Source organism: Uranotaenia lowii, chromosome 2, assembly GCF_029784155.1.
Source record: "Uranotaenia lowii strain MFRU-FL chromosome 2, ASM2978415v1, whole genome shotgun sequence".
NCBI lineage: Eukaryota > Metazoa > Arthropoda > Insecta > Diptera > Culicidae > Uranotaenia > Uranotaenia lowii.
This window is the reverse complement of record NC_073692.1, coordinates 132,661,303-133,163,346: the sequence shown is the minus strand read 5'-3', so window position 1 is coordinate 133,163,346 and position 502,044 is coordinate 132,661,303. Positions and strand designations below refer to the sequence as shown.

Below are 502,044 nucleotides of genomic sequence, written 5' to 3'. Positions count from 1 at the left end.
TTGTTAACGCCTCACAACATTTCTTAACAGACATGCTGTTTAGTGTTTACTATATAATTGTTTTTAATTTAAAAAAATCATATATCCAAATTATCATTCGAATACTAAAGCTGCAATGCAACTGGTTCGCAGAATCCTAATAAAGTTAGACAAAACTAAACCTCACCAAAAGTGATTAACATTTTCAAGTTATTAATTAATCATTTTATGTAAATCCACTGAAGTTCATATTTTTTGTTATTTAATTATTAATTTAATCTATGACCGCAATTGATACGTTTTATTTATGATAATCCGAATAATAAAGAACAAAAGCACTAACCGCACAATGTTTTAAAAGCTCAACCATATGAAATAGTTATATTCAGAAAATAGTTTGGAATATATTTACAAACTCTCAATTTAATATTTATTCTTCTATCATATAATCACATGCCACATAATAATACCATCTTTGTTGCACGCATGCCAGCACTACCAATTCTATAATTTATAAGATAATGTTCGCTGAATGCCGTAGAATCAACGCCTCACGGTACTCTGAAAATTGAAACATAAATAAATATGTAATAATCTTTGTCATATTAAATCCCATTTTAGACTTCTCACTTTTGAAATTTCATTTCCAATTAGTGTTCAGTTATCCACCGTTTAACACCGCACCACCTGAACTTTTCCTTTCGCTTTTCATTATTCCAGAACCAACCAACGCACAGGATCAGTGCTTCATTTTTGAATGATTACTGAAAAAATAAAGATTAATTACTGTTTTTTAAATTTTAATTAAAGATTAAATATTGTTTTGTAAATTTATTTGTGTGTTGCTGATTTCCGATCAGATTGATTCTGGTTAACATTTTGGGAATTTCAAACTGTGCTTCAAATTTTAGATTTGAAAACCAAATAAGATATTTTAGTTTTAGACAAAAAATCTCTTTCCAGACGACATTTCTGTTTAAAATTTTAGATTCTCGAAATCACCAAAATCTCTATTAAAAAAATCTCTTGGTTAGAACTATTGTAGTATCAAATGAAGAGAGATAATTATTAACATGAAAATAATGGGTAGGTATTCAATTTCATTCGAAACATGTAGGCATTGGAAGTTTTCAACTTACCTTACAATCAGTCAAATAAAACTATCTGGAAACCTTTTCTATAGAAATTGAAAAATCTGAAAACATTTAAGAATATTTTCTTTCACATTCATTTTTATTTGTTGTTCTTTCAAAAGTACTTACAAGTTTCGAACGCTGTCCGATTTTCAAGCGGACTATATCTGAACGTGGCCTAATTCTACTGCTGGCTGCTGCTGAGATGGTCCTTGCAATGTGAGCCCTCGGTAGAGATACTTCCGATCTGTAGAAGCTCCTGTAAACGAGGGAAACATCAAAACAAGCAAAAAATATGGAAGACCTGAAATCTTCATTTTTGTACTTGAATTCTTTTCAACATCGAGCAATCCCGTAAAACCAACCGGGTCGAATGAATTTTTCACACGAATCAGATCCTTTCAATTTTTTATCCAAACCAAAAAAAAATGAAATAAAAAATCAGTGAAACATGATAAACTCGTCAGAGGGAAAATTCAAATAAATTTTGTTTTAGGAAATATACAGATGAAAGGGCGTTCTGCGCGTTTCAGTGGTAAGTTTTGAGTTTTTTTTTTCCAGGAATTTACCTAAGTTTTGAGCTACTCACGTCGAGATAATTTGTTTTCACTTTTCTGGATCCATCAGTGCATCGGCTGCATTCGAAATTTAATCCTTCACGCTGGCTCATCATACGGAACACTATCCTAATCCAAAAAGATGATTATCCCAGGCGAAGGAAAGGTGCTCAATTTGAACCTGAATCCATTAGCCACCGCTATTTCGGGTCCGGATTTTTCTTGCGAATAGCAACCCCAAACGACAAGACAGTCGTTTTCCGGAAACAGGCAGTCCGTTCAGAACTTTTTTTCACATCCGATGCAAATAGTAAAACCTGAAAATAAACGAATAAATTAGGTTTCCAACTCGAAAAGATAAAGCAAATATTTGGTGGAATGATTGTTATTCGATTACCATTTTTCTCACCTCCGGACACAAGTCTTTGACAGCAGGAACTCCATAACATCATCCTTCTTGATTGCTCGGGCTCCCGCCCACACACTTCTTGGCAAAAGTGGAATTGTCTGTTGTCAGCTGATTTCTGTGCGTTACCTCAGGCAGACATCACGGTTGAATTGGCCGAACACATCGGAAGATTCAAATTTGCTTTTTTTTTCTAAACAGGAAACAGAATCACCTCCACACCGGAACACAAATAGTATTACGTGTTACTGACTGACGAATCCTTGAACAATCAATGGAGTTTCAAGCGAAATACGCATCGAATAAATAAACATATTTTTTTTTCTCGCTTCAAAAACCGGCGCGCGATGACCGAAACGAATAACATATCCGAAAACAAGAAAATGTCAGGCGAAAGAATCGAGTACAGACTAAAACGGCCACGGTTGTTATTTTTAGCATCCCGCTCCAGCACACGGTAGTACATCGCGGTTATCAGAAAGAGACAGTTGCACTCAAAGCTGCCAGAAACGGACGCTCGAAATTTGACGTTTGCGATGACATCGACACTGGTTTACAGTTTTCGGTGTTTTTTTACCGAAAATTTACGGCAAAGTGATTTGTTTACATAAATATTAACGAACATCGGTAAATCAAGAACCGGTTTACCGAACTCGGTAAAAACTAGACACAGTAAACGAAAATTACCGAGTTCGGTAATTTTTTTACCGAAATCCTAACATGTGTAAATCGGTTAAACCGTTCGGTAATTTTTTCCATGGCAGAGAAGTGACAGCTGTCAAATGTTACAGACCTTTTTCGGTAAAAAATACCGAAACTCGACTGATCCTATCTAAGACCATCTGTCAAATTATTGACAGTGACAGCACTGATGAACTGATGTACAAGCTCGAACAAAAAATCTTCAAAAACTTGTGTAAAATTTCCAGTGCTCTCTTTTAAAGAAGCCGTTAAAAAGTGACGAAAAACAGTGCCATCTATTGCTTGATTTGTAACTTTTGAACGGCGCAACAGATGGCACTGTTTCTAGATAGCTCTTTTGCAAGTAAGAATTTTTCGAGAGGGCGAAATGGTGTTTGAACTCATTAATAAATAAATTTAAATACAATTAGATGAATTGCTCTATGTATATAATTAGATGAACTAAGAATAAATTTCAGCTGAGAAAAATAGCATCATTATCATATTGTCCCTAGAGAGACTGACGAAATGACACATATACAAGCTTGAATTATAAAATTCCAGAAACGTATTCATAATTTCAAATGCTATCATTTAAACAAGCCGAATCAACTTTTGAAGTACCTGATTCTTGGAAGAGCGCAATTGTATATGATCTGAAAAATTAATAAACTGGAAAAATGGACGGCTTCAATATATTCACAGCAAGGTAAATTCATCTGATGCATTTTACCTCGATTCTTTTTACTAAAGAGGCTAACTAACAACTTTGAACAAGCCAGACGAACCAGTTATTTTATCCAGTTGAGCTTAAAATTAACAAACCAACAAAGAAATACAGATTCTAGGCTTCTCTGAGCGGGCATTTTCACGCATTATATCTGTTTATATTAAGTGCTTCATGTTAGTTTGAAGCAATTCGAAAAACAGCGTTAAGCGTAAAATTTTGATAATGCAAATCAGAAATGTGTAACGAATCTTCAACATCAATTTGATCGAAACTCGTCAAATAGATACGACCTTTTCATAATTGACTAAAAGTTTGTTGTTTTGTTTTGTTTACATTTCATTTTCTTCTTGACAGTTCTCTCTGGTGTCATTGGAGACATCTGGCGGCTCAACCAAAAAACATAAAATTGATTCAAAACGGTCGTCGGGATTTTACACACTTTTCAAGGCTTAGCTTGTACATCAGTTCATCAGTGGTGACAGCTCGTTATATTACCGAACAACCGCGGTTAAGTAGAACCGAAATGCCTGTAATTATTACTGAAAGGCTGCGTAATGCTTAGCCGAAAAACTATAAAAGCTTGGTAATATATACCGAGCAACTGGTAGAGTTTACCGAAATACCTGTTATTATTGCCGAAATTCATTAAATTATTACCGAATATCTGTAATTATTTTCTAATAATTTGTAAAAATTACCGAAATACCGTAATTTTTTTACCGAAAAACTTTAAAAGTTCGGTAATATTTACCGAACAACCGGTAAATTTTACCAAACAGTCGGTAATTTTTACCGAACAATCGATAATTTTTACAAACAATCGGTGAATTTAACCGAAATATGTGTTCTGTTTTACCAAGATTTCGGTAGTTTTTACCGAAAATCTGTAGTTTCTACCAAAATGCCGGTTATGATTACCGAAAACTGTAAAATTTTCCATAATTTGTACCGAAACTCGTAAAACGTTCGGTTGTATCAGCTTATAATGAATACACAGCGTATTATAAGCTGAAATCACTGAACGTTTTACGGTTTTCGGTAAAAATTGCGGAAAATTTACCTGTTTTCGGTAAACATAACCGACATTTTCAAAAGACGCTTCAAGCGAAAAAGTTCAATTTTGATAGGCTCAGAATTCAATCGAACGCCCAATACACCTCATTTTTATTTTATTTCATCTACAAAATGTCACAAACAACACCCGGAAACGGATCCTTGAAAATCATATTTCCAAAGAACAGCAACACAAGTTCGACGGCATAACTGGACAAAAACCTTCATTACCTCGAAGTTTTTTGATGGCGCTGGGGCAGTCAGCTGCTGGACGATTGTTGTGACTGTAAATTGAACGACTGATAAAGATACCGATTTTGGTGATGGTTGACTATTTGATACGTGTTGATACTTACCAGCAATTCGAAATAAAACACAATTATTTTTCACAATAATAAAATTCACGAGCCGGCTTCCGAAAAATGGCGATCGAGGGCTCAACCATGGTCTGAGCCTGCTTTCCCACTGCAAAGGAAAAAAAATGGCGAAGATGGCCTGACAAGTTATTGGTATTCCACTCGCGTACATGAAAAAACTCGAGACGATTATTTACGATTGCAAGAGTGAGAAGGGAGACTCGGAATAAATTAACTGTCATCAAATGTCAAACAAATTTTGAAGCTTTTGTCTTGCTCAGCGATGCTGTTTTCAGTTATACTTTACAGTTTTCGGCGATTTTTTACCGAAAATGAACTGCGAAGAGATTTGTTTACAAATAAATTAACGAGCTTCGGTAAATCGAAAACAGATTAACGAGGTTCGGTGGAAACTAGACGTCAGATTGACCAATTACCGAAAATTTCCATTTACAGAACTATTTCTGTAAAATAAATTACCGAACTCGGTAATTTTCATTTACTGTGGACGTCAGATTAATCAATTACCGAAAATTTTCGAATTACAGAATACGTTCTGTAAAATAAATTACCGAACTCGGTAATTTTCATTTACTGTGTAGAGAACTTTTTGAGCTCTCTAGTTAGAGAACAAATTCTATATGATAAAATAAAGTGAAAGGTACACAGTAAACGAAAATTACCGAGTTCGGTAATTTTTTTACCGAAATCCTAACATGTGTAAATCGTTAAACTGTTCGGTAATTTTTTCGGTAAAAAATAAACGAACATCGGTAAATCAACTCTTCATTTACCGATGTTCGTTTATTTTTTACCGAAAAAATTACCGAACAGTTTAACGATTTACACATGTTAGGATTTCGGTAAAAAAATTACCGAACTCGGTAATTTTCGTTTACTGTGTACACAGTAAACGAAAATTACCGAGTTCGGTAATTTTTTTACGGAAATCCTAACATGTGTAAATCGGTAAACTGTTCGGTAATTTTTTCGGTAAAAAATAAACGAACATCGGTAAATGAAGAATCGATTTACCGATGTTCGTTTATTTTTTACCGAAAAAATTACCGAACAGTTTACCGATTTACACATGTTAGGATTTCGGTAAAAAAATTACCGAACTCGGTAATTTTCGTTTACTGTGTAGTCAAAGTTTAAAATATCTACTAAGCTACTAACATGGACTTGCATTGATTTAAAAAAGAAAAACAAAACTTTCTCATCATTTTTTTTTATTTATTCGGTTTTTTCAATCGCACATTTTTCAACACCAATACAATTTACTCACTTGAAATTTAAAAAAATGCGGCAAACCATTGTTTGTCCAGTGGCTCGGGCTTCCGGAACTATGTGGATGTGTCCAAATCGCCAGCAAAGTTAATTTACAAGACACAAACACGGAATAAAACACTTGCCGCAGGACTTTGCCCGATCAAAGTTGTTGACTTTGATTGGATCAAAGAATCTCTAGCAATTTCGGAGGGGATTCGTGGTGATGGTGATCCGCATTAGAGCTGACTGGGAGTTCTAAGAACACCGGTCTTGACCATAAGGATTTCCGATTTCGCAGACGGGAAAATGGATGATGACGGACGAGTAACAATTTAGCCTCGCCCAGGCGTAACTGTCTGGTTTTTACTATATCCATGACGATTCAAGGGTTTCCTGACTAGGTACAGCTGATCTCCAGTTGATGCTCCAGATCCAGGTTCAGTTGATGCTCGTCAAGGGCTCTAAAGTATTTTTTCCTCCTGGTGGTGAAAATAAATTTTTCCTGGCTAGCACAACTCTGAATTATCGAATTGCATTGAATGTTCTGCAGATGTAAACAATCAAAAAAAAAAATGACAGAAATGTCAGAAATATTTGACAAGTCGCTTAAAATTCTCCTAAAAATTCCTGATGTGAACTTATTGGTACGTTAGAAAGAGCATAGCAGACCCTATGATTGCCTTTAAGAAGATGTCGCATAAAAGTTCCTTTGAAGTTTTATTTTTATTCCGTTAGCCCTTTAAAAGGCGATGGAAGAATCTGAGTAACTTCCCGAATAGCAAAGACCATGGTATTACTGTAACCGAACAATGATTTCCAATGTAACTATAACAATAACTATAAAAATAACAATAAATATCCACCATGAGCAAAGATTTTATTTACAGCGGTTTAACATTTAAAATCATCGGATTAATATGGTTTTACTATGAAAAATTGGAAGCTGTTATAACCATGAACTTTATATTTTTGGGCTTCCGAATGTATGGAAAATCGCCATTTTTTTCATGGTCACGCTGCATAACAATACCCCTTTTTCATGGTTATTTTCGTCAAAACGATGAAATGTATGGTCGAAAAATATGAATTTCAATGTGCATTCACGGTATCGAGGACGATAATAATTAATGTGAAAACCGAATAATTTATGGTTCGTGAACATGGAATTCATGGTTTTTTCATCATACTTTTCTATTCGGGTTTTACGTAATATGAGTTCCTTGGAAGTCCCTTAAAACCATTCTGCAACCAAATGTGAACTTCGGAATCCCGTGTTTAAGTTAGTATGCGACTTTTGGTTGCTTGGGTGGCTTTTTAAATACAGCGTCATGATTTTACTTATACTTATATGATATACCCATAATTCAGTATTTTGAATCGTGATTTAGAACCATAGTTAAGTATTTAGTATCAAAAATCTAGGCGTTAATACCAACATAGTACTTTTACCACCATTTACTATGTGCAGTTTGTCATACCCACACGCAGCGAAAAGGTTTTTTATTTCAAAGGAAAGTACCACGAAAACAAAGGATTTTTTCCTTTGATTTTGGGATAAATAAAAAAATACTTTGATTCAAATACATTTTCCTTTGCTTCAAAGAAATGCGTTTTTTGACATGAATCATTTTCTTTGATTCAAAAGACGACATTCTTCGAAACAAAATCGTTTTTCGTTCGATTTCATGGCTTTTTCATTCACTTTAACGTCGTTTTGATTTTAATTTGAAAGGATACTATCTTTGATTCCGTGGTCCTAAAAACTCTAGTACTTCCAGATTTCTTACGTTAGAAAATTAAAACAAATTCTTGATCTTTTTCATTTTATTAAACTATGTATTTATTTATTTATTTTTTTATTAAAGACATTTTACCATTTACATGGCATTCGTGTCTGTTACTATAACAACAAAAACATCTACAGCTTATCCGTCAGATTACAGAGTTTTATGAATTTTACAACGTTGGTTTCTTTGCTTGTACAATTCGATAAAATATCATAGATTGAACCTTCCATATCACAGGCTCGTCGGGCTTGATCAAATCCTCTACAATCAACCAGAATATGTTGGACAGTTATTCTTACTCCACAAAAAGAGCATTCAGGAGGTATAGATCGTTCCAAGAGAAAGCTGTGTGTTAAACGAGTGTGTCCGATACGTAACCTAGTTAACAGACGCTGTTCAGATGCGCATTTCCTGTCGGTGTAAGCACATATAGATGGTTTAACACGTCTCAGAAGATTTTGCGACCAATTCCATTCAGATTGCCATGCCTCATTCAACCTAGTTTTGACCAATCGAATTGCGTCTGCTGCTGGAATGGGTAACTCCATCGGTGAACTCTTCCGTCCTTCGTTTGCCCAACGATCCGCTAACTCGTTACCAGGGATGTTACAGTGTCCAGGGATCCATGCAACAACAACATTGTTTTCGACTAACGCCTTTTCTGCCTCTTGGATCCATGGGTGTCTTGAGTGTCCTTTCGAAAGTGCATCAATACAGCTTGCCGAGTCAGTAAAGATGATCGAATGTTGCAGGTATTTCGCTTTTTCAGCTGCAATTTTAAGCGCATAAGCTTCAGCAGAGAAGATGCTTCCGGATTTTGGTAGCGAACAGCAAAGTTCTATCTGTCGACCAATGATGACAGCTGCACCAGTTTCCTCGCCAAGCTTCGATCCGTCGGTATAGAGATGGGAATAGTTCAAATATTTGGTTTGTATAATATCATTGAAAAAAGTAAGAACTTTGTAACTTGGATCGCCCGCTTTTACTTTTCGACGCATCCAGTTGTCTACACGAGGTGGTTTCCGGTACCATTCGCGGTCCGTTAATCTCAAAGGTGTGCATATTTTTGGAATCGATAAGTTGGTAATTGCTTTAAATAAGTCATCTGAACGTTTTGCCATAGGGCACTCTGAACTGCTCGGGTTTCTCTCCGTCATCCGTATTGCCATAACAGTCAAACGTTCAACTATCTTGTATCGAAAAGTAAACCGGCTAGATTCTACCATGATCGATTCGATAGGACTTGTGCAGAATGCACCAGAAGATAATCTGACCATTTGATTGTACACCGGGCTGAGGATTCTTTCAATATTGTCCACACGCATGCTAGTAAGACCTAATCCAAAGAGTAATTTAGAGACAATGATAGATTCTCCGACGCTGATAATTAAACTATGTATGTTTAAATGTTTCACATTTCAATTACCTTCGCTTATATCAATATTTAAATGTGAAGATTCATTGACCATTCGTTATGTCTTGAACTTGATTCCGAATTTCGTCTCACAGAACAACATTTCCAGATGTTTCAGCCTATCTGTAAATAGGAAGTAAAAGAAAATCTAATTAGAGCACAGCACTCTATTAAGGGGAAAATCACTACTTACTGGCCGTTGGCGGACAGTTCCATTCGAACAATTGATGAATGGTTTCAGAGCCAGACCTTGAGTCTCCTTCGACCTGATCGGAACCGATTGCAACCGCTTAGCCGGAGCACAGGGACTGCCAGTGCATTCACTTCATCAAATTGGTTGCCCTAAAAAAAATTGTTACGTTGACGGCTTATTTGAAATCTAATTGATATTGAAAGACCTACCTGGAGCCCACTATCATTTGTCCCCTCAAAGCTGTCGAAAGTTCCCAGCGCCGGATCGTCCCCTTTTAGCCTTCCGGTGCTGTGGGACGGTTCATAGGTGGTTTGATTCTGGCGGGTTTTTTCCTCATGTTTGGTTCGTGTTCCGCTGCCGTCGTGGATGATAGGCCACCTTTCACCAAACAAAAACCAATGCATGTGTGTTGACCGTGGCAACGGCAGCTCACCATTCACTTCAAAAGACCGATTTTAAAACACTTTGCCACAAAACATCATTTTTGTACCCAATTTAAAACGAATAAGAATAACATCTATGACTACTCGAGAACGAAAAAAATACTTTGTTTCAAAGGAAAATTAATTTATATCAAAGAATTAATCACATTGATTGTGAGTCCAAAGACAAATTCTTTGAATTCAAATTAAATATTTTGATTTAAAGATTTGGGACATTGTTTTAAATAAAAATAAATTCGGTTCAGTATATAATTTACTTGAATCAAAGTAAATTGGTTTTGTTTTAATGTTCACAAGGTTTTTGAATCAAAGATGTATTTTTTTCATCTCAATGGTGTCGTGACTGATCGCATCATTGCGCTTTTCTCTAGGCCAATCTCTAGTCTTCGCGCAATAAACTTTTCACCAAACTTTCCTCTTCAAAATTCGTCTATAAACTGGTCCGTTCAATTTCGTTCGTCTTGCTCTTTCCTTCTCCAGCTTTTTTTCATTCCGTTTATCGCCTTTAAACGGCGCTTCTGTCAATTGGAGCGTTGATATAGTATAGTGTTGCCATATGTTTACTTTGCATTCTTTCTACCTACCATTTTTATTCCGAACAGATTGAAGTACTCGCTCAGTATGATATATCGTTGCCATATATTTATTTTTTATTATCTTAATTATTCATGCTTATCTCATTCCCTACAAATGGTACTACTTTTCGCTGCGTGCAGACAACCCAATAAAATCCACAAGGTAAATAAAAAATACATCCGCTATTAACGCTTATTAACCATTTGATTTCAATGGCATTTTTGTACCAAAAAAGTGTGGTACTGAAATGTGAATTTGGATATTTTCGTTTCTTTCAGCCCCTTGGATCTAACCGGGGGACTGAGATAAAGGGAGAAGATCGAAAAGATACGTCAAAGATCACACAAGTTCTGGCTACCAATGATTGAAATTGTGATAATTTGTGGCAATTTGTGCGGGAAAATGAGAAGGTTTGAGTTAAAATGAGAGAAACCATTGCTCAACGAAAGAGAAAATGTGCGAATATTAGCAAATTTTTGCAATATTAGAAGCAGTTGTCAAATTTTTATCATAATCGTCCCAAATGCAAAGAATTCTCTCTCTATTGCAAACCCTCGGATTTAACACACCATGTCCGAGGGGCAAAGGTGAAAGGTCGTGTCGTGTTCGGCGGGATTCATCTCTTCAGCTGCTTTCATTTGTTTTAGATTGCACCGTTTCTTTTTATTCTCCACCACTTTTAAGTTCACACGTCTTTCCCAATAAACCATTAAGCCCTGTTATAAGCCGCATAATGGACAAATAACAGCACTTCAGTGCCTATTAGCCGTAAATAATTGTTACATTTAAGATTTTTTCATTATTATTCTGATACGATATTTGAGCGAACTTGCAAACATTTAAATTTAACCCATTCCCTCGTAATTATCTAGCAGTGTGTAAAATAAAATGAAAACGAATCACCCCTCGGTGAACAAAAACAAACAAATACCTGCACGAAAAGTGATTGAAATCCACAAAGTTGGCAGCAGTGGCGCTAACAAAAAGGCAGTTCCGGGAAAAAATCAGGCAAGGTGGTTGGAAAAGTGCAACCGGTGGTGAAGTCGCTGAAAAACGGCAACATATTGCCGCACCATTATCGATTTGCCGCAGGTAAGCGGATACATCATCGTCGCCATCCAGAGCGCGATTTTAAAACTCCCTCGAATAGTTTTCTCCACCACAGGACCCGAAAATATTCTGCTCCGCCAACAAGAGCCAGCAACTTTGTCGCCAGCACGCGAAGCGTGAATTTCGTCCGGTCATATCACTCTCGGAACCACAGATTTCGCTTGGCGGCAGAGGCAAAAAGAAAATCCGCCACCACCAAAAGCGGACACGAGGTGATCGCTGGGGAAAATTTAAACCAGCTAAAGAAAAAGGCCGTAAGAGTGAGTAGACCATCATTTTTTAAACTATTCCCGTTGCTGATCGGAACTCTTCATCCGACAGGGCCTTTTTTTTTATATGCGGCTTTTGCAAACCGTTGCGAACCGATCGTCAGACGACTGGCTCGTGTATCGGCACCATTGCCGTACACTTCGCTTTCCCTCTCGGGAACAGTGGTTTATAGCAGAGCGTGGAGACGAATTCCGGGAACCACTTGCCTCGGAGCTGAGTTGCCTGCTTGGCATATCCTTTGGGTTGGAAAGACCACCAATTTCTCCCCTTTTGAGCACCGAATGGCCAGATAGCAGCTGTAGAAAGAGGAGCATCGCATAGCCAATCCTTTTTTGGGATCTGAAGCAGAACATTACCGATCTTGGGACAGCTGATGACAGAGCGGTTCGACCTTTCATCGAGAAAACATTGGGTCCACGGAACCGCTGCGAACGCGTACAGCTTACATGTGCCTTCGAACACAGTCGAGGGTGAAGGAGTTTTTGCCAGGAACGGACGACATCTTCGGGCACCGGATCCCGAAACGGACTCGTGCGCTTGGAGGAAGCGTGAGTTTTCTTCAGCTTCGGATCGAAGCCAAGCATCATCATACATAAATCAAGTTCCCGCAAATCGGACTGGACAATCAGACGTGACGCGGAGGAGGGTCGCGTAAAGAAGAGGAAGTGGGGTGAGCTTACGGTGCGGTGCAGCTTTCTTCTAGTGACTTCCTGGTGAGGAGCCACAAATTAAACGGTGCGGCACGGGTGAGGCCAACCGAAGCGTGTCGCACAAGCAGCAAAGGTCGACGAATTTGTTTTGTGCAAGGAATAACGACTGGTGAATTGGATTAGCAAACACACCGAGCGCGGTGTACAGTATACGGCACGGGTGAGGTCAACCAAAGCGCGTCGTATCTCGCCGGAGCCAATGGCACTGGGACAGTGGGAAGCCCGCATTTCGTCGTGCAAAATCATCGAGCCTGAAGTAGCCCCGAAGAGGGCAGTGACGTCGTCAAAGATGGTGCAGAATAGACACACGTAAGTCACTAGATCATACAATTAGGGGGGGACAATAAAATGGGTCTGAACCAATTTGCAACAAAACTAAAAGTTGCTCCAAATATGTTTGCTATTTTTATTTTTTCGTTGGTGGCATAGACCACGGAGTAAGCATCCAGAATAATGGCGCCCAACGTGGGGCCCGATGAACCCTTTGGCAAATTCTACCGAGACATCTCAACACTATTTCGGTTTATCGAGCCGCCGCTTACCGAAGAGGAAATGATGTTCATGGTGAAGAAGAACATGAACATGGAGTACGCTACCATCGTTACAGCACGTCAACCGAGAACACTGGTGGAGTTATTGGATGTATGCAGCAACTTCGATGAAACCAGGTTATTGTTAAGCAGACAGCGCAGGATTCCAATACCCCATACAGCTCTTTTGGAACCAAACTTCGCTACACCGGCACCGGGTCGTGCACAGGCGACGCAGCATCAGCAACAGCGTTTCAACAAGGTTCATGCAGTGGAAGCCGATAATCAAGAAAGAGTTGTAACGGAGCAACCGACTACGTCTTATCAACAGGCAGAGGAGCACACGACTCCACAAGACTTCGTCGATTGGCAGGAGAAATACGAACAGTTGTACGAGCAAGTTTGTGCCATGAAGCTTCAACTGGAACGCAGACCGAATCGTTTCAATACAGGGCCACAGCAGCAAAACTCTCTACAGCGACCGGATCAGCGTCCGCAACCGTCTACAACTTCAACAGGTCAGAACAATTTTATGAATCGGCAAGGCAGTCAAGCGGAGAACTATCGAACACAACATCCGTTGCAACAGCAAGCTAAATGGGCGCCGCGGCAGCAACAGCAACAGCAGCAGCAGCCTCAACAGCCGCAGCCTCAACAGCAACAGCTTCAACGGCAATTCCAACAGCAGTATCAATCACAACTCCAGAACCAGCAGCTTCAGCAAGCAGGCAGCAACATGTACGATATAGATCCTGTTCAGCATGCAGCGTACCGTCCAGCGCTTTGCTGGAACTGCGATGAGGAGGGGCATAGGTTTCCGGACTGCACGAAGGCACAGGCAATTCTCTTTTGCTACAGATGCGGTCGAAAAGGTTACACTTTACGCAGCTGTCTTGTTTGTAACAGCGAAGCGGAAAACGCCGCAGCGAGGAAGTGGTAGATGGAGGGCCAGATTCTTCGCAACACATCGATCAACCTTCAATACCTCCCGACCTTCAAAACATCAACTCTATAATCATCAATCCCGAACATGACAATCGTCCACACGCCGTTCTGGACATCCTAGGAAAGAAAATCACAGCTTTGTTGGACAGTGGTGCGAACTGTTCTTTGCTAGGTGGCAGTAAAGCACTGATTGTAGAAGAGCTTGGACTACGAAAAGAAGCACTGAACGGTGGCATCAAGACAGCGGATGGGACGCCACATAAAATAAATCACTTTACACGTCTACCGATATCATATAACAATCGAAATGAAATATTACCAGTCCTTCTTGTGCCGAGTCTGCCAGACTGCGCCATCATGGGCATGAACTTTTGGCAAACGTTCGGAGTCAAAGCAGTATGCTGTTCAATGATAACTGATGAGCAAGAATTTGAAGCAGAGCCGATGAAGGAACTATCGGTAGAACAACGCCAGATACTGAATAACACAATCAAGCAATTCCCGAAAGCCGAGGAGGGGAAATTGGGAAGAACGGAGCTTTATGAACACCGTATAGATGTGGGCAACGCCACGCCACGGAAGCAGCGATATTACCCAATGTCTCAATATGTCCTGGAGGAGGTTAACCGCGAAGTAGACAGGATGATCTCGCTAGATGTGATCGAGGAGGCAGTTTTTTCGCCATGGAACAACCCTCTTGTGGCAGTCAAGAAGAAAAACGGGAGTTACCGCGTCTGCTTAGATGCAAGGCATCTTAATTCCATTATGGTCAACGAGGGCTACCCTATCCCACAAATTTCTTCAATCATCAACAATCTAGGAGGCTGTTCATTCATATCGTCGATAGATCTCAAAGATGCTTTTTGGCAAATGCCGCTTCACAAGGAATCAAGGCCATTGACGGCATTTACTGTACCTTCCCGAGGGCACTTTCAATTTAAGGTGGTCCCTTTTGGGCTCTGCACAGCCAGCCAAGGTCTTGCGAGGATTATGACTCACTTGTTTGCGGACATGGAACCGTACGTTTTCCATTATTTAGACGACATCATCATATGCTCCAAATCGTTTGAGGAACACATCTCAGTCCTTAAGGAAGTCGCAGCCAGACTACATCGAGCAAAGCTTACTATTTCGGCCGAGAAGTCCAAGTTTTGCCGTCAGCAGATCAAGTATCTCGGTTACATTCTCAGCGAAGGAGGCTGGAAGGTGGACGACGAGAAAGTAGAGTGTATTGTCAAATTCCCCGTACCTACAACCAGAAAGGAAGTCCAACAATTTCTGGGAATGTGTGGGTGGTACCGTCGTTTCATCTCCGATTTCTCCCGTATTGCCGCTCCCATCACCGAACTTACGAAAACCAAAACGAAGTTTCGTTGGACAGCAGCAGCCGAGGAATCCTTTCTAAAACTTAAGTCGGCCCTAGTAACAGCTCCGGTCTTAGCCATGCCGGACTACACGAAGACATTTTCTATCTCTTGCGATGCCAGCGATATGGCAATTGGAGCCGTGTTGACGCAGACAATCGACGGAGACGAACACCCAATCTGCTATTTTTCACAAAAACTCTCTTCTTCGGAAAGGAAATACACCGTAACGGAGAAGGAATGCCTGGCCGTGATACGAGCAATTGAAAAGTTCCGTGGCTACGTCGAAGGAGTACGCTTTGTGGTCTACTGTGACCATTCCGCCCTCAGTTATCTGAAGACTTTGAAGAATCCAACGGCCCTCATGAGCAGGTGGTTGTTAAGGCTCAACGCATTCGATTTTGAGATACGATACAGGAAAGGCGGCTGTAATATCGTTCCAGACGCACTGTCCAGGATAGTTTGTTCATTGGTCTTCTCAATCACGCAGGTACACGATCCGTGGTACAAAAACCTTCTAAAGCAGGTGCAGAATCAAGGTGGAAAATATCCGGACTTCCGAATAGCAAACGAAGAACTCTACAAGAATTGCCAGGTCAAAGACGAGACGGGAGTTATCAGTCATCGATGGAAGAAGATCGTTCCAGAGGAAGAGCGAGCAGAATTGATCCGTCGTTTTCACGATTCGCCTTCAGCGGCGCACTTAGGTTTCTACAAAACATGGCACAAACTTCAACAACACTATTATTGGCCGAAGATGCAGGACACGGTCGCTCGTTACGTGAAGGCTTGCGCTACGTGCAAAGCCAGTAAAGCTCCCAACAAGCAAATGATGCCGCAGATGGGGAAACTTAAGCCAGCAAAGCTGCCGTGGGAGTTGATATCCATCGACTTCGTCGGACCGCTCACAAGATCCAAGAAGGGCAACACAGTTCTTCTAGTCATCGTCGACTGGATTACCAAATACGTCATTGCCCACCCGATGCGGGCAGCCGATTCAACCAAGATGGTCGAGTTTCTTGAGGAAAAGGTATTCCTGAAATTCTCCAGGCCGAGGATAGTACTGTCGGATAACGGGAAGCAGTTCGAGTCACAAGTCTTTCGAGCGCTGCTTAGCCGTCACAACATCATCCACATGAAGACAGCATTCTACGCACCACAGGTCAACAATGCCGAGCGGGTGAACAGAGTTCTCATTACATGTATTCGTTCTTTGCTGGAAGAAGATCACCGCGAATGGGACAAGAATCTGGCAGCCATTACCGCCGCTATTAACAGTGCGAAGCACGAATCCACCGGGGTCAGTCCACACTTCGCCAACTTCGGTCGGGAACTTTTGCTGCACACGGACCTCTACACTCAGCAAGACTTAAACGTGTCAGATGATCCAAAGGTCGCGCAGGAGATGAGGTTGACCACGATCAACAGGATTCACAAGTTCATTCAGCAGCGAATCAAGAAGAACCATGAGAGAACGAAGGAACGCTACGATCTACGGAAGCGCACTGTCTCGTTCCAACCGGGCGAGCTAGTATGGCGTCGTTCGTTTGTACTATCGTCGAAGGCGGACCATATAAACAAGAAGCTGGATCCGAAGTTCATCGCTGCCATCGTGAAGGAGAAACTGGGAGCGAATTTGTATGTGTTAGAAGATGTCGTCACAGGAAAGCGTGGGCGCTACCATGCGAAGGACATCAAACCTGATTAAATATTCAAGCTATGTAAGCAACAACGCTGACCACAAGCTCACTCGGAGCACAAAATACGAAATGGAGAAGGCTGAAGGACCAACATCATCTTTGAAACCTCGCCGCCAACAACTCGGAGTAAATTATGCAGAACTCTTCCATTCGCACAACTCAATGAAGCACAGCTGATGCTAATTCGTCGCTAGGACACCGACGAACACAACGAAGTAGGCGTTCATGAAGGAGACAACGGCCTTGCGTGGGACCAGCGTCGGCTGAAAGGACTCTGAGAACTCTGCCAGGAAGTTCGTCAGAATTTGGAGAGGGCTGGCAACCTTGCGTGGGATTGCCGCCACTCATTGTCCAGAATGCAATCCTGTCATCTGAAGCAGCGTAGCAACGCTGGGGATAATAGCACTGGTGAGCCACTGGAATGTTCGGAAAGTCCAGTACAGCAGCTCCAAACACCACGTCGCTGCAATTGAAAGGATTGTCAGGACATCAAGAAGAGAATTCAGCACCATAGAATACAGTTATGCGAAGAAGTTGTGAGGAGTAGACATCATGACGGCCGCTACTACCATATCGACTTTCTCTCGCTAACTATCGAAACCCACACGCCATAATCTAGCTATGACCGCTACCCAAGGTAGTCGACAAGAGCCTCTCGAGGTCAAAACACGCCAGTCGTTACTACAACAACTAGGAGATTATCTACCAACCCTAACAATCTCCGAATCAATACAAAACCTTCAGCTATGACCACAGCCAAAGCCTGTCAACCAAGCGCAACAGCGCAGGAAATACCGTTAGGCCGATCGGGAAAAATCGTGCATCTGGAAAACGCAGTGAGCAATAGCTTTTCTCTACCTCCTCGTGAGTACATCAAAAAGTCTAGCTATGTCCACTACCCAAGGTAGTCAACAAAATCATCGTCGATGCAAAAACACGTCTATCGTCACCACCACCCCATCTGCCATGCTCAACGACTCCGGAAGAAGGCGCCGTCTGAAGGAGATCAATAGCAGCAGCATCAACATCCGATTTTGTCCCACAAACACGAACACTGCTGAACAAGCAAAGCATCAACATGACAACGCCCAGTGTTGCTTGAAAGAGGTTGCAAGTTTCCTTTTGACTTTCTCCTAGTCCGGAGGACCATAATTCGACCAAGCATCCTGGATGAAAGAGGAACCGAATAGTGACATCTATAAACAATCCCGATTACGACAATCCGATAGAGACAACCTTCAACCAATCACGAACTCCCGATTAAGACTACCCGATTAAGACCGACCACCCAATCAAGTCCACCCGATCAAGACTACCCGATCAAAACCACCCGATTAAGACGACCCGATTAAGACTTACCCGATCAAGACTATACTTCTGCCAACAAACACCCGATCAAGACTTCCCGATTAAGACTCCCGATCAAGAAATTGGTCGTTGAAACAAAAAACAATCTCCCAACATCCCCTATAAAAGCCAAAAAACCTACTACGATCAAAGCCATTAATGCACAATAGAGCATCGTTTAGAATAAGTGCCGACAGTAAAACTGTCTTCTAAAAATGCGAAATCGTATTAAAATCGTAGGTTAAGGATCATGCACAGTTGTCAAAGGGGGTTGCCAAGACAATTCAAAAGGAACGCGATCTGGAGGCGCGGTAAAACCTCTATATTGGGCTCTTTGTAACTTAGAGGACTAAATCCCTCTTCTCCCTAGACTTCTGTTGCTTCGTTGTAACCAGTAAACCAGTACCCCCTAGTTTTGTTTTGTTAAGTCCTACTCGTAAGATCTCAGTCATTCTTCATTTCAATGGCTATTAGATCTAGGATAATTGTAAGCTGCTGAAGGAGGAGTAATATTGTTGATTTTTCGCAGAATTCGATGGAAATCTTTGCCAGATCCGCTGGTGCCTACCGACACAATGGGTGGTATGAAAAAAACTTAGTAATTGCTTTTGCTAAACTGAATCGAGCAGTCGAGCAGTCGCTTAAAGCAATTGCTTCGGTTGTTATGAATAAAGTTTTTTTTGACAGCTGTTTTCTCAGTCAGGAGCTTTTACTTTTAGAACAAGCTAGTTTGGTATGAATAAAGCTCAAATCTGAAGCAATTGCTCGACAAATCTCATAGCAATAGCTTTATTTTCTAAGCATGCTCGGTAGCAGACTTTTCCAATAAAAAATTCTTTAGCAATGTCATGAATTTATTAAATTAGCAATATTACACTTCAATACAATTCAAAAAGGCATTTTCAACATGGATAAAGAAAAGTCGGAGTGATAATCCAGCTTTTTTTTTCATATTCCTGTCGTTGTATGAAATGATTCGTCTAAGATGAAACTAAACAAATCAATCAGTAAATATTCTAAATTAAAAATTCCGGCTATAGTGGAAAAAGTCCCAATCGGCTTGAAGTTGGAAGAAAATTGTAATAATTTAAAACATAATTCAGACTTCCATATCTATATGATTTTTTTTATAATTCTAAGATTTAAAAAAAAATTAAATTAAGATGCGCGCCTATTGCCTATTTTTTATACATCGGATTATCCCGATCCGAATACGTGTGGTAGAGCTATGATAAATATTAAAGTTAGGCCATTTGTTGTTTGACTATATTCGAATATGTATTCATTTTTCTTTAAACATCAACATACGAGCACGCATTAACAAAAAAATCCGGTCGTTCTTACACCCACCACCCGCTTCGTCGACTTCAAGGCTACTTTAGCCGTACTTTTCAATTTTTGATCGTCTTCTTTCATTTTACTTTAGAAAACTTCAGATTCTGCTGGTTGGATAGCTCTATTTTTCGAAGCAAAAGCTATGTTCTAAGACTTTAGTACACATCCGCTAAGCAAATGTTTATTCATACCAAACTAAGCAAATGCTTTGGACTTTTGCTTTGATTGATTTCGAGCTAAGTAAAAGCTACTGAAGCAATTGCTAAACCTTATTCATACCACTAAATCTGCCATGATTAGATGGCTTAGAGTTGTATTTGTATTTGGACATTTGCCAAAATTGTTGGTATTGAGTACCGGTTGTATGGAGTTTGTTTATTGAGCTGTAGACACCTATCTAGAAGGTGTATTGCTTCCGAGATTGAATCGGAAAGTAGTCGTTTAAATCCATCGAAGGCCTGTGGCAGGTTTTGGAAATTTTCATGGATCCTTGCCATGATCCATGAAAATTTCTACCAAAGCAGCAATGTTGTGTTACATTTAAGATTTTTTCATTATTATTCTGATACGATATTTGAGCGAACTTGCAAACATTTAAATTTAACCCATTCCCTCGTAATTATCTAGCAGTGTGTAAAATAAAATGAAAACGAATCACCCCTCGGTGAACAAAAACAAACAAATACCTGCACGAAAAGTGATTGAAATCCACAAAGTTGGCAGCAGTGGCGCTAACAAAAAGGCAGTTCCGGGAAAAAATCAGGCAAGGTGGTTGGAAAAGTGCAACCGGTGGTGAAGTCGCTGAAAAACGGCAACATATTGCCGCACCATTATCGATTTGCCGCAGGTAAGCGGATACATCATCGTCGCCATCCAGAGCGCGATTTTAAAACTCCCTCGAATAGTTTTCTCCACCACAGGACCCGAAAATATTCTGCTCCGCCAACAAGAGCCAGCAACTTTGTCGCCAGCACGCGAAGCGTGAATTTCGTCCGGTCATATCACTCTCGGAACCACAGATTTCGCTTGGCGGCAGAGGCAAAAAGAAAATCCGCCACCACCAAAAGCGGACACGAGGTGATCGCTGGGGAAAATTTAAACCAGCTAAAGAAAAAGGCCGTAAGAGTGAGTAGACCATCATTTTTTAAACTATTCCCGTTGCTGATCGGAACTCTTCATCCGACAGGGCCTTTTTTTTTATATGCGGCTTTTGCAAACCGTTGCGAACCGATCGTCAGACGACTGGCTCGTGTATCGGCACCATTGCCGTACACTTCGCTTTCCCTCTCGGGAACAGTGGTTTATAGCAGAGCGTGGAGACGAATTCCGGGAACCACTTGCCTCGGAGCTGAGTTGCCTGCTTGGCATATCCTTTGGGTTGGAAAGACCACCAATTTCTCCCCTTTTGAGCACCGAATGGCCAGATAGCAGCTGTAGAAAGAGGAGCATCGCATAGCCAATCCTTTTTTGGGATCTGAAGCAGAACATTACCGATCTTGGGACAGCTGATGACAGAGCGGTTCGACCTTTCATCGAGAAAACATTGGGTCCACGGAACCGCTGCGAACGCGTACAGCTTACATGTGCCTTCGAACACAGTCGAGGGTGAAGGAGTTTTTGCCAGGAACGGACGACATCTTCGGGCACCGGATCCCGAAACGGACTCGTGCGCTTGGAGGAAGCGTGAGTTTTCTTCAGCTTCGGATCGAAGCCAAGCATCATCATACATAAATCAAGTTCCCGCAAATCGGACTGGACAATCAGACGTGACGCGGAGGAGGGTCGCGTAAAGAAGAGGAAGTGGGGTGAGCTTACGGTGCGGTGCAGCTTTCTTCTAGTGACTTCCTGGTGAGGAGCCACAAATTAAACGGTGCGGCACGGGTGAGGCCAACCGAAGCGTGTCGCACAAGCAGCAAAGGTCGACGAATTTGTTTTGTGCAAGGAATAACGACTGGTGAATTGGATTAGCAAACACACCGAGCGCGGTGTACAGTATACGGCACGGGTGAGGTCAACCAAAGCGCGTCGTATCTCGCCGGAGCCAATGGCACTGGGACAGTGGGAAGCCCGCATTTCGTCGTGCAAAATCATCGAGCCTGAAGTAGCCCCGAAGAGGGCAGTGACGTCGTCAAAGATGGTGCAGAATAGACACACGTAAGTCACTAGATCATACAATTAGGGGGGGACAATAAAATGGGTCTGAACCAATTTGCAACAAAACTAAAAGTTGCTCCAAATATGTTTGCTATTTTTATTTTTTCGTTGGTGGCATAGACCACGGAGTAAGCATCCAGAATATAATGATTTTTAATGCCTATAGGCACTGTTCGAATGATGACGTTGAATAGGCCGTATATTGGTTTTGATACGGTGCTTCAGGGCTTCAAAGCCCTGTAGATCAAATTGACATCAGTAAATGACATCTGGGCCTTGGAGAAAAATAATAAAATTATTTAGATATGAATCGAAAAGAAGAAGTGCACAAATACTTCATAAAGTTTTCACGATCGGATTGAGAGATATTATTTCATTTTGTGTCGCTACGGTTCTAAAATCATTCGCAGAGTTCAAATTAAATCGACGGATGGAGAGTGGATGCGAGCTAGCATCTGTCCGAATGGAATTCCCGATACACCAGAACATTTTCGTTGAAAACACCGGCAACCCAAATTCGAACCCACCGAGCAATTGGAGGAACAGCGGGAGGAGCCTTCGATATTTTGACAGCTTCGCATGGGCGTGATTCAAAAGTGGGGTCAAGCCGTTAATCGGCCGAAATACACGCCAAAAGTGGCTTTAGAACAGCACTACACCGAAAAAACTTTTCACATGAACGCTACGTGAAAATGTACATGGATTTTTGCCACCATGAAAATCACGTGGAACTTACGTGAATTTCAGGTAGCAAACAGAGCTCGCGCAGCAAGCGGATTTTAAAGTGTTATGGGCAATTCGGACGACGGAGAACAAAATATAATACTCGGACACTCGCGTTAACAAAAAGAAACGTGTTTATTGTTCGAGGTCTAATTTAAGAGTGTTAACAAAAACGGAAACAGTCCATTAGCAGCATTTGACAGCTGCGATAAAAACAGGGACGCATTCAGCGTCATCGAAGGGGAGCGCAATTAGAGATGTACGCAGGGTTTGCACTCTCAACACGCCCGCTCAAACACTGCAGTCAGCCAATCCTAGACTGGCACGCAATCTCCTGAATGCCGGGGCAGGAAGACTCTTGGTTAAGATGTCCGCCTGCTGTTCTGCTGATGGAACGTAGTCGACCTTGATGCATCCGCTCTCAACCAAATCTCGTACGAAGAAATGCTTGACATCAATATGTTTCAAGCGACCTGTATCCTTTGGGTTGGAAACGATCTTTATAGTCGACTGATTGTCTTCGTGGAACGGAACTGGTTCAACGACGGATAGTCCCAAATCCTTCAAGACTCGGATCAACCACTGGCCGTGGCACGCAGCTTTGCAAAGGGCAACCAGCTCGGCTTCCGTAGAGGACAGAGATACAGTTGCCTGCTTCTTAGCGATCCAGCTCACCGTGGCACCAAATAACTTGAAAACGGCGCCAGACACCGAGCGACGATCCACAATGTCACTGGCCCAATCAGCATCCGTATAAACTTCCAGCATCGGGCCATCGATGCTTGCTTCATACACCAATCCATAATTCAGTGTACCTTTCACGTATCGGAGCACACGACGTAGCTGCACCCAGTGCTCTTCGTTAGGGCAGGCCTGGAACTGGCTGAAATAATTGGCGGTAGCAGCCAAGTCCGGCCGGGACGTAAGCGACACGTACATGACACACCCTACGAGCTCACGATACGGTTGTGTGGTCCTCTTTGAATCTTCTCCTTTCGCTAACTTGAGACGGTTCTCCATGGGCGTAGCGATTGGACGGCAGTTCTCCATCTGGAAACGAGAAAGGAGGCTTTCCAGGTAACGACGCTGGGTGATACGTAGGACTTTCTTCGACTTGTCCCTTTCTATCTTCATTCCTAGAAAATGACGGACTTCACCCACGTCAGTCATCTCAAACTCCTTCGCGAGACACACTTTTACACTCCGGACAAGTTTTTCAGACGGACTGACCACTAGCACATCATCAACGTAAATAACAATGATCACCTGATCTGGTCCGGTATCGCGTGTATACAGACAGAGGTCATTTGCACTTCGGATAAACCCAATTTTCTTCACGAATGCGTTAAAGCGTTCATTCCACTGTCGCGAAGCTTGTTTCAGTCCATAGAGCGAGCGATTCAATCGGCAGACAAGATCTTTCTTCTTCACAAAGCCTTCCGGCTGACACATGTATATTTCTTCTGACAAATCACCATTTAGGAAGGCCGTCTTTACGTCCATTTGATGGACGACCATTCCTGCACTATTTGCCAACGCTAACACTGCTCGCAACGTATCTAGCCGGGCCACTGGGGAGTACGTCTCCAAATAATCAAATCCTCGCTTCTGGCTGAACCCTCTGGCGACCAGCCTCGCCTTGTGCCGAGCTGGTTGCCCATCTTCACCTGGCTTCACTTTGAAAAGCCATTTGCACGATATGGCGCTTCTTCCTTCCGGCAGTTTCGACAAGGTCCACGTTCCGTTTCGCTCCAACGAATCCATCTCGTCTTGCATCGCCCGCTGCCACAAAGCCCAATCGCTACGCTTCCGCATCTCGCACAGTGACTCTGGGAGGTCCTCCACATACGACAGTGCATTTAAGGCAAAACTAGCATCCACTTCGTAGTCCTGATGCCACACAGGGGCTTTACGTACTCGAACCGACCTACCACCAGAGCCACTTCCGGTGATCTCCGATTCCTCTTCCGCATCTTCTTCGATTATACTAGAGAACAGTTCATCTTCTTCATATTCACTAGTACAATCTTCTTGGACACTGTTTTCTTCTTCTTTAGCACTGTTTTCTCCTTCTTTAGCTCTGTTGTCTTTTTCTTTACCACTATTTTCTTCTTCTTTATCACTGTTTTCTTCGAGGTATACTACCTCATCACTGTTCTGCTGCTTCAGCTCTCCAACCGGAACCGCCGTCTCCAGGAAATCGACGTCTCGAGCCGGAACCACTGATTTCGTTGCAGGATTCCATACTCTGTATCCAGCGGGGCAATATCCGACGAATATTCCCTTCCACGCCTTCGCATCCAATTTCTTGCGGCGTTCCTTTGGGACGTGGACGTATACGACGCACCCAAAAGCTCTCAGTTTTGACACGTCCGGCTTTCGTCCTTCCCACAGCTCAGCAGGCGTCTTGTCGCAATCGTTGGATCTCGTCGGACACCGATTCACAACGTACGCCGCGGTCTCGATCGCTTCCACCCAAAACAGCTTGTCAATTTTCGCGTCTTGCAGCATCGCCCTAGCACGCTCGACGAGGGTACGATTCATCCTCTCGCTCGTGCCGTTTTGTTCAGGGGTATAAGGCACGGTGAACACAACCTGTATCCCCTTCCGACGGCAAAACTCCATAAAAGCCTTGTTTTGGTATTCTCCTCCATTGTCGCATTTGAATCTGGAAATCTTGGCCGAAAACTTTGCCGACACCAAAGCTTCGTAGTGCTGAAAACACTCAAGCACCTCCCGCTTCTGCCGCATCGGGTACACCATGGCGAAGTGACTCCAATCGTCTGTGAACGTCACGAAAAACCGCTCACCGTTCCGACCAACCGGCTTAATTGGCCCGCACACATCTGAGTGAACGCACTCCAGAATTCGCGACGATCGTTTACCCTCAAACGACGCGAAGGGTTGACGCGTTTGTTTGCCAACGATGCATGGCTCGCACACTACGACACTTTTGTCCGAAACGTCACACTCCGCGACCGGTAAACCGTGCACCATATTCTTACGGATCAGCTGTTCGAGCTGATGGTTGTTTACATGTCCGAATCTACGATGCCACAGTTCCAAACTTTTCGCGATCCGACCGCAAGCCAACAACGATTCACTTTGGCACTCTTCTTCGGTATAAAAGTCCAGTTCGTATAACTTGCCGCGACGCGACCCGGTTGCAACGAGTTCGGAATTGTTCCAGATTTCAACTTTCCCGTCATCGAACACAACTCTCATGCCTTTCCGTTCGACGCTCAGCACGGAGAATAAATTGTACCGCAACGATGGCACGTAAAGTACATTGTTTACTTCACACGGAATACACTCGCCATTTACTACCGAAAACAAACGCACTGTCCCGATGTACCGAGCTTCAATTGACTCGCCGTTTTTGGCTACCGCGATTGCCACAGGTTTCTTCAGGGGTTTCATTTCTTGGAACAGGTACTTGTCTTTCACTAAATGATCTGAACACCCCGAGTCAATAAACCACAGCACTCGCCGGTGTCCCGAAAAATCGTTCTTGCCGGTCAAAGTGACAAACGAAACTGTTTTCGCGTTTGCCAAATTTGCCTTAGATTTCGGCTTCTCCTGCTTGGTGCCTCGGTAGGACTGCTGCTTTGGACACTCCGAAATTGTGTGTCCTTCTTCTTGACATCCGTAGCACCTTAGCGGCTTCTTCTTCTTGCGAGGCTTCTTCGATCCAACGAAAGCTGCTCCAGACGATTTTGGGGATTCCAACTCAACACCATTTCCTCTGAGTTTTATCTCCTCGTCGAGCAAGCGGCATTTGACGAATTCCAGATTCAGGTTTTCCTCGGGCATCGTCTCGAGGGCGGTAACGACTGTCGAAAATGCCGATCCAAGGGTGACCAGTAGATGGCAAATCACATCTAAATCCGCCAGCACTGCACCGGTTCCACGATATTGCCGCACCAGGCGATCGAATTTGAGGAAATGTTCCTGGAGGCTGCCCGATTCGAATCGCAGGTTCAGTATCTGCCTGTAGAGGTACATTCGGCTGGCAATGCTTTTGCGTTCGAATACACGAATCAATGCATCCCAAATAGCTTTCGGTGTTGCATGTTCCTGTATATATTCCAGCTGCGTATCGTGGATTCTGGATACCAGCAAGTTCTTGCACTTTCTATCCTGCTTCTGGCGCTTCTCGAGAGCCACCTCCTTTTGCTTTCGTTCAGCCGCCGTATCACCTTCCTGCTCCCAAAGAGCCTCAACATCAGCCGCTTCCGTGGCAATGCATGCGAGGAGATCACGTTCCTCCAGCAGCACCCACATCCGGAACTTCCACGCGCTGAAGTTCGACCCATCCATCAAGGGCAACAAGAATCGATCACTTTTCTCCTCATCCATTATTCCCGACACTTTTACGCGCAACTCGCGGTTCCTGGGCCGATAACCTAAAGTGTTATGGGCAATTCGGACGACGGAGAACAAAATATAATACTCGGACACTCGCGTTAACAAAAAGAAACGTGTTTATTGTTCGAGGTCTAATTTAAGAGTGTTAACAAAAACGGAAACAGTCCATTAGCAGCATTTGACAGCTGCGATAAAAACAGGGACGCATTCAGCGTCATCGAAGGGGAGCGCAATTAGAGATGTACGCAGGGTTTGCACTCTCAACAGATTTCACGTAATTTTCATATGAGTTGTATATGAAATCAACGTAGATCGAATGTGGTAAGGGATTTTTTCTGCTACATGTAATTCACGTAGGTTTCATTGTCTTATTAACGTAGGGAGTTTTTTCGGATATTTTAACTAATATGTTTTGATTTTGATAGTCAACTTTATTGTTCGGCAAAATTGCGCTTGTCCTTGCGTAACATATGCATTTTCCATTTTCAGTCACTTTTCACTTTTCACTTCATTCAAATTATTAAACACAAAATTTGGCATTTGTTTCGCTGCTTTGACGAGTGCTTAGCCCTGTCCGCTGTCTCAATTTTGAATCCTGTTAAAAAAATATCAAAAATGTTAATAGCTACCACACAACAAAATATTATTACTTACGAAATAAATATCAGCTTTTCCATCACTCAGATTTGTTTGTCTTCATGCACCAACTGTCGGATCCGCGCCGTATTGAGAACTGTATTCCTTCACACAGGTTTTACGTGAATGAGCCATTCAGGCTTACGTGAACATCACATAGAATGCACAAAATCCCTCTGTACTTGACGGATCACTGGATTCTCGACGTAAATCGAATGTGTCTTTATTTTGACAGCATTCAACTATATGAATTTCACGTAAGGATCAAGTGATTTTTTATTAACTCCTAAGTGCTTTTTTTTTTTTTGTAAATTATTTATTTGAAACGGCTCATACCTTTAGGCTTTAAGGAGCCAAACTCGTTTTGTTTGATTACAATTGTGTACTTAGATCTAGTTCACTTTTTTTTTTTTTTGAAGAAAAAGAAAGATAGAAAGGGAAATATGAAAATAAAGAGAATTATAGTCGAAGATCGATAGCTTTTAGGAAAAGGTATATCTCGAACATATAGTCCAAGTCCATCATACCTAATACATCCCTCACTGGAACGTCGGGTGGTTTTCCTCGGGCCCGAAGGGAATCTATAAAGTTCGCTCTGGCGAATAGGTGGTCCTCACACGACCAAACAATATGCTCGATGTCATGGTAACCTAGACCACATCCGCATAAATTGCTGCCAGCAATATTTAAACGATAGAGTACCGCATTCATGGAATAATGATTGGACATGAGACGGGAAAATATACGAATAAAATCCCGAGTCAGGTTCAATCTATTAAACCAGGGTTTAAGGCTTACCTTTGGGATAATCGAGTGGAACCACCGACCCAACTCATCCTCGTCCCATCTACGCTGCCAGTTGACAAGAGAGTTTCTTCGAGCCAAGAAGTAAAATTCGTTGAATACGATTTCACGCTGGTAAATGTTGCCTTCCATCGCACCCACTTTTGCAAGGGAATCTGCCCTCTCATTGCCTGCTATTGAGCAATGTGAGGGGACCCAGATAAAGGTGATAGAAAAGCAACGTCTTGATAAAGTGGTCAATATATCTCGTATCATTTCGAGGAAGTACGGCGTGAATTTTCCTGGTTTTATAGAGCGGATTGCTTCAACAGAGCTGAGACTATCAGTTATAATATAGTAGTGTTCAATAGGTCGTGTGGCGATACTATTCAAAGCCCAGTGAATAGCTGCTAACTCTGCAACATATACAGAGCATGGTGACTGGAGACTGTGAGATGCGCTGGATATTTCGTTGAACACTCCAAATCCTGTTGTTTCCTCTATAAGTGATCCATCGGTAAAGTACATTTTATCAGCATCGACGTGTCTATATTTAGCTTCGAAAATTCTTGGAATCAGAAGAGGACGATGCGGATCCGGGATTCCACGAATTTCCTGCTGCATAGACAAATCAAACTGGACAGAAGAATGATCGTAGTCTGGGCTACAAACACGAGTTGGAGAATACGAAGAAGGGTTTACCTGCATTGACATGAGGATATGGTATATAGACATAAATCTGGTTTGAACATTTTGCTCAAGTAACCTTTCGAAATTTACAATCACCAATGGGTTCATGACCTCACACCTGATGAGGAACCGAAGTGATAGTAAATTGAATCGATCTTTCAAAGGGAGTATTCCTGCCAAAACTTCAAGACTCATGTTGTGTGTTGAGGGCATACAGCCCAAAGCGATACGGAGACAACGGTATTGGATACGCTCTAGTTTGATGAGGTGAGTTTTGGCAGCTGACTGGAAACAGAAGCTACCATATTCCATAACGGATAGAATAGTTGTTCGATACAATTTGATAAGATCTTCTGGATGGGCTCCCCACCAGGTGCCAGTAATTGATCGGAGAAAATTGATTCTTTGTTGGCATTTTCCTTTCAGATACTCAATGTGGGCTCTCCAGGCACACTTGGAATCAAACCAAACCCCAAGATACTTGAAACTCCTCGATTGAGTGATCGTTCTGCCTAGGAGTTGAAGCTTAGGTTGAGCAGGTCTACGTTTCTTAGAGAAAACAACCATTTCCGTTTTCTGAGGGGAAAACTCAATCCCAAGCCCCAAAGCCCAGGAAGACAATCTGTCTAAAGTATCTTGTAAAGGCCTGTGCAGATGAGACTCAGTAGATCCTGTGACAGACACTACTCCGTCATCTGCAAGTTGTCTTAGAGTGCAGCCTTCAGAGAGACAGCTGTCGATGTCACTCACATAAAAGTTGTACAAAAGTGGACTCAAACATGAACCCTGTGGGAGGCCCATGTAAGATGTTCTTCTAACTGCAAAATCTCCGTGAGCAAAGTTCAAATGTTTCTCACAAAGTAAGCTGTATAAGATGTTGTTCAATAGAGGAGGCAGACCCCGGGAGTGCAACTTGTCTGACAAAACCTCTATTGAGACTGCATCAAAAGCTCCCTTTATGTCTAGAAACACTGAAGCCATTTGCTCACGTTTTGCGTACGCCATTTGTATCTCTGAAGACAGCAAAGCAAGGCAATCGTTTGTCCCTTTGCCCCTTCGAAACCCAAATTGAGTATCTGAAAGGAGACCATTTGTTTCTACCCATTTGTCCAAACGAAACAATATCATTTTCTCCATCAATTTGCGTATACAAGACAACATCGCTATTGGACGGTAAGAGTTGGGATCAGACGCTGGTTTTCCGGGCTTTTGGATAGCAATGACTCTCACTTGTCTCCAATCTTGGGGAACAATGTTATGCTCCAAGAATTGGTTAAATAAATTTAACAAGCGAAATTTTGCAGCATCCGGAAGGTTTTTCAACAAGTTAAATTTGATTTCATCAATTCCCGGAGCTGAATTGTTGCAAGAGAGGAGGGCAAGTGAGAATTCGACCATCGAAAAGCTTGAGTCTAGACCACTATCAGACCTATCAGGAGGCACGTTCCGGATTATTTTTTGCACAGGTGTAGAATCTGGACAGACTTTCCGTGCGAATTTAAATATCCACCTATGTGAATATTCCTCACTTTCATTTGTAGATGATCGATTACGCATGCTTCGTGCCACTTTCCACAAAGTACTTAAGGATGTTTCACGCGATAACCCACTGACAAAATTCCTCCAATACGCCTTTTTCTTCCCCTTGGTTAACTTTTTAAACTGATTTTCAAGGGAAACGTAAGCTTCAAAATGGACAAGAGTTCCATGTTTTCGAAATTCTTTAAATGCTGTTGATTTGTCCTTATAAAGCTTAGAACACTGAGGGTCCCACCATGGATTAGGAGGCCTTCGATGAATAGATGATTCTGGGATGGGTTTTGTTTGAGCGTCAACTGCACTATCGTGTATCAGACAAGAAAGAAAGTGGTACTCCTCCAAAGGAGGTAAAACGTGCATAGAGTCGATGGCGGTTTTAATTGTGTCCGAGTACTTTTTCCAGTCGATGTGTCTTGTAAGGTCATATGTCATATTTATTGTGTTCGAAGAGCTGACCCCATTGGTGATAGTAATTTCGATAGGTAAGTGATCACTACCATTCGGATCATGGACTACCTTCCACTGGCAATCAAATGATAGTGAATTTGAGCAGAGTGAGAGGTCAATTGCACTTTGTCTTGCAGGAGGTTTAGGTACCCGTGTTTTTTCACCCGTGTTCGATACTGTTAAATTGAAACTGTCGCAAATGTCATAGATAAGAGTAGAACGACTATCGTCAATTTGTTCTCCCCAGACAGTTCCATGTGAATTGAAGTCACCCAGGATCAACCTTGGCTCAGGGAGCACTGAGCACAGGTCCTCTAGGTGATTTCGATCCACTGCAACTCTCTGAGGCCAGTACAAACTGACAACACATAAGTCCTTACCTCTTATTGTTGTATGACATGCAACAGCTTCAATTCCGCCTGATAAAGGAAGGTGAATTCTATAAAAAGAGTGGCACTTATTGATCCCCAAAAGCACCCCTCCATAAGAATCGTCACGATCCAGACGGATAATATTAAAATTGTGGAATGAGATGTTAGATTGAGAAGATAGCCAAGTTTCGGACAATGCAAAGATATCACAGTTTGTTTTATGAAGTAAATAATTCAATGAATCCAATTTTGGAATAAGACTACGACAATTCCACTGTAGTACAGTGATATCTCCGACCTCTCGGCGTAAATTAGCCATCGAGAGATACAAACACTGAAAGGAGGGGCCAAGTTTGCATCAATTGCTTTAAAAATGTCTTTAATACAGGAAGCATTGCAAATACAATGTCTTTCACGGGTTCTGATACATTAAAACACGAAAAAAATCCGTTCAAAATGTCAGTCAACTTAAAGAGCCCAGACTGAGTCGTTGATTCTGGCATCACGTTTGGGGTTTGGGTTTGCGAAGCTCCCGCAGCTGTTGGTTTATTCTGCAGTGGTACATTTCCGCGGAAACCTGGAGGAACTTGTTTTTCCTTTTCAGCAGCAGTCGACTTTTTCTCGTTTCTATTTGAAGAGACAACCGTAGCTATTTTAGCTGGTATTTTCGGAGAAGGCGCCTTTGTTCGCTTCCGAGAGCCTCCTGCAACGAAGACTGGCTGAACTTCATCAGCCGTATCTGTGTCTTCATTGTCAACTGACTACTCCTAAGTGCTTCACGTAAACCAAGCAAAAATTCACGTAACGAGTGGCTACGTGAAAATCCAGGTAAATTTAACGTTCCTTTTTCGGCTGAGTGTATAGTCGAATATAGGGCTTTATGAGCTTTTAAAGCACCCGCTTAACAAAATAAATGCTTGGAATGCTTGAAAGAATGCTTGGATTCCAAGCATTCTCCTAGCATTCCTCCCATTGAATTCAAGCATTTAATGGCCCAACCGATTCTACTTGAAATGAATTTCCCGATACAGAATGACAGCTTACGCACACAAACGCATGTTTGGTTTGTTTACATTTTGTGTTAATGTATTAGTGCACACGAAAAATCGCTTGTATGTATGTGTGTCAGCCCATAAACGGAATTTCGGGGAGGTCTCAAACCGGAATAAAGAAAAAAAATTGTGAAAATTTATATATTTGAATTTATTTTCAATAATGAGACAAAACTCTACGTAGGTCCTAGCAAAAAACCACTCAAAAGAGACAAAAATAATAATAAAAACACTCCTCCGGAAGCTTATCATTTGACTAGGCATGTCTGGCATCATGGGACCACGAATAAACGCTGCTGTTGATTTCGCTGGCGGCGGTTCCTGGCTTCCGCGATGCTCGTTGCTGGAGTTGGAATCCGAGCTGAGGTCCCGTTCGCTACGATCCCGTTCCCTCTCCAATGCCCGCGTCAACCCGTTTGTTTTAAGCCGTATCTTCTTTTCTTTCTCGCGCTTCTTTTCTGCGGCTGCTTCCTCCCGTTTCCGTTCCTTCTCCCGGGCCAGTTCTTTTCGTTTGATTTCCTTGGGCAATTTTTCCTTCGTCGCGGTACCGCTATAGTACACTGCTTACGACGGAAGTCTCCCAAGTGGACGATTCCCAAGTCGATTTTTTTCACATCGGAGTTGGTGCTGGAACTGCTACCGCTGCTGTTGTTACTCTTCGAGGTCTGTGAATTTGAATTTCACAAACTCATAGAATGCTGGAGACGATGGCGTTTTTCTCGGCTTTAATTTCTTAACGTTCTGGAAAGAAAAATTGACTTTTAATATTTAAAAAAAGACAGCAATGTTTAGAAAATTACCTTCACCGTTTACTGCCTTCGATTCTGGTGACTCGACCTTGATCGGTTTTTCGGAAACCTGACAGAAATCTGGATGGATTCCATGGATCGACAATTATCTCGATCAAAATTACTCGAAACCGACGAAGAAGCTTGTATAGCAAAACTGAATTGTAATGCAAAGATGGCCTCAAAGCCAAAAACATCAGCAATGCGTGATTAGGTAGTTTCAGCCATTTTGTTAAGTCCATTGCTATTTGGATGACATTAAATGATCGTGTGCAAGAGTTTACTGAGAGCTATGGCAATCGGTTGATGGATCGTTCCGGCAGTTTCTTCAACAGCCTCTTCGTGAGCTTCTTCCCGTCTTTTTTACTCTTCAATGTCCTCTTTTTTGATGGAATTGTCCTCGGGGATCAGCCTTCCAGATCTCGTTGTCGAAACTCCCTCATCCTTCGGTTCCACGCCATTCGTCGTAGTCGAATCCGGCACTTCAGACGTTGACGGAACTGGTGTATTCATACTTTCATCCTTTATTAATCAGCTGATCCAACAGTTCATTCTCAAAGCGAGCATTATTGGCCTGAATCTGCCGCTTCTGTTCCTCATTTAACACAGTTCAGCAAACTCAGCACATGCTGGTAACGATCGATGCAAATCCGTTGGCTATTCCGATCCGGTACAGCAACCTGCAACAAAAAAAAAATTGAACATCCCCAATACCGAAAGCTGCCAACCAACCAAACTCACCTTCAAAACATACAACCGTACCAGTGTTTCCAGTACGGTACTCAACGGAATCGATATACAGCTGGCCCCGATCATCGTCCAGATACAAACGCATAAAAATAGCTTACGCTACGCGATTAGCTCACAAGTCTGATTTGCCAATGGAAGCAGTTGTCGAAAATATTTTATGGATGCGTTATTTCTGTCACACAACTCCATCACGTTCCAACTGACTGTCCGATACGAGCGTGGAATGAACCTGGCCGGCTACTTTAAGTTTTCTTCCTTGAACAGCACTGGATAGTTTGGACAACAGGGGTGCAACAAGCCATAAAGACCATTCTTTACGTTCTGGAAATAAAAATAGCCTTTAACAATTGAAATCTAACAGCAATGTTTAATAACTTACCATTCTTTCTATCACCGTTTACTGCCTTCGATTTTCCTGACTCGACCGTGACCGGCTTTTCGGAAACCTGATGGAAATCGCTTTCCTGCATCATCTGTTCGGAGCGAGCCTTTAGCTGCCCTATATAACTGGACGCCAGAACGAACAAATCCTGCCGCTGAATTTGGCAGCTTGGCAAGTAGCGGAAAGTTTGGCCAAATTCGCATTAGAATATTCAGCGAATTACGATTCTGCATGTAATCCTTGGAATCTAAGCAAAACATCCTCACTTTGATAATTTTAGAATACCACTTGTGGCAAATGTGGCGGTAGTTTTCGTAGTTGACATGATCGTTTGCGTCGGAGTATTAATTGCTCACGCGGAATTTTGTTACAAAGCCTTGCAGCACTTGCTATTGAATGTGCTCTTATCGACATGCCAACACAGAACCGTCTCCAGCATGGCGCACTGGAATCTCCCGTAACGTGTGGCTCCGTTTTCGGTTACTGACTTAGTGATGTCGCTGAATATTTGGTCGTAGCATAGGAAGGTAGATAAATTGGCCGTCTTCAGGCTGAGAATGGTATACATGAATTTGACCCAGTACAACGCATCTGTAAATGTGCACCACGCAAACAGACAAAGCTGTAGGAACTGTGTGATTGTCCCATTTATAGCAGATGTGGGCGATAGGGATAGGAACCAGGAATTCTTCTCGCTCGTCAGTCGATGCATGATCTTGTCCACGTGTTCCAGCTGTTTCTTTTTCTCGTCCTGTAATTTCAACTTTTTCCGCCAACGACGCCCTGCAGCAGCCCAGGTGCAATGGTGAAAATCATTTCGAGGGCATGCACCAACGACACCGCCAGCTTGAAGCACACGAAACAAATCTTAAGATGTTTCGTTTCCACCACTTTTTGGTCGCCACGCTGAGGAGCATCTGAAAAAAGTAAATCTTTTAGATAATTCTAGAAGACGGAAAAAGAAAAATATCTACATCTTGAAGAATGTGGATTAACTCCTAAAAGACCCAATTCAGCTGAGACAGCAACGAGTTCATGAACGTCGTGCAGTGAGGTTCGTCTATGCTCCGAAATTATCTGCTGAAAGTGCTTCGAAGGGCAGGCCGGTGCAATCAGATAAAGTAGTCCGGTGTGAGTTCCGTTTTCGTTACAAACCCAGTGAACGCATGGGCTGCTTGCGAGCTTGCCAAACGCAGGGTTATCTGAACTCTCTATAAGCGAAACCATCACCAAGCTGAAATCGCAACAGTAACCAGTTGCTCTGTCCTCAGGTTCGATTCTCGTAGGGCCGTAACAAGGCTCGTGTTAGTGCTGCTCCAGCGATCTTATACCAGCTTCGTTGCAAGTTAGAGACCCGAGCGCCTGAATCAAAGCAGCTCAGCAATACGCCAAAATGTCCCGTGAGTCGGCTGAACGGGAAGCAAAGAATTCCACCGCCAAATCAATTAGCTTTCGATCGGCGCTCATTTCATGCTGAATTGCAATGTCTTGGAAACTGAAATCCAAAATTGTATCCAGCAGGATGAGTAACACGTTGCTGTAGGTCTGCGGGAGAAACGAGAACAGACCATCACGGTTTCGCAGATTATTTCCGTCAAACAACAAAGCAAACTTCGGCGATGATTTCCTAGAGCCACCGATTATATTGTTTAAAAAGTACGACTCACAGCCAACATATTTTTCCTTGCCCGGATCTGGTAAAGCCAGTATTACCACCTTGATTGCTCGTTTGAATTCCTCTAAATTGTGCACCACGTCACCACGATGAACCAGGAAAATCCAAAATCCAGAAAGGTGTTGGAAGCAGCTAAAATAATTTAGAATTTTCGAAAAAAAACCTAAATTAAATTTATAATAAATATGCTTACCGATTTCATTCCTTAAATCCGATACCTATTCGACGGTGGCCGAGTTGGGATGTTTTTCACCTAGCCGGGCGACCGATAGCGTTCGGAAGTGCTTCTTCTGATAGTAAAATAAATGATAATCGATGAAAGATGCCTGCTGGAGGGGCTATTCGCTACCGGAACCATCCTGCTAATGGTCGTTATTTGCTTCCACCAGCACCTCTTCCACGTCACAAGGGTACGCGCAACGTCCAGCCGAGTGCACAGGAAGGTCAACCCAATAGCCGGTTGGGTTGAGGACACTAGCAAACCCTGAAATATAAAAACAATGAGATAAATTTAAAAATTTTCTTTTTCACCTCACACAATAGAAAATTAAAACCTTCGTTGCGTTTTCCGCAAACTTTCGGAAATTAGGTCAGAAAGTCTGATGATGACCTTATTCCACAGACTAATACTTATTCCATCACTCGCGACGCCATTTTATCTTTCACAACAAAAAAAAACTTACCCGGTCACCGCTGGACGATTCCGATGTGGTCCGAAATCGTGATCTGAAATTAAAAGAAAGATTAACGGCGTGTTCGTAAATTGATTTTTTCTATCGAAGTGATTTTTTTTATCGATGCTGGCGTTCGTAAATTCCAAACAAACGTATGCAAAAGCATATGGAAAGTGATTTGACATCTACCAAACAAATCAATCGACTGATGCATCACCCAAAAAAATCAATTTACGAACGCGCCGTAAATTAGATCTAGAAAGTCATGTTTGAATAGAATAGTAATGCATAATGTTAACTAATGCAATGTTTCTTACCTTATTCCGGGAGCTAGCATAGTCCTTCCGGCTGCTGCAATTGAACTTAAAATGGCCGATGAAGCGATCACATTCCAATCAGTGCTAAAGCTTCACTCACACTTTGAAAATAAACATGAACCAGATGAACATTTTTGTGTAAAACACGATGTTGGTTCATTTTGCGTGTATAGCATGCAAATGAACAACACTAATACTAAAACATTACTGGCTTGACAGATACACTTTGAAAATTTAAAACACAACTTTTTAGATATAACGGTACTCTACACAGCAAAAAATTTCTAAAAGTACACGGAATCTAAAAACGAGTGATCTATTTTTTCTTGAGTGTAATTGCAAAAAGATGTAATTTTAAACTCTTTTTGATGTAATATTAGACTTTTTTCAAAAATAGGATAGAAATATACTGTTTTGATGTAATTTTACATTGCGTCATGCAAAAATCAACCGATCAATGAAATTTATGTCACAAACAGTGTAAAATTAGATCTGTTTGATTTAAAATTGAATGCAAATATTTAACTTCTGCCTTTTTATATTTCGTTAGTTTGCGCACAAAGTAAACAAGTCGAAAAATTATTCGGAAACGGGTCGATCAAAGGCGTAGCTACCTACAGCAGCACTTCTAGAGTCTTTTAAAGTCGTAAGTATACGTGGAATGAAGAATGCGGTTGAAACTGACTAGTTTTTTCTCCATTACAGCAAAGTCAGATTTTTGCGCAGAGGCTGATATCCGGACAGTTATTATCCGGAGCAACTTTTGTCATTCAAGTGTCCAAGTGCTGACCGAAAGATCATGATGTTCCGGAACCATTCGAGGATACTGATGATGCTGATCTGTAAAAACATCCCCGTGCTGGGAATCATCGGAAGCAACAACAATTCCAGCTTGACGCTTTCCGTGATAGAGTTTTAATTTTCAGTTTTGTAAATACATGTGAATTAAAAATAATACATGTGGGCGTATTCATTCAAAGACAAAAGCAAAAACCTGTGTATTTAGCAAAAAAATGCAATATTTACGATAATAAATTTAAAAATTTACACTCCTGTGTATTTTTACACGACGGCTTTTGTGATCCGATCTCGTGCATTGATTTCAATCTAAATTTACACGCCTCAAAAATTACATCCTTGAAAAAAATAAACCGTGATAGAATTTTACATCAAAATCGATGTTCCGCTTTCGTGCATCGTTTTCGATCTAAATTTACACGAATTTTTCTTGCTGTGTACGCTGTGAATAATCGGTTCAAGACCTTATCACAGGAAGGGGGCAGGTTCTATATTCGAATATAAGGCTGAAATAGGGCCAATTTTAACGGCCTAATCAGGGTTGCCAACATTTATTTTCAAAAATCAGGGAACTTGCGAAATAAAAATCAGGCAAAATCAGGCTACGTAAAAGTAACGGATATTTCGCTCAAAGTGATGACCTTTTTTTTTTTGGTCATCGCTCCACATTTTTACTCCAATATGTGTGTTCTGAGCCTACTTAATTGAATAATTCTGCTGCATCAAAGCAATCCCTTCAATTCTCTTTTTCAATAAGAATTAACGGGAATCTTTCGATTGCTTTATTTCAGCCACATTTTCACTTTTTCACTTCTGCTATGGTACCTACTCCAGTTCCTTACTACCCATTTTTCATGACATTCGCAAAAATCAGGCATATTTTCAAAATTCAGGGAAAATCAATGGCTTATCAGGTTGTCAGGCAGAGCCTCGAAAAATCAGGCAACGCCTGAAAAATCAGGCACATTGGCATCTCTGGGCCTAATGGTTACTTGGGTTCACTTATAACTTCCTTCTTCAAACTGATTTTTCGCTCTCCCTTTTTTTTTTGCCGAAACGGAAATTATACCACAACTCTATTGCTCATGCATTTTCTCTCATAAACCATTTATACCACTTCTCTAATTTGCTACAAGGGCTCGGTTCAATATCTAAATCTGAGAGTACACACTCCACAAATATTAAGCACTAAATATTTTCTCTTTAGCACTATCACTTACTACAGGTCGTATTGTCAAATATCAGGACACCGCTAAGAAAAAAATCAGGATTTTTTAGGATACCACTAAATTGGTAAAAATAACATGCAGTTTTGCTTAAATTGAATAACTAAGGCGAAATATAGGTGCTAAAGATACCCCGAATTATGGAACTGAAGCGAGATTAACCTTAGTTGGCCTGCATTTAATATCGAAGAACTAAATTTGAATATAATTTGAACCGAAGATTATCATTGCTTAAACTTGTCAATCTATTTTATTAAAGATTTGTTTGATGTTCTCATCATTTAACAATAAATTTAGTTATAAATTACATATTTTTTTAAAAATCAGGACTAATCAGGACATTTAAAGGGCCATTCAAGCGTTTTTGAAAAATCAGGACGGCCTCTCGAAAATCAGGACAAATCCTGAAAAATCAGGATACCTGACACCCCTGCCGAGGGGTCCGCAGAGCAATGTGGTGGAAAGAGAGGTTTTTTTTATAATTCGTTTATTTGAAACGGCTCATACCGAAGGTTTTAAGGAGCCAAAGTCAGTTTTTTTTTGTATTTACAATTCATTGTTAAAAACTAGAATAGATATAGGGAAAATAGTAAAGGATTGGTAAGAGACGGAGGTTAATAGCTTTTAAGAAGAGGTAGATTTCGAACATGTAATCAAGGTTTATCGCGGCTAATACATCTCTTACTGGGGTGTAGGGTGGTTTCCCTCGGGCCCGAAGGGAGTCCAATAAATCCGCTCTGGCGGCTAGATGGACCTCACATGACCAAACGATATGCTCGATGTCGTGGTAACCTTGGCCACAGCCACACAAATTGCTGCCAGCAATATTTAAACGATAGAGTACCCAAGTAACCATAAGCACTAAAACATAGCCCTTAATCAACACTATATTCCCATATATAACTCTGTATTAATGCTTGTTTTGCACTATATGCGTATATAATGCAGATTTAATGCTAAAAAGGCGAAATAGCGGGCTGATTAAATGCTATCACAACATAGCCTTTAATAAGCATTACAAATGCTGAATTAGAACACCATCAAAACGTCATTTTTCGCAAGCCGTATAAAAGCATTAACAATGCATACTTAGAACACCTTTTGTTTATTTAATTATTATTTTTTGAATAATTAAAATGAACAAAAATTAAATAAATAATTAATATCTGCAACATCAATCAACCTGCTGAATGAAGGGGGATTATATATGCCTGCTTAATGAATTCTTCTGAGTCTCGAACCGAGGATCCCGCAGCAGCCTTTATCTCTCCTTGCGCCTTAACCATTTCGACCTCTCTTGATGCTGATAAGGTGGGTGATAAAACCCGTACTTCAAGTACTCTTCGGGTCACACCACTCGTAATGCTTATTAACTTTAGAGCTACTCTATATGTGCATATGGTGCTATCATTAGTGCTAATTTCTTTATTGCTTCTATGCATTAATAATGCTTATATAAAACAAAAAAGCATTATGAATGTTGATTTAATGCCAACTCGCATTAGAAATGGTGATTTCATGTTAACTTGCATTAGAAATGTTGATTTAATGCTGATTCAGGGTTTTGGCTTAATGCTTATGGTTACTTGGGTACCGCATCCATGGAATAATGATTGGACATGAGACGGGGGAATATACGAATAAAATCCCGACTCAGGTCCAACCTATTAAACCAGGGTTTGAGGCCTACCTTTGGAATAATCGAGTGGAACCAGCGGCCCTTCTCATCTTCGTCCCATTTGGTGGAAAGAGAGGTGATGCGAAAAAAACGTTGCAAAAGTAGAAGTTGTAGAGAATAGATGAAATTAGGTTAAAAAACATACTGATATAAAATTACAAATATCATACTCAACTTAGAATGGTTGGCAACCAACTTAAGATTGGGATTTGAGTATTAGCGTGTATACTCAGATTTTCCAGAGCGTGCAAAGAGGAGAGTCAGTTGTTCTTCGGCTATTGGAGAATACAGATGTGCTAGATTAAAAATGTTGTGAGCTGCTTTGAAAAGGATGAAACTGGCGGATTCGACAGAAGTAAAGTTTTTTCTTCGTAAACATAGTTACCATGACAGAAGTGACGTCACTACCGACCATTTTCGCGACGCATTTTGCCTATAGGATAAATGAAGCTCCCTGATAACGACGCGTCGCGACGCAGGGTTTGTTTATGTTTATTTTTCTTTTTTCTCTCCGACGTGCAATATTGTGCCTTCCTTTGCGCCACCTTAGTAAAAGTGTACCTCATTGTACGCAGAGGTGTCAGGTGGTGTTAGCAAAAATCAGGACACCGCGATGAAAAAAATCAGGATTTTTCAGGACACCACTAGACTAGATTGGTGGAAATAACATGCAGCTCTTCTTAAGTTGCATAGATAAAGGCGAAAAACAGGTACAGAAGACGCCTAAAACTATGCAACTGAAGCGAGCAGAACTTTAGTTGGCCTGCAGTTTACATCTAAAAACACCACTGAAATATCATGGTTCAGCTGAATCAAAGATTATCATCGGTGAAACTATTTTATGATTAATTTGTTTGATGTTCTTAGGGCATCCGCAGCAATCGCGAGTATAGTGAAAATGCTCACGCGTTTGATCACTCTCATACCGCACCGGGGGTTAGTATGAGGGTGAGCAAAATAGGGCCGTTGCCGTCGGGACCGACAAAATCATCAAATTTGCTCACTAGAAAGGGGCGAGAGCAAACATGCACTGAAAAAAATCTACCAATTAAGGCAAGTTCAACAAACGATGTTTATTAAAATTTTGTAATTTTGGTAAACAATTTGTTAATTAATTAAGCAATTGTGGCTCTTCTTTTGATTCGGTCGAATGTGCGGACGGAATTTTGTTCGCGGGGGGATCGGAAATGTGTCAAAGATTATATAGAGCCATTTTGGAAGTATTCTGTGCTGGCTCGAAAGAGGTGAAAATTTAGGCCCTCGGAATCGGTGGCCCAGAGTTTGATCTTTGCAGCCGAGTGGTCGTCGGAATTAGCATATCTTTGAACAGTGCAGAACTTGCAATTGACCAGCATCGAGTAACATCAACGTAAGCGAAAGGTTAGTGAAAAAACTGTTTATTTAGCGATTTTTTTTTTGTTTTTAATTTTTTTCTACCCTCCGTACAGCTTGGGAAAGTACGCAGCAGATAGAAGAAAAAACTTCACCGTCTGACCGGGGCCATGAGCAGTATCTTTAGCAGATAGGTTTGAACCGGGGCAATGACGCATACAATCCTCCTTCTCGCTGCGCTGCACCAGGGAAAATGGTTCCGACTCACTGAAGCCAAAGTCTTGGACCAGCGGCGAAAAACCTCCTGTTTGATAGTGGAACTCCACAGCAGCTGGCATATTTCGCACAAGTTCCGCTGAATTTCGGATGATTCCGGCTGCAACTGCACAAAAGTTCGTGCTGCATCCACAACCTGACCCGGTTGCTGGTCGCTCGAAACTGCGTGGCCCTGTTGCTGCTGTATGGTATCTTCAACCAGCATGTCGACTTTGGCGTCACATAACGGATAGTTAACAGTTAACTCGTCGAATAACCTCCAACAATCGCTATGCATAATAATAATTAATTATTAATAAAAATGATAATAACCGAAATTGAAGCGAAAAAACTATCGACTCCGAAAATTTATTCGATCAGTAAATTTAATTTAATATTTTCTGTTAAAGTTTTCTCAGTGCAATGCACAATTTAAAAATAATATGCTTCCACCCGGTGCGCGAAAGAGTGCCCGCAGGCCTTTTTAAACCCTTGAGCGAGCAATTTCGCGCGTAGGGTTGCGTTCAATGCCGTAAATTGGGGTTTTCACTTCAAACGTGCATCAGTCTAGTCAGCTGATTGCACATATCCAATTGCAAACATGTGCATATCATATGAAAAAAAATAAACAACCCATGCTTTTGTGCTCCAAGTAGGCCATGAAAAAATCCACGCCATTACGAAAAACGGCCATTACCAAGAAGGACATCGAGGAGGCGCTCCAATTGCGCAAGAGTAAGTAACGGTTTACTTTTTAGGATTTCACTTTTACATGATCGCTCTTTTTCCAGCTGGTTAAGGTCATGACAAACAACTCGCCAGCATCAATCTCAACGCCGTCCGGCTCTGCTTCCAAGTGTTTTTGGAAGGTCGACATCTACGAGAAGAAAGTCATGTCGGATTTGGTGATCTGCAAACTGAGTGTCAGTGGTGACCGGTGGCCGGTGGCAAGGGGATTATTCCGCTGTGCGAGGAGGTAGCCAAGGAGGGCATCTCCGTACGGTTTCACGAGGAGCTGCACGACCAGATCGTTTGGGAAGATGTTGACAAATTTCAGCACACCAATGTGCACAAACAGGTGACAATTTCCTTCCGAATCTCCCGGTACCGATCTATAGAGGTCGATCGCTCCGTTATGGTAAGTTACGAAGTGGAATTTGGATTTTTTTTTGAAATTTAATTTGATGTTTTCGCATTTCAGGTCAACATCCAACTAAGGACGCCATCCGATGGTGCCAAGAGTGAGCCACCTCCAACAACTCTGATACAGGTTGACTGAAACGTGAAAAATAAAGAAGATGAAAATCTAAAAATAATAAATTTTTTCCTTAAATTTCAAAACTTAATTTAAATTCGAAACACCCTGGCCATACCTATACTAGCATGCACGCACACATGTGCACTGAACTAGCCTACCAATACAATCAAACCATGACAGATGTCAATCAGGGGTGGCATTCTGAACCGGGAATACAGTTTCAAGTAGAATCGGTTGGGCCATTTAATGCTTGAATTCAATGGGAGGAATGCTTGAAGAATGCTAGGAATCCAAGCATTCTTTCAAGCATTCCAAGCATTTATTTTGTTAAGCGGGTGTGTATACCAAAATCGGTCCGCTGAAATGAGCAAAATCGGGCCGCGTATACTCCCGTATTGGTGCGCGTTTGCTCTTAGGGCATCCGCAGCAATCGCGAGTATAGTGAAAATGCTCACGCGTTTGATCACTTTCATACCGCACCGGGGGTTAGTATGAGGGTGAGAAAAATAGGGCCGTTGCCGTCGGGACCGACCAAATCACCAAATTTGCTCACTAGAAAGGGGCGAGAGCAAACATGCACTGAAAAAAATCTATACCTACCATTTAAGGCTGTAAGTTTGAAACGTGTCAATTAGTTAGGGCTGTGAAAAAGCTACTCTACGTTTTGATTGCCCGGCTGGGCGTTCACTAATGGTCTCCAGGAGTTAACGATTTTGGCGGGACTTTCTTCCCAAACTCTGCTGCACGAGTGGAACTATTGCGACTTGTAAATATACGAATAGAAAATTATGAACTTTGTGATTGTAATCTTATTATTTGAACTGAATACTGAAATTTACTTTAGGGGAACATCAATTTAGAAAATAGAACACAACAACTGGATTTTGATGGTGGACCATACATTATTAAAGTTTTATTGAAACGTTTTCCTTTTGCTTTTCAAGGGAAGCAATTATCCCATCACTTTCGGTTTTTGTTTTTAGGTTTCGAATTGGAGAACGAATTATTATAAAAAAGGTAAGTACTTGCGCATTTTGTTGATTTTATTTGCAGGTTGCTGGTACACTCGATGCGGCCGTGATGCTCGGTGGTCGACTCGTTGGGGGACTTGCAGTAGGCGGATGATGGCAGGTAAGGCTACGACGACGGTTGTTGACCAGGATGGTGTTTCTACGGTAGGTACGGTGCAATTCTTCGGGAATTGTACAGGTCTTTGTTGACGGAGACCTGGGTTGCTTTTTGTAGGCTGAACAGCACGAGGTCTACCCAAGTAACCATAAGCATTAAGCCAAAACCTTGAATCAGCATTAAACCAACATTTCTAATGCAAGTTAGCATGAAATCACCATTTCTAATGCAAGATGGCATTAAATCAACATTCATAATGCTTTTTTGTTTTATATAAGCATTATTAATGCATAGAAGCAATAAAGAAAATTAGCACTAATGATAACACTATATGCACATATAGAGTAGCTCTAAAGTTAATAAGCATTAGGAGTGGTGTGACCAGAACAGTACTTGAAGTACGGGTTTTTTCACCCATCTTATCAGCATCAAAATTGGTATAAATGGTAAAGGCGCAAGGAGAGATAAAGGCTGCTGCGGGATCCTCGGTTCGAGACTCAGAAGAATTCATTAAGCAGGCATAATCCTCCTTCATACAGCAGGTTGATTGATGTTGCAGATAATAATTATTTATTTCATTTTTGTTCATTTTAATTATTCAAAAAATAATAATTAAATAAACAAAAGGTGTTCTAAGTATGCATTGTTAATGCTTTTATACGGCTTGCGAAAAATGACGTTTTGATGGTGCTCTAATTCAGCATTTCTAATGCTTATTAAAGGCTATGTTGTGATAGCATTTAATCAGCCCGCTATTTCGCCTTTTTAGCATTAAATCTGCATTTTATACGCATATAGTGCAAAACAAGCATTAACACAGAGTTATATATGGGAATATAGTGTTGATTAAGGGCTATGTTTTAGTGCTTATGGTTACTTGGGTATGTTGACGGAGACCTCTGTTGCTCGCTAAACGGATCTATGTTGACGGAGATCCGTGAAGTTTTTCTTGGATGTTAGGCACGAGGTCTTTGTTGACGGAGACCTGTGATCGTTCTTTCCGGTGCCAAGAAACAGGCCTGTGTTGACGGAGACCAATGATCCTCGGCACTGTTCGGGAGCGATATCCCAGCGCACTTTCACCACATGTGTGTTATAACCGATTTACGGTGGTTGCTTCTTCGGTCGGAATTGCGGGTCTTTGCACCCGACACTTCGTAAAGGCCTTCCTTCACAATATTCCCGATATATTTTGCATAGGGGATATCTCGACCTATTCACACACTCGCGGGCAAACTGGGGTAAACTTTTGGCGGTTTCTTTAGTCACCGAATTGGTGTTACGGACTAAATAGGAATTTTCGACGTCGCTTAAATCGCGCACCCGAACTGAACGATCGTTTTCCAAGAAGAGCCCTCATGTACCGTCAGGGGTCCTATATATATCCTTCGACCCATCTTCCATCTCCTTCATTTCCGCCCCAAATCTTGCCCCCATCGTTGACACGCCTTCCCGGTGACAGGAGCAGTACAATTTTTGTTTTATGGTTGGTGTCAATATGATTTTCAATTCTATGTTTTTATTTTTCAATTTTTATAGCACATTCAAATTTGAAATTTTGAATGGCGATGTTCCCTTCTTGCAATAGTAATTATATTTTTTTTTTAATTTTTTATTTGACAAATAATTGAATAATTGTTTTTTTAGCCTAAGTAACTAATTTTTTTTTAAATAAATAAACATCTGAATATGAACAAAACTAACAAATATACAAATAAATAAATAAATAAATAACGGAAAACAAACTAACTAATGGTGACACCAACCCGAGGCTACTAAACGCAAAATACGACATAACTCAAACACTTAACAGTGAAGTATAATGTGGTAATCTGGGTTTAGGAATTTAAGGACAATTTACAAAAAAAAATATAACAATAGTTTTTGACATCAATCCAGTTGACCCAAGCAGCAGAGTTTTAATTGTAAACAGCAGAAGGCTGGTTACAATCTTCCCGTACTCGGGGGAGAAAAAACCCGAGAAAAATTGTGCAATGGACGGCGGTGCAATGTCCATCAACCGCGGCTCCCTTAGTTCAATAAGCGCGCTACCGAGTACTGTGATTTTTCATGCTAGGCAGAGGAGCTGCTAAAGTACTAAGTGCTCAATTTTCAAACGGGGTTACAAAGCACGGCCACAATTTTCCTGTACTCAGGACATTGTAACTTAGAAATACTTGTAAATCCATTTCCGCGGCTCCCTTGATTCGATAAGCGCATGCCGAAGCAGTGTCATTTTTTTATGAAACAGCTCCTTCGTTCATTTTTCGAATGGGGTTACAATGCACGGAACGACTTTCTCGTACTGATGAGAAAATTGCAGGATGGAAGTACAAGCACTAATCCGCGGCTCCCTTGGCTCGAAAAGTACATGAATAAGTAGTGTGATTCACTAAATCTTCGAACAACTTTTCGGGCGGGGTTACAAAGCACGGCACAATGCCCCAAAACTTAACGAGGGTTTTTTCTCTGAGGTTAAGCCTCTTGTCAAATTCTCTAGAAGTTTGCCTTTGATCAATCTCAAGATATTGTCTGGATATCTTCTGGTGTTCCAAAGCATCAGCGCAACAAATAAAATTCATTAATACCTCCTGCACGTACCAGAAACATATTTTAAGAACCATTATCCATCCAATCGGTGGGCAAACGAACAGCTTTTTTTTTTTTTTTTTTTGAAAAGGACAAAATTATTTTACACCTTTTTTAAATACCAATCAATGGCGAGTTTTATCAACAACTTTTAACTACCTTATCCTCATTCATACAACATACATACAAACATTCTTGCAGGACTCCGGAATCCTTCTTTCTCATTCATACACTTCTCATTCTTTTTACACCTTCATACAAGAACTAGGACATTTAGAATCCTTATTAAAGGATCTAATAAAATATTCAAATACCATTTCCTTTGTAGAATTGGTTAGAAAATTATTGATGAAAATGGGAATACTCTGAAAAACTTCTTTTTTAAATAACATAACTATGGTATCCCGTGGAAACTTTCAGAATTACCCAACTTCTTGAAACAGAAATATATTGAGAATTACGGTGGCTGACAGAATATGATGATGTATAAACGCCTCCGCACTCACCTCTACCTGGGTTTTAGACTTTTTGTTGTTGATATCTATTTTGATTATCTGCTTATCCCAATTTCGACGACGGACAATGGCTTTCCCTAAGTTTCTGAATGAACGTAGCTAACGGTTACTGATATTAGAATTTTTGAAAAATAATTTATTATGCCTTTCGATTAGAACTACAATATCATGAGTGAATAGCATGTCAACTTCTTCTCTAGTTAATCGGATATGGAAATTTCTTTCTGAATAAAATCGGTTATCACTGACGCAAATTAGCAGCGGCCCAAATGCCTAGGCTTTTACCGTCTAGATCTTCAATTTCGTATGAAGAGGTTCCTATTTTTGTTCGAATTCGGCAAGGAAGGAACAGTTTTCCGTATTTACTGTTATATCGCTCGGCAGCATTAGATTGCTTCATATTCTTCCGGTACACGAGTTGACCGTCCATAAAAGCTACGGCTGTTTTCCTATGTCGGAGATTGTATCTTTTTTTACTAGATTCGTAGGCCTTACGCAGATTTTGACGGACTATTTCATAAGTATTTTTAAACATATCTTCCCGTCTCGATTCTAATTCTTGAGGACTTAGCGATTCTTGATGCCGAAATAATTTGTAATCTGAACCCGTTTCTGTGAACTCTCGACCGTGAATTATAAAGTAAGGTGTGAATCCGGTTGGCAAATGCGTACTCGTATTCAGAACCATTTCGATTTCTGAGACACGAGTGTCCCAGAGTCGTTGATCGTTCTGAACATAAGTACGTATAGCCGCATTTATAATCCGGTTCACCCTTTCGACTGGATTAGCTTGTGAGTGATATTTGGAGTTCAGCCAATGTGTTATTCTAAAATGATTCAGCATACTTTTGAACTCCTTTGACAGAAAGCAACTTGCGTTGTCCGTAATGATGATTTCTGGCACTGAATTTCGCAAGAACCACTGATCTTTTAGAATAGCACAAAGCGATGAACTGCTAATATTTCTCACAGGCTGAATCATTACCCACTTTGAAATATAATCGGATACTACTAGCATATGCTGATTGCCATGCTTACTACGAGGCAACGGTCCTACATAATCTATCGATATCACTTGCCAAGGCTGATTGGCTAATTTCATTTTTCCCATTTCAGCGTTTACTGGCTGTGATGGAGCTTTTACTTCTTTGCATGTGCCACATGCTTGAACGTACCGGCGAACATCTGTGGCCATCCTGGGCCAATAATATCGCTGGCGTATTCTCGCGATCGTGCGATCATATCCTGTGTGGAATACCGAATCATGATTCGTTTTGAGAATATCAGGAATTTCATCACTTCGTGGAACGATTTTCCATTCGAAGCGTTGGTCACATGGATTGTTTCGTTGTGACACAAACTTCCACAACATATCGTCTTCTACTCTGAAGTCAACGTAATCATCGGGGTTATTTTTAACTTTACTCATCATAGAGGAATGCCAGGATGTAGTAGGAGAATCTATGATTGCAGCTATGCTACGAGATAACGCGTCGGCAACAACGTTGTCTTTGCCCTTGCGATGCGATATCTTCATATCATGTTGCTGCAAACTTAGAGACCACCTGCTACACCTGGATCCTACTTTCCATTTTGTGTTTAAAATATGCGTAAGTGCTGACGAATCAGTTATCAAACTGAAACGGTAGCCTTCCACATATCCGCGAAATGCGTCTATGGATAAGATTGCCGCCAGCGCTTCTTTTTCTGCGGCGTGATAATTTTTCTGCGGTGTTGTTAATTTGTGCGAATAATACGCGATAACTTTTTCTCCGTCTTCCTGCTGCTGTGTAAGGATACCAGCCACTGCCACGTCACTGGCATCTGTCTGGATAACAAACTCGCGATCGAAGTCTGGGCTGGCTAATATCGGCGATGTCACTAGGAGCTCTTTTATTTTAACGAATGCATCCTCTGCAGCTTCCGTCCATTTAATGGATTTGGATTTCGTTTGCAAAAGGTCGCTGAGAGGAGCCGTTACCCTACTAAAGTTAGCGATGAATCGCCGATAATAATTCGCCATGCCCAAGAATCTGCGAAGTTTAGTAATCGTGGTCGGCCTTTCATACTCGACTATCGGGCGGATCTTTTCTGGATTTGCTCTAAGACCTTCGGTGCTTAGCAGGTACCCGAGAAACGGAATTTCTGCGACACCGAACCGCGACTTCTCAACGTTTATTGACAGATTGGCCTCTCGTAAACGTCGCGCAACTTCTGTAAGGATTTGAATATGGTGCTCAAACGTTTCTGTGACCACGACGATATCGTCGAGGTACACAAAAACGAATGGCTCTAGCTCGCCATGCCCTAATACTCGGTCCATAGTTTTCGCTAGGGTAGCTGCACTATTGACAAGTCCGAAACACATTCGAGTGTATTCGAAAAGTCCCCTACCTTGAACACTGAAAGCAGTGTACTTTCTCGAGCCCGGATCTAAAGACACCTGTAGAAAGGCTTCAGTTAAATCAATTGTAGAAAGGAAGTTCGCTTTCGGAAGCTGACCTAAAATGCGTCCGGGATGAGGCATCGGATACGCGTCGCGCACCGTGCGCTCATTGATCTTACGCGCATCCAAACACAAACGAACTTTGTTTGGCTTGACGACTGGTACACAGTTTAAGGACCAATCAGAATTACTTCTTTGGATGATTCCCGCCTTTAATAATCGCTGAAGTTCGACATCCACTAATGCTTGTACCTTAGGTGACATTACGAATGGGAACTGCCGAACCGGTGGCTTATTTTTCCATTCATCGGAGATTATTATGCTGTGTTGCGCTAAAGGTGTAATCGTTAAGCTTCCCTCATTCGCGGGTAAGAACAAAGTTTTGATATTTTCGATTGCTTGATATTGCTCATCAGTGAGCCGTGGATCTGTATTGATATCTACTGAGGCTAAAATTTCACAGAGATCTCCTTCTCGATCTAATCGGGTTGGGTGGATTGAAAATTTATCCCAGAAGTTCATGCCACAAATACAGGCTAGCGCTAAATTTGCCACAACTAATGTGGGGATTATTTTGGTAACTCCTCTAAACTCAAAAGGGAGATGAACCTGTCCGAGAATCTTCAATTTGTCTCCGCTGGCTGATCTTAGTGTTAACGATTTTTCAAGAGTGTTGAGTTTTTTAGATTTTAGTTTTGAAAAGAGTTTCTCACTGATGATGGTGTAGCTACTGCCACTATCAAGCAGGGCTTGGATGGTTTGGTTGTAGATAATCATTGAAACAAATGGGCGGTTATCATTGGGTTCTGGTAATGAGATCTCACACACCTCTGGTTCATTTTCGTACTGTTGATCAGTAACGAGTTCCCAGAATAACTGTGGAGATAATGACGGTTGGTTATTTCTCACGCTTGCGTTGTTGCTCCAGCCGAACCGCGATTTTGGTTCGCTGGGCTCCCGTTTTTTAAACAATAGGGACAGCAGTTGGTTGGAAACCCTCTGAGTCCACAGTTTCCACATACGATGATTTTAGGCATTCGGCACACAGCAAAGTGATGACCATCTCTCCCGCAATTTACACATGAATTCGGCGGTGTTGGTTTGTGGGCCCGCACCACCGATTCCAGTGTCAGAGCTGGTTGAGATGGTGCACCGACCGCACTGGTACTCGGCTGGATAGCTAGATTATTGGATTGGTAAGTATTTGATCTTCCTGGCTGAGGACTTTTGTTGGCTGAGTTTTTGAAGCTGTACGGATTTTGATTATTAGTTCGATCGTTACTGAACGTCGCAGTGTTGATTGCAGCTGTCTGCCCGGATGACGATGTACCCGATAATTCATTTTTATGTTTATTCTTTTTCGCTTTTACGTTTTCTGACACCACATTAACCGATTTCTCTAAACCGAAAACTTTGTTATATGCAGAGAAGTTTAAGGCATCTAACTTCTGACCAGCAGCTACGAGAGAGGTAAGATCGTAAATTGGCAAAAATGCCATTTGTCGCTTATAATCAATTCGCATATTTTGTTGCAAAATTTGGACCTTTTCAAAATCGGGTATTTGATTGCTCATGATTCGACATTGGCCATCAATTTCGCAGAAAAACTCATAAAAGGATTCATTTTTCTGTTGCCTTCTCTGGTAAATTTTCATTTTGATTAACGCATCTAAATCTGGATGCACAAATGTTCGTTTTAACTCGAAAACCAAGTGTTGCCAGTTCATAAGTGATCCTGTTGACCTCTGGGTCATAAACCATTTGAGAGCAGAGCCTTCGAAGAGATGGACCGCAGAAGCAAATAGTTCTGGTTCCGAAATTCCTTCTGCAATAGCAAGTGCATTTACTATTTCTAAAAACTCGTTGAGTTTTAGTCCCTGATCATCACCTCGGTACTTATTTATGCTCCATTTTGATACCGGCAGAGTGTGCCGCGAATATTGTGGAATCTGATATTGCGAAAATCGAGGAGGGTTGAGTTGTGTGTTAGAAAAATTCTGTGGAACTGAGTGTCCAGTTGGATTTGGATGGTTTGTCGGTGCGAAATTTACTGGCTGATTAAATGGAACTTTATTCTGTGGTGGATTAAGACTGAAGTTATAGCTATGGTTTGAGATGGATGGAATATTTGTGACCGGTGGAAAATTAGAAATTATTGGTGGCATATTGGAATTGAAATTTGTAAAATTTGCATTTGCTGTATGAAAATTATTGTGATTTTGTAACGGAAAACTATTTGGCAATTGTTGAAAATTTTGATTAGATGAAATTGATGGAAATGGATTATTGATGTTATTATTAGCTGATTCGTTATGTGATGAATTTATCAACTCCACTTCGGCGATTCTCTCGGATTGATGATAATCATCAGTCTGAGTTTCTATATTTTTATATTCTGCTCTTTTCGCAAGTTGTGCTTCAAGATCCATGATCCTCAAATGCAGACCATGAATCCACTCCTGATCTTCCTGATTTAGAATAGGTAACTGTGGCCTGGGATCGACTACTGATGGGATAATTTGGTTAGACGGGTTCTCACTTTCAATAACCGAAATTTCGATGGGTTCTGTGTGGCAAGTACTATCGTCACAAAACGGTCTCATGATAGCAACAATATCTGCCAACATATTTTGCATAGTGCTAAGTAAATTAGGTGAGCCACGAGAAGAAGTTAACATTACTGCCACTCGCATACCAATATGGGCAAGTCGTGATAAGCATGTTCGTTTAACTGTCGCGTCGTCTCCATTAGACTCTAACTCTTTTTTAATTTCTTCGAACTTTTTCAAACAAATTTCCCTTTCGATTTCTGCTTCGCCTTTGAAAGCAATATTCGATACACCCGAACCTTCTTCTTTTTCCGCTTTTAATCGATCGCGAAGGAACTTACGTTTTCGAGACAAATCTATCGTACCCGGCATGATAAGATCGCGCGATTTGAGTTCATGATCGAGTTCGTCCTCATCAAGCAATTCCGCTCGTAATTCGTAATACCATTTGGAAAGCAATTCCAATGCTTGATTGAAATTAATTTGTGAAACTGCCATTGCGTCGAAATTTGCTGTTACTAAATGAAATAAAATATTTAACTATTGCAGATTATGAAAAGGGTAGAATGATATTTTTGTGAGGCGGTAGGTTTTTGTTTAGTTAAACTATTATGCGGTTGGGATTACAAAAAATAAACAAATTAAGGTAGATAAAAGTTGTGCTTATTGGATGTACAGGTCCTTTTGATTTTTCGTTCTGTTTGCGCTGTTGTTTGGATGGTAATGATTAGTGAAATATATCGCTGTGTTCGCGAGTTTGGCTAATGATGGCTAATATCCATTAGCAGTTCGCAATTAACATCATCATTTGCAAAGATAAACCCCTTCAAATATCCTTCGCTTCCCAAGAGAAATCTCTCCGGACAAACTTTTCGAGAAGACACGCGATTTAATATTGAAGATATTTGTTACTATAAAAATATCGAAATTCTCCGGGAGACCGATAAAAAAAATCACTTTTGGTCCTAAAAAGTGATCTTTTTTTTCTATTATTTTAACAATAAAAAAAATTTTCCGATGGGCGCCAAGTGAAACGTGTCAATTAGTTAGGGCTGTGAAAAAGCTACTCTACGTTTTGATTGCCCGGCTGGGCGTTCACTAATGGTCTCCAGGAGTTAACGATTTTGGCGGGACTTTCTTCCCAAACTCTGCTGCACGAGTGGAACTATTGCGACTTGTAAATATACGAATAGAAAATTATGAACTTTGTGATTGTAATCTTATTATTTGAACTGAATACTGAAATTTACTTTAGGGGAACATCAATTTAGAAAATAGAACACAACAACTGGATTTTGATGGTGGACCATACATTATTAAAGTTTTATTGAAACGTTTTCCTTTTGCTTTTCAAGGGAAGCAATTATCCCATCACTTTCGGTTTTTGTTTTTAGGTTTCGAATTGGAGAACGAATTATTATAAAAAAGGTAAGTACTTGCGCATTTTGTTGATTTTATTTGCAGGTTGCTGGTACACTCGATGCGGCCGTGATGCTCGGTGGTCGACTCGTTGGGGGACTTGCAGTAGGCGGATGATGGCAGGTAAGGCTACGACGACGGTTGTTGACCAGGATGGTGTTTCTACGGTAGGTACGGTGCAATTCTTCGGGAATTGTACAGGTCTTTGTTGACGGAGACCTGGGTTGCTTTTTGTAGGCTGAACAGCACGAGGTCTATGTTGACGGAGACCTCTGTTGCTCGCTAAACGGATCTATGTTGACGGAGATCCGTGAAGTTTTTCTTGGATGTTAGGCACGAGGTCTTTGTTGACGGAGACCTGTGATCGTTCTTTCCGGTGCCAAGAAACAGGCCTGTGTTGACGGAGACCAATGATCCTCGGCACTGTTCGGGAGCGATATCCCAGCGCACTTTCACCACATGTGTGTTATAACCGATTTACGGTGGTTGCTTCTTCGGTCGGAATTGCGGGTCTTTGCACCCGACACTTCGTAAAGGCCTTCCTTCACAATATTCCCGATATATTTTGCATAGGGGATATCTCGACCTATTCACACACTCGCGGGCAAACTGGGGTAAACTTTTGGCGGTTTCTTTAGTCACCGAATTGGTGTTACGGACTAAATAGGAATTTTCGACGTCGCTTAAATCGCGCACCCGAACTGAACGATCGTTTTCCAAGAAGAGCCCTCATGTACCGTCAGGGGTCCTATATATATCCTTCGACCCATCTTCCATCTCCTTCATTTCCGCCCCAAATCTTGTCCCCATCGTTGACACGCCTTCCCGGTGACAGGAGCAGTACAATTTTTGTTTTATGGTTGGTGTCAATATGATTTTCAATTCTATGTTTTTATTTTTCAATTTTTATAGCACATTCAAATTTGAAATTTTGAATGGCGATGTTCCCTTCTTGCAATAGTAATTATATTTTTTTTTTAATTTTTTATTTGACAAATAATTGAATAATTGTTTTTTTAGCCTAAGTAACTAATTTTTTTTTAAATAAATAAACATCTGAATATGAACAAAACTAACAAATATACAAATAAATAAATAAATAAATAACGGAAAACAAACTAACTAATGGTGACACCAACCCGAGGCTACTAAACGCAAAATACGACATAACTCAAACACTTAACAGTGAAGTATAATGTGGTAATCTGGGTTTAGGAATTTAAGGACAATTTACAAAAAAAAATATAACAATAGTTTTTGACATCAATCCAGTTGACCCAAGCAGCAGAGTTTTAATTGTAAACAGCAGAAGGCTGGTTACAAGTTAAACAAACGAACGTTGAGCGTGCAGAGTTTGTTGACATTTATTAAAATTTTGTAATTTTGAAAAACAATTAGCTAATTAATTGAGCAATTGGGGCTCTTCTTTTGATTCGGTCGAATGTGTGGACGGAATTTTGTTCGAGGGGGGATCGGAAATGAGTCGAAGATTATATAGAGGCATTTTTGGAAGTATTCTGTGCTGGGTTGAAAAAGGTGAAAATTTAGGCCTTCGGAATCGGTGGCCCAGGGTTTGTTCTTTGCAGCCGAGTGGGTCGTCGGAATTAGCATGATTTTGAACGGTGCAATTTTGAATTTGCAATTGACCAGCATCGAGTAACAACAACGTAAGCGATGAAGGTAAGTGAAAAAACTGTTTATTAAGCTAAAATTTAAAATTTTTCTACACTCCGTACAGCTTGAAAAAGTACGCAGCAGGTAGAAGATATTTAAAACTTCACCATCTAGCCAGGTCCATGAGCAGTATCTTTAACAGAATAGGTTTAAAACGGGGCAATGACGCATAAAATCCTCCTTGCTGCGCTACACCAGGGCAAACGAGTCCGACCCACTGAAGCCGAAGTCTTGAAACCAGTGGCGGAAAACCTCCTGCTTGATGGTGGAACTCCACAGCAGGTGGCATATTTCGCGCAAGTTCCGCTGACTTCGGATGATTCCTGCTGCTACTGCACAGAAGTTCTTGCTGCATCCACCACCGGACCGGGTTGCTGGTCGCTCGAAGCTGCTTGGCCCTGTTGCTGCTGTATGGCATGTTCAACCAGCTGTCGACTTTGACCGCCAACAATCGCCATGCATTATAATAATTATTAATAATAATGTTAATAATCGAAATTAAAGTGAATAAACTATCAACTCCGAAAATTTACTCGATCAGTTTGAATTTAATTTAAGATTTTCTGTCATAGTTTTCTCAGTGCAATGCTCAATTTAAAAATATTAATTCTTCCGCCCGGTGCGCGACAGAGTGTGTATACCAAAATCGGTCCGCTGAAATGAGTAAAATCGGGCCGCGTATACTCCCGTATTGGTGCGTTTGCTCTTATCATTTAACACTATAGTATATATATAAATTCAGATTCTAGTGTAACATTTAAAAAGGGCGAAACTAGCAGTTAGCTCGAAACGAGAAAATCGCGTTGGAAATTTCGGAACATCAAATCAAATCCTATTTGAAAAATCGACCACTTCTTGTTCAACAAAATCAAAAAAAAGTGCATTATATTCACTTATAGTTCGTTGGTTATCAAAATCTTTAACTTTTTTTACTAAATTTCCGAGATTTTCGAGTTTCGCCTTTTTATGTTTTCGATTTCAGTTACGCCTGCAAGTTTCGCCCAATTGATCGGCCGTTTTTGTTTTGGTTTTGAAGTTACGCCCATTGGTCTCACACGCAAAAACTAATTAGGCCGTTTTGTCACTCACGGTCAACTAAGTTACGCCTATTGGCCCTACACGAATAGAAAAATTAACCCCATTTTGAATAGGCGTAACTTCACGTTCCAACGAAAATGCATCAACATGAAGTTTCGCCCATTTTAATTTTATCAATTTTTTGAAAGTTTTAAGCGATTTTAAGATGAAACCGCGTTTATTAGGTAAAGTGCAACTGCGTTAATCCGGAATGACTGTTAACTCGATTTGTTTACATTTGGCAGTTTCGTCCTTTTTAAATGTTACGCTAGATATAATTTAGATATTTTTATGAAAATCAGGACAAATCAGGACGTTTTACAGACCATTTGGAAAAAATCAGGACAATTCAAGCGTTTTTGAAAAATCTGGACAGATTCTCGAAAATCAGGACACCTGGCACCTCTGGGTCCGAGCGAATTTCAAAAAGTCTCCGCAAGTCTCCACATTCCCGGTTTGATTCACAATTTGAGGAAGATTGCGACAGTTTATGAGTTTTGTGTAATAACCGTGTATGCTTTGGGCGAGCGCAATTTTTGTGTTTTTCGTTGCTTATTTGTGATCGTTCGGATCATTCAGATGCTGTTTGTTTAATTTATTTAACACTTATCTCAATTGTTAAAAAGTGCTTATAAAATGCAATTCCTATCGGATATTCCACTTCTCGAGGCTGGGACAATTAACAGTTACATCAAGAACAACGGCTACACAAACGAACTGGACAACGGAAACACCGTTCGAAAAACGCGATCGTACATGAAATCAAATCACTGGTCCTGTTTCAAAATCTAATGATTTTTTCCCTTTTCAGCTCTTTAACGAAAATAATTGACACGGTTCTGGTGGAGGATTTAAAACAGGTGAAAAGCGAAAACCCGGATCAGGTTCATTTGACCGGGATCTTGAAGGTGATCGTATTCGATGCACCACCGGTCAAACCGAATCGGAAGAAAAATGCGGATCAGAAGGAAAATAAACCCTTCGTTAAGGCCCACCACTTACAGTTGGATTTAGAAACATCAACGGGTGAGATCGTATCTGTTCGATGCCATAATTGCGAAAAGGATAAAGGTAATTTTCTTTTATTTACCAGTATGCTGGAGAAAAAACCAATAGAGATTATATAATAAGCTTAGCATATAACAGTATTCTGAGCTCTATGTTTAAGTAACCAATTTAAAAAAAAAATTGGCGTCCTCAATAATGTTTTTATGATATCTAAACTTATTTTCTATCCAAATCAAGCACTGATTAGGTACTGATTAACTAGCCAACCTACATGGAAAAATTAAAACTGATTTGCATTCTTTTCATTATTTTCTATCAAGCACTCAGACGTTGCTTGCATATTCTAGTTCCAGAGAAACAATGCATAAAAACTGAAAATTCTGATTTTATAAAAAAAATAAATGGAAAAATCTGATCTATTTCTGACATTATCAGAGAACGCTTTTGAATTTTTGATACTAAAGATTATATATTTGTTGAAGACTACAAACCGTTTTGTTTCATCCTTTAAAAATAACAAATAACTAAGGATCCTTTTGGCTTAAATTTGATTTGAAATTTCCTCAAAGTTTCCGTAATTTACGGCAAGGGGAAAAATTATCAAAATGTAAACTTATGTTGATTGTTTTGACTATCATTGTAATATTACAGGATTGTATACCGATTGGCATAAAGTCATTTGGCATAAAGCCGTTTGGCATAACGCCGTTTGGCATAACGCCGTTTGGCATAAAAGTCGTTTGGCATAAAGTCGTTTGGCATAATGGCCATTTGGCATAATGGTCGTTTGGCATAATGGTCATTTGGCATAATGGTCGTTTGGCATAATGGCCGTTTGGCATAAAATGATAAATAAAAATTTCGAGGAAGCCTACTCACGCTTCGCGTTCGAACTAAAATAAAATATGGTCCTTACGCTTCGCGTTGCGGACCGGGCTAGGGGATTGCCCTAGCTTTGGGTAAACCTAGAAACACGGGGCCTTCCTAGGGCTTTGAATAAACCTAGAAAGACGTGGCCGTCCTAAAATGATGGATCAAAATTTCGAGGAAGCCTCCTCACGCTTCGCGTTCGAACTAAAATGAAGTATGGTCCTTACGCTTCGCGTTGCGGACCGGGCTAGGGGATTGTCCCTAGCTTTGGGTAAATCTAGAAGCACGGGACCTTCCTAGGGCTTTGAATAAACCTAGAAAGACATGGCCGTTCTAAAATGATGGATCAAAATTTCTAGGAAGCCTCCTCACGCTTCGCGTTCGAACTAAAATGAAGTATGGTCCTTACGCTTCGCGTTGCGGACCGGGCTAGGGGATTGTCCCTAGCTTTGGGTAAACCTAGAAACACGGGACCTTCCTAGGGATTTGATTTAACCTAGAAAATCGGTAAATTGAAAAAAAAAACTTATGTATTTTAATGTTTAGCAACATTTTGTGTTACCTTATAAATTTTTATATTTTTATGCCAAACGGCCATTATGCCAAACGGACATTATGCCAAATGACCATTACGCCAAACGTCCATTATGCCAAACGGCCATTATGCCAAACGACTTTATGCCAAACGACTTTTATGCCAAACGACGTTATGCCAAACGGCTTTATGCCAAATGACTTTAGGCCAAACGGCGTAGGACCATATTACAGATTTACCGAAAAGGTTCTTAAATAAAATTTTACCTGATTTTAAAATTTAACCCTAGAATCTAAAAAATTAGAGCTGGCAGAAAATAAAAACTATTTGCATATTTGGATTCAATGGCACCAAAAATTATCTACAATCAGCCCTAACTTCTTGGCACTACGGAAAACGTGTGTTCTTTTGGCTAAATTGATGATCTATTTATTTTTAATACCTTGCACCAGAGCAAGTTAAGTTTTTAAATTTGAATAATTATACAAAACCAAACCTCATAAGTGTTAAAAACCAGGCATAGTTCTTTAAATTAACAACAGAATAACTTAGAGCTAATTTGAAAAAAAAAGTTCAACCGATATTAAACATCATCCGTTACAATTTTTTTTTTTAATTTATGTAAATGTACAAGTAAGACAGAAGATATACATTATTCGCATTGATCTCGCATTTGTTCTAGAAAAATGTCAAAAGGTCCACGCATTTCTGTTGTGGATCCAACAGAAGCAGAAGGAAGTTTGGAAAGACGCTTCAAATGACGAGCTTTATGATACTAAGAAAATAAAACGCGAACGTCGCCCCGATAATGTGCTAAGACCCGTAAGCTTCAATAACGAACAGGAAGAGGTAGTTCCTCTTCCCGCATTGCCAAAACTGAAAAAAGAAACCGTGGAGATTTCCCCTGTGGAATTGGAATCTGCCATGAAACTTTCAATGTTCAATCTCATAAGAGAATTCCAAGGTGATGATCCAGTTGCTTTTCTCGAGTTTTGCACCAAAAAAATGCAGCAAGAAAACTGTTCCAATGCTCAATTGCTCACTGTTGAGCAAGCCGATACTGATTTGTGGCATGAACTGAGAAAAGGTCGAATCACGGCTTCCCGAATGCACGAAGCTTCGCGCTGTACCATGCTCAATGGTTCCCTCACCAATAAGATAATGGGTATAAGTTCCGGGTTTTCGTTTGCCATGCAACGAGGAACTGACCTGGAGGGTCATGTCTTCAACGTACTCAAAAAGCAGTATCCATCGTTGCGCAACACCGGTCTGGTCCTTGATCCTCAATTCCCCTGGATGGGGGCCTCTCCGGACGGAATTGCCGATGACTTTGTGCTGGAAATCAAATGTCCCTATACTCCGAACACCTTTGCCTGTTATATCGACGTTAATAAGCTGTCGAAGAAATATTTCGCCCAGATTCAGCTACAAATGCATATGACCCACCGTACCAAGGCTCTGCTAGGGGTTGCTGCGCTAGACTTCGAGCGTTCCAGGAAAGTGACACAGGTTTGGATCGATTACGATAAGGAGTACGTAGACGGCGTCATGGAGGAAGCGTTCGAGTTTTGGAGCAAAGGTGTTTTCCCGGCGTTGAAGAGAAAACGCAAGACCAAGAAATGACTGCATTTCGAGATTTCGAAACTTTTGATCTCATTTTTTGCTATCTCATGTTTTTTTTTTCAAATTACTTACTCATAAGTGAATAACCAGTGCATTTTAACTTACTGTTTTTTTTCTACTTTTTTTTTTGTTTTGTTCTTGACGTTTTATAATAAACCATTATAAAAAAAACATATGTTTGTAGTATAATTTCTGATTTGAGAAAATGGTCGGGGTTTTGACCATACCGAACTGTCAGAATTATGCATGAGAATGCTTAATTTAACTCGATGCTTCTTATCCTCATAGATGATTATCCAATCCTAAACCAAAGTTTAACTCCAGTTCGCTCAAATTTTCTAGCGATGACACTTATGTTACCATCATGTCACCATCTACCGCCCAGTTAAGCGGTTTTTCAATTTCAAACATGTGTAATAAAAAAACGAAGGCAGTTTTTTTTCACTTTCTTTTCCAATACATCTCAAAACTGCTCTACTATCAATAAAAAATTTAGTGGAATGCGAAAAATGTACGCTTTTCAAAATAATTAACTAAATTTGGGGGAGTTTAACTGGCCCTATTACCGCCCACTCGACTTTTTCCGTTACCGATACTGTTTTCTTAAGGAAACACTATCGTAACAACACGGAAACGGTTCTTTTTAGTATTTTTCATGTAAGGAACTGTCAAAACCATATTTTGGATCTTGAGAGAATACATTTTGTGAAAATTTTTCCGTAAATTTTGTACAAATTTAACAAAGTGCGTTGACTGACAAAATGATGATTACCGGCAAACAGCCTCAACTAACGGTTTACTTTCAGCGATAAAACATCATTTTCTAACATAATCAAACTAAATGCTACTTGAAATTTACACATTTGACACAATATATGCGTTAAAAACAAAGAAATTGTGCGTGACCGGTCATTAGGAACAAACACTTTTTTTTACATACCAATTACCGCCCAACACTAAACGCTCCAAAAAACAACAACTATTGAAAAAATCGAAAACTTTCCAATGCAAATCTATTCTACGAAAATAAAACTATCGTTTCAAGTCGCTTTTAGATCAAATATGTACTTTTTAGGAAACAAAAACCTTTTTTGCATCAGGAGCACATGAATGCTCAGTTCGCTAACAGGCGTCGATTTTAATAATTTGACCGGAAACGAAAAACCAAATATTTTATTTCTGGCTAGGGTTAGCATAATTAAGTGATGTTTTTTCAGTGAAATGGTCGAAAACTGATGCCAACACAGAATAGAAGTCTTATTTTTGGGAAAACATCCCACTTTTTTCGAAATACACATAAAAGGGTGATTTTGGGCGGTATATGGTGACTGGGCGGTGAATGGCTACTTGATGGTATATAGATTAATGCAGTTATCAATTACCGAAAAATAGAAAAAAAAATCGAACTTGCAAGCACTGCTGATCTAATCCAGTGAGACTGGGTAATTTCCATAATTTTTAAATTTAAACTGTTATTTTAAATTGTCTCTGAATAATTAAAAAAAGCTAATGTTTTTTTCGTTTTATATGGTGAAGACTCTGATCTTGATCACTCTGAAAAATGGTTGATACTCAATTCAAAACTGTTTCTTTTGTATCCTGAATTATGGATCTTATGTATAAGTACAGCAAAACTTAGAGCAAAATTTTCCTACACCGATAGCTAAATAATGCCAAATTTTGCTTGTTCTGAGAATTTAACGATACCTCGTTCTCTGTATATATTTGCATAACTAGGAACCGATCAAGCAAATGGTACAAAATTTGGCGTGGGAGGGTATTTAGGAACGAGCAATATTTATATGATTATTTGAGACCCCTTCGTCTTTACAGTAGGGAGATAAGAACGAGGAGGGGGCATCCAACCAAACCAAATTGGGCATGAGATTGTATTACACTCAGAGGAAATCTTATTATAAATTTCATAAGATACATCTTATGAACCACTTTTTTACTGTTTCCATAAGAATCTCTTATGAAAAGCAACAACCTTTCATTGAAGTAGGCGTTCATCTTGAGAATTCATTCGCGTCATAAGACAATCTTATGAATTTCATTAATTTTTCTTATGGCGCCACTTCATAAGAGAATCTTATGGCATACATAATAGTATTTTTCTGAGTGTAGGGTACGAGAAATGTTTCAATGAATTTTGGGAACCCATAGATAGGAAGAGGGGAGGTGGGCTCCCTTACCATTTTTTTGCATTGCTGGAGAACTAATCGAGCAAATGGAACCAAATTTGGCATGGGAGGTATTGGGAACGGGAAATGTTTTATGACACTCATAAAAATACTATTATGTATGCCATAAGATTCTCTTATGAAGTGGCGCCATAAGAAAAATTAATGAAATTCATAAGATTGTCTTATGACGCGAATGAATTCTGAAGATGAACGCCTACTTCAATGAGAGGTTTTTGCTTTTCATAAGAGATTCTTATGGAAACAGTTAATCACTTTCTAATAAGAAAAATTCTCGATATTTCATGCTGAAAACGTTCACTTTATTGTTTGCCAAATTTGTTCAAAATTAAATCCTTCATGGTCACCATCAGCAGCGCATCAACAGACGGCTTCATCAAAGTTTTTTTTGCCGCATCTTAATCTTCGACCTTTCGTTTTTTTGCAGATCAGCTTGCTGAAAAGTAAACAAATAATGTATTTTAGTTAGCTAATATATTAAACGTCCACACCAAATCGAACTTACCATTCCGCAGATAACAATAACATTTAACATTGAAGGAAAACTATAATAACTATGAACTGGCGACTGCTCCGTATTGTTAGATGATGAAAAAAAAACTGATGCTATGAATGAATGTGTTCATCATTTTTTCACAATGCCGTTTCTTCTATTTTTCATAAGAACATCGTATGAAAAATGAAAGAATTTCATAAGACTCTTATGAAAAATTAGTTTGGACGCAAAAAAGTGGTTCATAAGATGTATCTTATGAAATTTATAATAAGATTTCCTCTGAGTGGATTATTAGAGACCCCTCTCTCCTTCCTTTGGGGAAATAATAGAGGGGGAGGGCTTCCATAAATTTTTTTTTGTATTGAAGATCTAATTGAGATATTGGAACCAAATTCGGCATGGGATGGTATCCCTCTTCCCTTCCATTGGAGAGTAGGAAGAAAAAGGGGGGTTCCCTGTTTAATTTTTTTAACATAACTCGCAAACTATTCAAATAAATGGAATACGAGCAATATTTCTATAATTATTTGAGACCCCTATCTTCTTCCATTAGGAAGATAGAAAGGAAGAAGTGATGCTTCCAAAAATTTTTTATTGCATATCCGGTTGGACGCAACCTCATATGTTCGACCCATTCGTAGCTGGTTGTGGCCCACAACTTGTGGGTAGCAATGTGGCTTCTTCGTCACTTACTACAACTACAAACCAGCTGGTGCTGAGCAAAGAGTCACACAAGTAGTTTAAAGCTGTCGATAACACAAAGCCCTTAGCTCACATATTCACCATCTATTTGTTTCTTCTACCCAAAGCGCTCTAGCTTTGACCTTTCCAACTATCAATTTTCATTTCTGTCTTAATTGCTCTCTAATTAGTATTATAATTTGCCGATATACCATAAACTTGAATAAGAAAAAGTCATATAACCATTTCTCGTACCCAAATAATGTACCATGTAATATTTGGTTCCATTTGTTAGATTAAATCTTGGTTTATGCAAAATGAAATGTATGGAAGCTTCCCTTTTCCCTAAATTTATCCCACATTGAAGGAGAGAGGAGTCTCAAATAAGCAAAAAACCATTTCTCGTACCCAAAAGTTCTCCCATGCCAAATTTGGTTCCATTTGTTGATTAGTTCTCGAGCTATGCGTTGTTGTTGTCTATTGTTTAACATCCCTCCCCTTCCCTGTCCCTCTCTCCTTACTATCACCGCACTGGAAGAAGCGGTAGTACCAGATATTCATTGAAACATCCTTCGTACTCAAATACCCTCACATTTCAAATTTGACTCCATTGGCTGGATTAGTTCCCGGGTAATGTAAAAAATTGTATGGAAGCACCCTCCTCGATTAAAGTTTTCCCACTGAAAGAACCGAGAGTTTTCAAAATATCACCGAAACGTTTCTCGTATTCCAATTTTTCTCCTCAATTGTAGGAGGGAGGGGTACCAAATGTTCATAGAAACATTCCTCGTTCCCAAATACTCTCCCATGCCAAATTTTGTTTAACCCTTTCCTTCCCATGGTAGCACAGGTGATCCACAACTTTGCAAAGCTCGCATTTCAACTGAGCGCTTTGGATCAGCACCATTTTTTCACCGAATGTGTAGATAAGAATGAAGAATCATTGCACGAAATTTGAAGAAAATCGGTTCGCTAGGTTTTGCTGGGCAGATCAAAAGCTGCAAAAAAGTCGGATTTTTTTCTAATTTAAATCAAGTTGTCATTTGTTGTACAATAACTTGCCAAGTTTTTATAATTTTTTTCAAATAAAAATACTGACGTGCTGAAGGTTGCTTATGCAAGCAGAATCAAATGATGGTTTACTTAGATTTCAACTAAAACATGTAAATTTTTGAGTAAGTAAAGTAGATCACTGGTGATACACTGGGAACAAAACGTACTTTTCTTCTAGTCAAGCTTCTATCAATACTCATGAAAATCATTTCGTCAACAAAAAAATCGCTTCAGGATAGTTATTTTATCTGCTTAAAGGACCACATGTCTCGAAATATTTGTAAAAGTGCGTGATTTTCTCGAAAAACGGCATGTTTTGTTTTCCTTGCGCAAAGTGTCATGGCGGCCATTGTTCCAAGGCAAGAATGAAAATTTCAAATATTTCAATAAATAGACTTTCGAGGGATGCGTATTAGGATATATTGACAGTTCTACACGAACACCACCTTAGCAGAAGGCCTCAGCCCTAACCTCAAACCATGGGAGAACAGAATCGGTTTTTGAGAAGGGCGCATGATAAACGCGATTTTCCGGTACTAATATTGACAAACTCGCCCTGTGGAAAGCGATGCACAGATGTTCATGTTTTGATGTTTTTGGGTGTTCAGGGATGCCATTGATATTTTGAAAATGATTAAATTGTTTTAGTTGCATTGTTTTTATTGAAAAACCTTTTCATGATTACTGAGATTTTGCAGCTTTCCCGTAGATTTCTATTCGAATGTGGAATTAAACGCATCATTTATCTAAACGAAATAATGTCTCTTTAGCACACTTATACGATGTAGCAAATTATGGTTATGTTTAAAGTAATCAGAGCATGTAGGCGATTATTTTCAAAGTCAACATCATTCACTGCTACAAAAAAGTTAATAAATGAAAGCCCCATTAATTTACATTTTTGTAACAGTGAATCATTTTACACTCGTTTAGAAGTTAGAAACAACTCTTTCTTAATCTACCAAGCAGTACATGAAAATAATGTTTTAAATTCCCCTTGAAAATTGATTAACAAAATATGGCTTATCTTCATCCCGTAATGAATTCAAACGTTTAGCTGTTGATAGTTCAAAAATTTAATCAATTCAGAAATATTATGATTGGTTTAAAACATGCAACTAATTTTAATAACGCACCTAGCATCACTGGTGAGGCCGCCAGCAAATCAAAATTTGAGGTTATGGCTGAGGCCAATTTTTCGTCAATACTCTCGTCCGTATATACCCTTATACCAAAGATTTTTTTCTATCAAATATGATCGTTTTAGTTTGTCATCAATGAAGTGATGAAATTCCATGTTTTTATGCAATTATTTCCTGTTTTTCTTTTGCACCCTATGTGTTGTTATCTTCCCAATGGAGCACATATGATCCACCTCAAAACCCAAATTTATCAAATGGATCATTAAAGTAGGCTTAAATTATGCATCTTTTGTTCTAGAACTTTCGCTGTAAATCAATATTTCTATTTTTAAAACGTGAAAAACCTCGTGGGAAGTAAAGGGTTAATGTGTTTGATCAGTTCTCGAGCTATGCAAACATTTGTCTTTTAATTTAGAGACCCTCCACCCTTCCAGTGAGAGGGAGCGTCTCAAATCATAATAGGAATCTTCCCAGGCCTCATAAGCACCCACCTGCCAAGTGTTAGTAAATAGGTTCAGTAGTTTTCGAGTTTATAGGGAACAGACAGATAGAAATCCATTTTTATGTAGGTATATAGAAGACTAGCTGACTTACACCTTCTAAAACTGAAGAAAATTTAACAAAAGATTTAATTTTTGTTTTCTAAATATTCTTTTCTGTTTTCATAACCTATCATAAAATTTATTTTCCAATCATTATTTTCTAGCTAAAATTAGAACTGTATATTTATTTATTCATAAGTTCCCAATTCTGCCACAATAAATGTTTGTTTTACTTGTATGAAACCCTCACTGTAGCCAAATTAATATCCATTTGCTCGATCACTTTCCAAGTCATTAAAAATAATATGAGAGTCCTCTCGTTCAAATAATCAAGAAAACGTTTCTCGTACCCCAATCCCTTCTACGCCAAATTTGCTCGATCATTTCTCGAGTTATTCAAAAAAAAGTATGTGTGCACCCCTCTCCCTTTTCAAGCTCCCCACTAAAAAGAAAGGAGGAGCCCTAAATTCGTGTTTCCATATACTTTGCTACAACAAATTGGACCCAATATGCTTAAAATGTTATTGATTTTTGAAAAATGACCTTTAAAATGTCCTCATTTGTCCTGATTTTTTAAAACATATCTAAACTATTATTCAATTTATTGTTAAGTGGTGAGAAAATTAAACAAATCTTTTATAAAATAGTTTAACCAGTTAACCGATGATAATCTTTGGTTCAAATGATATTTAAATAGTGTTTTTCGATATTGACGTCAGGCCATCCAAGGTTCTTCTCGCTTTAGTTGCATAATTTGAGGCGTCTTCAGCACCTGTATTTCACCTTTTGTTATGCAATCTAAGCAGAGCTGCATGTTATTTTCATCAATTTAGTGGTGTCCGGAAAAATCCTGATTTTTTTTCATCGGGGTGTCCTGATTTTTGTCAAAACCACCTGCTGGAGCGTTCCCTAATAAGCGTAGAAACATTTCTCCATACCAAAAACCCTGAAAGTTAGTTCTAATTCTATAGATATGCAAAAAAAAATGTGTAAGGGGCTGTTCAGATACCACGTGGACAGAAAAATGAGATTTTTCATCCCCCTCCGTGCACAAGCGTGGACATTTGGCAAATCCCTACCCACCTCCCCGGATGTCCACGTGGACAGATTTGTATTTTTTTTTCTAAATATAATTTGACAGTTAGAAAACACTTCTTTTTGCCTATTGAAAAAAAAATACCATTTTCTGACATAAAATAGGCATTCATGTTTCTCTAATGAAAGGTGAGAAGAGCTTCAATCCTTCTTGGAAACATTTCGTTCACCCAAATATCCTCGCATGCCAAATTTCATTCCTCTCGCTTGATCAGTTATCGAGTATTGCAAAAATTTGTCCTCTCACCTCTTTCTATCATCTCAATGCAAACCGGAAGGAGTTTCAAAATCATAGAACCTTTTCCCATATCCAAATATTCTCCCGAGCCAATCTGGTTCTATTTTCTCGAATACTTATAGAATTTAGCAATTTAAATGGTAAGAAAGCCCCCCTTCCTTTTCAATCTCTACACTGAAAGTAGGGGGGTCTCAAATAATCATTTAACTATTTCTCGCATCAAAATACCCTTCTACTAATCTGGTTCCATTTGCTTGACTAATTCTCGAGTTATGCTAGAAATTGTAAGAGAGCTCACCTCCCCCCCCCCCCTTCCTTTTTCCCCTCTGGAAAAGAGGCCTACCAAACATTCAAAGAAATATTTCTCGTAGGCAAAGCCCCTCTCATGCCGAATTTGGTACCATTTGCTTGATTGGTTCTCAAGTTATGCAAACATTTTATTTTTGCTTTGGAGACCCCCTTCCCTCTTTCAGTAAGAGGGGGGAGTCTCAAACTGTAATAGGAACCTGCCCCGGTCTCAAAAGCACCCCAGTGCCAAGTTTCAAGAAAATCAGTTTCCTAGTCTATAGGGAACAGACAGACAGAAAGACAAATTCATTTTTACATATATTAGAATTTTGTTTATCGCCGCGCTTTAATGTAATTTAAATCATCGACATTTTTCGGCGGATTTTAGAATAAAAACGTTATAACCAGTTGTCCAGACGTTTCGAGCTGCTATGGCTTTCGCTCCTCTTTGTAAGATTTCAAATATTGTAAATTTAGATGAAAATTCATTGTTTAAAATATAATTTTAGTGTCAACTGAAGAGGAGAGAAAGCCATACTAGCTCGAAACGTCTAGACAACTGGTAATATTGTTTTTTATTCTAAAATCCGCCGAAAAACGTCGATGATTTAAATCACATTTTTTCATATATAGATGACCCATTCCAAGCACCCCTCAACTGGAGAACCAATTTTAATTTTTCAAATAAATTGCACAGCATTAGAAAGAATAATTTTTGAGCTGCATTTTCCATCAAAAGATTTTCAGTTACCTTTTTTTTAGAACTGAGTATGCTATCGTGGAAATTCAGAAAACGTTGTATGAAAATATTTAAATTGATATTCACAATTATTCTTTACTTGAAACATAACTTTGTCAAAAATTTAGCTGTGTCGTGTCGAACAAAAAATTATTGCAAAATGATGGTCAAAAAGCCATCTTTTAAGCATGATAAAGGTGGATTTTTAAGCGTTGTGACGTCACGAAAATTCTACTGTTTTTCAATTCATGGTTCTCTTAATCGTCACATATTGTCGAAAATGGAGGGTCTCTTCAAACTTTTTGAGAGGAATTCAATGCAATTTTCAGAATGAAAATCGGTTCAGAAGGTCGTGAGTTGCACCCAGGTAAAGAATGCGTTGTGACGTCACGAAAAATGATTTTTTTTCGAAAACGTTCAAGATTTTTTACATTCACACTAGTATAGTATTTCTTCAAGACAAATTTAACTATAACAATGCGCTTCAATCAACGAATTCAATTATTAAATTTTTAACGAAACTAAGAACTTTTTTTCGCATAAACGCGGTAGTTTTACATATCCCATAAAAACATATAAAATCGCGCTTGTTGAACACTTGAGTCGAGAATAAACAAATTATCATAAAAATGAAATCTTAATCGAATTTTCTAAAGAATATTTGTGAATCATAAACAAGGTAGTTATTTGTGATTTGAATAAAAATCTTGCAAAAAGATCAAGTTCTTCATATATCTAAATTAGAATGAAAAACCTCGCTAGTAGTTTCTATTACTTGCTGGCATTAGCTTGAGCTTAGCTTAGCTTGATTGACTACTCACATCCACCTTGAGTCATTGAACCCGAAATGCCGGTTAAACTATTACTAAAACTGACTTGGTACTTTTGTGTTCGACAATTTATTCCATCATTATTATTACTTGAACATTTCGGATTCCAAAACCGCAGGCGTGGCTAAGTAGAACGAATTCCACATCGCCAATGGTTGCTACTCCGTGATTGACCGAGGCCAGCAATTTTGTCCAGAGGTCAAAAGAAAGGTGTCTGGGAGTGACAACATATTCTCAATGAACAAAACTGATGCTCTCCCTTTATACATCAATAACGGCGCCGGCCACGTCCTAGTAGCAGGCTTGTAAGTGGTCACCATCGTTTGAATTTTTCCGGAGACAACCACCACACATCGTTCGTGACAATCGTGGAGAGCGCAATCGTTTTATCGGAGAGCAAAAAAATGTCAAACGAAATTTTGATCTTTTTTGTGGTTAGTCGTTTGACTGTCATCCCTCTTGCGTAGATAATCGAGATAATCATTCCACATTGTTCGACCAACACATAAAAACATCACCCGGCGCTGCAGAGTGACGAATTTTTTTCAACAGGAGGGAGTGAATAGAAAAGATTGCATTTGCTTATTGAGTCTGTAAGTTCTGTTGCGTGAAAGAGATAGGCGATGTCGTAAACTGGTCGGGAATGATGGTCGTTTGACCATCAAATTATCCCTCTCGTGTACCAAGACACGAAATTTCGTTCGACAATCACACAAAGAAGAATGAATGTCGTTTCGTTTGATGGTAGTCGACTGTTCGGCAAGTCTTCGGTCGCATTCGTTTGATGGCACGAACAATGATACTGATAAAAGCAGGCTGTGCGACTGTCAGAGAAAATGTCGATGGTTTACAAGTCTGCCTAGTAGTCAATAGATAGAGGAAAATAAGAGAAAAGGATGAAAGATAATAAACTTATGCTTTAGGACCGAGGTTACCTCTGCATCCTAGCAAAACAATTTTGGTGCGGATGCGGGGAAAAGGGATATGATAAAGAGACACTTTTGACGAGTGTAAAAATCTTTTTTTTAACCTATTCTCCTATGCTATTGTTACTATAAGAATCCTATTTTAAAAAAAAAAATCTATAATGAATTTAATTGACACTGTTGTAATGCGGTGGTATTTGTTTAAAATATAAATAGGTCCTTGATTTTTTCACGCGTAACTGAACTCGCTGGTTTCCCTTATTGTAATTCCTAACTAATGAACGAACTCGCAATAATATCATGCTGTGTGGTTATAACACAACAAATCATTTATGTAAATATGCTTTGATAAACACGAGTTTGGGTAAATAAAAGAAATCAAAACATCTATTAAAAATTACATACTAAATTTTGAGTCGAAACTTGATATTGATTTGAAAATTCACACGTGTACTATTTGAAACAAAATTTATTTCGAGCTAGCGAAAGTCTACTTTGAGGTTCATCGACTATAAGCGACTTTAGGCCGAGTTTTCGGAGAAAAGCTTATTTGACTTGGAAATCACCCTGACATGTGATGAAGTCACATGAGTTCTTTGCTCTCAATCTCCTAAGTTCTATTCTGAAACTCCTGCACTTCTGAACTTCTTCGCCTCATAAAGGATAGTAAAAGATATTTAAAAGCATTTTTTCCTATGCTTAAATAATTGCTACTTTTCCATGAATTGCAACACATTAGTTAGTTGTTGTTTTTTTCATTTGGATTCACCATTTCAATCTACCAGATTATTTAATCAATTTTTATGTCTAATGTTTCAATCAACTTTTCAGTGTCCATGGATTTCTCATTAGTTTGAGCTAATTCTATTTAGTCTTTATAATACCTCAAGTACATTGATTCCTTTACTGTAAATCATTGTTCTAAGGGTTTAATTTATTTATAGTCTATTTTCAATAATGCTCACACGGAAGACTATTAAACTTATATGATTGTATACCTAAATCATTTCAGAGCTTCGATCTAGTACTTGATAATTATTGCATCTGAAAAATCAATACCTATTGAATACAAAGTTTGATCGAGATTCTGTCTCATGGGAATTTTTCTTTGCTTTCGTAACATAACAAAATCAAATACATAATAAAGAATCAAAAGAAATAAGAAACGGGAGTTTAAGTGGATATATCATTGATGAAATTAGTGTTGGTGGATAATTTAATAGTGATAGCATATAGTTATGTATATTTACTTGTGTTTTTATCATATTTATACATCAATTTTTAAAAGAATAGATTGTCGCAAGATATGTTTTTCTTTTTAATGTGTGGTGGTATAGATATTGTTTTTAGATATCAATGTTTAAATTCCAATAGTTAAAAACACAATTTTTAATGATAAGATTTGCAAAAAGATCAGGAATGTGAATTAAGGCATCTTATATTGCAAAATTTGCTTAGACTTCAAAGCATTCAAAACAAAAAGATCAACGTCATCTGATTTTAATAATATTGGTTTTTTTAATTAAAGATATTTAACCTCGGAAACTTTAAAAGATTTGTGCTTTATCAACTCATGTAATAAAAATTTCTATTTTTTTAACAAATTGTAAAAGTTTTTGGAAAATACTGAGGAAAATGATTAAATTCGATTAACCAAAAATACTTTCATGAGATACCTAATTGAGTTCTCATTGAACTATCATGTTTCCCTGATGTGGTTCCTACAACATCTAAAGATAAGGAGGATAATTTTTGAATGCTTCGTTTTCATCGCCCGGAAAAATTCTTTTAATTCGAATTACATCGTATTTAGTTCAATAAAAATTTAAATAAAAATTTTTTATACACCAAACCAATATTTTTAATAAATAGATTTTTAAGCTCCAATTTAAAATTAAACTTTGATTGATTAAATTTGATTTCCATAACATCTTTTTTGTGCACAGTTCATATTAAATTTATTCGATATCGGAGAATTAGGTGATTTCTAAAATTGTTCTAAAGGTGCTTTGAAATGCGCCTAAAGGTATACTAGAATAATACGACTTGAAGGTGTAACGCTTGCGCCTGGAATGATACTTTTTAGTACTAAGTGAGCGACATCTTATTTCATTTTTTTGCTATCTACATACGGATAAAATTACATCGAAAACTACAATAAAACTATGCACCTATGACTATGCTTCAAAACTAACATCATCAGCTATTCTTCCCAAACAAAACACAGATCTAAGTATCAGGTTGAATTTAAACGCGCATAATAGTTTCTCATAACATAGAAATGATTGAAGAAACGTAATATTGGTTCATCAATTTGAAAAAATTCTAATAAATCCCTAGGAAGATTCATATAAAAAAATGATGAAAATATTATAAAAACATTTATTTTTTAGGTAACTTCAATTACAATTCTTACTAGGACTCCGTTCACCAAGCAAAGGGATAGAACACTAGAAAAATTAGTGTTCTCAAGAGGAATCATATATTTTATATAAAAAAAAACATGAAAAAGGATATAAGAAGAAACTGCAGCAAATTGAAATCTTATAAAAATGGTTACAACGTTTGAAAAACAAAAAAAGGGGTATGGACAAATACTTAGCTTAGTTTTGCTGGTCGTGTAGAATATTGTATCTACCGCTTCCCAAGATTCGAACCATGTCTTTGTTTTCGATTAGCGCCATCTCTAACCATTTTTGTGAACGTTTTACAAACGTTTCAGGTATCAAAACAAATGACACTACCGGGTCATCAATTATGAGAAATGACTTCGCATATTTTCACTATTACTTAAAACTTTTTCACTAAAACTCCGCACTGCTTTTAACCCCGCACACTTTAACTATCGATTGCACTAAATCGTACAAAATTTACCCGACGAAAACATTCACAATTCCAAATTTATTTGTCTTAAAATAGAAAACGCGTTAATCCGAAACCAGTGCAACCAGATCTCTCTCTAGTTTCTATTACTTGCTGGCATTATGTTCAAACAAAATGAGTTCCATGAAATAAATGCTATGAAATTCAAAAAATCTTTGAACATGGTCAATTTCATAGATTAAATTTTTAATTCAAACAAATTCATAAGAATTTCATAAAAAATAAATTTCTAATAAAATTGTTTTTAAAAACTGTCCTTTGTTGATTCCACCTCAAAGAATTTTATTAGAAAAACCAAATCGAACCCCGTGTTCACATAACATCTCACAAAAGAGACTTTAAACTGAATTACAAAATTAAACAAATTTAAATATGTACTAGCACAAGGTCCCATGCAAAATTAGGGCCGGATAATACTACGAAAAGGGGTCGCGCAAAAAACCTGAAGTTTTTATGGAATTATCTGGATTTTGTTCGGCATGAAGAAAAAAAAAGAACAATTTTTCACCATTTATTTGGGTCCTTATCAACCGATTTTCCTGTTGATTTTAGTTTTTTAAACCTTTAGTTATGACAATATTTCATCTGAAGAACACATTTAGATTAGAGTTATCATAAAACAGTTCAAGCTTCAAAAATGGGTATATAAGCGTCGATTAACGATCATTCATTTATTTTTCGTAATTGACCCTTCCGAAGCTTTTTTTTGAAACTCAATATCTCTTTTTTACCATAACCCTTATCGAAATGTGACTTTGGAATGAACTTTTTGTCATAATGAAAGTTTCGTGAATAACTATAGGGGAGAGTGGGGATACTTGATCCCCTTTTCTTATTTTCATCATATCTTTCTGGGAAAATTTAGGAACTCGCTGTCTTTTGCATTTTCTAAAAGCGTGTAATTTCAAGTTTATATGCTCCAAAAGTTAGAACGATACATGAATTCTTAGATGAACTAGAAGCATTTTCGTGAAACTAAAAAAATTGTGATATTTTTTAAGTTACAGGAGACTAGATCCTTTACTAAAGCAGACTTGATCCTTAATTCAGGGCGCCCTGACCCTACGCAAAAATCTAGTAAAATCCGAAGATAAAAGGTCCTTTGACTATTTTTTGTCATATGAGTTCTCATTTCACAGTTTGTAAGTATCAGACTAAGAGAATTCTACTACCCTGACGTAATTGCATACTTTAAGGCGCATTTTTCAAGTTTTTTGATAAATACAGTATTTTTAGTCCTTTTTAACATATAATTTCTGGATAGACATTAGTTATTGAACAAATATTAGTAATTTCATGATAACCGATGATTACGATTCATTCAGGAGAAAAAAATTTCTTTTTGGACTGTAGGGATCAATTGTACCCATAACATACATTTCGAAAAGATTCTTCTTAAAAAAAAATTTACTTTATTTTTGTTTTAAAAATATGGCTTAATGAGGTTCATATTACACTCTATCGATTGACATATTGGAATAAACATTTTTTATAAAACATTTTAATGTGAAAAAACATTTTAAAGTGATAAAAAAAGATCTTCAGATCACATTTTGTTAAATTTTTCAAACAAAGTTCAAAAACTCGAAAAATATTTTTTTTAAAATTTGTTGAAATAACAGTGTAACGGATCTGAGGCCAATTCCAGTGCAAAGTAGGTTTGCAAAAGGTTATTGGCCAGGGTACCGAGAAGCAAACACTGCTACTCATCAACTTTGTTTTTCTATCAACTTTGTTTTTCTATCAACTTTGTCAGCAAGAATTCAAGTGGGTCCGGGGCCCAGAAGAGTTCTTGTTGGCAAGTAAATTGGAAAACAACAGGTGTTGACTGAGTAGCCAAAAAGAGAAATAAAGAGAGAATGAACTTAGTTCTGTTCAGAATGAACTAAGTTCATTTCTTTTAGAGTATATATAAAAAAAAATTAGGATTAATAAAGGAGTGAGTTGTAAAACAAACTCAAAGGTGGTAATATATTAAATGACCGCTCCCGCTATAAAGGCCGGGTTGTACAACATTATTGTTTTTTTTTTTTTTTTTTTTATTGAAACAAACACACAAGGCCATAACAGAGCCGGGATTCTAACTTAAATCTAAAATTAACACAAATTATTTAGGTAAAAAATTACCAAAATTTCAAAATTGAACCATTCTATTCTGCTGCCGTTTCCGAGAGGCGGCCAAATTTTGATCAGCAGAATGATGACGTTGTTTAGGATGGGCTTCAGGTTTATGAGCTTTGCCGTCCAAGCTGGGCTCAAGTCGAACAACAGGATAACAAAAGATATTAGATCGGTTGCAGTACTCCTTCCTGTGTTGGATTGCGTTGCCACATGAGTGCTAGATCGGGTGAATTCATTTCGATTTGGGCGGCTTGATGAACTATCAACGGGTGTTGATTTAGGTAATTCTGGCCAATTATTTTCTTCTCTCGTTCTCTTCATCGCACTAGTAGTCGGTTGGTGAGATATCGAAATGGATCGCTTACGAGGTTTCGGCTTCTTCTTACTCGTTGCTGCTTCACGTCGGTCATGATCGGGCATATCTTCGTCGCTGTCTACGAAATCACTCAGCGCGCCAAACGGGTTTAGGTCCTCAGCTCCAGCCAATGATTTTCGCACCATATCGGCGTAGCTGGTCCTCGATTTCTGGGCTAGCTTTCGTTTGGCTTGTTGGACACGTTTTTTGTACTCCGGACAATCGCACATTCCAGCATGAACTCCCTTGCAATAGAAACATACGTTGACAGTGCAAGTTGAAGGGTCATGTTCCTCACCACATCTGCATTTCTGTTTGTTGGCACAAAACAGTGATGTATGTCCATAGCGCTGGCATCGTTTACAGACCATTAGTTTTGGGGTGTAGAATCGAACGGGAATCAAAATTTTTTCGATTTCCACATAATCTGGTAGTATATTGCCAGAGAACGTTACGCGGATGGAATGCGATGCGATGAAGTGTCTTTTTCCTTCTTGCAACTGGGATTCTAGAAGCTGCTGGCATTCAAGAATTTGAACCAGTGATATTCGGGAATCTTTGAATACTCCCTTTCCGTTAAGTACCAGGGATTCAAAATCTAGATCGGCTTGCTTTATAACACCGTCAATTTCAACTTTACTATTGTCATTGAAGTTGAAATCCGAAGTTTTCGCGCTGGTGATCGGCAACCTTGCCAACTAGCGACGTTGTGAAATATCATTACTGGCAACGCTTTTGTAAAGTAATAACCAGCGTGCCTATACAGCTACGGGTGGTTGCATATTGAGCAACAGTAGGCAAGGAGTACCAAAAGTTTCTCATTGGTGGGGGGTGGAGACGGAGCGCTTTTTGACAGCGAATTGTTCGCCTACCATGCCTATGATTACGATTGCCTGTTACAAGATGGACGATTCCGTGTATTCACGCAGAGTAAACTTGAATTTTGGAACGAATTAAATCTGACTTTGATTCAAAACATTCATTTTTTTGAATCCAGCTCCTGTTTTCTTTGAATCAATGAATTATAGTTTTGATTGAAAAGAATAATTTTTGAAAGAAAGAATTATTTTTTTTGAATTGAATAACTTTGGACTTTGATTTCAAACAAATTCTTTGGTTCAAAAGAAATTTGTTCAATTGCATATTTCTTTAGAAACAAAGTAAATTTTCTTTCAACCGAAGAAAAATGTTTTAAACTGAAAAGAATAATTTTTTGAAACAAAAACTTCAAACTTAGAAGATATTTTACATTGACTTGCAAGAAGAACAGAAAACCGAAAAATCGAATAAAGTTCGGCCGCTCGTTTTAAAAATCAAACCAGTGAATCGGAGTAAGCTATAAATAAGGAGGATTCAGGATGCAAAATGGTAAGTGTAAGTTAAGGAATACTGAATATTTAAGTGAATTCAAGATTTTCTAAAACGCTTGTATAGTTACAGGACCACGGCCGACGGATAGATTTCTAAGTCTCTCGAACATGGAGAAAGCTGCGCAAAGTAACACCTCCCCAAATCCCGCGGTCGTATTTTTTCGGCCCAATCTTCAACGGCAATCACCAGTCGGACCAGCCAGCAGCTGGAGTGGCTTTCGGAAGTTTATTGACCGACCCACGGAGAATACGAAACTTTGTCAACGATATCAAGGACCCTACTCGGTTATAGTGAACCAGTGTTTTATGTGTTTGTGAATAAAAAAGAATTTAAGAACTAAAATTGTATCTTTTTATTATTCAAACTCCTAATAGGAACTTCGAAACAACAGGGTAAAAATCTTCCAATTGGAATAAATGGAAAATGGTTCAATGAATAAATGCTTTTAAATCTATATCTAAATTACCTTTGAGCAAAGATAATAACTTTAAATCAAATGAAACTGGTTTTTGTATCAAAGCATTAATATTTTGAATCTAAGATTTTTCAAAAGAAAAAATCTTTGAAACAGAGGAAAATGCATTTGAACCAAAGGATTTTTTATATTATACCAAAACCAAAGGAAAAAATCCTTTGTTTTTGCGGCACTTTCCTTTGAAATAAAAAATCTTTGGTATAAGAACACACCCGAAGTTGTACACGTCCTGATAATAACTTGTCGCCAGTGAGTGTCGCCAGTAAATGTCGCCAGCGCTCATTGACGATAACTCCGGTTTGGGGATTCAGCGACAATAGCAGGAATGTAGACGCGATACAAATTCGTCAGCTTTTCGTTGTGTACGACATCGTTGGCTTCTTCTCGGTTGGAAAACTGAACCCGAATTTTGCTGAAGTTCACTTTTTTCGTGTTTTCTATTGACGAGTATTTGGAATTGAGCTCCTTGGAAATCAGAAGAATGTTGATGGGTTTCTCTAATTGCCGTATGAACACTTCGAACGGGCCTTTCGCTGTAGCAGGATAAATTCTTATACGATGGTTGATCATTTCGGAATTTCGCAATTTTCATCATCCGAAATTTCATCGTTGGCTCCCGCCAACCATGGTAGAATGAAATACACCAGAACAACAAATTTCAGGCTGATTGCGCCTTCCGTAGTCCAATCTCCCAAATTTAGCATTATTGGACTTTGAACTTGGCCTAGGATCAAGTTTAGCTTGCAACTTATAAGATTTTCATAAGTCGGCTGGTTTGACACTCTAGTATCCATTAACTAACTTCTAACAGATCGAAGGCTTTTAAAATAACCATTTTTTTCCTTTCCTTTGCAATTAAATATTAAAAAGATTCAGAAACACATTCCAACGCTTTTACGAATAAGTTTTTCCTAGAATTAGTGTTTTTTAAATAATATTCACGTGATCGCACAAATAAATTTCCATTAAAATTGATGTGCGCAGTGCTGTAAATCTTATCTACTTATATGGGCCTTTCAGATTCAATCCCCTTAGTTTTTTGGGAATAAATGGAGTGATTTGATCATCAAATCACATTTTTTGTTAAGTTTCTAAGCATTTTTAGTAAATTAAGCATTAATTTTAAGATTATACTTTAATTTATTTGATGTAGCTGACCATAAAATTTTGTGACGTCACAACCAAGGTTGCCGAAAAAAAAATCTGTGTTTTTGAGAAAAAAAAATTCTGACTTTCTGTGATTTTACTAAAAAATTCATGATAAATTGGGTCTTTTTAACATTTAAGTTGTGAAAAATCAATTAACATTACCAGTCTTATATGTAACACTTTTCTTATCCAAAGTAAAAAATCTTAATTTTATATTGGCCAAAAGAATTATAGTTTTGAAAATCCATTTAAAATTCAAAAATTCTGTGAAATCTGTGAAAAATCCTAAATTCTGTGCTCTGTGACACATTTTCTGTGATGAAAATTTGCTCAAAATTCTGTGAAATTACAGATTTTTCTGTGATTTTGGCAACCTTGGTCACAACGCTTTGCAAAACCGTGTTGTAAAAAAAATGGCGTGTTGTGACGTCACAAAACTAAATCGCCCTAAAATAAATTGAAATCAAAATTTAAAAAAAATCAAAAACAACGATTTGTTGGTTGTAATGAATTGATTCTTTTCTTTTCTGTTTTTTGGCTTTCTTACAGAAAGGCATAGGGAACGGTCAGTTGGGGATATCATTAATTAAGGGTCCAAGACCCCACTTTATAGGTACCAATCGACTCAGCTCGACGAGTTACGATGATGTCCGGGAATTTGTATGTTCCATAAAAACGTTCTTAACACATTAACTCCTATTCTAGGTTTCACGATTTTGATGAATTTAGTATCAAAAAATTGGATTTTTTTTCTTGTAGGACCTATCTCAAAACCAAAAAAAAACAAAATTGTTTAAAATTTTTTTATTCCATAGAACATATCATGCTTACGTTGGCTCCAAAAAAGGTAGCCATTTGCTCAGCAGCAGTAGCCAGCAATCGCTAAATTAAGTACAAAGGCGATCAAAAATTTGACAAAAATTTCATAAAACAGCAGAGAATTGATCCCACGCCATCTAGCATGAGAGTTTAGGAGGTTAACCCCTTGACCACTAGTGAGCGTCGAGATATGTGGCTCTCAAACTTTAACAGTTTGAATTATTTGGATTATAAATGAACTCGTTGAATATAAGTTCGTTTATCCTCCAAAAAACGTACTGGGCACCTTTTTTTTATATTGAGTTTAGTAATTTTTGCTATCGATTTTCTTTAATCATAATCTTTTTTATAGATTAATAATAAATAATTCAGAAATAAGGAATCCATTATTGTGTCATTTATTTCCAAAGATAATTGACACTCTGTAAGAAAGCCTCCAATCCACTGATAAGTGTATTAAATCGGGTTTTTTAAATAAAATTTGATCGAATAGAAGAGCAGAAAAATACGGTTTTGTAAAAAAATAGAAATGTGGAAAAAGTGGCGCGTTGTGACGTCACGGTTTCTTTCCCGTATATTTTGATAACTATTCGTTCAATAGAAATACTTTTGATTCCAAATTGTAGGGAAATAAATTTTGTCCCTAGGGGTATATTTTATTCCAATATGCGCTATGAACTGTTAAATTTACATACCATATAACAGAAAATTGTTTTACAAACGTTGTGACGTCACGCTGCAATGGGTCAGATATAGATTCATGAAAAATTCCTCTTCCATGTGAAAGAGCAAGGCAAAACTGAGATAATAAGCATATGAGCTTATTTTTGTTATGAACTATAGGTTTCTAACCGATGCAATTTTCCGTTGCTTGTTTAATTATGTAAGTATGTAAATTTTTTTCTAGCTATAGTTAAATAAAGAATCATATGATGCGTACATAAGTCAACAACATATAGAAATGTATGCTTACGCAAAGCGACGACGATGACAGTTGGGTTGAGATTTTTATCTCAACACACAGCTGCACAGCACAGTATTTAGAGGGATCCACGTTTCCACATGGCCCGCGTACCCCACTCTCCCTAATCTGACATAAAATCGAAAGACTTGTTGAACTTTGGCCAAAATTAAAGGAACTGATAAAAGTCTCCGAAAAAAAATTAAAAATAATCTTGTAACTAAAAACAGATTCGAAGAAATCGAGCACAGATTATTAATCGATGACGTCTTCCTCATCCATATGTTGAATGCCTGTATATGGGACAAGCCAAAGCTCTCAAACTATTAGACATGTACGTAGCTGATATCATAACGATCCTATTCCCAGGTCATCTGTTCTCTTTCGAAATAGTTTTTCGATGAGTTGAACTGCTGGCTTTTGTTCAATTTCGCAGTTTGGTGACTTCACATGGGTTGTAGTTTTATTTTTATTCCTTTTTAGTAGCACGACGACGGATGACGTAGTATTGTGATGTGATGTAGACTTACTTTAGCAGTGATTGCTCATCATCATCTAAACGCTGCTGGACACCCACATCAGGCAGGACCCTCCTCAGGGCTCCTCATAGTGAGGGGTGAATCAGTGCTAGCTTATAACGAGTATACGAGTCGCACAGGCGAAGGGTTCAAGCCGTGTTCAAGCACTTTTCCTTTCGGTCGGCGGCAACAACCCATTTTTTTTGTTCCCATCTTCATCATCATCATCATCAAAAGCAAAAGCAATAACAAGAGCGCCAGTCCATAGTAGTTTGTTATAGTACACAATCGAGTTTGGTATACGATATGATAGGCGGTTTCTTTTAGTTCTAGCCAAGCCTTCCGATTGGCAAGTTGCGCTTTTCCGGTTATCACCTTGGGACGAAGCGGCTCATGTCACGGTTCCGGAAAAACTTTTGTTTACCTTCACCTTCGGCATCATTCGCGCGCGCTTTTATTATAGTTAGTCAGTAGTGAATAATTCAGCTTTTCCTTTAAACCACTAGAAATCGTTAGAGGGTGTTGTGCTTTGTTTGTGTTTCGGTGTTGCGCGTGGGTATCGTTCAGTTTTTCCGGTCGGCTAATCCCTTGTAAGGTTTGTGGGGCAAAAATAATTGAGCGTTAAAGGGCAGCCTAAACAGCCTACAAAATTTGACATTTGACGATGTGGATATTCTGCAGGGGATGAATTCCACCAGAGGTTAACTGTAGCTGACCAACGAAGTACCGATTTTTTTTAATCTAATCATTGAAAAGCCAAAGAGATAGAAAAAGAAAATATGATTTTTTAAATATCCAAGACCTAATACAAAAGTGATAGTAGAATACAGAAGATGTGATAGAGCTCAAGAAGGTCACCAAGGTTCAACGACTTTTCCATTCCACGAGCCTCCAGAGATATTTCTACTGAACTTTTAGTTGTGCGTATCATCATGCCTTCAATTTTACTAAAAATCTTATAAGTTACGATTTTTTAATATGATATAAAGTGTTCGTTCAATCATCCCCAAGTTAAATTGGTTCACCGAATGAAGAGTGAACACAAGTGTTAGTCATTTCAATCACAATTTGCGTTAAGTGGAAAAAAGGCAGCTCAACTTCGTTACGGCTATAAAAGTGATAAGTTTCAAGTCTATTGATAAATCTCGTGGCATCCTCAGAAAAATCATGAATCACACCTAAAGTGTTCAACTAACCGCCAATCGGTATAGTGCAGTGCGACCAACGACGTTTGATCATCATCGAAACAGCGGAAGGCAGAATTTGTGGCATTTTTCTGTCGAGCTCCGGGGGAAGTTATCGCAGTGCCGTTTGGATGCTTCACGCTGGATTAATGGTGCAAAGGCAGCACTTCAAGACGCTCATGGAAACAAACTCGGGGACCAATGTAAGTAAAATTGGAAATATTTCATGCTTTAAATCGCTGTTATTCGGTGAAAGATCCGTAGAATTGAGAGCACGTGGGCCATAGGGTTACTAGAGGTTCAGATTGGTATTTTACCTACCAAAGGGTGAGGCCTCAGTGATAGTGTGATTACCAAAATACGACTTCTTTATTTCTTCACAAGTTGATTTCTAAAAACTTGGACATACTAAACATTATTTTTTGACAAATTTCTTCATTCGAACATGTGAATGATTAAACTCTTTGAATTTCTAATCTATACTTTTCCAAATTTAAACGATTTTTAAACGATTTTAAGCAACAATGGCTTATTCATCCCGAGAATTTTTACGAAATAACTAATCAACTTATTTATAGATAGATTACGCAATTTCTTGATCAATCACTTGATTGTCTTCTTAAAAAATCGACTTTAAAAGAATGGTGCCTGGGATTGGCAGCTCATTAAAAATGTATACTTTCCTTAGGAACCTACCAATAACAGCGCTGGCAACGTCCTGCTAGTCAATAGATAGAATGGATAGAGAAACGAAGAAGGCAGCAAACCAGTTTTAGTTAAAAGTTAGGCTCAAGGATGTCATCAGAAGACACTCTTGACTAGTTTAGTTATCAAAATTGTCAAGACTTTCTCCTATTTAAGCTAGGTAATATAGTTTTTTAATGGATCATCTTTTAAAACGAACACACACATATAGGATCTCAGTGAAACTTCAAGTTTCTTTGAAGAGATCTAATTTTCTTAACTCTAAGGCGTACATCTTTCAATGATATTTTCGCTAGCATCTTACAAATGCTAATACCACCGGATCACAGAAAGAGTACTATGTGTGCCGTGATCGGGATTCGATCTCATGGACTCTGACTTAGAAGACTAGAACGCTATCCTCTAGGCCACGGCCGACGGCTTGATTCAATTCAACCACAAACTTACAAACAAGTGACATAAGAATTTTTTTAATTTATTGAAGTCACAGAGTCTCGAGAATGTAGAAAGTCTTGTTAACACGACATTTTTTTATGTAGTAAAAAAAAAGTTTTTCGAATAAACATTTGTCATGCGCTTTTGAAAATAATGATGCGCTTACTTTCAATTTTCACAGATTTTATGATAATGTTAAAATAATTTGAAAAAAAGACTGAGATTTTTGAAAACACTGCGTATTATCACATAATCTGTTAACATTTTTGAATTTTCAAAATTTTAAAATTTCTTTTTTTTTACATAAGGATTAGGATCTTTCTTACGTTGAATATTTGTTGGGTTGTCCTTTATATATCAGTCCGTTTTTAAGGTAAATTTAATCACTTAATCTTGAGGTGAGAAACATAATTCGATTCAACTAGCCCTTCACCTTTTGATGGCAACGTGAATTGGATATTTTCAGGAAAACAACATTTTCGTTTGTAGCCAGGTAAAATTGGTTCAAATCAAAGTGTCGATATTCCTCTGTATTTCGCTTGGAATCGTTAGAAAGGGATCGTATACAGATGAAAAAATCTTTAGAAGCGATATGTTTTTCACCGATTTAATCCCCATAAAAAAGATGCTTGTTTTTACATACACGCAGCAAAAAAGCTTTTTAGGACAGAATAATTTTCCTTTTCTATTGTGTCTCTCCCTAGAATGTTGATCGATTTTTACAAACTGAACTTCAAATTGAAGCTTAAGAATGAACTCAACACTGCTCGAAATTTCAGATCAATCGATCGATGTGTGCAAATAGATGACATTTTTATTTTGTTTAAAGTATTTTTTTGGAAGTAATGATTATTTTTTACTAGGTACTAAACAAACAACACTTAACTTAAATGTTTCAGTCTAATTCGAAATTATTAGTGAATAACAAGTGCAATGAATAACATTTTAATTCCTGAGAAAACCTAAAGTAAGATAAGTATCATTAAAGGTCCTTAAACTTGCTTCTTCGATTTTTTTTTAGATTTTGGCTCCCAATGTTCCACTATGCAATGTTATTGTATTGTTTTGATTAGCCTTACAATACACGGAAATTAAAAAAAAGGTAAAATTTACCTTTTTGCGAGGTGAATTTTTTCCACCCCTCTTTCGAGGTAAATTTTACCTTTTTTTCATTCACCTAGCAAAAAGGTAAATTTTACCTTTTTTCAATTTACCTAGCAAAAAGGTAAATTTTATCTTTTTCGCATTCACCTAGCAAAATAGTAAATAATACCGTTTTCTCATTTACTGATTTAGAAGGTAAATGCTGGTTGGTTTGATTGTTTTCTTCAATAAGAATTAAAAAAATACAAAATTCTTTCAAAAATGATATTTATTGGAGATAAATAGGGACTGGTAATTCGGCTTCGCGTTCTTCTGAGCCGCTATGGCCGCTGAATCCACCTGCGTTGCGTACATTCATGGCCTCCTCCGTTCGACTAATTCGGTCAGGTTCGGCTTTTCCGGCTGGAGGATGACGTAGAATACATCTCAAAGCTCTATGGGCCGATCTGAAACAAAATCAATAGTATTATGACGAGAACCAATTATATTTAAGAACACTTACCATTATATTCCGATTTTCACATATTAGGCACAAAGCAAAACTTGTTCCTAGAATGACAAAACAGCTTAACCTCAATGAACGGGTTCGGCGAAAAGTTACTTTTTTTTTAGAAGAATTGTACCGTTTTGTTTAGCTCAATCCAGGTCAATTACACCTCGCTACGAGGTAAGTTTTACCTTATTTGGATTTACCTTTTTTTCTAGGTGAATTATACTTATTTATCGAGCTCAATTCAGGTGAACTTCACCTCGCTACGAGGTAAGATTTACCTTTTTTGGATTCACCTTTTTTCTCGGTGAATTGTACCATTTTTCCAACCTCGATTCAGGTAAATTTTACCTCACTGTGAGGTGAGTTTCACCTCGAAGAGGTAGAAGTTACCTTTTTGGCTTTCACGAGCGTTCACCTTTGCTAACTCGGTAAATTTTACCTTTTTATTATTTTCCGTGATATTACTGTATCTTTTATTATATTTTTCTTTAGCCATTAGAAATGTATGTTATGAACCTCTGTTGTTGTACAATACAGATTCATAGGATGGCAGCCAAATGGGTCATGTCGAACTTCGCGAACCGACCATGTACAGAATGACCCATACAAATTGCGATATTTTTAAGAAGTCTGTTTGTGCTTTGATTATGATTTTTTAAATTACATGAAACGTTGTATACGGTCGGTAAATGGCGACTTCAACGTCGAGACGCTCATGAGCGTTCGTGCAAGGGTAGTGTTGTCCCCACCTAAATATAGTTACACCAAAAAAGGACAAGGTTACAAGGAGTATATTCGAAAAAAATGCAACACTTTGTTTTGTGAATAACTTTGGAATGCCTGAAAGGAGAAATTGATGAAATTTTCAGCGGAGATATCGTTTTTCGTTTCCTGAAGCTTGAGCTTTAAAATAACTCAATTGTTTTGATTTGATGGAAGTTGTAACGAATACAGCCCGAGCAGACTTTGATGCCCAAATCGATAGCAAACTGAAACCAGATTTAGGTGTCAACAGCAAAATGATAGCCTCATTTGCTCATGGAATTTTAGCGAAAGCAAAATTAGGCATCAATAAGGTTTCAGTAATGTTAATTTGATAGCAATTTAAGACCAAATTGAGGTACTAACAGCAAAATGAAAGCATAATTTGCTGTAAACCTCTGCGAGAGCAAAATTAAGCATCATTATGGTCTCATTAAAATTGTCGGAAAAAATTTAAAATCAGTTTGAGAGCTAAAAAACAGCACCATTAAATGTATGAATATGGTTTTTTTTCTTAACTTTTCTAAAAAAAAACAAAGTTTTACTAAAAGCATAGTAATTTTTAAACAAACCTGCTACAAATGTCAAACGTCCTTTTGTGATGGGATGGATAAAACCAAGAGGCTTGAAATCCCAAATAAAACAACAACACGTTCTTATGCAAATTGATGAGAAGTTCTTTTTTGCACACAACTAATTATGGTGTTGCCTATGCAAAAGCGCTAAATTTTCCGTCTTGTAGACAAAATTGTTGATCAAATTTGCTTTGGTTTTTTCGAAGAAGTTAAAATATCGTATTTCAAGTAATAAATTGAGTAACAAAATTCATTGGAATAAAGAAATGGTTACTCACTTGTTTTTAGAGCTCAAGGCAATGCTGTTTTAAATATTTCATTTTCGATAACCATCCAAAACAAGTATTCCAAATAACACGGTTTCTGTTGGTGATTTTATCGACGATAAATACTCACAATTGCAGTCTAGGTGCGATTTGATGAAAATCCTTCAAAGAAAGAGCACAAATCTCTGCAGTTCAACTTATTAAATTTCGATATTTTCTCTGCTTTTACTTATTTTTATTTATTTACGTTTTTCAGGATTGTTCATTCCGAATAGCTAAATTTGACACTTAAGAATTGAAGTACTGATGTTGAAAAAAATTCAGGGAGAGTAGGGAATTTCAGGCAAAGAAAGGCAATATATATGAATGCCATGTTATCAAAACTATATATATATATATATCTATATATATATATATATTTATATATATATATATATATATATATATATATATATATATATATATATATATATTTATATATATATATATATATATATATATATATATATATATATATATATATATATATATATATATATATATATATATATATATATATATATATATATATATATATATATATATATATATATATATATATATATATATGTATATATATATATATATATATATATATATATATATATATATATATATATATATATATATATATATATATATATATATATATATATATATATATATATATATATAAATATATATATATATATATAGATATATATATATATATATATATATATATATATATATATATATATATATATATATATATATATATATATATATATATATATATATATATATATATATATATATATATATATATATATATATATATAGTAAAAACATGTTATTAACCAAATCAGACGCCAGATTTAAATTCAAAATACTATTTTTTGTTAAATAAGCTTTATAAGAAAAGGCACTGCACTGGTGGTACGCCAGTAATTAATTTAATTTAATTCATATCCATTTATTTCAATAGACATTTTTGTGATCTTTTATTTTCAATCTTCAAAACATAAAAAACAATCCAGGAATTGATAATTGACTTAAATATTTAACGATTGTAAAATTTAAAGGCTTATAAAATTTTATATCACAAGTTCAATTAAAAAAAAAAAACCTTCACAATTTAGATTCCTTTGAAGTCCAATAGACATATCATGCCAGGTACTGATCCACGGAAAGAAACAGAACAAATGTAAACAAACTAATGTTTATCAGTGGCTGTTCTGTTCGTGAAATTCTCGAAGACAAAAAGTGCTGGCAAGTAGCTACCGGAAAGGATTACATTGGCAGTGGATGCGACAAATCCGACCAGCAAGAGTTGGTTCCAGAGGTAAGTACGAAATTAAATGCAATTCAAAGTTGTAAATTCATTTTATTTGTTGATTTCGTAGAAACATCACCAGAAGCAAAAAGCTTAGTGATGCATTACACTGATGTGGCTCTTTAATTCGGAGGAAGATTACTTACGACGATGCACCCACCCAAGAATCTTTCCGTTTACCAATTGAATGTGGGCCGAAGGTGAACCATACTGTCAAATGAGAAGCTGAACTTTACACATCGCCAAACAGGAGGATGCTAGCCTAAACGCCAACCAGAAGATGTATATACTCGTTTGTACAGAACCAACAAGTGCAGGGAGAACCAGTTATTTAGGAAAAGCGCAGCGGCATCGAGAATCAACATGTAAGGTGGATGCGTTACAACCTACAAAAAAAAAGAAGTTAAAAAGATACAGATGTGGATTCGCACGACCAATTGAATCTGGTAAGTATTGAAATGTTACCAGTTTTGAATTTACTAGCAAACATTGCAGTATGCACGCTTTAATTTAGAAAATCCCTGTCATTTCGAAGCATACAAGGTGAGCTAACTTACAGTTCTTTCTAGATAGATACTTTGCAGCTCTACAGAACCTAATTTTCCTTATTTTCAAACTGCTTCATTTATGCAATTTATACAGGGAATGCTAACACCTTATCAATATCGCCTTAACTTATGCAATGAATATAACAAATCAACGTACTTATAGTAGAGTGTTATATTAGTTACATAAGTTAAGGCGATTTTGATTATAGGTGGAGATTTATATCGTGGAGGGCGTCCATTTGTTACGTAAGGCTCCAAGGGGGGGAGGGGATGAACTCGAGCGTTACGTAACGTTTCCTTCAAATAAATTTGTTCCAATGAAGTTGAGCAAATTAAGGCAATTTTGACGTATCCGAAACGCTGGCCAAACCAAAGCTGGCTTAAAACCTCTAAACTTCAACATTTTTGAAGCTGGTTTGTATTCCAAAGTTTCTGGAAGGGACTCCCTTTTGATCTGAACTGCATTTCAATGGAATAATCGTTTCAAAGCCGAATATTTGGATGTATATTTTACATTCATTAAAATCTTAAAATAAACAAGCTTAACTATAAGTTAACAAACGTGGATAAATTTATAACATGGATATCAATAAGTGTGAAAATAAAGTTATGATTATATTGAGTACTAAGACGCAATCAAGACAAATGTGGACTCCGATAGTGAAGATTTGGAAAGTTTTTGATGTATAATTTTACCTTCACTTACCTGTTGAGAATGTAACATTTCTTATCATCTCAAATTGGCAAAATCCTTAAATAACTTTATATGTTTTAGAGAAAGTTTTTTTTTAATATTTCGAAGAATGTTTAAAAAATGTCATGCTAAATTTATTTCGAGCCTTTGAAAATAAAAATTATAAGAGAAGAAGGGAGGAAGTATTTAATAGCGTTACGTTTTTTTCATAGGGGAAGTTACGCCGCAGCATTACGATTTTTGACACACATGGAGGGGGCATTTTTGCATTTCGTAATTTGTGGATGCCGCCTTCATTTTATGAAAGTAGGCAATTTGAACTAAAACAATGTTTTTAAAGTTAATGGTTTTTTGTATGTTCATGCTAAGCAAGTTTATGAATTATAAATGTTGGATCAAAAAACTTAGGACAGTTTAAATTTAATAGAAAATCAAACCTTAAAATTCTTTAAAAATTGAAATTGAACACTACGATGATTTTCATAAACAGTAACAACAACTTGTCGGACGGCATTAATTTATTACGTGACGAAAAAAATGTTTTTTTTTGACCCCTCCCCCTGTTTGTCACAAATCGTAACGCTGCGACGTACCCTTCTATGGAAATAACGTTTTTCTGGAAATTCCCCCTTATTTTCTTATTTTTAAATAATGATTTCCGAAGGCTCGAAAAAAAAATTGGTTTAACAAACGTTTTTTTCTGAATATTAAATTAAATAAATTAAAATTAAAAATTAAGTAATTTTGTGCAATGAGCAATGTGCAAACAAACTAAACTGAACTGGTGGTCAAATTATGCAACTTTATGTTTCCAGATCCTAATACCGCAGTCCCCATCTGTCCTTATTGCGCTTTAGTACTGAAAGTTATTGATAGCCCTGTTAAGTATGAATTGATCTATGTTTGTTAACTGATGGTTCAGCTTGTTTGTTTTATGGATCTCATGAATGTAAAACGTACTTCGCAATGTTCGGTTTTTAAAACTTTGGTTTGTTCAACGGTTCGGATCTGTCAGAATCGGCTTAAAATGACATAAAATAGGCTTGAGAAATCATAAAGTTGAGCATACCTTTCCCCTCCTCTGTGTTACAATTCGTATTCACTCCCTCCCCCTAGGAATGTTACGTAATTAATGGACGCCCCATCGTTTCTTCCTTTTTGATTTGGAACATTCTTTGCCTACATTTAGGCGTTTCAACTCGATGAATTTCAACCGTTGCTTTTAGAACCGTTTAAAAAAAATCATTAATTTGCGATTTTTTTAAATATAGGTAAAAAATAGTTTTAGTAAGTTTTCGGGATAATAGCTTTTGATTTCCGTATAATTTTCAATCCTAGCCTACTCCTTTTCCCCCCCATTCACGCTATCCGAGCAGATTGAAAAAAAAAAATGTTGAAAACTCAATTTTAAACATTCACAGTAATTTTTTTTTATAAGATAAATTTCTTTTTAGAAGAGTATCTCGTCTCCTGAGCATTTTTTATGCAAATAAAAGCAGCATTTGCTATTACGCTTTGAGAGTGCTTGGTTAACAACGTGATGCCGAATTTGGCTAAAATTGAGAGCTTAACTACACCTCGTTTTTCAAAACATTTGAGGGCATAATGATGTCAAATTTTGCTTTTATTGAAAAATATGTGATGCTTTATATTGGCATCATTGTGCTGTCCAAGCTTTCAGAAAACGAGGTGTAGTTAAGGTCTCAGTTTTAGCATAATTTGGTATCACTTTGCTAACCAAGTATGAAAATTTGTGCTCTCATTTTTGCTGTGTACCACCTTATGTCAAGCATAATGAGAGCAAATTTAACTCTCAGGGCGTGATAGCAAAATTTGCTATAATTTTGCCATACAAGTCTGCTCGGGAGCCGATTGTCCTTCTTCGGCACAAAAGCATCATATTCGACTTTGTATTACTCGATCACAGTTTTTGCGTAATGGCACGATTCCAGATCCAACTAAATTATAGTATAATCTTTTTGGGACCTATAAAAGTCCTCTGCAGGGAAAACAGTCGCATTCGGAGGCAGTTTTCTTTGTATATTCATGCATTCATCTTATCAATCATTATGAAACACTGAGTGATTTACAGTTTCCACAGATCGTTAGCCTCCACAAGTACAAGACATCAAATTTTTCAATTTTTACTTCTTGTTTATCTCCGGAAAATACAGGCGAGACTTGTCAACGAAAAGTTTCTGGCTGGAAACTTCAGGATTCATTACGAAATTTTTAACAATATCTTTCCACTAGCAGTCTAAATATTTTGCGCTCGATTTGACCACCGTATTTTGCTTATTTTAACGGAAGCCAGCTTTTCTACTTTGTACAAATGAAGTCAAGTCTGTTGATAAGTCAACTAGACGAACCATTTATTTTCGGATTAGGCTTGAAAAAACCTCTCACATTCCTTAACTTCATTGATTCAATCATCTTCACATTTATTCAAATTTTAGTTAACTATTTGATTCTCAAGGACTTCTTGAACGATTGTCTGTGTAAACTTTGGTCGAATAGTTGATTTTCAGCTGTTTTAGGATTTCCAACTGGGACTTTCACGGATTTTCTAGATCCTGCCCAAAAAAATTTATCTATGATCTTCAGTTTTGGGCGATATCTAAAAAACCACTTGACAGGTTGTTACCAAATTTACGTACACATTACATTACTAGGTAGCTTCAATGAAAATTTTATCAATTTATTATCAAGTTATTCACAAAACAAAATGTTGCATTTTTTTCGAATACACATCTTATTACTACACCCACAAACCAGACTCTACTCCAATAATGAACTTCCTTACTATCGGTATAACATTCTATGCCGGACCGGCATTAAAAAGCTTTCTAATAACTGACATTGTCATTGAATTTGCATTAGAAATAGACTTCCAGGCATAAAGAGTTGAGTTTTAACAGTGAATTAACAAAAGGTGCTCCAACATTAGCCCAATTATCTCGTACAATTACATTTTTGTACTTCTACAGCTTTTTATAAGCTCCAAATTCGTGAAACACTCCATATAATATAATAGTGACCAAGAATCAGGAATTTGTGATCCACTCGTTGGTGGTTAAAATAGAAAAAAAAATTAACAAAATTTCGTCCACTACAATTATCACTAAATGCAATCAGATGACTCACAGTTGATGGTAAATTTTTAAACATCATCACCTGTTCAAAAGAAAAGAAAAAAAAAAACTTTTTCCGGAAATCACGTTTGGGTTGGTGGCAAAGGGGTTTAAGTACATCACTTGGAGTAACTTTGGAGGCAAAGGGGTATCAGTGCAGCACTTATACCCCTTTGTCTCCAAACAAAATATGATGTTTGGCGTTCATAGATTTTTTCTAGATGCGTATCTCAGTTTTTTTCATCTTTGCCACTTACACCTCTTTGGCTCCAAGGGCCTCAAATCTTTTTTCTTCCTATTAAACATTCGTTTTCTGTAGAAACTTGCACACAACTTTTGATTTCCATTTAATTTTGACTTTAATGTCATTTAGGTACTGCGCGGTCATTGAATATGATAAATGTTTTTGTTAATCAGCGGACCATCATTTGTCAAAAATTGTGTAAACAATTAGAAGTCAGCTGTTCGTTAGAAAAGCTAAGAAATAGCTGATAGAAAACAGTTTCTAGTTTTCCCATTCTGTTCCCTTTCCCATCAAAAACAATGAAGGATGAAAAACCACCGGCCAAACGGCAGACGACCAATGCAGTGCGTTCTTTGGTAATCGGCGGTGGCTAACCGACTCAGATGGTGCACTGGGAAGACATCGGACAGACAAGCCGATATGAGACGTTGCAGTGAGTTCAATTCGCACTATATATTTTTTTGGGATTAATAATCCAATAGGATGAAAATCCCATAAAATCTTTTCATGTTTCGCCTGAATGTAATGGTCATGCATCATTTTGCTTGGGAGCTCCAGACTTTATGCCAGTAGTGCTTTTCCAATCATATCATATTCGGTACAAAACACTTTCCAGCGCATTTTCGGCACAGCGATTTACTACAAAGGCATTGAACTTTTGCAACCTATTCTATGGGTGTAGTAGATTGTAAACTTTTTTATGAAATTGATTCTAAAAACACGATAGAACAGCAACACGCTTGAATTGTTCTATTTCCAGAAAGGTCAACTTCTCAGAATAATGGATTGAATACAAGTATATAATCACTAGGAGAATACACCTTAAAATGACATGAAACGAAACATGCACAACGCCACCGAGTACGCTGTTCCTAATTATCCTAGCCTGACAGTCTGGGTCGTTTCTATCTTTCTTTCAACAGCGGTTTGCTGGCTGATGTTTCTCGAAAATACTAGTACCGAAAATATCAAATTTTCTAAGTAACTACACATTTTGAACGCACTTTTATTTTTATAATTTAAAAATAAAAATTTCCAGTTACATCACCTTAAACCAGACAAGCGCTGGGACAACAACTAGGAAGAACACAAAATGCCTGTTCATATTCGTCACAGAATTTTATGCTCGGCTATATTTTTGTTATCCTACACAGCAAAAAATTTCTAAAAGTATACGGAATCTAAAACACGAGTAGACTAATGTTTTACAAGTGTAAATCGAAGAAGATGTAATTTTCAACTCCTTTTGATGTAATTTTAGTCTTTTTTCAAAAAGTGAATAGAAATACATTGTTTTGCTATAATTTTACATTCCGTGATGTAAAAATCAAGCGGTCGATGAATTTTATATTACAAACAGTGTAAAATTATATGTTTGATTTAAAATTAAATGGAAATGTGCAACTTGTGTGGCGCGCGTCGGATAAAAAGTAAACAAGTAAGAAAATTATTCGAAAACGAGTCGTAGGCTTAGCTCTAGCATTTCCAGAATCCTTCAAAAGCTGGTAGGTTCAAAATTATGTCATATTGAAAAAAGAATGCTGTTGCTATTAATCAGTTTTCTCTCCATTGCAGCAAGATAAGATTTTTCGCAGCGGCAGTGATTTTTCGGAGAAATTTTCATCAGGAGGAGGTGACGCTGACCGAAAAATAATGGTGTTCTGGGACGAATCAAGGATCCTGGTGACTGTCATCTGTATGACATCACCGTGCTGGGAATCATCGGATAAAAAAACCATAATTCCAGACTGACGCGGTGCGTTATGGTGTATATCTTTTTAGGTTATTTTTGAAAATATATGCGAAATTAAAATTTCAAAAGCAGCGTATTAATTCATAGACAACAGCAAAACCTGAATATTTAGCAAAGATTTCTAATATTTACGGTAATAAATTTTAAAATTTACATCCCCGTGTATTTTAACACGACGGCTTTCGTCGCCCGATTTCGTGCATTGTTTTCGATCTAAATTTACACGCCTCAAAAATTACATTCTTGAAAAAAATACATCGTGATAGAATTTTACATCAAAATCGATCTTCCGTTTTCGTGCATCGTTTTCGGTCTAAAATTACACGATTTTTTCTTGCTGTGTAGTATCCTACAAATTTCCAGTTCCTCGTTCCTCAGGGTAGGGCGGAAGTGAGCGTGCAGACAAACTACGTGTATAGACACTCCCCAGTCCTGTTCCAATTGTTGATATCTGCCCATTCCAACCACCGATGACCTACTTTCCGTACGGTAGGAAGAAGTTTGGGCTGGAATCAGTATCGGAATGACAAAAAAAAAACGGACACCGATGTATGGGAGTGTTAATCGTAGGAACTAAATTATTGGAAAATTGAAAGTTCAGCGAATTAAAATCCAATAATTCAATTTCCTTCCGAAGCATTATTTGAAGATCTCATACCAAAATAACCCACTACATGCGAGCCCATATAGCCCTGCGTACTTTAGGGTGGCAATGGATGTTTGGGAAAAAGTTCATGATCGAATTTTGAAAACCGACTATTTACATATTGTAGATTACCTTAAAAAACTGATGTGTGCAAAATCAGCTCAATCGGATTCGATTAAGGGGTGTCTCGAAGTGCTCTAAGATTCTGTTTTCACCTTAAAAATCACCTAAAGGTAGCCAATGGATATCGGAAAATTGGAAATTTCATTTTTGGTACCATAAAACGTCAAGGTCTGGTGTTATCTCGAAAAAAAATTACCTAAAAATCGACTTTCTAGGACTTAGTCGTTTTGCAAAAACATTGGGAATATTCGATTTCTGGCCAAAAATATTATAATATCTCAGAAGCAACGCAACGTCCATTATTGGAATTTTGCAGAGTGATTGTTGAAATAAAAAGCTAGCATTTCTGAGGTTTTTTAAAAATGAAAACTTCAATGAGATTTCAAGTGGTTATTTTACAAAATCGGTTGAAAAATTCAGAATTTTAGTAATTTTTGATTAATTCAACGAACCACAGTAAACAGTACAGTGCTCTTAATATAGAAAGGATAAAACATGACGAATCTGATTTTGATAAACCCGATCAGGAGAGCATATCAAAATAATAACTCAAACGTATCTCACCAAGATATTTACATCTGATTCAGTTATAACTAAGTACTCAAAATTTTTGATTTTAAGTTTCTCCAATATGAATTATATCTTATTCTGATTGACAGACTTGAATGGGGTTGAGCTCATTTTCAATGATAAAATTGTTTTGCGGATTGTCCTTAAATAAAACGATTATATCTTATTTTGATATACGAACAACTTTTTCTGAAACACGGACATCGAAGTTAACGGCCCAAACCGTACTTTAATGAAATTTGCTCAACAGATTCCTGAAATAGAATCCTAATTTTAGGAAACCATAAATGGAACATAGTTTCAGCAAATTATGTGGGTTATTCACATTCCACTAAAAAGTTTCACGAAGCATACATATCTAGATAAGTTATAATTCTGATAGGTTTTGTTCTGCCTATTATCAAACTATACTATCTGAACGAGATATAATCTTGATAGGAGCATATCAAAAACTGATATAATTTTCGTATAGATTTTCTGATATAATTTGAGATATTTTAACATCCTACGAGTACTGAATTATAACTCATTTAGATAGAAAATAAATTAGTATCAAAATAGCTCATCTCGATATAATTTTGTTTTCCCCTCCTGATCGGGAATAACTACCTGGAATTTTCGTGTCAAATTGATATTATGAGTCTACAGAAAATAAAAATTTAAAAACGTAGTCATCGAGTCTAAACCCGTTGATAGAATAAAATTTTCTCTTGAAAAATACACTTTCATCGTTTTTTTCCAACATAAATATTTTATAATAATATATGTACATACATAAAATACAATACATACAATACTTAAAATTCACAAATATCAACAATAGGGGAGAATGGGGATACTTGATCCCCTTTTCTTATATTCACCATATTGTTTTGGAAAAATTTAGCAACACGCACCCTTTTACATTTTCTGACAGCTTGTAACTTCAAGTTTCTATGCTCCAAAAATTAGAACGCTACTTGAACCTGTAGATGAACTAGAAGCATTTTCGAAGAAGTAAAAAAATTGCGATATTTTTGAAGATAAGGGAGATTTGATTCTCTATTGAAGGAGACTTGATCCTTTATTCAGGAAGCCCTAATCCTTGCAAAAAATCAAACAAAACCCTAAGATAGAATGTCAGTTGACTATTTTGGTCATGTTTGTTCTCATTTCACAATTTATAACTGACAAAAGAAGAAAATTATATAACTTTGTCTCATCGCTAATGACATTGCATACTTAAAGGCGTTATTTTCTCTATTTGAGAGAAAATTAATTATATTAGCCCTTTTCTTCAGACAATTGTTGGATAAATATTGGTTATTGGATAAATATTAGTAATCTCGTAATCAGCAAAGATCACTTTCCCTTCTCATATTATTTCTTGAAGGTGTTGAAACAAAAAAAAAAGGTTTCAAAAGGAAACTTTAAACTTTTGTTATAAAACAAATTTAGTTGTAAAACATTTTCCTTTTCAATCGCAATAAAAACAACATTCAACCGATTCAGCGAATAAACATCTTCTCCTTTACAGATAAAACAATTCTGTTATTGTTGATACACTGTCTGTTCAGTTTTGATCGATCTGTTTCGATCGCTTGATTAATTCCACTTCAACAAGGTCGTCATATTTGCTGTTGTTGTTTTGCGGCTGCATTTTCCTCCTACATTCCACCTTAGTTGAGTGATTAATCGAGCAACGCAAGCGAGCAGCTTAGATCTAGAATTTTCGGATGATTCATATCCTACCATCGAATCGACGATCATCCAATGGAAATGCCGGCCTGTGGGTCGAGCCGAGGACTGGAAACGGCACTTGTTTCCATTATGAATAGTTAACTGTTTTGCTATTCTTCGTTAAAAAAAAACACCATGAGTAAGCAATGTTTCTCTTTAACCAACTTTTACCCACTAAGGATTAAATAGTTTCTAAATAAGATGTTAAATTGACTACTCTTTTATCATTAATAGTGTTAAAAGTTATAGGAAAAATCTTATAATTGTATCCTTTCTCCTCCCAAGTGCTTCTGTAGGATCGTCAATTGAAGCCATAAAAATAATACAGGATTGTGCCATTCTTACGTTGAAATACGAGTTGTTTGTTGACACAAAAGTCGTCACCAACTGGATCGGTTACCTTCGAATTCCACATTTTTTATCGCATGATATTGCTATTCTCCAAGTTCAGTTGTACTGAAACCGCATGTACAAATTCAGCAGACAGAGCAAGAAAGGGAGAGACAGAGAAAGAGATTGATTGCGGTATAGAAGATGTAAACTCGGTAAGACTTCTTCAATGAACGACGTCAACCGTGATTATATTATCTGACGCGTCTCTGCGCCACTGCATAGTTAGTCCAACCGAACTCCTATAGGAGGAACGATTGGTATAATGTAGAAACCCTGACCTAACGAAAATTGATTTGTCCTTTACAAGGTTTGATGCTCGTATCACCCTTTGAAGGGTCCATTTGTGTATGATTCGGATTGAGATTGATTGATTGAGATTGTAAAATGTAAATTTTTAATTTTTAATCTTGAGTACAAAGTTAAAATTCAGAATGATCATGTCGAGTTAAAAAAAAACCGACCTTGTACATTCGGGTGTTCCAAAAAACGAATTTGTTTCGGACCTCAGGGGCAAAATTGTTTCATGGCCTTAAAATAGGCCCAATCCCAATTTAGAGTTAAACCGCTCACTGACGTTAAAGCACTGACTATACCAATGGTCGGCAACCTTTTGAGCCAGAACATAACCGCCAAAAATAACAATTTATCAAAATTTATTTGTTCGAAGAGCTACATTTGTTAGTTGAAATGGAATGTCTATCTAAAACTTCTATATTTTCTATTCCTAAATCCGAAATAGCGAAAGGTTTTCATACTTGGTCTCCAGCAGCTCTAGCTTTTGAAAACCAAGGGTTGATTCAAAAGAGAACTTCAAAAATTCATTTCATTTTTTTTTTTCAGCAATACTGTGAAATTTTATTCAGTTTTTTAAACTGAAGCTTAAAATCAAGAATCAGCATGCTCTAAAATCACAATTGAATTATTTTTCTGTTCTTTGCTCTCATTGAGTTGAAAATGAGAATTTCATTAAATTTATGAGCATGTAGAAACAAATTATTATTACTTTCATATTTATAAGCATAAATCATAACTTACTGTGGTCAATCACATGGTTGATAAAAAAAAAATTAGAATTTTCAATATAAGGGACTCAGAAATGTTTTGTGAAATTTGTAAGATTTTTACCCTGAAACCAAAATATTTTGAAAAGAAAAAAAATGTGAATGAATTCATCCAATAGAACACATATTACAATACGGTTATAACACAATGCCCTAGCTCACATTTTCACCATCTATCCGTTTCTTCTACCCAAAGCGCTGACCTTTCCATCTATCAATTTTTATTTCTGTCTTAATTGCTCTCTAACTAGAATTTCAATTTGCCGATATGCCATAAACTTAGATAAGAAGTGATTTGTTTAAGCAAACATATGTGAACGTAAGCTTTCCTTCGTAAAATTTGGGAAACTGATATAAAAGAAAACCAAAAAATAATTTATATAAACCTTTTTTCGAAATAGTCTTAATTTATGTCTCTAGAGAGTTTGAAGTTGTTTGAAAACAACATCAGAGGATTTAAGAGAAAGTCGAAAAAATTTCCAAAGAATGGGATCCAATGAATTTCAATCTTTTCTGCGAAAGTTCAAAAAGAGTCTCAAAAATTCCTAACAGTCGTAAAAGTGTCTCCAAAATGTCTTAAAGTGTCTCAAGAGTCCTGAAAGAACTGTTAAAGAGTCTTAGAAGAGCTTTGAAACAGCCTCAAAACAGTTAGAAAAATCCCGAAACAATCTTTAAAAAGTTTAAAAGAGTCTCTAAATTGTCCTTTAGAGTATCAAAAGAGTCAGCAAATTACTTTGTTATAAAGTGTCAAATTAAGGCAAAAGACACTCAAGAGTCTCAAAAAGGGCTCCAGAGAGCCTCGAAATTCCCTCAAAGAGTCTTTACAAGCCCTAAAAAAGTTATAGATCAATTTAAAAACAGTTTCAGGCTAGTTTCCGAGTCCTGAAAAGCCCTCAATGGGTTTGAAGAGAGGTTTAAAAGAGTCTGAAGAGTCCTGGAAAGCATCTAATGGCTTTGAAAAGAGCTTTTAAGGTTGTTTTTTCTTGTCTTAATGTTTATTTTCAAACTTAAATTTGATAGCCCTACTTGTTATTTTAATTTAATACAAAAAAATGCTTCTCGTCAAAGTTAGTGATGTTTATTTAGATTTTGTATTCATTCTTAAAAATTTTCTGAGAAAAATGGCAATTTGTAACAAGTTTTTCACATGGTCACGATTATTATTTGGCTTAAGTAGGTCTAAATTTGACTCAAAAATATAATATTTGAAATTGACGTTAAAGAGCACAACTTCTTATTCAAAAAGCCGGATTCGGATCGCGAGCCGCAGGTTGCCGACTACTGGGCTATCGAGTGTAGTCAGTGGTTTAAGTTTATGCGAAATTGGCCCTAGTTTTAGATCGATTGTTTTACATAATGAGCTCAAAGTTTTATTTTTCGACCTCTGAAATCCATGAGAATAATGGGATACCTTATCGAAAATAGTTTTTATATTGCCAAATGATTTTTCACTGTTTACAACTAGTTTTATTGCGCCTTTTACTTCAACAAGTTTGAATGTGCCGGGTATATCATTAACTTCACATTTTACTAGGTTTGTAGAAAAGGGGGCCGTAATATTATAGCGCCAGCACTAAATTTTACTTCCCGAACTTACTTCCGAACTTTTGACACTTGTGTTTAAAAAAATAACAGTGTATTATATGCAACGTTGCCACACATAAATCTATATTTATTCACCAGAGTATCTCTACATACATTAAGCGGGCCACAGACTACACAACATTTGTACAAATGCGATGAAATTCGATGAAATTTTGTCGCTGTAAACACGATTTGCATAGTGTATGGCACTGCTTGAATGAGCGCCCAAACGGTTGGAGTAAAATCGGTCATGATCGAAATATTTTGTACAAACCATCCTCCCAGCCGGGGTGGAGATGGTTTTTTTTGTTGCTGTTTTCGCCATCAATCGTTTGTGTTCGCGTCAAAAATATTTGTATAGTGTGTGGGCGAGCATAGATCATGCAAACAATCGTCGTGGAATCATCGAATTTGTACAGGCCATTTGTGTAGTCTATGGCCCGCTTTACACTCTTACGGACAAGAATGAGATACACAAAGGATTCAAATGAATTTGTGGCAACGTTGATTTCATGTGCGAATTTGAAAATAGAAAATTTCGTGGCGCACGCTTAAATAAAACGACTCAATATGTTTTGGTCGGAAGTCAGCCATGATGCCAGTTCACCAACGACGTTTATATTTTTTTTATCTAAACGCACAATAGTCCCTGCTACTCAATTGTTAGAACAATTCTGGGGGAGGAAGACTGAATAAAAAAAAACTTTCAAACGTTAAATTTCTCTGATCAATCTACCGACCAGTGCGAAGGTTCAAAATTTTATTTTCTTATTAAGTGAATTTCAATAAAAAAAAATTTTGATGCTAAAAAGCACTTGTTTTGCATAATACAATGATTTAATTAGGTTTTGTTTTGCTCAGGCAAATTTTTGCATGAACAGGCGTATTGAGTCGCTCAAATTTCGTTAAAGTTTTTGAAGCTGATAAATAAAAATTGTTTGATTAATGATTGTTCTAAAAATAGCTTAAATAACAGATTTAGATTTTGGGTAGTTCCCATGGACCGAACAACATTTTTATATAGTTCAAAGTTTATATTTACGACAGATTTTACAGACTGGTATTGAATAATCTAGCTGTTTTTTTTTTTTTTTTTTTTTAATATGTCTTTATTTGTACCAATTCATCATTACATTTATATTACATTATTACATTAAATTAGGTGTTCAGTTCAATGATGAACTGTCCAGAGCCCTATAGTTTATTAATCACTATAATTTATTTATTTGAATTAATTTTGCTGAGTGCAATCAAGTATTTTTATGAAGGAGAACATCCTGTAATGTCAAAAAATATTTTAAACTTACTACTAAAAACTAAAACTATCCTAAATTAAAACTAATTATAGAGAGAACGAATCTCTGCGATGGAAGACTGCATCGATTTGCCTCTGAAGTTGGAGATGATTTTGTTGGCCATCTCTTCGATCGATTCAATGCCCGCAATCCGATGAAGATCTTCGGTGCTGTGCCAAGGTGGAAGCCGCAAAATCATTTTCAGAACCTTGTTCTGAATCCTCTGGATGGCTTTCTTCCTCGTCGCGCAGCAGCTAGACCAAATCGGAACTGCATACATTATCGCTGGTCGAAAAACTTGCTTATAAATAAGCATCTTATTTCGCTGACACAACTTTGATTTCCTGTTGATGAGAGAATAAAGAGATTTAGTGTATTTATTACATTTAGATTGAATATCTTCAATGTGATTTTTAAAAGTAAGATTCCGATCAAGTGTAAGTCCCAAGTACTTCACGTGATCAGACCATTCTAATGAAACCCCATTAAAAGTTATGGAATGATTTTCATTAGGTTTTAAAAATTGAGCTCTTGGCTTATGGGGAAATAAAATAAGTTGAGTTTTGGAAGCGTTAGGAGAAATTTTCCACATTTTCAAGTAATTCAAAAAGGAATTTAAATTTTGTTGCAATCTACTGCGTACCACCCGTAAATTTCGACCTTTGGCTGAAAGCAAAGTATCATCAGCAAATAATCTTCTACCTTTTCCTTCTGGTACATCAGGAAGATCAGAAGTAAAAATATTGTATAAGATTGGCCCAAGTATACTGCCCTGAGGGACCCCAGCTCTAATGGGAGTCCTTTCAGAGCATGAATTTTGATAGCTTACTTGTAAGGTTCGGCTAGTCAAATAATTTTGAATAATTTTGGTGAGATATACAGGAAAATCAAATCGAGCTAATTTAGCTACTAAACCTTTGTGCCAAACACTGTCAAAAGCTTTTTCAATATCTAGAAGAGCAACACCAGTTGAATAACCTTCAGATTTGCTAGCGTTAATCATATTAGTTACACTCAAGAGTTGATGTGTATTAGAATGCCCATGACGAAAACCGAATTGTTCATCAGGGAAAATAGAATTCTGATTAATGTGAATCATCATTCTATTCAAAATAACTCTCTCAAATAGTTTACTTAAAGAAGGAAGCAAACTAATTGGTCGATAACTTGAAGGCTCTGAAGCACTTTTACCAGGTTTCAAAATTGGAGTTACTTTGGCATTTTTCCATTTATTGGGAAAATAAGCCAAGTGAAAACATTTATTGAAGATTTTAACTAAAAAATTTAAAGTGCTTTCAGGCAACTTTTTAATAAGAATATAGAAAATCCCATCTTCCCCCGGAGCTTTCATATTTTTAAATTTTTTGAAAATCAATTTTAGTTCATCAATATTTGTCTCACAGGAACTTTCAAATACATTTTGCTTAGAAAAAATATCATCAAATTCAAGGGAAATTTGAGCATCAATTGGACTAACAACGTTTAAATTAAAATCATGAGCAGACTCAAACTGTTGGGCTAATTTTTGAGCTTTTTCTGCATTAGTTAAAAGAAGTTTATCCCCATCTTTCAAAGTAGGAATTGGCTTCTGGGGCTTTTTCAGAATTTTAGTTAATTTCCAAAACGGCTTTGAGTAGGGTTTTATGTCCTCTACTGCTTTAGCAAAATTTTCATTACGGATGAAATTTAAACGACGTTTGATCTCTTTTTGAAGGTCGCAATAAATAAATTTCAAATAAGGATCCCTAGTACGTTGATATTGGCGTCGACGAATGTTTTTCAGTCGTATCAAAAACTGAAGATCATCATCGATCAAAGGTTGATTAAATTTATGTTTAACTTTAGGTATTGAAGCGGCTTTAGCATTGACTATTGAAGTTGTCAAATTTTCTACAGCCAAATCAATATCTTCTATTGAATTCAGTGGAACGTTTACATCTAAATTACGTTCAATAAAATTCCTATATCGCTCCCAGTCAGCTTTTTGAAAGTTAAAAGTTGATTTTAAAGGGTTTTCAATGGGACTTTGGGATAAAGAAAAAGTTACTGGAAGGTGGTCTGAATCAAGGTCCGCATGAGTAACTAATTGACTACAATGCTCGCCTAAATCCGTTAGAACCAAATCAATTGTGGAAGGATTTCTAATCGAAGAGAAACAAGTATGCCCATTAGGATATTCAACAGTATAATAACCTGCAGAGCAGTCATTGAATAAAATATTCCCATTAGAATTTGATGAAATATTATTCCAAGATCGGTGTTTTGCATTAAAGTCACCAATAATAAAAAATTTAGATTTATTTCTGGTGAGTTTTTGTAAATCTCCCTTCAAAAAATTTTTCTGTTCACCGCTACATTGAAAAGGCAAATATGCGGCAACAATTATAATTTTCCCCATAGAAGTTTCTAATTCAATTCCAATTGTTTCTAAGACTTTTGTATTGAAAGAAGGAAGAAGTCTAAATTTGAGACGACTATTGATGACAATAGCTACACCCCCACCTTGTCGATCAAGTCGATCATTTCGTAAAATTTTAAAGAAAGCATTGCTTTTCAAGTTATTGTCTGGCTTTAAAAAAGTTTCAGTGATGGCAGCAATATGTATGTTTTGAGTTTTCAAAAATAAAAAGAATTCATCTTGGTTAGCCAGCAAAGATCTAGCGTTCCAATTCATAATATTTAAACATCTATTTGGATCCATGAGGGAATCGTAAAGTCATAATAATTTTGTTAGCATAATTAAAAGAAGTTTGGAAAGCTTCAAACATTGAATTTGCTTTCAACATAAGTTGCATCATTTCCATTAAATTTTGATGCAAAAATTTTAATTTTTCCTCAGTAATCTCACCCAAATCAACAAAATTGTTAGGATCAGAAAATGAAGGAGAAGAACAAGTATTTGAATTTCGGGGATTTTCCCAAGCCTTCGCATGAACGTTGAGACTTGGTTTTTTCCCATTTTTATTAGTTAAACCTGAAGAGGGAAACCCATTTTCAACCACCTCTGAGAACGATAAACAACGAGTCTGTGGCACAGAATCAGCACAGGTAACATTAAAAACACTTCGGGTATTACCCAGCCGTGATTCCAATGTAGGCCGAGGCTGACCGCGAACAGGCAGGTTGTTTGCCGGCCCGACGTGTGAAAACGAAAAAGAGGAAGGAGGAGAAGAAACTTTTCTGGAAACTTTGGGATTTTTCCTAGAAGCAATAATTTTTGCCCTGATGGGACAGTCTAGCGAATTTGAGGAATGATTACCTGCGCAATTTGCACACTTGAAAAATTCTGTTTGTGGCTTATCACCACCAAAAAGGCATTTAGATTTTTCATGATCGAATGAGCCGCAAAGCATGCATCTGGCATTCATTCTACAATTTTTAGTGCCGTGACAAAAAGCTTGACAACGACGACATTGCGTAATATTTTGAAGGAAATTGGTTGAAGATTTTCGAAAAGGTTCGAATTTGACTCGACAATGAAACATAAGACGAGCCTTTTCAAGAATTTGCAAATTATTAACTTGATCCTTTTTAAAATGGATCAAATAAAGCTCAGGAGCAAAACCAACACTACTGATATTATTCGTGTTGGTTCTTTTCCTCATTTGAATTACTTGAATCGGAGAAAAACCTAACAAAGAATTTAATTCAGTTGTGATCTCATCCGGTGTCTGATCGCCGGTGAGACCACGAAGTACAACTTTAAAAGGACGATCACTTCTTGTGTCGTAAGTAAAAAATTGATGTTTTTTATTATTCAAATAATTTAAAATTTTTTGAAAATCATTAAAAGATTCCGCCAAAATACGAGCAGTTCCCCTTCGACCGATCTGAAAAGAAATCTTCACATCCTTGACGGAAGTGACGATTTCTTTTCGAAAGGCATTGAAGTCAGGAATCGTGACCGTAATTGGTGGAACCTTTTCGTTTTTAAGAGTATAAGAAGAAGAAGGTTTCTTAGTACTCTTATCAGAATTAAATATGAATATTTCCTCATCACCGATGTTATGAAGGACATCGAATGAATTGGAAATTTCAACTTTTTTGGGCGATGGACCTGAATTAGTTTCGGCAATTCGCTTTCTACCAGCTCTTGAGCCGGCCGATGACTTCCCCATGCTGGAAAGAAAAGAGAAAATATGAATAAAAGAAAATGAAAATAATTTTAGCACTGAAAAGTGCTGATGGAAAAACAGGTAAGGAAAAAATAAATAATGTAAAAATGTTCCTGCAGGTACACAGCAACGATACGATGCTCCGGCGTACGTGTTGACGGCTCAACGGTACAGATGGAAGTGAATAATTTAGCTGTTGAATTCGATTTCGATGTTTACTTTTGAATCTGCAGCAATCAACTCAGAAGACTTATATTTAGCACCCAAACAACTGAGTTACATGACTCGCTACACGAAACTAATAATCTAAAGTTTAAACTTGAACGATTACAAATCTTTTCAACAATTGCTGGCTCTTTGCCGAACAGCAAAAAAAAACGATACAGAAAACGAACAGCGAATTTCAGTCTTCTTCTCCAGGAACAATTAACTCTGGAATAGGAAGGAGATAAGAAAAGGGTCAAAGTGGCCTTTTGTTGATGTAGTTACGATGGCAACGCGGTTTGGTGTATTTCAATTAGGGGCCATTCAAATATTACGTAACGCAATTTTCGGTCAGTTCGCCTCAACATGTAGATTTTTTCATAAGAAAACACCGAACTGATCGATACTATATTTTCACGATTATACGAAAATAACAAGTCCTAGGGAAGAATGCCACGAAGTGGTAAATTCCTGGCAAAAAAAAAAAATTAATAACAAGTCCCCAATTTGACAGATCAATTGCTGATTTTCCAGCAATTCGGATCATTTGCTGGAAAACTAGCAAAATATATAATGCTAGCTGTTTTCCAGCAAAAATTTCGATTGATGAACGTTTCCAGCAAAATTGTTTACTTAAAATCGAGGCAAAAATTTACTGGGTATGTTTCAATAACTGAATCATTTGTCCGATTTTGTCTATCAGCTCTTGAACTTACATGAAGAACAAAAACTGATTTTAAATCAATTTATTATCGTTCATCCAATCAAGAATTCAGATTTTGTCTAGATATTCTAGATTCAGAAATAATCGCTTTAAAATTATTACATTTAAGTTCGAATTTTTCCATTCCATGTATTCTTTTTTTTAATGATAGAGAATCTTATGAAGATCATATTTCATCAGAATATTTCAATGCGATTCAAATCGATAACTTTCTTGTATGTATGTTGTATGTTGTTATCCACTATGGGTTCACGGATTCACCGCAGTTTGTGCCTAAGTATGTGCTTTCATGCATTCTAAGATTATTAGATTCATCAGATCTCCAATGCAATGCGTACACCATACCCGGTCCACATGGCATCGTATGAACTGTTATGGAGTGAATATATTTGTGTTTATGTAGGTTTTTATTTTGGAAGAACGAGTCAATCAGGTGGGCCAGTTTACTTACAGGTATTTCGGCATCCGTGTATATACCTGGCCAGCTGGCAACTGATTAAACATTCTTATTATGTAGTCATTTATACGAGGAAACCCATCTTACCTGTCAGACTCGCGCCAGCCTATCCGCTAGACCACATCGGCAAAATCAATAACTTTCTTGTTAAAATAATATTTTCGAAAATTGAACGGAAAATCTGGTGGTGTTGCTAGTTTTTTTTTTCATTAAAACCAAAAATTCTTTGTTTGGGACGTTATAACTATTTTCTCGCTACTCCTACCGCTTTACCGTCTTGGGCAAAATTGCAGCCAGAAAATTTTCCTGGCTCCGAAAAGCTCCGTATATTGGAATTTCATTTGCATTGCGTTAGAACGAAATATTCAAGAAAAGCTAAACAAATACAGCCTCCGAATAAAAAATTCGTGTTTTTCCATACAAAATTTCAAATCAAAACCCTGGTACATATTTTAAAAAATCTGCTTTTTGTCGTTCGTTTGGACCAAAAAAGAAACTTGTCAGGCTACAAGATTTTTGAAATACGAAAAAAGTTGCAACACGACTCTCCCTATTGCAGATGTAGGTACTTTCTGACTCTTATAGCTGTTAATTTTTTTTTTAATTTTTTATGTAAAACGACTTATTGAACGTAAATTTAAACTTAAACTAGCACTAGAGATATCCCTTGTGGATTGCCGAATCTGATATAATCTCGTATTTTACAAATTGATATATTTTTATACAAATTATTTAGAGCAGGGGTGAGCAACGGGGCAATTCGAATTAATTTAAAATCTTTTAATAGTTAACAGAGCTTAACGTTTTTTTTATAACGACCCGTTTTTGATGAAAACCTTAATGAAAAATTGAGAATAGAACGAATTTCTGAGGACAAATTAAGGGAAATTAAACACTTTTTTTTAATACAAACTCCTAATCTCATCCGAAATTTCATATGTAGGTATATCACTAAATCTTGATCATTTTGTAATAATTTAAATTTTTTAATTGAAATTTTCCTCGAATATTCATTATTTCTAACATAAACATCATTTGCTTCCCTTTTCTATTAGAAACGAAAATTTTTGAAGTTCTTTCTATGATTCGCTAAGAGGTTTAAACCATTTTCGAGAAAAAAAACCCCTTTTTTGTTTGAACTGATGGTACAATTCGTCATCACTACAATTTGAAAGTCTTATGCAGCTAAATAACAGCAAGTTATAAAATCGAAATTGACCCAAAAACTTCAGTTTTAAAAAGTTTTAAAAATCCACTAGTATGTTTTTGCAATAAACGGGCGTGAAGTTGATAAAAATTGATACTTTAAGTTACATTAAGTTATCTAGGAAACGTCGTAGAAAGTTGAAACATGTGATTTGAATGTCTCAACAAATCTTTAGAATACCTTATTCATGTAAATCCTCATCTAAAAAACTACGTTAAAGAAACTTTTAAATAACTTTAATTATAAAACCTCTATAACTCGGCTCTGACACAAACTTTGCGGGACGAATCACAGAATGACAGCCATAATTCAGAATTTTTGTTGGAGGATTTGATACTGAGTCCTGTCGATAAGAAATCCAAAAATTTTCTTTTCCTCATTTTTGTTCAGAACTAGCCTTCTTTCCGAATTCGATAAAGATCTCAATAACAGACTACAAAATGATAGATCATCTGTTAGCACTGCGTTTCAAAACTCGAATATGTATTACGTTTTGCCAATTTGAGAAAAGCTTCGCGGGTCGCACAAACTTGTCTCGAACGCCGCGTGTTGCTCATCCTTGATTTAGAGGTTTTACTTTCGAAAAATATAATCTTTAAATTAATCTTTCATGAAAAAAAATTTTGAATGGAAATCTATACCTGAATCTGAAATGTGACTCAAAGATTTGAAGTTTCAATCGTAGTTCGGAATATGAAATCTGTATTAAAATCTGAAACTGATGTCAAATTTCTAAATCGGTTGAATAGCAACCCTATTGGTTCATTTCTTGACGAAATTACAATTCTGATCCTTAAAAAACAACAACATACGGGAGTAAGGTGTTCGAAAGTTATACTTAGATACACAGCTCTATTACAAATCTGGTACTAAGCAAAAAAATCCTTCCAGGTTAGCCTTAGATTAAGTCCGACCGCCTAATTAGAAGCATCGATTGACGGCATGACATCAATAAAGGGTGGAGGTGATAAAAATCACGTGCTGTGTTCAAAAATAGTGCAACGTTCCTATCATCATCATCGTCATCATCGCCTTTGTGTCTTGGTTGAGTCACAGGAATGGATTGAATGATTAAAAGCAACGTCAAGATTAGGCACAACACAACAATTTCTAACCATCGAGAAAGATTCTCCTGATGACTCCGGGTCGTGTGTCTGTGTCACACAGATAATTCGATATTATTAGCAAGCTGTAATAATAAGGGTACCGATGTTATAGGTGAAGTGAACTTTGGACGCAATTATCAAAAGGTATAGTAACAACAATACTTAAAAAGAGTTAAAAAAAGGGAGTACTCTTTGAGCTTGGAAGTGCAAATTGTCACAAAGCAAACATTTTAACAAAATAACAAAGGGCTCGGTATAAAGTGAAATTACTCACGTAGACGTCCCAATTGATTTAAATAAACCGAACTTTGCAACAAGCGCACCACCATCATAAATAATGCAACATTCTTGTTGCATTCGTTCTGCTGCTCTTCTCTGGATTGGATGTGCTGCCGCACTCTGACTGAACTAAACCGGCCGGGCGGCTGCGGCCACTCAATTATAATTTTATCGTTTCAATCGACTGATCACAACAGCAACACAAAAAAGCAAGAGAACGAGTTGTTTTTTTTCGGTTCGATTTCCAAGAGACATTAGTTAGCTAGCTGCTGTTCGAGTTATCACTTCAGTCTAATTTCCGCGTTGATGATTCCAGCCAGGGATCAGGGAAGATGTCAGATTCTCCTCGTTCGGGGAATAATGCGTAATTTGTGCGCGATCCTACTGCATGCCTGTGGTTCTATCGAGTTGATTTTAATATAAACATTCCATTATAATTTCATACAAAAACACACACCACACATGTGTTGGCTCTTGGCTGCTACTTTTGTATAAATTCATTTATTCAGACTAGGTATATGTACCCTGGCAAAAACCAACCAGTTTTGCTTATCCTCATTTATATGGATTCTTCGCATTGTGACGCTCGATATCGCTATTTGCGATATCTCTTCGAGTGAATCATACTTCAACCTTAGTATATCTTATAACTATATTGGTGGAAAATGAGTGACTATTAATCAGGAATACTTTACTTGGCCGAACAAGTTCTCACGCGTTGTGTTGTAGAACCTATCTTCTCAGATCCGGTTTCAACGTGTAAATTTGCATATGCAATACTCTATTGCATATGAAATTTTAAATTATATTCGAAAATGAAGAGTTAATCACCGTAAATTTGTTTAATGAAATTATTTTATCGGCTATATCGGCTATATGAGTAACAAAACGATGAAATGTGATGAAAAGTTTTCAAATTAAAATTACCCTCCCGCTCATTTTCAACATCTTTCACCTTATTCTAATCTTCTATCCGTCTATATTCTTTCAATTCTTAAATATTCTTTCTCAAAGAATATACAATTTCACCGATATAGCCGATAAAATAATTTCATTTAAATTATATTTTTGTTTTATAAGACGAGAATAACTTTTCAAAGTTTTCCGATCTCACTCAAAATAAGGCATATTGCTGATTGGGTTTCAATCTAAACTACGATTTTCGTTTGTTTGCCTGTTCTGACCTAGACCTAAAGCTAGCATATAGCACTGCAGATCAAACGAATGGAATTTGGAGAAAGTTGGTCGCGATGCATCGATGAATTCTCTTATGCTGTAGGATGGACCGTTGCATCCGAATAGGGTTGTTTTTTATTCTAGCTAGAGGTAATCCGTTAGGCCACATTCCGTTAAAGGTACACTGTTTCTGGATAAAGTGCCCCATTCTGATACCTGAAGTTCACGTAATGAATGGTTCCTCGTATCAAACTAATCGTAAAAAGCTTAACTTATTTAGAAATTGGACACTTTCTTTGCTGATAGCTTATTTCCTAGTTATCGGACATACGAAATATGGGCAGCATTTCGTTGCCTGTAAAAAGTACTATTCGTCTTATTTTTTTTTCCAAATTCCAAAAAATAAATAATAATCGGCAACTACGGGTCATCAGGCAAGTCAAGGCTCATACCAGAATTTTTAATTTTTAACTAAGTGTAGATCGCTGAAATGTCCCGCAAATTTTTCTCCCATAAACTTAAAGTGTTACCAAGCTATAAGTCATTAAAGCCTAACCTCAAACAACAAATTTTTGCCAACTACTCATAGTAGTTGGCCCGTGCTGAATAATTTGATATATGATGATAATGCTTCTAAATAAATTCTACCCGCTCAATTGAAATTCTTCCGGCGGGCCGCATCAAAATAAAATTTAATATTTATATTATTAGAGAAGTTGAGAAAGATTTCAAAATTATCGTAAAAAAATTTAACCAGATTTGTCCACGTTACAGTTTACACGTTTGATTCTAGAAAATATTTACAGATTTCATAAATTTTAAATTTAATTTTGACACCTCTGGGACAGGCTTTCTAAGGCTGAATCATAAAAATCTTATGACTTTGGTAATGTGGATGTCTAATTTTTAAGTTAAATGACTCCTTTTAATCAATGTTTTGCATGATATGTCAATGAAGTTTCTCAAAATAGCATCACACATACAATGAGGGGCAAAATAAAGTGTCCAAATTATTTTTTTTCAATTTCTTTTATTTTTTTGGTTAAAATTCAACGAAAACACATCGTAATCATTTTTAAAATATTGTTTATTATGTTCTTTTCAATTTTTGTTAATGTTGCGCTGGAAAAAAAAGAAAGTTTTTCTGATAGATAAAAAACAGTTAATATTCCAAAAAAAACAGGGGCAAAATAAAGTGTCCAGATCAGTACAGCTTCAAATAATTCAAACTGAAGGCAAACAAGAACGATTTAATAATGGGTATGGCCTCCTTCAGCCTTCAACACCTCCTGCAAGCGCTTCGGCACACTTTCAACAAGGTTATGCAAGTGTTGTGGGTCGAGTTCCTCCCACGCATGCTCCAGGGCATCAAAATAAGTATTTTTAATTTGTCACACCAGTCTTATCAATCAGAGCATCGAGGATGGCCCACAGATTTTCGATGGGGTTCAGATCAGGACTTTGTGAAGGCCATTCAAGGGGTTTGATGTGGCAGGAACGGGAAAATGACGTCATCAGATTGGCCGTATGCTTCGGATCGTTATTCTGCTGTAAATCGAAACGCTCTCCGAGGCCCGTCTTGATGAGGGATACCTCGAGGTTTTCCGGCAGGACATAGCAATATGACTCAGCTGTCATGATTCCATCAATTTTTACCAAATTTTTACCACCCCACCCCAAGAAAAGCACCCCCACACCATCACGTTACTTCCTCCGTGCTTGACTGTTCCTTGGATATGGCGGTCTTGGAGCTCCTCACCCGACTTGCGCCACATATGATCCCGCTTCTTCCGGTTGAATAGCTCAAATTTGGATTCGTCGGCCCACAACAATGTTTTCCATTGAATCAAAGCAATCGAAAGATTCCTTTTAATTCAACCACGGTAAATGAAAAGTTCAGATACCGGTATTTCGATAGCAACTTACTATCTTCTTCAGTAAGCGTTTTCGATTGGTATCGAGCACGGAGCAACGGAGGAAGTAACGTGATGGTGTGGAGGTGCTTTTCTTGGGGTGGGGTGGTAAAAATTTGGTAAAAATTGATGGAATCATGACAGCTGAGTCATATTGCTATGTCCTGCCGGAAAACCTCGAGGTATCCCTCATCAAGACGGGCCTCGGAGAGCGTTTCGTTTTACAGCAGAATAACGATCCGAAGCATACGGCCAATCTGATGACGTCATTTTCCCGTTCCTGCCACATCAAACCCCTTGAATGGCCTTCACAAAGTCCTGATCTGAACCCCATCGAAAATCTGTGGGCCATCCTCGATGCTCTGATTGATAAGACTGGTGTGACAAATTAAAAATACTTATTTTGATGCCCTGGAGCATGCGTGGGAGGAACTCGACCCACAACACTTGCATAACCTTGTTGAAAGTGTGCCGAAGCGCTTGCAGGAGGTGTTGAAGGCTGAAGGAGGCCATACCCATTATTAAATCGTTCTTGTTTGCCTTCAGTTTGAATTATTTGAAGCTGTACTGATCTGGACACTTTATTTTGCCCCTGTTTTTTTGGAATATTAACTGTTTTTTATCTATCAGAAAAACTTTCTTTTTTTTCCAGCGCAACATTAACAAAAATTGAAAAGAACATAATAAACAATATTTTAAAAATGATTACGATGTGTTTTCGTTGAATTTTAACCATAAAAATAAAAGAAATTGTAAAAAAATAATTTGGACACTTTATTTTGCCCCTCACTGTATGTAACACAAGTTAACAAAATTCACATTTTTCCTAGGTGCAAAGAATCTCAGAACTGATTTTGACTTATTCAGGAGCGCTAAATCCAAATATGTATTCAATTAGTTTTTTTGTCAGCTCTAGTTTTCGAGATAATTTTAAAAATAGGTAAAAAATAAGTTTCAATGTATGTCCTTTTTTTGACAAAACCGTTAAATACAAATACTTATTGACTCAATGATCAACTTAAAAAAAAAACAAGTAATTTTGAATTCTGAAAAAGATATGGAAGTTTTCTTTTTGTTATCCAAACCTGCAAAAACTGGTAATTTATACGAAATTTTAAAGAAAAATCAAATAAATTGAATCTTTGATATTTTTAAAACCGTAAGTCAAATTATTCTACAGTCTTCAACAAACTTGCTGAAAAAATTAAAATCTTAAATTCAAGAACATTCTTTAATGAGGTCAGAAGAAGTTGTAATCTTATTTTTTGAATTTCTATAAATTGCAGAATTCAATTTTTGAAACCGTTTTATCTGTGAAACAAGAATATCTTGACAATATCTGAGTCCTTGATTGAAAAAAAGGATAGAAAATTGATTGAAAATAATCTTTTGATTGTTATGTAAGATTGTTATAAAAGATCCAACCTTTACCCAAAATTTATCAATTTAAAAACTTCCACACGCCATATTACCGAAACTAGAAGCGATAACCGAAATAAGGCATTTCCCCACTTGTCAGACGAACAGCTGATTTCTCATGTTTACATTTTCTCGGCATATCGTGGTAGGGTAAACATAACAACAACATTACGTATGTTCAATGACCAGATAGTAACGAAATAAAATTGGCAATGCAATTGTTGTGGTTTTGCAAGCGCACTTTGGTGAGGAAAATATAAATTCTTTATTTAATGATTTGTTAATTCATAACAAGTTGAGACATGAAGGTATGTTGATGCTTTTAATTAAAGAAGTTTTTAAAAGAAAGCATTGAACAGTGCTTATCATCAAAGATCAAAATGGCGACCAGTTGGTGTTTACATTTTTCAAAACAAAAACAAAACGCTACCCTACCACAATCTGTCTCAGGAAATACTCTATATGTGAAATATTTTGAATAAAGGACGTCAATCTCTTATAAAATCAGTTGAAACATAGACACCAAAAATGCTGTTTCACTGAGTAATCGTTACAAACTTTTTGGTTTGAATCACAGAATTACAGATATTGTTTTTGTCGAGGTATCAGAATATCGCTGAGTTCTATCGATATGAAATCTATTATCGTTAGCCCAGTTTTTATTATTAAATTTTTTCTTATTTCTGTCATTAATCAAGAACAAAAATATTTCACTTCATCATACAATTTGAACTTTGTTTGAAACGAAAAATCAAGTTTTAACTACCTCCTATATAACGTATATCCGATAAATAAAATGAACTCAATAAAAAGCTTAAACCCTAAAGTCAGATTGGATGATTATAGGAAAAATGCAACTGAAAACAAGCGACGTGCAAATTAAGTTATTGATATATCATGTTTTTGGTTAAGTAGGTGCTATTTTATGATAATTAAAAATCTTTCGTAAAAAAAATCGTGACATAAATTTAATTTGAGATAAGCTCCGCGGGCCGCACAAACATGCCTCGAGGGCCGTGGGCGGCCCACGGGCGGCGGGTTGCTCACCCCTGATCTAGAAAAATTTCATAACCTTAAGATGTCCCTACTAAAAAGGACATCACTTTTCATCGATAAGCCTGATAAATTAAGTAACAAAAAAAAAACAATTTTCAAAACAAAAACTTTGATATTCGCTGTTTTTAAAAGGTTTAAAACAGTACTCTTGTATGTATATTTCGCAACCGATCGCGAACGATCTTAACCGGTTATACTTTAAAAACCTCTCATGAAGGTTTTGCATAGTTTTTGTCATATTTTGCCAGCAGACATTCCAGTAGATACGATTTTCAGTGGCACAGTAATAATCACGTTTTGTTAATTTCGAAACAGCTGAATCCACCAAATCGCCCTCAGTTTATTTAAAAAGAAGAGGAGGATGCAGCCACCCAAAATACAGATTTGGCGAAATATAAATGGGAAAACTGATCAATATCATAACTGAAAAAGTGTGCGGCGGCCGATGGGAGATACCAAAAATAAAGTAGAAATATTTCTTACCAAAAAAAACATTTTTTTTCCAATTTTTTTACGAATTACCATAAGATGACCTTTCCTTCATAGAAAGTATTTCGATCATCAATTTTCGGTAGAAAACACTCAACGGAGTATAAGGTGGTAGAAGTTCTCGTTATTCCCACACTTTAATTGATTCAATAAAATAAATATGACTGATAGGTTATCGGTAATCGCGAGTAAATTTTATTATGTCTCGATAATTACCCTGAAGTTCAATAACAGTCGTTATCATATTCTGCGGCCGACAAATTTCACCCACATTATGTGTTTTTATTAGATCTATACTAGAGTGGCAGTCAAAAGGGTCATGTCGAATTTTGAAAACCGAGCATATACATTCTCTGTATATTGGCACAAAAAACTGAGCTGTGCAAAATTTCAGCTCAATCGAACTTGATTTAGGGATGCCTCAAAGCTCTCAAAATTTCTGTTTTTTTTACCCTTCAAATCACCTAAGGAAATCGGACCTAAGGGAAGGGAATCGGAAAAATGGAAATTTCAATTTTGATGCCGAATGACTTAAAAATATATTTAAAAAAATTCGAGATCTGGTGTGGGGAGTCCCAGAAATGCCCTTTTTTTTTAAGATAACACCAGATCTCGTTTCACGCATTATGAAGTCATTAGGCATCAAAGTTGAAATTTCTATTTTCCCGATTTCCTTTGAACCCCGCTTAAGTTATTTTTGTGGGTCAAAGCATAGAATAAAATTATTTTATAAGTATTTGAATTGTGAATCTGATTAAAGTATGTAAATATTTCAAATGCTGAATCTGATTTTGTTTTTTTAATTTCGAAAAAAAAATTATTTTTTTTCATTATAATATTCTAAAATATTGAAATGCATTTTTTTTTAGCTTGTGATATCTGTAGTTGTCAAGTAAGTTGCCTCCTGAGCCGATGTACGCGAGTTCGAGCCCAAGAGGAATCGAACACAGTTGTACCGGATGAGCTTTCCAATAACTTTCAGCCAACTGTAACTTTGATATATAGTCATAAAGATAGTAAAACTGCTGTAAGGCCGGAACACATTTGAATTTCTTCTTTTGTCACCCCCTCCTCCCTTCGATTTTACCGAAAATCCAGAAGGGGGAAATAAATAAAGTTCAAGGTAAGAGCGAAAGAGTTATTGCATGTAGGCTTTTGTTCAATTTGTTCCAATTTGGATTATTTTTTATTATCCCCTCCTCATGATGTTTCAACTTCAAGCGCCAAAAATAGGATTTCAAATTTGTTCCGGCCTAAATGTATAAAAAAATAAATCAAATTTCATATGAAATACCAAACCAAATTTTACACAGGATTTCAAAGCAGCTTTTCATTTCTAATTTCTAATGATTATTCGAACTGTAAATCAAGAATCTTACACTGAACGCAGAACTTAAAATACAAGAATGGAAATTTAATTTAAGATATCGGAATATGGTTCCAAAACCTCCGAAATTAGTTTAATTTCATGTAGAATTCCTATTCAGAAATGAATTTCTATAAAGAAGTGAGAAAATTTTGAAAAACTGTAGCTGAATTCTGGAATTTGGACGGATTTTTAAGGTTTTGGCATTAGTTTTGAGTCTAGATTGTTACTCTTGAATAACCTTATTCAAACGTCAAAACTGATTCTGATTTTAAAATTTTGAGTTCAGAGTAGAATACCTCGCTTGTTTTTCTTGGATCCACAGGGCGGAGTCTAACCGCCCCCCTCCTTCCCTGTTCTTACGGCCAAGATCTTAATAAATACATTATTTTTGTTTTTGGGTAAATATCTCACAAGGTGAATATTTCCTGGCAAACTTCTTAATAGTGTTGTCGATGTGAGCTATGAAATTTAACTTTTTATCTACTTGTACTCCTAGGTATTTAATCCGATGTACTCTTTCGATTGCAAAACCACCAATCAACAAGTTTGACCACAGTCCGATTTGGCGGTTGTTAATGATTATCCAGTTTATTTTACTGAGATTCAGACACAATTTCTTCTGTTTTTGGGAATCTGCAATATTTTTAAAAACAGCAAATGCGTTTTGAATGACAAGCTCTAAGTCATTTCCACACCGTAGGAGACTGAATCATCCGCAAATAGTTTAAGACGACCGTAATGTAAGCATTGTTTCATGTCATTGATGTACATTATAAATAACAATGGACCCAAAGTACTTCCTTAGGGAACTTCCAGTTTCGATGTAACAAATTCCCAGCAGATTCTGTTGAATGTTGTTTCCTGAATTCAGACGTTTCTGCAATACGTATTCCTGTAATAAGTGTGAAAACTTCTTCTTCACTGCAAATTCTAGCACTTTTCTTGGATTTCTAACATATTTATAGGATGGAATAACGTTTCTTCTCGTGCATTCTTCTGTTTTTCAATTGAAACTACAGTTGAACACTTCCACGTGTCAGGTACTATCCCTTTTTGAAGACTTGTGTTTATAGCATCTCGTAACGGATTCGCTAAATAGTAGGGGAGAGTGAGGATACTTGATCCCTGGGGATACTTGATTCCTTAGCTATATCTCAAAACTGGAATGTCCTACAAAGATCAAATAATCTAGAAAAATGTGCCAAATGGAGCAAAACAACAATGCGTTAAGCTCAAAAAATTTAACAAAACAATTTTTTGAGTAATTGAACATTGTTTGAAAAAAATTACGAAATGTGACTTCAAGATCTTTTTTCATCACTTAAAAATGTTCCTTTCATGGAAAAATATATCAATCCAGTATCCAATCTTTTTTTTTTTTTATTTATTTTTTTTTTAAATATATCTTTATTAGTACCAATTCATCATTACATTTATATTACATTAATACATTAAATTAGGTGTTCAGTTCAATAATGAACTTTCAGAGCCCTATAGTTTAATAATCACTAAAATTTATTTATTCGACTTAAATTTGCTGAGCACAATCAAGCATTTTTATAAAGGAGAACATCCTGTAGTGAAAAAAAAAAATATTTTAAACTAAAAACTAAAGCTATCCTAAAATTAAACTAATTGTAGAGAGAGCGAATCTCTGCGATGGAAGACTGCATCGATTTGCCTCTGAAGTTGGAGATGATTTCGTTGGCCATCTCTTCGATAGATTCAATGCCTGCAATCCGATGAAGATCTTCGGTGCTGTGCCAAGGTGGAAGCCGCAATTCATTTTCAGAACCTTGTTCTGAATCCTCTGGATGGCTTTCTTCCTCGTCGCGCAGCAGCTAGACCAAATCGGAACTGCATACATTATCGCTGGTCGGAAGACTTGCTTGTAAATAAGCATCTTATTCTTCAGGCAAAGTCGGGATTTCCTGTTGATGAGAGAATAAAGAGATTTAGTGTATTTATTACATTTAGATTGAATATCTTCAATGTGATTCTTAAAAGAAAGATTCCGATCAAGTGTGAGTCCCAAGTACTTCACGTGATCAGACCATTCTAAAGAAACCCCATTAAAAATTATGGAATGATTTTCATTAGGTTTTAAAAAATTTGCTCTTGGCTTATGGGGAAATAAAATAAGTTGAGTTTTGGAAGCGTTAGGAGAAATTTTCCACATTTTCAAGTAATTTAAAAAGGAATTTAAATGTTGTTGCAATCTACTGCGTACCACTCGTAAATTTCGACCTTTGGCTGAAAGCAAAGTATCGTCAGCAAATAATCTTCTACCTTTTCCTTCTGGGACATCAGGAAGATCATAAGTAAAAATATTGTATAAAATAGGCCCAAGTATACTACCCTGAGGGACACCAGCTCTAATGGGTATCCTTTCAGAGCATGAATTTTGATAGCTTACTTGCAAAGTTCGGCTAGTCAAATAATTTTGAACAATTTTGGTGAGATATACAGGAAAATCAAATCGAGCTAATTTAGCTACTAAACCTTTGTGCCAAACACTGTCAAAAGCTTTTTCAATATCAAGAAGAGCAACACCAGTTGAATAACCCTCAGATTTGCTAGCGTTAATCATATTAGTTACACTCAAAAGTTGATGTGTAGTAGAATGTCCATGACGAAAACCAAATTGTTCATCAGGGAAAATAGAATTCTGATTAATATGAATCATCATTCTATTCAAAATAACTCTCTCAAATAGTTTACTTAAAGAAGGGAGCAAACTAATTGGTCGATAACTTGAAGGCTCTGAAGCACTTTTTCCAGGTTTCAAAATTGGAGTTACTTTGGCATTTTTCCATTTATTGGGAAAATAAGCCAAGTGAAAACATTTATTGAAGATTTTAACTAAAAAATTTAAAGTGCTTTCAGGCAACTTTTTAATAAGAATATAGAAAATCCCATCTTCCCCCGGGGCTTTCATATTTATAAATTTTTTGAAAATCAATTTAAGTTCATCAATATTTGTCTCACAAGAACTTTCAAACACAATTTGCTTAGAAAGAATATCATCAAATTCTAGGGAAATTTGAGCATCAATTGGATTTACAACGTTTAAATTAAAATCATGAGCAGACTCAAATTGTTGGGCTAATTTTTGAGCTTTTTCTGAATTAGTTAAAAGAAGTTTATCCCCATCTTTCAAAGTAGGAATTGGCTTCTGGGGCTTTTTTTAGAATTTTAGTTAATTTCCAAAATGGCTTTGAGTAGGGTTTTATGTCCTCTACTGCTTTTGCAAAATTTTCATTACGAATGAAATTTAAACGACGTTTGATCTCTTTTTGAAGGTCGCAATAAATTAATTTCAAATAAGGATCCCTAGTTCGTTGAAATTGGCGTCGACGAATGTTTTTCAGTCGTATCAAAAACTGAAGATCATCATCAATTAAAGGTTGATTAAATTTATGTTTAACTTTAGGTATTGAAGCGGCTCTAGCATTGACTATTGAAGTTGTCAAATTTTCTACAGCCAAATCAATATCTTCTATTGAATTCAATGGAACGTTTACATCTAAATTACGTTCAATAAAATTCATATATCGCTCCCAGTTAGCCTTTTGAAAATTAAAAGTTGATTTTAAAGGGTTTTCAATGGACTTTGGGATAAAGAAAATGTTACTGGAAGGTGGTCTGAATCGAGGTCCGCATGAGTAACTAATTGACTACAATGCTCGCCTAAATCCGTTAGAACCAAATCAATTGTGGAGGGATTTCTAATTGAAGAAAAACAAGTATGCCCATTAGGATATTCAACAGTATAATAACCTGCAGAGCAGTCATTAAACAAATTATTCCCATTTGAATTTGATGAAATATTATTCCAAGATCGGTGTTTTGCATTAAAGTCACCAATAATAAAAAAATTAGATTTATTTCTGGTGAGTTTTTGTAAATCTCCCTTCAAAAAATTTTCCTGTTCACCGCTGCATTGAAAAAGCAAATATGCGGCAACAATTATAATTTTCCCCATAGAAGTTTCTAATTCAATTCCAATTGTTTCTAAGACTTTTGTATTGAAAGAAGGAAGAAGTCTAAATTTGAGACGACTATTGATGACAATAGCTACACCCCCACCTTGTCGATCAAGTCGATCATTTCGTAAAATTTTAAAGAAAGCATTGCTTTTCAAGTTATTGTCTGGCTTTAACAAAGTTTCAGTGATGGCAGCAATATGTATGTTTTGAGTTTTCAAAAATAAAAAGAACTCGTCTTGGTTAGCAAAGATCTAGCGTTCCAATTCATAATATTTAAACATCTATTTGGGTCCATGAGGGAATCGTAAAGTCATAATAATTTTGTTAGCATAATTAAAAGAAGTTTGGAAAGCTTCAAACATTGAATTTGCTTTCAACATAAGTTGCATCATTTCCATTAAATTTTGATGCAAAAATTTTAATTTTTCCTCAGTAATCTCACCCAAATCAACAAAATTGTTAGAATCAGAAGAGGAAGGAGAAGAAAAAGTATTTGAATTTCGGGGATTTTCCCAAGCCTTCGCATGAACGTTGAGACTTGGTTTTTTCCCATTTTTATTAGTTAAACCTGAAGAGGGAAACCCTTTTTTCAACCACCTCTGAGAACGATAAACAACGAGTCTGTGGCGCAGAATCAGCCCAGGTAACATTAAAATCACTTCGGGTATTACCCAGCCGTGATTCCAATGTAGGCCGAGGCTGACTGCGAACAGGCAGGTTGTTTGCCGGTCTGACGTGTGTAGACGAAAAAGAGGAAGGAGGAGAAGAAACTTTTCTGGAAACTTTGGGGTTTTCCTAGAAGCAACAATTTTTGCCCTAACGGGACAATCTAGAGAATTCGAGGAATGATTCCCTGCGCAATTCGCACACTTAAAAAATTCTGTTTTTGGCTTATCACCACCAAAAAGGCATTTAGATTTTTCATGATCGAATGAGCCGCAAAACATGCATCTGACATTCATTCTACAATTTTTAGTGCCATGACAAAAAGCTTGACAACGACGAAATTGCGTAATATTTTGTAAAAAATTGGTATGGGATTTACGAAAAGGTTCAAATTTTACTCGACAATGAAACATAAGACGAGCCTTTTCCAAAATTTTCAAATTATTAACCTGATCCTTTTTAAAATGGATCAAATAAAGTTCAGGAGCAAAACCAACACTACTGGTATTATTCGTGTTGGTTCTTTTCCTCATTTGAATTACTTGAATTGTAGAAAAACCTAACAAAGAATTTAATTCATTTGTGATCTCATCCGGTGTCTGATCGCCGGTGAGACCACGAAGTACAACTTTAAAAGGACGATCACCTCTAGTGTCGTACGTAAAAAATTGGTGTTTTTTATTATTCAAATAATTTAAAATTTTTTGAAAATCATTAAAAGATTCCGCCAATATACGAGCAGTTCCCCTTCGACCGATCTGAAAAGAAATCTTCACATCCTTGACGGAAGTGACGATTTCTTTTCGAAAGGCATTGAAGTCAGGAATCGTGACCGTTATTGGTGGAATCTTTTCTTTTTTAAGAGTATAAGAAGAAGAAGAAGGTTTCTTAGTACTCTTATCAGAATTAAAGCTTAGCTTAGCTTGATTGACTACTCACATCCACCTTAAGTCATTGAAACCTAAATGCCGTTAAAAATTCGGAATTATACTTTTAAAATGATATAAAGTCCTTGCTTTCCATAGTTCATTTCATCATAATATTACTAAAGCATTTCGAATTCCATAACCGCTGGTGTGGCTCAGTAGAATGAATTCTACATCACCAATGGTTGCTACTCCGTGATTGACCGAGGCCATCAATTTTGCCCAGAGGTCAAAAGAATGGTGTCTGGGATTGACAACACATTCAAAATGAACAAAACTGATGCTCTCTCTTTATACATCAATAACGGCGCCGGCCACGTCCTAGTAGTCAATAGATAGAGAGGAAAATAAGAGAAAGGGATGATAGAATGTAAAATTATGCTTTAGGACCGAGGTCACCTCTGCATCCTAGCAAAGCAATTTTTGTAGGGATGGGGGAAAAGGGATATGATCAGGAGACACCTTTGACAAGTGTATAAATCTTAGTAAACCCATTTTCCGTTGCTTTCATTTTTCCTAACATAATTTTTTTAACTCTACACAACAAAACAAAAAATCAAGAGACATGTACATCAGTTAACGGAAAAATCATAAAACTTATTGTGAATAACATATATCGGCCCTCTAGCGTAACAATCTCTCTATAAAAACAGTGTAGATAAAATAAAAATAAAAATTATTTAATTTAAAGTTTTTCTTCGGCTGATATTAGTAAGCTACTTGGTAAGCGATTGACCACTTTAAACAAAAACTCCTAAGCTCCTGAACTTCGTAGGTTTCCTAATCAAACTTCTGAACAATCATAAAAACACATTTATTGAATAATAATGATGAGAGAGTAACCTTGGCAGAATTTTCAAATGATTTCTTTGAATTATGATACATTGTGAATTTTACATGTTTGAAGGCCTCAGCCTAACCTCAAAATATGATAAATCAGAATCGATTTTCGAAACGGGCGCAACTAAAATGCGCCATTTCGGAAATAATATCGACATAATCTTCCTTTTAATAAGCGACACATGAATGTTTAAGTTATGTTTTTTGCTAAGTTCAGTCGTGCCTTGTTTTTTAAAATTATCATGTTTTGAATGAATACTTTTAATGATTTTTAAATTTTGTTGTATTCGTATAGTATAGTATAGTTTTATAAATTTTTCGATTTAATTCTATTCAAGTCTGAAATTGAACACGAAATAAAATTAAAACTTAACGGATCACATAACTGGATGACAAATCTAAGAGATTTTATGTAAAAAACGATTAAAGCATATTTGTACATGATACTTTACAAAGTCAGCATTAACGGCGTACGGCTTAAAATCGATAACTTTATAACGACTTCTTTATTCCTACACTTTGAATAGCTGACACAAAATAATACCAAAAGATTATAAAATAATATCATATGTCATTATGTTGTTTGCTATTTAAATCAAAATATGAAAATGATGTTTGTTGCCCAAAAAGCATTTTTGGGCCAGTTCAGTAAAGAAATTAGTATTTACACAGAGAACAGACATACAAGCTAGCCCACGAAACTTGTGTAAAATTTCCAACGATAGTTTTGAACAATTTTTTTGTTTTTTTGGCTGGGCCTTTTCGAAAACATGGCCACCTGAAAATTTGATTTGTAACTTTTGAACGGCGCAATAGATGGCACTATTTCAAGTCAATTTCTAACGTATTTTTTGAAAGTCAGCATTTGAAATTTTACACACTTTTTGGAATATTTTTTGTTCGAGCTTGTACGTCTGTTCTCTGTGGTATTTAGTTGAATTCGACCCGAGTAACTTTTAAAATTCTCCACTTGAATACATTTTGAAGTATCCACAGTAAATTATTTAAGATAAAAAGGCAAATAACATCTTAGATAAAATAGAAGTCAAACACTATAAAAGAAAAATTTCAAATTGATTCTTGTATGAAATTTATAACTTTTAGAATATTTTGTGATTATTGAACAAATAAATATTATGTTAAAAAATTGTTGGGTCTTACCAATTGCTGCCATAGTTTTTGCAATTCTTCTGCTTCTTATTTCATTTGATGTCTCTTGAAAGGCACTTCAGTTGATTAAGATAAAACATTTTGATCAAATGATACACATAGCTAAAATTAAAAACTTGCTAAATTTTCTGCTTTGAGTTCTGCAATTAAATATATTAGAAATTATTTAAAAAGTGTTCATAAAAAATACGTCTGTTTACGATGGAAAAAATAATGACGCCCAAGAAAAAACATGATAATTTGAATAAAAAACAGCTAATGAATGATCGAAAGTTAAAACAAATAATGAAATAATAATACTTAGCTTTTGATATGACTGTAAAGTTCAGATCTGCTTCGCAGGTAACCAAGGAATACAGATTCCATTTCTATGCAAAACCACGAGTTCACATCCTTGTCGGAGACCTTGGATCTGTCCGTCTCTTGAAGATCCGTCCACAATTGCCAAGCCCGGAAGGATCGAAATATCCATTCATCAATATTCTTCAATACCATTGAAACAAAACAACAAATTCTCGAAAAAAAAATGAGGAGCTTGAAAACTGTGCGTCATTTCTTGGCGATGATTACTTTGATCCTCCTTAGTACTCTTATCAGAATTAAATATGAATATTTCCTCATCACCGATGTTATGAAGGACATCGAATGAATTGGAAATTTCAACTTTTTTGGCAGATGGCCCTGGATTAGGTTCAGCAATCCGTTTTCTTCCGGCCCTTGAGCCGGCCGAAGACTTCCCCATGCTGGAAAGAAAAGAGAAAATATGAATAAAAGAAAATGAAAATAATTTTAGCACTGAAAAGTGCTGATTGAAATACAGGTAAGGAAAAAATAAATAATGTAAAATGTTCCTGCAGGTACACAGCAACGATACGATGCTCCGGCGTACGTGTTGACGGCTCAACGGTACAGATGGAAGTGAAGTATCCAATCTAATTCCAATATATCAATCGTTGGAGCGTAATATGAACTTCATAATACCATATTTTCAAAGCAATGAAAAACTCTTAACTTTTTTCAGAAAAAGTTTTCTAAAATGTTGATTATGGGTTCAATTGATCCCTAGAGTTAAAAACGGTATTTTCTTCTTCTGAATTGATTGTGACCATTGCTGATTGCGAGATTACTAATATTTATCCAATAACTAATATTTATCCAACAATTGTCTGGAGAAAAGTGTTAATATGATGAATTTTATATTAATTATAGAAAATAGCGCCTTTAAGTATGCAATGACATAAGCGTTGAGACACAGTTGTAGAATTTTCTTCTTCTGTCAGTTACAAATTGTGAAATGAGAACAAACATGACCATAATAGTCAATCGACATTCTGTCTTGGTGTTTTGTTTGATTTTTTTTTTCCAAGAATTAGGGCTTAGGAATCAAGTCTCCCTTAACTTAAAAAATATCGAAATTTTTTTTACTCCCATGAAAATGCTTGTAGTTCATCTACAGGTTCAAGTATCGTTCTAATTTTTGAAGCATAGAAACTTGAAGTTACACGCTGTCAGAAAATGTAAAAGGGTGCGAGCTGCTAAATTTTTACAAAAAGATATGGTGAAAATAAGAAAAGGGGATCAAGTATCCCCACTCTCCCCTACTAATAAAAAATCTTTAAAAACTCTTATACCGTATTTGTTTTCTCCCCTCGATCAGTGCTCCACCGTACCCGACAAAAACAAACACAAATCGTCGCCAGTGTATTGCTACCTCACTCACTCACACGCTCTCTCGCAACACTGGCAAAATTATCGGTGGGCCACCGTCCGTAAGCAGAACTCCGACAGGTCAAAACCAGTGCAACACCGTCCGAATAAACAAACAGTTTGACAGCACCTAGTGGTGCACCAGTGCAACACTAGTGCAACACTCGGCATAAACAAATACGGTATTAGAGAAACATTCTCAATACCCGCCGTGGGTTTCAAACTGTTCACTATTTCAAATAACTCTTGACTTTTTAATGATTCAAAGGTCTCATGTATGAGGTCGAAAATCTCATTTATCATGTCTCATGTCTCAGATCTCAAATCTCAGGAATCAAGTCTCTTGTCAGATGCCTTACGACTCACGTTTAATGTCTCATATCTCATGTAACTTTATCGCTATCTCAGGTTTCAGGTTTTAGGCTCAGATTACAAGCCTCAAATCTTTTATTCTTTTGAATTTTAAAAATGCTGTCCATTTACACAATATTTACACTTCACACGTCTATTTTAATCAGTGATGTTATGTAAATTGATGTAAGAAAAGATTTCAAAATCAAAATGTTTGATTATATTAGTCTGAAAATCATATTGCCGGTGCAACCAAAGTTATGACGTCGGTCATTGAACTGTAATAGGAACCGACACCCTAAAGCATAAACAAAATATTCTCCCAAGCCAGAACTGTTCTTTTGTTACCTATTTTGAGTCCACTGTGCGTCACAACACAAATAGTTCTTCACAGGCGAATTAAAGGCAACGACGACGTCTCTCGTTATGCTGGCTTGTCTTGTTGGATAGGATGGAATGAAGTGCAGCCGTACTGAGACTGAGTGTGTAAAGTTGATGAGCAAAACATGTAGGAACACACGTTTGCATGTGTTCTGGTGTGTGTTGGTGGCCAACTTACCGGTGCCGGGGCCCGGAACAGCCAGCCAAGTGCAATCCAAGTCAATCTGCTCGTTTGCCTGCCAGCCAGGCCAGGCTAGACAGATATCAACAAAATTGTAGTAAGGCATTAGTCGCTCAAGCCACCTCGTACCGAGCAGATCGATGTTGGTCGTCGTCGTCGTCGTCGTCGAGTAGCGATCAAGAGAGCGCTGCGCAAGTTCGCTTTCATTTCCGGTCCTCCTGCTGCATTCTTTAGTAACGGTGTTGTTGTTGTTTTCGTAATTCTAGCTGATTGTTACGATTTTTTTTACTCGATCATCAATCTGTGTTTGAATAAAAGATTCCTTCCGATCGAGACCGGCGCGGCGCGATTTTGATTGTAGCTCTCTGCATACAAGTTGAGCCGTTTCTGTTCCGCGTTGTTTTGAAATAAACGTTGATTGTTCTTCGAGTTAAGTTCGCTTGATAGGTATATCAACCTACGGACGTAACGACTTCGTAATGTAAACGTTGTGTGATCGCTCCTGCTACACTTTACGCTGATTCATCTGTTCTACATTGTGCGTAGATTGCACGCTTAGCAGAGATTTACGATCGTTTCGCGATCAACTATCATACATAGTTGAAATTCCGAGATTTCTAGAAGAATCGCTCGGTGCTCAGTCTCGTTTGAACTACGGTACGTTGCACATCGTGTGTGTGAGCTGAATCGAAATCTAATTTATTTTTCTTCTCTCCTTCCACACGCTATTGTCGAGCGGTGCAATGACCCACAACGATACACCAAGGTCATCGAAAAATGAAGTTCGAGTGCGGAAATATCACGAAAATTATGCTGGGCCATATCTCGTTATGGCTGAAACAAATGTCGGAAATATATCTGCTGCGAAGATTGCTAAAAGTCTGGTGAAGAAATTTGGTGACGATTTTATACGTGCTATGCCGGTTTCTAAAACCAAAATGAAAATTTTGATGCGATCGAGGGATGCTGCTAATGAAATAGCAGGCATCGGTACCTCAAATGAAGTGCGTTTTTTTATCCCCCAACGGCTGGTGGAGTGCCTTGGGGTAGCCTATATTGAGCCGGATATTTGTGATGAAGAATTGAAGTTTGCTAATGCGTACGATAAACGCAAGTCGAATCAAGTTGATAACCCGGAGATAGTTCATGCTCGTCGTGTGCTTAGAAAATTAGCTGATGATAAAGAGGAAGCCCTGTTTACGGTGATTTTTACTTTCGCTGGGCAGAGTTTACCTACTCACATCGAGTTGAATAGAGTGCTTTATTCTGTTAAGCAGTACATTTATCCTGTCCGCCAGTGTGGTAACTGCTGGCGCTTGGGACATGATAAAAAAGGATGCAAGAGTGCTAAACGCTGTAACCAATGCTTGGAGCAAGTGGGCGGCGAAGATCATGCATGTGAAAATAGTGAGCCCCAGTGCGTTAACTGTTTGGGCTCCCATCGGGCCAATGATCACAAGCTTTGTCCGAAAATAATTCAAAAAAAGAAAACCGATAAAGAGCGGCGCGACACTTTTTCACAAGGACGTGTCGATTGGTTTTGTGGAACAACTTCAAATGAATCATCAAACTCACTAACTATCATCTCCCAACCAACAACAAAATCCACCGTGGCAGTTGCTTGCCAAACAAGTAATGTTGACAAGAATGGGTCTAATCCTTCCAGCAAACGTCGTCATAATGTCGATTCGGACGATGAGCTTCCCCAACTTGAAGTTAACATTTCTGACGGGGTTTGCGATTCGATCCGATCGACGATTGAATCTACTGAGGTCATCGATATCGTTGCAGAGGCTCTGGAAGTTCCTGAGGAAGATGTTGAAACTCGACAAAAAATTCAACAAATGGTTTTGGAGAGAATTTCGGATGTTGTAAGTGATAAAATGAAAGGATATTTTGCTAATCTCAGATTATGAAAAACACCACACCGAGCACTTTAACAGCCACCGTTCCTCTGCAATGTCTACAATGGAATTGTAGAGGGATAAATAGTAAACGCTCATCTTTAATCCAGCTCATAAATACACACAATATCAATATTTCGCTTTTGAGTGAAACACATCTCGACAATCACACAAACTTTAGTCTACCGCAGCACACCATTTTTCGTAAAGATCACAGACGAAACTCGATGGGCGTAGCCATCGCGATTCGTTCAGAACTGAATCCCGTAGCATTTCCTATTGCACTGTCAGCGGATATTCAAGCCGTTGCCTGCCAGATCAAATACATCTCCGGGTTGATCACTATTGTATCTGTGTACATACACCCGCAAGCCAACATATCGCAGACTCAGTTTGATAATTTTTTATCAACCGTTCCGAAACCGTGCATCATTGGAGGAGACTTTAACGCAAAACATCACCTATGGGGAAGCGATCATGGAAACACACGTGGAGACCGTCTTCATCAAGCCATCGAAACATCTCATCTCGTCATTCTCAACAATGGTCAGCCAACTAGGTTTGATGTAAACCGGTCGTGGGGCGCAATTGATATCACGCTGGTTTCTTCGAGCCTTAGTTTGTGCTTCGACTGGGAGGTTTTGGATTCACCAAATGGAAGCGATCATTTTCCGATAGTTTTTCATTCGAGTACTACATGCGCGATGAAATTCTACTCTGGAATCAATGTTCGGAAAATCGACTGGGAACGTTTTACCGGAAGCCTCGAGGAATCATTCGTCGAAAATGGAGAACCGGATAGCTTTGATGTCTTCTTTGAGCTGATTTGGCAAGCACTGCGCAGATCCTGTCCATCAGTAAACTCGAACCACACTCGCCGAATACCGCAACCCTATTGGGACGAAGAGCTAACAGAAGCGAAGAAAGCCACCAGAGTTGCTTTCCGCGCTTGGAAACGAGAGCTGTCAACCGAAGCTTACGAAGGGTACGCTAATACAGAACGAAGGTTCAGAAATTTGGTACGCGAGAAGAAGAGGAAAAGTTGGCAACATTTTTGTGATAGTTGTGATAGTTCTACGTCCCTCACAACCTTATGGAGGATGGCTAGAAGATTCAAAGGGCGCGGAGAGCCATCAAAAAACCTTAGAATTTCGGACAATTTGGCCAACGATGTTTTGGACAAGTTGGCTCCCTCATCTGCCAAAAATCCACCCCCGGCTTTTCTACAATGTTCGTGTTGCCCTCAAACTGGTTTACCATTCTCAGTATCGGATATTCAAGCAGTTTTAAAAATCGGTAAAGATTCGGCTCCTGGTTTGGATGGTGTTCCATATTCCGTCATAAATCATCTCCCATGGGCGGCGCTTAGTCAGTTGCGAAAAATCTATTGCCAAATTTTTGCTTCAGGAAGAATTCCGGAAAGCTGGAAAACCTTTAAAATTGTACCGATTCCTAAAAGTGGTCATGATCCGATTTCTCCTTCTGCTGTTCGCCCAATCGCGTTAGCTTCATGTTTTCGCAAAGTGTATGAACTCATAATCAAAGATCGACTAGAACATTTCATCGAAAACAACAACTTATTCCCTTCAGCTATCAACGGTTTTAGGAAAGGACGAGGAACAATGGATGCGTTGTTTCCCCTGATTAATGAAGCTTCTTTAGCTTTGAAAAGAAGAGAGCATGTGGTGATATGTAGCCTCGATATCAAAGCCGCCTACGACAACGTGGAAATTAATGTTCTGGTCCGCGAATTACGCTCATTAACAGTCCCTGAATGCCTAGTAAGAAGTATCTTCCATCTTTTTGAAGAAAGGAATTTGTGCATTTCAAATGGATTAGATTCAATATCTAGGACAACGTGGAAAGGCCTTCCTCAGGGATCTCCACTAAGTCCGTTATGCTTTAATGTTGTGATCAGTGGATTGATCAACAGTGTCCCTCCTGATGTGATAACCGTAAATTACGCCGATGACACAACAATTGCTGTAAGAGGAACCTCGCTGGAGCATAGTTGCGAATCTCTCCAAAGGGCAGTGGATATAGTTGTGGAAAATATTTTCGACCGTGGGTTAGAACTTTCGCCCACGAAATGTAAGTGCCTTCTGATCTCGACACAACAATGCGATAATCCCCCAGAAATAAATATCGGCGGTTGCACTTTGGAATACGTCAGATCCCTGAGGTTACTCGGCATGTACCTCACACGAAATCTGTCGTGGTCGTGTCATATTAGAGAGGTACAAAAACGTACGGCTCCGTATCTTAACTTTCTACGAAGCATATCGGGCCAGTCATGGGGAGCACATCCAGCAGCAATGTTAGCTATTTTCAAGTCATGTGTGAGATCAATATTGGAATACGGTTCCATATTTATGACGGAGTTAACACAAAAAGAAGCCATCGTTTTGGATAGACTACAATGGGCAGGAATTCGAATCTGTTTGGGCTCCACAAAAACCACCCACACAGGTTCACTCGAAGTGATGGCTGGTATTATTCCGCTGCAACAAAGAAGAGAACTTGCTGTCATGCGTTTTGTAAATAAAAGAGCGTCACTTTCTTCTTGGCATGGTCAATACTCCAGACCGATCTTGGAAGGTGGCTTAGTGGCTACGGGAATACACCGCGCCATAAGAATGCTTAACGAATTTATTCCACTTGAACAGCCTCTAAATAATCTCCCATGCTACATGGTCAACCGTGAAGTTGTAAGAACAATAATATCCATTGATCTCACTGTTAAACGGTTATGTTCAGAACACCAGAACTCATCGGCAGCTGATTTGGTTTCAAACTATCTCTTGGAAGTGTATGCCAACGCGAAAATCTTGGCAACTGACGGGTCGAAAGATATACACGGCACAGGTTATGCTGTGGTAAATAGTTTTGGAGCGCCTGCAGAAGGGATCAAACTCGACAGTAAAGCATCAGTTTATATGGCAGAGCTTCTAGCAATCAGGCATGCTGCGAAAATGATCGTAAGCCTTCCTGTTGCTCAGTATATTATTCTAACCGATAGTTTGAGTTGTCTCACGAGCCTTCAAAAAATCAACATCAATCAAAAATATCCCGTTGCTTGGTACGATATAAAAGCTTCCATTCTTGAAGGACAAAGAATGGGGCACGAGATCCATCTGATATGGGTTCCGTCTCACAGAGGTATTCCAATGAACGAGTTGGCAGATCAAGAGGCGAAAAGTGCGTGCATCAATGGTGGTACAGCAGATTATATTTTAACATCATTCGACATCCAGTTTCCGATTCGGCGTACAACAGTGCACAAATGGCAAGCAAAGTGGAATGCAGGAACTAAAGGACGTTTCTGTCACAGCATCATCTCTAACGTTTCGCTCCAACCATGGTTTAGTAGCTTGGATCTCAACCGCAGACAAATTGTAATCCTTTCCAAATTAATATCAAATCATTCACGGCTCCCTGCTCATCTGACTAGAAATGGTATCCTATTGGACGCGACGTGCAGTTGTGGCGAATCCATCGCAGATCCTGATCACATTATCTTCGCATGCAGCAGATTTGAAAATCTTCGTAGACCTATTTGGCGAATTTTAATGAAAAAAGGAATTCCACCCGATATTCATTTGATACTAAAAAAGAAAGACATTGAATTATATAAAACGATAGCTAATTTTGTAATTGAATGTAAAATAGACATGTAAGTAGAAGAGTAATTAACACTTGGCCGGTTATGTTATAGAGGTAAAGCCAATAAAAAAATTAAAAAAAAAAAAAAAAAAAAAAATCGCTCGGTGCTGCTGTGGGGAAAAGTAACTATTCGATGCATCTGCTTTCGACTGTTTACTTTCGAAGCTCAAAGAGTATCGAATATTGTGTGGATAACAGGCCCTCGGAGGAAAATTGGCTAGCAGACTGGTGAAGGTGCCTCATCATAGTCATAGTCGTAGGGTTTCACTCAACCGAAAGTGAATTCCGACTTGGCTAGAAGCGATTATTATTTGCCTCAGTTTACTTTCGGTCTGACAGGCTGAGCTCTTATACAAGGAAAGCGTTCCATGCCAAAGTGCCAAGATAAATAGTGCCGGTGAATCGTTGCACTTGTGTTTTGTGTTAGTGTTTTTGTGTCTTGATTGAGTGCACCTACCGGGTCCGGAGGTGGCCGGAAGCAATTTACGTTACGGTTTTTTTTTTGTACCAACCATATCGGAAACCTCTCTTCGGTAAGGTGTTTATCGAATCCGAAGAATTTGAGAAATCGCATGCTTCCACCACTAATAGAAGAAGTGCAACCAAATCATTGAGCTGCCTGCCTGCCTGGCTGACTGGGGACGAGGTTAACAACGGTTTAAGTTTCTCTATCAGCGAGTGCCGGTCTCAGTGTAATTACTGAAAAGCACCCATTCTACTCCGAAGATAATGTCCATCAACTATGTGTACAAAGTGAAGAAAGGCATCAACAAAGTGATATACGACAACCTCTACTTCAACTGCTCCATGTTCCGAAAAATGCACTACGAAGTAAGTATTTGTACTAATTGCTACTAATTTTGAAATTGTATTTCCTTGACCCTAAACATAATTTTATATCGATGGGCTGACGTTAAATCAATAAAGGACAATTACAAGAACATTTGAATCTTTACCCAGATTTGTATATCAAATCTGAATTGGCACTTTTTTTGTCTAGAATTAAATAATCATTTAAAGATATTGTAGAAAGATACTCCTCAAAGGAATATCTAGTTTTTGGTACCGAAAGATTCTATTTTAAAAACAATATAAAATAGTTGTTATCATGAAGTTTTAGATAACTAAAGGAATAGAACACTTTCAAAATTCCTCCAGAAGTTCTCTAATAAGAGGTTTCCAGAGTGCACCAAAAAACTTTCAAAAATCTACTGAGCTCATCCCTCAATTCTACGTGGTTTTAAACAACAACAATTTTATTGTTCAACTATTCCTAAATAGTCATATAGCGTTATTGAGTTGTTACGGAATAAGATTGTTCATTTTCAAGCGTAATGTCATCAAAAGGACATATGGAAAACATTATAAAATCTTAATGGCCCCTAACAAAATATAACGAATATTCGTTTTACCGAATAGCTGAAAAGATCAATGGAAAAAAGGCAAAAAAGTTACACATATGCCTCAAATTGTCGTTTGCAAATGCAAATTTTGCAACTCGCCGTCTTTTGCATTTTCTGACGACGTATAATTTGAAGTTTTTATGTTCCAAAAGTTAGAACGATACATGAACTCGTAGAGGAACTAGAAGCATTTTCGTGAGACTAAAAAAATCGTGATTTATTGTAAGTTACAAGAGACTTGATTTTTTTTTACTAAAGGAGACTTGATCCTTAATTCAGAGTACCCTGACCCTAGGCAAAAATGTAATAAAATCCGAAGATAAAAGGTCCGTTGACTATTATTTGTCATATTAGTTCTCATTTCACAGTTTGTAAGTATCAGACAAAGAGATATCTAAAAGTTTGTCTACTATTCTTGGGTCCATGGCCGTTGGTGTTTTGAGGGTTAAACTACCCCCATGAAGGTCCAAAAAATGTCAAGCAAAATGTTCTTCTCTAAACTCAAAATTTTTAATTTATAATAAAATTTTGATAAACGACTAAAGTTAATCAAAAGTAGCAATCTTAAAACTAAGATCAGGGACCGAATGTCAAAAAGGTCCTTAATTAAAAAAAAAAAGAACTAAGACCAAAATTTCTTAATCTTACCTCAGGTCCAAAATTCTACTATAGATTTAAAAAAAATTAATTAAATTTATTGTTGATTAACATTATTCATATTGAAGATCCTAAAAAAAAAAAAATTAAAGCTGAATGTATCGAGAAAACGAAAACGGAATTAGTATAACTTTTTTTTACTATTTTTTATGTAAGCATTTTCCAAGCAAAAATGTTCTAGGAACAATTTTGTCACCAAAAACACACTTCACTTCAAAAAAATTAGTACCTAGTCTTTGATGCAAAACACCGATTTTTAAGGACTTTTTGGCTCTAAGGTCGTTTCCTGAAGACCATAAAAACCAAAACTCAAATTTAAAAAGCATCTGTCAGCAGACATTAGAACGATACCAAAATGGTATAGTTTATGAAAATGAGTTTAGTAGTTTTGATTTTATGACCAAAACAATCATCCGGGTCTATACACCCAAAATTCAGCCTCTATGCCAATCGTGAGTAATCAATAACATATCATCATTGGCATAGGAACAAAATGCGATCGGGGATGATTTGATTTGCGATTGCCGGCATTAACCTCCCAGCACAACTGCATTGCGTATGTCTGAAAGAAACAAAATAAAAACGTTTTCACGTTCCTCCCTATCACATCACAAGACGAAGGAGGATGGTAATAAATACCGGCCAATACCAGGCAGCCAGCGAACCAATGTTGCCAGATCTACGGATGTCTACGGATTTTAAGCATTTCTACGGAGATCGATGGTCAAAATCTACGGATAATCGAAAAAATTTCTGCGGATAAACGAAAATTCTACCTGGCGACAAAAAAAGGTCATCAAGTTTCATTTTGTCCAAATCAGTATCTACATATTTCGATTTTCATCAAACTTGAGCAGTTTGCATCATGCAACTAGCATTTGATCAGCTTTGCACAATGCTTTTGAGATGCAACATAGCTCTAAATCAGAATGACAAATGCTATATTTTCTAAGCATTAGAGCACACAAGCTTGCTTTAATGCTTTTTAGCACTATGTAAGCACTACAGTGGCATGAGGCCAAAGCACATTAGCATTGATTGCTGCTCAATTAATGGAAATTTAGGGCACCGGTTGCCAGAAATTTGATTCGAATAGGGCTATTCTTCAAAGATTTAACGCGGTCCTGATAGGTCCACATGCAGAGTTATACTGAAAAATATCCTAGCCATGGATGTCATGTGTTTGATTCTAGGTCATCTTCAGCCGGACAATAAAAAAATATCATGTAGAAAATTTAACCAGAGAGATCCCCTCCCAAATATCAACATAAGCCAAATTCAGTATCATGGCAGAAAAATGGAGCCAAACAAAAATCGATTTTTTTCGCATGGTTATACCTCATTTAAACGCCATATTTACATTTTTACAGGATTTTGCCCGCTAACGCTATAACATCCACCGACAATACAGTGCTTTTATAAGGTTATACTGGTTTCTGCACTAAAGCAACAACTAATTTCGCCAAACCTGGCTCACAGGGCTTATATGATGCACAGAATAAAGCTCTATAGCTGACGTTAGAGCTGCATAGGTGATAGTTTTTAGTGCTTATGGTTACTTGGGTAGTGCTTTCATTTTCGGCATAGTACACTTATCAGCGCATTTTGGCACAGAGATTTGCTAAATTGGCATTGGATTTTTGCAACCCCTTCTACGGGTGTATGACCCTAACGGCTAATTGTCCTTTTTTCTGGGTGACTCTGGTTACCCTATTCAGAAAACTTTTATCTTATTTCAATCGCCGCTGGGATATATCCTTATTTAATTTTTGGCATTTCGGCGAGTTATCATAACTCACCGAAATGCCAAAAATTAAATAAGAAGGATTAAAAAATTTTAAAGCTCCTCACTTTAGGAAAAGTCAGAAAATTTCATGTATCTAGCTTTGACCGTACCTGAGATATCGTTTTGAAAAAGTACAGTTCGGGTCATATATAGATCCTAGTCGCAAAAGGTGGTTTAAATGTAGAGGAAACTTTTTTTCTTCTGAAAAGTTACCTCGATTTCGCTTTTGTTTTTCAATGGTTTAACATATCATTTAAAATTGATTAAAAAAGCTGGATATGCGGCCTCGAATTTTCAACTTTTCTATCGTATCATTACTTTTGAAATTTTCAATAGTAGGTACACAAATTCAAAAAATATTAAGGATTATATTTTCCGGGTTTCCAAGTTTCAAACTCATGTCTTGTCTGTGTAAAAATTTGAATAAATCATTTTCAGCTTTACTTTACCATGTTTTTTAACGACTGTTACTTGAATTTAATGTGATTTTTTCGGCTTTCAGTCAGTTCAAATAGCAAAAACGACTATTTATTTAACGTTCCAACGTTTCAATCCATATAGGATCGTCATTAGGGACTGTAAAATTTATTGTGTGTAAAAAAAATTTCAAAAAGTCTTCACAGAATTAACCGATTCTTACCTAAAATGTGTCGTATTTCTTGTCAGGTTTGATTCGGCTGATCGGATAAAGCTGTCATTTGTGTCTGTTACAATATTTTGTGATTAATTTGTGAATCTAGTGTTTTTGTAGTGCTGTTCGACTTACTGTGTAAAATCCGTACTTCCTCCTATTTTCTGGATTATATTTCCGCAGCATCGATTTTCCACAGTCACTACCTTCCACTTTTTGTTTTGCTTTGATCTGTTATAACTAGTCTGTGCTATTGTTTTCTGAGTGTTGTTGGATTTGTGTTTCTGTGTTGGTGGTTTTATGTTTTTGGTTTATTTTTCGTATGTGTTGGATGGTTTTAAAAATGTTTGCGTATGATGTATGTATGTTTTCGGTGTCTTTTTTTTAGGTTTATTGCATGTGTTGTTGTTTTAATGTGGCAACACTCCAGAATCAACAATTTGTTTTCGTTGTCACATCTGTCGATGATATCCGCTTTATCGATGTCGAACAGATGATCCATAGCTATTTCATGTTCCAGTAAAGCTGTTTGTTGGCGAAGTTGTTGAATTGCGTAATCCTGTTTCGTGTATCCGATGTTCCATAATCGCTTGAGTTCGTTTGTTTGAGTCCTGTGTTGTGAAATCCGTTGTTTCAGTTTCCTCGTAGTGCATCCAATGTAGCATGCCTCGCAGTGTTCTGTTTCTTGTGTTTCCTCCTTCCTGCTTTACTTTACGAAAAAAGTATGATTTTAAAACTGCGTCGTTCCACGTTATTATGTAGAACATCGAAAATTGAGATCCGTTGTAGTAGAATAAGAGTGGCCAGCGAGTTTCCATTTCAAATTAACGGTTTTTCCCGGTTTTACCTCGTAAGATTTTATGTTTTTCACGATTTTTGGAATAGACTGCTTAATACCTTTTACAAGATTTATTGATTGAACAAACCTAGGGTTTAAAAAAACCGAAAATGACCCCAACTCGACTCAGTTTAGTAATGCGTTTTGCATGGTATTTAGAACTGAAGTCATCACAAAATTGTTGAATTCCTTTGCATAATGAATTAGAAAAAACACACGAACATTTTTGCTTAGGTTTCATAATGCCAGACTGTACCAAACACATGTCTGTTTGACCCCCTGTTGATGATAATTTTTTGCTGATTCCAGTGCTCATTTCGAACAGCGGAAACGCGTTTTTAGATTAGAACAGATTTGAGGTTGCTTGCTCATAACGTCAGCGAAACTAATTGCTCCAACATTAGAAACAAAACATCAGGTCAAGAAATATTTTTAGAACGATTTCGGTCCCCTTTAATTTAGGTTAAAGCGGAGACAAAAATCTGATGACAAACCGCAACTTCTTACTAAACCCTCTCGGGCCGCAACTCGTGCTTGGGCGGTTATCGATCTGGATCAGTCTCAGGTTTATTTATACACGTGGTTTCTGAAGTGTGTATGCTTAAGGTAGGCCAGACCACGCTGTTCCTTTCATTCGTCAGTTTTGGCAATCGGGACACAACAGTCTATTTTTCGTTCGCAGAGATCGGATTTATGCTGTTAGTCAACACAGAACGGGAGGAAAAATAAACAATCATGTGAATAAGTTTGTCGAGTGACGAGAAATGCATGGTTTGTGTATGGGAAATAATTAAAGAAAAAATATGGGTTCTATTCTATTGTCAACCCTTAAAGAAGTTCTGATTTTTATATGTATTGATTTTATGGAACAAACAATAAAGAAAAAAACAGAAACATTTAAACAACTTTTCAGACAGATTTCTGGTAGCTGCATAGTGGTTTATATTTAGCCCAACACATTTATTCAGGTGTTCAAGAACGCCTGTCGCGTGCGACTTAGCAAGAATAATCGTATTTTAATAGCAAAACATGTCCATTTATTGAACCTTCTACCTAAGTACAGCCAGAACCGTATCAAACGTCTTGGTAATCACCCACAGGCTATTTTTTTTATCGGGAAACAAACACATCTGATTGACTTATGCTTGGTTTGACGTAGCTTTTTCATTGGAAGCAAAATCATTGGCAGATGTTTTGCATCAATACTTAGAGTTTAGAGCCCCTCTCTCTCTTTCGTTCTACCGATGAAGTGTATCTACTTATATGTCGAGATATAAAATGAACAAATATTTTCCCACCAAGTTATGGCCCAGAAGCCTTGTTGTTTACCTATAATATCGAGAAACTCGACCCAACACGGGAAAGTAAGCGAATCGAAAAATTTATTGTGATCCGACGTTGGATATACTTATGTGTGTACCTAAGTAATGAGTCAAGCTCATGGATACAGACACGCTAAGTAACGTTCAAAATGCGGCTTCCGCGATGAGCGTCAACAACAAATGCGCATCAATACTTGTTTTTAAACTTTTGACGCATTTCCATTGAATGGTTTAATAGGTTTAAGATAATTACCATCAAAATCTAAAAAGTTTTCCTCGCGATTAGGACTCTTCCTTGACAAAATTCTACGTTGACAGACAATTCAACAAATACGGAGGTTTGTTTTGGGTCATCAGCACGATATAGTATATAGTATCGAATTGATACCCTTCTAGATAATAATTTGTCGTTATTGTTTACATAATCTAGGTTACGCAGCACGAGACATGGAGAAATGGCGGTAATTGTCATCGATGTTCATGTTACAGTAATGGGTACACTTAGTGCTCAACGTACCTAAATCATACCACCAGCAACCAGCTGATAACCACCACCAGCTTTAACGTTTTTCTTCTAGAAATAAACTTTAAATTGACCATATCTTTCAGACAACAGCACAAAACAAAATTCATTAGAGCCACACCTCTCAGTCAGTCGTCTTAACGTAGAGTCTCGAAAGAAGTGAAAAGTGAACATCGTACCAAGTGCCTATATACCTGTGTATTTCTGGCGTTCTTTTCCAATTGGTCTTATGTGTTAAAATTTAAAAACGTTTGAGTACCATGCAAATTCACATCATAGTCGTACTCTGTTTGAAATCTCACCACAGTTCGAAAGCGTAGACACTTTTCTCATAGAAACATGTCTACAATGTAATTCTCTGCTGTCTCTACAATTCCTTGAAGAAAGAAGGGATGATGGGTTGGGGAAAAAGTACGATGATGGTCTTTAGGGTTAACCTTCCGCATATTTGCCGCGAACTGTTATCTATCGGTACCTACCTACAGACAGAGCTACACAAGATAAGTTGAGAGTAGGGGCCGTCTCGTGTCTATCTGGTTGTTTCCCCAGCTGTTGTTCGGTACTCAACTCGACATCACGTAAGCAAGCAGTAGCGAATTGGATGTGATGTATAACATAATTTTTTTTATTGAAAAAAAAAACAATTGTTTGTTTCATTTTAAAAACGATAAAAGAATCTGCGTTTAGTATTTCTTATCAGTGAATTTGAGAGTTACGTCAATTAAGTAAGGAATGAGCGAAGTCGATGTAACTTTTCAAGAAAAAGTTATTTCTAAATTTTCATACTCAAAACACTTTGATTTTGAAGAAAAATAAGCTTCTCCAAATTAAAACTAGACATTTTAAGTAATTCGACAAGACAAAGTTTGTGGAATTCGGATCATTGCACAGTGGTCAAAAACGTGGAAAACGTGATCGTTGCATATAACTTTTTTGTTTTACATTTTATCTTTTAGGTGTCTGTGAAGAAGTTATAGAATGAGCTCTAGAAGAAAATGTTATAATTTTTATTATTAATCCTTCTAATATGTGAGATAAATGCTCTCTCCGACAAACTTATTTGAAATGCAAATTTGTAAAACCTTGTCTTGAACGTCGAGCTCTAAAACATTCATCTTTTGAGTTAAAATGTAAAATATGAAATTAACCTTTAAAAATCAGTTTTTTTCATCATAATTTTTTACTGGTAATTTTAAAATCTTCAAATATTCTACAAAGTTGTTTAAATAAACCAAATACATATAATTATTGAACAGACAAAACCTTGATGATCAATTTGCATATAGTGCGAGGTGCCGAATGTTGCCGATTGCTTGTAACATTGATACTGAAAAAGCACTATTTTTATGCATTTTCTCAATACAACTTTAAAAGCTCACATTTCATATGCTTACAATTGTCAACAAAAATATGTAATTTGTTTATTGAAACAACTTTGTAGAATAATTTGGAAAATTCAAAATTACCAGAAAAAAATATATATGATACAAAACTGATTTTTAAAGGACATTTTCATATTTTACACTTTAACTTAAATTCTTATAGAGCTCATCTACCGTTCTAAGAAAAAATGTCCCATGTGACTATTGGGTCATTTTCACTTTTTTGCAAGAAACGGCTCTTTGGGTGTTAACTTTCGAATAAAAACATAAACCTGTATGCTTTGTTCTGAACTTAGACGAAATTTTCATCAAGGTGGTTGTCTCTATGTTGATATTTCTACGCAAGAATGTCACACTAGGGAAAATTCTATGAAAAATGCAAATTTTATCAAAAAACTCTCCAAAGATGAGTTCAAACTGTTGGATATAATGTTATTCACCAAAAAGAACACTAAAATAGAATGTGGAGGAGAAGCGAGGAGCTTTGAGTGATTTATTAAGAGAAATTTTCACCAACATTTTTCGGTAGACACTACTTACAGGAAACGATACAACTATACGTTTTTATAAAAAAAGAGGAACGTATTTCTCGAATAACGGTTCAACTTGATTTGTTTGGGACAAATAGCCACTTTTAAAATGATCGAAAAAGTGTAGCCGTGTGAGAGTTTTTTGTAGAACTAGCATCGGTATGCGTTCTGATTCTACGCAAAAGTGTCATACGGAGCATATTTGATTCTAATTTTCCGTTTGTTGTAGGAAATGCATTTTTTTTGGTAGAATACGTTGTAAAATGATAAACTTGAACTGTTTACTACGAAAAAACTATCGGTGAATTTTTAGATAGAGATAATAGTTGGAATTATAGTTGAAATTTCAATCGTTTTTCCACGTTTGCACATTTTTTCACATGGGACAATTTTGCTTGGACAACAGTCATTCTACAGAAAAACTTCTCTAGACACTTAGACACCTAGAAGATAAAATGTGAAACAAAAAAGTTATAAGCAACGATAACGGTTTTCACATTTTTGACCACTGTGCAGTGATTGGAATGTTATAGCTGGTTGAAATTTTAGGAACGACTATTTTAGGACCTTGGCAGTTGATGTTGCTAAGAACACAAAAATGAAACGTCAATTATGTAGTAGCAAACTTTGCATGGGAGGGCTATTGGATAAGAGAAATGTTTCTAGGACTTTTATAATTACAACAAGAATTTGCCTGAGTGTACATTCAAGTGAATCAAGAAAGATTTTTATATGGGATTCTAATCCTATTGAATTGTCGATTACGAAGCTAATTTTTGACAGATCGTTTGCCTGCATGAAAATGTAAACAGACGGGTGGAAATTATTTCCACTTGTAATATTTTCTCCGATTTGGTATTTTCAAAAAATGATATATACAAACTTAAAATAGATGGTTCACAGATTAATGTGAGCTATAAGAGAAAATGTGTATATGTATTGTTTTACAATTTCAAAAACTTTTCGGACTATTTCACATATTTTTTAATGATAACTAAAGAAAAAGGTACATTTTCAAATACAATTTGTTAAAATAGAAGTCAATTTTATTTAAGATTTGGACATTTATTTAAGATTTGGAAAAGCCCCAACTTGATAAGCGATGAAATTCTATTCAAAAATATATAAACTTTTGGTTTTTTAACAGCTGCCCTGAATTTGTATGAGAAGTTCAAAACCTGTAAAATGTTATGCGCTGCAGGCTAAAATTGATCCTAGGATTTTCATGTTTCTCCCGAACAAAGTGTTTAAAAATCCCATACAAACTTCAGGCTTGTCGAGCGACCCCTTCCCGTGATCCGATCTGGTCCAAATTTGGCATGAGATCTTGCACTAGGCCTAGGATCAATTTTAGTATTATTACACATTTCAAGTTTTCTTTGATGCTATTCAATTGACATCGTTCAATGATTATATCACGTTTTGTACTTTCATCGGACCTTACATGGTCTAAATTTTTTGGGAAACCTTTCCGAAAAGAAAATTTTTAAATTTTATGTAACATAGGTATTTATGAACTTTAACAACTAAACCCAATCCATTATTAATTTTAAAGTAACATTAAAATACAGATAGAAAATTGAAAAAAAAAAGATTTTGAAAATGGACGAAGAAAATTGATTTTGAGACATTTTCTGTAATTCTTTTTATTTTCTTGTTTCCCTATCTATTTCTTGTTCTCTTCAAAAAGTGATAATCTTTACTTGAGCAAAAAATTGTAAACACACAAAATGAATTTACCTCCTTAAAGCCTCAAGGTATGAGCCATTTCAAAAAGAATGAACAAAAATAAAGTGTTTTTATTTCATAATCATTTGGATTATTTTTTATGAATGTTTAACACGGAGTGTCATTCTTCCCTAATCCCATATCATTTGGAATTATGAAAACTTTACTCAACGGAATGTAAAGTCGTCTATAATTTATCCACTGATAAACTGATATAACTCTGCACCACATTTCCATCAACCAAAGGTTCGTGTCTTAACTGCTTAGTAAGTGATTAATACACTGGAAGTGATGGCGCTAGCATTCAAAAATTACTCCTCGTGCTCTAATGACACGTAAAAAAATATATAGATATTTCATTATCTGCCAAGCATTTTGAGCCTGCTTCAATTTTTATGCGTGCAAAAGTATAAGTTGCTATGGTGTTCAATTTGTGTTATGTTTTACTCCCAGTGAAAAAATGTCCCCATGTTTGAAATGTAGGGGAAAAGTTCATATAACGCCCCATGTGGCTAATACGCGCCACCCTTGTTTTGAAGAATCTGAAACATTTTAAGCCTGCAAAATATAACCAATTTGTTTTAAATGCTGCGCTTGGTCATGGCAAGTATGAATTTTTCCTAAAAATGCCCCTGTGTCGTGATAATTTCACAATTTAGGTTTTTCTTTATTTCGATCTAAATTTTAAAACTCTTTTAATAAGGTGGCACCAAGCGGAGAAATACGAATAAGACAATATTTTCTGACACATCGATAGAGGAGGATCTAAACTAAACAATCATACTTAACTCGCTAAGAGTCAGTTCACTGGTGTTGGGAAAAAGTGGTAAAATTTTGACATTTTGAAAATTTTACCATGCTAAAATGTTTTCAAGATCTTGGGGTGTTTAATTTTTTTACAACATTGTTTCTATTTCAGCCGTATGTGATAGAAATATTGCTATTTTTGCATCACAGCATGCGAAAATACAACACGTGTTGTAAAAAAACTAGAAGGCCACAGATCTTGAAAATGTTTTTGTATCGCAAAATTTTCAAAATGTGCCGTAAGTGTCCCCAGGCAACGTTACACGATTTGTCTATGTATCGTGTGACCAACATCTTTTAAACAAGTCTTGATGAATCTCGTTTTTAAGCTTTTTTTCCTCAGATTTAAGCTTTTTTTGCTTTAAGAGCATAGGAGATGAAAGCTCAAATCTGAAGAAAAAAGCTTAAATCTGTCAAAAAAAGGGAAATCTGAGAGATGTGCTCCATACGGTTTGAATAGCGTTGCCGCCTACAACGCGCCAATCGTAGTAGGCTGAAAATAGCATTAATTTTTCAAAAAGGCCAATTTTCATTGAAAATGAACAAAAAGTCTAAAACCATATTTTAAACGTCAATTCAGCCCAAAAATTTACTTTTATTTTTTTTTATTTTGATTAGTCCATTTTGATTTTCTTTTCAGTCAAAGTGTCTGTAAGTATTGGTGTGTTTTCGATCTTCGGCTACTTTCGGGTGTGTTCGGCTGCTAGGCGCGTATTTGCAACACAGTTTTGTTCTGTGGCTTTGAATATGGTTTTCAAAAATCAAGTTTTTGAAGCAACTATAACAATTTGAGTTTAAAAAAAATCATAGGCATTTGTAGAAAACACTTTTCTTCAACGATTACACCCATTTTTAACACAATTTGTACGTGGAATACATAGAAAATCCGCGATTCAAAAGAAGAAATTGATATTTGTTCCAGTCTAAATTTCTTCCGATAAGATTTAACTAATAAAACTCAAAGAAATTAACATTACACGATAAATATATGTCGTAATAATCCGTTATAATAAAAATAAACACGTCAATAAAAGTTTTCTTCAAAATAATCAGATCTTTCTAGGTTGGAAAACCTTCCCAAGTACAAAGTTTGTAGGTCACACAAAGCCATGGAGGCCAGATTTAAATTGTTTTACTTGTTTTCGTTTGATAAGACGGACCGAGAGATAAGTCGAACGTCAAAACACCAATAGTACGTTTAGGTGCGTGCGTGAGTTGAGGTGTATGTAAAACTTGGAAAACAAATTTGTAGATAAAAAAGGGTGTCGATTAATGAATATTTACTACGGTTTGTATTCAGTAGAGTTGTACCTGAACTCAGAAATACGTTCAGTAGAGCTTTATAAATTATGTGAACAAATTGATAATATATTGATTAGGAAAAATATCAATATGACAACCACAAGTTTGAGAGGCCAAAAGGCTTTAGATGTCCTTTACGGGATTGTTCCAACAAATGAGTCACCGCATTGAGAAGATAAGGTGGGAATCAATGTGATGATTCATTTCGGATGACGCTTGCATTCGGTAGCCTATTATTCTTTTTTTTGCAAATTATTCGCTTATCAGTAGCACGAATCAATTCGGTCTTAACTTGATAATCCGTTGCGTAGACCGTGAATGTAATTGCTGATAACGTTTTTAACTTTGAAGTATACTTATTGAAGATAAACATGTTCACAATAATAGCATCACACACTGATTGATAAAATAACAATATTTCTTTATTTTTTTCTTTTTATTTACAATGTGGGACAAGCAAACTTAGAGAGAAAAAAAAAAAGAAACCAAACCTGTTTGGTTGATATGGTTTTATCAAAGCTTTATCTCACTCAAACTGTGACAATGTTACACAAATTTTGATTAGAGATAGCGTTGCATTTCGGTGCTCGGTAAGTAAGTACGCTCCAAAAAAAACTCAAATTTCTTCTGGGATTACCCGTATAGGAGAATAGGGGGCAAACCTTACTGCGGTGTTAATTGTTTATTGATGGAGCCGATAAGTGTTTGATTTTTTTATTTTCTGTTACATAATCCTTCTCTGCACGCGTCTGTTAGAATGCTCTATTATTACTTTTTAATAACAGTTCGCGGGGAACTGCGTTATCAACTATGGAGAATGGTTCGTTGTCTGAGGGAAAGGGTTATCATGTTTATTGACACTGATTCGAGCCGGCTGATTGCCGTTGTAGCTTGTTGATGTTTTCTTTTATTCATGTTTATTTTCCCTCTATATAAGGTAATAGAGTAAAATGTATAGCACTATTGTCACAAGCAAAGCTGTTAACTAGGAGTGCTCATTATGCCCTGGTCACTTAGTTAAGGTATTTTTTTTTAAATTTTGGATGTTCCAATGTAGACCAAAATTTTGTGGTTTGGCAATCAAAGCTTATATACCACACTATAAAATTTACCAACCAACTGAGAAGTTGGTTTTAACCAAAATACCCCTCATTCCCCTTGACGTTGTTTGATGGACGTAGTTTTCACACCTCCTTTATCGCTAGGGCATTAAACGCTGTTACCGTAGTCCTACGACTAGCTATAGGTATATGTTCCCCTAGGTATTGTCCCCCGCGGAAAAAATCACAGTATCGGAAAGATTTCCCGCGGAGTTGGTTTTCTTTCGCGTTTGCTCCGCGAATCATCGTCGTCGTCGCTGTCACTCGGTTCTGTGATGTATTGAATAACCAACCATGAAGCTTACTTTACGGTACGATTGGCCCAAAGGTGCCGATATACCCTACCGATTGGCGAATTTTGTGCGATGCAAGGCTAGTATTTTCTGATATCTATCTACCTACTTTCAGACCCGAATGACCTCTCAAGGTTAAAAGGTCTTTAATAAATATTATTATTATTATTATTATCTACCTACTTAGCTGTGAAGAGAATAGTGATTGATTGTTCTACAATTAGACCGGGGATATTTTAAGCGATGACTTAAAGTGTTGCCTACTGGTCACGATGACCATAACAAGGATGTGTTTGTGTTTAGTGAATTTTATGTTTGTTTTTGTTGGGTTATTCCTTAAAATGACCAGTTTACATTGGTTGGACATATTTTCTTGCAAGCAACTAAAGGTAGTTTCAAATTTTAATATCCATTGCAATATAAGGTAGGGAAATTGGGTATGGACGAATGCCTGCTGTGGAGTTAAAATCCCTCAAAAAATTGGGAAATTGTTAAAGATATGAACTTTTGAAGATAGCAATCAATTACCTGAATTTAGTAGGTATGTTTTTAAACAATGTTTGGAAATTCAGTAACAGCATAAGCTTTGGCTATTTTTTTTGTTGGGAATGTACCTACCTATCACTGCGATTAGCTAGTTAATCTTAATCTTTTGTAACTGTTTATATGCTAAGTCAAGGAAGATCAATTCTATTTATTTAGATAGTGTCCTGAGATTGAACATTTTCTCAATGTTCATCTTAAGACCAATCAAAAAAACTTCTGAGAAATCTAGAAAAACAACAGCCGATTCGTTTCGATATAAGAAAAGAGCATTTGCAAAGAATATGCTCCTACGATTCCTTATCCATATTGCAGAAACGACACTCTTTATGAGTTGATTCTGCCATTTGTTTTTCTTGTGATATCAATATCTACATTCGCAGTGACCTGTTACGAACCCTGTTGCAATCATTTCAAGTTTTTTCTTAGATAAACTAAGATATTTTTCTAATATCTTGATATGTGGTTTAATTAATCTTTTAGCCTGTCGCCCTCCACCAACAACGTTTTCCCAATTGTCTGCAGTTAAAGGGTGATACAATCAAATTTTGGTCAAGGGAAAACGCGTGTAAATCGGTGAAATCGTTTATTTAAAAAATCAAATAAAATTTCTTTTTCAAGTTTAATTAGTATAAAATTCAGGAAAAATATTCAGTTAGGCTTCCGCTTTTCCAAATCCGAATTACCGGGCGCTTAACCCCTGCCATCAGATTTTGTACACCTTCTTCGCCACAGAAAGCCAGTTTGCCTTGAACTGCTGCTCGTCCTTAGCAGTTTTTTGGTCTTCTTTAGGTTCCGCTTGACAATAGCCCAGTATTTCTCAATTGGGCGGAGCTCTGGCGTGTTGGGAGGGTTCTTGTCCTTGGGAACCATCTGCACGTTGTTGGCGGCGTACCACTTCATGGACTTTTTTTGTTTCTTCAGGAAAGGCAGCAGACGATTATTCAAACACTCTTTCACGTAAATTTCTTGGTTGACAGTCCCGGAAGCTATGAAAATGCTGCTTTTCAAGCCACAGGTACAGTTGGCTTGCCAAACCAGATATTTCTTTGCGAACTTTGACAGTTTCATGTGCTTGAAAATATCTGCTACCTTTCCCCTTCTTTTTGCCGTATAAAACTCCTGTCCCGGAAGCTGCCTGTAATCGGCTTTGACGTAGGTTTCGTCGTCCATTGCCACGCAGTTAAACTTCGTCAGCATCGTCGTGTACAGCCTCCGGGATTGCGCTTTGGGCGTCGTGTTTTGTTTAACATCACGATTTGGAGTCACTACCTTCTTGTAATTCGATAGTCCGGCTCGTTTTTTGGCTCGATGCACGGTTGTAGACGATACACCCAGCTTATTTGCGGCATCTCGGAGAGAGAGGTTAGGGTTTCGCTTGAAACTACCGGCAACTCTCTTTGTCGTCTCAGCGGCTTCCGGTTTTCGATTTCTCCCCGATCCAGACTTTCTGGCTGTCGACAAACGTTCCCCAAACACTTTTATTACATTTGTAACGGTTCATTTGGCAACTTTTAGCGATTTTATTATTATTTATTTAATGTCTTTGATAGAAACCATACAGACATATCTTAAACTAAACATGAGTTATGTTCTAAGACTACGAATATTATTTCTAAACACTTCTTTGGATTGATTAAAATTAAAAACGTTAGACACTTCATTAAAAACACGACAACAATTATGCATAGGGTTATTTTGGGCAAAAACTGTGCGACTAGATGGAATCCACAAAAAGTTCTGTTGACGAAGACGTCTCGCTGGAGCATGAATGTGGATGCTTTGTAGCAGTAGAGGACAGTCAATATTGTTCATCAACAAATCGAAAACAAACATTCTTTGGATGTATATTCGTCTGCGTCGCAGGGTCTCAAGACTTATTAGATTGCATCTTTCAGCATACGGTGGCAGTCGAACGGCATCATTTTGCCAGTTTTGCGTGCGAGTAGCTCGGATTTTCGCGATGCACGAGCAAAATTTTGATACACTGCTCTTCTTCCTTGAACGGCATTTTGACAACTGAAGAGTGCACTCAGAAACAAAACAACCCAAAATTAAGAACGGCAAGGCATCAAAACAAAGTTCGTCTGACGTTCTTAATTTTGGGGTGTCCAAAATAAAGTTCATAGCTTGAACTTGATGCCCCAAAAAACGAAATGTTCGTTTCTTGATAATTTGTTACATATGTATATGGTGTTGTTTGCCAGAAAATCAGGTAGGAAAATTTTATCCCGTGTAATCAAAGTTAGTTTATATAAATTTAATATTTTTTTCAGTATTATGATGCTAGTTTGACCAAATCTGGGAAGAATATTGCACAACACGGAAAACAACGCGGAGCAGACGGTCTTTCGGAGAAACCTAACAGCTGGTGAGTCTCAAGGATATCCGTTTGCTGATCCATTGACCAGCAAGGATGGTGTTGTTCCCCCGGGCATAAGTGTTTTTACATTGAGCGACGAGTGACCAGCGAACGCCCAAAAGCTAGAACAGCTCAAGAATAGAATCATTCGGGTTGTATGAGGAAGATTCTTTCGGAGCCGAAAATTCTATGGCACCTAACATCAGCAGTTCCGTGCAGATATTAATTTCTGATCCGGAAGCTGCATGCAAAGTGAAGAATGAGAAAAAGCACTTTGGAAGATATTTAGCAGCAAAAGATGAAGCGAAAGTTTATTTCCACATTTCTATAGAGGCGATTAAAATAAGAAATTGAATAAAAATTCTCAAAATAAACATAATCTCTTCTTCTTTCTCCCTTTTGTATATTTGCCCAGCAAAAATATATCGTTTTCCTCTCCAAATGGCATTCTCGATTTTGGGGTGTGAGAAAGAGCTCGATTCTCAAGTTTGGGAAAACCCCCTCGAACACATTTTCGTCGGGAGCCAGTTTCATCCGATTTTGCGGCATTTCAACTTGGTTTTGGGTTGTTGCGGCTTAGAGTGTGAATTCCAAAATCAAAATAGGAGCAACATTCTACACACACACACACACCTTCAAAATGAGGGGTGTTCAGGTTTTTTAAATGCAAAATTGAAAGAAATACGTCAAGTTGATATTGACCAAATTTTGACCGTATCACCCTTTATAGACTTAACATACTTTATTTTTCATTTCTAATTTACAGGCCTAGAAGATGAGGAAAAAAAGTAGAGAAAAATTTCTACTTTTAAATGAAATAAGGGCAAAATAAGTAACCATATGAAGTTAAAAATAATATCAAGCGGGACTTAAAAAATTCCAATCAAAAGATGAAATGATCATTTTTCCAATTCTGTTTATGCAAAAACGCTTTTTTAAAGTATCCATAAGCTCCCAGCAACAAGGAAACTATCTATCGCATGGCATTAGACTGCAAAAATTTGGGTCTTTTTCTTAGGTTCCTTCTTAATTCCCGTGATCTGGAAAGTTTAGTTTTGGTTCAAAACTTATCTATGTTTTTACATCATTTGAAATTAACGATTTCAAGAGTAAATCTCAATTTCAACCCTTCAAAGTTGTTCGGGTCAATATGTTTCGAAGCGCACATTTCAAACATCTATATCATCATTCCAAACTAATGAAGAACTGGGAATTTTGACAGACCAAGTATGTTCTATGAAAATAATGATCAAATTAACGACAAAAAATTAAAATTTTAGTTTTGAAAATCGGTTTAAGGGATATGAAATACAGCTAAGCAAAGCCAAAATTGGATGTCGTTTTTTTTTTTAAAGTAAGATTTTTTTGTACCGGAAGATCTGAGATAGCGGTCAAAACTTTCATTGGACCCCAACATATCTATACATTGTCGGATAGATGGATTCTTGACGATTTTTAACATCAATGAAACACTTGAAAAGCTGTCAAAAGTTATAAGTATTTAAAAATAAAATTGATTTTTCAGACTTTTTACTTTCTGAACCAGTTTATGATAACCTGGTAATACATAACGACTTAATTTTGAAATGTTGAGTAACTAGAATAAATAACCTACACAATGAATATAATATCAGCAAAATCGGTTAACATTAACAGCCAGGAGAACGAAATCAAACTTCAACTCAAATTTCCCCGGAACGGATATTTAGCGAACAGCTTTGGAAGGTTAAGAAGGTTTGTATGGGAAAATTGGATATTTTGATACACGAGAGCTTGAGCTTTCTCTCTATTCTTGAACCCAGTTATGTAATCATTTTCGTGCAAATTTTAAAATTCTTTAAATGATATATTCTGCTGAACAACTTAGCTAACGACCTCAAAGACGTTTTCTTCAGGTATAAGTCACAAGCTAGTGAATGAACTTTGAACCAAAACAAATTTTGTTAGACCCCAAGACTCAGGATCCAAGAAATTGAAAAAAGGCGATTCAATCTAACGTGGCATGCATGTATTGAAGCAAATCAGTATTGAAAAATATAAAAACTCAAATGTATTTTTGAAAAATTTGAGTTGATTTTTTTTTTTAAATCGGATAGAGAATAAATAAATTTAAAAAAAAACTCAAAGGGATAAAAAGGTTGAAATACAAGAATTCTAGACGCTTTGAATGAGTGAATAGAATAAATGAATAGATATAAAAGTCTTATAAGTGAAAAATATTTAAAGAAAATTGAAATACAACTTTTATTAACAAGACGGAAAGGAAAAGTTCATAAAAACAATGTGTTATGCCTGGATAATTGAGTCTTAAAAATACGAATAATCGAATCAAAGGTTCTAGACCGTCAAGCGAAATAGAAGACCCTTCTCTGGCCAAGCTATCGTCCTTTTCATTGCTTGAGCATAATTAAGTCGGTAGAACGACGAATGAGTTTAAGTCCAAGAGTAAACATTGAAATCGGGTGAATGTGATGGGTTTTTCAATGCCAAACTCCCAACCAAACAGTAAATTTTAAAGTCGCTAATTACATAAAAATGTTAAAGCAACTAGATACAATCGAAACAAAATTATCTGGTTCATATTGAGTGATTTTGACTATGCGTTCCGAATTTCGTATCTATTCTCGAAAGTTAATGTTCAATCCTTAGTCTATATTAGGAATCTGATATATTCTGATCCTTAATAGTTATTATGTTAGATATTTCACATTGAATTTTAACTAAGAAGAGTAGGTGGGGCTAAATTTCGATTTTCGAGCCCCCAGTTGTTGACGACGCTGTTTTAGTCTGGATTAGTCATGGGGGATTACAAAAAGATAATGGACGGTTTATCTTTGGCGAGAAACCGAATAAAAAGTCATGGTGATTAATCAGATACAGAATACAGAATTTGCGTAGCAACAAATTTTTGACAAAAAAGCAATGCTGATGGCATCAAAAAAAAAGAAATATAATAATGTATTGAGCTTTTATAAACATAACAGGAAATGATGATTACCTTCAGAGTAGGAAAATTTTACCAAAAAAATCAAAGCTTTTACCCAAACGAGGTCAAATTGTCAATTTTTTTTTGTGGCGTTTTAATAGATCGGGGAGCTGACGCTGGAAATGAAAATTAGAGATAGTTTGGCGAAGAAAATTTTTAAAGTTGAGAGTAGGCAGCGTCGAATAGTAAGCGATCATGAGACGTTGGTTAGACCATCAAGCACTTCATTATATCCATTCCGGCTGGACATGGACAGAATGCAGTTCAAGATAATAAACCAACCCCTCCTGATACCAGTTGGAGGAAGGACAAGGGTGGGTTCGAGACTGGCCTCTACTTTCTCCCCAAGCATCTCACCTGTCGGCAACTTATGGGATTCGAACTCAAAAGTTTTTCTTGCCGATACCGGGAATCGAACCCAGTACGCCTGGGTTACCAGACTGGCGCCAGCATATCCACTAGACCACACCAGCGCTTAGGTCAAATTTTCAATTGTTAGTTTGAAAGGCAATGGGCAAGAATAAATGAACAGTTCAGAAAAGTTGGAACTCCTCTTCTTAAATTCCCTCGCCGTTAAGATCCGACAGTTATCAGTAAAGAAAATTAAATCAAATCCCTAAAAATGTCTGAAAATTAGTCCCGCACCCTCGACGTAAAATGGCACATTGACGCGCGTTACAATCAGTTATATTAATTTATGACAATCATCATCTGGTGGGACATATTTTTATTAACTGAGTACAAAAACTGCGCGCCCATCTGTTCGTTGGTTAGCAGTAGGCACCATCGCAAATCGTCCACGATATTTTTCCTTTGAACGACGAGGGACCCGTCGATGCCAAACGGTCAAAATCTACTGTCTGGCACACGTCCATTCCATTCAAATTGTTGTGACTGCGGGGCATGGTTGGCTGCCATCACTCATAATCATTAAAAGCATTCTAGAGGTACTTGAGGTGACCAACCGATTGTGTGCGCTACTTTTGAGTTGTTTAAATTTTATTTTATGACAGTTTTATTAGATTTGTTATGGAATTATTACATTCTAAATTTTGAATCTGTGTTTTCAATGTTCTGTTCTTAAGCATGACTTAACTTTGATCCTTCAACATTTTTTGTAGCGTTTAAATAGCTGAAGAAAGCTGGCGCCTAAAATGAAAACTAAGTGATAGTTTAAAGAAGAAATTTAAAGACTTTGATTCTTCTACTTTCAAACATTATCCAAGAATGTTTCTTTTCCATTGAATAACAATTTACGTAATGATTTTGGATCTATTAATTATTTAGACTACCTATTTTATTTCCAGTCTTCACAGCGTGGTAATTTCGATCTATAAATTAGCACCTCATTTTCAGTTAAAGGAAAAAGTGAACTCAAAGTAAACTGCGCAACGAAAAACGACGATTAAAAATGCGCACCACGTGCCAATGGTGATGGCTATCTTTGTTAGTATTTTCCAGTCATTAGTAAATGAAAACGTTTTCTTTTCCGAAGGTGATGTTCTAAATTACACCCGCTTGTCACCCCGTTTAGTCGATATTCTTCTCTTCCTCTAATAGGTCGAAACAAGTCAGTCGTCGTTGCAAATAACCTATACCTAAGGGTATCTATCTATCTACCCACTTATTACTAGTCACAGCACAGTAAATTAATATGCCCCATTTTTCACGAGGGTGTGAAAACTTTGCTGCCCCAACAGTCATTATTGTCTGCCGCGTTCTCTAATGGGGTGATATCGAGGAAGGTGATTTGAAATTCGAAACTTCATTCTGTGATTTTCTCAAAAAACTTTGAGGCATTTTTTTTGTGCTTTCAATTGGCAGAGAAATTCGATTCTGATCCCCTGCCAGATTCTAAAATATTCCTAAAAGCTTTAAAATCAAACCACTCCGACAATTACAACCAGTTTCTTCAATAAATTTAAAAAAAAGTCCCAACCTACACAGACTATATCATGCCAAAATAACTAGCCATAACATCAACAGATCGCGGAAAATATGTTCTGTTTATTACCAACCGGCTTCTTTGGCCAAGCCTGACAAGCTCAATCATCCATTTTACACCTGACCTTGGTGTAATTGTAAATAGATATTATAAATAAACCTAGAGCAAAAAACAACCAGCAAAACATCGCGCGCGTTCAAAACCATGATAATGAATTTAAAGCGGATTAGCACCATCCCTTTTCCGAGTCGCTATCGCCGACCGACCGAATTGCGTGTTTCGTGTTTACTGACAACAGCTCATCACTGACAGCAAGACCCTTCGTTGGTCGGTCAACGTATAGATGGACCTATGCACAATGAAGATAGTTGTTCTAATCAGTTTCGTTAACAAGATTTGCCTTCCTTGTTTGTACCTATCACGACGGAACGTTTCGCTCGAGGATGTGCATCCATTCATTCAATGTTTACTATTTCCACGAGTTGGGACGTTAGTGGCCGTTTTTTAGTTGTTGCTATTACAAGGCACTGCGAACATCTAGGTAATACAATGTTCACGGAATTGGTGGGACGAGTGATGATGCAATTGGAAGTCGTATTAGTTACTTCAGGGTAAGATATTTTTAACTGAGCAAAAGTACCTTGATTCTTGAATATTTTTATAATATTATGAAATTCCAACACTAACGTAACCAAATTCAATAGTCAGCTGTTACTGTCTCAAGCTGTTAGTCAGTTTCAACTTTTGCTTTACCAGATGTATGGAAAACTCAGTACTCACCGAAGTTATGTAGAAACTGAGCAAATGGAAGTCGCTTCCACCCCCGTCATCGTATGACCGTGGTCAGTTATGTTTTGAATTCCATGACGAAGCACGCGCGGGGCCACTACTGGGAGCAGCCTTGAGATGTCTTGTTGTTTGGGTGTAATCTCTTTTGACCCAGTCAACCGTCTAGAATAGAAAGAGGAAGACGAAATATTACACAGAACATCGTCGTCGACTTGTTGACGAGTTTGGAGAACACTTTAACATATTGACGTGTTGTTTTTTTTTGCGTACCGAAAGTTAATGCACTCTTTTTCCTTGTTTTATGACTAAAGCGGTTTTATTACAAGATTAGAATTAGAGTAAAGTTTGGACAATGCAGTAATGCTACGGTGGATAAGAATTCATGGAGAAAGTTCAGAAAAGTTTGTCTCGTAATGATACATTGAAAAAAAAGTTAAAAATGTGATGAGTTGAAATCTTAATACTAAAGCATCTCAATGTCATGCAAAATTGGTTCAAACAAACTAGCCGGAAGGGCACCCTCTTCGGCAAAATCCATCGATGAATCGTTAGCAAGCATGCTATCTTCGGAAAGGCGCCGTCTGGATGTTCCGAATGCGGTGACATGCTGACGTTGTTTGGTGACGGCTCGTGCCTGACCGCCGGTGCCTGACTGACGTTTTCCTCTGGCCCGACTCGATACCGGAGTGCCCTCGTAAAGGGCATCCCCAATCTGAACCGATGAAAACTCTCCGACCGAGTGCTTGACGCGAATATGCTTCTCGCGATCGCCACGCTGCCTGAATTGTTTGGGGCAGTGCATGCAAGCGTATGGCTTTTCACCTGTTGAAGGTGAAAATTTCAAAATTTATGAACATTACAAATTAAATACAAAAAAGGTAAGGATGAGAAACTTATAAAATAAGACAGTACCTGAGTGAATCCTCTGATGGTTCTTCAAAGCGTCGGCTCTGTAGAACCGTTTGCCGCATTCGTCGCATCCGTAGCGACGTTCCCCGCGGTGAATCAACCGGTGTTGATAGTAAACGGACCCGGTCAGGAAACGTTTATCGCACTGGGTACAATGATAAGGCCGCTCCCCGGTGTGACATTTGCGAATGTGATCCTTTAAATCCGGTCGGATGGTAAAGCTGCGATTACAACCGACCTCCGGACAGGTAAAGGGGCGGATTCCGTTGTGGAAGCGCAAATGTTGCCACAGGTGACTCGACTGGGTGTACGTTTTTCCGCACAATTCGCACAGGTAGGGCCGGGTGCTCGAGCAAGGGGAGTCTGAAGCAGTGCTTTTGGACTTGTCGGTGTTCGTTTGACGGCGCATTCCGATGGTGGTTGATTTTTTCGGTACATGCATATCATTATGATGGGAAAAGACAGCTTCGGCGTTATCGAAACTGGCTGAGCAAAGTTCACAGCCTACCTTTAGGGTCGGCACCGTTTCCGTCTCATCGATTCGAGACATTCGAGGGAAGAGGTGGAAGTTGGCGTATCGGTGCTCGTACAAAGTCAGTAAACTTTCGAACTGTTCATCGCAAACGTTACAGGCAAAGTAAGTCGAAAGACTTTTGAACTCTTTGTTCCATGATTCTCGGAAAACACATTCGTTCAGACGATGGAAGATAATATCTTTTACTGAATGTATTTTGATTTCGCAAAGAGTACATTCATAGCCGGAAGTCGGATCGTGTTTGGCTTCATGTTGATACAACGAAGGAAGGTCCGAAAAAAACTTGCTACAGAACTCACATTGGAAAATCGTCGTCAGGATGACGACACGGATCGACATACGCAAGCAAAGCTTGGCATCCTGCATATATATACCATCGGATTTTTCCAGTTCACCTTCCCAATCGACTTTGTCCATGTGTTCCATCAGTTTGTCAACGGTGCTGAATATCAACCCACATTTGGTGCATTTCAAACATACCTTAAATGGCTCGCCCGACTGTTCCTTTTTCGAGTGCTGAACCTTCGGTTGTTTGGTTACCGGTTCCAACTTATCCGGATGACATCTTCCCAAGTGCTTCGACAGCCCAGACTCATGTACAAATCTCCTATCGCAATAGCTACAGGGATGCAGTTCCCTGAGGTCATCTTTCCCCTTCTTCCGGCGGTCACGCTCACCCGTACCACCCGGATTGGAAGCCGGTCGCCCAACACTCTTCTTGATAAGCTTCTTCCACTGTTCGATGTTCTCCTCCAGCTGCCGGAAACAGGGGTGTCCTTCCAGGATATGCCCCGGCTCAATCCGTTTCTTGCTTTCGTCGTACTCACAAACATGCTCGTCAAACTGTTCCGGCGTGAAAATTTGGTCACAATTGGCACACTTTATCTGGCAACCGGCATCGGTTGACGTCACCGAATCGAAACCAAACTCCCCGACAGCTGCTGGACGGAACGATCCGTTTGAAAATTTTCTCTAATAAATTTCTACAAAACAACGCAAACCAAACTTACCAGGTTGCTCTTCCGAAAGGGATTTTCGCTTGATCGGACTGCTGCTTGGATCCCCTCCGGTCATTTGATGCAAAATTTCACCTTCAGCTGGAAACTCAGCAGCCATCATTCGTTTAAGAAAATCTGAATATTTTGTGAGAAAATTGGAAATTTCGCAAGGCACGCTTCGATGCGCAACGGGTGGTGTGATGAAAAAAATTACCTGTGCTGGGGTAGTGGATCCGCCAGTTACCTTGGAAACGAAGCAAATGCGACGGCTGACCAAGAAGAAGCGCCGACACGAAGCTTTCGGATACACCCAGAATTCCGGATTTTTTTTCTTTTTCGATAACTTTTGATCACGAAAAAAAATTTTTGGAAAACAAATTTTTGCATTTAAGTTAAATAAATTCATGAACGGGAGATCTAAACATGTTAACTTCGTAAAGTTGTTTGATTTTATTCCGGAAGTTCGGAATTCGGAAGGATAACCTGCACAAAAATACAAACTACATTGCACTGAAATAAAAACCAAGTTAAAAATGCAAAAATTGTCCGGTAGTTTTGAAATAAGCAAGTTTGGGAAATAACCTGAACAACACTCAAAGTTACAAATGTAACGAAAGAAATAACAATAACTTTCAAAAGTGATATTAAAACCGATTCTCAATTAAACTAATTTTTCAATTATTTTGCCTTTTTTGCAGGAAGTTCCCGAGGCATATGAATATGGATACGGGAGCAACGGAAGCAATCCATACCATCAGCAGCAGCAAACCTCCCCAACACACAGTCCAACCGGACGGGGGAGTCCTTTGGCTCAGCAAGGGGATGCCGTCATGATCAAAATAGACGTCCCCATACCGCTAAGGGATGAGCAACGGTTTCCGAAAGAAATATGGAAAACGTGTGTGGCGTTGTTTGTTCTAGTCTGCAATTTCTTCCTGGCCACGGTATCGCTAGCGATGGTCCACGATCGAGTACCTGATCGCGATCGATATGGCCCGCTGCCCGATGTGGTACTGGAGAACATACCGCAGCAGGGCTGGGCCCTCGATGTAAGCGAAATTCTCATCATGGTTGTGGTAAACTCGTGTGTGGTGCTGATCACTTTCCACAAACACAGGTCAGTGCGGTATAATAGCTCTATTAAGACAAAGTGGAAATAGCTTCTTTTCTTCCCGAACAACAAATAGGTTCATAGTGATGCGACGGATATTCCTGCTGATGTCCATATTATATTTTATGCGCTCGATCACTATGTACGTGACGGTACTGCCAATTTCGAACACCAACTACTACTGCAGTCCGAAAGCAAATGTAACGACCCCGCTGGTGATCGTGAAGCGCGCCTTCCAGCTCATTTCCGGCTTCGGGCTGTCGATCAACGGCAAGCACACCTATTGCGGGGACTACATCTACAGTGGCCACACCGTCACGCTGGTGATGGGTTATCTGATTATCGCCGAGTGTAAGTTGCGCGATCGAGAAGGAATAAATAATTAAGTATATTAACCGTTCTACTACCGGTATCTTTCTTTGTTGCAGATTCGCCAAAGAAGTTTTGGATCCTACACTGGTTGGCGTGGTGCGCCAGTTTGACCGGGGTGACGATGGTTCTGCTCGCTCACGGCCACTACACCGTGGACGTGTTAATTGCGTACTACGTGACGACACGGCTCTTCTGGACCTACCATACGCTGGCGAATAACAGTTTACTGTTGAAGGTATGCTACCTGCGCTTATCATTGCTATTAAATTGTACAGAGTTTGTAGAAATCATTAGCGTCTCATAATTAATTCATTATTTTCGTTCTTAAGGTTTTATTAATGACACTTTACCATCCTTGTTGCATTCGTGTCTTGTTGAAGATTAACAGTAATTTATAGATGTCACATTTTTTCAAAAATTCTATAAGTGGTTTTTCGTGTGATTCTTCATTTTTTAAAAATTCAAACACAGATCCCTTTATGTTATTATTTTCGTTCATTTAGTTTAATTTGTTAGATAATTTGCGTTGTTTAAAGATGCTATGCATTTTCTCAGCTAACGTTAAGCGATTTTGAAGTTTTCATATAAACCCCAGATAAGTATGAACATGTGGTTTTATGTTTCTGGGATTCTATTTTGTAATCAGTCCTTCCTGTAATTTTCATTACCGAATTGGAATTTGTAATTCAATAACTTTAACGTAGTCTGTCAGTTACAATTCACACAGGTCTAGGAAAACATTGTTTGATAATTTTTCGTTTTCAAAATTGCTAAGCTTCTCATTTCAGGAAAAGTCAATTACTTATATATGTTAGCGTTAATGATTCTAGAAATATTACATGAGACTGTAGATTTCAATGTTAAATGATTTGAAGAAAATCATGTTAGAATCAAGCTAGGTAGATAAATGCAAATTCAGTTAAATATGATTTTATTTTGTGTATTATAATTAAGCTTTCTAATCTTTCCGTTGAATTTCGATCTTTTCCCGCTGTTCTTCATCAAATAAGAAAATCGCTATAGTTCATGCTAACGGTCACATTGACTGTTGCCACTACTCACCGCAAGAGTGCAGTACTGTATTAGTACCTTCCTCGCCATGTGGTGAAAAACCGTTGAATGTTGACATGTTCAAAATTCAAAACTTCCGGTTCAAGTGATGGTGTATAATGACGAATTAGAAAAGACAAATCCACAAAACTGGGTTTATGAAGAGAAACGTTGATAAATTATTGTAACAAGATATTTCAATCTGGAGTCATGTTCCATTTGAAAAACAATCCAAATAAAATTTATTATGTTAGTATCGATAAAAACACACAAAAGTCATCAATTTCTACCGGAAATATTCCTAGATAAGAATATTCATTAATTTTACTTGTTCACTCACCAATCGTTTCAGCAAAACGGCAACAACTACATCGGCCGCGAGTGGTGGTTCTTCATTTTCCGTTATTTCGAAAAGAACGTGCGAGGTCCGGTACCGCTGCAATACAACTGTCCATTCCCCATCCCGTGGTCCAAGAAAGTGCCAAAGTTGCCGAGTCGGGACAGCTGATGGCCCAGGGACATTTCGAGGAGCTGCGACGAACCCAGTAACAGTAACAATAACAGCACGCATTGTGTCGACACCACTACAACATCGAAGCACTAAACACTGTGCACATATTTATTTACAAGAAAATAATGGCCTTTATACCGCCATCCAAACAACAACGGTTAATGACGAATTGACGAGGACCTGCTCCATGGTCCGGAACCAAGTTACAGCGAATGATCAGCGAGGGAAGTTTCTTCAGATGCCAGGCTTATACAAAACAAAAAACGATGTAGCAAATCCAAACGCATAAGACTTGATAAACCTTTTTGTTTAGAGTTTAGAGAGAAAATTAGGAACAAAAAATATGTTAATATTATTTTAAGCTGTAGTGAAAGTTTAGAAACAATGAATAGTTTTGTTTTAACTTGGTACATGTGTCGTAACAGAAACTGAACATTGCTTTTCTGAAAACTGTCGGTTTGTTGAGAATAAGTTTATTTATGACGTAGTTTTTGATACACTTATTACACGATAGTACCAATTAAAGTGAACCTGGCTAGTTCTAGTCAGCCTTTAAGAATTAGTCGTTAAACATAAGAATAGAAACAACACAAAATATAACTACCGAATCCCCCCGATGAAAAAATTAACTGTGGCAAAAACAAAACTATCAGAAACTGCCTTCTACTTCATCCACCTTGATTTATACAAATTGGCAACTGTAAAAAAAAGTCAAGAACATAAGGTCAAAATTAATAACAATCCTTTAAGATTTGAACTGATTCGAGTAGGTTTTTACTTTCATGTAGTAGTAATAGAGAAATTGGAGATAAACCTAAATAATTTGTTCCAAAGATCAAACATTCGTGACGTGAAATTGTTTTTAATTTTTGCTAAACTTCATAAACTACCTAGGTACCTACCTATTACCTGATAATGATCTAGAGATTGCCAAAATTACCAGCTTGGGATTGGAGTCCGAAAAAAAACGGTTCGCATCAGTCCTTAGCTGGTGTGAAATTTGTTTTTTTAACCAAATGTACCAGTTATTCTTTGGAGTGCCTTAGAGAGGATAAATCGGCGGCTATAAGACAATATTGTGAACAATTACCTATATGGAATAAAATTTGGAACTGATATTACTTAAATTCAATACGAAGGTGTTTCCACTCATCCGAACAGTTCTTCCGTGCTTTGTGTGTCCACAGCCACACAAACTGTTTGCAAGTTTAACAGTTTCTAGAAATTAGAAAGATGTAATTTTATTATAGAAATAACGAATTTCTACCACATGGATTCAAGAAGCTCTAGTTTTAGTCGTAACGTGATCAAATTTCCGTGAGGAAGTAATACCCAAGGGTATGAGGAAAAATTTTCTTTACTTATTGAAAATCTTAATTTGAAATCTAAAATCTTAATCTGAATTTTAAATCGAAACTTGAATCTAAAATTTGAATCTGTTATCTAAATTTAGATTTTTAAATTTGAAATCTAAATCTGAAATTTTTTTTCTTGTTTTTTTGTATGTTTTATTTATTCTTTCACCGTCAGCTTGATTCCCCATGTTTCACATCGTTTCATTTCTCCGTTGTCAGTTTAACTTCTTAGTTTTATATGCTGTTTCGAACATGCTGCAGCTTCAATTACTTTTTCAACCATTTTAGCGCGTCCCGCTTTAGGTATTTTTATTATGTGTCTCTCTCCATTTCTGCCCAAGTTCGCAGGTCGATCAGTCTCTTCATTTTCGGAAATAACCGCGTGACTCCAGAATCCAGACCATTGTAACGTACTTCAGGTTTTTGCTGTATAGTATGTGTTGAATGATTGGATATGTGATTCCGGATGCCAAGGCAGTTAACACGTCGGTTGAGTCGGTGTACAAAACAGATGATGTAGTTGCTAGTTCGATTGCTTTATCATTATAGATTCTGCTGAAAAAATTGATAATTTTCCGGCAGGTTCAATCTGAAATCGAAATTCAGAATCTCAAAACTGAATCTCGATCCGAAATCTGAATCTGAATAAGAAATCCGAATTTGAATCTGAAATCTGAATCTGAAATCTGAATCTGAAATCTGAATCTGAAATCTGAATCTGAAATCTGAATCTGAAATCTGAATCTGAAATCTGAATCTGAAATCTGAATCTGAAATCTGAATCTGAAATCTGAATCTAAAATCTGAATCTGAAATCTGAATCTGAAATCTGAATCTGAAATCTGAATCTGAAATCTGAATCTGAAATCTGAAATCTGAATCTGAAATCTGAATCTGAAATCTGAATCTGAAATCTGAATCTGAAATCTGAATCTGAAATCTGAATCTGAAATCTGAATCTGAATCTGAAATCTGGATCTGAAATCTGAATCTGAAATCTGAATCTGAAATCTGAATCTGAAATCTGAATCTGAAATCTGAATCTGAAATCTGAATCTGAAATCTGAATCTGAAATCTGAATCTGAAATCTGAATCTGAAATCTGAATCTGAAATCTGAATCTGAAATCTGAATCTGAAATCTGAATCTGAAATCTGTATCTGAAATCTGAATCTGAAATCTGAATCTGAAATCTGAATCTGAAATCTGAATCTGAAATCTGAATCTGAAATCTGAATCTGAAATCTGAATCTGAAATCTGAATCTGAAATCTGAATCTGAAATCTGAATCTGAAATCTGAATCTGAATCTGAAATCTGAATCTGAAATCTGATTTTCAAATCTTGATTTAAAATCTGAATTCTGAATTGAATTCTAAATAATGAATCTGATAAATGACAAATCTTTATGCTGAGTTACTAATCTTCCTTAATAAAAATGTTAAGATGTTAACGGATAATCCTTATATCATATATGTATTTCAGATTGGAAACCTTTTGCAAGTTCGACTTCTTTCCATGATTTGGACTCAAAATACAAATTCATCTATCAGATCTAAAAATTGTAAAAATTAAAAACTTACAAATGGAAATTTGGCTCAGGTTTGGGAATTCTGAATTAAATTGAATTTAAACTAGAATCCAACAAAAAATCCATTTGATATGCAGTTTCAACTGCATCGACTTTCTTGCGCGACTCAAAACTGATTTATTAAAATTTTTATTTATTAAAGACCGTTTAACGATTCTGCCATTCGACTCGAACAACAATTAATGTACCTGAAAAACATATCAAGTGTTTTAAACCATTCAAAGGCTTTGAATAATAAAATAAGTTCTGAAATGTCCAGACTCTGTTCTGCTTATTGTTCATTTTTATCTAAATTCAGTAATCCGATAACGTTAAAATTGGATAGTTTCACTGTCAACTTAAATTAAACAATTTAATGGCATCAGTTGATTAATTAAATAAAATAAAATTAAAAGGTTCGTCAAATGTTCTACTCAAATGCTTTGAAGATCACAAGTTGCTTTAGTTTTTAATTTTTTTTATTAAATTCTAGCATCATTCAGAGGCAAGCAATTTCAAATAAAGCTACAATTAGAATTTCGAATATCTATGCTAGGTAGTTGTTACAAAGGAGTAAAAAAATATGATTTTTTTTCTGTCTCGAAAACACCTAATTTGGAATTCGATTTTAATTAATGATTCTATTTACGATTAGGGTATTACCAGCATTTTCACGAAAACAGAACGTTGTTTTTTGTTTTACAAATAAGATAGTAAATTCTTAATTTTTTACAAAAAATGCTCAATCCATCGGGAATTGTTCCAATTGTCTATTTTAGTTTCGAGCTCCTGTTAAATTCTTGTAAAGACAAACTTTAAGGACATCCTTACATACATAACACAGAGAACAGACATACAAGCTCGAACAAAAAATCGTCAAAAAAGTGTGTAAAATTTCAAATGCTATCACCAAAAAAATACGTTAGAAATTGACTACAAACATTGCCATCTATTGCGCCGTTCAAAAGTTACAAATCAACTTTAAAGTGCCCAGTTTTCGAAAAGACGTAATCATATATGAACTCACAAAAAATGAGTCCAATGTCTCAGTAAAATGGACGGCTTTAATGTATTGCTAAATAAATGAAATCAGATTACTTTTAACTGGGAGGAATTTCACTTTTTTTATTTTTGCACTACTATGACAGTTAACCTTCCAAAGCCGTTCGCTAAATATCCGTTTCGGGGAAATATGAGTTGTAATTTGATTTCGTTCGCCTGGCTGTAAATGTTAACCGATTTTGATGATATTATATTCATTGTGTAGGTAATTTATTCTAATTACTCAACATTTCAAAATAAAGTCGATATGTATTACCAGGTTTTCAGAAAATGGTTCAGAAAGGTAAAAGTCCGAAAAATCAATTTTATTTTTAAAATACTCATAACTTCTGACAGTTTTTCTGTATTTAATTTTTTCATTGATGTTTGAAATTGTCAAGAATCCATCTATCCGACAATGTATAGATATGTTGGGGTCCAATGAAAGTTTTTACCGCTATGACAGATCTTCCGGTAGAAAAAAGTCTTACTTTAAAAAAACGACATCCAGTTTTGGATTTGCTTAGCTGTATTTCATTTCTCAATGAACCGATTTTAAAAACTCAAATTTTAGTTTTTTGGCGTTAATTTGATCATTATTTTCATAGAACATACTTGGTCTGTCAAAACTAACAGTTCATCAGTATATTGGAATGATGATAAAGATGTTTGAAATGTGCGCTTCGGGTCATATTGACCCGAACGGCTTTGGAGGGTTAAGATAACTAACAGCTTTGGTATAAGATTTCTCTCTTCTTGAACAGTAATTTATGTTAGAAAATGCATCTCCTATGTCCAGTCAAATACAAGAACATTCTTGACGATCAGTCTCACCCAGCAGTACTGATTCTAGGCATCTCAAAGCGGATTACTTTCACATATAACTTTAGCATCTAGCTCAGTGGTTTTCAAAGTGGTCCCTACCGCCCCCTTGGGGGCGTTGAGAGCTTTCAGGGGGGCGGTGAGCTCAATGTTGAAATTAGGGGGGCGTTGGAAGGGCTCAAGGGGGCGGTGAGGTCGTAATTCACATTTTCACAAATCACAAAACAACGCAGATTTGGAAGATTAGATTTGGAATAACAACGAGTAAGTTCGATGCAAAAATTGAAATTACGTTACAAAACTAGACATCAGACTAAAACATATATGATTTCACAGAGCTGCAAGCAAAGTTTTGTTCCAGTATTTCAATAATTATTTTTAAATGTAGCTAAAAGATTATTTTTTTTAAATTGTCACTGATTTTGTATACGCTCTACATGTTGATCTTGTTTGGTACCTAAGATAATTTTGGGTTATATCAAAGCAAGAATAATTTTAGATGGCAATGCTTGATAGTCTATAAAATGTTTTGTCTCAAAAAATCAGCCAAACAGAAAATACCTTCGAAAAAATCTGTATTTAAAGGCGCCATCTATGATTTAGTGATAGATATTTTTGAAAGAAAATATGTAAGAATTATTTAAGATAAGAGAATTTTTATTTTATGTTCTTATTTGTTAATCTCTATTTTTTTTGTCTTTATTAGAGAGACTTTCAGCCTTTGGCTGATTCGTCTCTATCGTCTCTATTTTAATCGATTAAAAAAATCAATTGTGCCATCTGCCATGGATAGACTTTTAATCTTTTCGGTTATTACAAACATCGCTTGGATTTAGTTATTAGAATCTAATTTAAACTTTAAGACCCGTGAATGCTGTATAACTGTGAACAGAACTCAAATTCAGAAATCAAGAAGTAATACTATTCTCACGTTATCTTACACGCTCGACAGTATTTAATTTGTATTCAATAATGCAATTTAGTCTTCAACACTAATGCAAATTAATGGTGATATCAAACTAGTTAATCAGTTTTAGTAAGGGTCCAGAAAATTTTACATAGAATTATGTATTTACTGGAGGTTTGAAGCAATATGAGGCCTTTGGAGCCAAAAAGGTATAAGTAAAGGTTGCCTCGACCAAAGTCCGGCCCAGCCTAGTTGCCCGGATTGCATTGAAAAAGCCCGGATTTTTCTCAGAATTATTCACTTAATTTGCCAAAACAAATAAAACTAAAAAAAAATGTGTAGTTAAAATTTTTATTAATGCGTCCGAAAAGAAATTTTTTGAGCAAATTTTATGGAAATAATCATGAAATGTTTTTGGAATGCCTGAATAAAATACGATTGAAAACTGCTGATAAATTATGACGGAAATATTTTTTCTTGATTTTTTGTATTGAAACTCCTAGGTTTTGACCAAATTTACCTGGATATTACCCGGGTTTGGGTCGACAAGTTTGAAATATAAAATCAGCGATCCATATTTTCATTTTTTAATAGATTTTTTGAAAATTAGCTCAGGGGGGCGTTGAGCTTGAAAATTTTGCAAAAGGGGGCGGTGAGTGAAAAAAGTTTGAAAACCACTGATCTAGCTGTTTTAAACTTTGTATTTCTAACAAATTTGATGGAAAAAGATAATAACTTTTATTATTATTTTTTTTATGCAACATGATGAACGTATTACGAAACTTCAATAGCGACTTTCTTGAAGCCTGCTAAGCAGCTCATACGACCTATAACTGACTGAAACTTAGATAGCTTTGTTTTGACAGTTCTTTTTGGTGTGTTTGGAGACATCTGGTGGCCCAACCAAAAATCAAAAATTGGTTCAAAAAGGGTGTTGGGATTTTTACACAAGTTTCGTGGGCTAGCTTGTATGTCTGTTCTCTGTGATACATAATTATGTACACCCAAAATAATTTTGAAATTATTTCTACGGTATTTTTCACGTAAACTAGGATTTTGATGCATCATATCGATTCTACGTGAATTTTGTATTAACTCCAGTGTAGCAAGGACGCCCCGGTAGCAACTACTTTACTTCAACATAATGGCCTCAGGAATTTCACTTAAAATCTAAGTGGATGCTTTAAATCGGTTTCGACTTTTTTTCTCTCAAATTCTTATAGGAAAAGGTCATGCAGCTGACTTTGTTCGTTCTGGAAAAAAGCAGTTGAAAAAGTTGTGTTTAGTTTTCGCTTGTACTACAGCGAAGACCGCTTCTTCTGCCAGTTTTCCCAGGATTATTTATAAGGTGAGTTGACACAATATTCGGGATTCGTGGCCGAATAGATTTACCGTTGATTTGGACATGGTGAAATTGAAATTTCTCACCAACGAAATTATTTTATTTTTTCAGATCTCGAAACATCGGAAGGTTGGCGTTATGTTTGCGGATCAAGTAAATCCGGGTGCCTTCCAGGAATTATAAGAGAACGAATCCTCGACTGATCCGGTAAAGCAAACTTATTTACTATTCAGAAAATTCATTTTTATTTATTAAGTATTTTATTTTATTCTACAGGAAACCCCAATCGAACCAGGCACGGAATACGGAATGTTGCTGATTTTTTTGTGATTAAGTGTTGGAATAAAATTCGGTTTGTGTAGTGCAAAATGAAATTTAGAATAAAATTCTTTATAAAGAAACTTCTTGTTTTTTTTTAAATAAAAATGAAAAGAAAAACAAAACAAAAGCAACGAGCAAATCAACCATAGTTACATTTCAATACAAAACGAATTTCACAAATCCTTCATTATCACATCATGTTGTTTTCACTAAAACTTCACGTAAATTTTATTTGATGTTCATCATGCACCGATTCTTATAGCGACGCGTTTAAATGTTTATACCGTAGCATCTACGTGAAAATCAATTGGATAAAAACTATGTAGTTTTTCACGTAGCCGCTACGTGCAGATTATTTTGGGTGTAGGCCAGGGTGGCCACAACATTTTCATTTTGAAATTCCCGGTTTTTTCCCGGTTTTCCCGATAAAAAATTCAAGGTTTTCCAGACTTTTATTATCCATTTTCGTCTGAATATAGCAAAATTTTCAACATATTAAATTGTTTCCGTTGTTTCATAACACTCAAATCATCAAACACTCAGACGAACTCAATTCTATTTTAAAGTTTCATTCACATTTTCTAAAAATGATAAAAAAAACATCCTACACAAAATCGTTATGGGGTTTTAAGTCATGTTCTCAAAAAAAATTAAAAATGGTTTGTCAGGACTTTTCAATCAATCATTCGTCATGTGTCATTCTATCATTTTTTCATAAGTTACAGATACCAAGTGTGTTACTACAGCTCACAAAATCCACGTCTCTGAGAATATTCGAAACTGTTCTGAGGACGTTCAATCATGTAACTTTCACGCCACAGTTAATTCAGTTAAAATGTTTTTTCCAGAGGTACATTCAGTAATGAATGCATCTTCAAGTGTACTATAAATTTTAACTGGAAAATTTACCTCACTGATTCACAGAGGATTATCTATAGTTTTCCCATGTTTTTCAAGATACGGGGTAATTATGAACACTTGTTTTAAGGCATTGTTTGTTTATCTAAATTTATCTTTAATGTTTTAATATGTACCAATAATCATCAAGATCTTGAAAATAAACCGTTATGCATAACTTAATCAGTTTCTAAAAATCTGTAAATATAAGATTGTATGTCATGATTCCCTGTTCCTTTGCGAATCTAAATAATTGCCTATGACTAATTAAGGGTGAATTTTGGAAAACCATTAATTCTACCTAGACGCAGTGTGCGTTCTTTATTGCCCCAAATTCTTCTGGGTAGTTATGAAAAAATAAGACCAAAAAATAATAATCCTTGTTCATAATAACCTCATTTGACCCTACCATTTTCTGAAAAACCTGTCCTCTATTTTCAGCCAAGTTTTGAAAAGATTTTCTTTAGTATTCAGTAAAGATTTTTTCTAATGAAAATGCCAATAATTAAAAAAACACACAATAAAATTTTGAATCGTTGTTATAATTGTTTTTCTATACAATTGAGTTTTAGCACAATTTGCGATCCTAATAAAGAGATCTTGAAGGTCCGTGAGGATGTATTTAAATTTTCCCTAATCATTGTCTCTCAATCGAAGTTCTATCAGTTTCAATCATAATACCATATTTTATGTTGATTTTGTATGGGATCCCCCTTATACAACAATTTCAATACTATAAATCATCTGATCACATGAAAACTTGCATATGTGATAAAATTTTATTAAAAGTCCATGAATTTTGTTGGTGTTCTGTGTATTTTTAAATATCTACTTTAAATTTCCAGCGAAGCTCCTTCTTTTAAAAAAAGGGGTGTTCTTCCAGTTCAATAAATCTTCGAAATATGATAAACAAAACTCGACAACCAAAAGGTATAATAAATCTTCAGATTACCTTTGTGAAAAATTGTTTGTGTTTCAAATTTAATGAAAATCACTTGAAAATGTCTACGGTTTGTGTCAATTAATGGTAATTTTGTATGGTAGGCTCCCCTTCATCAGCCCTTAACGGATTTGTAACATTCTCGGCCCTAAAACTTCCGAAAACCAAATTTCATGCATGTTGAGCTGTTCAGTAGTTCTGGAGTCTAGAGGAACCGAAAGACCGACAGACAAACATCAATTTCATGTGCTCAAGTTCATTGAGGGGAAGCGCATGCTTTCTAACGACTCCCATAGCAACCGTAAACTTGTTTGATCGTTTGAGGTATGTTTTTGTTGTGCTCTGCCAAAGCTGCTGAACCTCACTAAAAAACTTGACCCAAAATGGTCAGAAGTAAGTTTACAGAAAACATTGTTTTGTCTTAAACATATTAAAACTTTTCTTAACTCAGTAACGGAGAAGCTGATACGCAAACGTTCGGAGCACAATGAACTCATCATCGGGACGCTGGAGGAGCTGTCGCTGCATCAGGAAGATATCGAAAAGATTGAACACATCGGAAATTGGTGCCGAGACTTGAAGATCCTGCTGATGCAGTCAAATTTAGTTTCTCGACTCGAAAACCTCAATAAGTTAAAAAAGCTCGAATATCTTAACCTGGCCATCAACAATATCGAACGAATCGAAAATTTAGAAGCGTTGGAATCGCTCAATAAGTTAGACCTTACGTTGAATTTTATTGGGGAGCTAACAACGGTTGAGACGCTTCGGGACAACTACAACTTAAGGGAACTGTTCCTGACAGGGAATCCGTGCACAGATTTTGAGGGATATCGGGACTACGTCATTTGTGCCTTACCCCAGCTTGAATCGCTGGACGGACAGGAAATATCTAGAACCGACCGTTTGAAGGCTTTGCGTAATTTCAAAACCAATCGTGGCCGAATTGTTCAACTTGAATCGCAATATCAAATAACCCGGGATGAACAGAAGGTCCGGGTCGCGGAAACCATTCAACAGCAGGAAGAAAGCATTAAAGATCTGACCGAGGACGAAAGATCTACCCAATTTTGGCAGCAGAAGAGCGAGCATTGTCCGGAAATGCGGGTCCTCATGTCGCAATACTCGAAACGCGGAAAAGATCGGTCAAACGTGAGTTTGGATGACGCAACCAGAGTCCCGAAGCGGGATCCAGTTCTATTTGCACCCTGTGGAAGACCCTACAGTCTAAATGCTGCTAAGCTGAAGTTTAACTTCGTTGATGAAGATGATCGATACGAGCTTACTTTGCACGTTTATAAGTAAGTTAAGAAACTCCACCTAAGGTATTTCAGATTTGGCTTTCCGATTTAGAATCTAGAATTGAGATTCTGTTTCCAAAAATCAGATTAAGAATAAAGATTTCAGATATAGATTTCAAATTAGGATTTCAGATTCAGATTTTGGATTCGAATTTCACATTTCAGAATCAGATTCAGAATTTGGATTTCAGGTTCAGATTTCAGTTTCAGATTTCAGATACAGATTCGAGATTCAGATTTCCGGATTTCAGTTTCAAATTTCAGGTTAAGATTTCTGTTGCATATTCAGATTTCAAATTAAGATTTCAGATTAAGATTTCAACTTATGATTTCAGATCCAATTTCAGATTGAGATGAAAATTTTTAAGTTTCGTATATCAGATTTAAGATTTAGATTTCCGATTCAAATTTTAGGTTTCGATTTCACATTCAGATTTCAGATTTCGAATTCAGATTTAAGATTAAAATCTCAGATAATCTGATCTGATAATTTGTACAAATGTTAGATTTCAGACTTGAGATACAAATTTCAGATGAGATATCATATTTATGTCTTCAAATTCATACTACGGTTAATGATTTGTGAATTCAAATAGAAATGCAAATTTCAAATTTTTAGTTTCTTGTTTCCAAATTCAGACTTCAAACTTCAGATTAAATTTTTAGGTTTCAGATTCAGTTTCCAAATTTATGATCTTGGATAGAAATTCAGATCATAGTTGCAGATTTTTTATTTCGAAATAAGAAATTCAGATTACAGATTCAAATTGCAGATCTTATATGCACAATTCTGATTGCTGGTTTCAGATTTAGTTTAAGGATTTAAAATTTTGTTTTCACAATAAAATATCATATTTAAATTTCAGATTCCGATTTTAGATTTCAGATCCATTTTGTGAAAACCTTTCAAATATCAGAAATTTCGATTTGAAAAATTGGAATTTCGATTCCAAAATTTAGATTCACATTGATGATTTTCGACTAAAAATTGAGCATTGAGAATCAGATAAGGAAAATTGAGATCTTGGATATGTGTTCCAGATTAGCCTTGATATTATATACCTATTTCATCCAACAATATTTTTAACAGATTTCTTGACACTTCGCTGATTGAGGTGGACGCACAGCCCAGCTACATTCGGGTTACGGTGAAAGGCAAAATATTTCAGCTCGCGCTGAAAGAAGAAATCCAACTGGATGCCTCGACTTGCCAGCGCTCCTCGATTACCGGGCACATGCTGATCGTAATGCCCAAACTAAATCCAGCGAATGTAAAGTTCGATAAAAACAAGGGAGATCAGAAATTCGAAGGTAGTCTTAATTGAAATCTTTTTTTAAGTCAAATTTAAATATGTTTTTCTGTTTTTTCAGCTTACAAGGACATTCCAAAAAATGACAAACAGAAGGAGTTAAATGGAACGGTGGATTATAGAAATATAGTTAATCAAAAAACGGATAAAGCATCTCCACCAATCGATGAAGACGAGATTCCGGATCTAATTTGAATGTAACAAATGAAAAAAAAAATAAACAAGTGTTCTTAATTAGTTTAAAAATATATATTTTCTTAAAAACCGTTCAACACTTAGCCAATTCTTCTTCGAACATCTTAAAGTCGTCTTCAGTGAACGCACTTTCCTTAGATTTTTCCTTTTTGGGCAGGAATTCGGTAGCTTTCACAACGTAGCGACCTGTCTGGGCACGTTTAATCATCTAAAAATGGAAAAAATACGAATTTATTTCTATAAAATTTAAACTTGTGTAATATTTTTACCTTGGCACTGGCCTCATCGCCGATTTTCGCTGAACTCAGTAGCAGAAGCTTGCGAATGTTGTCCTCGGTGTTATCTTTTCGATTTTGCAGCCGCTTCCGGGCTTCCACGACTGTGGTCACGTTCCGAGGCCTCCTCAGCAGTTCCTTTGCCTGTTTTTGACCTTTCTTCCCGACGAATTTTACCATTTTGTGGTGCTGGGGTATCAGTTCCGAGTCGTTACGTCTGCTGTGAGCTTTGCCTTGAATAACATTTTGTGTAAAAGGTAAGACTTGTGATTGAAGGTTTTCGAAAAACTCCCATTTCTGTCAACTACCTAAGACTTATTTGAAAACAGTCAGCACCCTGGCAATATGAGGCTTCGTTCCTCAGGCGTTAAACGAAAAACACAACAACAACAACAACAAAACATTCACCACCTAATCTTCCGGTGAGAGATGTACTAGCTGTGCTAGATTTGGACTACATGTTCGAAATCTACCTTTTTCTAAAAGCTATCGATCTTCGTCTATAATTCTTTTTTATTTTCATATTTCCCTTTCTATCTTCCTTTCTTCTCTCACAAAGTTAAGCCAACAATTGTAAACAAACAAAATCGATTTTGGCTCCTTAAGCGGGCCACAGACTACACAACATTTGTACAAATGCGATAAAATTCGATGAAATTTTGTCGCTGTAAACACGATTTGCATAGTGTATGGCACTGCTTGAATGAGCGCCCAAACGGTTGGAGTAAAATCGGTCGGGATCGAAATATTTTGTACAAAACATCCTCCCAGCCGGGGTGGAGATGGTTTTTTTTGTTGCTGTTGCTATTTTCGCCAGAAATCGTTTGTGTTCGCGTGAAAAATGTTGGTATAGTGTGTGGGCGAGCATAGATCAAACAATCGTCGTGGAATCATCGAATTTGTACAGGCCATTTGTGTAGTCTATGGTCCGCTTTAAAGCCCAAAGCCTAGCCCACACTAGGCAACATCCAGGGGTGGAAAACAGAAGAAAAAACAAAAAAAAAAAAGCGCTCAAATGTCCAATTGATCTGTTTAAATCACCGACCAATGAGCAGGCATCAAATTTTGTTTCATCAGAATGACCATTCTTAAAACCTTTTCTAAGTTGTTGAGAGAGTTTTGCATTGGATAAGTTTACAAGTTTCACCAAACTGAGCATGCCTCATCTATGAAACAACAGCTTTGTTGATTCTGTTTGGTTCCGGCACGAATTTTTATCATTAACGATTACAAATCTTTTCAAAAAGTGCTCATTTTTTTGTCGAAAAGTAAAAAATGCTTCAAAAATGCTGCAGCAAAATTTCTATTTGCCTGACCTAGGGCAGTATGAACTGCGGTTTTTGTTATGAGACGAACTTTGTTGTCTGTTGTTGTTGGAAACCTGAGACGGTCTCAGTGTCTCCCGAAGAAAATGGGACCGCTGAGACCGTCTTGAGACGAACTGTCTCCTAGTGTGGACTAGGCTTAAAGGTATGAGCCGTTTCAAATAAAGAAATTGTTAAAAAAAAACAAAACATTCATCAATATGCATCAATATTACGCACAGTTTCGACAACATATAAAAATATTTTTTTCAATGATTCGAGGTGGATGTGAGTAGTCAATCAAGCTAAGCCAAGCTATTGAAACTTATTTGAAAACATTCACAATATCATTGAATTGTATTTGCCAATTTTTCTCTCAATAAAAAAGTATGTAACGACATTCATAAAGTATTTTTGAGCAGATTTCAAAATTGTGTACTTACCAGTCTTGGCGTCTGGTTTTACTCCGTCAAGTCCTTCTTCAGCTAACAGTAAAGCTTTTTTGGCTAGAGATTTCGACATTGTGGTGTCGTCTAAATAATTTATCACCTCTTTAGTTTAGTTATTCTTAAGAAATTTATTTTAAACCGATAGAAAATGTTGGCTCACAACAAGCATGTTTCGATCCGTTTCGATGCTCGAATGTTTGTTTACATTTTGTTAATTACACGCTCATCCAAAGTCACACATTTTTTCATTGCGCTCTACCCACTAAGAAGTTTTTTTTTTATTTAGGAAACAATTATAAAAATCAACTATTGTTTTATTTTTATTTCAAACAAATGTTTGATTTATTGATAACAAACTCTTAACCTCTTAATTTTTGTTTCTTATTCATAATTTTAAGTTGGACAGACTTTAAGAAATTATAAGCGTCGAAAGGTAATTTCAGAGTGCAAAAACGTGTTGGAAAACTGTTAAAATTTAAAATAGAAAGTACATCAGAGTTTGGTCGGAACCATTTTCATTCACTTAACATTTTTAAAAGCAGCTAAATCAACTACTAGAACAAAACATTTTTAATTTGACTTACAATATGAATTTAGTTTATACTTTTGAAGGTACTACGCATACTTTTCAAGGGTTGAACAATGTCTTTTGTAATTTAATAACTATTACAAGCACAAAACTTTGGTAGCTCATTTCTTGGAAAGTTAAAAAAAATCGGACTTTTCATTAGAAAGCCAAATTCTTCTTTAACAAAAACTAAGAATGCAATGCAATTTGATAAACATGAAAACTAAACTAGATTTTACATCTAAACTTAATCTTCCATACGAGTTATATATATTCAGTTGAAAAAAGAAAGTATTTAACATAAATAATTTCCATAATTTTCATCCTCTCTCGTTCAGTGTTCAGTGTGTATTTATAACAAAACATTTTCCCTATCGCTTTTTAGCTTGAAAATGCATACTTATGAATTCTTCTCACAATTATTTATTCATAATTCAACTAGTGAATCTGAATGAAAATTCCGTATGATGAAACTTTGATATTTCAATTCTGTCTCACCATTAGGAATTTTTTTTTAATTTTCAATTGTGCATAAGAATTAAGAATAAGAATTTCAAATTCTGATATTGAAAAAAAGTTTGTAATTTTAAATGTTCTCTTTTAGTATTCCGGAATGATAAGTTTCGAACATGAAAAGAACAATCTAATTTTAGTTTCAAATGCAAAACCAAGATTCGAATCATAAAATCCTGTTCCAATGTTAAACCGAAATAAAAATCAAAAACTATAAAACTGGATCAGATTGCACAATCCGATGACAGGCAACACATTTTGATTTTTATAAAAAAAAATTGGATCCAGAACATCGGAAATTATTCAAAGCTAAGCTTACCAGATAATTTTCACACTTATCCGGACAGGGCAAATTCGGGCTATTTTATCTAAAAACCTGGCAAAATCCGGGAATTCGATTTCAAAGTTTACAACCCAAAATCTGGGCAATGTCTAGCCAAATTTTGGAATTATTCAAAATCAAGAAGAAGAAAAAAAATCTAAAAATTGATTTTATTTTTCTTCGACATTTGAATAAAATTTGCTCAAAATATTGTTTAGGACGCAAAATACATAATTGTGATCACGCAATTTGAATTTTCTCAGATTTTGCAAATGAAGTGAAAACATTCACCAACTTATTTTGTGAATAGCTTTTGATAGCGATTTTCGAGTACACACAGAAAAAAATAATGACTATTACGTGTCATTGAAAACGGTTACCTATACAATAAAACTGACTGTAATCGAAAAAGCATGTAAGTAAATTTAATTGATTTGTTTAAAATAAAATGAAAAATCATTCAAATTTACAGCAAATGTCCTATAACAAAATGGAGCATGACATTTGCCGTAGTTTTACAGGTCAAAAGCAAAAATTTTAGTGAGCAGATTTTTTACAGGCTGGTTTCAAATTCCAGGATATTGGTTATTAAGGTTGTCCATCAAAACACAAAAGCTATTATGCTAGTAACTGTTCGTCTGTCAACATTTTCACTATTCAGGAGATTACACAAGTCAGCTAAGCGAAAACAGGGGTGCGATCATTTTGCAGAACCGAGGAGGAGAAAAAAGAGGTAACTTTTTTCACTTAAAGTTCAGAACAGATTTTTAACTTTTAATTTTTTTTATAGCTCAAAACAAACCTGATACATGGCAAAATGGTTTACGGTTGGCTTTTTCAAGAGACTTTCTTATTGATTTCGACGCATGGAATTGTTTGCATCGATGGAGATAGTCTGACCGCCGACAAACTCGCTGATTTGGCTAAATTAAAGCGGCATTTGACGTGGCAACCTGTACGGAGATGGGTTCTTTTAAAATGATATTCCATCCAAGCGTTTTCGTTCCCAGGCGTAGTGTGTATAAGAAAGTATACACATGATGAGATTTAATAATAATAAATAATGCTTATTGCAAATATAATGTTTTTATTTAGAAATGAAAAATCACCATTAAATCAGGTTACTAAAATGTAAACAAAACAAATTCCAATAGGAACGTTCTTTCCAAATTTACAGTCTGTAATTTTAGAGCAGCCTGTAAAAAAATATGATCACGTAAAAATAAATGTCACGTGATTTTTTTTTCGACCTGTAAAATTGCGGTAAAAGACCTGCTCCTTTTTGTTACAGGACATTTACCGTAATTTTACATCAATTAATTTTTGCTGTGTAAGGCCGAAACCTTGAAATCCCTGGTGCACAATTCTACTACAATTTTTCAAAAATTCTCTCACTTGTTGATAAATATTTAAAGACTGCACAGCAAAAATTAATTGATGTAAAATTACGGTAAATGTCCTGTAACAAAAAGGAGCAGGTCTTTTACCGCAATTTTACAGGTCGAAAAAAAAATCACGTGACATTTATTTTTACGTGATCATATTTTTTTACAGGCTGCTCTAAAATTACAGACTGTAAATTTGGAAAGAACGTTCCTATTGGAATTTGTTTTGTTTACATTTTAGTAACCTGATTTAATGGTGATTTTTCATTTCTAAATAAAAACATTATATTTGCAATAAGCATTATTTATTATTATTAAATCTCATCATGTGTATACTTTCTTATACACACTACGCCTGGGAACGAAAACGCTTGGATGGAATATCATTTTAAAAGAACCCATCTCCGTACAGGTTGCCACGTCAAATGCCGCTTTAATTTAGCCAAATCAGCGAGTTTGTCGGCGGTCAGACTATCTCCATCGATGCAAACAATTCCATGCGTCGAAATCAATAAGAAAGTCTCTTGAAAAAGCCAACCGTAAACCATTTTGCCATGTATCAGGTTTGTTTTGAGCTATAAAAAAAATTAAAAGTTAAAAATCTGTTCTGAACTTTAAGTGAAAAAAGTTACCTCTTTTTTCTCCTCCTCGGTTCTGCAAAATGATCGCACCCCTGTTTTCGCTTAGCTGACTTGTGTAATCTCCTGAATAGTGAAAATGTTGACAGACGAACAGTTACTAGCATAATAGCTTTTGTGTTTTGATGGACAACCTTAATAACCAATATCCTGGAATTTGAAACCAGCCTGTAAAAAATCTGCTCACTAAAATTTTTGCTTTTGACCTGTAAAACTACGGCAAATGTCATGCTCCATTTTGTTATAGGACATTTGCTGTAAATTTGAATGATTTTTCATTTTATTTTAAACAAATCAATTAAATTTACTTACATGCTTTTTCGATTACAGTCAGTTTTATTGTATAGGTAACCGTTTTCAATGACACGTAATAGTCATTATTTTTTTCTGTGTAGTTCTGAGTCGAGATGGTATTTTTTTTTATTCGCTTTAGTCGTTCAACAAAATTTGATTAAGAATTTAAAATTTTGAGTTTAGAGAAGAACATTTATGGACTCTCATGGGGGGGAGGGGGGGGGGGGGGTTTAAACCCCAAACCCCCCCAAACCGTTCCTACGGCCAAGTGCCTTAATTATTTTTTTCAAGTTCTGAATATAATTCTACACAGAAATTTTTTTTCACTGAAACTGCAACCTTTAAAATAAATCAACCTGTAATTAACAAAACCTGTAATTTTAAATTGTTTTCCTTGAAAGTTAACGAAGATTAATTTATTATTACAGCAAACGTCCTGTAACAAAGTTGAACACTTAAAATTAAATGTCACGTAATTTGTTTTTCACATTTGCATAATTTTACAGGAAATAATTTTTGCTGTGTAGATCTGCTTATAAATTCAAACTGATTACGAATTCTGAATCTGAATTAAAGATTCAATTCTTATTTTCTTCCAACTTTTTATCCTTCTATAACAGTGGTTCGCTAACTTTTCGCTTACCGCCTCGTTTTGAATATTTTCAAAGTCACAGTCCTCTAAAACAATCCAAATAAAATCGGAATTCAATTCAGTTCTTAAATGTGTTTTTATCTGAAATTTGAGTTACACCTTATGAAAATTTTCAACTGCTTGGACAAAAGTGATGTTACAGAACAACAAAATATGGCTCTTGGGTCTTGGCACTACACTGAACAAAATCGGGCTATATAATATATCGGGTCAATCCAATAACTTCTATAAATTAGGGTCTTGATAAAAGATAATAGCATTTCTAATGAAAAGTAAAAGAAAATCCAATAAATTCTGGCACTTGGTTTTGGTTGATAAAAATCCGTCTGAAACTACTAAAAGATCCAATAAATTTTATAAGGCAGTCACCCGTAGTAAAATGCATAAGAAGATCCAATAACTTTTATCAAATTTAAACCATTTAAATAATATCGATTCTAAAAAGGAAGATTATTCGTTCGTAAATTAATCATTGTTCATTTTCAAAGCTCAATCCAAAATACTGGTAAGTAGTTTATTTTGATCTGCAATGCAATGAAATATTGTCATTATTTTTATTCCAGAATCCATAAATGCGGAAATAGCAGGATTTATTTTATTTAATTTCGCTCGATGAAATTTTTTCTCCAGCTCAAGAAGAAGACGATCTATGTGAGGGGAAAACTTTATTCGCAGCTTCGTGTGGCTCAATCAAAACATCCCGCTTGATGAGAGGACTTTTTTTGACATCGCAATATGTCAGGATGTACATATTTCGTCGGTAAGTTCATATAGTTTAATTATTTTGAAGGAAAAGTAATAGTGTTAAAATACATTCCAGAACAAAAGTCCATTAACCATATTTTATGGATACCACCACACGGCAATGAGCGATACAACACAGGAAGAAACACCAGCTGTATTGAAAGTACGGCGAACATCCAAAAGTGCATGATATGGAGGATGCGGTATATATATTAATTAAAAAACTAAATTTAAGGAAAGTAAGTAAAATAAAGCAAAACAAATTTTTAGCTAAATAAACATTAGTAAGTTTCATTGGACCCCACGATACCGTTTCATTTCATCTGCAAAAATAATAAATCATATCAACTTGCCACACTACTGCATTTATCGGAATTTCCAATGAAATCAATCCTTCAACCATTTCAATAGAATAAATTTTTTCTAGTACTGGTAAAAAGTATTGGATTTTCTAGTAGTGCAAAAGCATTGGAATTTCCGATATTCTTTATAGCCAGATTTAGTTCAGTGTACCTTCTTTCAATATTCCTTAGAATTTTATTTCTTTAAATATTGCTTTTATAGTTAAGAACTAATTTAATGATGCAACAAACGATAACTGATAGTTTTTGAAGTTATTCATAATTTTACAGGACATATGAAAGTTGAACTATTGTGAAATCTGTTTGCCCTTGCCCCGGTGTACCTTAATATTTGAATAAATAAAACTTTAAAAAAAACTATTTTCTTTCTCTAGCATAAATTTCGGATCAATAACGTTATTCCCATCGACATTTCTAGCGTAACATTTAAAAAGGGCGAAACTAGCAGTTAGCTCGAAACGAGAAAAACGCGTTTGAAAATTCGGAACACCTATTCAAATCCTATTTATAAAATCGACCACTTTTTGTTTAACAAAATCAAAAAATGTGCATTATATTTACTTATTGTTCGATGGTTATCAAGAACTTTAACTTTTTTCGCGTAATTTCAGAGATTTTCGAGTTTCGCCCTATTATTGTTTTCGATTTCAGTTACGCCTGCAAGTTTCGCCCAATTGATCGGCCGTTTTTGTTTTGGTTTCGAAGTTACGCCCAATCATCCTACACGCAAAAACTAATTAGGCCGTTTTGTCACACACGGTCAATTCAGTTACGCCTTTTGGCTCTACACGAATAGAAAAATTCACTCCATTTTGAATAGGCGTAACTTCACGTTCCAACGAAAATGCATCACCAGGAAGTTTCGCCCAATTGAATTTTATCAATTTTTTGAAAGTTTTAAGTAATTTTAAGATGAAACCGCGTTTGATAGGTAAAGTGCAACCGCGTGCATCCGGAATGATCGTTAACTCGATTTGTTTACATTTGGCAGTTTCGCCCTTTTGAAATGTTACGCTAGATTTTTTTTTTCTCAACGGATTCATGATTCATGTTATGGAGGATCAATAATCTTCTTGAAGGAGGGGGCTTACCTCCGTTCTATTTAAGAAATAATGATAAACGTAATTTAATATTTGAATCGTACCTCTTTATGTCATATTAATTTTTTTTTCAAGTTCAACTCGCTTGCAATTTAAAAAGTTTTATTTAGTTCTAACAGCTCCTATTATTTTTTAAAACAATTAACAAAAAGTTGTTTTTCCGAGTTCGAAAAACCAAATATGTTATCAAAAATGAAATTGACAAAAAAAAGAATCTCCACTTTAAAAAATGGAAATTGCTTTTTAAATAGATATGTAATTGCTTTGTGATGATTCGATTAGTATATGGTGCTAATGAGAGTTCCGGTTAATAAAAGGCTGTTTTGATGGCTCGCTCGATTTCAGTTTAACCATGTTACGTTCGATAGCAATTTCGGTAGTTATCATTGCAGTGGTGGTAAGATCGAAGAGTATTTTGTATTCGTTTGATTTTTAAGAATAATAGTTTACTTTTTCCAGTTAAATATCTGCTCATGTCAAGCACCTGATGCTACGAACCAGAATGGAGCTAATCCAAATCCACCACCAGCACCTGCTAATAATGGTGCTGGAACAAACGCTAATAATCCGGCACAACCTACGGTATGTTTAAATCATAAGTTAGTATGGTGGTTTGGAAAATGTCACGTTTTTTTTTTAAATAAGTCAATCATAATTTCTGCGATATATACTGTGTCAGATTACTTGTATAAACATGCTTTATTATGTAAATGGTTATAGTTGTAATTTTTATTGATTTGAAACTGTAACATTAATTGGATTATACTAGTGGTAACTTATAATGTGAAGTTTGCAATAGAAATCATCATTGTCCCATTTTTTTGGTCCAGCAACCAGGAAAGCAGTCGCCTCCAAAAATTGACGACCAAACGGATGAAATTTTCACCGAAACGACAACCGTGTTCAACGGAATAAAAGATTTACTCGTCACCGTGGGCAATGACTTCCAGGCTAGTTTGGCTCAATCGTTGAAGAACATTTCTGCCAAAGTATCACCCAAAACTGGCACCGTACAGCTGTTGGCGGAAGTGAACAACACGAGACTGAATGATCAAATAACAGCCACCATCAAACGGTTAACTACCTCTGTAATACCAATCACCGTCAAATCCTTGAACAATACCATAGAAAAGTTCGTGAAAGTTGAACAGGTCGGTTTATCGAAGCTTAAGTTATCTTCCGAAGCTGGCAAGGCCGGTTTGAGTCTGCAACAAATTGAGAATGCTTTCTATGCTAACTTGAGCGATTGCCTAAAGAGTTTCAAAGCGACTCTTCAATCGGATGTGATGACAGCGCACAACATTCTGTTGACATACTTCGTCGATTTGGACGACGCTGCCGATTCATTCGAGAAAGTCACGTGTTCGGCTAACACTTGTAATAGAATTACGACCAGTATGAAAAATAAGGCCGCGAATTGGAGAAATTTGTTCAATGTTGCCACCAACAGTATTGGTAACATCAACGAACTGGTCCGTTGTTCCGAGACACAGTTTATCACGGGAAACAACCTGTTGAATCAGGTCTTGCGAACGATCAGTCCTCAGCCTGATATTCGAGCCATTGTAACAGGTGACAGCTCAGCCAAGGTAAGAGTACCTGTCACGAATGCGTTGACAAGTTTTACACAAAACGTACAAAAACTGGCCGCGCCAGTCCTGGATGCTCTCAGCCTCATGGGTACATTTGTGAGCCTGCAGCCTGCCAATAATCCGAAAACAATCCTCCAGAACGCCGTTGACGCAATCAATAAATTTGAGAATGGCTTAGTTTCTTCACTTGAGTCATTTGTCACTACAACGATTGCCTCGGCTACAAAATCATTGGCAACCCTATGGAATACAGAAACTCTTCTTATTAGGAGAATTAGCGCTGCCATTGATAAAGACGTCGACCAGAACGGACTCTGTGACACGGCGGTCGACAGTTTGGAAACGACTAAACGAACCTTTAATACATCGGTTTTAGAATGCTACAGTACTGCGGTATCCAACTTGAATGGTTTGCTTACAACAGCTACTTCAACCGTAGGAACCACTTGGTCTTCACTGAAAACCCTTATTGCCAAGGTCGACGATTTCGATTGTGAAAAAGGGTGTACCGCAGAACAGAGGAATACGTTTGTTGAACAGCTGAAGAAAGACGTCACTACTGCACTGGCACCGTTGACACCTAGCGATCTGAAGCCGACTAAAAATGCCTTCGATACGTGCTTCGCCAAGGCAATCGAACAAGCCACCAAAGGTCTGGACCAGAAGGCCAATGCGAATATTAAAGCCTGTCTGGATGGATAAGGTTCTACAGTTCTACTGTGTGTTGACATAAAGTTATTGCTTATGATACTTTCACCTATTAAATAAAGAATCACTTACTTTATTCAGTACTTCATTGCATTAAACTTTCTTTCACCGAAATGATCTTAATTTCGAAAACCACAGACGATCACAAACCTACACAAAATCCCTTCGTTGAAGAGAGAGATCTGACACAGGAGTAAGATTGACTGAAAGCATTTTGTATAAAAACTGACGTTGAAGGTTACGTGGCTGGAATACGACTGACGCTGGTCTCCAGATTGAAATTTGCTTTTTTCTTGCAGAATGTATTACAAATCATTCTCCTCAAATCCGTATTGTGTTAACTAATTTTGATCGTCGCTGAAATTTTATTATTTTAATCAGAGTTGATATGTCGGAAAAATTAGTAGAATAATATTTTGAATTACATTTTGAAGGTTTTAAAACTACTACACCCAAAATAATCTTCACGTAGCAGCTACGTGAAAAACTACATTATTTTTATCCAAATGATTTTCACGTAAATGCAACGAAATGAATATGTAAACGCGCCCTATAGGAATTGATGCTTGATGAAAATCATCTACAAATTACGTGAATTTCTAGTCAGTTCAACACGATGTGATGATAAAAGCTGTATGAAATGTTAATCGATTTTAATTATTCCCTCCCTTTTTTGTTGTTTTTTCTAACTTTAATAAGAATAACAAAAAATATTTGAAATTTGAATTTATTTTCAAATAAATCATTTCCACTATATCAATCACCATCACTACATCATACACTCACTTTAATGATAATCAATCTGTATTCCGGGTGGTCCAACAACGCATTAGCTTTGTTTTTTGGATCCTGTATTGAAAAAACATTAAATTAATTAAAATTTAATATCTCAATGATAGACAAATTACCTTGTCGACAGCTTGTTCCTTGTGCCATAAATCAGATGGACTCCCATCCAAGGTTGCCGAAAAAAATTCTGTGTTTTTGAGACAAAAAATTCTGACTTTCTGTGATTTTATCCAGAAATTCTGTGATGCTTTTCTGTGATGCCTTTTCTTTTCATTTCATTGGAAATTTATGATATATTGGATCTTTTTTACATGTTAATTGGGAAAACTCAGTCAACATAACTAATCTTATCTTACTCTTCAAATTCAAAGTAAGAAATTTAAATTTTATATTGGCCGAAAAAATAATAAACCATTCAAAACTTAAAAATTCTGTGAAAACTGTGAATATTTCAAAATTCTGTGTTCTGTGACACAGATTCTGTGATGAAAATATGCTCAGAATTCTGTGAAATTATAGATTTTTCTGTGATTTCGGCAACCTTGCTCCCATCCCGGGAAGTACCACTTAAGCATGAGACATGACCATATTTCTAGAAGCTTTCTCCGAAGCTGGAAACAAACACAGACCATAACTTAAATTAATTAAATTTTCTGGTAAATCAAATACACTTACCTCCTTGGGTTCCGAAAGATATCCGGTGTGGTCTACTTTTCGTCTTCCGACCGACGCTGAATGCTCTTGAGTTCTCGCAGTTTTTACAGCATAAAATCACGTAAGCTGATTGACAACAAGTCATTTTTCCAATAAAAATTGTCTACCGCACGCTTGAGAAAACTGCAAAAAACGGATTTGAATCAATCCACTTTGTCTTTACGTCAAATTCATGTGTCTATAATATGTAAGTCCTGTAATTACTACAATGCTCACGTAGAATAGATGTGAAGCCACAAAAGCTTAGTTTACGTGAAAATCCCGTATATTTAATGCGAGGGCTAAGTCTTCTCGACCGCAGTTGCTTTGGGTGAAAATGTGAGCTAGAGATTTGTGCTATCTTTGCCGTATTGAAACTGTAACCGCTTAAGCTAATTCAGCCTTTACAGACAGGCTTCAGGCGGTATATCCATCCACTCTTGGTCCTGGAAGTGTTTCAAGAGAACTACATTCTCTCTTTCAACGGCACAGGCTAACGAAATTGGTACACTCGTGAAATCTGTTTGGAGATACGATGACAGGGGTGGTGATCACTTCTCCGCAGCACCTCAGCGCACCTGACATGGCCAGGGGTTAAGTAGGTGGTGTCTGTCTGGTGTCCCGGTATCAACCTGGCCAGTCATTCGGTGAATCTATACTAAATACTACTGAACTGACCTTCTAAATAGTGGATGTAGGCAGCGAATGCTTCTTACAAGTTGCATCGATCTGGCCCTGAGCTTGAGCTCCGAAAGGGATGGACTAAAGACCATTAAATACGGGTTCTTCCCCTTGACTAGCGATGAATTGCACGCCTGACTAAGTCGATAAGTGTCGCTGAAAGGAGATCCCAAGCTAGACCGTGAAGGTTACATGATCCACAATGAGGACAACGCTCAACATTTACAAAGCCCTTGGCAGAAGAAGCTCTCGGCAAACCATGTACAAGTTTCTCAGTAAAAAAGCTGGTGCTGCGGAGAACTTTATCGGTCATGTGGAACGAACTCAACGGAACGACTGGTTCGACAAGAAGTGTAGGAGGGTTATGGACGAAGAGAATGCCGCGCAGGCGGCAGTAGTCCAAAGAGGCACCCGTCGAAATATGGAAAATCACCGTCGGCGGAAGAAGCAGCAGCGAGTCCGAATTTTCCAGGAGCAAAAGCACCGCTTGGAGGAGGAAAAGCTCGAGGAGCTGGAGCAGCTGCATCGATCCCAAGAAACACGAAAGTTCTACCAGAAACTCAACGCATCCCGCAAAGGCTTCGTGCCGCAAGCCGAAATGTGCCGGGACAAGGGCGGAGGCATCGTCAGCTGAATAGCAACAAGTCGGCTGAAAAGGACGGCTTCGCCGCTGAACTTATCATAATGGTCCCAAACAAGTTGGCCGATTGCCTACACCGGTTGATAATCCGGATCTTAGACACAGAACAGCTACCGGAGGAGTGGAAGGAGGGGGTAATATGCCCCATCTACAAGAAGAGCGACAAACTGGACTGTGAGAACTACCGAGCGATAACTGTCCTCAATGCCGCCTACAAAGCGTTGTGATGAGTCCTACTCCGCCGCTTAACGCCACAAGCAAACAGATTCGTGGGAAGTCATCAGGCCGGCTTCATGGAGGGACGGTCCACGACGGACCAGATCTTCACATTACGGCAAACCCTCCAAAAATGCCATGAACACCAAGTCCCTATGCACCATCTATTCATCGACTCCAAAGCCGCACACGACACGATCGACCGTGACGAGCTATGGAATTCATGGACGAGTACAGCTTTTCCAGGAAGCTGATCAGACTGATCAAGGCAACGGTGGATGGAACGCAGTGCTGTGTGCGGATTTCGGGTGAACTGCCGAGTTCATTTGAATCGCGCAGGGGGCTTCGACAAGGCGATGGTCTATCCTGCGTGATGTTCAACGTGGCGCTAGAAGTTGTTATTCGACGAGCGGTGGGCGAAATGCGGGGCACGATTTTTAACAGATCCAGTCAACTTATCTGCTTTGCCGACGACATTGATATAGTTGGCAGAACATCTGCGGCGGTGGAGGAGATCTATCGCAAACTGAAACGCGATGCAGCAAGGATTGGATTAATGATTAATACGTCCAAGACGAAGTATATGGTGGCTTGCATATCCGAGACCGACCGAGCCTGCTTGTCCAGTAATAACAAGGTCACGATAGATGGCGACGAGCTGGAGATAGTTTAAGACTTTGTCTATCTCGGCTCACTGGTGACCGCAGACAATGACACCAGCCGTGACATCGGCGGCGAATTATCAGCGGAAGTCGTGCCTACTATAGACTCCACCAGCAACTGCGGTCGAGAAAACTTAGTCCTCGCTCGAAGTGTAACCTGTATCTATAGGACGCTCATTAGACTGGTTGTTCTCTGCGGGCACGAGACATGGATATTGCTCGCGGAGGACCTGCACACACTCGGATTATTCGAGCGACGAGTGTTAAGAACCATCTTTGGCGGCATGCAGGAAAACGGAGTGTGGAGGCGAAGGATGAACCACGAGTTCGCGCGACGCTACGGCGAACCCAGTATTCAGAAGGTGATGAAGGCATGTTGCGAGAATGCCAGACGACTGTGCTGCAAGTGTTCACTACAAATCCAGTAGGAACGCGACGATCAAGGGCGCAACGAGCGAGGGGGCTAGCTTGACCAAGTGGAGCGTGATCTGGCGAATGTGGGATGCCCGAGAAGTTGGAGAACGGTTGCCATGAACCGTGTGAATTGGAGGAATATTGTTCATCAGGTTATGTCGTAGGACGGAATACCAAATAAATAAAAAAATAATAAATATATTCAAATAAATCAACTCTACTAATGAATGCTAGAATAGACGAATGCAAACATGATTTGGATGGAAAATCTGGAAAGATTGTTGTATTTTAATAAATGAAAATTCAATACAATTATGAATCGTCAAAAAAAAAAAGACAATCATATTTATGGCTAAATTGACGCGTACTTCGACCAACGTTGTAATTTTTTTTTTTTTTTTTTGGAGAATAATAGATGGTTTTCAATATTTCTGGAAAAAGATTATCCCAATAAACGAAATACACGAGAAATGGCATAAAACGACTCAAAACTGCGTTCATTATTACAGAGCCCTTATTAAAACCCAATAGGTTGAAAATAACCGATACCAATATCATCCATCTTTAGGCTTTCGAATACGTTTCAGTGCGAACAACTTCAACAACCGCTAATTTGTAATAATGTTTACGTTTTTATTTTCCTTAATTAATATTCCTGCAGAAAATAAAATAACTTCTGGTTGTAATTACCGTACATGTGTGTTTCTTGTTTTATTTTGATTTTCACGTTTACGTTCGTTTGTTTGTCTGTTGTCAGTTTTCCCATTAACATTCTAATAATACAATTATTCAACATTTCTTTGACGAACCGGTCTTTTGCTCTCCGTCCTATATACGCTACCATCTTTGTGTGTTTGTTCTCACTTTGTAAACATTTTCGTTTTTTTTTCGTTTGTGAACGACTCTGAAGTCAGTAAGTTTTAACGGGTTTTGTTTAGGAAGAACTCCCTCTTATTCATTATTTATAAGTTCTTATCTGTTTGTTTTATTTATTGGAAATTTTAATGATTTGTACGTTTGAAAATTTCAAAATACGTGATGTCTGTGGGCGCTGATTTGGTAACAGTGGATGTGAAGTGCATGGGACTTTTACTGGTTAGAAAAGAGGGAGAACTTTTCTCTACTATTAATTCACTTTTTTTTCTGTTGGCGACTATCAGTGGCGATAAGTAACAATTGCTATGTGAGCATGGTCCTAATAGGACTGCACAGAAAGCTGGACTTAGTGGTGTTCGTATTAAAATCATTTAACAACGTCTAAAGTTTGCCAGCACTATTTTTTCTGTTCTGGTCGCATCTTGGGGTCAGTAGAAAAATAAATACTTACTGCTTAATTTACGGTAAGGGGAGATTTTCTCCCTCAATCGTTCCTCTACAAGAGCTTTGCTTAACTAAATAATTATCTACAAATGTTTGTTTATGTTTTGTGTTAGTTTTAATCATTTGAATGTTTTTGCAAACAATTAGTTTAAATTTAATAGATGTTATTTACATGTCAGCTTCAAAGGCCTTTATTAATCAAAACATTTCGTTTTTGAACCATTCACGGGAAGATTCTTTAACGTGATTTAGCATAAGGAGCACCTTTCGATTGGATCGTTGATAGATGAAGAGTGGGAAAGAATAATGCACCAGATAACAACAGATGGGTAAGCAATAGTGAAAACTTTGATTAAAACGAATGCCATCTGATGGCCTTCGAAGGTTGAAACAGTGTGCAAAAACATGTACGAATAGTAGTTATAAAGATGTGATAAGCTTATACAAATAGAATTTAAATCATCTAGCGCTAGCTACAGTCTCTAATAAAAGCAGTCTAATTTCACAAACGTATTCAAATAATAGTTTATATAGAGTGTAAGGATAGATATGAAGGAAAACTAAAGACAAAAAAATAAACTAACACCGCTAAAAAGTGTATTGTCGCTTTCAACTTCATTAAAATTTCGAATCAGAAACCAAAAAGCTACAAGAAACAAACAAGGAAAATTATCTTGAAGCAATTTTCTTGCGAAAGAAAAGCAAAACAAGACGCCAATAGGAGTAAACACAAACAATTTTGAAAGGTGTACTATAGATTTTGATTTGAAATAGGTACAAACAAAAAAGAACTCTTGTCTGATACTGAAATAAAGGCACATTCAATAACTTTAGCTAAATGGGCTTGTAAACGATGGACGGTGGCACAATCTTATGTTTGCACGGATTTTTCCCTAGAGAAAAATCCGGAACTGGGTGCCGAAACCTTTTTCGGAGGATTGAACAGGTTACACCGGTTTATCCCTGTTCAGGTTAATTGTCCATCGACACACTAGCCACACTTCGTTTTAAATTACGGTTCGAGCGACAAAACACATGTTTAGGGAGGAGTTAATGAAACAGATGAGCAATAAATTATAGACGGTGTGGTCGTTGTAGATTAGAATTATAACGGGCTTCTAATAGAAAATATTCAGCCATTTTACAAGTACGAAGGTACGAGTAATTAGGTATTAAAGAAAGGCAACAAGCTGTTTCATGTTGCTAAAATAAAATGATTGAAGAGGATAGCTAAATGCTAATTAACATCAGAAATAATTCAGGCTTCAAACTGAATTAACGAGATGAGGATTTGAAGAAAACATTGAAATGCAACTTATCATAGTGATTTCGAAATTAAAAAAAAAAAAGTTCATAAATTGCTCTCTTTGGAAAAGAAACTTGGAAAATATTCTTTATATAACAATTTAAGTCAGTGTAGCAGAAGAGAAGCCAAATGCAAAATAATAAAGGGGTGAAGGTTAATATTGGTTTCTAAATGTATATCACTGAATCATTCACTGGAATGTGTACAGAATTATCATGTACGTTGTAAGTGTGCGTACCGAGTTGATAATTTTATTCCTTTGAACCAAACGAAGTAATCTTACGAAATACAAGAAAACGTAATATTTAAGACTATTTGTTGGTAATCTACGATACGTAGTTAATTATGTTCTTTGTTCAAATTTATCCTTTTAAGGGGTACGTACTACGAGAAGTTTTTTAGAATCAGCAAAGAGAGCAATTTGTGCAAGTTTTTATCGAAAATTTAAGCATCCTGCTCGTTTGTCATTTATTAGGAAAACTTGAAAATAAAGCTGCACAATTAATTATGCAATTATAAGTGAGTAAATGAAACTCCACTTTCAATTCTTATGGCGCATGAAAATGAAAACCAGAAAGGTTATAAACTGGCTAAAAGGAAAAATAAACGAATTAATGTTATGATAATTGGGCATAACTTTCTGATAGGCAAAAATAATATGTGTTTTTTTTCTTACAGAAGTCCACCTTTACGCCCGAACAGTAGAGAACTGATGGTACCGTAAACGCTTTGACCCAGCGAACGACTTGCTTCCGGTGTAGCTGAAGAAGAAGAAGACGCTGCTGCTCCAGCGCTGCCTGGAGCTGACTCGTTTCTGCTATTGCTCTTATTGTTGTTGCTGTTGCTCTTATTGCTACTACCTACCGTACCCAAGTCAGGCCGTACACTTGCCTGTCTTCCCGAGTTCCCGTTCACCGTACCCAGGTCCGGGCGCTGAGAACCGTTGGCACCGTTCAGCAGATTACGGCGACTCTTTTGTCGCTGCATCTGCTTCAACCGTGCAGCTGTTGTGGGAGATGTTGCTGGTTTGTCCTTCTCTTTGACGTCCTTGCCGGTCTTTGCCGAGGGTTTTGCCGTAGAAGCCAAAGGCCTCACACCACTCACCGATGATGCAGTATCACTATCGGCATAAACACCAGAGGTCGATGATGAAGAGCTTCCCGACGAGACATCACTAGCGCCAGAAGAAATGTTCTTCAGGCTGTCGTGGGAAAGACCTTTGCTCAGGACAGCTTTGATGGTTTCCTTATCAATGGTAAGCTCATCCTGCTGTTGTTTGAGGCGACTGTTGTCCTGTAGATGCTTTAGACTTGTCAGTTGTGCCATTGGACTTGACGTTCGACCTCGAACCGTAGAGGTGTATAGGGCAGAAGATCCATGCAAAGCCAGCGGACTTATGCCGTGGCTACCGTGGGGCATGAAATTGTCCACACCCATACTCTCAACCTTTTCCATAATTTTGATTGACCGAAGAGCTTTCTTCTCGAGTCTTGAAAGCGCGAGTTTGTTGCGAGCCGTTAATCGCGATGGTCGCTCCATTTCACTTGAAGAAGACGCAACAGCGAACTTTTTGCGCAAGATATCGGCCCCCGATGCTAGCAACCCAGACAGAAGCGGTGGTTCTGGAGACATCGATCGTGTGGGAGAACCCTCTGAAATTATGGGAGACAAACCAATTAAAACTTGTTTTATTTTGAAGAGAGATCAACAACTTACCAGGGCTATTACAGGGTGTTACTGTAGGCGAATAGTTGGGACCAGCTGGAGTATTCAGGGCGCTTGGGGTAACAGCCTTGATACCTCGCTCGTTGAGCACCGAAGCTAAACCAAGATTAACCGAAAACGTTGAACAAGAATTTCGGCGTGAAAGACCCGTTCTAGGTGTAGACGGTGCAGTTGGTTGTCTCGAAGGACACTCGGAGGTCATTTGGGACGACATCTGCGATGGTGGAAGGCTAAAGGTAACGGCCAAGCTGCCGTCATCCGGGTGCATAACAGTACTTGTGGTGTAGGTATAGGTGCAACCGAACGAAGGGAAGCGTTTGCCCGGATGTTCTTCGGCGTCTTCTTCTACATCCGACAAGGAATACGTCTGTAGACCAAGGTCGTCTAAGCCACGCCCACCACGAATAGTAACACCAGGTCGTTCCTCCAACAGCCCACTCAGCGTTGGAGTCGCCAAACGGGACCAGTGATGAAGAGTCTGGGAACCTTCTATGGGTTTAACAATCTGCAGTTTCTCCGGAAGACGCCACTGGTTCGAGGACATGCCAGATAGACCCGATGATCCGGTAGACATGATGCTGTCTGGAGTGCGACATCCCAGAGGAATTCCACTCGGTTGATCGTCGTAGCTATAGGTTCCGGCGGGTGCATGCTGGAGCATTGCTCTACGAGCTAAAACTTCGGCCGGTGTCAACCGTTTCAGAGCTGCCTCGAGGTCTTTGGCACCGGGAGCACCAGGTATTCCGGCTTGTGCTTGTCCTGGGTAGCCGTCTTCCGACTCAGAAACCAAACTTTCTCGCGAAAACGTCCGTCCGCCCAAAGAGCTTTCGTACATTGTGCTGTAAACGGAAGAACCACCTTTGTAAGAGTGCGTAGTCGTCGTTCCGGCAGTTCCACCAGGGAAAACGTACGGACTCATCCGGGGCTGAGAAGACGAGCTCATCATCATCGATCCCATTTGGGAGTAGTTATCACTGAACCCGGCTGTATTGGCTCGGGTAGCCGAACGTACCGTTTCGAAGATCTTTTTGTACGCCGGCAGATGATGTGATGGACCCCCATGTTCAGATGCAATACCCGAGTCCAAACTATGATCCGAGAACAGCGAAGTTTCCATCAGTTCCGACTGTAACGAATCTGCCGCAGGTACGCCTCCCATTCCCGGGATCAACGAGCTTCTGACCAACGGTTGGGCACGTTTTCTTTGGCGCCTTAGCTGCTCCTGCGTTTCTTGCAATAGATTTAGGACCTCTTGATACCGTGCCTTGAACTCGGCCAGCTCACCCGCCAGCAAGTTCTGGTTCTCTTTGGTAATACTGAGCAACGAGGACGCTTCCTCGTTCTCCGTGGTAAGCTGATGCAATCGGATTTCCGCCTCCGACAGGCGCGACGTGAGGCTAATAATTTGTTCATGCTGCAGCCGATTTTCTTCCTTCAGTCTTTCTAGCTCTAGATCTGTGGAAATACAAAATTACAGATGTTAACGGTTATCTTATCTTTCAAGTTTTCTGCACTGTACTCCAAGTGGCTAGACAGTTTAAATTTGATCACTTCAAAGATTATTATCTTCTAACGGATTACTTGGCAGATCTTGTACTTTAGAGAAACTAATTTACACAACCGGTGTCAATACAATGATATGCGTTTCAAGCGAATTAGCTACTTACTCAGCCCATCGTACTCGCTGTTGGCCGTGCTCAGCTGGTTGGCGATGTCGGCCATCAGTTTCCGTTCCTGCTCCTCGCACTCGTCCGTTTCCTTTACTAGCTGGGCGGCCTCGCACCGGAGTGATTTGTTCTCATCTTCCAGGGATTTGACCTTCCGCTGCAGCAGCTCCAAATTAATGGACTTGGAGCAGGTAGGTGTAACTGGAACGAAACGCAATTTCACCATTCAGTCACAGGTTGTTCGAGCAAACGTCCAGCTCCAATGAAGAGCGGAATTAAATTAAACTGATAAGAGAATTGGTCGCGCAGAAACACGACCGGGAACCAAGTTACTGTGCCACACTTCTAATATTTGAAACGTACACAGCTGATACACCAACAGTCTGGTCGTTGTATTTCTGTAGGACTGCATTCGGAGGTGTGTGAAGTGGTCACTTGACGCTGCAGTAATTGTAAATATTGAAAAATTAGCAACTTTTGCGCTTCTCGCTGTCGAGGTTATCAATCTCTCCTGTCTTGAAAATTATTTTTGCAACGGAATCACTCAAGCTACTAGGCGTAATTGTCGACGAAGACGGCGGCTTAGGGCCGTGTCAAAGGTTATCTCTGGAGAGAGCGGAATAGTCGAACCTTTAGTCAACTATTGGGTATTACAGAATGGAATAGAATTCCGTTCTATTCTTTGCCGCAACAAAACAACCACGAAACAACAAACGAAAGGCGCATAATCATATTGATCGAACCTCCCTAATATGAATGAAAAGACTAACGAAAACAGCTAACTAAACAAAGCTAAATGATGCAGGAGCGAACCGCCATCGATTATGTTTATTTGGCACGCAAAACTTTTATATGTCGGTCTTGCGTAACTAAATTTATGAGTTGTCGTTTACAGATGTGAGCTGGGATATAGGTTTCATAGTAATCTGATTGTTGATTATTCTCAAGGTCAATAGTTTTTCCAATAACAAATCCATTTTATTGATTAGTATATTTGATAAATTCTTTCGCATTTCCGCAAGTTTTTGTTGTCCAAGAATTTTGTAGAAAGAAATTCAAAGATATAACACAAGCCCATGATGACTAAATCTTACCAAAAACGAAGCAAAATCATCATGAGATTGAACTTAAGGCACCCTTAAGTATAATCGGTTAGTTTAGATCGTATTTAGGTTGCGATAGGTACACTGAAGAGTATGCACACTTTTAAGCCTCTTAAAAACAACGAAACCAAAGTTCTCGTTTTGAAAATTCTTGTGTTTGTTTCTATAGGAGCAGAGTCATCGCATTCATTATATTTTTCACTAAACAATCACCAAATATATACTTTAATCTGCTACCACGAGCAGAAATGTTATAGGATTCAACCGCTGGAATTTGTTTATTTGTTTGTAAAAGGGTTTTTCAGTGGTCCATCAGAAATCATCTGTCTTATTGCCTCGGTATCGGCTATACAGCTTACGAGCTCTGGATTTCTTTTTTTAAAATATATTTTTTTTGAGATTAGGTTTAAATGACTCACAGTAGTCTCACAATATTTTTGACAGTCTTTTCCACCACTCAAAAAAAGCGTTATTTTAAAATTTTGAAAAAAAGGGCTCAGATAATAGATTCCACAGGCAACAAAAAGTGCGTATAACAACGAGTTAAAGTTTACCTGAATCCAACAGACAAAAAAGATAGAATTCACCTAGAAAAAAAGGTCCAAAAAAAGGTAAAGCTTACCTCATAGCAAGGTGAATAATAATAATAATTATTATAATAATAATATTTATGTATGACCCTTTTACCTTATAAGTCATTCAAGTCAGATAGCAAGATGAAGTTTAATTGAATTGAACAGACAAAAAAGGTAGATTTCACAAAGAAAAAAGTAAATCCTAAAAAGGTACATTCTACTCCTTCGAGGTAAAGCTTACCTCGTAACGAGGTGAAGTTTACCTGGGTTGCGCTGAACAAAACGGTACAATTCATCTCGAAAAAATTTAACTATTTTCCGAACTCATATTTGGAGGTCAATCTATATTTTTATTCAGGTAAACGTTTTGTTTCGTGTGCAATACGTGAAAATAGAAACAGAAAGGTAAATTTAGCATTAGATTTCATTTTGTTGTGCTAGTTCTCATCAATAAACTATATTACAGATTGGCCTACGAACGGAATGTGCTAATTGTAGGAAGATTCAGCGGCCATGATGGCGCGGAAGGACACGGAAAAAAGAGGAATTCATCTAGCCGGATCGTACGAAAGAAGAACATTATTGAAACATAGATTCCCAAAATATTAATCACATGGGTAATGAAAACGTCGTTCTTAAAAAATCAAATCTTTAAGAATTTGTGCCTTTGTATCATTTAATTTGGTGACTAACCAGAACAACTTTTAAGAGTTGAAGAAGAAAAAACCTTTTTTGACAGTGAATGGGAAACCGGTAGAATGTACCTTTTGCTCAGTGAATTTCAAAATGGTGAAATTTCTAGTTGAAAACAAAAACGGTGCAATTCACCTATTTGCTAGGTGGATGAAAAATAGGTAAAATTCACCTCTAAAAAGGGGTAAATAAAACTAGCCAAATTACTCTGTAAATTTTACCTTTTTCATTATTTTCCGTGTGTATTTTGGATATTCGGAGGGTAGATCTATCGAATAAGACTTTTTCTTGAGAGTGGCATCCAAATGAGTCATGGCGAATTTCGCAAACCGACCATGGACATTTTTAGAATGGACCAAAAATCTTAGCTGTGCACAAATTCAGCTCAATCGGACTTAATTTAGGGGTGTCTCAAAACAGTCAAAGTTTCGGGGTTTTGACTCTTAAAAAGCACCAAAGGGACCCAAAGGAAATCGTAAAAATCGAAATTTTAATGTTGATGCCAAATGACTTGAAAATGCATAAAACGCAGGGTGGCCAGTGACTTTTCATTTTTAAATTCCCGGTTTGTTCCCGGTTTTCCCTATGCAGATTTAATGATTTTCGCAGTTTGTTCGTAATTTGTTAATCAGGTTTTTCGACCAAAAAGGTAGCCATTTTAATACAAGTTGAACGTAAATTTCAGTAATTGAATTTTAAAGTTGAAAAAAATGAAATAAAATTACAGTGATGCTCGTTGCGATTTCTACAGGAAATTGCAGTATTTCCAGACTGAAATAAAAAGCAAGAAACAAATAATTCTAGTTAGAATCTTAACATTATCCTTCGAAATTTGGTCAAAACTTTTTACCTTGTTTTCAGGCTTTAACACCAACTTGGATTTTTATAAAGGGAAATGCTTATAGTTAACATGGTTTTGATATGATGCCGTGTAATACTTTCAGTATTTCCAGTTGAGGATTCAATTAAAATACTTTTACTTCTCTCATACAGAATTTTGATGAAAATCCCAGAAAAACAAATACTGAATTCTGGAATTTTGAATATATTTGAATAACTTCGGATTGAATAACTGATGTATAAATTAAAACTTAAACGAAAGTTGGGATTCATTTGTTTTTTTAAATTCTAGTTTTGTGTGACAAATTTTTAATGAATAAAATTCCGAAGTGATTCCGTAATTCAATCACTTATGACTAGCCATTTTCAACATTTTTTTTATCTTATAAAGAATGTGGTAACTAGTAAAAGCGCAGAATATAAACTTAAAGCATTTCTAAACTTGACATCTTTTTTACCTTAAAATCAACCAAATAAAATGGTGGCAACTCGATTATTTTTTTTTGTTTCCAGCATTTTTTATATTTTAGTATATGGTTATATTGAAACCGTGTACCTACTGAATATTGCAGTTTTTTTAAAAAGGTACCCTGAACTTAATTCAAAACAGCCAAAAACAAGTATAGTAACGTAAAAAATCTCATTGTAAAATGATTGTAAAACAACATTTGATAATAAGACCTTTGGAAAATATAACTTTTCAAGAAAATTTGTTCATTTACAGGTGAGTAAGGACTAAATAAATCATTAAATTCAATAAGTCTTTTTCCATTCCATTAGCATTTCATCTTTATTTGTTCAAAAGAATTCATTCGATTTTTTGGTCGGAATCTTCAAAACTGTTCCCTCATTTCAAATATTTTTGTTACATGGCTGCTCATTTTTTCAAGATTCGATTCAACACGACCTTTTTCTTAAAAAAAAAAAAATTAAAAAAGAACAGATGAAGTTTCGAACATCATAGTTTTTGAGATGTGAATTTAATAAAAAAAACTATTCGTTTTTAACGCATGAATTTCTTATTACAGTTAAGGAGCTGCGACGGTTTGGGCTCCCTATCTTACTAACACAACACAAGTGAAGTAAAAACTCGGTACAAAAAATTAATGAGTTTAAATAAAATTTATTTTTAAATTAATATAAAACTTATCTTTTTTTCAATATTTTATGTCTTTTTTCCATAGATTGATAAAGAAAGTGCACTACGGTACAAAATATAAAATTCTTCTACAATCACCGCCGTAAAAGTTATTTTTAAATACTTAACAGTAATCAAAAGTTAACAATTTTCAATGAGCTTTTTCACATTGAATGCTCGAGATATTTTTTTACGATGTTTCGTTAATTTAAAATACATACATTTAGTATATTTTAGAACAGGAAATAGAACTATTGAAATTAGAAAATAGAAATTAAAATTCCAATTCACCCGCTATTCTCGAATGATTTCCCATACTGAAATAACTTTTGATTAAAAAATTCTGAAAAAATTTCATCATGATGAAACTTAAGGATTTAATAGGTTATTGTATCAAAGAACAATTTATGCAAAAAATCCCCAGTTTTGATTCGAAATTCTAGGTTTTTCCCGGTTTTCCCAGCTTTCCAGTTGCCGTTTTCAATTCCAGGTTTTCCGGTTTTTCCGGGTTTTTGGAATTCAAATTTAGCTAAAAATAATAACAATACCAAAAATAATCAATAAAAAAACATCACCACACAAACTAAAAAAAATACTGATAAAAAACTAAATTTTAAAGATATATCAAAATGAAAGTGTAGAATTTTCGGTAAGTCAATGATTATTTTTTTCAAAATGATGTTCTTTTTTCTGAACTAAAAATTTATTTAAAAGAAATTTCCAAGCAAATTTAAAATAAATTTACTAATTTAAAATAAATAATCGTTTGCAAAACACAAAGTTTAAAACAAATCTGAATTCTTAAATAAATATCCAATCAGTTACAAAACTATCCATGATTAGTTGTTAGGAAAATGATAATAATTGTTATTCATCTTGATTTAAATTCTTTACTTCATTTTCAACTGAAGGGTTGGTTGAAAAATTCTGCTGTAGTATTTTGAATTTAAACAAAAAATGTTTAAATGCGATTGAAATGTGAATTTTCGATAACTGAAAAAATCCATTTTGAACTTGGAAGAATTTGTTCATTGGTTGATGATTTCCCGATCAGGAGAGCATATCAAAATAATAACTCAAACATATCTCACCAAGATATTTACATCTGATTCAGTTATAATTAAGTACTCCAAATTTTCGATTTTAAGTTTCTCCAATCCGAATTATATCTTATTCTGATTGACAGACTTTATTGGGGTTGAGCTCATTTTCAATTATCAAGATTTTTTTCTGATTGTCTTAAAATAAAATGATTATATCTTATTTTGATATACGTACAACTTTTTCTGAAACACGGACATCGAAGTCAACGGCCCAAACCGTTCAATAATGAGTTTCGCTCAACAGATCCATAAAATTGAATCCAATTTTGTGGAATCCAAAAATGGGGCATGGTTTGCGCAAATATTGTGGTTTATTGACATCCCACTAGAAAATTTTCTCGTAGCACTCATATCTTGATAATTTATAATTTTGATAGGTTTTGTTCTGTCCAATATCAAACTATGCTATCTGAATTAGATATAATCTTGAAAGGAGCATATCTAAAATTGATATAATTTAGCTATGATCGCAAAGATTTTTTGATATAATTTGAGATATTTTAACATCCTACGAGTACTGAATAATAACTCATTTAGATAGGAAAAAATTAGTATCAAAATATCTCTTCTTGATATAATTTAGTTTTTCCCTTCTGATCGGGTTTATTTAATTTGATAAAATGAAGAATATATTTATGTTTATTTGAAAAGTGCCAGTGATAGAAGTCAGATATAAAACCTTTTTATAAAAAAAATCCTCCAGTTATCAAAATAAACGGCTTAAAAAGTTCATTACAAGCTCTGAGTATTTTGTCACTTTCGATTGAAATATTGGGTCCTGGAATGAACTGAAGGTTGCAACTATGTTATTCTTATTAAAAATTTAGATACTTGACACATAAGCTATTAAATGTGCAAGTACACAAAAATTCAGAATTTAACAACAAAGACAAATTTGTTAAAAATATTCCTAAAATTAAAAAAGTTTGACTATAAAATTCAGCAAATTAACAAGCAAAATATGAAAATAAAAAAGATAAGTTTTTTGAAACATTTCAGAAGTTTTTTTTTTAATAAACACGTTTCACCATATCCATTTACAGAATTTAATTGATGACGCAAGGCAACCGCATTTTGGAGCTTATTTTTTTTAAAGGTTGATTTGGTATATATTAGCATACTGAACTCGAATCTTTTATCAAATTTGGTAGAAAACATTTAGTTTTGGTGATAAGGTAAGTTTTAAAATGTATCAGTTTTAAGTGAAATCAAACATTGATAACTGATTAACTAACAAACTTACATTAATGAAAAAATCTTATTCTGATTCTGTTTATCATATTTCATCCAATAAGGGATTAATATTATGATAAAAAGATGCATGATCAAAAAAACTAAAATTCAACAATTGAAAAAAATGAAAAGACATCATTACAAGTATTTTTGACATTACTGCAGCAAGTTTTAAAAAAACATGATTTCATTTAACATATTTTTTTAAACCTGCAAAAACGATTACATGTATGGTTAAGAAAAAATTTAAAATTCAGTTTGTTTTAAAACTACTTAAAAATTTGATAAATGAGAAAATGTAAAAAACATAAAACTTCTACAACTTTTTTCACAGAACTCAAAATTACTTGAAGTCTTGAAGAAAGTTGATAATTCATATACAACTTTTGTTTTAAAATGATATGTTTTTTATTTGAGTTTTTGTAAAAAAAGTGCAGAAATTTCAATAACAAAATCTGATAGAAATATTGCGTATTAAGATATAGGGTCAAATCAGTCGAAATTACTTTTTAAATCCATTGCACCTCAGAAAAATGAAAAATTTTTGGCCTTGTGTAAATTATGTTTTGTGTTCGGCATTTAGAAGAACAAAAAACACGAAATAAAATTTAGCCTGAAATTGCTTTCTTGAAAAATATTTCATATCAGCATAACATTTGTAAAGAAATAAACAAATTTTTTTGTAAAAAAAATGGTTCGTTTACCACTCTGTTCTTATTTAGCACTTCTTAATAAAACCCATTCTGAAGAAAAGGTAGGGTTTTTGTTTGTCAAGTTTTGGGTTCCTATACAAAAGATTAACTGAATTGCAGATTGAAATTTAGAATTTGGTTTCAATTCATAAACATCGAATAGAGTCGTAGATCGAAATGTCTCAAGCCAAGGGTGATTTAAGGCTAAATTATTTTCAAATCCATTTTAAGATCAGGTTATTTTCTCACAGTGTCTCTGATGGAACGATTTTATTTATCGAAAATTAGCATCGCTAATTTTTGCACCATTCGAAACCTAGGACTTTCCCCTTACATTTGAGCCCAAATTTCAAATAACCTACCGGGGGGTCTAGAACATTTTAATTTTTTTGACGATTTTTTAACCTTTTTAACGGTTTTTTTTTTCCAAAGACAAAATCATACTAATCATTGTGAAAACGCTCGTCTTCCCTTTAGCGTGAATCATATGTCAATAACATAATTTAATAGGAAATTTTCCTGGCTACAATTTTGTACAAGACATCAAAGTGATACAAATTGAGAGGAAAGAGTTGGAATGTCAAACAGAGTGATTATTATTTCATTTGAAAAATCTAATAAAACCTCTCACCACTGATTGTACTAAGACCAGAAAAAGTATTCTACGAGCTTAGTTATTGATTGTTGAGTGTATAAATGTTCAAAACGGTTTATTTACAGTAAAAAAATCAATATTTTACATAAAATTGATCAGGGTTATCTGAAGTTAGTAGCATTTTTGGGGTTTTATTATTCCGGAACAAATACAAAATTCTTTTTTTTTCTGTTACTACGGTGAAAATTTTACTTAGAAAAAATCTTCATGAGGGGGGGGGGGGATGTAAAACCCCTAAACTCCCCCCCCTCCCGTTCGCACGGCCTTGCTTGGGACCCCTTCTTTTCCTCACTGTTATGAACGATTTTCCCAGAGTGCTTGAAGATTGCTTGACTCTGCAAACATCGCTTTTGGATTGAAAATCAATGCCTCAAAATGTAGTGTACCTTTTCTGGGAAAATGAGTGAGTTTAGTTTACTGAAGTTAGAAACTCTAAAATTCTAGTTTTCTGATCACAACATAAACACATACAGGATCTCAATGAAACTTGATGTTTGTTTTTCTTAACTCTAAAACAGGGGTCGGGGAACTTTTTGAATCATTACCCCAAAACATTTTTCTTTAAGTTGATATTACCCCATGACGAAGAGCAAAAAAAAACGTATCCGTAAACACTAAACGAGCTTTCAAAGCGTATTATTTGAATGCCTCAGGGGAAATATTCACTTCTGCATATGTCGCTTAATTCTTGGCTTACGAAACCAAATCAACAAATTCATAATTGCAAAATGAAAATATACACTTTTCACTCACAAAATATTCGCTGTTACCCCCAAGAATTTCACTTTTACCCCATTTGGGGTAATTTACCCCGGTTCCCCGACCGCTGCTCTACATCTTTCGAGGATATGATGGCTAGCATCTTACAAATGCTAAAACCACCAACCCACAGAAAGTGTACTACGTATGTCGTGACCATGATTCGATTTCAAGCCCGCTGGCTTAGAAGATTTGAAGGATAACCTCTACGCCACGGGCTGCGGCAGATATTCAGTAGAAAAAGAAATTTAACACCAGTTCTAGTGTTTCGCTAGCCAATGAGGTTAATAGGCGGCGAATTCGAACACTTCTGGGCGGGTAAGAAAGGGTGTGTAGTCCTAGTCGAGTAGCTTAACAGTGTGTGTTATGTATGAGATTTATACGAAACATTGTAGTTTTCGAAATATTGAAGGTGTCCGTTTTATCCTCTATGTCCTTCTTACCCGAATTTCCCCTATGTATTTTTTGACGTTTCTAGAAAAAGTGACAAAATTTTCAACAATAGGATTCTGTTGAAAAAAAAAAGAAATTATAGACTAAAATATCACTAAATTTTGGTGAAATTTCGTAGCAAGTAAGGGACCCACCGGCGCAAATTTTGTATAGGGGATCTAAGATTTGCCGCAATTTGCAGTAAAACTACAAATTCTATATTTTTTCAGCGAACCCTTTTTTTAAACTAATATTTTTTTCTTATTCCTGAATCTTTAATTTGGGAGGTAATGATTGCTTTCTGATGAAGAATGAGATTTGTGCTAATTTTCTTACTTGGCCTAATATCCGCCAACTTCCTCGTTGCTGTATCACTAAGTGGTATCAAATAATTTTGAACAGAAAAAAAGGAGAACTTACCATTCTCGCTGCTGTCGTCGGCATCGTTGGTCAGGATGCCGATCAGCTCGTTCTTCTTGTGCAGCTCGTGGGCCAGCTGCGACAGGTTTTCGTTGGTGTTCTTCAGCTCCTGCTCCAGCTCGGCGACCCGGCTCTCGAGGTTGGTGTTCTGGGCTAGCAGTTCCTTCCCGATCTGCACCGTCAGCTCCAGGTCCTTCTCCTTTTCTTCCAGCAGTCGCGTTACGGCGTCGATGTCATCGTAAGCGCGGGTCATTTGGCTCACCCGGTTACCACATAGGACTGGAAGAAGAAGGAAGGGGGGAAGAACATATAATTAGACATTTTTGTCAAGTTTTTATTCAAATATTGGTTGAATTATTTTGCTTATTTTAAAACGAAATGCAACGCAAAGTCTCGAAACATTGATAGTAGGATCTTTAAAAAAATCACAAAATCAGAAAAGGAAAAACGGTAAACAACAGAACGCACACAGGAAAAACAGGTGGGAAAATTCACAAAATCGATAAGAAGCTAGGAAAGAGAACCAAAGTCCTATAGGAATCGAAATCGGTTGCACAACTTTTGAAGGCACGCTAGGGGCCTAGGCTGATAGATACCTATAAATACACTTTAAATTCCCGAACCCTTCCGTTGAGCTTGAACCAGGGAAAAGTGAAAAGAAAATTGCGCTGGAAAATGCACTTTATGGCGTGCTGTGGAAGCAAAACACACTTCAGTTCTAGTTTTTTTTTGTTTGAGGAAGCCACACCAATTAGGTCAAGGTAACAACAGCAGACAAGCTTTGGAGGTTATTTGTGAGAAAAATGATCCTTATGTGTTTAACACCGGCTAGGTAAATCGAAGAAGAATGACCCTAAAACGGGTTAAATTCCTAGAGACAAGAAAAAAATACCTTGTTTTGTCAATCTTGTTTGAAATTTAAATATAACACTAAATATGAGTGATAATTCTTGATTAAAGTTTCGAGCTCAGGAAAAAAATCAAAGCACTGATGAAAAGTTGCACACCATAGTTTTGAAACCTCATCCTTTGCTGGATTTTTTACCCGTTGCAGTCCCTGGAGTGTCAGTTTGACACTTCTGACTAAAACCAATATAGGGTAACGAACTTATTTTGCACCGGGGGACCTATTTTGAACCACCTTGTCTAGCTCTCTTATAAAGCAACTAAAAATGAACAAAAATAGTGCATTACATGAGGTGCCTATTCTTCAACAATATTTGCTAAAAGATTCACGATTATTTTTTTTATAAGAGAGCTAGACCAGGTGGTCCAAAATTGGTCCTCTGGTCCAAAATAAGTAAGTGTTTTTCAACCGATTTTTACAAAATTTATAGTTTGGGAAACCTCGTAATGTAACTCAATTATGCTTATCAGACAATATTCAGCTACAAAATTTCAGTTTTCCGTTGTTCAAAGTCTATGAAAAAAGATTTCCGAAAAAACATGATTCGGAAAATAGACAATCTATAGCTCAAAAATTTCACTTAGTCACATTTCCATTTTTCATATTTTTGTAAAGTATCTCAGCACTTATGTAATTACACCACTAGAATCGGTATTAAGTTGGCTTTCTGGTGAATATAACAGGGTGGCCAGCGGGTTCTCATTTTTAAATTCCCGGGTTTCCCTAGTGAGATTTTATGTTTTTCATGCTTTTAGAATCCAACTGCTTAGCACCTTTTACATAAATTATTAACTATTCAAGTTGATATTTTTCGGTGTTTGTAGAGTCAAATAATACAAATTTCTTTACGTTTCGGCCTTCTGGATAATTTCAGCCATCTTCAGAAAAAAAAATGTATCGCCGCGTGCTTCCGTTACGGCTGTCTTATTTAATTTTAAATAAGACAGCCGTAACGGAAGCACGCGGCGATACATTTTTTTTTCTGAAGATGGCTGAAATTATCCAGAAGGCCGAAACGTAAAGAAATTTGTATTATTTGACTCTACAAACACCGAAAAATATCAACTTAAAAAGACAACAACAACTGGCGGAAATCAAAACTCGTAAACAAAAATTATTAATAGAAAAAATAGAGACTTTAACAATTTTTGTATGTGAAAGTGTGTTAAAACTAAAAATTTTCCTTGAATCTATTTTGTAATTTGAAAGTAATTTACAACTGAAAAAAATGTGGTGAGACTTACTGGATTTCGTACCGATAATAAAGTATTTAAATGTTAAAATGTAAAAGGGTACGAAAATAAATCCATTATTCCATTTGTTCAACGAAAATTGTCCCTTCGACGCAGTCTTTGGCAATAACTTTTTCAACTTTGACAACGGTTTTTCTACGGAAACTTCCTTATGTATATATTTTGAATTTTTTGGACGTCAGCTCGGAATCTTGAAGTACCGCATTGCATCATTTTAAAACCGTTAAAGTTGACGTTCTGGATCTCAAATTCTTTGGGAGATTTCAAAGTTCGTTCTACTAATCAGAACCGAAACTTCCATTCGTCGATAAAACAATTTTGGGGTTCAAAAGTTAATAATTAAACCATATTTCAAATGCAAATATTTTGTCATTTTTAAACTGCGGGGGAATTAAGAAAGTTCAAGGTATTCTATTGAATTTTTTTATGAAATCTTTGAATAATCATGTTAGATTTGTTAAAATTGGACGGAAAAATAGAGATTATTTTTCATTATTTCCTCAATAACTCTAAAAAAGGAACGAACAACTCAATATGATGTCTTAAATTGAAAGCTGCAACATCAAAAGGGCTGGAAACTGATTAATTTTTCCGAATATTTGATGATACAGATGATACCCTTTTTTTTAGATTTCTTATGTCGAAGTTTACTATATTTTAATTCAAATCCGGGTAAAATTTCAATGCTTTTATTTGATTTCACTTGGGAAGTTATAAAGTTATAATATAAATGTGCATTTGAAAAAAAGGTTCATCAATCTGAAAGATCTCAAAAAAATAAAATTTTTAAAAATCCCCAAAATGAACCAAATTTGGAAATTTTAAATAAAGCTGATTAATCAGTAAATTCAGATAAATAAACAAGCTTATTTTGTACTGTTAATGTATTTTACTTTTAAACTCGGACTTGAAAGTTGAACTCAAATTCTGAAATACCAACTTGGCATTGAATTTCTTATTCATAATGTCGATATTAATTTTAAAATGTAATTTTGAATTCGAGCTTTGAGTTTAAATTTGGAATTCTAATCTTTAGATTTAAACTTAAAAATTTAGATTAATATTAATATCATTAATAGCATTACTATTGTTTTGTTTGATTCTTAATAAGGATTTAGGATTTTCGAATGTTATTTGAAAACTTATTTAAATCATAATGCTGTGTACCAAGGTTGCCGAAATCACAGAAAAATCTATAATTTCACAGAATTTAAAGCAAATTTTCATCACAGATTCTGTGTCACAGAGCACAGAATTTTGGAAAATTCACAGATTTTACAGATTTTTTAAAATTTTTACGTTTTTTTCAAAATGATAATTTTTTTGTCAGCATAAATTTTGGATTTTAAACATGGAAAAACATGTTAAGATTGGTAATGTTTATTGTTTTTTTTTTTCAATTTAAATGTAAATACGTTTTCATCACAGAAATTCATCATAGAATTTTTCGCTATGTCAGAATTTTTTTACGCAAAAACACAGATTTTTTTCAGCAACCTTGCTGTGCACTGGTTACTGAATTATGGATTAAGATAACTAGTTTCTTAGTTTTGGTTTTATTTCTATTCTAAAAAGAATATTTTATTTACAAATGAGTCAGGATTTTGAATCTCAAGCTAAGTTATATTTTTACATGTAGAAATTTAATTTTGAGTCAGATTTCGAAACTTGGAATCTCAAACTTATACCAGATTTTTTTTTGAAAATTCGTCTTAATTTTTAGTTCTACTTCTGAATGCATGATAAAAGTCTCAACACAGATCACTTAATTCGTCCTGCTTAATTCTGAGTTCTGAATCAAATCTGTATTCAGGATCTAAATTTTAAATATCATACTGAGTCTGAATTTTTAATCAAATTTTCTATATCAATTCGGAATTCAAAATTTAGATTCTGAAACTAAAATTTCGAAAAATTCTGGCTTTAATTTCTAACATTCAGTAGAAAAGCTAACATTTAAGAATGGAAATACGCGTAAACGTTACCCATTTTGTATTTTCATCAAAGAAATACAATTAACGTGTATGTCAAATTGTTAGTAAAAATTTACTCTTGATTAACTTCAACTTTTTCTATACGAAAGATTTATATGGAAAAGTGATAAGGGTTTTTCCCGTTTTGATGAAAAAATCCCGGTTATTTCCTGGTTTTCCCGGTGCTATTTTCAGTTCCCGTTTTCTCTCGGCTTTCCGGTTCGCTGACCTTCCTATAAATTCATTACGGAAATCTTGAATTAATATATGGGAGAGTGGGGAATTATGGGCCACTTTTTTCGTTGTTCCATAACTTCTTTATAATAAAAGATAAAATGAAAATAAAAAATGGTATGGTATCATAAGGTATTTTTTTATAATTTTTGATAAGTTATTTTCCCCAAATTCTGACTGTTTGAAAAAAAAGCAATATTTTTTTAAATTTTGAAAAATGGTGGGGAATCGTGGGCCACCAAATCCAAATTGACCAAATAACATGCAAAGTTAATGAGTTTACCTAATTCATTTCGTAATTTTAAAGCATTTTCAGATGATGAAATAAAAAAAAGGGCTGTGTATGATCGCATAAATTCCAAAACCTGGCTCGCGAACGTTTTGGCAAAATTTGACAAAATTCCCCACAAGCTATTATTTGAAAATTGGTTGCTTTTGTGTGACTTATTGATGTTTCCTAAAAAATTCCTTGAAATCATGACAAAACTAAGATCATAAGCGTGGTATGAGCATATTTTTGTTTTGCACTTTAAGTTCCCCATCGATGAAATTAGCGGGTGTTTTTTTAATTACGTAAGTAAATTTTTCCAACTTTTTTTAGCTTGATAAATAAAAGAAGCATATGATACGTATTTCAGTCAACAACATATAGAAATATATGCTCACCCAAAGCTACGACGATGACAGTTGGTTTGAGATTTTTATCTCAACACACATCTGAGATATTAAAAGTGGCCCACGTTTCCCCATGGCCCCCGATACCCCATTCTCCCCTGCTTAAAATCCAGGGCAAAGTCTTATTTTATTTAATGCAAGAAAATTAAGCCGCAGCCCATGGCGTAGAGGATAGCCTTCAAGTCTTCTAAGCCAGCGGGCATGAGATCGAATCCCGATCACGGCATACATAGTATACTTTCCATAGGTTGGTGGTTTAAGCATTTGTAAAATTTTAATTTGTTTAATTCGATCGGCCATCAGCACAACTAAAGGCTATTTAGGCACATTTGTAAAATGCTAGCCATCATATCCTCGAAAGATGTACGCCTTAGAGTTAAGAAAAATGGAATCTCTTCGAAGAAAAAATCAAGCTTTATTAAGATCCTGTATGTGTTGTTTTTTTATAAAAAAAAATCTGAAAAAATCGCAAATTGACAAAATTTCGAAAAACAGCTTTATTTGAAAATTCGTCCAAAATTCTGTATTTCGTATTTTGACAATAAAAAAAAATGCAAAAATGTATCAAATTACGTCAACTTTTCAATTCTTTATTCAAAATTCATCTGGTGTGACTAACAACTTTGACGGTTCATTGATTGAAAAGTACGGTATTTAAAGCACTTTTTTACATTTTTTGTGGTCATGATCTTAACAAATTTCAACAAAATATATTATGTGCAACGTATAGCTTCTAACTTCAGCTTTTTTGGACACTACCTAAGTGAATTTTTTTTAGCATTCCGTAGCTGATCTACAGTCTCTTTTTTCTCAAGCATGTTTTTCGGGTTTTTTTCTTAAACTTTGAATAACGGAGAAAAGAAGGGTTGTAGGTGAATTTTGTCTGCAAAACATATTTGAGTCACATTACGAGGTTTCCAAAACTATAAATTTTATAGAAATTAGTTGAGAAACCAGAGAGAAAAGCGGTTTTAAGTGAGGAGTGTCAAATTAACACTTGAAGTGTGATTAGCGAGTTTTTTTTTCGTCGGCTTTCAGGGTGCGTTCATGAAAAAGTAATGATTCAAAATTGGAGATTTCAAGAATTCATTGAGGGTTCCCGAAGAAATTGTTTATTTGGATACGCCCGAAAAAAGTTACAAGCCGCCAAACTTCCAATAGTGTCATATTGACACTCAAGAGCGGATTGGGGTTAAACATACGATTTTTTTTTGAGTATAGTCGAATCATCAACGTAATTAGAATCTTAGTTTCATATGAGAATACCGACACAGAATCTGGAAGAAGAACCTTCATTGAACATTCATAACAGATATTTAGATTCAGAATTGGAACTCAAATTTTAAGTTCAAAATATTGACCTGACCACCACCAACCCTGGGGTCTTAAAAGCTTTGCTTTGGTTCAAAATTCATCCATGACTTTTAGCAGAATTTTCAAGTAACGAAGAACTATTTGAGATTCTTAAACTTCAAAAAAAAAAAAAAAATTTTGGGTCTAAATTTTCTCACCTTGGAATAACTCAATCTGATAAACTTAAACGCATTAGAAATTAACAAATTTGTGTGAACTTAATATTCACAATACTAAATTTCTTGTGGAAAAAAACCTACGGACTAACTTTTTTACATTGTGGCACAATCATAAAAATGTTGCAAATTTTCTGATTTTTTTTTACTCCATTTTGCCCATTAATTATGTTAACACCACTAAAACTATGTTGCGAATGTCCGAATCGCAAAAAAAGCAACAATAGGTAAACCACTTGAGATTACTTTGGAGGCTTCAATCTAATTTTTTGTTTCGATTCAATTTAAATCGATCGCGCGCTGCTTGATGAATTATTGAAAAGCGCACACCTCCTCTGTTTCTTCTTGCTTGTGTAACAGATTTGCAGATTTCGGCTCACGCGTTTTCGCGGCGGCCAACATTAATTTATTCACTCACTTACCCCTCCAAACCAAGGTACCCCGCATGGTGATGGCGATGATGATGATGATCGACTTAGGGTTAAAACAGTAGCACAAATCGAAGCGCAAAAAAGGAACGTTCAAGCCTGTCAATAGTAAACAAACTACCTACTACTACACGAAGTAGAGTAGGTACCAAGAGAGCTCTAAAACGAAAAATCCCAGGGTAATTTTCCCATAAGCACTTCATCAAAAAAAAAAAAAAAAAAAAATGGGTTCTCCGGTCGAATTTCGGAAAGGCCAAAAGGCACCATCTAGTTTCGTTCTTTTTTTCCCCGGTCACAGTCTATGATGGGTTTCGAAATTTTTCCTCCTCGATTGTTACCTGTCATTTGGGCCTAGGTTGTTTTTTTTTGAAAGCCCACTCTTACAAAGTGGTCTTCGGTGGGTGGATGGGTAATTTGGGCTTAACGCCCCCGCAGCACTTAGCTTCAGTGTGCCTTTTCCAGTTCGTTCCTTCATCTTTTTATAGAGGGACGTTCAATTGTGATTTTTTTTCAAAAATGTGAGCTCAGAGGTGTGGATTTAAGGAGTACACAGCAAATTTTTTTTTGCTGGAAACCAGCAAAATTTTGCTGGTTTTTGTCCCGCTGACTTTCCAGCAAAATTTCCAGCAATTTAAATTGCTGGAAAAAACAGCAAACTTTAATGCTGGTTTCCAGCAATTCAAATTGCTGGAAAATCAGCAATCCAGATTGCTGGAAACCAGCTTTTTCTTTCAAAACAACCGGCCGTATTTAGTATCAAATTTATATTTAAATTCAAAATTAAATTGAGAATATTGGCTGTGCATATAATTAGCAATAAAAACAATTATTTTCTCCCATTTTTCCAATAAGGGATTTATTTATCTCGAGAAACACAATTTTTTACAAATTTCTATCATCGACTCTGGGGTGGCAGCTTTGTGCCAAGGTGTTGATCATCCGCCACCTGTAAAAAAATTTTTTGATTAGTATCTTTTATGGAATATCTACCTGTCCAATAAAAACTTACCCTTGACTTGATGCCTGGTTGCTAGAATATAGAGGAAAATAAAAATAATTATATTAATCCGACCAAAATTCGTAAAATAGAGTCTCACCTTGCTCCAGCGTACGAAAACAAACAGACTCCAATTTGACAACTCGATTGCTGATTTTCCAGCAAACTAGATCAATTGCTGGAAAGTCCAGCAATTTGAACATCGTTAGCTGATTTTCCAGCAAAAATGACAAGACTACAACCGAATGCTGAAAAATCCAGCAATTGGAAAACCGATAGCTGGTTTCCAGCAAAATTTTGGATTGCTGAACGTTTCCAGCAATTTTTTTTGCTGGAAATCGAGGCAAAAATTTACTGTGTAGAGTAACAATCAAAATGCATAGCCAGTAAACAAATGGATCGCTGTCATTAGAATGTTACGGTTAAAAAAACGTTCAATTTTTTGAATAAATTCTTTGAGCTTAATATTACGAGTTCCCACAAATTATCATACCTGTAGTTAAGACTGCTAAAAAATCGAAACACAAAAAAATTGTTATTAATCATTAAAACAAGCGCCATTGAAGAGCTTTAGGGATACCTGCCTCGAGAAATACTTGGCGGAAACTATTAATCCATGTCTCGTGAAGCTTTCGAGTCAATGCTGCCATTCATCATGCTCTAAGAAGTAGTGATCGACTTTAGAGTGGCCGTAATATTTAAAGTGTTGAAAAATATTAACCGTCGTCGTCGTTAATGAGCGACTCAACTAAACGATGTGCTGATGAATCACGAAATGAGCGCGCGCGACAAGAACATTTCGTGACTAACTTTAGACAGAGTGAAGTCAGAAATGCCACAGTCACAACGTGTAAATGCATCTACCCAACTATGGGAAGGAAATCTGTATTTTAAGGGTTTCGGGTTAAGTTTTTGTGTTTGATTCATTGCTTTCATAAGCTTCATACCTTTCGAAAAGGGTTCCAACGACAACTTATTGAGGAGAATGGTTTCTATATGTAAAGCAGCTAGCTAGCTAGCTTGTCCCCAAAGGTATCTAATTAATCAACCCAATCCTGTCAATGGAAGTTATGTAAATGCTGCAATGATCTATTGTGCCAGGTTTCGATTTTCCCATGCGGCAGGTTCCAGTTCTTGAGTTATGGGTTTGTTCCTATTTGTACAATATGTTTATTAAAATCTTCAAAAGATTGCCTCGGTGGGATTTATGAACGGAAATGACAATCTAGATCGGAACCATTTTCTTCAACAGTGAGCTGAATGGCATGAATTATGATTTGTTGAAATCATAATTTATACCAATCAACAACAAAGGGCTTATAATTACAATGTCATTGAGTTGTTCCCAAATTTTTAGAGAATTATCTCTTCATGGCGACCGTTAAAGATTGGTTTAATGAGTTTGAACTATACTAACTATATTACGGGAAAGACTCAGTTTTGGCTTGAAATTTGATTGCCTCATAGACAACAATTGTAAAGACAGCCTATTAAAAAAAATATAATAGTTATAATTTTTTCTATTTGGTCGGCCATCAGCACAACTAAAGGCTTTTCCGGCAATTTAACAGTAATGTCTGTCAAATGACGAACATGTTTCGAATATTATGGTGGACAAATTACACTAGGTAACAATTTTTTTTTTTAAATTGTGAACTTCATTAACTGATCCATATTTCTGATGTAAAATCGGACGCTGAATCCGAAAATGAAATACAAAAAAATCCCAGTTGAACAATTTTGTGAGCTATGCTTAAAATATAAAATTTTGGAAAATGAAAAAAGAGTACTTGTACTACGACCCGAATATCTCAAATTTCATCAAATTGAAATTTGTATTTTTTTACATATTGAAGGTAAATAATTTTGCTATCGATCATCTCAACTTCACTTTTGCGTATGATTAAATGATAGTTGTGAATTAATGATCGAAAAAAATCGTTGAAAACGCATTTTTTTTTAGGAAAATGCTGTTTTTATCGACCGACGATTCAAGTCTCGATGGTAACATTTTAAAAATCTGATTTTCTGTGGACCTTAAATTTCAATTTAAACCAAAGATTTCTAGTGCTTTATCAAAATCGGTTAAAAATTGTAGAACTTATGTTGACTTTATTCCAATACTAATGTTTGTCTTTAAAAAAAATTAACGAACTACAGTATACAGCAGAGTTATATCGGTTTACTATACACTGTGGTTCGTTAAATTATTCGAAAATTCAAACCTTTCTATTGTAGTAAAGTAACCATAACTTCTACCATTTTTAGCAGATTTTTTAAAATAACTGCTGGAAATTTTTGTTTTAAAATGATATTTAAGATCCAAAGAAAATAAGATTTTTAAAATGTTACCATCTTAAAACACCGATGAAAAAAAATCCTTAAAAATTGCATTTCTCGCCGTTTTTAGATCACAAATTCACAAATATCATCAGTATAGTTAATAATACACAAAAATGGAGTTCAGATAATTAGCAAAATTAATGATAGAAAAATTATTCACCTTCAATATGCAAAAACCAGATTTCCATTTGATGTTAAGCATTCCAAAATATTTGGATATAAACACTATTTTTTTTTTCTTTTTCTGAAATTTCATATTTTCAGCATAACTTAAAAACTGTTCCACTGAGATTTTTTTTTTGAATATCATTTTCGGATTCAGCGCCCGATTTGACATTAAAAATAATCATTAATTAACTCAATTCAAAAACGCTGAAAACCGGTGTTATTTATGAAAAGTTACGATGCAAGTATTTTCCTCTATGGTGACCGTCAAAAATTGTTATCAGTATTTACTGGTGGCATTGAATGTATCGGAAAAAAATCATGATCGAATTTTGAAAATCGACCATACATATTTCGTGGATTGGCCCCAACAACTCACTTGTGCAAAATTTCAGCTCAATAGAATTTGATTTAGAGGTGCCTCAAAGGGCTCAATTTTTTATCGTCGGAAATCACCAAAGGAGGACCAAAGTAGATCGGAAAAATCGAAGTTTTAATTTCGATGCCAAATAACCTGAAAATACATAAAACGCCGAAATGTGGAGTAATCCCGAATAAAAAATTTCTTCAAAAATCGACATGAAAAATTAAAAAAATCGAAATTTTAATTTGGATGCCAAATGACTTAGAAATGCATGAAACGTCGAGATCTGGTGTTATCTCAAAAAAAAGTTTTTGGCCAAAAATCGACTTTTTGGGACTTCGGTTTTCCGAAAAACGGCCAGTTATCCGAAAACCAGCCCAAAGTTCCAGAAATTCGATTTTCGACCAAAAATTCTGTTTTGAGATAAAACGAGATCTCGACGTTTCATGTATTTCTAAGATATTGATTATCCGAATTGCTTTTTGTCATCGCTTTGATGATTCTTAAAATTTTTAGTCGATTTTTGACAAAAAAAAATGTATGACATAACACCTAATTTTTTATTTTTATATATTTTAAAGTCAATTGGCTAAACATTAAAATTTTTATTAACATTTATTATAATAAAGATTGGGTATTTCAATGTTTCAATAACTGATTTTGTATGATTTTGGCGTCCTGAATTTAAAACATTTCACAGATTTCGTCTATCACTTTCGGTGATAAGCCGTGTGGAAATTTTTAAATTGATCAGTTTTGGGTAAAATCGATCTTTTATAACTGAAAAACCAATAATCCTACATAAAACCACAAAGCTGATTTTCAATCAATTTACTACCCTTCATTCAATCACGGACTCAGATATGGCCAAGATATTCTTGTATCAGAGATACAACGCTTTAAAAAAATTGAATTCTAAATTTTATAGAAATTCCAAAAAATAAGATTTAAATTTCTTTTGACATCATTAAAGAAAGTTATTGAAAATTGGAAATTTAAGATTATAGTTTATTCAAATACTTTGTTGAAGACTGCGAAATTATTTGACTTATGGTTTAAAAATTTCAAAATATCAATATAGTTAAATTTTGCTTTAAAATATCGTCAAAATTCCCGTGCAGGTTTGGAAAAAAAATAACAAAAAGAAAACTTTATAACTTTTTTACTCAGAATTCAAAATTACTTATTTTTTATCTATTTTGTAAAGTTATCTCTAAAACTAGAGCTGAAAAAAGACTAATTAGACATTTGGATTCAGTACTACTGGATAGGTCAAATTCAGATTTGTTGGCTTGTGTTATGTGTGAAGGTATTGAAAAAAAAATTATAGGCAAACCATGCCAAAAATCGATTATACTTAGTCATTTTACTTCAAAATTAGCAATAAATCGTGAAATTCGATTATGGGCACAGAAAAAAGTTTTTTATGGTTAAGCTCCGGAAAACTTTTAAATGGAAATGATGACGAAAAATACCTTCGGATCGGTTTGAACAAACTAGGGTTTTTTAGAAAACGGTTCAAATCTATTCATGAACCATAGAAAGACTTTCATTTTTTTTTATAAATAAAAGGAAGTGATTAATGATGATTAAATTTTGTAAAAAATGAAGGTTAGAAAAACATTTCAATAAATTTAAATATTATTGAAAAATGATCAAGATTTAGTGATGAAGGCTGGTTCAATCAACTTAAATAAAAAAGGCATGTTTATGCAGTACATGAATTCGATTTTTCTATCCTTTTTCAGTTTTTCATGGAAGTGGTTATTAGAAAACTACGGGAACAACAAATCTTGAGGACATCATTAAGATGCAGAAGTTATTCAATATCATGCTTAGAATCAGAATCATATTAAAGATCATGGTTAGGACTAGTGTTGTCGAAAAATAATTCTGTGTTTTGTCGAAAGAAAAATCTGACTTTTCGTGATTTTACCTAAAAGTTCTGTGACGGTTTTCTGTAATGCTTTTTCCATTAATTTCATTAGAAAGTCATGTCAAATTGCGTCTTTCTTACATTAAACTTAAGAAAAATTTATCATATTTTTCCAATTTAATAATCTTTTCCAAAATTAATATTGTTATTAAAAATTAAATTTTGAAAAAACTTCTTAAATTTTAAAATTCTGTAAAAACAGTTAAAATTTCTGAAATTTTGTGTTCTGTGACACAGATTCTGTGATGAAAATTGGCTCAAAATTCTGTGAAATTATAGATTTTTCTGTAATTTCGGCAACCTTGGTTAGGACATGAAACAGGATCAGAATCAAGATCAAGGTTAGGGTCTGAATCAGGAGCAAGATAAGGACCATATCTTTGATCTGAATTTTGATCAAGACAAGGATCAAAATAACAATCACACGATTGAGTAATGGATCTGTTCCAGAATAAGACCATATTCAAGATCTGAATCATGATTAAAATCATGATCTGAATCTGGATGTGGATTAGGATTCGGATTAGAGTTCGGATAAGGCAAAGAGTACGGATCAGGATCTTGATCAGTCAGGATCAAGCCCTGGTTCATGATCAGTATCAAAATAAACATCAGTGTAGACTTTTTGTAGTCCGTATTTGACGTGACTCAACTAGAAAATTTATTCTTTTGTTAATTTACAATGTTGTTAATAAATATGAGACCAGATTACTTACAAATAAGTCTTCTTCTTCGATCAAAACGAGTTTGCCGAAGATCCTACAATCAGTTCCGGATTCGGATTCCTGTTAAGTTACGATAAAGTTACTTTCTGGTGTTTTTATAACAAAGAAGGTTACTTACGATCTGATGGAGAATATAAAGCAAGATATTTCGCAAATACAATATTTATCCGGGAACGACAATTCACGGCAGTGAATTCGACCTAATCGGAATACATTTCTTCAATTAGCAAATCGTATTTGATATTTGGAGAATATTATCATAACTTACGTTTAATCAACCTACTGATCGGAATCTTGCTAGAATAGCATCAAACTCAGCTAAGAAAATGCTGCACTTCGGCACGAGAGAATACAATTTCAAGCAGAACTATAATTTTCACCAACCAATCTATCAAACACGTTTTTCAATTTTTTCCGACTTTCCTACTTTTTCTTTTCTCCTTTCTCTTCTCACCTGTCTAACTATCAAACTGTCAAACTAATCTGTCACAAAATGGGTTTGATGTTCCCCCTAATTTCACCCTCTCAGGGCCATAGCAACAATCAGGGTTATGATCACAATCTAGATAGGGATAAAACTGAAAATCGAAATCAGGATCTGGAATTGGATCAGATTCAGTATATTTAGTATCCGCATAAAATAACGATTAAGATTAGGATCAGGATGTGGATTTGAATGAGGCCTTGGATCTCGATCAAATTTATGATCAGGAATAGGACCAAGGTCAGCATCAGGTTCAGAATCAGCTTTGGACCCAGTATTAAGATCCTAATCAGGATCTGAATCTGGTTCAGTGTTAAGGAAAAACAGCAGAACAAGATTAGACAAAATAAAAAAACAGGATCCTGATTGAAATTTCAGGAAAATTCAGGAATCAGGATCAAAATGTGTATCAAGATCAAAATCTGGGTCTGGATTAGGAAAAGGATCTTTATCTGGATACGGATCCGAATGAGGGTAAGATTTGGATTTGAATAAGGATCGAGATCAGATCAGTATCAGCATCTGAACCGAATCGCTGGATCGGGATTGGAATCAGAAACAGGATCAGACAAAAAAACAGGATCATGATTGAAATCAAGATTCGAGAATCAGGATCAAATTTAGTATGAAGATCATGATCTGGCTCTGGTTCTGGATTGGGATAAGGATCAGGATGTGGATTTGAATGAGGCCTTGGATCTCGATCAAATTTATGATCAGGAATAGGACCAAGGTCAGCATCAGGTTCAGAATCAGCATTGGACCCAGTATTAAGATCCTAATCAGGAACTGAATCTGGTTCAGGGTTCAGGAAAAACCGCAGATCATGATCAGGCAAAAAAAACAGGAACCCGATTTAAATCAAGATTCAAGAATCAGGATCAGAATGAGTATCAAGATCAAGATCTGGGTCTGGATTAGGATAAGGATCTTTATCTGGATACGGATCCGGATCAGCGTAAGGATTTGGATTTGAATAAGGATAAGGAACAGTATCAATGTCAGTATCAGCATCTGGAATCTGGACCATGATAAGGATTTGGATTGGGATCTGAAGGGTCAAGATCGAGATTTAAAAGAATCTCGAGGGTCAGAATCAGAATTAAAATCAGGAATCGGATCAGGATCTGGAAGTTAATCTGTATGTTCAGGAAGTCGATCAGGATCAGAATCTGAATAAACATAAGGATTGTAATTTGAATCTAAATCAAAACCAAGATCAGCATCAAGATCTGGATGTAAATGTTTTCAAGGTTATGTTAACTTTCATTCAAAATTTCATTAGATAACACCGGGGAACAGCATTTTTGGTGCCAATGTTTCAATAACTGATTTTGAAAGAATTTAAAACATTTTTAAGATTTTGGTGATATGGCCAAGGTTGCCCAGAAAAAAATCTGTATTTTAGACAAAATAAATTCTCGAATTCTGTGAATTTTGGTCAACAATCTGTGATTTTTCGTAAGCGTAATCTATAAACAACACAAAATGTTACGAAAGAGGGCTTGGATATTCATTTTAATAAAGTTCTACTTATTGATGGCACCTTATTGTGGGTACGCGGAATGATAGACTCAACCATTTTTCCAACAGCCGGTTATTGACGTTTGATATGAGTACATGACAGTAAAACTTGGAATAGAATTTTCAAAATTCTGTGAAAGCTGTGATTTTGTACTAAATTCTGTGATCTGCGATTCTGTGGTAAAAATTAGTTCAAAATTCTGTGAAGCTACAGATTTTCTGTGACATCGGCAACCTTGGATACGGGCGTGTGGAAATTTTAAAATTGGTCAGTTTTGAGGTAAAATCGATATTTGATAACTGATAAACTAAGAATCCTACATGAAAACTAAAACCTGATTTTGAATCAATTAATCAATTAATCTGAATCACGAACATTGTCTAGATATTCTTGGTTCAGAGATATAACGCTTGAAAAAAATTCTACAATTTTTAGAAATTTGTTCAGATTTTGTACAGAACTTTTTCTGACATCATTCAATAAAGTCTTGAATATTTGGTATTGATGATTTGACCTCAGTTTTAACAACTTTGCTGAAGACAGCGAAATGATTTGGCTTATGATTTTTAAAAACATAAGAAAATTCAATTTTAATTATTTTTTTTTAAATGTCCTCAAAAAACCGTTTTTTCAGATTTAGGAAAAATTAACGAAAAGCAAATTTCTGTACCTTGTTTCTCATTAGTTAAATTACTTGTGGTGTCAGGAAAGTTGATCATTGAATTAAGAACTTCATTTTAGAAATATTTCTAATGTTTTACAGTTTTGCCAAAAAAAAGTTCACAAATTTATTTAATGAATTTTTCATCTATTATGAGAAAAATATCTTGGACACAAGAGCTGATTCATTTACTAATTCTTTGATTCTAAGCTCATAGAAAAATTTGAATTTTGTTGGTAGATTTGTTAGAAATTAGCCTCCAATTACTGAGAATATATTTAATGTCTTCAAATGAATTTATATAGATTCTAACGAAAATTTAGTCATGACTTTTGAACTGCAATATACAGTACCGTTCATAATTGTATAGAAATTGGAAGCAAGCGCACTGTCATTTCGACTTTGAACTTCCATAACTTTTTACTCTGATGATATCTTTTGATCAAATTTTTTGCGTTAGATAGATCAACTATCACACTTTTATAATACAAAATTTGAGCTTTCTGGAGTTTGTGTGGCCTGAGAAACAGTAATTCTACGAAAATCGGACTTTTTGGATTTTCTCATTCAAACTGCAATATCTCTGAAACTACGCTACATTTTTTATTGAAAATTTGCAGAGTGATTTTTGAAATATAAAGTTAGCATGTCTGAAGTTTTCGAAAATTTCTATCGATTAGATCAAAGGTTACGGGAGGTGCATTATTTTAGGCATGAACATTGAAATGCGATTTCTATACAATTTTGGACGATTCATGAGAACAATATCGTTTCCTCCACCAATCAGACAAAAAATGTCTGGCAAAAACAATGAAGAAAAGAAAAAATGGAATAAATGATCCATTTGTGTTTTGAAATCAGAATCTCGCGATATTGTTGTGATTTTTCGGTTGAAATAGATTTACTGGTTGATAAACAGAGAATATGATTTTCCTATGGAAACATTCGTCCAAAATTCTATAGAAATCGCATTTCCATGTTCATGCCTGAAATATTGTACCTCGCGTAACTTTTGATCTCATCGATAGAACTTTTCAAAAACTTCAGACATGTTAGCTTTATATTTCAACAATCACTCTGCGAAATTTCAATCAAAAATGTAGCGTAGTTTCTGAGATATGTATGTTATCGTTAGGTTTGAATGAGAAAAGTCCAAAAAGTCCGATTTTCGTAGAATTACTGTTTCTAAGGCCACACAAACTCCAGAAAGCTCAAATTTTGTATTATAATAGTGTGATAGTTGATCTATCTAACGCAAAAAATTTGATCAAAAAATATCATCAGAGTAAAAAGTTATGGAAGTTCAAAGTCGAAGTGACAGTGTGCGTGCTTCCAATTTCTATACAATTATGAACGGTACTGTATGTATGTTATCGTTAGGTTTAAAGTATTGCCGCCTCTAATGTTGGAGACGATCACACGAAGCGTTGCAAAAATCGTCCAATTTGGAATGAATTTGAATCAATTTTTAATGTTAAATTCATTCCAATGGATTCAAAATTGCGTAGCATTATAAGATCGTCTCCACGGTATTTTTGACCTACGGAATGGGCACATGTAACTTTGATTTTTTTGTAATAGAGAAGCAGATAGATTTTTAAACCCTTCAAATAAAGTTTTTACTTAGATTTAAGGTTACGACAAAACGGGCTTTTTCGAGCTTCTTTGTACATCAAACAACTTTGTTTTAAAATATCCGACGTTTCGACCAGTTTTGGAGAGCTTTTTCAAGGGAACTGAAAAATTATTATTGTTAGTGTACAATTTCTTATGAGCATTGCTCAATGTTAGAAATTAGGCCAAAACAAATATAAAATTTGTCTTTTGTTATCCCCTCTTCGATTTTTACGAATATTCTAAAAAAGGGAATAAAGTTTTTGGTCATTAAAATAATTTATAAAATCTTAGAAGTTTCAAACAGTTAAAAGAACGAAAGTCAAACTGTAGCAAATGGGAATTTCATTGCCTAATGTATTGGAGATTTTTTCATATTTTCGATCTAAAATAACTCTATTTTTCGATTTTGTGCAATGTAAATTGTAATACAAGTTTTTTTGCACCCAATATTTGGTGAAATTGGTTTCAATTTGTTGAAAGTTTTTTCAACATCAAGTGACTCAAAAGTAAGATTTTAAATTTGTTCCAGATTTTTGTAGTTTGCAGCTCACTTATCAGTCTGTTGTAATCGTCATTTTATATCGTTTCGAAAAATTGTAATCTAATAATAAAGATACAGTTTCCTTGAAAAAAACCACCAAATCTGGTCGAAACGTCGATTATTTCAAAACAAAGTTGTTTGATGTTTTAAGAAGACAGAAAAAAAGATCAAAATGTTTTTTTTCTTATTCCACACAGCACTGTAGTGATACAAGACCATAATAGAGGAAATTGAGGGTCAAAACAAAGAAACAAACGAACACACACTAGAGAAACCACAACCACACCTTTCTTTCTATCCGTCGAAGCTTCGTCCTTGTCATCATCGTCATCCGTCGTTGCTTGAACACGCTGCAACAACGGACTACTTGAAGCATCTCGAAACGTGCGCTTGTCCGAACAATCGCCACCGCCACCACTTTTAAGCTTAAGTTTTCCCATGCATTTCTTCGGAACTTTCAACTTTTTCTTAGCGCCACCAGAAACAGAACAAGTAACCGGATCCCCACAATCAACACACTCAACCTTCTTCGGAAGGTTACTACTTATCGTACTGCTCGCTAAACCAGGGCCAGGTCCAACGGCTCCCACTCCCGCTCCGGCTGCCAGGTCCTTGGATCTCGATCGGGACCTCAGACGCAGCAGGTTGGTCGCATTGCTAGCACTACTATTAACGAATCCCCGAAATCGATTAGGGTGCTTTTGTTCCCCCACCACGTCACCGGAAGTTCCGGTTCCAGTTTCATCTTCCCGATCGTGATAAGCGGATCCCTCATAAAACCTTCGACTACCGATCGGCTCCGAACGGCAGCTGGCGCAATCTTCGGTTTCCGTTTCGGTTTCGCTCGGAGCATAATCTTGATCGGCCGATCTCTTCGGTCGGTTCTTCCGAAACGCGTTAACTGCTCGGGTTAACATTTTCCGTTTACCCCTGGCTCTGCTCAATGGATGAAGGATGGATGGGTTGGCAGCACGATCATTGCTCACTCAAAAGGTCACGCAAAGATCAGATTGATTCATTATTTACCGGTACTTAAAGCACTGCACCTCTTTGATTTGATTCGCGCTTTTAGAGGTTCAACAAATCGCGATCACTGCTGGTTCATGAATTTCAAATATGGCACTCCTCACTTCTCAAAGTAGTTTGATACACATCTTCTGGGTTGATTTGAATTCTCAGTTTTTCAACACTAATGGGTAAAGGATAATTAAAATGTTAAAAGTTTCCCCATGATGTTGTGAAGAACATGCCCTTAGATGGCTACACGAGTGTCTCAGAAAGTATAATAGTTTGAAGCGGATTTCTGGGTTTACCTTATTTCAGATTACCTGTTAGCTTGCTTGAAGAATGTATTCGAAAAAAAAAGACAACACTTTGTTTTGTGTATAACTTTTGAAGTGTGGATGGAAACCAATGGAATTTACAGGTAAACTACCCAGTAATGTTATGTTTACCTGTGCAAAATTTTGAGACAATCTGTCAAGCAGTTTTTGAGAAAGTGACAAATAAAGATCAAATAATTGTTCTCCGCTAAATTTCATTTCTGAACCACTGTGCTATGGCACTTGTTTAAAAGATGCTATCTAAAAATCTATTGAAAGATCGTCACAAAATTTTGCATTTTTCAATCAATCTTTACAGTGAAAGAATCTAAAAAAGAGCATGCATATTAACGTTAAAAAAAATTTAAAAAAAAGTTTTTTAAAATAAAAATGTCACATTATGAGTCATTATATGTAAATATCAGAATTTCACAATGGCTGAATGATAAGAGTCATCTATCTAATACGCGAGATTAATTAAAAAGAGTAAAAAAAACAGCAGATAACAACATTTCATCAGCTCCCCCAAAACAAAAGGGATTAAGTTAATCCAAAATTCAACGAAAAAAAAACATATTTTCGCAAACCACATCCACCCACTTTGTTATTAGTCACGGTAATGTGGGTCTCGGTCGGCTCAACTTGTCGGTTATCTTCTGACTTTACAATAATTCGTAAATCAACCGATAGCATAATTCAGCCCAAAGAAAGGCACATTTCAGAAAGAAAATGTTCAACTCTAATTAGAAAATTCTCACCGGTTGACTTCTCAACGACGACAGAGTCAAATCAACACACTGGAATCGAGTTTATTTTCTTTTTTCCTCATACGAAAAAAGCAAACTTAGTTAATTCTTTAAAGTTTGACTGCATCACTAACCGTTATGCAAATCATGATGTCTCGTCGCCGTCTCATACTTCCTCATAAATACTGAGAAGAAGTTGAAGTGAGGAGGAAACCTGATGGAAATCACCCAGATAAGGTCCGCCATCGCGGAGACTTTTCTCTCAACGATTTTGATCGAGTAACAATGCAAAAACCGCGGTGGAATAATAAAAAATGCAACTTCCCAGATATGTGAGCCGCTTGATGCGGTTATTCAATTAGTTTGGGCCTGCTTCCAATTTCTGTCTCTTTCTTGGCAATAATGACGCAGTTAACGAAGATAAAATCAACAACAGTAGTGCACTTAATTATCAGTGTGTTAACTGATCGTAAAAAATAAATAACTGCCGATGGATTTGCATCTTTCTCGACAACGGGGAATCTTATGACCTAACATTTTAAGTGGTGTTGTTTTATAACAAATTCAATACAATTTTAATACAATGCAAAACACACAAGGTAAAGTAAAGTTCATTCTTCTTGTTAATTTGAATTCTTGTACAAACTGATATTTTTCAGATTGAACTTGTATCAGGCAGATTAAACGACAGGATTTGGAAGACGTCATTTCGATTTAATCAATCATAATATTCCGGCGTGTATATCAAATGCTGATAAATTTTGACTAAATAAACGTCAAAGAGCGGCGAGAAAGCAATCAGAGATTCCAAGATTTCGTGTAGAGACAAATTGGAACCGTTTGGTGGAATGGATGCGCAAAATATGTATATGAACCAATCAAAAGATTATATTTGCTAGGTCAAATAGTATACCGAATCTTAACTGGAATAAAGTTTGATATACGAGACGTCAGATTTCAGACTCGAAGTATGTGTAAAGCTGACTTTTTTGTAAAACTGTTAGCGTATTCGCAACTTTTCTTAACAGACCACAAGCTTGATTTTTAGTTTTTCTAAATAGTTTCCATATGATAATAACCTGAGAACCTCCAGATTTTTTTATGTTATTATAACGTTGACACCGGCGTTCGCCCAAACGTTTCGGTTGCTGCAAAATACTACAAAGTTCATACTTTAATAACTGTTTAGGTTTGCTTCAAGATTAATGCCAGAATTGAAAAGCTCTACAAGTTCTTCAGTAGTCCCAAGTAACCCAAAGTTCCATAACACGGGATTTAAGAAGCCAACTCAGCAAGGACGTTTTCAATATGCTACATAGCTGAACATTCAAGTTTTTATTGATACTTTTAAGGCTCATATTTAAGAGAATTTTAGACACACTCTAACATTTAAACATTGAAAAATCATAGCGCGCTTCCTAATCTTCGTATGAATTTGGTGTCTCCAACAAAGTAGCTTCATAAGTTGTTGGCTACTACTTTGTAGAAGACAATTTTACGAAGGACTGTTCACGAAAGAAAGTGGATACGATTATTTAATGTTATTAAGTTATTATATCAGCTAGAATCTTAAAAAAAAGTTGAATTTTTGAGCAGTACAAGTGAAAAATGTTGAACAACTTTGACTGAAGCTGAAGAAGGTGGAGTCAATCCATGCATCGTTGGGCGAATCAATTCTGCACAAATGATGTGCGAAAAAGTTATTATTCCATAAATGGGTTTAAGTTAAAATTTAAATTTGTTTAAAGAATTTTTTTTTTTTCAAAGACATTAACAAAAAAATTGCTCATAATCACCACAATACAGCAAAAAAAAAATTAAAAATGCTTAATCGGGCTAGAATAATATGCCCTTTAGAGAAATATTGTGTAAAAGTTTCTCATATGTATTGAAAGATCACAATGTTTATACGAACTCTTTCTAAAAAAAAATGTTAGAAAAAGTTTCGGCTTCTGAAAGACGATTAAACTTTAACCGAATTTGATACAAGTTGGCACTTTAGTTTGCAATTTTTAAACGTTGTTTTAAAAATAGGACATTCCTGATGACCTACAATGCATTTGATTTAAAAACAAATGAAACTTTGCGGATGGCATACAAAAATTGTATTTACGACTTGAAGCGCTATTCATTTTTTATATGGGTCACAATAAATAAAGAGATTTACTGGAAAAAATTATAAAACATATTCATTTTTGTTTATCTATTCACTTTACTACTATACCGTTTATCGGCTAATCGAAAAATAAGAAAATTTTATCGAGAACAACCGAAATTAATCAAAATGTCTTAAATTGCGTAAAATAGAACAGCACTGGCCTATAATCGATGTACGTCTAGAGAAACATAATACAGGAGCAAAAAAGCAAGACAAATCAAGTAAATTTAGTAAAAAATGGTACTCTAGGTCACAATCTTGTTGTGCAAAATTTCACAAAATCTATTTAAAAAAAAAAACGAACGCTCTAAAGACGTAAGGTTCTGAATTCTCATACATCTGTTGAAATACACACTTTAGTACAACGTTTCAGAATGAGTTTTTGATTTTCTTTTTCAAAAACTTAATTGTTACTATAAAAACAGGTGCCACTTTCTCCAGACTCCAGTTACCTCTCTAGGTTATTTTTTTTTAGCTCGAATGAGCTGCAATCGGTTTTCCAGTGCACGTCTGAAGTTATAACACGAGTCACGTCTCTCGACTCGCAGAATAAGCACCAATATCTTTTCAATTTTAAAAGTTTGTAGGTCCACGTTAAAATTTTGGAAAAATGGCATTTTCTAATAAATGATGTTGTATTATAAAAGCGCATGAATTGATTAGCACCTTTGCTGCAGACGCCGTTTATGTTAATCTTATAGATTCTTCGTTAATAATGATGTCTCGCTAAATTCCTATTGCACTGTTTTACTTAGAAGAATAACTCAAAACTAAATAATAAAACAATACTTCACAAATTTAATCTTGATATTATAGGAAACTCAGAAATAATAAAATTTGAGGTTTTTTAGTTTTCACTGGAATATAGAAATTAAATTTTTTTAATTTCTACGGTGCAATAGTATTTTTTGCAAAATCGCTGTTATTTCTACAGATTTCTAGGTTCTATGAATAGAGGTTTCAATCAACCACAAACACCTTCCTGTACCTTATGACCCCTAATGTTTGATAGATATTTGCAAAACCGGATTGGAAAATTATCAGTTTCAAAAACCTTCTAATTTAACTATGATGAGTAATAATTTTCATAGTAAGGTCTGTCCCGACTCAAAATGCGTCACGGTAAAAGGGCTGTAGAGAATAATCTAGTTGACCAATCCTTTTCAAATTTTCCGACAATAAAATATAAGCTTTAGGCATATTTATTTTATTCAATTAAATATCAATCAAATTTTCAGCCTAACACCATTTATTGAATTTTAAATAAAGTTGAAGCTTTTCCTGTACAGAAATCTACTTTTTCTAATTTTTTCTTCAGAATTGAACTCTTTAAAATATTTTCGTAGTTTTGATTTCAAAATAACCCATTATTTTTTGAGGCGTCTTAAGTTCCCGTACATTGAGAGAATTCATGTCCTTAGGTACAAAAGTGACCACCTTGGGTCCAGATATCTCCAAGGCATTAGTTGAAGAAGGGAGCGATCGAAAATGGGTCGAAATGGAGCGGAAGTCTGCTCTCTATAGCTTAGTTGGGCATTTTAACTGACCCACGAATGTAGCTTCAGATACGAAAAGCTTTAGCAGGACATGTTTACGGCAGTTTAAGACTTTTTTCAAAATAACGATTTTCGTCTAACAATTTTGTGTTTATCTCTTTTTTTTCGATGCCATTAAAACTGTACAAAGCCAACAAAAATATATCAGCTATTAAGACGTTTTCAAAAGAACTCTTTTTTTTTTAATCGGTTCAGTAGTTTTGAAGCTGGAGCCAAAACTGTAAACCGTAAATGTAAATTGTAAATTTTGATCCAGATTGAAAGATTAAATAACAGTGAAATGTTTTTGGCACTAAAAAAAATAATACTTAGGTTTTATTTTTTCATAAAATAGGTTACATATTATAAAAGCATGAAAAACCATTTCTGGTTTCCATTTTGTATAGAGGTACCCCATAGTGCTGTGATCAAAGAATAGAAATTTTACTTAAAACTGCAACCACACGTTAGTGTTCATGATCACTAACTAAATATTCATTTTGTCTGTATTTGTTTTTCATTTTAATACTTAGAGCTCCAAAAAAAAACGTTTGATAAGAAAACTTGTCAACTGTATGATTTCAGGTTGTTTGCGGAACATTCCGAGAAAAAACTGAAGATTATTTCAAATTTTGTACAAAATAAATCTGTATGTCTTCGAGGGACGCATTTTTTTTTCAAATTTTCATGAAAAATATTCAATGGGTTATTTTCTACGGCGTTTTTCCCGTGATGCATTTTGAGCCGGAATTGGCTTACCCCAAATAACGGCTTTAAACCTGGGGAGTTGTGTTATTCGAATTAAAGTGATAATATTTAACTGTGTCGGTTATTCCTCTACCATTTAAAAAAATCATTTATAGTAGTACAAAATTATAGTGAACGGAAAGGCCCTAGGCTACTATCTAATGAAGTTTTTATCATTAAAGCATCTGAAGAAGTTCTTTGCATTACTGTCTTTAAAGAATAATTAAAGACATACACCGTCTTAGCCGATTTAGGCTTTACAGACTAAATACATGACGTGGACAACTTAAGATTAACATTTAACACCCAGTACCGAGATGGGAATCGAACCCATGCCATCTGTGGACCAGCGATTACCGTCTTCCCACGCTAACCACTCGACCACCGAGACGTACAATAATTGTTCTCTATATGAAAAGTAACTGTATTACAGAGTTGCTAGCGATTATTCTTTTTGGAATTCCAACGATTTTCCCGGTTTAAAATGGTAATTTTTCCCGGTTTTTATTTTACTGGTCTGTAAATATACAAACATGGCTAATAACAATAGAAAACTTTTCATATTTAACAATGTTTTATCAAAAAATCATAACTAGGATGAAATTATTACAAGTTATACAATGCCTTTGAACACATAGTCATTTTAAATTGTGCGGCGAAATTTCAACATTTTTACAAAAACGAGTTTCACCTACTTGAATTTGTAATTTCAACGATTTTGAGCCAATTGACAAATATGGTTTCACAAGCCAGTGGCTTTGGCGTAGTGGTTAGAGTTCAAGTCATCTAGCTACGCCAAGGTTTATGAGATCGAATCTCGGACATGGTAGGTATATTTAGTACACTTTTTGTGGTCTGGTGGTTTCTGGTCTGGTCTGGTGGTTAAATCTAAACTTTTTTTTTTCTTTAAACATCCCACTATTTTTAACGGAATAAAAATCTCTACGTTTTTAAATTCTTAAAAAAATCGATGGAGATTTGCTTCTTCGAGAAACAGAGAGCACTAGATATGCTTAGATGGAAAAATACGCAAGACATTTAAGTTTAAGATTGGTGAAAATATGTAAAACCGTTAGAATCAGACTGATAGAATAAACGGAACAAAAAAAAAATTTTTATTAGTATAGTTTTAAGGAAGTTCAGCTAAAAAAATGACATTTTAAATTTGTTTGAAACATTTTTGATAATAATAAAAAAAATTTCAAAACATTAAGATTTTCCCGGTCATGTGCTGAAATTCCCGGTTTTTACCCGGTGAAGGAATCAAATTCCAAAGTTCCTGATTTGGTAGCAAACCTGAGTTACTGTATAATACTATTATTTGCACTTTGAACAAACAGACAGAGTCCATTAAAAGTACATTTATTAATTTGAACACAATTTGAATTGAAATTGAAAAATGTAGTTTTCCAATGTAGTTTTCTTAGACTTAAAAGTAACCGAATTCGCAAGTTCTGGTCTTCGCCTCCGATCAAGGTCGTTAAAGTCCCCATTAGCTTCTGGAAAAACGGGAAAACTAGGTCCAACATACGTAAATAATTCAAGCACGCAAACAAAACCTGGTAGCTGATTAGAGACCCGGAAAAAGCAGATGTAAATTTCAAGTACACGCAGTCATAAAATCTTCGGGGCCGTTCCGTTATGACCTCCGTGGTGGTGCGCAGCTCTATCCGGGAGCAACCATTGATATATCCATGTTAAACGGGAGAGCAGGTCTTCTATGAAAGAACCGTTGTGTACTTAGCTCTGAAAAAGTGCAGTTTTTTACCCCCTACTGTAATGTGGGTCGACACAAAAAGGCCTATTTTTTTACACGCACACCTTCCCTCACATATAAACCACCATCAAGGTTGAGGTCTCTGTTAGTTGACTGAGTTGGGGGTGGGATGCTGCTGATCCAATTAGACGGAGGAATTCACTGCTCTTTTTCTGAATGACAGTCTGCGGTGCAGCAATTTGGTTGCATTGTATGCATTCCACACACCGACCGGTATCATTATTTATGTCATTTTCCCATTCATGTTCATGTACAAACAAGTCATTTATTTCTTTGTTTGGGACCGAATGCATTGATAAAAAAGTGCACCCACCCTCATTATATTATGCAAAAAGTTATGATTAAATATATGTATTAATGGATCGATAGGATGAGCCATTTTTGTTGTTGTTGAAAGAGGAAAAACGGCTAAAAAATTCCGTGTCGATTCGAGGAATGCAACCAACGAAAAAGATTGCTATCGAACAAATAGCTGTATGTTGTTCACACGTGATTCCTATCAAAATGTGTTCATGAAAATTACAACCAAACAGAAGCAGAGAGGAAAGGTTGATTTTCCTCAATCATAATTGAAGAAACAATCCACACGTAGGTAATGGAGAAAGAAGATGGTTGAAAACGATACGAACATCCATTCACGCATCTCAAATTAGGGAGCAACCCTCGATGTTTAAAAGCAAACACTCGCCAGTCTGTATGATAATTATTGGAATCAGAAATTTGGGAAAAGGCGTAGATATCCACCATGTTGGCTGATTCTTTTTAAAGGTAGCATGAAAACCCTTAACTTTCAGACACACTCGTGTAGCCATAACGTTTGTGGCAAATAATGGCATCCGATTTCACTCTTTTTCGTACACATTTGTTGGAGGAAATTTAATCGACGAAATTGAACTTCAACCTCCGCAATTAAACACCAACAGGAAATTTCACGCACGCACGCAAATATACGATTTTTCGATTTCAATTGCACCAATTGATAGGTAGACGAAACAACGAACGACGAGATGGAATTTTTTTCCAAAATTGTTATGAATGGAGGCGAAACTCTACGTGACTGCAAGCGATACTTCTATCTAGCAGAAATTCAGCAAAAATGTTGCGTTTGTATGAGGGTGTGTTTACCACCAACTTTGACAGATGAGATCTCAAAATGGGTACAAGGATATCCTATCCTTGGGGGATGATTTTCGTACGGATGCTGCGCAGTAGCTTGTAGGAGGCTCCTAGAAGTTTGGTAGTGTGTGTTTAAAGGAAATGAGTTCAATGATTTGAAAACTGTTTTCTATGTGCATTCTAAAGTTATTTACTGTTTATTTTAAAATTTATTTTAACCCTCATCCGTCCCAGAAATTTTTACCCGTTACAGTCGCTGGAGTGTCAATATGACACTCTTGACTAAAACCAATACATCTCTCTTGTTTCCGAACCGATTTCTACAAAATTTATAGTGTTGAAAACATCGTAATGTAAGTCAAAAATGTTTCTCTAAGACAATATTCAGCTATAACACTTCAGTTTTCTGTTATTCAAAGCCTGTAACGAAAAAATGTGCCAAATTACGTCAACTTTCCAATCCTCTTTCCAAAATTTATCTGATGTGCTTAAAACAATTTTGACGGTTCATTTTGAAAAGTACGGTTTCTACACAATTTTTTAACATTTTTGTGGTCCTCATCTTAGAATTAAAAAAAATTGTGTGCTACACTTCTAACTTCAGCTTTCTTGAACACTAAGAGACATTTTTTATTGAGTATTCCCTAGCTGATCTATAGTCTTTTTTGGAAGCATGATTTTTCGGATTTTTTTCTTAGACTTTGAATAACGGGAAATTGAAGTTTGTATATGAATAATGCCTGATAAAGTTACATTACGATATTTACAAAACTATAAATTTCATAAAAATCGGTCGGGAAATAAGAGAGATATAGCGTCTTTAAGCGAGAAATGTCAAACTGACACTCAAGGTCTGTTTAGGGAGATTTTTCCAGGGCTTTCAGGGTGCGTAAAGATTTTGAGAATTCATTGAGGGTACCAAACGTTTTTTTTTATTTGGATGTACCCGAATAACGTTACAAGCTGTCAAACTTCCAATAGTGTCATATTGACAATCAAGAGCGGATTAGGGTTAGTTAAAAGCAAATCGAAAAGTTATTTCTGACTGGAATTTTAATTCGGAATACGGATTCTGAATCAGGAAGCCGAATTTTAAATCTGAAAGGGAATTCTGAATCTGAAATCGAAATCACAATTATGAATATGAATATAAAATCTGAAGTTCTCTTTTTGGGGCGAATGTTTAGTTTACTCTAGGCTTTCATTCTCAAGTTTTTAAGTAAAAACGACTTTATTTTTACATATCCAACGTTTCGATCTTTATAGGATCTTAATCAGGGACTAAAATTTATTACAAAATTAAGTTTATGTCTACAGAATCTAAGTGATTCTTACCGAAAAAGTTGTCGTTTTTTTGTCCGGCTTGATTCGGCGTATAGTTTACTGCTGTCGGTTTCTATTTCAAACTATTGTAAAATGTGTTGGATTTTGTGTATGTATGTGTGACTTACAGTTGAAAATTCTTATTCAGTTCTATTTTTGATTTTTGTAACTCTTTTCTTGAACAAAATACTTGCACTCTGTACATTATTTTTTGTTGTTTTTTTTTTATTTATGATGGCTACAACTTTTTCGGTATGAATCACTTAGATTTAGTAGACGTAAACTGAATTTTGTAATAAATTTTAGTCCCTGATAATCCTATAAGAATTGAAACGTTGGATATGTAAAAATAAAGTCGTATTTACTAAAAAACATGAGACTGGAAGCCGAGAATCAACTCACTAAAAAAATCTGCAGTTCTGAATTCGGAATAATCTTGTTTTTTACGTAGGAGTTCTGTAATTAAAAATTCGGAATATGAATTCTGAATTCCAAATCTCTTTTTGGGGCGACTGTTTAGTTTACTTTTAGTGGGTTGATTCTTGGCTTTCAATCTCAAGTTTTTTAGTAAATACGCCGTATCAAACCCAAAAAAACGACAACTTCTTCGGCAGCCATCGCTTAGATTCAGTAGACGTAAACTTAATTTTGAAATAATTTTTAGTCCCTGATGAAGATCCTATAAGGATCGAAACGTTGGATATGTAAAAATAAAGTCGTTTTTACTAAAAAACTTGAGACTAAAAGCCGAGAATCAACCCACTAAAAGAATCTGCAGTTATGAATTCGGAATAATCTTATTTTACGTAGGAGTTCTGAAATTAAAAATTCGAAATATGAGTTCTGAATTCCAAATCTCTTTTTGGGGCGGCTGTTTAGTTTACTTTTAGTGGGTCGATTCTCGGCTTTCAATCTCAAGTTTTTTAGTAAATACGCCGTATCAAACCCAAAAAACGACAACTTCTTCGGTAGCCATCGCTTAGATTCAGTAGACGTAAACTTAATTTTGAAATAATTTTTAGTCCCTGATGAAGATCCTATAAGGATCGAAACGTTGGATATGTAAATATGTATATGTAAAGTCGTTTTTACTAAAAAACTTCAGACTGAAAGTCGAGAATCAACACACTAAAAGAATTCCAAATCTGAATTTGAATTCTGGATCTGAATTCTTAGTCTGAATCTCAATCCTGAATCTGAAGTTCATGTAGATTGTCCAATAATGAAAACTCTCAAAATAAGTTTTGTAATTCACAAAATATGTAAAAAAATAATAAGAAAATAGCAAGTAGTTATGTTAAGTTGTGAGTTAAATCAGCCATATGCATAAGTATTTGAACGAGTTGAAATGTCTCAAAAAGTACAGATAAATAAACCAAATGAGTTTAAAAGCTTCGAAGGTTTTGTGAAAGCTTTATGTTCTAACAAATGTGTATCAAAGAAAAAGAATTCAAAATTGACAAAAACTTCAACAATATGATGCACTTTCAGAAAAAAGGGAAATTTTGATTTTCTCATCCACTGTGTGCCTCATGGCTCTATATGTATTGTATATGTCTTTATACATGTAAAGTAAAGTTGCCAGAATTTTTTCAGCACGTATTTGGGCCGAACAAATCCAGGCGATTTTATATAAAAAAAAACTGTCAGAATCTGAACATTTGATATCAAGATTGATGACCAAAACTCCGGACAATATCCTGGCAAATTTTGCCAAAACCCACAAATTACTCAACAAAAATCAAGAAAAAAATTAAAAAATTTGTTTTCACCAAAACTTACCGCCAGATTTTCTGGATTGTTTTTTATAACATTTTCTCAATTTCGTTTCGAAGGGATAAATAAACAAAAGTTACAAGACAATTCGTTATTTTTGTATGATCGTTAACACATCTGTGTTGTCTACCATTCTGCGACCTATCGGGTGAAAGTCTACGATTAGAAAACTAGAAAGCAATAAAAAATAATGCGAAAAACAACTAAATTGGAATAAATTGCATTAAACCTTGTATGCAACAAAATTGCATACTATATCATTGCACAAAACCTACAAATCAAGTAATTTTTTATCGAAAAATTTAATGAAATCAAGAATACAAAAGGTGAAATAACTCTCATCTTCCAAAATTTAGATTTTTGGTCTCGTAATCTTTCGGATGCTTGATTTTTTTTCGAAATTTACAAAAAAATACTTCAAATTTTATTTATTTCCCCCTTCGGGTTTTTTTGAAAATTTCGAAGGGGGGGATGACAAAAGAAGAAATTGATATTTGTTCCAGCCTAATTAGTGTCCAGCACAAGTAGAAGACATGGCAACTATATGTCATTCCCATCTTGAGACCCATTTTGGGACCATTCTGGAGAAAGACCTCAGTACAGAGATTTTAAAAAAATCTTTAGTAATAAGCAATAGAATTAGCGACTAGCGCTAGTAGAAGGATGACATATTCACTTTGAATCGCATCTTACTCATGTAGCTCGACACACGGATTGAAAAAAATCGATGTTGGAGTGTAATAGCACTAGCACAAGATTTCAAGACAAGAATGCTACAAAGATGATAAAGTCCAAGCAAACATTTTTATAGGTATATTTCTCATAAACTTTGTTATACGTTTCATCTATTATATAAAATTCTCTTGTAACGGTGTTTGTAGTACTACTCCTCCGGAATGACCCAACCGATTCAAATGATATTATTTTTAGAATATTCTGTGGGCGTGCGAATCGGTTTATATCGAATAAAAACAACAAAAAGTCGCATCGATTGTCCGTTATCATTAAATTTGTAACAAATTGAATCAAATTAAAGTCATGGCCTTCAATTTTTTCGAGATTTTTTTTTCTTTTGGGCGCCGGGCGGTTTGTTTTTCGTCTCCATGGTCGAGGCGTCGTGAGCAACGTCGTAGGAGGTTAGTAACTATGGCATAGCATACTGTTTAGTGGAAATATTTGGGCGCGCATTTCTCAACCAAGCATAATTTCAATGCATGTGGTGGCCATATGAAGCCTAGATGTGTTTTTTCTTCTTGATTCCTAGATGATTTGTACAGCACATAGTAATGAATGACGCCTACATTTGATCCAGATTGATATTTTACCGATCAAATCAAAACCATTTAAACGATTTGAAAAAATTAAACTTTAATTCGTGTTATTTAAAGAAGGAATTGTTGTCTGAATAATATGAATTTAGTACTGATGCATATGAAATAATGGTATGACTCTTTGCGGACATTTGAAAAAAGAAAAGTGGAAAGATTTGGATTATAATCCAATACGCTTTCGATCATGTGCAAATGTGTTTCACAGAAGTTGTATCGAGCGCCTTTAAATTTATAGAGCAACCACAAAATCCGTTGCAAATGAACAGACACATGAACTGAACAAGAGCCTGTCCTTTGAAATGGATTAGATATATAGGGTTGATGTTCATTTAAAGGGCGAATGCAAAAGGTGCAAACGTTCAACATTTACAAAAAATGTATCCATGATTTCTTAATTTATGAATGGTTAGGCCCAAATAAACAATCTGACTAAATAAACTTTACTTTTTTTAAAATTGTTCACCAAAAAACTGTTTACAGATTCCCTGTTTGTTTAAACAGAATTCAAGTACGTACTTAACATAAATGTGTGTTTTTGTTAAACATATTTTGGCTACATAGAAGAGACTTTAGATCTGATTTTTTGTTGAATTTGTTTTTGTGATTGATATTCCAGAAGAATAATTTTTTTGATAAGTTTTTATTATGACCTGAAAGTGTTAAAAATAATATTAACTCCTGTTATTTCCCACGGTTAAAAAAACAAATGGCAACGCGCCTTTAAGCCATTAAACATATACCATTTTTTCTCTAAAATAGTCAGATAGGGTATCCCGAGTGAAAAAAGAATGAACTCATGAAATCATCGTAGCCTTAAAAGCTAAGTTCTTTTTTATGTATTTAATTTGTTTAAACCTGCATTCCAATTAAATGTTATTGAATCTTGAAAATATCACATAATCTTAAATAGAATAGCAAATCATCTTCAACACTGTTTAGGAAAACTTTAAATCAGACAACAATGGTTTAAATTTGCAGGAATGTCTTTAAGGATAAAAAAGAAAATAAAAATGCTTTAATTCGGTTGAATAACAAAAAATTTAAACCTATATTCTCTTTTTATCAAAACCAAATTAAATTCCTTTGAACATTAACCCAATAAATCAAGTCTTTTTGATTTAATTTGCATTTTTGCTCGAACAAATAAATTAAGGGCGAACTTTTTTTTGACATGATTTAATGAAAATATGGATATAATTAACCACTGCTTCCAAAGGTGAGGAAAGTGAAACTGCTTGAACATGGTTTGTAAATCCAAAGCTACTCGGGAGCTAAAAGTGCTGGGCTAGGCAAAATATTGGGCAGACACTCCAAAAATTTTCCCGATATTCAAAGTTCTTCTTCCATAAAGTTTCATATGCAATGAATTTACAATAAATGAGAAAATTTTGATTTCGATTTAATCCTTAAAGTGAACTCGAGCAAAGCGGAGTAAATCAACTAAATGGTATACAATAAATAAAACTTAGATATAATCAACATATGTTATTTATGGAACAAGTTATGAAGGCTTGCCAAGTTTGATGGTAACGTTGAGTGCTGAAAAAATCGAATTTGCAACGGGAAGCTGATACCTGATACCATTTGGCAATATTCAAAGCATCCGAATCAAAGAAATGTAAATGAAAAGGATTCATGTAAGATGCATTTAAAATTAATTGGAGAGAATTTTTTAATAATTTATGAAACCCGTAGAATTGAGTTGAAATTCTTAGATTTGATTCCGATATAATTAAGCGGGACAATTCGAGCAAACGGAAAAGATGGATGGATATGTTAAAAAAAACTAGAACATGTTCAAGAAAGCGAGACGATTAACAACTCAAGATTTGATGCTTTTTTTTAAGTCAAACAGCGAAAAAAATGCAAATAGACGCAAAGTTTAACATGGTAAGACGAAGTTTACCGGGTCTGCTAGTATATATTATAGAATGATCGTATGAAACTTGAAAAAACAGCATTTACCTACCATAGGGGAGGCAATATACATAAAAATTTTCAACTTCTGGCTAAAGCGATAAGAATACCTGAGGTTTTTTTTTACGCGGGGTTTCGTCCCGCGTAAAAAAAACCTCGTTAATTCGAAAATCCGCGTGAAAAAACCGCGTTGATTCGAAAATCCGCGTAAAAAAAACCGCGTCAATTCGAAAATCCGCGTAAAAAAAACCTCGTTAATTCGAAAATCCACTTTAAAAATCCATTTTAATTAAAAACTACGCGCAAAAAAACACGTTACTAAAAAACGCGTAAGAACCATGATTATTTAAAAATTTGCGTACAATGATAGTTTATTTTTAAGATTTAAAAAAAAATCAATTAGATTAATAAAATAGTAGCATATAGTGAGGCTTATTTGACAGTGTGGAATTCAGATCGTCTCATGTCTCATGCCTCAGGTCTCGGGTCTCAAGTCTCATGTCTCACGTCTCATGTCTCATGTCTCAGGTCTCATGTCTCAGGTCTCATGTCTCATGTCTCAGGTCTCATGTCTCATGTCTCAGATCTCAGGTCTCATGTCTCATGTCTCAGGTCTCAGGTCTCATGTCTCGTGTCTCAGGTCTCAGGTAACATGTCTCATGTCTCAGGTCTCATGTCTCATGTCTCGTGTCTCAGATCTCGAGTCTCAAGTCTCAGGTCTCATGTCTCATGTCTCAGGTCTCAGGTCTCAGGTCTAAGGGCTCAGATCTTATGTATCACGTTCTTAGTCTTAGAGCTAAGATTTTCACAACTATAAAAAGATTCTAAGTGTTTTCCTTTGAAAAAGTCTATTTTCTCTCAAAAACCGCGTTAATTCGAAAATCTGCGTAAAAAAAACCGCGTTAATTCGAAAATCCGCGTAAAAAAATACCGCGTAAGAAAACCTCAGTGTATACGAATTGGACGATATTCAACACCTTATTCATACATACTGAAAAAATGCAAGAGAGTACAAGTTTTTTCTCTCAACGCATGCGAACCAACAGAGCTGTTCTCTCACTTGACCACCGCGGAAGAAAAAAAAAGAACGAAATCGTCTTCAAAATCTGCAAACACGACGGACTTTTTATCATATCCGATTTAAACTATTTAATCCGACTTCGAGTAACGATTTTTACGACCTTTTACTTGCATTAATTGGAATTACGATTCGCAGTAACGTTTTTAATGACATGAATAATTATTTTTAATGCGATTTTATTTTTGCTGGGGTGTCACTTATAAAACTAAAAAAATTGTACAAGATAAGAAAGAAAAGAATTTTATTTAAAATCGTTATGCGACTTATAGGGTGAAAGAGCTTGGGATAAGAAGAAGAAAAAAAGATTTTTGAGGTGTATTAGCAATGTTTAAGGTTTAAGTTTAAGGTTGTCAGAATTTTTTCAGCACGTATCCGGGCCGGACTAATGCGGGTTATTTTATATAAAATTCAGGCAAATTGTCGACTAAGAATCCGAGCAATATCCGGGAAAATTTGGTCAAAACCCAGGAGTTACTCAACATAATTCAAGGAAATAAAATGGAAAAAAAATTATCGTCGAAAATCATCTGCGTATTTTAGGCTTCCAAAAAACCTTTCATGAAACCACATAAATAAAAAAAAATTACAACACAATTTGTTTTTTTGTTTGATTTGACAAATGAATTGGATTTTGACGAAATACGGGCAACTAGGCCGGGCCAGACTTTTCCAAAAAAAATCATAACTATCCTGGCAAACCCGGATGAAAGCGGGCAATCTGGCAACCTAATGCTAGTAGTATAGTTGCTAGCACAATTGCAAACAAGTTTTTTTTTTAAATCTCATCTTGCGATCCATCGAATCAAAGGATTTGGCATGAGGAATAAGAAAAGCGATGTTGGAGGAAAAAGCGAAAAGATTTCACTTTTAATCCCATAATGCGAATTATCGTATGAAAAGGCTTGGATTAAGGATCGAGAACATTCGTTTGAAAGTGTTCTAGTACCATTACTAGTTATTTACCAGTGTTCGGCACAAATACGCTAATCCGCTAATCGCTAATTAGTCCGCTAACTTTTTGTTAGCGGTTTAATTTTGCCGCTAAGTTTTGATTGATCTAGCGAATTAAAAAGATCCGCTATTTTTTTGTTCCGCTAATTGAAGATCGCTAACTCCCATATATTTGCATCAATCTCTCAAACTATTAGTGACAGAAAGAATATTTTTTCATTAACCAAGTTGAGGTGACATTGGGCATCATTCTTTGGATTCACTGTAGGAATTCCTATTTAGTTTCATTTTCCCCTCTTTTAGTACGCAGCATTTATAGAAGAAGATAACAATGAAAGGTATTAAAAAATAAAAATCTATGTTTAACGTCCCTTAATCAGCGTTTATTTTAAAGTGGTTGAGATATTTACTTTTCACAATACAGTTTTTTAGAGTTTATACAGATCAGTTCAAATAAAAATAAGATAAAATCACCATAGCATTAATTGACTTTTTTAAGTTGTAACTAGTTTATTGCTAGTTTTAAAAAAGGGGAAACAGATTAAAGATTTTAAATGAGGATAATGTAATAATAATGCAAAAAAGAGAATGAATTGCACAAAAGATTGTTTGCAACGAAATTGCATACCATCTACTTTGCACAAAACCTATAAATCGATTAAAATTTTAATCAAAATTAAAAAAAAACATAGCTTCCATCTTTCACATTCTGTTTTTTGTTCTGGTAATTGTTCAATAATTCAGATTTTTTTTATCTCTAGAACACAGAGATGATCCAATTCCCCTCTTAGACAGTTATGTTTTGCTGCTTGTAAAAAAAAATCGAGCAATTTATCGAATTTATCCAAATGAAATTCTTGAAACTTTATTTACTCCCGCTTGGGTAGTTGAAAAAATCGAAGGGGGGAAGGGCGTAACAAAAGAAGAATTAAATATTTGTTCCGGTCTAAATGTTGTTCAGCAGTTAGCGATTAGCGATTAGCGCTTTAAGCTTAAAGCGATAACTTTTTCGGCACATTTAGCGTATTGAATTAGCGATCGCTAATTTTGAATGAGTTAGCGATTTAACTAGCGGCGCTAATTTTTCAGTTAGCGATGCCGAACACTGTTATTTACTGTAGTATAAAATCGATGTTGTCGGTGTATTAGCACGAGTTCGTGTTGCTAGCATTAGTACAAGTTCATATAATTCACTTTAAATTTCAACTACCGATCTATTGGGTGAAAGGGTTTGCCATAAGGATTAAAAATCGATGTAGGAAGTGTATTAGCACTTGCGAAGTGGTTTGATGTTGAGAGTGTTTTTGCAGTACTGCTAGTTACGAGCACTTGTGGAAAATAGTTTACACTAAATCCCATCTTGCGAACCATCGTTTGTACGTACTCGTCACAAGGATTAAAAAATCGATGTTCGAGGTGTATTAGTACTAGTAATTATTGTAAGCTCTAGAGAACAAGTACCAACAACTTTAATTTTAATCTCATCCTTTGTCTAAGTGTCTGAAAAAATTCTGCATTAGTGTAAGAAAATCGTCGTTGGAGATGTTTCAGTTCTAGTGCTAGTTACTAGAACTATATCAAGTACAATTCACCCCTAGTTTCCTTTTAACCCTTGTTAGGAGCCTTTTTATACGATGGTTTATAATATAAGACTGAGTTGTTTGGGATCTTTTTGAATTTCTCAAACCCTCGGGTCGTGGAAGCTTTGTTTTGGTCCAAAACTCATCCACGTTTTTTTTGCAGAATTTATAAGTAACGTTTAGATGATTAAATATTGACTTTTATGTTTGCATGGGAAGATTGAATATTATGTTCGGAAAATTGAACATAATTTTTGTTTTTCTATGGAATCGGTTCTGCTGTTTTTTTTTTGTGCCAATTTATAAAATATTTACAGGCATTTCCGCTGAACGACTTTGTTAAAGACCGTAAATTTATTATGCAAAAAAGATATTAACTGTTGAATAGGGGTATGTCTTTTGGAATTGAAAAACAATCAATTCAACTGACATCACTGCTGGTGTCTAGCAAGATATGGCTTGCAGATTGGTTATGCTGTACCTTGCGAGGTACCAGCAGTGATGTCAGTTGAATTGATTGATTTTCAATGCCAAAATGCCCTATTCAGCAGCCAATAACATTTTTGCTTTATAAGATACGAAGTTACGGTCTTGGACAGTTGTTCAGTTGTTCAGCGGAAAATTTCCCCTAGAAAATTTATAAATTGGCACAATAAATATTAGCATTATCGGTTCCACAAAAAAAAAATAATGTTGATTTTTTCCAAACTAAATATTAAATTTTCCTATACAACAATTAAACTTTCATTTCGTGTTTTTTTTTATTTTACCTTAAAAATCATTTTAATCAGTCGGTAATGATGATGTAAAATTAAACTAAAATACAATTTTTTACTTTTTCCATACATTAGTTGTAGCAAGTTTGTTACTTTATGAAACGGAGGGTTAAAAGTTGAAATTTACTCATGTAAAAGTGTTTGATAATTCTGAAAAAAATCATGGATGAGCTTTGAACCAAAACGAAGCTTTTTAGACCCCAGGGTTTGAGAAATTCTAAAATGTGGTATTCGTTGCGTGGTTTGGGCTCGTTGCGCAACCTTTTCTCGTGGTCCGATCTGGCCCAAATTTTGCATTGAACCTTGTGCTAGCACGCGAATCATTTTAGCCTGTAGCGTATATCATTTTCAAAAGTCTGGTGATTAGGGCCACAAATAAGCTTTTTAGAAACCCTTTCGCGAGTTACGTACGCTAAATTTCAAAAATCCAGTCCAAGTTTTCTTGAAAGTTGGGCAAAACAATCTGATGAAGTAACAATTTCGTCATGTTATTTATTCCTCATCAACTCGCTATCACATACATACATCGCAATCCATGTTTCATAACATCCTCCCAAAAGGATAACACAACATTTTATCCTCGGGCATGCGCATTGAAAAAAAGGGATTTTTCGGCCAGCTGCTGTTCCGTAAAAGAAAATAAAAATCCCTTCCTTCTAGGAAATACGTTGAAATTATTCGAGAAAAACAAAACTATTGGAAATCGAATGCACAAAATAAAATGCACATTTGCAGTTAGGAGCTTTTCGATTTGATCAGACCCTTCTTTTTTTTCGATCGGGGAAAATCTGAATGCGCTTTCCGTGAGATTCGACTATGTACCTTGTATTTGAAAGTTGTGAATGGTTCGAAAAAGTGTTTCTGGGTGGCCCTCATTCACTGATACTTTTTCGACTCGCCAATTACCGATTTAAAATATAGACATTAGATTAACGCGCTGCAAATGCAAATGAAATGAAAGAAGAAAAAAGGCACCTTCTGGGGTTGGCCCGTTCGGCTCCAGGCGTTTTTTTTTCCTCCTGCTGCTTGTTTATTTTCTTTTAATGGGGTGCTGTCTAATTGATTGGTGGCGCGGTGATATGGAATGGCTACTACTGCTGCTGCTCGCTGGTGGTACTTTTCCCCGAACGTTTTTTTTTCCCTCAGCACCTTGAGGGGCCAATCGATATTTCAAACTAGTTTTTGAATGTTTCACTTTTCCACTTGTTTATTTTGTTTTTTTTTTTTTTTTTTTTTTAACTTGAGTTAAGCTCCAGCAGTGAGCATGGCGCGTGGCAAATGTTTTAGCACTGTTATTTTTGGGGTTTAAATACGATTACTAGCAGAAGGATTCACTATGGTTGATGGACGAGACGTCCAGCAGCTGATTAATGGCTGACTCATGAGTGGGTCGGTGAAGTTCAAATCCGTTATTTGAAGCAAATCCTGAGGGTGCCTCCAAGTTCAAGGGCGATGGTTTTCCCGGAAAGATGATGAATCCAGATGGAAATTTGAAACTTTTCAACTTCGACTCCAATAATAATTCGCACAAAACAAACACGTTGTTTTCATTTGTCACTCCGAAGGGAAACTGACAGAACCGAACTGGAAATGGTCCTTTTTCCGATTTTCCATTCACTTGCATGTGTGCAGTCAGTCTAGGAGAGAGAGATTGACGGCGACTATTTTGCTTAGTCTATTCAGTGACATAGGCGACGCACACCAAGAAGTCACTATGAAATAGAAAGAGACACAGTAAACGGAAAAAAGAAGAGGGTCGTGATGACAGCATAAGGAAAAATTCCGTCACCGAGAAGGGGAGAAGGAAATTGCGTGTTGCCAATTTTTTGTTTGCTTTCATTGTGAAGGAAATGTTATACTTGTTGGTGTTGCATTGTGAATAACAAGAAGAAAAAACTGCATTTTCAGAAACAACCGGAAAATAAAAAGAAAAAAAAAGAAAAGAAAAAAACCAATGAGGAATCAGAGCATTGATTTGACCTGATCAACTAATAACATACATCTATATATGGCCGGGATTCGACCAGACCGAACTGAACGCCAAGTTGAAAATAATTGAGTTATCTATTGCAGCGGATGCGAAACATGATAAACTACCTGTCCAATGAAAATCAGAACATTTTTCCTATTTTTTCTGATTTTATTAGAAAATTTCAATGTTGCAGACAGTGGAAATAGCAAAAATGCGTTGCGCCAAAGTGAACTGAGAGCCACCTTAGTGGTAAAAACAAAAGTCTGTTTTTGTAATGAAAACTGATTTTGTGCGAAACAATCTTATGTGTGTTGGTTTTTTTCGATTCAAAACAGTTCTTCGGCTCGTCACGAACTAATATCTGATAAATTGAATGATAAAAAAACGTTCCCGGGGCTAAAAACTTAATATTTCGGATTGTAAGCGATTGTTAAAATTTCGTTCCGCCAGACTGAACCGAATCCCTTGAGTTTTGTTTTCAAATTTACTCAAGGGGATGTTAAAGTTTTTAACATTTAACGATAAAAGATACTTTATTTTATTGCTTACTGTCGTTCAGAACGGAACCGGTAAGTAATAATCAAAGATATTCCGAATTCCAAAAGTATGAAATTTGTATGGCTCGGTTCACTCTGGCTCAACGAAAAAAAACATTTTCCAAGCATCAGCCATACTCGTTGGGTGCTGCTTGTAAAGCGCCTATTAGTAGGCTCCTACGTTTAGAACAAATTGCCCAGTGAAATGATAACGCATGGCAATTTTTTAAACATTTTTGTTCGACCAGAGTGAACTGGGTGCGAACATATTGCTATTAAAATTCAGTTTGCTGCTTGATGTGTAATCAGAAATCGACCAGTATAGCCTCGAAGGCTTTATAAGAGTCTAAATGTGATGATAAAATGATTAAATGAGATATCTAATAAAATGGTATCAATTGGTAGGGCTGTGAACTTTGAACTCGATTTTCTCGAAATCAATTTTATGGCGTTCAGTTCGGTCTGGTCGAATCGCGACCATATATAAAAATGAATGTTTGTCTGTCTGTCTGTTCCCTATAGACTCGGAAACTACTGAACCGATCATCGTCAAAACTGGTATCTGAGGGTTTTTGAGGCCGGGGATGGTTTCTGTAATAGTCAAAACTCCATCCGACTTAAGAAAGGAGAGGCTTCCATACAAAATTTGTAGTTTTTCGGCACAAATTAAAGTCATGACATCCATTTTATTGAGATTTTTTTTCCTTTGGGCGGTTTGTTTTTCGTCTCTATGGTCGAGGCGTCGCGGCCAACGTCGCAAAAGGATAGTAACCCAGGCATAGCATACTGATCAGTAGGAATATTTTGGCGCGTATTTCTCAACCAAGCATATTTTCTTTGAGGGGTTTGTTTTTCGTCTCCATGGGCGAGCAAACGTCGTCGCAAGAGGATAGTAACCAAAGCACACTGTTCATTGATTGCTGGAAAATTTAACAATAAGCGCCTGTTTCTCAAACACGCGGGACGATATGCAACCTAGGTGTGTTTTTTTTTGCTTATTTGATTTGTACATAGCACGTGGTAATAAATGACGCCTAGATGTGACACGGACTGGTATTTTACCAATCGAATCAAAACCAATTGGAAGATTTGCAAAAATACTTCCATATTTAGTTCGTGTTAATGTAGGTAGCATTCGACTTTTCATTCAAGGAACATTAGAACATGTTCAAACGTTAAACTTTTTCTGTTAAAAAAAATTAAAAATAATGTTTTCTTCTAGAAATTGTTCCTTCGGGCCAAATGCACAACTGAAACGAATTTGGAAATGAAAATGGGAGCTTTTTATTTTAAATAACTCTGAAAAAACCATCGTACTTTTTACCTACATACCAATTCAAGTACGTACTTAACATGAAAAAAGTATTTGTGTTACATGGCTGCATAAAAGAGACTTTTGATCCGTTTTTGAAAAGCGAGACTTTAGAACTGATATTTATCTGGACGCAAAATTTTTAAGAGAAATTTTTAATTTACCCTTAAAGTTTTAAAAACAATATTCCCTTCTGTCAACTTACACGGTGGGGCAAGGGCAAACGTCGAACTTTTAACAAATTCATCTTCAAAATGATTCAATATGTTGGAAAGACCAAAGGGGTATTCCGAATGTTGAAACTGATGCGGATATTGAAAATTCTTAAATGTCTTTGTAAATGAAGGTCATTTCCTTTGAACAGCATTCGTTAAAAGTGGAGTAACAAACATAAATTTATATTGCAGGAATACTGCAGATATATCAGTGAATTTTGATAGAACAAAAAACAGGAATTCGTATTAAATCCATTTTAAAGCCATTACTCCGACGCATCTGTAAATAAGCTTTGCATTGACACTTGCCCCAATAAACGGAACAAATGTAAACTTAGAAATTTGTTTTTGCCAACATTTTTGAATATTGGACTTTCAAAGAGAAAATAAATAAAAACGCTGAGAACTTATTTGGTGATGCAACTGATATTTTTTTAAATATTTATATGTTTACCGTAGTAAATTTATTTAGAAAAAAAGAAATTTGCACTGTATTTTATACATAACTAATTTAATATATTTTTCATTACCATGATAAGTGCTGTTTGGGTATCGAGCCGGTTAAATTTGCTTACCTTCTTCAAGCAGTGGGGGACAAAATTGGAAAAGGTGGGAGAGCTCCCATGTAAATTTAAGATAAAGAGCTTTTCAAAGAAGGGACCATATTTAAAAAGGTTTTTTTGGGTACCGAGTACAAATTTCAGATCTTGAAAAACATGTTTCAGTAAATAATATATACCATCTTTGAATTTCAATTCAGAACTGCAGCTGCAGCTCTCATTTCAAAGTTGTTGGTTCTGAAGTATGATGAGGTTTGATTTAAAAGAATGCTCTCTAAAATCTAAATTTGAATAATTTTTTACAAATTACATTTATTTCTGGAAGGTGTAGCAAAGCACAACGGGTCAGCTAGTTTATAATATATTTAACCAAGAAGGTTTACCAGTGTTTAGTGAAATTAGGTTCATAAATATAGGAAGGCCCTTCATTTATCAAGAAACTTCTTTTTTTTTCATCAAAACATCTTCACTGGTATGAAACTGAGACGAGTACTCCAACGTACTTCAACGTCTTTCAACGGGTAATCTTTTCACACCCAATTCATCATAAAATTTTGATAGATTGAGATTAATATAAAACACTTTCATTCAATGGTATTCATAGTTTCGTGACCAGATTTTGAAATTTCAACAATTTTGAATTTTTATGAGCGAATAACGAATATAAATCTTTTGGTTTCTGTAAAATTATTCCAGACCTGAATGAAAAAAAAAATAGAAAAAATAATCGGTTTTGTATTGATTGTATCACGTGAAGAAAGGGGTATTTTTTAAATTCCCTTTTCCAAAGCTACTGCGTACAGTTACAGATTATTAAAACCACAATTTTGCCAAGAACAATTGATGAAAAATGGTAACGATCTTAAAAGTTCATTAATTTTTCCAAATTGTTTTTTTTTGGATACAAGAAATGATGAGTTTTAAAAAATTTGCAGGGCACACTGTAAGGACCGCACCAGTCAAAATGACTGGTTTGACACTTTGTTTGTTGAATATCTTTTAAATATTTCGTTATAAAAATTCGCAAAAAATATGACTGTTCATGAATTTTGAATCTCTACAAACCTGTGTATTTTTTATTTCACTAGCTTTTTTAATAAGCGAAATAAATTTCACCATCGATACTCGAATAAATTTCACCATGGATACTCGGACCGTGACCAGTCAAATTGACTGGTAAAATTCACAACCCTCTCACTCAAACAAGGAACAAAAATCGCATGGTTTTGCTTTTATTTGCAATCGACATCCAATACAATGAGCCCTAGTTGATTAATAACGGGCAGAAATGTGTCATTCGTTAAAAAATTAATGATTTTCGATGTGAAGTCATGAAAATTTGCGGAAGAAGTTTTCGGATTGACAGCTGTGTGCCGCTTCAAGCACTTGACTCCCAATTTTCAGTTTTCAGCTATAATCAAACTCTCTTTCAAAATTTGGCGAAATTTCATTCAGATTTGTGAAAGTTATATTAGATTTAAGACATGTCCATTCGAATAATTTGAGTAATTTAAGGTGATAAACATCTTTTATACTAAACCAGTATGAGTAAAATTGTTATGAATTTTGTATTCATTTATTCATATTTGAAGACATAAGTTACGAAACTGAATAATTTAAATGATCAACATGGGTACACGGAATGGCTGCGAATTCGTCAGTAGTAAATTATATAGAGTGAAGTAGTTCTCAACTTGCTTTAGAATACAAAATATTTTTGCGTCAGACGTTGGGAAACAACAATATTTGAATCAGTAACAGGAACAAAAAAAAAATGAATATAATTCCCAAAATTCACTTGATCCGTTTCAATCATGCGCCAATTTTTTGGATGTTTATTCAGATAAATATACGATTGCAAATATCTGTATTTGAATAATTAATAACTAAATATATTATTTCAAGATATGATTGAAACTTTTTTTTAAATAAAAAAAACGGAACTATAAAAAAATCGCCCAAAATTTGAATAAAATGCAGTAAATCCATACACTCATAGTGAAGAACCATGTATAGAACACTAATTTTCTTCAGAATCAATAGAAGCCGTTATGCTTTATCTTCAGCATGCAAAAAAGTTGATTTTGGTTTAATGGCGGTGAATCCGTGGACCCATAGTAAATTGCTCTACTTAAAGAAAAACAACCTACAATATCAGGTATAATTTATAAGTAACATGTAAGATGTGTGTCGATCACCATCGATTAGCCACGTGACGAAAAGCAACGGTAGCCCCCGATGGGGATAGGTACTAGAAAATATCTAATACGACAAAACTAAAGTGAAACCGTGCACCTATGGTGAATACCCATAACCATTTAACATGATTTTCCAATAAAATTGATAATTATTTGAAATATTCGATTTATGACATATACGCAATCGTCAACTATGCCAAAATGTGGTGATTCCGTGCACCCATGGGACAGCTTCATACAATGAGGCGGCAAAAAGTATATTTTTGCTATTTATGAACTTTTTTGAAGATGAAATGAGTTGTATACATTCAAAACCCAATATAAATTATTTTCAGCATGTGTGCTCAGAAAGGAAAAAAAAATTGGAACATTAACTCGTAATAATGCATAGTGTAGTTTTGAAACAATACTTGTTTAAATAAATTTATTTCGGAAACGCGTGAATATTTTTAAGTGCTGTGTTCGCAAAAAATATTTGAAAGATTAAAGCAAAACCACTCAGGGTATTTTTGTTCATGATTTTTCAGTTTCGTATGAAGAATTAAAGAGTACACGCGAAAAATGCAGTATCAAAATTTTATTATTTTTGGGAAATAAGTATAGTTAAAAAAAAAATTCAGTCGTTTCTACAGGTGTCGAAATTCTATCGTAGCTTTTGGTTTTAATCAATTACAATCATCTTCATGCACGTAATGAACAATGTTTTCTTAACGATGTTTAACATAAAATACACTATTTTTAAAAAATGGTTAAAAATGACACATTTTTTGTTTTTATTATAACTTTGAAGGATGAAAAAATATGCAACTATTTTTTCTTGCATTCGAATTATTAGATCCCTAGCTATGTTTAAAAGACCAAAAAAGTTTTGAGAAACGTTAGGCTTTTTTCTTCGAGACCATGATGTTCAAACCTTTTGAGTAAAACATAAAATTACTCATTTTTAACACTTTTTAGTTAACCGTGTAAAAATGAAAAATATTTCGAAAAGAAGCAGATGTAGCATTTAATTTAAAGTAGAAAAATGTGAAACGATAAGTACTTAAGATAATGATCTGAAAAATTGAGGATAACTTAGTTAAATATAAAGCTACAAACTGGTATATGATAAACATCATTACGATGACAGGGCTGGTAGCGGTTTGACAATGAAAAAGTAGGGGCTTTAGTGACCAAAATTTGAAAAAAAGTGACCAAATAGTGACTTTGAGGACCGAAAAAAGTGACCAAATAGTGACTATGTAGAACGAAAAAAGTAACTTTGAACTATAAATAATGTGACCAAATCAGGCCCGTGCGAAGGACCCGGCCAGGGGGGGGGGGGGGCTGGGTTTCGAAATTTAGATAAAAATAATAACAATACAACAAATAAAAATTTGAAATGAAAAGTTTTTCTTACACCGTTTGTCACTCATGTTCAACACACAAACTAAACAAAAGACTGATAAAAAAAATTTGGAACCATATTACAATGAATGTTTCAAATTTCGATAAGTCAAAAAAGTAAGAAATAAATTAGTTTCTAAAGAATTTCTTAGCAAATTTAAAATTAAAAAATCTGAATTCTAAAATAAATGTCCAATCTTGTACAAAACTTACCATGAATAGATGTCAGGAAAATGATAATAATTGTTAATTTTTATTCATCTAAATTTGGAATTCTTTTCCTCATTTACAACTGGAAGTTTAGTGAGAAATTCCGCTGTAATTTTTTAATTTGAACAGAAAATATTTAATCACGATTTAAAATGTGAATTAGCGATTACTGAATAAGAAATAAATTTTGAACAGAATTTATTCAATGGTTTAATTTAATTTGATAAAAAGAAGAATATATTTATGATTATTTTAAAAGTGCCAGTTATATAAGCCAGACATAAAACCTTTAATAAAGTAAAATTCTCCAGTTATCAAAATTTCTTTTTTGAAGCTTAAATAATAACTTCATGTTCCACTACACTGACACAGAAATGTTAGAAAATGAGTAATTACGTGAATGATAAAAACTGATGAAAAATTAAAAATAATGAGTACAAAACTTTTGTTATTAATATTGAAAGCACAAATCAAGTACAAATTTAGTTAACATTGCGTATTAAAATTTATTTTTAAAGTTGCTACTTAGAACAATTTTTCAAACTTTTTAGATTAATTTAAAAATCATGATCGATCCAAAAAACATGATTTCATATAAAAAAATATTAATAAAAAGTTTTTAAATATTCAATCGCAGGTTTTAAAGCTTTAAATTACAAGCTCTGAGTATTTTGTCTCTTTTGATTAAAATATTGGGTCCTGAAATAACAGAAGGTTGAAATTATGTTTTATTATTAAAAAATGGGAGTTAAAGGCTTATGGTTGAAGAACACGAAAATTCAGAATTTAAAAACAAGGAAACAATATTTAAAAAAATGTCTTAAAAATTTAAAAAGTTTGATTAAAAAAAATCGGCAAAATTGAAAAAATAAATGTACAATAAAATTCGGTAAATTTACTTGAAAATTGAAAAAACAATATGGAAATAAAAAAAGATTAGTTTTTAAAAACATTTCAGGAAGAGTTTTTTCAATAAACATGTTTCACTATAACCATTTTGGAGCTTATTTTTTAAATTATTGATTTGGTAAATAGTGTCCTAAACCAGAAATTTTGTCAAATTCGGCCGAAAACATTTAGTTTTGGTGATAAAGAGTGTATTACTAGTAAAATCAATCATTGATAGATAACTGATTATGGAAAAATGTCATTACAAGTATTTTTGACATCACAGCAGAAAGTGTAAAAAAACCTGATTCTATTTAAAGCTCATCAATTGATTCAATGATTCTGATTTGAGTTTTTGTAAAAAAAAGTGCAGAAACTTCTCTAAAGATTTTTAATTATTTTCAAAAGTCATTTCAATAACAAAAGCTGATAGAAATATTGCATACATATTTAGATTCGGAGAACCCAAATTAGTTGAAATTACCGTTTAAATTCATTGCACCTAAGAAAAATGTAAATTTTTTAGCCTTGTGTAAATTTTTAAACCCTTTTTTTAAGTATTTAGAAGAATTAAAGACACGAAATAAATTTGAGTATGAAATTGTTTTTTTAAAGAATATTTCATATCAACATAACATTTGTTATAACATAAAAGATTTAAAAAAAATGGTTCGTTTCAATCTCAAACTTAGTTACACTTCTTAATAAAAACCCATTCCAAAGACGAGATAGGGTTTTTGCATATCAAGTTTTGAGTTCCAATACAAAAGGTTGATTGAACTAAAAAATAAAATCTACAATCAAAGTTAGTTTCAATTCATGAACGTCAAATAATGTCGTAGATCGAAATGTCTCAAGCCAAGGGTGATTCATGCCGAAATTCCGCCGGAGGCGAAAAAAATTTCTAACTGACTGATCAAGTAATTTACCGTTACTACCGTCAATATTAACACGCGCAATTCAAATTACTCTTTCATTGGTTTATTTTCGGTGAAAAAAGTGACTTTTGGTGATAAAAGTGACCATTTTTCCGAAAATAGTGACTTTAGTGACCAAATGATGAAAAAAGTGACTTTTTAGTGACTGACCCAAAAAAAGTGACCAAGTCACTAAAAAGTGACTCGCTACCAGCCCTGCGATGAAGTTAACCCATAGTGCCATGGTGAAAAAATGGTTCCATTTTATAACAAAAATATTATTTTATTCGACAAACGTAACAAAATAATATAAAAAGGAAAAAGTTAAAAATATTAAGTTTTGAACAATTTCCCCTTCTAGTGTTAAATTTGCGGAATGAGGGGCTTTGCCTTTTTTAACATTTAGGTACCGTCGTGCGGGGTGACAATGGGTCAAAATTGATGTTTTTGAATTGTTTTTCCAACAACTCCCGTCATTTAACTCACATAAACAAAGTAAAACTTCAGAAATGTTCGCAGATAGTATAGGTGTAAGTGTTTTTAATATTGTTGAAAAATATTGATTTTTAAAAAAGTTTTGGTCAAATGAAAATTGACCCATAGTCACCCCGTCACTTTGATGAAAAATTTAAATTTCAAAATATTTTCTTTTACTTTTCTTCGATTTTTATTCGAATAATGCCTGTATTTTGCTCAGGTTTGCTCAGGTTTTTTGGATTTGAAAATTCAAAATAAAATGTAAGGTTATTATAGGATTGCCCAGAAACCCGTGAGCACGTGAGCACGGAATCTGTTTCAAGGAAAAAAATATATTCAATTTTGTGTGGTAGATACTTTTGACTAAGTCGAATGTGGACTTCAAAGCTTTTGTTAGAAGTTCAAGTTACTTTTGATGTTTTTATTAGGTTGGAAAATTTATCCGGAAATAATAATTTTGAATAGACAAAATTTAGCGACCAAAATATTTTTAATCAAAAAACATTCAGTTTTCAATAAAAAAAAATTGCCTCCAAAAATATTATTTTGTACAATCGATGTTCTGAAGTATCTATCTCAAATTTCCACTGAAATCTGATACCATTTAGTTCCAATTAGTCTCAAAAGTCGTAAGGAAAATAAAATTATACTGCTAATAAACATCAGAATGCGACAAAGCGAGAGCTCAATCAACGGAATCGTCTATTCGTTCGTCAGAGATGTTGGTGACAATAAATATTTGCCCGAAGTCGACCCGTTGTTGCTCGTGTAAACCGTGGAACGCGAAGCACGTTCCCATCAATCGAGAGCATACATTTTCATTGACACGAAGAATTTGTCGCGCCTGTATTTTTTTCCAGGGGGCCTCTACAGTGCGGACTTAATTCCCAATAAAAGCAGTTGCCAATTAATTGGTCGAGCGAGATACTCGAAGAAAATGAGAGACAAAAAAAATTAACAACACCGACTGCAATTGTGCAGTTTGCGGGCTCCCTGCTTCAAAAGACTGAGTCGATTTGAGGTCATTTTTAAATTTGTCAAACCCCTGGGGTCTTAAATTTCGTTTTAGTTCAAAACTCATCCATGTTTTTTGCTGAATTTTTAAGTGACGTTTACATGAATAAATTTCAATTTTCGTTACTTAAAAATTCTACAAAAATCATGGATGAATTTTTAATCAAAACGAAGCTTTCAAGACCTTAAAAAATGAAGAAATTATGAAATTAAAAAATGAACCAAAATCGACCCAGTCTATTGCTTCAATCCAAACCAAGCCCCACATTGCAATTTCATCGAATCGTGATTTACGAAAGTTTATGTTTTCGTCATGTTGCAAATATTAATGGAGCGGATGCGGTTGTTCGATTGAAGCCGTCGTCGTCGTCGTCGTCGTTGGCCACCGGAGATTTAACCCCGCTGGCTGGCTGAGAGACCGCGAAAGCAATTGGTGCGGTCGCGTGGGTGAAGAAATGCGCGAACTTTTCAACTTTACCCGGAGTGAAATTTAGACTGATTGCTTGCTCGGATGTGGTGGTTCCTCGGTTTTGATCTCCCCTTGGCCGAGAGGTTAGCTTTTGGCCGCCGCAACTGACCCGACCCCCGTGATTGTTGCGGGAAAAAGCGTGGCAAAAAAGGTATCTAATTTACATGATTGCGACGGCAGCTTTGGGGTCTTGCTGAAGAATGACGGTCGCCATGTAATTTTTTTTGTTCAGTTTTTGATGCTAGTGAAATATAGTTGAAAGGTGATTTACTCGGGAATTAATCGTATCGCCGTAGAGCTGACATTTTCTTTGAAGATCCGCTTGATTTGTGGATGATTGTGATAAGATTCATCGCGTCATTGCGAATGGTAATTGCTTTGCGTAAAAATCTCATAACACTTTTTCGAGTAATTGTTGATTAAAATTGACATCAATTTGTAAAGTGAGAAGAATCTGATTTCTTAAAAGATTTTTTTTTAAAATAACAAATAACTCGCCACGTCAATTTTAGAAAGGAAATGGGATGAAAAATACAAGTGTTTATCATCATTTACGCCAAGCTAACAAATCTCCACATAAGCTCCACAGAGCGTTGCAATTTGTCTTGCTGAATTTTCCACAGGGATGCAGCAAACCGTCAACCGTGAAAACGAATCGTATCAAGGTGGAAAATTGCAAGTCTCGATAGGCGGACGATTGCTCGAAGCGCATGGAGCTCGGGGAGTATTGAATTTCATGCGTTTACCCACACATGAAAATGTTCACCCATCGAACGCGTCGAAGCTGTTCGTGTTGCTGAGTAATGACAAAACACAGGCTGCCAAAGACCTAACATTAGTCAAGAAAAACTCAGAGTGCATTAAAAATGCCGTTTCAGATTGGCAGAGTCATAGAAAAACAAAAATACAGATACATATACAGATAGATAGACGTATGAAATCCATGAACGAATCGCGGTTGGTTGCATTTGTGAAAAAAATGGCAACAATGATGTGCAATTTACGCGTCAAATTAATCACCGGCTTAGTACACGAATCGACACAAGAGGCGCGTGCACGAGCAATGCTGAATGCATTCAGACACCAGGTGCATCCAGTTGAGATGCCATGAGTGTTTCCTAAATAGCAGCAAGCAGGAATGAAGTTGTAGGTTTACGGAGAAGATGCTAAAGCGTGAAAAAGGTTTTCAAATTTGTCATTGCGACATCATCAAAACGTTACATTCCTAATGATAGGAAAAATGTGACTGATTCCGGTAGATTTGAACACAAGGCACGGCCGCGACTCTTACTATTACGTATTGTTAGGCTCTCATCAATCAGTAGGGAAATGTTGGAGGAATTAAAATTTACGGTGATGATTTCGATTATGAATGGTAAAACTTACATAGCGAATGGAAGTTGAAATCGAGGAAGAATTCATTATCGAAAACGTATTAGGAAACAAATTTGTTCCACTTTCTCAAAACATTCATAAGAAAGTTGGCAGGATAATTATAAATTTAATATTTATTTTCATTAAACATTCAATAAATTTCAACCTTCTAGATGCTAGGAAAAGTCGACAGATTCAGTAACATAAATTATGAAATGAAAGTGGAAAGCGTACTAAGCACATGAATTTCTCATCTTCCTTGGCACTTATTATCCATATTTAATCCTCCAAAGCTGTTTGCAAAATATCCGCTTTGGAGAAATTTTGGCGTTCTCCTAAGGGGTTTCAAATAACATATACTTTTACTTCAAAAGTTATTTCTCAGAAATATATGGTTCCAATTCTAAAATTCTTGAAAGTTCTGTATAGAATTGACATGCAAACAACATCACATAAAATTTTCATGTAGGAGCAAATATTAACACATTACAAAGCTCTTTTTCTGTCAAAAACATGCATTCCGATTCACTGAGAAAGGAACAGTGATATTTTCAAGAATCGGTTGAAATATCATAAGTACGTTCATCTTAAATGAATGATGAGGTACATGAAAATTCTCAGAGTAGTTACTCCTAATACAATATTGGATACAATATTTAATCAAGAATCCAAAAATTATTCGCTCGAACTAGAGATTCTCAAATGTCAAGAAATTTTTATGGAAATTAATATAAAAAAAGGAAAATTGTTCTAGAAACATTTTCTGTATTGATGCAACACTGAAGAAAATTCCGGCTGAAAACCCGGTTTAATTTCAGGAAACCAATTGATTAAGATGAATGAACCCAAGAGGTTTAAAATACCGAACAAAAAAATGGTTTTCAAGATTGAAAACAATTATGGGATTTCTTCACCAAGTTTTTGTGAAATATAACACCTTCAATTTAAAATGTTGCCTAAAGTTGTATAGTCTCACCCAAAATGTTTCTGGGAACACTGAAAAAAATTTATATTGAATGTTTAATGTTAGAAAATAAATTTCTTCAATATGTAGAAATATTTACGGAAACTTAAAGTGACCATTTCCCGGCCATTTTTACTTTTCCGGGAATCGGGAAATCTGATAATCCTTTTCCCGGGAATTCCCGGAATCCCGGGAAAAATAAAAAAAAAAGAAGATTATAATCCCTCTTTACTGCATACGAAATCATAGATATATGGTATTCTGTACTCACATATTTTTTTGCCAATTTTTAGCCTTATTTTGTACTGTGTGTTGCCATAATAAAAAGGGGTCTGTAGCATATTAACGAACAAATTTGATTACTTCTTGCTGCAAAAATTTGATAAAATTTTCCACTACCCAAGGAAGTTGATTTACTAGACTTCAGATTGTTCATGAAATCTAGTAAACTTTCAGGTATCTGTGCCGCTGCACTGTTGTTTCAAATAGTGTCATTTCTTTGCCGATTATTCTGCTACTGTCCACAGTTTGCGAATGTTCTAAATGATGATTATTGCTTAATAGAGCATTCCATCTTTTCTTGTGGTGTTTCTCTAATAAAATTGTTTGGTTTTACATATTCTCTGTTTTTTACTTTTAACGTAAGGTTTCTTCCGAATTGGCTTGGTTCAAGGGAATTCCCGGGGTGGCTACTCTGCGGGAACTGTACAAAGTCAACTGAAATAACCGAGTTCGGCAATTTATTTTACCGAACCAGTTCTGCTAATTGGAAAAAAAAATCGGTAATTGATGACTTTGGCGTTTATTTGCTACCGAACTTTGTTAATCGATTCTTACCGAAATTCGTTAAGAATTATGTAAATAATTTTTTTTTCTGTAAAAACGCCGATATCGGTAAAAATGACCGATTTTGGTAAAGAAAACTGCGAAGAGTCGATATCCAGAAGGTCAGTTTTGGCTGCACAAGGTAAAAAAAACCTAAATCGGAACTAAGAGCATCGGGTGAGTTTTTTTTGTTGCAATTAGGCCGGAACAAATTTTAAAATCCTTCTTTTGTCACTTAGAGTTGAATCATCACGAGAGGGTGGAATAATAAAAAAAAATCCAAATTTTCAATAAACGCATCGAACTTGCATAAAACAACTTGCAATCAACATGGTACACAACCAAAAGAATAAGTTATTTAAGCTCGAATTTGAAAAAATCTCGAATACAAAAATACAATCCCCATTCCTCTACAATTTTACTTTCGATCTTTAAACTGCTTGAATTTTCGAAGAAACCGGCAACTTTTATCGAAAACTGTAAAATTTTCGGTAATTTTTACTGAAAACCGTAAAACATTAGGTAATCTCATCCCGCGTAACAAACACACTGTGCATCCTAAGCCGAAACTACCGGGCGCTTTACGATATTTGGTAAGAATAACAGGCATATATATAATGTTTTCAGACATTTCGGCATAAGTAACGAATTTTCGGTAAGATTACCAGAGCATCGGTAATTATTCCCGATAATTCGGTTAAAACCACTTGTTGCTTAGTTAAAATTACAAGATGCTTGGCAAATATTTACTGGCATTTCGGTAATAATAACGGTTGTTCGGTAAAAATTACCGAACTTTTTTAGTTTTTTTTCGTATAAACTATCAGTATTTCGGTAATATTTACAGACTGTTAGGTAATAATTACAGATATTTCGGTAACAATAACAGATTTTTTTCGAGTAAATATTACCGGTCTTTTGGTCATGAATACAGGGTGTTCGGTAGTAAAACATCCGACAGATGATTTTAGATATGAAAAGTCGAATTCCGGTATTTTTTTACCTAAAAAGTTTCGTAACATTTTTACGAACTCCACATGTTATGAGGAGCTTTTTTAACCATGTTTATTTTAATAAAAATTACGTTAATAAAAAAATTTAAAAAGAAACTTTTTTCGCATGTTCTGAAGTTCTTGGTGGTTTTCAACATTGATGTTACTGTATACCAAAATTGTCATATACAAAAGTTTGTTAAATTTAACAGCGTTGCCAGAAATATTTTTTTAACAGCTAAGAGCTAACTGATTCAACTCATTTTTTCTTTATATCGAATAAGATAAACTGGAAGCTAAAAACTTGAGAAATAAGAGTCTCCAACCTAAAATGTCGGAAAATTGGTTTCTAATATAGTGTTTTAAACCTTCTTATTTTTTAATGTATGATAACATTTGAAGAACTCTCCAAGAAGTCACAAAAATACGTTAAAATACCTCTCCTCGTTACTTTTTTTTAAATCACCGTAAAAAAGTAGAAGTAGTTTGGTGGCATTTTCCCGCCAATAATGTATGAAAAACGGATTGTGAGAGTGAATGGTGACAACCTTTGTCACCTCCGTTTGGGTTCACATGAAAAACTTATTCCTCATCATCATCATAACCTATCGCCAATTTAACCAATAAGCAATATGTCAGTGCCTGGTTTTTTCGACAGTAGGTATATCTCAACTGTTAGACCTAAGATGGAAGGTACAAAGACCAAAGATTATAATCTGTTGAGGGCTGATTTACGACAGGTTTCTCTGGGCTAGCTAGCTCTCCGGGGGTCGTCCGCTAAGTTGGTTTCGAGAGGTTTTTTCCACATTTTTTTTCATTTTATTTGACTTGTTACTGGAAGTGACGACGACAAATCGTGGTGCTCATTCGATTGTTTTCTGGTGGGTAATAATTACTGCTGTGAGCTGAGATCAACTCAGCTGAGAGTAACGACTTTTCACCTTCTTGTTAATGATCACGGGGAAAGCTCATGATCATGGAAAGCTTACTTTGGCTCTTCAGGTAAACGGTATCTTTAATCTTCGATGGTTTAGTCGAATGATTTTTTTTTGATGATTTTCAAATGAGGTGCCGCTTCAAACAGTTTAATTAGGCTGGTAATTGTCGACTTTGTTTTAAAAAATGGAAAATCACTCAGAACACAAATCTCCCCTAAGAGCCTTTCTGATGGGCCCCCAGAATCAAGTTACGTAAGATTGTAAACCATGTGAGAAGAAGCCCGAATAGGTGGAAGCAGCTCAATTACACACACCCACTTTTGACGATCCCATTTTTATTTTCGGGGTGGAAAATAGTTGGCTATAAGTTTTCGGGCCAGTATGCTTGAAATGATTGCCCAGTAGGCTATGAAACTCTATGCATAGTTGCATTAGAGGTTCAACAAACAGCAACCGAACATCGAACCAATAATTCCGAACTAAAGGTGGATGATTTCCATTTCGAATTTCATTTTTCGTTCACGATGAGGATGATGATGATGAAGGTGATGGGCGCAGCCATCAGCTCAGCATTTGGACTAAGTGCAGTTTGCCGGCCCGTTTAGTTGGGACGCCAACGTAATCGATAATCGATTTTCGGTTCGGTCTTTTTAAAAGTCTTATTTGTGACGGTTATAGGTTGATGCAGCTTGATGGCAGGAAACGATTCACACGATGAGCACGCCCTCCCTCGGAGGGATGATGCAATTGTGTTAAACTGTCTTGGAGCTGTCGTCTCTTTTGTAATGATCTATTATAGCCCCAAATGCTGATCGATAAACTTGACATCGTATCGAAAAAAAAATACTGAAGGAAGTCAATTTAACAGACTATCGAAGCATCAAAGTAAGGAAGAAAGGTTTTTGAGAAATAAAAACGGAATGTTATCCATAAACTACGAGTTGTATAAGAACTCATGAATTTCTCAGGAACACAAAAGGAACTATCATGTTTAGGAGTAATTTTTAACAAAAACTTTTGAGTTGCACTGAAATCCTAGAAGTTTCACAGGGACAAGCCTTCCAAGTCTTCAGGATTTTGAGTTTCCTAGAATATACTGGGATTCTCTGGAATTCCTAGCCTTCTTAGGAATACTTTGGGGCTTTTTTAGGGCTACTCCTGAAAAGAAAAGTAGCATTATAAGTGCTCCAAGAGCTCATCAAATGCTCTTGCAATTTGTGTAAAATTTATAATTGAACAGAATTTGGGAACTGAGAAAAATTCTGGGCCTACATGAAACCGGTTTAACAAAGACTCCCAGGACTGCTTTGAAAAATATTATTTTCTGATTTTCACAAGAGCTGGTCTTACTTTGTACGATCATCAAATATGTTACTACTGAGTACCATGAGCATTTCTAAGTTCCATACAAACTCCTGAGATCCCCTAACTTTCACAAGAATATCTAGATGTACCCTGAATATCGTAGATACCAATGTTCTGATTTTAACAGAAACTACTGGGTTTGACAAGTACTAAGGCAAAAATCAATTACAACTGACTACTACGGGAGCTTCTAAGAATTTATGGGTTCCTCAGAGATTACTGAGCTCCATAGAAACTACTAAGTTCCAAAAGAATTTCACATCATCTCCAAGTTATATCCTGAGGTCGAAGACCTGAGATTCAGGAACTGCCAAGTATTAAGATACTAAGCATTTCAGGCTTCTGATTTCCCTAGGAAATACTACTAAGTTAGACAGTAACTCCTTCCAAATTCTTGAGTTCTACAGAAAATCTATGGATACGCAGGAACTGCTGGGTTAAACAGAAACTCCGAAGTTCAACAGGGGCTGATGTGTTCCATATGAACTCCTGAGGTACACAGTAACTTCAGAGTTTAAAAAGAACTTCTGGAGCTGTTTAGGTCCTCCTTGCTTTATAGGTAACCGTAGAGTTAACCTGGAAAACCTGATTTTTGAAGAAACCTCTGAGTCCATCTGGGTTTTAAAGAAATTTCTAAATTCCACAGAGACTGCAGAGTTCCTTGAGACCTTGTAACTTTCGTGAGCTTTTACTTAGTTTTATTCTGATTCTAACGAGTTCCTGTTCTTTCGACTCCCTTAGAACTTATGAGTTGCACTGAGTTGTAGTCACACTTGTTGTGACGTGGCGAGAGAGTGTCTCGTTTCGAAGTGGGTTAAGAGACGTAGAGAAAGAGGACTTTAAAAACATGAGGGGGCGATGTAGTCTCGTGTATAATCACTCAAGTCACGAGGAAAGGCTTTTCGTCAACGTCTCGAATTTTGACTAGAGGACGAATGTGGGCCTCGAATCACGAGTAGCGGTGAATGACCAGTGAGTCGCGAATCACGACAGTAGAGAACCGTGCCTTGTAATGCAATCCGTAAAAAGGATTTACCACCTGCGTGATCAACTAATAAATAAACTAATTAGTCTTTAAATCTGTGCACCTCAGAAGCTTTACTTTTTGTACAAGATTACCTGTGTTTCAAAGTATGATCTTATGAGTCACATAGGAACTTGAGTTCTAACAACCCTCTAGAGATCTTCAAATTTTCCTAGACACCCCAAAAACTCGGAAACCTTTGGCGCCCCTAGGAGTTCCTGAGCTTTCGTTGCTACAATTTTCCCTCACGTTCCCAGTCAGAAAATTGGCAAGGATGCAGGGGTGACCTCGGTCCTTAGGCACGAAGTTGTTCTTTTATACCCTTTTTCCATACTTCCTAACCTATCTATTGACTACTAGGACGTGGCCGGCGCCGTCACTGATGTGAATGTGGAGCGAATCTGGATACAAAATTGATAGCCTCGGTCAATCAAGAAGCAACCACTGGCGATGTAGAACTTGTTCTACTGAACCACGCCTGCGATCGTGAAATCCGAAATGTAACCCATATTTAGAAATCAATCAAAGAGTATACTAGAATATGTTTAGGAGCATTCCGGGTTCAATGATTCAAGGTGGATGTGAGTAGTCAATCTAGCTAAGCTAAGCTTTTTTTTTTCAGATAAGCTACAATCTTTAAGCATTTTTGAGCGCCACAAAAACATTTGAGGTATTCGCATATTATAATTAAGTTAGTTTATGAGAAGCCAAAAATCTTCAATAAACAAAAATTTTACTGAGTTCAAATAAAAAAAAAATCCCCTCGAGACCCTGATGTAGGGACCGTTGTTCTGATTAAGCTCTTCTATTGTGGATTGACATCTGAAAATCTGAAACGGCTCTGAAGAGGTCACACAACTTTTAAGGTTTGTGGGTCGATAGTAGCTTGATTTCAAAACTTCGAAAATCTGCCAGCGAAATCTTGTACGAAGAATACGTTTTATTTCAATTCTGAAGAGTTCCACACAAAAAAAAATAACGACCATTAAATTGCTTTCTTTCAAAACCGAATCTTTCAATTGGGTTTTCCATTAAACCTTTGTCGGTCGAACTGTACACCTTTTCGTTACAGTTTGATCATGTAAAAACAATCAAACAGTTGCCCGAAGCTTTATCGATCTCAGAGTTTCAGACTGTAAACTTCAAAAGCCAATCTCTGTGAAGAGACGACGACGAATCTCAATTTCATGGGGCCATCATGATTTTCACAGCCACGGCGGCACGGCGAAGACGTGTTTACTTACTTACTTACTTACTTACTTCGGTAGTAATTGATATTGACCGTCTTTCGGTCGGAATCGTGTGCAATGATGTGAGAGAGCGTTCAATATCAACATGAATTGAACCTTGATTGAGCCGATGAAGCTTTTTCCCTGAATGCTTTTGTGCTCTGCTGAAGTGTGATTTGAATTTATGCATTACAAATTCTGCGGAGAGAGAGGATTGAAAAAAAAATCCAATCGGAAAGGAAACAAGTAATTGTGTTTGGTTTTTTCCTGCCTTCTCGGAACCGATGATGGGTTCCACTTTATAACTGTCCACAAAGTGTGAAATAAAAAATAAACAAGTCGATGGGCAATTTCAGCACCGTATAAAAAACTGAACCACTTTCGGCTTTCTCGGTTGTACTTAATAGGTTCAACACACTTAAACACGGTAGCGATTTGATTTTATCGCACCGCACCGCACTTGATTTTACAACAAGTGAGCAACAAGGGAAACAAACTTGGGAAAAGTTCTACTCTCATTAATTACTCCATGTAGTAGGTAGCTGGATCCGGCTCAAGTACCCGATGAAGGGTCGGAAAGGCAACTTCCGAAACAGGAACGAGAAAAAAAAAGTTGCCTCCGATGGTGCAGCGTGCAGGGAGAGAGAACAAACTAATTATCATAATTGGACCCGTGTGATGCATTGCTGTTCCTGGTGGAGCTGTCAGTAGTGCATTGATCTTACCGAGATTTGTAATCTAGACAGAATCACAAATCGGTGAGAAAAAATCTCGGACACTTGAAAAGTGCAATTATTTTAAGGTTAAAGTTTCAAAATCGTTTGGATTAGGAAGTTTGGAATGATAAATCAATCAATTGTTTCTATGTTTAAATTTTTTAATACCAGGCCAAATCGCCGCATTTGCAGAGGTTTACAAAAAATGTGATGAAAACAAAAGTAGAAGTGATATTTACAAAATTCGAAAAGCAATGAGTTGTAAATAGAATGTTGGGTTTATGAAAATCCAAACCAATACAAGATATTTTTAAAGATTAACAAACAACTGTCCCAAAACATAGGATCAGTTCATCAAATCCCATAAACTTTATAAATGCGTAAGAATTTAGTTAAATAGCGATGCTCATTTGGGAGCAAAAAAAAAGAAAAGGTCCAAGATTGCTTCCTTTACTTCCTTTACATGAGCTTGACATTTACACTCACAATTGCCAATTTTAGAAACGGAAATGTTAAAAGTGCTGACTAGACAATAGACATTCTTTGCCATGAACGTGAAAAAAAATTCTTTTCGAGTGAGAGAAACATTCTTGAAGGAAAGTGTTCCCAAGCGCAACAATGAGACAAAATCAACTTACTCTCTGTCCTATTGGATTTCGAGCTTTTTTACGGCTTTGTCCAGAGAGTGCGCACCAGAGGCAAAATACTTTGTTGGAATTATACGATCTTATTAATTGTTGACGATGTTTTGAAAAATTGAGGACACATATGATGGTTTACTGGGAAGTTATGAATTGCTTATCAGTACGAGTAAAAGGACTCCCGAAGAGGGCTCTTTGCTTTCTTAAAGTCGAGGAAGATGACTTCTTTTACACCTTTTTAATAAAAATGGTTGAAGTATTGTCGTATCGTTCACTCGAAATGTGTTATTTCTTTTCGATGATAATAACTATACAAGTAGTCCGCTTTGATGTTTGGCATTTTTCCCCCTCAAAAATAAAGTTGAATTTGGGGATTCAATCAGTTCACCGTAAGTGTTCGGAGCTAAATATTGATGACACCGTTATACAATTTCAGCAAAATTTCTTATGAAACTTCCACCCGACCCCTTATGGAGGCTCTGGAGGAAGTTAAGTTGAAGATTCTCTTGACACCTCAGGATCACCTGAGAAGCTTCAAGAATTCTTGTAAAACTTGTTTACGGGGACCGGGATGGTTTTACAGTACAATAGTTACCAATATTACGAGTTTCTGATGAACTCATGAGTTCATGAACCTAAAAGTTTTGAAAACATTCCTTTGAATCTCAAGCTCTTTGAAGCAGAAGCATAGGAGTTTCTGTGGAGCTCAGATGATTTTGTAAAACTCAGCAGTTCCTGTAGCATTCAGAAGTATGGCTTTCTGAGTAAATCTGGGTGATACTATGAGTTTATGCTAATGACACGAGTTTTAGTTGGTTCAGGAATTCCTATGGAGCCCAGTACTTCTAAAGAGTTCTGAAAAAAATTTTGAACTGAAGTACGATCCAAAAGTTCCTTTCAGAACCTTTCCTATGAAGCTTAAAAGTTCTGTTTTAACTTAAGAATCATCAAGAAGTTGCTGAAAATGTCATGAGTTCATATGCAGCTCAAATGAAATGATGTTGCTCAATAGATACAAATCTTATTCTTAGAAATTACTGTGAAACTCAGGAATTTTTGTGGAGCTCGGCATTTCCTGTTAGACACATGGGATCCCGTTACAACCAGATTTTGCTGACGAACATTATGAACTTTAGAATTTTTAATAAGATTTATAAATTCTCCAATTGTTTTTAAAAGTCAGAAGTTTCTAGATGGCTTCTCAGATAAACATCATGAGAACCTGTAGAGCCCAACAGTTCCAGTGAATTAAAAAATTTCTGTTCTATTGTTAATTTGAAAAATCTAAGGGAGTAAAACGCAAAAGTTTTTGTGGTAATCAAAAGTAACAAAATTTTTCAGAAAAGATTCTGTGGAGCTCAGGTGTTCCTGCGGGTTAAAGATAGATACTTTGTCATACATTTTAAAACTCAAAAGCTAATGTGCAGACCAGTAGCTGAAATTGAGCTCAACATTAGTTCCTGGAGAGCCCGATCCACAAATCCAGTGAATTTCACAGCTTTCTGTAAAAGTTTTAATTTAAGGAACTTTGGAGATTTTGAATTTCCAAATTCTCAGGAAAACTAGAAAACTCAGTATTCGCTATGGTACGGAGTAGTTTCATCAAATTCATGTGGAGCTTTAAAGTTTTAAGAGTATTTCAAAAAAAAATCAGAAGTTCCTGCAAATCTCAGAAGTTTATGAGGGCTTCAGGATTTCTTATAAAGTTCCTGTGGAATTCAGAAGCACCTGTCCCTACTGAATTATGGATGGTTTATATCAGTAGCTCCTGTAAAACTCAGTAGTTTGTGTGGAACTTGAAATGTTATTTGGAACAAATGATTTCCCGACGAACTCATTGATAATAGATTCATGGTGATCCAGTAAAATTCTTGTGGAAATTGAGAAATTTTGTAAATGGAGGGAGTTCCTGTTAAACTCAGAAGATTTGGTGAGACTCATGAGTTTCTAAGCTCAGAAATATGTGAAATTTAAGAGTTCCTGCAATAGACACCCTGAAGTTCATATGAAACTCAGCAGTAGACTGAGGCGATTTGGGGTAATTTTCGAATTTCTCACACCTTGAGGCCTAAGGCCTAAGGCCTATTGGTTCAAAACTCACCCATGATTTTTAGCAAAATTTTGAGGTAACGTTTACACCAGTAAATTTGAACTTTTATTTTTGAATAATAAATTGAATATTTTGTACTGAAAAATCAACATCGTTTTTGTTTTTTTCTGTGAAACCGAGCATGCTAATGGTTTTCGTGCCAATTTATAAATTCTCTAAAGGAAATTTTCCGCTGAACAACTTTATCCAAGATTGTAGCTTCGTATGTTGTTAGGTAAAAAAGTTATTAGCTGTTTAACAGGGGTTGGCAATTGACATCACTGCTGCTGCCTTGCGAAGTATTGCATAAAAAGTAGTCTTGCAATGCCTTGCTAGGTATGCAGCAGTGAAGTCAATTGATTTTTTGTTTTTCATTGCCTAAAGACATACTTCTATTAAACAGCTTATAACTCTTTTGCCTATTAAGATACGAAGTAATAGTCTTGGACAAAGTAGTTCAGCGGGAAATTTCCTTTAGAGGTACAAACACCGTCAGCAGGCTCGGCTCCACAGAAGAAACAAAATTGATGTTGATTTTTCAGTACAAATTATTTAATTTTCCCATAAAAAAAAAAAGTTCAAATTTACTGGTGTAAACGTTACTTTAAAATTTTGCAAAACATCATGGATGAGTTTTGAACCAAAACGAAGCTTTTTAGGAACCAGGGTTTGAGAAATTGAAAAATAACCCCAAATCGACTCAGTCTAATGCCCACTGCTGTTTGCTGTTTTGGATTTTTTTTCTTGCAAAAAGAACTGTTAAAAGTAGTGTTCGGAACAGTGGCGCTAGGTGATTTCATAAAAAAAAAATCAGGACACCGCGAATATAAAAAGGATTTTTCAGGACACCAGTAGATTGATGGAAATAAAATGCAGCTCTTCTTAGATTGCATAGGTTAAGGCGAAGTAACAGTGCTGTAGAAGCCTTAATTTATGTAACAGAAGAGATCAACTTTTTAGCTAGCTTGCAGTTTTAATCAAAAAACATCGTTTAAATATCATCTGAACCGAAGATAACCATCGGTTCAACCGGTTTAACTGTTTAATGTTTAATGTTTTCTTTGTTGTTGTTTCGATTATAGTCGTTTTAATATCTTTATGTCATTCGCGACTAATATCAACGACAAGTCATTGAAAAACCTATCCGGTACAACTGTGATCGATGTGATCGATACTCTTGGGCTCGAACTCACGGACATAGGCTCAGGAAGCAACTGACTTGCCAACTCAGCTATATCACAAGCCTTGATGTTCTCTTCATTTAACAACAAATTCAATTCTAATTTAGTTTTTTTTATAATATGTTTTTTACACAATGAATGGGCCCTGGTTTAAGCTAGTCTTCAAGTTAAGCTATCCACTATATTTAGTCATTATTTTTTTTGACGCCTGAGTAGCTGCAAAGATTCATCTCAGGGATAGATGATTTATCACCATGATTTGCAATGCAATCCGTACATCTTCGACCTATAAAACTTTCACCATGACCATGACTGACTGGATAAAACGAGGTCAAAGTAATTGCCCGTATGTCAACTGTGTTGGAAATTATTTCTAAACTAATTCAAACGGTAATGAACGGCTTGAAAAGCTGAAAGACGTGACTCTCTCTCTCTGTCGGATCAGAAAAGCCATAACTAGCTGTGACCGAAACGATTGATCACGGATGGAAAATTGATTGATTCATCGACTCTCCATAGATTGGCATCATCAATAGCTGGTTGAATCTTCATAGAGATAGAGTTTATTTACCTAACGGAAGAGATGCAGCAACTGCAACTGTCTCGGAAAAGCCTGGGTATAATTTATAATGCAGCACCATTTATGTGACTAATCAATTGCCGGATTGATGGCTTGATGGAGATGGTTTATAAAGTCTGCAGCCGGTGTGGTGCTCGGAATCAACATAAACTTAAAACGTAAAGCTTCTTTCTTTCCAATGGGAATAAGTAAGTAAGTGCGTTTAACGGCATCGTGCAGCTTCTACGTTTTGCATGGAACGGTGCTTTACGGATCTCTGGCAAACACAAAAGCTACATAACTGTGTTGAGCAGCCAGCAATTTAGTTGGTTCAAGGGGGTCAAAATGCATGCAAAAAAAAAAACTGGGTAACGATAAAAATCTAAGCACACGCAAAGCGAAACCAAATTCTTGACTACGAGAAATACCTTCGAACATGGCTCGCTCGGGATCGTACCCATAGGACGAATGATAGGAGGTGGTGGGTTCAATAAAACGGAACGACCCGGCCAAATTCCGGGGAGAATCACCGGTAGATTCGTACTCAAAGATCGTTTCTCCGGCTTCGTCCGGAGGTTGAGGCGTTTGTCGGTGGTTTGCATGTTTGATGCTAACAAAGTCCACGTCCTCTTCACCTTCGGCGGCGTTCTCGTCTTCGATGTCGGTATCGTCTTGGTTTTCATCTTGGCGTCGGAGATACAACTCCGGATATCGTTCGTAGGATGGAGCATTTCCCTGAGCTCTATGTCTGGGGCTTCCAAGGCAGGAATCCGATTGAGACAGTTCAATGGTGCTACGTTCTAGGGTTTCGTTGTTTTTCGAAATTCCAAAGTTTGCTTTCGCCTTAGAAACAATTCCTTGGTGCATGAGCTGAGCTAGCTCTAGGTTAAGTGGCGTTCCACACTCTTCGGAGTCGTCCTCATCCAGCTGAAGGATGCGATTCGTGCTGGGCGTTTCCTGATACTGTAGACCTCCATCGATGTCCTCGTAATCGAAAACCTCAAACGAGGACGGGGAAGATTGCGATCTCTCCTCCTGATTTGGTAAATCGACACTCCCTGGCGGCGAGAGAGTTTTACTCATTCTCGTAACGTGTTGCCCGTCTGCGTATTATCTATGATGCGGCACTAGAAGGCACTCGTTAAGCATTGTGCAGGTTGAGAAAAAGTGGAACTACACAATTTCCGAATGTGTTAATCACACAGAAACATACTTCCAGCAATTCTGTTCAGTTTATTTGCATATAAACACCAGCATCTCACACGGTTCACATCAATTGTGCCATCATACCAATACACCAAACCCACCCCCACAAATCCACAAGCCACAAGGCATCAGGTACGCAATTATACGCACTTCGTTGAGGGTTTTCCGCAATCCGCAACCACACTATCTTCTGAGCCCGAGGGCTTGTTTACACCTTCTTTCGCGAAGACATGACTAATTCCGGCAAAACCCCGCAACTCTTCAATGAACTGAAGATACCTACAACGAGTGTAATAACATCATTTTCACACCGCTGCTGCTGCTTGAACCACTGAACAAAAACAACAACGAAGGAGAAGAAAAAAAACTGGAACATTCCGATATAGCAACAAATGGTCGTTGTTGTTACTGGTTAGTTTTTTCTTTCTTTTTTCACTGTGATTGGAAGCTGCCTACCGCTGCTGCATGGATCATTTAGTTTAGCGCTGTTCGAAATGAAGTCGTTCGGGTTTAATCACCATTAAGACATTAGTCCAGGCAGCCGATGGCAGAGCTACAAACGATCAGAAACAGTTTGTTCCTAATTCGGGAAGAGTAGGGATTGGGATTTTTTTTTCACAAAAAAAATATGGGAAAAAAACTAATACATAACTTCAAACGAAATATGATTTAACCAAAAAAGGTAAAAGATAAATTTAAAAAAATATGGTTAAAAAAATAGAAAAAAATTTCGTACAGAATCAGAAATTTAGAATTCCGATTTAAAATTTAGTATATATATTTGAAATATCCGATAAGGTCTGCATATTTCCCAAAAAAAAACGTGGATGGTACTTTTTTATTACATGGCGACCGTAAGAAAATCATTTTAAGACGCACATCATTCAAACGACACCAAGATTGCCCTCAAATAACATGGCGACCGTCAAAAATTGCATTTGGGGCGTTTTGAACGTTGTATTATTTCTGAATTATAACTAGTAAACAGGGTGGCAACAACTTTTTCAATAGGTTACATTTATAAACTGGCCGATACCAAGTGTGTTATAACTGTAGTTTACCACTACAGCAAAAAAAATGTAACGAAGGCCGATGTAATTTCAGTTTATGTGAGCCAACCAACGTATTATTCATGTTCTTCGATGTAATATTACACATAATTCGGGTTCAAAGCAATTACTTTAAAAAAAAAAACAAAAAACATTACATGTGTTGAATGAAATTTATTACATCCAAACGATGTTAGGAATCTGAACACGTCGTGCTGTGTAATATAACAACATCCGTTGTATACTACAAGACAGTAGTCCGCGGTTGTCGAAAATTTTATTTCTTTTCCTCCGCGTTTCAAAACAATAAAGAACGATTTTGCGGCCCAGAAAGATTTGTTTGGTGGGTAAGTTACATCAAAATTTTCAGGATCCCTGAGCAAATCTTCAACTTAAAAATTGATTTGGGTTAATTTTTTATTTTTAGGGAATTTACCGGGAATCAAATTATTCCATTTGATATCCTTTAGAATCAAACTCACCCGGAGCTAAAGGTAAGTTATTTTTATTATTTTCTTAACAAAATTTGAAAAAAATGTTTCAAAAATACAGTTTAAAATAACTTTTTTTAACAAAGTTTCCCGGCTATTAAACAAAGTTCTAGACATTTTTTAAATTCATATAAAATTTAGATTTTTCCTGCAGATTAACGATTTTTCACTGGATATACCTTCAAATCACTATTCCCTGATTCAACCAACACGACACGTCGATGTTTGAAGCAGATCGCAAAATTCCCGGGTTTATGTCAAGCTACAAAGATGGAAAATCGTGCTCTCAAAGAAAACTAAGCAATGATAAATATGAGTTACATATAGAAGGGTCAAGTGGGGTAATTATGAACACGGGGTAATTCCGAACAAGTGCCATACGCGCTGGTGTGGGGGATGAATGAACACAAAAAGTTCCAAAAGTGGTAGTTTAACATCCGATTGATAGCTATAAGCTGTTTCCGATCTGTTTCCCAATCCTAATGATATCTTTTTAGATGTTTAAAAAAAAAACATTACCTCGTTGGACGGAAATCGTTTTGGACAATGTTCAATGTTTTGAACATCTGATCATAGGAAATCCAGCTAGAATGGTGTTATCAACTGTTTTACATCCAGTTTATGATGCTTCGTCTGGATTTTGGAAGGAATTTTGAAAAATTTTATTCGCACTGATTCACAGATGAGTGTTCATATTTACCCCACAATTTTTTAGCGCTCCTTTGCATGAAAAAGATAAACAAGAATTTAAAGGCGAAATTGATTTTTGTGCCTTAGTTCAATACTTAAAGAAATTTAAAACAGAAGCACAACATCTGGTATGACCTCTTTTTATTAGAATTAGTAAATAATTAATTTATGATTTATTTTTGAAAGATGAGTTTTACGTTTAGAAATAGTAGGAGGACTTTAGGAGACTCCTTACCAACTACTTAAAACCAAGCTAGGTTAGTGGTGCTCAACTTTTTTATTCGAGCTCTTCTTTGAAAGCCTTTATTTTTTTTGCAATTCGAACATAGATACATTTCTGATTTTTATATGTTTTTTAACCGGATTACATGAGAATAGTTATACAGAAAGTAAAAAATCGAATCCGATTGCAAACTAAAACTTACATATTTATGAAAAATTTCAGAGAGGAAGATGTGAGCATTTTGACAAACTTAGACCATTTTTTTTTGTTTTTTCAGGCTAAACATGAACTTCTGTTTAAATGACATTAAATAAAATAATTCCAGAAATATGCTGGTGAAGCCAGATAAAATAAATGTAGGCATTCCAAAAATTTTTTTCCTTGCCCCTGAAAACACAAAAATAGAAAAAAATGATCCTCCTACTGTACAAGTTTTAAAACATTGACAAGTAAACCAACATTGAAAGTCAAGTTTATCAAGTTCGCTTTTAAGTTTTATCAATTTTCGATGCACCAAAAATTTATTTTGCTTCAGGAGATGCGTTTCAATCATAATTATTATCTCTTTAAAATCTAAAAATAAAGAAATACTTCAACCACGAATCCTTTATCAATCGTACTTTCTAGAAAATCAGCGATTTTCCAATAATAATTTGAGACTAACAAATAAGTTCACTTGTAGTTGATTGATTGATTTTTTGAATAATTCTAATGACATGCTGTACATGAACAAATTTTAAGTAAATTCTAGAAATTTAATCTCATTTTTAGAGACAGTTTTGAGCTCTAAGCTCCGGTAAAAGTTTTCTCAATTTGGAGGTAATTAAAACAAAATCAGAGTAGTTTTGAATATCTAAACTCATGATCTTTTTCCAATTTTTTTATTTGTTGAATTCTGACTCAGAAAATTAAATTACTAATCTGAATTTCAAATTTTGGTTTGAATCCCTGATCTTGGAATCAAAAATAAATTATGACTTCCTTTTTCTTGGTTTTCCTGGTACGATTTCTGTGGCCATCCTGTTGTAAAACAATGATAACATAAAATGTACATGATCCACCTCAAGCCTCTTAAAAGAAATTGATACCGTGTTAGATAACTATGAAGCCCATCCAGCAATCAACCGAGTCGAATGAAATTTCTAACAACTTCAAACAAACTTCAGATTTAAAATTAAAATCTAAAAATTCAGTTTCAGAATTTAAATTTCAGATTAAGATACAGAATCCAATTTCATTTTATTCATCGGCCGATCTCAGTTCGACAACACAACTTTAGCTGAACAGAAAAAAACCCAAAACCAAAACACTCATTGAGTAATCAAAAACATAAACTGAGGAAACAAAAAACGAAACAAAAGTGCATTCAAATTAAATCATCTAAGGCGCGCATTAGCAAACCAACCATCGTAAATCTTCTGAGGCGCATACATACATTGTATACGTGAGCGGCCCCAAGTTATAAGAAAAAGAAAAGAAAAAAAAACAGAACTTCAATATGGGATGATCGAGAAATTAAAACTCGCAAACTTTAGGCCAAAATTGGATGAATGAACGAACCTACGCGTGCGCTTCGAGCGTCAGGTATCGGTATCGAAACTTGGTGCCGGAGAAATAACTTTTAATTAGATAATTATACGCACCCAGTCAGTGAGGAGGGCCCACCCCGTTTTTGTCCAACTACCCAAAATTAACGGGTAAGTTTGAATGCGTTTGGAGATAAAGTACAAACCATGGTGGCTCGGTCTAAATTTTTTTTTATTTCTCCGTTGAATTGAGAAATCAGTTCACGAGTGTAATTCACAGAAGGTATGTATGTGATAATTGGTCCTATTAAATTACTTTTAGGGTTGATTTCCAAGTGCTGTTTTACTTCCATGTCCGACTGTTAAACTGGGTGAGAATAGTTAAACGAGCATCGTTCACTGTTGAAAGATTTATTTCTCAATTAAATTTTTCAACTGATTTTCAGGAAAATAATAACCGAATAGTTTTGAAAAGGTCGAAAACACCATCTTAAAACAGCCCTTTTTATTAGAAGACAATTGAAAATCAACATCAGCAGCCCATTCAAGAGTTTTCCCTTTTTCAAACCCGAGCCTGATAACTATTACAGGGTGGCCACAACTTTTTCATTTTGAAATTCCCGGTTTTTTCCCGGTTTTCCCGGACAAAAATTCGAGGTTTTCCAGTTCGTCGTTGTCCATTTCGTCTGCATATAGCAAAATTTTCAACTTATTTCATTGATTTGGTTGTTTCATAACACTCAAATATTAGAACACTAAATGATATAAAAAACATCCTACACAAAATCGATATGGGGTTTTAAACAATGATTGCAATTTTTTTTATGTGTTACAGATATCAATTGTGTTACTACAGCTCACAAAATCCACGTCTCTAGAATTTAAAATTGTCCCGAGGGCGTTCAATCATGTAACTCCCTTATCACATTAAATTTAGTAAAAATGTTGTTTTCAGACGTTTTTCATTCAGTAATAAATGCATCTTCAAGTGTAACATAAATATTTGCTAAACATTTATCAAACTGATTCACAGAGGATTGTGTATAATTGCCCATGTTTTTCAAAACACGGGGCAGTTATGAACACTTTTTTTTTGGCATTTTTGATTATCTAAACCTATCTTTAATGTTTAAAATACCAATGATCGTCAAGATCTTAAAAATAAACCGTTATACATAACTTCATCTGTTTCTAAAGGACAAGATTCCTTGTTCCTTTGTGAATACAAAATTTCCCCATGACTAATTAAGGGTAAATTTTAAAAGACCACAAATCGTATCTGGACGCAGTGTTTAGATTCCTCTAGAAATATTGCCAACACTTAAAATTTAACCTGGTTAAATATGAACAGATATAAGAAAAAAAAGAATGATCATTATTCATGATAACTTCACTTCTACCATTTTCCGAAGTCTTCGGTTCAAGCTAAGTTTTAAAAATATATTCTTAAGAATTCACTACAGATTTTTTGTTGAAAAAGTCAATATTTGAAAAAAAAACTTATTCAATTTTTGATCGTTATTATAATTGCATTTAATGCAATTCAGTGCTGAAAAGTTAACTTTTAGGCACTGAAAATATTATCGAAAACCGATAATTTTTAATACGAACTGTTTTTTGCCTGCAAAAGTACAGTCCACGATCTACGTTATCACAAATTTTCAGTCATTTGGCATAGTTTGGCATATTCAGTGGTTATTTGCAAGATGCACTTCTTGTAGGTCAATCTATGGATTTTCAAAGAATTTTCCAAATTTGCATAAAATTGTGTATGCCACTCGTTGCAAAACTCGATTTTTTCAGCACTCGACATAATTATCCATCCAATTTGGCAAGCTCCGTTGGATAAATTTACGACCCGTGCTGAAAAAAAACTTTTTAGAACTTGTTGCAATGAATAGCTAGTTGGAAATCATTCACCAAACAAGGTTTTTGCATCATGAATACTTAAAAAGTTTAAAAAAAAAAATATGGACAACAAGTTACAGAGTCTTGAGGATTATTCAACAGCATCTCAAAGTTTGAGATGTAGACCAAATTTAAAACATTTATTCAATTCAGCTTTACCCATTGATTTTTTTAACCAAGGATTTTCAGTTTAGAAATGAATAAAGAAAAAAATTGAAAAAGGAATTCAAAATTATGTTATCTAAATTTATGGTAATAAAAGCAAGAGTATCGTATATCAATAAAAATAGGAAACATTAATTTTCGATTTTTGAAGCGTAATAAAATTAAATTTTGCAGTTTAAATTGATTGATACTCGACTTAAACTACCTATACTGTTTAAAAATCTGAACTTCAGAACTCAAGTATTATGAGTTCAAGATAACATTTTGAAACATTGAAATTGCAAATGTTGAAATAAATTTAAAAAAGGAACAATGTAATTTTTTGTAGTAGCCATAAAAAAGTTAAAAAAAAAACATTTCTAAATCCTCTACTGCCTACGACTCCGTATTTGGTTTCGACTTTTTTTCAAATATTTTTAGCATGATTCAGTATTGTTAAACATTACAAACTATATTTATAATTTAAAAAAAAACTGATTCCGTACATTATTTTAACAATTAAAATGACTGAAAAACAGATCTATTCTTTGGGAACAAAAATATTTCCATCAAAAAAAATTCTCAACGTTTTCATTTTTCATTCAGTACAGTATTAGCTTTGTTATGCAGAAAAATGTGGATTTGATTTAAGTGAAAAAAGTAACAATTAAATTTTCAAGATATATCTTCATGTTGAGTCAATTTCTCGGAGTAAAATTATTAAAATTAGTTCCGGTTAATAATAGAGTTATAACGTATTTTGTAATGTTTGCTTGGAAACAACCCTGTATCTGGAAAACAAATCTTATAAATTTTTTTAAACACATGCTAAACTAAAACTAACTTTAAGGATTTATGCAAAAAACAATTTGAAAAGTGGACAAATAAGGTTTTAAAAATTAAAGAGAATGCAGATTATTATTACATGTTTTCAAATCTGTAAAGTCTTTGTTTCGCGAATTGATTGTGCCATTGCTCCATTTGATAGAGGATTAAGATATAACCTAGCTATTCTAGATTCAAAGAAAAGGCTTGAAAAAAAAATCCTCAAGTTTAAAAAAGCAATTACAACTTTGTTGAAGACTTCAAATTTGTTTCGACTTATGCTTAAAAAAAAAATTGATTCATGTTGATCAATAAATTCAAACTATTCTAAAATATCCTTAATTTCTCATATTTCACCAGACTGTGAGAAATAACTTAAATGCAACCTCAGTTTTCTCAAAGGTTTCAACTATTCGTGGTCTTCATAAAAATTGATCATTGATTCGAAACCTACAAAAGTTCAAAAATGTGACTAACAAAATTCTTAAGTTAACTCTTGAATCTCGAAAACTAGAGCTAGCAGAAAAAAAACTGCATATTTGGATATGTCACCCTCAAATTAGTCAAAGCTCTCAACCACCTGGGCAAACGGAAGAAGGTAAATTTGGTTAACTTGTCCTATCGCAAAAAAATAAACTAAAAATAATCAATATTATTGCAATGATTTTGTTATTTTGACATGGGTTTTTTTTATAACATTCAAATTCAAGGTTTTTTTTTCTTAAATGCGTTACTCAAAACACAAACATGTTTATTTTGAGGAAAGTACCATGCAACGTTGAATCATTTTAAGATTTTTGAAAAATTTACATATTGTCTTCTATCGACATTTGTTTATTTGTATAAAAAATCAACGGATCATATGTTGATCCAAATGATAACTTAATCCTAAATAACTTATCAAAATTAAAATCCACTCGACACAGTTCTGGACACGTCTAATATTTTCCTTCGGAACACATTTCTCGAAACGTCAAAGTCGAAATGCGCAGAAAAACGATTAAAAGTTTTTAAGATTCCGACAAAAGCGCTGTTGGCCCCATAGTTGTTCAGACGAATGGGGACGTAGAGCTGCAAATGCTGGTTTCTTAATCCTCGGGGTCGTACACTGAGAGGGACAGCCTCCAGTAGCGTGGGTGAGTCTATTCTCGATGTCAGCAGGTCAGCCACAACCAGAGCTCGAGTAGCGTTCCTACGAACTTGAAGCGTGTCCAAGTCTATAAGGCGGCAACGATTTTCGTAGCTTGGCAGACGAAACGGATCGTACCAATTCAAGTGACGTAGGGCAAACCGCAGGAAGCGCCGCTGGATAGCCTCGATTCGTTCAGCTCCGTTCTGATAGACGGGGCACCAAACAGCAGATGCGTACTCGAGAATGGAACGAACTATGCAGCAATAAAGACTTTTAAGGCAGTACACGTCTTTGAAGTCTTTGGCCATGCGAAACAGTAATCCAAGGTTTCTAGAAGCTTTGTCAACAACATAGTTCGTGTGAGTCTTGAACTCCAGCCGTTGATCGAGGATGACTCCTAGATCGTTGATGTGTTCTACTCGGGTGATGGTTTCGCTTCCAAGGATGTACTTCGCACGAAGAGTGTGCCGCTTACGGGAAAATGATATAACCGAGCATTTGCTGCGGTTCAACGGCAGGCAGTTAATGTCGCACCAGTGAGCAAATACGGAAAATTGCTGCTGTAAAAAGTCGATACCGTCTTGGTTGTTTATGGCGTGAAAAAGTTTCAGGTCATCAGCATAAGCAAGTTTTGTGCCTTCAAGGAGCGAGAGTGCGTCATTGAAGTAGATTACGAAAATTATCGGTCCTAAATGGCTTCCTTGGGGTACTCCTGAGGGGGCAGGGAATTGCCTGGAAAAGGATTCACCAGTTCGAACGGATAATTTCCGTCCCGTTAGATAACTCCGGAACCAATCCAGTAGAGATCCACAGAATCCTAAGCGTCTGAGCTTTTCGATAGCAATATCATGGTTCACCTTGTCGAACGCAGCTGAGAGATCAGTGTAAATGGCGTCAGTTTGAGTCTTCCTGGCAAAGCAGTCTTGAACGAAAGATGTGAAGCTCAGTAAGTTGGTAGTTGTGGATCGTTTAGGCATGAATCCATGCTGGTCGTTGGAAATGTAAGGTTTGCAAAACGAGAAAACAGGATCCATAACGACCAGTTCAAAGAGTTTGGATATAGCGCATAGAGCTGATATCCCACGGTAGTTGCTAACATCTCTCTTGTCCCCTTTTTTATGGACAGGAAACATATGAGCTTCCTTCCACAGTGAGGGAAAAATTGCGTTATCCAGCGATGATTGAAAAATATATTTGATGGGAGTCAGCAAAAGTGGCATAAAACGCTTCAAAAAAATTGCTGGTATACCGTCAGGGCCCGTTGAGGTAGAGTTTTTCAACTTTGCTGTTGCTTTCAAGATGGCTGCCTCTTCAATTAGGAATCCATTCAAAGATGAACCCGGAGGTAAAATATTCCGGACAGCCCTGGCTAGTTGCTCTGAAGAAATGCCCTCGGTGGTAAAAACGCTTGAGAATTTCCCGGCGAAGAGCTCACAAATTTCGGGGTCGGAAGCGGCTGTGTTGTTGTCCAGAAACATGTGGGACGGAAGCTCTGTTTCTTTCCGCTGATTTTTACACATTTACACATTCTTATGAAAAAAGGAAAAATTTACACTGGATTTTTCTAATTACTTCAATTTTCATCATGGGTCAGGTTAGAAATCAATTCATTAGAAATTTTCTCAAATTTTCAAAGGAATCTTAACATATTCAAGCTTTAAATAGTGTAATTTGAAGTTTTCTGGATAAGTGATTATCAGTGATTGAAAAAAGTTAATTTTCCAAACAGTGCGTTTGATAGGAGATGATCTCTTTTTTAACTAAGCAAATTTTCAGCAATGACAAATTTATCATAATATTAAACTACAAAAACACAGTCGGTGAGGCATAAAGATGATTGTCTTGTGTTTAACTTTTAAGTTAAACACTATCATAATATTTGCATCTTTTTACTTTTCCATTCGAAATTTAACTTTAATTTGCTTGCTTTTATATGATTGATAGTTTTTTGTCAAAATAAATGTAATGATGTGCGATACTTGAATAAATTTTAAGAGACTTTTTGAATTTCTCATCTCATTCTTTGAGGCAGTTCCAGTAAAATTAATGAGATTTTTCAGTTCAGAGGTAGTTGAAGAGATATCAGAGAGTAGTTAAAAATTTCTACACTCATGATATTCTTCTTTGACATTTTTATACTGTTGAATTCTGACTTGGAAATTGAATTTTGAATTTTGGGTTGAATCCCTGGTCTTAGAACCAAAACTGAATTTCGGTTTCCTTTTGTTAATTTTCCCGGTTTTGGGTGTGAATTCCCGGTTTTTTCCCGGTTTTCCCGGTTCGATTTCCAATTCCCGGTTTTTTCCCGGTTTTCCCGGTTTTCCCGGTTCTGTGGCCACCCTGCTATTAGGAAAAAATAAAAGTAAAATAAAAATAAAATAAAACTTTTGAAGAATGACACATTGAGAATAGACTTTCTAAAATGTGCCGCGTATTCTTCGCCCTAATAAACTTTTCATCACACTACTTTTCATTATTTCAAAATTTTCTAATAACAAATTGAAACATCAGAAACACTCAACCAGAAAAGCCACAATATCTGCACAAGAATTTGTTTCTAAAGCAGATATTTCTATCTGTTGCATAAAATTACATCAGAAGAATTTTAGAGGAATTTTCATTTTTTCTCTAACAAACTGACTTTCGAATTTGCGTCCATCATTTCCAAGTTTTTGGAAATTTCGAGCGGATTCATCGTTAAGTATTATAGATTTGGAATGATAGACGGGTAGACCATATGAAATATCTGATAAAGTCTGCATATTTCCCAAAAAAAGTTGATGGTACTTTTTTTATTGCAAGGCGATTGTTAGAAAACCATTCAAAGACGTGATCGCACATCATTTAAACGACACACAGATCGCAATAAAATGACATGGCGAACGTCAAAATATGAAACAACTAGTCGAAATAACCATTGAACTACTAAAACAGATGACAATAAAAAATTTACATGATCCATCTCAAGCCTCCTAAAAGAAATTAATGTCGCGTTAGCTCGCTAAAAAGCCCATCCAGCAATCAACCGAGCCGAATGAAACTTCAAACAAACTCTAGATTCTGAATATAGATCCAGAAATCAGAATTCATGTTCAAGATTCAGATTCGTGATTGGTGAGGGACAAAAATTTCAATATGTGGTCAAGCTTCTATTAAAAAAATGCTCCTCACTCTTTTCAACACTTTAGTAACATTTAGCCATTTCAAATCTACAATACTGACCGAGAAAGCCGCTCAAAATTTACAAAAAAAAACAAACAAGTTCACGGCGATTTCTCCCCTTTATAATGATTTCCAATATTAGTGGAAGTCTCAATCAGTTCTTCAATCAGTCCATTTTCCGACAACCAAAAGTTTCAACTAGTTTTGATCATGTTCAACAAGCCGAAATCTCAGTTCACTCCCATAGTAACCAGCATCAGGCTCAATTTTCTTTATCATTTTAAACTAGCGGAAGTTTCAATCTACTGCAACAATTTTCTTATAGGCATAAGTTACATTTCGCTTTTTTTATTTTCACTAATTCATAGTCTCTGTAAAAAAAATTTTAATAAACAGAAATTTCAATCAATTTACTTCATTTTCAATCAGCAGAAAAAATAATCCGTTTTACTAATTTTCCTAAAGCAAAGGTCTCATTTTGCTTTCATTATCTCAATAAAGTAGAAATATGAATCCTCCTGGGTAGCCTTCATGTGCTGGAAGTCTCAATCTTTTATCGCGTTCTCACAAGCAGGAGTCTCCAATCATTTGAATAATTTTCAAAAAGTAACGATCTCAATGTACTATCATCATTATTTCTCACAATAAGAAATTGAAATGCGCTTTCGTGATTCTCGTCTGTTGAAGTCCCAATCACTTTTCCCGATTATAATCTACTTGCTTTAAAAATTTTTGGCTAGTTCAGTATTGTATTAGCATTATTTTCTAGAAACGAAAATCTGAACCCGCTATTAAAAATCCCCCCATGCAGAAATCCTAATTCGCATTCTTTATGTCAATAAGCAGAAGTAAATCCACTTGAATAATCTTCAGATCGGAAATCTTGAACCTTTTAAGAAATTTTCTCATAAGCAGGAAATCTCATTCCACTTTTATTATATTCAAAAGTAGAAGTCTCAGTTCACTGTTATAATTTTGAACAAGCAGAAGTCTCCATCCATGTAAAAATTATATGACATTAAGGCCGGAACAAATATCTATTTCTTCTTTCCCCCCCTCGAAATTTCCAAAAAAAACCCCGAAGGGGGAAATAAATAAAGTTTGAAGTATTAAGGCTATGATCATTTAGTATCCGGGCAGTTACAAACGTGTGTATTTTAAAAACTATTCATTTGATCGAAAAACTTTCTATGAATGAAATGAAGGTGTTAATATGACATTTAATGTAAAAATATAAAAAAATATATTTATCCACGATTTCAAGAAATACTCTATTTTTTTCATAAATTCTCTTTTTTATCTTTGCACACTTTTTTCAGTCATGTATTGATTTATTTTTTTTTGCAACAGAAGCAAGACCTTTGCAAAATCATGATATTTTACACAAACTCACCTGGAAAAAGCAATTGGAATCGTGTTGGAACCTTTTCACGAGTAGGCATCTCGAAGAATTTGATTTCTGAAATCCGGTTTTAACATAAATTTTTATGTCCATCAGAACACATCTGTCATATTGCTTAAAAACCGGATGCACAGATTGCGATCTTTGGAACTTATCATTATTAGTTATTTACATAGTGTCTACTAGACAGGCAACATTTTTTGTCCACACGGAAATAGATTTTTTGCATTATTTAAGGAGTCTGCATTCAGTTATCCCCAATAACCATAGACTTTTTTACCATATTTAAGATCTAGGGTTCCATTACGACGCTTAGTTTGAACTTCGTGAGCATCCTAGAGTGGCTCCTTATACTTCTTAACCATTTGGTCCGAAAAAAAAAAATCCGAAAAATTCAACAGTTCATGAGTTTTCAAGTCAACAATGCAAATGCAAATGTGTGCAAAATTATTTTTACCATGTCTTTTTGCATCGTCAATATCTCAAGCACACGTTAAATTAAAAATCTATCAAAAATAGGCAAAATAGTCCTTTTCATAACCAACACAACACTACTAAAGTTTTGCAAATCCGAGCTCAATTAACGTAGATATTACCGAAATAAAGTGCCCGGATACTAAATGATCATAGCCTTATATGAAAATTTCAAGAGCAAAAAATCAATTCTGGAGATGAATTTTTCGATTAAAAATTACTTGATTTATAGGTTTTCTGAAATGATTTAGTTGAGCTAGCCGAAAAAAAAATCTGTGTTTTTGAGAAAAAAAAATCAGATTTTCTGAAATTTTAACAAAAAGTTTGATAAATTGTAATTTATCAAATTTTAGATGAGAAGTTTTTGCTAAAAAAAGAATTAAAAAAATAGGTTTTTTTGAATCATATAGTGCCGAATGAATGATAAGGTTGCCGAAAAATATCTGTGTTTTTGAGAAAAAAAAATTGATCTGGGGCGGAAGATTTGTTTCGAAATTCAAATTCAGCTAGAGATAAGAACAATACCAAAAATGAACAGTAAACAGAAAATTGATTTCTAAAACCATGTTCCTACCATTCCACAAACTCGAAAAAATTATAAATTTTACTGATACAATTTTATACAAATCCGAATCCAAGTTTCAAATCAATTACACTAGTTTACAAAATTATAAAAAAAATCGTGAACTTGATTAACTGACCAACATTTTTAATGTAAAATCGGGCGCTGAATCCGAAAATGAAATTCAAAAAAATCTCAGTAGAACCGCTTTTAAGTTATGCTCCAAATATGAAATTTCGAAAAAAATAAAAAAGTTCTTGTACTTAGATTAAAATATCTCGGAAGGCATAACAGTAATTTGAAATCCCTCTTTTGCATATTGAAGGTGAATAAGTTTTCTGTCGATCATCTGAACACTGTTTTTGCGTTTGACCAACAGTATTGCTGATATTAGTGACTTTATGAGAAAAAAAATATAAAAAACGCATTTTTATAGAGAAAATTTTGTTTCAACGAAAGTTTTAGACTCGATGATAGCATTTAAAAAATCTGATTTTCTTTTGCGCTTGAATGTCAATTTAAAACAAAGATTTCAAGTGGTTATTTATCAAAATCGGTTGAACATTGAAGAAGTTATGGCTACTTTATCATAACTGAAATTTTTGGAGTTTTTAATAATTTAGCGAACCGCAGTACACTTATCATAGTATAGGAAGAATGAAACATGATAAATCTCACTCGCTCCAAGTCAAAATTATCTATAAGCTTACCAGAAGATCACATGCCAAGTTTCAGGAAGATCTGACCATAGGGAGGGGTTGCTTCAGTCTCAAACGTGAATAAAATTTTGAGGTATTTTGCCCGGAAGGAACGAAAAATACTGGGTTTTCATCAATAACTTTTTTCATCACTAGCTGATTGTTTTTTATGGTTGATTTTATTAAAGCCTAAGTTGAGACAAATGTTTCACCCGAAGACTGTAACTCGATTGGATTTGAAACAGAAAAGTTATTGCGGTTCAAAGGCCGCAAATTTTGTCCAACACGCAATGAGTACTTTTTACGCATTGCGTTTTATACGACAATTTTCGACCAAAAATACAATCTTTGAACCGCAATAACTTTTCTGTTTCATATCCAATCGAGTTACAGTCTTCGGGTGAAACATTTGTCTCAACTTAGGCTTTAATAAAATCAACCATAAAAAACAATCAGCCAGTGATGAAAAAAGTTATTGATGAAAAACCAGTATTTTTCGTTCCTTCCGGGCAAAATACCTCAAAATTTTATTCACGTTTGAGACTTGAGCAACCCCTCCCTATGGTCAGATCTTCCTGAAACTTGGCATGTGACCTTCTGGTAAGCAAATAAATAATTTTGACTTGGAGCGAGTGAGATTTATCATGTTCAATTCTTCCTATACTATGATAAGTGTACTGCGGTTCGTTAAATTATGAAAAACTACAAAAAATACTATTATGGTAAAGTAGCCATAACTTCTTCAATTTTCAACCGATTTTGATAAATAACCACTTGAAATCTTTGTTTTAAATTGACATTTAAGCGCAAAAGAAAATCAGATTTTTTGAATGCTATCATCGAGTCTAAAACTTTCGTTGAAACAAAAATTTCTCTAAAAAAATGCGTTTTTTATATTTTTTTTCTCATAAAATCACTAATATCAACAATACTGTTGGTCAAACGCAAAAACAGTGTTCAGATGATCGATAGAAAACTTATTCACCTTCAATATGCAAAAGAGGGATTTCAAATTACTGTTATGCCGTCCGAGATATTTTAATCTAAGTACAAGAACTTTTTTAATTTTTTCGAAATTTCATATTTGGAGCATAACTCAAAAACGGTTCTACTGAGATTTTTTTGAATTTCATTTTCGGATTCAGCGCCTGATTTCACATTGGAAATGACCTTCAGTTTACTGAGTTCAAAAATGCTGTAAACTAGTGTTATTTTTCCGTTAGGTTATACATAAATGATTGAAAATAATGTTAATGTTTTGAACTATAAGTTAACTTGAAGAGGAATTTAAAAAAAAGAAAGTCTAGTTTTAAAAATTTAAATCAATACCATATAACTAATACGAATTAAAATTTCGAAGAAAACCAGAATCAAAAGCTTCGGAAACTTCACAGTAATGTATTGAATTAAAAAAAAAACAAGATCTTAAATGTGAAGTTTTCATAAGGAAAAATATCCATTTTCAAAACCTTAAGAGAATTTATGAAAAAAAAAACACATATTTGATGATTTAAAGTCGCTATTTCGAGTTATTTTTGAAATTTCAATAGATTAATTTAATAAAAGATCATTTGAAATAATAAGAATAAGTGTATTTAAGTGAAAATTTTTTTTTTTTGTGTTTTGAGTGAAATCAATCATTGATATTTGAAGAACTATCAAACTTACATGAAAGAAAAAATAAATGATTCTGGATTTTTTTATTCTGTTTAAGGAATAATATTTTGACTATAGATATTCTAATTTAAAAAAAAAATAATGATCGTAAATGTTACTGTCATTACTAAAGAATGTAAAAAAGGTTGTATTTCATTAAACCAATTTGTACAAGCCCAAAAAAAATCTGATCAAAAAATGATCATGAAAGGTTATTTTCATATTTAATACTGTAACTTAAAAGATGAAAGTTTCAGAAACTCAACGTTCAAGGTAAAGTTCCACAAATTTGCAAAATAAGTTTGTCAGAGACAGCAATTGGACCTACGGTTTAGAAGTTAAATTTTTTTTATCTCACTTATGGGGGGATTAATAAAAAAGTCGTAACATTTTCATATATAGCTCATTTTACTGTAAAACTTCATGTTCCTTACGAACAAAATGTCTCAAAATCCCATACAAACTTCAGGTTCGTTGAGCGACTTCTTCCCGTGGCGATCTGGCCAAAATTTGGGATGAGACCTTGTCCTAGGACTAGGATCAATTTAAGCCTGCAGCGCAGAATATTCCACAGATTTTAAATTCCCCTTACAAATTTAGGGCACTCTAATGTCGGTCTTCGACAAAGTTTCAAATTTCAAAGAAAATTGATTTTTCATTTCCCTATAGGTATAGGTATACTACATTTGATGAATTTTTAAAATCCTAAAAAAGTTTGATGCTTAACGCAACACAGGTTAGGAGTACCATGTTTCGTAGATAACGTTTCAAATTCAACAGTAAATATTCGTATCCAAAAAAATTTGAGCTTTGTTATCGAAGTATATCGAGAGGGTGAGTATGTTAGTAAAATCTTGTAATATTTTGTATTAATAAAGGTGTGAAAAAACCCGTGAATTGTGTTGGTGAAATTTAGAAACTAGTATTAGAACTAATTTAAATGTCTGAAACGATACTCAACTGGTTATGAAATATTCCATATTGCTGATGGTTTGATACAGCTTGGTATCAACCAGATCGAAACTATCCAGAGAATCCATTTTGAACAATTGTGTTTAGCAGCACAGATCCAGGTTAAACTGCACATTTAACACACTCCATGTACCACAGCACCCAAAAAGGTACCAACAACACTTTTAATCGATCGTTTCACATTGTGATCGTCATATTCATCTTCAAAACAAATAGAACAACACACAGTCACTTGTGAGCACTTGGACTCGATCAATCGATCAGAAAAGCCGAACACAGTCCATAAATCAGCGCAATCAGCTCATGAAAAATGGTTCAACCATTATCGTCATCGAGCGTTTGCATACCATCCGTGGGCATCCCAACAAGTAGGGATGCAAGCACTTAAGACAAAAACATCCGAAGAAACAAATGTTAATCCCTAAAAGAAACAATGTAACGACTTTAGTAAAAAAAATGATAATAGGAAAACACTGTAACAACACTGAAAACAAGCAACCGGCACCGATCCGAAGGAAAACGCAAAACAATACAATCCCTAATACGAAAACACCAAACAACCGACGGCAATCGAACGATCGCAGAAGAAGAGATCGCGAGCGCGCGCGGCACCTGAATCGATCAGGAACCACCGACAGACTAAGCCGAGCAGCATAGCTCCAAACTTCAAAAACTGAGTCATTGGTGGAGTAAATAGTTGGAGTGCTTCCCACGCGATGAAGCACATTTTGTGGGCACCCCTTCAAGAACTGAGATAAACGTGATGAAGGTAGGTTTTTTTTCTCGTCCGAGAGACAGCTGCCTAACTAAGCATTAATGCTGCTTTTGCCGACTTCGTCTTGGGAGCGGAAGTTGTGAATGAAAATCTGGCGCTCGGTTGCATTGCATATTGGTTTGGAACATGAATACCGATCTTATGTTTTTACTCTCGTGGAGAGAGAAGAGGTTTTTCCGGAGAGAATTGAATGGATTTCTTAAGACCTGTTCATGTTGGGTTCATTCGAAGTTGGATTGTTTTGATTCATCGGTTCATTTTCGAGACGGTTAGGAAAAATAAACATAGGTATACTCTTTCAATTGGAACTCGATCATTGGGTAAAAAGGTTCGATGGGAACGTCGTTGATACAATAAATTATCTTCAATCATGTAGGAATGCAAAACAAATGTTCGTGCTAGGCTAAACAAAATCCTTATTTGCAAAATTTTCTTCTGTACCACCTTTAAAAAGTTAAAATTGGCATTGTAATTGAATATGAAATAATCAAGACACATCTACATAAGATTAGAAATTTTGCATCTTCAAAAATTACAAATATTAATCATGATTAAATTCTAGTATTTTCAAACAAAATCAGGGTTTTTTCCTGAATTACTATCACAGCTTTGATAGTCTTTCACTGCAGGTATTTTACAAGTAGATATGTAACTTGTTCTCTTTAATTGGAATCTTAGCTCTTTTCGTCACTTACAAGTATACTATTAAATTTTCTAATGAATTAGAGACCATATTGAAGGTAACAGTAACTGAGGTGTCCTTTTTGTGATTTTTATCATTTTTTTTCTTTTTTGTAATGTAATTTCTGTCAGTTTTGTCATTTTTGTCATTCTTCTCATTCTTGTTATTTTTGTCATTTTTGTCATTCTTGTCATTCTTGCCATTTTTGTCATTTTTGTCATTTTTTTTCAAGAAATCGAATAGAGGCTATTTGAGCCACCGCACGCATCGGAAAATCGAGTTATGGCTATTTTATTTTCAATTTTCCTACATTTTTGATATAGTTTTGAAAAAACAAGTTCGGACATGAAAAATTTGAACAGAATGTTACCTATCATATTATGTGATTTTTTCTGAGGAATCGAATGAAGGCTTTTGAAAAGAAGCTATAACTGTTTTTACCATCAATTCCCCTTTTTCTAATAATTTAGAAAAAAAAGTTCGGACATGAAAATTTTGAACCAAATGAGACTCATCTAGTGTGGTTTTCCCTCAACAGCCATAAATAGCCAGGGTAAAACAGCCATAATTTCATTTTTCGATTGGTGCGGTGTCTCAAACAACCTTCATTCAATTTCTCGGAAAAAATCACACAAGATGAGTATTGTTTGGTTCAAAATTTTTCAAGTCCGAACTTACTGTTTTCATAATTATTTGAAAAATATGAGGGAATCGAGGGTAAAATCAGCCATTACTCCATTTTACGAAGCGTGCGGTGGCCCAAACAGCTTTCACTTGATTCTTCGGAAAAAAATCACACAAGATAAGTCTCATTTAGTCCAAAATTTTTTGAGTCTGAACATACTCTACTCAAATATTAGAAAAATGTAGGGGAATTGAGGTTTAAGCAGTCATAACAGCATTTTCTAATGTGTGCGGTGGCTCAAAAAGACTTCATTCAATTTCTCGGAAAAAACACACTAGATAGATTCCATTTGTTCCAAAATCTTCCAGTCCGAAAAGCCTTTTGCAGGACTATATAAAAATGTTGGGAAATTATAGCCTTCATAAGATTTCTCGGAAAAAACACATAACATAAGTCTCGTTTGGTTCAAAATGTTTAAGTCCGACCATGCGTTTATGTGAATTATTTAAATAATGAAAGGAAATTAGGCTGGAACAAATATCAATTTCTTCTTTTGTCAACCCCCCCCCCCCCCCCCCCCTTTCGAAATTTCCAAAAAACCCGAAAGGGGAAATAAATAAAGTTTGAAGTATTTTATGTAAATTTCGAAAAAACACTCAAATATCCGGAACATTACAAGACCAAAAAACAAATATTTTAAGATGGAAGTTATTTCATCTTTTATATTCTTGATTTTATTGAATTTTCCGATAAAAAAATCTTGATTTAAAGGTTTTGTGCAATAATATTGTATGAAATTTTGTTGCTTACAAGCTTTAGTGCAATTTATTCCAATTCATTAGTTTTTCGCATTATTTTTTATTATCCCCCCCTCCCCCCTTGCGATGTTCCAACTTCGAGTGACAAAAGAAGGATTTGAAATTTGTTCCGGCCTTAAGGATAAAAACACTTACCAACAACTCTATTTTTAGATGCGTGCAGTGGCTCAAATAATCCATTCGATTTCTCGGAAAAAATCACACAAGATGGGTTCAAACACTAATTTAATTTAAACATTTCAAGTCCGGATATAGGGAAATTGAGGGTAGAATCAGCCATAACTTCATCTTTCGAAGCGTATGGTGGTTCAAACAGTCTTCATTCGATTCATCGGGAAAAATCACACAAGATAGGTCTGTTTTAGTTCAAAATTTTCTAGTCCAGTTCAGAGTTGTTAAAATCGCGAGTCTACATACTCGCACTTTGCCCTTCTTTGCAGAACGATTTTATTTCGTTAATCTCAAACTGCAATGATGCTATCGATAGTTCAACTCGGAAAGCATCAGGAAGTAAGCTTCGGGTAAACTCGACAGGAGTAAACAGCAATCGGGGGCAACATCAGCGAAGCGAACGTACAGTTTTGCGAATTCAAAATTCAAATCGTTTTCGTTCGGCAGCCGAACACATCAATTCATCAATCGGACAACGCATGGGGGCGTGGCTAAAAGTGATAGATACAAGGGAACGGGAAACGAGCGAGAGAAGGGTTCGAAGTTCGAAGCAATGTTCATTGTACATGCGGTCCGTCGGCAACGATCGCTCGTGTGCATTCGTGTACGGTAAACTTCGTTCTGTTGTTTCATTGGTGTGATTTTATTCCTGCGAGTCTGCGAGGCAATGAAAACATCAATGCAGAACTGTTTTCTTCGTTTTGTGTGCAATCACGTAATGATTGGAACGAAGATAAAATCAATCTGCACACAACAAGTTAAACTCGGAAAAAATCAGCCGAATGATTCTTTCCGATGCGAGTTTACACACCGCTGGTCCAGTTTTCATAGATTTGATCCATGTAAAGGGAAGATATTGAATTTCTTCGCGGTTTATAGACGTTTTTTTTCATTGGCAGTGCTTCAAAAATATCTTAAATGTGCTTATTTAATTCAAAAATAAGTCCGGAAAAAAATTTTAATCCTTCTTTTGTGACTCATAGCAAAGGTGGGGATAATAAAAAAATAATGCAAAAACCTAATAAAGTGGAATAAACTGCATGAAAGCTTGCATGCATTAAAATTGCACACTATATCATTGCACAAAACCCATAAATCAAGTAGTTTTTTATCGAAAAATTTAATAAAATCAATCATACAAAAGGTGATAAAACTCTCATCATACACAATTTGTTTTTTGCTCTTGTAAGTTTCAGATATTTGATAAATTTTTCGAAATTTCCATAAAATACTTTTAACTTTATTTATTCCCCCTTTGGTTTTTTTTTTGTGAAATTCGAAAGGGGAGGTGACAAAAGAAGAGATTGATATTTGTTCCGGCCTAAGTTATAAATATCGATGAGATCGATAGAACTATTAAAAATGCAATCACTGTAAATTGTATCGAATTGTCAAATACGCTAAGAATAATTTAAAAATATGGCCATTATTAGATGATGAATTGAAGTAGATGGAGCAACATATTTGAAAAATGGCCAATAGATAGCCACCTCAACTAATTGTTTTTCTAGTCAACGATTAAAGACCGGTCCTCTAGCAATTAATGAAGAGCTAGATCCGAAAATGATAAAATTAGAAATTCTTTTTATAAGCATTCTAGGTTTTTCCCAGTACGTATACGGGGCGGGCAATTCAGTGAATTTTTGAAACCTGGCGAATACAGGTTTTTTTTTATTGTTCCATATAGTTTAGTAGAGTGTGTTTAAACTAAACTATACTTTCTGTAGTTATGACAGACATTAGATTTCATAACCATTGGCATAGCAGATTGAGTTCTATCTTCTATGTCATATCCACTGGCATTTGAAATCTTATTTGAGACAATATTTTTAGTTTACACTAAGGTTGCCAGATTGCCGGTTTTATCCGGGTTTGCACGGATATTTAACACAAAATTTGACAAAAGTCCGGCCCGGCCCGTTTGCCTTTCAATTAGAAATGCTCGGATTTTGCCCGGATTTATTCACTTTATTTGCAAAAACGAAATTTTTTGAACAAGCTTTATAAAAATAACCATGAGAAGTTTTTTGAAAGCGTAAAATACGATTTAAAATCTTCCGATGAAAAAAAAAAATTCATGTTATTTTCCTTGATTTGGGTTGAAAAATTCTTGGATTTGGACCAAATTTTCCCGGATATTGCCCGGATTGTTGGTCGAAATTTTGGAATCAAATGCCCGGATTTTGCCAGGTTTTTTGATGAAAATAGCCCGGATTTTCCGGCCCGGGTACGTGCTGAAAAAATTCTGGGAACCTTAGTTTACACTGATGTAATTCAAGGGAAAATTAACTTTTTTGAAATTTAATTTAACAATATTGGAATAAATTTGACCAAAATGATAATAAATGGGGCTAAATCGCTTGTTTAGCTATTAACTGTACGATAAAAATACGACTTTTTCAAGATAAATGAGAGGACTCTCTTTTGCTGTCTAAGACAAAAAGGCGCACAATTTGATGTAAGAAAAGTGCTTAGAGGAATGAGGTTCACAGAATATTTTTAGCACACATCCGGTCATGACAAATCAGGGAAATTTCATCTAAAAGCCTGGCAATATCTGGGCATTTGAATTCGAAATTGTCGACCAAAAATCAGGCCAAATTTGGTCAAACAACAAAAATCAAGAAAAAAAAAACGTGAAAACAATTTTTTTCTATAAACTTATAAGCAGATTTCAAATCGTATTTTAGGCTTCCTAAATACCTTTTATGATTGTATTTACACACAATTTGTTTTGTATTTTGTGTATCCTGGCAAACCCGGAAAAAACTGAGCAATCTGGCAACCTTAGCTTAGAAGACATCGCTTACGTATAAATTCATTTAAAAGAGTTAGAGCTTAAAAACTAATTTTTTAGACACGTTCTAACATTTCAACATTGATAAAATCATAGCGCGCTTCTTAATCATCATATGAATTTGATGTCTCTATCTTTTTAATTAAAAAATTTTGCCCCCCCCCATGGAAAATAAGACACGTCCTTATATTTGTGCTGAATATTTAAAGCGCATTATTTGATGAGCATTTTTTCTGAAGACACCGTTTGTCTACATCTCATGGTTTCTGCGTTATAAATTTTGTCTTGCTAAATTCCCGTTGTGGACCACTGTGCTGTGTCTTTTAGGAAAACTAAGGACACAATTTAGCATCCTTGAAAATTTACCCCATCGCAAAATAGGGAAAATTTGGATCCAAAATCGAAGCCGAGAGTAGGAGGGCCTGAGTAGAGTTGTATTGAACCTTATTGACTAATAAATAAGGTTTTTTCTTAATATATCCTATTTACATGTATTTATTTTTAATTTATTGAAATTCCATAAACCAACTAGTGCACTGGTAGTACACTGGTTAAACTGTCGGATTAGCAAGATGAAGGTAGAAAATTGTTGTGAGCTCGATTCTCACTACCAAACGGCATTTTTTTTTAAAATTTCATGCTCCTGAGAAGAATCATTCAATAAGATGAAAATCTCATAAAATGATTTGCTTGTTTCGCTTCAGTGTAGTGGTCCTGCATCATTTTGCTTGGAAGCTCGATTCTTTATGCCAGTAGTGCTTTTCCAATCATATCATCTTTGGCATAACGAATGATTCAGCGCATTTTTTGGCATAGAGCTAGTGCCAAGCAGGATTGAAAATTTGCAACCTCTTCTGTGGGTATAGGACGCAGATTTAAGTACATGGAACAATTCTAAAATTTGCAATTGTTTGACAAAGACCAGGTTTCGTGAAAGTTTTTCTCTTTTTTTTTAATGATTCTTGAAACCTTCTTTTTGAATCTAAGTGGATGATTAAAAAATTGAAATTTGAAATCTGATTCAAAATTTGTAAAAAATGCGATTTCGACGATATCAGTTTACAATGCAACTTCAGTTGCAATTTTGGCACCAATTTTGAGCAGAAGAATCAAAAAGCTGGTAGATATTTACATGAAAATTTTAAGATTAGTCTTTTTTTTTCTTAAAGGTCATTTAGATTCTCCAGTGCGATGTTTCGCAATGCCAGAGCCTTGTTAGTTTCCGTTCGAGGAAAATTTCTCCAAGTCTTTGCACAATACAACAATACCGCCATGAAATCGTCCATAAATTAATCGCTCGTTGAAAACGTCCGCCTGTTTTCTTGAGCTGGCCGCCCGAGGTGCTGATGACAGTTTTGAAGTAGTCGGAGCCACAAGCCAAACTAGCCAGAGAGATAAATTATAAGGTTTTCAATTACCTGCCGCCTGGGTTCAAGATGTCACTGTCATATCGCGCGACTGCTGACCACTTGAGAAGTTACATTATGATCTCGTGGTTGCTGATAGAAACAGATAAGCGACCCGCCCCATCAGTTGTCTTCAAAAATTTTAATCAATTTGAATATAATGAAACCATTAGCGTTGTAGAGAATGCATAATTGACTCCGAAAAAATGTTTTTTTTTAACTGGGCTGCGCATGGGAAACAAAACAAAACCACCATCACAATTGGTGAGACAAAAAGGCGTATTAATCAACACCGAATTGGCGGAGCCAAAAATACCTAGGAAAAAAGGGATGTGTCTAGTCAATCCCAAAGCTTTCCACCTGTTCGTGATAAAAAGTTTTTAAGATAACATCGGACTTCGCGAGGCCACAATGCTCGAAATCTGTAGCTCATTTGCTCATTGAAAAATTCGTCAGTCAAACGAGAGCGGGCGGCGAATTAAAATCTAACATTGCACAAGTGGCATGTCCAAAATGATGGGATTTTAAACACTGCACAATTGCAGAACTCCCCCACTAGGCATAAACAAAAACAAAACTACTGAACAGAAAACAGAAATAATGTCGAAAACAAAAATCGACAGCATTGCTACCGTTTTTTTTTCTGTCTCAGTTGAACTGAGCGAGGCAGTTCGTGATCGTGATAGAAATCCATCAAACTAAACACCTTTATAAACATTCCTCAAAAGTGTTAAGCACGGCACCCAACTTAAATTAAAAGTAGAAAAAAAGAAGCGAGCGGACGATAATCGGTCATTGCGTGGGAAGATTTTTTCTTCTCTCTCTAGTTTTGACCAGTTGGCGGCAGTCATATTTTTATTATGACGTTTGGAAAGCTCACTTTTGAGTTGATGTACTTTTAAGCGCTTTGACAATGTGCTACAGTTATAATTATTATTGTTGTTATTATTGCTATCTTTTTTTTTTTTTTTTGGTAATCATAAAGTGGTAGGTCGGTCGCGAAGTGTCAGTCGAAGGAGGGTTAGAAGGAATGATATCGTAAAATTTTCATTAACTTTTTCGACTATTCTAGCCTAGCACAATTTGGCGGTTTCTTTTGAGGTGTTGTTGCTCTCGGCTGTCGGTTTCCAAGTTAGTGGTTTATTATGCTGAAGGAAGTTGGCCAACTCGTTGATGCTGCCTACATAGTAAGGTAGACGAGGGTGAGGTCCATAAACTTTGGTCATCATCTAAATGAAAATGTAATTCGCGGGCATTAGTTGGGCGCGATCGGCGCAATTGCAGTTTCAGTTAGAAAAATTCTGCTGGGTTGAACTAGTGGATAAAATTTGCCTCATTATTGATGCTGATTTAATTTATTTTTATTGCTAAAATTTTGATGAGTTTGTTTTTTTCTCAAAAGCTGTCCAAACAGAAATTTAGATAAATGATAAGTAGACCGCATGAGAAAATGAGCTTTATCTGTTTTCAGGAATGATTTGGATATTTTGAAGCTAAGTTTGATTTTACAGGTCAACATTTTCCTTTATTCGCAGGAAGGGAGTATTGAAACCCATCTTCGACCAAGTAAATAAGGCAAAACATTTACTATGCCAGGTTTTGAATATGTACTATCTAGAGACAGTTAAAATGCATCAACTAAGAACCGGAAAATATGCATCCAAAAACATCTCAAACATTCCAAAAGGATCCCTATTAAGCCAAATAAACTAGTTCATTCTTGTTTTCTGTTTTTATTATTTCTGTCAATTTTCAACATCAACCCCAAATCATGGCGAACCTTAATAATCAATTCTATTTATAATTCGATTTGTCATTGGTTTTGCGCTCGATTTTAGCACAACACCAAATTTTAAAGATAAAATTCAAAGTAATATTATGAAGTACTCAAAAGTTCCAAAAATCATGAAAATGTCATAAAATTCAAAAACAAATTTAAACAAAAAATTTAAAAAATCAAAAAATAGCTAAGAAAAGATGTAAAATAACTAACAATAAAAATAGTAAAAACAAGAAGTTCTGAATGTGCCTAAAACAAAAAAAAAGCAAAAAAAATCTTAAATGGTCAAGAATTGACGAACAACAACGCTTATAAAAATTACAATGGTTTATTTTTAAGCACCGTAATCCGGGGTAATATTGATCCCTTTTTTATTAAATATTTTTCGATTATTTTTTCTGGTAAGGGGAATGTGGTGGGTTTCATATTTTTAAAACCAGTACTGGACTCCTATGAACGTAAAACATGGTTGCAGAAATTTATTAGACTACTTTAAATTTGATTTTAAAATCGATTTCGTTTCTGTTTAGAATTTGATGCTTTGGGGTAAGTTTTTTGGATCATAAAGGATACAAAATACCTCATAGTATTTACAAATGCTAGTTTATCTACTTCTAAGGCAGTTCGAAATCAACTCAAATGATATAAAATTGATCATGAAATTCTACAAAATTGAACACAACACTGGCTCAAGGATACTAAATTTGTAACTTTTGTTCCAGTGAATTCTGAGATATAGAATGCTTAATTTCGGTGTTTCTTGGTTTAAATTTTTTCGCGGTCCAAAAAAAGCATCATCGCGGTCCTTAATGTGTTAAGGCCGAACAACAATTGAAATCTAAAAATGGACAATGATGCTGCATAAATTAAAGGGACTAAATTTTTAAGATTATTTATAAAATTTTAACACAAACAAATGAAATGTTGCTTTCATTAAATTCCCTAGGCCCTCGCACTATTCCCTTTAATTTTTTTCCTTCAAACTTTACCAGTTGATAGTGTTTCTAGCCTTCTGTCCTAGACTGGCTTACTCTTGGAAAATGTCCCTATTTTTTAAATATCTAAAATTTACCTCAAAATACAACAAAAACTACACCAAAACTATACATTTACTATGGAAAAAAGTTGAACTCTCACATAAATGAACCTGCTGCTTCTAAACGCTTTGATTTCATCAGGAAGGGCGTTTGTATGTGAGACTTCGAAAAAAATGTATATTTCAAGATTTTAAAATTACATTTTTACTTACATCTGAAATTTTCAAAAACAAACCAAGTTTTTCATAAAAAAGATGAACCAGCTGAAAGCTGAAAATCTCTATAATAAAAACATTAAAAAAAATTTTTTTTCATTATATTAAACAAAATTATAGGTTGATTATGAGGAAAAATTCCAATGTTACCCCGGTTTACGTTAACAAGAAAAAAAATGATGGAAAAACGTTCGATTTTGGCAACACAAAGTGTTTGGGCGTGTTGCCAAAATCGATAGTGCCCTGTATCTTTAAAAAAAAAACTACCAAGAATCTTAAAAATTCATATATTATTTGCAAATCCAACCCAACATTAGGATGCGTCAAATATAATAACTTTTTCGAATTTCAAACTGGCTAAATATGGTCAAATAATCCTCTACTCAGACGACTACGTTTAAATTCGGAGGCAAATTCGACTTTCTGGGAAAATTTTACTTAAGATAAGTACCTTTTATCATCGAATATTTGAACTTTTGCTTCTTGTTTACCAAGTCTGTATGAGAAGAATCGACAATAAAAAAAAATTTAACGAATTCGGTTGAAAGACTAAAGTACAGCATAAAAACCAAAATCAAGTGTTCCAAGTTTCGTTTTTGATCCAAAGCAAAGTTTGATTTTTCAGATTTTTTTAAAGCGATTAAGGTACGCAGATTTTGATTGAAAAACGGAAAAGTTTGATTCGGAGAAAGCCACTATATTGTTTTTTTTTTGTACCTATATTTATTTTTCCTGTGATGTAAAAGATATTTCAATACAAGAGCTTATTGGAATTTGTTGAAGATCGCAAAGCAGTCGGTGAAGAAAAAAAATGTTATAACGTTCAAAAAAAAATCTTTTATCATAAAACGAATCTGGCAACACTGCCGAAACCAATCGTATAGTTCCAATTCAATTCAATATGAATCCAATCGTATAATGTTTTTCGATTGTTTTTTTTTCTCGTACAATAATGTTCATAAATAGATTTCAGAGTCTTGAAATGCTTTGATGAAATGATCTTCAACGAATTTCCTAGATTGATTTTTTTTCTTACTGTCAAACTTAAAATTTCAAGTTTTTTAAAATATTTGTTTTTTAGGCCTACAATCAAACACTCACATATCTGGATGAAATGGAAACAATTAGAAGGAAACGGTTTGCTATGCGTGAAAGTGTAACTTCCAGCTTTGAGGAAAATAAAGGGGGCTTGATGTTATTTGATTCCTCTGCCATTTCTCGTAACTTAAATATCTCACAAAGATCTAATGTTTAAACAAATGTGCCAAAAAACAGTATTCTTGTAACCTTAACAAAAATTAAGAAATGTATTTTTTGAGTTATTTAACTTTTGTTTAAGCAAAATGTAAAAAAAGTTTTTTCAGGCATTTTCTAATTTTTCCAGTATGTAGATATAAGAAAAATTATAACAGAAATATTTTTTTCAATAAGTAAGTTGATTTTTGTTTTTTCGCAGCGATGAATTGTTTGTTTTCTAATCGACGTTTTTCGGCGAGTTTTAGAAAATAAAAACGTTTTTACCAGTTGTCCAGACGTTTCGAGCTACTCTGGCTTTCGCTCCTCTTCAGTGGACAAATTTTCTGGCCTTCGTCTATACTATTTGTTCTGGCTTAGTTTGTTTTAGAGTAAGTAAGAGAATGATAGGCACTTAATAAAGCCATACATACTTCCAGAGCAATGCTTAACTCTTATTTTTCAAAGAAACAGTATGCCAAAATGTAACCATGGGTTTAATAAATCCCTACAGTTAAAAAGCACATATTTTTATTTTAAATGGTTTGTGACCATTGCTGAACATGGTATAACTTGTATTTCTCCTAAACATTCCAGAATGCCCGGTTTTATCTGGGCTTGCACGGATTTTCAGATAAAAATAACTTTGAAAGCTCGGTCCGTCCCGGCTGCCCGGATATGGAGTAAAAAATGTCTGGATTTCGCCCGAATTTAAACATAATATTTGCAAATTCGAAAACAAAAATTCAGATTGAGTTCACATGACTAGTGATTTTTTTGGTTGAATAACAGGTTTTTTTCAGCTTGTTTCAACGAAATAAACTCGCAAACGTTTTCTTAACAAAAAAAAAAATAGATTTCAACGCCACTGTGCATCAACAATAACAATTTTTAATGTATTTATCTTACAACTTTTCTCTCGAATATACCTGGATTTTGGTTGGATTTGCCCGAATATTGTCCGGTTTTTTTAGTTTAAATTTTTAAAACCTGGCGCGGTTTTTGCCAGAATTTGAAAAAAATGCTCGAATTTGCCCAGACCGGATACGTAAAAAAAATCTGGAAAGCCTATTTACCCCATACTTTTTTTTTTATCCAATTATTGACTTACGATGCTCTAAAGATCCATTTTGTCTAGAAAATTGAAATTTTAGCTTTTATGCTATGGTCTATAGCAGTGGTCGGCAAACCTTTTAAGTCAGAAGAGACCAAAGCTACAATTTTTCAAAATTTCAATATTTGTTAGTTGCACTGCAATGTCTACTAAATTTTTCTATTCCCGATTCCGAAGATAAATCATAAAAAACACAAGGTTTTCATAATTTGTCTCCAGCAGCTCTAGTTTTTGAAAACCATGGGTTTATTCAAAAGACATTTTTAAAAATTTTGAATTATTTTTCTGTATTACTGGAAAATATTATTCTGTCTTTCAAACTGAAGCTTCAAAATAAAAAATCAGCATGCCTAAAATGACAATTGACATAAGTTTTCTTTCTGTGTTATGTGTCCTAATCCATTTTAAAATGAAAATTTTAAGAAATTCAGGAGCATATTGAAACTACTTTTTTTTATATATTTAGAAGCATGAATCATAACATACTGTGGTTATCCACATGATTGCTTAAAAAATTAAAATCTTCATTATAAGGTTTTCAGAAATGTTTTGTAAATTTTATGAGATTTCGACTCTGAAACCAAAATAATTAGTGAAACATATTTTGAAAAAAAATGTGGATGAATTCCTACAATAAAATACATATTACAATACTTTTATGTAATTATTTTATGTGAAGAACTTTCCTTCGTAAAATTTGGAAACTGATATAAAAAGAAACAAAAAATATTAGTATATACCTTTTTTTTGCCTATGAACTTAAAATCTTAACTTTGGTTTTTTGATCCTAAAACTCTTCACATTTTCATTGCTACAAAAAAATCTTTGAATTTTCTGAGGAGTATTGATAGAGCCTCACAATAGACACAAAACAGTCTTGATAGAGTTTCGAAAGAGTCTTAATTTATGTCTCTAAAGGTGTGAAGTTAGTGAAAAAACAACATGATTTAAAAGATTTAAGAAACAGTCGAAGAAATCTCCAAAGAATGGGCTCAAATGAGTTTCAATCTTCTCTGGGAATGTCCAAAAACAGTCTTAAAAAATCTTAAAAGAGTCTCAGAACTTCCTAAAAGTGACTTCTATAGAAATAAAGTGTCTCCAAAGTTCTTAGAGAATTGTAAAAAAAAATTCAGAAGAGTTTTGAAACAGTCTCACAACAATCATAAAAATCTCGAACCAATCTATGGAAAATTTAAGAGAGTTTTAAATTGTTCTTTAGAGTCTAAAAAGAGTCTGAAAATAGCTTATAACAAGCTCCAAAGTGTCAAATATAGTCAGGCTTCGGACTCTTTTCAGAGCCCAACAAGAGCGGTGTAACAATCAGCTCCGCTCTTTAAATTTTGTTGTGAGCGGAGCAAGAGTGGTCGATTGGAGCGGAGTGACGATACACACAGGGAGCGTTTTTCGTCACTCACATTACACTCAAAATTGAAATGAGCACTCTATAAGAGCGTTTCCCAAAGAGTACTCCTAAGGTGTACACAATGTGCGTCCAAGTCATTAATTGATTGGGCTGTTCGCCTTGGTTCGTTTCTAGCTGTTTTTTTAAAAGATTAATCAAAAAGATAATAACATCAAGTCGGAAAGAAATAGAACAATATAATCTTATGCACTTTGGTTAAATATAAGTCTATCAAACAACAAACCAAACGAGTCACGCTTAGAACCGATCCGAATGTGCTTCACCGGGTGAAACTAAATTGCTCCCTCACGGTGGGAAAGGTAGAATAAGTGATCTGCTGCTGGTGGTGCTGATTAAACATTGAAACTTAGTTTTACAGTCCGCTAGCTAGTGTCGAGGATGTTATTAACAAGATCTTCGTTTTGAATTCGGCTGGTTTTGAATTCGTGAATAAAATCAATACCAATACCAATACTAGCATATACTAGCAAACAATGCCCAAAATGTTTGCCAGAAACAAGTTGATATCCATGTTGATATTTGAGTGTTGTCATGGATTTCTTAGTGACTAATAATTGTAAGCAATTTGATTTATGATTACTATTTTACGGGCTACAATTTTGACCAATATATGTGGTTTTGAAAAGGCCTAATTGTTTCGGTAAGTTATGTTATTCAAAAAAAAAATACAATAACAACATACCGTAGTCCGGGTAATACTGCTCATTTTTTTCAATATTTTGCGATTATTTTTTCTGTACAGGGGAATGTGGCATGTTTTATATTTTTAAAATCAATACTGGACTGCTATGAACGTAAAACATGGTTGCAGAAATATATTAGACCACTTTGAATTTGATTTAAAAATCGATTTCGTCTCTGTATTGATTTTGATGCTTTGGGGTTACATAGATCTGTCTCTATTTTGACGGTTTTAACGAGTTTTCTTGATCATGAAGGATACAAAACACCTTCATAATAATTACAAATGCTAGTTTTAAAATTTTACCTTGCTTATTAACGTTTTCTTTTAATTACATTTATAATCGAAAAAATAACTATTATGGTGCATACATTTAGGGGCAAAAATTAAAATAATTGCTAAATAGTTTGAGCTACAAAATACAAATGATATTTTACCATCACACATTCCTCTAGGCCCTCCCACTTTTTCCATTTTCATTTTTTCTTCAAAGTTAACCATTTGATATCCATTTGTCCAATACGGGCTAACTCTTGGAAAATGTCCTTTTTTTCAATATCAAAAATTTATCTCTAAATGACTATAAAAATAGCATTATAACTATACATATACAAAGAGGAAATGTAGATATTTAACATTCAACAACCTGTTTGCTTCTAAATACTTTTTGGTTTCATCAGGAGAGCTGTTTGTTTGCAAGCCTAGGAAAAATCAGATATTTTAGGATTTTGAAATTACATTTTTACAAATGGAAAAAAAAATTAAAACAAACCAAATTACTTGATTTTTGAATTTTGGTAAATTTTTGCCATTTTTTTTTCAAGATTTTTAAGTCTTTTGGCATAAAATTTAAAATTTCGATTTTTCTGATTTCCTTTGGTTCCCCCCTAGGTGATTTTTGAGGGCAAAAACCAAAATTTTGAGCGCTTTTAGGCACCCCAAAATAAAGTCCAAATGAGTTGAAATTTTGCAGAGATCAGTTTTTTGGGGCCAATCCACAAAATGTTTATACGCGGTTTTCGAAATTCGACATGACCCATTTGGCTGCCACCCTAACGCAAATAAATATGCTATATTTGTGAAGCAATTAACATTATAGATTTCATCATGAGTAGAAAAAAATTCTTCATTTAAATCACGCTTATTTTCATTCCAACCAAATAGTATCACGTTTTGTGTGCAGCATACTTTTAAATCTAACAGTGTTAAATTACTCGAACCTGTTTGAAATGGAGATAATTTATTTCAAAATTTACTTTTGATCCGTTTATAAGCCTTTGTTAAATATTTCAGCGTACATTTCAAGAGCTTCGGCATAGTTATTCAGTGGAAAATTTTCGTTAGAGAATTTATAAATCGGACATAAAGATTAGATAGCTCGGTTCAAGAGTTAAAAGAGAAAAAGTTTTCTTAGTTCCGAACAAAATGTTTTTTTTTTCATACAAACCTGAAAATTTAATTTTACTCATGTAATCGTTACTTAAAAATTCTGCAACGAAGTATTTGAGACCTGAGGGTTTGAGTAATTCTAAAATTACTTCAAATGGACTCAATCTAATGAATGTAGATGCAAACTAAATTTTTTAAACTTTCTCAAAAATTAACCAAGTTTTTATAAATTTTGTTCTGAATTTCTCATTAATTCAACAAGATGGATAGATAACACAAAGATTGAAACCAAAATGCAAAACTACATTAGTGATTATAAAGTTAAAACTACAAAAACGACGATAGTAAAAAAAATGACAAACTTAAGGCATTTCGTAACTTTTATAAGTCTTTTTTATTTTTAAAATGTTGCTCATTATGTTATTCGGAAAATTGTTATTTTTATCTTTGTGTTAAATTTTCCATTTGCTTGAAACTCGGTGTTATTTGTCGATGAGTTATATTTTATATATAAATTTCAAGAGACAACCAAAAAAGAACCTCAGTTAAATCATAAGTTTAATATGCATTATGAATACTCAAATAATTAACATGAGATTTTCAGCGAGATGTGAAATTCCTAAACATTCCATATGATTCTCCCAGAGATCTGAAAAAATAGTAGTGCTAGACGTTTTATGCAATTACTTAGTCATGTGGCATCAAACAGTCATCAGAATGTACGTAGAATTTTTTTTTAAATTTTATGATGAAAATTTGAAATTTTCCCTATTTATCTATTGTCATAATAATGTAGATATATGTAATTAAGTTGATGTAAACGATTATTTTACATTACATAAATTTCATAAAACCATTGGAATTTGAACCTCGGCACCAAGCGCTTGCACGCTTTGCTTTCAAAGCGCTGCCTAAGAATTCCATTAATGAACGTCTTTTTTTTGCTACGCACATGATGATGGGAAGGACGGTTTCCTAAAAACACACTTCATTTCCCTAAGAGCACGCTCTAAGAGCTACACTGACGGAGCACACATCACTCATTTAAGTGAGTGTCGAACATTTATTTTTCGGGAAGCCTGAGCAGAGTGTGTGCGGTTTAGCGCTCACAAAAGTGTGGGTTCCACTCCTCTTTGTGAAGCTTTGCTCTTGCACTTATGAGTGACACCTCAGGAGCCGTCCGAAGCCTGAATATAGTTAAAAGAAACTCAAAAGAGTCTCAAAGAGGGCTTTAGAGCGCCTCGAAATTCCCTCAGAGAGTCTCAACAAGTCCTGAAAAAGTTTAAGATCAATTTAAAAACAGTCTTACACCAATCTCACGATTCCTAAGAAACCCTCAATGAGTTTGAAAAAATGTTCAAAAGAGTCTCAAGAGTCCTGAAAGAGCGTTTTGAAAACAGTCCACAAAGAGTATCGAACCAAACTTGAAATAATTATGATTGGGTCTCAAAAGAGTCTCAAACGAATTTCAAAAGACTCTAAAGAGAATCTTAGAATAGTTCCATAAGAGTCTTTTTTCAATTTGAAAAACTATTTCTTATTTCTGATTGAATTTTTTTTTCTCTTGTCTTAAGGGGGGGTAGGGTCTAACATTTTCAAAAAATCGATTTTTTTATTTTTTTATTTTCTTATTGTAAAACATTTCAAGAATGTTGTGTCAAATTTTCTAGTCAATTGAAGCAAAACTGTAGAAGTTATAGGCCTTTATCTCCTCCTATCTAATACTGCAAGAAAGCAAGAGCAGAAACTTCAAACGCGTTTTTCTCGAAAGCACATTTTAAAAGTCCGTGGACATCGTCATTTGAAAACTACTTATCCGATTCTTTTCAAATTTGGAACATATTTTCTATATATAAAATACCAGACCCCAATGTTTTTATTTTTTGATTTTTTCATTTTGGGGAGATTTTACAGGTGAAAAATGGCGGATTTTTAAGTGAAAAATCGTAGTTTTTACTTCAAACAGCCACAAAAATTTCATAAAAATATTTTTAAGTTAAATAAAAACGTTGGGGTCCAGAAAAACATCTATTAAAAACATTTTGCTCTAATTTTTTGACTTCAGATGATTCTGTGCTGAGATACAGTGTCCACCGCAAATCCTGTTTTCTAAAAGGCATCCTCGAAAATGCTTCGTCACCGGCTCATTTTTCAATATTTTTCTACGAAAAAATTACTAAATGTTCTTTTAACAATGCTTTGTATAATGCAAAAAATTTGAATACATTTGTTTGAACGATAGCTCCAGAAAAAAATCGTGAAAATGGTGTTTTTTTATACCCGTTAGACCCTACCCCCCCCCTTAATGTTTGTTTCCAAACATAAATTTGATAGTCATACTTGTTATTCAATTTGATACAAAAAACTTCTTTCTCGTCAAAGTTAGTGATCGATTTGATATCCGTACATAAAATTTTCTTACAAAAAAGGCAATTTGTATCAGGTTTTCCACATGGTAAGGTTTATTTGTTGGTTTAGCTCAATTTTAATTAGGTATAAATTTGAAATAACTGAAATATACAACATCTGCAATTGACGTTAAAGAGCTACAACTTCTCATCCAAAAAGCCGCATGCGTCTCGAGAGCCGCAGGTTACCGACCACCGGTCTATAGGGTTGTAAGCAAACTTTTAGAATCCTCGTTCTCTAAGACTTAAAAAAACTGTAAAATAAAAAGGCAATATTGACGAAAATTAGTCAAGATACCTTGATGGATCTTTAACAAAAATAAAGACCTCTCTGAGGGTTAAATCTCCTTTAATTTTGAAAAAATCTCTTTTTTTCGCTCCACGAAAACGTGTCTAAATCATATTCCCCATATGTTGTATCATACAACTTGTAAGTGCTTGTTATGGTTAATTTGTTATATAATTAAAAATAAGATCGATTTACCTAACTCTTTCAACAGTGAACGTAGGAAAATAGGAAAGATAGAAAAAGTCCGGTCCCGGATTGTGTTGAAAAATGAAAGGATTTTTCCCGGAAATCAGACCGAAAACCCAAACCGAGGTATAATTCTTGCGTCCAAAATCGAAATTTTTCGAGTAAATTTTATCAAAATAATCAAGACCGGTTTTTTGGAATAAAAAATATGATTTTAAAAACTGCTGATGTTTTTCGTTAGAAAATTTGTTTAAGTGGTTTCTTCTTGACTTTTGTTTAGTTATCCCGGGTTTTGACCAAGTTTTCCCGGAATTTTTATGTTGAAAATTGAAATCATGAAATGGCCGGCTTTTTTGCGAGTTTATTTGAAAAAATAGCCCGGATTTGCCCGGTCCGGGAAAAATCCTGCCAACTTTAGTATAAGACAATTTCACATGTTTTCCCGCAATAATTATTCTCATATTTTTGTTTACTACTAAATTTATTCAACACAATATGAGCGTAATGGCAAAAATAGTGCTAAAACACCAATAGAAGCTATTTAAGATGTGCGTTCAAGATTATACTCTTTCCCATAGTAAGTGTTAAAAATCGTGGAAAAAAAGAGAGCAAAGATACCCCAGTTTACGATACATTCGGTAACTATTGTGTTGTATGTATTTTTCAAGTGTCAGTTCTTTTCTGGTCATTTCTCGCATAATTTATGAAGCAACATTTTATCAGTCATCTACAATACGTTGCAAAAAAAAAATGAAATTGTTGAGAAATATTTTTAATAAAAAAAAACGACCACATTTCGAAAACATTTTTATTGTAACATTGTTGACTCATTTCTGATGCAACTGTTTCCATTGAGATGACATTTGACCGCCAAAAAACGCCCATCTGTCAATCATCGTAGGTTGTTCATCGTCAGATGGAAAAATTATTACCTTTCGCACCTTTCGTTGGGCGAGACATTTCGGTTGCGAAAAAGTGGGTGTAGGCGGGCTGGGAAAATCATACCAAACCAAGCTACCAAACGCCAAACACAATACCCATCCATCACTGGTTAATGACTTGTTTAACTTTGGTTTTCCCAAATTTTGAGGACGTCTTCTCCGAATGACAGCGCTAGTAACCTTTTTAATCGGTCACAATTGTATAAAAGGGGCTCAAGGTGGTAGAATTGTACGCAATTAAGAATCGAGAAACCCTTTTTCGAGTCGAGGGTAAGGGGGGATGATTTCTGTTGGGCGGAATTCGCTCCGGTTCCGGTTTGCTCTGTGGGTGACCGCGATGAAAACCAACTAAGGTCATCAATTGGGTACACAAAATTATACCGATTAAACCACATGATCTCTGTGGTGTTTTCCTACGGTCAGGTGCAAAAACAATTGGTGCTGCGGAATTTTACGGGTCAAGCCGATGTTGTAAAATGAACTGGGGCGTACAATAAATGCGAATTGCAGGGAAAATTTCTTGCCGCAATGGTTTAAAAAAAAACTAATAAAAAGATAAGCAGCGTTGCTTTGCCGGTTTGGGTGTGAAATTGGCAAGTTGGTGGGTTGACCACATTTTGGAAACCGGAAAAAAGAAAAAAAAATAAAAGTACCTACAACTGAAGTAAAAATATCTGAGAATTCTTCCGGAAAAAATCAAGAACCTTCAATACACAACGACATTTAAATCAATTACTCAAACTGACCACATAAGTACCCCAAATTGAATCTGCAACCATTCTAAAAATTTTCGTAACTACTATCCTTCTATCGACAAGCGAAGGATCGCAGAAACATCGTTCGGTACACCTTCAAATCTCGGTATTTGAATTGGAAGATTCGATGCCATCGGCGCGCGGACAAGCGCGCAAATTACATAATTCAGCACAATTTCGATGAGTTTGCTACTTTCATGATGTGCGGCGGCTGCTGCTGCCGGCTGCAATCAAAAAGATGATTGCATTGCGGAACCAAATTCAGGTGTATAATTTTCTCGAGAAACTCAGTCAAATAGAGGGTAGGGAAAAAAATACACCCGCGCACCCGTCGTATATCTACGGCAAATTCATTGAAAAGTGTGTGGCGTGGTTCATTAAGTCACAATCGGCCTCTTGTCCTATGTATGTGAACTATTCCAAGACCGGCATTTCTTTATAGTCAACGGCAGCTTGGAGAAACATTGTAATTTGGAACTGGTAACCTTTTAAACTAGTGAGCTATATTCGTTTACGTTTTGCGCCCTAATGGGAATGTTATCAGGCATTCACCTGTCTTGATCCGGAGAAAAGCAAAAGTAGTCGCAGGCAATAATCAAGTCTTGGGGAAATGTAAAAAAACTGCCCGGAATAAAAGTTTTCAAGATTGGTAAAAAAAGCAAAAACAAAAACGAACATTTCATATTTAAGTGAGATTGGTTGATGCATGATCAAAATCAGAAGAGAAAATTCTTGAACATCAACGTTGACGATGAATTAAAATTTTTGATTTTATTCTATAATTAAATTTTCAAGATTTGTTTACAAATCCAAATCTTTCAAACTGAGTTTAAATAACTTTTGGACATTGATATTATTTATTTTTTTAACTACTTTAACTAAAGTCCTAGTGTTTTTTTTTTATTGGAAATGAATCCATCTGGAAAGGTTATTGCAAAAATACGTGCTGTTTCCGAGGCTTTTCTTCTTTTTTTATTAGCCGATGCTGTTTATAGCACGACACGGAACTGCTTTATCGGCTAGCTCCTAGTATGGTCTAGTTACTGAGACTATATGACCAGCTTATCCGTTAATATTCCGTAGAGCTTACTATCTGTTCTATACTCTGTACAACATTTTGTATTCTTTTATCTCCATAGAGTTTACAATTTCCGTTGCATTGTTTTAGTACGTAGTATGTGTGTTCATTTTAAGCCTGAAGACTTACCAAAGTTCCTTAGCCTAGATTTTTAGGGTTGTAGGATTCGATCTCTGGACGTCTGGCAGCTGGCCTATTAGCCAAACAGGTTAGCCATTGGCCTAAAAGCTCTGCAACTTGTAACTTTAGAGCTGAGATGTGAGACCTGAGATATTGGTATTTTTTTTAAATATTTGACAATTTGCGCCAGGGGTCTTCAGATCTTCCCCAAAATTGAAAATTGGGTTCATTTTTATGTCTTAAAAACACATGTATTTTTTCAGATTTCTAACATTTTTATTTTTCGAGTTAGATTTGGTTAGAATTTTTTTGTCAATAAAATACAACCTTATTTCAAAGCTTCATTCATTCACCTTGTCATTTTCCAACCGATATTATAAAATAGCACATAAAAAAGGATCGAAGTTTTATCAGCTTTTCAAATAAAATATTTAAAAAAATATTTAATAATGCCCTTTAACTTGAAAAATTGTAAACAAGCTTCAAATGATGTCTAAAAGTACCGTCTGCATCATCGAATTTTCTACAAATAACTGCCTACCAAATTGTAACATTGAAAAAGATTTTTATCTTACGTTGCAAGATTCAAGAGACAATAATAATAATAAATAATACCATTGTATAGCCCAATTTATGATGCTACTTTCATCTGAAGACACCAAAGTGGGCTTCTAGCAACATGAGAACAAAAGTATACCTACTTATAAAAACAGGTAAAAATCGATATTTTTTCGTGCTTTGTAGAGTGTTTGCAGAAAAACTGACTTCAAATTTCAATATCATGTATCAGTTTTGCACCAGGTTCCTACATGTAGTCGAACTCAATTTTTAATTTTGGGGAAGATCTGAAGACCCCCGGCGCAAAGCCGTCAGATAATTAAAAAAAAATCCCTGCAACCAGCAACCTGAGACTGAAGACTCGAGGCTGTGAGAGAGGAAAAAAGAAAAATGAGACGAAAGATGAGAGAAGTGAAAAGTGACGCGTGAGAAATGAGAAGCATGACGTGACATGTGAGACATGGGACGTTGGATGTGACCAGTTTACGCCTCACGTCTCACGTCTCACGCCACATGTCTAATGTCTCATTAGACTGAGATCATTTTTTAATTTCTCAAACCCTGGGGTCTAAAAAGCTTCGTTTTGGTTTAGAACTCATCCATGATTTGCAAAATTTTAATACAACGTTTGTAAATTTGAACTTTAAGGTTTGTATGTAGGGGAGAGTGGGGATACTTGATCCCCTTTTCTTATTTTCACCATATCTTTTTGGAAAAATTTAGCAACTCGTCGTCTTTGACATTTTCTGACAGCTTGTAACTTCAAGTTACTATGCTCCAAAAATTAGAACGATACTTGAACCCGTTGATGAACTAGAAGCATTTTCGTGGGAGTAAAAAAAATGCGATTTTTCTGAAGTTAGGGGAGACTTGATCCCCTATTGAAGGAGACTTGATCTTTTATTCAGGGAGACCTAATCCTGTATAAAAATCAAACAAAACCCCAAGATAGAATGTTAATTGACTATTTTGGTCATGTTTGTTCTCATTTCACAATTTATAGCAGACATAAGAAGAAAATTCTATAACTTTGTCTCAACGCTAATAACATTGCATACTTAAAGGCGCTATTTTTTATAATTAAGAGAAAATTGATTGTTTTTGCTCTCTCCTTCAGACAATTGTTTGATAAATATTAGTTTTTGGAGAAATATTAGTAATTTCGTAATCAGCAATCATAACGATCAATTCAGAAGAAGAATATGCCGTTTGGAGGGGGGATCAATTGTACCCAACTCTAGGGGATCAATTATACCCATAATCAACATTTTAGAAAACTTTTTCTGAAAAAAGTTGAGAGTTTTCCATTGCTTTGAAAATATGGCATTATGAAGTTCATTTTACGCTCAAACGATTGATACATTGGAACAAATATTTTTTTCATAATATTCCCATGTAAGGAACATTTAAAAGTGATGAAAAAAGATCTTCAAGTTACATTTTGTGAAATTTTTCAAACAAAGTTCAATTACTCAAACAATTATTTTGTTAAAATTTTTTAAACTACAAGCATTGTTATTTTGCTCATTTTGGCACATTTTTCTAAAACATTTGATTTTCGTAAGTCATTCCAGTTTCGAGATATAGCTAAGGAATCAAGTATCCCCAGGGATCAAGTATCCTCATTCTCCCCTACTGATAAATCAACATAATTTTTATTTCTTCTGTGGAACCGAAACTGCTTTTGGGGTTTGTGCCAATTTATAAATTCTTGAAAGGGTATTTTTCGCTGAAAAACGAAGATCGAAGATCGTAACATCGTATTTAATTAGGCAAAAAAGCTGTAAGCAGTTTAACAGGGTGTCTCTCGGCATTGAAAAACAGTAAATTCATTTGAAATCACTGCTGGATGCTTAGCGAAGTATTGATTGAAAAGTAGTCAAGCAATACCTCGCTAGGCACTCAGCAGTGATGTCAATTTAATTTATTGTTTTTCAATGCCAAAAGAACCCCTGTTAAACAGCTAATAACTTTTTTTTCCCAACTTAGATACGAAGTTACGGTCCTTAACAAAGTTGTTCAGCGAAAACTGTCCGTTAGAAAATTTATAAATTAGCACAAAAACCATAAGCAGCGGTTCCACAGAAGGGACTAAAATGATGTTGATTTTTCAATACAAAAGAATCATTTTTCCCATACATATCTAAAAGTTCAAATTTAGTCATGTACACGTTACTTATAAAATCTGCATAAAATCATGGATGAGTTTTAAACCAAACACTGAGCTTTTTAGACCCCATGACATATCTCTGGTCTCATTTCTCATGTCGCATGTCTCCATGTCTCAGGACTCAGGTCTTAGTTTTCGTCGCAGGTTTCATGTCTAAAATTTAAAGTTTCAGTGCTCATGACTCATGTCTCAGATTTCATGTCTTATGTCTTTTGTCTAATGTTTCCGATCTGATTATTGGAATCGTCATTCATAATTCTGGTTTGATGAGTACAGAAAAGCAAAAATGTTGACGTTTCTCAAACACAAATGCCGTTTATCAATTAACACTTGAAATCCATTCTTTAGGCATTCATTTTGTTAATTTTAATTAAATTTACTGTCACTTTCTTGGTGAAAATGATCGTAATGTACCTAATTTGACCTTATTCAGGTCTGAATTTTGCTTTTCAAAAATTTCTTCTTTTGAATACCCAGTAGACCGCTGCAAGCTTTGAATTAAAATTTCAAATTTATATATTTTTACACCTCCCATAACATTTTTGGTTGTTTTTTTTTGCCACATATAGCAATAACAATTTTGGAAGCGATTCATTCTGTCCTGAATTAGCGCACGAGTTTTAATGTTGTTTGGAAATTTATAAGCGATTATAAAATTTTACATCCAAAAGTCGCCAGGGATGTACTAAAAGTTCTAAAAAATATATCTTTGGATTTTAAATATTACATGATTCTTGCAGAACAGTTCATGTAAACAAACCATGAATCAAACTTTTACTCCAGAAAAGATATTCGATGTTAAGCAATTTTTTTTTTGAAAATGTATATTTTTTCATTTAAACGTTTTTGACTATTAATTTTAAAGCTGTTTAACCGTAGGATGAAAATAAAAAATCGCAAAAAACTGCTTTGCATAGCCATTGAATTTGTTGATTGACCTTGACAGAAAAATGTCTTGAAATTTGTGAAAGCCAGAAAAACCTGACATTTTTAAATAATTTTCATTGAATTCAGATTTTTTATTTGAAAATGGCTACAATTTTTTTCATGAAAAATTAAGCTTCTTCTCATTTTACCAAAAAATGAAGCTAAGGAATAGGCTAAACCAGCGGTCGGCAACCTTTTGAGAAAGAAGAGCCAAAAATTGCAAATTAAGTAAATGTCCAAGTTTCAAAGAGCCGCAATTCATTTTATCCTTACTACAAATAATGGTGATCGCTAAGATACATTGCATCCTGATGTTAACTCAGTTTTATTATCCTTTTTCACAACGCCACAGATTTTCGTTGTTTTATTGGCAAACGGAAGCGATTTTCTTTCTTCTGAATCAATACATTTTCATAACGAGTAAAGCTGAATAACGTTGGCGATTTACTATTGTGACCCGATAAAATTTATCATTTTAAACTTTGGTGCAATTCTTTGCTAACACGTATTCCCAGATAAAAAATTGACTTTCGATGTGTTCGGTTGAAATATTAAAAAGAAGCATTGAAAATTTTATATCATAAAAATACATACTACAAGATGTAAATTAATATAAAAAGACTATATGAGGGTTTGTCACTATTATTTTTTCTTCAAATTCTACAAATAAGCCTTTAAATTTTTTTGGTTTTGAACATCCGTTAAAATCTATTGAGGTTCATTTGTTTATTATGTGCATAAAACTATCATTTCAATAGATAAATATTTTCCGAGCCTTAGAATAAATAAACCAACAAATTTCAATTCATAAATGCTCATTTTACGGATTGAAAAAAATTAGTCAAAATTTGACAAAATTGATTAATCGGGCGCGAGATGTGGTCTATAAAATCTGGTTATAAAATTTCTTTAAATTTTTTTCATAACAAGCATTTCGATTCAGCTCTCTAGTTCTCATTTTTATTTCTGATAAAATAAAAAAAAAGGTTTCGAAAATTATATTTTTCGAAAACGAAAATTTAAGTTTAAATTCTCAATTCTGTGCAAAATCGTAACCCTTCCGAGTTTTTTTTCTCCATACTAATGAAATCTTAAAAATAATGTCTAAACCTTCGAGTCTCAAATGTATCATGGATTCAGATTGATCCTTCTGTCAAAGTTTATATGAACTCTAATCACAAATTCATATTTTTTTTTTAAATTAGTGATTTGGAATTGAATCTATATATTTTTTTCAAACAGATATTTAAATTTGTTGAATGAATTCTCAGTTTTCACTCAGTTCGAATTTGTAATGTTAAACATTATAGTAGTTTGATGGCGGTTCCCTGGCTGAAAATGTTTTTGAAACCATTTTTAATGATATAAGATTCGTTGTGTGAATTATTTATTCTAATTTTCAATATTTCAAAACAAAACAATTTTAAACAATCCAAAAATATTTTTAAAATACTTTTAATTCTTGACAGATTTGCTGTATTTCAGTGTATCTTGGATTTTTGATATCGTCAAGAATAGATTCAACCGATGATGTAGAAATATGCTGGGGTTCAATGAAAGTTTTGATAGCTATCTCGGATCTTCCATAACGATAATAAATCTTACATATTAATAGACATCTAACTTTGGCTTTGCTTCACTGTATTTATTTCATTTTTCAACGAACCGATTTTTTAAACTAAAATTTTAGTTTTTTTACGTTATTTTGATCATTACTTCATAGAACAAACCAAAACCAAATTTCTGATAAAGACTTAGAAATCAAAATCAACATCCATGACATTTTAAAAATAATTGCAGGAATTAGGTTTAAAATTTTTTTAAAGTAAAAGTTGTTGGAAGATATATTAAGGTTTATGGAAGAAAATGCTTACCAAATGAAATTTCTCCTTCAAATAAAACAAACACAATTTCATAATCTTAACAGTGAGGACTTTATTTGACGAATAAAAAAAGCTCAGTTTTTATCCGATTAAATCAGAAAACCAAATTCAACGGAATACTTCCCGTGCCAGCGAAGAAAAATTTGTCCAGGCTATATCAGATTTTTATGAAGAACGTTAACTGATTTCTAAATCTCAACTTGGTTGCAAACTTACAAGATACTGTTAATTTGTTCTATAGTAGTTTTTTGGTTTCTTTTTGAATCCTGGGAAATACTATCTGAACTACAGGAACTTATGTTGCGTCCGTTTACTCTAGAAAATTTCGAGGGTTTTCAAAATTTTCACACATTGAGCCGCAGTTATACACAAAAGAAGCATGCAAAACCCCCTCAAAAATTGAGTGTGTTTATGAAACAACTTCAACCGGTAATTCTCTGAACTAGATCAAAACAACCTGATGGAAGATATCGTAATCATTTTTTAATTGGATTTTTCTTTCACTACTTTAATATTTACCAACATCGTCAATTGGAGCTTTAGGAAAGCGCGAAAGTTATCAACAATTTGTAGATCAGTGTAAACCGGCCTTCTGCAGCGAGAAAAGAGTTTCATCCAGCAAAAAAAAAATTATAAAACCACTCAAAATAAGACTTTTTCTTTAAAAGTTTGATTGAAAAATTCGTATATAAGTTTATCCCAATGCACATTAGAATGCTTCTAGCATAAGGTTGCCAGAATGTTTTCAGCCCGTATCCGGGTCGGACAAATCCGGGATATTTTATTAGGAACTTGGCTAAATCCTGGCTTTGATTACAAATTTGTCGATCAAAAATCCGGGCAATGTCCGGGCAAATTTCTCCAGAACCCGAGAGGCTCTCAACAAAATCAAGAAAAAAAAATATAAAAAAGATTGGTCATTGAAACTTAACAGCAGATTTAAAATTGTATTTTAGGCCTCCACAAAACCTTTAATGAATATTTTTGTAAAACTTGCTTAAATAATTTTGTTTTGGACGCATAAATAAATAAATAAATTTATAGGTAACACTATTTCAGGGCTGGTAGCGGTTTGACAATGAAATAGTAGTGACTTTAGTTACCAAAATTTGAAAAAAGTGACCAAATAGTGACTTTGAGGACCGAAAAAAGTGACAAAATTGTGACTATGTAGAACGAAAAAAGTAACTTTGAAGTACAAAAAATGTGACCAAAAAGATTTTGAAGCAATTAAAATAGTCAGCCAAAGATAATTCTGTAGTTATCAAGTTTAATAAAGATGATTTTTTATCTGCAAAGTGTTAAATGTTCATTGGATTACAAATTTATTCCTTTTTGTATCATGAAAAACGAATATAAGTCTACGTCTTCGGTAATTCTTCGGCTTTTTGGCGAAGAAGCTAGTTATCAAAAGCGCTTTTTTCTTCTCTACGGTGTCTTGACTCTTGAACTTGGTCAGCAGCTCGTTTTTGTGAAGACTGCCGTTTCCTAACAGTCGAAACTTCCTCTAGCATCGCTTGAGCTAGCTCAACTTCTGCCATATTACGGTTTTGATGGCCTTTTTTAGTCGTGTGTTTGCTCCCAAAAACAATATAAAGAATATAAAAATATCAAAGTTATTCTATTTGGGTTGAATTCGTAAACTTAACAGAACATGCTTATCGGCAGTCCGTCTCTTCTCGTCCTCATCCTTTCGAAGGACTTTAGCTCTTCCTCCTTTTTTTCTATTAATGACTTCAAATCATTCATTTGAAGCTTACTCTTCTCTTCTTTCTCTGCGCGTGCGATTTCCTTCGGTTTTCTGATTGCTGGATTTTTCAGCATTCGGTTGTGTTCTTGTCATTTTTGCTGAAAACCCAGCAATCGGATTTCAAATTGCTGGACTTTCCAGCAACTGATCTAGTTTGCTGGAAAATCAGCAATCGAGTTGTCAAATTGGAGTCTGTTTGTTTTCGTACGCTGAAAAAGGTGAGAATTTATTTCACGAACTTTGAATAGATTAATCAATTATTCTTATTCTCCTCTATACTATAGCAACCATGGTCTGCAGACATCAAGTCAAGGGTGAGTTTTCATTGGATAGGTAGATATTTTATGAAAGATACTAATCAAAACTTTATTTCAGGTGGTCAACACTTTGGCACAAAGCTTCCGTCCCAGAGCAGAACCGGTGCTGCTATATTAAAAAAATGTATAATTTTGGAAATAAATACCACATAATTGAAAAAATGGAATAACTCTTATTTAATGGTCATTATAGGCACAGCCAGTATTCAACACTTAATTTCGAATTGAAACATAAATTTGATACCAAATACAGCCGAATGTTTTGTAAAAAATTGCTGGTTTCCAGCAATCTGGATTGCTGATTTCCAGCAATTTGATTTGCTGGAATACAGCACTAATGTTTGCTGGTTTTTCCAGCAATACAAATTGCTGGAAATGTTGCTGGAAAGTCAGCGGGACAAAAACCAGCAAAATTTTGCTGGTTTCCAGCAATACAAAATTTGCTGTGTAGGGATGGGCACGAGATGGGGTTTGTTTCCAAATGCCCTCAGGGCGCTTTTGATCTGCATCAGTGAATTTAAAGTTCTTTGGCACATTGATGACCTATCATCTGTGAGTATTCTTCTAGAGGTAGAAAATCCTCGCTCGACATCTGCATTACCGTGCGATACGGTCAATGCTAATGTGGCAATTTTCATTACCAAAGGATATTTCATTTCTCCGCCAGATGTCTTCATGATGAAGAATTGGTTTCAGTAACTTTCTATTCTGAGATTTTCAGTAGATTCCATTCGTCCATCAATAGATCCGTTTTAATATTTAGCGAAAGAGATTTTGCTATATGCTGTACATCATTTAAGCTGCGACTCGATTTTCGATTCGATGGGGCAAAACAGCGACAATGCTTTATAAAGCCATTTCGAATCCCTGATTTGGTCAGGACATGCTTGCAGGAAGCAATGTTATGTTTTCTAGCATTGCTCAAGAAATTAAGTCTTTGGACGTCATTTACTTTGTCCAGCTCCGCTGATATTTCGTTTCCAACAACGATGTTTTCAGATGAAAGAAGGTTCTCAACTTTATCAAAAATATCCTGTGGTAGTATCGCTGGTTACTATAGTACGGACTAGCCTGTCGAGTTCTGAATACATTAGGTGAATGAGTGGTTCTTCTCTCTGGAAGAAACCTATATAAAAACATCCATATATTAGGACCGACCCAAACATAGGGGAATTAAATGCGGATTTTCAAATCAATGTTCGCCTCATGTCAATATTAACACGCGCAATTCAAATTACTCTTTCATTGATTTATTTTCGGTGAAAAAAGTGACTTTAGGTGATAAAAGTGACCATTTTTCGAAAAATAGTGACTTTAGTGACCAAATGATGAAAAAAGTGACTTTTTAGTGACTGACCCAAAAAAAGTGACCAAGTCACTAAAAAGTGACTCGCTACCAGCCCTGCTATTTGTTTTTTTTTGTTCGATTTGGCAAATAAGGTAAATAAAACGGACAAAATCCGGGTTTTTTTCAATGAAATTCGGGCTACCGGACTTTACCCAAATTTTGTATCAAATATCCGGACAAACCCGGATATAACCGAGCAATCTGGCAAGCTTAATCTAGCATCTATAGAACTATTTAATCCAGTTGGTATAACAAACCTAATCAAACATCGCAACATAATTAAAACATTACAAGTTTCGTTGTGAAGAAAAATCTTCTCCGACTGTCTTCAAGGAACGATGCTTAAATATTTGATCCAAAAGTCATCCCTTTCGCCTCCTCTATCGTTCAAAAAAGCAGAATCCAAATTGGAAAGGTACTTAACAGCTCTAATTGCGTAAGTTGAACCAAAGCCTGATTTTTTTTTCGTACCAGCATGAACTTCTGAAGATCTTCCATAATGGCCCCACCAAATCGGCCAAAAAGAACAGTGATGGTGACGGTGTTGACTGTCTGTGGTCCCATTACGAATGTCTTTATCTCATAACCAGAACCGAAACGGCCGGCCATTCCCGTCCGCTTGATCGGTTGCTCCTTTCTAAAGTCGGTGTAAGATTTTGCAACAGTCTGTTACACAATAACAATAACAAAGCCGGAATGAGAGCAAACATCGCATGACTTATATGAATGTTCAGAGACGTCACTATTCCTGTGGGTTGAAGCCACGAATTTGCGAACGTTTCAAAGCTAAAAGTAAACAGTCCAGAATCGTTACGGATGGCGTCATTTACAGACGTTGGATAGCCAAGTCTCGAATTTTCCCTGGTGGGCAGCTGACGTCTCGTCTTTTTTTTGCCAGTTTAAACCAATTCTTAAAGGGAAAGCCGACCGGCAGGCTGGCTGACTTGGTGAGAGGCCTGTGATAAGGCTCACGAATTATTACGCCGTTCCGGTGCCTTTCGTGAGACAAAGTAATCACTTTTGTTTCCTCCATGAAAGGTAGAAGTATCTGGTTCCACGGTAGTTGTCTCAAGAAAAAGAGGAAAAGGCAATCACTATCTCAAAGCTGGTTTTTTTGGTGTAAAATACACCTATTTTTAAAAACATAAAAACATGGATTATCAGATTTTTGGAGACAATCCGAGGAAATGATTTAATTTTTTTATTGGTAAAATTCTTTAATTTCTTGTGACTAAACCAATTGCCAGCCAAAACATGGGTGCATTTTTGGCTACTAAAAAAGCCTCCATTACCGGTCTCGGAAAAGATACTGACACGCCATATCATAGTAACTAGAAGTCTTGACCGAATCTTAAGGGACAGCCAGGTAACAGGAGAAGCTACCGGCCTAATTGCAAATCGCCATCAACCGTGTAGGAAAGAAAGAAGGCAAGAAGGTAATCGATATGGCGGCTCGACTACATCATTCTACGGTTGACTTCCGCCGTTTTGATTTTGCGGGATTGGCCGGCACAAGTTGGTAAAACGTAAAACAAATCGACCAAACTCATTCGGTTGTGGAAGACCAATTTAAACCGCGATTTGTTTTTGGTTGGTTTTCGGAAAACGGAAACCGCAAATCAAAAACCGAGCTGAAGTTGCGCGGAATAATTGAAAAAAAAAAATCATGCTTTGTAAACTGTTGATCCAATTTCAGTATCGATAGTTGCTTTGCCAAAAGATGCGAATTTTCTCATCGAAATCCTGTTTCAGTTCCCAGAATCTGTCTTTTTAGACATTTTAAAACCGAACCTACGCTAAAGATTTCAATTTTTGAAAAAAAAAAACAAAGTAAATAATTTGTAATTGAATTTCTACATCCATTTAAATATAATCAGAGATGATGATCTCACAATTCAATTTTAATAGCCGACAATTCCGTTTTAAACTTCTCAAAGACAGTTACAGAAAACTAAACAGTATCGTTGCTCATCAAACCCGTTTTAGTCATCTGGACGATGATGAGTTCATAAGTCGCGTGAGTAATTTTCATTGTTTTTGTTGTTGTTGCCATAACTGATGACGGCATTTAATGGAATTGAAAACCTTGGCCATCGTCCGTCAGGAAAGCTTAACTTGATCCGGCGTCTCTTTTCCAGAGGCCAAAGTCAGAAGTTGAGAACAGTTTCAAGTCTAGGTCCATTAGATTTCCGCGGATTAAATTTGCAGATTGTTTGAGGTTTGTTTTGGTTCCAGTAAATATGTACATACTTCGCACACACGGAGGATTTACGAGCCATTGTGATTGTTTGCATTGAACTAGCCTCGTGTCAGGTAGCAGAACTAACTTAACTGAGACCATCTCGAATCAAGGTAAGAGCCGAGACTTGTGATAAATGAGGGTCTTGCGTAAATAAATGTTGCAACCACTTTACTTTTGATAAACGAGGGACTTGAATAAGGTTAACAAGATTCTCAAAAAAAAAAAAAACCTTCAAATTACCATTGTAAATTTAGGTTAAAAACTCGAAGTTTTGATATTAAAATATGTCAACATGTGTTGTAGAACCCGAAAAAAGCACTCTTAGCGAACTAACCAGTTAATAATACAAACTTCTTTTTTTAATATCCAAATTAAGTTTGAGTTCAAAACATAGTTCGATTCTATGAACTCAAAGTTAAGTTCCATTTTTCCTCCTTGCGAAGGTTCAAAACCGAGTTCGAACTGCGAACTCAAAACTAATCCCATTCGTGCCATTTTTGCCGAAACTAATTCCATTTATCTTTCGGCAAAGGAGCAAAACTGAGATCGATCTAATGAACTGAAAATTGAACCCTCTTTGTGTATGCTGAACTAAGCGAGTTCGGCTGCCGAACTGCATTTTGAGTAACGACGAATAAAGGCATGAAGATAGTTAAAATTGCAGTTGGGCTGTCGTACTTAGGTTTGAGTATGCCAGTCGTCAGAAATTTTGAAATTGTCCAGTCGAACCCAAAGTTGAGGGCTGCAACTGAAGTGCTGTTATGAACAAAAGAACTTAATTTTAAGTTTAAAAAAAGGAGCGTGTAGCATATTGCGGATTGCTTCGAACTAACGAAATTTAAGAAATTAGAAGCTAATGGTTAGAGAATTTCAAATTTCTTCCCCTGTCGTTTTTTAGACCTAAATATGCAACTGTTACGATGATAGAAACATTTCAAATCAATTTTTAAATTCAGATAATAACTTTAGATAAAATCAGGGAAATGCTTTCTGAGCTACTTTTTTGATAAGTGAAGCAGCATTTGGATGGAAATTCTTCTATTAGAAAATTAGAAGAAAAACTATTTGTTTTTTTCAAGAGTTTGGAACGTTCTTTTGAAATGAGCGTTGCGTTCACGGATTTTAGCTGCGATTGATAGTGATCGATCTTGGCTGAGATATATCTGACAGAAACCCACTTTTATTTTATTTTATAAATAACTAGCTGGTCCGGTGTGCTTTGCTTTACTGTTATTATAATCAATTAACTTTTATTATTATAAACTTAAATAATTTAAATTTTGATGGATTTGTACATAATTTAAAATTAAATTTCAATATGTTTCAGAAGCAACCACTTTTGAGCAAGTTTGCCGAAAAAAAATCTGTGTTTTTGCGAAAAAAAACTTCTGACTTTTTGCGATTTTACCCAGATATTCTGTAATGGAAACAGCAAAAATTTCTTTGAAAAGTCATGAAGAAATGAGTCTTTTCACATTTCATTTAAGAAAAATCAAATACCAATCTTAGCACGATTTCCAAATCAAAGTTAGAAACCCAAAATTAATGTTTTTTTTTTTTTTTTTTTTTTTTTTTTGTGGCGTTTAAATAGCTGTGAGAAGCTGACGCTGAAAAGGAAATGTGGGTAGGGGGGTCAGGGAAATAAAAGTTAGAAACCCAAAATTAATGTTGACATAAAATTTCTAAATTTGGAAATACATGCAAAAAATAAAAAAATCTGTGACCATTTCCGAAATTCAGTAATCTGTGACACAGATTCTGTGATGAAAATTTGCACAAAATACTGTGAAATTATAAGTTTTCTGTGATTTCGGCAACCTTGCTTATAAACAGCCAATTTAATTTCCAATTGCTGTACAAAGATGTATGATTTAAATTTTTGAAATGATTTCTGTTCCTTTTTTTAAAGCTTCATCTAAATTTTGATTTATCAATCATAGTTAAAAATTTAAACTTTTGTAAATTGGTAGGTATGCCAAAATTCATGATTCATTTGTATGTCATATCCTTTTCCCAGGGAAGGGGTCTCCATCGTTACAGAATTTTTACGCGCGAATACTCTTGTTATCATACCTCCTGATTATGTAATATATCATTCCTTTTGTTTGATTAATTTTTGAACAATACTAAACTTATATAAGAGCATCCCTTGCCATCTACGCCTTGGAAAAATGAAGGGGTTTTGAACAGTCGTAATAACCATTTATCGGAACGAATTACCTTCTCTTTCTTTCTTATCTACCCACTGAAGATGGACAAATAAAAAAATTAAATCAGAAACCATTATTGCACCCAAATATCCTTCCAAATTTAATTATATGGGAGATCTCCTCTCCTCTTCATATCTTATCGCCAGGGTTGCCAATTTTTTTTTCAAAATTCAGAGACATGAGAAATAAAAATAAGGATATATGTAACGAGCCTATAGTAAACAAAGAGACGAAATGTCACGATTGGAATTTTTGATTTTCTGTCAGTGTCATTCCAATCGAGCAAAACCAAGCAGTCTTAAAGGCAGTGCTACAGCAGGGTTGCAAGCTTATTATTTCAAAAGGGATCAGATTGCGCTTCTTTGTTTACTATAGTTTCTTTAGATATATGGTTTAACGGAAATTTCGGTCGAAGCAATCCACATTTCGAACTCCCCTAATGTCTTTAAAACTGTTCCGTCATTTCCGTTCAGTTTCCATCATATTAACAGAAATCAGGGATAATCAGGCTTATTTCCAAAAATTCTGGAAAACGGAGGCTTATCACATTGCCAGGAACCTTCAACCTTCATGTTTCTCGAGCTCAAATACGCTCCCAGGCCAAACTTTGTTCTATTTCCTTAAAAAAATTCCGGCACAGTAAAAGTACCTCCTTCTTCTTTTCTATATTCTTGTTGGAATGAGGGAAGGGTCTTTAAGAGCCAGTTCACTGGTGTTGGGAAAAAGTGGTAGAAATTTTGACATTTTGAAAATTTTACCATGCAAAAATGTTTTCAAGATCGTGGGGTGTTGTATTTTTTTACAACACTGTTTCTATTTCAGCCGTATGTGATAGAAATATTGCTATTTTTGCATCACAGCATGCGAAAATACAACACGTGTTGTAAAAAAACTAGAAGGCCACAGATTTTGAAAATGTTTTTGCATGGCAAAATTTTCAAAATATGCCGTAAGTGTCAAAATTTCTACCACTTTTTCCCAACACCATTGAACTTGCTCTAACAATAAAAAAAATTAATTTTTCTATCCCGTGCTGATTAGTTCTCGATGTTTGCTAAAATATGTATTGTAGTCCCCCTCCTTAACATTTTTCCGCTGAAACGAGGGAGGGGTCTCAAATCAGCTTTGAAAGATTTATCTTGCCCAAATATTTTTTCATGCCAAACTTGATTCCATTTGTTTGTTCTCGAGTAATGAAACAAACCTATGCGAGTCCCTCTTCTTCTCTCTATCCTCTCAATTGAAGGAGGGAGATGTCTTCATCCTTTTTATAACACCCGGATGCAACGTTAAAGAAGCCGTGTGAAGAACATCTCTCAGACTTAAGCTTTTTTTTGTCTGATTTAAGTTTTTTTTGGTCAAATTTAAGCATTAATCTCCAATGCTCTCAAGGCAAAAAAGCTTCAATCCAATTAAAACGAAGCTTGAAAACAAAATTTACTAAAACTATGCAAATAGATGTTGGTCACACGTTTAATAGAGTAATCGTGTAACGTTTCATACTCCTGTTAATAAATCTCTCTGCTACCAAATACCATCTCATGTCAAATTTGGTTTCATTTGCTCGATTCACTGGAAGCAGATGGGGGCCTTAAACCAACATAGAATGATTTCTTGAACCCAAGTAAGATCTTCCTATGCCAAACTTGGTTCCATACGATTAATTAGTTGGGCCTGAACAAATATCAGATTCTTCTTTTGTCACCACCTCTCCTTCGATTTTTCAGAAAATCCCGAAGGGGGAAATAAATAAAGGTTAAGGTATTTTATTGAAAAAATTGATAAAATCTTGTGTACAAATATATTGCATGCAAGCTTTTGTTCAACTCGACCCAATTTAGTGAAAATTTTGATTTTTTTTGTTACTATAGTGATGAAATTCAAAAAATGTAATCTTTTTGAAGCAAATGTCCTATGACATCCAAGAAAAGTACACTGAATAACAAAGTGTAAGTATTAGTAACTGAAGTATCGAATCGTAAAAACAAATTGATAAACTACTAAAATGAAATTGAAAATTTGAGCAAATAACCAATAGCAATTGGAAAACATACCAAATGCTTAATAAAGCAATCTTTTAAACCGTTATCAATGGAGTTTATAAAAAAACCAACATAACAATTCCAGCCCCACAGGACCGGGGCCTCCCCTGGAATTTCAATAAATTCCACCTCACACCACTACTCTGTTCAGTGAGCATATCACTGCCACACCGCGGTGATAATAGGGTAGTATGAATCAACCACCCTAAATGGTGGCTACGAGATACTACTATAATGTATAGTGCTCCATAGAGCCATAATAGCCGTCTATTTTTTTTTCTTATATTTAATCAACTGGATATAAGAAACTTCAAACAACCGGCGTACGACCGAATAAAAGAAGAAAAAAAATAATGGTAACAAAGTGAACAAAGTCAACAAAAAAAAAAAAACTGCCACAACCGAGAGCCCCACACACATGTTTGTCCGACCGAAAGCGGTGAACTGTGGCCGGGCGGGAGCCTGACTCGCGTGAATCGATCGGCCCCAGCGGTCAATATGGTGGTTTGGTGGCCTTCAAAACTGTTGTTATTTCTTTCGCTTCTGTTTGACCGTCTCTCTAGAGCTGGTATTCGCATTTATGAATCGCGGCGCGAAATCCACCAGAGCTCAGCTGATGATGATGATGGGTAAGACGTGGTTTTTTGAGCAATTTTAGAGTGGCTAACTCCTCTTCAATATGTGGTATATGGAAGATTGATATTGTTACGAACATGTGTGGTGTTGTGGGCCACGGTTTCTTGAGCATTGAACAGCATTGCATCTGGTTGATCTAGTTGTGCGCGGATTGCACAATTTAATGAAGAAAAAAAACAACAACGCTCTGGCTTGCTGGCTGACCACTGAACAGGTGTGGTTACCCACTGTTTTGGGTCTATACTGTTGAGCTTTTTGTTTTCTTTAAAGCGTGGGCGTGAATGAGATGGAAAAGGTAGATGACAAACGACCTTAAACTTCCGGTGTTATTTGTCTAGGTACCGTTTCTGTCTTGTTTCCCTCAATCTGGTTTCCGTTCCATATGGAAACGTTACCGTTTTGTGACCTTCCATGTAAACTATCGGCGATGAATGATTGATGATGTCATTACGTAGAATGAAAAAAACTTAAAAATAGTAATAAAATTATCGAAAATTATAATACCTTGGGTAACCAGAAACAATTTAATCAAAAAGAGGGATGTGATGTTTGGCTTTCTGCCAAATAATATTGTTGCTGGTCCAAATTTTGATGTTTTACTTGTTGGACTTGAGCAGAACTTCTCAGTCTGTTGTCGTTGTTGTTATTCCTTCAGCGGATAGATTCTTCCAGTACGTCTGGAGATGACGTTCTTTTCACAAAAATGACTCAGAGAATCTCGTCGTAAAAACGAGCGGGTGTAGTCACAGTAGTAGGCCTGGCCTAGACTACACCATCACAAAACGAGAATGCAAAACTGCTCAACAATTTTGCCTCGTTCGTCGTTCATCACACTGACATTGAATTTTTACTTCACGAGCAAGGGGCACTGAATTATTAAGTGGCCGTTCGCTGCTCACGGGGTTTTTCTTCCCATTTAGCTAAACCACTTTCGACTCTTGGTGATCCAGTGGACCATTCATAAGATTTCCACACACACAATATTCTCTCTTCCCACAAATAACACGCACGACGAACGAATATTCAATTTATTCCAAAACGGTCGTAGAACACAGATAACAAGGGCACGAATTTGTCTCTAAATTAAACTCTTCCGCAATGATGATTGAATCGAACAACACAAAAAAGTCCCGAGCAAATCGTCCGAACGCGTAATCACTCTCATGTTTTTTGCAAAACTAGTTCGTCCAGCGCACAGCTGCACACAACCACCGATAGGAGGGGTGTTGTTCGTTCAATCGGTTCAATCGACCAAACTACCATCAAAGCAGGCGTGTTGTTGTGTTTGTGGTTGCCGTGAAACGTCAAAGGCTGATGTCATGCTGAAGCAACTAGCAACGCGACCTACAACGCAACGTTCACACGACTAACCAGCTCTCATTTGATCTCCATGGAAATCGCGCAGACCTGTCATACTGGTTGCTTTGAGTAGCGCGACCAATCTGATGCCAATGTGTTTAGTAGCGCGACTAGTAGGAAATCCAATAGGAACATTGTTTTTTCTCGATTTGAAGCAGTGATTCCGGGTTTTAAGCACAATAGTACGAAGATCTGTCCGAACTTGTGATAATAAACTAAAAACTATCTTAATCGGCGAGAAAATTTTCATGAATTCTTAATTCCGGCAAAAAAAACAAGGAATTTTGTCGGTTCAAATTTCGGCATTCTTGCAATCCGGGTCGTGATTTGATGAGTTTTTGATGGCTCCGGAAAGAAAGGAGACGATTCAAAGCATTATCAGATGTAGAGAAGTGATGATTTGTAGGGAATTTCAAAGTGACAGGTCGCGCCAGCATGACATACCAATGCAACGCAACGCAATCTTATTGGAACGTTGCGTTGCGTTGCGTTGCTAGTTGCTTCAGCATGACATCAGCCAAATGGGCAGAAAAACTGACAGCTGTCAGTGCAGATGCAAAACGAAACGCGAAAGTAAAAACAGGAAAAAAATATAAGAAGTCGACATGCACTGGAGCTGATACCAGAACGAACAACTGCGCAAATGCTTGCCCCTTCGACGTAGGCAAGACCCAACTTCTTAAAAGCGAATATGAACAAACTTGTACTGCTACCTAGCGGTGAATAGCTCAAACTTACAGATATGGTTGAATACCGGCCGGTCTAAAAGGAATGTCGACTCTAAAGCGCCGGCTAGTTATGCAATTGCAGGGGCCGTATGTTTGTACCGTGTTTTGAATTAACAGTGGTCTTGGAAATTTGGTCGACGAATCAGTGGCAGAAATCTCGTAAAATTATTTACAAGTTGTTATTCGAGCGTATTAAAATTTAGAAAAAATGCATTTTAAAACACACAAGCTACGATAATTGAACATAAATTGTTGAAATTATTGGAATATGAGATTCATGTTCCGAATGATTGCCAAAACCAATTTTATACTTTTGATCATTGAAATTAAAAAAAAGGCTAATTATTTTATTGTCATAGGATTCAAAAAGTCATATACATAGAATTTAAAATAATACAATCAAATAAAATATTAATACGGTTAAAATACTATTAACGTGCTGTATATGTTTTGAGAACATATCATGAAACTCGCATGTTCAATTTGAACGAGTTAATTCATTTATTTAAGGAAAAAAAATTTCCTTACCCGATTTTTGATACCTAAAAATATATAAACAACTAAAGTTCAAAAACCTCACATAAAGTCTAGAAAGGAACAGGTCTATGACCTTTAAGTTTTAGATGTTTTCTATATAGAAACCCTATTTATTATGGAAAAATGTACTATGGAATTGAGAAAAAACATACATAGATAAGGTTACAGTTTCAGATTTACGTTACACAAGTCAAGAAAATTAACCTTTTTTGAAACTGATTCCGACTAATATTGGAATGCTGAATCCATATTTGCAAACTAGTTTTGTTTTTCTATCAGTAGAAGATTTTGATGATAAGCTTCGTTCAACGGTTGGTAAAACTCGGTTTCAACTGGTTTCTGTATACTGACCTGGGTTGCCAGGTGCCCAGATTTGTCTGTAAAACCAAGACTTTTGACCCTTCGTCCAGATATTGGTCAGACACAGATTTTGCCCAGATTTTTGCTGACAGTGCCCAGATTTTACAGACTTTCAAAATAGAGTGATGAAATCAATATTCATGTATCGGATTTGATCCGTAAATGCCAGATAGGACTGAAATGTCACTTGTATTCATTGGTATTCGACCAACCCACTCATTAAAAATATATTTTTTTAAATAAGATAGACATGGTAGGTGGTAGGAAACAGTGTTTGTTCTGTAGTTCAACTCGAAAATTACCCCGAATACCACAGAAAAGCAGCCCCCCCCCCCGCTCACACACATTGTCAAGTTTCTTGTTTTGTTTTGTATCAAATTTGTGATCTTCCTTATGTACAGACACGCACAGACTTTTGTTCAAAATTGCCCAGATTTTTCATCCTCAACACCTGGCATCCCTGATACTGACTATCCACGAGAGGGTTCAAACTTTGAAACCCCAAGCTCACATTTGTTTGAAACTTACCCGTTGCGATGCTTTCGTTTATTATTGTCAAGGGAAGCTTTCAAAAGTACTCACCTGAAATGGGGAAAAGATAAGAAAATATTAATAAACATAAATGTAAATATTAAATGGTAAAAAACGTCTATACTATGTCATAAACACTCAACCAAAGTCATGAAAAGTTCAACATTCTGATGTTGAATATGAAAACATATATTTTTTACAGCTCATAAAATTGATATTCATATGTTTGAGCTTTCCCGCTTTTTTATATTAACTTCAGCAAAAAGCAACCCTCAGGCAGCACGCCTCTTAATAAAAATTTAAAAGATCGATCTTGCAGAGATCGATTCTTTTGCTTCGATTTTTGAGGTGAATCTATCCTGGAGCCATTCTGCTGAATCGATCTTGAGAATCGATCTATTCCAGAAGATTGAACAATCGTATTACCAACATGAATAAATGCTATCGAGGAGACCTAAGTTGCCTTAGAAGGATTTTTTTTCTCCAAAAGCTTCTGGCGAAAACTGTTAAGGAGTGTTCATTTTATAAAACGGACACCTAGACACCGGACGATAAAAAGTTGACGTTTAACCCAAATTTGATGAAACTGGTTTCATCGTGTATAAAAGTTTGTTGACAAAGAATTGACAATTTTTTTTTGAACGAATTGATAAAGAAACCCGCGTTTTTATAATTCAAAAGTACTGCTCAGATGGACTATCGTGTAAAAATATTGCAAAGCTTGTGAAACGATCGAAGTCTTCGGTTTATCAAATCATCAGGAAGTTTGGAGAGCACCATACCATGAAGATTTGCCAAGATCCGAAACCAGGAGAAAGTTAATCCACAAATCGAGAAGAAATGTGTTAAGCTTTTGTTGTCACATGAACACAACTCTGTTCGGAGAGTTGCCAAGAAACTGAAAATTTCCGTTGGGACCGTCCAGAACATAAAACGAAGGGACCACATCAAGACCTACAGGAAGCAGAGACATACTAAACGGAGCATGGAACACCACGATGTCGGAGACTGGATATGATTTTGAAGAAGCAAAGTAACCGTTGCATTTTGATGGACGATGAACACAAAAACATACAGGATCTCAATGAAACTTGATGTTTCCTTGAAGAGATTCCTTTTTTCATAACTCTAAGCGTACATCTCTCGGAGATATGATGGCTAGCAAATGCTAAAACCACCAACCCACAGAAAGTGTACTATGTATGCAGTGACCGGGATTCGATCTCATGCCCGTTGGCTTAGAAGTTTTGAAGGTTAACCTCTACGACATGGGCTGCGGCTGAAACTTATTGCAAACTGGACACAGCCGCTCTTCCTGGGCCGCAATTTTTCAACGCAATTGGAAGGTAACTCATGATAAGCGATCCATTGAAATCGAAAAGTTTGGCCAAAAAGTGCTTGTTTGGCAACTTATCTGAAGTTCGCCATATTTCGACGAGTTCAAGAAAATGTGGACAAAAGCCAGCCGAAAAGTCAAGCTGGAAACTGTAAAGAGGCTTATGGGGGAGTTCGAGGAAAAGTGCACCAATTTTATCGTTGAAAAAATTTTGGTTAAATTTCTCACTTTCTTCTTGTTCTGGATTAGTTTTGGAATGTTTTACAGAAAACTCTATGTAATTTGGTCAATAAATGAATATGATAACGTCAAAAAAAGTGTCCGTTTTATAAAAAGAACACTCCTTAAGCTCATGATCACGCAAACTTTGCGTCCCTATCTGACAATTATACCATGACAACACTAGTATACCATTTTTTTATTTCATAATATCTTTCGTTATAAGTTAGGTGACTTCGTTAATAAATTTTATACTCGAAAAATGATTCGATTTGAGTAGATTTTAAGATCAATCGTTTTATACAATTGACTAAGTAAAATGTTTGCTTTTTAATGATTTCTTTCAATGAAATATTCAGTATTGTCCAAAAAATGAAATTTTCATCAACGATTGTTTAATATCTAAATAATATGTAGAATCTCAAATTGAAAATATTTTTGCATACCTCGTCGATCGGGACCTTTTTCCATTCAACAGAAAACAACACAAATTGAAAACCATAGCAACACACTTTACTACACGGAGAAAAGTTGAAGTAGGCTTTTCATAGAAATGCCAGTTTAAACACATACTTTAGTAGTTAAGACGCGAAAGAATGTTCAGAGTTGCCTCAGTTTCTCAATGATTGAAATTTTCTTCTAAAGGGCGATCACGAAATTACTTATTACGAAACATATTCAACATGGCATAACTTTTTTTACAATTGGATAGAAATCAATAAAATTTTGCACACTTTCTCATTGATGTGTATTGTTTACATGCTGTCAAACTTGAAGTCGTGTTTTTCGATTCAACGAAAATGGAGGTGAACCAGCGCGAGTCGAGAGAACAAATTCATTCCAATCACCTGGAATTTCCTGACCTGTCGCACCGGCAGTTGGGAAAAATGTTGAACATTCATCATTCAACCGTCTCCGGAGTGTTGAAGCGGTTCCAGGAGCGGTTGACGTTGGACCACGCCAAAGGATCTGGAAGAAAACCGGGACCGCAGAACAAAAACACGAAGGGAAAGGTAGAACTCGGGCACGAAAGCTCTACGAGAAGATGCTGACAAAATATGGCTGCTGTGTGATAGACGACGAAACGTGTATAAAAGCCGATTTTAAGCAAATTCCGGGGTTGGAGTTTTTCACCGGCAAGAGCAAGTTCGATGTGGACGACAGATTTAAAAAGAAGAAGAAAATGTCGAAGATCGCCTCCAAATATCTCGTTTCACAGGCCATCTGCTCTTGCGGACTGAGGAGTTAGCCTTTGCGTGACGAAAGGACACAGTAAATGGCAAGATCTAGAAATCTGAGTGCCTCGAGAAGCGCCTTTTGCCGTTCTTGCAGCAGTACGATGAAGCTTCGCTTCTTTGGCCAGATTTGGCAACATGCCACTATACTAAAAGTGTCCTGGAGTGGTATGAGGCCGATTCTGTCCATTTTGTTCCAAAGGAAATGAACCCGCCAAACTGTCCGGAGCTGCGCATGGGCGCTGTGCAATAATGAAGCGGGAACTTCGGAGGAGCAAGAAGACAGTCAAAGACGAGAAGGACATGTTGAGAAAGGGGAAAAAAACTGAGAAACTGGTACCAGATGACACTGTAAAGACTTTGATGGAGGACATCAAGCAAAACTGCGTTCAATTTTACATTCAAGGCTCCATCAAATAGCTTTTCTTTTGATTTTTGAAATAAATATATGTATAAAACTTCCCTTAAATTTTGGTTTGATTCTAAACATTATAAGCAAATTAGCATGCAGGGGCGGTCCTAGAGTCGGCTCTTGGGGGGGGTGATTTTCCAATTTTCAAAAATCAGTCAATATAAAGGAACGTTAATATCTGGTGAAAAAAACCATCATTTTAGTAAGTGAAAGGAGAAGGGATGGGTTGCGGGGATGGGGGGGGGGGGGGAGGTAGTAGGGGTTTATTCCTTTATAAAACCACCCGCGAATCTATAATAACCACTGCGAAAAAATGTTGATATTTTTTTTTATTTGTAGGTATATCTGGTATTTTAGAATTGTCACTTTAAGAGCTCTTTCAAGAATTTCTCGTTATAAATATAATTTTTTCAATGAAAATATAACACACGTTGTTGAGAGATGAACACATAGAAAAAAACTCAAGTTATCTTCATTTTTTCCCTGAGCTTCTAAATATTAGCGCTCTGGTATTTTATAATTTATCGGAAGTATTTTACTTTTCACCGATAAGCCCGATAAACAAATCAACAAACATAACTAACGGGCATTGAATTCTTCATTGGGATATTTGACTGAATCGTGATATGGAAATTTAGTATTATAATTTTCAAATTTCGATGTATAAAGTTAACACTTTAAATATAAAATAGGTAGAAAAAACCGATTATCAAAATCTGTTTCTAAATTCTGGAACCGAGTTTTATTTGATTTGCTCTTGAATTTCAAGTTTTCATTCCAAATTTTCAATTTTAATTGTATTACAACAAATAAATTACAAATAAAACTGAACAATCTTTGTTCACCTTCACATAATTAACAATTTTTTAAATAATTTTTAATTATAAAGAAAATTATGAAATGAAGGGTTAATCTATATATATAAAAAGCAATTTCTGTGGGTTTGTTTGTTTGTTTGTTTTTTTGTTTGTTTGTTTGTCCATTATAGGCTCAGCCATTTTAAGAGCTAGAGAGCTGAAATTTGGCAAATCGATTACAGGTATTAAATTTAGGGTCAGGGGTCGGCCAAAGGGGTCATCCATATCAACGTTTTAATGTTTTTACGATATTGGCGTTATTATGCATTGTATTGAGATGATTCCAGTTATAAAATTTTGTAGAAGGGGTCGGCAAAAGGGGTCGTCCAGATCAACTGTTCAATGTTTTTTGCGATATTTGCGTTTTTATAGATTTGTTTTTGATGAAAATTTGCATAAGAGTATTTTGAGGAACGATCAATCGATTCCAATTTTCAAACTCAGGGTCAAAGATCGGCCAAAGGTGTCGTCCATACTTACACTGTGTTTGCGATATTTATGCTTAAATATATTGGATAAAGACGGAAACTTGGTACGTGGGAGTTTCAAGGAACGACTAATTGATTTCAGCAGTCGAATTTTTATTCAGAGGTCTGCGTAAGGGGTCGTCCATATAAACTGTTCAATGTTTTTGCGGTATTGACGTTATTATGCATTGGATTGAGATGAAAATTTCGACATAGAAGTTTTGAGGGACGCTCAATTGTTTCAGATTTCAAATCTCGAGTCAGGGGTCGGCAAGAATCGATTCCTGATAACAAACTTTCTATTAGACGACAGAAAAGGGGGTCGTTCACATTTACTGTTCAATGTTTTTGCAATAATTGTTTTATTATGCGTGAGATCCAGACAAATATTCATTCACGGGTGTTTTACAAAACGGACAATTGATTTATGAATTAAAATTTTTAATAAGATAACAGAAAGGGGGTCGTCAATATTGCCTTTTAAATATTTTAGACATAATTTTGTTGTTATGCATCCGAAAAAGATAAAAATTCGTACATGGGTGTTCGACAGTCAATCAATTTCTTATTTTAAATTTCCATTTGGTAGACAAGCAAAAAGGTCGCTTGCAAATTCTGTTAAGTATTTTAAGCAATTTTTTGGTGACAATGCATCCAAATTACCATCCAAATACAAAATCATCAGCTTTAGAGTTAAAAGCGAAACGAAGTTCGTACGGGATCAGCTAGTTCTGAATATTAATACTCTTCTTAAGTGAGCAGTCTCAATCATTTGCAATTGAAAAAGCCAAGCTTTCAAATTAAGAATATCAAACCTTAGGCTAAATTTTAAATTAAAATTTCAATATTATTGTGTAGATGAGCTGAAAGCAGTATCGGTGACATAATTGCTGTAGATCTAGAAATCCATTAGTGTTGGTTAAAAATCACTTAAAGATCTTCTGACTGTTTTGCATGATAGAATGCCTTGTTGCCGAAAAAATAGTGGAATGATAAGGGGATAATTTTTAATTCACAAGGGAAAAATTAAAACCGTGGCAAACTGATTTTGGAAGCATTTTGCGTCTCAAGCTCGATTTTTCTTTGTCTGTTTTCTTCCCTTCTTATATTCTGGCATTGGAATAATTTTAAAACTTAGCAGTTCAGAGTGAAATCGATCAATGATAATTGATGAAGTAACTCACCTGAATAACAAAAATTATGTTAAATCTTTTCATTATCCTTTATTCATTCAACGATGCAGGTCAGAGGGAAGAATGCTAAAGAGTAACAAATTCCCGAAAGAAAAACAATACAGATTTAGTCTAGATAATCTTCGTATTTAACAAAATGGGGAAAGATACTTACTTTTATAATTTTTTCTCATGGTAAATTACTCACAGCTTTTATGAAAATTGATCATTAAGGTAATACCTTTTTTTCTAATTTTTTTTTTTTTGATATTTTACACTTTTGCTAAAAAGTGCACAAATTTCTCCAATGAGCCTTGTATTATCAAAATTTATACCGGAAAAAGAGCTGATAAAATAATACAAATTTGCATTTAGAGCTCCTAAATAAGTTGAAATCAGTTTTCACATTCTTTGCACTTCGAAAAATGTGAATTTTGATTTCTTGTGTTATAGTTTTGAATGCAGATTTTGGGTTCAAGAGATGAATTTGAGTCTCTATCTCCAATTCCTGAAACAGCTGATATAAATACATTTTTTTTCCTTTTTGGCACTAAAAACTCATAGGCAACGTAAAAGTCATAAAACGTAATCTCTTTCTTCGATTTATTGTTGCTGAGATTTCAGAGGATTTTTTTAAATTTGAACTCCTACTATGAATATTTTATATTCGATTTCTGTTTGGCAGTACTTGTATTTTTTTCACAGTCATCCATAATATGAATGTTTGATGTGATACATTTCAAACAGAATTAAATAAATACGATCTACAATTTAAATTTTTGTTTTTGATTTTCATAATATAGGTTATTAATTTTAAGTTTATAAATCATATTTGAATAGTGGTTAATTGAAGGTGAAAAATTCTCGCGAAAGAGAATCTTTACTGTGATTCAGAAACTAATTTTTTATTTTGCAATTGAAGGCAATAAATGTATGATGAAAGCAGAACAAATATTTCAAGTATTTCAGTGTCATGACCATTTTCACCCCCCCTATACGACTTTTCCAAATTTTTCATTTCATTAAAATTCAAAATAAAATCAAGAATTCAGAAGCTCTGAACTTGAAGCAAATACTAAAATTTGTTGCGATTTGCTCGTGTTAATTGAGGCATATGAGGAAAATTAGTGACAATTTAAAAAAAAAAATTGTCCCTACACTTTATTAATAGTAAATTCCAAATCAACACTCAACAATACTCTTTTGTTGAGTAACTTATCAAAAAAAGTTATTTGGTATAACTCAGTCCAGGGAATCCTAAGTTACAGCTGCTTGAGTTTGGTGGACCGACTTTTTTCAATATTTTGCCTTTTAAGTGATAAATTAACTTTTTTGTTGAATAAACACCCCCACGGAGTGGAAAATTTTTAAAATTGAAAGCACATCTACTAAGAAAAGTTCCAACTTTTTATAGAAATTAGAGCTTTTGCGGGTATGTTGTAACGGATTTTTGCCGCTTGGGGGGGGTGATCACCCCGATCACCCCCCCCATAGGACCGCGCCTGTTGGCATGACGTTTCCGGTGTCGCAATAATTTCGTGTTCGACCTTTAGGTTGTTTGCGAACGAATAATTTGAGACCCTCCTTTTTCAGGGAGAACACAGATTAAAACTATCAGATCTTTAACACAAATGTATAGATCAAGATTCAGAAAATTAGTTTAAGTCATCTTTGTATTGCAATTCGAAACTCCAGCTGCAGCTCTCATTTTATAGCAGTTGCTTTAGAATTATGTTATAATTTGACTTATGTAAAGTAATGCCAACAAAACAATGAAGATTTGAATAATGTTTTGAAAATATCTTTTATTTTTGAAAAGGTGTAGCAAAGCACACCGTGTCAGCTAGTTATCTATATAAACTGTAAATGCTTTTGCCAAAATGGCGTTTCGAAAAGAAACTGAATATGAATACTCTTTTCTTTTCTTTTGCAAACAACGACATCTACTCTGACCACATTTTTACTGTTGCTAGCGAAACGAAGTTCGTACGGAATCAGCTAGTCCTTGATAAAATAATCATGAACATGTAGAGAATCTTTCCCAAAACCCAGGAACAAATTTTACTACCCATTACAAATAACCACCACCGAAAACAGATGATGTAACCCCATCGCCGGTTCGTCACATCCAATCGAGCTTGCAACTAAATAGGACAGACAAGAGACAGGTAAGCCACACCTGTTTCACTTTAGCCGCGGTTCGGTCCCAATCAGCCAATGATTAGTCGGACAAAATTCATGAATCAACCAGCAAGTTGGTTAAAGAAGCATACAACATCGGACGGTAAACCAAAAACAAAACACTCGATTAGTAAAACACGTCTTGCGCTATTGGAAATATCTACTGATATAGTTTTACCACAAACTGCTTCGAGGTTTTTCCCTTAAGCTACAATTACTTCATTAGGTGCCAATTTCTTTAAGGTGGGTGTTTATCGACGAACACCAAAAACCGCAACAGTTTGGGTTTCGTTGAAAAAAGTAGCTCGGTTTATATTTATGCAACAATAGATTTTAAATAAAATCAATGTTAAAAAAGCTTAGAAGCTACTAGCCGCCTGTTTCAGTTGGTGATCTAATGTGAGTTTCCCCTGAGTAGGGGGAAGTCGTCTATGGCCGGACATCGCCTATGGCCGGACAACATAGATTTTTCGAAAACACAATATCCTAATAATGTTTTAACGCAATGAAAATAAAGTAAAAGGTAGCCTGATATGGTGTTAGAAATATGGTAATCCAATCTGAAAAGGTAAACCAATGATAGGCATCTAAAGCTTTTGCCTAGTAGTACGAAGAGGATCGCCTAAACTTTGCATTTGTATTGAGGTCAGTTTTTTCGGCTTGTAAAATTTGAACTGCACATGAACGACATCGTTGATTGGTTATCTTTCGACTACAGTAGATGTAAGATAACAAAACGGAAGTTCAAACGAAATATTAGGAAAATGAAAAAAAGTGCGATTTCTCTATGACCGGACACCAAATTGTTGTCTATGACCGGACAAGAAAATATTCAAAATGATTGATGTTTTTAACTTGAAACTTTAATTTTTTCATCTCTATAGCACCCCCAAATGGTTAGCAGAAGATAAGGGTTCAATAACGAAACTATTTTGGTCCTCTGAGAAACTTAAGATTTTGCTGTCCGGTCATAGACAATTTTTCTCTTGTTTTTTCGAAACAAATGTTTCATTCTGGTTTGTCAAAAATTTTTATGACTGGCTTCATAGAACGTTCAGTATTGGAAAACATGTATTCACAAGACCTGTGCAAGTGAATTCAGTCATTTTGCTACGTTTTTGTGCCATTGGTGACAACTTTGGTGAAGTAATTCGTAGTGTCCGGCCATAGATAACACTTTTGGAAATGAGTGAAAATTAACATGAAATGATTTCTCTTACCGCATGAATATGTTGTAAATTTTTTTTTTTTCTAATATAGTTAAGTGATCATAATATTGATACTCATCAAATCAGTAGAGGAACCAATATTTACAAAAATCTATTTTTGAAGTTATTGCTTAAAAACCTTAAGTGTCCGGTAGTAGACGACTTCCCCCTATAGTTATAATAATTTATTATAATTGATAGAACTAGTGTCGCATACCTATCGACATGAAAAATCAATATCCCACTATACCCATAGTAAATTCAAGCACAATAATAACAACAACACGACAGTCAGTCGTCCTTTTCATGTTTCGGTGAAGGAAAAACTATACACCTTTTTCCCGAATCTCAATACAACAGTAGAAGAGTTCAAGGCTTCAGACGATGACGATAGCAAAAGGACGCTAAAAGGACACGCTCGTGGTGAAGTTTCACGTGGTTCTGAGCTATTGTTGGCTAAGGTTGGGCAAAATTTACTGTGGAAATGGCTGGTTTATCGGAAAAACCTTCACGAAATGGATCACATTCCTTGGAGGTTCCTCTTTTTCTGGGACACATTTGTTGGTGAATTTTGTAGGTTTTTTTTACTAAAAGTATTTACTCTCATAAAAGGTTTATTATTGATACAAACAACAGGGTTGCTAGCGATTTTTGGTTTTGAAATTCCAAAGTTTTTCCAGGTTAAAAATGATGATTTTCCCGTATATATTATACTCGTTTTTGAATATAAAATCATGGTGAATAAAAAAAATCAATTAAAGCCCTCAAATTTTTATCAATTTTTTTTTCAAAACTTATTAACCAATAAGAAATCGAGAAAAATCTTTCGAATTATTTTAACATGTAGTCTTTTCGTATCAAATTAACAGGTTTTCATACATTTTTTGGAACGAATGCAACGAAATTGGCATCTATTATTGTTCAACTTCAACAATATAATGTGGTTTTGTGAGCCACTGTGCCACAATTTCAGTTTTTCTAGAATTGGTGTAGAGTTGTTAAAAAAAAGTATAGTTTGTATAAAAAAAAATTTAGAAAATATACATCGAAACATACACAGTTAGAAAAATTCACGTAGATTTACATGCAACAACATGGGTAGAAGGGAATCGGCTATTTACGTGCGAAGACTCGGCATATTTCATGTAAATTTTCATGAGCATTCAATGCTGTTATTTACTGTAGGTTTACATTTTTTTGATCTTTTTTTGTCAGGGAATATTTTACTTATTTAAAAAAAAATGAATTGGAACAGAGGAAAAGATTTATTTTACGTTTTTTAACTCACTATTTGAAGATGAAAACTTGAACCGAACACTTTGAAGTAGGTATCAAATGATTATAATTATCGATACATTTTCATTCACTCGATTCTCCCGACGACGGAAGCAAAGTCTGGGGCGATGATTTCACATTCAGCTCCATCGCAGCATACACCATCGATTTCCTGCCAAGGAAAGTTGTTAGTTTGAAAATATGGTAATGTTTAATGATATTTCTTACCTCTGTTTGTCTCAAATTAGCGCACACAACCAGATTGAACAAGAAGTTCGCATGCGTTGGGAATCCAAAAGGAACGAAAACAAAACAGAATAGGCAAACTGACGTTGGCGCTGGATTTCGCATGCGGTGACATGTAAAGTTCCTTTAAAAGACTAAGATGCTATACTCTTTTTCATATTATTTGTGGCGATGATGTGAAAACGTGCAATGTAAGATTACATTTTTGTTTCTGTGTAGCGTGAAATCAGCTTGCAACTTGAATAGGGATTTTCATACAAAACTGAAAATCATCAGATTGCAGGAAAATATTTAGTTGTTTTCCAAGTGCAGATATTTTTCTTGTACAAACTCAAAGGCATGTTTTGGAAAAAAAAAATGGTTTTTAAAAAAATAAACAATAACTTCAGAAGTGGCATTTGAACTAGAGATTCGTGAAAATATAGAAAATCGTGAATAAGACAGGGCTGAAATTTATGGTTTGAATGCAGATATTATTTTGTATCAAGATAAAGACCTTACATTTCGGTAGGAGCTTGTTTTTGACACAATTTTTACCTAATACATAGAACATATATTGAAAAACAAAACACTTTCGATATAAGGTTTCGTTCCTCAGGCCAATTCAAATGAACCTAACAAGAACAATGAAAAACAATATCTTTTCTGGTGAAAAAGAGATTCCTTTGATCAGAAAATTGTAACTTTGCTTAAAAACGTCTTACGCTGCCAAAATATTTGCTTTTTGGATAAAATAATGTTATGAAACATGTAAATTGAACACTGAATCATTTGACGTCGAAAACCGAACTGGTATGTAGCCGGAAACTAGATAACATCATTAGAAACATTCAGGCCCTAAGAAATCTACGCCGAGAAACACTAAAATTCAACACGCTATATATCTATCAGAAATGACTGGTGAAAATTGTACAAACTTGGTATCATTGAGTTACCACACATTTTGTATTTAATTTTGTTGGTTATAGTTTCGCTTTTAAATGTGTAACATTTGAGCTATGCTTGTAAATAGAGCACGCTTGCGGAGAGGGAAAAAAATAGATATCTCTTATTCGCTCCGCCAAATTAGTAAAAGGGTTATTCTAACTTCGTTTGTTAGTTACTAATGAACGGAAATAAGCGTTCATGATGTCAATCTATATCGAAACTGTAGAAACTACTCTTACAATAAGATATAAATTTAAAAATATTTTGGAAATTCAGTGAAAAACTTTCAAACATGAAAATTTTCCCGGTGAGGTGCCGAAATTCCCAGTTTTTTCCCGGTTTCCCGGTGACGCGATGAAATTTCAAAGTTTTTCCCGGTATTCTCGGTTTTCCCGGTTCGCTAGCAACCCTGAAACAAACAAGATACAATTACATTAAGAGTCTAATATCAATAATGGCTGATGCATTTGGTCAAAAATCAAGCTGCATCCAAGCAAAGACATTTGCAGCTGCCATAACCAGTCAAAATTGCATGTTATCGTTCGCCAAAACCCAACTTCCGTTTTTTTTAAATTTCTTTTTCATTATTTTTATTTTTGCATACAATGTTTGCTACTTTCCGCAGAGCTTCGAAGAAGTTTATTCCTCTACTTTTACAGGCGAATGACGCCGGACCGCTTATTTTTATGTTTCCTTCAAAGAAAAATAAAATAATGTTTGGGAGCTGTGAAAGAAATAATGACGGTCGCAAATTTGCAATCGACTGAACGTTCGATCGATCGATCTTCAGTGTTGATCTTTCGTTGTGTTTTGTTCACATTCACACACACAATTAATTGGTGGAAGTATGGATTGCATATTTTTCGGAGCTATTATCACGTAATTCACCTTCTCTCCATGTCTGTGCTGCCAATGACGTAGACGTCAAGAAGCAGCAATTGACTCGATAATTGTCAATTTCGGTTATGCAAGCAAGTCGATGCTGACCAAAAGTTTTGATTGCGATGATTTTTAATTAATTTTATCTTGAGCAGTTGAAGATTGACTGGGCTGTCGAGGAGTATTGTTGAAAAAAAAAAACAACATTTTTGAAGATTTTCAAATCAAATTTCTATTGAGAACGGACCTGCAAAAAACCCAGATTACTTGAAAAAAAAGAGAATTAAAGGGTGATACGGTCAAAATTTGGTCGATATCAACTTGACGTATTTCTTTCAATTTTGCATTTAAAAAACCTGAACACCCTTCATTTTGAAAATGTGTGTGTGTAGAATGTTGCTCTTATTTTGATTTTGGAATTCACTCTTCAGTTGTCAAAATGCCGTCCAAGGAAGAAGAGCAGCGTATCGAAATTTTGCTCGCGCATCGCGAAAATCCGAGCTACTCGCACGCAAAGCTGGCAAAATCGCTAAAAGTTGTCAAATGAACCGTTACAAATGTAATTAAAGTGTTTGGGGAACGTTTGTCGACGGTCAGAAAGTCTGGATCAGGGGGAAAACGAAAACCGGGAACCGCTGAGACGACAAAGAGAGTTGCCGGTAGTTTCAAGCGAAACCCTAACCTCTCTCTCCGAGATGCCGCAAATAAGCTGGGTGTATCGTCTACAACCGTGCATCGAGCCAAAAAACGAGCCGGACTATCGACTTACAAGAAGGTAGTGACTCAAAATCGCGATGATTAAAAAAATACGACGGCCAAAGCGCGATCCCGGAGGCTGTACACGACGATGCTGACGAAGTTTGACTGCGTGGTAATGGACGACGAAACCTACGTCAAAGCCGACTATAAGCAGCTTCCGGGACAGGAGTTTTATACGGAAAAAGGAAAGGGAAAGGTAGCAGATATTTTCAAGCACATGAAACTGTCAAAGTTCGCGTAGAAATATCTGGTTTGGCAAGCCATCTGTACCTGTGGCTTGAAAAGCAGCATTTTCATAGCTTCCGGGACTGTCAACCAAGAAATTTACGTGAAAGAGTGTTTGAATAAACGTCTGCTGCCTTTCCTGAAGAAACACGGTTGTTACGTACTGTTTTGACCGGATTTGGCATCTTGCCATTACGGTAAAAAGGCCATGGAGTGGTACGCCGCCAACAACGTGCAGGCGCTTCCGAAGGACAAGAACCCTCCTAACACGCCAGAGCTCCGCCCAATTGAGAAATTCTGGGCTATTGTCAAGCGGAACCTAAAGAAGACCAAAAAACTGCTAAAGACGAGCAGAAGTTCAAGGCAAACTGGCTTTCTGCGGCGAAGAAGGTGGACAAGGTGGCTGTACAAAATCTGATGGCAGGGGTTAAGCGTAAGGCCCGGCAATTCGGATTTAGAAAAGCGAAAGCCTAACTGAATATTTTTCCTGAATTTTATACTCATTAAATGTTCAGTCCGACCAGTCGACTGAAGTTGGAGAGAGCAACGCTAAATACACTAGAGAATACCGCACTGAGAGAACAAGACGGTTGCTCTCACTGAAAGCGAGATGTTTGCGCCTGGAAAGTTCTAGGCGGTTCCAGCTGGCGCGAGCACGTGGTTGTTTGCTTGCTCGTCAGCCTATTTAAGGGCGCATTCTTTATGCGCCTAGGAGTCAGTTGTAATCAAATCGTCAGATCGTCAAATTGGGACGGAGGAAAAGTGTATATATAAAGTGTATATAGTAGAAATAAGTGAATAGAGAATAAATAGAAAGTAAATAGAAAGAGTGTCTTGTGCTTTCTTCTGGTGCTTCGCTCCGACGCCTTGCTTCCGGGTCCAGCTGCCACAATCGGCTCTTTTCAGAGTTTGGATCTCGGTCAACCAGGCGAAGGTTTATTGTCATAGTCGTTTTTCACGCCTGATCACAAAAAACGCACCGCGTAGGCCGTCTGCCGTTTGACCGGTGGGTTTTTTCATTTTCCTTTGTTTTCGATAGGAATGGGAGGGGAGTGAGAAACGAGAAACTGTTTTCTATTGCCGATTGTAAACAAAAAATGTTTTTTTCTAATGTCGGTCACACACACATCATTCAACATCCTTGGTGGCTGATTGTTTCCATCCTGTCTTTTCTTTTATAGGATATGGGACATGTTTTATTTGTTTTTTTTTTCTCTAGACATATGCAATTCGTTTGCGCTGGAAGGACAATGCTAGTCCGGCATTCAATATAATGCCAATAATTCCACCTCCAAGGAAAGTTATTACTGGAGTGAAGTCTGAAGAATTTTTCGGGTGTATATACACATTTTGAGCGAAATTGACATGAGAGCATAAAAAAGAGAAAATATAGAGAAGAAAAGTTTAGACAAAACATATTGAAACTTTGAGTCGATTCGATTCGACTCGAGCTGTTTGCACAAACGTTCGATAATGTACACGAGTTTTAAAGAATTCTATAAGTTATACACACACTGAACCCAAAATCACACTTAAAATACACTTATAGTTTCACTTAAAAGTGAAAGTTCAGTGAATTTCTTCATTTCAAGTGGTTCATGTTTATTTCACTTACCCCTCACTTAAGTTTCAAGTGACCGTATCAATGTTCACTAGCTCATCCCTTGAATTTTAAGTGACTGGCACTTGTATTTTTTTTTATACAGGACCTCAATGATATTTCCTCGAAGAGATTCCTTTTTTCTTAACTCTAAGCGTACATTTTTCGAGGATATGAAGGCTAGCATCTTACAAATGCTAAAACCACCAACCCACTGAAAGTGTACTATGTGTATGCCGTGACCGGGATTCGATCTCATACACCCTGGCTTAGAAGACTTGAATGCTATCCTCTATGCTACGGGCGGCGGCGTTCCTTGAGAAATTCTGAATTCTGCAAAAAAAAGTTATAAAATTTTCTATTTCTCAACTTTTTCTCACTAAACAAATTTTTTAAGAAGTTTTGAACCAAATTGAATTTTAGATATTTTTAGAACGTGAATCTAATCTTTTTTCAGGTTTCAACATATTTGTTAAATGAAATCAAGTTTTTTTTTATTTCCCGCAGTGATGTCAAACATACTTGTACCTAATGATATTTTCCCAAATTTTTTAAACTGTTGAATTTTGCCTTTTTAAATTTTTAGAATCTTCATCATCAAATCCTGTTAAGTATTAAGTATTAAGAAGAACAATAAACAAAATCAGAACCAGATCTTTTCTTAAATGTAGATTTGATAGTTAATCAGTTATTAATGATTGATTTCACTTAAAACTGAAACATTTTAAAACTCCATATTACCAAAACTAAATGTAATAGTCCAAATTTGACAAAAGATTCGACTCCAGGACGCCAAAATCTACCAAATTAATCATAAAAAATGAGCACCAAAATGATTCTCCCTTTAGTTATCAATTAAATTCTATACATAAATTTTTATAATGGTAAGACGTGTTTATTAAAAAAAATCCTTCTTAAATGGCAAAAAACTTATCTTTTAAATCTTCATAGCTTGTTTTAATTTTACAAGAATTTACCGAATATTAAATTCAGTACAGTTTTTTTTTACTTTTTTTTAATTTACATTGAATATTAAAGTCAAACTATTTAAATTTTTAGAAAGAGGATTAGTTGCCCTACTTTGGACCCTTTTAGCGGTGGTTTTTAAATAATCATGTATTTTTCATAAATGGACGGGAGGTTTATAACTTTCAGGAGTCCATGATCTTATCTGCAAGTTCCAATGAAAATTTTCAACATAGGTTTCGCCGTTATTGAAAGATTTCCAACTTTGAACCTACCGTTCCTATTTTGGTGCTGAAGCGGTTCCTTTCATTGGACCTAGAACAAAAATACCTATAAAAAGTAGGATTTTCCTTAAATAGATAAACGATTTCATTCAAATGTAAACTATATTCAAATATTATCATAATGAAGTATAACAGATTTAAAACGATTAAAAACACATTTACTCCTCGTCAGCTCTATCAGCATAACAACAGCTAAAACTTTTTCAAGTACACTTACTTATAGTTAAATTGGGTAGAGCTGGTAAATTTTTTTAGAAATGTTAAATAAAGGTTACGAATTACGCCTCAATTATAAATTCGCACCTTTGTTGATTTGTTAATATTGACACAAAATTTTGGAGTGTCAGGTCTTAAAAATGGAACATCAAAGTCGAAAGTCTCCTAGTTTTGGACCCTTTACAAATTTTCGAGGTTTTCGATTGAATTTCTTTTATTTTAGGAATAATAGGTAAAATGGTTCATTCTCACAGCGGAAGTATTTGCCCTTTAAACTTTTGCTTGGACAGAAAAAAAGAGATTTTTACTTTTTCACACAAATTTCTCGAAACGCGCTCCACTTAGGCCGGAAAAAAATTTCAAATCCTTCTTTTGTCACTCGAAGTTGGAACATCGCGAGGGGGGGACAACCCAAGTAACAATGTAAGCTTTATTATGGTCAGAAAAATTTCGTTTGGACTATAGCATTAATCTTCATAAAAAGCTAAAGCGCATTCTATAACATCACCTGGACTCTAATAAAGCCAAAATTAGGCTATTTGGCCCTACCCTAGAAACGTCATCAAGACATATCATTGTAGGTCATCAATGTTGGTCAGCAAAGCTTTTAAAAAGCTATTAAGGGCCGTCCATAAATGATGTCACGCGTTAGGGGGGGAGAGGGGGTTTCGATTTTTGTGACAAGTTGTGACATGGGGGGAGGGGGGGGTCAGCTTGAACGTGACATCACATATAAGGGTATATACGGACGTTAGTATTGACGAAAAATTGGCCTCAGCCATAACCTCAAATTTTGATTCGCTGGCGGCCTCACCAGTGATGCTAGGTGCGTTACTAGAATCAGTATTTGCTTGTTTAATAATAATTATAATATTTCAGAATTGATTGTAATTTTCAACTATAAACAGTTAAACGTTTGAATTCATTACGGGGCGTCCCTAAATGGATGAAGATAAGCCATCTTTTGCATATGAATTTTCAAGGTGAACTCAAACATCTGAAGTATATTTTCATGTACTGCTTGGTAGATTTAAAAAGAGTTGTTTCTCACTTCTAAACGAATTCAAAGTCATTCACTGTTACAAACAAGTAAATTAATGAAATCCCCGTATATGACGACTTTGAAAATAATCGCCTACATGGTCTGATTATTTTAAACAAATCCACATAATTCGCTACATCATTTAAGCGTGCGATATAGATAGTTGTTTTTTCGTTTAGATTAATGATACGTTTAATTTCACATTCGAAAGTTGCAAATTCTCAGTACTTATGAGTAGGTTTTCAATAACAATGCAATTAAAAAATGTATTAATTTTCCAAATATCTATGCACTTGGCATCCCTGAACTCCCAAAAAAAGCAAAACACGAACGTCTGTGTATCGCTTTTCCACAGGGCGAATTTTTTGATATTAGTACCGGGAAATCGCGTTTATCGTGCGCCCTTTTCAAAAATCGATTCTGTTCTCCCATGGTTTGAGGTTAGGGCTGAGTCCTCTTTGTAAGGTGGTGTTCGTGTAGAACTGTCAATATATCCTAATTGTTGCAAAAAAAACAGGCAAAACAATAACAAATAATTTTATCCTAAATTCAATAAAATTCAAATTGATATGGAAGTCATCAGTCATCTTTGGACTAGTGATTGAAATGTGTTTTAAGCAATGATTGAAGGATTGTCAAAAGTTGGTAACCTTTTGTCAGTTCTTTGAATAAAACTAATGAATTTAAAATAAAGATACATTTTTAATCCAATTTCTAAACAGTTAAAAAAAATTTCCCGGGGGGGGGGGGATATAAAAACGTGACGTAATTCAAAAAGGGGGGATGACGGAAGTTGTGACAATATGTGAAAACGGGGGGAGAGGGGGTCTATTTTCTCCAAATTTTGCGTGACATCATTAATGGACAGCCCCTTATTAAACATGTTAGAAATTTTTGTTTTTTTTTTCGATTCTGTGACTACTCGGAGTTTTATTTTTATTTTTTCCAGCAACCATAATCGTAGATGAATGATGATTGCATTATTGAGATATGATCTGGTAAAATTAATTGCTAAAATAGCAATGTTTTGACCATATTATGAGCCTCTTTTGTACTGCCAGTCAAGATTTTAGGTAAAATGTGTATGAAATAGTATCTTAAAATAAATGCGCCTCGTCAAATCTGATGGTCAATCATGATGGAATTTATGGAAAATGGGCCTGAAAAAATATTTTCCAATGCTTGCATTGTGAATCCATCAACATGGCGTCATTTTGTGCCCTTCGATTTTGCAACCAACATGGCGTGAGTCAATTCATAGTTTTATTATGGTTTAATGATGACCCCAAAAATGCTACGATTTGACGTTTCTCTCGCAAGCCAACCAATTACACGCTTAGGATGAGTTCCTCATTTCTGAGTTGTTAATCCTTAGTACAGTAAATGAGGACAGACATTTTAAATAAAAACGGATTGGTTGTTAATTACCCGTGGAATAAATCATGAGTTGAAGTCAAATTTCGTTGTCTGACGCCATCTTGAAATCCAAGATTAAGATGAATAATGAAAAACAATTTTATCATTTTTCTAACAATTAATCAGAGTTACCTTTTAACCTGATCTGATATTCATTTTAGATTTCAATTTTGTGTTTTGGGAATATTTATTGAAAATTTCAAAATGAGACTGCTTGAATATATTTTAGAAGCAAATTTCTAGTTCAGAAAAATTATTTTGAAAAACTTATCACATTGATTTGAAACTTTCAATGTGATCTGGTTTGGAAGTTTTGATACATTTTATCAGTAAAATTTATTATTTTTTGAGTTTGTGTGATAATTATGAGTAAGAATATGCTGCTAGAAATCGATTTCCTTATTTATTGTGTATTTTTGGTATTTTTAGCTAAATTTGAATTTCGAAACCTCCACCCCCAGGTTCTGGCAAAAACTCTACTGTAAACCTAATAATCCCTACAAGCTACAATCAATGGATGATTTTAGTTTGGATTTTATGGATGTATCTATGCGTCATCAGTGTAGGTTACAATCTTTTTTCGAATAACGTTTGTTTTCTCGCAATTTTTGTTTAGTAGATTTGAAAAATTATCAACTGCTTAGTAACATATTTGAACAAATTGACAATCAAGATAGTGTTTATTACAGTATGAACAAGTTGTACAAAAATATTTTGACAAGACATCAAAAAACTTTCTAGAATGAACAACATCAAATATTTATTGAAATAATCAAAGAAAAGGTGAGAAAACTGTTGGTATTGATTTATCCATGAAGGATTACCTCATCAATCTGTTTTTTTCTCATCAAAGTGATCACTTAACTGAAATTACTCATCAACGAGCTTAGGATTTGTGATTCATAACGATATGCAAAAGTAGGATCGAAATACTGGTTTGTAGTCAGCACACAAGAATGACACTAAACAACAGATGAAGGTGATTGCCACCAAGCGACTTTAAATAGACGTGAAAGCCAATGATCTTACAGATATCTGTCAAACAAATCATTCAATATTGCGCTGATAATTTTGTTTTGGATTCCTAATTCAAAAAAATGAAAAATTCAAATTGTTTCTACGACTCACAAAATTATTCAACGCACCTCAAAAGTCACCTGCAATTGGTGGCGACAATAAACAAAATTATCTCCAGCTTATTAACGGGAGGCCAAAAACCTCACCCACTTATCCAGATCAAGAGTGAAGAGAGTTGCATAACCGCAATCAATCAATTGATCCGGCTTTAACGACAAATCACGCGCGTAATTGCACACAAATTTGGGGAACCGAGCAAATCGCCCCAAAGAGAGACGTGTGAAATTGTGAAAGACCGCGAACAGAAAGGCGAAAAGTTAGTTGGGGATGGAAATTAAAATCATCTACTAGGGGTATTTGGAATTGGATTTGGTGGATGACTGGCACAAAAAAGGTGACATGGATGCTTGATTGGTTTTGTTTATGTTGTCGCTAAATTCTGGGAATGTTTCGTCTTTTGAGTTTGAACATGGTCGGTTTAGGCATGTTAATTGGTTTGCTGTTCTCTCTGGCACAATGTTTGGTAATAAGCTGATGAAAACTAAGCCAAAATTTTAAGGGATATGCTACCATTTTTTTTTTTACTTTGGAAGCCTCAAGCCGGGTTTTATTACGATTTTACCTAAATGGATATTTTCACCATTGAACGAAATAATTATCAACCGTAATTGATGATACTAACTAAATTCAAAGTTATATGCATTGGCTATCAGTCAGAACCATTTGAACGTCATAAAAATGCCACTTGTCGGAAACCATCTTCCTCTGCTAATCCAAAAATAGACGGAATTAATTGATTAAACCCCATCAGCAGATTGAAATTCGAGAGCTGCGCATTCCTGCTTGAGAGTTCATCAATTATCGAACTAGAAAACTGAGCTCATAAATATGTGAATCCGTCTCTTCGTTCGGTAGCAAACCTTTTATTATGGTCATTTCGTCGACTCCACTAAAAATCAAGCCGTGGCAGGAAGATATCTTGAATTTTGCTAATCGACAACCGAATGACTTTCGAGAAATTCGATACCAGAGGAGTCCATAAAACTGAAACCGGGAATTACTTCGGGCTATGGGTCATTCAACTAGTTCAAATCTGAAGTTGACTCGGACTGGGTGACGACGATTGGGTTGAGCAATTTGAAGGGAATGCGCGCGAAGATCGTGAATGAATGCAGTTATTAATGCAATAAAAATGCAGATGTAGTAGCAGACATGTTCGTCCTCTCAAGAACAAAATCCGTTTCAGAATGAGAGCAGCAAGCATTTATCACATAACGATTTCTTCTTTTTCGAAGTTTCTAATAAGATGTTTAGAATATTTCACATAATTTCACATAACATCTGTGTCTCTATCCATTTCTCTGGTTACTTTTTCAAAATGGGTGGGGGAGGAAGTGGAATCCTTACTATCATGCTTTGTAATGTTGCACCGATTCTACAAATTGAAAATGGAACAAGTTTAATAACTTAGGAAATTTAGAGTTATTTAAAATTAACTTAATTAAAATTGATTCAAAATTTAACGCGAGTTTATTCAAATATTGCAAGTTAAATTCACACAACTACACAGGATTTGAGTACAGGTTCAAGTTTCTAATTTTGATTACAATTTTTGAATTCTAAACGACCCGGAACCAAGGTTGACGAAATCACTAAAAACGCGATAATTTTTCAGAATTTTATGAAGAGATTAACCACCGTAATTTTTGTTTGTTACTTTGATTTATCGGCCTAGCGGTGAAAAGTGATGTCCTTTTTAGTAGGGACATCTAAAGATTACGAAATTTTTATATAGATGGATAGAAGGTTAGAAGAAATGAAAGATGGTGAAAATGAGCGGGTAGAATTTGTCTAGAAGCATTACCATCACATACCAATTTTTTTTTTTTTTTTTTTTTTTTTTTTTTTTTTTTTTTTTTTTTTTTTTTTTTTTTTTTTTTTTTTTTTTTTTGTTCCTCACGAGCCTACTACTATGAAGTGGTAGATACAGATAGAGTTGCATCTACCACCACACATTAGTAGGCTTAGCGTGGTCCGCCCCACAAGCGAGAACTTGTAGTGCGGACGAACAAAAATTTGGTATGTGATGGTAATGCTTCTAGACAAATTCTACCCGCTCATTTTCACCATCTTTCATTTCTTCTAACCTTCTATCCATCTATATAAAAATTTCATAATCTTTAGATGTCCCTACTAAAAAGGACATCACTTTTCACCGCTAGGCCGATAAATCAAAGTAACAATTTTTCAGAATTTTGAGCAAATTTTCATCTCAGTATCTGTGTAACAGAACACAGAATTTTTTAATATTCACTGATTTCACAGTTTTTTTAATTTTGAAAGTATTTCCAAAATTATAATTTTGAATGCCAAAATAAAATTTAGTTTTCATACTTTGAATTAGAAAAGTATGTTAAGATTGATAACGCTAGTTGGATTCTCTCAACTAAAATAAAAAAAAGACCCAAAGAGTCACCCAATTCAGTGAAGTTAAAGGAAATAGCAGCACAGAAAACCACCACAGAATTTTTTTTGGCAACCTTGCCCAGAACTATGGGTCCTCAAACGACTAAGATCTAAGAACTACAAATTCAGAATTAAGAAATCAGAACGCACCTTGTAAATCTATCTTTCTTCTTCTTCTTCTTCTTCCAATGTATAAAGATGAGTTTGACTATATATGTTTGTTTGTATGCACCTTATACAAATCCACACCGCTTAACCGATCAGCCTGAAATTTGGTACAGTTATGTGTTTGGACCATGGTAAGGTTTTAGTAATAGTTTTGAGCCCCTCCCACTTAAGAAAAGGGACCCTCCCATACAATTTTCGGTTTTATTCACACGAACTAAAAGTCATGGCACCCATTTTGTCGACCAATTTTCGTTTCCTTTGGCGGGGTTGTTTTCACCATCACCATGGGCTGGGCATTAGAAACGACCAACCAGAGTTCACGTGTACAGGATAGCAAATCGAAGCTTGCTGAGCATTAAAAATTTGAAAGGGAAAATTTTGGCGGGTGTTTTTTGTCCTACCGTGGTACCGGTACGAGATATTGGGTGGGACGATAAATATGGCTACATTTTGAATTGAAATATACAACAAGCCTGTTAGGAATATATTGACTGAAATTGTAGTGACTTTCGAAGTGCATTTTATTTAACGCCGCTGGTGGGTCATACAAAACATGTCATACAAAAACATACAGTGAACAGAACAGTGAACAATAAATTTACTTTTTCAGCCGAACAGCTATTTTGACTGAGTGTTGAAAAATTTATGAACCGATTTTCATAAATTCCAGCTTCTAAGAGCCAACCATTTTCATATTTTTGGAATTTTTTATAGAGAAAGATAAATTAATAAGATTCAGAGTTATAAGTCCAAGGCTGCGATTTAAACGCTTCGATAGCCTTCGAGAAATTCAAACGAAGGTTTACAAAATTGATTAGGAAATTAAATCAAAGGTTTTGGGTTACATACAATTCAATTTCATTGGCCAATTTCTAACTTCTGAGTCAGTTTTGGTCATCAATATGACTTGACAACATTGATCACTTTTCGCAATAATTAATGGGATGATTGTTACCAACAATGGAAACATTGAAATATAACTCAAATTAAATCTATTTCTAAAAATTATAATGGTAACTTCGGGTCACAGATAATTTATTTTCGATAACTTCAAAAAACTATGAGTGAAACTTTCAACATTTAAGAACAAGTACTCATAAAGCAGTGTGATTTTAAAAAGCACACATACTATTGAAAACATGCAAAGTGAGTTTTAAACATGGTTCAACAATATTCGAAAGTCTTTTTTGAAAATGTCTAAGTAAATAAAACTTGAATATACCATTGTACAGGGAGATCATCCAACTTGAAAAGTAGGATGATCTCCAAAACAAGATTTTTATCAAATGGGGGATGTGAAAGTTTAACAAACGATTTCAGCAGCTGAAGATAAAAAAAATCAGATAAAAGCTATGCAAGCTTCCTTAGAAATGGTGGGTGAAAAAAATGTTTGTTTTGATAGGATGAACAAGCAATCAAGGGAAATAATTTTAAATTTCTTTAAAAACAAACCTCATAACTATAAGTCTTCAAAATTATGAACACGAGAAAAACAATAAATAATCTCAATCAAAACTTAAAAAAAAACTACAAAACTTACAAAGCTAACATGGCTTAAAATTGGCAAAATTTCTTATATCTAATGATGAATTCAAAGCTTCCAAAATTTTGAGAAGTCCAACGACTCATTTTGATTTTTATTTTATGCGAACCCGAGCAAAGCCGGGTAAAATCAGCTAGTATGAAATAAGGCTTATCAAAAATTTTAACAGTTTTTCTAAAACGAGATCCGCAACCCTATTTTGCAATTTTAATAATTTTAGACTTCTTTCAAGTAACACCACAAAAGTAAAATTTTGGTTTCTGAAATTTTTTCCAGTGCAGTGATAGCTAAAAATAATCGAAAATGTATCATGTGAAGAAATTACTTCTTCCAAAAATCGTGTTGGCTTATCGTTATATTAAACCTTCAAACTGACTGATCAAAAACAGAAAAGTTTGATAAAAAATTGCGACGATTTTAAAATCACTTGTCACAAAATTTGTTTCCTTATGGACATAAAATATCAAAATCTTAAAAACTTTGCAGGATAGAAGTCTTTGAGTAAGATTTTTTTTTTTTCAAAAATGTGAAAATATTCTCATGTGTTAAAGGAAAAATTAAATTCTTGTGCTCCCGATTCGCTAGCAACCCTACATGAACAAACCAAGTTTATAAAATGCAGGATACTTCACCTCATTCAAATTAGTTCTATGAAGCTCTTCCGGACCGAACTGATGATATTTTTTCTTCAACGGACTATAATAGCACATTTCGCGGTTTTCTATTTGTAATAATTCTGGCGATAAGCTTGCGTTAACAGAATAGATTATTGAAAAGCACACGATGCTTTCCAAATCTTACAATCTGTGTCTGAAAACTGAAAATTTTAATTTTTAAACATGATTCCGCTAGTGCTTTAATTTTTTTTAAATGAGATTATATTTTCGATTTTATAAAAATTATTTTTTAATTAAAATTTTGGTTTTTGTTTTTTCATAAATCACACTTACAAGTTTTTCTCAATTCAAAAATTAGTTTTTTTAGTTAGAGTTCAAATTTAAACTGTACAACAAATTTTCATTTCAACTTTTGAACAATCCACAAATTGGATTCAAACTAACACATAAAACTGGACTTAATGTCTTTTCAAATTTGTTTATGTGAACTGTATTGAAAAGATTCTGATCACATAATTCCGAATGATAAATCTGAAACCAATAAAAAATATTTATTTAAGAATAGAGTTGAAATGTGCAATTCAAAGGTAAATCGCAACCATATAAGATGTTTCATTTTACTGATAATTTTATACCCAAATCAGAATTAACGGATTGTAACTTTATTCGGTGGATCCAAATAAAACGATTTCTTCTGGGACCCTCAATGAATTCATAAAATCTTTAATTTTGCACTATTACTCCATACGTCCATAAAAAAGGACGCACCCTAAAAGCCCAGACAAAAAAAAACTCTCTAATCAAACCTTGAGTGTTACTCCTCGCTTAAAATCGCGTTTTCTCTCTTGTTTATCAACTGTTTTTTACAAAGCTTATAGTTTTGGAAACTTCTTAACGCAACTCAAATATGTTTCTCAGACAATATTCAGCAACAACACTTTAGTTTTCTGTCATTCAAAGTCTAAGAAAAAAAAAACAAAAAACATGCTTCCGAAAAAAATGTAGATCAGCTACGGAGTACTAGAAAAAATGCACTTAATGTCCAAGAAAGCTAAAGTTAGAAGCTATAGACGAAATAAGGGCATAATGGCCACCTTAAGGAAAACGCTTATTTAATCATAGAAAATAGCTATAATATGGAGGTTACATTATTGTTTCGTGTTCAGACACTTGAAAAGCCTATTTCCTAACGGGCTGAAACTTGAAAAACTAGATGAAAACGTTAAAAAAAGCATTTTAAATTTTTTTGCCAAAAGCTGAAAACAAGCCACTGTAGGGGCATAATGAGAACTCCCCCTGGGGCAGTATAAGCACCATTAATCAGGAAACGATGAGCGTTTTCTGCCGGGGAATCAAGCAGCGAATTCAATTCGATGAAGTCGATGCTCAAAAATTATAATATTTTCGTTACTTGAGAACCTAACTGATTTTTTTATAAATATCTCTGTAAAGATGATAAGGAAATTCCTGTTTTTGTGGAAAATTAATGCTATAGGAAGTACGAAACAAATCCTCATGAAAATTTATTTAAGAAAATACGTACTTTTGTAGAAAAGAGTAGTGCTTATTATTCCCTGGGTGCTCGTTATGCTCTTATCTCCCCTACGTTGCCGCACAAGGAAAACTTTTTTTGATTTTTTTTAAAGGTTATCACCGCAAAAACTGCAAAAAAATGTTGTGAAAGCCGTCAAGAGTTGAACCGTCAAATAGTTTAAGTCACACCAGATGAATTTTGAAATGAGCATTCGAAAGTTGACCTCATTTGGCACATTTTCGCATCTTCAGATTTTCAAAATACGAAACACAGAATTTTTGACGAATTTTCAAAGGTAGTAGTTTTTTGCCAAAATACTCAACTGGTACGACACACCCTTCGACAAAAAGTTCGAAAATGCAACCTTTGAAAATTTGTCTGAAATTCTGTGTTTCGTATTTTGACAATCTAAAGATGCCAAAATCTGCCACCAAATTACGTCAACTTTCTAATCCTCTTTTCAAAATTTATCTGGTGTGACTTAATCCATTTTGACTATTCATTTATTGAAATGTGCGGTTTTTACAACACTTTTTTTACATTTTTTGTGGTCAAGACTAAAAAAAAACATAAATATATCCTTGTACGCAACGTATAACTTCTAACTTTAGCTATCTTGAACACAAAATGAATTTTTTTTAGCACTCCGCAACTGATCTACAGTCTTTTTTCGGAACATGTTTTTTTGGATTTTTTTTTCTTAGACTTTGAATAACGGAAAACTTAAGTGTTATAGCTGAATATTGTCTGGGAAACATATGTATTGAGTTACATTACGAGGTTTCCAAAACTATAAATTATGTAAAAAATCGATTGAGAAATACGAAAGGCATGGCGGTTTTAAGCGAGGAGTGTCAAATTGACACTCCAGGGACTGTAACGGATAAGACGGATGAGGATTAAGAAGATGATGGGAAAATTTACCTGAGTCCAACAGCAAACTGCGCACCACTTTCAAGTACATTCGCCCATCGGGTCCCTTCGCTACATGATACAAATATTCCGGATACTCTCCAGCTTGACCGGTTCCGCTTTCGTCCCCAGCAACTACTTTATCACCAGCACCACCACTACCACTTGCCGCTGTAACATCACTAGCTTCACTCTTCAAAAACATCTCCGGATTGGGATGCACCTTTCGTTCGGATCCTGCCCGAGCCAAAATTTCCGCACTAATGCCATACAGCGCTTCCACCATAGGGGATTTTATGTTCTGCTGTTCCGCTTGACTTTCGACAGACTGACTGCTGCCTCCGATACGCTCTCTAAGCTTGCGTAGCCTACTGGACGCCTCCAGTTCCAGCTCCAGGAAACTCGGTGGTTCACTGTCTTCATTGTCCGTGGCGTCATCTAACGAATTCTCTGTGTGTTCACTGATACTTCGCAGTAAACCGACGCCACCGGACGACAGTGGAGATGCATCACAAAATACTGGCGTTTTGTACAGTTCGTTGTACTTGAGAAACTCTCGGATCTGCTGGGCTGTTTGCTTTTTACTTGATAGTTGCTGTTCGAGTATTGCAAACGTATTCTCGAAGCCGAAACTCGATCCGCTTGGACGCTTTGAGATGGTTGGCGCATTAGGAACACTTTCTACCTTGGAGGGACTGAGTAAGCCTCCTCGGTAGTCGTCCATGGAGGAGGGCGATGGGCAGGATCCGGTGAAAATGGCAGTGCTGTTGAGTTGACTATCCAGCGATAGCTTCCTGGTGAAAAGGGTGTTGTATTCATCGTCGCTATCTATTTCAGTCTTCCTTGATGCAACAAAGTCTGTTGTATCAAATCCCAAGGAAGAATATTCTCTGGACCCTTCATTACTGTCAGTTTTTGCTTGGTTGATTTTCGACGAAACAATCGGACCATTGGCCGTTGTTGTCGACGTCATGCTTTGGACAGACACTATCACTACCACAAATTCAAATTACAATCTTTGGGACACAACTTTTCTCTTTTCCTTACTTAACCTTTGCTAGAACGGGTCAAGCAACACTTCTTCACATGCTGAACGACGACGGTGATAATAATTAGTACACCATACTACCGGTTTCTCGAATCGGTCGAAAAAATGCAGTCGCATGCTTATCAACAACTGCTGCTACCTCAGAACCGATGTTTACGGTGATAGCTCATTAACTGTTCGTCCAAATTGTAGGTTCACTTGCTACAGCTGCCTCCATTGAAGGCATACTGTTGCAATTTTTTTTTCTTGGTTTGGTTCACTTTTGCTTCGTTAATTTTCTGCACTTTTTTCTCTTCTCTAGGTTGATGATCTTCAGAACATCACAAACCGGGTTTGGTTTCTTTTCTTGCTGATCGAGGCACTGAATGGAAGAAATTGGCTGTAATTATTTGCTGTCGATTGTGCCAAAAACGCAAGCAGCTGATATCAATTTGAGCGTGTGCTTTTTCGATGTCTTCAAACGATTAATTGAGCTCAGTAAAAAATTGATTTGTTTTTTTACCGTGTTTTTAGAAAATTAGCAAGAAAAAGTTGTTTTTATTTCTAAAGAAATAAAATTATGACAAGTAGTTTTCCTTTACAGATGGTAATTTACAACTACCAATTGATATATTTAATCGAAGAAAAAAAAACATCTCTTTTTATTGGTTCATGAGGAAACTATTAGGATTGTCACTTTCATATGTGTTGAGAGCCTACTTGGTTGAATATTTTACTTAATCCAAGCAATCGAAAATTGCTTTTAATTCAATAACGGTAGGTCAAATTGAAAGGAATTTTGCGATTGCTTGGAATAATAAGGATTGTTTCCTTTAAAGTCTAAGCTGAAAGTTGTTCAACATATTCTTCAATATACGTATAGTGTATATTAAAGCTTAGTTCTTTTAGAAATGGGACAGTTACGAATGCCTGTATCTAAAAAACCATTCGTTTGAACGAAATACTTTCTATGAAGAAAAAGAAGGTAATGTTATTATCTTTCATGAAAAAATTTGAAAAAAAAATATTTACCGTTTTTTGCTAAAGAAATTTCTACTTTATTCTTGGTATCTCCCATTGGCCGGCGCACACTTTTTTCAGCCATGGTATTGATCAGTTTCTCCAACTTATACTTCGTAAAATCTATATTTTAGGTAGCTTCACCCTCCTTCTTCAATTTCTGATACTTTTTGGTCCAATACTTCTCTGGAAACTGGAAACTGGAAGCATTTTAGTGGATACAGTTGTTTCGAAATGATCAAATTATATTATTTTTGACCACATTTTTGAACGTTTTTTTTTCGGTACCGGTTTTACAGCTTAAGAGTTTTGGAACTATCAAAAAATGGTTGTTTGAGGTTGGATTTCAATGAGTCATCACTAGGCAACACTTTCAGCTTATCGGAGAAAATTGTTTTGGACATTTCAGCGATCTACCCTAAGTTTTTCGTTTATTGAAAATTAAAAATGCTGGTATGAGACTTGACTTCCTTGATGATCCTTAACCGTTGTTGCCGATCATGTGCTTCTCTCCAATGCTTGATTTTAACTTTGTGGACATTATTGACAGTGTTTGCATACTTATCCACCACAAAAACTCAGTAATTCTTTGAATAATCAACGGTGTTGTCAGCTATCAATTTGATAATGACGTATTTTCAAGGAAACTGTGCAAAATTATTTTTTTCTTTTTCTCTTGCATCGTACATATCTCAAAAACGCGTAAATTTTAAATTTTGAAAAAAATAGGGCGAATAGTACTTTTTACAGGCAACAAAATGCTGTCAAAATTTTCAATATTCAATAACTAGTTAACGAGCTATTAGCAAATGAAAGTGTCCCATTTCTAAAAGAACTAAGCTTTATACACCTTCATTCACAGCATTCAGTGACATTTAATCGTTTTTGAAAAAAATTCGTTATGATATTGGTCTCATTTAATGATCGGAAATAAGATCATGCATTTTTTTTTATTATAAACTGAATTAAATACTACAGGTTTCAATGCTAAGAACTCATTTGACATACAATCATTTATTCCAAAAATATTCTCCGCAAGGAAGAAGCAATTTATGGTAGGATAACCACATCAATAACAGAAAAGCCACATTTCGATAATTTTCAAAAAAAGTTCATAATGTAAAAAATAAAGTAAAATCCCTTGGTTTAAAAAAATCTCCGTTATTTAACAAAAACATTGCCAACTTAAAAAAAAATATCCAAAGAGCACCGCTATGGCAATAATAAGTTATGGAATCCCTCCCAAACATTTTCGACCGAAAATTAAAAACGTTTATACTTATAACAATACGGTGGTCAATTTAATATTTGCTGAGTTCCTTCGAGAAATTCTCTATGGGGTCTATGAGAAGGAATGAAATTCTCCATCCACCTTCCAAAATGAGAAACTCTTTTTTAAATTGCATCATCCATTTTTAACTGTTTTTAAAGTATCAATTTCTATGACTTTTAGTAACGCAGTTTTAAAATGGCTTAGAATAGTTCATTGTCAATGAAAATTTTCGAAATTTAAATTTAGCTAGAAATAATAAATATAGCAAATGTGCATAATTAATAACGAAAATGATTTCTCAAATCCTTATCCTACTCAAGACTACCACAAAAACTCGAAAAAATAAGAAATAATTTGAATACGATCAGTATTTGAAGCTTCAGACAAAACAATCAGTGCAGCAGATTGAAAAAGAAATTAAATCCGGCAGCGATCCGAACTGTCATAGCAATTTGTTAAACCAAATTATTAATCATCTTAATTACTATTTGATGTCTTAATTTTCAATTAAAAGGATGATTCAAAAATCCCGCGGAAATATATTGGATTTGATAAAATATTTAATCACGATTTGAAATGTGAATTCTCGATTCGGAAACAAATTAACATTCATTTAAAAAAAACACAGAAAATTGCACCAAAAAACAGCTAACAAAACAACGTGAAACGGCTAAATAATATTAAAAAAAATCCATTTCAACACCAGAAAAAATTATTTAAAACACAATTTATTAAATTAGATAAAAAGTAGAAAATATTCAATTTTGTTTCAAGATAGCCAGTGATCAAAGTCAGTGATGAAATCATTTTTTTAAATTAAAATTCTTGCTGTTATCGTAATAAAGGTTCATTTTTTATGATAACAGTAATAACTGTATACATATTTATGACACTACATGTTCAATTCATCTTTGAAAGCTTATACTGACAAAGTATAAGTTGGGAAGTATTATTTCTAGAATGAGCAATAAAAAACTGATAAAAAAAGGATTCCTAACTTTGTTGTAAATATTGAAGGCACAAGGCTGATAATAATTTAGTTATCATTGCACTTTTCATAAATTGATCAAAAATCATCATCGATTCGAAAACGAATATTTAACCTTTTAAAGCATAGTGTTGTTTTGAACAGCACTAACTAAAGTCTATATATCTTGAAAACGCATGGATTTTTTTTTATTCATATATTCACACAAAATACTGTAGATATTAAAAGCAATTAATCCATGGTATTTTTTAACGATGTTTTAATGTGTGTGTGAGATATCGAAGAAAACATACAGGAAAATTGCAAAAATAAAATTTATTTATTTCTTTCAAACAAGTAGTTTTTGGAAAATCGCTGTTATTTTTTCAGATTCGGAAATTCTAACAAATTTTTTAATCTGGATCAATCACAAACTTGCTGCAGAAAATGAACAATGTTTGGAAAATTTTCGAAATGGTTTGAGATAATTCAACAATTTCAAAAAGATTATTTTATAACGTTATGGCAGTTTTTTTTCTAAAACGTTTTTACCATTTTTTGTTAAAAATTAATCAGATCTCAGAAAAATCAATCCCTGATAACTGATAAACCAACAAAACTAAAGGAATGTTAAAAACTGATTCTGAATTTGTTTATTTTGACCATCCATTTTGACAATTTTGTCAATTTTGCAAATACGGTAAATTTTGTCAAAATCATCAATTCTGTACTTTGAGCCAACAATGAAAATTTTGTCCATTTGGCAAATTTGCAAATTTTGTTAATTTTGAAATTTTATATTTTTTTAAAATTTGTCTGTTTTATCTACTTTGTCAATTTATCAATTTTGTCAATTATGTCAACTCTATTAATCTTGTTTTAACAAGATTTTATGATTCAATCAATTTTGATAAAAAATGTCAAATTTGATAAAAAAACGCCAAATTTGTCAATTAAACAAATTTTGTTAATTTTTTTTATTTTTGGCAATTTTGTCATTTCTTTTTTTTGTCCTTTTTGTTACTTTTGCCAAATTTTGTCATTTTTATCACTTTTGCCATATTAATCATTTTAGTCGTTTTCGTCTTTTTTGTTATTTTTGTCAATATTGTCACTGATGTTGATTTTGTCAATTTTGTAAATTTTGTCATTTCTGTCAATTTTGTCAATTTTTCAATCCTTTTCAACTTCGTCAATGTTGTTAATTTTGTCAATTAGGTAAAATTTGTCAAATTTGCAATTTTCTTATTTTTGTCAAAATTGCAATTTTGTCCGTTTTGTTAATTTTGTCCATTTAGTTAAATTTGTCTAATTTGTCAATTCAATCATCTTGCAAATGTTGTCAATTTTGACAACTTTGGCAATTTGGTTTATTTAGGCAATTTTGCAAAATCCTTCAATTTTGTCTATTTAGTCATTTTTGTAAAATTTGCGAATTTCATAATTAATGTCACATTTGAGATTTTTTACAAAAATATCATGCCACATTACCCGGTTTTACTCGGACTTACCCAGATGTTTGAAACAAAATTGGGAAAGTCTGGTCCGACCCGGTTGCCTAGATTTCGTTGAAAATTGCCCGGATTTATTTACTTTATTTGCAAAATCAAACAAAAGTACTCAGATTAGTCATTATATATTTGTATTTTTGCGACCAAATACGAAAATTTTTGAGCAAACTTCATCAAAATAATTTAAATTGTTTTTTTTTTGGAAGCCTAAAACACGATTTGAAATCTGATGATGTGTTCTGATGGAAAAAAATTAAAGTGATTTTAGTCTTAATTTTTGTTGTAAAATTCCTAAGTTTTGACAAAATTTGACCGAATATTGCCTGGATTTTGGGATGGAAATTTGGTAATCAAATATCCGGATTTCACCAGATTCTTAGATAAAATAGCTCGGATTGCCCAGCCCTGGACACGTTCGGGAAAATTCTGGCACCTTTACATTAAGTACATGGATTTTTTTTTCTAGAACGTCAACTCTTCTAACGTGGTGAGATTTTATATCAATTTTAATACGCAGGCAAATATTGGATCAAGAAAATTTCAAATCTACATCATGCTTAAATCACAGACAAACTTAATTGAAAACTTTGCATGATGTTAAAGTTAATGAGTTGAACATAATAACATAAGCAGAATATTTATTATTTCTTCAGCAAAGAAAAGCTTTTGAAATAAAAAAAAAGTTAAGGGAAATAAATTTTCCTAAAATAATCAAGCTTTTTTACGACATTTTCCCAGATCAAGCTATTTTTTTCCAAAATCCAGAAGTCTGAGGTTAAATTCAACTGAAATTAATTTAGCCAAAAATTTGAATCTTCAATTCTCCTGATAACTGGTTACCATTTCAAATTTAGAACGTTCAAAATTTATTACAACAAGCGAACGTGTCTTCAGAATTTTATGCATCTGGAAAATTTTGTATCTTATATTATGTCACAAGTGACTCTTCAGTAATGTGCGTCCAATAGAATAAAGAATTGAATTCAATACATTGTAGATTATTCATCAATGTTTTCTCACGAATGCCAAAACGTTGGTAAAGTGTCACAAATAAACTGATACATGTTTGCTAAAGCATAGAATACTGGGAAAAAATCTGTGGTTTGACCACTATAAATTGTAATAGTGTGTTTTTGAAGCCTTTTTAATAAAGGCTTTCGTGACAAATAATTAAGAAATCTTAACTGGAAAGATCAGTTCAAGAATGCCTTTGAAGTTTCGAAACGAAAATGAATTTAAAAAATTAACGGATATTACCTCACTCTTAATTAAAAATGTAAAAAATATGTCCATTACTGAAACTTCTTTCAAAATTTGTGTGAATTTGGTAAATCTTGGCTGCAGTGGACTGCCACAATTTTTTATAGGAAATTCAAACCCTGTGAAATGTTATGCGCTGCAGGCTAATTAATATTGATCCTAGTCCTAGTACAAGATCTCAAGGCAAATTTTTGCCAAATCGGATCAACGCTCAACGAGCCTAAATTTTGTATTGGATTTTGAGACATTCTTCAGGAGAAACATGAAACCCCAGTTTTTCATCAATAACTTTGGTTACCTTCGACCGATTTCTTTTAAAAACGGGTTTTCATAAAGCTTAAACTATGACAAATATTTCATCTAATTTTTTGCATTTCGATTAGAGTTAAGAAGTCATGTAAGAAAAAATGAGCAAAATTAGCGTTAAAAAAATCTTAGTGTAGGACTGTTTTATGAACAACTTTGGCGGATCACACAGGGGAAAACGATGTAGAAAGGTGATCAAAATTGTTTACGCCAAAACGGAGCGTTTTAGACCCATTGTATCTTCGAGACATTTTACCTACATTTAAAGCACTTTAAAATGAGCTTTTGAAAAAAATGATTCAATCACCTAGCAGTGAGATAGAAAAATTATTTTTTGTAATTTTAATTTAAGAAGAAATTATGTATTCGACAAGTTTTTAGATTGTAAAAAATGTAGCAATTTAGTTGAAGACGTCAACTTCGTAGAAGCTAACTCAAAAAAGTTAGAAGGGTTCCAAATAAAAAAATATTTTTTTTTCAAAATTTTCAGTTTTTTAACTATATCTTTTCAGGCCGAGCTAATTCAAGCAAAGTATGTTTGAAAGAGTTTTGAGTCACCGAAAATTGAACAGTTTTGCCGAACACACTTTATAAAAATATTCAGACTGAAACGAGTTAGATTGGAAAAACTTAGAAAAAATAGCTGTTTTCAAACACCTGTATCTAGCAACAAAAAAACATCGTTTTCCCCTGTGTGGGATGGTACGTATAAGTTTGGCAATACAATTAAGCTTTTCTAAGATTTTCTTAAATGTCTTGTTTTTTTCGGCCGTGTCCCACTTTTTTCTGACAGTATCTGGCAAGCCTACCATAGTGTAGTGATAAAGTAATGAATGCTAGCTAGCTAGGTTTTAGCTGTTTTTGCTTATTCTGTGAATAAACGTGTTAACACCTGTCACGTGGCTACTATCTGGCAGATGTGTAAACATAGTTTTAGACGGTCCGATTGAGTTCGAATTTCCTCTTATTTTCACAGTTACTATGTTTTCCACAAATCACAGTAACATTTTCAGAAAACGATGTGAAACACTCTTAAAAGTTTCATGGTTTAGAAAACGTCAATTTTAATCAAGGCTCGAGTAATCTACTTTTTTCGATGCCGGGCTTCGTCCAAAAATCCTATTTATAAGTCTGAGAAACTCTCGGGTTTAGATTATCGCTATATCATTACTCCAAATAGCCCAATTCGTCACCTTACTGTTTTGACAACGAAACTTCCGCACCGACCCAAAACTTTAAGCCCACAACAAGATTTACTGGCCCAATAAACTTTCTCCCATCGTACATTGATCGTGGATCTGGAATTGGTCCAACCGGCTCCATCGATGATGTGTTACTTCCTGAAAAATTACCCATGTTATCTCTATTCATGCCCACGGTGTGGTGACTTCGACCTTCAGGTACCTTCTTGGACCACCTAGCAACGAAAGGTTTAATTCTTTCGATCAAATCGGAAAACGGAAAACGTTTATTATGTGTCAGGTACCCATATCAAGATGAAGATAGATACACCCGGTACAAAACAGGTCTTCCCATCCCGTCATGAGGGTCTAATCAAACGGTCATGTTTAGTGATCGTTAAATATAATTAGGATAATTTATACCGGAGCCACCGACATCGGAAGATGGAGGTATTCCGATTTGCAAGTCATAGTGAGTCGCATCTCTGCGGCCTCTTCGTGGCATGATGAAGTGCATCTTTCAGATCAAGTTCAGTCAGACAATCGAATCTAGCTGAACTAGACACACACCTTTCTGATTTGCGAAGAATAAGCAGCGTTTGAATGTGCAATGGCCAATTCGCAGACGACGAAGATCGACACACACGTGTGCAAAAATTTCTTACATTTTCAACCTTCAACGAGTGTGTACCTTCTGGTCTTAAGGTGGGCATAAATTACGTTCTAAAAATTCAAATTAAAAAAAAATCCTGATAGATCACGTTAATCGTGTAGACAACATAAATGAACTGAAACATTCCGTAGGTTATGGACGGCACTCATCATAGTGGCACTCCAAGAAAAGTCAAACAGAGCCGGCACGCGATAGAGGAGGAACCAATAAATGCAGGCAAATAAGCCGCATACCGAATTTGTGATGGCATACACCACCTCAGTCTTTTTTTTTTTTTACTAAAATTTGCGACCTTTTGCAGCAATTTTTGCTGTTGTAGTAGATTTGCTTTACCTTTGCTGTTTGCCAGACGCTAAACGAACTGGGACTTTTACCATTCAAAGCATTATTTCGGTTGTAAACACATAAGAAGAAGTTGCAGTCGAGCAGCTTGACTATGAAACTGTTTTGAAATTGTTCTCGAAGTTTTTTCTTCACGTGATTTAGAGACGGTTAAAAAATAGAGTTTTTCTGGATAATGAATAAACCTTAAGGGCTTAAGGTTTAAAATCTCGTAAGAAAAAGAAAGAAATCATGAATAAGTTTGAAGAACATTTCAATCTGAAAAAAATGTTAGGATTTCATTAGATGTGATACGAGCTTCAAGCTATTTCTTGCTTTCCTTCAGGTCGCTTCAAGAATTTTATTCTTGATGATGAGTAAATCTAAAATTTATGTAACAGATAGTTTATTCTAAAAATCAACTCTAATGACTGAACATTTCATGACCCTTCAATCTCTTATGAAGAAGTGTTGCGAAATCATTTTCACGAAAAAATGATTAAGTATCTTTTATGTTTTGACATTGTCACACTCTCTTTTTCAATTAGGAAGCCTTCAAGAAAGTTACGCAAGTTTTCCAATGTATAGAAAAACAAAAAATATAATGAGCACAGTCGATCTATTAATCTGTGTGATCCACGTTTCAAAATTTGTGCTATGTATGTTTCCTGATCGATAAATTCGTTGAAATTGGATTCCAACTAGGTTGGTAAATTGACTCGAGCCATAACGTCATAACTTCGAGATAAAATTGTGTCCGTTTCACATATAAGAGATCTCGAAATTTTGCTGTTTTCTCCTGGGTCCACTACAAAGTTGCTGAAAAAAAAGCTTTCTGAAACTTTCTGTGATTTTACCCAAAAATTCTGTGATGGTTTTATGCGACGCTATTTTCTTTAATTACATTGAAAATTCATGATGGATTGGGTCTTTTTCACATTTTAGTTGGGAAAAATCAATTAACATTTCCAATCTTATCATTTTAATATAATTCAAAGTAAGAAATCTAAATTTTATACTGGCTTAAAAAAAATAATTTTGGAAATCCATTCAAAATTTGAAAATTCTGTGAAATCTGTGAATATTTCCAAATTCTGTGTTCTGTGACACAGATTCTGTGATGAAAATTTGCTCAAATTCTGTAAAATTACAGATTTTTCTGTGACTTCGGCAACCTTGGTCAACTACTGTTCAATTTATTTATTATGGACCTACATATGATTTTAATTCTAATTTATGATGACAAAACCAGTTTACAGTAAGCCGAAATGCCTTTTCTCAGCATGATTCTACTTTTGTCATTCAAATCATCATAGGACGGATTTCACGCCAACTCGACATAGTATCTGGCATGACCCTCTCAGAATTGAATGGAACTTCGTGTGTCCGTGTAGTCCTCACGCATTTAAGGCACTTGGCATATTAAGTTTTCCCCAAAAAATCTAGACTAACGTTTGAAAAGGGCCAAACTTTTCAGGCCATTTTTTATGAATATGTTTAGCTCCAAAATTAAAATTCCTACACAAATGTGGTCTACGAAAGAGTTTTAGAGAAATAATTAAATTTGAAGAAAAAAAATATTGTCAAAAAATATTTTTAAATTCTACACTGAGAAAAATGCATTTTAAAAACTAAAACTCTATTTCCAAAAAAACGCCAACACAGAATTTGATGATTTTTTTTTCTAAGAAAGGTAGTAAAAATGTATACAAGTCGTCCATACATTGCAATTTGTACATATTTAAGGGTAAAAAGTTTTTCTAACAAATACTTTTTCATGATTTTTTTAAAAATGATGTAATTTATATTTTCAGTGTGGATTTCAAACCTTAAATTTAAAAACTACTTCGTTGAATTAATTGTACTGATTTAAAAGATTCGATTGTAATAATTGATGGTAAAAGTAAGTTGAAATCCTACACTGAAAATAAAACAAATTAAAAGTTTTAAGACGATTTAAAAGAAAACGGCTATCTCAGAATTCGATGATGAATGATTATTATTTTTTGTGATCGTGAATACTCTTCTGGAGGAAAAAAGTTTTTCTAACAAAAACTAACTTTTTAATGTTTTTTTTAAATAAAACACGAAAAACAGGGTCTCCGTTTGATCGACGTTTATGGAGCGTGTGACTAAGTCTCAATAAAAATTACCAGATGCTTTGTGTTTACACAAACATTTTATTTCTAATAATAACAATAATAGTAATACTTTATTTTGTTTACTTATCTAATAAATTAAAAATTTTAGGGTCATCTTCAGAATCAGAATAATAGTCAAAGGTCGTAGTATAAAGATTAAAGGTCGATCAAAGGGAGCTTCCCCCCATCTATAATTATTGCGAACATTGCGAAAACATTTGTTTTTAATTTTTCATAAAAAAAAGTTTTTGTTAGAAAAAATTGTTTAACTTAAGAGGGCTCACTTTGCGATGTTCAGAAGAGTTGTAGACCACATTATACTACACCAAATTCATCGAATGCTGAGATGGCATTTTTTATAAATCGACTATAAGTTTTTAGTTTGCTTTTTTTCAGTTTAGGATTTCCACTCACTTTTACCATCAGTTAATGCTATCGAAGCCCCTTATTTTTTTTCGAAATCAGTGCAATCGATTCAACGGAGAAATTTTTGAATTAAAGGTTGTAAATCTGCCCTGAAGAAACAAATTAAATGATTTTCAAAAACAACATCATGTAAAAGCTTTTGTTAGAAAAACTTTTTACACTTAAATATACACAAGTTGAACGACTTGTAGCCCTTACTACTAGGCCTTACACGGCTTAGTAAAAAATGTCATCAAATTCTGAGATGGCATTTTTTTAAAAATGCATTTTTCTCAGTGTAGGATTTAAAAAAATCATTATTTATTTATAGAAATTCGATCATTTTTCCAAAACTCTCGCATGAATCACATTTGTGTAGGAATTGTAATTTTCGAGCTAAAAATGTTTATAAAATTTTTGCCTGAAAAGTTTGGCTCTTTTCAAATGTTAGTCTAGATAATTTTTGGAAATACTATGCCAAGTTGCTTTAATAGGTAAGATCTTTATGCCTACAAAGTTTCATTAAATTCGGAGAGGGTCATGCCAACTTCGTGTCGATTTAGCGTGAAATCCGTCATAACTAAGATAATCTGGGAGGATATCTGGTGCGATCTTCATGCGTGTTAAAAAATCATAAAAATTGGATTTTTTTTTAAATATATGGAAACATGACACTTTTTAAAACGTGTTTCCTCCAAAAGAGCTTCTATGCACTTATAAGCCCTTTTTGAAAACTTAAAGTGTAATAGGTTCTACTTAACTAGCAGCTAAGAAAATTTAGTTCTGGACGGTGTATAATAAAAAATATTGGGGGGCCTCGGAGAATTGATCTGGCTCCGACTAAATTTCAACAAGCTTTAGACATCGAGAAACGAACACATCAACCAGGTTTTTTTTTAGTATTATAACATTATTCGAGTTCTGAATTAAATATTTTAAAAGTGTTATGTGTCCGTTGAGGTCGAAGCCACATGTTTGAGGCCCAAAATAATACTTATATATATTACGTAATTTATATTTGAAGAATTCAAATCAGTCGTTGGATTTGACCAGAGACTGAAGTGAGTGAAGTGTTGTTTAGCTTAATACCCAAAACAAAACAAAACAATTATAACTTCGTGGAACTGAAATTGTAAAAAAAATCTCCTTAAAATATTTGTTTAACACTAAACATACCGACAATTTGTATATACCTATTCATACCGCGAGCCGTCAAATGACGGCAAACACCGTTTTCGCTAAAACTCCCTTGTTTCTCAACCGATTTCTACCAATTTTAAAGTTTTGAAAAGCTTATAATTCGACTCAAGTATGTTTCTCAGACAATTTTCAGCTACAATCAATAACTTTAAAGTTATTTACAGTACAAGAAAAATTTTATGAAAAAACATGCTTCAGGACAAAGGTTGTAAATCAGTTATTAGGTGCTCGAAAAAAATTTCACTTAGTGCCTGAGAAAGCTGAAGTTAGAAGCTATATGTTGCACATATGGAAATTTTTTTTAAAAATTTTCTAAGATCATGGCCACAAAAAATGTAAAAAAGTTGTGTAAAACCCGTACTTTTCAATCAATCAACTGCCAAAGCTGTTCCTGTTACAGTAGAAAATTTTGAAAAAGTGAATTGAAAAGTAGACGTAATTTGTCACATTTTGGCATCTTTAGATTTTTGAAATACTAAATACATAATTTTTGACGGTTTTTCAAAGGTAGTTGTTTTGCGAACTTTTTATGAATCTGGATTTTCTGAGACAATCCCTACACCCAAATGCAGCTTTGCACTGGATTTTGAGTACGTTAACGTATAGTTTAGGCAAAAAAATTATATGCAAAAGAAAGAAAATTTCATACCGGTTCTAGTGACGTAACTACATTGGCGGTGCGATGCTTGACAATAATATAATAAATATATTTCTGAAAGTAAAACCAGAAAATTTGAGCGAATGCTCGTTTGTTTTTTCGTTTCCTTTCACCCATCTTCGTGTGCAAAATAGCTTTGAGATATTACCACCCACTGCGCCCGTCTGCCAAGCAAGAATTTGTGCTGACTTCTCAAAATTCAGAAACTAGTTCACTGTTTTATTTATCATATTTTTGCCAAGCATTGCATCGCCAATACAGTTACACCACTAGAACCGGTATGAAATAAGCTTTCTTTTGCATATAGTTTTATTGCCTAAACCTTACGTTAACGTACTCTAAATCCAGTGCAAAGCTGAGTTTAGGTGTAGGAATTGTCTTAGAAAATCCAAATTGATAAAAAGTTCGAAAAACAGCTACCTTTGAAAAGTCGTCATAAATTATGTACTTCGTATTTCAAAAAATGTAAAGATGCCAAAATGTGACAAATTACGTCTACTTTTCAATTCACTTTTTCACAATTTTCTACTGTAACAGGAACAGCTTTGGCGGTTGATTGATTGAAAAGTACGGGTTTTACACAACTTTTTTACATTTTTTGTGGCCATGATCTTGGAAAATTTTCAAAAAAAATTTCCATATATGCAACATATAGCTTCTAACTTCAGCTTTCTCAGGCACTAAGTGAAATTTTTTTCGAGCACCTAATAACTGATTTACAACCTTTTTCCTGAAGCATGTTTTTTCATAAAATTTTTCTTGTACTGTAAATAACTTTAAAGTTATTGATTGTAGCTGAAAATTGTCTGAGAAACATACTTGAGTCGAATTATAAGCTTTTCAAAACTTTAAATTTGGTAGAAATCGGTTGAGAAACAAGGGAGTTTTAGCGAAAACGGTGTTTGCCGTCATTTGACCGCTCGCGGTATGAATAGGTATACCACATACGTTATTCGAAAACCGTAACACTTAAAAAAAATTTAAAAACGCAAAAATACTTGCATTTCAAAAACAAAAATAGTCCTGTCGTTAAATTTGCGAAAAAACAATTGTATAAGGCGTAATCATCGTTTAAAGTTTAAAAACCGTCATTTGACCGCCTCCGGTACGTTTAGTGTTAAGAATCATTTTAAGGTTTCAAGAAGGTTGATGAAATTCTGCACGCATTAAATAAATCTACTTTTATGAATAAATCTTTTTCAATAAATTGGCTTTTTGAAAGCGTGAAAGCTAATATAAAATTGCGTACTTTTAGCTTCTGTCTATCGATCGATTGACTACGATATAAAATGTCGGGCGTTGTTGAGTCCGTTCTTGAATTTCAATTTTTTATTTATTTTGTAAAAATCGATAAACAGACTAGTAAGATATAAAGCTATCATTTTTTTTTATAGAATTGAAGATGGGACAAACAGAGCGTTTCTTGAGATACTTTCATTTGTTGATGGTCCTTTTCAAATAATATTTTAATTCCAAGAACCTTTCAGTTCGTTTTATGAAATTGAAGTTACCCCGAGTTTCAAGTTGTCAGCCCGATCAGAAGAGCAAATCAACAACTATTATTCGAACCTGGTTCAACGAGGAATTTATAACTTTTTAAAGATAGTTATAGCTTTGTTATCAGAATCTGTATTTTTGCTGTTTAAAAATACTTCATTTATACCTCAATGTGGTACAAATAGTTATTTTTCCTACCTTCATTTGTCTGCTCAGAAAGCATTTATTAAAATTTTGAAGGCTTCATTTCAACGCTTATGGTTCTGTGGTAGCGGGGCGCCTTTTAACCGAAAGGGCGAGGTTCGAATCTCCTGGTGTGATATCCAAACTTTTCTAGATTTGTGCAAGTTTGAAACATTGTATAAGTTTTTAAGTGAAGGGCAGGAGGCAATGCAATATGGCATACAAGTACTTAAGTGCAAGGCCAAACATTACATGAAAGCTTATATGCAATATTTTATTTTGGGTTGTCTTTCCGGGTTGTCTATATCCTATCTGATTGAGTTATAATCTTGATACAATACTAATAAAGAGTAATATATATTAGTTCTTATTACTCATTTTGATAAAAAAAAAATGAATATCAAAATATCTCATCTTGATTGAATATTGTTTTTCTCTTCTGGTCGGAAAGGCATTAAAAGGAAATAGATTATTTCTGAGTAGAAAACTCCTGGAAATTCCTTATTTGAAGGAAAGCTATCATTTGATCACGAAGAAGAGTATAAGGTAGGATGAAAATTAACTACATTGATGATCATTTTCAGATAGTTTTGTTAAACACTGGTGTAATGGAAATCCGTTGTTGCCAACCTGTTCTATTTTTCAAATGTTAAAAAACGAAACTTATTGAATTCTGCAACTTATTGAAATGTTTCTTGAACGGAACATATCTTGTGGAATTGACTATTATATTCCTTTTACCATTAAAATAATAGGAAAAATGTCCCATCATTAAATGTCATGAGCCACTTTTCCCAATCCATGAATACATTAGATAACATTGTTATCATAACAAAAACCATTACCGAACAAATTAGCTTTTAATACCCTTTTCTACCGGAAAATGTCATGTCGCCCACCCACCAAATTAGATTGAAGACATTTCTTCTCTAATTCAGCGGCAAAGTAGCGCTCAGGTGTAAATGATTTAAAGATCACCGCGTTATGAATCAGTTTTCCAAGGAAATGCATTCAATCACGAAACACCACCGCCAGCCACCATTTGGTCGGTTCAATTTCAAGCCTCTCAAGCTGCTGCAGGTGTAAGTAATACTTAATAATGGGGAGGAAAATAACACACACGAACTGAACTACTACCATTTTCCAATCATCATTGCCGGTGGATCACGATACACGGAACATGCAAGCGCCCCTCGGCTACCGGAGAGACCGCCAGTCAGACATTTCTTCCACACTTTTACACACATCAACCATCTCCAATTTTGCCCATTTATTGCAACCGCAAATATGGCTCGCTCTTTGATTGGTATCCGATTTTCTACCGGTTGGCATTTTTTTTATTTTTGGCCGGGGACCTGTTGCAGGGTCTCACTCCGTCTAGCCGGAGGTCTCGCACTGTCATTGAAGCCGATTCGCGTCGGCACATATGGAAAGATTGAGAAAAAAGAAAAGAAAATTATGAATCTCTTCAATGTCCGTCCCCGGTGATGATGGGGAGAATGCGGCCACAGATGACGAATATGTCCGTCCGTTCCGAATCGATGATGGAATAGCAACAACAGCAGCATGAGGCATTGATGCTTTTTTTGCTTCTCCAGTATCGCGGAAAGTCGTGGCGATCCATAAATTATCACAGTAATGGAATTAGCAGCGACGACACACGTGAGATGGCGACGTGTTATTTTCGGTTCGGTATGAATTTTTGATGTAATTTTTTCATTTAAAATTACCTTAAATGTTCCGGGCTTTTAGGTTTCGCCATTTTAACCTCATCAAATGGGTCGGAACAGTTCGGTTGTGGATGGAGAAAGGTCGATTTAAATTGCGACCTCCAATGTGATATTGAGAGTTTCTAACTGAATGCCATTTCCTACTACACCCAATGAAAAGGAACCGAAACTATCTGAAAATAAGCTTTAAAATGGTATGCTTATCCAGTATTATTAACCGGAGTCAAAACAGTCTCAAAACAATTTTAGTAACAGCCTTTGAACCAGTGCGCAGCGCTTTTCCAGTCATTCCGTCCTATTTACAGGAGTGGAAAAAACAATTTAAGGAACATCTTTTCCAGCCATTCCGTCTGATATTCCGGAGCCGGTAAAATTACACCTTCCCCTACAAATCAGACTCTACTCTAATAATGAACTTTCTTGGAGGAGGAATTATTGGTATTAGATTTTATGCCGGATCGGCATTCACAAGCTTTCTCATAACTGGCATTGTCCTCCCAGCACAACCGCATTGCATATGTCAAAAAGAAACCAAATAAAAGTGGACCTGATGGTATTCCAAATTCATTTCTTAAAAAGTGCGTGGGCGCTATTGAAAAGCCTCTACAATTGCTATTCTCAGCTTCCATTCGTGATGGTTTGTTTAGCAAACTATGGAAGATCTCACACATTTTGCCGATTCACAAGAATGGTTCAAAATTGCCCGCTGAAAACTATCGAGGGGTAGCAATTCTTTCTGCCATACCAAAAATGTTCGAGAGCATAATTTACGACCAGATGTACCCATGGCTAGAAAGAAAAATGGCAGATGTTCAGCATGGATTTTTAAAAAAGCGATCTACTGTGACGAATTTAGCAGAATTTGTTTCCCGAACTTCTCAATGGATGACGCAGGGTTCGCAAGTTGATGTCATATATACAGACATGTCTAAAGCTTTTGACGTTATCGATATTAAAGCTCTTCTGTCAGTGCTGCGCAAAAATGGAATCACCGGTGTTAGTCTACAATGGATACGTTCGTACCTGATGGAAAGAGTTCAGTTTGTAAAACTTGGGAACGCGAGATCCAGCGTATTCCTGGTCAACAGCGGCGTACCTCAAGGGAGTCACTTGGGACCCCTACTTTTTATAACTGTAATGAACGAGTTCCCCGAAGTGCTGCGTGACGTGTTTGTGCTGATCTATGCGGATGATTTGAAAATGTTCCTTCCTGTTCGGTATCCCAAGGATTGTATGGTTCTACAGAATGCGCTTAACAAATTTTCTGAGTATTGCAGCCATTTTGGTTTGAAAATCAATGCCTCGAAATGCAGCGTGATCACCTTTTCAAGGAAGATGAGCAACATAGTGCACGATTATTGTCTTGATAACAACTGTTCCGTAACAAGAAAATTCTCAGTGAAAGATCTAGGCGTAGAGTTGGATGCAAAACTTAGTTTTTCGAAACATATCGAACAAGTCGTTGCCAAAGCCAATTCCATGTACGGCATGGTTAGCAGGATTTGTCACGAGTTGGACAATCCTTATACTATCGTCTCGATTTATGTTGGACTTATCCGAACCACTATCGAATATGTCAGTATTGTGTGGCAGCCATACTACAATGTTCATAAGAATAGAATCGAAAGAGCTCAAAAACGATTTCTAAGGTACGCCTTGAGAAACCTTGGCTGGCAAGAAGATATGCCAGGATATCGAGCTTTGTGTATGCTGGTTGGCTTGGAATCACTAGAAAATCGCAGAAAATCAATCGACATGTTGTTTTTAAAGGATTTGACCTGTGGAAAATATTTTTCACCGTATTTGATGTCACAGATTTCTCCTAACGAAGGACGTAGCAGTCTACGCAGCATACGACCGTTCCAGCTCCCTAACCGAATTCAAAACTATGCTTGCAATGAACCAATATACAGAATGATGGCGCTCTACAATGCACATGCTAACGTTATAAAACTGAATATGTCCAGAGAACAAATCAAAAATAGACTTAAGTTAGTTTTTCCATAAATATATTGTAAACACCATTAAAGATAAAAGGCTGAAGCCTAGGATCTATCAATAGTAAATAAATAAATGAATAAAAAACAAATCCCATATCCTATCACAAGATAAAGCAGGAACAGCAATCAGCCAGCAAAGATATTGTCGAATGTAAACTGGCATTTAAAAAAAAACATTCTTTGTTTCCAACCGACGGCAAAAAACCACCAGCCAAGCTGAGCTGTGCGTGAGTATGTAAACCGGCCGGCAATGGGAAACAGTTTCAAGTTTCCCTTCCCACCCCATTCCTCTCCTATCCTCGTCCCTTTCCTATCAAAGACAAAGGAGTTTTTCGGTAATCGGCGGTGGCATGAAGATTTTAACAATGAACTTTCGTTTGCTGACCGACTCAGATGGTGCACTTGGTAAGACATCGGACTGACAAGCCGAGAAGTTGGAGTGAGTTCGATTCTCACTATAATTTTTTTTTGGTTGAATTATCCAATAGGATAAAAATTCCATAAAATGTTTTTCTTGTTTCCCTTAAATGATCACTGCATGTATCATTTTACTTGGGAACTCGGGTCTATAGTCTTTAGTAGTGATTTCCCAATCATATCATTTTTGCACAGTACACCTTTCAGCGCATTTTCGGCACAGAGATTTGCTAAATAGGCATTGGATTTTCGCAACCTCTTCTATGGGCGTTCTTGTCTCTCCCGACTATTGTAGATGTGGATCTGAACCTGGGATTCAAAAGAACAAACTGATGGTCCCCGAAATGATAGTCTGGGGACATCAATAGTTTTGACAATTTGAACCTTAAAAATAGAGCCCAACTGAAATCCCGAACATTGATGCGGTGTTAGTAGCTTGGAAGCCCTTAAAATTACCCGAATAACTCGGCAGGTAATGAGTTACAGGCTCGACCGAATAGCTCAGAAGGCAATGAGTTACAGGCTCTACTGAAGGGTCTTTATTCCACAGTAATATGCTGCGTGTCCGACTGGCAGCATCTAAGACACTAGGTCGAAACAGGAGTGATTTTAGTAAAGCTGGTAGACCTGTATAAAATCATCCAGAAGAGATCTTAAGACTCTCCGCACAATTCGGACTTTTAGTCATACGATAGGTCCTTAACGTACAATTCATGAAGCCGATTATGGGTCTACTTGGTATACAAATAAAAGTGTGAAAGTGTATTTCAAGTTATGGCAAACGACCGTATCATTTCAGTTTGTACTTCAGGGTTCACGGATACAATGGGCATTTAACTCCCTATATTCCACCTGAGATCTTTGACCATTGACCTTTTTTAGAACTGCGATTAAGCATTCCATCGAAAGTAGGAGGCCCTATTCGCATATATTAACTCACAGGCGTTACTCAGAGACGAATCCTCTCAACGACTCAAGGCTAGACCTTTTCCCTAGCGACTTAAGTTTCGACCTCTATTCGAAAATACTCGAGGATGACACTTTTGCCCGTTGTATGCCGATTTCATCCTGGACTCACAGCACTGGCCACATCGCGATTTTCCAGGGCGTAATGACCCGTAAGTATAAGGTGTGTCTGATACAGCGTGTGAAATTACAAAGTTAAGGCCTCATCCACCAAATTGGTGACATCGAGTGTAAGTCCCGTGCATTGTGGCTAACTCCAACGAAAGGAAGTATACGGGGAGCTGCGTGGATAAGACATGACCTTCTTCACAGGGGATTCCTTGGGACTAAAGGATTTTTTACTGAAGGCAAATACCCACTAAACGTCGGAACGTCGAAGTCGAAGTACTCGGCAAAGTGAAGGTTGAAAGTTCTCAAAGTTCCAATAAGTTCAGCCTGATGGGAACATAGAGCTGCCGATTTTGGTTCCTTAATCCTCGGGGTCGCACACTGAGGGAAACAGCCTTCAGCAGCATGGGAGAGTCAATCCTGTAACAAGTTCAAGCGGGACATACCGCATGAAGCGCCGCTGGATAGCCTCTATTCGAGAGTGGAGCGCACTATGCTACAATACAGGCTCTTTAGGCAGTACACATCTTTAAACTCTTTTGTAACGCGAAATATGAAGCCAAGACTACTAGAAGCTTTATCAACGATGTAATTCGTATGAGTCTTAAACTCCAGCCGATGGTCTAGGATAACACCCAGATAGTTGATAAATATGGTTAACGCGGGTGATGGTTTCGTTCCCGAGAGTGCGTGAAGAGGGTTCCGCTTGCGAGAAAATGAAATGACCACACATTTTCTGCGGTTCAGAGGCAGCCAGTTGGTGTCACACCAGTGAGGGAAGGTGTTGAACTGCCTTTGCAAGAAATCGATATAATTTGGGTGCGGAAAAGTTTAAGATCATCGGCATACGCAAGTTTTGGGCCATCTAAGAGAGTGAGTACATCGTTAAAATAGATGACAAAAATGATTGGTCCCAAGTGGCTTCCCTGGGGCACGCCTGAACAAGCAGAGAATGGTCTTAAAAAGTAATTCCCCGCTTGCACTGATAACTTTCGTCCCTTCAAATAGCTTCGACACCAGTCCAGTAGGGATCCACAGCATCCAAAGCGTTCGAGTTCAGCGATTGTAATATCGTGATTTACTTTATCGAAAGCAGCAGACAGATCAGTATAGATGTCGTCAGTTTGGGACGTTATGGTAAAGCTATCTTACACGAACGATGTGAAAGTCAGCAAATTTGCTCTCGTGGATCGTTGCCGCAGAAATCCGTTCTGATCGTTGGAAACGTATTGCTATGAGAACGAGAAAATCGGATCCAGAACAACAAATTCGAACAGTTTGGCTATGGAACACAGAGCTGATATTCCGCGGTAGTTCTTTACATCTCTCTTATCTCCTTTTTTGTGAACAGGGAACATGTAAGCTTTTTTCCAAAGCGAGGGAAAGATTGCCAAGTACGAAACATATGTCTGATGGGAGTCAGCAAATGTTGTATGAAACGTTTCAAGAAGATAGCTGGTATCATGTCCGGACCCGTAGAAGATGAATTTTTGAGCTTTAAGGAAGAATCTAGAGATGAGATATTTCCTACACCCATATCCAGTTGCTCTGAGGAAATGAACCCAGGTGTGTAAAAAGATTGCATATTTCGGCATCGGTTTTCACTATGTAGCCGTTCAAAAACATTTGGGACAAAAGCCGGGATTTCTTCCTCTGATTTTTTATGTACTTCCAGAATGATCTTGGTCTTAAAATTGCGCTGTAGCTGGTTGAGATAGCTCTGGTATCAACGCTTACTGCTTTTTTTGTATGCCGAGTTCAGCTTGCGATCATCTTCTTTTGTGTAGATGAAGTTTCGAAGAGTACGTTTTTAGCTGTTTTCAGTTATCGCAGTTGATTACCCAAGCAAGAATTCCCTTAAAAAGGTTCCATAGTAGCTTAATCAGCTCTCATTTGTGCCTGAAGAGGATGCTACTCAGCCCAAAATTTAAGTACTTAAAGCTACTTTCAAGTTCGTTTAGGTGGCTGTAGAGAATGCTTCTCAGCTCCTAAGAGAACTTCTACGCGCCGAAAAAAAATCCGGTTGACAGTTTGCTCTGACAACCAGATGAGAGATTACTAGGTTGCCGGTCTATCAAGGTCTATCTCATTGATATTAATTATATTGTTTTGATTACAAAAGCTGCTTACGCCTAGAGAATTGAACCACTGCTCTGTAGGTTGCAATGAAGATTGTTAGATGAAGTGAATGAATGTGCGATAGAAAGTGGTGAGCAAACGTTAGCGACCTTCTCGAAAGAAGTTGCATTAAAAGCGCTTAGAAATTCCGTTATCGATAATTTAACCTTTCAAAGGGCGATGGAAGTTCCTGAGTAACTTTTACCTGACAAGAGTCACCTGAAGTTCCCGTAAAACATTTTTTTTCAGCCAAATGTGAACTTCGGAGTTCCATCTTTAAGTAAAAACGCGACTTTTGGTTGCTTGAGTAGTGACCCACTGATCCTGTAAGGCGAACTATGACCTTATTAGATGTAAGGGCGTCACCATTTACGAACTTTCTTTACTTCATCCCGCACATGATGTCGACCGGTTGATCAAGCCTGCGAATTCCCGTAGTTTTGGAGAGCTGAGGAGCATCTCGATATGCCCTCGGTCAAACTTGATGAGGTCTACCCATGTCTCGTGTCGCTGAACATCTTCTATAATCTCCCTATCCCTTTCGAGAATCAACATAGAGTTGTACCCACTGGATGATCAACTCAGCATCGGTTGGCTTTTCCTCAATTCAATTGAATTTATTGTTTATCAATGCCAAAAGACATACACCTGTAAAACAGCTAATAACTTTTTTGTCTAAATAGATACGAAGTTATGATATTCGACAAAGTTGTTCAGCGGAAACTTACCAAATCCATTAGCTGGCTCGGTTCCATAGAAGAAACAAAAATGCAAACCATACAAACCTAAAAGTTCAAATTTACTCATGTGAACGTTACTCAAAAATTCTACAAAAAATCATGGATGAGTTTTGGACCAAAAAGAAGCTTTTAAGACCCCAGCGTTTGAAAAATTCAAAAATGACCCCAAATCAACTCAGTCTAATATACAGTTTCATCGTGGATCCAGATAAGATGTAGTTTAGAGGTCGTAGTTTATGTTTAGGGTTTAGAGAGTGAACCCAAATTGTTTATTACCCGTAAATTGTGTTGAGTATCGGATAGAGTCCATTATATTTGTTGTGAGTTCATCAGACGAAGAGAAGCAAAAATTTCAGGAACAGCCGTGAGACACTTCCCGAACACTTTGAAGGACATCGACCGCAAGGCAACTTAGCGGGACCAGGTTTCCGCTGCAAATAAATCCATAACAAACAAAGGAAACATAATCTTTCGCTTTCTCATCGCGTCGTCGTAAGAGCAGGATTGTTTACCTTCCAGAATGTGGTAGAAAAATCAACAGAACAAACTTAAGTAGGTGAGTTTGCTGCTGCAGCACCACAACACTTCAATAATAATAATACATTCTCCACGATTCCGGTTTCTCACATAACTTAACATGCGAAAGGAGCCGGAATTCATCTTTCATTTCTCCGAGAATCGCTCCCGATAATGATGGTGTTAAGAAAGAATGGTGGAAAAATGAAAAAACGAACAAACGTATCATTTCTCCATTCGTCATTTTTACTTTGGAGCTAAGCTTCTTTCGGTTTGGAAATGAAACGCCAAAACGCGAGATTTAACACCATCTCTAATTATTCGGCTTATGCTGTCTTTTCTACCAACTGGCAGACCAACAGAATAAAAAGAGGAATGAATAAGATGTATTTTATTTGTTAAACATTCCCGCGGTCATTGTCAAACAAACCAATGTCAGAAAACCATGAATTTTTAAAGCGTTGTTTGACAAGGGCAAACATTCTATACCACAAATTGTGTTATGTTTGGTCAACTTAAAAAAAAAACACAATCTAAATCGTTCTGCAATTTAATTCCATGGGCTTTAATTTGAAATCTAATCCAATACTATTGTTGAATGTTGCCTGTACTAGAAAAAAAAAGTTTGAGAGTCAACCCCATTTTTGCACAACTTGATCAACGAACACCAATATCTAATTGTTAGTTAATGGACGATTCGAGTACCTACCCAGTAGACAACCGTTTGACGCCAATCAGCCGAATGATAAGACAGATCAAATCCCACATCAAATAATAACAACAACCACGAAAAACGATAAGCACAATCAATTTAGTATTTATTTGCAAGTAACCGAGTTACTCGGTATCTTATCAGTCCCCAACGTCCCGGCAATAAAAATTTCCTGGTGAAGTTCAATCGCAATCACGTTCAGAAAAACTCTTTTTAATTTATAACCTATTATTTTATTATGGAAAAAATATTTCGGAATACAGAAATTGTTTTCACAATTTTGTGGGCTTCCAATACTATTTGTTTGTCATTTCACCAGCAATCAGTCGAGCTCCAGCAATGGATTTTGGTGTCAACTATCAGTGACTTCCATCTCTGTGTGTGTGTATTTAAACGGTGATAGCAGCACCTTGACCAATGCCAAGGCTGGGGCATTCAGCCTACAGTCAGTAATCAAAACCCTAGCAATAATTCAACCATCAGTAAGTGATAGTAGCTGGTGCCATGTTGGAGGCATTCATAGGAGGTGCACGCCACTACAAATTGTTTTGGTTCGAAACGCAGCTGTGAAAACTCATGAAATTCAATCGATTTATGGCAAACGCCTGTTGGGTACATACACACGTGGGTTTGATTTGTTCGAAGTTGGTTCAGGGTTTTAAAGTTCGTTTTTCAATCTGTTTGGTGGACTTGAATGAAGAAAAAGAGTTGGGAATGCAATTTGGCTAATGAAATGAAAACAATAAAGTTTGATGTATCAGTTATACATTGTATACTATGATCTTTGGCTTTGAATGGATTTACCTGTCGTGGCATTCTATTTCAAATATAAATTTTTCGTAATTCAACAGAGAGTGAAAAAAAGTTTTAAAATAAGATTTTTAAGATCGGGAAACCTATTTTAGACTATCAGATACAGCAGTATGCTAATTATTGTGCTTGATCACCTCATTAGCGTATTCCAAAGCTGTCTGAATTCTAAGCCAATTTTTTTTAAACACGGTGCCTTTTTAGAATAATTTAATGAAAAAAATTCGGTATCTCTGAAAATTTGGCATATTATAATGTGGCAAAGTGTAAAATTTGAAAACCTCAGCAAAAGTTATTAGCGAAAACTTGAAAATTACTTTTGTGTTCGCAAATCTTTAAAAAAAATTATGTTTAAAAATCATAAGTAAATATTATAATTAAAATAAAGTTGTTCTAGACCCCCCGATCGATTTTTTTTCTTTAACAGTGTTTTGGAGGGTTTCCACTATAATGCATTATAGTGGAGATTTGGTGAGTCTTTGCTAAGAATTGTGAAGAAAAATCATGCGGGGGGTCTAAAACAACTTTATTTTAATAAAAATATTTGCTTATGATTTTTAAACATAAATATTTTTTAAAGATTCGCAAACACAAGCATAATTTTGAAGTTTTCGCTAATAATTTTTGCAAAGATTTTCAAATTTTACACTTGTGGATGTGTAGAGATCCCTTAAAAAATAAGAACCTCAAAAAAATTATAAACATGTTTTCTAGTTCAAAATCATATATATCATATTGAATAAAAGTTTTGAAACGTTGTGACAATTAACGGTGATTTATATAAAAAAAATATATTTAAATCACTCTTTTAGCTGGAAATTCAGTGTTGAAAGGAAATATTTTTTATGGAAACTTTGTGAATTTGCTACAGTGTTGCCATTTTATGGCTAATTCAAGATAATTTTTATTTTTTATTTTCAAATTTGCTATAAAATTTAACATTTTCGCCAAAATTTTAGACTAAAATTCCTTTTCATAAAAAAAAATTAAAGTTCTTATTAATTTTTGAAGGAATCTCATCACGTCTAAACACTCAACGAGTAAAATTTGAAGATCTTAGCAAAAATAATAAGCGGAAACTTGAAAAGTAAAAACTCGTGTATTTTGTTAGCAAATCTTAAAAAAAAAAGTTGTTAGACCTCTCGATCATTTTTTTCCTCAACAGTGCGTTGATTAGAGGAGAGTCTCCTCTCATATATGGCAAATTTTCAGAGATGCGGATTTTTCTCATTAGAGGTAGAAAAAGACACCATGAAAAAAAAAACCGATATTTGACTTCACGGCTTTGGATAAAATGATACTTTGAGGGTAGGACGATTCGAAGAGAAAATCCTGTAAACCGTGTGTTGAATTTTCCAAACAAAGATCGGGAGCTGTTTGGAAACAATTCGAAATAATTTAATCTTTTTCCATGACGATGAGGACTTTTAGACACTAATTTTCATCATCACATGCACATGCTTAGATATGTTTAACGCAGGACAACTAAAAAGGCTATTAGATAAAAAAAAACACTGCTTTTCTGGTATTTCAGAATACTCCAATATTTAAATCAATACTAATGTTATGAATTCGACTTGGTACATCTTTGTACCTGAAAATAATCATATTTTCGAAAGTGATGGAAAGTATTAAAGAAACACGAGGTATCAAAGAAAGAAAGAACATAATTCGTTTTTATCATGGTTCTATTCTATTCTCGCCGACTGGACTTAAGCCCGCAATCTCCGCTTCAGAACAAAGGCGCGTTAGCCAATTCTACCACAGTGAACGTGATGGAATCGTCCAACAAGAGCGTTCAAATCGAGCTCCGTCGATCAACTTGGGCTTTCTATCGAAACTATTTGAAACACCATATATATCCCGCATGCAGCTTTGTGAGATCTACGGATTTTAAGCGTTTCTACGGAGCTACGGATCAATGTTCGAAATCTACGGATTTTCAACATTTTCTACGAATTTTCTACGGATTATCGAAAAAATAATAAGAATTCTGCGGATAAACGAAAATTCTACCTGACGTAAAAAAAAAAAGGAAAGGAATCTAGTTTCATCAAGTTTCATTTTACCAAAACCAGTAAGTACATTTTTCGATTTTCGTCAAACCTACGGACTTGAGCGATTTGCAATCTGGCAACGCTGCCCGCATGTGATCTGTCCCATTATTGATCTCTCTTGTTTCTCTATCACCCAATCACCACCCATCGACTCGGAATTCAAGCCGAGCGAGCACATGGTCGATTGCTCCGGGCAGGGATGCCAACTGTTTTTCAGAAAAGTCTGGAAGATTTTGAAAAAAATTTCTGGAAAAGTCTGGATTGCTACCTTTGTAGGTGAGGGACCATTCAAATATTACGTAACGCGTTTAGGGGGGGGAGGGGGTATAGCAGTTTGTTACGGTTTGTGAATTATTGATAGAAAATCTGATAAAAATGTGTTACGTAGGAGGGTGGGGGGGTCGAAAATGACCGAAAATTGCGTTACGTAATATTTGAACGGCCCCTGAAGACCTTTTTTTTTTGGTCGTCGAATTGCAATATTGTGGTAGTCTAAAGATCTATACTCATTACTTGAAATTAATCAATGTCTGAGTTTATGTGAACGAAAGCATGAACAACCGAAAGGTTAGACCCATTCAGCTATCAAAATAACTCCTGTATTCTGCTTCACAGTAAATTCAGTCTTGCAGTTATGAGCAATTGGATTCTAATAGCATTTTTTTTTACTAAAACGTTGAGCTTGTAGAAATTTCTGGACAAATCTGGATAATTTATGAAAATTCTGGACCAGACAACATGAGGTCTGTATTTCTGGATGACACATGAAAATCTGGAAGATTCCAGAAAAATCTGGAAGGTTGGCAACGCTGGCTCCGGGGTTGCCGCAACTTACTGTCAGCAGTGATGCCAAGCTTCCAGATTTTGTCTGGATCTTCCAGTCTTTTTGGACATTCGTCAGACATTTTTTTAGGTTTCCAGACTTCCAGACTTCCAGACTTTTGACATTTCTGGACTTCCAGACATTTTCAGACTTTTCAGAGTTTGTAAAAGACAAACGCCGTCTTGGACGATTTAGGCTTTACAGACTGAACAAATGACGTGGACAACTTAAGATTAACATTTAATACCCAGTACCGAGACGGGAATCGAACCCATGCCATCGGTAGACCAGCGATTATCGTCTTACCACGCCAATCACTCGACCACCGAGACGTACACGTTTGGACGTTTGGACATGGTTTATTTTTACAAAACAGTCAAAATTCTAAATTATCGTGGGAAAATGACAGAACATGGTTCGAATTAGTGACTGAAAAAGGTGAAATGCTACGAAAATGGATGAAAAACAGAGAATTAAGCATACAACTTAGTACTGCCGATACTACCACAATGGCCTCAGACATTGATAGTATATAGAATGATGATTATACTATCAAGTTATGAGCATCTGCAGTATTTAAACTTCGCAATCCAAACTTTTCCAGACATTTTTTCAAAATCTTTCAGACTTTTCTCAAGAACAGCTGTCATCTCTCACTGTCAGATAAAGTAGCAATTGGGCTTGGGCCTGCTAAAAAGAATAAAGCTTGCTCTTTACTCTTACACAGATTTCCATAAGCATGACAGAATGACAGCAAATTTTCGAAGGTGATGGGAAGTATAAGAGAAACATGAAGTATCAAAAAAAGAAATGCGGGATATACATGGTGTTTCGATAGAAGGTCCAGCAGTTGATCGGCGGATGTGTACACTCGTGTCGGTCGATTCCATCACGTTCACTGTGGTGGAATTGGCAAACGTGCCGTTGTACTGAAACGGAGATTGCTGGTTCGAGTCCCGTTGGTGAGCCGTTGTATCTTTTTCGAAAAATTCATGATATTTACGGCTTATATTCTTTCTTTCTTTGATACCTCATGTTTCTCTAATACTGCATAAAAGTAATTCCTCGAAAATATGCATAGTAATATGTAAAGCTGTAAAATTTTATGCTAGAAAATTTTTTAAATCCAATCGAATTTTCGATTTTTAATCTGTATTCTACACTCAACAATTCATCCCGAAACTTATAAGATTTTTGGTTCAAAAAAAAAAAATTATGGATTCGGAATTCTAATTTCTGTATAAAACATTATCACGATAAATGCATTCTGTTACCAACACGAGAAAAGGGTTTATGTTCATTTCTGACGTTTCGTGGAATTTTGCAACCATTTTCAAATCGCCAACCAAAATTTACGTAGAATCTGTCAAGTTTATATGACTCGAACGGTACGTAGAAGCATTCCTAAATATGTTTTTATCGATAGAATACAATTTCCTATAGAACCTAGCTGGAGTATAAATTTTGTCTAATAAAATGGTTTTTGCTTGTACTGTATATCATATGTGTGAGAGTGAGATAGAAATTCCCCCGTATCTTTGACAAACCTATACGGGTCTCTCTCTAGGAGTGGGTGAAAAGCCTTTTACATTTTCCCCCTTAGAAACATTTGAATCTAGATAGTTTACTTTGTTCTGGAGTGAAGGGTGTATAAACCATATGGCTATAGATAGAAGATCTTTAAGATCCTTTGCTAATTGCATTTTTGAACTCATGAAAACTGACAAAAAGTAAAAACGGTTTTTGAAATAAGTAGAGCTTATATTGGGCTACTTGAATCCACTGAAAACGGTTTTTGTTTACTTTTTCTTTTATACCATTTTCAAAGGTTGGTGGGAAGTGAAGTAGGCTTTGACCGAACAGGACGTAGATTTTTTTTTCTCTCGTGTGTCAAAATCGTTGTCTTGAAAAAAGGTTTCTTTTCGAAAGTTCGATATTATATGTGATCTGTTAAAATGGAAGGTTTGGTTGGGGCTGGGACTACGCCTTCCGGACCACCCCAAGTATATTTCTCGATCAGGCTGAGGTCCAGCCAGGATGCATCGTAATGAATTTCAAGATAAGTGGATAAAAATAGTTTTATCTTATACTAGCTGACCCGGTGTGCTTTGCTACACCTTTCAAAATCAAATTATATTTTCAAAAATTATTCAAATTTTTATTGATTTTATTGGCATTATTTTAAATCAAATTATAACATAACTCATAAGCAACCGCTATTAAATTAGAGCTGCAGCTGGAGTTTCGAATTGCAACACAAAGATAACTTAAACTAATATTCTGAATCTCGTTCTATTAATTTGTGTTAAAGATCTGATAATTTTAATCTGTCTGGAGGGTCTCAAATTAATCGTACGCAAACAATCTAACTTATAAAATCTGGTTGTTTTTGCTTGATATGTTCTGGATTTATGCTAAAAAACTCATAAGAGAGCCCCCTCCTTTCCTTCACCTCCTGCTGAATGGAGGTCGTGATCTATAATAATCATACCAATTTTTTTCGTTTCCAAGATTCTTCTTATATCAAATATAGTTCCATTGATTGGTTGATAAGTTTTTAAGCTTTACAACAAAATGTATATGGAGTCTCCTCCTTTCTTCCCCTCTCTACACAGTAAAGCGTAAGGGTCTATAACAATCGTAGAAACATATCGCGTAACCAAGTACTTTTCCATGTCATATTTGTGTCAATTTGTTGGCTTCGTTAGAACTTATTCGTTGAGAACTTATGCTAACAGAATTGTATTGGGCTCACCTCCTTCCTCCTTTGTACCTACTCACTGAAAGTGTGTCAGATAATCATAGAATCATACCAAAAGGAATTCATTTTTATATATATAGATTGTATTATTTTGTTCATACCCCTAACTTTATCGAAGAATTTCAAATTTCAAAATTTTCAAAAAAATCTCTTTTATCTGCAGTGGTGAAAGTTCTTTTGTTATATCATTATTAATTGAGTATGATACTTTAGTGAATCAAGATTATCATATTTTGACCCCATTTCGCTGAAAGAGACGGTTTAATTAGAACCATGCGAATCTGAAACTTAAAACTAACATTTACAAATCTAGTTATATTTCGAAAAATCTTTAATTCTATACTTATTAATTTTTTTAATCATAGATATTTGTATTTGTAAACATTTATTCACAAAATAAGTTGAGACAAGTTATAAGTAATGCAGATAAATATTGAAATTCATGGCTGTTCATCGACTCTGAAAGAAAACAAACATTTTCCGTTTTTTCTATAATCTATTTGATCATGTTTCCGATATATTCCTCTGAATAGACAAAATAATATAATCACATTTGATAATTTAAATATTTTTGAAATCTGATCAGCAACTTTTGCAAAACAGCAGGAACAGCAGAAAATCAAATATATTTATTGTCGTTATTGAACGGAAAATGAAATTTTTTATTCAAGTTTATCGTTTAAATATAAGGTTGATCGATGTCGTGAGCATAGAGAGATAAAATTACAAGCAGATGGTGCTAACGTAGAATGACAAAAAAAGAAACATTTTTTCTAAAAAATATCTTTATGATTTTCAAATAATTTGCAAGTTCTAAGAAATAACACAAGTATAATAGAAAATTACTGTTTCAAGAAGAATTTTCAGTTTGAAAATTCGCATCTCTAAGCTTTTGATAGTTTTGTTGATAAACACACAAATAATCATATCTTAAAAGACAACAGTAATTTTTCAGAACATAGCAACTCAGGCTTTCCTACAGTAAAATATCGGTTAATGGTAATTCTTGAGCTATCTGTAAAGCATGATATTTCCGATTTTTCTATTCAAAGCTAAAAATTTGATAACGACCTCATACCTTAGGAAATTTGGGGAATTTCGGTAAACTCATAACTTAAAATTTTCTTGTAAAACTGTAGGAGTTAACAAAAACAGGTTGAAATAAAAAGATCCATGCACTTGTCAAAAGTGTTTCCAAACAATTTTTTTGCTAGCATGCAGAGGTGACCTCGGTCTAATGCGCAATTTTATATCTTCCATCTTTTTCTCTATTTTTCCTCGCTATCTATTGACTACTAGGACGTGGCCTGCGCCGTCATTGATGTTCAAAACGAGAGTATCAGTTTTGTACATTGAGTACGAGCTTTTAATCCCATAAACCATTCTTTTGACCCTTGTGCAAAATTGGTGACCTCGGTCAATCACGGAGTAACAACTATTGGCGATGCAGAAAACGTTTTACTGAGCTACGCCTGAGATCATGGAATTCGAAATTATTAATTTCAGATTAAGAAAAGTATCGAAAATCGAAAATATAGGATTTAAACTGAATTGTATAAATTTCTATGGTGTATCGTTATTCTGTACAATTTCTAAAACATTTGAAAATAGTTTTGAGTTCAATGATTTGTGGTGGATGTGAGTAGTCAATCAAGCTAAGCTAATCTAAGCGTTTCCTAAGCTATGGTTGAAGTTTTGAAAGACAAATTTGAAAATGTTTGAACATTTAGCTGATAAATCAAATTTGTTAATGTCAAAGCACATCTCTAAAACCCAAAACTTTCACGGAACTAGTTTTTCAATTTTAAGGAAAGATTTCAAATGGATACTTTTAGTTTTAGTAGAATCCAAATTTAACATTAAATTTCAGGAATAAGCATAATAAATTATACGATCAAATATAAATTGCTTGAAGATGGTATAGTAAGTCGTTTCCAGTGTCACATCTTTACAAAAGTTTTCAATCGAAGATGTGGTCCCACCAACTTAAGCTTACTACATAAGTTTTCAAATAAAAAATGCTATCGTCAATAACATAGACAAGATTATCTTGCAACGTTTACTCGGCCTTAGTTTATGTTTTATTGCATCTGCACTCACTCTGCAGCTCACACTCACAAGGCCTTAAATTGATATAAGTTTCTCTCGGCTCAATATCAGTTTATCGGTGATAACGGAACTGTAGAGGAGAAACATGAGCATCATAAAAGGAACAGACATCATATTTTGTTTGAAAGTATGTAGCTTCTTTTCTTTTAGATTGTTATTTTGTTAAGTAAACAAATTGTAAAACGAAAAACAATACTTTTTCAAAAAAAAGTTTTTGAAAGACTTAAAAACAAGGAAAAAATTACAAAAATACAAACAGAACTGCCCTAACAACTAACAATTATTCGTCTATCATAGAGATTTTGATTTATTACAGTACATTCCTACCGAGTTCAAACGGTTGCTCAAACTGATATCAGCTGTTTGCTTCTGTAACACATATTATTTTCGGTTTGGTTCATCACACTGCCAAAACCGTTAGTCCGATTTTTATTAAAACACCTAGTTAATCCGGATGTGTTTATGGGTGGGTTGGGTAGTAGGTATGTAAGTATGAAATTCGCACACACATTTTGCAGCCCCAACACGCTGAGCGAATCCGCATTAGTAACCCTGCGTGTATGTGTGAGCGAGCATGTCCTTGAAATCAGCCGCTGGTTTTATTGGAAGCAACAACATTCGCATTCGAAAAACTGCAGCACAATTCGCTCTGCACCAGCAGCATCCAATCCGATGCGTTTGCTTCGCTGAGCGATAGATAGTAGTTTGTGCTCCTTCTTTCAGGGAAACTGAGAGATGTAAAGATGTTACTGGATGCTACGTTTTTTTCTGGTGTTTTTTTTTTCTTGCAGGGACGAGAAATTTTTTCTAACTTTCGCCTCCCCCATCCGAGTTACACAACAAGAAAATACTGCAACCAAACACTACTGGGTACATCACACTCGACTACGGATATTTATTTGGTGGAAAACAGAGACCGGCAGCAGCCAACCGACGCACTTGCGCTTGCAGTTGAACGATTTCTCGAGTTTTCCAACAAACGAAAGGCTGTTTTTTCTCGATTCTTCTTCTGCCGATTTGTTCCTGCTGAGATTCGTTCAAACATCATCGATGATGCGATGCGATGGTTTCTTAAAATACACACATTCTTTTCACTTGGTTACAGATTATTTTGCACCCTCTCCGAATAGTGTAAGGATCGCCAATTGTGTGGGACCCCCTAGCGATCTGAGTACACCATTGACACGACCTCAGGGCGAAACTATTCGCGTCAATGAAGCTAATGCTGTGTTAATTCCAAAACAACGACGTTGTCCCAATTCAGTGTGGAACATTTACACTTCCATCGAATTGCTTTGCGTAAACATATACACACTGGGGCTTGCAACCCTTCTAAAAAAAAAACTCGCGTTAGCGTCCCATTCTAATAAGGAACACACTCTCCAATTTTCTTGCTCTTTGCAGCTGTGCTGTGGCACGTACTTTGTACCAACAAGAGGGAAAGAACCGAGAATTTCTATTAATACATCACATGATGATGACGGCAAGCGGCGGCAAGTTGAACGCTGCTATACCACCACAGCTTGAAGAATATGCTGACTACACAGCAATTTCGGTACACAAATGACCACTGACCGATTATCTATTGCACTTAAACGAAACTCCGCACACACGCTTCTAAGCTAGACGGCTACAGGAGTGAGAGCGATTACAGAATCGCTGCTGCAAGTTATTAAGCAACCCATCCAGAGACGGTCACCGGATATTAGTCACAACACTTCAGAATTCCTCGACATGGGGCCACGATCGAATCCCTGCGGAATCGTTATTCCCATTCAAACCGTATGATTCCGAAACGAAAACCGGATCCCCGCACCCCGACAACAGTCCTTGCTGTTGCCCCAAGAATGAATACGAAGAACACGAGGTGATGTAGTCGAAAACCAAAATACCTAAAGCCACGTTGCCGCCGACGATTAGCTGCCCGCACGGAATGGCTGCTGAAACAGCACTGCTGCTCTACTCTAGATGTTTGATTCTCGAGAACCGGTCCGTCCCGTCCGCGGAACAGACGGAACGGAGGAACAACAAAAATTCCACCAGCTCAGCTCACAACGGAGAAAATGAGCGAACGAACGCGAGAAATCCCAACAAACAAAAACAAGTAAACAGTCACACACGTGAGAAATTGAAAACTTGGATGGAACGAAACGCGCTTTCTGTTCGTCGTTCGATCTGGCCGGTTTGGCTGAGCTGAGAGTGGCTACTCAGTTGATTTGATTTGCCTATCGGATTGGACCGGCAACGGAGTTACTAAGCCACGTTTCATGGAGAATGGTTGCTCCGACTTCTCCGGCCCCAGCGACTTGTTGTGGAGAGATGGATCTACTGATAGTGCTGAAGGATACCCTTGGTTGGAGCTAGTACGGGGAGCAAGCTTGGGATGCTCAAACTAAGTATAAAATCTGAATTAAATTTCAATGGAGAGGACTGATCAAAATGTGACAAAGCCAAGCTTAGCTGGCCACATTTTTAACTTTAAACAGTATTTTTAAAGAAAAATCTATTTTTTTTTCTACAGGTTTGAAAACGCATAAATAGCAATATTGCGTATTTTGAGAAGAATTTTTGGAAAATAACCTTCAGCATAGCTAAAGAACTGATTACCCGATGAAACCAATTAAGATCAAGACAATTTTTATCATCAGGTTCGAACCAACACGTAGCATTTTCGATAGTCCGTTGAAATCCGCTGGAAATACTGAAAATTCGCAGATTTTGGTAATCGATCCGTGTATTCGTTGAAGTGGTCGAAATCCGTAAAACAAATTTTCACTGCAGACACAATAACGGTATCTCGCAGTACTAGAATAGGCTTTGTTTTCACAAATGTGTACAGAGCTGAGCGCCTGTCAATCCAGATTATCGCGAATCAGACCATACATCAATAACTATTTACGTGGACCCTATTGTGGTCCTAATCGAAACTGCCGCACAGCTGACCTGATTACTGATTAGATTCTTCAAAGATCAGTTGTGTTAGCGATTGCCCATCGTCGTTGGTGGAGTTATTGTTGGGTTTTGTTGGTTTTGGCTTGAGTGTCAAATACTCATATTCGCCAGTGACTTTATTGTAATGGTTGGTCGTTATGGTCTAATTTGGCCATCCGGATAAAACGCATGACTTGTTTTATTCTGTCATCATCCAAGTTGTCAATTAGTGCCTTCAAATCTTGGAAGTTTTCACAATCGAAATGGTTTCTGATGTGATTGAATTTCACACAATTCAGCAGTGCATGTTGAGTTGTATCAATTACACTGCACAGTTCGCAGTTTTCAAATTCTACGATCTGCATCTTAGCAAGTCAGTTGTTGGAAAAGTCATGTCCAGCTAATATTCTGTTCATCATTCTTGTTTCTACACCATCAAAGTTTTTGGTCCAGAACCATGGTTTGTCAGGAAACTTATCAGCAAATTGGTAAAATTTCAATCCTTTATTTTCTTCGTTAGCAAGACGTTGGTACCGAGAATTCACATCGGTTTGCAGTGCTTTCTTAAGGTTAAGGTGCAAATCATGCCACAATAATTTGTTCGTGAGGATAGCATCACTTATGGTTCCTTCCTTGGCAAAAGTGTCCGCTTGCTCGTTGCCGCTGATCCCCACATGGGCAGGAATCCATTGTAAAACAGTTCCTGTTCTTTTTAATCCATCCTGTATTTCAAATGTTAGCTGTTCTAATTCCTTTTTTCCTTTTAGGGACTCAAAAAACCAGCATGCAGACTGAGAGTCAGTTAAAATTACTGTCGGGAGCCGGGGCAAGTTTTCTATTTCCTTGAGTGCAAGCCATATAGCCATCATTTCCGCTGTCATGATGGTGCAGTGTTCTCTAAGTTTCATGCTGATCATAAGATTCTCTTGTGGACTAAGTATTCCAATGCCGCAAGAAGTCTCAGGTTTTGAAGCATCTGTATAGAAGTGTCTGTAATTTGGTGGAGTTATTAAGAGAACTTATATCAAGATGCCACAGTGGCAGGGATGCCAATGTGCCTGATTTTTCGACGCTAAGCCTGATTTTTGCGAATGGGTAGTAAAGAACTGCATTAGATACTTAGCATTGCTGAAGAGAAAATATGGGACGACGAACAAAAAAAGGTCATCACTTGGAGCGAAATTTCCGTTACTTTTACATATCTTGATTTTTGAAAAAAAAAAATGTAAAAATGGATTACCCATCTTGAGATGCTCAGACTTTGATGATTTGGAAGAAGTTTCGATTTATTGTTGAGAAATAGTGTTAATGCCCACTACAAAGCAAACTGATACTAAAGGATACTGGTTTGAGTACTATAGACCCCGAAAATCCAATTTTGGCACAACATTACCTTATAGTTTACGCTATAATAGGACCAATATTATTCAGACAAACACCAAAAATATGTTTTTACGTTCTCTAATGGTGATAAAATACAAAAACAAAATTGAAAAAATATATAAAATACCTACTCAAAAATGACAAAAACATGAAAATTTCATAAAATTTTAAAACCAAATACAAACCAAAGACTAAAAATGATAGTAAATATCTAAAAATTATGAAAAACCACAAAACAGCCAATATGACAAAATTTTTTTTAACTAGATGTGAGGAGTCAAAACCAATCTATTCAAGAAGAGGTAAAAAAAAACAAACTAAGCGGTGTCACATTATGTCTAAGCACGATTTTGATACAAACCTTGCTAATTCCGGATGACGTTTAAACAGCTGATTTCTGCTATGTGTTGTTGTATACAGCTTACCTTAAAACTCTGTCTTTCGTGAGCTACAGTTTGGGGCGGTCCTTTAGCCTAATGGCTAGCATGTCTGGTTCGTAATCAGATGATCGGGGATCGAATCCCGCCGCCTCCAACTAGCTAATTTTGTAAGTCCACGGACGTTAAATTGAACAGATACATAACGAAAAATGTAATGCACGAAGAAACAAAAAATTGAATTGTAAACTCTACTGAGTATAAAAGAATGCAAAATATCTCTACGGAGTATAAAAGATTGTAAACTCTACGGATTTATAAACAGAAACGTTTGTCATATAGTCTCTGTAACATTATAGGAGCGATAAGGCAGTTCCGATCTGAGTCGTGCTAAAAATAGCATCGGCGAATAGAATTAGAAGAGCTCCAAATTTTGTAGTTTTCGAAACAGTTGGCGAAAATAGAAGAAGTACGCATTGGAGCAGTCCCAAATTCGGTTGGATGTATGGAGAGGAAAGCAGCTTCGTTGTTACCGTTGCGATATTCAGATATCAGAGCAAGATAGTTAACTAGGTTTTAAAATACAGGACTCACAAGAACATAGCTTGTTAACAGAGGTACACTGAAACAAACACATAAAAAGGAGGTACTAGATAGGAACAACAGAGAACGCACAAATTAAAATATTTTAGTCCAGAATAAAGTGGTACAGTTTGTATGGGTTTAGAGGAACTACCGATAATAAGAAAAATAAGATTTCTTTCTGCTTTAACCGTCAAGTCATCCAGGTCGATAAAGATATCGTCAAATCTTTAAAACATAACCTTAAACATAAAACAGGTTAAAATACGAAGTTGTTAGACGAACTTGAACAAACAAGAACAAACAGTGCACAGCGGAAGAAGATAATTAGTTGTGCTAGAGTCAAGGCCGGATTAAAGGGGGGGCAAAAGGGGCAATTGCCCCGGGCCCCCCGGCTCAGGGGGGCCCCCCGAGGGAAAAAAAAGTTGTAACATTACTTTAATCATACTACTACAAATCCATGAAAAGAAATCAAAACTAGAAAATCGGAATAAAAACTTGAACTATAAAACTTGAAATATCTAGTTTAGTTTTTGTCTTAAAAAGTTAAGGGGCCCCCTAGAGTAAGCAGTGAAGGAGCTCTCCCACATTTTGCGAGCTGAGAATATCAAAATCTTCTGGACACAACCGAGGCCAAAAAAAAATTGAGAAGAATATGAGACAAAGCACCTCAAATTTTCATTTTTTTATCGAAACATATCTGTTACGATATTCTGTACAGAACAGGTAAAAAAACATCTCCTCATTTTCATTACATTCAAACGTCTTCAACAAAAACAATGTTTGTTGTTACGTTAAGTTTCCAAATTATGGTTTTCTGCACTTAAATAGCAGCTAATTTAGCTTTATGATAAACATTTCAGAATTTTACCCGGGAAGTATCCGGGTTAATAACGCGTATTATAATAACTTTTTACCTTTCAATCATTTTTATTGAAATTTTCATTGGTTTATAAATTCTCAACCCTTTTCCCACCCTATTTCTGAAAGTAAAATCTTTAAAAAAAAACTGTAGTTGCTAAAATTGGACCAATCGATAGTACAGGGTTTCTTTATTGAATTTTCATACCAATTTCTGTCTTAGACTTGAAATTTGTACTGGAACATTTTCAACTGATTTAACCAAAATTTTATCATCCACTGAAGTGAATATCCTAAATTCAGCAGATCATTTTCCAGATGATCATTCTCAAATTATAATAAAACGATTAAGTGATTTTCTTAATATGAATATTTCTATGATTTTTTTCCAGATTCAATTCATTGGGATTTTCAAGTCTTGTGTTGTTCCTTCAGTTCTTTGTTTTTTTTTTTAATTGAAGAAACTGTAAAGTTGATGTCGAAGTGTCGAACATTTTGACGTAGCATTGACAGTTTTATCATTTTTTTTTTTAAATTTTTTAAATTCTGGATCTTTGTTTAGAGTAAGGCTGTCAGAATTTTTTAGGCACGTACCAGGGCCGAACAAATCCAGGCTATTTTAGCTAAAAACCTGGCAAAATCCGGGCATTTGATACCAAAATGTCGACGAAAAATCCGAGCAATATCTGGGCAAAACTGATCAAATCCCAGGAATTACTCAACAAAAATCGAGAAAAAAACTTGAATTTTTTTTTCATTAGCAATCTTTAAATCGTATTTTATGCTTTCAAAAAAAACTTTTCATTATTAATTTTATAAAACTAGCTCCGTTTGGGAAAAACACAACACAATATGATTTTCTCTGTTTGTTTTGGCAAATAATGTGAATAAATCCGGGCAAAATCCGGATTTTTTTTTTCAATGAAATCCAGACAATCGGCCTGGACCAGACTATTGTCAAATTTAGTGTTAAATAGCCGGGCAAGCCCGGATAAAACCGGGCAATCTAGCAACCTTAGTTTAGAGTACTAAACTCATTTGGATTCCGTATCTGATTTTTTTCGATGATTACTGATTCTGTGTTTTAAACATTTATTCTTTATTCTCAATTTTTTTCAACCGATCATTTTTGCACTAATACCCTTTTGGCTTTGAGGGCATCGAATGAAACTTTCGTCACATTTAGAATAAAAATTTGATAAAAAAAATTATCTGATGAGAATCATTTTCAAAAACATCTCATGAAAAGATTTTTTTTGTGTTTCAAAGACATAAAATTGAAATTCACATTTGGAGCAATTTCTGGTTTTGCTCTGATTGAAACTTTATACCTCTTTTTTTTTAAATTTAATTCATAGTTTGTTTCTGGACACTAAATTTTGGTTCCGAATATAACGTGATTTAATGTTTTGAATTCTTCGACTCTTATATCTGTATCTCTATGGAATATGGATTTAGTTTTTTTTTTGTTTTCTATGTTTCAAATCTTCAAGATACTTCCTAATTGTCACTAGGTAAATATTTCTCGAATCAAACCAAACGATCAATGATTATATAAAAAATCATTTAAAATATCTATCCGGTCATTTTTTAAATTTGAGAATTTTAGTTGGTGATATGGGTTCTAAAAAAAATAAGAATTAAATTTAGCATTTTGTAGCTTAAATTTGAGTTTTCATTTTTAAGAAATTTCCGCAACTCTTCCGCAATGTTTGCGCGTGATTGATTGACAATTTTTATTTGAAGATACTAGAAACTATTTTCTACGCAGACAACATGGCTATTTGAAGATAGTATACTGAACTAATCTCCAGTTTTTTAACACGTTTAAAAGCTTTTGTATTTTCTGGATAGCGTTTAAAAAAATCGAATTATAGGGGCCCCCCGAGAAAAATTGCCCCGGGCCCCCCGATGGTTTAATCCGGCCCTGGCTAGAGTACGAATCAGGTAAAGCGTTAACCAATAAAAATCTCGGTAGCCCTCGTTGTAACACCGTGACATATTATCCACTAGGACCCAAAAGCCTAGAGCTACATTCTGGAAATTTGTCGAATTCTCGAGGTCTTCATCTGGTACTGCCATTGGAATCAGACGAGCAGGCGCTCAGCCTCCGTTCCGGCCTGAGGAGCTGAAGAGGAATTGACTGAGTTACCGCCAATTCTCGACAGTTGCCTAGCCACATCATTCCAAGTACCCACAGCGTTCCGAAGGAGAAGCATCATCAGCAGCGAAGGCCGGCCCAACAAAGCGCACGACACACAAAACACACAGATATTTAAATAAAACGTGAAAAGCCAAACTTTCAGTGTTAGTGTGTTTAACCTTGTCCGAAGAGTCGTTGATCAGCATAAATTTTGTAAAAGCCGACCTTGAGGAGTTCCGTTTCTGCTCAAGATCGAGCTAGCCAGAAAAGAAGGCCTTGTGTGCCCACCCTCCACTGAGTCTCCAGAGGATGTAACCTCCTACTCGGTAACAACCTTCATTTTATGAATTTCGGTGGCAGTTTTGCCCGGACATAAATAAAATGTAGGTAAACGTAAATATTTAGGCACTAAAAAAACTATTATTATATACATATAAATAAATTCATTTTGGGCAGTTGCCCTTTCAAATTCTGGCTAATTTTATTGCGTACACCGATAGGAAGAAAATACGGGTTATAACTAGGTGGGAGGTAGCGACATCGAACCGGTGAGTAAGTGTTTCCTAGCTACGACGAGCCGACCCTGAGATTGGCTGGAGTCCGGAGCTAGCCGAAGGCCTAGTTTCAAGGAACGACCAGGGACTCGAGGGCTTAGGTTTGGCCTCTCTGGTCCAGACTGTAATATCGTGGACCTTCCATTATTCAAGGTAAGATCGGTTCAAAAGGCATATAAGAAGAAGAAGAAGCCGAAGAGGAGTCAAAAACCGTAAAACTACAAAACGCTTCCGGGTGACCAGTATTACACGGTTCGTGATGGCTAGAGTATTGAAGAGACGGAGACATCAGTTTTTACCGTGAAATTCGGTAAAAAGGCAATAGTTTGGAAAGACATATGTAGTGTGCCATGCATTCCGAGCCGTTTGTGAACACTAACATTATGAATACAGCGGTTTACGTCCTCAGCCGCTGCCTGCTTTTCATGATATTCCAGTACTATTTTGGTCGGATTTGTCCTCAGTTCGCTACTCAAAGGACACGATGGATTGGTACCATTCCAACAAAATCCAGATCGTACTGAATTAGACGATTCCGCCAAATTGTCCTCTAGCGGCACCGAAAACTTTGCAAAGACTGAAAAAAGTGGTCAAAATCATCGCCAATCAGTCTATGCTGAAGCTTATTAGCAGTATTTGTATAAAAATTCTATCACTGGCAAATGGAATGAATGGAATCAATTTTTTATTAAGCACACATGACCTTACCGTCCAAAGTTTTGTCCACCGAACCCGGTTTCCGCCCAGATTTTTATTGGTCTACGAAGCTGATTTCCTCTCCATACTTCCGAATCTATTTTAAAATCGCTCTAATGCTTACTTCTTCGATTTTCGCCAACTAGTGACTGCTTCGAAAATCACTCATTTTCAATTAATATTTCTGATTGCAATCCGCAACTGAAGGTAAGTACAGCAATCGAGCATCACTGATCACTTCGCAGGATGATTACTGATAAAACAGTGCAGCACCATAATCAAATTAGAATCTCACCAAATACGGCGAATCATGTTGATCAAGAGTATGGTTACCATATCCTTCAAGGCCAAAGAGAACGTTGAAATCATTTTTCAAAATATTTGGGAGAAACCAGGAAATTTAAATTCAAATAGTGACAATTAGTTGCGAGTTATGTGACTTATCTGGCCTGATATGATTGCCTGCACAGTTTATTTCGACGCCTGAGAGTAGCTTTTCTTTAAAGCGGTTTTAAAACTATCGAAGCTGTTGTATTTTAAAAAGTACTGCTGATGAAATAGCAAATTTTTTTGTGATGCTTTCATTTGATTTCATCGTTTGAATAACTCAACAAAGTAGAGAAATCTTAAAAACCGTGCCATCAATGCATAAAGTGTTGAATTTCTTTCGGACTTCATGTAAATATAGGAATACAAACTTAAGAACTGGAAGAAAAAAGTTCGTTTCTCTAACAAAATGTCTTTCAACAAAAAAAGAGTACATTAAGCAAGATTTTACAAAAAGATGAGTACGTTTATTTCTCGATCGAAAAGGAGTACGTATGGTAACCCTAATCTAGAGAGCCTTCAGAATGATTGGTTCAGGCAGGGATTGAGTGATACATTTCATGAGCCAATGTTGTTTGATTTTAAATTTAGCCGATTAATAAAATTTTGGATAAACACTGTTTTTTTTTTCTTTTTTGTTTCGATTATAGTCGTTTTACCATTTTTATGGCATTCGCGACTTTATCAACGTTACAGTTGGCGGATAGTTATTGAAAAAAATATCCGGTACAACTGTGTTCCATGTTTACTCTTGGGCTCGAACTAGCGGACATCGGCTCAGGAGACAACAAACTTGCCAACCGAGCTATATCACAAGCCCAGATAAACACTGTATTTTCACACCAGTATGAAGTAAATCAAATACTAGTTGTGTTTGTGAGTGAAAGATGTTCGGTTTCGTCGTGTATTAATTTTTTTTTTACAAATTCTGTTAGGTGTTAAATTGTTGTCCGTTGCGTTTGAATTACTGGGAATGTATGGTCTTCTACACAGCTGTTTAATTTTTCTTGTCCTGCGATTTTGAATTTTAAATAAGTCAGTCAGATACTGAGTGAGCAAGAATTCAGAATGGATAAATGTATGGATCTTATATCGTATTTGTTTATTCTGGGTGTTGCCCTAGATTTTCACTGGTGCACCACTAGGCGCTGTAATCTTGTTTGTTTATTCGAACTGTGTTGCACTGGTTTTGACCTGAAGTCGCACTGCCATCGGGCGGTAGTGCTCCGAAAATTTTGTCAGTGTTGCGAGAAAGTGTGCGAGTGAGTGAGGTAGCAATACACTGGCGACGATTTATGTTTGTTTTTATCGGATTAAGTGCAACACTGAATGAAGGGAGACAACAAATACGGTATTATTCATCTTCAATATGCAAAGTTTGCAAAACTTGTGATTCTGAATGATACGACTTAGTTGGCATAGCTGATTGGAGCGCTGATCGAAATTTCATAGCAGTCAGGCGAAGCAGTTGCGAGATATCCCATTATACAATCAAGAAACGTTTCCTGAGAGTTTGTTTCAGTGATGCGAATGTCATCCAAAAGACAGTCGGGATCGTGACAGTCGCATAACATTTTCCAATGACATTCGAAAATGTCTCAATGACATTGACGGTCATCCAAAAAAATGCTAAACGACATGGAGAAAATGTCATTCAGTTTTGCAATGACAGTCGCTCAGAAAAATGTCATCGAATTATTCATCTCGATAACATTTTTGACTTATGACAGTCGAAGATTTTGTTGGTCCTCTGACTGTCGAAATGACATTTTTGAATTTTGGATTCCGTGAATGTCATGGAAAAATTTTAAAAATGTCATGGTTTTGACAGTCATGACATTCATTGGCCAATCTGGTCGGTTCCGGAATCCGAAAAATGAAAATGATCAGATTTTAACTTGCGACACATCATTAGAAAGCTCTTAACCTGTACATGATGGGAATTGATAGGAAAAGTGGTTCGGGCTATCTGGTCCTGGCCACGGCCAATCTGGCTTGTTCCGAAATCCGAAAAATCAAAATGATCAGATTTTAACTTGCGACACCTCATTAGAAAGCTCTTGACCTGTACACGATGGGAATTGATAGGAAAAGTGGAATTTCTTTAGCGATGACATTTACAAAATCCAAAAAGGACATGACTGCGACAGTCGTTTTCGTACTGATGAATGTCGCTCTAGGCTAAAGAAAAATGTGAAATGACAATTGGACAGTTATCACCCCTGGTTTGTTTTGATTGATTTTCGGAACATTGAGTGCAACTAAAGAGTTAGGTGTTTTAATTGATACTATTTTTGGTTTTAAAGACTAGAATTAATTCAAATGTCGTGTGCCAAACATCGACATGTAGTATGAAAATGCTTTGAAAAACTAGTACGATATTTTGCTTGCATCGCATACAAGGTTGAGAGCGTTTATTTTACGTCAAGAAGAAAATAATGTTCGTAACAATCGAGTGAAAAAAATAAACCATCATCGTTCTGTCATCTCATATCATAGAGAATAAAAAAGATTTCGCAACCCAAGAAAATCTTATTTCAGAACGCGTTCAATTGATTGAATTCTGGATAATCAAACAGCATGGAATATTCGATTCAAAAATCTCTTGGATTGAGCTTGTGCTTAAAAATGAAATTATTATATACTTACATAAATCGATACTTATTATAATTTGAGCGCAAATACTCACCTGTAAGAAAAAAAAAACCAAATTAATATTTTTATTGAAAAAAATAGAATTCTAGGAGGAAAAAAAGCAGATTTTTTCAACAACTTCTACGATTGTCTTAAGGGGGGGGTAGGGTCTAACGGGTATAAAAAAACACCATTTTCACGATTTTTTTCTAGAGCTATCGTTCAAACAAATGTATTCAAATTTTTTGCATTATACAAAGCATTGTTAAAAGAACATTTAGTAATTTTTTCGTAGAAAAATATTGAAAAATGAGCCGGTGACGGAGCACGTTCGAGGATGCCTTTTAGAAAACAGGATTTGCGGTGGACACTGTATCTCAGCACAGAATCATCTGAAGTCAAAAAATCAGAGCAAAATATTTTTAATAGATGTTTTTCTGGACCCCAACATTTTTATTTAACTTAAAATTTTTTTTATGAAATTTTTGTGGCTGTTTGAAGTAAAAACTACGATTTTTCACGAAAAAATCCGCCATTTTTCACCTGTAAAATCTCCCCAAAGTAAAAAAATCAAAAAAGAAAAACGTTGGGGTCTGGTATTTTATATGTAGAAAATATGTTCCAAATTTGAAAAGAATCGGATAAGTAGTTTTCAAATGACGATGTCCACGGACTTTTAAAATGTGCTTTCGAGAAAAACGCGTTTGAAGTTTCTGCTCTTGCTTTCTTGCAGTATTAGATAGGAGGAGATAAAGGCCTATAATTTCTACAGTTTTGCTTCAATTGACTTGAAAATTTGACACAACATTCTTGAAATGTTTTACAATAAGAAAATAAAAAAATAAAAAAATCGATATTTTTAAAGTGTTAGACCCTACCCCCCCCTTAATAAATTTTGAGTTAAATTAGTTATTCACCAGTAATTTTAGTCAAGGATCGGTTCGAAAAGATTATTCCATTAAAAGTTGAAACAATCTGGAAGGAATAATTGTTATAAACATGAACATCCCTCGTTTCGACTCACATGACAAGCATGTGGTTTCATTTCGAGCATTGAATTGAGAAAGCTGAGAAAAACGAGCTAGCGAAGCTAGCTGAGAACTTGAGCTAGAGCTGAGAAACTGATCAAATAAAATAGGTAAACAGAGAATCGGTCAAGAAAAAAATGGTTCTCTTTACGCTCACAATGCAAAGAAATACTATCCATGCAGAGGATTGTCCACTAGCATAGCAACTAGCAAGTCCGTGTTCAACTTTAAAATCCAACTTTTCTCCGATATGGGATAGTAGGTTTCTCTGGATCTGCTTCAACGCAGAATTGGCACCGCTTCGGAACAGAACAAGTTAATGATGGTGTTCACTCTTTTTTTCTCTCCTCGCACCAACATAGTTTATCATAGAAAAAAATTGCTACCCAACACCTAAACATGCTGGAATTATAGAGGGTGGGTGGGTGTTTGTTAACCCGATAACAAGTTCCAGAAATAGGGCCTCCCGTGTTATGCTGTATGGAAAAAAAACATGCTTCCACTTGTTGACTCTGGTGCAGGTAAATCAACAGTGTTCCTATGTGGGATAACCTCAACCGTCTTAGAAGAGGATAGTTGACTTTGCCTTTCAAACAATTTTTATTTCAAGCAAGTTTATATTAGTAATTCGATGCTAGGGTAGAAAAAATGAAGGTGACAGAATTTCTTCTAAAAAACTCTAATAAAACTATTTAGACAGTTAATTCGGGATGAATTTATAAAAAGGTCTTCTAGGGTGGTGTTCTCTTTTCCTACATTTGGGTAAACTTCAAATTGTGTAAGGCCTCTGACTGAATCCGTTAGCTGTACCATATAGGATCATGTTTCGAGCTGACCATCATCATCAATCTTGATTATTTGAAACCAGGAGACTACTTAAGTACGGTTTGCAACCGGATTACATTTGATACTCCAATGCGCCTTTTTATGGGAGCTTCTTCCATTAAATAAAGACGAACGATTGTATCAATATGTATCTCTCTACATTGTAAGAGCCAGATCGAAAAATAGGAGTTAAAAACGACGGCGACGTAGAGAAAGTGAAAGAAGAATCAAAAGGAGAACACTGCTGTTTGTGCAAGTGCACTTCTATGCTGTTGACTTGAGGTTGCATGCATTGGTCAGGGATTTGCTGTAAGGTTTCACCTCGTTCGGAGTTCCGGTTTAGGATTTTATGATACTGCAGTGCGACTTGTGGTTAGATGATTTGAATCGCATTACCAATGTTAAACTGGAGATTACAAGCATTTGAGAAATAAACTTCACAACCAATTGGAGCTATTTTTATAACATAGATACGGACATCTTTATGGCAGAAATTTATGAATAGATGCAATTTTTAGCATTCTATTTTTTTCATACATGTAGGTTGATTGCATTTACGCTATAGCTTTACAGACAGTTCTCAAATATTGAATATTTGTAAAAAGCGATAGTTTACTCATTCTTCCTTTTCTTAAGTGTCTTAATCTATTTTTATAGGCATAGTATCCATAAAAAAGTCGGATTTAAGGCTATGTGGCCACACAGGCGGATTCATTTAATAAATTGTCTAACTGCTCGACATACTTCCAAGAATTCATTTCCTCTTGCTAAAGCTTAAGAAAATAATTATTAACGAACAGACTGAAAAAGTCAATAGCCCATATCATTGATCATTTCTGCCGGGAAAAAAAATTTACAGAATTTTTCCATCTGTCATATAACAGATTGGTTCATTTTTCGATCAAAGCACTTCTTACGAACGAACGGATGAAGGAAGAAACCTCCGACATAATAAAACAATGTAAGAGTATTAACTGGAGCGTTTTACATAATAAATCGGTGCAACGGATGATTTCCGCTGCATAAAAATTAAAGCTCTTCGCGCGCAAGATTCGATAACAACGAAATCACCATATTCAGCCGATACAAAGTAAGAAACCGGGTAGAAAATGGTGCATTTTTTTGCTTTCTTCTTTGGCACGTGCCGAATTAAACAAATCTCGTTGGAACATACGACTTACTCTAGTTCAATTAAGAAAATGCACAGAGCTTAAATCGTAAATTGATTACGGTAATCACAAGACATCCAAGGTATGGAATAGGTCTTGCAAGCGATAGGAGGATGGTAATCGAAATTGAAGGGTTTCGCTGCACGTAGCAATTATCTGTTTACATTTTTTCGACCGATATAAAAAAGTGATTGATTTGAAAAAAATCCTGGGTTTACAACTAACATAAGTTTTCAGTTAATTTGAACAAATTTAAAATCGTTTTGAAGTTGACAGATCCCCTGAATGAAGCGCCGGGTGCAAATCACTTGAAACGTAAATAATAGCTTTGTTTTTTGATGTTTTTTTTAAACTGCACTTTTTTCATTGTTGGGGTTTTACCTTCTCATTATCACCTGATGGCCGTGGTGTTGACGGAACTGATAGCATTGGAGATAATGCGAACACGTATCTCAGTAAGTTAGAAGGAATCGTCCAGAAATTGGTCTGGGGCGATAAGCTCCTTTAATCCGGTGCAGCGCCGTGAAATGCAATTTCGTCAAATGAATTTTAAAATCGAGAGCCTTTGCACAGTAGGAAATCGCTGGCCACCAGCCAAAAAAAAAGTTTGGAGTTTGCTGTTTCGAAATATATTATGGTTTTTGCTATGTTCTTCAAGTGCTAAAATCTCAAATTTTGGCGCAATATAATTAAATTTGATTTTCCAATGATTTGAAGAAATTTGTTACATCGACGTTTTTTGATATTTTTTGGAAAAAAGTGCACTATTTCAGAACCATCTATAGATACAACGGTACTTTATATCTTTTTAGCGTCAAATGAAAAGTTTTTCAAAATACAATATTTAACAAATATTTTTCAATAGATAGAGTGAAAAGAAACCATGACAAATATTTCGACGTCTTCTAACACGTAGTCTTTTTGTGTCAAATTGATAGGATACATTTTTGGAACGAATTCAACGAAATTGGCATTTATTCATTGTTTTGATCCACAATTTCAACAACTCTGCAAAAACAAGTCCAGTGAACTTGATCTTGAAATTATAATGTGGTTGTTTTGAGCAGCTGTTTTAAAATTTCTATTTTTCGAGAATTTGTATAGAGTTCTAGAAAAAAATTGTATAGTTTGTTCAGAAATATGCAGAAAATTCATCGAAACGTAATATCAAATCAAGTAATCAACTTGAATAGGAATTTGTCTTGCAAAACTTAAAATCATCAGATGAGAAGTTTTAGTTATTTTATTAGTGCAGTTAAATTTTTTTTATAAATCCAAAGACATGTTTTGGAAAAAAATGTTTTCTTTATACAAAACGATGAATAACTTCCCAGATCGGTAGCAATTGTTCCATCGAACCGATTACCGTCAAAAATAAAGGTTGTCATTACGATTCTTTTCGGTTTTAATTAGAAATCGGTCGTGATGAACGGATGAAAATCGGACCGTTTTTTATCCTTTTTCCTAGTAGTGCCCTGGTCATTTGATCTAAGAATTCGTGAAAATATAGAAAATCGTGAATATGAAATATGAAAAATTGTACAAATTTCAAACATGACAATTTTCCCGGTGAGGAGAAAAAACTCCCGTTTTTTCCGGTTTCTCGGTGACGTGATGAAATTCCAAAGTTTTTTCCGGTATTTCCGATTTTCCCGGTTCGCTAGCAACCCTGTTTAATGTAAAAAAAATCATGAAAAAAAACGTATTCATACAACTAGCAGGGCTGGTAGCAGTTTGACAATGAAATAGTAGTGACTTTAGTGACCAAAATTTGAAAAAAAGTGACCAAATAGTGACTTTGAGGACCGAAAAAAGTGACCAAATTGTGACTATGTAGAACGAAAAAAGTAACTTTGGAGTACAAAAAATGTGACCAAATAGATTTTGAAGCAATTACACAGAAAAAAAATTGACTATTATGTGTCACTGAAAACTGCAACCTTTAAAATAAATCACCTGTAATTAACAAAACCTGTAATTTAAATTTGTTTTCCTTGAAAGTTAACGAAGTCTCATTCATTATTACAGCAAATGTCCTGTAAAAAAGTTGTACACTAAAAGTTAAATGTCACGTTAACATGTTTTCGACCTGTAAAATTACGGTGAATGTCCTGCTCCTTTTTGTTACAGGACATTTGCGTAATTTTACAGGAAATAATTTTTGCTGTATAAAATATTCAGCCAAAGATAATTCTGTAGTTATCAAGTTTAATAAAGATGATTTTTGATCTGCAAAGTGTTAAATGTTCATTGGATTACAAATTTATTCCTTTTTTTCCTTTATTTGGTTATGACCGAAAAAACTGTTGACGGTTCCTAGACAGTGTTACAGTTCCAGGGTTGTGTGCGTACTTAGTTAATATGTAGGGGAGAGTAGGGTATCGTGGGCCATGGAGAAACGTGGGCCACTTTCAATATCTCAGATGTGTGATGAGATAAAAATCTCAAACCAACTGTCATCGTCGTCGGTTTGTGTGAGCATATATTTCTATATGTTGTTGACTTAAATACGCATCATAAGCTTCTTTTATTTATTAAGCTAAAAAAAAGTTAAAAAAAATTACATAATTAAAAAAAACACCCGCCAATTGCATCGATGGAGAACCTAAAGTTCATAACCAAAATATGCTCATACGCTTATGATATCAGTTATGTCATGATTTTTCACGTGGAAAAGGAATTTTTGATGAAACATCAATTAGTCACACAAACGCAACAAATTTGCAAATCATAGCTTGCGGGGAATCGTGGGCCACACATCTTCAACCACCTATATTTTTATGTTACATTCAGAACTTAAAATACGTTTTTCCTATCTGTAGAGTTTTCTTATGCCATTATGAAGAGTTATGAAAAATAATTTGTCCATCCTATCTAAGAAATTTTGCCAAAACGTTCGCGAGCCAGTTTTGGAATCTATTCGATCATACACAGCTCTATTTTTTATTTCATCATCTGAAATTGCTTTAAAATAACGAAATGAATTATGAAATCACAGTTTTGGGTCAACTCATAAGCTTTGCATGTTATTTGGTCAATTTGAATCTAGTGGCCCACTATTCGCCACCATTTTTCAAAATCCAAAAAATATTGCTTTTTTGGATTTTGGGAAAAATAACTTATCAAAAATTTAAAAAAAAATACTTTATGATACCTTGAAAATGTAGAAAACCATGCCATTTTTTATTTTCATTTGATCTTTTATAATAAAGAAGTTATGGAACAACGAAAAAAAGTGGCCCACGATTCCCCACTCTCCCTTACTTGAAATTAAAACACTTCCGTTGTTGCCGTTAAGGAAACAGTAAGGATAGGAAAGAAGGGATGGAGATTAAGGATGGATTTTGGAGATGGAAAGGAGATAGGATGAATTTGGAAAGGGTGCTCGAAAATTTCCCACACCAGGTTGCACACGGTTACGAAGACCATTTCCTGTCTTCTCCTCCCAAGAGCCCATAGCTTAGACAAGATTTACCGTGCTTGTCACGCGTTACTTTTGTTGATGTTTCGTTTCTTGGGAGGTCCGTGCAGTTTAATTTTAGAGGTTTGGTTTAAGAAGCACAGTAAGATCACACCCCTCCACTAGTCATACTATCTTTGTACGGTATGGTTTCGTTTTTGTATCATGAAAAACGAATTTAAGTCCACCGTCTTCGATAATTCTTCGACTTTTTAGCAAAGAAGCCAGTTAACAAACTGTCAACGTTTTCGCCGCATTCGCCTTGTCTCCAAGGAATATTTAAATAAGGTAGTGCCGAGAGCCATATTGGATTTTTTTTGTGACGTCACAAAAACGATTGTATTAAAAATTTATGTGAGACTGGTAGGAATCTCAAAGAAAAACACGTTTTAGTCCGAAATCGAATTCCAATTTCATTTTTATTTTGTTGTAAGGCTTCTATTTTAACATGATATGAAGTTTTTTGGTCTTTTGAAGATTGCATTATGTTCTTTTTTCTAAATTTATTAATGAATGCAATGTCGCCTTGAAGCTAAAATGTGCAAAAATGAAGAAAATATCAACTTCAAAAAGGTCTAGCTGGTGTATATTGAGTGTTCAACTGATTGTTATGATTTTAATCCAATGGGTTCCCATACATATACAATTTTTATGTAGAACAATTAACATCAATTAATGATTGTTAACTCAGTTTACTAACACAAGACATCTTGACTAATGTCGTTGACTGCCCGCAATTGCTCCAGAGATTGAACATATACGTTCCAGCACGCCGACTGCGTAATCAAACCATGTTTTGGCTGCCAAGAAGCAGGACAGTGTTCGGACAGAATCACCCCCTCTTTCGATGTTGTGAAGTTTTCAATGCTGTTTCTCACTTGTTTGACTATCATGTTACTAAATCTAAGTTTAAATGTGCAATCCGTGACGTCACCTAACTTAATTGCTATGTAATTTAATTATAAGCTAATCTTAAGCAATCAGTCTGTATGACAATAGTCAAAGACTTCAGAAATAAATAAATAAAATGCCAATAAAAGATTGTGTTTTTGTATAAAAAATTGTGTTTTAATGAATTTATTGTAATGAGGAGCTTAAGCTGCACTAACTTGAACACTTTCATGGAAAACTTTTAACTAATTTTAAAGTTTTGCAAATTTCAGTGGTGAAAATCCACAATTTTTTAGAACTTCGATGGTCAATTTTATAGAAAAATTATTCAAAAATGCAACTTTTTTTGTACCCATCTTGAAGAGCAAGAATCTTTCTACAATATCATGTTTTCAAAGTGGAAAATTTCCAGCAGATTCTTTGAATTATCATCGAAAAAAGAAAAGTTTCCTAGTAAATTAACCAGGGCTAGAAGCGACCATGAGGCAAAAAAGTAGGGCAAAATAGTTACTTTTAGGAAAAATTAGGGTAAAAAAAGTGACCAGATCAAATCGAAAAGTAACTCAATGGAGATTTCAAAAATTTCTATAGAAGGATTCTTGCTAAGTTTTTTTAAAGGCTCTTGGCCTCACTAATAGAAAGGCATATGTTAGAAAACAAAGAAACATTTTACCTAAACAAGTGTTGATGATTTAGGAATGGCGAGAACAGAATCCTACAGTTCTGAAACACCAGTAAAAGAGAATTGAAAGATCGCACCCAAAGGACTACGACAAATGAGAGCCGGATGGAAACTTCGAGTTTATCAATTTTCTTCGAAAAATCAAACCTACAAATTTTCCAAGTTCACCCTACAGCCAAATCAGATTTTTTCAAAGCCTCTAACACAGTTGAAGAAAACTTTGAAAATTCTACAAATATACTGTCATTAAAATGCAGCAAATGTTTGACGAGAGGTTTAGAGAATAAACTCGAGGTTGAGTTTGGCTCAATTTTGAAAAAAAAAAAAGACAGATGAATAGAGATAGTTATGACGCAACAATTGGAAGATCCTCATAAAAAAGTGACAAAAAATTGAAAGATTTAAATTGCTTAACACTAGAAAGACCGCACCAGTCAAAATGACTGGTTGGACACTTTGTTTGTTGAATATCTATTAAACACTACGCTCTAAAAATTCGCAAAAAATGCGACTTTTCATGAATTTTGAACCTCTACAAAACTGTGTATTTTTTATTTCACTAGCTTTTTTAATAAGCGAGAAAAATTTCGCCATGGACACTCGGACCGCGACCAGTCAAAATGACTGGTAAAATTCATAACCCTATAACTCAAACAAGATAAATTTTTTTCGCTTGCTTTTGGTTTCATTTGCAATCCACATTCAAGACAATGAGCCTTAGTTGATTTATGGTGGGCAGGAGTGTGTCATTCGTAATGAAATTATTGATTTTCGATGCGAAGTCATGAAATTTTTTAGGAAATGTTCTCGGATTGACCGCTGTGTGGCGCTTCAAACACTTTACTCCCAATTTTTTTAGTCCGTTTTGTTGCTAAACTATAATCAAACTTTCTGTCAAAATTTGGCAAAATTTCATCAAGATTTGTAAAAGTTATGTTAGTTTTAAGTTTTAATACATGTCCATTCGAGTAATCGAGTAGTTTTAGGTGATAAATATGTTTTATACTTAACTAGAATGAGTAAAATAATCATGAATTGTGTACTCATTTACTCAAATTTGAAGACATCAGCTATGAAACCGAATAATTTAAATGATATTTCAAAATGGGTGAACGGAATATTTTTCATATGTTGGTTATCCACTATGGGTGCACGGTTACACCGCAGTTTCTGCCCAAGTATGTATTCACATGCATTCTTAGATTATTAGGTTCGACAAATTTCCAATGGAAGTTCACTTACAGTTATTCTGGCACCCGTGTATATACCTGGCCAGCTGGGAACTGATTGAACATTCTTATTGAACATTCTTATTATAAGAGGTAATACATCTTACTTGTCGGCAACTTATGGGGTTTGAACCCAAGTGTTTTCTTGCCGATACCGGGAATCGAACCCAGTACGCCTGGCATGGCTAGACCAGACTCGCGCCAGGCTATCTGATAGACCACAGTGGCGCTAAGATATTTCAACATGGGTGCACGGATTGGCTGTAAATTCGCCGTTAAAAATTATATAGAAATAAATAGTTTTCAGCTTGCTTCGGAACACAAAATATTTTTGAGTTAGATATGATAGGTATTTGAAATGCAATATTGATCAATCAAAAAACTTTTTAGGAAAAACAAATCAACGTGTACATTTTTATTTTCACTATTTACCGTCGCACGACATAACTTGATGCATATAATTCCTAAAATTCACTCGGTCCATGGTAACCGTTTTCCAATTTCTTGGATGTTGATCAGATCTTATCAGATAAATATACGATTGCAAAAACCTGTGTTTTAATAATAAATAAATCGATTTATAATGTTAAGATATAATTTAAATATTTTTTTTTCCAGGAATAAAAAAACGGAACTTTAAATAAAAATCGTTATTTAAATCATTATGTTTCAACATGAAAGACATGGTTTCGACTTTGGTTTAGTTAAGATTTGTAAAAATGCTTTTCAAAAATTTGCAAAAAGTCCAATATTTGATTAAAATGCAGTGAATCCGTACACCCATAGTGAAAAACCATGTATTTAACACAATTTTTCATTTGAATCTATAAAAGTCTTTATTCTTTACCTTTAGCATGCAAAAAAATTAATTTTGGATGAATGGCGGTGAATCCGTGCACCCATGGTGAATTGCTCTACTTATAGAAAAAGTTTGCTTCAAAACCTACAATATCAGGTATAATTTATAGGCAACGTGTTGAAAAATTTCAGAGCGGTGGATGCTAGAAAATATCTACTAAAACAAAATTGAAGTGAAACCGTGCACCCATGGTCAATGCCAATAGCTATCTAACATAACATGATTTTATAATTAAATTGATAATGTGTTTTAATTTTTTGATAATTATTTGAAATATTCATTCTATGACATACACGCATTCGTCAACTATGCGAAAATGAGGTGATTCCGTGCACCCATGGTGAAAAAATATTTCCATTTTATAACAAAAATGATATCGAATAAATAACAAAATAATTTCAAAAGAAAAAAGTTAAAAATATTATAATATAAAAAAATTTCCCTTTACCAGTCATTTTGACTGGTCACGGTCCGAATAGGTATATTCAATTTGCCGGTCCTTCTAGTGTTAACAACAGTTTGTTGACTGAATATTGATTAAGCTTAGTAAAAAAAAATAACGAAAGATTCAAGGTAATCAAACAAAAAAGCGCAGAAGTTTCACTAGAATAAACTTCTACCTAGAATATAAATTTTAAATTCAAAACTAACTCAAAGAAATAAGCAAATGTTCGTTAATATGAACTTTAGTTAATGGAACATTGAGCAGAATTTAAAAAAAAAATATTAAAAATTTTAAAAGATTTTATGAAGTTTGTCAAAAGCGCTTAAATATTTTTTGGAAACATTTCAGAAGTTCCTCAGAATACTGAAGTAATTTCATAAGCCAACCTGCAATAAGGTGGAGAGATAGCTGAAATAGGTTTTGAAATCATTAATTGATACCAAGCTATATTTTAAAGATTAATGTCCATGCAAACTTTGAAAAAAAAAAACAGATTTTTTCGAGTCGATCGAGTCACTTTTCACAGGTTTACCTCACATTCAATTCAACCAAAACCATTAATAGCATGGCAAATGTTACCTGCCATGCCATTTGTTAAAGTTCTTATACTTTTTGCAATTTTCCAATAGAGCACTCGATTTCATCATGATATAGTATATGACATCTACAATATAGGTACATATTTTAGGAAACTTTTAGTACCTCAATGTAGTGAGTATAAGTTTTCAAAATGCTTTTTGCTTTGCAAAGTTCATAGCATCAACGTTGCGCAGATGAGGCAAAACAATCAACTTCCTTACTGGATCAGAGTCATTTTGGTATCCAATTTAGATCGTGTAAATTTTTCCACAATCGAAAGAAAAAAAGGAACACGTCAAATTGACATAAATATAATGTTAAACCTGATAAATACTGACTGCGTGTTTTGAAACGAGTGACACAAAACGGAATTTTAAGAAATTGAAAAAAATGTTTAAAAGTAAGCTCAGTTGTAAAGTAATTATTGAAAAATGTGACTTTAGTGACCAAATTTCAAAATGAGTAACATTTGAGTGACCAGTCTGAAAAAAGTGACAAAGTTACTAAAAAGTGACCAACTTCTAGCCCTGAACAGATTTTTCGTGATTGTGACGTCTCAACCTGTACCAATACTAGAGCAGGGCTGCCTTGGCACTACCTTCTTTAAATATTCCTTGCCTTGTCTCACATTTTCGCCTCATGTCAATATTAACACGCGCAATTCAAATTACTCATTCATTGATTTAATTTCGGTGAAAATAGTGACTTTTGGTGATAAAAGTGACCATTTTTTGGAAAATAGTGACTTTAGTGATCAAATGGTGAAAAAAGTGACTTTTTAGTGACTGACCCAAAAAAAGTGACCAAGTCACTTAAAAGTGACTCGCTACCAGCCCTGAACTAGCGGATAAGCTTCAAAATGAACCTCGTTTGACCTCCTCAAGAAAATCTTGACAACCCATGCATCAGAGGATTTCCAATGAATATAGTAATGAATACAGCAATTGATAGCTGTTATGAGATTTAAACTTCTTTTACGGTTAAAAACAAGGATAATTAGCCGGTTAGGGTCATATAGACCCGGATTACTATTGTGGCTGCATCTGCAAAATTACTGTATCGATTTTCATAAATTATACTATTTTAGAATCGTCTACATGTTCACTATGTATTTATGAAGAAAGTTTTCTTTTGACCGGTCATCAACTATTCGTCTTTTTCGTTGGTTGGAACTATTCCAAGTTAGGAATTCCTTACTCGACCTTCACCCCAGACAGAAGGGTTGGCGACAAAAGAAAGCCATAAAAAAGTTTCGACAACCCCCTGCCTAGGTTGAAGACCCAAAGCATTGACACTTTCGGACGACCTTCCACCATCAGTAATGAATGGTCACTCATTTGAATTAATCCAAAGATGGGGGGAAAACTGTATGCATTTCTAGTTTTATTGCTAGACAAAAAGCGACAATCGATTGTGATCATTTTCTGTTGGATGGACCACGCGTGGCGACTTATCGCTTCTCATTAGCAACTCATAAACAAGATAGTATTAGCAATCTACAACAATAATAAACAGCAGCAGGTGAAAATGCATCATTATAGTATTTTTTCATTCATTGCCTTCAGTTTTAAACCAAGCTTTGGGATGGACTGTTTGTGGTGATTTTATAATTTGTGCAATTTTCTGCGAGTTGAGCGGGTGTGATTTATGCGTGTCTGTTGGGCTAATGTTATCGGACTCAATCGACCATTCGTGAATAAGTCTGCTGAGTATGGAGTATCTCTTGGGCAGAGAAATGCAAGCTTTCCTCAAACTCTTCTGCCCCTTGAAAATGCACCTTCAGGGCTGTGAGTAATGGATTGGAAGCCACAGAGCAGAAGAAAATGATAAAAATCTTTTACCACCAGCTTAAGGGAAAACCACCACCTTGCTCGACCAAAAAAAAGTCTGACCTTCGATGTTTGTTGCCTGGTCTCGGAAAACCACGGAACCGTGCGGCTGATGCCGGCTGAGACGTGATGGAGGATAGAAATTAATTAATTAGACTGAATAAATTTGTTTTAATTTTGTTTTTCCGTACTTGTCCGATAAGCAAGCAGGTAAGTAAGCAGATGGATAGAGAGAAATTCGTGACAGCTCAATAAAAGAAAGCGCAGATTTTCCCAAAAAGATTGTTACAATTATAGGTGCGATTATGTCTCGTTTATCTTCGACCAAAAATTGATATCACTTAGAGAGGTGACTGCTTGCTTATGTAAGCACTTTTTGTCGTGCTTATTTGAATTTTAATTGATTTGGTGCGCGAGCTGGAGAAAATTTTCTATCTATAACTCATTTTAAGCGGCGTTGGTTAAAATTTCGGGATAATAATTCTTCTCGGAGATTAGCCGGTACCTGACGCCATAGAAAATTAGTGACGAAATATGCCTTATTCACTTAGACATGAACTTAAATAAAACGAACTTTTTTTCGGTCCAAAATTTTATCATAAGCCAAAGCATAAGCCAAAGCTGAAATTTTGGCAAAGTTTTAGAATATCACACATTATTTTGCACAAAATATAGTAAGGGATGTCATTTAATGGTAATGCATGAATTTTGTTTATATGACTTTTTTTATCAAATCAGTTATAAGCTCTGCTATTATATTACTGTTAAATTATGATTCGACTTAAAATTAAGGATTCAATGATAAAAAGTATAAATTTTAAATAACTTTTAAACTCGCCTCTTATTTCAATATCTTATCATTTAAAACTTTCCGTAAAGCTTCAATTTGTTGAATTTCTGATTTAAAACTGAAATAGAAAGAAAAATCACAAACCTTTTTGTATAGAGATTCTGTACACATGATTTTCAAAGTTCAATATATTACACCAAAATGTAGCAAAACCATTTTTGATTTTTTTTTTTAATTTTTAGACTTTGTGTTTCATGAAAATTCGTTCATGCAATGTGATAAAAGCATATTTTTCTCAAACTGGACTGGTTAGATATGTTGGTTTATCATAAGGTTGCCAGAAATTTTTCAGCACGTTTATCTAAAAACCTGGCCCAAACCGAGAATTTGATTTCAAAAGTTTCGACAAAAATCCGGGCAATATCTTGGCAGATTTGGTCAAAATTCAGGATTACTCAAAAAAAATGGAGCAATTTTTTTGTTTTTGAAAAAATGAAAAGTGACGATTATAGATTCTATGAAATGAGAGGAATGTGAGAGTTTATTTCAAGCTCAATCCGAAAATATAAATGAGAAAGTGTCAAATTTTTCTGTCTGATTCGTCCAACTGACTTATAAATAGGCTTAGCTTCATTTTTTCAAGGTAGAAAACAAAATCCGGTGGTAAAATCGTGCGCAAAATATGTAGGCTGCTTGTGGGAAGATTTCGTAATTTCAGCAAAACGAACTGTTGAGGGGTCACCTGGCAGGTTTTCAAATAAAAACTTTTCGTTGAAAACTCTCGCGTGTATTTTTCGGAGATAACCAAGGAGAAAACAATTGAAAAAAAAAATATGTCTGGTAATTTAGGAGACTGATGATCTGTGGAAGCTGAAAATCGGTCAGTGATTAAATATTGACGATTGACCCGATGTATGGCTAAATATACAAAGAAGACTGTCTCCGAACGCGACTGGCTTCGTATAAATGAATGAAGGGAAGGGAGCGATCTCAAATAACCATAGAAACATTCCTCGTATCCAAATACGTCTAATTTGGTTTCATTTGCTTGATTGGTTCTGGGGCTATGTAAAAAATTGTAAGGGAGCCCCCTTCCCTCCTTTCTATCTCTCCACTGGAAAAGAAAGGGTTCCAAATCAACATAAAAACATTTCTTGTACCGAAATACACTCCCATGCCAAATTTGGTTCTATTTGAATCGAGTTATGAAGACTTCTTACTTTTGTTTAAGAAACCCCCTCCCTCCTTCCAGTGAGATGGAGGAGTCGCAAACTATGATAGGAACCTTCCCCGGCTTTAGTATCCTCCTGCCGAGTTTCACGTAAATCGGTCCAGTTGTTTTCGAGTCAATAATGAACAGGCAGACAGACAGACAGAAATTCAGTTTTAATACATGTAAAGGGTTATACGGTCAAAATTTGGTCAATATCAACTTGACGTATTTCTTTCAATTTTGCATTTAAAAAACCTGAACACCCTTCATTTTGAAGGCGTGTGTGTGTAGAATGTTGCTCCTATTTTGATTTTGGAATTCACTCTCCAGTTGTCAAAATGTCGTCCCAGGAAGAAGAGCAGTGTATCAAAATTTTGCTCGCGCATCGCGGAAATCCGAGCAACTCGCACGCAAAGCTGGCAAAATCGCTAAAAGTTGCCAAATCAACCGTTACAAATGTAATGAAAGTGTTTGGGGAACGTTTGTCGACAGCCAGGAAGTCTAGATCGGGGGGAAATCGAAAACCGGAAGCCGCTGAGACGACAAAGAGAGTTGCCGGTAGTTTCAAGCGAAACCCTAACCTCTCTCTCCGAGATGCCGCAAATATGCTGGGTGTATCGTCCACAACCGTGCATCGAGCCAAAAAACGAGCCGGACTATCGACTTACAAGAAGGTAGTGACTTCAAATCGCGATGATAAACAAAATACGGCGGCCAAAGCGCGATCCCGGAGGCTGTACACGACAATGCTGACGAAGTTTGACTGCGTGGTAATGGACGACGAAACCTACGTCAAAGCCGACTACAAGCAGCTTTTCTGAAGCAGCTTCCGGGACAGGAGTTTTATACGGCAAAAGGAAGGGGAAAGGTAGTAGATATTTTCAAGCACATGAAACTGTCAAAGTTCGCGAAGAAATATCTGGTTTGGCAAGCCATCTGTACCTGTGGCTTGAAAAGCAGCATTTTCATAGCTTCCGGGACTGTCAACCAAAAAATTTACTTGAAAGAGTGTTTGAATAAACGTCTGCTGCCTTTCCTGAAGAAACACGGTTGTTCCGTACTGTTTTGGCCGGATTTGGCATCTTGCCATTACGGTAAAAAGGCCATCGAGTGGTACGCCGCCAACAACGTGCAGGTTGTTCCCAAGGACAAGAACAATCCCAACACGCCAGAGCTCCGCCCAATTGAGAAATAGTGGGCTATTGTCAAGCGGAACCTAAAGAAGACCAAAAAAACTGCTAAGGACGAGCAGCAGTTCAAGGCAAACTGGCTTTCTGCGGCGAAGAAGGTGAACAAGGTGGCTGTACAAAATCTGATGGCAGGGGTTAAGCGTAAGGCCCAGAAATTCGGATTTGGAAAAGCGGAAGCCTTACTGAATATTTTTCCTGAATTTTATACTAATGAAACTTGAAAAAGAAATTTAATTTGATTTATTAAATAAACGATTTCACCGATTTACACGCGTTTTCCCTTGACCAAATTTTGACCGTATCACCCTTTATAGAAAACCTCATTTTTTGTGCCTGAATTTCAAAACATTCATATTGTTTTTCGTTTAGTATTTAATTCCGGAGCTGAAAGATGATGAGTAACTAACAGCTCTGTACCTAGTACTTTGAAAGATCGAACGAATATGTGTCTTCAAATGTCACTTGAGCACTTCGCGGACATTGTAGGCAGACAAAAATATGAAGAAATGCCAACGACCCACAATATTAACAGTTATCCTCGACACTCGACGCCAGAACTTATCCATTCATTCATGTGTACCTTTTTCCGGTGCGACACAAAGACAAATAAATATGAACATACACAAAACGTTTTCAATTTGAATATTTTCTTAGAGACTTCTTGTCTACGGGCACCATATGCTTCGGTTAAGAACGACACATTCTTTCAGTCAAGTAGCATGAAGTGTTCCGAAGAATCACGCACGATTTCGTTCCGTTTTTTTAGCTTGTTAATTTTTCCCCATGGATTCAGCCGAGGTCGTCTAGTCGGATATGCTCGAGTAAAGTGTATTTTCATTCACGATTTCCCATGACAATCGAAAGGAAATGATCGACTCCCCTTACATGCTCATACCTGTGGCGACGCGTGCTGCGCTCGTGGGCGTTAAATTAACCTAATTGAATTAAATTAAATTGTTTCTTAGGTGTTGGTAGATAAATACATAAACATGCACCATGCCTTCAATTTGCGTTATATTTTCGTGTTAAGCAATTATGATTTCAGATTTTTACTTTGCTCGACTAAAGGGACAATATACTGATTTATTTCTAGCTGCTCTGTTCGTTCATTTGAAAAGAAAAGTAGCTTAAATGAAAAGGTCCTTGACTAAAGTATTAATCGGAATTAAAACTAATAGGTTTAAAGAACACGAAAATATTTAGATTTTATCCAGTATTTTTGTCATTTTTTTTGTCCAACTCCTCTCAGTATCTGCAATAAATAAGCCTTTGGGTTTGGCAATATAATTTTGGATTTCTTATGCTTAATGGGTGCATAGCAACGGAAGGTCAAAAGTGAAATAAACTATTCACAGGTCTGTCTACAAGATTAAAGCGTGTGGGAAAACATGACCAAGAAACTTGGGCAGCTGGTCAACGAACGTCCAACCCCCCAAAAAAACCTAAAATCCCACGTTTTCAATTACTCCGACCAAGAAAAGGTTGAGAACTTACTCAGCCTTGTAAACAAAGGTGTCAATATTTAGTGCCATCATCAGGCAGTCAGTCAGCAGCCTACATAAACATTTTAATGACACTGCACAAAGGTGTCAAACTGCCGATTATAATCGGTAATTTCATAATTTATAAAATTGATTGACGAAATAGTTGAACCCATTGACAAAGTTTGTTTTATTTCAGTTTTTTTGCTGCGCGACATTTCTCAGCCCAGTATAACTGCGAAACCCAAACAACCGACAACGGGTGTTAGATTTACAACCGTAAACAGTTGATGATTTTACTTGAATGAACTTTAATGCGACAGGCGGCACCCCTCGAAGCCCAAAAAATAATTTTTAACTGGGCGCCCACCCGCCCACAAAGAAGACACAAGAAAGTCGTAAATCTGACTTGACCCGAGTACAGTTTTGACGGACCCCACAGCGTCTTTTGTTAATGGACCCAAATTAGGATGAACGATGGATGGCAATCAAATCCGACATCGCCTGGTAATCTCCAGCCATCTAGTGAACTATAAATTTTATTTTCATTGTAACAAACTTCTTACATTGCCATTCACGATTCGTTTCGGATACCGAGAGTCAATTTATCATTTCGGGTGGCTACTCGAGATTAAATGGCAGGCGCATTCCGATTGCGTTTTAAGAATTCAGCAGAAAATTTATTCACTTAGATTTCACTTTCGTTGGCAGCGCTCAAGTTTTGGGCGAAATTGATGTGCGAATTTCGGCTCCGGTTGATGGCCGGGCGGCTTAAAGTGGAATTAAGTTTTGACGTATTTCTTCACCGGATGGACAGATTTGACTTTCGATTTTTATGAAACTTTCCGTGACCGGTGTGATTTTAGGCTACAATTACACAGCACAGTTTCATGAATGCATATCAGAATGTTTTGGCTTTTCATATGAAGATAAGGACACGATTGTTGAAGATTTTTCGTTTTGAAATTCCAAAGTTTTTCCCGGTTTTTCTTGGTTTAGGCTTCAATAAATTTGTTGAATGTAATAAAACCTTTTTTACAAATTTCTCCAGCAGTGTCGGAAATGCTTGTAATGATATTTTTCCATTATTTAAAAACTGTATAAATTTACTTTTTTACATCATTCATCATCATCATCATCATTCCTAAGTTAAACGAAAGTATGTACATCAAACAAATTAGGAATCAGTTTTTTATAAATCATGTAGATTTGCTAGAGCATCAGTTATCAAAGATTGATTTCATTCTAAACTAATTAACTTTTAAACTTAGAAACTTCACCAAAACTATTTTTTTTAATCTTTTCACCTTGTTTTAATATTAAAATCAATCTACAGAATTTCAAAGTATTTTTTAATTTCCAAATAAATTTACTGAGTTTTATAGTCAAGCTATTTTATTTTTGAAATAATTTTTATTAGTTTCTCATTGTTTTTCAATTCCGATATTTTGTGCTTTGAAAACTTAATCTTCTTGGAAGCTTTTAAATCTAGGGAAAAAGTCGGATGAGACGGACACAGCGGGTTAAACGGACACTTTAAATTTTTCGAAAATTACAATGTTTAGCACAAACCTAATGATGGGAATATTCTCACCTAGGTATATCAACACTTTCCAGACCCTTTGTAAATTTATAGCAAGAAAGGTCTCATAATAGTAAACAAAACAAGCAAAAACTTTGAGGATCCATTATTTGATGTAATTTTTTCTCCTCATAAAATAGTTCATAACTCGCCTAATTTTCGAAAATTTCAACCGTTTTCAAAGGTGGAGTGTTGCTAAGGCGGGTAAGACGGACACATAAGTAAGTAAGTTTCTCCAGGTATTTTAAATTTTTCATCAGTTTGATCCTCCATATGCCTTCAAAAGACCTTGGCAAGAGCAATAGTCGTTCGAAAAGCACTCACCATCTCAAACAGGAAAGAAAAACTGTAAAAACAGGTTCTCCGGTGAAGAAAGCGCCTGTGAAATACGGAATTCCGAAACCACACTGTTTTGCTTCTGGACTCGGACCAGTTGGTTCCATTTTGGTTTTAAAACGTTTTCAAGTACTTAACTCACAAAAATATTTTATTTTTACAGCAATTTTTGAGGCCATCTGTATGAAAACTTGGATGAAAAAAAGCAATATCTGATTTTCTATCGCGAATCTAACTTAGGGTGTCAGTCTTACCCGACTTTCCCCTACATCAGGGGTGAGCAACACGCGGCCCGCGGGCCGCCTGCGGCCCTCGAGACATGTTTGTGCGGCCCGCGAAGCTTATTTAAAATTCAATGTATTTACCGATTTATTTCTACTTTAGATTGTTAATTATCATAAAATAGCAGTCCCTAATAAACCAAATAATGATTTATCAATAACTTGATATGCACGTCACTTGTTTGCAGTTGCATTTGTCCCATAATCATCCAGATTGTTGACTTTTTGTAGGATTTAAGCTTTTAATTGAGTTCTTTCAAAGGCTTAGATGCAATATTATTTATTGAAAAAACGTAATATTGGAATTAGTTAAGTAATTATTTTTCGTTTCAAGCAAAGTTAAAATTGTATGATGAAGTCAAATATTTTTGTTCTTGATTAATGACAGAAATTGGGAACGTTTTATAACAAAGACTGGGTGAACGATTATAGATTTATTATCGACATGACTCAGCGAAACTTTGATTCCTTGACAAAACAATATCTGTAATTCTGTGATTCAATCATAGGAGAACATCTTTTTTTTTTATCTCTGTTTCAGTAACTGATTTTGTAAGATTTTGGCGTTCTGAATTCAAAACATTAAACACATTTCGTCATTCACTTCTAGTTTCCCCGATATGGCATGTGAATTTTTTCAAATTGATCAGTTTGGGGTAAAACCGATCTTTCATATCTGTTTAACCAATAAATCTACATAAAAAAAACAAAAGCTGATTTTCAATCAATTTACTACCCTTCATTCAATCAAGGACTCAGATATTAACAAGAAATTCTTGTATTAGAGATGCAACGCTTCAAAAAAAAATTAAATTAAAAATAAAACTTCTGACATCATTAAAGAATGTTATTTAATATTGGATATTAAAGATTTTAATTCATTCAACAACTTTGTTGAAGACTACGAGACGATTTGACTCACGGTTTTAAAGATTCAATATTGTTTAAGTTTTCCATAACTTTTTTCTCAGAATTAAAAATTACTCGCGGTCTTTGGGAAACTTGATCATTCAGCCAAAGAGTATTTGTATTTCTCAGTTTTTTTTTCCAAAACTAATTCAATAACTATTTTTTACTTATATTTGAACATTTTCTCGAAACGTTGACAAAAAAAAATATTTATTAAATATTATTTATTAACTATTTTAAGAAATTAAAATAAATAAAAAATAAAATAAATATTTTTGTAGAGAAATGAATCCAACTTAGATGAAATTTCAGGGACTAGATAAGAGAAAATCGATGTTGAAAAACATGCGAAAAAAATTCGCCTTGTCTCCCGGTGAGACTTGAACCCACATCTTGCGCCTCTCCGGGGCCCATGTATTAACATTCTACTACAGGAGACCATTCATTCCGATAGACATCGACACTCAACCAGTATAATATTCATACGCCAGGTTGGTCTCCTGTAGTAGAATGTTAATACATGGGCCCCGGAGAGGCGCAAGATGTGGGTTCAAGTCTCACCGGGAGACAAGGCGAATTTTTTTTTTCGCATGTTTTTCAACATCGATTTTCTCTTATCTAGTCCCTGAAATTTCATCTAAGTTGGATTCATTTCTCTACAAAAACAGTTTCGCTGACTGAATGTTTGAGTCAAGACCCATCTCTGGGTCGCAATTTAAAAATAAAATAAATAATTTAAGAAATTTCATAGGCAAATTATGCAAACATTGAACTTTATTTTTAATTGAATAAATAAAATTTATGTAATCTGTAAAATAAAATTCGAATCAAACATGTGAACAGTAACATTAACAAATTTGATTAAAAATCTGTGAAATTATGAATTTTTCATAACTTTGCTAAACGTCTCAATGCAATGATTAAAAAAAAATCACCGTTTGTAGAAAAAAGTTGAGGCTTCACGACAAAATTTAAATAAATTGAGAACAAACTTTTCGAAAATGGGCAAAGAATAAAAATCGCTATGGTTGAGCTCCATGAAACGTGATGAAACTATTAAATGGAAGTGATGACGAAAAATACCATCTCATCGGTTCGAACAAAAAAGAGTTTTTCTTAAAAAACGGTTCAAATCTTTTTACAAACCCTAAAAAGGCTTTCAAAATTTTTCGTTTTCAATAAATATAAGGGAAGTAAATGAGGTTTCCTTTTTGTAAATAAAAAAATATTCGCTAAACATTTCAAATCCATTAAAACATTTAAATTATTGAAAAATGATCAAGGTTTGATGATGAACCTATTCAATTTCAGCTTTAATTAAAAAATTAATAAAAAAAAAATGTTTATGCAAGTACATGAATTCGTTTTTTTGTCAATATTTGTCGTTTTAAAACATTACGTAAAGCTCCGAAAACTATTTTTACCTAATTTTTATGTTAATGCGGCCCGCCAAAAGAATTTCAAATTAAAAGTGGCCCGTTGCTTCAAAAGGTTGCTCACCCCTGCCCTACATTTTTAATAAGAAAAACCAAATTTCTATCTTTTGTCCTTTCCTGGACCCAGTATTTCAATTCCGACAAAACATCCAGAGCTTGAAATTTTCAACTACAAAACCTGCGCTTGAAAATTTATTAACGTTTCATTTATTTTTATTACTTTAAATAATTTAAATATTTAAATATCTCTGTCTGCATAGCATTAATTCTGAATCTCATTTTTTTCATATTTTCATATGAAATTTTTTCATATATATATTTTCATTATATTCAGGTGAATAAATATGCTATCGATCATCTGAACTTCATTTTTGCGTATGATCAACAGTATTGTTGATATTGGTAAAGTTGTGAGAGAAAAAATAATGAAAAAATAATTTTTTTGAATAACTTTTTTTTATCGACAGTTTTAGGCTCGATGCTAACATTTTAAAAATCTGATTTCAATTTTAATCAATGATTTTAAGTGGTTATTTATCAGAATCGGTTTAAAATAGAAAAAGTTATGGTTATTATTTTACTGAAACAGTAATATTTGCATTTTGAATAATTTAACGAACCGCAGTGTACTAATCATAATTTACATAATATTCCGTCTCACGACATAACTTGACGAACATAATTCCTAAAATTCACTCGGTCCATGGCAACCGTTCTCCAATTTCTCGGACACCCCACGTTCGCCAGATCACGCTCCACTTGGTCTAACCACCTCGCTCGTTGCGCTCCCGCTCGTCTTGTTCCTACCGGATTCGTAGCGAACACCTGTTTTGCAGGACAGTCGTCCGGCATTCTCGCAACATGTCCCGCCCAGCGTATCCGGCCAGCCTTCACCACCTTCTGAATACTGGGTTCGCCGTAGAGTCGCGCGAGCTCGTGGTTCATCCTTCGCCTCCACACTCCGTTCTCCTGTACGCCGCCAAAGATGGTTCTTAACACTCGTCGCTCAAATACTCCGAGTGTACGCAGGTCCTCCTCGAGCAATATCCATGTCTCGTGCCCGTAGAGAACAACCGGTCTAATGAGCGTCATATACAGGTTACACTTCGTGCGAGGACTAAGTCTTCTCGACCGCAGTTGCTTGTGGAGTCCATAGTAGGCACGACTTCCGCTGATAATTTGCCGCCGGATCTCAAGGCTGATGTCATTGCCTTATTGCTGGAAAAGCGGGTTCGGTCGGTCTCGGATCCGCAGGCCAGCTTGTACTTCGTCTTGGACGTATTAATCATCAACCCAATCCTTCCTGCTTCACTAAGCTTAATATAGGAAGAATTAAAATGATAAATCTCACTCGATCCCAGCTTGATTTGATTATTAACTTATCAGAAGGTCACATACTGGTGAATACTGGTTTTTCATTTATAAATTTTTTCTTCATTGACTGACTGCTTTTTACAAATATTTCACCCGAAGACTGCAGCACGATTGGAATTGAAACAAAAAAAGTTATTGCGGATCAAAGATTGTATTTTGGCCGCAAATTGTCGTTTAAAACGCAATGCGTAAAATGCACTCATTAATTTATTAATGTTTAATATGCAAAAAAAGAAATTCAAAATTGATGTTATGCAGTACGTGATTTTTAAATATAAATACAAGTACTTATTTTTATTTTTTCTAAAATTTCATATTTGGAGCATAGCTCGAAAATTGTTCTGCTGAGATTTTTTTTGAATTTCACTTTCGGATTCAGCGCCCGAATTTACATGAAAAACTTGGGTCAGTCGATGAAGTTCACTATTTTTTCAAATTTTTTCAATTTGATAAACTAGTCTTATTCGATGAGGCAACTTTAAAGTTTAATGCGTAACGTGAGTATTTGCTTTGTGCTTTTAATATTATGTCAATAAACCACATTATATGCTTAAACCATGCTCCATTTTAGGTTTCCAAAAATTGGATTCAATATTACGAATCTGTTGGGCGAAACTCATTAATGCACGGTTTGGGCCGTTGACTTCGATGTCCGTGTTTCATAAAAAGTTGCACGTATCACAAAATATGATATAATCATTTTATTTTAGGACAATCCGAAAAAAATCTTTATCTTTGAAAATGAGCTTAACCCCACTCAAGTCTGTCAATCAGAATAAGATATAATTCAGATTGGAGAAATTTAAAATCGAAAATTTAGATTACTTAATTATAACTGAATCAGACGTAAATATCTTGGTGAGATACGTTTGAGTTATTATTTTGATATGCTCTCCTGATCGCGTTGGTTATTGACTAAAGTAATCCTTTGAGGTGACGCATGAGTTGGGATTTGGAAGAGCTACGGTTGTTAGTGCTTTTAAAGACTTCTGGAAGACTGTTGTAAGATGATGGTCCAATGTAGGAGATTCTGCGTTGACCGAAAGATGTTGAACAGCGACTTTGAAGCAAATGATTTGACTGACGAGTGATTCGAGAGCGAGTACCTGAGCTAAACAATAAATTACGGTTATTATCTGTGGAGTTTAAATTATCGAACACGTACATTAATGTTTGCAAGCTGCACAATTTAGATAAAGGCAAAACATTATGAGATGTACTTGAATAAAGTCATGAGGTTGAATAGAGGAAAGGTAGTTTTCATACAACAATTTTGTAACCGGGCAAGAAGTGACAAAGAGACCCCCTCCCCCCCCCAACACTGCGATAAGGTAGATAAATTGGGAATGAATAAATGCAAAGTAAAATTTCATAAGAACATGACGCGGTACAAAATTCCTAACTCTCCAGAGAATGTCACTCAAGGAAGATGTTTTTTTGATTATGTTGTTTATATGAAGACTCCAGAAAAGTGTATCGACCAATGTCAACCCCAACTATTTAAAGTTGTCAACTTTTTCCATTGCAGAATTTGCGAAAAAAATGTGATTACTGCTGGTGATAACTCTTCTGGATTTCGATAAATTTAAAGTTAGAAGGTTACTGTTGAAATATTTGTGAAGAATTTCTAAGTCTTTTTCCATCTGTTTAACTTTAATCTTTGGGCAAATTTCAGGATAAAACAAAGCAGTGTCATACGCAAACAGTCTGGGAATGCCGTGTAAAGGTAAATTGCTTAAATCATTGATGTATAATAAGAATAAAAATGGCCCAATATTACTGCCTTGTGGTACACCTACATCAAGGGGTTCCAAAGAGCTTTCTGCTTGGTCGATAGAATAGAGTTGTTCCCGACCTGTAAGGTAGCTTTTAATAATGGTATTAGCAACACCTCTTATACCATACCGATCAAGTTTTTTGAGGAGGATTTCGTGATCTAAAGTATCGAAGGCTTTTTCAAGTCTAGAAACAATCTTCCCACGATTTTTTTGTGTCTATATTTTCTATGACCATTTCACACATGGCTATCAGTGTACTGCAGCCGGCTCTGAAGCCGTTTTGTAGGTTGTATAAAATATTATTTTCATTAATGAATTGGTTTAGTCTGCTTTTTAGAAGTTTTTCAAACACTTTACTAAATACGTTAAGCGTTGAAATTGGACGGTAATTACTGATACATGTGGCATCCATCACCTGATTTAAAGACGGGAGCAACTTTTGCGATTTTTAAAATTTCTGGATAATTGGACATTGGAGTTATGCTTCGTAGAGTAGCAAATTCCCATAAGAACTTGAAGCCAAGTAACGGTTTTTTTTTTTTTTTTTTTTAATTTTATTGGCTTAACCTCTATACTACATAATCAGCCAAGTGATTCTCCTAACATTAAACATTTTACATATCAATTCCACTTTCTATTATAAAATTTACAATATTGAGGTAAACGTCAAAATCTTTCTTTTTCAGAATAATTTGAATATCCGGTACTATTCCTTTTCGAACTAATATCCGCCAAACAGGTTCTCGAAGATGACTGAATCTGTTACATGAAAAAATAATATGATCTGGATCAGCTGTTGCCTCACCACAACTACATATAGCAGTTGGGATGATGGAATTTCTATGAAGATGAGCCGGAAGTCTGGAGTGATTGCTTATAAGCTTGGAGAGGATAACAATTTGTCTACGGTTGAACTCCAGGTTGTAAAACCAAGGTTGCAGAGAAACATTTGAAATAATGCTGTGGCAGAAACGACCTTTTGATTCCGAATTCCATATCACCTGCCAATTCAGTAATGCTGTTTTTCGTACAGGATATTTAACATCAAATGAAGTCAAAGCGTATTCCTCTGGTGAACCTTCAACGCATGCACGCTTTGCCTCCTGGTCCGCGAGCTCGTTCATAGGAATTCCTCTATGAGATGGAACCCAAATTAAAGTAATTTCGTATCCAAGATTTTGGGCTTCATTGACATACTTTTTTATCTCATACCAGGCGAATGGATTTTTTTGATTGAAACTCAATTTTTGGAGACTTGTGAGGCTGCTGAAACTATCTGTTACTATGATGTATTGACCAACAGGGAGTTGAAGAATACTTTTTGCAGCATGTCTGATCGCCAAAAGTTCGGCCATATACACTGATACGAAATTATCAAGCTTAATCATTTTCGTCGGAGCCCCGAAGCTATTAACCACGGAATATCCTGTTCCATCTATATCCTTGGAGCCATCTGTTGCCAGAACGTATGCATTCTCGTATTTTTCTGCTAGATATGTAGAAACCACCTCAGCTGTCGAAGATTCCTGGATTTGATCACAGAGTGGTTTCACTGATAAATCTATACGAATTTTTGTTCTGGTTACTGCAGTGGGGAACATATAGCACGGGAAATTACTTAAGGATTGTCTAAATGGATCGAATTCATCAAGTTTTTTAATAGCTCGGTGTATTGCAGTTTCTTCCACACCTTCATTCAAAACGGGACTTGCAAACTGTTGACGCCAATAAGATCGAGATATCCTCCTATTAACGAAACGCATGACGGTCATATTTCTCCTTTGGTCCAAAGGCATAAGACCAGCCATAACTTCCAGTGAGCCAGTATGTGTGGTTTTGGTGGAGCCCAGACAGATCCTGATGCAGGCCCATTGGATCCTGTCTAGTACTATGGAATCCTTCTGCGGTAGGTCTGTCAAGAATATGGATCCATAATCGATTATTGATCGTACACATGACTTGTAAATACCCAGCATGGCCACCGGATGTGCTCCCCAGGATTGACCTGAAATACTACGCAGGAAATTGAGGAACGGAGTAGTTCGTTTTTTTATATAGTTAATATGATTCAACCACGATAAATTACGGGTTAGATGCAAACCTAATAATTTCAAGGACTGCACGTATTCTAGTTCGTATCCATTTATTTCCAATCTAGGGAGTGTATCGTGTTGTTTTTTAGAGATCAAGAGACATTTACATTTGATCGGGGACAGCTCCAACCCGAGATCAGAGATTTTGCGGGCTACAATGTCTAGTGCATTTTGAAGACTTTCGTGACTGCGTTGAATAATTTTCCCTCTAATGGCTATCGTTGTATCATCAGCGTAGTTAATAGTGATAACATTTTGCGGGATACTATTAATCAATCCAGCAATCGCTATGTTGAAACATAAAGGGCTGAGTGGGGATCCTTGAGGGAGCCCTCTCCAGGTGGTTCGTTCTGTAATTCGTTGGCCGTTTGAAAAACACAGAATCCTCTCTTCGAACAAATGAAATATGGTTTTTATAAGACACTCAGGAACAACCAAGGATCGCAGTTCACGAACCAGAATGTTGATTTCAACATTGTCGTACGCTGCTTTAATGTCCAGACTACACAGCATAACGTGTTCATTTCGTTTAACTGCGCAAGAAGCTTCATTTATTAATGGGAATAAGGCGTCCATCGTCCCACGACCTTTCCTGAAACCATTGATGGCCTCCGGAAAAATGTGATTGCTTTCGATGTAATGTTCTAATCGATCCTTAATTAACATTTCGTACACTTTGCGGAAGCAGGATGCAAGTGCTATCGGGCGAATAGAATCGACAGAGTTCGGTTCCTGACCCCCTTTTGGGATAGGAACAATTTTAAATGTTTTCCAGCTCCGTGGTATTTTATCCGATTTAAATATTTTACCGAAAATTCCCTGTAGATGTCTCAAAGCACTCATTGGAAGATGGCTGATGACCGAATATGGCACGGCGTCGATGCCCGGGGCTGAATCTTTTCCTGTTTTTAGAACTGCGAGAATATGGACTATTGAAAATGTATTCTCAACTTGTTCGCAACAAGCACAGTTTTCAAATTCTGGTGATGGATTTTTAACGGATTTCGGAGCCAATTTGTCCAAGAGTTGATGTGCTACAGTATCCGGAATCTTTCGAGCAGCAGATGGTTCACCTCGGCCTTTGAATCTTCTGGCCATTTTCCATAAAGTTCCGAGCGAAGTGGAGCTGTCACAACCGTCACAGAAAGTCTTCCAGCTTTTCTTTTTCTTTTCCCGTACTAGTGTTCTGAATCGACGTTCAGTAGCAGCATAAGATTCGTAGGCTTCAGCACACAGTTCTCGTTTCCATATGCGGAAAGCTCGTCTTGTAGCGTTTTTTGCCTCGGTGAGTTCTTCATCCCAGTACGGTTGAGGGATTCGGTTGTCGTTTACCACTGTATTTCTGGATGGTGTCGAGTCTTGCAAAGCCTGCCAGATGGTCTCGAAGAAAGCCTCATAGTTGTCCGTTTGTTCCCTTCCAGCGAAGTAATCCTCGAGGTGTTCCGAAAAAAGTTTCCAATCGGTTTTGCGAACATTTATTCCAGGATAGAGTTTCATCGTGCGGGTAAGACTCGAATGAAAAACTATTGGGAAATGATCGCTTCCGTTGGGGGAGTCCAATACTTGCCAGTCGAAACACAAACTGAGATTCGAAGAAACCAGCGTGATATCAAGTGCGCCCCACGTCCGGTTTGCATCGAATCTAGTTGGTTGACCGTCGTTGAGAACTACAAGATGTGATTCTTCCATCGCCTGATGAAGACGTTGTCCACGGGCATTTTCAGATTCGTTGTCCCACAAACAGTGTTTCGCATTGAAATCTCCTCCGATAATGCACGGTTTCGGAATAGAAGATAAAAATTCTTCAAAATTCTCTCGAGACACGTTGGCCTGAGGATGTACGTACACGGATACGATAGTGAGTGTACCGAAGTTACTTTGGATTTGACAAGCAATGTGATGAATTTCACCAGAATATATCAAAGGAAAGGCTATTGGGTTAAGATCAGTACGGATTGCGATCGCTACTCCCATTGAATTCCGCCTGTGATCCTTGCGAAATATCAGGTGTTGCGGCAGCCTGAAGCATAAATCTTTATCCAGGTGGGTTTCACATAGAAGAGAGATGTTGATATTGAATTGATTTATAAGTTGAATCAAAGAAGTGCGTTTGGTGAGTAAACCTCTGCAATTCCATTGCAGACATTGCAGAGAATTAGTGTCTGTTTGATTGACCGGTGTGTCTATTTTCATAACCGGAGGTTATCCAAACAGCTTCTTACTTTAAGATTAACCGCTTCGGTAATTTTCGCTAAAACCATCTGTTGTATTTTCAATCTAGACTCGAAATCATCATCGGCGACTTCCAATGCATCGGCAACAATGTCAATAACTTCATTTGACTCGACTGTTGACCGGATAGATTCGCAAACCCTATTCGAAATATTTACCTCGAGGTTGGGCAGGTCATCTTCCGAGTCAACCTCGAGACGACGTTTTTGAGAAGGACCAGTTACTTCGGCAGTTGTTGTTTGACATGCTACTTCCACTGCTGCAGATTTCGGTTGTTGATCGCATGAGTTGATGCTAATAGGAACTGAGTTTGGTGCGCAAAACCAATCCACACGGCCTTGCGAGAAAGTATTCTCACGTTCCTTATCTGATTTCTTTTTTAGGATTATTTTTGGACACATTTTGTGATCATTGGACCGATGGGGTCCAAGGCAATTCACACATCGCGGTTCAGTACCCTCACATACGTGGTCTTCGTTAATCGTTTGTTCCAAGCAATGGTTGCATCTTTTGGCACTTTTACAGCCTTTTTTATGATGACCTAAGCGCCAGCAGTTTCCACACTGCCTCACCGGGTAAACATATTGTTTCACGGAATATAGCACTCTATTAATTTCAACATGAGTGGGTAAATTCAATCCGGCAAAAGTGAAAATCACGGTGTAAAGAGCCTCTTCAGTGTCATCTGGCAACTTCTTGATAACACGACGGACATGTATCACCTCCGGGTTATCAACTTGGTTAGATTTACGTTTGTCATAAACATTTGCACATTGCAATTCTTCGTCAGTGACCTCGGGTTCGATGTAAGCGACCCCAAGGCACTCCACTAAACGCTGGGGTATAACAAACTTAACCTCCTTGCTTGAGTTGATGCTAGCTATCTTGTTAGCAGCATCCTTTGATCGCATCAGAATCTTCATTTTCGTCTTCGAAACCGGCATTGCGCGAATGAAGTCTTCTCCAAATTTCTTCATAAGACTCTTCGCGATTTTAGTTATGGAGAGATTTCCAGCAACAGATTCAGCCATGACCAAATATGGTCCGACATAATTATCGTGGTACTTCCGCACTCGTACATCATTCCTCGGTGACCTTGAAGTATCAATGGGATTCATTGCACGGCTCAAAATAGCGTGTGAAGAGAAGAGAAAAAAAATTAGTTTTCTGCAAGCTCACACAAAGCGATGTGTAACGGTTTGAGACCCCAAGAATTGAAATCGGAAACATACTCCTATTTAAGACCACCCTACATTACACTTTCCCCTGGATTTTGGTAACCGATCCACAGCTTTTTAACAAACCATTATTTTGAGAATCAAGAGGAATATAGAGCCACAGCCAGCTATATTTTGGAAGAACGAATCAATCAGGTGGGCTAGTTTACTTACAGGTATTCCGGCATCCGTGTATATACCTGGCCAGCTGGCAACTGATTGAACATTCCTATTTTATAGTCAGTTATAGAATGAAACACATCTTACCTGTCGGCCGCTTATGGAATTCGAACCCAAAAGTTTTCTTGCCGATACCGGGAATCGAACCCAATGCTTTCCAATGCCAGACTCGCGCCAGCCTATCCGCTAGAACACATATGCGCTCAAGCATCCATAAAAAAAGTAATGTTTATTTAAGATATAAGATTTTGTGGTGAATTCATTGGGGTTCCCAGATGATTTTTTTTTATTTCAATGTGTCTGAAAAAAAAATCGAAAAACGTCAAAAGTGTTGTATTGACACTCTAGTGCGGATGAGGGTAAATTCGTATAGAACTAGTTTGTACCTATTTATTGAAACTGTATTATTTTCTTAAAGGCAATTTTGTCAGGCGGTATTTGGATAGTGTTTTATCATTAAGACGTTTTCAATTAATTTCTAATATATTCATAGTTCCATAGCCCGAACTTTTCTTTCAACTTGCATTTTGTACCTGCATTTTTGAAGTTCAATCTAAAATATAACCTGTAAATAGTGAAAACAGCCAATATTCCACTGTTATAGTATGGTACCCACTTTAGCACCCGCGATATCACCCAAAAGCTATAATTATTTATCTTTTCATTATCATGATCACGTTCCGGGGTGACAATTGTTGATTTGTACCACACGACGTTGTCGTCTTCCGTACAAACTTGCCATTGCCACTACATTTGAAGCCAGCGACAGGGAGGCATTGAAGCGAATCATAGTTTTCCCCAGCTTGGCACCACCACGAAAATAAGTAAGTAAGTGCGCCGCCGATACGCATCGAAGCCCCAAAAAATAAGTGGGTACTCCAATAGAGGAAAGTGATGAAAACATGCATGGAGATTGGAAAGGGAAGAGAAAAAAACGACAGAAATTGTCGCATTTTGTTGCAACAACTTAGATTATAGAGTTGCAAAATAAAACAAACGATCTCCTATTGGAATGCGCATGCCACTCGAAGCGAAGCAGGTTAATTCGAAAATAAAGTCCATATATTGCATAAAATCGGAGCTTTAGTCTGATTCTTTTCGTTTTTTTTTGTTTCGGATGAATCGGCTAATAATGCATGTACCCTTAAATGGGTGTAATTTAGATCGGAAAAACCTAACCAGAAGATTTACCAACTGCATGGAGTTTCCTTGACAGAAATACCTACTAATCTCAATCATACATCGATACATATTTCCCAACTCGTTTTCCGCCTCATTTGTTGCCCTTTTTTATCTAGTAACATAGTTCTGGTAAATCGAGGGAGGGCTAGAGGCGCCCCTCTTGGCGAGATCTCTTAATCATCCATGTAAATGTTCAGCCGGCATCGATTCAGATTTCCGAGTGTCCCATTAAAACAAGTGCCTGGGCGGCTACTTACTTGAAGCTTGAGGCAAATATACAGCTGATTGGATTCGGAAAACGACAGAGAAACGCCACCCGCGGATTACATGATCCTAAACAGAGAAACAGCCAGAGGAAGCTAAACCAAAAACAAAACTGAGAAATGGGCGAAACATGCACAGCAGGCCAGATACCTTTAAGTATAACTTTCAAGATTAGAGTGTAATGGACGGTTACCAATCCACGCATCATCTTAATCGCCGCGGCTAACGATGCCTGGAACGTATCATCACGCGCTTATTATGATTATTATGATATGCCCATCGGGGGGATGAAAATTGCAATACAGTGAGCGAAATAAGAATAGCACCACAATGTTTTTTGCTTGTTAAAAGATGAATGATTGAAAATTACGAAAATTTTCTTCCACAGATTGTTCTGAATTGCTTAACGGATAAATCAAGCATAAGTTTACTTTTTTTGGACGTAGCAATTGGCGTTGAGGACCGAAAATGTGGAAAAGGGGTGCGAAATAAGAATAGAACCACTTGTTTTTTTCTAACAAAAACATTATTATTTTCAAAAAATTATTGTGTAAAAGTGAATAATAATGCTTCTACAAGTTATTTGAACAGATAACTGCATTTTATGAGTTTTCCAGAATTCCAAAGGATTTCAAAGGTTTTAAAATGGGGGTTTTAATAGATGCTCCTCTAGCGTTAAGGAATAAAATATTTGAGCTGTAATTCTTTATCAAATTACTAACTTTCTTCATTAAAATGACGTGAAATGATGAAACAAACATTCGGGATTAATTTTTAATCAGAAAAAAATAGGTTGGAAATCAAAAACTTTGATTTTGTTCAGTAAACCACACGTTTTTCCAGTTTCAAGTCGTAGATGGCAGCACTATCTTGCAGTTAACACCAAATTTTGTCTCAATATTGATTTTACAGGTTTATTCAGGCCCATATTCATCATTTTGAGGTATTTTACCATTACAGTTTTGTGGAAGTTTACGCTGCAGAAAGCTTTTCCGAATTTGCAAAAGAATCACCAGCACAAAAATGTACAACCGCCAAAATTCCTGCTCATCTCAACTTCCGATTCAATTGAAAATCATACCAATAATACTGCTAGCCGTCTGGTCCATCAAGCTGCATCCCAAAGTTTAACTTTATTCTTATAATCGGTCCAAAAAATTCACTTTTAGTGACCTTGATGCAATTCTATTTTTTTTGGATTTAGTGATCTTAGAATGTCCAAAGCGTTCACACGGTACATGTATTTATTTCTTGACTAAAATCGTCCAGCACACCCTAATTAATCCCAGATATTCGAAAATGGGCATGAATTTGGTATAATGGCAATATAGCGCTGCCATCTATGACTTAAAACTAGAGAAATAGTTTTTGATTATCAAAAAACATTAGTATTTTTGAATTACAACCTGCTTTTTGGATTCAAACTCAGCCTCAAATCTATGTTTCATCATTTTGCATCATACTTATGAATGTTAATGAAGAAATAAAGCAGTTTGATAAAGTTTTATAGCTCAAATATCTAATTCCTTAACGCTAGAGGTGCATCTCTTAAAACCCCCATTTTAAAACCTTTGAAAACCTTTGGAATTCTGGAAAACTCCTAAAATACAGTTATCTATTCAAATAACTCGTAGAAGCATTATTATTCACTTTTACACAATAAATTTTTGAAAATAATCTAGTTTTTGTTAGAAAAAAACAAGTGGTTCTATTCTTATTTCGCACCCCATTTCCACATTTTTGGTCCTCAACGCCAATTGCTACGTCCAAAAAAAGTAAACTTATGCTTGATTTATCCGTTAAGCAATTCAGAACAATCTGTGGAAGAAAATTTTCGTAATTTTCAATCATTCATCTTTTAACAAGCAAAATACATAGTGGTGCTATTCTTATTTCGCTCACTGTATGATTTAATCACGAAGCGGCAGCACCCGGTCTGTAATTAAGGAAATCTGTGGTATTTGCGCTATTGAGCAATTAAATTTTTAAAATTGTTCAGAGAAACTTTAACATGGCATTCATGACTAGAAATCACTTATTTATGTGTTACCCCCCAAAATTGGAATAAGGGGCGAAAATGCTATACATTATTAAAACACTTTCTATAAGAAAATGAATGCTTTTATAATTTGAATGTGTGAGAAAGATTAAACGTTCTTCCAGGATATCACGCAAGATACATTTAGAAATAAATCTACAAACAAAAGCAAGTGCAAATAAATACCTAGCAATAAAATTTCAAATTGCTTTGAAATTTTTTTGCAAATAACGAATCGAACCACAAAACAACCTCTTCAAATTGCTGAGCTCAGACATTCCGTTTGTTCACTGTAAATCCAAAGGTGGTGATAAGATAAACAAACCTAACGAATACAGCCGAACACATGATCACACTATCGACGATGGATTCGTCGAATTGAAACGTGCGAAATCAACCATCATCGACGAAAACGTATCTTTGGCATTTTTAGACTGATTTGTTGAACGAAGCGAAATGTGAAAAGAAAAACAACACCGGCAAAAGCACCATAAATGGGAAAAACGAGCAGCACTGTTTTCTTTCTGGCTCCTATGGCGCCACCTGACAGCCACTAGCCTAAACTAGACTAGGTTTCGGTAGGCTGCCCAGCAGAGTACTCTGGCTGAATTAGGGTTCATTGACGTATTTTGGACTACACATTTGAATTAAATAATTTTAAATTTGAAAAATTTGAAGTTTTATGATTCTTCTAATGATAAGTTAAATAGTGGGTACTTACGGAAATAGTTGAGGACCTCCCGTGCCTGCTCGTTGCTTAATCCTAGCCCGTCCTGTGAGATCGGAAGGGCCGGATAGTTGACGAACCAGTCCTGGTTTTCGTAACCGCCGAAGGTGGTGGTCGTGTCGGCCCGGACCCGGTACTTCGGGATCTGCTCCTCCAGCAGCGAAAAGATTTCCACCTCCGGCAGGTTCTCGGAGCTGCACACATCTGTTTGAGGAAAATGAAATAGAAACAAATTATTGACGGGTTTACTGATTGGATTGCATTTATTTATTGCAATAGCAATCCTATACCTAAGATGGTTACCACTCAAAATGTGTCAGTAGATTTCTTAAAGTCTGATCAAAAGGAAGGATTATTTGAGAAGAAAGTAAGAGCACGTTCACTGGTGTTGGGAAAAAGTGGTAGAAATTTTGTCACTTTTTGCATATTTTGAAAATTTTGCCATGCAAAAACATTTTCAAGACCTGTGGCCTTCAAGTTTTTAACAACACGTGTTGTAGATTGGCATGCTGTGATGCAAAAATAGCAATATTTCTATCACATATGGCTGAAATAGAAACAGTGCTGTGAAAAAATACAACGCCCAAAGATCTTGAACACATTTTTGCATGATAAAATTTGCAAAATGTCAAAATTTCTACCACTTTTTCCCAACACCAGTAAACTTGCTCTAAGTCACAGTATTTAGTTATATGTACAGTTGTTTTATTTAGAACTGTTTAGTTAATCAGTGCCTACGATTTAAAGTATGTCGGATTACTAGCACTGTCTAACAGCTTTGTTTAGTGTTAAAATTGTAGTTGAAAATCAATTTAAGAATTCGTTTTAGACCACCAATTGAGCATCAATTTATAGTAAGAAATTTCAATACACCCGACTTGAACTAAGAAGTTAGCATCAAAATAAAGATTTGGATTTGAGTTTAAGATTTAAACTAAGAATCTAAATTCAATATTGGTAAGATGACTTGGAATCAAAATTCGAGTCAGAAGTAAGAGCAAGATTGTCGTTTGAAATTTCAAATATAATTTGCGAATTTTCTAGAATTGTCTAGGTTTCTTCAAGTAGGTACATTGGATAATTTGAAAAAAGTTAACGAGAATCGACTAGTTTTTTTTTTTGTGGAAACATTAGTGTCCATATAGTAAATTTTAGATTCAGAGAACAATTTTATAAGTAAAATTAGGGAAGAACTTTTTTATAATAATGTTTAAGAAAGCCGTTTCGACATTGCTTTCAGGTTTCAGTTTATTTGAGGGCGTAGCATAGGGTTACCATACGTACTCTTTTAAGAGTACATGTACTCTTTTTCGATCTAGAAATGAGCGTCTCTTGCGGAATGTACTTTTTTTTTGTTGAAAGACATTTTATCAGAGGAACGATCTGTTTTCTTCCAGTTCTTAAGTTTGTGTTACTAAATGTCCATGGAGTTCGAAAGAAATGCATTCATGGCACGGTATTTCAGGTTTCTCTACTTTGATGAGTTGTTCAAACGTTGAATTAAAAGTGAAAAGCATCACAAATCGATTAAAATCTAAATTTTTCGTTAAACACAAGTTTGCTATTTCATCAGCAGTACTTTTCTATAAGAAAAATACAACGGCTTCGAACGTTTTGAAACCGCTTTTAAGAAAAGCTTCTCCCAGGCGTCAAAATAAACTGTGCAGGGAGCGCCTTTGAATATGCAATTAGCGCCTAGGCAGTTGGCAAAGAGCACAAGAGCAATTTGAACTCTTTTTAAAATGCAACATTTTCTCATGCTTGCGATGTTCTTATCTTTATCTCTTCGAACAATCCAACGACCTTTTGAATTTTCACTAAAAATCTGCAAGAAAATGAACAAAAACTAAAAAAGAAAACATTCAACTTGTAAAAGTATTTTTGAAAAGACATATTTGCCAGGTAAGTCACATAACCAGCAAATAATTGTCACTATTCGAATTAAAATTTCCTGGTTTCTCCCGTTTCTCCCAAATATTTTGAAATATGATTGCAACGTACACTTTTTGACGTTGAAGGATATACATTTCCCTTAACACGAATGCCAAAACGTTGGTAAAGTGACACAAAAAAAAAACAAAAAAATTCCATTTTCCAAAAAGCATAAAACTTATTGGAAAGTAGTATTCAAAATTCACATTCAGCTGAGTAAAGGGTAGAAAAATAAATTGATGAAATTCCTCTCTGGGAACTGACGGAACACTTGAAACAATACGAAAAGTTCAAAACAAGTGTGCGTTTTATGTGCCTTCTACAAACTGTATGTCGATATACTTTTCACTGAACAATTATTCAGCTTAAAAGTCCAATTCGGCACAATTTTGAAACTTCTATGCAGTTCAGGTGATACAAACGTTTCTTTGCATTTTGACTAGACTGTTTATTTAATACCAAACATACACTTAGTATATATCTATTTAAACCGCGAGCGGTCAAATGACTACTAACTAACACGTTTTTGCTAAAACTCTCTTGTTTCTCAACCGATTTCTACAAAATTTATAGTTTTTGGAAGCTTATAATGATACTCAAATATGATTCTCAGACAATTTTCAGCTACAATGATTTATTTTAAAAATTAAAAAAAAATTATAAACATGCTTCGCGAAAAAGGCTGTGAATCAGTTATGAAGTGCTCTGAAAAAAATTCACTTAGTGCCTGAGTAAGCTTTTTTCAAGATTTTATTAATGATACTTTACCATCCTTGTGGCATTCGTGTCTTAAAAAGAATGCTGAAGTTAGAAGCCATATGTTGCACATATGGATCTTTTTTTAAAAAAATTTAAGACACAAAAAACGTTAAAAAGTGGTGTAAAACCCGTACTTTTCAATCAATCAACCAGTCACCAATCAAGTCACAGTAGAAAATTTTTAAAAAGTAAATTAAAAAGTTGACGTAATTTTTCACATTTTGGCATCTTTAGATTTTTTAAATACGAACCACAAAGTTTTTCAATGGTAGCTGTTTTTTTTGTTAACTTTTTGCATTTGCATTTTCTGAGACAGTTCATACTCCTAAATTCAGCTTTCCACTGGATTTTGAATTTTCTAACTTACAGGGAGGCCACAACTTTTTCATTTTGAAATTCCCGGTTTTTCCCGGTTTTCCCGGTCATAAATTCATGGTTTATTCAAGACTTTGATCGTCTTATTTTGTCAAAATATATCAATGTTTTTGAAAAATTTTATTGATTTAGCTGCTTTACCACACTCATATCATTGAACATTTAGAGAAACTCGATTCTATTTTATGGCTTTCATCACATCCACAAAATAGTTATGTGTACAAAAAAGTTGGGTTAACGACACTATAATGAATGTATAACACATTTTTGAAGGATGTTTTTAATCATGCTAATAAAAAAAAATCAAAAATGGTGTATAAAACAGGACTTTACAACCAACCATTATGGCCGTGGTGTGAAAATAAAATTTTAAATGTAATATCCTATCATTTTTTAATATGTTACACTTATAAATTGACCTTTTACCTATACCAAAGTGATAAAACTGTCTTTTATCAAGGCCAATACATTTAAAACAAATCAAATTATTGTTTTGAATATGTTGGTGAAGGAGTATTTTTTTTCAAACCATTAATTAGACATTGTTTTGCATCATTTAAAGTTATTAATTTTGTATTCTAATCTCAAAAGTTAAACAAAATATGGACAACGAGCTCCGTAGTCTATTATTTACAGTTCTGTGGATTTTTGAACAGCATATCAAAGTTAGAGATATTAAAAATTATCAAATTGATCTGATATCATATCTGTGAAAAAAAAAAACAGTTATTCGATCAAAATAGTATTGTATTTCCCTCAACATATATTTTTTATTGATGTTCTCAGGAAGGCAAATTTTATAGGTTTCTGCAGAATTAAGCTAGACTAAAAACTAATTTTAAGGATTTATACAAAAACTTAGCTGAACGTGGGCAAACAAGGTGTCAAAAACCAAGGAACTCAAAAGTTTACATAATATTTTCTGAAGCTATGGAAGCTTTATTATAAAACCTCTAGTTTTAGAGATATTGCGTTTTAAAATTTTTCAAATACCTAATCAAGTTTTAGTGAAACCAATCATTGATAGCTAATGAACTGACACCTCTATGAAAAATAAAACTACAACCCCGTAAAAACAAAAACTGATTTCGAATCTGTTTATCACCCTTTATATGATAAAGGATTAAGATTTTTCCTAGCTATTCTAGTTCCATAGAAATAATGCTTACAAGCTTTAGAAAATTCAGTAAAAAAATGTAACCTCAAGAACATTTATGAGAATTGTTATCGAAGATTTGAATTCCGTTAACAATTTGTTGAAGAATGCGAATCAATTTGAATTAGGATTTAAAAAATACATTTTGTTTTAAAATTATTTCTAAATGTCCTGAAAACTCTCATATTTTACTGGACTGTGATGAATGAGCAAGAAACCTCAGTAACTTTTCTTTTAGAAGTCAAAAAACTACTTGCGGTCTTCGAAAAAGTAGATCATCGATGTGAGTCATTTTCTAAAGTTTTGCTCAAAAATTAAAATAATTTTTTTTAATAGTTAATCAATGTTTATAAAAAAAATAGAGACGGAAGAAAAAAACAAGTTGCACATTTGGATTCAGCGCCCTCACTTTAGTCTCTTGTCAACACGAAAAAATGTGAATTTCTTGGCCTTGTGTTATCGAGCAGCAGAAAAAAAGTAAAAACAATCAATTTCAATACAATATTTTTTTTGTTTGGTAATATACATTAAAACCATGAAGAAATTTGTATCTTACAAACCACTGGACCAAATTCTACAAATTTAGCTACTTTCGAATTTTGACACAAAAAAACGAAACATTACTGATGTTTTGAAAATCAAATGTTTGTTGAATATAATGTTTGTAAAATGTAGTGTATGAAAATAATTCATTTTAGTGGTTTGTGCCAACGTAAGAACTTTTAACTACACAAATAACACACGACGTATTACAGGACACGACACTTAACGTTCTTACTAACGGAAAATAAGGAACTAAAATTACCTTTTTGTCGACCGGTTTCGGGCTCGATGTTGCCCATCTACAGGACGATGTCCGACTGATTACGTAGAAGAAAGACAATAACACAGCATCATACTGTCACGCAGTATTTGTCGAAGGGGGGTTGGTTTTTATACATTTTTGTTTGCCAAGTTGAAAAGCGGCGAAATGATAGGCGCGTCATCCTCGTTCATTAAAGGCCTCTCTGAAGTCGTGATGTACATCGATTCCCAGGCATTTAAATGTGACGCTTTTCGAACACATTTTTTGAATTTCACCTTTTCCCAATCTATGGAATGGTTGAATTCTGATGCATGGGCGGCTACACTGGATACGTTGGATCTGTTGTTTTCTACGGCGTTTTTATGCTCCTTTATCCGTGTTTTAAATTTGCGCCTTGCCTATCATTTCGCCGCTTTTCAACTTGGCAAACAAAAATGTATAAAAACCAACCCCCCTTCGACAAATACTGCGTGACAGTATGATGCTGTGTTATTGTCTTTCTTCTACGTAATCAGTCGGACATCGTCCTGTAGATGGGCAACATCGAGCCCGAAACCGGTCGACAAAAAGGTAATTTTAGTTCCTTTTTTTCCATTAGTAAGAACGTTAAGTGTCGTGTCCTGTAATACGTCGTGTGTTATTTGAAAATAATTATTATTCCTCAAAATTTAAATAAAATTCTTACATTTAAATTATTACGATGAATCGATTGTTAAAAGCTTGGTGTATCAATAAATTTATACTTTTTCCAATTAAAAAATTTGATCAAAATACAAACATTTGAACATCACAGAAATATTGTTATCATTGGGAGCTTATGGAAAAAATATCGCTAATTCATATTTCAGTGATTGGATGAGCTCCATTCCTTCCATTTCGTTATATTTTCATCTCTCATTTTTTTTTCTTGATGATGTCTGCAACTTGCTTGAAGGCATGAAAATAAGATCCAGGATTTTTTAGTTTTCACATGTACCTTCTTCAAACCAAGCGATGAGTGAGATTGCTAATCTTAAAAAAGCCTTCGGTTTTCACAAACAGTTCGTTTGATGACAGAATGTTTCCTATTTGTTGTTTTGAAGCTACAAAAAAGAGACAGTGCCGTACGTAAAAATGATTTTTAGATTTGTTTTTTATTGTTTCATTGTCCTGTGTTTCGCTCTTGAGTTAAACACTTTCACTGGAAAATTAGTATAGAAGCCTCTTTTTACATTTCCAAGTTTGCAACAAAGAGTTCTAAATTCAAAATCAAACTTTGATTTATTTGTTTTCATATGATTGATTGACTTTTAAATATTTTTAATAACATATCGGTCATGAACAAATTTTAAGTGACTTTGTCTACCTTGTGTATTTTTCCCGGTTTTGGATCTTAACTCCCGGTTTTTACCCGGTTTTCCCGATACTATTTTCAATTCCTGGTTTTTTCTGGTTATCCCGGTTTTCCCGGTTCTGTGAACACCCTGGCTAACGTAAGGTTTATGCTATAAAACTATATGCACGCGAAAGAAAATTTCATACCGGTTCTAGTGATGTAAGTTTATTGAGGATATGATGCTTGACAAAAAATTCTAAATATGTACAATCAATCACATTTGTAAATTATCTGGCTGGGGCAGTTGACAACAGTCTTCAGACTAATCCATCTGCTAACAAAATGTAAAAAAAACAATTCCATACCGGATTCGGTGCCTTTCACTGAATAACTCTGTGGTGGACCTTTTTATTTGTTCACTGGGATCAGGGAGGGGTCTCAGACACCCATAGAGTCTTTTTCCGTATCCAAATATCCTCCCATGCCAAATTTAGTGGGTTTGTGATATAGCTCAGTTGGCAAGTCTGTTGTCTCCTGAGCAGATGTCCGCGAGTTCGAGCCCAAGGGTAAACATCGAACACAGTTGTACCGGATAAGTTTTTCAATAACCATCCGCCAACTGCAACGTTGATAAAGTCGCGAATGCCATAAATATGGTAAAACGACTATAATCGAAACAAAAAAAAAAAATGCCAAATTTAGTTCCATTTGCTCGCCTATTCCTCCACTTATGCAAAAAATGTATGGGAGCCCCCGTCCTCTTTCTAATTCTCTTATTGAAGGTGGAAAGGGATTTAAACCATCTTGGGACCGATTTGTTCACCCAAACACCCTCGCATTCCAAATTTGATTCCCCTCGTTTGATCAGTTATCGAATATCCTAAAGCAAGTCGAGAGGAGTCTCAAACAATAATAGAACCTTTTCCCACACCAAATATCCTCCCATGCCAATTTGGTTCCATTTGCTAGAAAGGTTATCAAATTATTCAATAAAAGTTGTATGTAAGCACCCCATCCTCTTTCTTTCTCCCCACTGGAAGAAGGGTGGGGTCTCAAATAATCATTGCAACATTTCTGGTATCCAAATACCCTAACATGCCAAATCTGGCTGCATTTGCTTGACTAATTCTCGAGTTATGTAAAAAATTGGAAGAGAGCCTTCTCCCATATTCCTATTTTCCCTCTGGAAAAAGGGAAGGATTCCAAATATTTATAGAAACAATTCTCGTAGCCAAATACCTTTCCATGGCAAATTTGGTACTATTTGCATGAATGGTTCTCGAGTAATATTTCAACGAAAATTGGCAGATATAAAATGAATTTAGCGAAACAATATAAAATTCATCTTTTTTGCGGGAATCGCTTTTTTCTAGTCATTGTACAGTTTTCAAATTTTGTGGAGCGTTAGTTGGATAGTTAAAATAGATTATGTAAAAATTTCATGAAAAAATAAAAACCGAGACAGAAATACCCAGCAAACATTTTTGTAGGTATATTTCTCAACAAACTTTGCTATACGCTTCATATACATTATAAAATCATCTTATATAACTCGAAAAAACAGCATTTACGTACTAAAGTGGAGGCAATATACATACATATTTTTAACTTCTGGCTTATGCGATAAGTGTTGTAGAAATTGGACAATATACAACACCTTTTACCGCACATCCTGACAGTATGCGAGAGAGCGCAAGTTTTGCTCTCAGTGCATGCAAACCGTTGCCAGCGACAATATTTGCTGCTTCTCTCATTGGACAGTTTAACCAAATGGACTCTCTGATTTTATAGAAATCTGGTTGCACTGCAAATCGCAGAGAGAACAACAAGGTTGTTTTCTCACTTGAATCCCGCACGCGGGAGACAAATTTGCAAACATGGCGCAATTTTGTCATATACGAGACGGTAGACTTTAACTAACCATTTTTACGATCATTTACTTGGTTTGGTAGGAATTACGATTCGCATTAACATTGTTAACGAGTTGAGCTGACATTTCTAATGCGATGTTATGTTTGCTGGGTAGCAGCTTGTGAAAGTTGGAAGGCGAGGGCTGCTTCACGCGATTTCATTCTTTTTTGAACGCAACTGTAAATGAGAGTCTGTATTCATTAAAATAGGAAGCGTCTATCAACACAATATATCATCCAATTTCGTAATAACTTATTTGCCAATTCAATAAACCATCTCATTATATCAAAACATTTATCAATTTTTAACGAAAATCCTTCGAAGATTGTAAAATTTTTGTAAATTTTGTATGGGAGCCCCCTTTTTTAGATTCGGAGGGGTTCAAAAGTAATCATTCCCGGTCTTGAAACACAAAAATTCAGTGAATAGTTCAATAGTTTCCAAAAATTGTTCGAATTGTATCATATTTTTATTAATTTTGTATGGGAGCCCCCCCTCCTTAAAGTCGGAGCGGTTTGAAAGTATCCTAGAAACCATCTTTGATTGACAGACATAATGATTTTTTAAAGAATTTTTCTAATTTTTGGATGATTCATTCCTCAAACAGGCAGACAAACATTTAACTATAATTATATAGTTTTATTCAAATCTTCAAGTAAGTATGCCACAGAGCAATCGAAGAAACAATTTTATAATATTTAAGGCTTATCAATATCGTCAAGTAAATGACAGCTTCATGAATCAAAATTCAGCAAAGGATATAAAAGTCCTTGAAATTTGTAATTTTGTTATCAGTCTCACAGAAAGGTCGAATAGCTTTTTTTTCAGCTTGAGTTTTAAGATATGAAAGTTTGTATAGGACCTTAAAAAACAAGCATATTTACTATAGGCGTCCTCGAGAAGACTGAGTAAACTTCTAAGAGACCGTTTTAAGGAACTTTTGATAGTCAAAAAACACCGATGTGTCTCGGAATAAACCCTTAGTGGATATCTGCATCTAATATTCCAGGATCTTTTTCCGTGAAGATGTCTTACTTCCTCTAACAGGAAATGATTAGTAAATAGTAAAGTCAGCTCTCCCGGAAGACGCTTTGATGAAGTAAAACAAATAGTAAAAATGACAATTAAACGTGTGAAGAACATAGTGATCGATCGATGTCAAGGTTTCAGTCGGAACAACTTTAACATAAATACAATGTATTTAAAAATAAACATAGTGAAAATGAAAGACATAACCATTGGATTGAATCGCATCGAACTAGGCCTTTATCGGTGTTCACCATCATCAAACAGCTAGGTTGGTACCCATACGCTATGTGCTTCACAATAATAATTCCAACAGCTGAGGCGCATGGCTTCTGATTTATTTGAATTATGTTTACAACCTAACCACATGTATTGAATGATTTACGGTGTGCTTGCATGTTGATCTACATTTTTATCCGATAGATGAAAGTTGATCGTTTGTTGTTACGAATGAACGTTTTATTGTTTGAAATATTTGTTTTTCTCTTCAGTGATTTGTCTAGACAGTTCTGATAAATCAATCTCATTGGAAAGACTACATCAACACTGCTGAAAAATTGAGATATGTATACAAATAGGTAAGTTGGTGATCTTCTTTCTGAGCAGAAATCCAAACGACCTTATTGCTGAACGGTATCGAACAGAGCGAGTCAGGGTACAAATGACGTAAGCCACCGATCCCAAACTTAGATCAGGTTGAGCGTAAATCTGTCGACGTATCCTATACTTCTACAGCCATACTTTTATGTATCTAAATGACATGACAGTGTTGATATGGAAAATGTATAGTAACGAGTAAAAAAATGAACAGTCAACAGAACCAATGAAGGTTCTGCTTGCAGCTGATAAAATGGATCAATTTACTTTGCGGAAATGATAAGCTTTGTTTGGAGAAATCTCATGTACTTTGAGACTATGATAAACAAGATATCGAAACCGTACACCCATACATTCGTTGTATTATTTCTGTGCTTTGAATTCTGTTTTTTTTTTTCATTACAATTATGAACTGTTTTTTACGGCCTCTTGGAAATCTTAATTTAGTAAAAAACTTTAAACATTTCAAAGTTATTTTGAATATTCTAAATGCATAGCAAAAGCAAAAAATAAGCAATATTTATACTTCATACGTCAGTCGGACAATCCGATGAATGAACATGAGTAATTCGGCAAACCATTCACACAAACACACACAGAGACTTGCCACTTGGTCAAAGATTTATGAGGTGCAACGGAATTTCCCCACCCCTCATCAGAAAATCGCAATTCCCTAGGTGCTCTTCCAAGACCGTCGTCGACGGCCAAGCTCATTTTTTCAGAGGTCCGAAAATCTTAAGATGCTTCTCAGCTGCTTCACGTGTATCTTTTTTTTTCTTGGTACAATTTTGGCAATTTCATCAATGTGCATCTTTTTTTTCTTCTGCGGTACGTCTGTGGCTGCGGTTTCGAGCGGAATTGCACGGATATATTTGCTTTCGTTTTCAGTCACGTGTTTCACGGATCTAGCTAGGAGCATCACGTTTCAATCGAGAAAAAGGTAAAAAAGATCCAATGAAATCGTGCAGTGCGAATCGCTCAGATGGTTTCCGAAACAATTCTGCTGAGGTATGAGAAACACGCTTGAATGCAAGTATGGTCGGATAATCTGTTTGACGTCTTAAAAAACAGTCCAGTCTAATTTACAGTTTGTTACAGTTAAAAAAAATCTAAAGCAATTTCACTTGGATATGCGTTAGAAGATTAACCTGAACGATAACTTCAAAATTACCAAAAAATAATGCCAAAAACAGAGTGAAAACTGCAGTATGCCAAACATGACATCTACTCCTTGCGAAAAATGGCATAGAGCTTATGTCCTGTCCCCAAAATCAATTTCAAACTTACCGGTGCAGCAGGCGGCGTCCCGCTTTTCGACCACCGGCGCCGGTTTCGAGCTGCCCTTGTGCAGCTGCTGGTAGGCTTGCTGCATCAACAGGCGCCGCGTCGGCAACCCGGGCAGGTGCTTTTCGATGGTGGCCTGCGTGACGGGACTCAGGGGGGTCCCGGCCCCACATGGTGAGGCAGCAGCCAGCTTGGATTGGAAGTTATCCTGGAAGGAAATGAGAAAAAAGATTTGTTTTACAATAGTCCTGAACTAATTAAAAAATGTTATTTTCGAAATTATTGATCCTTATTTTTAGAACAAATGGGTCATGTAAGTTTACACAAGAACTTTAAAGATATATTTTAATTCTTTCAAATTTTAGCATCTCTAAAATCTCTATAATTTTGTCACGGATTTATATATCCAAATAAGAGACTCACTTTAAATTCCCATTGAACATTCAGTTTTGTTTTATTCTATTTATTTTTTTTATCAAAAAAAATTGTTTTATTCATATTACTTTTGAAAACCTCTATCCAGCTGTCGTCTAGACTTGCTGTTTATTTACGATTTATGGTTGACCTCTTGCCTCACTTTTTCGCTATCACAAGCTGTCCTCTCAATTCCACACTGTTTAAATTTTTCAACTGTCATCCCGATTCGCTTTTTTTTCAGCTGTACTCTCAATTCGCTTTCTCACAACTTCAAACTGTCTTTCCAACATACTTCCAATTAAAGCAAGTTACAGCGGTCCTCTCGACTCGCATTTTCACAAGTTAAAGCTGTCCTCTCAACCATATTTGAAATGTACATATTCTTCAGCTGATCTTTTGACTGTATGGACTTTGCATTCGAAGCTGCCCTTCTGACTTACTTTTTTCATTTCGGGCTATCCTCTCAGCTCACTCGAATTGTCAATAAATAATTTACTACAGTTCTTTCGACTCACTGTTTTTCTCTTTTAGAGCTATTTTCTTGATTCGCAGTTTTTCGCTTTTGAAGTTGTTCTATCAATTCGATTTTTTGCAACATCAGAAGAAATTTTAGGTCGTCTGAAGTCTGGACTTGCTGTTTTTTTTCGATTTGTATTGACCTCTTGTCTCACATTTTCGCTATCACAAGCTGTCCTCTCAATCCACTTGAAATGCTTACACTCTTCAATTATTCTCTCGATTTACTCTTTTTTACGCTATACTCTCGATTCACTTTTTCACAACTTCAAACAGTCCTTTCAACTTTCATGCAGTGTCTAAAAGCAAGTTACAGCGGTCCTCTCGATTCTTATTTTTGCAAGTTAAAACTGTCTTCTAAACCACATTTGAAATGTACATTTTTTCCAGGTGATCTTTTGACTATATGTTTTTTTTTTGCATTTGAAGCTGTCCTGCTGACTTACTTTTTGCATTTCGGGGTGTCCTCTCAGCTCATTTGAATTGTCAACAAACAATTTACTGCATTTCTTTTTTTGAGCTGTCTTCTTGATTCACAATTTTTCGTTTTTGAAGTTGTTCCCTCGAATCGATGCCTCGCAACATCAAGAAGAACTTTCAACTCACATGAAGTGTCTACAAACAATTAACAACTGTCCTCTCGATTTGCCGTTCATTTTCTGTATTTGTAGTAGTCTTCTCGACTCGCTTTTGTTAAGTTGCAAATTTTCTCAAAATATTTAATCTTATTCGTTGTGAAAAAATGTGCAAAAGTTCGAATAATTCTCTTAATCCGATTTAAAAAAAACCTTGTGTATTACGAAAACCGTTTAAAAAATTGTGTAATAGCAGAAACCATGTAAATCTCGCGATTCCTGTTTGTGACTAGAGTCAGTACTGAAACTTGACCTGAGACACGAAAGCTGAGACTACGGATCTGTGTTCTTATACCTGATTTCTGAGACCTGATAAATGATACGTGAAACATGGCATTTTAGACTTGAAACCTGTGATTTGAGACCTGAATCGTGAGGAATTAGACCTAGGATCTTAAACCTGAAATCAGAGACTTGAGACAAGAGAACTTAGAGTACATGAGATCTGAAATATGAGCCCTAAGACCTGAGATCTGAGATCTAAACTTGAGCCCTAATACCTGGAGTTTAGACATAAGACCTCATTATGATCCATCCATACCTCAGCTTTCATGTCTCAGATCTCAGGGTCAGTGAATACCGAACCATCTCGTCCGAAGCCGCCTGCGTAGTGGCGGGCGTCATGGCAGTCTCGGTTTTGTTAGAGGAGGATGTCTATTGTTACGACAACAAAGATACGCTCAACATATGAGATCTCAACAATGAAGATTCCATGTTCAACTGGCAGCAGCTGTGGGACAGCTCAGCGAGAGGAAGGTGGACCCATCGTCTGATCCTGCACATCGGGAGCTGGATCGGAAAAAGACACGATGAAGTGGACTTCCATATGACGCAATTCCTGACTGGTTACGGATGCTTCATGAAGTGCCACTACCACTTGTAGTGATGAAGAGGAGACACTCGAACACGTGGTGTTTGCCTGTACGATTACCCAGGTGGTAAATCCCGGTTACTACTTTGGGCCATGGGTGTAATGAAAAGACTCATGATATACTCATGGTATACTTCCCTGGTGGTAGGAACTCCCTAAACTTCAGTTAGGGCCACATACCTAGTTCCCATCTCGAACTGTTTGATACACTATGCTTTAGGTATATTAGCGCTAATGCGCTCCAAGGCAATACTCATAGACGAGACTACTTTCAGCAAAACCTCTCATCCTTACGACTCGACGTCTGAACTCTCCTCTAACGACTCGGGAACCGACATCTCCTCGCAATGACATCAGATTCCCACATAAACCTACTCTTTTAGCGATTCGGGGCTCTCTCCTCTTACGACTCGAGATCCGACCCCTCCTCGCATCGACTCGAGGTTGACGTACATATACCTCTCCTCTGCACGACTCAAGGCCTGAACTCTCCTCTAGCAACTCGAGATCTGACCTCTCCTCGTAATGACTCGAGGTCCGAGGTTTGTGGCGGTACGTTCCGACATACTTGCCGTCTGTGGACCCGACACGACGGTAGACACCGTGGTGCACGGATTCCAAAACTTGTCATGCGATCAGTGATGAGTTCACCCGGATCATGACTCCCCTGCAGAGGAACTGGAGTCAACGGCAGTCCGCGAACGGTGTAGGATGACTCCATCGCTGGGCAGCATCTGAGTATTGCCGCTTCCTACGGGAGTAACTGCGAGGATAAGACAATACCTTCCTCGTAGCGGACCTCGAAGGAAGGGGGTAAACCACTGTCAGGGGATACCCACGGGTAGAGAGGCCGGGGGAGCCTCTCGAGTCGGTGTAGGATGTCGTCACTTTCGGAAAAATCCGAGTCGTAATGTTCAAAGTCCCGAATGTGTGCCGTAACAGGCGCGAGTCCAGGGCAAGCTGCTCTCGATCTGGCACATGACGACCGCAGGCCAAAAATCCTAGGGTTGCCAGCCAAAGTGGACCGGGGAAGGGTTATTCTACGATCGGGGAGTACCCATGGGTAGAGTGGCTCTCGACGCCGAGTGAGCCATCCGAGTCGATGAAGGATGACGTCTTCGTCGGGAATCATCCAAGTAGTTGCGTTAAGTCCCGCGTGGTACTGTGACAGGCATCAAGGTGGCGAACCTCGAATCCTGGGGATAGGAGGTCGGGCTTCGAGTCGTTAGAGGAAAGGTCAAACCTCGAGTCCTCAGAAGGAGAGGTCGTGGGGTCAACCCCGAGTCTTTACGATAAGAGGCCAGATCTCGAGTCGCAAGAGGAGAGATAAGGCTCTTATTCAACAAGAGGAGGGATATAAGTCAAGTGTTTACCTCGAGTCGCTAGAGGAGAGATCGGGCCTTGAGATGTGCAGATGAGAGGTATGTGTACGTTAACCTCGAGTCGATGCGAGGAGAGGTCGGATCTCAAGTCTTAAAAGGAGGCTTCGAATCTCGAGTCGCGAAAAGAAGAGGTTTATGTGGGAACCTCGAGTAATTGCGGTTCTCAAGTCGTTAGAGGAGAGTCCATACCGTTTACGTCGCGTTCATGCGTAGGATGCTCCACCTTCGGGGAGTATCTGAGTAGTGCAGTTTCCAATGATCGAAGCTGCGGGGATAAGACTATACCTTCTTCGTAGTGGAAATGATTGGGAAAGGGTTACTCCACGATCAGGGAATACCTACGGGTAGAGTGGCTCTTGACGCCGGGTGAGCCATTCGAGCCGGTTAAGGATGACGTCTTCATCGGGAATCATCCAAGTAGATGCGTTAAGTCCCGCACATGTGCTGTGGCAGGCATAAAGGTGGCGAACCTCGAATCCTGGGGATAAGAGGTCGAGATTCGAGTCGTTAGATGGGAGATCAGGCCTCGAGTCTTCAGGAAGAGAAGTTTGTGTGGTCAACCTCGAGTCTTTACGATTAGAGGTCGGGTATAAGTGTTAAGCTCGAGTCATTTGCAGGTGAGGTCAGATATCGAGTCGCTAGAGAAGAGATCGGGCCTCGAGTTGTGCAGATGAGAGGTATGTGTACGTTAACCTCGAGTCGATGCGAGGAGAGGTCGGATCTCAAGTCGTAAGAGGAGAGATCAGGCCTCGAGTCGCGAAGAGAGAGGTTTATGTGGGAACCTCGAGTCATTGCGGTTCTCAAGTCGTTAGTGGAGAGCGCCGTTTACGTCGCGTTCGTGCGTAGGATACTTCACCTTCTGGGAGTATCCGAGTCTCAGGTTCTGAGTAGTGTGGTTCGCAATGATCAAAGCTGCGGGGATAAGACCATACCTTTTTCGCAGTGGAAATCATTGGGAAAGGGTTATTTCACGATCGGGGAACACCAACGGGTAGAGTGGTTCTCGACGCCGGGCGAGCCATTCGAGTCAGTGTAGAATCACGTCTTCGTCGGGAATCATTCGAGTAGTTTCGTTAAGCACACTCGTGTGCTGTGACAGGCATAAAGGTGGCAAACCTCGATTTCTGGGGATAGGAGGTCAGGCTTCGAGTTGTCAGAGGAGAGGTCAGGCCTCGAGTCCTCAGGAGAAGAGATTGTGTGGTCAACCCCGAGTCTTTACGATAAGAGGTCTTCAGCGCAAATAGATCTCTCACTATTGAAGCATAGTGTGTCAAACTGTTCGAGGTGAAAACTAGGTCTGTGGCCTCAGGTGGAGTTTGGGGAGTAGGAGGTATATCACGAGTCTCCCCATTGTACCCATGAACTCAGAGTTGCAAACTGCTAAGACACGGTGGCTCGCCGCCACCTGTGTTAACCAACCAAAAAAATGGGTTAGGTATCAGGTTTCATGTCTCAACTTCTCAGGTCCTAGAGCTCAAGTGTCAGGTCTCAGGTATTAGGTTCAACTCCCAGCTTCGAAATCGTGCAATGAAAGCGTGTGAAAAACACTTCGATGAAAATATAACATTTTTTGAAAACCGATAACGTAACTAAATATGTACATTGTACAGATTAGATTAACGCTAGCTGTCAGGCTACTGGAAACCGGACTAGGTATTGATATAGTTCACTGAATGTATGTATCAATATATCATTGTAAGCTCCTGTTAATCTCTTGATGAGCTCTTTGAATTTGGCAATGCTTTTTTCTGATCATATGTTTTAAGGAAGTCGGTTATATCAAATCTTATCATAATAAGTAAATGCTTGGTTGGCGGATTCAAAGGTGGGCTTTCTGACGATATTAGTTCCTTAAGGAATACCACCCGGATCGGTCATAAGTAAGGTTATGATGTGCAATTGGATTATGTACATAAGTGATTATGAGTTTTTGGGACAGCTTGTAACGCCCTCAATACGTTGATTGGTAGAGTAGAATTATGAGCTTCGATGATCTAGGATGCTAATACACGACTTTTAAACAACCCTAGGGCTTTCTGTAGAGGCTTGAGCCGTGTCGAGATTTCCTTCGGCGAAAAGCTGGCAGGTTTCTCAGCGAATATACTTGGTTTTCCGTGGGGTTTCAAATTCACGTTAAAAATTAATAATAGGGGACCTAAGTTACCTCTTTATAGTACGCCCACTTTGAGAGGACGGAGGTTAAAGGGTGTCTACGATGAAATTGCCACACCATGAAATTACTCTTACTTTTTAACCGTTGGGTAGAATTTAATAAAAATTTGGACGAATTTAGTTCATAGTGCATTGTTTACTACCTGCAAGTTTTAAAGTCCTATGATCAAAACTCGCGGAAATGGAGTCAAAAGAACAGCTCGTGCGTGATAAAACTTTGCACATTCAACACGAGAACTAGGATCTCTCGCATCGTTCCATCGCTAAAACGTTGGGAATCGCGAATTCCACGGTGTCATGAGTGATTAAGCGGATCGAGGAACGATTGACCACCGATCGGAAGCCCAGAAGTGAAGGAAAAAATATTCCGTACAACACCAAAAATCACAACCGCATAGTTGGGGCCTTCAACTGAAACCCAAGAGGCCCACAACGACCCTACAATTTTCTGGCCGGATTTGACCTCATGTCACTTCTCCAAGGACGTGCTGAAGTGGTATGCGGACAATAAAGTTAATTTCGTGCCGAAAACGTTCAACCCTCCCAACACTCCGGAGCTAGGCCTCATCGAGAAGTACTGAGCGATTATGAAGCAGCACCTTCTTAAACGACGTAAGGTAGTGAAGACAGTCAAGGAACTGAAGAAAGTATGGGTGTACAACGGTTGATTCACAGGTTGTGCAGAATTTTATGGCCGGGGTTAAGGCTAAAGTGCGGGAATTTCCGTATGGACGTATATAAAATACGAGTAAAATGGAGTTTAATAGTTATTTTTCAATCCCTGAAATTTTTTGGCAATCGGATGAAAACTCAAATTTTGGGAATCAATTTTGTGTGTGGCAATTTAATCGTGGACACCCTTTACTTTGAAAATTGTTTAGCAGCAGAAAGTGATTTAGATTTGACAAGAAGCTTATTAATTTGTTCCCGCTACTTATGACTCAGACGATAGTTTTTTGGTCCCATTTCGTACTTATGCTGAAGGATACTGATTGTAGTAAGCTCTTAGTTATCATTCTAATCGACTATGCGGTCAATGAGGCCAAATTTCACATCTCGTTTAAAGGTTTCGGTAAACCTTGTTCCTAGCCTTACTATCTAAATGAAAGGCCACTCACGATCCTTCTTTCGCAGATCTTAAACGGAATTTCTTTTTTTCATTACACGTTATTTGTAATGATAGTAGATCGTTACAGTACCTATTAATAAAAATCGAAACGTATACTTTTATACTTGTAGTTTAAAAAGTTTTAGAACCTTTTCCCTTTCGTCTTTAGGATTTGAATGTCATAGTTTTTCTGTCAGCTTTTCGCCAATTAAAAAAAATAGTTTATGCGGGTTTGACCAAAACTGATGAATTTGACGCATGTTCACAGCCTTGGCTGTTAAAACGAATGTCAAACAATTGTGAACATTTACGTCTCTCATCAAGCTTCCGGATTGTCTCATAATTAAACCTGATGAAAAAAAGAGCAGATATAAAAAAATCGAAAAGGCAAACGATCCACAATGCCAAGGTCGCTTTCCCATCATCATTATGCTAAGTAATCTAGCTCGAGATGGTAACAGATAGTAGCAGACAGCATCACCCGGTCATCATGTTTCTCAGCTCATCTCTGTTAGTGGATTAGGCAAATAAAATTAAATAAAATCACTCCGATTGGATGGATGATGAAGATGGGTGGTAAGTTTAGAGAAAGATGAGAAAGAAACATTGCCGGTTAGAGTCGGCTAGTAAAATTTATAAACACGCACACTTCTTGCTCAGGTTTCTAAATTGACGGGAAAATCGTGCCAAAAAAAGAGCATCGCGTTGATCTTGTCTCGTCTGCCTGCCTGCCTGCCTGCTGATGGCATCTTAACCGTGTGACATAATTAATTCGTTTTGGGGTGTGAGCTCTGGTAATTGGTGAAAATGATGGGAAAAACATGGCTGGTTAACATTGAAGACGAAATTGAGCACGGGCCAATCTTTGAATCATCTACCCTACTTATGGTTAGATAACACAGGGCTGTTCTGCATTATTCAAAGGTGTCAAATTAGGATAAAAACAACTATGTGCTATTTAGTGAGCCTTAACACTGCTAAATGTCCGTGAAATTAGGGGCCTAATTTTAAGATACAGTAATGTGGCTGCCGACTTATTTCTATTATTTCAAAATTTTTTAATTAAAAATAAGTATGAAAAATCTTGAAGATTTCATATTATTGTCAAACATTCTGCAGCGAATTCGGTTGATGTTTTTTTTTTCTCGAATTGGAGTAAAATAATAAAAATTAACGTGCCCTATTTCTAAGCACTTTGACGGGTATGACTTCAACATGACTAGACCTTGTCACCATTCCGATGGCTGTTATGATTTGTCTCTGTGTGTTTCTAAACAGAGCGTCATACACCAAAATCTGTGCCTTGTCTAGTACATTTGAGTAGGTGCTCACTCGAGTACGCAATTTTCGGTTTCAAGTGATTTGTTGGATACAATTCATCATGGCTTGGTCCGACGCCAAAACGCCAAAACGTGACATGGAACAGATCCAACCGATTTATTATGCAACAGCAACGGTTGACTGATGAATGAAAACTTGACTCATTTTAATCTTCCATTAAGATCCATTTTCAATTTAATGTCCGGTGTCATAAGTATAATGACCATTGAAAAATTCTCTTCATAAAATGCAAACTTGGTGTAATTTCGATTAATAAATGATTTGATTTATTCTTTCCAAATTATTTCATGGAAAATGTACAAAACAATTATTAGTCCTTTCGTTGTGCTAGTTCAGATTCGCAGACAAAATTCGAACAAATTTCCATCAACGTAACCCGACAGAAACGGTTGCTAATCACAGTAGCCGGAAAAATTCTGTCATCCGCGCGCTCGTATTATCGCAGATTTTAGCAGCAGCAGCAGAAATTGAAGCAACAAACTCTCCCAAAAAAGAAAAATGGCCAACAAAGAAGCGGATGCCGCTTGCAAGGAAGCAGCAGAAAAAGGTGCCGGAGGTGCCAAACATGATCCATTTAAATATCGGGTAAGTTCAATTTTGAAAAACTTATGAAGTTCCGAGAGAGCTTACTTTATTTTTTGCTTCTTCCAGAATCCACTGCCGTTCAATTTGAGAAATCCGTACCTGTTCACGGCAAAATTTTTCGCCATCTGTTCCGTTGGCTTTGTGGCTCCCTGGCTGGTCGTGCTGTATCAGATGCACAAATCCGCGCGGACTGGGTGAATGTATTAACTTATTAACTTATCGATTTATGTAAACGCACATTTCAAAATAAATCTATTTAGTTGAGTACAGCAGTTTGGACTTTTTAGCTTTCGAATCTCAAATCGCATTCAGGTACCCAGATCCTCTAATCTGTTCGAAAACAAAGTTTTAAATTTATGTATTAGAAAATTCTCCCTAGGTAAAACTTTAAAAAATGTTTAAATTTGACTGTGAAAATGAAATATAAGGATACAGTGAAGATAAGACAAGCTGGTCGAAATGTTAGCTTAGAAATGATATGTTCAAAAACCACATTTCAAAATGAGACACTAAGTTTTTTTTTCTTCTATTTTCTTAATTATTGGGTTCAAAATGAGAGCTTAAATTGAATTCAGGATTTTGGAGCTTATTACGCCAGTCGAGTGACGTGACTTGTAAGGTTTCACCACGAAATCTTGACTCCAGCAAGCGCTTTAGGAAAGAAATATCTGCTCGGATTACTGTCGATGGACTATCGAAGATCATCTGAACTGAAATTTCGAGCCAGAATTTTGAGGTGAAATCTGACAAGTCACTTCACTCGACTCGCAGAATAAGCCTTTATGCCGGATGGTAATTTAAAGGATTTCTTAGAATCTGGCATGATTTACCTTCATACGCTTTATATTTTTAGCATAACTCGAGAATTAATCATGATGATGAGAAGATTAATTGTATTGGTAGACAAGTTCAAGAACGGTGAGATGATTAACACATAATTTTCCTAAAAAGGAGGCTTCCATACAAATTCAACATTAAATAAAGCACATCTTGAATATTTTTTCAACTGATTCTAATTAAAATTGGAATCAAAATGATTAACAAAAATAAATTAAGTATCAGAAAGTTGAAAGCAAAACAGTAAGAGAATATTTTCGGTATTCGAAACCTTAATTTAATTTAATTTTCAGCTTCAATGTATCAGTGAAACAATTTAGGTTTTGTAAATCTTCAAAAACTACGGAGATGTTTGTATGAGCATAATGAAAAGCAAATTAGTATACCTAACATAAATAATAAACGATAATGAATTTAACTTTATTCTTTTAAGACTCTAATTCATCTTAACAACATAATTTAAAATCTGTTGTTCACGAAAACTAACTAAATTCTTCAATTCTAGCTATAAAAAATCCCCAGTACCGTAAAACGGGGTAACTTTGGTCAACATGAAATTTTTCCACGTTTAAAAACCTAGGTATAGATAAGTTGAGTTTCAAATTAGAAAAAACTTGGTTTGTTTTTGAAAATTTCAAATGTAAATAAAACTGTAATTTCAAAATCTTTTAATATCTATTTTATCGAAGGCTCGCAAACAAACACCCTTCCTGATGAAATCAAAGCGTTTAGAAGCAGCAGGTTGATTTATGAAAGAGTTCAACTTTTTTCCTCAGTAAATTTATAGTTTTGGTGTAATTGTTGTTGTATTTTGAGGTATATTTTTAATATTTAAAAAATAGAAACATTTTCCAAGAGTAAGACAGTCTAGGACAAAAGGCTAGTAATCCTATCAAATGGGTTTAAAGGAAAAAGTTAAGGGGAATTATCCGAAGGCCTAGGGAATTGAATGAAGGCAACATCAATTTTGTAGAGATTCATAATTAATTTTATATCATTTGACTTTGTTCCGAATTGCCTCAGCATTTGATAAACTATAGTATTTGTAAATATTATGAAGGTGTTTTGTATTCTTTTTGATCAAGAAAACTCGTTAAAACCGTCAAAATAGAGACTGATCAATGTTACATCAAAGCATCAAATTCTGAACAGAGACGAAATCGATTTTAAATCAAATTTAAAGTAGTCTAATAAATTCCTGCAACCATGTTTTACATTCATTGGAGTTCAGTGCTGGTTTTAAAAATATGAAACATACCACATTCCCCTTAACAGAAAAAAAACAATTGGAAAATATTGAAAAAAGTGACCAATATTACCCCGTTTTACGGTACCGATATTTTATAATTCTATTTAACCAATGAATTAAAATTTTTAAAAAAAAATTATAGTGTTCTCCTACTGAATTGAACTTTAAAATTTGAATTTTAATTCAAAATCACAAGTTTGGTATTAAAATTTTGATCCGTAAATTTAAAATTGTCTATTTGAATTTTCAAATTTAGCTTTAAATTTAGAAATCTACATTGGGTTCAATTGTAATAACTGGTGCTTTTCAACTATTCTATTAGGCAAAACAAATATTCGGCGGAAAACCAGATGTTATACTGGCCATTTCTGGTATTTAGCCAAATCATTTCTTTAAATCTCAGACTTTCATAGCATTGTTGGAAAATGAATTGGCCAAGAAAGCCAGAGATTGCAGTTTGATGATTTGTCATTCTTGCAATTCAAGCTAATTGTTGAGCAAATTTTATCTACAGTTTAATAAAAAAAAAATTAACAAACTAAGGTTATGTTTGAATAAATGAACCCATTAAAAAAATAATATTTTATTGAATGTTGAAAATTTGGAATAAATGATGATAAAAGTATCCATGGAGAAAAAAGACGTATGTTGTTCTTATTATTTCAGCTAGGTATACCTACAAACTGACAATTGAGCTTACGCAATCAACTCTGAATATAATGGATACAACTGTAATGGTCTAATTCAGGGGTGAGCAACCTTTTGAATCAACGGGCCAATTTGCATTTGAAATCTTTTTTGCGGGCCGCACTAAAAATATAACTTTCTAACAATTTGTAAAGCTTCATGGACAGTATTAAAATGAAACGCCTTTCTTTAATGATAACAATTTTGTTGAATAAAAACCTGGAAAGGTAAGAAAAGAACGAGTTCATCTATAATTTGAAATGTTTGAAAGGAAATTTAACACAATTTTTTAAATGCAAAGCGGACAATACCAGCCGAAGTTGAGAAAAGAATCACTAAATGGAAGTTTGTTTTTATGAAAATTTTTAAATGATTTAATTTAATTGATTTTATTTTTTTGTTTTTTAAAACAGAGACATTATTGTTTATAACAAACTAGCTGACCCGGTGTGCTTTGCTACACCTTCCAAAAATAAATGTGATTTGTAATTTTTTTTTCAAATTTAGATTTTTGTAATCATTTTTTAAATCAAACCTCATCATAGTTCAGAATCAACAACTTTGAAATGAGAGCTGCAGCTGCCGGAGTTCCGAAATGTAATTCAAAGATGGTATATATTATTTACTGAAACTTGATCTCAAATTCTGTCAAAATTTGTTGATTTGCCACCTTTTTTCCAAAGTGGGAAGTTACGAACTTCCATAAAAACATTTGTCACATCTTTTTTGAGTTATCCCACACATCCGTACGCAAAAAAACCCCTCTTTTAAAATATGGTCCCTTCTTTGAAAAGCTCTTTATCTTAAACTGATAGGGAGCTCTCCCATCTTTTCCAATTTTGTCCCCCACTGCTTGAAGAAGGTAGGCTGATTTACCCGGCTCGTGGACATGAGACATTATAGATTGAAGTTTTTCCAAATAGCACTTATCGTGGTATGAAAATCATAGATTTTATAAAGTGCAATTTCTTTTTTTTTATAAATTTATTAAAGAAAAAAATATAAATGTTTAAAAAAATATATCAGTTGCATCACTAAATAAATTCTAAGCGTTTTCATATTTTCTCTTTGAAAGTCAAATATTCAAAAATTTTGGCAAAAACAAATTTCTAAATAAAAATTTGTCCCGTATATTGGGGCAAGTTAAAAGGCAAAGCCTATTTTCAGATGCGTCAGAGTAATGGCTTTAAAAAGGCTTGAATACGTTTTTCTGCTTCTATGTTTTATCAAGTTTCATTGATATATCTGCAGTATTCCTGCTGTATAAATTTATTTTTGTTACTCCACTTTTAACGAATGCTGTTCAAAGCAAATGACCTTCATTTACAAAGATTAAATATTCGCTTCAGTTTCAACATTCGAAATACCCTTTCTGATCTTTCCAACATATTGAACCATTTTGAAGGTGAATTTCTTAAAAGTTCGACGTTTTCCCTTGCCCCACCGTGTAAGTTGATAGGAGGCAATATTGTTTTTAACACTTAAAGGGTATACTAAAAATTGCTCATAAAAATTTTGCTTCCAGTTGAATATCAGTTCCAAAGTCTCACTATCCAAAAAAGAAGCGGATCAAAAGTCTTTTTTATGCAGCCATGTAACACAAAAACACTTTTCATGTTAAGAACGTACTTGAATTATTATGTAAGCAGAAAGTACGATGTTTTTTCAAATTTATTCAAAATAAAAAGCTCCCATTTTCATTTCTTAATTCGTTTCAGTTGTGTATTTGGGCCAAAGTCACAATTTCTAGAAGAAAACATATTTTTTTATTTTTTCGTAACAGAGAAAAGTTGAACGTTTGAACATACTATAATTTTCGATTAGTGAAAATGCTTTCGAAAAATGAATTCCCTCAATTTTTCAGTCAATAAAAATCAGTTTATTTCACTGATACCTTTCACTTATGCACACCTCAGTCCTATTTGATTTAATTTAAGGAAAAGGTTCTTGATCAGTTCATGTGTCGGATCGGATTTTTTTATCTTCTTCAAATTTTAATGGCGCTTGATAAAACTTCACAGTACATTTTTACATGTTCAACTAAATGTATCCGATCTACCTCTGTAGAAAACATCTTATTCATATTTCTGTTATCAATATGATTCAAAAATAACCTTGTTGGCGAAATGGGTTAAAGAATTGTATGTAACTTCTTCACTTTCTGTATTTTTTTTAATTGTCCGCAAGTGTCATACCATTATTTCATTAGCGTCAGAGCTAAATGTATATTTTTCAAACAACAAATGCTACCTACATTAACACGAACAAAATATGGAAGTATTTTAGCAAATCTTACAACTGGTTTTAATTCGATTGATAAAATACCAATCCGTTTCACATCTTGGCGTCATTTATTTCCACGTGCTGTGTACAATTAAGCAAGAAAAAACGCATCTAGGTGGCATATCGCACCCACGTGCATAAGAAATATAGGTTGAGGAACAGGCGCCTAATTGTTAAATTTTTCTAGCGATCGATGCTTCAGTTACTATCCACTTGCGACGACGTTTGCTTGACCATAGAGACGAAAAACAAACCTCTCAAATGGTCGGGGTTCGACCAGATCGAACTGAACGCCATCAGCATTTTTTCGAGACACTTCAATATTATGTGCAAATATTTTCTTCTATTGACAAAACTTTTGATGTTTATGGACCAGAATCGATAGTTTCTAATCCCAGGAGTTTATTTCAGTCGATTAAATTCGCTTTTGCGATTTGGAATACAAATTACATGCGATTTTATTTCACTTGATTTTTAAATTTCTTATGGCACTCAGTTCGGTCTGGTCGAAGCCCGGCCAAATAAAAGAAAATCTCTTAAAATGGATGCCATGACTTTTCAATTTCAGATTTTGGCAAAAAAAAATGTATATGTTTTATTCGATCGGCAAAATGTCAACCTGGGTCTCATCTAGGCGTCATTCATAACCATGTGCTGTACAAATGAGCTGGGAATCAAGTAGAAAAAAATCACATCAAGGCTTCATACCGCCACCCCTTGCATTGAAAATATGCATGGTTGAGAAATACGCGCCAAAATATTCCCACTGATCAGTATGCTATGCCTGGGCTACTATCCTTTTGCGACGTTGGCTCGACGCCTCGACCATAGAGACGAAAAACAAACCGTTCAAAGGAAGCAAAAATCTTGAGAAAATGGATGTCATGACTTTAATTTGTTTCGAAAAACTACAAATTTTGTATGGAAGCCCCCCCTCAGTTAAGTCGGATGGAGTTTTGACTATTACAGAAACCATTCCCGGCTTCAAAAACCCTCAGATGCCAGTTTTGACGATGATCGGTTCAGTAGTTTCCGAGTCTATAGGGAACAGACAGACAGACAAACATTCATTTTTATATATATAGATTTGCACCGTTTTCTAAAAAAACCAACTATTAGTTATATTACTTTTCATCAATTCAAAGTCTTCTGGAGCTATACTAAGCTTGCTAGATTATCCGGTTTATCGGGGTTTGTCCGAATATTGAAAAACAATTTCTTGATTTTTGTTGAGTGACGCTTGGATTTTGACCATTTTGCACGGATATTGCCCGGGTTTTCAGTAGACAATTTTGAATTAAAATGCCCGGATCTTACCAGATTTTCAGATAAAAAGCCCAGATTTGCTCGACCCGAAAACGTGCTGAAGAAATTCGGGCAACCTTAAGCTATACCACAGTGATAAATTGTAGGTATAAAAATATTTTTTTTGGAGATCATTCTCTTTTGCGTTGAACGTTGAATCATTATCGAAATTTTTGGACTAGCTTTCTTTTTCCGTACGTCATTTTTAAAAGTTTTTCCATAATTTAACTTTTCTTCGAAGACTTAATTTTTTTTCGCTACAAACGGTGAAAACCTTGTTACTGATTCCGTCCAAGTTCTAGTTCTCAATCTTGATTTCTTGTATCTCAGGTGAACTCCTCCGCCATTTTCCATTAAAAACCCGCCATCAGTAAATGAGTGACTGACTAAATAACGATAAGTTACTCAATCACATTTGGAAGGGTTTTCCATTGTATCAAAAGCTTATCCATATTTTCTCTCTCAGGATAGCCATTTTTTGGCTCCCTCTTAATTTCAAAACAGTTGGTTCTTTTCATCATCATTATATTTTTAGTTTTTAGAGAATTCATGGATTTTCTAAATTTAATTTCGATATCATAGGGATAGGATTTCTAAAGTTAATCTAATTTAGGCAATGTGGATTGCTAATTTTCAAGTAAAAAGATAAAATTTATTTATGTTCGGCATGATTTCGCTACGAAATTTGAAATGAAACGCTAAAAAAAAGTGTACAATCTGTATAAGTCTGGGACAAACGCATATTTGATCAAGTTTAACCACAAAAAAAACGATATGTCAGTATACTGACATATTAATTTTTCATGGTTTAGTATGGACTAGTATTTAATAACAATTCATAATCCATCAAACATAGTCGAAATATCAATAAAATTTGAAAAACGGCTTCACGGGCCGCACACTTCGAGGGCACCTGCGGCCCGCGGCCGCCCTTTGCTCACCCATGGTCTAATTGATTCAACTGTAGATATGATAGATTCAACTACAATTGTATGATTAATTTTATGCATTCAACCATAAATATATTTAATTCAACTATACACTGCTGATTGACCTTACGCATAATTAATTCAATTGTTAATATGATAGCTTCGACAACAATTGATTGATAGATTTTAAGCACTCAACTAAAGGGTGATACGGTCAAAATTTGGTCAAGGGAAATCGCGTATAAATCGGTGAAATCGTTTATTTAAAAAATCAAATTAAATTCCTTTTTCATGTTTAATTAGTATAAAATTCAGGAAAAATATTCAGTTGGGCTTCCGCTTTTCCAAATCCGAATTGCCGGGCCTTACGCTTAACCCCTGCCATCAGATTTTGTACAGCCACCTTGTCCACCTTCTTCACCACAGAAAGCCAGTTTGCCTTGAACTGCTGCTCGTCCTTAGCCCAGTATTTCTCATTGGGCAGAGCTCTGGCGTGTTGGGAGGGTTCTTGTCCTTGGGAACCACCTGCACGTTGTTGGCGGCGTACCACTCCATGGCCTTTTTACCGTAATGGCAAGATACCAAATCCGACCAAAACAGTACGGAACAACCGTGTTTCTTCAGGAAAGGCAGCAGACGTTTATTCAAACACTCTTTCACGTAAATTTCTTGGTTGACAGTCCCGGAAGTTATGAAAATGCTGCTTTTCAAGCCACAGGTAAAGATGGCTTGCCAAACCAGATATTTCTTAGCGAACTTTGACAGTTTCATGTGCTTGAAAATATCTGCTATCTTTCCCCTTCCTTTTGCCGTATAAAACTTCTGTCCCGGAAGCTGCTTGTAGTCGGCTTTGACGTAGGTTTCGTCGTCCATTACCATGCAGTCAAACTTCGTCAACATCGACGTGTACAGCCTCCGGGCTTTGGCCGTCGTATTTTGTTTATCATCGTGATTTGGAGTCACTATCTTCTTGTAAGTCGATAGTTTGGCTCGTTTTTTGGCTCAATGCACGGTTGTTGACGATACACCCAGCTTATTTGCGGCATCTCGGAGAGAGAGGTTAGGGTTTCGCTTGAAACTACCGGCAACTCTCTTTGTCGTCTCAGCGGCTTCCGGTTTTCGATTTCCCCTCGATCCAGACTTCCTGGCTATCGACAAACGTTCCCCAAACACTTTAATTACATTTGTAACGGTTGATTTGGCAACTTTTAGCGATTTTGCCAGCTTTGCGTGCGAGTAGCTCGGATTTTTGCGATGCGCGAGCAAAATTTTGATACGCTGCTCTTCTTCCTTGGACGGCATTTTGACAACTGAAGAGTGCATTCCAAAATCAAAATAGGAGCAATATTCTACACACACACATCTTCAAAAGGAGGGGTGATATGACAGATTTAATTTTGAAGTAAAATTTGATTCAACTGTAAATATGATAAATTCAACTACAATTGTTTGATTGATATTAGACATTCAGCTATAAATATAATAGATTCAACTATACATGTTTAATTGACCCGTAACATTAAATATGATAGATTCAATTGTAATAATAGAATTGATTCAACTGTAAATATGATAGATTCTACTACAAATGTATGATTGATTCTAGGCATTGAACCATAAATATAGTAAATTCAACAGTATTTTTTTATGATTGATTGTGTAATAGTTGAATAAATACAAACACATCTTAACACAACATGTACAAAAGTGTAGCCAATGTGCCGTCAGCAGTAGGCAGCTGGTGTTTACTAATGACCATTGACGTGCTGGTCGCTAATAAAACCATATGATTCCTTGTTACCATAATCTTGTTTGTGCTTTCATATGACAACAAATAAACAAAAAATGTATAATAACAAAATGGAAATAAAAATTAATGCAGGACAAATACGAAAAAACAACTGTAAACATAGTTGAACGCATAAAATAAATCATAGAAGTATAATTGATTGAATAATATTTCTAGTTAAATCAACCATAGCACTATAATTGAATCTACAATAAATACAGTTGAATGCTCAACATCAATCAGTCTATTATAGTTGAATTTATTACATGTATGATTGATTCAATCATGCAATTGTAGTTAAACCTATCATATTTATAGTTGAATGTATTAAACCGATCATTCAAATACAGTTGAATATTTAGTAAATATAGTTGGTTGAGAATCAATCATCAGTATGAATGAATATAGGCGTAATATTGTTGATGGAACTATATTTTTTTCTTCGTGTAAGAGCTACTTGTCAGCATTCTTCAGCACGATTGACAGTGAAAGATGTACGGATACACCATTGAAGCTTGTTCCTAAAAAATGTTTTCCTTCAAATTTCGATGCTGCGAGTTAAATTGAACTGCCTTCAATGTCAACAGACATTTTTATATTCCAAGTTACAGTCTTCGACAAAGTTAGTTGTTCAACAGATTTTTTTTGAGAGTTTTTAAGTGGCGTAAAAAACGGTTAGATGGCTCGGATGGTACAGTTGAAAGGAAAATTATTTTCGTTTTTCAGAATAAAATATTCAATTTCTCCATGTACACCTAAAAGTTAAAATGTACTCATGTGAACGTTACTTTAAAATTCCGCACGAATCATTGATGCGTTTTGAACCAAAACGAAACCTTTTAGACCTCAGGATTCGAGAAATTCGAAAATGACCCCGAATCGAGTAAGTAAATCAAAACGTAGGTCCCCGAACGTAGTGTTCACTTAGCTAATAACTCGATTTGCATACATTTGTCGCATTCGCTCTTTTCAAAGATCGATAACGTTTTTTGTTTTTGTTTAAAAAGTTCAACAGTAATCTTTAGAAAGATAATTAGAAAATCCTCATACTACATACATGGACCCCCCAGTTAGACTAGACCAGACTGTAAATAGATCGTAGTGTAAGTCTTCATGTAAGTCGCCAATCAATAAACACTTGATGGCACGATTACAGTACAATCGATTCCATCGAAAATTTGAAGAATCCAGCTTAAGCTCTCGAACACGGATTTCGAACTAAGAGATGCAGATTGTGTTTAGGTGATTCAATCGAAAACACTATTTAGTTTCGAGTAAATCTTCGCTTCACATTTGATGAGACAATTTAATATGTTCATTAATTACTGTATGCATTTTCCATTTACCTGTCGTAACTTGAAAGTAGGTTTGGATTAGCAAGAACATGTTAAATGGAACACATGAGGACGCCTAAACTAGTATCTAGTAACTGACTGTTGCAAACATCCCTCCCGGACTGTGGATGATTTAATGCTACTAAATACAAGTGCTACACTTACATGTTCGATCGAACGCAACAGAGGAAACTTCTCCCGGACAAGACTGGTGGCCCCGATGATGCATTTCGTTCCGAAAAGCATAATCCAGTATCTATAGAAGTTAACCTCCTCGGACGAATTGTAGCGAATATTTTAAACACCGTTTTCCCGAAGCCGCTTAAAAGTTCTTCCTTTCTTCCCGAATGCACTTCTATGGGTTTATTTTTAGACCGGAATTCTCTTACACATTGTGTTGTTGTGGTACATACACAGTTTTGTAAACACAAACCGGAGTGAAAACTGTACACTACATCTTCGAATGGAAGAGAATTTTCAACCGTTTCATAAATCTCAAAGTCACACTCAAAGTGCCACCGGTTTCCAATAGAAAATCACAGAAACTGAACCGAACGACTAATAGGTAGGTATAGACCATCGAAGCCAATTGGCACCGGCTCTGTTGAATGTTTAAGGGGACGATCACAAAGTGAATAACAGTTTTACCGAATGGGTGGAGATCGAAACGGCTAAGCTATGAAACTCTGTTTCGTAACCCGTTTTACTTCTAACTTATTTTTTTAAAGTATTCTAGACGAAGAAAGACTGGAAGAACACAGATTTTATAGCTAAAATCTCCGAGAGTGGGTGAAAAATTCGTTTCTTTTAATTAATCGTAAAAAGTTGGTACTTTACGAGCATTCCCTAGGAGTGTCATGTTGCCAAAGAAAAATCCGACTCTTCAGTTGGAAGAAGCTATTCTTGAATCAAGATGTAAATTTTCTTCTTTCTAATGGGGGATGCAATCCATTTGTGTGGTGCAAGCTATGACATCTATGACTTGGCAAGAACTGCAAAACTGTTGGATAATTCGCACTTCAAATGCACATGTCATTCACATCTTTCCCCAGGCAAGTACGATGACAGGAAAAGAGAGATGCTTTGAGTCACCACCCCCTCAGAGTGCGAGATCGTTTGTAGTAACGATCATATCTATAGATACAAACTACTCTTTACCCATAGAAGGAGATCGCTGAGGTTTAGTAACCAGCGGTGATTGGAAGCTTGTTGTTAGACACGTTCAGAGAAGCGCTTGTTCAGATTATCTATTTATGAGGCGCCGCCTGAAAGAAAGGTACATAAATAAGTCAGATTTATGGTGATTCATGTTAGATGTTTGTTCTTTGTGTACTGATAAACGGTATCAAAGCGTGGGAAAAAACAGCTTCCGTATGTAGACTTTAAATGTTGATATGAGATTGTTTTTGAGAATCGAAGAGGTCAAATCAGGTTAATTCAAATATTATGCACTTCTTCAACGAAGTACTGGTCGAACTTGAAGGAGAAACTTTTGATGCTGATGGTTGTTGGGCATAGATGACGGTTTGATACTGATGCTGCTGATAAATTTTCTCTAAATAAGCACGATAAGAAAGTGATCGTTTTTTACTAGTTGGGAGATTACACTTGTCTCACATATAAACTTATTGCAAAAATCTAGCCTAAATAAATCCCAAATCCGGGTATATGTTGAATGTAAGGTGTTAAAATAAGCTGCAGTTTGACCAAAAGTTCAAAAATAAAACCTTTGGAAATTTTTCGAAATTTCTGCGTTTTGCATTTTTAAAATGATGCAAAAATGTATCAAACTATGGGGGTCGTTTGATTGAAAAGTACGGTTTAGTCACTTTTTTGGACACTTTTTTCTGCCATTATTTAAAAACTATTCAAAAACGAATGTATACGACCCATTCCAAGCGCCCCTGAACTGGAGAACCGATTTTCATTTTTTATTATTCAAAAATAATTTGCCCAGCATTTGAAAGTTTGTTTTTTGAGCTTCATTTTCCATCAAAAAAATTTCAGTTACCTTTTTTCGAAATTGAGTATGTTTACGTTGAAATTTAAAACTTTAGTACGAAAATAAACTGATTTTTGCAATTACTCTTTATTTGAAACATAACTTTGTCAAAAAACTAGCTATATAAAAAAAATTATTGCAAAATGATTGTAAAAATGCCATCTTTTATTATATTAGATTATATAGATTATATTCAAAATAATCACAGCAACTTTACGCTCTAGAATCTGTAATGAAGTTATCTATTTTTAAGCGTTGTGACGTCACGAAAATTCTACTATTTTTCAGTTCATGATTCCTTTAAAAGTCACATACTGTCGAAAATTGGAAATCTCTTCAAACTTTTTGAGAGGCAATCGATGCTGTTTTCAGAATGAAAATCGGTTCTGAAGGTTGTGAGTTGCATCCGGGTAAAGAATGCGTTGTGACGTCACGAAAATTGATTTCCTTTTTATAGGAAACGTCCATGATTTCTTATTTCAACACTATTCTAGTATTTCTTCAAAACAAGTTTAACATAACAATGCGCTTCAATAAATGAATTCAATTATAAAGTTTTTGATGAAAGTAAAAATCATATTTTTTTCTCATAAACGCGGTTATTTCAAAACGTCTTAAATAAAAAAAATATAAATTTCTTTGCTTGTTAAACACTTGATTCAAGAATAAACATACAATCATAAACATGAAATCCTCATCGATTTCTTAAAAGAATATTTGTGAATCATACAGCAGGTACTGATCTCTGATTTAAAAAAAAATTATAGTAAGATCAAGTTCTTCTATATAAGAATGGAAAAAAAACGCGCTTATAGCTTATATTACTTGCTATATTATGTTCAAACAAAATAACTAAGTATCTATGGAATAAATGCAATGATATAAAAAAATCTTTGAACATGGTAAATTTTATAGATAAACATTTTCTTTCGTACAAATTCATAAGACTTTGGGGAAAATAAATTTCTCATAAAATTATTTAAAAAAAGTGTCCTTTATTGAAACTTCCACCTCATAGAATGTTGCTAGAAAATCCAAATCGAACCCCGTATTCACATTAAATCCCACGAAGAGACTTTTAGGTGAATAACAAAATCAAAATATGAAGGTACTAGCACAGGGTTCCTTGCAAAATTAGGGCCAGATTATACTACGAAAAGGGGTCGCGCAACAAACCTTGAGTTTGTATAGAATTGAGCGGAACAGTTTTTCACTAATAATTTTGATCCTTGTTAACCGATTTTTCTTTTAATTTCAGTGTTTAAAAGCTTAAATTATAACAATATTTCATCTGAAGAACGTATTTCGATTAGAGTTATCATAAGACAGTTATTAAGCTTCGAAACAGGTATATAAGCGTCGATTAACCATAATTCAAGTATTTTTTGTAATTGACCCATCAGAAGCTTATTTTTGAAACTCAATATGTTTTTTTACCATACCTTGGGATCCTTGGAACCTTGGGATAAACAGTTTGTCATAACGAAAGCTTTGACTACATATAATGAAAACAAATCACCCGATAGGGACTTTAAAAATTGGTGCAAACCTGGGTGTTCATGTTTTTTCCAAGAAAAATTTCTCATAATTCCATACAAATTTTAAGCTTATTGCGCCATCTATTTCCCCCCAAATTGAGCACTGGACTTTATGCTAGACCTGGGATCTATTTTAGCTTTTCATAAGTCGACTGATTTAGGTACTCTAGTGTCCATTAACTAACTTTCAACAGATCGCAGGATTTTGAAATAAATGATAATTTCAAAATCCTTTCCTTTCCTTTGCAATTAAATATTGAAAAGATACAGAAAAATATTTCATCGCTTTCATAAATAAATATTTCCTAGCATAAGTTTTTTTTTAAAATAATATTCACATCATCGCACAAATAAATTTGGAATAAAATTGATGTGAGCAGTGTTGGAAACTTATCTGCTTATATCAGCCATTTAGATTTAAAACCCTTTATTTTTTGCGTATAAATGGATCGATTTCATCACCAAATCACATTATTTGTTGAGTTTTTGTGCATTTTTAGTAAATTAAGCCTTAATTTTAAGATTATATTTTGATTTATTTTATGTAGCCGATAATAAAATTTCGTGACGTCACAACGCTTAGCAAAACCCTGCTTAAAAACAATCAACATTTGAAAAAGCCAAAAACAGCGATTTGTTGGTTGTAATGAAACCATACTTTTCTGAAAAATGCGGTTTTGTAAAAAAAAAAATTAAAAATGGAAAAAGAGGCGCGTTGTGAAGTCACGATTTCTTTTGCCTATATTTTGATAACTATTTGTTCAATAAAAATACTTTTGATTTCAAATTGTAACGAATTAAATTCTGAACTTAAGGGTATAATTTTTTTCAATGTGCGGTATGAACTGAAAAATCTACAAACAATATACCAAAAAATTGTTTTGCAAACGTTGTGACGTCACGCTGGAATGGGTCATAAATATTTTCTAGCTTACGTACTTTCTAGCTTCAGTTTATTAACGCACTACGGATAATTTTTCAAGACGATTTGATAGCTGGATCTACAGCCTTTTTTCCTAAACTCTTAAATTTTTTTAAATTTTTCTTCCTTCAACTTGAATTACGGAAAAAAACAAATGATTTAGCTCGATATTGAATGAGAAATACATTTATCGACTTAATTAGGTTTACAAAGCTATAGATTCCCTAGAGTTTATCACCCGAGCTTTTAGAGAGCATCTGTAAGAACAAGTTAGGGGAACAAGTCTTAGAAGGAAAAAATCGTTTTTGAACGTGCCTGAAGAAATCTTCAAGTCTTTCAAACTTTCAATAGTGTCGAAATGACACTGTGGACCGGACAGGGACCTTAGCTAGAAACCTGATTTTACTTCATTTTACTAACTGGTGGAAAAAAGGGTGCCTCAGAGTAGGGTAGATCGAGCACCTTTTGTCACATAATTTAACTAGAAATGCTTTCGGCGAGCTTGTTATTTTGTTTGTTTACCTCGAATGTGCTTGTTTTCAGTGATAACATTTACATGGTTTTAGTTCTCTAGTCTCATGTCCCAGGTATTATGTATCTAGTGTTCGATATCGCTAACAAAAAAGTTAGCGTGGCTAATTGAATCGCTAACTCAGTCAAAGATAGCAATCGCCAATCCAAACAACCAGATGACCTGTAAAATTTAGCAATTTAACATTGAATTGGCACAGTTCGTTCACCATTGTACAGGGTACGGCAATTTAAGTGCTACATTGGAACTAACAAATAATTTGATCAAAACAAAAACTTTTTCTTTCAAATTGAATACGATTTACATCAAAACAAATCATATTTTCAAAATCCATTGGCACCTTTCGATTTTTTTGTGCTTGAGCTTAACCACTCGCTGCAGAAGCTCAAGGCACATATTCTAAAAAGTCCGCAGGTGGTTTTTGTGGTATTTTATCCCAGGACTCAACTAGATGGCGCTTCAGAACTTCCAACTCGTCATGTTTTGTGGAGTAGACTTCGGGCTTCTGTATAACCTAGACAGTCAAGTCCACAGGGAAATTAACCCTTCAAAAAAAATTTCGTACACAAAAATTGGGACCTCTTTCCGAGGTAAGCCAATGTGAAGTTCTGCTGCCAACCAAAATCAAAATTGGGATGTGTTAACAGTTCGAGGACATGCCGTAGAACTATTTTCGATACGTAAATTGATTGATCTACACCTCTTCAGGGTTTCCGGTTGAAGTTCACCAGGAAAGTACGGGCGATTCCGACCCAGACCTTTAATGAGACATATTTTTGTCGTCTTGTGGCCTTTAATTTTAAGGTTCGTGATCTTTCTGGCAACCGAAATCTGTAGTTCTGTTTTTCATGAACCGCTGTACGGCGACGAATTCATCGGCCTCCAAATTTTTCATGCGCGGACCGCGTAAACTGCGCCTTCGCCCTTTCTACCCGCTCTAGCTTCTGTTCAAACGAGAGGTCTTGAAATCTTAGGATCTTGTAAGGCTGGACCTAAAGATCATCTTCCAAGATCCGACGGCGATTTTAATCCGGTGTATTAAAATCTATCGCCAATTTACACAGTAAATTTTTGCCTCGATTTCCAGCAAAAAAAAATTGCTGGAAACGTTCAGCAATCCAAAATTTTGCTGGAAACCAGCAATCCATTTTCCAATTGCTGGATTTTTCAGCATTCGGTTGCAGTCTTGTCATTTTTGCTGAAAAATCTGCTATCAGTTTTCAAATTGCTGGACTTTCCAGCAATTGATCAAGTTTGCTGGAAAATTAGCAATCGAGTTGTCAAACTGGAGTCTGTTTGTTTTCGTACGCTGAAGCAAGGTGAGACTCTATTTTACGAATTTTGGTCGGATTAATATAATTATTTTTATTTTCCTCTATATTCTAGCAACCAGGCATCAAGTCAAGGGTGAGTTTTTATTGGACAGGTAGATATTCCATAAAAGATACTAATCAAAAAAATTTTTACAGGTGGCGGATGATCAACACTTTGGCACAAAGCTGTCACCCCAGAGCCGATGTTAGAAAATTGTAAAAAATGTGTAGTGTTACTACGCCAAGAAATTCTCTCAGGGTGCATCTTGATGATCTTCACCATGGTAGGTGTCGCCACTGTAGCTTAACGATCCCCACCATACTATACTTGGGTACTTCTGATCTCCAGATATCCTCCAAGTGCGAGCCAAAATAAAAAAAAATACATATACTCATTGGACAACTCACGAAATATGTCTTTCTACCGTTTCACAGCCTGGAACTAGGCAATCAAAGCACTACGTTAAGGTTCGAGGACTATTTTTGCAAAAAAAAAACACTTGATTACAAAATTAACAAAAATACCTCTGATATTTTAGACTTAATGTTAACAAGGTGACAAGGTGTCATCTAACTCGGTTTTGTATACTTCGTAATAATCACTCCTAAAGTATTGTAGCAGTTCAATTGCCGGACCCTGTATAGAGTCGAAATCAGCTTAATGAAAAATTAGTGGAACTTTTCTATTTGCTAGTTCAAAAAATTTGAGCGACGAAAGGATGCTAGCTAATAATTAGTGTAGTAATTAGTGATTATCGGATAAGAGTTTTTCTTGCCGAAAACTGTATGTTCCATACCAAATATTCTATCTCTCCAGGTCTTTTGTTTCAGTTTTTTCATCTTATTTCTCAGGTCTCATGACTTATGTACCATGTCTAAGATCTAATGTCTCAAGGCCTCAAATCTTTCTGAAAAATATGCTCTACACAGTAACCGGTAGAAGTGTACCGAATAGTGGTATTCGATCAACAGCCAAATACCGAATATTGAACTTTTCAACTACTCGGCCAAAAAATATAACACCGAATTTTCGGTCGAATATTCTGTCGAGTTTTAGATAAAACTACAAATTATTATTATTTCCATTTTCTTGTATTTCTTCCATCGTAATGCTCGTCATGTTATTGAATCCATTTTTTTTAATCTGATGATGTAAAGCTTGCTTCATTTTGAATTGGAACAAACTTTCGCTCATATTGTGGCGCTCCTGGTGGGAGGATTTGAAAGTTCTTGGTGTCCACGTGCCAGCTAAAAAACTGAAATTGCCCAGAAATACCGTATGGCACGTTATCAAACGGTATAAGGAAACATTGAAGACGATTCGGAAGCCTCGAGCTAATTGTCGGAGTGGAATTGTCGACCAGAAACTGCGTGGTAAGATTTTGAAGACGGTTGAGAGGAATTCCAATCTGTTGAACCGTGATTTGGCCAGAAAATTCGGTGCTGCCGAGTTCGACGGGTGTCTTCTGATGGACGATGAAACCTATGTCCAGGATTCAAGGCTGACTTCGGGTTATTTCCAGGTGAAAAATTTTACTTGGCAACGGCTCGGAGGGATGTTCCAGCCACATTTAAATTTGTTTTTGCCGACAAATTTGCACGAAAATTTATGATTTGGCAGTTCATTTGCAGCTGTGGTAAAAAACGAAAGTTTTCATTACAAATAAGACAATGATTTCGGGACTCTACCAAAAAGAGTGTCTCCAAAAACGAATGTTGCCGTTCTTTAGATCCTACGACCATCCCGTAATGTTTTGGTCAGATTTGGTATGCTGTCATTACAGCAAAGTCGTTCAAGAATGGTACGCAAAGCAAGGGGTTCAGTTTGTTCTGAAAAACCATAACCCACACAACTGCCCCCAGTTACGCCCTATTGAGAAATATTGGGCAGTCATAAAGAGGAGACTCAAGGCAAAGGGAAAGGTTGTCAAAGACATGAATCAGATGAAGACCCGGTTGAATAAGATAGCTAAATACATGGACGAAGGTGTGCGCCGCCTAATGAGCCGTGTTACAGGAAAAATTCGAGAATTCCTTTGAAATATAAATATTATATAAATAGGGAGAGAAAATGTTAGTTTCTGAATGCTGTAGAACAACAAATAAACTGTTCTAAAAACTTTTAACCGTTTTACTACATTTTTTAAACATGAGCTTATCAAAATTTCTAAAATAAACACTTCCTTCTAGAAAATTTTCATATTTATCTATGCATCAACCAGCCAATCGATAAAATAAACAACGCGTAGATAACCTCACTCTCTGTTCAAAACAACAAACACAGCGCACTTTATGACAGCAACCTCTCATATGCGTTTGACGTGACCTTATCTCAACGCCTACGAAGCTTCCCAAACTGTGCATACGTGAGCTTCTGCACAGATGCAGTCAGTTTTGCATTTTCGTGGGAATTTTTTAGTTCTTTCAGTACGTATATCGATTTGAAAATCGGTTTACAGTTGTCCAGATTTTGACGTGAGCATTGTGTAAAAATGCTTCTCCACATAAATGCTTGAAATTGTCTGAGCTCGTCAATTTTTTAAATGGTAATTGCCCATTTGCGCCTCAAGAAATCATGCTTATTTTGCGTCAATTTGCGTCAATCCTTTTTTGAGCTGATAAATACTCAGTTTTTTAGGCGCGAGAAAGTTACCCATACCCAGATGCTCAACCCCTGCGAGATGTATCAACATTTAACACATATCACGGTAAGCTGCATAATCTGCAGTAAATGCCGCCAAGGTAAACCAATTTGGCAAACCGTCTGCTCTGTGTACAGCAACGACTTTTGCCGGTTTGTTGTCAGCTGATGGACCGAGATTTTGTTTTCTGTTATCTTAAGGATTTAACGGATTTTTTCACGGATTGTTTGTCGCCTTTTCTTGTGGGATTTTAATACTAGCTTCGGTTGGGGAAAATAACCGGGGGTACAGTACAGGTACAGTTATTTTAAGGGAGGCCAAAAATTTGTCAACAATTTGATCGAATTTTAACGATTGAATGAAACTATTTTTCTTATTGCAATTTAAGTTACCAACTTTTACGAGCCTTACCCTTCAATAGATGGGCATAAACTTTGCCTGAAAATTGTTGCAACTTCGATTTCGTGCTGTGGCATATGAATGAATTTTCCTCCCGTTTTCTCACGCTTCACCAAAAAGCCATAAAAGTTTGACGTGTGATAATTATACGCCTCGAAATGATGAGCAAAGTAGCTTTTTATGGATATCAATCGACACGGCTGGAAAATTGAATAAACATAGCGAGTTGTGTCGAAAAGGATTTTTTTTCTCACCACTTGAAGGTTATAATTTTATTTTGGAATCACTTAAGGCACTCGAACAATACCAGCCTTGAATCGCAAAAAACCAAAACAAGTTTTTTTTATAAATTTTCCATTCATCACACTCACCCGAAAAACGTCAATAACTTCGAAATATTATAAACATAATAAGAACATTCATTGCCTAAAGCTGCATTCAACTCTGATCAAAACAGCAAAACACAATTTTCCGAAAGGGAAACTCGTAACTCATCAACCGAATCATCACGTGATGAGCAGTGTTACGTTACGTCTGCCAGCTGCCCAGATGTCACATCGAAAAGGAAAATGAATGAATATACAAACAAAAAAAATACAAAACCAACTCAGACCGTGTTGCTCGAAATGATTTAAAATAAATCCTCTCCCACGTAGAGGAAATAAATAAACAACAAATTTCCTCGCCAAGAAAAAAACAACTGCAAAAGTAAGCAGTTTCCAGTCACTGTGCAGAGTTGCACTTAAGCACACTCCTCAGTCCTCTAGACGGAGTATTTTTGTTAGGAAACAAAAATCAACGAAACGACATCATTCGTGCTTAGGTTTTACAAACTTTCCTACACATCAAGACAGTAATCGAGTCAACTACCCTCCTCCTCGGTGCCAACTAACAGCTTCCGTTTGCTAGGTTAGGTTTTTCGTTGAAATCATTCATTCGCGCACTTCGGGTGTGAAAAATTGAGGCTAATTGGTCTGAACGTTTCTAGTAGTAGCAGCACTCATTGGCGAAACCGATACCGATACTCTAACTCTTGTCTTGTCGATTGGGGGAGCAGCTTCAAACATACATGTAATAAACAGCGCTTTTACAAGTTGGTTTGTTGTTGTTTTTTTTTTTCTTAGCTTAAACCGGGAGGGATGGAAAAGTTATGAGCTCAGTTTGAGAAGAAAAACAATTATTCAATCTTTTCTTCTGTTTGTTTGTTGCATTCATGTTTTAGCGAGTCGAAACGCCAAACCTGTGGAGCAGTGTCTCAATTTTCTGAGTTAAAAACTGCAGTTTCCGGTCAAATCTAATTGACGCGAATAGACAAACCGACAAACTGGCAACTTGCTTGAATGTCGAATTGCTAGATTGTCAGACTAACAGACTGTCAGACTAGCAGACTGTTAGACTAGCAGCCTGTCAAATCAACAGATTTTCAGAATAACTGACTGTCAAACTAACAGTCTGTAAGACTGAAATACTGCCAGAATAAAAGGCTGTCAGACTAACAGGTAGTCAAACTAACAGTCTCTAAGCCTAACAGATTATCAAACGATAAGACTGCCAGGATAACTGACTGTCAGACTTTCAGACTAACTGGCTGCCAGACTTACAGACTGTCAGTCTTACAGACTGTCAGTCTTACAGACTGTTAGAGTAACAAACTTTAAGACTGCTAACAGATTGTTTCACTAACAGACTTTCATTCTAATTGACTGTCAGACTTAAAGACTGTCAGAGTAAGAGGCTTTCAGACCACCCGTTTGTTAGACTAATAGTCTGTCAGACTAACAGTCTGTCAGACTAACAGCCTATCAGACTAACAGTCTCTCAGACTAACAGACTGTCATTCTAACAATCAGTTAGATTGTTAGATCAGAAAGATTGTCAGACTAACCGATTTTCAGACTAACTGACTGTCAAACTGACTGAAAGCCTGTCGGACTGAACGACTGACTGACAGGTTGTACCAGGACCAACTGTTCGTCAGACTCACAGTCTGTCAGACTCACAGTCTGTCATACTAACAGTCTGTCAGACTAACAGTCTGTCACTCTAACAATCAGTTAGATTGTTAGATCGGAAAGATTGTCAGACTAACAGACTGTCAAACTGACTGAAAGCCTGTCAGACTGATCGACTGACTGACAGGTTGTCGGATTGATAGACTAATTGTCTGATTGGATGAAAAACAAATCGATAGTTTGCTAAATTGATAAACTTGCAGACTGTCAGAGTAACAAACTTTCTGACTGCAAAAAGATTGTTACACTAACAGACTTTCAGGCTAACTGACTGTCAAACTTAAAGACTGTCAGAGTAAGAGGCTTTCAGACCAGCTGTTTGTCAGACTAATAGTCTGTCAGACTAACAGACTGTCAGACTAATAGTCTGTCAGACTAACAATCTGTCAGACTAACAGCCTGTCAGACTAACAGACTGTCGCTCTAACAATCAGTTAGATTGTTAGATCAGAAAGATTGTCAGACTAACAAATTTTCAGACTAACTGACTGAAAGCCTGTCAGACTGAACGACTGACTGACAGGCTATCGGAATGATAGACTAATCGTCTGATTGACTGAAAAGCAAACTTTTTCATTATGAAATTCCTGGTTTTTCCAGTTCAAGGTTTTCCAGGCCTTGATGGTCCAAGTTCGTCAAAGTACACCAAGGTTGTTTTAAAACGGTTTTTGTACACGGTTTTTTACACGGTTTTTCACACGATTTTCGGGAATAAACACGGTTTTTGTACACGGATTTCGCGAATTAACGCGGTTTTTGACAGAAAATAGTCCTTTTGGGGGAAACACTTAGAAATTTTTGATGTTGAAAAAATATTAGCTCTGAGACTAAGAACATGATACATGAGAGTTAAGACCTGAGACCTGAGACCTGAGACAGAACACCTGAGACCTGATACCTGAGACCATGCTTGTCCAACACCTCGCAAACAGAACAGAGCAGAGAACGAATTACACTTTTATCATTTCGGTTTCCGAGTGCACTGCTCAGCCGATCAACGTTCACTTATCTTTTTGCCGAGTGCGCCCGATTGCGGTTGCTCTGACGGTCGGGTGGACGTCGCTCGCTCTAAAGAAAAGAGAAGGAGCTGGCAAGAAAATTGTGCTCTAGCGACGCTGCTGTGCCGCTCAGTGTATCAAGCCAGAAAGATTTCAATGCAGGAATGTTTTCTTCAAAAAAGCCGTTATGCAGTGCGGAACAGTGCATCAGTTGAAGAGGTCCAATGTAGGTTTATGTATGAACTATTTTTGTACGTAGCCGGGCCGGGCACTTCCTGGCAAATTATTTGAAAAACATGGTGAAAACCGGACAAATAATCTGAAATTCTCCATTCCATAAACCGAGCAATATCCGGCCAAATCTGAGGAAATTCCAGATATTAATCTAGTGAAGAAAAACGACTTACATTTTTTTTGTCGCAACACATCAGCAGTGTCAAATTTATGTTTAAAGCATACGAAGTCAAGTTTTGGTTTGATGTTTGATGAAAAAAACTTTCACAAATCCAATTTTTGACAAACAATTTTAAACTGAATTCGATTTTCTTGTTTCATTTTCCAAATAATGTGGATGAAACTGGGCAAAATCCAAGTAGTTTTTTCACAATATCCGGGCATCCGCAAATTGCTGTTTACTTAGGTTTATGTGCTCTTGATATCGTACGTGGGAAGCATTAATTTACAAAAGCAGCAATTCGAAAAGTAACATTTACTCAAATTATCCAAAAATCTTTGCCTTTTAAACAAACCGTGAACATTACGCAAGAATCTGGGACAAATTTAAGTAATAAAACTTCAAAACTTTCACAAATAGTAAAATTTAGGATTTATCTTCCTTAACCGCTACGCTTTTGATATTTTTCGACCGAAGAAAGCTATCGTAGCTAATCATTTGTCCTGGTGCAGAACATCAATCTAGAGGAACTCGCTTAGGAATGAAAAGATAGGTGTTTTGGGCAAAGTTGTTAATTTGCATATTTTGATATAAAATTTAAAGGCGAGAGATTTAAAAATAGCGCGATAATAACAATAACTTTTTGTAGTGCATTTTTCAAGTATTTTTTTTATTCAACCGTATCTTCTTGGGTTAAGATTGTAGAACTTTGATATGTTAAGCAAAGTTATGTATTTTGTTGAGATAAATAACTTTGTAGAAGAAACTTAAGCTCTAATATGCTAAACAAGAAAGTTATGATTTATATCTCGCTATTGGTGGACTTCTAAACTTTATATTTCATATAAAAATATGCGCTTTATTATACAGAACAATGTTGTCGAAAACACCAGCATTCTATCTTAACTACCTTTGGCGTTATTAATTTAGTTCCGTTAGATTTATGTTCTGCATTGTAAATTCTGACGCACTTCCAAACATCGATCCAGACGCAACCGATGAAGACAAACCGAGTTTTCTGTAAAGCTTCTCTATCGCCCGAGTGCGAACGAATTTATCTGCACCGGGACGCACTTCATCAGTTTGCTTGCTTCTCTTGCCCACACTTGGGTAGACGCTTGGTCGCTCTGGAGGTAACGGAGCATTTTTTTAAAGATTCTCCGTTTGGGAGAGCACAGCGAAAAAAATACACGCTCTTACTCTGAGCGGGCAAATCTGAGGAGCGATGCCAAGCATGCCTGAGACAAAAGATATGAGACTTGAGACCTGAGACATGAGATATGAGACATAAGACATGAGATCTGAAGCATGAGACAGGAGCCACGAAACATGAGACCCGAGACCTGGGACATGAGACTTTAGACCTGAGACCTGGTAATGAGACTTTAGACCTGACCCTGTTTATTTAAAACGATAATATTTGGAGGTCTTTCTATCGATCATAAATATGTTTGAACTGATGGTACTATTCGTCACCACTTCAATTTAAAAGTTTTGTGGAGCTAAATCACAAGATAACTAAAAGTGAGAAAAATATATTCAAATGAAATCACGGTCTTCTAACCGTTGGACGTTTAACCGTTATTGAAATTTATAGACTTGAAATCCTATTTTTTAGCGTAATTTCGAAAAGTGTTTTCATAATTTAAATTTCAACCAAGGAAGACCCAATTTTTTGCGTACAAACAATGAAAAAACTGAAGTTTAAAGTTCCAGATAAGATAATTGCATTGTTATATGTTGAGCAAAGTTGTCAAAATCACAGAATCATCATCAGATCAGAAAATCACAGATTTTAAAAGCAAACTTCGTCAAAGTTTTTATCCCAAAAAAAATTTCACAGATTTCATGGATTAACTTAATTTAATTTAGATCCCACTGGGTTGTTAGGCTTCCATAAGCTGATTCATGAAAATCAGTGATGTAGGTTGCAAATTTTCAAGTAAAATGCTTTGATTTATCGACGTTTGGCAAGATTTTTCTATGAGATTTCTGAAAATAGCATCACAGATAATCGTCACAAATTTTTTGGGACGGATCACTCAACAAAATCTTATTACAAAGCTTTTGAAAATTCATTACAGCTAAAAATTCCTATGGGTATTTCGAGTACAGTTCCACTGAACAATTATAAGTTTTCTTAAATTTTTTGAATGAATCACGTTAGAAATCAATTTATTCGATTTTTTTTTAATTTTAGAAAATTTCAAAAATAATTGTAGCATATATAATCAGCTTTAAGAAGTGAAGTTTTCCGGAAAATTATAACCATTAATTTGAATACAAAAAAGTGAATTTTGAGGCTCAACTTAAAAAATAGTCTATTGTCTTGTCTAGTCTCCTTTATGGAGTCTATGTAGATGAAAAGTTAGGAGTTACTATCTCCTATCAAACAGTGCGCTTGATAGGAGATTAAATTATACCTTACATAAGCCTCTTTGTAAATTTTCAAGTTTTCAACAAAGTGTTCTGAATTCTGGTTTTTTTTTTTCAATTTAGACGCAATTGATTTTGAAGAGAGATCCGATTTTTTTTTATTTCAAAACTAATGTCTTCAATTCCACAAATTTTTCGAACTGATCCGACTTGGAAAATTAAATAATAAATTGAATTTTCAAATTTTGGTAGAATCCCTGATCTTGAGACCAAAACTGAATTTTGGTTTGCTTTTGTATTTTTCTCGGTTTAAAATCGGAATTTCCGGTTTTTTCCCCTGAATTAATAAACTAATAAACTAATAACTAATAAACTTGCAGACTAACAATTTGACAGGCTGCTAGACTTGAATTATGTAAGTCTGACAGTCTATCGATATTGCGGACTGAAAAACTATCAGGCTGATGTAGAGGCTAAATGAAGGAGTCAAAGAAGACTCATATTTAACCGTAGAATACAGCTTTAATGCGTGAGTTCCATCACTGTTCCATGTTCAAATACAACAGAAATCTATTACAGGGTGGCCTATGAATCATTCTTCTCTGTATGAATCATTTTTCTCACTTACATATAAATCTATTGAAGTCTAAAGTTTATTCATTTCAACACGAATATAAATAAATTTAGTAAAAAGCTAAGTTGTTGTCAAAGACTGAGAAGAAGGTGGCAATTTTCGACGAGAGTTCGCAGGATACTAGAATTATTTTCTGCTAAAATTATTTTATTGAAGCTTTGCTTTTCAATTTGTCAATATTTTATTTTCTGTAAAACATCTCAACAAACATTTATGCACATAAATATCTACTTCTTTGGTGAAAACTAAACCAATGTACAGATTTCTTCATGTTATTTAAAACCGGGAAAAGCATGAAATAAAATAAAGACGAGCAGCCAATTTTGTTACGGTTTTGGAATCCAGCACAGCGTACCTTCATAAAACATGGAAAAATGAGCTTGGAACAAACTTATAAGTTCATGTTTTTTTTGATAGAGAGTTCTTTCTAAACAACTTAAACTGTATATTTAGCAAAAGCTTTATTAGCTTTTAAAAATACCTCAAAACAACTTGTTGAATCACGAATCTAAGCATTTTTCATTACCATAATAAAACAGTTATAAAACCAGCTGCTTGTTAAATGCCATAATAAAACCATAATAAAATTTTCTTATGCTAGTTGGCTTAATCTGTGTTTCTTGGGAGGGCACTTGGTAGGGTAAATTATTTGTCCTGGAAATTGGTCAAAGTCGCATAGTGAGTATGTATCAGAGTTTAATTCGCTTTCATCGATGTTTATCTTTGAATTGGTCTGGTAGATCAAACTTAGTTGATTTTGGCATAAAATAAGTTTTTTTAGGAGAGTCTTCCATGTCTTAAAAAAACTTATTCTATATTTAAATCAAACAATCTTTCAAACTATTTTGCAAATTAAAAAATTTTAACCGTTGATGAAAATAAATCAAATTTAAAAAAAAACTATGAGTTATAAATCGCCAGATTTTCGGATCAAATTTTCTTGTTGCAAACTTGGACCAAACTAATTATTTTTTTTATGAAAGTTGGCTTTTAAAAAAACAAGCAATATTTACACATTGCGAACGAAATACGAGATATCTCGTTTTGTTCGGCGGTAGTATTTATGCTCCATTAAAAAACAGAATTCAAATGTTATGAATCTAATAATTAAACTTCATTCTACAAAATTTAACACACCACTTCCCGTTACTCAAATATCTAGATAAAATTAACAAAATGTTGTCTATTGGTTTCTGAAACATAAAATGCCGAATTTCGGTGTCCTTAATGTTTTAATAATGTTAAACAATACACTGGGAAAATATAGAATTACATATGTGCAGATTTTTTAGCTGAAGATATTTTTATAACGGCAAATATTTTTCATAAAGCATGAATTCCATAAAGAAAATCCTGTGGATGGTTTTTTTAAATGAAATTTGAGTTTTTCGGATAAATAAAAAAAAATGTTTAAAAAATCTTAATCTGAAATTGATTTAACAAGCAATATTAACACATTAAGGGCCGCGAAGAAATCGATGACAAGAAACACCGAAATTTGGCAATCTATAAATCAGAAACCCCTGGACTAAATTTTACAAATTTGGCATTTTTATGTTTAAGTTTATCACTTCAATCCAGTCTATTCGGGTTGTACTTCGAAGTGTAGCAAGCGAAAAAACAAGTATTTGGTCCGCAATGTTTTAAGTTCATGATCTGTTGATTGTAATTTTTTTTTAATGTGCATTCTAAGTCGAAATTCTGAACCTGAATTCAAAAATTGCGCTTATCTTTATCCGAATTTCCATACGATTTCTGAAATGTACAAAAAATACGATTTCCGAATCTTATTCCAGATCAGAATTTTTTGAGCCAAGTTTTAGAGCCCTCATTCATGATTTTTTTTTGAATTCTATAGTTCAGGGTTAATCTAACTTAACTACTTAAATTATTTATTTCAATCTGTATTGTGAGTCATAATTAAAATATGAACTTACAAAAATCTGAATCTGAGTTTTCAATTTTGTAGCTTTAAATTTTTGAATTTAGTGTAAGAATTAAGTTTTTTAGAAATTCGAAATTGAATATAAAACAAAATTTATCTATTTATACGGAAAACTATTACCAAAATAATGCTAATGTATATGATCTCGAAAAACATGATTCAAATTTGATATGAAATGCAAACCCAAGTTTGAACCAGGATTTCAAAGAAGCTTTTCATTTCTAATTTTCTATGATTATTCGCACTGAAAACTAAGATTTTTTAACTGGATATAGAATCCGAAATACGAAAGTAGAAATACAATTTTGGTTATGGGAATTGGAATTATGGAATCAGAACCTCTGAAAAATTTCGATGAACAAGTTAGAAAATTTTGAAAAAGTGTAGCGGAATTTTGGACTTGGGATGGGTTTTTGAGATTTTGGCATTAGTTTTGAGTCTAGATTGTTACTCTTGATAAACCTCACTCTATTATCATAATTTGGTTCTGAATTTAAAATTTTGAGTGTAGAGTAGAATACCTCGCTTGCTGTTTTGTATCCGCAGGGGGGGATTAACCCCCAAACCACCCCCTCTCCCCAATCCTACGGCTATGAATCCAGATTAACCCCAGATGCATTCCCTCTGAAATATTTGTATTTAGTTATTTATATTTATTTTACACATCTTACCTGTCGGTCACTTATGGGATTCGAACCCAAAAGTTCTCTTGCCGATACCGGGAAGCGAAGTCAATGCGCCCAGTAAGATTTTAAAATTGCAGTCAACGGAAAAGTGTTTTTTTTTCAAGCATAATATACTCTTAAGCGTATTTTTTTCAACTTTTTGGTTATTCTGACCTTAACTTCCAAAAAGATTGCCCTCGTTAATCATTGTTTTCAATTCACAATCCAAAAAATTGGCTATAAATAAACACAGGGATCAAGATATGACGACACCTTACTGCAATAATTGTGATGTAAATGCATGGCACCTTGTGAAATAGATAGATAAAGCCCGCAGGTAATCAAGATTTCGGTGGAGGTGTGATTTCTGCACGTTTACTCGAGAGCGAGGAGGCACCGGACTCGATCGTTTTGGACTCTGCCCCCAACAGCAACGAACGAATTTAAATCGATTGGCTCAAAATGAACCATCACCAATAAAGAAGTCCGACGTCAACGACTATGACGCCTTCAAGAGGGTACATTCGTTAACGCGACGCAGCAGCAGTTCCAACTGATAAGATCGCTAAAACAACCGTATAAATGGAAAATGATTGTTTGATAAAATAAAAAAAAAAAACATTGGGTCAGAGAGTGACGCATCGATGCAGCCAAACTTCCAAACTCCGCTCCACGTTGAAAGAAAATTGTAATCGCCCAATGGGTGGAAACTTCAAAACGAACGTGTGTCCCACTTTTCTTACTCCGGCTTTTTCTGTGGGCGAGACTTGGTTCCGAAGGAAGAAGTGTGATTGGTATTTTTGGACTTCGGAATGCTGCAGGAAAACTGCAACTACAGTGTTTCTATTCTGCTGAAAATAGCTTCCGAATTTTCCCACTTTCTGGATCCCAGCGAAGTTGAGTGTGTTTTCTCGCTTATTTGTTTTAACCTCTGCTGAGATCGGAAGAATTCGGAAGGAATTTAGTGACGCCTCGTTTTGTTTAAAAAAAAGCAAACGCCGATTTCCATTGAGAGCGGGAAATAAAACTTAATTGAATTAGATTTTTTAACTTCTATTAACTGTTCTATAGTGAATTAGAAAACAGTTGAATATACGATATGTTTTTGCTATCTTTCATGAAAGTGCTTGATTTGAAATCTTAATCAAACTTAAAGTGCTTGTATGAAGTGTATACCCGAGCTTGGGGAGAAAAATAGATAAGCTTTTTCGCATATGAAATTTTATTCATAAAAAAATTATTCTTGTTGCACAACGATTATCAATTTCTAAAAGATGAAAAATTATATATGAACTGAGTTTCGATAATTAAGAAGAAAAAACTCTGGAGCTTACCTGACTGACTGAAGATTGTCGCGCCGTTTTGACGTTTTAATAATTGTGCGCAATGTTCGGTAATGATTAATCCACGTTTCAAGCAGGGCTATTGGTGTTGGTTAGGTTGTGTTTGCTTTCGAATATTTCGCAGCCCGCAGCACGAAGGAAGGGTCACGATAAGGTGCACACGATAATGATGTAAATTATTTAGCATTGGAACAACTCGGCTGGGTGAGGAGTAGTAGTTGCTGTTGCACCTTTATCACTCATGAAAATTATCACCAACCACTTAGCACAGACTGCAGCTGAGGAGACTTTCTGTAAATAGAAAATGAGATGAAAAACTAAGATAAGTATTTTAAGAAATTAATTGAAATATAGATTTTTTTGGGATATGCTCAATCGTTTTTCCTTTATTTTTTTCCTGTTTTGTCAATAATTGTACGGCAGGGTTCAATTCCTGATTGACTGTAGTACAGACAAGCATGAAGTATTTTATTCGATGCTTACTTACTCAGAATATTCTGTTCATGAAGGTATTTGACACCAATATAACTAGCATAATCTGTATAAAATGCAAAGTAATCACGGTCGCGATAAGTACTATAGATTTCTTGGATCTTTTTCAAAATATTGTAGATCTCATAGTAAAAATCTATCAACTAGTTGGGTAATGAATAAATTGATTTTCGGCGATTTCAGTCAAGAAAAATTCTTAAAACGATTTATTTTCTTCATCCTACGTTTCGGCGTTTATTATGCCTTTCTCAAGGAGTTGAAATTTTTCGTTTCAATTGTCCAAAAAGTTTTTTGAATCTGCTAAACTAAGGTTGCCAGAGTTTTTCCGGGCCAGCCAAATCCGGGCAATTTTATATAAAAACCTGGCCAAATCCAGGCATTTAATTTCGAAATCGACGACCAAAAATCCAGGCAATATCAGGGCAAATTTTGTAAAAAACTGAGAAATTACTCAACAAAAAAGTTTGCCAAATAAAGTGAATAAATCCGGGCAAAAAAACGGGCATTTTTCAATGAAATCCGGGCAACCGGGCCGAGTCGGACTGTTCCCGAATTTTGTTTTCAATATCCGATCAAACCCGGATAGAACCGGGCAATCTGGCAACCTTATGCTAAACCGACTAATTGGAAAATGTGAGTCCAGTTGTTATTGATCTTGTTAAGATGGATATAACACTTTAAATGTTTTGAAAAATGAAAACGGATATAAAAATGATTTACATTTAAGATGTTGTTTTCCACCTATCCACTACTGATATTTGTTGTATTTTATGTTTTTGATGTATCATTATGGATTTCTGTCATGCCCGTGCGAAGGACCCGTCTATGGGGGGGTTTTCAAAATTCAAATTTAGCCAAAGATAATAACAAAAGCAAAAATATATAACAGAGAAAGGAATTGAAATCTAAATAATTGTCTTATTTCTGATTAAATATCACACAAACTTAAAAAATAATAAAATTTACTGATAAAATAAATCCAAATTTCGGTAAGTCATTCATCAATATTTCCGAAACACCAGAAAAAGAATGAAAATCAAAATTTCGAATAGAGCTTCGGGCACAAGAATAAATGCACAGAAATAGAATACATAAAATATAACACCAGATTTTGAAAAAATCTGAATTCCCAAATAAATGTCAGATCAGGTTAAAAATTAACCATCATTAACAATCGTTTAAAAAAATGATAATGATTGCTTTTTATTCATTTAATTTAACATCTCGTTTCTTAATTTTCACTGGAAGGATTGATCAAAGAAATCCGCTAAAGTATCTTTAATTTGAAAAAAAAATTATCACGATTTGAAATGTGGATTCACGATTACAAAAAAAAACATTTTGAACTTCGGAGAATTTATTCAAAAGTTGATAATCGAATTCTATTTGGAAAAAGAAGAAAATCTTCAATTTAATTTCAAGACTGCCAGTGATCAAAGTCAAAGATAAAACCCTTTTCTATATTGAAAATCATCCAGTTGTTAAAATAAAAGCTAGAAAAAGTTCTGAAATTCAAAACAATAGCTTCAAATTTTTATAATACCACATTTTCAATTAAACTAACAAATAAAAGATTGGGAGAAGATTTATAAGAAATTGATAAAATGAAAGTTTTGTTGTAAATACTGAAAGCACAAAGTTAATACAAATTTAGTCAACATGGTACATTGGAATTTAACTTTTAAGTTGCTGCTTCAAATAATTTTTGAACTTTTTAAAAATAAATTCAAAATCATGATTGATAAAAAAATTATTTAATATAATGAATATCAAAGAAATACAATTTATAAATATATAAGATAATAAGTTTTTAAATTTTCAATCAAAGGTTTTAAAGTTAAAAATTTCAAGGTCTGAATATTTTGTCCTTTTCAGTTGGGATATTGGGTCCTGGAAAGGACAGAAGGTGGAAACTATATATTTCTTATTAAAAATTAAGTTTCAAAGACTTCCAATAAAATTATGTTTTCAGAACACAAAAATGTAGAATTAGAAAAACAAAAAAAACAATTTATTAAAAATAGTTCATAAACTTCATACAGTTTGAATATAAAATTCAGTAAATTTATTTGAAAATTGAAACAAAATATGAAAAAAAAGATAAGTTTTGTAACATTTTAGAAGTTGTTTTGATGAATTTAAAAACTTATTAATAGATTTCAATAGATAACTGATTTGGTGGATATGGATGTGGAGTATATAAGCTTTAAAAGGTATCAGTATATGTGAAATCAATCATTGATAACTGATGAAAAAACAAATCTACGTTAAAGAAAAATCTGATTCTGAATTTGTTTATTATTTAATTAATTTAATTAAGGAATAATATTTTAAAGATGATATCATCAAGATGATCTAAAAAAGTTAAATTCTACAGTTTTGAAAAATTTGGAAAGATATCATTGTAAGTATTTCCAGCATTACTTAATAAAGTTTAGAAAAAAATTGAATTCATTAAAAAAAATTTGTTCAAACCTGCAAAACGATAAGTTTTTTGCTTTAAAAATATCTTAAACTTAATGTGATTTAAAACTTTATTCATCGTTTTTGAATGTGTTGTTGAGCATTTAGAAGAACAAGAAACACAAAATAAAATTTGGACTGAAATTATTTCATACCAAGAAGAATATTTCAAACCAGCACGATGTTTTGTAAATCAAAATTATTATCCCACTGATATTATACCTTGCGAAAGAAGGTATTTATTCATTAGGTACAGTGCGCACTAATCGTCTACGAAATTGTAAGCTTATGGATAAGCAAAAATTGATGAAAAAGGAGATTCCTAGAGGATATTTTGAAGAAAGAACGTGTAACATTGAAGGAATCGATATCAGTGTTGTAGGATGGAAGGACAATAAACCAGTCACTTTGCTGTCTTCTTACGTTGGAGCAGAGCCAGTTGGTACTATAAGCCGATTTGATAAGAAACAGCATGTTCGAGTTTCCATTCCTTGTCCTAAAGCAGTTCAGGAGTACAATGCGCACATGGGCGGCGTGGACCTACTCGACAGTTTGATTGGTAGATACAAAATTTCATTTAAGAGTCGCAAATGGACCACTCGACTTTTTTATCATTTTTTGGATATGGCAATCATCAATTCTTGGCTGGTCTATAAGAAAGTTATTCGTCGTGATCCGAAAAATACCAAAATACTTATGCTACGGGAATTCAGGTTTGAGTTGGCTGAAGTTTTGTGTAAGATCGGTGAAAACTCTCCAAAAAAAGGACGCCCACGGAAGGACCAACCTCTCAAACGAGTACGTCGTGATCCATTTCAATCTGGTCCACCTCAAAACGTAAAACTTGATCAAACTTCTCACTGGGCAATGTGGAAAAACAAGCAAGCAAGATGCAAATATTCCGGTTGCAAAGGGTTTACAAAAAGATTTTGCGAGAAATGCCAAGTATCACTTTGCGACACAATCACCAACAACTGTTTTTATCGTTATCATAACCCATAATATACGTACCCTCAAATAAATGTTCAATTTAATGATAAAAAATCAATTTGTTTTATTTTAAATACATTTCTTTGAAAGGAACCATCAATCTCCATGGAGTGCACAATGTTGTTTTAAAACAACATACTATAAATATATAAAAAATATTATCATTTATCATGAAATCATTTCAAATTATGTTCTTGAATTGAATGAAGACAATTTGATAAGTCAAAAAAAATTTCCCTTCGCAAAAAAAAAGTCATGCATTAAAGGGTTAAGAAGAGGATACTAGGTTTAAGATTTTGTTTTGTGGATTCTGATGACCATCATGGCTCCCAACTTGTTAATGTATAAAATAAGTATTCGATGAATTAATTTTTATGATTAAATGATTGGTTTCAAACTATGAATTTGTTCAGTTACAATTCTTAATGAAACCCTATTCTGAAGACGAGGTAGTTTATTTGAATGTCAAGTTTAGAGTTTCAATACAAAATGTTGATTAAATTACAAATCGAAATTTGCAATTAAAAAATAGTTCAAAATCGTGAACGGCATATATGTAATTTCTTAAAATGAAATGTATCAAGTCTAGAGTGAATATAGACATATTTCCGCCGGAGGCGAGAAAATTTTCTGACTTTCTTGTTAACCCTTATTTAACACCTTTTAAAATCAAGTAATTTCCCTTTACTACGTTGAAAATTTAACTTGGAAAAAATCTCCATGGGGGGGTTTAACCTCTAAACCCACAAAATTTGAGCCTTCTGGAGTTTGTGTGGCCTGAGAAACAGTAATTTTACAAAAATCGGACTTTTTGGACTTTTCTCATTAAAACTGCAATATCTCTGAAACTACGCTACATTTTTTATTGAAATTTTGCACAGTGATTGTTGAAATATGAAGCTAGCATGTCTGAAGTTTTCGAAAAGTTCTATCGATGAGATCAAAAGTTACGCGAGGTGCAATATTTCAGGCTTGAATCTAGAAATGCGATTTCTATAGAATGGAAGGCCTAACTATTCAGTGCTGATCATAGTTAGTGCCGAACCCGACCGGAGAACAGGTAAATCCTAAATAATACAATAATTCAAAATCCAAACAGTTGTAAACAATTGCGTTTGCCATAGGTTAAAATCAGTGCTAGCCGTACCGTACGACACTCGAATTTCGGACTGAACACAATATTAACAAAAAGGGCGTGAGTAGACAAACACACACACACACACACTATATTGTAAAATTACACAATTTATTGTCAAATCAAATCCCTAAATGCTGAATTAAAATAATTACAGGGATAATTTAACGATAGAAATAAATCGTTCAAATTACCGAAATCCGCGTCGTTTAATTCTTGTTTTGAGAACAACCCCCGTCTGTTGCCATCGCTGCTCCAGAAGATCCAATCGAGTAATCCGGATCTGATGGGTAGCATTTGGGAAAACCAGATGAAATTTTTGGCACTTTTGAACGAGGGAACTGATGAGCTGAAATAGGAAAATAGGCGCAACGTTAGGCGCCTGAGCAGCATGACGATAAGTCCGATGAGTGGGTTGGGGAATCGGTTCGATCCACTGCCGACTGTTGATTGTCCGGAATTGATTGAGCCCCTGAAGGATTCCTGCAGGTGATGCTGTCCAATTGCTAGTCATCCTCGAGTGCAGCAAAGCTCCAGCTCAGCGTAGCTCGTGGGTGGTGGTGAAGGTAGATTAACTGAATATGTTAATATTAAAAAGGCTTAAGCAGCATTTACATGATGCAACAGTTATTTGAAAATAAAATTTCGAATCATAAAATCGTTTATCATTTAATCATGAAAATGATCAATAGCAGAATTTATAGCATTTTTTAGCAGAACCGATTAATTTTTATTTTCATCCAACACTTTTCGATTGGAGGGAAACAAAATAGCTCTTTGGATAAGGTAACAAGAATAAGGGGCAAGCAACATCCGGTTTAGGGTTTTGGTTGTTTGTTCCACCCTTTAAAATCCATTCTATCATTGCGACCAATGAAAAGGTTTTTTTTTTGGAACATACGGAAAGACCGAAGTGTATTGTAATTTTATTAAAAAAGTGTTTAGAATACAAATTAATTCATTGAATATACTCATATCATTGCTTTATTTCCGAAAACTCAATTTAAATATAATAAAATAAACTAAACACCAGTACGGTTTTAAATCTTTTGATCTTTCGTTTGCGATTAGCTTGTGCACATACACACACTTTTTTGCCATCTGATTTTTTATCTCTAACACCTGGCATCCCTGGACCCCTTTTTTCGTAAACACTACAGCCAGCTGTCAAAACTTTTTTCAATATGGCTGAATGGCGATTTGGCATATGAGATCACCATCCTAGATGCATCATGACTGAGACTTTTGCTAGTGGGAAAACTGTTAAGATTAGAAAATTGAGTCTTCTGTTTGTAGAATAAGTTATGCTGCCCCTATTCGCATATGAGTCCCATGTGCATTTTCATCGTTTTTGAGTTTTCGATAGAAAACGCTTCTTTGAGCTCCAATTTACCTGTAAAACAAGTTTTTGTTCGAAGTTTGCTCCCAAAATTTCGAAAAAAAATATGACCCCTGAAGTGTCCCTTGTGAAAAATATTCGCATATGAGTCCCATAACCAAAATTCAGCGCCAGAGCTTACAATTGAAGGAAAGGACAGATAGAAAATGAAGTAAATCAATGATTTAATGCCTAAAGCATTAATTTACATAAAAATTGAACGTATAAAAAAAAAATCCAAAGAAATCTGGTTCTTAGTCACAAAAACATTAATAAGTAACTGGTAACCAAAATTATTTTTTCGACAAAAATCAACCGATGAACAACGCTCAATAGATCAGTCTTCGGTTAGGATGGTTCCTTCGTGGGTATATTCGACGATCTAATGTGTGATCTGGAGGATGGTACTTGAAGTGTTGTTCCGGTAACAAAATAACAAACTTTTTTCATTACTTTTTTCTATATGCACAACAATATCAAAACATTTTTTTTCGTTTATTACCTAGGAAGATGTTCCCGGAAGAAATCTCCTTCTTTGTCTTGTATCCAGCAGACTTTTGGTCGGTGTTATTTATGTATCCGTAACACATATTGCATTAAATGATGATAATGTCTAATAAATTCGCAACAATTTCACACGAATGAAAACAGAGTTTTGGAAAAACAATGGAAAACACATCCCACTTGGTTAAAAAACCTTGATTAAAATCAGTTTGGAATCAAGATCTTTCGATAGCTTTCTTCTGTCATCAAAAAGAATGATAAACAAATAAAAAAAATATGTTGGAAAAGTACTTGCCACTTGCCGATAACTTTAGCACCAGAGACTCATTTGCGAATAATCTCTGTTCGAGGGTTAAGAATATTCGCATATGAGTCACATGAGTGTTTTATTTAAATTTCTCCGTAATTATTAGTTAGTATTAGCGCTAAAGTAAACAAAACTATTTTTTGAAGTGCTTTCTATCCGAACTATTGATAGGTTTTGCCAGCAAATGATTCATAAGTTTGTTTTTATGAAAACAAGTTTCAAACTTTACAAGCGTTTTTTTCGGTTTGCTGTTTTTACACATGGGACTCATATGCGAATAGGGGCAGTATGGTAAGGTTGCCGGATTTTTTCAGCACGCATCCGGCCCGAACAAATCCGGGCCATTTTATATAAAAACATGGCAAAATTCGGGCATTTGATTTCAAAATTGACGACACAACATCCGGGAAATTTTTGTCAAAATCCAGAAATTACTCAACATAAACCAAGAAAACAAATTTTTACAACACAGTTTGTTTTTTTTTTGTTTGATTTGTCCAGGCTTTTTTCAATGCAATCCGGACAACCGGGCCGGGCCGGGCCGGATTGTTCCTAAATTTTGTATTAAGTATCCAGGCAAACCCGGATTAAAGCAGGCAATCTGGCAACCTCAAATAGAGGATTGAGACTTCTACTAATATAATAGCGCCAGCACTAAATTTTACTTCGGAAGTCCGGACTTCCGACTTCCGAAAGACTTCCGACAAGGAAAAGTGAAGTACTAGATTGTCGAAAGTCTGTGTTCTGTTGCCAGTTCACCAGCGACGTTTTTATTTAAATTTTTATTTAAATTCACAATAGAAACAGCTACAGCCGATTAAGACTTCTGCTAGTTGAAAACGATGGAAGTGAATTAAGACTTCAGCTTGTGAGAATTCTTTATAATATACCTACTGCCTTTTCTACGACTCTACTATTAAACACTATACACGGCCTTCAAAAAGTACTCACCTATATGAAAACAACGTGAATTCTGTTTGTTATGCAACCTCGGGTTTCTACGTGAAATTCAAATAGGTCTCATATATTTTTTTGAGTGTACGAAGGAATTTGACATTATTTTTCAAACGATCGCCATCTCGCTAATCAGAACTAGGCTTGTCTTTCTGTTTCGAGGTGTGGGATGTATATAATGTCGGATCGATGTGAATTTCGTTTGGAAAGCATTGGCTTGCTCTGCCTTTGGTGAATGTATAAAATCACGAATCATGAATGTTATACATATACAGCCTTCATTCTACTGAGTTAAATATCTCAGCTTTCATGATGGAAGATTCTTTGGATAGTAGATTTTTTTCCCTTAAAATGCAGGTTGCTGAAAAAAACTTCTGTTTAAATAAAAAAAACTGTTTTAAATAAAAAATAATCCGATTGAAATCAAAAAAATTTTTTTTTTCAAAAATGTTATCCACTCTATTTAAAACTACATAAGCAACAGCACTACGGAAAATTTATGAAAATACGTCTCACTAACTTATATTCCTGGATTGAGCAAAAAAGTTAATAGAGTACTGAAAAATCATGGCATAAATGCATCCTCGAGACATCCTCGAGATATATTTCATATGGGACAGACATGACTTGGTATTTTTTTCCTATATGTTAAGAACAAAGTTATGAAAGTTTTTAGTCTAAATTGAAGAACTAACTGTACGAACGGTTTTTGAGATAAACTGATAAATGAAAAAAATGCATATGGGACAGTCTTGCGAATAGCGGCAGAGTAGGTAAATGCTGTTTTTTCGTGTTTTATGCGATGATTCTATAATGTAAAAAAGTAGGGGAAAATAGTTACTTTCAGATGAAATAAGTGACCACATCAAGTCAAACATTTCATCAATAGAGACTTAACAAATTTTAACCAATAGATTGAATAAGCAATTCTTCAATTTAGGAACAGCTTTTTATAAGGATTTATGAGCTCCTGACATCAAAAATACACTTAATAACACTACACAAAACTACTACAAGACACTTTAAATATCGTTTGATGTCAATTTAAAATTTCTTTAAATGATTTTTTTTTCTGATGAAGAACTTTGTCGAAGACCTTCGTATCGCACAGTTAATACACGCTCAATAATTAAGTTACAAATTGCAAGAAAGTGGATGCGTTTTGAGCCAAAACAAAAACTTTTAGACCTGTGTAACTAGCCCATATGGTCTTGAACTTTTTTTTTAATCTCATTTCTTAAACTTTTCAAATGATACTGAAAAAACTATTTTGTTTTTTTTTGTATAAGTAAGAGATCAAAAAAGTTGTTTTTTTTAACAATTTCTTTATTTGAAACGGCTCATACCTTTGGGCTTCATTGGAGCCAAATTCAATTTTATTTGTTTCCCAAAAAAATAAAAAAGTTGTTTTCATAGACAAAAGAAAATCTCAAAGAATTTATTATTCATACAGCATAGGGTAAAAATAGACTCAAAATCGCCTTGCATGTTTTAAAGGACAATCGGATAGAAAACATGAAAAACCCGAATAAATTATCAATACATTTAAAATTTGAGTAGATTTTTCAACTTGAATTGAGTTAATTAAATTCATGCTTTCGAAAAGACATAAACATGTTGAAATACACTGAGGTTTTTTACGCGGTATTTCGTCCCGCGTAAAAAAACCGCGTTAATTCGAAAATCCGCGTTAAAAAAAACCTCGTTAATTCGAAAATCCACGTAAAAATCCATTTTAATTAAAAAATTCGCGCAAAAAAGCACGTTACTAAAAAAACACGTAAGAACCATGATTATTTTAAAATTTGCGTACAATGATAGTTTATTTTTAAGATAAAAAACAAAATCAATTAGATTAATAGAATAGTAGAATGTAGTGAGCCTTATTTGACAGTGTGTCTCATGTCTCATGTCTCAGGTCTCATGTTCCATGTCTCAGATCTTAGGTCTCATGTCTCAGGTCTCATGTCTCAGGACTCAGGTTCCATGTCTCAGGTCTCAGGTCTCATGTCTCAGGTCTCATGTCTTAGGTCTTATGTCTCATGTCTCATGTCTCATGTCTCATATCTCAGGTCTCATGTCTCGTGTCTCAGATCTCGAGTCTCATATTTCAGGTCTCATGTCTCAGGTCTCAGGTCTCAAGTCTCAAGTCTCAGGTCAGAGATCTCATGTATCACGTTCTTAGTCTCAGAGCTAAGATTTTCCCAACTACAAAAAGATTCTAAGTGTTTTCCTTTGAAAAAGTCTTAGAATATTTTCTCTGAAAAACCGCGTTAATTCGAAAATCCGCGTAAAAAAACCGCGTTAATTCGAAAATCCGCGTAAAAAAAAACCGCGTTAATTCGAAAATCCGCGTAAAAAAAGCCGCGTTAAAAAAAACCGTGTAAAAAAACCGCGTAAAAAAAACCTCAGTGTATAAGAATTCCAGACCTGCATTTAAACACTGGACGAGTGAAAATGTGATATATTTATGTTAAATTCCGCATTAAAATGTTATGAGCTCGTAAACCCACATTTTTGTTTATTTGAACAAACATATTAAAAAGGCTAAACTTCACTTTAAAATAAATTTAAAGATTAAAGAAAAATGGAACAATAATTTTTAGGACAAGCCGAAAAATGAAAGTTTGATACGCATGTTTAATCGAATTTTGAAAATACGAATTATCTTTCTCGGTTCTTCCTGGTCGTATCATACGCCTCTACTAACTAGGGTCAAAATGCATCTCTTGTTAGAATATTTAGAATGATCAATCGCGTATCATCAGTTTTTGTTGTTTGTTCATCTTGGAGCACATTGAAATGTAAATTTCGCTGAGAGTTTTGGGAAAGCTTAATCTAGGCCGAGATTAACTTACAAAATATTGCTAGATTGTTACGTCTGTGATCGATGTACCTATAATTTGGATTTAATTTGTAATCTGTTGATGCAAAAGATGAAGGTTTTAGATGCATATGAGTTGTTGGATCGAATTTCAACTTATATGGGCTTTTTCCTCTCAAATAAAAAAGATAAAGATTAAATGGAATTTTAAAAAAATGGTTTGAAAATAATGAAAATAGTTACTTTAGTCACCAATTCACTAATTTGCTCAATTTCCTTTTTAGTATTTTTGTTATTTTCAAGAACCTATCGGTCAAAGGAATTCATGAAAATTCAAATTATTTTAATAAGTTTTAAGTTCAGGTGACGGATAATTGGCTTCTAAGGCATACCGGAAGTTAGCAAACAATTTCTTTATTCATGAGAAGATTATCGTAAAATCCAAATCAACCACCAATTCGAATATTTCGATTTTCTCAATGTAGGTACAAACGACAAATCACTGTGTAGGAACTCGACACGAATGCCATAAGGATGGTAGTGTCACTAATAAAACTTCAACAAAAAAAACTATGTAGGTACTATGTACTTGGAATATTTTCTAGTATACCAGCAAACATTTAAATTTACTAGCTTGGCGTCGCCACCACCAACTGTTGCATCATTATGACATTCCACCAGCAGCAGTAGCATGGCGTTTGATATAACTACAAGTACGAGATCCATTCACGAAAAAAATTGAACAAATTAATCAAACCAGCAAAAAAATGGACAATCACCTACTTCTTCTTTCTTTTCGTGGTGAGCTGGAATGAGGAGTAGACTCTTTTGGCCAGAACAATTCGACCAAACCGAAATAATTAACGTCACAAACCATCATCATTCTGCAATTGGTAGATACCTACAACAAGCGAGCACGAACAATTGAGAATGGTTCCAATTTTCGATCGTATGGAATAAGGTAGTGGATAGGTAATATATAACAACGAGACTATCTGGGGGATAGCAAACGGATGGTTGATTTGGCTGCTTATGTTGTACGTTTGATGAACGAGAACGAGCCAGGAGTGAATCTCTAGAATAAGGCAGAACCGACAAAAAAATTTCTACGCTATCCACATAGAATAATCCACGAGGCGCTAGCTCAAACGTTTCTAACAAATTTAAGCCAGGCCGAGAGAATTTTATAAGATTTAGGAATAAAAGTTATTAAAATTTAAAAAAAATTACCACCAGTTCACAAAGTGAACAATAATAATCAAGACGGATCTGCGAAAAGGTTACTCTCGACTCGCGAGGGGGAAAAACCAAGACGAACGAGGGCTGGTCTAGCTCGATGGGAATAATGTTAATTTTGTTGATGTTGTTGTAAAGGTGTAAGGCGCAGAGCTGTTCCAAGGTTAGGGTCGCCATTTGGCACAGCTGATGGTTTCAGGAAAAAAAACTCTCCGATCAGGGTTTCTTCCGCTGTTCTGGAGGGTTGGATTTCGGTTGTGTTTAATTCAGACAAGCTTTGGAGCAGTTTCGTTGCAACTTGAATCACGATAATGAGTCATAACGTATACAAAGTGACTATGACTGTGATTGGACTATAATATTCGCAAACGTCTTAGTTTTTAGGAAGAAGTTTTTCCTTCAACCCAAGGAAAATCTTTAAGAAAACTTGACTAGCGTGTAACTCTTCGCAATTTCGCGATGACATAATCCGGACGGTCGATTGATGAACATCTTCTTCACGGGCTGGCCAATTGCTCAGCGAACCGAACGGCTTCGTGGTGGATTTTGCTTTCTATTTGCTTACCTTTTGTGCAATTCGGAACGGTCGCTCGCCTCGATTCGTAGGATGGTAGGACGATATCCTTTAGGTAATCCTTCGGAACAGCTCCAACTTTTTTTTTTAAATGTATAGAACCAGGTCAAAACAAAACTGACCACACACTCACTTTAAAAGGGAGACCCCCCAGAGCTGCACCAGGAGCCAATTTCTGCTTCCTTGTTTCCCAGCAGACAACCTCGAGAGCACTCGCTTCTTCTAGTTTGGGGACAAACTTGAACTCTCGGGGCGGATGATCTTCTACTAGCCAATGACCATGGCAAAAAATCGAGCACAATTTTCAACAACTAAATAGACACTTTATTCCTAGCACTCTCGGTCGTTGTTTTCCACTTGAGGAGATCGGGGTTTTGAGGGAAAATTTTCTACACATGCAACATTTTCATTCACTTTTTCTTCTGCTGTTGGTTGCTCACTCGATTCTTCTTGAGGAGTAAATTTTAACAAACTTTAACTAGCCACCCGACGTTAGCACCCAATATTTTCTCGCACTCTTCTCGAATTAAACTATTCAACAACTAGAACAACGCTTCAACATAATGAAAAATCGAATTTTATCCAGGAAAAACACATCATCCCGACGAGATGAAGGTGAACTCGACGCAACGGAACGCGATTTCAATTTTTGCTGCTGCTGCTGATGATGGATTTTACACCCGTCTGTTTTGAAGGTTGGCCTTTTTCCTCCTCCGTTGCTTTACGCGTTCTCTTGTTCTTTTTTCCTTCTTTCTTTTCCGCTGCTCGCTCGCTCGCTCGCGCACGTTGACAGCTGCGAACGCGATGACGTTTGGTGAAGTTTTTCGATGTTGTGTTGTTTTGTTAAGTTTGACAACAACCGGAAGCAGTGGTGCCGGTTTGACTTCGGAAAAGTGGAATTCAAATTTGGAATCGCAAAAGGATAGAGAAAGTTTTCAAATTCTAATTGAGAAAAGGTTGAAAATTGCTTATAGCTTCCATTAAATATGAAGTTCATGTTAACAGTGAAAATACATATCAAAGTGTGTAACAAAGAAGTAACAAAGCTGAATTTGAGA

General features: G+C 35.6%; 8 protein-coding genes and 1 long non-coding RNA gene across 18 annotated transcripts; 5 read left to right on the top strand and 4 right to left on the bottom strand.

The window, feature by feature from the left end:
- Positions 1–33,462: 33,462 nt before the first annotated feature.
- On the bottom strand, positions 33,463–34,751 carry LOC129746881 (uncharacterized). Its single transcript, XR_008737395.1, has 3 exons — positions 34,572–34,751; positions 34,184–34,513; positions 33,463–34,122 (listed from the first exon to the last, which is right to left on the bottom strand). It is a non-coding gene; the product is annotated as an uncharacterized LOC129746881 (long non-coding RNA).
- Positions 34,752–43,188: 8,437 nt separating this feature from the next.
- Positions 43,189–43,827, top strand: LOC129741874 (embryonic polarity protein dorsal-like). The gene is made up of 3 exons (XM_055733686.1): positions 43,189–43,264; positions 43,462–43,667; positions 43,731–43,827. The coding sequence occupies exons 1-3, from the start codon at positions 43,189–43,191 to the stop codon at positions 43,806–43,808; spliced, it is 360 nt and encodes a 119-aa protein (XP_055589661.1). The 3' UTR covers positions 43,809–43,827.
- A 13,875-nt stretch (positions 43,828–57,702) lies between these two features.
- Positions 57,703–61,371, top strand: LOC129746590 (uncharacterized). Its single transcript, XM_055740325.1, has 3 exons — positions 57,703–57,936; positions 57,996–58,255; positions 60,280–61,371. Exons 1-3 carry the CDS (start codon positions 57,821–57,823, stop codon positions 61,218–61,220), a joined length of 1,317 nt encoding a protein of 438 aa, XP_055596300.1. The 5' UTR covers positions 57,703–57,820; the 3' UTR covers positions 61,221–61,371.
- Positions 61,372–82,455: 21,084 nt separating this feature from the next.
- Positions 82,456–163,558, top strand: LOC129744227 (phosphatidylcholine:ceramide cholinephosphotransferase 1-like). 3 transcript variants are annotated; one of them, XM_055736641.1, is made up of 5 exons: positions 82,456–83,493; positions 160,105–160,523; positions 160,594–160,868; positions 160,946–161,124; positions 162,292–163,558. In XM_055736641.1, exons 1-5 carry the CDS (start codon positions 83,422–83,424, stop codon positions 162,445–162,447), a joined length of 1,101 nt encoding a protein of 366 aa, XP_055592616.1. In that variant the 5' UTR covers positions 82,456–83,421; the 3' UTR covers positions 162,448–163,558. The 3 variants fall into 3 exon arrangements, with proteins under 3 accessions (XP_055592616.1, XP_055592614.1, XP_055592615.1); XM_055736639.1 differs by lacking the exon at positions 82,456–83,493 and adding an exon at positions 134,198–134,868; XM_055736640.1 differs by lacking the exon at positions 82,456–83,493 and adding an exon at positions 148,235–148,418.
- On the bottom strand, positions 157,421–159,589 carry LOC129744226 (testis-specific zinc finger protein topi-like). 2 transcript variants are annotated; one of them, XM_055736637.1, is made up of 3 exons: positions 159,419–159,589; positions 157,877–159,349; positions 157,421–157,786 (listed from the first exon to the last, which is right to left on the bottom strand). In XM_055736637.1, the coding sequence occupies exons 1-3, from the start codon at positions 159,525–159,527 to the stop codon at positions 157,428–157,430; spliced, it is 1,941 nt and encodes a 646-aa protein (XP_055592612.1). In that variant the 5' UTR covers positions 159,528–159,589; the 3' UTR covers positions 157,421–157,427. The 2 variants fall into 2 exon arrangements, with proteins under 2 accessions (XP_055592612.1, XP_055592613.1); XM_055736638.1 differs by having other exon boundaries at positions 157,877–159,346.
- An 8,403-nt stretch (positions 163,559–171,961) lies between the features above and the next one.
- LOC129746901 (protein tilB-like) lies at positions 171,962–174,509 on the top strand. Its single transcript, XM_055740830.1, has 4 exons — positions 171,962–172,037; positions 172,096–172,945; positions 174,036–174,256; positions 174,317–174,509. The coding sequence occupies exons 1-4, from the start codon at positions 172,028–172,030 to the stop codon at positions 174,448–174,450; spliced, it is 1,215 nt and encodes a 404-aa protein (XP_055596805.1). The 5' UTR covers positions 171,962–172,027; the 3' UTR covers positions 174,451–174,509.
- On the bottom strand, positions 174,500–176,672 carry LOC129746902 (uncharacterized). Its single transcript, XM_055740831.1, has 3 exons — positions 176,473–176,672; positions 174,720–174,958; positions 174,500–174,658 (listed from the first exon to the last, which is right to left on the bottom strand). The coding sequence occupies exons 1-3, from the start codon at positions 176,549–176,551 to the stop codon at positions 174,524–174,526; spliced, it is 453 nt and encodes a 150-aa protein (XP_055596806.1). The 5' UTR covers positions 176,552–176,672; the 3' UTR covers positions 174,500–174,523.
- A 6,736-nt stretch (positions 176,673–183,408) lies between these two features.
- Positions 183,409–185,350, top strand: LOC129741873 (uncharacterized). Its single transcript, XM_055733684.1, has 3 exons — positions 183,409–183,453; positions 183,516–183,638; positions 183,887–185,350. Exons 1-3 carry the CDS (start codon positions 183,409–183,411, stop codon positions 185,348–185,350), a joined length of 1,632 nt encoding a protein of 543 aa, XP_055589659.1.
- A 4,710-nt stretch (positions 185,351–190,060) lies between these two features.
- LOC129749478 (trafficking kinesin-binding protein milt-like) lies at positions 190,061–501,651 on the bottom strand. 7 transcript variants are annotated; one of them, XM_055744453.1, is made up of 8 exons: positions 500,978–501,651; positions 488,121–488,420; positions 448,978–449,182; positions 437,809–438,018; positions 205,113–205,391; positions 195,470–195,670; positions 193,794–195,257; positions 190,061–193,729 (listed from the first exon to the last, which is right to left on the bottom strand). In XM_055744453.1, exons 3-8 carry the CDS (start codon positions 449,060–449,062, stop codon positions 192,750–192,752), a joined length of 3,219 nt encoding a protein of 1,072 aa, XP_055600428.1. In that variant the 5' UTR covers positions 449,063–449,182; positions 488,121–488,420; positions 500,978–501,651; the 3' UTR covers positions 190,061–192,749. The 7 variants fall into 7 exon arrangements, with proteins under 7 accessions (XP_055600428.1, XP_055600426.1, XP_055600432.1 ...); XM_055744451.1 differs by lacking the exons at positions 437,809–438,018; positions 448,978–449,182; positions 488,121–488,420; positions 500,978–501,651 and adding an exon at positions 356,550–357,939; XM_055744457.1 differs by lacking the exons at positions 437,809–438,018; positions 448,978–449,182; positions 488,121–488,420; positions 500,978–501,651 and adding an exon at positions 326,288–326,978.
- Between the last annotated feature and the right edge of the window lie 393 nt (positions 501,652–502,044).

What these genes read in the sequence shown, in the direction of transcription:
- LOC129746901 (XM_055740830.1), top strand. An exon ending in CTTACTTTGCACGTTTATAA is followed by an intron (nt 172,946 to 174,035) that starts GTAAGTTAAGAA and finishes TATTTTTAACAG; the next exon opens with ATTTCTTGACACTTCGCTGA. An exon ending in GGGAGATCAGAAATTCGAAG is followed by an intron (nt 174,257 to 174,316) that starts GTAGTCTTAATT and finishes CTGTTTTTTCAG; the next exon opens with CTTACAAGGACATTCCAAAA.
- LOC129746590 (XM_055740325.1), top strand. Translation starts at nt 57,821, where the DNA reads ATGCAATTCCTATCGGATATTCCACTTCTCGAGGCTGGGACAATTAAC. An exon ending in ACCGTTCGAAAAACGCGATC is followed by an intron (nt 57,937 to 57,995) that starts GTACATGAAATC and finishes TTCCCTTTTCAG; the next exon opens with CTCTTTAACGAAAATAATTG. An exon ending in TAATTGCGAAAAGGATAAAG is followed by an intron (nt 58,256 to 60,279) that starts GTAATTTTCTTT and finishes CATTTGTTCTAG; the next exon opens with AAAAATGTCAAAAGGTCCAC.
- LOC129741874 (XM_055733686.1), top strand. Translation starts at nt 43,189, where the DNA reads ATGAAAAAATCCACGCCATTACGAAAAACGGCCATTACCAAGAAGGAC. An exon ending in GGCGCTCCAATTGCGCAAGA is followed by an intron (nt 43,265 to 43,461) that starts GTAAGTAACGGT and finishes AGTGTCAGTGGT; the next exon opens with GACCGGTGGCCGGTGGCAAG. An exon ending in AGGTCGATCGCTCCGTTATG is followed by an intron (nt 43,668 to 43,730) that starts GTAAGTTACGAA and finishes TTCGCATTTCAG; the next exon opens with GTCAACATCCAACTAAGGAC.
- LOC129746902 (XM_055740831.1), bottom strand. Translation starts at nt 176,551, where the DNA reads ATGTCGAAATCTCTAGCCAAAAAAGCTTTACTGTTAGCTGAAGAAGGA. An exon ending in AAAACCAGACGCCAAGACTG is followed by an intron (nt 174,959 to 176,472) that starts GTAAGTACACAA and finishes ATGTTATTCAAG; the next exon opens with GCAAAGCTCACAGCAGACGT. An exon ending in GCGATGAGGCCAGTGCCAAG is followed by an intron (nt 174,659 to 174,719) that starts GTAAAAATATTA and finishes TTCCATTTTTAG; the next exon opens with ATGATTAAACGTGCCCAGAC.
- LOC129741873 (XM_055733684.1), top strand. Translation starts at nt 183,409, where the DNA reads ATGTTACGTTCGATAGCAATTTCGGTAGTTATCATTGCAGTGGTG. An exon ending in TAGTTATCATTGCAGTGGTG is followed by an intron (nt 183,454 to 183,515) that starts GTAAGATCGAAG and finishes TACTTTTTCCAG; the next exon opens with TTAAATATCTGCTCATGTCA. An exon ending in ATAATCCGGCACAACCTACG is followed by an intron (nt 183,639 to 183,886) that starts GTATGTTTAAAT and finishes TTTTTGGTCCAG; the next exon opens with CAACCAGGAAAGCAGTCGCC.
- LOC129749478 (XM_055744451.1), bottom strand. Translation starts at nt 357,510, where the DNA reads ATGACGTCGACAACAACGGCCAATGGTCCGATTGTTTCGTCGAAAATC. An exon ending in CGACGACAGCAGCGAGAATG is followed by an intron (nt 195,671 to 205,112) that starts GTAAGTTCTCCT and finishes GTTTCGTTCCAG; the next exon opens with TTACACCTACCTGCTCCAAG. An exon ending in AACACCCTGTAATAGCCCTG is followed by an intron (nt 193,730 to 193,793) that starts GTAAGTTGTTGA and finishes CCATAATTTCAG; the next exon opens with AGGGTTCTCCCACACGATCG.
- LOC129744226 (XM_055736637.1), bottom strand. Translation starts at nt 159,527, where the DNA reads ATGATGGCTGCTGAGTTTCCAGCTGAAGGTGAAATTTTGCATCAAATG. An exon ending in CCTTTCGGAAGAGCAACCTG is followed by an intron (nt 159,350 to 159,418) that starts GTAAGTTTGGTT and finishes CGTTCCGTCCAG; the next exon opens with CAGCTGTCGGGGAGTTTGGT. An exon ending in CCATCAGAGGATTCACTCAG is followed by an intron (nt 157,787 to 157,876) that starts GTACTGTCTTAT and finishes CACCTTCAACAG; the next exon opens with GTGAAAAGCCATACGCTTGC.
- LOC129744227 (XM_055736639.1), top strand. Translation starts at nt 134,767, where the DNA reads ATGTCCATCAACTATGTGTACAAAGTGAAGAAAGGCATCAACAAAGTG. An exon ending in ATCACTTTCCACAAACACAG is followed by an intron (nt 160,524 to 160,593) that starts GTCAGTGCGGTA and finishes AACAACAAATAG; the next exon opens with GTTCATAGTGATGCGACGGA. An exon ending in TTATCTGATTATCGCCGAGT is followed by an intron (nt 160,869 to 160,945) that starts GTAAGTTGCGCG and finishes TCTTTGTTGCAG; the next exon opens with ATTCGCCAAAGAAGTTTTGG.